Source organism: Typopeltis vanoorti, chromosome 2, assembly GCF_054136105.1.
Source record: "Typopeltis vanoorti isolate ZY-2024b chromosome 2, IOZ_Tvanoo_1.0, whole genome shotgun sequence".
NCBI classification, from domain to species: Eukaryota; Metazoa; Arthropoda; class Arachnida; order Uropygi; family Thelyphonidae; genus Typopeltis; species Typopeltis vanoorti.
In genome coordinates, this window is record NC_143550.1 from 53,277,283 (window position 1) to 53,853,998 (window position 576,716).

A 576,716-nucleotide genomic window follows, 5' to 3' on the forward strand; every position below is an offset into this window, starting at 1 on the left:
CCTTCAGATTTGTTCTTCCCTTTGCAAGCCTGATCTTTATTTCTTTTTTACCATACAAATCATGTCATTTTACTACCCAAATATGTGAATTGTTCTACATTTTCTATATCAATTCCATCCACTTGTATCTTTTATTAGATGTTCTTTCTCACCAAATATCATTGTTTTTTCCAAGTTCATAACAAGTCCAAATCTTTTCCCTTCATTTAACAGTTTCAATGTTTTTTTGTAGTTCTTTCGCCTTCTTCAATAACAACGTCATCTGTAAATCTCCGATTGTTAATTCTCATCCCCTGCACTGATATTCCTTTTGCATCTTCCTTCATTTTATCCATTGCTTTTTCTAAATGTGTAATGAAATTGCTTGGTGATATTAGGTCCCACTGTCTAGTATCACTCTGCTTGTTCTGAACCATTTCCCCAAATCATCACCTATTCTAACTGCTACAAGTGCATTCTTACCAACATCTTTTAATATAGCTATTAGTTTTCTGTCAATTCCATAGGATTCTAGCACTGCTAATGTCACTTTCTGGTCGATACTGTCAAATGTCTTCTGAAAAATCAACAAAGAATGTTTTTTTTCCCCCTAGCTTTCTATACTATTAACTGCATTGTCAAAATCTGTTGAATTGTAATTCTATCTTTCCTAAATCCTGCTTGCTCGTCTGTAAGGTATGCTTCCAATTGTGTTCTCAATATTTCTGTCAATATCATCATCACCTTACTAAGATGACTTGTCAAGGCAACTGTTCTATAATTTTTAGATTCTAGTTTATTTCCTTTCTTGTATATTGTCACTAATATCAATTTCATTCACTCCTCTGGCATTTTAACTTCTTTCCATACCATATTACACAGTTGGTGCATTTCTGTAATCATACTTTTTCCACCATATTTAATCATTTCTTCAGTGATATTATCATTACCAGGACTCGTGTTTTAGCTGTCCTATTGCTTTTTCTACCTCCTCCTCTTAAAATGTCCATATCATACTCATTGCATTATTATTATTACATGACATCTCCAGGGAGTCCAAAGACTCATCGAGGGAGGGCTTACTCTACAACTCTGTCTCTACCACTCAATCCACCAACTACAACAAATCGTAACTACACCAACGCTACCACTAATATTTTCACAGACTATCACAAACATCCATGCTCACGACGGGATTCGAACCAGTAGCCTTTTGGCTGGAGAGCGGATATGGTAACCACTCAGCCAACCAAGCTGGCATACTCATTTTACATGGTGGTGATATCTGCTTCAATTCTTCATCAGTTTCCCAATACTATTTAAATCTAGTTTTTCATATAACTCACTTATATGAAGCAGTGGACAAGATACTCACTATAGTATCTTGTCCACTGCTGTACAATTTTATCTTTACTCATCAATGCTTTGCCTTTTTGGTTGCTATCTTCTATTAATGGTTCTAATCATTTTGTACACCTCAGTTTTATGCTTTCCATAGTGCTGTTCTATATTATTGCATTGGGCTTCTAATCATTTCATCTTATCCATTCTGACTGCTTTTTTCACCTCATTACATTTTCTTCTATACTGCTCCTCTATTTGTTCTGATATATCCCTTCTTATCTTCAACATTCTTTTTTGCTGAACTAACTTCAGTGTTTCTTGTCTAATCCACTTCTTCTTGATCTTCTCTTCTTCTGGTACTGCATCTTCTATCACCCTCATTACTCCTTTCATTCTTAGATTCAAAGTTTTTTCTTTGTCCACACTTTTAAGTTTCTCTTCTAACAGAGTTCTGTATCTTCTCTTTGTTCCTGATGATGTGGTTTATATTTTCTTTTTTAATTTCAACTTGATGTTTGCAATCACTAAACTATGATCCGAGTCTGTATCCGCTTTTGAAAAGTTTGACGCTGCTGTACTGATGTTATCCATCTTCTATTAATCGCGCTTATATCGATCATGTTCTTGGTTTTCCCATCATTTGATCGCCACGTCCATTTTCTATAGTCCTTTTGTTGGAATCTTGTGTTACAGATCTTCATCTCATGGTCTACAGCAAATTCTAACATTTTTTCACCTCATTCATTTCTTTCTCCGAAACCATATTTTCCCATGACGCTTTCCCAGCCATCATTATCTATTCTGACTTTGGCATTCCAATCTCCTTCAATAATTAGTACATCTTGCTAAGGTATTATTTCTATTGTCTGTCAGAACTTTGTAAATTAAGTCAATATCCTCAATATCCAAACTTACAGTACAAATTTTCTTCTTTGTTCACTTTCTTTTACTGCTACCATTTGGAAGTCTGTATTTGTTTTCACTAAAAGAAGAATATATAGGTCATATCCTGTATAAAGAAGCCACTATGAGAAGGACAGACTTACTATTTTCTTCCAGTATAAGATATTTCTCATTATGCAGCATTAAAAATGTAGAAATAAGATTTATGGTTTGTTAAAGAAAACCTGCACAACTGATCAGTGAAACCTCTAACTAGTATGCATAGTTGAAGTTGACAAGAATACAACAAACAGCAGAAAATTAGTACAGAAAAAAAAAAAAGGCTGTTTAGAATTAAACTTCTTTTTTCTTCTTGTCCAACATCAAAATGTTATGAGACTGTGCAGGAACCTTAATAGAAATAATATAGTCTCAAACATAATCCTAATATCCACATACTCCAATATTTTTATGTGTACACATGGATACAAAAACAAAGTTCCTTCTGAATGTAAGTAACCGTTAAATCTGTGTATAAAGAGTAAAAAAACAAGAAAAGACAACCACATGATGAAATAATTTTATCTACAGTACTCAGAGAGTCATAAAATTAGTCAACAATCTCATATCTGTATGAGGTTTTAATCGACCTACCTCAGAAAATACCAATAACATTTTGCTGCATTTCTCATGTTGTAATTATTAACAATACATTACAAGGTTTGCTAACCAGAATAAAACATTTAGGAATACATTATAATTCTCAATTAATGTATTTTTGAAACTTGGGTTATTTACAGGTACACATATATATTGTATGTTACAGTAACTTACATAGCTTATTAACAAGTACATCAGAAGCAAGAACGGAAAGGAGGAAGGAATGAACAGCAAAAGAATTAAAGCTGGAAAATCTAGCAACTTGTCAGAAAGTTAATGTATATATAAAATTTATTCTGGTCATACAATGAAGACCAATTATTTGCATTGGCACATACTATAATTTTTTTTCCCCCCTAGTAACACAAAACAACAAAGTTATAAGCTTTTCTTTTCTTTCTTTTTTTTTTTTTTTTTTTTTTTGATTTCAGCTGTATTAGGTGTTTCATAAGAAAAGAAAATTGATGGCACTTTCTAGCATCCAAGATGAAAGATTTATACAATAAACATTAGCCAACAAAAGATACTGCCCTCAATATATATATATAGGCATGTGCACGTGCACACACAATTTGAGAACAGTATGCACAAACAGCTACATACATATTTATACAGGTAAAGGTATTCACAAATTTTGGTAGGTTACATTTCCTAATGGAACAAAGTTAACAGTACTTCTGCATATATGTATAAAACTGAAATAGATAGACAATATTGAAGTTGAAAAAGAGTTTTATGCAATTCTAATACATGGTTTAGAATTCTTAATCAAAACAGAAGGCTAACATATTTGAAGATGACTAACTGATTTCAACAGGTTAGTAATTAAATGGAAAGCTTTAATGTTTATCACAAACCATAAACAAAATTTGATACCAATTAGTCATCACTATTATAAAATACACAGTTTTTCTAATTCCATAAGCTCATAAATTATTGTAGTACATAAATAATAAAAATCAAGTAATTTTACAAAATCTTTGAATGTTAATCAAATATAACATGCTAATTAATAAATGAACCCATCTGTCATTAATAAGCAGACAGACAGAAAGTATACAAGTTAATTTCTTTATACTTTAGAATGCACTAATTTCATGAGTGCAATTTAAAGTTCATCATTACTTTTTACACGGAAACACTAATAACCATTAAGTGAAATAATTCTTGTATAATAATAGTCCATCCCCACTCCCCATCCGATTTTAAAGTTTGAATTGAGATTTTGTTTTAAAATTTTCTGGTTTCATATATTCTGAATGATCATTCTTTAAAATCTTCTATTATACAATGATGTGATACATAAAAGAGAAAAAAAAAACTTCTTAAAATATCTCCATGAAATTCTATCGAAATCTATAGATGAGTAGGAAACTTCATACCAAGAAATGTTTATACAAAAGATTTTTTTTTTACTTTTTTTTTTTTTTAAATACACATTTCAACATATACTAGTCATTTAGCATGATATATGTTAATGCATAATTGATGACACATTCAATGAATAATTCAATTTGATGGTCTATATTAGATATAACCTACATTTTAGCTATCACACTGAACTTATTTTTCAAGAAACTTAAAAAAAAAAAAAAAAAAAAAAAAAAAAAAAAAAAAAAAAAAAAAAAACCACTAACAATTTTTTTTAATATTCTTTTCATGTGTATGCTGTAACAATCATATTCAACAATAGATCTGAGTAATTAATGCTGTGTAAAAATATGCATAAAATGCTGAAATTTTTTAAAATATTGCATAACAATTTTAATGCTAAATTGGATGACAGTCCTTATCCTATTCCACCCACGAAGAGATCAAGGGTGAGGACATTGATAATCGCCTCAGAAATCAAAATAAATAATGTGAAATTTTAAATGAACCTCGACCCCATAATGGTTGTAATCCTATCATAAATTTGGTATTTTGGGTAGTGGAGAATTGGATAATCTGATTCCCCTGTTTTAGAGAGAAACATGGTAATCTTCAAGTCACTTAAGTTAAATAGCAAAAAGAAAAAAGATGCCTATCTCAATGTTTTTGAATTGTAATGCAATTACTAATCTGAAATATATGTTATTAGCATATGTTGTTATTAAGATAACTGATTGAGCACTATTAGATTTTGACAAGAAATGTTAAAATGCATTAGTGCTCTCTCTCTCTCCCTCAATTATCTGATCTACAAAAGACCAAGTCTTCAGTCAAATGATTCTTGAATGAGTTAGAACAAACTTCTGCTGCACAACATATATTTGTACCTTCAGTCATCTGATAGGCAAATTACCCAGTAGGCAACTTGCTTTCCTGCTGTGGTCAGATAACTGAGGTATACTTTAAGCATTTTTCAATCACCCTCCTAGAACCAAAGTGAAGATCTATCACAAATTCAAGCTAGCAATAAAAAATTATTTTTAGAATGCTATGGACTTAGAGTCAAGAAAGTACAGTTTCAGAGAACACTTTCTTTCTCTTTAATTTGAACCTGCGATATTTACCTAATGGATTTTTTGCTCAGGGTAGAATCAGTCTGAGTTAGTCAATTTTTTGGCTTAGAGCTTTTTACCTGGATCTTTGTTGTCACACCAGTCAAGCTGGATTGGCTGTCAAACAATCTAAAAATTATATTGGAATAACAAAGATAAGTAGCTAGTTAAGGTGCTCACTAAATTGCATGCTTGCCAGGTCACAGATGTTTGCAATGACATCTGTACATTTCCATTAATAACATTCATTCTGCAGGTTTTTTTTTTAATTATTATTTTAATTTTTTTTACTGTATTTAGCTGAAGTAATTTAAATGCAAATAATTTCTGGTATAAGTTGTATATACATATAAACCATGAATAACTGAGTGCTAATTTTGAAATTTATGCTTCTAGTTTTAAAATAAAGCAACAAAATCCTAACAGTAAACACATCCAAACTAAGAATCATTATATGATTTTCTCTCCCAAACTTGGGAGCAAATGTGATTGGAGAATATGTTTCTGATAGTGATGATCACGTTGCTTTTTCAGAGTATGCTAGCATTTTTTTTTTTTTTTGCTACTCTTTATTCACTGTTAGGTTTCTACTAGGTAATGTTTTCATTGATGAAAACGGTAATTACAAAGGATGCATTCCCTTAAAAATATGAATTTTTTCCCTTTATTTCTCAATTGGATTCAAGTAGAGTTTTAATATTTAAGCCCTATTTTGACACAAAACTTAAAATTATCATACTTTTATGATTATTTAAAAGTAAACACATTATCTCATACCCATCTGCAGAAAATTTTCACTTACACAATCACTCCATCTCTCCCCCTCCCCCAAATAATAACACGATTTATAATTATTTGGCAATATCATTGCAACTAAAAGATTTCAAACAATAAGAAATTATGTCATTTTCAGTGTTGAAGCCCTACTCCTAAAAAAAAAAAAAAAGTGCGCTTTTTTAAATTACACCAGTGGTGACTGAACTGTGAAATGGCCACTGTCACACACAGCAATAGTATAACAAAACCAATCTTACTGGTGAATCAACAATACACAAGAGTTTTCCAATAAGCACAGAGGTCATACAGTATCCAGACACCCATTAGCAACTTAGTATTCAACTCTTACTACAACTGGTCATCCTTCACAACTGACCATACTGAAATGAGAACATTGATCTAGCAGCTACTTGTTATCAGTTGCAAAAATGAATGGTCTGTCATACAAGCCAAATATCAAGTTGCCAATGAAGGAGGGGGGGGGTGATCCAGTGTGATTTACTGAGACAGCCATTGATCTTGACAGTTGTTTGATATTGTTGTGACAAATGTCAAAAGTGAATATAACTGGGTATAGAAGAGTCAGTCAACATGTACGAAACATTATTGGTATGTGTCATCACCTGAGATAGGCTGATGCTCCTAAACTAAGGCAAAAATCTTATATGCTTTCTTCAACATATTATAATGAAAGACCACAAAAAGACTATGCTAGGTACCATGGAGATAAACAAAAGGAAAATTTGAAACTGGTAGCAATATTACATATGGTAACAATAATGTAAAACAAAAATTTCTAATTCATTTCTATCATACCATTAAAAATCTAGTTTTAATAACATAGTTATTTCTTAGATATTTACACTGTTTCAGCATTCATAGCATAATATACACAACCTTAATTATTCTTTATTCAATTTAAAATTTAATGAAAGTCATTAAATATCAGCTAATGTCCAAACTCAATCATGCCAAATAAAATTGGTAAACATAATTCCTGAAACATAAAGCTAAGTTTCACTTTGTTGCAAATACAAGCCAAATATATATACATATATAACACCTAAAAATAATGCAGAGAGAGAGAGAGTTACATTTCCCTAAAATATATCACTATACTTTCTTTATTGACCCTGCTGAATATATGATATCTTACACAACTGTTTGTAAGGAAGAATTCTGCTTGCCTACATTACCCACTTCTTCTCTTTTGTGTATGGTAGGCTGAACAATAAGTTTACCATCACTGGTTATCACTGTCTCATCTATATCACTTGCATGATTATTAACATATACAATGCTATTGCTTTCTACAGTAGTGGAGATTTTTTCTGCAGAGTTGGTTTCAAATTTATCTGGAATGCTGAGTACTGATGAGTTTCTCTGAGATAAAACATTGTTAGATTCATTTTCATCATTGCATGTTAAGTTCAATTTTTTCATCATTATTTCATCCTTACTGATGCATAGATTAAAGTCTCCATCTTCACTGAGATCATCACCATTGCTCAGTTCTTCTGAATTTTTTATTCTACTGAAAGACTGTGAAGTTGAGGCCTCAAGATCTTTTCTTAATCGAGAATTGCTATTCAATTCAGGAAGAGATGAATCTTTGTCCTTTTTCTTTTCTTTACTTTTCTCTTTGCGAAGCTGCTGTACTGGGAGTTTCACTACATTTGAACAGACTCCACCGGTAGTGCTGCTTCCACTTCCTCTCCTTTTCTCACGACTCCTTGAAGTGGCTGAATTTGGTCGTGAATTTCGATCAAGTTCCTCAACTTCTTCACTGATAGATGACAAATGGTGATTTTCAGTGGCTGCATTCTCTTCCTGAATTGGAATGTCATCTGAAATAAAAATGTATCCTGTCATAATATTATATCAGATTAATGAAATATCAAAGAAGTACTCATTTTATGAAATTTTATAAAATATGGTACTTTATGGAAACATGCAATGATGGGGTAGGATTTTATATAATACTGTTACATGGCACCTCCATGGAGTCCTAGGATTTGTCACAGAAGGCTACATACACTACATGATCCATTTTTTATGCCACACCATTAGTATTACACACTATTCAGCAATTTTGTCGATTCACTGTGTTTATTCTCTGGCCAATTTGCCTGCTCGATGGTGGAGGAAATACATTTCTAGGAGAGGGGAAAAAACAACAACAACCTAACTTGCATCTAATTGCAAAAGCCCATACTGATGTGAACAGAACAGGGTCTCTTCACATTGAAGGACATATATCCAGTTTGTTCTTGTGTTGTAGAGGAAATATGCGCGTGCGTACGAATGCGTGCACGCACACATGCACACAATCTCCTATGTGTCTGTACAGTAATGCCTTCAATAGTGCAATTAGCAGCAATGTATGCAATTTTGATAGAAAAGACAGTTTGAATTTAAAATGTGAGGTACATTCATGTGCTTTTTGAATAAAGATGTCTTATTTGGAAGTAGTAAGATTCCTTTCCCATTATAAAAGCATTTAAAGTGGGCAAAGAAGGAAAGCACTGACGGAATATAAAGATTAACCACTCCACTGATACCAAAAGTTAGGCTTATCAAAAGCCAAATTATCTAATCAAGGGTCCAATAGACCTACTATGAAAAGAAAGATGGGATATATATTCAAAGAAGAAAGTCCCTCCACCCCAGGTGTTTGTTATCACTTTCCATATTTTAAGGAAGCTATAGACTCCTTTCAATAATCTCATCTTGTCTACCTCATAGCACTGCTGCTTTTCTCTCTCTACTTTACTTTGTGTAGGTGCAATTCCTTTGCTATCACCAACAGCACACTACTCCCCCACCCTTTCTATTCTCAAGGAAAACACCATACCATCTCAATTCCATTTTTTCAACTGCAAAAAATCTGATCCTCACATGAAATACTTTATAAATAAATGACACAAGTAATTCATTTCTGAATCAGTAACTAGTCCAATCTAAGCTGCTCTCGGTTGCGAGTCTTCCAAGACCTGACTTTAGTATCACTTCCCTTTATTACAACCTATTCAGTTTCCCCAATATACTCCTCATATATCCCTCTTATTACTCCACCTTTACCATGAGTTGCCTAAGACTTGCACTACGTGCAGGCACAAACTTGACTTACTTGTCTGTTTGCTTACTTGAGGAAAAAAAAAGGATTAAAACCTAGCTTATAAAATTGCTTGGCATCTTTAACATATCCCTCTTATGTTGACAACCCATTCACACATATATGCAACTTGCTACTGATTCCAGTGTTTACTTTTCCTACACCCATGTTACTCCTCTTGACCATTCCTATTTCTCTATTAATCTTGCATACTCATTCCATCACTTTAAACTCTCCCTGCTCCCTATGGCCTGCCAATGATCTCCACTTGTCCATTCACAATCACTTCTTCAATTTCATCTTTCACTGTTTCTTTCTGTTCATTGTGTTTATTCTCTGGCTGATTTGCCTGCTGTGTGGTAGGAAAAACCCATTTCTGAAAGGAAAAATGACAGACTAAAATATTTGCATTATTGACTGGCCACTCTGCAAGGGTATACCACCCAAGCAAGTATTGCTTGGATGATATACCCTTGCAAGGTTAATGCTGCGATATATGTGGCACACTGATGTGAGAACAGAGGTGGATGAACAGAGATTCTTAGGATATTGCTGAATTTCAATGTAAATACAGTTGTGTGATTAGATATCAGATACAAGAGTCAAATTAGACTTTAATTTAAATCTCTGCTCTAGTGGAGTTTCCAAGGGAGTGGAAGTTCCCTTGCAGAAGGGAGGTTCTAAGACTGCAGTAATAAACTATAGACCAACCAGTATCTCAGGAGTAGTGGTAAAAGTACTGGAAATTTTTTTTTTATTAAAACTTATGGAAACTTAGGAAAAACCCATGTTTATGGGAGGAAAAATGACAAGTAGATAAAATAGTTGCATTACTGACTGACCACTCTGTTAGGTTATATAATCCTACAAGGGTATATACATTAATTATGTAAGAGCATATTGCTCTCTAGCTTATATATCTCTCAATAATTTATAATCAAATAGATAATAATAATAACAGGACTCTAGCTTTGATGTAGTAAGGTTTATTTTCCAATAGAGGTCAGGCCAGTAGTTGTAACAGCTAGTCAAATTACTGTACTCTTTAGCATGTAGATTGTAATATGGCTTGTTTCTTTGTATATGTGTATACTCCAGACGATGACCTTGATATGAAGGTTGAAACGTCAAGTGATTATTTTGGTTTATATTAAACTGAAGTTTTAATACAACACAGTAGTTTTTTCCATAAGTTTTAATAAAAATTTTTTTTCCAGTACTTTTACCACCACTCCTGAGATACTGGTTGGTCTATGGTTTACTACTGGAGTCTTAGAACCTCCCTTATGCAAGGGAACTTCTACTGCCTTGGAACTCCACCAGAGCTAAGATTTAAATTAAAGTCTAATTAGATTCTTGCATCTGATATCTCATCTAATCACACAACTGTATTTATATTGAAATTTGGCAATATCCTAAGAATCTCTGTTCATCCACCTCTGTTCCCACATCAGTGTGTTTAATACAATATATAACGCAAATATTTTATTTGCTTCTGTCATTTTTCCTACCACACAGCAGGCAAATCAGCCAGAGAATAAACACAATGAACAGAAAGAAACAGTGAAAGATGAAATTGAAGTGATTGTGAATGGACAAGTGGAGATCATTGGCAGACCATAGGGAGCAGGGAGAGTTAAAAATGATGGAATGAGTATGCAAGATTAATAGGGAAATAGGAATGGTCAGGACGAATAACGTGGGTGTAGGGAAAGTAAACACTGGAATCAGTAGCAAGTTGCATATGTGTGTGTGTGTGGATGGGCTGTCAACATAAAAGGGAATGCCATGGGATATATGAGGAGTAATTTAGGGAAACTGAATAGGTTGTGATAAAGGGAGGGGATACTAAAGTCAGGTTTGGAGGACTCATAGCTGAGAGTAGCTTAGATTGGACTGGCTACGGAATCAGAAATGAATTACTGGAGTCATTTATTTATGAAGTATTGCATGTGAGGGTCAGATTTTTTGCAGTTGGTTTAATTGTTCAAAGCTCATTGGTAGTGTAAGTGTCATCTGGTCAGGTGAAAAAACGGTAATTATTTCCATAATAATGAATGATCACCATGTAACCATAAATAATGAATTATTTATAGAAACATGGTGAAAGGATACTGGAAAAATTGTTAGAAAAGAGAATTTAAGAATTGCCAGATAAGAATATGATACTCTATGATGGGGAAAATGGCTTTGTGAAGGGTCAGTCATACCTTAGTAATTTACTAACTTTTTATAAAAGTGAGGTATAGCCATACTACTTAGATATCTTGGCCTACAACTGTTCTTCCATCCTATCAACAAGATATCTCCTTTTATAGGCTCAGCTCAAGTTTAAGGATAAACTTCTGCCTTAAGCCCACCCTGTAGTGCATCAAATTCCTTGCCAGTGTGATTACATATTCTGGCCAAACAGGTAGATCTGCAGCTATGCATCATAATGAAAATTTAGATGTTAAGTTCCATGAGCCAGAGCAATTGAGACTTGTAGAGCATGATATCACCAAACAGAGTTCTTTGGAAAAAAATTAAGGTTCTCCATAAAAGTAATAATATTTTGGAACATTTATACAAAAATTGTAAGACCTTGATGCATTGACTGAATCTAAATAGAAATGATGGAACTTAAATTATCCTTCTTATGGGAAATAATTCTGGAATTTGTAAAGAACTAACTTAAATTTAATTATATTTCTTAATTTATTATCAAATCTTGTTGAAGTTATTTTTTTTTTTACTAGAACCTTAATATAATTAGACTATGATGCTCTACATCATGCATGTGAGGTTTGCATGTGTCATTGTTGAATATACTGGTTTATATTCTTGTTTCATTTGAAAGTCATACTGAAGACGCCCTTGAAATTAGGGTGAAAATTTTATACTGATAAAAGTATATATTTAAGTTAAATCCATTTTATGTTATTTATTAATTCTAACCTTCTTATCAGAAGAATATCAAACAAATACTAGTCTTGATATTTAGTCTTGAATAAGTCTAGTGATCAGATGGTACTACAATCATGCCAAAAACTTGTTTCCCAGAATTAACATCCATTCTTTATCACATATATAAGCTGTCATTCTCAAGTGGTGTCTATCCAACAGCATGGAAGCAGGCTTTTATCCAGCTTGTCCCCAAAAAAGGGAGATAAAAATCAGCCAAACTATCACCCCATTGCACTCACTTCAATACTCATGAAAGTGATGAAGGCCATCAACAAATAGTTTCTTCACTACCTGCAGACTCATCAGTTAATTAGTGATCACTAATATGAATTGCACAATTCTCATTCTTCAAAAGACCTCCTTGCTAACCATACCAACCTTTTCACACATGCTATGAAAAGATTTGGAGAAATATGTGGTCACTTGATCTTTCCAAGCTATTGGAGCTGAATCTTTAACTGTTAATCAGTTGATACTTGGTTTGAGATTAGGTGAGTCATTATTTCTGGTTACTTTAAATCGTACTGTGAGTCTCTTTTGGATAACGATTCAACTCCATCAACTCTCCAGCCCTCGGATATAATAAGTATCCCTTTTTTCCTTCTCTCTTTCCTTACTTTAACCATTCCTGACAAAGCAGAAGTAAATGATAGATCTTAACTGGGAGCACCTGGATTATGAACATGTGCTCAAGATGCATGAGCAGACAGATTCTAAAGAAGAAACTGCCATACCGTTTCTTAAATGTGGCATCCAACCCATTTTCTCGATATGCACAACACCAGGTCAACAAAAGAACAGTAGAAGGCTACAGAAGAACCCAGCACAAAACTAGATGGTTTCCAAAAAATGCAAGGAAACAACTAATGAAAACACAATGTCCATGGATTCAGAGACTAACAAAATAGAAAGAATATTGACAGTCATACTGTGAGACAAGGATCACCACACAAGTCTTAGCTCTAAAAATACATAAAACAGAGCTCAGAAGAGCTAAGAACACTAATGAAGGTGTCTGCATTCAATCACAGATAGTCACCAACTACTATGCAATTACCAAATTCACGTGGATGAAAAAAGGGTCCCATACTAACAAACCTGAAGGTGGTGCTGTGTGATATCACTGGATCAGTGACATAGAAGTGGTAGTTATCTCTAGAATTGTGGACTACAGCCCATTAGACAAATGGGCCAATGCTGCTTGTGCTGATCAAAATCAGTCAAAATCTTTGACCTCACAACAAATTTTTTGCAGTGGTGGCATTGGCCACCATTACAAAATATTTGACACCATTTATAGTACTGCTGTAAGGCCAAGTTTCATTGCATCAGATGAAGAGAAAATCACACAATGCCTACATGCAAGAAACTGAGGAGAGAACCAGCAAAATGTGCCAACTGCAGGGGATCACATATTGCCAACCACAAAGGGTGCAGAGCATACCGTAACTCCAAGAAACTAGCAAAATCAACCCAGGTCCAGCCTGACAGGAAGACAGAGAAAAACCTATTGCATCCAATCCCCCAAAAATCTGAAGACACACCAAAACCTGCACAGAAACATGCCTCATACACAGAAGTGGTGGAGTCTAAAAAAGCAAAAAAACTGAACCTCAACAACCCAAAGGGTCAAATAAAAATGCTAAGTTGCAACCATTCTGATATACATACTTATTGAATATTACAAATCCAACCTGTCAAGAAGTCACAAACTTGACTGTGTGATAAATGCAAGCAATTCTTATACCAATCGGTGAAAGTTAATGAATGTGGAAGACCTTCTTTCATTCAGATCATTTTCTGGAATGTCAATGGCCTTAGGAAAATGTACACATTGTAAGAATTCACGATGCACCATGACACCAGCCTAATCCTGGTAAACAAAACACATCTCTGCACAGCAGACAATCCAAGGCTCAGAAATTACACTTTATATTGCAATGGCACAAGTCCAATGCCAAGAAAAGCAGCTCAGGTATCTTTATCAAATGCAATATTGAGCACAGCAAAATCAAAAACCCTCAAGGGCAACACTGAGATCACAGAAGTGGAAACCCAGCCAGTGCAGGCAGCCTGAAAATCTACTCCACGTACAACTCTACGTTGTACGTCGGCAAATGCCGACTCAAAACTGACAATGGAGATACCAGACATAAACCAAGAAGTACAAGTAGAAGGCAACTTAAATGCCAAGCATCCAAATTGGAATAGCAGTGTCACTAATCGGAATAGTAAAATCCTTAACGATTTTACTGCCACATGGAATATTGCAGTTGTGGAATCTCTAGAACCCATACACTACAACATGAAAGAACATCCCAATGTTTTAGACATTCCCATATTCTGAAATGTCACTCACCAATACAGGCTGAATGAGGTGGATGACCTCAGTTCCAACTAACACAGTATTAATTCACTTAGGCTTAGAACAGGAAAATACTCCTGACCATGTATCAGTAATCAACTGGGAAAATCTATCTAACATGCTCCTCAAGTTCAAAGACCCAGTCCCAACTATCAAATCGAGAGAGAGAGAGAGAGAGAGAGAGAGAGAGAGAGATGATTAACACTTCAATACACAATCTAAAAAACAGATAACAGAATTCCAAGCTTCTACCTCTGCAATGCTATGTTCAAACATCAACTGCCTCCCAGAAGAAATCATATCATCCATGAGAAGAACAGAGCAAGGCACCAGTATCACAGGATGCTACTCCCTGAAGACTGACAAATCTACAACACAGCCACCTATTCAGTCTGACAAGCACTAAGGGACCATCAGAACCGACAGCAGGAAAAAATGCTGTCTCCAAACACCAAAGATCACTCACTATGGAAAATTACAAAGGATCTCAGAATGGACAGCAAACACTTCCCACCAATCCATGATGAAACAAGTTTAGTCTATCGTGAGGCTGGAAATTCAAGCAAGAATACTGATAGGAAGTGGAGTAGAACGGTCACATGGTGTACATAGACATGAAAACTGGTTTTGTGTTGAGGACAAATGGAAATGGTGATGAGGAAACAGATGTAGAATGATCTAAATTGATACGAGATGCCACTTAAAGTAGCCCTCATCAATTTATTCACTTGACAGTCATGAACTATATATATTTCATGGCCTACCAAATATAGGGTGTGCCTGAATTCATGGCCCAAATGTGAGGGAATGGTAGTACACACTGAAACCACCAATATTCGTCATAGAATATTCGACCGCAAATGCAGTGAGGAGTCGGAAATGAAGGATAGACACAGGTTTCCAGAGCAACATTTATTGGAGATCATTACAACAAATGCTCAAACGTCCGACCACCAATGATGATACACGCAGCACAATGATCGGCATAGTGATTGGCGTACCTGCCTGCAAACACCGGGCTTGTTGCACACATTGCAGACTACAATGGACAGTTGGGCTATCAGATCCTCTGCAGACTGCACGGGCGTCTCGTGCATGACACTCTTCAAATGTCCCCACAGAAAGAAATCGAGACAAGAAAGATCAGGCAATCTGAGGGGGGGAAGGGACCACTGCGCCCAATCCATCGGTTCCCAAATGTGGCATTAAGATGCTGACGCACATCCATGCTGAAATGGGTGGGTGCCCCATTGTGCTGGAACCACATATGGGAGCAGATGGCGACTTGAACATCCTGAAGCAATTCCGGCAAAACCTGTTGCAGAAAAATATGTTACGTTTGTCCATCGAGGCGATCCAGTAGTAGGTAGGGTCCAATTAAGTAGTCATGTACGATCCCCGCCCAGACATTGATGGTAAACCATTGCTGGTTCAACTGTGGATGTGTATCATGGGGGTTCTGGGCGGCCCACAAATTGATTCATCCTTAAAGAGCACATGAGCGGGGAAATCGGGCCATATGACACTTTGCTGCAGGAACCACTGGGTGAAATCCATGTGCAGGGGATAATCAACAGCTGTCAATGCCTGCACTCGCTGCAAGTGATAGAGGCATAGCCTCTATCACTTGCAGCGAGTGCAGGCATTGATCCGATGCACATCCGATGACACTGTTCCGATGCACACCCAGGCTCCGGGTGGCAGATCATGTGCTTGTACCTGGGTTATCTGTCACTATACACAAGATGTCCTCGCTCATAGCTGGCGTTCTGACCATCCATGCTCGTCCTGCATCATGTCGACTGACGTAGAAGGTGCCTGCCTCACACAGCTGACAGTGCAGTCGCGCAAACATTTTATGATCGGGCACACGCACATAGGATATAGGCTCACGGTATAGTCTTTGTGCCTCTCTACCATTGCATCGACTATGCCATACATCAGGTGCATATCAGCTTTCTCTGCATTCGTAAACTGCTCCATCTCGTGTCCGGTCGACGCAGGGGTTTGGCTAATGCAGCACTTTTAAGCCATGCCACCTCGTCTGTGCCCCCTACCAGCATCGGGCTGCATTTGCAGCCAGATATTCTATGACGAATATTGGTGGTTTCGGTGTGCACTACCATCCCCTCATGTTTGGGCCATGAATTCAGTGACACCCTGTATAATACTGTGCACAAAAAACTACAACACAGAAAATATTTAGCTATTGTAGAGGTTTAAAAAAAAAAAGACAAACCTAACCAGCACGTGTATGTATATGTTACTGCTAAAGCTCGAAAGCCATTAATGTGCACATTATGTGGTTAACTAATCTGCAGATTAACTGATTTGCTCCGTTAACGTGCGGAATCAATAGTTTTCTGCATTTTACCTAGGTAATGTGCACATTAATGGCTTCCGTATCGTTCAAGTTCAAAAGTTTGTTTCTCTCATTTCCTTTCCCTACTCCCCCCCCCTCTCTCTCTCTCCACTTTTAGTTTGGTTTCGCCAGTGTCATATGTTTTGCAAATTCATTTCCTTAATTGTAATAATATTTTAAACCGTTTGATTCTTTGTATTATAATTTTTTAATTGATTGATTCTATCAACTAATTTGTTGATTGTATTAACTTGATTCTTTAGATATCGAAAAATAAATAAATAACATTATGTTAATTTAAGCGTACAGAAACGTTGCTGTTGTTCCAGCAAAGATCTTATTTTCACTTTAACGAGTGCCTAGTAGGTAATGTGCAGATTATCTAGGTAATTTGCAGATTACCTAGGTAATTTGAGAAAAGAAACAATTTTCCGCACGTTAACGGATCACCCTAGTTAATCTGTACAATACCTAGATAATCTGCAGAATAACTGATTTCTGCACTTTAGCGGTAACATATATACATACATAGATATCTCACTCACTCGCACACACACTCTCTCTCTCTCTCTCTGAAAATGCTATTGGAGATAGATGACAATGTATATTTGGTTAAGTGATCTAACTAAGCTGCATTCTCTTATCAGTGGCAGTTGTAGTAAGTTTCATATTATGTGGATGTGTATTAATGATAGAGAAGAACCTCACTGGAGTCTATAAACATAATCAGAGTATCTAATTTAATCACATTTATCACATTCAATCTTTAAATATCCAGCAATGCATTCTTACTAATCCACCATTCCCCATGTAAAAAATCTATTTCTCACCTAACTGCTACACAATTTTCAGGGATTGCTTCTTGTTATCGATCCCACCTGTTAATTCTCTAAAATTCCTCATCAGCTAAACCATCTGAATTATCTCCTCTCTGCTTATCCACTAAGCATTCCATGACTTGCCTCAGTCATCCTCAGGATCCAGTCTACAGTTTCCTTATCAAAGTGACAATCTGCACACTGTGATCAATATCTTATACACTGGCACAACAACTTCTTGACTCTACTATCAAATGAGTTCCTATCACAGCTACAGCAATGAACTATTTTTTTGCAATACTTGCAATATGTCCTCTGAACTTTTCATTTTTGTGAACTGCCAACTTACCAACAAGGTCAGTGAACTGAGAACATTGATCAAGGCTGATGTTCACTTTGTTTACAAAATGGCAACAGTGGGAGAGGGAAGAAGGTCTTTGAAGAACCTATATTGCCTATTAGCTGAAGAGGTTTGACCATAGTATGCAAGAAATAAGAGATAAATGCAGGAGAAGGTGTATTAAATAGCAATTCATTACCTGCAAGCCTGATGCCATTAACCTGTTCTTAATTAGTTAAACATCAACATGTGTGTGTCACAGTAAAATATATTTATTTTACAAATATTTCACTTACATATCGTAAGACATCATCAGTGAGAGTGAAGAACAATGGTATGGAATTTGAACAATAAAACAGTACAGATCATGTGCTAAATACCTGTACAAGTAGTTGTGCATTTGTTAAAACTATTGGGCTGAATAGTAAATTAATTATTATGATACAATCTGTTTTACACAAGAGTATAACAATTTCCTAAACTTTTCGGATCGTAAGGCAAGCATTGCAATTAAGGCTTGATCTATGAAGTAGAGCTTCAGTACTTTCTTTGAATAGCCTTTCTCTGTACATAGACCTGTGTAAAAGTTAAGTGTTTTCCCACTGGATTCTATGGTTTGCATTTTCAATTCCACACTGAGTCAAGTTTGATTTTTGCAGTTTGATAAGCAAGATATGATCTTGATATTCAGAAATACATTTGTAGACTGATCTTCCTGTTTGTTCATAGTATGACAGATTGCATGAACACTGTCCTTGCATAATGTATTAATTGCCCAGTGTCCTATAGTTTGTATATGCATACAACACACACACAGAGGTGATCAGTTATTGGTCCAATTTATCTCCTTTTGATTATGTTTACTTTGCTGTTTTAACACAATCAAAGTATTTGTTTACATATAACAAATATTTCTGAAAGAATAATGCGCATTAAAATAATAATATGGTAGGAGTGAAGGAAAACAAAGCAAACATACATACTCTCCATGAGATAAAGTCAAATAAATTCCTCTAATGTCAATTTTCTGTATTCACAATACAGTCTGGTAATGATCTCCATGTATGTATGATTCTGTCACAAAAGTCAAGGAGGAAAGAATTCTTTGCAGTTTAAGACACTGATGTGTATAATACAGAGGTGGGAGATGGATGGTTTAGGTAGGAGATGAATTTTATTACATAGTGTGGGATTATCGTCCCACTTACTGATAATCTGAAGTTCCATATCTAGTTTCTAGAGCAGGGTTTCTTGAACTATGTAAAAGTAAATAAAAAATATGAAAACATATAAAATTAATAGAAAAAAAAATAGAAAAAAAATCTCTAGTCCACTGACAGTAGGAATGAATTATATTTACAGAAATCTTGTGAGTATGAGCCACATAAAAAAGAGAGAGAGAAAAAAAGCAAAAGACATTATTTCCCTTATCTATTCCATTCTAGGAGTAACTCAAGTGTTGCAAGACTGCTTGCTCTGGCCAAAATAGGAAGGGCAACTGACTAGATTAACACAAAGATATATTTCAATCAATACAGAAAGTTTGATATTGCAGATAATGTTCTTGATGAAGATCATAAAATACAGTGGCAGAAGAAACTAGTGATGTCTTCTGTGGAAAATGACATCACTATACATCACCAAGCTGAAAAGATGGTGATGTATAGTGATAACTATACATCACCATCCATTCAAAAAACTTATGAAAAATACTGCATTTGAGTAATTATTTTAAATAAATAAACTCAGTTATATAATGTTTGCATCTTCCCAAGAGTCATCATTTATCATTTTGAATGTATAAATATATATATATATATATATATATATATGAACACAAGTTAAACTAAATCTTGTTACTGAAAGCTACAGCAAAGTTGATTTAGGCAATCCTCTAGTAAATAAAAAAAAAAATAAATAATAAAAAAAAAAAATACTCTAGACTACTTGAACAAGTTCATTATCCTCATATTCTGAAAGTCTCCAGTCACCAGAGATACCAGAATTAAGTATATTCAATTTATTCACTGGACTAGATAATATAATTATTTACTCTTGTTATCAGAGGTCAAGCTGGATTATTCTATGGCAAGTTTAATGTTCTTGTATATATTTCATATTACTTTTATGTAAAGGCTGAATCACTGCTCAATTAATTTCATTTTAAGAAGTACTCTAACATGTAGGGATAAGGAAGTGGTTGTGCCACTGTATAAAGCACTGGCCAGACCATACTTGTACTATTATGCTCAAATTTGGTCACCTGGTTTTCAGTGCAATGTGGAAACATTGGAGAGGGTCTAGAGACAAGTGACTAAGACAATATAAAGGACTTTGGAGGAAAAGAGGTGATATGATAGAGACATTTAAGTTAGAGGATTTTATGAGATTAATCCAGATGGAATTATAAGAAGAGTAGAAGGTGAAAGGGGAAGCCATCCCTGGAAGTTACGTAAGAGTGTGGTGAAAAGCTGTGTGAGGAGTAGATTTTTTACATGGAGAATTGTCAGTGAATGGAATGTGATACCAGAATGTGTTGTTAATGCAAAGAGTGTTAAGAATTTTAAGGTTAAAATGATAAATATGTTGTCAATTGAATGAACCTCCCATTATGAGTCTACCAACTCCATGGAGGGTGCAGTAATAATAATAGTAATAATAATAATAATAATTAAGAGTATTAAAATACAATATTTTTTAAATAAACAATGCAGAATATCATATAATAACGACAGAAAGGAGACTTTTTGTTGGGTAGATCAACCCAAGAATAATATAACACATTTAACAAAATTAAGTACATCAAGTAAGTGTTTCATTTCACTATGAGAGGGTAATATGAATAAACTCCAACAACAGGCATTACAGGATCTCAACAAAGAAGACTGCATCCTACACCAAAGCAGAGAACTTCTCAATGAATTAACTGAATCAACTACAAACTTAACACTCAGTTCTTCATTAAAGCTACCAAAAATCTGGGCATCCTTCATTGGTAATACTAAGATCAAATGTTTAGCACCAAGGCTAAATCAATGCATGTCAAGAGTGCTCGTGCAAGATCTATTTTCTTACCTTGGTGTGCCTTTCATGCTATACTTTTCTCTTTGATGATACTGTAGTAATGAGAAAGCGAGGTTATAATATCTTACAAATGAATTAATTTTGAATTTTCAGTCAGTGATACATAAATTCTATCAGGACATTATGACATACTAAGAAGTAGATGTAAGATCATGAGCATATAACAGCTCATACAAGATTTCAGTTCTTAGCTTGGTGTGCCTTTCTATGTTATACGGTTAAGTTTCCTCCCTAAAGATACTGTAGTGAACAAAGAAAAGCTGTAACATCTCAGAAATTAAACCATTTCTGAATGTATTGTGTAAATTCTGTCAGGATATTAAGATATAGTAAAAAGCAGAATGAAGGATGCACACACAGAAAAACTGCTCATCTAATACAAAAAGTAAACAAATTTAATTAGTTACTGAAAATTGAATTGCAACTGGCTGCAAATCCAAACTTTCATATTTAATTTTTAAGTTTTTTTTAAGTCTTGCACGTCCCTCTCCTCAAATTCAGTAATATTGCATTTGTACTTGCACAGCGTTTCATATTTGGCATAGCTAGTTCAGTATGTTTATAGAAATATGAGAATTTACACTTTTTCCAAGAAAAATCAAGGTATGTGTTCACTAATAAAAATAAATATCTATAATTCTAACAATACATAGAAATGCAAACTGATAAAATAATTATGATTATAATGTATACATTTTAACTGTTATAAAATATTGTTATACTTACCATAAAAACAATAATGTTAGTTGAAGAATCTTAATCATAATCCATCTAAACTGATCAAATTCTTATTTAGTAAAAATGTGAGAATAATCAAATCCAATGGAATATTTTTGCAAAGAGCAAAAATAATTTCAATTTCTAATGCCAACAAAAAGGGAAATCTTGATATACGAAAAGTGATAAGTGAAATTATAAAACAGTTATCCATTGAATAAACTAATAGTGGTATTAACATGCAGAAGTTAGCAAGAAAGTCATGCAGTATATCATGCTTGGGAGAATTAAGCCAGATCATGCTCATGCTAATAGAATGGATAGGCTCAAACATCGGCAAGGCTACACTTTCCAGTCACCGGTCACATGCAGTTCTTCTGTAGAGTTTGCAAGGAGAGCAATGGAGAGATGATTTGAAACTGACAGAAGAAAATAAAATGATTTAATTTATTTATATTCCTTGATTCACAATACTTATTACACTACTTAAAGCTAAATTTCAAATTATGAAATATTAATGAATGTATAGATAACAAGTGACTGAACTGATAAACAGTGGTGGCTTGTAAGAATTTGTAGTGTTACCAGTGCTACCAGCTCAAACTGCACATAAATCATACATTACATCAACTATGTTATCCCCACTAGGTAGCGGTTTGGTGTGGTCTGCATTGAATGCAGTTCCAGCCAGCACGGCACATTGACTATTGCAACAAAATGAATTATATAAAATACTATTGAGCGGTACTGTATTACAAATAAGAAAATAATCGTTTTTAGATAAATATATAAAAGTTTAAAAACAGTGATAATAAAACAGAAACTTTCATTTTATACTGAAGGAGCTGTAACCCTGCAGCCCTCATGGACGAGCCGCCACTGCTGGATAAATATGATTTTAAGAACCTTTTACACTCAATTTCTCTCACACACCCACAAAAGAGATTTTCAAAAGCAAAGGAGGCAAAACATTTAGCATGGAGTCCTGAGATTGAGGGGGGGTGAGGGAATCATATTCAAGTGTTCAATTTTTTTGGCATTTGATAAACTTTACAACTTATTTCACGTATATCCATTTTAAGCCTTTTATACACTTAAAAAAAATTGTTGCAATTAGAGAGTTTGCAGAGACAAAAAATAGAAAACTTTGTTATATAAATGTATTCAAATTATTTAAATCGAGCATTATTTCAAAGCCAAGTGCAGAAACTATGAAAGTTTCATACGAGATTTGACCAGAGAGCATATGGGAATACACTCGCTGGCATCTACGAGTTGCCCTAGCACAGAACTTATAGAAAACATAATTGCTTGCCCAAGCATCCTTATATTCATTCACCTTCTATTGGTTTATTTTGATAAGGTTTCACTGGCTTGACAGTTATTTCAAACTGGTTGGTTCTCCTCAGAGACCAGGCAGAAACCTTAGTACCGAACAAGAGCGAACGCTCTCATTCAGTACTAAGGAACTCAAAGTGTCGGAGAGGTGTATTTTTCATAAGCAAACTCTCAGTCGGTGCATAAACTTCTATTGGTCCATTTTGATAAGGTTCTCAAAATGGACCAATAGAAGGCAAATATATGGATGCTTGGGCAAGCGATCATGTTTTTATAAGGTCCGCGCTAGAACAACTCATATATGCTGGTGAGTGTAAGCCCATAAGCTCTCTGGTCAAATTTTAGTATACGAAACTTTCATAATTTCTACATTTGGATTTGAAATAATGCTGGATTTAATATCCGCTTGATTTATATAATTTTGCATCACCGAAATGAAGCCTTTTGGCTCTTTATTTTAACAAAAGTAATCAAATTATGTCTAATTTTTATTGTGGCTAGGGAGAGTGGGTCTCAAAAACCTGAATCCCTCTGGACCTGAAATAGACTGCCTATTTTCTGACATTATATTTTTATTAGTAGTTTTTTCTAGAGTATTTATTCTGTTTTATAATATTAATATCATAGATCAGAATATACCTAGTCTAGTGATAAATACTATTACAACTTGAACAGTGCATAAATCTTTAATCTATCATAAATCTTTAATTTATGATAGATTACATAAATCTTTAATCTTTAACCACCTCACCGGCTATTATGGATCAAATACGCATCCTTGTACGCTTCGTATTCATCATATAATTCAATGTAATATCAATAGTATTACAATTTTAATATGCACTTCGCATCCATGATAACCTTGACATCTACAGACGTCTTGGCCGGTAGCATGGTTAAATAATTTACAGCTTTCAACACATACAAACCACATGTATAATGTACATATAGCAGCATTCAACATTCGTCACACACCAAAGTCTGTGAGGCCACATATCAATGGTGGCATGTACAACATCGAATGAAAATGCTGTCACTGTTCACTTCAAATCCACCTTCAAAGGCTGGTAATGCTTGGGTGTCATTTCTTGCAGACTACTCTCTCAGGCTCTGATTATAATTTACATCAGACCAGGACTTCCAGATAGCCAATCAGATGGTAATATGTGGTAAGGCACATTTGACTACAACCACTATTATGTGGTCCTCACCTTGTAGGCAAGGGCTGAGTCCTGTTGGAAGGTCCACTGCCTACCTTGAAACAAGGTATTCAGGAGCTGTACCACAAGTTTCCGCATGGTGTGTCTTAATATACTTTGGTGGAGGTTTTGACCCCTTTCTCGCAAAAATGCAACTTGGATACCCCTGATACGGCATCCCTCCACAACCAAACCATTATCAAAATGAGGTGATGACCTCTCTTCTGAATCCTGGGTGCTATGGTATGTACCTGATCATTTTGGCAGTTAAATGACTCTTTGATGGTGAAAATCTTCTGATCTCAAGATTTTGTGCCTTTGTATCTGTTGTTCAAATAGTGAACAACAGAAGTTTTTGATTTAATCACCCTCTGTGGCATAAGTTGTGGTCTTAGGAAGTGTCCAATAGAATGACAATAAGCTCTCACTCTCAGGTCATCAGTTAGTACACGTGATACTGTTCTCTATGAAACGTTCATCCCTCATGACATTACTCTCTGCATTCTCACAGGATTATGACAGAGGGGTGCTCTCACAACCTGTTGCATCCTAACGCAACATGGTCAACCTGTTCTTTGGCAGTCAGATACATCTTCTGTATTGTAATAACAGTTAATAGTGCGATACACAAACATCCTACTGATTGTGAGTGTTTTTAGCATGTTGATAATAACAGGTGGCTGCATTCCAACCTTTGTGAAAGTGCTATTACAGCTACACGATTTTCATAATCTTCCCACTGCATGTTGACCCATACAGCTAGACAAATCTCTCTCTCTCTACCCATAAACATGTGAATGTTAGCTGTGTAAAATGACACTAACAGAACTGGGCTTGTGCAATTCTGTGGGCAGTGGGGAAGTTGTAATAGTATTTATGGCAAGACTGTGTATTACTAGCATTAAAAGAAATTTGCATCGAAAATACAGCTAAGTGTAGATAATCATTACTACTGCAAAATGCTGGTATTTATCTTGATCTATTATTCTTAATATCATAAGATTTATGCTAGCACAAAGCTTTGAGCTGAATGCTACTCGAGTACATTAATGGAAATTATCTGCATAATGTAAAAGGGAATTGCATACTTCATAATGTATGAGTAGGGAAGCAAGCAAAGAGAAGTTACATGCCTTCAATATTTATCAACAATAATATAATTCAAGTATACTAAACATTATTGGAAGCTTTTTGCAGTATAATATACATAGCCATTACAACATCCTTGTTGTTATATTTCATTTCAAATTAATTTTAAAATATTTCTTACTAAAGGTATTTTGTTACTTGTGTGGTATATTATTCAACATTTGTGGCCTTAACACAAAAACAAATTATGCATATCACTTACATTCATTTGTACCATAGAATCTGCCATTTCTGATAGAACCTCATTTTGGCAGTTGTTATAACCACTGCCCACATCAACTATCTGAATTACATTCTATATGATGTCATCTGTGAAATCGGTGGTATTTGTTAGATCTGACATCCCATACTAAAGATCGCCTAAAATCTCCTCTTTTCTCTGGCTTGAAATTTTCTTGTTTCATGTTACATTCATATGATCTCTTCATCTTCTCAGTCTAATTACTAAATTCATTTTCCTGATCCAAACATGGATATTTTTATTTCTAATGTGACATTTGGTTTAAATTTATATATATATATATATATATATATATATATATATAGTATTTTTTATTTATTTTTACACAATCTAGAAACCCTTCTCTAGTGAATAAACACTTGCAAACTTTCTGAAGCTGCTTCAGGTCTCCAAAAAGTTTGGTCTCACACCAGGCAATGAAATTTATCTTTCACCTAAGGATAATCACAAACATTTGGACCTGAGAGCAAATATTGACCACTCAAGTCAACCAGGACAGTAAGTGATACATCACTTTTCAATTTAAAGAATCTTAAGACTTGTAATTATTATTTAGGAGTATAACATCCTCTTGCATAAAGTAAGGAGCTTAGTTTAATCTTTGATTTTGATATCTATAAAATATTTTCTCTGATCACTATTGCTCAAATATCACATCATATATTTTGATAAGATGTTTTTGTCACCTCTCTCTCTAACACCACTTATGCTGACATGATGGTTCTATATTCTGCTAACTCAATCTGGTTTTCAGTGGTGCTTCTTATGATGATGATTCCTATCTTAGATTCTGTTGAGTTCAAGATTGTTCTCTAAGTTCATTTTTCACCAATTCATCCTGGTTTCTTGAGAAAACAGCAGAAGGGAAAGGATTTGCTTAAACTGACAACATCCCAATTAGCATGTTTAAGCAAGTACAATCTTGTTGATTAAGTCCTAAATTATCAGGCTTTCCACATTTCTTCAGTATCTAGGTGGATACCTAATCTTTAGCTCAAAACGATACATTTAAGCATAATCTTAAAACCAAATAGGTGGTGGAAAAATTTAACTGTAGAATTCCTGCTAAATTATAGCATTTTTGGTGAGAAAGCAATTCAATGTGTAATAATCACTGTCTTGACTACAATGGATGAGAATATACATGGCTGAGTGAAAACAAATGCTCTAAGTATCAATGACTAAATTGTCACTATTCAAAAAGAAAAACAAATGCAGGAAAGGATGGTCAACACTTTATCAGATACTATACAATATGAAATCAATTCTATTCCTCATGTTAACTGAGCAGCTTGTGTATATGATTTTCCAAATTATTTCACCTGCAAATATGGTTACAACTTTAAATCTGATTTAATTCTATAATGCAAACAATCAAATTAACCATTAGTTTTTAATTAGGTAGTAACTTCGAATTTTACAAGACAAGAGCATGACAAATGGCTGTTGCATTGCAAGACTTGAAGAATGAGAATATGAGAAATAAGATTATGAGTATGCATAATGAGATTAGAATGTCTGGTAGACAAACGGAATGCAAAAGAATAAAATGAAATATGATGGAGAAAAAGAGATGGCAAATTACAATTTTGCATGCATCAATTTTATAAAACCTCTTTAACATCTTAAAAGTTTCTATCATGTCCTTCCCTTTTCCACCTATCAACTATTTTAATAATGGAGATTCCATTATTAAAAGTGTGGAGAATGAGAAGGTGCACAAAGTCTGTTTTCAGGAGGGAAGAGGATGAACATGGTAACTGATGTTTTGGATATAAAAAGCAAATGTGTCAAGGAGTTAGTGGTGGTTTCAAAAACAAATGAGCTGGACACAGGAAAAATATGAAGATAGATAACAGGAGACAGGAAAGTGAAAGTCGACGCTGTGTAAGAAAGGTAGCTACTATGTTGCCCAAGTATTATTATTTATGGCATCTCCATGGAGTCTGGAGACCCAAATCAACCTTCATACACACAAATCCTATCACAACTCTCTTTGAATCCATACATCATCAGGGAATCCACAACCAATTTTGGCAATCCATTCCACTCACCACTCTCCATGTAAAAAATCTTGTCTAAATACTCCCCCCCCCCCCCCTCCTAACCACAATTTTACACAACTTCCACAGATGGCCCCTAGTTCTCTGACTATTTGCCATATGTTGAAAAATTTTGCTTGCATCAATTTTATAAAACCGCTTTAATATCTTAAAAGTTTCTATCAATGTCCTCTCCTTTTCTGCTTATCAACTATACTTTGTAACCCACAAACCTTCAACCTTTCCTCATAAGAAGTATTCCACAGACTTGTCACCATCTTGGTCATTTGTCTCTGAATCTTTCTGACCATCTCCTGTTCCCCCGTGTTTTGGGGACAGGAGGTGGTCGACAGAGGTAGTATGACAAAGATGAGTTGAAACAATGAGAAGAAATCATGAATGGTATCACTGTGTGGAAAAAAAAAAAGTGTGGAATGCATGTGCAGGAAGTGAACTGTATAAAAATGATGGATTACATTTAAATGGATTTGGTGTGAATCTACGAGACTTTTACTTACCATCAGCTCCAATCATATGGAGAAAGCGATGCTCAGAGAGCAGATTCAAACTACTTGCAAAAACTCAGCATTTGCTGAAAATCAGGTTTGAAATTTAAAATTGGAACTTTTAAGTTATTTAAATCCAGATATTTGGAATATCCTCGAGAGGATTACCGACTAAACTCTGCTAAACATATCCTGGAAACAAAAAAATTAAACTTATAGCCAACTTCTTTAGACTTAAAGATCAGCAATATTTAAATTTCTCTTCATTGAATGAAAACAGCCAACCACAAGCCAGTGATAACAAGAACAGCCAACTATTATTATTATTACATGACGCCTCCAGGTAGTCCAAAGACTCATCGAGGGAGGGCTTACTCTACAACTCTGTCTCCACCACTCAATCCACAAACTACAACGAACCACAACTACACCAATGCCATCTACAGCCCACCACCACCACTAGTATTTTCACAGACAATCACAAACATCCTGCCCACAACAGGATTCGAACCCGCAGCCGTTTGAGCCTTTTGGCTGGAGAGAGGATACGCTAACCACTCAGCCAACCAGGTCATTAATGAGAGAGGATAAAAACAACCAACCAGAATTAAGTGATAATAGAAGCAACAAACTGCCTTTGATGAATAGTCATGTGATTAACCTTTCTAGCCATGCAATGAACAATGATGAACTCTTGCTACTTGGTAAGCTTTGCTGGCCCCAGGACTGTAAGCGAATTGGATTTTATATACCATATTAAAAGAAACATAAGATTTCTCCTGACCATCATAGCTGATAAAATACGATTAGAAACCTCAAAAATTTTAAATAATACTAAAGCAATAACTAGCAACCTAACCAAATCTGAATTGGCCACTGTGAAGGTTTTCAAAGCACATCAGGACATCAAAATAACTTGAGCTGATAAAGGCAGTGCCACAGTTATTTTAAACCGAACTTATCTGGAAAAAATGAATCAATTAGTTTCAGACAATAGCATCTATCAACTTGTGAACTATAATCCAACTAATCAGATTAAAAAGAAACAGAAGAATTACTTAAATCAGTCACATCCCGGCCTGCAGATACAGTTAAAAAACTACTTCTGCCCTACACTTGTTTTCCGAGAATTTATGGTATGCCCAAGATTCATAAGCAGAATAAACCACTTTGGCTTATAGTTGAAAGTTTCGACAGCTTCTCCCCTTCCAATTATCATCTAGCCAAGAAACTAGCATCAGCACTCAAAGAGTTGGTAGGTCATTCCTACTCCTATATTAAAAAACACACACTTTGTAAACAAAATTAAAGACATCACACTGGAAAAAGTGATTCATTAGTCAGTTTTGATATCTCTGCCCTTTTCACAAATGTCCCAATCAATGCCACAATTCTTCTTTTTACAGGACAAATTCCTGTCCAATATCACAGCCCTCTTTGCTCATGTACTACATTCTGGCTATTTTGTGTGGCAAAATACTTTTTACCTGCAAAAAGAAGGCACAGTAACCATGGGCTCACCATTATCCCCTCAATTGCTAACTTTGGAAACTTTTGTGCAACATGTCTAGATTCCTATACTTTAAAACCAAAAGTATGGCTTAGATATGTTGACAATGTTTTCGTTATCTGGTCCTATGGCTGCCAGACATTAGACACCTTCCTCAGCCACCTAAACAAACAACACAAACACACACATCTCACAACTGAAATTGAAAGTCAGAACACACTTCCTTTTCTAAAGTCTACACATACTGGCCAATATATACACAAACTCTTACCACTACCCAACACATAAACTAGGTGTCATTAACACACTAAAAAACAAGGCTTTGAAGATTTGCTTCAGTGAACAAGCACTTAAACATGAATTAAAAGTTAACAGCAATACTTTCCTAAAAATTGGCTACAGCCAAAATACTATCAACAAAATTCTTCAGACTCCAAAAATAAAAATAAACTAGATTACAATAAAACTATAGCCATTCCACGCATTAAAGGGATATCGGACAAAATAGTACAGAAATACAACCTTAATGCCAACTTTATACCGCCTGCAAAATTAAAGAACTTATTCAATTCATCCAAGGATCCACTTCCTCTGCTGGCTCACCCTGGAGTATAACATATTCTATAATTTGCCCTATATATATAAAACAGGACACTAAATTCCTATCCAAAATAAAGACATAAATGGCACATTAAATTTAATAACTATGGTAAATCTGACCTTTCTGATCATGCCCTGAATACTCTATAAAGTATTGACTGGAAAGGCACTTGTTGCTTACATCACACCAAAACATGGTATGAATTTAAATTTAAGGAGACCTGTAAACTTCTTACAAACCACTCTAATTTTAACAATAATGGTGGTCTAAAAATACCCAAGAATATGGATGGCACATATTCTATCCACATAACCTTTTGGTCTAAAAGTTAATTATAATTGGGACTGTAAGTAATCTAGGATCTTAACTCTAATACTCACATGAAATTATGGATTAGGCCACCACTTTTGCTGTATTAAAACTATCTATATGAATTTGTTCTCTGATGATGTTATAAATAGAATATAGCTTTGATATAGTTTTTTTTTTTTCTGCCCCACTAGAGATCAGGCCAGTAGAATACCAGTTGATCAAATCATTGTCACTTTAGCATACCATTTGAAGCATAATATAGCTTGTCTTTGTGTGTGTGTGTGTACTCCAGATGACCTTAATATAAAGATTAAAATGTTGGGAAATTAAAGTAATTATTCCTAACATGGTTGTAGTCGCCATGATTTTACTAAAATGAAATGAATGTGTATGTGGATTAACAGGACTCTGGTTAAAAAAAGAAAGAGAGGTGATATGATAAAGGTCTATAAACTTCTGAATGGGTGATATAGGATATCATCTGATGAAATTTTTCATTATATAGAAGGTGGGGAGAGAACACAGGGGTATCCATGGAAGTTAAGTTTGTTTGCAGTCAAGAAAGGAGTAAGAGTTAGGTTTTTCTCTCACAGAGTAGCGAATGCATATAGTGTGAATGAATTTAAGGGAAGGTATGACAGCTGGTTTGGGTGATTTACAGCCTTCCTTGATGAGTTCTTAACTTCCTGAAAGTCTATAATAATAATAATCTACACATAAATAGAATTTATAATCAAATGTGTTTGTATAAATTAATTCTTTATAAAGACTCAAAAACATCAGTTTGTCCGAGTCTGATAAGACCTGCTCGAATATATATGACTCAGCTGATTATTAAAATTTTCATCACCACCACCAGAAAATGACGAATGGTGAGATGCATGTTGCATTATTCACAACATAGGTGGGTCAGCAGCCCTTAATAGATAAGAATGTGTAAGATGACTGACCTATGCTGAATCCAGCAAGAACCCCCTCCTCTCATCTGTTTCTGACTAGACTGTCAATGCTTAATTTTAGGCGTAATTATTATTATTATATCGGGCAACTCTAAGGAGTCGACAGACTCATCGAGGGAGGCCCTAACATCATGTCAAGAACAACTATTCAACATTCACACCTCGTCTTGAACTCATTCACGGTCATAGCATCCACAACAGACTCTGGCAGCTTATTCCACTCATTCACCACTCTCCAAGTAAAAAACCTAGCTCTAACACCCCTGCTGACCACATTCTTGCCCAGCTTCCATGTATGGCTCCTAGTCTTCCCACCACCAGTCCTATTCTCAAAAATATCTTCTGGATTAATCTTATAGAAACCTTTCAGTAATTTGAATGTCTCAATCATATCACCCATTTTCCGCCTATCAACCAATTTTTGCAACCCACAAATCTTCAACTTGTTCTCATAAGGTTCATTCCACAGACCTGCTATCATTTTGGTCACTCGTCTTTGAATCCTCTCCACCTCCTCCCCATCAAGAAGAAACCCTGGCACCCACATGTGGGCCAGGATTCTAGATGGGATCTTATCAAGGCTCAATACAGAGGAACAATAACTTGTTTGTCTCTGCTTGTTAAAGTATTTTTCAGAAGCCAAGTAATTTGATGAGCTGATTTAGCCACTTTTGCGATGTGCCCCCTAAACTTCAACTCCCTATCCACCAACACTCCCAAATCCCTGGCCTCATCAATCTTCTGGAGTACGGTTCCACCAATGTGATATACTGCTGCTAATCTTTTCACCCCAAAATGAACCCCATAACCTTACACTTTGCCACATTAAATTGACATCCATTTTCCTTAGCCCAGTCCTCCAAACTATCCAAATAATCTTGCAAAATTTTAACATCCTGTGCACTCACAATTGATCTACCAAACTTTGCATCATCAGCAAACAAGTGAACACTTCCTCTCAGATCCTTTCCTATATTGTTAATGAACAAATTAAAAAGTAGCGGTCCAAGAACAGAACCCTGCGGCACATCACTAGTCACAAGCCATCCTTTGGACTCAACTTCTGAATAAACCACTCTGGTATCTCTCCATCAACCACCCTCCTATCTATCTCACCAACCCTGTATCCATCCCCATCTGCTCCAGTTTACTGATTAGAGTTCCATGTGGTATCCTGTCAAAGGCCTTGGCAAGGTCCATTAGAATCACTGTAAACCCATTACCCCTATCCAGTTCAGCCGTCACTGTGTTAAAAAACATGGGCAAGTTACTGAGGCATGATCTACCCTTCACAAAACCATGTTGTCCTCCATACAGAATCCCATTTTCATCTATCCAATCCTGTATTCTTCTCTTGACTAATTTCTCCAATTTAGTCAAGACCTCGACAACGATTCCTGATATGCTAATTGGTCGGTAATTTACAACAGCAGTCTTGGAACCTCCTTTATGCAGTGGAACTATTTTCCCCTCTTTCCATCCCCCTCGGGACTAACCCAGACCCGAGACCCAAATTAAACAAAATGGTCAAAGGGTACTGACAATTCTTTAGCCGCTTCACGTACAACATGAGCTGGTATACCATCCAATCCTACAGATGTATTGACATTGAGGTTTTGCAATAGACTACTCACCTCCACTTCATTCACCACAATTCCTGTATAATCAATTGGTTCATTCATTTCTGCAATGTCACCACCTGGATGATATATTGTTGCAAAGTGCTCGCTCAGTAATTCAACTATATCAACTGATTCGGTTACTTCCCTACTATTGGCATTCTTTAAAATCATTCTGCCATATACATTTTTTCTTTTACTTGTAACATATCGAAAAAACTGTTTGGGATTCTCTTTAGCCTGCATGGCCAATGTCCTTTCATAATCCTTTTTTGCTTTTCTTACCACACTTGTTACCCTTCTGGCCTGCGCTTTATACCATTCATGTGCCTGCCGGTCACCTTTCTCCTTAAATTCCCTCCATAGTTGTTTCTTTTTTTGCAGCTCAAGCTTAATGGTGTTATTCATCCATTTAACCCCTACTTGATTTTTTATTCAGACTCTAGGTATATAGTCAGCCATTGCTTCGTGCAAACACTTCTTAACCGCCTCCCATGCACTATCAACTTCTAGCCCTTGCAGTTGTACATGCCATGGCACTGAACCAATCAAACTCCTAATCTTGTCATACTTACCAGCCCGATAATTCCACATGTACCCTGTCTTAATTGTAAATTCCACACCTTTAGCCACCTCCCAAGTCAAGACCCTATGATCACTCTCACCAATTGGTGGCAACGTGGTCATATTCGTTACAACCAAATTCTCAGATGTAATTACTGGGTCAAGCACTCTCTGATCCCTAGTATTTTCCATTACATGCTGTCGCAGATAGTTATCCCTTAATAACCGCATAAAATCCAATTCCTTCATCCCATGTGTCCTCTCCTCCTTCCAATCAATGTTACCATAGTTGAAATCTCCCATAATAATTACCCTCCTTCCACTCGTTTCTTCTATTTGCTTATGCATACCATCTATTCCATCACCTGGTCTATAGCAGCAACCAATTGTATATTTTGTTCTGCTAGTTTCAATCTCACACCAAATAGCCTCAAATGTGCTCTTTTCTCTATCCTGCAGTTCCACTTCTATTCTCCTTGGCTGTAGCTCATCAGCTATCATCAATAACACTCCTCCCCCCTCCATTTTATTCTCCCTGTCACTCCTGAACACATCATACCCCTCACATTCAATCCCACTAGCTGTCATAAAAAAAAAAAAAAAAAAAACTGCCACTAAAAATGAATGATTTATACACTTATTAGGTTCTTTGTTGGGTTGTGCTGAATTTCCAGCCACATTAACATTCCATGCAATTTAATCAATGTAATGTAATCGATGTAATTGCATGTAATCCATGCAATTTATTAATGCTTTCTGCCATGATGACTGCCATTGGCTATTTAGCTTTGATTTTATAAATCTGTGGTCTGCATATGGGAATGACAAACAGTAAGTGGAAAAAGTATGAGCTGATCTAGCAGCTGCATTTGTCGTCTCATTTCCCTTAATGCGGCTGGAAATTCAGCACAACCCAACAAAGAACCCAATGAGTCTGTATAAATCATTCATTTTTAGTGGCAGTTTTTTTTTTTAACGTGTAAAAGAGTAATGCGAGTGGCATGTAATTGAGGTGTATCACTACTGCATTAAAGAGGGATCAGAAATGAGATATGATCAGCAGCATAATCAGATGTCTCAGATCTTAAATAGTCAGTATAAACAGGTAAGAAATCAGAGTGCTCTGCTCTACATGCATTAAATCAATGCAGATAAATGGATGGGATATGAGACTTCCTTAGCTAGCACAGTGAGAGGCTGCATAATGGTGTGCAAACCTGCACAAAGAAGAATACTGCTATGTTTAATGCAGGTAATATCCACATTTATGTGAACTGCTTGCATTATCTCTTTTACAGCATACCAAATAGTAAAATGGCAGTCCAATGCATGTGGTATTGAACTCTCCAAGGAAAAAAAAATACTAGTCTACATATAACATTTTGGATGAGACTTTTTTTAGGGGAGAGTTAAGAGATCTTTTTTTCAGTCAAAGTGAGTATAGGTTCATTCACTTCAATGTAAAGACTGACTGGGCAATATGCACCAGTAGCTGTTCATATAGCCTGATGATGGATAGGACCCAATCATCAGAGTATGCTCTCATTCAAAATAGTGAACGTGACACCCACAATCAAGCTTTGATTGAATAAGTGCATGATAAATACAAAGCAAGAAATATCAATTAGCACCCCATTCTATACAGGATAGAGTACAAAGGATATTCAAGCTCTTCTGCACTTTTCTCTTAGATAACAATGTAAACTTTGTGTCAAAAATGTGTCCTAAAAGCTCGGCTTTTGTTGCTATTGGAATAATAATTTGTCTTTTCCTTAACTCTGTGTCTAGGTGAAATGTATGTTTTGGCAGAAGTGCACACAGACACTTTTTTTCTGCTGAGAACGTAAACCCACTGCTAAGAGCCTAAGAAGAGATATGACTGATTGCTTGTTGAAGCTGCCTTTCTATAATCCTCATGTCACAAGAATGACAGTAAAGTGTGAATTTATCAACATATGGGGGCATTGTTTAGTGTAGGAGGAAGTTGTTTAGTGATTGAGTTTATATGAAACACAGAGTGTCACACTTAAGGCAGAGACTTGGGAAACACTCACAATGTCTACGAAAGCCACATTGCATGTTGGAGAGAAGACTTGCTTTCTAAATATCAGAGAAGACTTTCCAAATACCAAAGAAATATTGGAGCTGGTCAGAGTGAGAGGTCAGTAATTGGTCTTGTGTTGGATCTTTTCCTGATTTTGGGATGGCAATGACAATTGGTCTATGCCATGAATCTACTTGCCAAGGAGGAGTTTCCAGTTTACACGAATCTGAAAATTCCTACTTTGCAAATATTCTGTTGTACAATAAGAGAAGGAAATCCACTGAAGATTGTGAAAGATGTTTTACTATCTCAATGGATCTCATCAAGCTCTATATTCCAAGCTATTCCTTACCACATTGACATGAGACAGTAAAACAGCTCTTTTCAGTTACTGCTTAATGACTGGCCGATTTTATGTCTCTTGCTCATTTGTAGAAAAGTTGAGTTGCTGTTTCTCTTTTTGTTCTTTTCAATATAGGAATATGTTATTGAGAATCCAGCAAAGCTAATCATCTGTTATGGCTATTGATTCAGCAATGTCACATCCATTATGTTCAAGGGTAGGAGAATGGTGTATTTTTCTTTGACAAAATAACGTGCTTTGACACAAGAACCTTTAAAAGCTATAAGATTCAATGTGGTAGGATATCTGAAATATATTCCATGCTCTTGATCTTTTTTGGGCTGTATTTCACCAAGGCTTTGGACAGCATGGAAATCGAGATATTTTTAGAATTGCTGTTATTGCTGCCTGAACAACATATCTGTAACATACATCACCACTTCATTGATAGGTGCTTGGCTGAATGTTTCAGCCAAGCACCTATCAGAGTACATTACGTTTTGCAAGATAGGAAAAAATATTTCATTCAGTCTGGTCTATGAATATGAAAGACACATGGAAGAAGATACTGTCTATTATTAAGAATAGAAGTTGTTATTGTGAAGTACATGCTCAACAATACGTCTTCATCCATTTATTTTGCCACTACCTCATTGAACATTGTGTTCTTTGAAGCCATCCATAACAAGTACGGCCTGAGGCATTTGCAATATAAGATTATCAAGGTGGACCTGATTTCATTCAGAAACCGTTTGTAAATAAATGGAACATACAATAAGAAATCTCAGTGACAGGTGAATGGCTACAGCTACCAGGGTAGTATTAAGCTAAACATGCTGGAAAGGAGTTATGGTTGCAACTCCATCTCCAGTTTATTCTTATGAATAATAATGAAATACCTTTAGTTGGGATACTCACTGGGTTTTAAATATTTCCTGCAGACAGAAGCAGAGTGGTTTTTGTGTTTTTGCAGCAGAACTTTATTATCTGGGAGTTTTTGAGAAGTTGAGGAATTACTTTGTTAAGTTTATATTTATCAAATAATTTTGGGAAGTAAGGAACCAGTGTCCACCTCTTCCTGAGGAAAAATATTTAATATATCATCTTGTGTATCAAAAACAATTGCTTACTTTTAGTGGATACAGGGGTATCAATTTTTCTGTGGAAGTGTTCGGTGTTATTTCTTTTACTGACACCCTTAACATAATTTTCTTCACAACTGGGTTCGCATTGAACTGGATGATTTTAGTAGTTGTTTCAGGAGCAAGAATGCAAGGTCAGACAACTGCTGTACTTCATAGAGAATCACACTCAATCATAAAGCTTGGGAATGTTTAAACTATTAGATGGTAGAACAGACATACATGTTTGAGTTACTTTTGGTATTTTTTTAACTGTCACCTTCTCAGCATAAGATTTCAGAACAGGTGTGGTGGCTAGATTCCTCTTTGCATCTCCAGATATATTTTGTTCTATTTTTATCTTTTGTATTTTTCCTTTCCTTTAGTGTTACACAGTGATCAGCATTCATTTCAGACAAATTATGTAGACCATGTCAGAAATAATTATTTTAATTTCCCAACATTTCGACCTTCATATTAAGGTCATCATCTGGCGTATACACAAAACTATATATTACATTTCAAACAGTATGCCAAAGAGACAATGATCAACCATTATTCTAACGGCCTGACCTCTATTGAAAAAAAAAAAGAAAAAAAAACACTATATCAAAGCTATATTCTATTTATAACATCATCAGAGAACAAATTCATATCCATAGTTTTATTACAGCAAAAGTGGTGTTATAATTTAACATGAGTTGTTATGTTAGAGTTACGATGCTGGAATCTTAGATTGAACGTCTACGTGGGTTGAATATATGCCATCCATATTCTTGGGATTTTTAGACCATCATTATTGTTAAGATTAGGATAGTTGATAAGAATTTCAAAGAGCTTCCTTAAATTTACGTTCATACTACATTTGGTGTGATGTAAACAACAGGTACCTTTCCAGTCAATTCCATGTGGAGTATTCAGGGCATTATCAGAAAGATCAGATTTACCATAGTTATTAAATTTAATGTGCCATTTAGGTTCATTTTTTTCGGATAGGAATTGTGCATCCTATTTCACCTATATAGAGCAAATTACAGGTACACTGTATGCAGCATACTGCAGGATGGGCCAGCAGAGGGAGTGGATCTCTGAATGAGTTGAATAAGTTCTTTAATTTTGAAGGAGGTATAAAGGTGGCATTAAGGTTGTATTTCTGTAGTATTCAGTTAATTTTATCAGATATCCCTTTAATGTATGGAATGGTTACAATTTTATTGTAATTAATGGACAGGGTTAAATAACAGATTAGTAAGCAGGATAGTTAATTGGCTGGCAGAGAGAGAGATCACTAGTGGTGTGCTGTGGAAGTCAGTTTTGGGACCATGATTAGGCTAGTCCACTAGAGGACTACACGGTGTGTAGTATTTGCAGAGAGCTTCCAAAAAGATAAGTATTATTTTGATAAAAAATTGACAATATTGATTTATCTTAATGTAGTATTGTTTGATTTTGGTAACTTGGTCTATCTATGTGATTTTTGGTGTGATTTCTGCTTTATTAAACTAGTAGTTTAAAGATACGATTAATAGTGTAGCACATGGCACCAATGCGACAAAAACTTCGCAATCTCTGTTAAAAACTTTATGATGTAAGGGAATTCGTCCAGTGTAACATGTGCAGGATGTACGCTTTCCCAAAAGAGGCTGGATAGATAATGATAGTGGTGGGAGACTGTGCCGAAAATGTAAGGAAAGTGAGGAATTGAAGTGTGTGTCAGGTCGTGAGATAGTTGTTGTAGAAGAAAGTCAGAATGTGGGAGAAAATAGTGGTTTGATAGTAAATTGCGATGTTGTACAAGATAGCAACGAGAGTGGTGATGAAAGAGAGAATGAAGGTAATTATACAGAGAGAGAAAATGGTTTGAATGATGAAAAAAATGAGAAATTAGCTGTAATGAGTGAGATCGCATGGTTACGTGAAGTAATACATAGGGTGAAGCGGCAGATGGAGTGACTGCAAAACTCTTTCTCAAGTGCCTCAGCTAATGGAAATAAGCAAGTGTATGAAAGGAAAAATAAGCGTATGACTGGGAGTGTTTCAGAAATGAAGGAAAGAGTGTTGTACAGTGACTCGTTAGTAAGAGGCGTGATAGATGAGAGCTTCACTAAATCGTACTTACCAGTGCGAAAATTAAGGATGTAAGTGAGAGTATTAGAGTGCAAAAGCAGAGGGTGAAAGAAATGATAGTCGTAGCAGGAACGAATGATTTGAAAGGAGATAAACTTGATATGAGAGAGGACTTAAAGGAATTATTAGAGGAAGCGAAATAAGAGTGATAGAGTTAGGATAGCAAGTCTGTTGCTGTGGTATGACAGAGAGGAGCTTAGAAGGAGGGCCATAATCGCAAATGACTTTATGCACAGGTTATGCAGACAGTGTGGACATGTGGAGTGAGTTTGATGGGTGAAAGGATTTGTACAAGATGGATGGCTTACATTTGAATGGATTTGGTGTGCAAAGACTGGAAAAAGCATTGCTGAGTGAAGTGAGAGTGGATGTGAAAAATCAGGGAAACTAGAACTATTAAGGAGGGGAGGAAGTGGATATACAGACATCAGTGAGGCAGTTGAGTTGAGTGTAAGAATGTATATAATGAGCATGAGCCAGTACGAAGGACAGGAAATCAGAATGGGATAGTTACAGGTGGAACAAATTGACCACTGCATTTCATGTATACAAATGCTAGGAGTATTAGGAACAAGAAGGAAGAATTTTTGGCCTTGGTTGTCTCTTCCTGGCCACAGGTTATTGGCATTAGTGAAACATAGCTGACCGAAGATGATATAGTTAATGGGATAGAATATGTAGAGTATAGTGTGTTCAGGAGGGACAGAGAGAATAAAATGGGGGGGGGGGGGAGTGTTACTGATGATAGCTGATGAACTGCAGCCAAGGAGAATAGAAGTTGTATTGCAGGATAGTGAAGAGTTCATTTGAGGCTATCTGGTGTGAGATTGAGACTAAGGGAACAAAATGTACAATTGGGTGCTGCTATAGACCAGATGATGGAATAGATGGTGGAGATAGTATGCATAGACAAACTGATGAAATGAGTGGAAGGAGGGTAATTATTATGGGGGATTTCAACTATGGTAACATTCATTGGAAGGAGGAGAGGACACATGTGAGAAAGGAACTGGATTTTATTCACTTACTAAGGGATAACTATCTGAAACAGCATGTAATGGAAAATACTAGTGGGTTCGAGAGTGCTTGACTTAGTAATAGTATCTGAGAATTTGACCATGTTGCCACCTATTGGTGAGAGTGATCATAGGGTCTTGACCTGGGAAGTGGCTAAATGTGTAAAATTTTCGATTAAGACAGGGTACATGCAGAATACCGTGCTGGCAAGTATGACAAGCTTAGGAGATTGCTTGGTTCAGTGCCATGGCATGTAAAACTGCTAGGGCTGGATGTTGACAGGATATGGGAAGAGGTCAAGGAGCATTTGCAGGAGGTTATGGCAGACTGTATACCTAGAGTCCAAATAATAAATCACGTAGGGGTTAAATGGATAAATAACACCTTTAAACTTGAGTTGCAAAAAAAGAAACAACCGTGTAAGAAATTTAAGGAGAAAGTTGACCTGCAGGCACATGACCAGTATAGAGCACAAGCCAGAAGGGTAACAAGTGTGGTAAGAAAAGCAAAAGCGGATTATGAAAGGAAATTAGCTATGCAAGCTAAAGAGAATCCCAAACAGTTCTTTCAATATGCTGCAAGTAAAAGAAAAACTGTACACAGGAGAATGATTTTAAGGAATGCCGATGGTAGGGAGATCACTGAATCAGTCGATATAGTGGAATTACTGAGTGAGCACTTTGCAAGAGTATATCATCCAGGTGTGACATTGAAGGAATGAAGGAACCATTAGTTTATATGGGAATTGTGGTGAATTAAGTGGAGGTGAATAGTCTATTACAGAACCTTAATGTGAATACATCTGTGGTATTGGATGGTATACCAGCACGGGTCTTACGTGAAGCTGCTAAAGAATTGTCAGTGCCATTGACCATATTGTTTAATCTGAGTCTCGGGTCTAGTTTAGTCCCAAAGGGCTGGAAAGAGGAGAAAATAGTTCCACTGCATAAAGGAGGATCCAAGACTACTGTTGAAAATTACCGACTGATCAGCATATCAGGAGTCGTTGTCAAGGTCTTGGAGAAAGTAGTCAAGGGAAAAATACAGGAATGGATTGATGAAAATGAGATACTGTATGGGGGACAGCATGGTTTTGTGAAGGGTAGATCATGCCTCAGTAACTTGCTCAGGTTTTATAACACATTGATGGCTGAACTGGATAAGGGTAAAGGGTTTACAGTGATACTGCTGGACCTGGCTAAGGCCTTTGACAGGATACCATATGGAATTCTAATCCGTAAACTGCAACATGTGGGAATGGATATAGGGTTGGTGAGATGGATAGGAAGGTGGTTGATGGAGAGATAACAGAGGGTAGTTTACTCAGGAGTAGAGTCCAAAAGATGGCCTGTGACTAGTGGTGTGCCATAGGGTTCTGTTCTTGGGCCACTACTGTTTAATTTGTTCATTAACGATATATAGGGAAGAAACTGAGAGGAACGGTTAATTTGTTCGCTGATGATGCAAAGTTAGGTAGGGCAATAGTGAATGCAGAAGATGTCAAAATTTTGCAGGATGATTTGGATAGATTGGAGGTCTCGGCTAAGGAGAATGGATGTCAATTTAATGTGGCAAAATGTAAGGTTATGCATTTTTGGGGCAAAAAGATTAGCAGCAATATATCACATTGGTGGAACTGTACTCCAGGAAATTGATGAGGCCAGGGACTTGGGAGTGTTGGTGGATAGGGAGTTGAAGTTTGAGGGGGGGGGGTACATTGAAAAAGTGGCTAAATCAGCTCATCAAATCACTTGGATGCTGAAGAATACTTTGAGCAAGTTATTGTTCCTCTGCATCGAGCCTTGATAAGACCCCATCTTGACTACTTTGCCCAGATCTGGTCACCTACGTTTCTTCTTGATGGGGAGAAGATTGAGAGGATCCAGAGGCGAGTGACCAAGTTGATAGCAGGTCTATGGAATGAACCTTATGAAAACATGAAGATTTGTGCGTTGCAGAAATTGGATGATAGGCAGAAAAGGGGAGATATTGAGACATTCAAATTGCTGAAGGGTTTCTATAGGATAAATTCAGAGGATATTTTTGAGAACAGGACTAGTGGTGGGAGGACTAGGGGACATCCATGGAAACTGGGCAAGAGTGTGGTTGGTAAGAGTGTTAGAGCTGGGTTTTTTACTTTTAGAGTGGTGAATGAGTGGAATAAGCTGCCAGAGTCTGTTGTGGATGCTATGACAGTGAATGAGTTCAAGGCAAAGTATGATAGATACTGTGTGAATGTCGAATAGTTGTGATGGACATGATGTTTAGGGCCTCCCTCAATGAGTCTAAGGACTCCTTGGAGTCACCCGTAATAATAATAAGGATTGTTTAATCTGTGTATTTAATCTGTGATATTGAGACATATGGAGATATGCAGCTGCATATGTCCATATGTCTTGGCCTTACAGGAAGACTTGACGCCGTCATGTCTTCCTGTTATTACTTCCGGATATCACTTGTTTTACAGGGATAGTGTAAAACTATAGGAGCAGATCTGAGTATAAATTCTTTCTTGATATAAATCAGCTTAAGGCAGAATTTCCATCTGCAACTGAAACACCAATCTTCACCTTATTTCCCAATACTAGTATGTTATGAAATGAAGAACATTTAAAATTGATGTTTGATAATATATGTTTTCTTGGCTGGAAAAAAAAAAAAAAAAAAAAATATATATATATATATATATATATATATATATATATATATAGGTGCATGTTTTCAAAGTGAAATACTTAGTTAATTATCTTTTGAGCAGTTAGAAAAGAATTAACTATGCATTTCATTTGGGAGCATTTATACAGTTTTTTTTTTTTTTTTAGTTGAGAAGATAAAAATCAAATATCAATTTTAAAATGACTTCATTTCATAAAATAGTAGTATTGGGAAATAAGGTGAGTTAGTGTTTCACTGTAGATGGAAATTTTGCCTTAAGCTGATTTACACCATAAAAGGATTTATGTAATTTCACTGTCATTTCCAGAGGTGCATATGTAGTCTTACACTATCCCAGTAAAACAATAATAACCTTCAAAATCTCTTTACTATGGAGGAAAAGTGGAGTCAGTTCCAAAATATAAGGAGATTCTATAACTAAAAGCACCTCATCTTCTGAATTAGTTCAGTAAAAATAAAAAATAAAAAATGAAATAAATAAAATAAAATAAATACAAAAAATCACATCTGGATGAGCGTAAAAAAATAGTGAAATTTCTAAAAATAAAATCAAAATTGTATTTCTCTCATCAAAAAGGAAAACTATTTTTATTGCTTTCTTAAAATAATCGCACAACAATTCCTATGAACATTTTATAAAATGACAAAACTGAAAAAAAAAAAAAAGAAAAAAAATCGAATACAGTAGTTCATGTTTGAAATTAGATAACAGTACCAGAAACATTATTGAATTAACATGTTTATTCATTTTTTTTTTTTAACGGGTTTGGATGAGTAATTTATTTCCTTATTATCTGTTAGTGAAACAACATTTGCAAATGGGCATTACTGTCCATGACAAAATAAAAACTCTTATTATTTCATCACCTCTTCTAGAGGAAACTGAAATAAAATTTGGTAAATATGCAATCTGTAGAGAGAGGAAAAAAAATTATTATGAAGTAGAGCTGGGACACAAAACTGAAATATTCATATATCACAATATGAAAAAAAAAAAAAAAAAAAAAAGGGGGTGGGGGGAAGAGAAATGTTCAAATGTTTTTACACTTCTAATTTATGGAAATTAGCAAGCAATTATCATGGATTCATTATTCTGTCATTACTGTTTCTAAAATATAATCACTGAAACTTTCTGTTATTATGATTATATATAAGTAAATATTTTTTCAAAGTACTATAACAGTAGTATTGGCCAGATGGCATTTTTATTATGGTTTTTTTTTTGTATTTATATTTGTCTCATAATATATTAGGGTAGTATATTATAAAAATAATTTCTATTTGTCAGAAAGAGAAATTGCTGGTTATCTGCTCAAGTCTTTATTATTATTATTATTATTATTATTATTATTAAAGCTGTGCTTACTGCAATGCTATCAAATCAAATTAGCCACGATGAAATTAATACTAGTTTACATTCATTAATGAAATTTCATTAGACTTCAATCAAACAATACAGTTTATTGTCAAAATTATATCCGAATAATCAAGGGAAAAGTTCTAGAATGCGACCCATAAATATCATTTACCCAACCAGGAAGTAGTATATCTCCTTTAGAATCATATCAATCATTCATGCATAAAACACATCGACAAATCTAAACTTGTAGAATAGGGTTTGTATTTTGATTAACTTAAAAGTTTACTAACTTAATTTCAAAAATTATATCTTTCTTGACTATGCAAGGATTTGTCACAATCTGGGAAAACACTTAACAGGTTCCTTTATTTTTTTTTCAAATTTGTTTAACATACTACCGTATTTACTTAAATATAACTTAACTTTTCCGCCCAGAATTAAAATTAAAAAAAATCGCAGTTCAAGATATATGCAGAAATTTTCGAAACTAAAGTTTTTTTTTTTTTCAAGGAAAAAAATTAAATTGACGTTTAGAATTAAATTCTCAGTATTCGTTATAGGAGGTGCTTAAGGATAAAGCTGTATAACTGAGAGAAGACCTCCACATAGCCTTGAAAGGAATGCGGAGAACTGACCAGGGCTTCTGACATAATGTTCAATCCTCACCTTCTCGTGGTGTACCCTGTTGAGTATCTACCTGAATACTGAATGAACGAGGATGGGCTGGCAATTTGGGATTTAGCCGACCAAATTGTATTCTCATTCGCTTAAACCAATATACAAAATGATGGTTCAACATCACATAATTTCATGCCGGATGGGCGTTGTCGGTTAAACAGGGTCCCCGTTGTTTTTGCCAGGGAACCAGGGCGAACAGCAAAAAGTCAGCTACTGGAAAAAAGCTGAAAGCACACCCCAACTCAACATCACCAGAGTTAAAGATCGGTACTCTCAACATAAGAAGCCTGAATGGCAAAGAAATGGAGCTGGCGGAGGAATTAGATATACCAAATCGACATAATAGGGGTGACTGAAGCAAAAGACAAAAACTGGTCTTTCTGAGCAATAAATACAAAATGTTAAATTCTAAGCAATGCCAATCAAGGAAAAGAGAGAGTAGCCATAGTATTCAACACTAAATACGATGCTAATCTTCTTGAATGGCAAGCAATTTCAAGTAGAGTGATGTGGACAAATATCAGAATGGGGAACTGGACAATGAGACTTATTTGTGTCTGTGGCCCCAGAGAAGGTTCTCCTAAGTTAGAATTGGAGAAATTTTTTGAAGCTTTAGAAAAACCAACTGACACAATGAAAAAGGAAAAATTGGTCCTTGTTGGGGATCTAAATAGCAGAGTAGGAAATGATTGTCAGACATACAAAAATATTTTGGGAAAATTTGGAAAAAAGAGCAAAGCTAATAATAATGGCAAAGACCTATTGGATTTCTGCTCAGGACATGGACTGGTTATTACTAACACCATGTTCCAACATAAAAATGTGCACAAATTCACATGGAGAGAAGAGGCAAGGAATAAGAAAAGTCTCATTGACTATGTTATTGTTGATAGTGATGTTTTCTCCAGAGTGTACAGCGAATTTGAAATTGGAAGTGATCACTATTTAGTCTTGAGCAGGATAAAATTGAATTTCATATTGAAAATAATAACATGTAAGAAAGTTTTAAAGCGAATAAAAGTTGAGCAGCTCTCAGATGTGAACTGTAGACTAAAATACGCAAACATTATTGAAGAAAAACTGAAAGAGTTTGAGAACAGGAACCAAACCTTGGAGATTCAGTGGCAAGCCATGAAGAAAACCCTGATTGATTCAACCAGAGAGGCATGTGGTGAGGTTGTCTGCAAGGAGAGAAAAATCAGAACTCCATGGTGGACACAGGAAGTTAAAGAGGCAGTGAAGGAAAAGAAGAAAGCATATCAAAAGTTCCTGGCAAATAAGTCAGCTTTTGCTCTTAGAGAATACAGAGACAAATGTAAAAAAGCTAAACACTGTGTAAAAGTAGCTAAACAAAAGTAATTTGAGGACTTTGGTAAGAACACAGAAAATAAATATCAAGAAGGTGGCAATATATTCTGGAGGTTGTTGAAGAAGCTCAGAAATGGAGGAAAGAAGGCTGAAAAGGAATTAGAGATGATAAAGGTGACATGAAAACAAAGATATCCTTGATGTATGAAGTAATTACTTCGAAAAATTGCTAATTGAAACAAGCAGTGATGACAGCACAGTGGTAAAAAAACACTGACCAGGCATGCAATCAGGAACATATATCCATACTTGAAGTAGAAAAAGCCATCAAAAGCCCGAAATGTGGAAAGGCAGCAGGACTAGATGATATTCGACCAGAAATGCTCAAGTATGGAGGTATAAAAGTCTTACAGTGGCTGCACTGTATAGTTCAGAAGGACGAATTCTAGATGATTGGAGTAGGGCTCTTATGGTACCCATATATAAAAAGGAAAATAAAACTGATTGTGAGAATTACAGAAGTATTTCTCTACTGAGTGTTCTTGGTAAGATTTATGCCAGTATACTTGAGAAACAGTTGAGAAGGATTGTGGAAGAGAAGCTTGGTGAGGAACAAGTTGGATTCAGGCCAAATAGAGGCTGTCAGGATCAGATATTTACTTTACGACTAATAGTTGAAAAGTCATGGGAATATAACAAAGATCTGTATTTAAGTTTTGTCGATCTGGAAAAGGCATATGAAAGGTGCCAAGAGAGAAGCTATTCAATACGCTACAGTTATATGGTGTCAATGGGGCATTATATCAAGCAATACTTAATCTTTATTTGAGTTGTAAGTCAGCAGTTAGAATTGAAGGAAGTACAGGAGGATTGTTTAATGTTAAATCTGGTGTGAGACAAGGATGTGCATTATCCCCCTCTGTTATTCATTATCTATATGGATCACATTATGAAGGAAAGTGGTATTAAACCTGATCAGAATTGGAGATGTTAATGTCAGCTCTTTGCTTTGTGCAGACGATGTTATACTTCTAAATAAATCTGCTACAAGTTTGGAAGATTCCTTGACAAAATTGAATAACTGTTGTAATAGATATGTGTTAAATCTTAAATGAAATGTTTAATTTGTCATAAAACATTTTATTCGGGATTTAACTAGGATATCAAAATTTCCCAAAGAAGTACTTGTATATGGGTATAAATGAAACTGTAAAATAACACATTAGTCCTTTGTTTTGTAAATTCTTCTAAATTTTTTTTTATATTGTTAACTGTCCTATGAATGAAAGACAAAAATTGAAACTTAGTGAGAAGTGTAATAGAATGGGAGAGGTTAGATCAAAGTTCACAGTGAAATAATCGGCTTAAAGACGTAGCCCGAGGCAGTCGCATGTGCGAGGTACGTGCAAGATATCCACGGCAAAAACGTAACAAGGAGAAGATAGTACTGAGCAGCTATGCGAGGATATAAGAAGTTGGGCGGCGTGAACTCAGTGTTTTTTTTTTTCTTTTGTGCTTCTTCTCCTTTTTGCTTTCGGGTACTGGTGGAAGTCATTCGCGCGGTTGGGAAGAACAATGGTCAGTGGCAGCTATGCGGCGAGGTAGTGTTCTAGTCCAGGTAGAACGACAGTGCAGCTCGACTGCCAGCGGGGACTGAAGTTTCATTCCGAACCACTAGTTGGTCGTATCCAAAGACAATGGACCGTAGAATGAAAAGACCAGCCACGTGAATTCAGCAAATTGTCAGAGTGGAGATGCCAATGCTATCTAAATGGTCGGTAATGTAAAACCTTTCTAGTTTCATTGTATTCTGAACAAAGCTAGAGTGTAGAAAAGTGCTGATATGTTATGTAATAGGACTTGTTAACTGGTAGCAGGACTCTGGTATTTAATTCACTATCTAATTATTGTAATTCTAGAGGTGTGTTGTAGTAGAGTTTGATATTGAATTGTTGAGGCATGCCATAGTCTTCTTCTTCTTCTCTTCTTTGGTGCATCAATCCGAAAATTGGTAAATATAGCAGTACATCACAACATCCTGTCTTGTGACTTCCTTTTTATCTATTCATTATGCTTAGCGCCAGTTAACATCATTATGTTATTTATATATGAAATTCTTGGTCTGCCTCGTGGCCTCTTTCCTTCTACAGTCCCCTCTATTATTTCTGTAATCCATCCCCCATGCCTCAAATGGTGTCCAATTAGGCTTTTTCTTCTCTTATTGATGTTTCATTAGTGACTGCTCTTCATGAACTATATTCAGAACTTCTTCGTTACTTTTCTTTTCTGTCTAACTAATTTTCATCATCTTTCTCCAGCTCCAAATTTCAAATGCCTCCAACTTTTTTATGTCTTGTTTTGTTAGAGTCCAGGCCTCACAACCATATAATGTAATGCTCCATACGTATGTTTTCACTAGCCTTTTTTTGAGCTGGATGCTAAGTCCTTTACTGGTAAAAATGTTTCTTCTGTTATAGAATGCTTTTTTGGCTAGGATTATTCGTGCTTTAATATCTGATTGGTTTCTTCCATCTTCTGTGATAAGACTTCCAAGATATTTACTGTTGTAGTAGGTTATTATTTATTTCCAGGTTTATTTTCATTGGATTTGCTTTACTTGTAATTAATAATTTTGTTTTCTTATAATTAATTTTTAGGATGTGCTGTGTGAAGATTTCTTCCATCTTTGTTAGGGTGGCTTTCAGTTTGTTTTCGTTATCAGCTAAAACTGTTATATCATCTGCAAACTGTAGCCAGTTAATATCAATTCCCTTTATCTTAGTTCCGGTTTCTATTAGTTCTTTCAGTTTATTTATTGCATCTTCAATGTACAGATTAAACAATATGGGTGAAAGAAAGCACCCCCTGTCTTACATCTCTACGTATTTTTGCTATTGCGGTTTTTGTTGTATTGCTGGCTGCTTCTATTAGGGTTTCTTGATGCTTGTAAAGATTAAATATGAGCCTTCTATCTCTCCAATCTACCTTTATTGTTTTTAGGAGGTGAAACATTTGATTCCAGTCAATACTATCGAAGGCTTTCTCCAAGTCAAGGAAGACTATCAGAGTATTTTGATTCTTCTCCGATCTTCTTTCAATAACTGTTCTTAGAGCTAGGATTGCTTCTCTTGTCCCCTGCTGTTTCCTGAATCCAAACTGGTAATTGCCAACATATTCTTCAACCTTCTCTGTTAGTCTTTTTTGTATAATTTTGAGTAGTATTTCCGAAGCATGTGATATTAAGCTTATTGTCTGATGATTTTCACACTTGTTTGCATTATTTACTTTAGGAATGGGTATGATAGCGCAATGTGTAAAATCTTTGGGGATGATCCTTGTTTCATAAATATCCTTTACGATCTTGAAAAGGTATGACTTACTTATGTTTCCTGAGTATTTTATTAATTCTGAGGAGATGTTATCAGTGCCTGGTGCCTTGTTGGCTGACAATTCATTCAGTGCCCATTCAAATTCATCTTTAAATATAGTTGGACCAATTTCTTCCATATTAAGTCTTGTTTCATCTTCTATAGCCTTGGCATCTAGATCTTTTCCACTATATAGATCTTCTAAGTACTCCTTCCATCTTCCGAAATTTCTTCCTTATCTATAAGTATGTTCCCCTGTTTATTGATAATTGTACTTCGTGTCTTGTTTTGTTGGCTTATTCCTTTTATAATCTTATAAGCTTTATCGATTCTTCCAGTCTTTGTTAGATCTTCTATTTCTTTACATTTCTCTGTAAACCATTGTTCTTTTGCTTCTTTACACTTTCTATTTATCATATTTTTTATATGTTTTTGTCTTTGCTTTCTTCCTTTAGGGAGGTTTTCTATTTTCTTCTTTCATCTATTAGATCTAGAATGTCCTGGGTGATCCATGGTTTTTATATTTGTTTCTTCCTTAATCCTATGCAGTCACTGGCAGCCTTGATGATTGTATCCTTCAAACGAGTCCATTTTTCCTCTATGTTTTTCTTATCCCTCTCTCCATTTTTAATGCTTTCATCAGTTTGCTGTTTATAGTTTCTATGGTTTTCCTCTGTTTTCAGGTTACTTATGTTCCATTTGGGCCTTTTCCTTGGTTGTGACAACTTTTTAAATTTCAGATTACATTTCAATAAAACCAAATGTGGTCACTATCAACATCAGCTCCTGGGTAACTTTTGCATGATTTTACTTGATTTTTTAAATCTATTTCTTGTCATAATATAATCTATTTGGTATCTTCCTATATCCCCTGGCATTTTCAAGTATACCTTCTTCTTTTTGGTACCTCATACCAGGTATTATTAATGATCAGATTGAATTGGTGGCAGAACTCCAAAAGTCTATCTCCTCTTTCATTTCGGCATCCAAGTCCATACTTTCCCACCTCTCTACCATCTTTGCCTTCACCAATAACTGCATTCCATTCCCCATTACAATAAGATTATCTTCCTTCTTGGTCAGTTTGATTAGATTCTCAATATCTACATATACTCTCTCAACTTCATCATCACTGCGGTCGCTAGTAGGCATGTAAGCTTGTATTATTATAGTCTAGTAGTCATGCCATAGTCTAGTAGCCTTAAAATGAATGTTATAATCTCTTGCATAATGCGTTAAATGAATGAGAGTGGGACATCTTAGATTGATATTGTCTGGTTAAATAGCGTTACATGCAAGTGAAACCCAGCTTAGTTAAGCAGAGTTTCACTTGCATGTAATTTGCATGATAATTGTGTAACGTACTAAAGAACAAATAAACATTCCTGTTTTCTTTACCTTATCAATTTGCCTGATCTCTGAAATCAATGCACTGCTCATTTAGATTAGGACCTGTACAAATTCAAACGCGGGGGATTAGCCACGATTGTATTTAAAACAAGTTCATTAAGGGTTTGAAATTGGGTATATTAATAGCTATATTCCAGAGTCATTGGTTAGTCTGGTTGTTAACTCTCTGACAAGGAGATTTCTCTTGTGTAGGAAATGAGATGGCGCAGCTTTAACAAACAAATTTTTCTTAATTCTAAAAAGGAGTTAATTCCAGACTTGCATCCAAAGAAATTTGGCTCTAACCAGAGTCGTTCCCTTTGTTTGCTGGGATTTGCACACATATTCAATAGAAGAAGCGGCCACGGAAAGGACAGAATTTAGCTAAAGCTGATTGTAGTAGTAGAGGGGCTAAAGAAAGACAGAATACTATAGAAGCAAGATTTAAAGAAGTAATTAATAAAAGGAGAGTTAAGACAAATATAATATATAAGATATGTATATAACAATGGTATGAAGGTCAGCAATAAAAAGACAAAGACAATGAAAATAGGTAGAATCGTTGAAAATGTCAACTGCGTTATGAACGGAGAACCTGTGGAACAAGTAAAACATTTCAGCTACTTAGGCATGATTTTTAGTGAAGATGGTAAATTAAATATGGAAATAGACAACAGAATCAACAAAGCTGGTATGGTAGGAAGTCAAGTGAATAAATTCATATGGAATAAGAGAGAAATTAGTCAGAACACTAAATTAGCTGTATACAAGACAGTGTTCAAACCAGTTTTAACTTATGGGTCAGAAGTAAAACACTTGACCAAAGACTAGAGACTGCAGATATGAGAGTCCTGAGAAAGATTAGAGGTGTGAACAGATGGCATCAATGGCAATATCATATTAAAAACGAGGATATTAGGAAAGAACTTGACATTGTTAGCAGAACTAATCTCAGGTGGTGTGGTCACTTAAACAGAATGGGCGAGGAAAGATTAGCAAAACAAGTGTTCTCTGCCAGGTTGGCAGAAAAACAACCCAGAGGAAGACCAAGATATAGGTGGATTGATACGGTTAGACAATGGAAATATAAGATCTGATAATGCTGGAGTCTTGACAAATAACAGACTAATTTGGAGGAAAATTACAGATAGGAAGTTAGTAATGATGTAAATTTTTCATGTAGTACTATCATATCCTGTACATCCCTTGAGGGTACAAACATGTCAGGAATTTAATGATAATGATGTATTCATTATAATTTATAATTGCTCACATTATTTATAAAATGAATGCATTTAAATTTTAATTATCAACATTATTTACATGATCAGCTGCTCATTACACGATATATTTGAACCTTTAGAGACAATGCTTCTGTAATTAAACGAAAACAAACAGTTTTATTATTGCTTGTCCTTTTATCATTTCGGAATCATGAGATCACCATGATTTAAAAAAACTGAAAATGGGTATGACTTACCAAGAATGTACTATTAGCTATCACTACTTCTAGTCTCGCATATGGCTGGTGCAGTATTAACAAAAGATCGAGCGACTTAACAACAAAGGCAAGCTAACGATTGTTGAGTTGAAATGCTGATTTTCTTCAACCAAATTCCAAAATATCTGAAACTGCCATAACAATATTCACTATCTATTCCTTCAAGTTTTAAACTTCTTTCATGTGCAAGGTATGTGAAACTTTTTAATTTCTTTTTTTGTAAAGTAAAATCAGGGATGCGAGATATACGCAAGGGTAAGTTATATTCGAGTAAATACGTTAACCAAATAAGCAAAATTTAAACTCGGTGAATAAAAAATGTGTTAATAACAGAGGATAAAAACTTAATTTATTGCTTATTTTTGAATGCCAGGAGAATAAGAAATAAGGAGTTGCATTGAGTGAGTTTATTTGCTTGAAAATTGTCATAATAAGTGGTTACATAAGGATGATATAGTGAGAGGAAAAGAAATGGATGAGAATGACATTTTTCATGAGGAGATGAAGGGAGGGTTCATGTTATGCCTGAACAAGGGAGAAATAGCAGCAGTGGTCCTGAGACAGTATGGTGTAATTGATGAGGAAGAATTCGTGTAATTGATGAGGAAGAATTACAGGAAGAACAATACACAAAATTAAATGGCTTCTCATGGTATCTGTAGAGAATGACATTATAAATTTATATATATATATATATATATATATATATATATATTTTTTTTTTTACAGTTATGATTAACCTTTTCCTCAGTTATAACGTTACTGCAAATATAACATCACATGACAACATCATTCTATTTTAATAAATCCATTCTTTGCATTCTACTTTGTATCAATGGTTTTTGCCACTGAAGATGGTCTGTTAGTTTCAGATCAAAATATATGGCCTTATACATTTTCACTATATAATTTAAGGAAACTACGACGTACTAGGATATACATTAAAATAAATTTTAATATATTTCAATATTTCGGCAACGTCACGTTGCCATTTTCAAGAACTTAAGTACAAGACACGTGCATGCAGTCACAACAAAACAGTAAGCGAGGAAGAAGTATGAAGTTATTATTTCTCCTAAAGTCCTGACGGTGCCCTCTAGCGGGCAATGTTGGTATTCTTGGGCGATTGGGCTGGAGGTCTTCTGATGTAGGTTTCCCAAATTTGAGGAAGTCTCATGCAGCCAAATTTGTTGAGGTTTGGATTGTTTCTTAGGGCTAAAGCTGATTCCATGAAAAGCATTTCATATCTGTATTTGCTACAGTGTATTATTCTGGCTTTCTTCCACTGTATTCTATGGCAGGTATCCAGCGCATGGTCAGCAAGACCAGAGTGGCTGTATTAGTGAAAACAGATGTAGTCCTTGTGTTCTGAAATTCTGATATTTGCTGTCCTGCCTGTTTGGCCAAAGTAGGACAGCTTACAGCTACAAGGGACCTGGTATACACCAGGTAGGTCTAGGGGGGGTGGGGAGCTTGGTCTTTTGTAGAGTGGATAAGGGATGCCAATTTTTTATATGGTTTGTAACAAGAAGTTAGGTTATGTTTTTTTAAGATTTTTGTGATTTTTTCTGAGATGCCTCTGATAGTATGGTGATAGATTTAGAGTAATCCTTGTTGTGAGTGGGGGGGGGGGATTGTGGTTTACTGGTTTCAATATTTTTTGGATTTTTTTGGAGGGGGTAGCCATTGGCTGAGAAAGTGTTGAGAATGTGGTTTAGTTCTGTGGTTAGGGCATTGTCATTCGAGCAGATAAGTTTAGCCCTGTTGTGTAGTGTCTTAATGACTCCATATTGTTGTGAGGGGGGGGGGGGATTGTTGGTGAATGTATCTGCCTGTATGGGTGGGTTTTCTATATACTGAGAAAACCAAGGTTCCATCAGACTGGCGGGTGACTAGTGTGTCTAAGAAAGGAATGCAGCTGTTTTTTTTTCCTCTTCCAGGGTGAATTTGATTCTGGGATGTTGGTTGTTTAAGTGTGTTAAGAAGGAGAGGAGTGCATCGGAGCCATGTGGCCAAATAGCGAATACATGATCTACATAGCGAAGCCAAATGGTTGGTTTTTGTGGGGCAGAGTTTAAGGCTTTCTCTTCAAAAGTCTCCATATAAAAGTTGGCCAAGGGTGGGGAGAGTGGAGAACCCATGGCTGTCCCCTGTATTTGTTTGTAGAATTTTCCTTGCCAAACAAAATAGCCCGAGTTCATTGTGAACTGAAATAGGGCTGTGATATCGGGAGGAAACTTAGCTTGGATTAGCTCTAAGGATTCTTTGAGTGGGACATTTGTGAATAAGGAGGAGATATCAAAACTGACCATTATGTCAGTGTGTTTGAGTGTAAGGTCTGTAAAATTATGTTAATAAAGCAGTGAAAAACTATGATATCACTGCATGTTTCTAGGTTCTAAGGTGTTCCAGTGAGTTATGAGGAGATGAATGACAGACGGCCTTGGTATACTAGTTTAACAAGTCTTAATAAAGGGCAGATTCCAAAGGAGTGGAAAAAGGGTAAAACTGTTCCACTTCTAAGGGAAGTTATAAATCTGAGACTACAAATTATGTTGTGATTAAGGTGTTGGCAAGGTTAGTATGGACTAGGATCCAGAACTGAGTTAAGAGCAGTATCCCCCTGTGATAAGCATCAAGAATGATTATATTTTAGCAATCCACTTATACACAAAGTGATAAATGTACAGGACAAGTGAGCTGCACATAACATGGCATATTTAGATTTTATGAAAGTCTCTGATAGATGATGACATGACAGGTTGGCAATTTTATTTTTATACTTGATCCATACACGAAAGGCCGCAGGATCTATAACATATTAGTGCCTTGTGTGGGCAAGAGGAATAGAAGAACGGAGGAATCCGTTCACATTTTGCTTGAACAGTTGAGGTTTGTAATCTTTGGGAAAGGCAGAGTGGGGGAGACTGTCCCAAAGGGCAGAAGTAAATGAGATGAAGGAGGCAGTAAAGTTAGTTCGGTAAGTTTCAAGATGGACCGTAAAAGGGTGTTGGTTAGCAGTGGCTATTGTTTTAATGATTTTGGAGGAGAGCGGAGGAACAATACTGACCAATTCAACAGAGCACTGTCCATGACAGTATCTGCAGAAGAGGCCTAAGACAGAAACTGAATGTCTGTGAGAGAGAGGGATTGAAGTAGGTATGTGAGAGAGGGATCATTAATTAGCCAGATTGATCTCTTCTGGATAGAATTGAGCAATTTTAGAGAGGATTTTGGTGCTCCATCCCAAATATGGAAGCAATATTCCATGGTTAGACGCATTTGGGCTTTGTACAGAGTTAGCAGCTGTGAAGGTGTGAAGCAGTGTCTTGTCTGAAAATGTACAAGATTTTTGGTAGCTGCAGAAGCTAAAGTTGAAATGCAGTTGTGCCAGGAAAGATTAGAAGTGCAGGTTAGTGTGAGCAGAGGAATCTGATCATTATCTCAGTATTACTGAATGTAAAGGGAAGGAATGTGAGCTTGTTCTTGTGAGAAATCAGAACTGAGTTTTGGTGGAATTAAAGTTTACAAGGTTGTTCTTGCTCCACCAGGATATAGCTAGGAGATCTGAGTTCAGATCCTCCATCATGGTAGAACTTGAGGATTCTAATACTAGGGTGAGCAGAAAAGCTCTCAGCCTAACAATGAAAAAACGAATTTATAATTTCAAAATTATTTTTATTTTTCAGCATAATCTCCCTTAAGACTAATACATTTATTTCAGCAATATTATCCAGTCCCTATAGTGGTTCTCAGTAAGATATGCAAAATATCCCTCTACAACTGCAATCACCTCTTGATTCAAAGAAAAAAGCTGACCAACGAAGAAGAGTTTTAGTTTTGTGAAGAGATAGAAGTCAGAGGGGTCAAATCTGGGGAATAGGGTGGATGTTCCAACAATTCATAGTGCAGAACCCTTAATTTTCCCATTGCTAAAACACCTTTGTAAGCAAGGTGCATTGTCCTGATGAAAGATGATTTTTTTTCTTCTGTAAACCAAGTCTTTTCTCAAGAATTTTTTCATCTAGTCTGGTTAAAAGATCGGAATAATATTCCCCGGTTTTTGTTTTACTCTTTACAAGATAATTAACAAACAAAATGCCTTTAGCATCCCAAAACACTGATGCCATGATCTTTCCTGCTGGAACAGACTTTGTCTTCTTTGGTGCTGAACAACCAGCTTCTGTCCACTGTTTGGATTCTGATTGTAATGGTGTGTAATGGTGAATCCAAATCTCATCCATAGTAATAAATCGACACACAAAATCAGTTTTATTCTTGTTAAAACGCTTGAAGCACTCTTCAGAGATTTTCATGCGAGTGCGTTTTTGATCTGCTGTGAGCAAGCATGGCACCCATCCTAGGGTATAGGATGTAGCCAGTCATCCAATACCATATCATGCACTCGATCAATGATTTCTGGTGTTGTTATGTTCAATGATTTGGATGTCTTTCACAAGGATCATCTTCAAGGCTGGTATGGCCAAGTTTACTCAGCAGCCCATTTCTTAATTGTCGAAAACTAAGGAGAAGAGTGCCCATAGATGTCTATGAACTTTGAATAAATTTCTTTTGTGGTTAAATCTTCTTTTACAAAGAATTATTATAACTGCATGATACTCAATTTTATCCATTTCAAGGGATACAGACAACACTTTTGCATAAAAAGTGTTGTCTGTATTTTATATAAAAAAACTACTTGATAGAATGACTTGCAATTTCACATGGATGTTTATGACAGTTGTACAAACTTAGAAAAAAAAATCTTGCCGATAGTGTTGTCATTTATGGTTGAGGCCGAGAACTTTCCAAACCACCTTCTTACTTGAGCACTACAAGGTTTGTCAAATGAAAAGGAGAAATGGAGTGTACTGTCATCGGCAAAGTTATGGATAAGATTGAAAGTCTGTGATAGCAGGTCATTTATATAATAAAGGAAGAGAGTTGGTGAAAGAATAGAACCCTGGGTACGCCTGCATTAGTTGGGAAATCTGAGGAGAGGAAATCATCCACCATGACAAGTGAGAGAATTGGTAATCCAGTTGCAGAGTGAGGAAGGTAGACCATAGATGGTAGCTTGTTATGTAGGCCTCTGTGCCAAACACGATCAAATGCCTTTGAAATGTCAAGAGCAACAACATGAGTTTCTCCAAAGTCTGAGTCCAGAGTTGGGTGGTAAAGAAAGAAGATGAGCTGTAGATCGCCAGTGGTGGAATTCATACTGCTGATCACTGATTAGTTGGTATGTCTCTAGGTGGTTCAAGAGTTGGTTGTTGATGACCTCCATAATTTTCGAGTATAGAAGTGAGAGCAATTGGATAGTAGTTTGTTGGTTGACTTTTATCAATTTTCTTTGGGATGAGCTAGATGTGGACCTGTTTCCATGTTGTAAGATAAATGCCAGTTGAATAGGATAGATTGAAGAGGTGATACAGGATAGGTGTTAGTTCTGGGGAACAATTTTTTTTATCACAATAGGTGGGATACCATCAGGACCAGATGCCTTATTTGTGTTCAAGGCTATTAAGAATTCTTCAGATTTATTTTTGTCAGAAGACTATGTGAGATATGAAGGGGCCATTCTTGGTAGAGTGGAGGGAATTTTGTCCAGATCATCAATGCAGGAATTGATAGAGAAGAGTGATACCAGTAAGTTGTCCTTGTCTTTAGGTAAGCTAACTACAGTACCACCAGGATGTGAGAGCGGTGGATATCTGAGTAGGCAGAAGTTGCGCCCATTGGCTTTGCAAGGGATGAAATGGAGCAATTGTCATTTGGGCAGGAGGTGAGTATGTAGCTTTTTTTTTCTTTAAAAGTCTGACTTGGTGATGATTATTTTACAACAGTTGCAAGCTGCAGTATATGTAGAGCGGGCAGCTGGAGTTTTGGTCTTTAGCCATTCATGGCAATTTTTTTTTTTTACAGCATTGGCACACTTTTTTGAGAACCAAGGTTTGGATGGTATCAGAGAATTTGGATTGGAATAAGGGATGAAAGCTTTCATTCCTGTGAAGACTGAAGTAGTGGTCAGAACATGCAATGGAGGAATAGAACTCCCTTAGCTCCTCCCAGTTGGCACCCTTGTAGTGTCAAAAGATACGAGACTGTGAACCGTGGGTGAAAGTTGTTCTGTGGCAAAATATATTTGTATAAGGTTGTGGTCAGAGTTATCAAGAGGACAACTGACAACCACAGTATCAAGTGTGTTGGCAAATTGGAGAGGGGTTGTTAGGTATTCTGGTAGGAAGATTGATGATCTGAGATAGGTGATTGCTGATGGCAAACACCTCAGCATCCCTGCCTGCTAAATTGGAACATATGGGAGTAAGATAATAGATTAGTGAATAAGATAGGTGTTCAGCTGTCAGATCAATATCAACAAGTTCTGTAAGCAGTAAAGTTACTCGTGTTTTGGGCCCATTGTTATTTAATTTGTATATTAATGATATTGTAATAGGGTAAAAAAGATCTACAAAGGTGGGGTGAACTATGGGTGATGTTCCCTTCAATTTTTGTCAACCTGTATATATGAAAAACATTTGGTACTAAAGTTTCTAGTCTCAGCCATGTAATATTTTTCATATTAATATTGCCTTTTTTTTCGTCTAGCTATAACCTGTAAAATTGTGAGCACCAAATTAATTTGCTTAAATTTATGTAGTTCCAAAAATCCACCACCATTTGCATGAGTTCAAGTGAATGTACTGTCTAGACAGTAGACACAAACAAATATGCCTCTTCAACTTGCTGACATCACTGCCAGTTCACCAACATGGCACAGGTCTAGAGTATAAGAGTAATCAGAGTATATTAAGTTGGAATGGGTAGAGTTATGTTGGAGTGGAGACACTGGAGAAATTACTAAATAAAATAAGTGACAATATATATAATTCAATTTATAGTACTTTCAAAAAGTAATGACTAAATTAGAAATTTTAAAAGAAAAAATTTTGTGTGTGCAGGTACTAGGCATGTGCGCTTCCTTTTTTTGACTTGTATATGTGCATGCAAATGAGCAACAGTTTAGAGGGAACGCCGACAGTGAGTATACCAGATTTGCATCTGCTCTGCTCTTAAAGAAGAAGATAGTAGATAAGTGCCTTAAAGTAAGGAGGGAGAGGTTTGGAGTATATAATAATTGGGGGAGAAAGTTTGAAGAAGTAGAGGAGATGAGAGATCTAGGAGTGGTAATGAACGGGAACCCCAAAACCTAGGGATCACACTGATAATATCCTGAGAAGGATCTGGAGAAGGTTGACTAAGGCAGTATCAGCTCTCTAGAATGTGGAATATGAAGAGAGATTGAGGGAATGCATTTGCAGATTCTCATGAATAGGAGGGGCAAGGATATGACAAACTTAAGTTGGTGAGAAGTTATCACCACATTAAAGTGAAGATTTTTTACATAATGGAGGGAAAAACAAAGGTAAAACAAAAGGCCATTCTGGAAGCTGTATAAGGAGGGTGTAGGCAATGAAGTGAGGAGAGGTTATTTGCATGGAGAGTGGAATGCAATACCTGAGAATGTGGTGAACTGAAATGGTGAATGAGTTTAAGGCATTGCTGGATGAATTTTCTGAATGAAGACCACCCTCCTGCAATGATTGACCTTCATGGACAAATTAATACAACAAATGCAAGATATGAATCTTGAAGATCATATTAAAACACCATTTTTCAACTATGAATTTTGAAATTCTGGATTTATGGGGTTTCCAAGAATTTTTGCTACAAGGAGATTTTTCACAGAATGGAAGGGAAAAAAAACAGAGGTAAAACACAAGCCATCATATTTTTGCAATCAAATCCACATTTCTTTCTTTTTTTATTATAATTGTTCTTTCAAATCTTTTGTTGCAATTTGTCTTATATCAGATCCAAATTCAAAAATATCTTCACATCAAGTTTGGTCATTTCAGAGCTCTGAAAATTTAAGCAAAACACTTAACCACTTTTGTCTAATAACTTAAACTGCTCCATTAACTGCATATAAAGTGGCAGTAAGAGAACCAGGAGAACTTAATTTGCCCACTTTTATGGAGTATATTTTTTGAGCCAAGAGTAGATTTGTCTGCATGACCATGCTTTTTCCTCCCCTCCTTCCCCAACCCAATGTTATTTATAGCTTTACAGTCAATTCAAAAAGAAAGCATGACATTTTTATCTAACCAGATTACTTCTCAAGAAGTACATGTTACACAGTCTTCAAAATTAAACAAATTTATCATTTGAGTTCTTCAGATTTCAGTTTATGGAGAAGTTCATGATTTTAAATCTCATTTAAGAGTTTGACAGGAAAGAGAAGGAAAAAAATGCTAATTTGTAACATATGTCCTTTCATGCATCTTTAAATGAATTAATGAACAACTTCCATTGGATCATGTACTTCTGCACTTTAAACTAGTGATGTAAGATAAGACTGGAATATACTTGTGAACTTTCCTTTGAAAAGTTAGAAAGTATCATTCTTATGATTTCTATATCAATAAAAACAAATTCCTGAATCTGTGCCAGATACCTTGGATGACCAAAATTTTCCTGCTGATGATTTAATTAGCTATGCATAAACTTAGCTTAGATTTCAAAATCTAAGCTATCTTAATTCACAAGATAAAAAAGAAAATAAATTAAGATATTTATTTAGCTGCTAATATTTTGCTGGTTTTATGCTTAGCATGCAAACAGTCTGTCACAGTCCACAAACAGTGACAAAAGTGGTAATGGTTTAAAATTTTAAGACATCACAAAAGACAAACTGGCACCATCTATTGTTGAATAAAGAGTTCACAAGTATTAAGTCGTCTTAAAATGATCGATTCACAAATTTTTTAGTGCTGTTGATTCCAAAATAGCCTGTCTCTCTTTCTGACTTATTATTATACAGGTATCTCCATGGAGTCTGAAGACTCATTGTAGGAGACCCAATCTATCATACCTCTCCTTAAACCCCTTGTTCTGGTCACTCTAGTCAAGTGCTGAAACATTTCCCCTGCATCTATCCTCTCTTTTTCTCTTATCAATCAACTTCTGTAATCTACACACCTTCAATCTATCCTCATAGGGAAAAAAAATTCCACAGGCCACTCATCACCTTAGTCACTCGCCCCTGAATCCTCTCCACTGCTTTCTTATCCCCAAGAAAGCCAGGGGACCAGTCATGAGCACAATAATCCAGATGTGGGCATATCAAGGCTTCATAAATAGGAATGACAACTTCCTTATCTGTACTTGTTAATGTGTTCTTCAATAGTCAAGTAATCTTATGGGCTACCTTAGCAATATGTCCTCTAAACAACTCTATCTACCACTATCCCTAGACTTGTAATGATTCTTTAGCACTTTGATTTTTTTCCCATCTAATCCTGTGAAGGATCTAAATCATAGTCTGCCAGTCTCAACTTGCTATAACAGTGTTGGTGAATGTATTTCTTATGCTCTCCAAAATGGATGTCAACAGATCATTCTGTCTATCCATCCACAGTAAGCCAGGTATGCAGCATTTCATACTCCTGGATTTAAACAAATGTTTTGTTTTGCAAAGGCCCAATGTATTTAAAAATTGGGCTAGTATAGCACTGATATGTGAACAAATTAGTGCTCTCATGTGAGTTGTCAGAAATAAATGTAGATATCAATGCTCTACACAAACTATGCAAAATTTTAAATCCTAAACTATGGGCAGTACTTCTCAGCATCTCTGAAGCTGCAGCAGAAAAGGAATTCAAAAAACTTAAAAGCTGCTTGGGAACTACAAAGAAATACATAACAGCATCAATGTGTGAATATATTCCAAAGGTCAAAATGTTGAACAAGGTAGGTGTAAAATGGGATTGGATGATAGACCTATGAGTTGGATAGGTGAATTGGGGGGGGGGAGCACTATCTCAAAAGAGGGAAGTCACTAGTGGTGTTCCCACAGGGATCAGTTTTGGGACTATTGTTGTTTAATCTGTATATTAATGATACTGGGATAGGTTTTACTTGTGATATACAACTGTCTGCAGATAATGCAAAGCTGGGGAGAATGATGAGAATCAAGCAGATGTTGTGGCCTTACAAGAGAATTTGAACAGATTGTATGAGTGGGCAACAGTATGGAACAGTCAATTCAATGTTGCCAAGTGTACTTTCTGAAATTTGGTAGGCAACAGTGGGATGCAAAGTATAACACTTGGTAAGGAAATTTAGGAGGAAATTAGAGATAAAGACCTTGGAGTGATGGTGGACAAGGATCTGAAGTTCAGGTTAATGTGGAAGAAATTTTTTGTAGAATGGGGAAAGAGGGGGTAGAACAAAGGGACATGCCTGGAAGGTGTATAAGGAGGGTGTGAGCAAGGGCATAAAGAATGGATTCTTTGCATAGAGAAAGAGGTTGGTCACTGGAATGTCAATACATTGAATGAGTTTAAAGCATTGCTTGATGGGCTTTATGTATAACAGTGTTTGCCTCCTGCATGAGTCTTGACTCCGTGGAGTTCTGCTGTTAATAATAACAGCAATAATGAATTTCTTCAGCTTCACACAACTGATCAATAGGACCATCTTGTTGTGAACTTATCTTATTCAACCTTAATGGAAAATGTCAGCACATTAAGTCAATCATAACTTTTCCAATACACCTAAGCAAAATTAGAACAAGCCAAGCCTTTTCTTTTTTTTTTTTATAAATCCACCCAGAACATATGGATTCACAAACTGATCTCCCCTCCCCCATGACCAATTTTGAAAGTATAACACAGTCTTATATAAAATAAGCTGAACAGTTGACAAAATCACTTGTCCCTTCACAGGTAACTTTTCCACCATTATAAAAAAATTCTCTTCACTTTGAAACTATTTAAAAGCCATATTCTACAAAATTCAGACATGATGTGTTTGCTTCAATATTACTTCACTATTTACTAATGTACCACTAACTGAGACCCTTGATTTCATAAGTCCCATTTCCACCATCATACTTGAACTGAATTATTCAAATTTATAGTACATAATGGTTATTTTACATGAAAGGTAAAAAATATACAAACAACTGGATGGCAATGAGTTCCACTCTTTACCCACCTTCAGTCAATTTCTACACAGAACCAAGCACTCAATGTCACATGAGTCAAGTGACTCTCTCCCCCTTCTTAGACAAATTTGGCACACCCTTCAAATGGTTCATTATGGTTCTAATTTCAAATGGTTTCTAATTACAAAGATAATTAGAAACAACTAAGAGCATGTGATACATGCAGCATGGACAACAGCTTGAATGGAAGTCAACAGCAATAATTTTAAGGTAAATATTTGGATTTACAAAAAGATTCATATTGAAGTTTCTGAAACAGAAAACTATAAAAACACTGAATGCAAATAAATAATTTACTAATTACAGATTATTTAAAAAAGCCAGTATTTTGCTAGCATTATTAGAAACACTTTAACAATACACACTCAGCGAAGACAAAAAAAAAAAAAAAAAAAAAAAAAAGACATGCTTATATTTTGAATAACCACTTCTCATATCCTTGAAATATGCTCAGAATCATGCTTAAGATCTGGTTAACAAAGGTGCATCACATGACTAAACAAGTGAATGGTTAGTCATGTGATGTCAAATGACTAAACTCTTGAATTTGGAAGAACTGTGAGGCTTTGAAGCTATTTGGTTTACTAAACTGCATGGTATACATATAAGGCATGGTCATGTAGACCAGGATTCCCTTGTTAAAGAAACAATGTATGCTAGCATTTTCTCCTCTTATTTCAGCATTATGTCTAGCCCAGCTCCCAATACTTTAGAATGATAAAGAATTGTATAAACACCTGGCAGAAATCATGGATAAATTTTAGTCTAGGTATGGTGGAGGATATTTTTCTCACAGATGAAAAGCATGTATAGAAGTTTATATACACAGTGATTATAATTAAAGTTCACATTTCAAAAGGTAGTAGCTGGGTAACTACTCAGCAGAATGATTTAATATTTAACATGATGATGTGTATGGCAACAAATTTTACTTTGCATAAAAACCAACATTTGATCTAAAAGCTGCCACTAGGGTGATACATAGTGCTGCATAACTGGAGTGGGTAATTCAAAATGTCACAAAACGTAGGGACACACAGCGCATTGTGTGGTTATACAAGAACATGTTCGATATGATGTCTTCCATTATCAGCAATGTGCGGAAATTGCAAAATTACATGCTCATCCACAGAACAGTTTTCACCCAAAATGTTGTGGATATGGCATGTAATGCTGGTCTTATGGTTCTCTAAGTTGGCTGTGTGTCCACAATAGACGACATCTTTGAAATATCCCCAAAGCCAAAAGTCACATGGGTTCAGATCCAGTTGAGTGTACTGGCCACATTGTATGAAAATGGCAGCCAATGATTCTGTCCTTGGTAAAATGTGTCTGTAGCAATTGCTTGCCAGGGGTGGTGATGTGAGGATTGGTGACCTACAGGGAATGAAACGGAATCTGTTGCAAGACATGTGGGTTTGTGGTTGCCCAAATTTTGCAATTGTGCATATTAACACAATTTGAAGAATGCCTTCTAATAGTGGTGGCCTAAGTCTATAAATCTGCAAAACTTTTATTAGGAATTTTTGAACTGAAACCACTATAAGATGTCTGAGTAAATATGAATCCTGATAATGCAAAGCTTCTGACTATCTAAATGGTGTCAGGGTTTTATGGATACACTGTCCTGTAAAATTGGATTTTATATAAATAAAAGCAGTGTATGTGTTCTTATAACATATATTGTTCCATATAATGACTAATATAGGGTCAGAAATATGGAAAAGGCATAACAATATGCTTTATCCAAAACAATAAAAAACTTAAAATATAGATCCTTGTTATATTCTTATGATTTCTAAACTGTGTCAAAGTAAAAATCTAATCCTAACAACTGACTGCTATTTGGCCTGAACCCAGCTTATTCTTCTCCAAGTTTCTTTTCCACAACTTTTTCTTAGCATCTTTTCAATAATGGTTATATAAACCTTATCTGAAATAGAGAGAGTCATCTTTTATCTATCACATCTGGTTTTCTTTTCTTTTTTTTTTTTTTTTTTTTAAATAAGTGGAGACTATAAGAATTTGACTTCAATCATCCAGATTTCAAACTTCTTACCAGACCTGGTGAATTATAGTGTACTAAAAGTAAACCTTTTATATCTGCACATTTCTGGATGCCTGTCACTTACCCTAGTTGACTTTCCATATATTGCATTTTCGATGGCTTTTTCTATCTCAAGTATTGCTATGTACTCCTGAATGCATTCCTCCTGGATATTTGTTACCACTGTTTGGTCAACTCCAATTTTATTTAATTTTTACGAGTAATTATTCAGGACATCAAGAATCTCTATCTTCAGTTTTTATACCATCTTTATCACCTGATTCCATTAAAGGAATCAGGTGATATTTACATTCAACATTTGTACCAAAGTCTTAACATGACTTTTGTTTAGGTACCATTACATATAACTTAGGTTTCTTTGTATTATCTCAGGGTACCTGATGATGTACTTGCCAGGAACTTTTGATATGATTACTTCTTTTCCAGGAATGCATCTTTAATGTCTTGAGTACACCACAATGTTCTGATTTTTCTATCCTTGCAAGCAACTTCAACCACATTCTTGTCTGACTGAATCAATGTTTTTTAGAATTTTGCCAGCAGTTGTCTATGATTTGGTGCTTATTCTCAAAGTCCTTCAATTTTTTTTTCTCCATTAATGTTTGAGTATGTTAGTCTGCATATAGAACAGAAATATAACAGATATTTACCATCATTAGCCTAGATTATTATTTTCTTTAAATTTTCCCAAAACATTTTTATGTCTGCTATTCAATTTCTAGTGTCTTTTTTAGATTTAAAACAAACACAAGCTGCTCCTTTATTAAGCTGCCCTCCCTAATAACTAAAATAATTTTTTTGGTACTTTTTACACTTCTAAAATCTTCTGCATATAATGCCACATAGTTATCATTATTTAGCAAAATCATCTGTTTTAGTCTTCTTGTCTCAGTATCACATTATGCTGTCATGGTACTTCTAATTCCTCTAGTTTTTTCCATTGATACCTTTTAAGTTGTTGGGGCTTATGTTCATTTCTGCTGAGTTTGTGTTTGAGTTTGTTCCAGTAGATATTCTTTCTTTGCCCCACTTTTAGATGAAAACAAAATGCCTTGTTTGAACAACCTCAACCCAGCATGGCATTTTGTAATTATTAGTTTTGCTTGTTTATTTAAGCCAACACAGAATATAGCATGATTGATTAGGTCTCAATTTTCCTTTCTAATTTTCTCAATTTTTTCATGTGTTCAGTATCTAGGATGATTAATAATGGGACATTCCTTCACCTTCCTGGGGTGCGTGGTTATCTGAAATATGGAAAGTAGTTATATGAAACAGGAACATTTAATCCAGGATATTATTACTGCTGATTATAACATTATATCCATTTCAGTGCATAGCATCCATTCTTTCAAATGTTTGAGCATTCCAATATTTCGGTGTTCTGAAGATCTGATCTATTATGGTTAATAAAATATCAGCATAAATTGTTTATTACTAACATTTTAATCTATTTCTCTGATGTGAAATGACAGTATTTATTTTTCAAATGGCTTCCAATTGAAACTGATTTTTTTAAGCTAGAAAAAAGTAAAGAAATCAGAACTTTTATTCCCCCCCCCCCACCTCTTCATCACTGTCAGAGGAGCATTATATGCATTTAATTTTAGTACAATATTTGTTAGCAAATACAAACATACATGCATGCACACACACACACACACACACACACACACACACACACATATATAAATATAAATATATATATATATATATCCCAATCTGGAAACACTAACCTTTCCTTAAAGGATTACATTCACCATCTAGAAAAACTATTGGTTGAAGTAAAACAGATGAATCAATCACACTCTCCACATTAGAAGATGGAGCCTGTGATTCACCAGACAAGAGGAGATGCTCATTTTCAGTTTCTTCTGCTTTATTTGGCAATTTGGCACAATGATTATTTCGTTCAGCATCAACTCCAATGTCCTCTACAATTAAGTGAAAGAAGTTGATGTCTGCAAAATGTTTAATAATTACAGCAAACACATGAGAAGAGAAAGAACAACCACATAAGGCCACACATACCATATCTGGGTAACGAGAAAGGAACTATTGATACACAACTGGAACATAAACCATTAGCCAATAATCACTTAAGAAAGAACAGGAACATGCACAGGCACAAGAACATTTTCATGCATTTTCAAAAATACAGGAACAAAATGCACTTATTACTGAATATTATGGCAAAGATAAACTTTCATACTTTACCTGAATATTTTCATATAATTTCTATTTGTGTGTGTGTGTGTGTGTGTGTGTGTGTGTGTGTGTGTGTGTGTGTGTGTGTGTGTGTGTGTGTGTGTGTGTGTGTGTGCACACACAGGCAAGAGAGAGAAATGTTTGTGAAATCCAAAAACGAATTATCTGAATTAAAAATTTCAAAGATAGTGTGTATTCTGAAAACTTTACCAGCATACCCATAATCAGATTGTAGGTGCATTATGCAAAAGGGAAAAATCTGAATATTTGTATAAAATATCTTCCTAACTGCAAAAATTGAAGAATATATTTCAGATATTACTTTCAGAAGTAGTAGGCACATTATAGTTTTTATGAGAGAGATTTCTCTAAAAATCCACTTAAGACAATTATTTTCTCATAAAACTATAATATTATATATAATATTTTCAGTAAAATATATACATATTTTCAGTAAGCACATTTTAAAAATGAATAAGAACCTATTAGCATCATTAATTTGTCATCTGTACACATAACTGCAAGTTAGATGGATTGATAAAATCTTGTATTTGGGATCTACTAGAATTTGCTGTCATCCCAATTTTAGTTTAAAAACTGTTAAAATGATACAAAATTCTATATATTATGCTGTTATACTAGGATTATACCATTATTATACCAAACAATAATGTTTTGCTACATCATTATGCAATAATTGCATGCATATCCATGTGACAATGCCTTTGTACTGTAATGTGTTTCTTTAAGGAACTTAGAAACAGGCTGCCAGATTAGCCTATTTCAAATCTTTTGGGTTTTCACCAGAACAGTTAAAAAAAAAAAACCACGTATAGCAAATAAGCTACTCACAGGTGTGATTATCAATTGGAAAGGTCAAAAAGATTAAAGAAACAATCCGAAAATATTGGTATCTCTATCTAAATAGTATATATATAAATCGATAGTTATTAGCCAGTAAGTTAAGCAAGAATTTGCAACATGTAATCATGTTTTCAAATCTAATGCTAAATCCTCAACCTTCTAAAATACTAGATTACTCTAGGGCGAAAAAATGCTCATGCTGGGATTACCAAACAAGATAGCTTGCCTGCTATCCGATTTCAAATGAGAACCCTTCTTTCACCAAAGAGATCTGAAAGAATTTTTTGAGGTTGCATACCTACAACAACTATCATGTGTTCAGTTTGCAATTATACTGCATTTTATTAAAATATCATTTTGGTATAATACTCTATTGGACGCAATATTAACCTAGTATTAAGGACCAGGATCTATTACTTAATCCTCTCTCTCATTCTGGCATACTAGATGACAGAAATTAAAAATTACTGTGCATGTATTTAACTTGCTTAAGATGATATATTCTTCACAGTGGTATGAATCAATAATTTTTCTGGAATTCTGGATCACTCATCTTGAATTTATTTATGTAACATAACTTATTAAGGTTAACTCTTACAATGTGTAAATTACTGTGACATGATGGGCCATCAAGCTCAGGCTAACCTTAATTTTAGTATTTAAAAAATAAAATAAATTACAACCAGGCTGAAGCTTTTCTTGGAAGCTGATGGCATGACAGTGAATTCTTCAAACTAAGCAGCAATGCAGAACTGTTCTTCTGTTTTGCACAAACATGATTAGTTAATCTTTGTAAACAATGGCTATGATCCACAATTAAGAGAGTTCAACATCGCACTAGCATTTCTATTGTATATTCAGGACACTGTGACCAAAACCCCTGTTCTACAAAACATAATTCAGAGACGACAGAAAAACTCAGGATATAAAAATTTTCTTATCATTTCTAATCTGGCTAGAATAGCATCCTCCTTCTAAATTCCTAAAAGAAACTATCATCTTTATGCTACCAAAGAGTCTAAAATCATTGTTGTATGTGTAAATATTTCATATGTTGAATAAAGCTGTACAACTGTTTGCACATGTATTCAAGAAGATGAGGATTATCCTCTTGTTGGTAAGAACAGTAGGCCTAACAAACTATGTGACATCTCACACAGTTCAGTGGAAGTAAACTAACATATCACATGAAAGTAAATTCAAGTATGGAACACTAAAGAATTCAAGTAAAGTTGTTATAAATTGGTTTAATCTTAATAAGAATGACTATGCCCATTTTTAAGTTTTGTGAGATGTGCTCTGAAGTCGCACATAATTGATTGTATTTATGATCAAGGCAATTACAGCCATGAGGCCAATATGCATTGTATGTCTGTTAAGTACATGTTTTTTCTCTAGTTAGTCTGTATATTTTGAGGAATTCAAAATAATCATATGAGAGTGGCTAACTCACTTTCAACTGAAAAGCATCTAGGTTCTTCACGTCATTTGATTGTATATGAACCCAGGTCTTTTCAACTGAAACACAAATATTACCTTATTCTTGTAAATGTGCTATGGAGACATACATACATATAACTAAAGCAGTTTGCCATCAGCTTTTTGTAACTATTTGCACTTGCACTATATTCATTATCTTGTTTTCTATACATTTACTTTGAAGATATATGGCTGCCACAGCTATTATAGAGTTAGCAGAATTTAATATAATATTTTTTGTAGGGCCTGTATAGCTCAATTTGCAAAAATGATGCCCTTAGGGTGGAAAAACCTGGGTATAAATCCCATCCAGGATGCAAAGAACCTATATAAGATATATAGTTTCTTTGCTCTCAACTAGTCCCTTTGGGGAATAAAAGTAGCTAGTGGATTTATTTATAATTCTACCACACTTTTTGAGATAAGGAGACTGTTTGATTGTTGCTGACAAAGAAAACAGTCTCTCCAACTTTTACAAAATACTACGGTTCCCCCACAAAAAACCTAATCCTGTGTGAAGGGATTTTTCAAAGTGTAGTCTGCCAGTACAGAGCCATAATTATGGTAGCAAATTTATTTCTTGTGTTCTCCAAGACAGAGTTAACAGATCTTTCTATCTATAGCAAACAGGGACAGGGCACTTCATAAGATAAACCAAAGGACAAACTCCCTTCTTTATTACATAAAGAAGGGAGTTAGACTTTGTCAATGGATGAAGTTAGTTCGATGGGAGGTTTAAACATAGTGTGGGGGTTATTTAGTGCTTCAGCTAGCTTTTCAGATGTGACCTGGCTATATCAGTCAGTAATAAAAGTGCTTTGGTACTTACTCGGAGACAAGGAAAGTTTGCTACAGTCCACCTCTGGGAGCCCAAAAAATTTGTTATCATCATTATTGCAAGTCAGGACTGGCAGACCATGATAACCCTTCACACAGGCTAGGATGAAAAAAAACTACAGGACTACACAGAAGTTATTATATCTCTGACATCAGCAATGAAACATTATCCTAATCTTACCCATGTATATTTGAATTAATTTACCAAAAATTTGGAAGACCTCCAACTCACTTTGTGGTGGTCTGTTTGCCATTTACACATATGATGATTAACTACCAAAGCCTGTCTACATAGTCAGATACCAAGTTATATGCAATGCCATATAAAATGAAAATATTCGATTTGCATGTTCTTATAAAAAACAGGACATGAGGAAAGAAGAGAAAGCAATAAAAACTTAAGGAACAGATATGGATAAAATTATTTATTTTTCTTAAAAATCAAAGAAATGGAAACCATAAATGTAATTTTCAAGAAAGCAGCCATTTGTTGGCTAAATACAAACAATACCTCTATATATATATATATATATATATATATATATAATAGCCTCTGAAAGAAAATAACCCACTGAACACTATAAATGATAATAAGCAAAAAGATCAACTGGATTTTTTTTTTTTTTAATAGAAGATTTTCAGGGCAGAGGTCTTAGAAGTTAAATTAGTGCAGCAACTGATTAATATTAAAATATGATATATTGCTAAGTGAGAGCCTAATAACAAAACTTGTGAGAAGTGTTGAAATAATTCTGAGTGTGAAGTAGCCATTGAATTCAAGCCTGACATATTAAACTGGAGGGCTGCAAAAAAACAAAAAAAGCAGCAGAGTGACAGACAGATCAGCCTTGTGAATTCTCCCAGACTGGAAGCATTATTAAAAGATAATACGTGGTATAAGGAAAATTTATCTTTTATTATTGATAATAAGCTAAAGATCAACTGTTTTTATTTTTATTTATTTTTTTTTAAATTATGAATTCTACCTACAAAAGGTGGTAAAGAAGATTAGTACCAAGAGCTGATGGTAATTTTGCAGTAGATGAAATTCATTGACCACTTACAGACATTCACAACTTCCATTCCACAGTGGTATTCCAAACTCACAGTCTGTTGTTTAGACAGTGAATACAATATTCAATTGTTCGAAAGAATGGCAAATTAAAGGCTAAGATAGCAGAAAAGAAGTTAGCATTAGCACCATGCTTGGAAAACAGTGAATAAAAATTTAGTCAAATCTAAATATCACTGTTGCAATGATTCTGAGGGATTTGATCTTTTTTGAAATTTGCTTTATATGCAAAAAGGATGCTCACTTCTGGTATAATGTACATTTTGTACTGCATTTTAACCAAGTTCAGACAAATGTTAAGAAACCGAAGTTTTTAAAGTTCATTTTTGATACCATATAAAACTTGTTTTACTTTTTGCCAGAATCTTCTTAATATACATTCCTATATTTGAAATAGCAATCCTGTTAAGGAATATTCAACTTTCATTATTGTACATTTTAAAGTTATGACTGTAGTTTTGTCTATATCTTCAGAGGCACAGGTAGAAAACCTAGTAATGATAAAACTCATCACTGAGTTTGATAACTGATAAGGTATATCAAAAACATAACTTCAGTTTTTTAATGCAAATATTTGTCTTAGTTTAGTTAAAAATATGGATCCTGTATCAGCTAAATAATGGAATTCCTTAAGTTTATTATACCTATAGCCAGTACCAAATACAATATGGAAAGAAACTTACTTCCAGTGAAGTCTACTAATGCAAGGAAGCTGCTTAGTTATGTATATGTACAAAGGTCTTTTGCATTAACAGAATATTTTCAATAGGAGCAAACATGAACTTTGGGTTCAGATAATTCCAAGGGTTTAAGTTTATTTCTAGAATACATGGGGACAAGCTTTTCCAACCAAACTTAGAAACAATTACAGATGTAATTTATAACTTAGGATTAATTGCACACATCAGCTTACCTTTTCAGATTCACTAATTACTAATGATTAGTTATCTTTCTAGTTTAATACACGCAATATTGATTTCTGAATTTTTTCCACTCCATAATAGCTTTTCAGTTTTCAAATATAACTTAAGATTTTCTAGAACACATTAAAATTAGCATCTTCAGCATCAAGATGGCCAATGGCCAACACACACATTTTATGTTAGTTTTGTTAATAAATGTTTGTTAACATCTCACTTCAATTTCCCCCCCCCCCTCCATCCCCAAACTTCAGTATTTATTTCTGAAATAAATTTAGTCTAAATTAAACAACCATTTACCTGGAAGTTTCTTTGTACGGAAGGAAGCATTAGTGATGATTGCTTTGGAAACTGTTGTGGTGGTAGTTGTTGGTGATAATGCTACACTAATACCCATTGGCCCATCATTAGGCTGTCCTGATGGGTTTTCCTTCAAGGAGTTCCGAATACCATTTGTCACCTATTAAGCATTTGGAGAAAACAGTTAAAACAGAGAATGATTTCGAAGAAATTGAGCAAAATCTGAAATATCTATTTACAAGTGAAATACAATAAAACAACCGTATAACCTTACAGGATTTACATTTATACAAGCTTTTTCAATCTTATACATTTATTTGTTTGATATAAAAATACAACATCAGGCCTACCATGATGAATTTTGCATGGTTTTCCATTCATTTCGTTATGGGTTACAAGATTACAGGTTATGTGTGAATCCCCCTTAGAGTTCCAACCCCCATTTTATGCTTTTTTTAATTTATATCACACAAACTGTTTGATATTCAAAAACTGCAAAGTAATTTTCAAAATCTTATTCTAAAAAATTTATAAAATTTCAGATGCATATAAAAATTAAATTTAAGTGGAATGTGAAGCAAAAAAATAAGCATTACTTATTTTTTTTGAACTTCAATTTTTCCAATAAAAGGGTATCATCATTATTGTAGTTCAGTTGAGGCACACATCTCTCATATGTGATGTCTCTGATGTCTTTTCTATATGAAGTTCTATGGATTTCTCCTTTTTTTATTTTTTAATATAATATAAAAGACTGCAATCATGCCAAAATGGTCAACACCTGAGTAATTTAGGCAGCTGTGCTTCAGGTTTAGTTGTTGAAGCTAAGATCAGTTTAGTAAGATGCTAATGTAGTTCTGATATGCATTCTCAAAGGGTGTACAGAATATGACAAATACCACATGATTAAGTTCACATCTTTACTAACTTCCTATCAACAATTTTTCTTCAAACACAAGTCTTCTGTTAAGATTCCAATATTTATTAGATTTTTTTGTCTCGTCTTCTAATGCATCAATCCACCTATATTTAGCCTTCCTTTGGATCTTTTTTCTTATCAAATACTCATTCTGATAATCTTTCCTCCTCCAATCTGTTTAAGTGACCAAATTGCTTTAGATTAGCTCTGCTCATAGATTCTGAGATGCTAACAGTGTTAAGTTAGTCTTGATGTCTTCATTTTAAATATAATGCTGCCATCAATGAATTTTTTCATGCACCTAATTTTTCTCAAACTCTCAAAGCTGTGGTCTAGCTTTTGATTATTTTTAACCAAAGTCACACCCATAAGGTAAAACTGGTTTGAACACTCATGCATGTTGCTAATTTCACTCATATTTATTCCATAAAATGTATATTCTTTTATATCACTATATTTTTGTGGCTTAATTCACAACACCAAGGAATAAATAAATACAAATATTTATTTAGTTGCCTAATTATTTTGCTAGTTTTATACCAAGAATCTTTATAGTATAAACAGTTTGTCAGAGTACATAAGAACTAACATCTAATAAAATAAATCAGTTATTAGGGAAACATTAAAACTGTAACAAAATGAAAGAAGACCTAATTTCTAAATTTAAACTTTGTTTCATCCCACTGTTGGGCAAACAGAAATTTACAAGTTGGAGTCAGTCTTAAAAAATTACTGTTACCATATTTTTGGAAATTAACACAGCCCTACTTGCTGGGGGATCAAGGAGTCTTTCATTACTGATGTGCTGTTAATTCTAAAAACAGTGTCTCAGACTTATAACAACTTAAGTGTTGCAGTTTGGTTCTTCTTCTCTCTTCCATCATCTATGTGGATGATGATGATGAGGCCGAATGAACTCTTTCCACTTCTGTCTGTCCTGGGAGAGTCTGAACAATTCTGTCCAGTTTGGTGTCGCTTGTGATTTGGTTTTCATGTTCTCTTTTATTTTGTCTATCCATCTAATTCTGGGCCATCCTTCGGATCTTTTACCTTCCATCTTGTATTCTGGGCTTTAGATGGTAGTCTTTCTGTTCCCATTCTGGTCACATGGCCAAACCATCGCAGTCTTCTTTCTTGGATTTTGTCTATTATTGTTATTTCTTGTTTTAGTCGTTGCCTTATGTCTTAATTTCTTAGTTGATCCAGCAGAGATACCCCAAGTAATCTTCTTGGTCAACCCATTTCAGTAACTAATAATTTTTTCTCTTCAGCCTTTTTGAGATTCCAGCATTCACTTCCATAGAGGAGTATTGGGAGGACCATTGTTTCATAGATTCTTACTTTTGTTACTTGTTTGATGTCTCTTGACTTCCATATTTTATTAAGTCGTCCAAAAGTTTGGGATACTTGACTGATTCGTCTATTTATATCTTTTATAATTTCACCATTGTACTCAATAACTCCTCCAAGGTAGGTGAAGTTTTCTACCTGCTCTAGATTCTTACTATCAATTTCAATTTTCAGATTGGTGCTTCTTTTTCCTATTTGCATAATTTTTGTTTTGTCTATATTTAATCCAGATTTTATACACGCCTCCTTTATTTTATCAGAAATTCGCTGTAGATTTTCTTCTGTGCTTGCAAGTAATGCAATGTCGTCTGCAAATTTTAAATTTGTCACATTTTCCCCATATATTTTGATTCCAGAGTCTTCATTGTTTAAGGCCTTATTGGTTGCTTCTTCCAGTGTAAGATTGAACAGGTCTGGTGACAGATTGCATCCCTGTCTTAATCCACTCTTTGTGTGGAACCAGTTGGTTAAGGTGTTCTCCATTTGTATTGCACTTTCAGATTTCTCATACAGATTCTTTATTATTCTTATGGTTTTGTTGAGAATTCCAAATTCTTCCATAATTTTCCATAGTTCTCTTTTACGGATTGAATCAAATGCCTGACAAAAGTCTATGAAATTTATGTAGCAACTTTGGTTGTACTCTAGTGTCTTTTCTATTAGCTGTCTTAAGGTGAATAGTTGATCAATTGTGCTTCGGCCTGGTCTGAAACCAGCTTGTTTTTCTCCTAGTGCCAGTTCTATACATGGCTTAATTTGTTTTTGGAGTACTTTCATAAAAACCTTACTTGGAATACTGAGGAGGCTAATGCCTCTGTAATTATTGCATTCTGTTTTATCTTCTTTTTTGTATATATGAGTTATGACTAATTTGGTCCAATCAGTAGGCACTGCTTCATTTTGTAGATCCTTTCAAATAATGTTTTTAATGATTCCAAAAGTTGTTCCTTTCCTTCTTTTAAGAATTCTGCATGTATTTGATCAATTCCAGGTGCTTTCCTAGTTTTGAGTTTTTCTATGCTGTGTGCTATTATTTCTTTGGTAAAGATATTTGTTTCCTCTTCCATTTCAGTGACTGGAATCATAATATCCTGGGAGCTGTTTTTATTATATAAATCTTTGAAGTATTCTTTTTGTTTTACTTTCAATTAGTTTTTTGTTTCAATTTGTTTTTGATCATTATAATTTTTGTTGTCTGTGTCTTACTAATTTGGTCTATTTGTTTAGATAATCCATGAAGGTTATTTTCTTTTGATAGCTTTTCTGCCATTTTGCATTTTTCTTCTAACCAGTTATTCTCGTCTCTTTTAATTAGTTTTCTAATTTCTCTGGTTAATCTATTATATTCATTTCTATTATATTAATTTTATGCTTTTCCTTTAAACACTTAACCTTTTTACTTCCTCTTTCTGTGTAACCTATTGTTTTTTCTGCCGAATTTAATATTATTTCCTTTAATTTGCACCAATGCTCTTCGATGTTTATATTCTGTTTTGGTAGTTCCTTCTGGTTTTTATCTAGTTCTAGTTGATAGAATATTGTTTTGTAGTTTTTTTACATTCAGTCTACAGTTTGGTTATCTTCCATTTAATTGTTTGAAGGGACTCAAATTTGCCAGTCCTTCCTGACTGCCATAAACTATGGTAACAAATGTTCTTATGTTTTTTAAGGCAGATGTCAACAGATCTTTCTGTTCATGCATAGTACGCAGTTTACAAGTAAATAGCACTTCATACACTCCTGGATATGATAAAGGTTGGAGTTTGTACTTAGGTGAATGATGGATGAGAGTTACTAGTAACAGTTTTGCTGCAGTCTTGTGTATCAGGAGGGGAAAATTGAGGAATATTTAGAATTTTATATATTTTTATGGTGGTTATAGTAAATGGCTAAAAACATGAGAAGGAAAATACATGAAAGTTCAATGGCAAGAGTAGCATCATTTGAACAGGCAGCCTGGGCTCTGCATGTTAGTGCTTTTAGGATACTGTATTAATAGAATGGATAATGCCATTGCTTATGTAAATGCCCTCTACTGTGTGTTGACTTTCCATAAACAGAACAAAATAAATGAACAATTTTGAAAGGAATGCAACTAATGAATCTAAAAATGGCAGGCAGTTATTTAAATGTCTTTTCTGTTGTAAAGTATGTTTTAGGATACTGAATGTTTAAATGCACTAAAAATGTATTTAGAATGTCTAGACCACAGAGCCAAATAGCAAACACACAAGCTGCATAGCATAGCCAGACCTTTGGCTTAAGTATAGATGTTGATGATTGATTTTTCTTACCATTTTCTAGATAAAGAGTTGAGGAGAAGAGAGAAAGGGGCATGGGGGGACCCTTACTATCTTATCTGTATATTTTTCCATTTCATTCAAAATAACTAGCATGTACAGTAAATCTGGATGCAAGGGTATCTTTCAGTGGTATTAATAAATAGTAATTTTATTTATTTTGATCCTTGGATGTTATGAATTACACCACAGAACTACAGATGAACTACCCAACAACTAAACTTATCCACACATCTTTTATATCACTATTATCAATTTCAAGTTATGCTTAAGAGAGGGTGAAAAAAGAAGTCTGCTGACTGTTCTTTTATCATAATTATTCTCTTCTGGAATGTGCTAGCAAGAAATGAGGGTTCTCACCATATCATAATTAACGATATGGTGAGCATGTGAATATTCCAACATTTCCAACTTCAAAATATTTCTGTTGGAAGTTGGTTTATTGTATATTGTAATTTTTAGTCTATTTTGAAGCCAATGAAGTATGTCCTGAAATGGAAATAAACCACTAGTTTTTTTTCCTTTCTGGACATCAGACTTTCTTTTTTGTCCAGAAAAATCCTTCATCTTGGTTCAAGGCAATATAGTGAAAGATTGATGTCTAAAGTTCCTATGAAATTAGTAATTTATCTAAAATGAATTTAGTTTAATCCTTTATCCAAGTGTGAGCAAACAAAGTTTGCACCTGAAGTATCTTCAGGACTGAGGCAACTCATAGTAAAGGTGGACCAAGCTCTAATCACTCCTTGTCTCAGTATCTCCCATAATGCAAAACAAATCTCCTTGCAGACGTGTATAATGCTATGCATTAACACTTTCATTGCCAAGCTGAAAATTGGAATTTCATGTGGTGGCCAAATTTTTTTTATTTAGTTAGCTACGTCCACGCGATAACACGTGATCGGCCATTTGGTGAGAACTCGCATCGCGCGATATCGCGTGTTTAACAATGAACATGTTAAGGGAAGGACACTACCCAGCCTGGTTTTGACCTTTATTGAGGTCTCGTCAGTGTGAGACAGACCCAAAAGTGGTGATACTAAGGCAGAAGCAATGGAGAGGTCATATTTACTTATATTATAATTATAATATAATTATATATTATAATTTAATAGTAATTTATCTGTTTTATTGTGTTATTTTCTGAGTAAAAAATTATTTTTATAATAATATTACAGCTGATTTTTGTGTATCTATAATGTTTATATAACACTTTATATAATATTTGATATTTTGTTGGAATACTATAATATTAAAGTAGTACTGTAAAATGGCACCAAAACCATGTAAGAACAATAGAATAGAAATAAAGAGGAATGTTAGTTAACTAATGAAAATGGAAGCTTGTCCCAATGAATATCCTGATGATTCTCATAGAATTTCGGATATCGAATATGAATTAACCTTGGAAATACCTAAACTAAAATTATTAGATGGACGAGTGAAAAAGCTGAAAGCAATCAGAGAGGTATCGGAAAAACATGAAGGGCAAGCAGAAAAAGGAGAAACAAAAAAGCACCGAATCAGGTAAGGTATTGCTCGTTGATAATCAAGCAGGAAAAAATTAATTATAAAAAGAAGGATATTATATGGTATAGAGATTCATATGAATGAAAGATGCCAATAAATTACATTTCTTGGCATCTTTCATTTTCCAAGGTATAAGCAAACAAAGTTTGTGCATGAAATAACTTCATGACCGAGCAACTAGTATATAGAGGCTAATGATTTCAGACCCAGAAGTGGTCTGGAGTCATTAGCTAATGACCGAGTTTGCCATAATGTTTCCCATATTGTAACACACATCCTTATAAACATCTATATTGCTATGCATTACAGGAAGGACCACTGATGAGACCTCAATAAAGGTCAAAACCAGTTTGAGTAGTTGCCATTCCCATAATGTATAGCATTGTACATGTCTATAAGGACATGTGTGTTGTATTATGGGATATTAAGGCAATTGATGTGAAGTCTCTATATACAAGTTTCCCAGTCATGAAGTTACTTCATGTGCAAACTTTCTTTGCTTACACTTGGATAAAGAATGAACAAGAATATAATTTCTTGGAATCTTTAATTTATAATATAACCAAGTAGAAAATGTTCAACATATAAAAATTCAATTAAAAAATGCAACTGATGATCATGTTCCTACTTTGAGTTTTATGGATGAAAAAAAATAAAAAATAAAATAATGATTGCAACTGAAAAGCAGAAAACTAAAAGAGATGATAATTCTGATAGGAATAAAGGCTTGTCTTACAATAAATACAGTATGAGAGGGGTAATGAAAGGACTACAAGAAGAAGCAAGGGTGACAAAATGAAAACAGGATATTACCTATATAATAACACTAAATTAAGATGAAGGACAATGAGGGCAAACAATTCTGGGTAGAAAGAGTGATTGTGAGCGTGTGCGTGAGTGCTGCAAGTTTGAAGGAAGAAGGGCTTTATTTAAGAGGGGCAGCCTGCACTTGACTACATTTGGTATTAGGAGTTTGGAGAAGTTACGAGGGTGGTCTGAAAAGTTCTCGGCCTCGACCACAGATGGAAACACTATTGGCAAGTTTTTTTTTTTTTTTCTGAGTTGGTATATCTGTCATAAGCATTCATGTGAAATTGCAAGTCATTCTATCAAGCAGTTTGTTTTATACAGCTGTTTGAAGCAAAAGTGTTGTCTGTATCCCTTGAAATGGATAAAATTGAGTATCGTGTAGTTATAAAATTCTTTGTAAAAGAAGGTTTAATGCACCAAAAGCAATTCATTCGAAGTCAGAAAAGTTTATAGGCACTCTTCTCCTTCGTTTTTGACACTTAAGAAATGGGCTGCCGAGTTTAAATGTGGCCGTACTAGCCTTGAAGATGATCCCACATGAAGGACATCCAAAAAGTGTAACACCAGAAATCACTGATCAAGTGATTTCTGGTGTTGTTTCATGCACCATATGGTATAGGATGACCAGCGAGTCAAAGTGCGTGAAATTGCTGAGACTATAGGCAGTTCAAAAGAATGTGTAGGATATATTTCGCATGAAGAATTGCAAATGAAAAAGCTTTGCGCAAGATGGTTGCCACGCTTGCTCACACCAGATCAAAAACACACTTGCATGAAAATCTCTGAACAGTGCTTGGAGCATTTTAACAAGAGTAAAACTGATTTTGTATGTCAATTTATTACTACAGATGAGACTTGGATTCACCGTTACACACCAGAATTCAAACAGCAGTCAAAACAGTGGACAGAATCCGGTTGTTCAGCACCAAAGAAGACAAAGTCGGTTCCATCAGCAGGAAGGGTCATGGCATCGGTGTTTTGGGATGATAAAGGCATTTTGTTTATTAATTATCTTGAAAAGGATTAAAACAATAACCAGGGAATATTATTCCGATCTTTTAACCAGACTACTAAAAAAAATTCATTAGAAAAGACCCGGTTTGTAGAAGGAAAAAAAATCATCTTTCATCAGGACAATGCACTTGCCCACAAATGTGTTTTGGCAATGGGAAAATTAAGGGCTCTGCAGTATGAATTGTTTGTACATCCACCTTATTCCCCAGATTTGGCTCCCTCTGACTTCTATTTTTTCCCAAAACTAAAAGTCTTCCTTGCTGGTCAGCATTTTTCTTCGAATCAAGAGGTAATTGCAGCTGCAGAGGGGTATTTTGCAGATCTTACTCAGAACCACTACAGGGACAAGGTTAATGGTGCTGGAGCATTGCTGGAATAAATGTATTACTGTTAAGGGAGATTATGTTGAAAAATAAAAATAATTTCGAAATTATAAATTCGTTTTTTTCATTGTTAGGCCGACAACTTTTCAAACTATCCTCATACAGCAAGTAAGAGAAAGAATGATTATGGAAGGATGACTTTACTCAGTGCTTATGGAAGGAAAGTGATAAGAGTAGAAGACATATTCTACTCCTAATCATGATAATAAAAGATTATCATGATTCCTCCCATCATAATCTGGTTTTCCTAATACCGTATCATTAGGTCTTAAACCAATAAATATGAGGGTGGTCTGAAAAGTTCTTGGCTTAACAATGAAAAAACAAATTTATAATTTCAAAATTATTTTTATTTTTCAACATAATCTCACTTAAGACTAATACATTTATTCCAGCGAGGCCCCAGCATCATTATCCCATTCCTTTAGTGGTTCTCAATAAGATCTGCAAAATACTCCTCTACAGTTGCACTCACCTCTTGATTCGAAGAAAAACACTGACCAGTGAGGAAGAGTTTTAGATTTGGGAGGAGATAGAAGTCAGAGGGAGCCAAATCTGGGGAATAGAGTGGATGTTCCAACAATTCATAGTGCAGATCCCTTAATTTTCCCATTGCAAACACCTTCGTGGGCAGGTGCATTGTCTTGATGAAAGATGATTTTTTCTTCTTCTGCAAACTAGGTCTTTTCTCACAAAATTTTTTCATCTAGTCTGGTTAAAAGATCGAAATAATATTCCCCAGTTATTGTTTTACCCTTTCAAGAAAATTAATAAACAAAATACCTTTAGTATCCCAAATGGAACCAACTTTATCTTCTTTGGTGCTGAACAACTGGCTTCTATCCACTGTTTTGACTGCTGTTTGGATTCTGGTGTGTAAGTGAATCCAAGTCTCATCCACAGTAATAAATCAATGCACAAAATCAGTTTTATTCTTTTAAAATGCTCCAAGCACTGTTCAGAGATTTTCATGCGAGTGCTTTTTTGATCTGCTGTGAGCAAGCGTGGCACCTATCTTGTGCAAAGCTTTTTCATTTGCAATTCTTCGTGCAAAATATATCCTACACGTTCTTTTGAAATGCATATAGTCTTAACAATGTCACGCACTTTGACTCTCCAGTCATCCAATACCATATCGTGCACTTGATCAATGATTTCTGGTGTTGTTACACTTTTTGGACGTCCTTCACGTGGATCATCTTCAAGGCTGGTGCAGCCAAGTTTAAACTTGGCAGCCCATTTCTTAATTATTGAAAATGAATGAGAAGAGGCTCATAAACTTTTATGAACTTCAAATGAATTTCTTTTGGCGCATTAAACCTTCTTTTACAAAGAATTTTATAACTGCACAATACTCAATTTTATCCATTTCAAGGGATACAGACAACACTTTTGTTCCAGATAACTGTATAAAAACAAACTACTTGATAGAATGACTTGCAATTTCATGGATGCTTATGACAGATGTACCAACTTAGAAAAAAAAAATATTGCCAATAGTGTTGCCATCTATGGTTGAGGCCGAGAACTTTTCAGACCGCCCTTGTATAGCAAAGCTCTGGATTTACTTTGGTATGCTTAGCTAATTTTCTCTCAATCTGATTTAGTCTTCCTTACAATACTAGTTCCGTTTCTTGCCCCACATTTTGTATTGCTCTTGAGCATGCTGATCACTTTTTTTGTTTCTATTCCTTTCACAAGCAAAGGTTGATCAATTGGTAGAGCCTCTGCTACTAATGGCTTGCAAAAAGTTAAGCAAGTTTGAGCATGGTTAGTAGTTGGAAGGGTTCAATCGTTCGATGCTGTTGGCACACTCCACCACGATGGGTCTTTGGACTCCCTGAAGGTGTCGCATAATAACAAATATTGCTACTCATCCACTTAATCCCTTGCTCGTTTTATCTTTCCGACCCCGGGTATGCAGTCAGATGCTGCTTCTCTCAAACAATCCCTGACCACTTCCCATGCATTGCTGACATTCATTCATTGCAGCTTCTTATGCCATGGCATAAGAAGTTTGACATAATCACCAGCCTTGTAGACATCTCCGGGAACAAGACTGCATGGTTACTTTCCCCAATCATCACAGGTAGGGTTATAGATATAGTTAGATCTGATGCTATTACTAAATTGAACACTCCTCTGAAACTCTTGGTCCCCTCCATCACGCGATGTTTCAGGAAATTATCCCTTAGTATCAATATAAATCTCTCTCCATCTTGCCCTTTCCTCCTTCCAATCTATATTCATGTAGTTGAAGTTTCAGATGATAAATGCTCAACCTGCACTCGTGCTAATAATTTAATGTATCAAAGCAGAGAAGGTTTTCGTGAGTTGAATAAGTATGCAAAAATTGTTACAAGACAAACTGCATAACAACTAAGCTTAATGAAGAAAATCTGGCTGAATGGATGAATGTTAACTAAGAAACACCTAGTGTTCATCAATATACTGAAATTACAAATATTGTTTTGAATCATGGTAAAAACCAGCCAGGAAAACACCCACAATTTACACATAAAAATATATATTTAAGCATAAGACTAGCTAACCACTTTATGGTTACAAAAGTCAAGGATACTCTAAAGGTTATAGGCCTTATAAGTCTGCAAGTACCATAGATTATTATTCATATTACTAGCATAGAATTAAAGCACTTGCTCCTATCCTCACAATAGTGCCAATTTCATATAACTCACTCTAATATATGCTTAAAGTTAAATGGAATAGAAAAGTACTGCAGACTATTTTTTTTTTTTTTTCTGAACTTACAGGGCCATCATCTTGATTGTAAGGGAAGGGGGTACTCCCATGGTCCACAAGCTGGATCTATCTTCTTCTTCCTCTACTTTGAGGAAGATCCACTCATTTTAATCTTTCCTATAAGGCCTTATCAGCCAACTCTTCTTATTTTATGATCCTTATGCTATTAAAGTACTTGAGAGCTATAGGGTTTCTCCATTTCTGGCCTACATCTATGTCCCCCTCTAAAATTTACTCTTTTCCCTTCAAATACCCCATTTCTCCTATGGGTTTAAATTTAGAAGAAGGCCAGTTCAGAAACCTTAAGGTAGCAGCCACTGGATTATTCATCACCAGGCTAGTTACCTGACATGGAGAACATTAATCTACCTTAAAGCCAACAGAAAAAGATAATCAAAATGAATCTATGGAAAATGACCCTGGAATGGAAACAGTAAAATGAAAATGGAAACAACAAAATATAATACATATAGCATACTGGAACATAAGAGGAATAACCTATAAAGAAACAGAATTAAATCAAATATTAAATGAAAGACATTTTCAAATAGCAGTAATCACTGAACAAAAACAAAAAAGAACTATGAGAACTGAAAATTTCAATGTAATATATAGTGGAGTCGACAGAGACCAAAGAGCACAAGAAGGTGTCATGATTTGAATTCATAATTCCCTTTCAAAACAGTTAAAACATTATAAATTATGGAATGAAAGAATAACAGAAACTAGAATCAAAATAGACAAGGGCTATTTAACAGAAGAGGATAATTTTGAATTTTATAATCAGTTACAAAATATATATAATAAAATAAATAAAAATGATTATGTAATAGTAGCAGGAGATTTAAACACAAGAATTGGAAACATGAAAATTAATAATAATATAGGAATATATGGAGAATATACTCTATAACTCTAAACAGGAATGGTAAAAAATTGATCGAATTCGTAGTTTATAATAACTTAAAATAATCAATTCTTTCTATAAACATAAAGACATACATAAATATACTTGGGCAGCAAGAAGATGGAAATCAATATTAGATTACTTTATCGTAAATGAAAAGACAAAGTTCTCTTTAGATGTTAGAGTTCACAGAGGATATGAAATAAGTAGTGACCACTTCCACATTAAAATAAAATTAAGATTACCACCTAACTGGTTACAAATAACAAGAACACAAAGAAAATTTAAAACATTTGTTTATAAAACTAGATTATTAAATGACACAAATATACAATGGCTATATGAACAAAGAATTAAACAATATTTAGATAAAATAAAATAAAATGCAGAAATAGAAAGGCTTAATATAAAAACGTTACTGAATACAAGCAGCAAATGAAAGCTTAGGAAAGACCAAAATATTGAATAAAAAAGTGAAGACATGGGACGACAATCAAAGAATAATCAAAATGAAAAAAGAAGTATAATTTTAAATAAGGCAATTTTAAATAACAAATTAATACAATATTCTGAAAGCTTTATTTTAGAAATACAAAATGGATTTAGAAAAAGACAATCATGTATAGACCAGGCATTTTGCCTAAAATTAATATAATATAATATAAGTATAATATACCATAAATGGTTAAACAGTAAAAGATTAGAAGATGAAATAGAATATAAAAGAATAAGAGCCATAACTAAAAGAGAAATCAGAAAAAGACAGAATCATGGAACAAATTTGTTTCTAATTTAGAACATGATTTATATAAAATAAGACCCAATGTATATAAGATTTTGAAACATTTAAGTACAGATACTAAAGAAAATGTAAAATTTAACAGCGAACTGAAATTAAAAGAATTTCTAAATTTCTATACAGAATTGTGGACAGATAAATATTTAAAAAAAGATAACTGGCAAACATTTAATGAAAATGAAAAAAATAAAGAAGAATTAGAAATCAGCTTGAAAGAATCAAGAAATGGAAAATCACTTGGAGAAGATAAGTTAGGTTAGAATTATATAAATATGCAGAAATAAGGTTCAAAGAAAAATTCTTATTATTTTTATATAAAATCTATTCAACAAGTAACACACCAATACAATGGAAAAAAGCAATAGTGGTCCCTGTCTTTAAAAATGGTGGTAGATATGACCCTAAAAATTACAGGTATAAGTATTCTAAATTCCTGTTAAAAATATACAGCAGAATTTTAAATAACAAATTAATACGATATTCTGAAAGCTTTATTTTAGAAATACAAAATGGATTTAGAAAAAGACAATCATGTATAGACCAGGCATTTTGCCTAAAATTAATAATAGAGAAAAGAAGATAATGCAATTTAGAAACACATATCACATTTATTGACTGTGAAAAAGCATTTGATAAAGTTAAAAGAAGTATTTTATTGAACATATTAAAAGAAAAACAAATACCAAATAATATTCTAAAAGCTATCATAAGTATGAGTATATGAAAATAATCAAATACAAACAAGATTAAATTATGAACTATCATATCTGAGAGAGAGATAAACCAAGGAGTCAGACAGGGATGTCCCCTTTCAGCAACTTTTTTTAATATTTATCTAAATGAAATAATAATAAAATGGAATAAAAATTTCCATCAAGGTATTAAACTTTATTCTACTGTGAACTTAAACACACTCCTTTTTTGCTGATGACCAAATAACAATTACAAATTCTGAAGATATTTTAAATTTAAATGAAATAGCCAAAGATTATGGAATGATAATATCAACAGAAAAATCAAAAATGATGGTCTTTAAAGGACAATATCCAATAAGAACTAAAATAGTAATAGATAAGATTTTACAACAGGTGAATTCATTTAACTACCTAGGATGTATGATTACAGATGAAAATGAAAAAGATATAAACCAAAAAATTGTGAAATATTTAAAAATAACAGGTATAATTATCTCTATATTTAAACCTAACCTAGTTCAAAAACAAACCAGACTAAAAGTATACAATACATTAGTCCTACCAGTCCTATTGTATCAAAGTGAAATTTGGACAATAAAACAAAAAGACAAATGAAGATTAATAGCAACTGAAATGAAGTTTATGAGAAAAACTGCAAAGTATACTCCATTTGATCACAAAAAAAAAATGAAGAAATTATGATAGAATTAATCTAGGAATCAATAATAGAAAAAATTTAAAAATATAAATATAAATGGATGGAACATATTGAAAGAATGAAAACAGAAAAATTACCAAATCAAGCCTTAAATTATAAACCGTTAGGAAAAAGAAAACCAGCACATCTTCTCAAGAGATTTAACAATGGCTTCTAAGGCCGGAACAGGGCACTCTAGGCCTAAATCCCTGAAAAGCATGATGATGATGAACTTATAGTTCATGTTGTTCCTTTTGTAATTATTATTATTATTATTATTACGTGACACTATTATTATTATTATTACTAATTATTATTATTATTATTACTGTTGGCACACTCCCTCGATGAGTCCAAAGACTCATCGAGGGAGTGTGCCAACAGCATCGAATGATTGAATCCTGTCCAACTACTAACTGCACTCAAACTTGCTTAACTTTTTGCATGAGCCATTAGTAGTAGCGGCTTTACCATCGACCAACCTTTGCTGGCAATCTTTAATATAAAGAGAAATAAGCAAAGCTTTTATATTATGGAGCACCCAATTCAGAACATGTATTTTGACTGCAATTTTTTAATTAAAAAAAAAAAATTAATGAAGTGATCATATATATGTTTGTTTTACTTTTGGCAATAACAATCTTTGAAATTTGGAATGGAGATTGCAGATGGTGATGAACAAGTATGATATTACTGATAGGTAATATAGTAAGATGGAGATCCACTGAGTTTTAAAATTTAATATGGACATGAATAAAAAAGTTAAAAGCATAAAAATAATAGGATGCTATTAAAAGATGAGAATAAATCAAGTAATGAATGATGTGATAAGATTAGTAAATACACTATAAAACTTGTATAATTTAAAAATGAAAAAATTAAAAGATTAAAAACTAGAACCCAAAATAGCCTTATTTCACTTCATAAATTGATTTTATCTTTCATCATATATTTTTATGTTTTACTTTCAAGGCCTTTAATCTTTTCTTATCCTTTACAGCTTTTACTTTCTAGTTTTTAATCTTTTAATATTTTTCATCGTTAAATTATACAAGTTTTATAGTGTATTTAGTTGTCCTGGGTTGGCCGAGTAGTTAGCATATCCACTCTCCAGCCAAAAGGCTGCAGGTTCAAATCCTGCCATGGGCATGTGTTATATCTTCCTTTTATCGTGTTCCTTGTTTGTTATTATTATTAACTTTATCTCGTCCTTGCGTTAATCGATTTATTTTAATTCTGACTTAGACTGACTACCTTCAAAATCCTATCTTAACACAAGCTATGGTGCTAAACTCAGAGGGCTATCTAACAACTTGGCTGAATACTTAAAGTAACCACATGTATTGAACTCTCAGACAAAGGGCCTATCTCTTTGTTGGAGATAAATCCTTTGTATTAACTGTCTGCAATTGTTTCCCCATCAGATACTGGCAAATTTATTTGTTCTGCTGCACCAGCCAATATCCTTAGGTTAGGAGGAATCCTTAACCAGGGAACTTCTCTCAGAAATTATACAGAGGTGATTATCCTAATGCTTATCATTCAGCACCTAATTATCTAAACTAATTACACTCAATGATGCTTGCAAACATGGCCTATATATTCAATTATACCCTGCATTAGGTTCCGAATTTTATGAGTGATGAGTTGAATTCAAGCACAGGCTATTTTTAGGTTAAAACATAAAGCACATTTTATTACGATCACTAACTTGTACATAGTTACATTCATTCTCACTATTAGATTAAAGTCATACTCAGGTGAGAAGCTATTATTGATATTTAGAACTTAATTGAAAATCTAATAGAAGCTCCTTCACAATTTCACTCAATTGACTGTACACAATACATATTATCAAATTCTAATCTTCACAATTTATCCTATCAAGCTATGTCACAAGTTACATATCATGATTATCACACTCTACCTAATTCACAATCTGAGACAAAGTTACTGACAGAGCTAAACCTTTGCAGCTAACGCTAATCACTTAAAGTTCCTTACTAGAATGTACGTTCACAATTAATACTTAACTGCAATTCACACTTATTTCAAAGCATGCTTCTCTATTAACATTAAGGAGAATAAAACAGTATTTTATCAAGATAGTCCACATTCTGCATACAGTGCTAGGTTCTCCTTCCTTGAAAACTGGGTCAGGAACATCGTAGAATTACCTTTACACATGTGGTCATATATGGTGTTCGTCTCGTCTGCCCCTTCAGTATGGCTGGTGATTTGTTCACACTGGTCTGGTTACATTGCCGTTTGTTCTATTCCACATCACTGTCTCAGCGGTCACATACATGGGAACTTCGGCCTGATATTGAACATCTACAGGCTATCCTGTATCCATCACGAGGCAAGATAGAACCGCTTGTCCATGAAGAGCAGGTCAAAAGCCAAATGGTCAAGACATGAGTAAGGGCGAAAGGTGACGATCAAAAAGGCCAAAAAGTGTTCTGTAAGGGGGGGGGGGGAGCAAACCCTTTTTATTTCGCACCCTTAGCACCCTCTTTTCTTTTACAAATTTTCACCCAACACTCACCTTCCTTTCCCTCTAGTCCATCCGGGTCACCACGTCTCCTTAGGTTTAACTCTTCTGCGAATTCGGGCGTGAGCTGCTTTCCGATAATATACACTGCTGCAAGCATAATGCTCGCCCAAGCACCTTGAACTGTAGATTACATACGTTTCACATAGAACATAATATGGTCATTACAATCTACTAAAACATAATTCTTTACACAGAAAAACTTGACATAATGGATTTACGCTTTGTATCTTTACATAAAATATTTGTTCTATATACTCTTTTCACAATCAGTATCTATACTAAACCTCAAGTATATCTTAATTGTTTTCTAATTCTTGTTGAATACTGAATAAAAATCAAAAATTTATAGAATTTCCCATTCAAGATTCAACACATGGATGTTTGTGAAAATACTAGTAATGGTAGTGGGCAGTAGATGGCATTGATGTAGATGATGTGGTTCACTGTAGTTAGTGGATCGAGTGGTGGAGATAGAGTTGTAGAGTAGGTGCCCTCCCTCGATGCGTCTTTGGACTCCTGGGAGGTGTCATGTAATAATAATAATAATTTACTAACCATTCCACATTTCAAAGATTGTTACTGCCAAAAGTACAACAAAAAAGGTAGGCAATATGTATATGATCACTTTATTAAATTTTTGTTTTAATCTTAATTAAAAAATAGAGTGAGTTGCAGTCAAAATACATGTTCTGATCTAGGGTGCTCCATAACATAAAAGATTTGCTTATCTCTTTATATCAAAGTACTGCAGATTATCATTACAACATAGAACAGAACTAGCAGCTGAAAATATTTAAAAGTATATTATTACCAGTAATACATCACTGGATATTTCCTGCATGGCTCGAAAGTGGATATCTTCAAGAGCTTGAACACCAACTGGTGCTTGTCCATTAAACCTAAATTTCAAACATAAAGTTAAACTTTATTAAAATTTTATTACAGAATAAACTTCATATGAAGCAGTGCTAAATTCTGTCTAACACACTCATCAAAATTATGAATGATATGTATGCAGTTACAATTTCGTTATTTTCAACTGACACATAACAAAACATTAAAATAACTATTTCCCATAATCGTTTTAATTATAACCAATCCAAATCAACATAAAAAATTAACATTTGTTGAGCTATCTATATATTCAAAAGATTTCAGGAATAAAAAATGTACACATCTGAATGCAAACAATTGTTTGAAAAAAAAAAAAAAAAAAAACCATTTACTTTTGTTTTGAGCATATTCATATATAAATTGCTAACAGTACACAATAAATAACGGAAAAAACTCACATAGAAAGATTATTTATTAGTATAATTTTTGCCTGTGTGTCACAGGCATCTTCAGTACATTAAGCTCAAAATTAAACACTAACTGACAATTCCAAAAGGCGAAAATTATACTAATAAATAATCTTTCTACGCGAGTTTTTTTCGTTATTTATTGTGTACCGATATGTCTACTCACGGTTTACCTCTTTTAAAAAATTGCTAACAGGTAAGCTGTACTACCCATACACCCTTGCAAGGCACATTTATACAGTACTAAAGATACCAAAAATGTGTTAAACATAAACATACATAATGTTTATACTGCTGGCCATAAATTAGTCTTTTTTTGGGGTGCATCTGCATGACACTGTTAGCATAAGATCATTTTTTTAGAGCATCAAGAAAATCAAGTATTTTGTTTATTTACAGTTTTGTTATTTTTTTCAAGGGTTTCTAGAATTGTAGTAATCTATTCTGACCTTCAAATAACTGCTCTTTGAAATGGATTAGTATGTCAACTGGCTTAAAACAAAGCACCACATAACTGTACCTTCAGTTAACCAACTCTTCAATTCTCTAACCAGCAAACTAACTTCCTATTGTAGTTGGATAACTGAGGGGATTGCTGTACTGCACAGATTTTTAACAAACCCTTTAGGTTATTTGGAATTTCAGATGTAGCAACAAAAGGTAGTGAGATAGTTATCATCTGACCTCCATAGAGTCAAAGGACTCATCACGGGAGGTCTATACTCTCTCATGCCAAAAGATCAATCCCTGACTTAAACCCATTCACAGTTTCCGAACTCATCACACTTTTAGCAATCTTTGAAATGGATTAGTCAACTGTCAACTGGCTTAAAACACAATGCATTCCACTTGCCAATCACTCTCCATGCAAATAACCTGCTCCTCTGCTTACACTATCCTTATACAGCTTCCATGAATGGCCTCTAGTTCTATCCTTGCCTCCCTCTATTCTATGAAATATCTTCACCACATTAATCTGGTAATAACCCCTTACCAACTTATGTCTCAATCACATCCCCTCTTCTTCTATTCACAAGGCTCTGAGTTGCATTCCCTCAATCTCTCCTCATAACTGACATTTCATAAACCTAACACTAATTTAGTAAACCTTCTCTGGACCCTCTCCAATACATCCTCATTACCCTTGGAAACTGGCCAACCAAATCTGTGTACAGTAGCCGATATGTGGCCTGATCAAAGCCTTATACAGGGTGACCATTATCTCTTTGCTTCTGCATCAAATGTCCTCCTCATTATTGCCATAATCCATTGGGATGTTCTTATAATTTGAGCAATTGTAAACCCTGAACTTCAAGTATCTGCCCACTATTACTTACAGATCCTTCATCTCTTCCACCTCCCTCCTTCAAAATTTCTCCATTAACTGTATGCCTACCAAATTTTAAGCTCTTTCACTCTGCAACATTAAACTGAGTCTATTCTGCAAGGCCACAATATCTGCTCTACTTTTCATAGCCATTCCCCACTTTGCATCATCAATGAACAGTTGCACATCTCCAAGTTAAGCTAGTCTCAATGTCATTAATGTACAAATTATACAATAATGATCCCAAAACAGATCCCTGTGGCACTTCACTAGTGACCTTTCTCTTTTGGGATACCCCTCCTCCATATACAAACTACTGCCACCTGTTTGACAGCCGATCAGCTATCCAACTTACTACTTTGTTATCTAATCTCATCTGGTTCAGTTTAGCTATCAGCTTGTCATGTGGCAGTCTATCAAAGGCCTTGGAAAAATCCAAGTAAAGCACTGTATATGCATCGCCTTTATCAAGCGAGTCCGTCACCTTATTGTAATAAGTAAGCTGATTGCTGAAACATGCTTTCCTCCCCTAACAAATCCATGTAGACCATCACGAAGATACTGCTATTATCAATCCACTTTTGAATCCTAGTCCTCACCAATTTCTCTAACACCTTACCCCAGACATAGATTGGCCTATAATTTTTAGCCTTAGTCTTTCCCACCCCCTTTGTGAAGTGGAATAATTTTTTCCAGCTTCCACTTCCTTGGGACTTGCCTTGTTGCAAGACTGATGTTAAATAGTTGTGCCAAAGGTGCCATTAATTTCACAGGGTATTCCCTCAAGACATGCAGCAATATATTCTCAAATCCTACTGTCTTATTAACACAAGTATGCTTAATTCCTCATATACTTCCTGCTCATTCACCATTAGTGCCTCCTCTGCCATACATTCTACACTCCAGCTAATTCTGATGTTGCCTTCACAAGGATGAAATATATTGATAAATTGATCATTGAATAATTCAACCATACCCTCCACACTAGTTACCAATCTGCCAGTCGTCAACTAACATCATCCTCCCATAGTCATTTTTCCTTCTCGTTCTATCAACCTACTTCACATTACATTGCTTCAAAACCACTGCTACTATTTTTTTCCTTGCATCTCAACCTTGCACAGACATAATTCCCCTGCTATCATCAGCAGCACTTTACCTACCTTCTTTCCTTTCCTATCTTTGCAAAACATCTCTCTCTCCATTTCTATTTCCATCAAGATGTCATTCTCATTCGACCATGTTTCACTTAGTCCATCTAACACTCCTGGCATTTGTAAATAAACATAATTCTTTTTTTTTTTTGGTCTATAGCCAGTCCTACTCATGCTGCCCCCATCTGTGGCTTCTCACCTGCTCCTGCCTGCTCATCTTTTGCTCCCAAGACTCAACTCCCATGTATTCCTGGCCATTCCATTCCTATGCTGACCATCCATATATGTGCATTCATCAGCACTTTCAGAATCTGCTCTCTTTACACGGTGTTCCCCTGACCTCCCAGGCCCATCCCATTTCCCTGTCAAACTGACTTTCCTGTTCTCACATTTTCTTCGCCATTCACAATCAGATCAGTCTTATAGAGTTCACTTTCCTGCTTATTTGCATCATCTTTGACTTCACTGATACTGGCAAATACATTGATTCTAACTCACATCATCATCCTTGTCAGAAATATGGTGTAGTCAAATTTCTAGTTTACAAGGAACTGTATTATCAGAGCTACCTTTAACTTTAATAGTTATAATACAAAAACCGTTGATAAAATAATAATTATTGCCTTTATTGTAACCCTCCTTTCAAGAATAAGTTTCCAGAATTTGCCTTCCATATGTTAAAGCACTTTCAGAAAAGAAAAAAAAAAGTTCTCCTCTTTCTTATTCTGGAGTTTACAGAATTCCCATCTCGTGCAGCTTATTATGGACAGACTGGTCTTTATGTAAGAATTTGTCTTGAAGAACATCAAGAATATATATTTCACTTTAGGAGTCCAACAAATCTGGTTTAATTTCTTGATATCTATTAATGCAGATGGAGTTATTCTCCCACACTCAACAGCTCATATATCATGCACTTTCAATTCAATTGTTATTCTTTATTTATTATGGTTATCTTACTTGAAAATGGCTATGAAACAGCTGAAAATGCAACAAACAAACAATTTTTATGTAAGTGACTTCCATCATTAATTGGTATTATAATGTCTTCTTCCATTTACATCTCAATTTTTAAATCAATAACAAAGATCTGTATTTAAGTTTTGTAGATCTGGAAAAGACATATGACAAGGCATATGGTGTAAATGGGCAATTACATTGAGAAATTTGCAGTCGATATTTAAATTGTAAATCAGCAGTTAGAACAGAAGGTCTAACGAATAACAGTGGTGACTGTATGCACCTGTCTTAGAATCACATTATGAAGGAAAGGGTATTAAACATGACATTAAATTTGGATATGTTAATCTTGGCTATTTACATTTTATACAGATGATGTAATACTCTTAAAATCAGATGAAAGTGTGCAGAATTCTGTAACTAAATTGAATTAGCTGCTGTACCATATTTGCCATGATAATAAGCAATCAAAAGACTAAAAAACTAAGTAGGGATGTGGTAAATATCAGCTGCATCCTGAAGAGAGGAGTCATAGAGCAAATAAAATATTTCAGCTATTAAAGGCAAAAATTTTAATGAAAATAGTAAATTAATATGGAAAGAGAGATCAGAATTAGCAATACTGGTATAGTAGAAACTCAACTGAATAATTTATATGAAATAAGAGAGAAATTAGCCAAATCAGTAAACTAGCTATATACAAGATGTTTTGGTGATGTGTAATACAAGGTTTATCAAGTGATAAAGAATACAATATGCTGTCCACAGCAAAACTGAAAATTGGATTTTTATTTATTTTTTTAAGATGACCATATACAGAAGGTCATAGGACCTATATGGGTAAGTGTTCACGGGGAAAGAAGTAATCAACTGATATTTTTCTTAGAGGTGGAGGATATATATGATGAGAAAAACAGTACAGTGAGATAGTTAAAAAAAAAAAAAAAAAAAAAAGTGGTGGATGAAATGAAAGAGGATGATGAGAAGTTTATTTGGTATGTTTGGAGCTGGACAGTGTATGGGTGTTGGCCAGTGGCTGCTCTAGTGCTTACATAGAAGAGGAGGAACGGTAGTGGCCAATTTCAGAGCAGCAATGCCCATGAAAATACCTTTGCATATTCAAGGATTTGCAGTTAAATGGAGAAAATCACTAATATACAGAAGGAAGCGAGTAGGTGAAAAAATAGAAAACCGTGGTGTAAATTCATTAACTACGAAGTTTAAGGATAAAGATCTATCCATTATTATAAATACTATGCATCAAAAGAGAAAGACCACAGGGTTCTATTTCACCTACTGACTTCTTTCTATATATTAGTGACATCTAACTGTAAAAATCCAATCTGCAGTTTTGCTGTTTGGAGCTGGACAAACATTGCTTTCTTCATCACTTGACAAACCTTGTGTTACACAAATTACTGAAACCTCTAGTATATCTACATCTACCAATCAGATGATAACTTACTTGAAAGGCCCTTGTACTAAAACTAATTAAATGTCTCAGATTTAAGGACTAATCTGAGTTTCTCCAAACTTTTACATGACATTTTTTCATTCATCTAGGACTTCTCTTGCTTATTCCACCCATCTTTTTATTTTGATCCCATCCAGCAGATGGTAGAAGGAAAGAAATCAAGAGGCAGACCAAGAATCTCCTATATAAACAACTTAACAATAATAACTATAGTTAAAAGCTATGAGGAAATAAAAAGGAGAGCTAAGATAGGACACTATGATGTACTGCTGCCAACAACCAATCTTTGGATTGATGCACTCAAGAAGAAAGAAATCTGTTCATACCATGGTTGGGTTAAGATTTTTTTTCTGTTAATTTGTACTTTATTTATTTTTTACATACTCCAGAAACCCTTCTCTGGAGACCAAACATGAAAGGTGAAAAAATTCATACTGGAAGTTGCGTATTAGTTTAGAAATTTCCAGGTAATAAAAACTGAAGGTTCATAGAGTTTTTCCATCAATTAATTTCCAAGCTGCAGGCCTAAATAATGGTACAATAGGACAAAAAAAAATGACAACACAAAACAGGAGTTAATACTCAGAACAACTGAAAAAATGCCACCAAGAGAAGGAAACTGATCTACATCTGGTGAAAATCAGCAGGGTATTCAATGCTGTAAATTCAGAATGACAAGTGGACATTTACTGAGTTCATCAATGTCAGAAATTTGAGGAACAGTAAGAAACTAGGAAAGTAGTTTTTCTATGGATAATAATGCAAAAGATCCATTCATGTGCAAAAGTTACAGCTAACAGTTCTGGATAAAAACTAGAAAGCATAATTGATATTCGGACATAAGTTTCCTGCTAAGTACATACATATATTTTTTTCTTTTATATCATTTTATATATATATATATATATATATATATATATATATATATATTTGTCTTTTTTATTTTATTTTTACATAATCCAGAAACCCTCTTCTAGAGACCAAAAATTGAACTTTTTCAAGCCACTTCAGGCTTGAACAAATTCCTTGGCATTCACCCATAGTTACTGTGTGGTGGAGGTTTACAGCTTCATTCATCATTAGACCATTCTTCTCTGAGGACATGCTGTAGCTGTGCATGGATTCGCCTATTTTCGAAAATGCAGGAGAATCTTAGGATTCGTACAGGAGATTCTTTGAGAACATTTCACAGAAGCCAGAGTAATCAGCATGCGTTTTCCACTGCATGGCAACCTTGTTCAGTACAACCTGTATATTATTATTATATGACACCTCAAGGGAGTCCAAAGACTCATTGAGGGAGAGTGTGCCAACAGCATCAAACGATTGATCCCCTTCCAACTACTAATATGTATAATAGAATTGTATAAAAATGTGTTATTTATGCTCGTTTCACTTTACTCCTTACGCACACAGAAAAATGAGTATATCTGCATTTGGTATATCATACAGCACTCTCTTGTGGTGGAACACTTTTTTCCCCTTAGATATCGCTTCCACATGACGCACAATGTATTCCTGCAAGGTTACACAGCATTTGGACCACTGGGTGGCCCTCCACAAGGCCTTTAACAGGGATAATACTTTAATTTTGATTACCATATATTTCCTTAACTGTTTCAGTGATCAGAATAATCAAACCAAGAAAATGAAATTATGTTGGAGGTTTAATGGATTTGTTACAACACTCAAAAAGAATTAAAATAGAATTTAATACTTCCTATATTTCGTCCTAGTCACTAGGACATCTACGGGGATTACAAAACAATTAATGTAACATGCACACAAAAACTTATAATACTAAGCCCAACCACGTGGATGACACTAAAGTCCTATCTAGGTGGAGCGCCCTCTAAGGGTGGTAGTAGGTGGCCTGGAATGTAAGGTGGGACCTCTGGTGATGAGTGTTTCCCAAATCTTTGGAAGTTTAATGCAACTGTATTTATTAAGATTTGGTTGGTTTCTGAGAGCTGCTGCTGCTTCTAAGAAAAGTCTCTCTTTCTTGAATTTGCTGTGGTGGAGCATGGTGGTTTTCTTCCATGATACGCTGTGGGTGGTGTCCAAAACATGGTCAGCCAAGCCTGAATGGCCACAGTTGTGTTTAACGATGTACGACTTGTGTTCCTCCAGGCAGATGGATGCTGATCTGCCTGTCTGTCCAAAGTATGCAAGCTTACAGGAACAGGGTACTTTGTAAACTCCAGGCAGAGAGAGAGAGAGAGGAGGGAGCTGATCTTTCGTAGAACGGATAAGGGTAGCAAGTTTGCAGTAGGGCTTATATGCTGTGTGTAGGTTATACTTTTTTAGTATCTTGGCTATTTTTTCCGAAGTGCCACGGATGTAGGGTATGGTGATGGCATTTTTAAAATTAACCATTACCTTTTGCCCATTTTGTCAGCTTATTTAAATCATCCTGCAAACTCTCAACATCAGCTTGATTTTTTATCAAGATGATGCACTACCCAACTTTGCATCATCAGCAAACAACTGAATATCTCCCTTCAAGCCAACTCAGATGCCATTCTAATATAAAAAGTTAACAAATTGCTAAGGCACAGAGCCCTGAGGCACACCACTGTGTGCCGCAGGGCTCTGTGCCTCATCCTGGACTCTGCTCCTCCATTACACCACTTTCTGGTATCTCTCCCTGAGCCATTCTCATATCCATATCACCAGTTTAATATACATCCCCATCTGCTCCAATTTGCTCAACAGTATTCCATGGGGGTATCCTGTCAAAAGCCATAGCAAAATCCAGAAGTACCACTGTGTAGCCACTTCCTTTGTCCAACTCAGATGTCATTTTAATATAAAAAGTTAATAAATTGCTAAGGCAGGATCGAACTGTTAACAAAACCATGTTGGCCCCTATAGAATATCATATCCTGATCCACCCATTCTTGAATTTTGTCTTTAACCAACTTTTCCAATAATTTCACCACCAGATAATGATTGGTCTGTAATCAACTACCGCAGTTTTAGAGCCACATTTATGCAAAGGAACTACTTTGCCTTCCTTCCATTCTCTAGGGGACCATACCAGAGTTCAAGCTTAAGTTAAATAACCAAGTAAGAGGCATTGACAATTCCTTTGCACATTCATGCAACACCTGAGCTGATATTCCATCTAAACTTACAGTAGTGTTTGCATTTAAATTTTGCAATATACTAAGTACCTCTGATTTATTAACTTCAATACTCACATTAGCTATTGCTACTGGTACAGAGATATCCTCACTTGGGTGATAGACTTTTGAAAAGTGATCACTCATTAACTCTACTATTACATCTGAATTGGTCATCTCAATACCATCAGCACCCACTAAAGTTATCCTTCTGAAGTCATTCTTCCTTTTACTTGCCACATAGCGGAAGAATTCTTTGGGATTACCCTTGATCTCCATGGCTAAGGTCTTCTAATAATCTGATTTAGCTTTTCTTGTTATGCTTGTAACCTTCCTAGCTTGAGCCTTGCACTGCTCGTGGGTGTACTGATCACCTTTCTCCTTGTAAATTCTCCATAACATTTTCTTTTTTTTTGCAGATCAAGCTTGATACTACTACTCATCCATCTAACGCCTACCTTGTTTGTCTTCCTGTCCATGGGGGATACATTCTGATATTGCCTTCCTCAGATACCCGCTGATTTTATCCCATGCACTGCTAACATCTTTCCCCTGCAATATGTTCAGTCATGAGATGGCTGTAAGCTCACTCCAAAGCTTGTTATAATTGCTAACCTGTAGTTCCATATGTACCCCCCTTCTTAAGAGAGAAATCCACAAATTTTGCAACCTCCCAAGTCAATACCACATGATTGCTCTCACCAACTGGAGGCAACGAGGACACCTTACTTATGCATATGTCCTCTAAACCAATGACCAGGTCCAACACTCTCAACACCACGTGCCCATTCAGTTATGTGCTGTTTCAAGTAATTATCTCTTAGAAGATGTATGAATTCCATTTCCTTTTTTGCCATGTAATATTTCCTCCTTCCAATTGATATCATCATAATTAAAATTCCCCATAATAATCACTAACCCTGCACTCATTGCACTAATTTGCTGATGCATGAATTCAATATCATCCCCTTGTACCCCCTGGCCTATAGCAGCAACCAACTGTATATTTGGTTGCTTTGTTCACTATTTCACACCAGACTACTTCAAATGAAGTATCATTCACATGTCTATCCTCTTGATATACTACTTTCATTGGCTGCACCTCATCGGCTATCATCAACTGTACTCCTCCCCTCATTTTATCTTCTATCCTCCCTGAAAATACTGTACCCATCACATTCAATTCCAGTAACCACATCTTCTGCTGACAGCCAAGTTTTCCAAATGCCTACAACTTTTGGTGCGATTGCACTGACTAATGCCAAAAATTCTTCTCTCTTATTTCGAATGCTTCTTGCATTAGTATACAAAAATTGCGGATTCCCTTTAGTTCTTGTACCAGCTTTAGAACTGATATACATGTCACTAATTTCAGTAGTCCCATGCCAATTTTTATCCACTCTATTCTGCAATTTATTCCACAAATAAGGATAAACAAATATACAATCACTGCATAAGTTTCTCCCTCTTACACTCAAACTTTTCAATTTTAATTTCCCTGCCCAATTACTTCAACTTGTTCAGAAAACAGTAACTTCTTCAATCACTTATGACCTTCCTTGTTCAGATGCAGGCCATCTCTTGCATACAGCTGTCTTCCGCCTTCAAACACACTTCAGACATCAACGAATTCCAGAACTCTTTTTTTGCACATTCTTGCAATCATATCATTCATTATCATCGCTCATCTACTTAACTCATAATTGTCAAAATGAGGCAGCACACATACACTGTTCTCCCTTTGACACTTTTCTTCTTCACGATATCTAGCAATGTTCTTAAATCTTTTGCTACCCGATTAATACCACCACTCAGGTCATTTGTACCCACCATATTCATCTTTTCTTGCATCATGTCCTCTCTTTATTGCTAAAGCCACTCTCTCTATTGTTCCACCAGCCAAGCACTCCTCAGGCATACTGCTCTCCATACCCTTAATCATAGAATCCCCATATATTGTACTCATTAAAAAAAAACTCATTAACAAATGAAAACCAGATGGACTTTGAATATGAAAATCTTTGAGAAAGGTGATTTTTCTATTAGGAAGTTCGAATGGAGAAACTCAACATTTAAGGGAAGAAAAGAGATTTTTAGCCAAAGGAGATTCCAAGTTGAATACTCTGATACATGACATCACACCACAAAGAATGCATACAAAAATGCTGCCTTTTCTCTGAGATGAGATGAAAAGATTTGTTTCAATATTGGAATACTGTGAGTTGACAAACTATAAAATGGAGGAAAACTCATATTAATATTTATTTAACTGTACAATTTTTGCTTAATTTCACACAGAATTACAGGAGGGCAATCAAACAATAAAAGATCATCCTAAAAAAAAAAAGCAACACTTAGTAGCTAATGTAAGATAATAAAATGGTCAAATAATTTCCTATATATATATACATTAAAAAATTACATAAGTTAGTACTTTATAAATCTGCTAATCTTTTCTATCTCCCATAATGAGGATAGATGTAGCCCACATTTTTTTTTTTTTTTTTTTTTTTAAAGTTAGGACAGTGGAGTAACGTTTCACATGTTTCTTTATAAAGATGTTCTACGAGAAAATGACTTTTATGAAGGACTCTGCTCTTGGTCCAATGAACTCAATGTTTAGTGTCAACAGCATGCTCAGCAAGTTCAGACAGTTTGGAGTCATGATATTTAATATAAGACTTCTAGATGAATAACAGCAGATCTTAAAGTTTGCCCAAAATAAGGTAAGCTGCAAGAGCAAGCAATCTGGTTGATGCCTGGAAAACCTAGAAGCAGTAGCTTATTCTTAGGAGAGGGGAGAAGGATGCAGATTTTTTCTAATGGAATGAAAAGCAACAATAATGTTCAGTAGTTTTAAGATTTTTGTTATGCATTCAGAAATCCCTGCACATAAGGTATAATAATGAGTTATTTCTTCTGCATTAGAAAAGGTAAAGATTCCATAACTGCTAAATGATTTTTTTTTTTGATGAAAGGCTCATCTATTTGATAAGAAGGTGGATTTAATATGTTGTAATTCTTAATGTAAAAGTTCATCAGAAAAACATAAAGAACGAGCACGATATAATAAGGTCTTAATAGTCCCAACCTTTTGAGAAGGATAGTGGCAAGATTCAGCATGAATATATAATGGCATGCATGCTTCCTAAAAACTGAGAACTGTAAATCCACCTTCTTATCAAATGGTTTTAATGATTCCTTCATCAAAAAGCATTTAAAAGTTATGGAATCGCTAACTTTTCTAATGCAGAAGAAATAACTCATTATGTAACTTTATGTGCAAGCAAGGCATAGCATATGCAGCAAAAATTTTAAAACCACTGAACATTATGCTGCTTTTCATTCCATCAGAAAAATTTCTACCTTTCTTGCTTCTCCTAAGGATAAGCTTCTGCCTGTAGGTTTTCCAAGTGTCTACTAGATTCCTTGCTCTTGTGGCCCAGCTTATTTTCAAATTGGAAAATCTGCTTTTCTTTGTCTAGTAGAACATAAGTGCTATATTAAATAGCATGAGCCTGAACAGTCCAGACTTGCTGAGCATGTAATGTGCACTAAACAGAGTTCATTAGAACAAGACAAGAGTCCTTCATAAGTTGTTTCCTCACAGAACATCTTTATAAAGAAATGTGGGAAACGTTACTCGACTGCCTTAACTTAAAACATGAAATGAATCAATACATATGTTGTGCATAAGGAATGATGTAGGATTTGTGAATGAGTGGTCTGTGTCTGAGAGAAAGAAGGATTTGTATAATGTTGATGGACTGCATCTAAATGAGTTTGGTGTTAGGTGTCTAGAGAGCTTTGTTCACTGAGCATGCTGAAGCACATATTCAGGAAAACTTGAGCAATTAGGGTGAAAGCAGGTGAGTTTGTGTGAAGGTGCTTATGAGGTGAGTGAGAATGACTAAGTGTGGAATCTAGTTTCTAGAAAAAATAGTGAATAGGGCACTCAATTCAGGAATAAGTGTGATTGAGATCCTAAAGTGATACGTCAGTTTTTATATACTAATGCCAGACGTATCAGGAATAAAAAGAAGGAGTTTCTAGCATTGGTTAGTGCAACTTAGCCAAAAGTAATAGGCATTAGTAAGACTTGGCTAACAGCAGATGATGTAGTTACAGTGATAGAATGTGAAGGGTTTAGTATTTTCAGGGAAGATAGAGAAGATAGGATGGGGGGGAAGGGTACTGCTGATAACAGTTGAATTGCATTCAAAAAGAACAGGAAGTAAGCAGGAGGGTGGCTATTCATTTGAAGCAGTCTGGTGTGAGATCAAGACCAGTAAGACAAAATATACAGTTGGTTGTTGCTATATGAGCGTGGTAAAGTTCTCAGCCTCGACCATAGATGGCAACACTATCGGCAAGATTTTTTTTTTCTAAGTTGGTACATCTGTCATAAGCATCCATGTGAAATTGCAAGTCATTCTATCAAGTAGTTTGTTTTATACAGCTGTCTGAAGCAAAAATGTTGTCTGTATCCCTTTAAATGGATAAAATTGAGTATAGTGCGGTTATAAAATTCTTTGTAAAAGAAAGTTTAACGCCAAAAGAAATTCATTCGAAGTTCATAAAAGTTTATGGGCGCTTTGTTTTCAACAATTAAGAAATGGTCTGCTGAGTTTAAACGTGGCCATATAATACACCCACAGATATAGTACCCTTTGACACTTCTGCGCATGTCAAAAGAAGGAGAATCCATGTTGATTATAGGGTAATCAATCCGTATTGAGGGATGAGTTGTTTATTATTACATGTGGAAAAATTAACTTCTCTTTTATGATCATTGTAGTTATTATTGTAACTATTTTGCATGTATAACAGTTGGAAAATTTTACGTATAAAGCACATGATTTCGGGTGTTAGTGAGCAATTCGTACATCGCCTTATTTCTTTCTTCCCTTCAACATGAATTGACTCTTCTTGGCAGCCTGCCAACGGTGGCTCTTGCTTCTGTGGTCGGATACCAACCTTGAAGATGATCCACGTGAAGGAAGTCCAAAAAGTGTAACAACACCAGAAATCATTGATCAAGTGCATGATATGGTATTGGATGACCGGCGAGTCAAAGTGCGTGAAATTGCTGAGACTATAGGTATTTCAAAAGAATATGTAGGATATATTTTGCATGAAGAATTGCAAATGAAAAAGCTTTGTGCAAGATGGGTGTCGTGCTTACTCACAGCAGATCAAAAACGCACTCGCATGAAAATCTCTGAACAGTGCTTCAAGTGTTTTAACAAGAACAAAACTGATTTTGTGTGTCGATTTATTACTATGGATGAGATTTGGATTCACCATTACACACCATTACAATCAGAATCCAAACAGCAGTCAAAACAGTGGACAGAAGCCGGTTGTTCAGCACCAAAGAAGACAAAGTCGGTTCCATAAGCAGGAAAGGTCATGCCATCAGTGTTTTGGGATGCTAAAGGCATTGTGTTTATTAATTATCTTGAAAAGGGTAAAACAATAACCGGGGAATATTATTCCAATTTTTTAACCAGACCAGATGAAAAAATTCGTGAGAGTTTATAATTTTGAAATTATAAATTCATTTTTTTTATTGTTAGGCTGTGAACTTTTCAGACCACCCTCGCAAGCCTCAGGGTTTCATGGATGATCTGGAAGACATGCATCAGCAAATTAGTAGTAGTGTATGAGTACAGGTTGTTATTATTACGAGAAACTTTAACAACAGACATATAGACTGGAAGGACAAAAGATCACATGGCAGGAAGGAAATGGAATAAATACACCTACTGAGAGATAATTATCTGAGGTTGCACATGATGGAGGGGGGATTCAGGGTACAAGAGTAGTGGAACTAGTTATAGAATTGGAAGAGCTATATGTAAGCAACGTCACCACATTGCCTCCGATTGGGGAAAGTGACCATGAGATCTTGACTTGAGAGTAAAAATTACAAATATTCTGTCAAGAAGGGGTGTATGTGAAAATACAAAGCAGATGATTATGACAAGATTAGAAGGAAGCTTGAATTTGTGTGATGGCATAAAACACTGCAAGGAAAGGTTGTTACTAGTGCATGGGAGATAGTTAAGGGACATCTACAAGAAGCAATATTAAATTATATACCTAAGGTAAGGTAGTTAATCAGGTAGGAGTTAGATGGATGAGTAATATCGTCAAGTATGTGGAGGGTTTAAAAGAAGAAAGGTGACCGGCATAGTATGGAAGGCAAAATCAGATTATGAGAAGAAACTAGCTGAGCAGGCTGAAGGAAATTCCAAAGAGCTCTTTTGTTACGTGACAAGTAAGAGGAAGAATGACTATGGAAGATTAAGCTTAATGAGTGCTGATGGTCATGAGGTGATAGAAGCAGATAAAATAGTTGAGTCACCAAGTGACCACTTTGTAAGGGCATATCATGCAAGTGTGCTTACTGCTATAACATATGTGACATACTGATGTAAGAACAAAGGTGGATGAATTGCAGGTTTTTAGGATAGTGCAGAATCTCAATGTAAATACAGCTGTGAGATTAACTGGGATATCAGCTAGGATTTTGCAAAAATCTGCATGAGAACTGGCAATGCCTCTGACTAGGCTCTTTAAGTATCAGCTCTGGTAGAGTTTGAAGGGAGTGGAAAAAAAAAGCAAAAATAATTGCTTTTCTAGTAGCAAATTAAAGACCAATCATTATCTCAGGCATGGCGGTAAAAGTAGTGGAAAAATTGGTCAAAAAGAGAATCAAAGAATGGATGAATAAGAATATGATACTGTCTGAGGGGCAACAAAGCTTCGTGACAGGTCTGTCATCATGCCATAATAATTTACTAACTTTTTTTACAATAGGGTAACAGCTGAGTTGAATAAAGGAAATGGCTACACTATGATTCTACTGGATTTTGCAAAGGCATTTGACAGAATAAAACATAGGGAACTCTGTTACACAAATTACAACAAATGGGAATGGATACAACACCAGTTATGTGGATAAGAGGGTGACTGCTGGATAGAGATCAAAAAGTGGTATATGGAGGGACAGAATCAAGGTGAAAACAGGTGATTAGTGATGCGTCTCAAGGTTAAGAAACTGAAAAGAAATATGAAGTGGTTGCTGGTGATGTGAAATTAGGTAGATAAATTAATCAAGGTGATGTGGAGAGCTTGCAGGACAATTTAAATACGCTGTCAGTATGGGCAAAAGATAACAGGTTTCAGTTTAATGTGGAGAAATGCAAAGTTATGCATTTTGGGATAAAGAGATTGCAAGCTGGGTACCACATTGATGGAACTGTACTCCAGGAAATAGATGAAGAGCTAGAGATTTAGGGATGGTGGCAGACAGAGAGTTAAAGTTTAGTGGACATATTGCTAAGGTTGCTAAAGTAGCTCATGAGATGGCTATTGAAGAACATACTAACAAGTAGAGATAAGGAAGTTATTCCACTTTATAAGCCTGGATACATCCACATCTGGATTATTGTGCTCAGGACTGGTCTTCTGGGTTTCTTGAGGATGAGGGAGTGGTAGAAAAGATTCAGAGGCAAGCGACCAAGATGATGAGAGGCCTAAGAAATGTTTCCTATGAGGATAGATTGAAGGTGTGTGGATTGCAGAAGTTAGTTGATAGGAGAAAAAGGAGGGAATATGATAGAAACATTTAAGTTACTTAAAGGGTTTTATAGGATTGATGAATAAAGGTGCGGTTAGTAGGGATGTAAGGACTAGATATGTGTGAATGAGTGGAATGGGTACCAGTGTCAGTTGTAAGTGCTTTGTCTGTTAATGGGTTCAAGGAGAGGTATGATAGATTGTGTGGATAGGTCTCCCACAATAAGTCTTCAGACTCGATGGATGTGCTCGTACAATAAAGATACCTGCTCTATTTGCTATATAAATGAAATTTTTACTGAAAATTATCATATACATTTTTATGTAGTTTTTATATACTTGTGCATTAAATTTATGATTAATAAACTATGTAATATATACTTAATTTACTATTTTTATTCCAAAAACATTATCCCACCAGAAGTAAAAATATGGGTAAATAAGTTTTTTGTTTTCTTTTCATATCCTTTTAATTTTTCAATTTTTGCTGTTAGCAAAGAATGAGTACCAGCACCTACTAAAAAGCACTAGGTAAGAACAATTATTATGTAGTTTTTACTCAGCATAGAATACCAGAGTTAATTTCTGGCTTATATTTGCTAGATGTTTGCCACTGGGATTACAGTGTCTAATTACCCACGGTTCATAATGTAGCAAATGGTTTGATAAGGAATGAACATATCCAGCTGCATTTCCACTGATTATAATTAGGCTAAGATTTCAACTCAGCAAGTGAAAGCCTATATGGGGTCTCTTTAATTCAAAATGGCAAATAATGGATTTGAGAGTGCAAGATGCAAGTGGTATACCTGCCATGAATTAAAAGAGTCCATGTACTTTTGGTAGCACTGATTTTGTATATTCTAATGCAGCTCAGCACAGTTATAAATCTAGTTATCATATTCAAGTAGGATTCAATATTATATTATGCATTTGATATGTTAGATTACATTAGATATTACGCTGTCAACAAAGAAGCTGCAGATCATACAGAATGATTTCATTCAGTGTGGACTGGAAAACCAGAGTATTTTCACTCAATAAATTATACTGGTAGACAAAGGGAGTTGGTGAATGATATCCTTAAGCTACATGACAAGAAACACAAAGTGCTAATTATGTGTAAATATCACAAGGTGGAAAGTTTGGTTTAATTTATCATGCAAACAATGTTGTCAAGCGTAATATCTCGATATCGAAAAAGTTTTATTATGTGCATATCAAATGGATAAGTAAATATTTACTGAATTGAGCTATATTTACTGAATTGAGAGTGCAGAATCCATATTGCTGATAACTAATAAGCTGATAGTTTAAGATGGTGAAGAAGTTAGTGAAGTGAAATGAATGAAGTGAGGACAATGAAAAGTTGGTGGCTTTCCACTATTATTATTATTATTGAACCCCTTCATGGAGTCAGCAGACTCATCATGTGAAGGTCATTCACAATTGACAACATATTTATCATACTGCATCTTAAAATCCCTAACACGCCTTGCATTAACAACACATTCTGGTAATGCATTCTATTCACTGACAATTCTCCATGTAAAAAATCTACTCCTCACACTCCTCTTCACCACATTCTTACTAACTTCCAGAAAAGGCCTCTGGTTCTTCCCCTCTCACCTTCTACTCTTTTTATAATCCCATCTGGATTAATGTAATGAAATCCTTTCACTAACTTAAATGTCTCTATCAAATCACCTCTTTTCCTCTTATCCACCAAGCTCTGCAATCCACATTTCTTCAACCTCTCTTGCTCGCTCTCTCTCCATAGCCAGCATTCCAAAGTCCTGATGTTGTCTTAGTCACTTGTCTCTGGACCCTCTCCAATGTTTCCACATCATGCTGAAAACCAGGTGATCAGATTTGAACACAACAGTCTAAGTGTGGTCTGACCAGTGCTTCATAAAATGCACAACCACTTCCTTATTCCTACATGAGTACTTCTTATCATAGCAGCATTATGATGTGCAGTCTTTGCAACACTTGCAATATGCCCTCTAAACTCCAGTCTACTGTCAACATTCACTTCCAAATCTTGAATCTCATCCACTTCCTGCAGAATGATACTGTTAATGCAGAAATATGACTTCTGCATATGGTAAATGATCCTAATGGTCTTGGAACCATTCTTAAAAGATTTGTGTGATTTGTGACATGTTTACATTATTATGCATGTTGATAAAATGCAAACAAGATTAGATGTATGTGGTTGGCTGCTATCTGAGTAGAATGAGCAAGCAAGCATTACATCACTAATATCACAGGACCTGTCATGTGCCAAGAAAAGACAGCACACTATAACACTGCCATAAATCAACATAAACACAAATTATTAATATGAGTACTAAAATGGTATACTTACATTGAGAAGTAAGCAGCATGTACCATTTCCAGCAGTAAAGAGGAAGATAAAGGTATCCTTGGAATAGGCCGAGGATGAGGATTACTAAAACTATTTTCATTACTATAGGAGGACCACACACTCATTCCAGTTGTTCTGGTATAACCCTGCCTAACTACTCTAAAAGACAAAAATTATAAAGTTCAGTTTCCAAACTAATGTGTGTATGTGCACATGCATACACAAAATTTTCTTTGGTCCATGGTATCTAATTTTCCTGCAAGGAGATTATACACCAAAATGAAACCGTATATCATTTCTTGCATAATTGACAACATGTTAGTAAATAACACTACAAGATGTTACTAAATTTTTCTTTTATTAACATCTTGTAGTGTTGTTTACTAGCATGCTGTCAATTATGCAAGAAATGATATACAGCGTCACTCTGGTGTATGATCTCCTTGGGGAAGAAAAATGCAAGAGTCCATGGAACCCACACTACTTATGTCATATTATAATATGACATAAGCTGTGTGTGTGAAAATTTATATATGCATATGAATATAATAAAAATATAAAATATACATATAGATAGACACATACTTATTTATCACCTGTGGCACTATTATATGACCAACATGTTAAAATATTTACATATCACAAAAAATATATTCTGAATGATATATTAATAAATTTATGTATTTAAAAATTGCACTCTGTCTAAATGCATGAAAGAAAAGCAAAATGAAACTTATATATTTTGAAAATGACATATGAACATGAAAATATAAAGAATAACACAGATAAGCCATTTTGAAAAAAAAAAAGTGATCTGGTAATAATGACTGAAATAAGCTAAACAACAGCAGTGTGTATAGATGCAGCAATTTCAAATCACAGCCTATGTGGAAGAAAACATCAAGACAATACTAGCCACTACACAACATAAATCACAATCTATATAGGAAGACTTCATCCCAGAATGAAGTATGAAGCTTGTAGGAAAAGAGTTCCTGGTACATAAGTAAATCCTCTATGCAATTTTTATTCAAGAAATGAAGTAGGCAGCATTTTCAGCTTTTTTTGGAAATTAATTAGGCAGCTGGTAATGTTCTTCATCACTGGAAGTCAAATGCATTTTAATAACCAGCATTGATAGAAGAAAGTAACACAAGAATATTTTATTATTATATAGGTATCTCCATGGAGTCAGATGACTCATTACAGAAGATCCACACTAACCTTCATACACACAATAATTATCATACCTCTCCTTATACTCATTTACTGTCAAGGGCACACAACTAATCCTAGCAATCCATTCCACTCATTCACCACTTCACAAGCAAAGGATCTAGTCTGCACAGATTTCTAGGGTCATCACTGCAAGTTGTGTCAGAGTGTGGTATATACACTGACCACTCGTTCTCTTTCTGTTTATCATGTATTGAAAAATTTCCTTCGTGTCAATTTTATCGAATTCCTCCCCCCCTCACTTTATAAGCTTTCATTATGTGTCTTCTTTTCCACCTATCAATTAAACTTTGCAACCCACACATCTTCAACCTCAGATTCTTAAAATGAAAACAATAGAATTAAGAAAGGGAATTGAGAAAGATGATAATGATGGTAAATGAGTCCAAGTTGTGTAGGAGGAATGGTATAAAGTTTACCAATTTCTGGAGTGAATTTTATAGATAAAAGGATTTGTATATGCCTGATGGAGTACACTTGAATGGATTTAGAGTTAGATTTCTAAAGAAAGTTTTGTTCAGTGAAAGAACAACTGTGCAAAATCAAAGGAACTAAAGCTATTAAGGAGGATGGATTCAGATAAGTGTGTATGAGCTTCAATGAGGTGAGCAAATGTGATATTGAGAAGGATCACAGAATTCTGAATGCAGTTTATCAGATCTCACATCTAAATAAGACACTCATTAAAAGATTCAAGGATGTACATGGACCAAAGGATATGTTATACAATGTACATATAGCCAGAATTGGCCAAAATCTGTAGCATTAATGAGACTTGGGTGAGAGGAAGACATTGTCACAGGGATAGAATGTGAGGGATACAGTATTTTCAGAGACAATAGAAAGATTGGGGGGGGGGGGGTTAATGCTAGCAGAAGAATTGCAACTAGCAAAAGTATCAGTCAACAGGGATGCAGAATTAAGAGAAGCAGTACATCTGAAGTTATTATAATGCGAGAGATGAAAACCTGTACAACAACATATATGATTGGTTGCTAATAGGCCAGGGGAACAAAAAGGGATATGGATGATATGCATTGCCAAATTAGCACAATAAGCATGGGGTGAGTCATTATTATCATCATCATCTGAGACCTCCAGGGAGTCAAGGACTCATTGAGGGAGGCAATAAATTACCCAAATCTGCTATCATACCGTCTCTTAAATTCATTCACAACTAGATGCACTCACTGCCCCTAAAAGTAAACTATTCCACTCACTCACCGCTCTGCAAGAGAAGAACCTAACTCTTACCCCTTTCTTGACTGTGAACAAACTTAACTTACAATAACATCCTCGTGTTCTCTCCCCACCTTCCATACAATGAAAAATTTCAGACAATATCCTATAACACCCATTCAAGTTTATAGACCTCTATCATAAGTTTATAGACTCCTCTTTCTCCTGTTAACCAGAGTCTAATCCACATACTCACAATCCGTCCTCAATCTAAATCCCATAATACAGATATAATCTTTGTAACTCTTCTTTGCATCCTTTCCACAGCTTCTTTATCCTCTTGGAACCCAGGAGACCAAATTACGAGGACCATAATTGTCTCCTATTTAGACCAATTATGGAGAGCTTCAACTGTTGAAAGTAGGTAATGCACACAAAACTGAATTCATGCAGTGCTTGAGAGGCAATTACCTGAAATAGTAGTATATAATGGAAGATACCCAAGGTTTTAAATACCAGATCTGATGATAACATAAAAGAATTTGTCCACAACTAAAGTAACCACTTTGCCTCCCACTGTGAAAAGTGATCATGCACGTCTTGACCTAGGAGGTGGCTAATCATTTAAAATTTTCAATTAAGGAGCATTTATTGAGCAACAGAGCTGGTGATTAACTCAGGCTTGGAACAAGGCAAAGGAAGATGTCAGAAATGCATGGGAAATATTCAAGGGGATATTAAAAAAAAAAGCATTATTAAACTGCATATTTCGAGTTAAGAGGAGAAATCAGGATCTGAGAGTTAAATGGTTGAGCAGTATCATCAATTTCACTGCCAGGAGCTACAAATTGGTTAGTATGATTTTTTCCACCAGGGGGGGGGGAGAAGACTTAGGCTATAAACTCAACGACCATGTTTAAAAAATTATATAAAAGCATGGCATAAATTACCAGTCGATTACGGAAAAAAAAAAGTCAGAAATAATGTAAAATTCATAAATAAACATGATTTTTCTTTAAAATTAATGTATATAAATCTATATATAATTATAAAAACTAGTCTTTCGTAACAATTTAAAAATACATCATATACCAGAGGAATCAGATAAAATCTGCCGAGTGTGTAGAACCCAAGGGAGATTATAAAAGGTAAAATAATGACTATGCTCACTAACTAAAGAGGACAATCAGTTAAAATATATATGATGGTTAACAGAGGGCCACAATACTCATACACATGCATATAATCACCTCTTGACAGGAAGGAGTGTATAAGGTGACAATGGTCTATGTGGAGCTAAGTAAGAACAAATTCCTCTCTGCAAATTCTGTGCAGACAAGATTGCCAGAGTTAAATTTTAGGACTAACGTGGAATATCTTGTTAATTTTTATTCCATGATGTCACTGGAATATTAATTTAGAGAACATGGTATCTTAGGGAAGCAGCTGACTTAACTGCAGCCTCATTTCTCTTGGTCCTGATATAGCTAGGAATCTAACATTTGGTGGTGGTAATAGTGTTTCAGTTTCAGGTAATTTAATGTAAACTATATTACATGTGGCTCAGTAATACGGTTGATACATTCTGGTAAGATCTGATTAGATAAGCTGCTTGCGAAACAAGATCCCACCCACATTTTGAACCATCTGTAGAGACAAGCACAAATCAATATTCTTCTCTGCGTTTGAAAGAGCTGTTGGTTAAAGAAGTGAGGGATGGAGTGTTTCACTAATCTACAATAAGAGAAGCTGCATGATGTGATGTAATGTAATGTGGTAGTAGCACATTTAGTTTCATCCAGGCAATATTTGCTACTGATGTCTAAAGCTCGCAGTGATGCTTTCATTTGCAAATCAAAGGGACTATTATGGTAGTCTAACTGGTATTATAGAAATTTTCCCACCATGGACAAAAAATAATTTGTCACATGGGATGGTCTGGCTGGAATTTTATTTTGGCTGCTTATAATAAAGAGAGATGCTGATGTCAAAGTCACAAAGGCAGTTTATTTATTTTCATGTAAAGGACTAGTAATAGGTCAGGTTTGAAATGTTCCATCTCTGCAATTCTAATAGACTGATGGTGGACCATATTCAGTCAAAAAGTATACTACTGTCTCTTGCAGAAGCACAGATTTGAGATCCATAATCAAGTATTGATCTGACAAGTGTTTGATATGTTAATAGAGCAATATTCACCTATCCACCCTAAAGTGGAAGCAAACAAGGATGTTCATCTTTTACTTATCTTGCAAATGATGTATAGGAGGTAGAAATAGTCAATTTTGTCAAACATGAACCAAAAAAATCTTGCTTCTGTTTCAACTTAATTATTCTTTGTTCTAGTCTTAGCTTTAGATGTGCAAATTTTTTTCCTTTTAGGAATTCTGGATGGCCAGTGTTTATCTCTTTACCTCAGGAAAGACATCCAAGACATCAAATTCTACTCTGTCCAGAGTAGTAGGTGCTTGAGACAATTAAGCTAAACAGTCCTAGAGAGTTTTTTTGCTAAGTGATGAATAAAAGGAAGAATGATTATGGAAGGATAACGAACACTGATGTTATGGTAACAAAAGTGGTAGAAATTGACTTACTAAGTGATCACTTGCAAGTGTTTATCAACTACACTGAAATAACAATGACTGATGTGACAGGGAGTAAGACTAGAACAAAAGTAGGTGAAACAGTGGTGTTTACAGTATTAAGAAATTTTAACATGGATGAGCCAGAGGATTAGATGAGATATCAGTCCATATGTTACTTCTCCTTCTTCTGCAGCTTCTCCCACTTAAGTGGGGTCACTGTTTGTAATGAGTCTCCTCCACACCTTCCTGTCTTGGGCTGTCACCACATCCAAGTTCTTCATCTTCAAGTCCTCTTCTACTAGCTCCATCCATCTCTTCTTTGGCCGCCCACGCTTCCGCCTTCCTTGCACATCCATCTGCATGACCCTTCTTCCCACATATTCGTCCTCCTTCCTCATCACATGACCAAACCATCTCAACCTTGCCTCCTGTATTTACGCTCCTAAGTTCGTAACTTAGGAGCGAAAAGAAGGAGTAGCCATAGTATTCAACACAAAATACGAGGTTAATCTTCTTGAATGGCAGTCAGTCTCAAGTAGAGTAATGTGGGCAAATATGAGAATGGGGAAGTGGACAATGAGACTTATTTGTGCCTATGGTCCCACAGAAGGTTCTACTAAGGTAGAAGTGGAGGAATTTTTTGAGGCTTTAGAAAAATCAAACTGACACAATGAAAAATGAAAAGTTGGTCCTTGTTGGGGATCTAAATAGCAGAGTAGGAAATGATTGTGAGACATACAAAAATATTTTGGGAAAATTTGGAGAAAAGAGCAAAGCTAATAATAATGGCAAATATCTGTTGGATTTCTGCTCAGGACATGGACTGGTTATTACTAACACCATGTTCCAACATAAAAATGTGCACAAATTCACATGGAGAGAAGAGGCTAGGAATAAGAAAAGTCTCATTGACTATGTTATTGTTGATAGTGATGTTTTCTCCCTGGTGCAGGACACCAGAGTGTACAGAGGATTTGAAATTGGAAGTGATCACTATTTAGTCTTGAGCAGGATAAAATTGAATTTCATATTGAAAAGAATAACATGTAAGAAAGTTTTAAAGCGAATAAAAGTTGAGCAGCTCTCAGATGTGAACTGTAGACTGAAATACAGAAAGATTATTGAAAAGAAAATGAAAGAGTTTTAGAACAGGAATCAAACCTTGGAGATTCAGTGGCAAACTCTGAAGAAAACATTGATTGATTCTGCCAGAGAGGCATGTGGTGAGGTTGTGTGCAAGGATAAAAAAATCAGAACTCCCTGGTGGACACAGGAAGTTAAAGAGGCAGTGAAGGAAAAGAAGAAATCATATCAAAAGTTCCTGTCAAATAAGTCAGCTTGTGCTCTTAGAGAATATAGAGACAAATGCAAGAATGCTAAACACTGTGTAAAACTAGCTAAACAAAAGTCATGGGAGGACTTTGGCAAGAATATAGAAAATAAATATCAAGAAGGTGGCAAAATATTCTGGAGGTTGTTCAAGAAGCTTAGGAATGGAGGAAAGAGTGCTGTAAAAGGAATTAGAGATGATAAAGGTGACATGAAAACAGGAGAAAAAGATATCCTTGGAGTATGGAGTAATTACTTTGAAAAACTGCTAAATGAAACAAGCAGTGATGACAGCACAGTGATAAAAAACACTGACCAGGCATGCAGTCAGTAATACATATCCATACTTGAAGTAGAAAAAGCCATCAGAGGCTTGAAATGTGGAAAGGCAGCAGGAGTAGATGATATTCGACCAGAAATGCTGAAGTATGGTGGTATAAGAGTCTTACAGTGGCTGCACTTCATAGTTCAGAAAGCCTGGACAGAGGGACGAATTCCCGATGATTGGAGTAGAGCTCTCATAGTACCCATATATAAAAAGGGAAATAAAACTGAATGTGAGAATTACAGAGGTATTTCCCTAATGAGTGTTCCTGGCAAGATCTATGCAAGTATACTTGAGAAACAGTTGAGAAGAATTGTGGAAGAAAAGCTTGGTGAAGAACAAGCTGGATTCAGGCCAAATAGAGGCTGTCAGGATCAGATCTTCACTTTACGACAAATAGTCGAGAAAGCATGGGAATATAACAAAGATCTATATTTAAGTTTTGTTGATTTGGAAAAGGCATATGACAAGGTGCCAAGAGAGAAGCTATTCAATATGCTGCAGTTATATGGTGTCAATGGGGCATTATATCAAGCAATACTTAGTCTTTATTTGAGTTGTAAGTCAGCAGTTAGAATTGAAGGAAGTACAGGAAGATGGTTTGATGTTAAATCTGGTGTGAGACAACAATGTACATTATCCCCTCTGTTATTCATTATCTATATAGATCACATTATGAAGGAATGTCGTATTAAACCTGATATCAAAATTGGAGATGTCAATGTCAGCTATTTGCTTTATGCGGATGATGTTATACTTCTAAATAAATCCGCTACAAGTCTGCAAGATTCTCTGACTAAATTGAATAGCTGTTGTAATAGATAAGGTATGAAGGTCAGCAATAAAAAGACAAAGACAATGAAAATAGGCAGAATCATTGAAGATGTCAACTGTGTTGTGAATGGAGAACCTGTGGAACAAGTAAAACATTTCAGCTACTTAGGCACGATTTTTACTGAAGATGGTAAATTAAATATAGAAATAGACAACAGAATCAGCAAAGCTGGTATGGTGGGAAGTCAATTGAATAAATTCATATGGAATAAGAAAGAAATTAGTCAGAACACTAAATTAGCTGTATAAAAGACAGTGTTCAAACCAGTTTTAACTTATGGATCTGAGAGCTGGGTCAGAAGTAAAACACTTGACCAAAAACTAGAGACCGCAGATATGAGAGTCGTGAGAAAGATTAGAGGCGTGAACAGATGGCATCAATGGCAATATCATATTAAAAATTAGGATATTAGGAAAGAACTTGACATTGTCAGCATCCAGGAATGTGTTAGCAGAGCTAATCTCAGGTGGTATGGGGTCACTTAAATAGAATGGGAGAGGAAAGATTAGCAAAACAAGTGTTCTCTGCCAGGTTGGCAGGAAAACGACCCAGAGGAAGACCAAGATATAGGTGGACTGATACGGTACAAAGTGCCTTAGACGATAGAAATATAAGATCTGATAATGTTGGAGTCTTGACAAGTAACAGCGTGATTTGGAGGAAAATTGTAGATAGGAAGTTAGTATTGATGTAATTTTTTCATGTAGTATTGTCATATCCTGTACACCCCTTGAGGGTACATGGCAGGAATTTGATGATAATGATGATGATGAGTTCGTAACTTTCACTGTTCCCCTGACATAGTCATTTCTCAGACGATCCTTTCTGGTCATACCACACATCCACCTAAGCATTCTCATCTCTGCTACTTTCATCCTGCTCATGTTATTTTTCCTCAGGGCCACAGTTTCTATAGCATATGTCATAGCTGGCCTCACTACTGTCCTATAAATTTTGCCTTTCAGATTGATCGGCACCCTCTTATCGCATAACACTCCAGCCATCTCCCTCCAGTTCCTCCAACCAACTTGTATCCTGCATCCCCTTCCTTCTCAGCTCCTCCATCTTCTTCCACTGTTGAACCTAAGTATCTAAAGTCTCTCACCTTCCTGATGACATTTCCTTCCAGCTCCAGATCTGTCTCCTGGCTGCCGCCCACTGTGCAACACATATACTCTGTCTTACTTCTGCTCAGTCTCATACCTCTCTCTTCCAGTACTTTTCTCCATCTTTCCACTTGAGTTCCCGCTTCTTCTCTTGAATCTGCACGCAGCAAGATGTCATCTGCATACAACATTGTCCAAAGCGCATCTTCTCTCACCTCCTCTGTTACCACCTCCATCACAATATTAAACAGAAACGGACTTAATGCTGCTGACCCTTGATGCAAGCCAACTGTTACTTGAAAACTTTCTGTCTGTCACAGACAGGTCCGAACACATTTCTGTACATTTCCCGCAACAACCTGACATATTTCTCCGGCACCTTCTTCTCCCTCAGACACCTCCAGACTTCTTGCCTTGGCACGCTATCGTATGCTTTCTCCAGCTCAATAAATGCCAGATGTAGCCCCCTTTGTTTCTCTCGATACTTTTCCATCATCTGCCGTAACCCAAAGATAGCATCTGTTGTTGATCTACCAGGCATGAAGCCAAATTGTTCCTTTGCAATCTCCACCTCCTTCCTCAATCTACCATCAAGAACCCGTTCTAGGATTTTCTTTGTGTGGGATGTCAACTTTATTCCTCTGTAATTTTTACAGTCTTGTGCATCCCCTTTACCTTTGTAGATGAAAACAAGAGTACTCTCTCCCTCCATTCCTCAGGTATATTTTCCTTTTGGCAAACTTTCATGAACAGGTCCCACAGCAGGTCAATTCCCTCTTCTCCCAGTGCCTTCCATGCCTCCACTGGAATTCTGTCGGGGCCCACCAATTTTCCATTCCTCATCCTCTTCATGGCCTCCATCACTTCCACTCTACTGATATTCTGCACCATCCCCTCAGAAGGCTGCCCATCTCCTCTGTGAATCCTTGCATTTTCCTAATTCAAAAGTCCCTCAAAGTATATTTTCCATCTGTTTCTTATGTCCACATCCCTCCATAATAATCTTCCTTCAGCATCTTTGATTTGCCTCACATGTAAGATGTCCTTTGCTGCTTTATTTCTACATTTTTCTAGTTGGTAAATTTTTCTCTGTCCTTCCTTTGTTTCTAATTGATCATACAGATCTTGATATGCCATGGCCTTTGCCTGTGACATAACTCTCTTGGCTTCTTGCTTTCTCTCTCTCTACACCTCTCTATCCTCTTCTGCTCTTGACTCATCCCACTTCTGCTTTGCCTTCCTCTTAGCTGTCACTGCCACTTGTACATCATTATTATGTTACAGGAAAGTTAAAAGAAATCTCAGTGCTCCTAACCAGACTATGTCTCAACACTGGAAGAGAACTGAGTTCTAATAAGAGACAGACTACATCAATCCAGCAGTGTCCAACTATACACACAGTTTGATCACAGCTTAGTGATTGCCAATATTATTGCACTGAAAATCGAACAGGAGAAGGCACAATTCTCAAAGTTAAAGAATTAAGGAAAAACTGAAATCCATTGTACAGTAAGAACTGAAAAGATAGAAACAACTAAGTGGTATTCACAATCAAGAGAGCAAATAGAAGAAACAGTTCCAGAGCCTGGTAAACCAAAGAAGAGGTAGATTTTGCAAGAACTATTGATGCAATGAAAGAAAGAATATGGTTAGAAAGGAGAGGGCAAAGTGCTTAGAGGAGCATTGCAAGGATATCAGGATTCACTGTAAATACTACAGTGAACACAGAACAAGAAGTATATAAGATTATCAGAAATATCAAGAGGAAATGAAGAACAAATATGAAATTGATGGACAAGATACATAAGAAGGATAATCCCATTCAGGAAAGGTTACAAATCTATAGCACATTAGTGCCATGAGTGTGGACTAAGGATTTTTTTTTTTCTATATTTATTAATTTTATATAATTTGTTTGCATTTTTATTTAATTTTTGCTTAGCCTGCAAAATTCTACTCTAGAGACCAAACAGGGAACTTTTACAAGTGAATTCAAATAAACATGGTGTGGTAGTCTCACATCAGGCAATGAAATTCATCTCCCAACTAAAGCAATCACGCACGTGAGGTACGTTCCAAAAGTTTCCGGCCTGACATACAAAATTCATATCAATTTTAAAATGACATGCGTAACAGAGAGCACCATCTATGGTGAGCTTAGTGTACCAGTTTCAACTTTCTACTTGCGCCATTCAGTTGGAGGTATTCATTTGACTAAAACATGGCATGCTAAGTGGCTGTAATGTTAAAAATTGAGTACCAGACTATGATAAAGTTTTTCACCAAAGAAGGGCTTTCTCCAAGTGCTATCAAACAGCAATTGGATGGTGTTTATGGGGAAGCTGCTACTTCATATTCCACCATGAAGGAATAGGTTAAACAGTTTTGCCTAGGAAGAGAGAGCATCCAAGATGATCTGTGTGATAGTTGGCCTGTGGAAGTGATGCCTAAGGAAAATGTGTCCACTTGTTGAGGAGGAACTGATCAATGACAGGCAGCTGAAGCTCAAAGAAATCTTAACAAGGTTGGGGCTTTTTATAGCAACTGTGTTTCGCATCATTCATGAGAAGCTTCATATGACGAAGGTCAGTGCAAGGTGGGTGACCTGACTTCTCTCTACAATTCAGAAGGAATATCGTGTGACCTGTTCCTGCAAGTTTGCACCATGGAGTGGTGCAAACCAGGAGCACTGCCAAAAAAATCCAAGGTCACTCAGTCCACCAAGAAGCTAATCTGCTGATACATGGCATCTGCATCTTCCTGTGGACCCCCCCTGGTCTACAGCAGGGGGTCCACATGCAAGTCCTTTCTTCCATCAAATTCGCTCCATACTTCAATAAGCTGCACACCATTCCTCCTGCACAATCTTCTCATTAACAATCATGGCCATTCTCAGTTCTGTCATATCATAACGAGGTCTTTAAGGGATATAAGCCATTTTTTTCAAACTTCTCTTGATTACCTTGATGGACCTGTGTTTCACTCAGGATTTCTTCATGAGTACAGGTCACAAAGATGCCTCCAAAGATCTCGATCCTCTCTCTTCCATGTTACAAATCATACATTCTATTGCAGGCTGAGTTATTCTGAGAGTCTCTTCTTTTCTTGCCGTGGTCTATGTTTCTGATCCATATGTGAGTGATGGAAGAATGTCACTATTAAATAGTTTTGCCTTTGCAGAGATGTCAAGATTTGGGTCAGGAAGCAGCGTTTCTTTTAGTCTGTTGAATGATAGCCATGCAGCTTTCTTTCTTTCTTTCTTTTTTGCTAGTTCTTCAGATAAATCGTTATTCATTTTTATTGTTTGTCCTAAGTAATTGTAAGAGTCAACTTGTTCTACAGGGATGTTATTAATACATAGGTGACTGTCACTTGTGTAGATGTTTTTGATCCATTTTGTTTTTTCTAGATTCATTTCTAAGCCTATCTTACTGCTGTTTGCATATATTTTTTCACCCATTTCTTCTAGCTATTTTGGGTTGTGGGATATCAGTACTAGATCATCGGAAAACATAAGGATTTGTAGTTTTTCACCAACTATGCTTATTCCTCTGCTTAGGTCTATTTTTTTCAGAATATATTCTGAAGTGTTGATAAATAGATTAGGGGAGATCGCATCTCTTTGGTGGACCCCCTCTCTTTATATCTATATTTATAGGTTGATCAAACAGGGTTATTTGTGTGGTATGATTTTTGTTAATTTCTTTTATCATGTGGATGTAAGTAGTTCACATTTATTTCCAGTAAGGCACTGATAACTGCATTGTGTTCCATGGTATCAAATGCTTTTTTAAAATCAATAAAGAGGAAACATAGAGGGATTCTGTATTTTCTGCATTTTTCTGCTAGATGTGAAATGACCTGGATATGATCTATTGTGGAGAAGCCTCTTCTGAATCCTGTCTGCTCTTTACTGGAGTTGTCTTTGAGTGTGTTTTGAATTCTGTTCAGTATTACTCTATTCATGATTTTATATATGTGAGAGAGTAGACAGATTGGATGATAGTTTTTTTATGTCTTCCTTGTTCCCTTTTTTCCATGGATGTATGGTTTTTGAGGTCTTCCATTCCTCTGGAATGGAAGACCTCAAAAAGACCTCTTTCTTTGAAGTACCACGTGAATCTGGCAGCCAAGGTTTTGAAAATAATCAGTCCACCTTGTTGGATTTTTTATGCTATTGTCACAGATAAGTGATAAGTGCAAGTCCATTCTATAAGTAATTTTTCAATAACCAAAGACTCTAAAGGAGGTTTTAAACAAAACATGTCTCTTGATATTTGGGAGGGCGCTAGTGGGCCAAGCGCTATGGAAGCGATTTGAAGAGCTCCTGATTCAGATAAGTTTTATTAGGAATAATTAAGTATATAAGCGTAATTGTTTAAGTAAGAGCGGCTGTAAACGTCGTACGCTACCGATATTATTAGTGTGGGAGTTTTTTTCTTGCCTAAACTAAATTACGAAATCATTATTATTAGACCTAGTAACCTGCAGAGAAAAAAAAAAAAAATGGCGGCGGCAGTGTGAGGTCTGTTATATGTATTCCTTCAATTACATAAATGATTTGTGGATGTTTAGTGCGGATGGAAGAAGGGTGTGTGCACGAAGTGTGACCTGAACGAGGAACTGATGAATGCGAATATGAAATTGATGACAGAAAGTGCTAGTACTGATTGTGTCGTGAGCGCACGTTTGCAAGAAAAGGATGGTGAGAAAGAGAGGCGAAAAAATGTTAAAAAATCAGGAAAAGAAAAAGAGCGATTTGACAACTGTAACAGATGTTAAAAGGGACGAAAGTGAGGTGGAAAGAAACGAAATTGAGAGAACGAATGAAAGTAGAAATGGCGTGATGCAGAAATCGCAAGTTAAAAAAATCGAAAGAATAAATGATAGCAAAAAAAGAATGAATGCTGGAAAAAGTTGGACACATGTTGGAACGAAAGTACTGAACCAAAGAAAGATAAATGAGAGTGAAAGTGAGAAGAATGATAGTGAAAGTTGGACGTAAGTTGGACCGAAAGTACGGAAACAAAGAAGGATGAATGAGAGGGAAAGTGAGAGGAGGGGGTCGAGAGTTAGAAAGATTTAATGATAGAGAGAATGTGTCGCAAGGTTCGGAAGGTGAATTGGATTGGATGAAGCAAGAAATGAAATGGATACGGAATGAAATTAAGAGGATTCAGGTCAAAACTATTAAAATAAATCATGATGGCATGAAAGAGTTAACGAAAGATGAGCGAGTGGTGTTGTATGGCGACTCCATTATTAAAGGTGTGCTAGATGATAAAATGCACAAGGTATGTTTTCCAGGTGGTAAAATGAGTAGAGTGATTGAAGCATTGAATATGAGGCAGGAGCGAGCAAAAGAGTTAATTGTATTAATTGGTACAAATGACTTGAGAGAGAACAAAGAGCATATCAAAATGAATGTCAGGAGACTGCTTGGAAAGATAAAAGAGAATAGTGTGACAGGAAGGGTAGTCAGTGTGTTGCCTAGGTATGACTGTGGTGAAATGAGGCAGAGAGCAAGGATTATGAATAATATTCTGGCTGAAATGTGTGAGGAGATGGGAGTACAGTTTGTTAATGTGTGGAATGAGTTTGAGGGATGAAGTGAGCTGTATGGGAGCGATGGACTGCATTTGAGTGGTTATGGTGTGAGTCGCTTGTAGAGACTGCTGCTGGAAAGTAGAGAAGTGAATAGAGAGAATGAATCAGATCGAGAGGGGAGTGATGTGGAAGAGCAGGAGAGTAAGACAGGAGAGATTGAAGAAGTGGAAATGAATGGGGAAGTGAGAGGTATGAGTATAGAAAATGAGAGAATGGGTGTGCAAGAGGAGCAGAGAAACGGGGAAGCTCAGGGTGGACAGGGGTACACAGCGTGAGAAAGGTGGATGCTCCAAGAGGAGGTGAGAGCATGTGTAGGAAGGAAAGTAATGGGATGACCAGGGATCAAGAGGAAACAGACGGAATCGCAAAGGGTTCTAAAATGAAGAAGCAGAAAGGGAAATGGCCCCAGTCCAGCATGGAGAGATCACATCGAGTGAGTGGTATCAGTGGAACTAGCTGTAGATCCAGAAATGAGTTGTGTTTGTATACCAATGCTAGAAGTATAAGAAACAAGGCGGATGAAATGGTTGCACTAATTGTGTCTGTGCACCCAGAGATTGTCGGAATAAGTGAGACATGGTTAGATGAGGACGACATCCTGACAGGAATAGAGATGGAAAGGTATGATGTGTTTCGTGAGGATAGAAGGGGTAAAAAGGGAGGGGGAGTGCTATTGATGATAGAGAAAGAGTTATGTCCATACAAGGTAGAGATGCAAGAGGGAAATAGGGCCAGTGGTTTTGAGGCAGTATGGTGTGAGATAGAGGTGAATAGAATCAAATACTTGGTGGGATGTTGTTATAGACCTGGTAATGTGGATGGTAGTGATAGTGAAATGTATAGTCAAATAAGCCAAGCAAATAAGAAAAGGGTGATCATTATGGGTGATTTTAATTATGGCAATATAGACTGTAATGAAGAGATAGCAACCGGAAGTAAAGAAAATGAGTTTCTTGAGTTTTTGAGGGATAACTACCTCAGACAGTATGTAACAGAAGGCACATGAGGATTAAGGGTCTTGGATTTGGTCATCTCATCGGAGGATGTAATTATCAACGAGGTGTCAAATCATCCACCAATTGGTGAAAGTGACCATGAGGTGATTACCTGGGTGGTTGCCAGCAGTGAAAGGACCCCTGTGAAAAAAGGGTATATGTGGAACTACAAGGGGGGGTGATTATGAAGAGCTCAGGAGACAGCTTGCAGGTGTAGCATGGAATGAGGAGTTAGCTGGAAAAGAGATCAATGCAGCTTGGGGGATTTTCAAAAACTATTTAGTAGATGCAATGTCTAAATGTATACCATGGGTGAGAAAGCTAAATAAGGTAGGTGTGAGATGGATGAATAAAGAGATTAAGCATACAATACAGAGAAAAAGGGCATTGTGGAGGCAGCATAAGAGAAGTGGAAGTAACCAATTTCATGAGGTCTACAAAGACCAGGCAAGGAGGGTGACTTGGTTGGTGAGAGTAGCTAAAGAGAGGTATGAACAGCAGTTAGTTAATGAAGCCAAAAAGAATCCTAGGGAGTTCTTTCGATATGTAGCCAGCAAAAGAAAGAACGATTATGGAAGGATGACATTGATTGGAGGAAATGATATAAAGACAGCTGTTGCAGAATGTGTGGTGGAGATACTTAATGAGCAGTTCATAAAGATCTTTCAATCTTGTGAATATGACTTCATGGAGAGATTAAGAGCAGTTGATGATGGGGAGGAGAGACTGACTGTAAGTGAGCAAGAGGTGTTTGGGGAGTTGAGTAAACTAGATGTAAATAAGGCTGTGGGACTTCATAATATATCACCGCATATTCTGAAGGAATGTGCCAGAGAGTTGACACCTGCCTTGACATGTTTTTTTAATACGAGTCTTGCACTTGGTCAAGTTCCTAAGGAGTGCAAGGAGGGCAAGATTGTGCCACTTCATAAAGGAGGTGATCGAACTCAAGCATCAAACTATAGGCCTATCTGTGTGTCAGCTGTTGTGGTTAAGTTGTTGGAGAAGCTTGTGAGAACTAGGATACAGAGTTGGGTTGACAACAATGGTATAATCTTTGATGGACAGCATGGATTTGCTAAAGGAAGGTCATGTTTTAGTAATCTACTTACTTATTACAATAAAGCGACTGCTTCCTTGGACAGAGGAGAAGGACACACAGTAATATACTTGGATTTCGCAAAAGCTTTTGATAGAGTACCTCATGATAAGTTGACAGTCAAACTAGAGCAGATGGGGTTGGATATTAGATTAGTGCATTGGATTGGAGACTGGCTATCTGATAGGTATCAACAAGTTGTGTATGGGGGTGCAATATCCAGGAAAAGGAAAGTCACTAGTGGAGTGCCTCAGGGGTCTGTTTTAGGGCCATTACTATTTAACTTGTATGTTAATGATATTGGTGAAGATTTGGATGGAGATATTCAGTTGTTTGCAGATGATGCAAAGTTGGGACGAACCATAAAGAGTAGTGAAGATGTTGTGGCCTTGCAAGAAGACTTGAATAAATTGAGTGATTGGGCAAGCAAATGGGGATGTGAGTTCAATGTTGCAAAATGTAAGGTTTTAAAATTTGGAAAACAAAGATGGGATGCAGAATTTATGCTTGGTGAGAATGTATTGTTGGAAGTAGAGGAAATAAGAGATCTGGGGGTGATAATGGATAAGGATCTCAAATTTAGGGGACACATCGCCAAAATTGTGAAGACAACACAAAGACTTCTGGGAATGATGCGGAGGACACTGACGTGTAGAAGTAGGGAGATTCTTGTTCCACTGTATAAGGCTTTGATTAGGCCACACATGGACTATTGTGCCCAGATTTGGTCACCTGGTTTTCAGAAGGATGAAGAGATGTTGGAAAGGGTCCAAAGGCGACTGACTAAGGTAGTTTCTGGCCTCTGGAATGTTGAGTATGAGGAAAGATTGAAAAGATGTAATTTGCAGAGTCTAGTGGAGAGATGGAAGAGGGGAGATATGATAGAGACCTACAAGTTGGTAAGGGGTTGTTATAGGATCAATGGTGGAGAAGTTCTACAGAGAATAGTGGGAGATCAGGGGAGAACCAGAGGTCATCCCTGGAAACTGTATAAGGAGGGTGTGAGTAGGGGAGTGAGAGGCAGGTTTTTTTTGTGCAGAGTTGTGAGTGATTGGAATGCCTTGCCTGAGAGTGTGGTGTCTGCAAAGAGTTTGAATGTGTTTAAGACACGGTATGATGAGATGTGTGTGAGATAAAAGGACCTCCTAGATGAGGCTTTGACTCCATGGGGTCTTGTTTAATAATAATAATATGTATAGACTGATCTCCATTATGGACATGAAGCATTTATATATATATACATATATCGTGAGATCACACGCACGCATATAAATGCAGCTAGAACTGAAGCACGGACTCCAATTTTAACTTAACTGTAGTTTTTTTGATAGCTCTGTTGTTGCTAGTGTGTAATGTTTTTGTCAGTCTTTTTTGTATATATCTTTGTACTTTGACACCTGACGAAGTTGGCTTACCAACGAAACTAGTGTCTGTATTAAACTTTTATTCTTAATTATCTCAGTGTTTAAGTCATTAAAATTATTAAATCATAAACCTAGTCAATCTGTATATAAATATATATATATATATATGTTATTTTTTTAAAAACAAAAGTGCCAGCTGCTAACAGGAAAAATTTTAAATTAAAGGGATATGAAAAGAAAAGAAAAAATTATTCGCCAATATTCTTAATTTACTGTTCTTATTCCAATATTATCATACTGTGAAGTAAAAATATAGTATGCAGTTTGTTAAGCATAAATATTCAAGTATATAAAAAATAAATAAAATAAGCCTATTTGCATACTTAAATAGGTAAAAAAAAATTACTGAATGTAAACATTCTTAATGTACCTCATATGGTGCAACTGCTAATAAAGGAGCTTGTACAGTGTGCTGTACCAAAAAAAGCACCGAGACCATGTGTGGTTGATGGCATGATTGTATTCTAGCCAAGTGATTTGAAATGTTTGCATTAGAAGGTTACATTCAAATAGTTCATGCAGTCAGAACTCTGCTAAATTTTGGAATTATTTGTATCTTAAATTGTATCATTCCTAAGTGACTGTTTCACCACCTGTGCATGCATCTACACATATTTAGTCATGTCTGTGTCGTAAGTTGAGATGGATGTACATATTATAAATGCACAAATAACACTCTTACTTTTTAAGCAGTTGTGTTGTTAGTCATTAACAAATCTCTTCTGTATTCCTTAAATCCTTTAATATGTATTTCTGGTTAAAATGGGATGTTTGAAATGCACAATAGAAATAGAAAGAAATGTAAATGATTAAGTGTGAGAAAGAATATGTTGGTGCATCTGGATTAAATATTTGTAACGAAAATGAGTGTGAGCTATTAATTTATTATAATGCAAATATTAAAAATTTCTCACATAATTATTCCTGATCGAACTAATACTATAATTTCTGCCAAACTGTCTTTGTCCAAGAAGGAGTATACCCATCTTACTAAAATTTTAAAAGGGATACGCAGGTACCAAAAGCAATAAACATTAGCCTAGAAGGAAAAAAACTTTATATAATTATCTCAAATATTAAGTACAAGTATAATAGAGTGATATACCCTCTTTATACTACATCTGACTTTTCCTGTTAGGAGTTGAAATGAATTTTAAAGTGGTATATCCTTCTAATACACTATAATACAAGAGAAAATATGCACTGCAAGGTGGGGGGGGGAAGACAGCACATTTCGTTTTAGTGAATACTTAGGTAAATCATAATGCAGCCAGAATCTCTGCAGTATTTAGATGAGTAAAAGTTCATCTCTTAATTGCCGTAATTAAAAGTTCATCTTTTAATTAAGGCATTAAAAGTTCATCTGAATCTTATGTATAACATTCAGATGAACAATTTGCCTCTGTAAAAGAACTTTCTATAATTTCATAAATATCAATAACAGGAAAACTGTGAAATGAACAAAGTTTTATTTCAAGGTTTCATACATACCTAGAACACATTTTACAAACAGAGTGGAGTGAAAATTTTGACACTAAGCCAAGATTACGATTATACACTGACATTAAAACAGTCATGACTTGCAACCTAAAAAAAATAAAATAAAAAGTTTTGATGTAAAAATAGCTTAATGCATTTAAAACAGTAAAATTATGAATGTAAATAATCATGCTTATAATAAGAAAATACTTTTTGCAAAACATCACTCTTTCGCACACAGACAATATGAAAGTGGTCTGGTAAAGAGAGATCTTCTCTGCTCGTGTAAATCAGAAACAGACATAGGTCTTTCATAGTTATAAGTAATCTCTTATTTATACATCCAATGATATACTTGTATCACAAGTATCTGATCCTCTCATTGGATTAGTTTAGGGGCACAACATGATTAAAACTATTCTGATAGCTGTGCTTATTAAATATAAATAAATATATATGAATAAGCTCTAGTCTATATCTATACATTCAATTCTATATATTCTATTTCTATAAAAATATAGAACATTTTAAATTTTCTATATTTTTATTTACAGTATTATTGTATTCAATTTTTTTTTAAGTGACAAATTTTATGGCTGTTAAAACTAATAAAATTGCTATTAATATAACTGCTGCATTTGGAATTTTTGTTTCCAGGACTGGCTGGCCCCTTGACACATCCATAGTATTTTAGATTAGTACTACAGGATTACAACCTTTTTTGTGAATGTGGGATTATCAATTCATTTAAACATATTATTAGTCATTACTATTATTTCCTGGGATACGCAGAATCCAGTGAGTTCTCAACTTATGTGGTTAATTCGTTCTGAAGGTTTTGGCACAAGCTGAAAATCTGCAGAAGTTGAATGGATATTAAATACAATGCATTTTTGATAATTAAATAAGATAAATAATTAGATAATTAAAGCTACAAAAGGTTCTGCTATGAAAACCTTTGAGAAAATGAAAGTTTATTCCTATCCCCTTTATTCCTACTGAATAAACAATGCATAAATATAAAAACATATGTAATTGAAAGAAAACTAATACAAACAAACAGCATTACATTACATATTCATTATGAATATGTAATGCTGTAAATAAATGGTGTTTATACTATTGTAGCTCTTTTTTATTTGCTATAAATTAGTTAACAGAATGCAACAGCATCTTGGGTTTTTCTCTTGTATAAGCATAAGATTTACCAGCATTCATAGCATCTATGTCTTCAGTCCAAACTATAAAATTTTTTCCATTTCTTCTATTTATGTATCTCTTTTCTTGGAAGTGACTGCAGATTGCATGGGCTGAACTTTTCATGTGCTACATCAGGGGTCTTCAACTTTTCAGATAGTGTGGGCTGCATTAAAAATTTCAATGAAGCCTGTGGGCCACTAAGCTATACTGCGGTATTTAGATGTTGTTTATTTTTTTAACGGTATATATTCGAACACAGAAAAATAAGTAAATAATTTATTAGCTTATTGCTGATATTTCGAACATGGTGTAATCAACGGACTAGTTAAACAAAATTGTAGCATCAACGCAAAGCCTAGAGTCCTGATTTTGGTGCCCTCTATCAAATTAGCCACCCTTATCCACTCATCAAAGGACAGCATTCCCCCTATATCACATCCAGGAGTCTACGAAGTACCCTGCTCATGTAATCAAGCCTACTACGGTCAAACAGGAAGAACTGTGAACATCCGCATCAGCAAACACAAAAGATAAATCCGGCATTATCACTATGGCAAGTCGGGCCTAGCAAAAAGTACTGCACAGAAGCTCTTAGTCGGAGAGATTGTTCTTGGAGGCAACAGAAGCACTGAAACACTCCAAATCTCAACAAATATGGCTGTATAAATTTGCCTAAAATCTGGGAGACATTCATCTTAAGAAAAAACTAGTACCGTTTTTTTTTTTTTCTCAGACTCTAGTCTTATGCGATAGCTGCATTTTTTTTTTCCAGATAGAGGGCGCCAAAATCAGGACTCTAGTCTTCGTGTTGCTGCTACAATTTTGTTTAACTAGTCTGTTGATTACACCATGTTGTTATAGTCTCGCGTATTGTGACAAACTGTGTTTTTGTGCTCTGAAGATGCTGGTTATAACACCAGCGAAATATCAGCAATAAGTTAATAAATTAATTATTTACTTATTTTTCTGTGTTCTAATATATACAGTTAAAAAAATAAACAACATGTACGATGAACACATAAGTCTGTCCACACATCTGAGGTATTTAGAATTGTAAGATGCTTTCCAGATTCACAAGGAATGCTGTGTTTGATACTTGACATAAAATCCTATAAAAATAAACAAACTCAGCTTTAAGAGCACAGGTAGGAGTCAGGTTCATGATAAGTAAATACAATCAATACTTGTAAAAAAGATAATTTAATGAAGAAAACATTCATTTTTTACAATGTCAATGGGCAACTTGACAATGTTTCTCCTTGACCAGCTTGTTGATGTTGGAGGTTGCTATGCGCAGAGCACTCGAGATGTTCCCTAATCTGAGTTTTTGTCTTGGACTTCACATGTTTCATTCTGGAGAAGAACTACTCACATAAATGTGCTTCCTAACAAAGTGCACATCTTCAAAGCATGCTCGCAAAGATTAGGGAATGCATCCTCAGAAATGTAGTCTTTGTAAAGTGTAAGTAAGGGCACATTGAATAATTTTTCTCTCAAAGAAGAGTTGTTTTGGAGTTCAAGCAGTTCCATTTGTACTAAAGCATTTTGGCAACATTGACACTGAATGGCATTGAAAATAAATCTAAAGAAGACTGTTGGTTATGAAATCACTAAATCTCTCTTCGAACTCACTTCGCAACATGGCTAATTTTGTAGCGTATTCATCAAGACACGAACAGGTCATTCTAGGTCATTCTCTCATTACTCCAACATATTTAAGAAATACTTGGCTCTTGTGAAGGATGGATAGGGAGGAAACTACCCCCAGATCAAGTGACCAGTGGTGCAAAGCTATCATCCATGGGATTATGAGTGAACACTTCTAAATCAGAATCTAATCTAGTCACTGCAATGATACCATTCATACCTCGCATGTTGAAAAGCAACACTAGTCAGAGTGCTTTTGTACCATTATGGTACAATTGCTCTGGTGATGAGGCCATCAGAATAAGAGCATCAAGGTAGCCTTTACGACTATATTAAACATATGGCTGCTGCTGAATGTTGCACCATTCAAGGTGCAACGTGTGGACACAAAATCATCTGCAGATGACCTAGGTATTGGTCTGGGTGTTGTGCTAAGAAGAGCAGCAACATACAAAGTTTGAACATCTCTACCAACTTGGATTGAAAACTTGAAAAAGTGCTCATGAAAGAAAAAACCATATACTTGGATATAAGCTAATCATAAACAATGCAAGGTTCTTCAGATTATTGAATGCATTTTGTAATACTAGAGAATTTTCTAAAAAATGGGCCGTCATCATCAGTGGTCCTAACATGCACTTAAGTGCCCACGACCTTCCAACTATTCTTGGACTTCACAACTGTAACCATAACTTGAGGATAAGGTGGTTAGTCCCATGTCTGAAGATGTGTGCGTTCACGGGACTGATTTGCCTTCCAGGGGATGAAAAAACCCGAGTTTCTGGGTGAAAAAATCCCTTACCTCCATATGAGACCGGCTAATTCACCTTTGATTGAAAGAGACCAGATAAAGGTTTCTCACATCACTGACAGGAATCGAACCCAGGTCTTTCTGACCAAGAAGCTAAGTCTATATCGACTGAGCTACGAAGGCTCAAAAAATGTTCAGTAATACTCATAACCTGAACTCACAAAACTGAATTCAGAGACTTTACTGTAAATTAACAAAAATAAAAATAACAATCGACATTTAAATCTTAGAAAAAGGGAGGCTAAGAACTTAACAACAGATTCAACTAGCTTATTTTTTAAACCACTTCCCTCACATTGTTTCTATTAAAATAACACTCTTCGATACACACTGTGCGAGAGATTCTGCTGCACAAATGTACAAAACTAGTAACCTTCCAATTTTAAGTCTCCATTTCAGATATTAATCACACAAAGAATGGTGAACAGAGGTGGATTAAGCCGGCTAGGGACCAATGGCAGTATAACTTATGGGGGCTACTAAAAATTTCTACATTTGGAAAAGTTGAGATTTCTCTTGAAGTCTGATGTACTTTTGTGGCAATATTGAATTTGTCTTTATTTTCTTTTAAAAATAGCAGAAACTGCAATTCATTATCAAAATGCACAATATCTATATCATTCTTATAGATCCAATTTTTTCACATAGCTGAATCAGGTGGATCTAACAGGTGCCAGGTCTGATACCTGCTAGATCCACCTCTTTAGGTAAAACCAAGTTCATCAATTTAAGCATCATTTTCTTGAATAGGATGAGGTAAATACATTTCTAAAAAGAGATTTCCTTGTTAATTTTAATTTGATTTTCTACCAATGAAAACTGTTCGGTAAATGTTTTCTTTTAGAGCAAAAAGAAATTAAAGCGATTAATAAAACTTAACTGGCCAAAATTAAACTGTAAACCAAAACAAATAAAATTTCAAAGCACTAATAAATTATTAACAGTATTAAGTTAGACCAAAAATAACAGAATTGAAAGAAATTATTATATTACACTTTCTCTCTTTTAATATAAATATCACTGCATCAAAATATTCTTACTTTCTCCTTTATGTTCTTATGTAGACATGGCAGTGATTTACAAATTTCAGAGCACATGAAGCATTTCTACATCACATCAACTCCATCTAAAAGAGATTCCTGTTAATGCTAAAAATGGAATTCGATAGTTACCATATTTGTTTAGCCCTGTGGAAATAGCATTTGCATCCATAATACAATGCTGTCTGAAAGCATACTAAGTTTGATTCTAGTTGGTGAGTAGAGGAACTTTTTCTAACCTTTTTTGTACCAGTTCTTAAGTTAGTTGATCTCTGGAATAGGCAAGCCAGGTTTTTTCTCCTGCAAACTCAAGAATATAGACTGCAGAACTCACACTATTTTCAGACAGTAATATAATTACAGGAACCACAAGTGGCAGAACATAACATGGCATTTAAAATTAGTGATAGCCAATCAGAGACAGCTTCTCCAAGACTAACAGTGGAAACTGACTGTCGCTTGAAGGCTGAAGAAGAGTCAATCTCCACTGTTAACCAATCGGAGACAATCTAACTTTTGAATAAGACTAAAATGATCTTGCCTACTCCCTGTCAGGAATAAAAGGCATTAGCAGATTTATTTATTTATATATCATTATAGATCCTTTTTATTATGTCTTCCTATACCCATACTCAGACAATCTGACAGTAATCTGCAGTTCTGTCAACAGAAAGTAAACTAATATAGAAAGACACCAATTGCAAATTCCATTACCATAAAAAAAAGTTGAATAACACTAAAACCTTAGTACATAATGCTCACATCTTTTTTTCCACAGAATGGTCATTACAACAATGAACTAAATTTTGTTAAATTCAAATTATGGTAGACAGTGATGAGTAACTAATGTATAAGCCTATTATATTTCAGAAATAAAAAGTACACTAAATTATTAATTATAAAAACTTTAATTAATGCATTCCTATATTTCAGCAATGTTACATTGCCATCATCAGGGATCAAAAAAACAATGATATATGCACACAGGCACTAACACTGGGCAAATGAGGCTAAAGAAAGGCAACCAAAGTCAGGCCTAAATGGCACCCCCCCCCCAGTGGGCTAAATTGGGTAGTCCTGGCCAATGGGCTGACGATTTGAGGATTAGTGCTTCCCAAATTTGGAGCAGTCTTAAGCACCCAAATTTGTTTATGTTTGGAAAGTTTTTCAGGGCTGAGGCAGATTCAAAGAACAGACTTTCAAATTTGTATTTGCTACGGTGTAATAGAGTGGCCCTCTTCCAGCATATCCTGTTGTGGGTGTCCGAAGAGTGGTTTGCAAGTCCTGAGTGGGTGTATTGGTGGAACCAGATGTAGTCCCCGTGTTCAGAAATTCTATTATTGACTGTCCTGACTATTTGGCCATAGTGAGACAGTTTTCCCAAGACACATGGTAGGTCTAGGGAAAGTGGGTGATATTTGGTGAAACAGAAAAGAGATGCCAATTTTTTTTATGTGGTCTGCAAGTAGTTGTAAGGTTGTATTTCCTTAGGATTTTTGCTAAGTTTTCAGATGCACCCCAGATATGTGGAATGATGATAGATCTTGAGTAATCTCTGCTCTGAAGTGGGGAGAGCGTTGTGGTTACAGTTTTTTTTTTAAATATTTTTTTGGGGAATTGCAGCCATTGACTAAGAAAGTGTTCAGGACATAGTCGAGTTCAGTAGTTATTATTGTTTTCCTTTTTTAAAGTAAACTGGGTCCTGGGGGTGTTGGCCACATGGCCTGGATACACTCCATGATTTTTGAACACATCTGAAGAATCAACACCCTAGGATCCAGTTTACTTTAGAAAAGGAAAACAATAACCGTCTCCCATTCCTAGACACTCTGATTACATGCCAGCCTGATGGATCCCTGGCATTTTCTGTTTACAGACAACCTACACATATGAGTAGATACAATCCCCAGCAGTCACCCTCCTCTCCCAACAATATGGGATTATAAAAACCCTATATAACAGGGTAAAATTAATCAGTTCTGATAAGTGTGTCCTAACTTGACTATATCTGCAACACTTTCTTAGTCAATAGCTACAATCCCCAAAACATATTAAAAACCTGTAACTGCAACATCCCCCCCCCCACCCCTCAGAGCAGATTTACTCAAGATCTGTCATCATTCCAGATATTCCATATATTCATGGAGCTCGGGGAACATCTGAAAACTTGACAAAAAATCCTAAGGAAATACAACCTTACAACCATTTACAGACCACCTAGAAAGCTGGCATCTCTTTTCTGTTACACCAAAGAGCAGTTCACTTTCCCTAGACCTACCATTTGTCTACCTGGTCTCTTGCAGTTGTAAACTTTCCTACTGTCCAATATCAGAATTTCTTAACAAAAAGGACTACATCTGGTTCCACTAATACAACCACTCAGGCCTTGTGGACCATGCTTTGGACACCCACCACATATGCTGGAAGAAGGCCACTATTACACTGCAGAAAATACAAATATGAAAGTCTATTCCCTGAATCTGCCTCAGCCCTGAAAAACTTTACAAACATCAACAAATTTGGATGCATGAGACAGTTCCAAATTTTGGAAGCACTAATCATCAGATCATAAGCTCGATGGCCAAGAACTATCCAATTTAGCCCACTAAGGAGTGCCATTTAGGACTCTATGCCTGACTTTGGTTGCCTTTTTTTCAGCCTCATTTGCCCAGTGTTAGTGCCTGCTTGCACATATCATTGTTCTTTGTGATGTCTGATGATGATGGTAATGTAACATTGCCAAGATATAGGAGAGTATTAATTAAAATTTTTATAATTAATATTTTAGCATATGTTATTTCTGAATTGTTAAATCCACATTTTGTTTAAAGGATTATGACACTCAATCGCCACTTTTTATTACATCCTCAAGATGTTCATTACGTTTCTATTCTCCATGCCCAAGATGCTTCAGAGAATATATTGAGACCACATTCTGAAAAGATACAAGCCTCCTTTTGTCCTGTTTGCAAGTTTTTCTCCTTCCTACATATCTTAAGAAAAACTGGATTTGCTGTCCTATGTGATTACAGTGCACCTAGCTCTTGTGGCTTTTCTTACTTTAAAAAAAAGAGCAGTCATGCACATGAAAGGAAAGAACATCAAGATTTCACTGGATATCTAGAATCTTACAACTGTGATTCTGTTTGGCATGCTATCTTTGCTAGACAAAGTTCATGGAATAAAACAGTGTCCTCCACAAAAGCTATTTAATGTAAAGACTTGATACATTAAGAAATACATTAATTACCTATTCGACTCTAAAGGCATTTTAGGCCCCAACCCATTACCTGTAATGCTACATGAATTCCATAATTCCTTATAGTCAAACAAGTAATGAGTTGGGGCCTAAAATTCCTTCAGTGTAATAATATATTATCTCACTGTTCATTTTGATTTAAACATTCTACATTAAGTCAAAACGAACAGTAAGATAATATATTATTACACTGTAGATGGCCTAGATACTAGGCCTGTATCTAATGAATGTTATGGAAGTTTATCTGTTTCAATTATTTCAGTATATCATTACCTTGTGTACCATTAAGTGCTTGCATTTCTTGAGGTAAGACAGGTATAGTGGTGTTCAAACTATAACACTATTCAATTTCAAAACAATCACTACATGCCTCCAGTGAAAACAGCTACAAAAGGGCAATTAAGAAGAGGTAATATAAAATTCTGATGTGATTAATGAAAGAAAGTGTACAGTTAAAAAAAAAAAAAAAAAAAAAAAATAGAACATAGAAAATTCTTATATAATGGAATTTTTGAAATGAAGATTTTACTTTGGTCCCTACATGCCCAATCAAAAAACCCAGTGAAGAATCACAGAAAAAGAGGTGAGCAATTGATCTTGAAACAAAGTTGCAAGTTTTAAAGCAACATGAAGCTGGTAAACCCATCAGTGTGAATGCACATGACTTCAGATGGTCTCATTCTACGACTATTTTGAAAAATAAGGATAAAATCGTAGAGGCTGTGAAAGGATCTGATTCTATTAAATTGACAATATAAGGGAGCAACAACAAGGTCCTATCGGTGATGGGGAAAAGCTACTTGCATCATGGATAGAGGGCCTGAACCAAAAGCATATACCCCTTAGCACTGAGACCATAACCGTTAAGGCAGTAAGTCTCTTCAACATGTTCAAGGACCTGATTCCGACTACGAATTCAATGCTGCTTCTGGTTGGTTCATGAGAGATTTAAGCACCATTTTGCCCTGCATAATGTGAAAATGTATGGTGAATCTGTAAGTTCTGATGAGAAGGCAGCCAAGGAGTTTGTGGAGAAATTGGGTAAAATTATTACGTAGGAAAATTATTTGCCACAGCAAATATTTAATATGGATGAGACTTCCTTGTCAAAAAAAAAATGCCCTAGCAGACATTCATCCACAAAAAGCTAAAATGTATGCCTGGTTTCAAAGTTCTTAAAGACCGCATTACGATTCTGTTGTGGTGGGGGGTAATGTGGCTGGACATAAACTGAAACCATTTGTGATATGGCACAGTGAGAATCCACAAGCCTTCAAAAACATTAGGAAGCATACTCTTCCAGTTCATTATCGGAGAAATAAGAAGTCATGGATGACTTAAAAATTGTTTGCGGATGCCTTAATCAATTCTTATGAGAGTGAAATGAAAAGCTATTGTGTGAAAGAAAATGTAGAATTTAAAATTTTATTAGTTCTAGATAATGTTCCAGGTCATGTTTCTTCCTCCAAACATTACTTCATTGATCCAACCAATAAATCAGGGAATTCTTGCAATGTTTAAGGCTTATTATCAATGGAGAACTTTTTCACAAGCCATTTCTGCCACTGAAAGAAATTATCAGACTCTCATGCAATTCTGGAAAGCATTCAATATTTATCATGCTACTAAAATTTTTTCTATGGCTTGGGACGAAGTGATTTCTCAATGTATGAGTGGCATATTAAAAAATACATTAAAAAGATGTGTGCATGATTTTGGAAGTTTTGAAAAAATGAAGATCTTTGTAAATTGAGTGAAGAAATAGTGAACCTAGCAAACAATCTGAATTTCGAAGAGAATGATGACGACATAGCTCAACCCATAGAAAGTGCCCCTGAAGAGTTCACCAACAAGGAATTGGTCGAACTGGAGAAACAACGTGTTGCAGAAGAAGAAGAACGAGAAAAGGAAGAGGGAAAAGAGAAGCAAGAAGAGGGAGTTAAATAATTTACAGTGAAGGATCTTGTAGAAATGTTCTCTGCAGTTACCGATGTTCTTAAAATGGCTGAAAACATCGACCCCAATGTTGAACGCAACTTATTAGTAGAAACGAAAGTACACGACTTTGCTTGCTATAACCAAATTTATGATGAAAAGAAGAAGAATAAGAAAGCACATTTGATATTTTCATCAAAAAAACAAAACAAAACAAAAGTTAATCAGAAGAGCTTGCGGCCACCTCATCCTTCACACAGGAAAGGCAATGAAGATGTGATTGTAGAGAAAGATTTGGGTGATTATTCTCCTGTTTTATAGTGGCAGTAACACACAGTAGTTTTATAGGTTTAAAAAAATTAAAGTGACAGTATACTTATTACAGTTAAGTCCCTAACCCCTATAACTCTGTTGATTTAATATATCAACTTAAGTCCTACCGGGTGGAATGGAACCCAGACGTAAGTCGAGGGATGACTGTATAATCCATTCAAGTATTTAACATTATAACAAAAGATTCAAAGGAACTCATCTGGCTTGGCCATATTAATAAATCTAATGGCCTCTCAATGCAAATTATTATTATGTTACACCTCCAGGAAGTCCAAGGGACTCATCAAAGGAGGGCACCTACTCTACAACTCCGCCTCCACCACCCAATCCACCAACTACTACAAACTGCAACTACCATCATCATCCATCTACTCCCACCACCACTTTTATTTTCACACACAATCACAAACATCCATGCCCATGGTGGGATTTGAACCCACAGCCTTTTAACTGGAAAGCAGATATGCTAACCACTCGGCCAACCTGGCTGGCATTCTTGGACTTATTCCAGGAACTCAAAAAAAGAGGAAGACCCAGAATAACTGAACAGACAATCTAAAAAACTGCACTGACACTTTATTTACAGAGTTTAAAACTAATAGTCAGCTAAGACACTGAGATTTCTGTGAGGAATACTTCCTGATATCTGCCCAATATTCCTATTAGACTATGGAAGAATTCTAAGCAAGGACAGAATCTTTTATATACTGTACAATAAAGCATTAAATTATCATGTTCTATTTACCAACTGCTTTAATAACTATTTTCCCAACTCAAAAGAAAAACAGAAAAATTGTCCTTAGCTTTTTAAAGTATATTATAAAATCGCAGAAAAATATTTTTCTTACCTATTGCTGGCACTTAGTTTTTCAACTTCCGTAAATGGGCCTATAGCACTTGTGCGATTATCACCATGTTCTAGCCTTGAAAGAGCATGCTCAGTAAGCATGGAGTGAGACAAACTAATGGGCTGCATATAAGAATGAAATAAAAATTAACAGCTAATAAGACTTTTCTTCAGCGTTGATACTTAACAATATATAGTCGAACTTTGTTATAACGAGCATGTAAACAATGAGATCATGGCTGTAATGAGTAAAAGGCCACAATGATTTTAATTTAATTATAAACTCTATACAACTGCTCACTTTTATGAGTGTCCTACACTGATATATCATACACATTTTGGTAACTATGCAAATATTCTTAATTGCTTGGGTAGTTCTTGGAATACCCAATTCTTGGAAATGACAAAAATGAAACTAGTGCCTTAGTTTTTATGACCTGCATTGGATTATGGGCTGAATTATAACCTAATCTTGTCTATGGGAAGCATCTTCAGTCTACCTCAAAGTCTAGCCTCCAGCCCTACTTCACTTTGCGCAAATGCTGCCATGACTGTAAATCAGTTAAAAATGAATCCTTTCATTGCAAACATGTCTACTAAAAGAAAGCATCTCTCTGTTTGTGAAAAATGTTGATGTGCATAAAAAGTTTTCTTTGTCCTCTTCAACAATATCAAACATTGCAGAAGAATAAAAAAGGTTACATATCAGCATGGGAAAACAATATAAATGAAACATTGCTTCAATAATTCACTACACAAAGAAGTACTGGAGTCTCAATAGATTATCTGACCTTGGATGCTTGAAAAAAAATGTTTAAACAATTTGGACACAACAATTTTGCATGTAACAGTTGGCTGGATTGATTTAAAAATAGATATAATGATGTTAAGTGTAATGTAGTTTATACAAGCATATTCATCAAAATAATATCTAGGCATGTAATTATAATATTTTTTCTCTCTAATACTTTAAAAAAAAATTTTTTTTTATCGAGTTATACATATATGAGAATAAAAAAAACAGGAGGTAGATTTAATTCGTTCACTGATATAGCAAGTAATGGTCATAATGAACTTTTGTCATTCCCCTAGTGCACATTATAACCATTTCGACTGTGTATACACACACAAATTCAACCTTTACTAATATTCAAAGATCTAGAAACCTAAATCATTTTTACTTTCTCTCTCATTCTTAACCATTTTAAACATTAAATAATGCCCGACAGGTTGGCTAGGTGTTTAGCATATCTGTTTTCCAATCAACAGACTGTTGGTTCAAATCCTGCTGTGGGCATGGATTTGGGTAGAAGATGAATTTCATTGCCCAGTGTAAGACCCTCACTCTGCTTACTGGAGGCCTGAAGTGGCTTGAAAAATTTCCATATCTGGCCTCTAGAGTAGGGTTTCCAGACTATCTAAGAAATAACATATAAAATCAATAAAAATTAAAAAAAAATCCTTAGCCAACCTTAGTACAAATGTATTACAGGTTTACAAATAAATCTTTTGTAGGTGAGAGCTACATAACTTCTGCAGCAACAGAAAAACTGTTATGCAAAATGCACAATCTAAGAGATATTTATCTATTAATTTGTTTCATCTATTGGTTCACTCAATTATTCAGCTAAATGGATTTTTCCTGAAATATGGAATTTGGAATAACAACAAAAATTTCAAGCTATCTCAAAATGTCTAGACTCATTATTAGTTGCTTTAGCTTGATAGAAATTAATGAAAGTAGGGATTTAGGATATACACTAAAATCACTAGGAATCAGAGAAATGAGAAAACAGCTATAGCATTCAATGGTAAATTTGAAAAAAATGAATAGAGTTGATTTCAAGTAGCTGCATGCAAATTTCAAAATGGGTAATAGACAAGGGTTTTTTTTTTTTTATGTGAATCCCACTGCTAAAGATTATCTACTTATTGGACATTTAGAACAGGACAAAGGATTGCCTTTTTTTCAAGCCACTTCAGGCCTGCAATAAGCATGGTGGTGGTCTTAACTCTGTGATAAAAATAATCTACTTATGGTCTTATGGAAGGTGCTCTTAGGAAAGAAAGCAATTTTTTTTAAGTGATTAAAGAAACTGGCTAATATAAAAATAAAGCTAGTTTCTACAATAATAATGACACGTAACTGCTAAATTTCTGCTCAGGATATGGACTAGTCATTAATATACATCCAAATGCATAAATTCACAGAGAGGAATACACACACACACAAAGGAAAATCATCAAATTCCTGATATGCACCCTCAAGATATAGAGGATACTATGATGGTACGAGATGAAAAGTTATCATTAATTTTATATCAATAATTTGCTATTATTATAGCAATGTAAAACACTCTCCTGTAATTGTCTTTTTATCACTGATTTTCATGCCAAACGTTTTCATGTAGTCATTCAAATTTAGTTAAGGAATCATGCAGACTCGTACTGGATTTATTTAGGAATATAACATCATCTGAATAAAGTAAAGAGCTGAGATTAATGTCCAATTTTGATGCCAAGTTTACTCTTTCCTTTATAATGTGATTTACGTAGATGACGAATAACAGTGGAGATAACGTGCACTATTGTCTGACACCTGATTTAGCATCAAATCATTTCCTTGTATCCCCTTCAATTCTAACTGCTGACTTACAACTCAAATATAGCCTATGTGCTGCTCAATATATAGCCCTATATTATAAAGTATTGTAGGAATTATCATCAAGGCAATTAATTAGACCATGAGGCTTTAGCATATTATTTTGAGAAATGCATGTTCTCTGATAAGTTAATATGCTTTGCAGTAGGAAACAAAAAAATGTTCCATTAGCCTGAAAGCAGATAATACTACATCTGTTTTAAAAGGCTAAATTTACGAATTAAAAAGAAAAGTACAACAGAAGTGAAAGACTTGGAAATTATTTGCCTAATAGCAGATTGACACTTAATTGCAAAGCAATTTTTTCCAAGTGAAATATGTTTATCTGTTATATGCAATTATTGGGAAAGACTTAGAGCATCACAGGCCAAGATTTACCATGCATTTCTTTTTTTTATGTAATGATATTATATTAATAAATTCATAGCATATATTTTTTGTAATTTTATTTTCTTGAGGAAAAAAAAATTTAAGAAAACATTATTTAGCTGTTACAAAATGCATTATGCAATTTAACTAGACAAAAAAAAACCAAAAAAAACATTTACAGTAACTGCAATATAAGATTTGTGCAACTTGTGACTATAATATTCCATAACTTTGCTATTTCATTTTGCAACAACTTACTGGCCAAGTCCTTGGTAACAGTGACATTCTCTAAGAGAGCTATCCTTCCATTTTTTTGTGATATCACTGATGCAAAAATTAAATGTTTAAAATATGTTTTAACTTTTACATTCAGTGTGTTCTTGATTCCAGAAAGTGCAACTAACTGTAAGCAGGGCCGCTGCAAGATTAGATCGCGCCCTGAGGCAAACAATAAATATCACCCGATGGATTATAAAACAAAAATATAGGAAAATTCCAAGTGCTATTTTGTTTTTATTATAAGAGAAACATTAATGCAAAATAATTACATAATAATATTAATTAAATGTTTGCTCTATGGGGATATCGCACAATAAAACTTTATAAGCTATTCTAAATTTAAATTATAAGCTATGTCTGCCTCTATCGATATAGTTGCTAGACCAAACAATCTTTCTTGGGTCATTGGGTCATTATTCGCAAAAAATTTTTAATCAGTTTAAACTTGGAAAAGCTTCTCCACACTTACTACACTAACAGGAATTGTTAGCGTAGTGACGGCACCTACCGCAATATGGCTGAATGAGCAGCCTTATTATGACGCGCCACGAGGCAAGCTGCCTCTACACTACACCCTATTGATGGTACTGACTGTAAGTTACATGATATGCTTTACAATGAAAGGAATTTATCCAGATAAACATGCACTTATTTATTGCGAAAAGACAGATTCATACTAAATACTACTATATTACATTGTGCATACACTATTTATGTTACTGAGAAAAATCTTTAAGAACCAGTGAACTGAAAATTTCCTGAAAATTATTATTATTATTATTTATTTTTTTTAGAAAACATTTAGTTGTTACAAAATGCATTAAAAAATATGAAGTTTGACTCACGTATGCTAAAGAGCATTATGTGCAAATAATGCATTATGCAATTAACTAGACAAGCAGTTTGTATTTATAGGCTAAATGTACATTTTAGTATATGAAACCAAAGTTTCCTGAAAGAGTAAACCCTGCCATCTCTGTATGAGACTCATTAACTCATCTTTATCTATTTAGAAGGAAATGTTTAAAATTTCAGGAGTAAGGTAATGAAAAGTAACTATGGATTAAAGGCCAGTGATTTTAAGTGATGACTATAATCTAAATGAAGTATGTGAAGTATTGGTGATTACCATCAGGGGGGGGGGGATTCGTGATGTTCATAGGAGAAAGTCTAGAGATAATAATTAAATTTTAGTTATTAAATTTAGGCCAATGAAGAACCTGTCTGATGCCAAAGGAATCTTTATGAGGATAAAGATATAAACTATCTATGGGCCAGAAGGCAAACAAAGATTGAGTATTAAAAAAAAAACAAAATTGGGGAGGAGAGGAAATCCTGATATGTTGGCTGATGCCCTTTATGGGTACAGTGATGGGATTTTGCATGTTCTGTTGAATGTCACAAGATAATCATTCCAAGAGTTCAGGCAAGATGAAGCAGCTATATTTAAATTTGGGGAATGCTATAACAATGTAATTAGATTAAAAACAGTTTCTCAAATTTCTATATGCTCTATAACAGGGAAGCTTTCTGCCATTACACTCAGTGATTCATATCAAAGGCACTGCCTGCCACTCCAGAATGGCTGCAATGCAGAGAATGAATATAGTTATCATGTACATTCAGCTGAATGTTGGCTGCTCTTCCAGTCTGCTTGAAGTATGTTAATTTGCAAACGCAGGGAATATTCTAGACACCAGGATAATCTAGATCAGGGCTGTCCAAAGCACTCCCCGCAGGCTGCATGTGGCCAGTGGTGCGATTTTGTGTTTTGATTTTCACGAGCAAAAAAATAAAATAACAATTTCAATTGAATTAGTTTTAGATATTTTAATTCTATCGCTAATCGATAATCTCAATGTTGATAATTTTATTTGGTGTTTTTACATCACTATATACCCATGTATTTCTCAAATATTAGATGTGTCAAAGAAGTGTTCTTGCTGTTTTGTTCCAAAGTGCAGTCTATATGCTAAACTTTTAGGAATTGAGAAAATGTTTTCTGAAGTATCCTAGATATAAGAAATGGCAACAGAATTTGTTAACTTGGTGGGTTTGGGGAATGGGAAATGTAAAATGGGAAGCCATTGGCTAAAAAGTATCCTTTGTGCGACTGATTTAACAATTTTGGGTAGTATGGTCAGAGAAGATGTTTCTAGCTCTTATGATGTTTATCATGATGTGAGTATTTGAAGAACTAAGAACAAAATTAAAATCTTTGCTCAAAATTTGTTTTGTTATCTGAAAGTGCTCAATTTGACAAGTTGTAGAACAACCTTGTCAGCCAGAATTTGGAGCTTTTTCTTTGCTAAAAGTTTGTTAAATGTTCAGATTAAACTATCGTTGGCAATATATATTTTAAGTTCATTTTCTGTAATATATTATTATTACGCGACACTTCCAGGGAGTCCAAAGACTCATTGAGGGAAGGGGGCCCCCTACTATCCATCAAGTAAAACAAACTGCAACCACATTATCACAACTCCACCAAGGCCATCTTTTTTTTTTTTTTTTAATGTTGGACCCATATACGAGCAGTTGGCTGGTCAACCTATAGTAACATTAGTACTGTATATGGGTGGTGGATTGGGAAAGGAGAAACTTGTTTACATTTGATTTAAAAGCCTGTATGTTATATTCCTTGGGAAATACATCAGGGGGAAGACTGTTCCACAGTACCGCAGTAGCAGGGATGAAGGAGGAGGAAAAGAAACTTGTTCTGTGGGTTTCAAGGTGTACTGTGAAGGGATGTTGGGTGACAGCTGTACGTGTTCCAATGAACTTAGTACAGTGTGGGGGAATTATTGATGCTGTTTCAGATGAACATTTCCCCACGGAAATATTTATAGAATATACAAATTGCAGAGACCAAGCATCTATATGAAAGTGAAGTGAGCGAGTTGGTGAGAGATGGATTATTTATCAGTCTAATTGCTCTCCTCTGTATTGAGGCAGGCATTTTGAGGGAGCTTTTATAAGCTCCACTCCAAATGTGAGAGCAGTATTAGATAGCTGGGCAGATTTGTGATTTGTATAATGTTAACAGCTGTTTAGAGCTGAAGTAGCATCTTGAAAGAGAAGACCTAGTTTTTTGGAAGCTGCCACACTCTCATTGCTGCGAGGAACATTTTAGGAAACGAACAACATTGTTTTGGGGGAAGAGGTGGAGAAAATTTCAAATGGAATTTGAAACTTCTCAACTTGACTTAACTCTCAATTTGACCACTTCTCAACATGTCCTCCATAAGGAGGACATGTTGAGAAGTGGTCAATGAACACTCAAATATCATGAACAGGCAACTTGGAGATGCTGCTTATAGCATTTGTCACTAATAGCAGTGTCATGTAAGTATTTACATGCAATGTTGTTCATTTCCAGTCTCTGTTGAGCATGTGTTTTCCAAGTGTCTTTGATAATGCTAGTTTGGGTTAAAAAAAATTGGCATGCAAATCTTTAATTTAGTTATTAAATTATTTATTTTCATTACAGTTTTATGTAGATTTATTCCAGAAACTTCGATATGAATCAATACAATAGTTACAGAAGCTTGAATGTGGAAATAACTAATATGACAAGCATAGAATAGTTTTATCTATCAGCTCAGCTAACGCCTTTTTATTCCCATATACGGGGAGTAGGCGAGGCCATTTAGCCCTATCTAACTTTTGGAGACTGAGTGGGCAGTTCAATCTCCACTGGTACCAATCAGAGATAGATGGCCCAAGGTTATCACTAGTTAAGTGGTACACAGTGAAGAGAGACGGCTCAAATGTGCCGCCATCTCGTGGTCCCTAACCCTAACACAATATATTTAATGTCTGAAATAATGTGGGTTCTACGGTCGATTTTCTTGAGTTTATGGGACAAAAAACCTGAGTTTCCGGGAGCAAAAACCCGCTTGCCCGTGCCAGAGATCGACTAACTCGAGAACCGGTCGAAAAAAGGCTATGGATTTCATTATTTTCTCCTCCACTTCTAATGAACTAGTTCAAAATAAGGATAGTAATGAATCTTTTTTACAGAAGCATTCTGTTTTTATCATGGGTTCTCCTTATATTCTGCTTAAAAAATGAACTAAGATCCCGGGCATAAGCCAGATGATTACCTAATCAGCAACCTAAAATCTAACACAAGGGAATGATTAGTGAGGGTTCCTGAAGGAGATGATATGGTATGGCAAGACTAATTCTATATTTTGAAACTTATTAACTTCAAAGAGGACCCTGTCAGTGACAAGATACAAGGTATAGCCAACTCAATTATCACTTTATTATAGCAAGTGAGCAAATGACTAAGGCAAGACCCACCCTTCACAAAGTTGTGCTGCTCCCTATAGAGTATCAATATTTCTATCCACAATTCCTGTATTGTTTCTAACCAACTTCTATAATACCTTAAAACACTACTTCTGAGATAATGACTGGTCTATATAATTTATAATATACCTATGTAATGGCGTCTCCTTTATGTACAATAACTATTTTGTCCTCCTTCCATTCCCTTCAGACCTTGCTAGAGATGAAACAGACTAGTCAAAGGATTCAAATTCTTTTGCACACTCTCATAATACACAAGCTGATATTACACCTAATCCCATGGCTGCATTAAGATTCTGCAGTAATTCAAGGTATCTCCAGGAATTTACTTCTGTTTTCAAATTGGTCCATAATAACATCTCCACCAGAATGATATGCTCTCACAAAATTATCACTTAATAATTATACTGTCTGCTTGAGTCACCTGCAGAGCATCACAGCATTCATTTCATTAGACTTTCATCATCATCCTTCCTTTCACCTGCAACATAGCAAAAAACCTCTTTGGAAGTTCTTTTGACCATGATGTACTTTGTAGTGTTCATGAGCCTACTGATCATTTATTCTTATACACCCTCTACAACATTTTCTGCAGCTCCTGCCAAACAAATACTACTCATCCACATACAGTCTGATACTGATTCCTTTAAATACCCTTTGAGTATTTCACATGCACCGCTACCATTCTTCTCTTGCAGATTCTTATGCCACAGCATAATCATTTGCTCTGTAGTTCCATATATATACCACTTCTTAACTGCATAATAAATTTAGTTTAATCCTTTATCCAAGTGTGAGCAAACAAAGTTTGCGCCTGAAAGTATCTTCAGGACTGGGGTAAGGTGGTACAACACCAGGACAACGAGTTTCCCTGGTGTTGTACCACCTTACCCCAGTCCTGAGGATACTTTCAGGCGCAAACTTTATTTGCTCACACTTGGATAAAGGATTAAACTAAATTTATTATACTCTAACCAAGTGAAAAATAAACTTTCAACATCTTTCTTAACTGCAATTTTTGCATTTGGCAATATCTCAGATTAAGACTGCCCTGATCACTCTCTGCATCTGAAGGCAACGTGGATGCCTTCATTATGGACAAATCCTCTTTGTCCATAACTGAATGTGGTGAAGATGCTATCACCATATACAGCACTCTCAAATCCCAAGTCTCTACCATCACATCTGATTTCAGGTAATCTCTTAGCAGCTGTATGGCATCCATTTGCTCCTTCCTTCTAATTCATGTTCCCATAGCTGAGATCCATAACGACTGCTCATCTTGCAATCAGTATGCATATTTGCCATGTATGCCACCGACCTGTCTTTACACCACTTGCCTACAGCAGCAAGTAACTATATAGTCTCTAAATTGAAGATGCCAAGAAATTATATTCTTGGTTTAATCCTTTATTCAAGTGTAAGCAAACAATGCTTGCACATGAAATCTGCTATGGCATACCACTCTGTGAATACTGAGGATAATAAAATACTGTGAATAATAAAAGTAACAGGATTATACATAACTATATGACAACATCTACTTTAAGGCAGGATTACAGATCACCTAGTTATATGTATCCTGCTATTTCTATTTAATTCTAATTTAATTTCAACAAAATCATAAGATGATCATCTGGACAAAATTTTTTCATGTTTACACATACAAAAAAAGAAGTTTGAAAATAACCCAAATTTCAATTTAGCTATGCTAATATAATATTGATGTAAGTAAGAAATACCAGTTTGTTATTAATATTACTTACCTCATGATATATGGAAGGTTTTGATATGGATGGGATACAAAATGTGTGGTTTATAGGTTTTCCTGATGAATCAGTTACTTCCTGAAATGAAGAAATAAAGCAAAATTTATACTTCAATACATGACAATACAGTAAAAATATTTACGTATGATTTCTTATGGAACAGTCAACAAGGGAATAAATTGCAGGAAAGTGTAAATTGTGGAAAATGGGACAGGGAAAAAAAAAAAAAAAAAAAATCAAGCTTTCAGCAATTAGTGTTTAATTAGACAGAGTTAATGTACAGGGTCCAGAATCATTCATACAACAAGAATTGTTGTATGAATGATTCCCCCCCTGCCCTCCATTCTTGTACCATGGAATGGTCTTGTTTCTCCTTTCTTGCCCTCCACTATGTATAATCCCCTCTGTATCAATCCAATAAAACTTTTCCAAAACTTCAATTTATCATATTGCTGTAAATGTAATATCAGAATTCTAATATCAACTTACTGATCTCCAGACTCTTTCCAGAGTTTGCTCATTACAAAAAAACAACAGCCTAATTTCTACTTGAATGGATTTATATTTAAAAATTCATTATTTTTTGCTGAAATAATTTTGAAAAGCAAAGCTGGGTAAAAGATTTTAGTTTTGCAACTAATGGCATATGCAGAAATACTTTCTTAATTCTGAAATACTTTCTTAAAAAAGCAATGGGGATTTGACTTTTTTGAGGAAGGAAGGGGTTAGTAACTACTTGCACTATTTGTAAAACATTTTGTAATTCAATGCAATGATGAAATCATGAAATGGCAGTTTGTCACTACACTAGTCTTTCAGCAGTACTATACTTAAGTACATATTTAGGCTGAAGCTCATTTCATGGTTTAATGGAATGAAAACAACATACTGGAATGAATTAAATGATGGTTTTAATGATTAAAATGAGCTGGGTAAAAGATTTTAGTTTTGCAACTAATGGCATATGCAGAAATACTTTCTTAATTCTGAAATACTTTCTTAAAAAAGCAATGGGGATTTGACTTTTTTGAGGAAGGAAGGGGTTAGTAACTACTTGCACTATTTGTAAAACATTTTGTAATTCAATGCAATGATGAAATCATGAAATGGCAGTTTGTCACTACACTAGTCTTTCAGCAGTACTATACTTAAGTACATATTTAGGCTGAAGCTCATTTCATGGTTTAATGGAATGAAAACAACATACTGGAATGAATTAAATGATGGTTTTAATGACTAATATTTCATCTATCAGATGAAATATGGAGCTAAACAAAAAGCCTTGGATGTTGAGCAGGGATCTAAGAATTATGGTATTTTGTCGAGAATTTCACACAACTATATTTATTGAGGTTAGGTTCATTCGTACATTAAAAAATTAGTTCTTCTCGTGTTTTTACTTGCTACAATGGAGCACAGTATTTTCATTTATCTGATTATATGGGTGTATTTTAACCAATACATTGTCTACTATACCTGAACTATCCATAACTGGTGGTAGATGTGTTTATTTTCTTCCAGGAAATTTATATACACCAGGAAATGAAAGGGGAGGGAACTGGCATTTTGGGGAGCAGATAATAGCAATCAACTTGATATGGGATTTGAAAATTTAAAAGCAATATACAGATTACATTTCTTTTACAGTTTTGGCTATTTTTCCTAAGGTAGTTTATTAATTCCGTTGGAACTGTAACTATTAGATAAGATTTGGGGGATACAGTTATGTTCAGCTGCAAGAGATGTCTGGTTAGAAAAGAGATGGATGGCTAATTAACTAGAGCTATAATACCAAACTGTTGGAAAGCAGGGATGAAGGGGGAAGATTATGGGGAGAGTTTGTGACTGTAACCTGTGCAAACTAGTTTTCTATATATTATAAAAGAAAAGATATTATAGGAAGAAGTATTATTAAAGTATCTAGAAAGCAAGTTTTGTTTTTAACATTACTGTAAACTGGAATCTGATGGTTTGAAACCAGATTCTTAAGTTGAATTAGTTAAATTAGATTCACCCAAGATGGAGGAGGAGTATGCTAATATGTCTGAGCTATGTAGTGAAATGGGGAAACACATCAAAATGTCTTAACCAGATCATGAATGTTATTTAACATATCGTAATCACATCACAGATATTTTGCCACCTTATGAACATATTTTCTCTAGCTGGAGGAAATGCCAATTAGGTTGATCAAACTGCACCCCCCTCCCAAATAACAACAAAATTTCAAAATAAAAAACACTTCCACATTCATTTCATCAACATCCAGCACACAAATACAATGATATATTCCATCACTTACAAATCTCAAAACCTGATTATTCCCACTCAAATTCCAACAGCATCTTTCACAACTAAAGCCCACCTCAGTTACCAGAACTAAATTTTGTACAATGCTTTTCATAAGAAGAGAGGCAGGAACATGTACTATTGTCAGATCAATCAGTAATTCTTTGCTAAAGCTATCAAATATGGTATTCCTGTCTTACAAATCTGTTCCAACTCAAAAACTGGCCCATGACTATCAGTGATAAATTGACATCCACAGAGGAGAATATGGAATATGACTGCCACCATCTCATGGTTTCTAAACCTATTATTATCTGAAAATAGTGCAAGTGCTACAGTCAATTTTCTTAAGTTCATGGGATAAGAAACTTGAGTTTCTAGGAGAAAAAAACCTGTTGCCCATACCAGGGATCAACTAACTCAGGAACTGGTAAAAAGATTATTAGTCAAATAAAAACTAATTAGTCAGCCTGGTACTATGGATGGAAAAACCATTTCTACAAAGCTACTAATGTAATTATATACTTGAATATTTTACAAGTTGAAAAGGCTTTTTAATACTACAGGGTGATTGTAAAGTCACACAACCCAGAAATAACACATCTGTTTCGAGGTTAATTACAAGTATATGAAAAATGAAACAGCTACAAATACAGGTTATAATCAGACCTTTATATTCCAGGATCCTTATTATAACATATGTTGAAAGTGGCCACCTCCTCTGTGAATGCAAACTCATGCTCTTTTTACCAGGTTTGAGGTTTGATGGCACCTCGTGAAGCACCTGCACAAGGATGTTTTCAATCGCTGTTGAAATGTTCATTTTCAGTTTATCCAATGTGTGAAGATTATTTTGATAAACAACACCTCTGAGATACTCCCAAAGGAAAAAAATCTGGTGGTGATAAATCTGGTGATCGTGGAAGCCACGATTCTTTCGCAATGAGATGGTCACTAAAAAAATTCTTGTAAAAAAATGTACGATACTATTCGACATGTGGCAAGTGGCACTGTCTTGCTGGAACCACAATGGCATTCACTGACATCAAGGAATGCCACGAACTGTGTGATGTCTTGGTAGAAGAAACTAGTCACCGTCGTTTCAAAGAAAACGAGTCCGACTATACAACGACATGATATTGCACAACAAATTCCAATTTTTTTGAGAATGCAAAACTTTTTCATGAAAAGAATGGGGATTGACTTGAACAAATCCTATTGTTTTGAGTATTCACATATCCATTGAGGTGAAACCAGGCTCCTTCATTGATGTGCATCAATGCATCTCTATACCAAGTTCTTCAACGAATGAGCGTAACCATTTGCAGATGATTATTTGTTTGCCTTTATCTGGGTCCTTCAGTTCATGGACTGGGTGCACACGATATGGATGAAGGCGTAACGATCTCGCAGCTTTCTGAGCACTACCATATGACACTGATAACTGCATGGCAAGTTTCCTGAGGCTTTTTGTTGGGGACTGCTGCAGCACTCTTTACCTTACATTTTATCGTTAGTCAAAATGAAGGATCTTCCAGAACGATTCCTATATGCAACAGATCCAGTTGCTCAGAAATGCTGCTAGTCCCATTATCGTACTTGTGAGGGACTGCTGTACCCAGATATTTCTTGTGAAATTCCTTGGCAACATATGCTAAGAATGATTAGCAAAATAATTTTCCAAAATGAAAATTCGTTACAGCTGGGGAAAAAAGACATCTCACTTCCATAATGAACAAAGCTACAATGAGAACATGTACACATCACAGTGAACTTGCCTTCTCCTATAGTTTGTAATAATATGATGGAGACATCTATTTGGAAACAACTGGTACAAATTCAAACCTTTAGTTGCATGCCTTTATGATCACCCTGTATTTAAAAGAACACAATTATCTTGTAAAGATGAGTTGGTGACTGATTTGTGTAATGAACATCATATCGTGAAAAGAGAGTCTGGTGTCACTGTGAACATTAACCACTTTGTTTCCAAAAATTTTAGTATTTGCCTTTTCTACTGAAATACTTTCTTTTACAGTTACATGGAGAACACCCAACCTAGAATCACCAACTTTGACCTTCTTTCATTTAAGGTATCCCTTCTCCACTGATTCAAATTCATTTGCTGTCTCTATTGCTCCCCCAGTGCAACCAATCACTTTGAGCTCTTTAATTTCTTCTCCTTAAAATTTGATTTTCTCCAATCCCACTTTCCCAACAGCAAAATTATCCTTCTGGGAGATTTTAAGATCCGCAACACTAGCTGGCTTTCCTGCTCCAGTTGTACAGATCTTGCAGGCAGAGATACTGAAACATTTCCCATCACTATCGTCCTTTCACAACTTGTCAGATGCCAACCAGATAACACAAACTATTCCCCAAACACCCTAAATCTCTTCCTCGTCATTGATCCCTCCACAGTGAAAGTAGTGAACCCCCCCCCCTGGGTAATTCTAACCACAATCCAGTGTTCATCTCTTCCCCCATACAAAAATAATTTGGCATTAAAACAAAGCCAAATGGGACAGCCTCTGCAACTTCTATGCCACATTTCCATGGTTGGAAATGTGGACTTATTACTAAAATAATCCTCACCAGCATGGAAACACACACATTCCACACAGTACTCTGAACTGTCATTCCCTAACTAAACCCTGGTTCTCTTTCCTTCCCAATTGGAAGCAAAGTGTGAAGCCAGAAGATTGGCTTTTTCTGTGGGTGATGATGCAACAGAGCCATCTGGTGGGAATAGTGTTGGGCAGAAGTTATGGCCAAGCTGCTAGTTTCCTGCCTTTTGCTATTTCAAACTCTTGTTTTAGAAGTATTGATTGTTTTTTTTTGCATCTATTTTGGGCTTCAGTATAATCTCTAAAGGAGGATGAGGTTCTTGATTTCAGCCAGTTATCGTATGTCTTCTGTTTCAAGATGTACCAAGGCTGTACAGATGAAACACCATGAAACAGAAGATATATGATAACTGGCTGAAATCAAGAACCTCATCCTCCTTTAGAGATTATACTGAAGCCCAAAATAGATGCAAAAAAACAATCAATGCTTCTAAAACAAGAGTTTGAAAGAGCAAAAAGCAGGAAACTAGCAGCTTGTCCAAACGGCAGCCAAGCCTTTCGGTCTCTCGCCAAAGCAATTGGCCATAACTTCTGCTCAACACTATTCCCACCCTTATCATATCCAGATGGCTCTATTGCATCATCATCCACAGAAAAAGCCAATCTTCTGGCTTCACACTTTGCTTCCAATGCATGCATAACTTACGATGATAAATGTCTCTCAACCATTCCAGACACCCAACATACAATGCACCCTATATCCTTTTACCAGGATGAGATCAGAAAACCACTGTCCAAATTAGACACAAAGAAGTCTCCTGGCCATGATAACATCCCCCCCCCCTAGTTGTCCTGAAAGTTTGCACACCAGAACTGACCCTATCTTATGTCCTATATATACTCTCTTACTCCACTGGAATCTATCCAACAAACTGGAAATTGGCCTATATCCAGCCCATTCCCAAGAAAGGTGACAGTCGTTGCAGTCCAACTACTGCCCTATTTAGCTTACCTCATCCTAAATTAATGGAAAATATCATCAATTCCAAACTCCGACAATACCTTGAAGACACCCCTAATAAATGAAGCCAGTATGAATTCTGTCGTTGCCGATCAAAAGGAGATCTGATGTCTCCAAAGATTTTGACTGAGTCTGGCAGAAAAGCTTACTAAGCAAACTACCATCATTCGGTCTGACCCAGGACTTCTGTAGTTGGATTGCCAGCTTTCTGTCTGGATGCACACTCTGTGTGTGATGGTGGATGGCTCTCTATCCTCTCACCATCCAATCTCTGGGGTTCCAAAGGTTCTGTCCTCTTACCAACCCTCTTCCTGCTATATATCAGGAAGATATATCGCTTTCATTTGACAAACCTTACCCTACACAACTCACCTCAACCTACAGAACATCGACCATCATCACCCTCAATTCCGATCTCTCTCCATGCCATTCTACAATAGGGTTCGGATAACCTCATCAATTTCGATGTTAATAAAACCCAGTTCTGTCCAGTTTCTCATAAAAAAGAACCTTTTTTTCCAGTATCCTTTTTGGCGATACCCCACTTTTCCAGACAGTTTGAGATCTCTCTTCTTCAATTTACCCTCAGATCAAACCTCTCCTGGGATAAACACATCACAACCACTGCATCCTCAGCTTCAAAAAAAACTAGGATTTCTCTTTCGCTCAAGACGTCACTTCACCCCTGAACAGCTGTTAACATTATACAAATCATAAATCCACCCAGCTATTGAATACTGTTCCCACATATAGGGTGGGATCATAAAAGCTCTCTCAAAATGCTTGACTCAATACAGAGGAGATCAATTAGACTTATTAATGACCCATCTCTTACCAACTCTCTCCTCTCACTTTCACATAGGCATTTGGTTTCTGCAGTATGTATATTCTACAAATATTTCCACGGGAAATGCTCATCTGAAATAACATCAATAATTCCTCTACTCAGTACTAAGCTCGTTGGAACATGTGCAGCTGCTACTCAACATCCCTTCACAGTTATATAGTGTGAGCAAAAAAAAGAAAATATCTTCAGGACTGAGGTAAGGTGGTGCATCTGCTGGCAACTTGTAGCAAACGTGAACCAAGCTCTCATCACTCCTTGTCTCAGCATCTCCCATCATGCAAAGCATATCTCCTTGCGGACATGTATAATGCTATGCATTAAGGGAAGGGCCACTATCCATACCGGTTTCGACCTTTATTGAGGTCTCGTCAGTGGGAGTCAGACCCAGAAGTGGTGACACTAAGGCAGAAGCAATGGAAAGGTCATATCTACCTATACGAGTTGCCAACCGGTGTACCACCTTATTATTAAATAACTCTGGATTTAGAGAAAGATGTTGAAAGTTTATTTTGCACTTGGTTAGACTATAATAAATTTAGTTTAATCCTTTATCCAAGTGTGAGCAAACAAAGTTTGCACACCTGAAAATATCTTCACAAGGAGTGATGAGAGCTTGGTTCACCTTTGCTACGAGTTGCCAACAGATGCACCACCTTGCCTCAATCCTGAAGATATTTTCAGGCACAAGCTTTGTTTGCTCACACTTGGATAAAGGATTAAACTAAATTTATTATAGTCTAACTAAGTGCAAAATAAACTTCCAACACCTTCACAGTACACCTAGAAACAAACAGAACAAGTTTTTTCCCCCCTCCTCCTTCATCCCTGCAACTGCTACACTGTGGAACAGTCTCCCCGTTGCTGTGTTTCCCAAGGAATACAATTTACAGTCATTTAAATCAAATGTAAACAAGTTCCTCCTTTCCCAATCCACTACTCATACACTGTACTAATGTATTATAGGTTGAACAGCTAACCTCTTGTGTATGGGCACAACATAAAAATTTAAAAGCAAGTAAGTGTAAAAGTAAAAGTAAAAAAGTAAACTTAAAGTAAAAGTAAGTGTGTACCTACACACAGCATTTAAGCCCACCGCAAACTTAATACCCTTATCTGTTCTACAAAAGATCAGCTCCCTCCTCTCTCAGTGCCTGGAGTTTATAAAGTACCCTGTTCCTGTAAGCTGGCATATTTTGGACAGACAGACAGATCAGCAACCATCCACCTAGAGTAGGGATGTTCAACCAGTCAATCGCCGAGCGATTTTTGGTCAATCTCTTGTGTATTCCTCCTTACTTACAAATTTAATTAAAACTGAAAACATAATATTTTATTTATCATTATTTTGTATTATTTTTAATTCGCTTTAAGTGTATTGCTATTGTTTATTTATTTTTCGTTAAACTGTCAAATAATCAGTAATTTTCTTATAAGTCCGGGTAAATGAATTAAGTTGGATCAGTGGAAGTCAAACAGCAAGCCGAGTGAATACGATTATAAGTGTAAAAACTCGATTGTAGCTTAAATATTAAATATTCCAAAGCAAATTACATCGATTTTTTACTTAGGTTAAGTCCCATGTGAATATTGTAAAAAAATAAACTTAGTTTGTCTTGGTATAGTTTGTATTAGATGTTTTTGTAAATAACTGCTTTGAAGCTAACTGTATATACCGCTTTAATAAGAATATGTTAGTTAAAAACAAAGGCAATGTTTTTGTCACCGAAGCTGTACATGGTAACTTGTATGTATGAGAAAGACTTGCAGGCTCTAAGTGTAAACATCTCCGAAGTCAGTCAGAAAGAGTTCAAACAACTTTCTGATGGCCGGCAACTTACAATCAAAAGAAAGCGGAGAAGAACAAAAGGCGTGTTGAACTTGAAACTTAAGATGAAAGACTCATACCGATTCTTTGGGGGATGCCAAACTTCATGTGAGGTCTCAGAGGAGGCCTAATAAAAAGGGACTGAAGCAAGCAGGGGTCCCGGTTCCAGAATTGCTGTCAGAGAGCAGGCTGCCCAGTCCAGAGTCACCTTCAGAGAGACTGCCTAGATCCACGTTGCTTGAGAGAGAGAGAGAGAGAGAGAGAGAGAGAGAGAGGAGTTTCCCGCTTCCAGAAAGGAGCTTCTGGAAGCTTTGAGATGTCGCTAGAGAGAGACTACTTCTAGGCTGCAGACAAGGTTTCAAATTGCTGAAAAGGAAGAGTTCCAATTGCCGGAGAAAAGTTTCCAGGCCAGGTTAATGTCAGACATTCACCAGCGTGTTGCGTTTTCATTACAATTTGATGACTCAAACGACTTCACTGATATTGCTCAGTTAATGGTATTTATTCGCATGGTATTTCAAGATTATTCAAGTAAAGAAGAACTTTTGAAAATTATACCATTATTGGGAAGGACTAGGGGAGAAGACATTTTTTCGGCATTTGATGAATTTGTAAAACAACAGAAACTTCCACTTTTTAAACTTGTGTCTATTACTACTGATGGTGCTCCTGCAATGATAGGTAATAAATCAGGCTTCATTTCATTATGTAAAAATGATGACAAATATCCAGATTTTTTAATGTACCACAGTATTATTCAACAACAAGTACTGTGTAGCAAAAGATTAAACACAAAAGATGTTTTGGATATCACATTTAAAATTGTAAAATCTGTTCGAGGAAAAGCCCTGCAACAGCGTTTATTTATATTACAGGCAGATGATGATAGGGAACTTCTGTTGTACAATAATGTTCGCTGGCTCAGCAGAAGTCAATTTTTAGAAAAATTTTTTGTATTAATTAACAATAGAAAAAATTTTCTTGATGAAAAAGGAGATATTTATCCACAATTGAGTGATAAAAGATGGTTGTTACACATCATTTTTAGTAGATTTCTGTACAAAATTAAGCAATTTAAATTTAGAGTTACAAGGTAGATATAAAAATTTAATTGACATGTTAAGTTCAATAAAAACTTTCCAACAATACTTACTTTTATTAAAGAAAATTATAAATGACTGTGAATTTAGACATCTCCCATATTTATTAAAATTTTTTGAACAAAATCAAGAAATGCTTCGCTATGATTTAAAAGAATTTATTCATGAAATAGAATTAATTGAGGAAGAAATAAATTTAAGATTTAAAGATTTTAATAAAACTGAAATTATTGTATCTTTTATCAATAATACATTTCAAGAAAACTTGAACATCACAGAAATTTCAAATAAAATTAATGGGCTGTTTGATATAAACCAAGCTGAAATAGAACTTGAGATAATAAACATCCAGAATAGTTCACATTTAAAATCAATAAACATTGAAGTCATTTGGAAGTATGCACATGAAAAATTCCAAATATTAACTGATATTGCGCGAAAAATTCTGTCGTGTTTCAGATCGACATACTTGTCAGAATCCACTTTTTCAAATATGACCATCATAAAAAATCAGTTAAGAAATTGAATTAAACCAAATCGCAGACAATCATCCAAATGATCATTTGGATGATTATCTGCGATTTGGCCACTTCTTCATATCGACTTGACTATGAGAATATTGCGAGGTCCAAACAATGCCAAATTTCTCATTAACTTTTTTTTTTTTTTTTTTTTTTTTTAAATCAACCAGCATTTCTTGTAACTTGTGAGTTTGTAATCAATCTGTTGTTTTTTCTAACTTTGGTTTTCCAAAATAGAGAAATAAATATTTTATTCCAATATTTTTTTTTGTTGTTGTATTAAAATAATTAAAAATGATAAATACATTTTTAAATGCACAAATAAAGTTTTTAGTTGTTTATTTGTGTGTAATCAGATATCAGGTTGGGAGAACGTGATCTATATAAGAGAGTAGATCGCCGAATAACTTTTTATAGAAAAGTAGCTCGCGTAGTAAAAAAGGTTGAACACCACTGACCTAAAGGAACACAAGTCATACATCTGCAACCACGACTATGGTCAGTCAAACCTGGCTGACCATGTCTTGGATACAACCCACAGGATCTCATGGAAAAAAAACACCATGCTCCACCACAGCAAATTCAAAAAAGAGGGACTATTTTTAGAATTCTGACAGCAGCAGCTCTCAGAAATCAGCCAAATCATATATACGGTTGCATTAAGCTTCCTAAGATTTGAGAAACACTTATCAGAAATCTCACCTTACATTCAAATGGCCATCTACAACTGCCCTTAGAGTGTGCTCTCCACCTAGATAGGACTTTAGAGTCACCCATGTGGTTGGGCTTTGTATTGTTTGGTATATGTTATGGTTTGTGTATATGTTACATTAGTTTTTTTGTAATCCCTGAAGATGTCTCAGTGACTGAGATGAAATATAATAAGTATTAAATTCTGTTTTAATCCTTTCAGAGTGCTGTATACAATCCATTAAGTCTCCAACAAGATGACCTCACAACACTTAAGTCTCTACACACAGAATGAAAACTAAATTATGATGGCTGGCGAGATTTCGTAAGGGGGTGATCATGTACTGATCTCTTCTCAAATAACGGAATATAACAAACCAGCATTTGTGTGATTCACTGACTTATAGGTTTTTAAGAGAAAGAGTACAGGACCTCATTGCTAGCATCAAGATCTATACCATTGAAATTATCCAAAAAAAAAATAAATAACTAAAAATAATAAAGCATCAGAACAGAAATAAGCATAAAAACCTATTATAGATTAGACAAGGCATTTTTTTTCAAAAAATAATTATGGATAAAATAATTCTTTCTTTCTTAGAATTTTCCTCTATCTTTTATGGTGCCGAGGTTTTTTTTTTATTTTTGTAACTGCGACCGTCTCGAGGATAAGGCAGTTGGTCCTATACCTCCCAGTGTGTCCTATGTCTGCAGATGAGTGTTCATGGGGCCAGTTTGCCTGTTCTGGGGAGGGGAGGAGGAGAAAAACCAGAGTTTCCTGGTGAAAAAACTCCCTACTTCCGAACGAGACCAGCTATCTCACCTTTCATCAAAAGAGACCAGATAAAGGTTCCTCACATCACTGATGGAAATCGAACCCAGGTCTTCCGACCAGTGGGCTTTGTCTATAACAGCTGAGCTACGGAGGCTCTTTAGATAAAATAATAAGAAACAAAAATTAAGTGGAATAAAAATCAAAAGAGAATTTAAACTTGGTTGGATATTACTGCTTGCAGGAAATGAAGATTACCTCCAAAGTACTGTACTGTTTTCCTAGGCTTATAATGAACGATTGCATTACACTTTCCCAAGATACATCATCAATAACCGGAAAAAGAAATCACTTAAATGTACATGCTTCTCCTTTATTTTATTTGTTAAAAGCTTTTGCTTTTTTGGCTCAGTAGTAACCGTCTCTTTTTTGCTATAATAAAAGAGTATTTTTATGCTTTTCTTGTGCCTGAAGTAGATATCATATGGAAATATGATTTCAATGGATAAATGTAATCGATACAATATGTTTTTCCAACCATATTTGGATTATTGAAACAGCAATTTTTCGTCCTGTTCATTAGATGAATTGTTGTCATGGTTTTCTTAGGTTTAGTTTGTTTTAGTAATGTGGATATTGGATTTAGTTTGATAAACTACACAATATGAGAATAAAATATTTTTCACTGAGTGCATCTTTTGACATGAAAAGTAAATGAAAACAAATACCTTCAAATACCTACAAATATCTGCTTGTAATTTTCACATTTCTCAAACTGAAAACTCGCATTCAGCTCCTCAATTGGATTCAATAAGCCAGTCTCTATTAGTCGTTTTGTGTAATCCTGAAAGTGTCACTACATAAATATTCATAACTATTCGCATCAGAAAAATTGACATATAGCTTTTACAAATCAGCAACCTGGATTATAGACTGGTCCTCAAATAAGTGAGAATCTCCAAAGTGTTCAGAAGTGTCTTGCCTATGCCTTTTGGAAAAGGAAAGACAACCTATTTTCTTGCATCGAGTTTATTATTCCATCTGTATCTAATACAATTCAATAGTCCAGTGAATACGGAGGATGGGAAAGATTTGGGAAAGAGATAAAGACAGCCAAAATAAGAGAAGATAGATGAAAGAGAAGAAATGGGGGAAGGAAATATGGATATGAGAAAGAAATTGTTGGCGAGAAACTAGATTCAGTATGTTTTCATAACACTAAAATAGCTCTTCTGATGTAGGTGGAGAGTTCGTAGAAATAAACATTGACGATCATCATAATGAAGTGGTTTTCGCAACGAGAATAAATTGAGAAACATTTTGTTTCTCAGCTAAGAAAAGTAAACCAAATTTTGTACAAAACAGTACTTCATAAAAGTGAAAACTCTTTCAGTATTATTCTGCTTAATTGTACTGATGAAATTGTAAGAAAGTTGAATAGGATATTTCATTCTTCTTCACTAATATTTAGAAAAAAATTCATTCCAGCCTTAACTGATGTTGTTTTAATAACTTTCTTCTAAAAAAACACAAACATTTTGAAACAGTGTTAAAGTATCCTTTAACTCTTAAAACTCTTAACTGCAACTCTTAAAAATATCCTTTAACTCTTAACTTACCATATTAAGCATTTATTATATGGGTTATTTTTTCACGTGACAATTTATTTTTGAGTGACAATGTAATTCGTGAACTGTAAGCTATTTCGATTCCATTGAATGAATACGCAATTTCGAAATATGAAGTTTGTAGAAATATATCCATCTCAGATTTCAAGCTTCATATTTATTATTTACAGTAGCTCCATGTTTTTCGTTCTTTACTAACAGGGTGAAGAAGAAGAACAAATGAAGATGAATCACGCTCAAGGGAACTATGCTGAACAAACTATCCAGTAGCTTTATTTAAAATTCATAGATAGCATATAATATTCTGTGTATATTTTCATTCTCTCTCTCTCTCTTATACAGTACAGTGATGCTGTATAGCATGCAATATTTATTTTTGGACAGCTATAACATACAAATGAATATTAATCAAGCAATAATTATTGACATGCTGTAACCAAGGCAACGATGGTGCTGCCTATCACAAAGAGAATATAGTTTTCTACTTGTAGATAGATGCTTCATCATCTTGGTTATATTGATGTACGTCAAAGCATGTCTTTGTATATTAATATAATGCTATAGCTTCAGTTCAAGTTTAGTTTTTGCTTCTAACATTCAAGCTTTGTATAGGTAGATAGTATAATTGGTAATTTATTTTACAGCCAGCGGTGAAACTGTAAGGAAACAAAGACAAACAAACACTGATGTGATAACTAAGTCAAGTAAGAAAAGAAAACAATTTATTTTAAAAATAAAAAACACATCAAGGACTGTCTTAACCTTTCAACTTTTTTATTGCAACGTATTAATCTTCTCTTTCTTTCTTTTCGAAAAATAAAAAAAGTCATGTTAGTCGTAATTTTTTCCATTGTAGCCTAACAGTGTGTCTTGTAAGAAAGCCGTCTGGCCACAGCTAATCAGCCTCCTTTGCCTTATCGATCATATCAAGACACCTCATCTGAGTTTCTTAATTGTCTTCACGTCTTGTGACCATGCCGCTAGCTGTCGGTGTCCGTAGAGAAGTAATGTTATTAGAACGTGCAGCAGCTGAGGCTCCTAAGCTGCTACGTCTCAAGTGATTTCTGTTTTTTTTTTTTTTTATTCTTTAGTTGTTTTTTGTAACGGCCCATCATACTTGTCAAATGTACCCCAACGACAATTGCAGATAACAAAAACTTTGTTCAAAATGACATCATCTTAGCAAAACGATAATAAGTGTAAGGAAATCAAGAGGAGGAGGTGTTTGCTCTCTAACAAGACCTATCCACGGAGAAAATAAATCAGTGTTATAGGATGTTATCAGCTATTTTACTTTTAATAGTTATATCAAATAAGAGAGGGAAATTCAAATTTCGGAAACTTGTTTCGCAGAGTTACGACTCATCAGGTTGATAAAGTGAATTGAAAATTTATTCTAACTTCATAAACTTGTGTGTTTTTATAAAGAACATTTATATTTTGAATAAATCCTGAAGAATATTCCAAAGACGTTTCAATCAACACATTTTTTTTATTAAATCTAGCAAATTGATTAATGTACTAACTCTTCCGAAACTTACGTTGAGCGATGTGAAGTGAAATAATTTCCTACTTTCCTAATGCTATTTCTAGAAGGTATAAAAATGTGCCGTTACTATGACAACAAGATTAAAACGCACATTTTTTAAAAGATCAAAAAATATGTTTTCTTCTCTTGGATATCCATCTCCATCATTAATATGCAACGAGGTGCATCAACAAAGAAGCACTTTGCATGAATTTACTTCTCTTCCACAGCTTCAAAAATGTGTGGAGTAATCTGTAAACGAACGAACGATACGGAACAGAAATGCGGATGCCCAAGAAAGGAAAAAAAATAATAGAAATTGTTTCGACAGTATTGATTCTGGTTTAAAATATAGCAGCAGAAGATAACAAAGAACCATCCCTAATGGATGAACTTAGCGTAGAGAAACTTTACCGCAATTCGCTAGCTCGGTTATTAATATTCTTGTTTTCCGTTTATATATATATATATATATATATATATATATATATATATATATATACACACAGGGTGTTCGGGATAAATTTGACAGTTTCGTAAGGAAAAAGAAAATCTTCTTTGTATCTATTAAATTTAATGAATTGACAAAAAAACATTACAGGCAGAGTTAATTACAATACTATCAACAAGATTTACTCAAAATAACCACCATTAGCATCGATCACAGCTTCAATTCTGCTTCGGAACCTCGAACAAGCTGATGCTACAGTCTCCCTGGGAAGGGCCGCAAAAACTGTTTTAATTTTATCCATTAACTGGGCTTTTGTATTACTGGAAGTGCGATTGGTGTCTTTTTCAACTGCGCCCCATACAAAATAATCCATGGGGTTAAGGTCTGGGGAGTTTGGAGGCCAAACATTTGGACTGGTGAAGTCGTAGAAATTTTCAGACAACCATTTTTGACTTTTCCCAGAGGTGTGGCAAGGGGCCGAATCCTGCTGCCATACATACGGCCTACCATTGGCTACCCTTGTTATCCAGGGCTTGACAACAGTTAGCAACTCCACGAACAAAGCCCGAATTCCAATGCCAGGGTTCTTCAACACCTGTTCCTGCAGATTTGCGAGGAATTCTGCTGTACGAACGCAATCAGATCGTCTGCTAGGGATCTTTCTTCTTGCTACATCCTCGTAGTCACCATTGCAAGTCTCTAGTTCATGCCTGATTGTTTTTACTGTATTCAGGGAGCATTGGGCAGCAGTCGTAATATCCTTAGTTTGATGGCAGGCACGAATCATCATGATACAAGTTATTCTCTTCCATGATTCAGGTGGGTTCCAGCTATCCATCCTTTCTGACATCTTGTATATGAATGAAGAAGGGTCCAAACTTTTAAATGAAGAGAAGTGTGTGTTAATACATGTAACTTACGGAAAAATATAATTAATTATAAATATGTCAAATTTATCCCGAACACCCTGTATAAGTGAAGGGATAAAATACAAACATCAAAATTGAACAGAATGCATAATAGCATGCATAGATGAAAAAAGAATAGCTAAATTAGTATGAAATTAGAGCCAAATACAAAAAGATGACCACGTCCACACTTTGTTTTTTAGTTTGCCAAAAAAAAAAAAAAAAGAAATGAAAAAAAGTGGGACAGATTGTCTACTGAAGTATTTCAAACACAGCAAGCTTATGTTTAAAGCAAGAAGATTATTCAGGAATAGCATAAATAATTTGGTATTTTTCCTCAGAAACTGAGGAATAGCAGAACCTGAAAGCATCTACTGAGAGTAAAAGTCAAATTAAAACGAATCTGCCTTATTCAAATATATATATATATATATATATATATATATATATGACTATTACATAACTGTCTTTTTATGACATACCTGAACGAAGTCAAGACATTATTTATATATTTCTCTCTCTTGTAAATAACAATAACACAAATATTTGAAAATAATATGTATTTTCTATGAAATTTGAAATGTGGACAGTACTTACTAAATTATAAACACCCAGAAGGAGCACTTCTACACATCGAATATTCTGAAAGAAAAACAAACCATAAATGCAAACTCATGCAATACTAAAATTAAAATTATGAATAAATTTTTTAAAGGTTTGAAAGAAATATTCACAATTTACAGCAGCTATTGCATCAAATTCGCAAGAACATAAAATATAAATTCCTTCCCTTCTAGGAAAACTTCACAATGCACAGCTTATTCCAACAAAATCCAACATATTGCCACTATTCAGGACTGAAATGAATAAGACTTGTTTGGTGTTAAATGTATGTGTACTTGTATGAGAGAGTGGGACTTTAGCCTTATATTCTAGATTTGTTGATGAGTAAAACTCAAATTAAGATAAACTGCCTTATACACTGCTTGGAAAGAAGTCAACTGACACCCCCCATGAGCAATGTGTAACATGCCATGTAATGAGTGATGTGTCAAGTGTTTGTAGCTGGTATAAATTGGTGGAATATGATGTTCCCAAGTCAGTGCAATTGTGTCTGAATGAAATGGCTGCAAGAAGGAAAATGAAAGAGTGTGAAAGAGGAATTGTGATAGAATGCTATGTTGTAGGCCTATCCATTTAGCAAATTGTTGACAAACTGGGCCATCCCAGATCAAGAATCAGCAATACCATACTGAGATAAGGAGTCAACTGCAAATGCTACCCATACTGGATGACCAACCACACTCACCAAATGTGACCGCAGGGGGCTACAAGGGATAATATGTAAACCACCATTCATAGGATGATGTTAAATGTGGAGATGAATGCATTGACCAGAACATGAATCTGCATTGGAAAGCTGTGTTATGGAGCAACAAATCATGTTACACCCTCTACCAAGCAGATGGATGGATGGATGGATGTGGTGGATGCCCAGTGAATGTCTCTTACCAGAGTACATAACCCTAACTATGAAATTTGGAGGTGGAGAGGTGGCAGGTCATTTCCTAGTTTGGCCTCAGACTCCTATTCATGATGATATGAACATTGAACACAGAGATGTATCTGAACATTCTGGACAATGCTTCCTACTTTACGGCATTTCTATTGAATTTGCCCATCGTCTCTTTCAGGAAGGCAATGCAACATGTCATAAGGCTGCTGCTGCTACATGCTTTGTATACATGAATGTCACCACACTTGACTGGCCACCACAGAGACCTGATCTCAATCCTACTGAACATCTATGGGATGAACTGGAGCACTTGGTGAGGTCAAATGATGTCTGCAAAACAATCCAGGACCTCATTACATGCCTACAGCAAGAATGGTCCAAAATTCCCATTGATTGTTATCATACACTTGTGGAAAGTATGACCTATAGGATTGCTGCAGTCATCACAGCAAAAGGAGGCCTACATCTTATTAAGGTGAGTGCAATGGCTGTCTGTTCCTCACACTATCGTGTCTGTTGACTTCTTTCCAAGCAGTATGCGTGCACATACACACACAACCTCTATTACATGACTTTTTTGTTTAAAAATAATAATACACCTGAATAAAGTCTAGATAGCTTTTTATATATATATATATATATATATATATATATATATATATATATATATATATATATATATATATATAAACATGGGAAATTATAAATATTTAAAACATTTTCTGAGTGCTTTTAGCAGAAAACTCCAAAATTACATTTAGACAATTTAGTTTCTTTCCGATGTTATTTTCTACAAATAAAAGAGACAACATAGAACTTTTTTTTTTTTTGAGGACAATACTCACATGAACAACTTAGCATTATAAATTCCAATTTTCTTTACCTGAGTATAGTGTTCATCCACTTCCGTTGATGCACCAAAAAATTTTCCTAAAAATATTTCCAGAAAGGAAAATCCACCCAAGAGAATGCCCCCCCCCTCTTCCACAGACTCACCCCCTCAATTTCTTACAGATATTCCATTTCTGCTTTATGACTTTCCCAGAAGGTATGTTTTTATTTATTTATTTTTTATCAACACTCTTCCAAACTGGCTATCATGCCTCCATTTTGCCCTAAGACTCAAAAATGATTTGATCTTTTAAAGGTGGAGCTTTTTTTATATTTGATTTTAATTATTTCCCTAGAAAAAACAAGCAGTCTAATTCTGGGAAAAAAAAACAGTAACTGCTTGTCCACAAATATATATAGTTCAACTTCAAAATTACCAAACCAAATTATTATCATCCTCTATGAGGAAGGATGGGTGATAATGACCTTGCTTACAATGTTTTACCAAAATACTATGATCTCCAGCAATTCAAGAAACTTTCTTGAAAGTTTATTTTTCACTTGGTTAGAATATAATAAATTTAGTTTAATCCTTTATCCAAGTGTGAGCAAACAAAGTTTGCACCTGAAAGTATCTTCAGGACTGGGTTAAGGTGGTACAACATCAGGGCAACTCGTTTCAAAGGTGGAGTAAGCTACTTATAATAAATTTAGTTTAATCCTCATTCCAAGTGTGAGCAAACAAAGTTTGGAGTAGCTTACTCCACCTTTGCAACGAGTTGCCCTGGTGTTGTACCGCCTTAACCCAGCCCTGAAGATACTTTCAGGTGCAAACTTTGTTTGCTCACACTTGGATAAAGGATTAAACTAAATTTATTATATCAAGAAACTTTCTTTCTCCTTAACCACCTATCTCCACCTATAGCACTGTTGTGTTTTAAGATTTAAAAGGTCTCATGTGTGGGTTTTATTAAAAGTTTGACTTGGCATATTATGGCTAATTATAATCTTTCACTGTACCAGTGGATATGATATGATTATTCTTGTGAAGCACTCAGTGATTACAAATGTAATGTAATTCTATTAAACTAGTTAACATTTCCTGCTATGATCAACGTGTTTCACAAGAATATATATGACAATTCTGGCAATTTTCGGAATGTAAGAAATAAACTGCGATGCATTTCAGAAATAGTGTTCAGTATTTGTACTGTGGCAGAGTCGCAGGAAATACATCAATATAATTTTCATAAATAAATTTCCTCAATTAAAGACTTTGAAATAATTAATTTGTTTCAACGGTCATAATTTGAAATTTATACAAATTGAATACTTTTAAAAAAATTATGATCACTATTCAAAAACTTCTTATGAGTATGTGTGGCCAATGTAAAAGCATAGCCATACACGCTGTTCTCAAGATGATCCCATCACTAATCTGATTTCAGATTAGTGAAATCAGATAACTGTTGAAACAAATTAATTATTTCAAAGTCTTTAATTGAGGAAATTTATTTATGAAAATTATATTGATGTATTTCCTGTGACTCTGCCACAGTACAAATACTGAACACTATTTCTGAAATGCATCGCAGTTTTATTCAAATATAGTATGCTCTGAAATTAGCAGCAGATATGAAAGTGACTTCATTAAGTTTGAACACAACATAATATCGACAGTGCATGGGAAGCATTTAACCAATACTTAAATGATGCAATATCAGAATGTGTCCTGAGAGTTCGAAGAATAAATAGAGTAGGAGTCAAATGGATGTGTAATCTTATTAAACAAGAGATTCGTAAGAAAAGGACGATGTGGAAGGAATACCGTTTGTATAAGGATGACGTCCGTTATGAAAGTTATAAGCAGCAGTCTAGAATAGTCACAACTATTGTACGGAAAGCAAACTCTGAGTATGAAAAGAAACTGGCTCTGCGTGCTAAAGACAACCCACAAGAAATCTATCGATATGCTGCAAGTAAAAGAAAGAATGAATATGAAAGAATAACTCTCCTATATCCAGATGGTGTGAGGGTTACAGATGCAGAAGAGGTTGTTCAGTTAATGAGTGCTCATTTCATTAAAAACTATCAATCTGGTGAACACAACATTGAGCTCAATGTTACCTCTTCACTAGATGAAGAAATGCAGGTGTGTGTGAGGACGAGGTATTACAGCTGTTGCACAAATTGAATAAGAATTCAGCAATAGGGACTGATGGAATATCCGCATGTGTTCTAAAAGAGTGTTCAGCTGAACTGGCCATTCTTTTGACCAGGATGTTTAATATGAGTCTCAGAACAGGGAAGATTTTGCAGAAATGTATGGTAATTCCATTGAACAAGGGTGGTGCAAAGACCGATGTATCCAACTATTGACCAATTAGTATCTCAGGAGTGGTGTGAAGATTTTGGAAAAATTGGTTAGGGCCTGCATTCAGAAATGGGTTGACAGTGAATCTCTACTTTGCAATGAACAACATGGGTTTACTAAGGGAAGGTCATGTTTTAGCAACTTGCTCACATTCTATAACAATGTTACCATTGAACTAGACAAGGGGAATGGATTACACCATGATACTTTTGACAGAATACAGCATGGCAGACTGTTGTATAAATTGGAGAAAATGGATTTGGGTTATACAATATTAGCATGGATAAGAGGATGGCTGACTGACAGATATCAAACAGTGGTATAAGGGGGATCCGAGTCTGCAAGGTTTAAACAAGGTGGGAACAGGGTGCCCACTAGCCTATAGCCATAATAATAAGGTAAACTATTATAAGAATAACCAAGATCTAGTTAGTAAGATACGGGAGGAGCATGGGGCAACTCTGAGGTTTACCAGTGCCACCATCTCTTTACATGGCATATGGAGTGCAGATAGTTATAAAGACTTAAAAAGCTTGGGCTTATGCAGAAGGATATAAAATTTCTTTCCTTGAGGGCCCTGCAGGGTACAATGTTACCTCTTCACTGAATGAAGAAATGCTGGTGTGTTAGGATGAGGTTTAGAGCTGTTGCACAAATTGAATAAGAATTCAGCAATAGGGATTGATGGAATATCAGCATGTGTTCTAAAAGAGTGTTCAGCTGAACTGGCCATTCTTTTGACCAGGATGTTTAATATGAGTCTCAGAACAAGGAAGATTTTGCAGGAATGTATGGTAATTCCATTGCACAAGGGTGGTGCAAAGACCGATGTATCCAACTATTGACCAATTAGTATCTCAGGAGTGGTGTGACTACAGTGATAACTAGAACAGGCATAGGGTAAAACACTTGTAAAGGCTTAGGCCTATATCAAATCTGGACAAGATGTAAGGATAGTACTGCCCATAACCAATATTAATAAAAATTAATAAAAAAAAAAAATTAAAAAAAAAAATAACAAGTGGTGTACCACAAGGATCACTGCTTGGTCCACTGTTATTCAATCTGTACATTAATGATATTGGAAAGGATTTGACAAGCAACATACAGCTATTTGCTGATGAATGATGCAAAGATAGGTAGGGTAATCAGGAAAGCTGCTGATATGCAGTGTTGTCAGAATGATTTGAATAGGCTGGAATTGTGGGCATGGGAAAATGGGTGTCAGTTCAATGTCAGTAAATGTAAAGTCATTTCACTTCGGCATGATTAGATATCTAATGTTGTATTACATTGGTGGGATTAGGCAAGAAGAAACTGATGAGGCTAGGGATCTTGGAGTGTTAATAGATAGGAAGTTGAAGTTCAGGGGTCATGTAGCAAAGATTGCAAATACAACTCAAAAGATAATTGCAATGCTGAAACAAACGTTCACATGTAAAGATAAGGATGTTATTTTGTCTCTTTACAAGGGCCTTGAAAAGATATCACTTGGACTATTGTGTGCAGGTCTGGTCTCTGTTGTGATTCTGATATACTGGAGAGAGTACAAAGGAGAGTGTTAGAAATGATATCAGGATTGTGGAATTCTGATTATTAAGACAGATTGAGAATTTGTGAACTGCAGACACCAGCAAACAGGAGAAAGAGGGGGTGATATGATTGGGACTTACAAACTTCTAAAAGGTCATACAGGATTTCAATTGATGGAATTTTTCAATTTATGGAGGGTGAAGAAAGGACGAGAGAGCATCCTTGGAAGCTGAGAATGATGGCTGCCAAGAAGGGTGTGAGGGCTAGATTTTTTTCTCAGAGGACGGTGCATGATTGGAATGGATTAACTTTGGATGTTGTGAGTGCAAGCAATGTGAATGAATTCAAGAATAAATATGATAGCTTGTGTGTAGTATGTGACCTCCCTTGATGAGTCTTTGACTCCCTGGAGGTCTCTCTTAATAATAATAATATGAGAATACCGACTGGTACTAGTGCGTGGACTAGTTTTAGTTACATAAATGCATAGTGAGCCTGGTATCAAAATAGCAAAAAATTAAATTTCTGTGGCTGTAAACAATCAGACAGAGCAAGATATTCCAGACCTAATATTTGCCCAGAGGGAACAAGGATGCCATCTTCGAAGACAACTTGAAGAAAAAACACTAAAATGGAGACAACAGTTTGATCACTGACTACAAACAAGTTAAATTCATGCAAAAATCAAGTGGTGCCACTAGTAGCCACCATGGAGACCAGTATGCAGACACTGCACAGGAATTGTGTAAGATGCTTGGGATATCCACTTCGCCAACACTGTGGCCTAAACTCTAGCCTTAATAGTGTCCAATTTTCACCATCTTCAGTCTACCAAACCCCCACACACTCTTTCTGGAAGAAACTCAAATCTCACCTCCCCCAAGCACTATTCATCTCAACCTTCCAAACTACACAGTCTTTAACTCCTTTCAACCCATGGGTGGCATCTGCACATACATCTGCTCTAACATACATTGCCAGAAAGTAACCAACCTAGAATTGCCCAACTCTGATCTTCTTTGATTAAAAATATCCCTTTCCCACTCAGTCAAATTCATTTGCTGTCTCTATCACTCCATTAATGCAACCAACCACTATGAGCTCTTTAATTTCCTCTCCTGAAAAAACTGATTTTCTACAATCCCGCTTTCCCAACAGCGAAATTAAGTATCTCAAAGACAGAGATCATGTCCACAACATTAGATGGCTTTCCTCCTCCAGTTGTACAGATCTTGTAGGCAGAGATGCTGAAACATTTGCCATCACTAACGACCTTACACAACTTGTCAGATACCAACCAGAATACCAGATAACCCAAACCATTCTCCAAACGCCCTAGATCTCTTCCTCGTCAATGACCCCTCCAAATACACAGTGAAAGTAGTGAGCCCCTGAATAATTCTGACTACAATCTAGTGCTCATCTCCTCCCCCAGTCAACAACACTTACACAGACACTCCCATACAAGAGTAGTTTGGCATTGTAACAGTGCCAAGTGGGACAATGTCCACGACTTCTATGCCTCATTTCCATGGTTAGACTATTGCTTCCGGCCTTTCAACCCAAACATATGCGGTGAACTTAACACCAAAGTAATCCTCACCGACATGGAAACATTTCCCACACTACTCTGAACTGCCATTCCCTAACTCAGCATTTCCCAAATTTTTCGTACAACAGAACACTTCATAAATTCCTGACATTTTAATGGAACACCTTGGTTAGAGTCGCAGCTTTTAAACCATTCCAGTCTCATATTAATTTTGGTAATTTTTCACAGAACACTTATTCACTTTCTGGAGAACACAATTTGGGAAACCCTGCCCTAACTAAACCCTGGTTCTCCAAAAGATGCCCCAAGGCTCTACGAATGAAAAACCAAACATACCGTAACTAGTTGAAATCAAGAACCTCATCCTCCTTTAAAGCTTATACTGAAGCCCGAAATAGATGAAAAAAAAAAAAAAAAAAACCACAATCAATGCTTCCAAAACAGAGTTCGAAAGAGCAAAAAACAGGAAACTAGCAGCCTGTCCAAACGGCAGCCGAGTCTTTTGGTCTCTCACCAAAGCAACTGGTCGTAACTTCTGCCCAACATTATTCCCACCCCTATCATACTGAGATGGCTCCATTGCATTATCATCATCACTAAGGTTCATATATTTTTGAAAAAAAAAATACGGGACACTTTTAGTTTGAATAAACCAACAAAATATTTTTGCTTTTCTTACTTAAGAACATCAGCAAAGAGAAAAGAATTTAATTAATTATAGCAATCTTAAAATTGAACTTTAAACAATACTAAATCATTGATCTTTGCCTGTGATATACTTCTCAGATGACTGTATTTTCTCAAGTAAAGAATGATTATGTTTTACCAAGTTATGAAATTCCACACAGTCCTTATTGAAAAACACTAACAATGAGCATAGCTTTCACAGTTTCTACAGATAACCTATTCTTTTCGTTTGTCCATACGAAGTTCATCCGGGAAAACAGTCTTTCAATACTAGTATTTGTGCCAGGAATGCAGCAGAAGAACTCGACAATCTTCTTCAAATTTATTAATTAATTTATTCCAACACTGTTGAATAATTCATACCAAATTTCTCCTGTAGATTTTGCTTTAATTTCTTCTTTCTTCTCTGTAATTGCCTTTTTCGAGATCACCACCTCATCAAACAGTTCAGTTTCATTGATTTTTGTGTTTGGGCAGACCTCTTCAATAGTTGTTACACTTTTCTGCACACTTTTCCAACTGAGACTGGCTTCTTCAATAAAATCCAAGACAAACTTCCAAAAGTAAGAGTGTCAGAAGACCATTCTTGGATGTATTCTATACAGGTGTTATAAAATTAATTTTTATAATTACCATAATTCTTCTCAGTGATGAGTCCATCTTCAATTAATGCCTTCAGTAAGGACTGGTCTTTCCTTGTTGCAAAATCATTATCTTGTTTCTGCTGAAGTTTTTCTAAGAGGCTTTCAATAATGGATTTTGCTTCAGCAAGAGTGACTTTTTCACCTTCAATTGCATAAAGTGTTGCATGAAACATTTCAGATCGGCATTCTAGAAATGTGGCTATTAGCTCTGAAAACTGGATTACTAAAGAAATTTTTTAGAAGCAATGGTGGTTTATCAAGTGAGAGAACATATGATTTGAGAACTTCGTACATCTCATTCATCCTTTTGAGAGCAGGGTACAGAGACAACCATCGTGTTTTTGAGTGCCCTAACACTGTCTTGTACTCAGTATTTAAAAAGTCACAAAAACCTTTGAGTGTATGCACTCTAACAGTATACATATAAAAATGCTGATATAATTTTTCAATGACAGCTTGAACGTCCGTGGGCAATGTATCAGCTGCACATTGTATAGCATTATTTATGATATGGGATGAACAACCAACTCCTATCAATATACGATTCAATTTTGATTTCAATTTATGAAAAACATTGTTCTTTCCTCTTCTGAACCTCAACCAAAATTTGTATAAGTATTATCTGCTGACAAGGCAACAATTTTCTTTTCAATATTCCACTTTGTCACTAGTTGCCATACATATTCTGTAAGTTGGTCTGCAGTTTCACACAGTAAATCTAAAAACTCTAGAACCATAGTTTTGATGGCCTCTTCTGGTATGAAGTATCGAACTAGAACTGGAACTATTTTCAAAGCACTGTGGTTAGAACTGTCCATCATTATTGACACATAATTAGCTTTCTCAAGTTCGTTTCTGAGAACAGCCATTGCATAAGGTGCTAATACACTCACAATTATAGCTCGAGTCTTCTTTTGACTGCAAATGAACTTTTTGTCACATAGTTTCCGGATTATTTTCGACGTGCAGTCCATTGAACTGAAACTCTGGTTGTGAATGCATACATGATATGCAAATGTAGTTTCATCAGCTGCAAGATTTCTTTCCATTTCACCCATTGTTTTTTTAGAAAAATAATCTGACACTTTACTACTTACACTTGCATTTTCTGCTAATTTATGTATCTTCGTAGCGATGTGCTGCGTGATGTCTGACCAACCGCCGTGTTGTATGCTGAATATTGCATTACATTGTGTACATTTCACTTTCTCGTCGACTTTGCCATCACAATTACATGGTATAATAAAAGAGTATTCAGTCCTTAGCTTTTCTGTGAGAACACACTTTCTCTTCAGCATTTTAAAGGCATATAAAATAATAAAACTAATTACGTTTCATAACAGATGTGTCATATCTAGTGGTGCACTCAGGATTTAATCTTGGAGGGGGCAGAGCGTTCAGGATTTAACCTTGGGGGCAGGGGAAGGCCGAGTTGAATAGACGATTTGTGAATACACACTACGCATCACATACAACCTATGACTGAGCATCTGCAGTGATCACTCTGGTGTAAGTAGTTTAGAAATAGAAGACAAGACACAACATAAATAAAAGAAATGAATTATAATTAGGAAAAGATTTTTGGAAAACTTTCTAGTGTATTTTACTCTTTTTTTGGGGGGTGTCCGGGCCCCTAGGCCTGGGTGCGCCACTGGTCATATCAAATAAGCTGTGCTTAGTTATTACAACATCCGCTAGTTGCACTATTCTCGCAACATGTCAGTATTGTCAATTGATAAGATAATTTTATGATCAATAACTAATATAGATTTCTTGGCAATTACATGTTTTATGTTTAAGAATGGGAATGTTAAACACAAATCACGGGACAATTCTGCATCCCGAAGAGTTTTATTGGAACACCAGAACACAAACTCGTAATAAGGGACAATCCCGTAAAATACGGGGCGTATAGGATTGTCCCTTATTATGCATCACCCACAGAAAAAGCCAATCTTCTGGCTTCACCCTTTGCTTCCAGTGCATGCATAATTGGCAATGGTAAATGCCCTCCAACTCTTTCAGATACCCAACATACAATTTCCCCCTATATCCTTTTGCCAGAAAGAAATCAGAAAAATACTGTCCAAATTAGACACAAAAAAGTCTCCTGTCTTCATGGCATTCCTCCAATTGTCCTGAAAGTTTATGCACAGAAATGACTCCTATCCCATGTCACCTGTATATCCTCTTACTCCACTGGCATCTACCCCACAACCTGGAAATTGGTCTATATTCAATCCATTCCAAAGAAGGGTGAATATAAATGTCATCCAACTACAGTCCTATCTTGCTCACCTGAGTCCTGTCTAAAGTAATGGAAAAAAAAAATCATCAATTCCCAACTTCTAAACTACCTTGAAGGCATCCACTTAATAAACAACTGCCAGTATGGATTCCGTTGCTGCTGATCAAGGCGATTTACTCACATATATCACTCATCTCTGGACAATGCCATGGAGAAGTAGGGCAAATCTCAAGTGGTTAGACTTGGTTTCTCCAAAGCTTTTGACCAGGTGTGGCACAAAGGCTTATTAAGCAAACTACCATCGTTTGGTCTGTCTCAGGCAATCCAACTACTTTTGTAGTTGGATTGCCAGCTTTCTGTCTGGATGCACACTATGTGTTATGGTGGATGGTTCCTTATCCTCTCACCATTCAACTAATGCTGGGGTTCCATAGGGTTGTCTTCTCACCAACCCTCTTTCTGCTATATATATTAATTACCTACTTCAGTTGACCTCCAACCCAGTTTTGCATGATGGAGGAGTGCAATGATAGCACATTGCACTCCTCCTTTTCATTTGATAAACCTTACTCTACACAACTCACCTCAACCTACAGAACAGCAAAGCCCTCAATTCAGACCTTGAATGGGGTTCAGATAACCTTGTCCATTTCAATGCCAATAAAACCCATTTCGGTCTTATATCTCATAAAAAATAACCACTTTCTCACAGTATTATTTTTGAAAACACCTAAATTTCCAGACAATTTGAGCTTTCTCTTGAATGGGGTTCAGATAACCTTGTCCATTTCAATGCCAATAAAACCCATTTCGGTCTTATATCTCATAAAAAATAACCACTTTCTCACAGTATTATTTTTGAAAACACCTAAATTTCCAGACAATTTGAGCTTTCTCTTCTTGGAATTAACCTGACATCAAGCCTCTCCTGGCATAAACATATCACAACCATTACATCTTAAGCTTCTAAAAAACTAGGATTTCTCTTTCACTCAAGAAGTTACTTCACCCCTAAACAGCTGTTAACCTTATATAAATATAAATCACAAATCGGCCCAGCTATTGAATATTGTTCTCACACAAGGAGGGGGCCCCTAAAAGCTCCCTCAAAATGCTTGAATGAATAGAGAGGAGAGCAATTACTTATTAATGCCCATCACTTACCAACTCACTCCCCCACTTTTGCACAGATGTTTGGTGTCCGCATTATGTGTATGCTACAAATATTTCCATGGGAAATGTTCATCTGAAATATCATCAATAATTTCTCCACTCAGAACTAAGCTCGTTGGAACATGTGCACCTGCTGCTCAACATCCCTTCACAGTGCACCTTGAAATCCACAGAACAAGTTTCTTTTCCGCCTCCTTTATCCCTGCAACTGCTGTGTCGTGGAACAGTCTTTCCCCTGTTGTGTTTCCCAAGGAATACAGTATAGTCTTTTAACCTCCCTTCCAGCCAAGGTGGATGAAATAGTCAGACCATCCTAGCAGTTTTCACGGATCAAAACTTCCTTAGCTCTAAAACAGTGATTTTAGAGCTATTAGCAGATTAACTGTGGTGGAGTGACTTTTGTGTCACTTGCCTTTACATGTATTGTGTTACTTGGAATTTCCTTTACTGTCCTACAAAATTTGACCTTTTTTGCTGCACTATTCATTATTGTGTCTCTTTCCAAAAATAAAAACCTATTTCACATGTGTGAAAATAATCAATCCTGAAATGACCTCAGTGAAATGAATCTATTTAGTAGTAGTAAATTTGTTGTCTTTTATTCTTCAAATCAGTGCAACAGAACTAGACAATTTTATGTTCTTTCAGTTTACTGATAATATAGAGGATTTTTTTTTTTTTTTTTTTTTTTGTGAATTTTCAAATGTTTGTTTGCATTGAAAATATTATGTCAAATATTTATATTTTTTAAATAACATTTATTGAAATAAATATAACATTTTGCTTTCTTTCCTTACCACTTACTATATCACTATATGGATTGTCTCATTTTAGTTTTAGTAACGAATTAGTTTTTTTTTTGTTTTTATGAACAACAAATGCTGTTAAGCTGCATTAGTTGCTGATAGGTTAGCCTTTTTTAGTATCAAAAATTTACATCCAATGATATTTTAGCAGGGACTCTTCGCCTTCGTCTTTTGCTTAAAATTGCAACAGATTTTTTTATTTTATTTATTTATTTTTTGTAGGATGCACATTACTATAATATCCAGTGTGCAACCACTGTAGATATGTTGAAAATATAATACGAAGGATACCTATATGGAATGATTCAAAATTTATGCTCATTTTGAAGATTTTCTCTGCTTCCCTCCCCCTCTTCTCTCCTGGCACTAAATTACATAACTACTCTAAATTTCCACTAGTTTGAAAGTTTTCACAGATAGTATTCAAAAATCAAAATCTAAATTAGACACTGTTTTGACAAAAGAAATATGGCAATAATATAATACCATTGAAACTTCTAATTCTGCACTATTTCTTTGCAACCTAAAATCAGCTGTCTGCTGAAATTATTCAAAGTTTTAGAAATACTATGCTATATTTTCACTATGTAAAACTGTTTATATGCATACTACACAAAAGAAAGTTCAGTAGTGGTATTTTTGTTTCTTTTTCTTAAAAATAATTCTAAATATTACTAATACTACTGCTGCTGGTTGCTATTTGTGGAATAATCTTAGAAATACTCGATAATCCTCTCAAGCTGGAGGAAAAGCTAAAGGCATAGATTACTCTCACTGCTATTGAAAAAGAAAAGATGTCTTGTTTCATTTTCAATTGTTGATTAGGAGACATCTAATAGAAATATGGACATTTCTTTTATAGGCTGATATTTTATGCCAAAATAATTTCTTAATTTATAATGATCACAGTTTCACTTTTATTATAGAAAAAGTATAAATTATTTGATACAATTATCTAATAAAAGAAAAAGTGCATATGTGTTACATAATCTTTTTTTTAGGGGGAGGGAGAGTTACAGACCTATTCAATCTGCAGATATTTCAGAGAATTTATTTTAAAAATTTTCGCAAGACAATTGTCATAAATGCAAGTGTAAGTTTAATCCTTTGTAAAATAATAGCAAAAGTTTAGCTACTTCAACAATGTCATATATCTAAATTTAGAGAAAAATGTCATTATATCTGCTGATGTTAGAACTTCTACATAAATAATTTTTCTCTGGCATGATTTCTCTATTAGTTATAATGCAATCAATTTACAGATTTTTGCCCTCTTATTCTCCCGTGTTAGGTGCAGTGATTTCTTCTTTGTACTACAAGAAAAAAAAAAAAGATAAATATGTAGTATTTTTTTTTTCATTGGGTGAATTTACAATGTTCTTTGTGTTTTGTAAAGAAAGTGCAAATGGTCATTTTCTTACTATTTATGCCAACAGAACATAATTATAATTGATATAATTATAAGTGTCAGTTTACTGTTTTTCTCCCAGACGAGAAAAGAAATAAGGCAATAATATTACTAAATCTGTCAAACTTTATTGTAGCCGTAAATTAAAGATACCAAGAAATTATATACAGGAATATCTTGTATAGTGCAGTTTTGAACAATGCGGGTTTTGGTCTAATGTGGTTTTTATTATTACACTAACATTGTCAATACTGACCAGCGACTCACGGGTGCCGCAAGTGACAGTCGAGAGCAACATTCATACAGTAGTTATTCGATTGGCACTCACATAGACACGTTCTTTCCCCACGGCATTTTATTATTTATGTTAATATTAGTATTTAATATTTTTTTATTATTTAAGTATGCGTGAAAAGAGATAAAACAAAGAAGACACGGTTGGAGTAACAAAAAAAAAAAATACAAGTGGTTGACATTAGAGAAGAAACTTGAACTTATAAAATGTCACGAGAACGGCGCTCCGTTTGCTAAAATAGCACGTGAGAATTCAATGAATGAGTTATCTGTATGAACAATTATTCAGAGCAAAGAAAAGATTAAACAACAGGGAATGAGCATCGCTTCTTATATGTCAAAAGTGATCACGAGAAATCGAACTTCTACAATGGAAAATATGGAACGCCTTCTAATGATCTGGATTGAAGATTGTAATCCGAAAAAGATTCCTTTGAGTAAAATGATAATCCAGGCAAAAGCAACAAGTCTATATAACAAAATAAAAGAAAATGAAAGCGAAAATGAAGGAGGTACAACCAGTGAAACTTTTATAGCAAGTCGTGGGTGGCTCTACAATTTCAAAAAGACTCCATAACGTAAGAATCCAAGATGAAAGCGCCAGTGCTGACACTAAAACTGCAGAATTATTTCCCAATGAATTGAAGGAGCTTATTGAGAAGGAAGGCTGCACAAATGATCAAATTTTTAACAGTGACGAGACAGGCTTGTTCTGGAAAAGAATGCATCATGCACATTTCTAGCAGAAAGAGAAAAAACACAAGCTGGGTATAAAGTGTCAAAAGACTGATTGACACTTTTACTAGGAGGTAATGCATCAGGTGATTTAAAATTAAATCCACTGTTAGTGTACAGAGCGAAAAACCCAAGAGCTCTTAAGGGCTTTACAAAGAACAATTTACCTGTTCATTGGCGTTCGAATATAAAAAAGTATGGGTGACTCGTTCAATTTTCAAAGACTGGTTTAGAACTTGTTTTTGCCCTGAAGTTAAAAGCTATTGTAAAAAGAATGATATTCCTTTCAAAATTTTGCTTTTATTAGACAATGTGCCAGGCAATCCAACTCTATTGACTGACTTAGATGACAATGTCAAGATTCATTTCTTCCCTAAAAACACAACATCAATTCTGCAGCCGATAATCAAGGCGTTATCTCCACTTTCAAGGCTTACTATTTAAGATGAACTTTTGCTCATGCTATTAAAGCTGCAGCAGAAGAAGATTCTTGGACTTTGAGTGAATTTTGGGAGAAATTTAACATAAAAGATGCCATTCAAAATATTTATGAATCTTAGCAAGAGGTGACTCAAAGCAACATGAGAGCTGTATGGCATAATATCTTGCCGCATTGTTCAAACGACTTTGTTGCCTTTGCAACACAGAAAGAGGAAATCTCAACAGAAATCGTGCACATGGGCAAAGATCTTAGTTTTACAAGTTTAGATTGTAACAATGTGAATGAATGTATTGATTCTCATTCAAATGATCTGGATGATGAAACCCTTTTGGAGTTGGAAAAACAATGAGCCTATGAAGCAGAAGGAGATGAAGATGACCCCACTGATGTCATGGTTGAAGAATTTTCCTTTGCTGACCTTTCAACTTTTGTGAGAAAAATCGACGAAGCTTCCAACTTTCTCATAAATGCCGACCCGAATTTGAAAAGAAGCATCAAAGTGAGACAAAGTCTCAATAATGTCATCAAATGCTACAGAGATCTAGTACTTGAAGAGACAAAGAAGACAAGGATGGTTCAACGAACACTAAAAGACTACTTTAGTAAAAAGTAAATTATGATATGCTAAAATTGAAGCAGTATTTGTTTTGTTTTCTACAACTATCAGTTTAAAAGGATTTTATTTGTTATTTAGTTAATAAAAATAATTTTTTTTTCATTTTTATTATCCTAAATTTTTGTAATAAACAAATTAAATTGAAAACCTTTATAAATAGACCTCGAACAATGCGGCTTTGCATAGCATGGATGCTTCTTGGAACAAATTAACCGCGCTATACAAGGTATTCCTGTACAGGTATCCCTTGATTAATGCGGTTAATTAATCCCTTGATGTCACCACGTATATCAAAATCACGTTAATCAAATCTAATAATCAATGGTAAAAAGTACAATTCATCCCTGGATAGATTACTGTACTAATAGTTCGTTTTATATGGTACTCTTTTAGGAAAGATAAAAAATGTATGTAAAGTAAATGCTTAATAAATACTTGTACCTACATTAGTTACTGCAATTCTTTTTTAATCAAAAGAAGTTATAAAGAGTTGTTTGAACAGTTTTAGTTTTTTTCTTATCGGCATAAATTCTACGATAATGAGAAAAATGACTCTCCAGACCTTGGCAAACAAGCATTCTTCGATTAACATCTGGATCCATATCCATTAGCTGCTGCTTAAGCGATTCTAAACTGCGAAATATTCCATCAAGTTCTTTGGCTGTTATTTCCTTTGGAAACTCATCTTCACATTCCATTTGTTCGTTGTCTTCATATGTGCGTTGTTCAATTTCAAGAAGATCGTTGTCACTGAAATCTTTTGAATTTGAATCCAATAATTCTTTAACATCTTTTGTATCAAGACCATCAAAACAGAGGTCTTCACCAATTGCAACAATTTCTTTGACCACGTTGTTCACAGGATTCCGAAAACAACCCAAGTCATTAGCGCAATTGAGAACATTCGTGTTCTCAATTGCGTGTTTAATGTTAAATTTTTTCCAAAATTCGTGGAGCATAATCGCATTTTATCCCATTGTTGTTTCTACTGCCTTTGAGAATGGCTTTTTAAGAAAATAGGCTTTGAAAGTTGCAATGATGTTGTATTTGGTGGGAAAAATAAAACTTTCATATTCTCACACAGATCATTAAGAGAATTTGGATGACCACGAGGCTAGCAGCCTCGTGATGCGAGCATGATTTTGTGTGGTAAATTTAAAGGCACGTAAATCAAAACTCTTGCCGTGTATATCAAGGGATTGCTGCAATTAATTTCACCGCAATAATCAAATCCGCGTTAAGCAAGGGATACCTGTATCCTTTATCCAAGTGTAAGCAAACAAATTTTGCACCTGAAGTATTTTCAGGACTGGGGAAACTTGTATAAAGAAGCTATTGACATCACATCACTTGCCTTAGTATCCCACAATGCAATGCATTATGGGAAGGGTCACTTCCCAGATTGGTTTTGACCTTTATTAAGGTGAAAAAAATAAAGGGTTACTCATCATAGGCCTATTAGTATAGGGGTGCAAGAGAGCCTAATAGTATTAGGAGAAAGAAAGACAGATAGATAGCATGAGAAAGAGAGAGAAAAGGCCTCAGCTCTTTTAGCATCATACAGCAAAAGGCTATTAGTTTTCCTTTATCACCAATCTCATATAGATGAACAACCAAAAGACCAATTGAAATTAAAGCGCAAAGATGACTGACTGATAACCAGGTGGTTAGCCACATCTTGGTAAACTGCCTTGAGTTGGCCTTCTCTGCCTGGGAATGCTCTCCAGTCATCCATGCAATTGACTATAAGACCTACACACGAAATTGCTATCTTCACAGCTAGAAAAATGTCCCTCATCAACATCAGTAGAGTAAGAGCTACTTGAAAGGTGAAGGATCCAATTTTCTGCATCTTCAGAACTTTTATTTTTTTGTTACCCCATAATTTGCTTTCTTTTGGGGAATATACTGCTTATATTTCAATCTACTTTTGAATGGCATAAGGTGCAGCGCAACACTTATACCTGAATTTTGTTTGTATGGGATAAAAAAAGAAAAGTTCTGGAGAGGCAGAAAAGTTGGAGCCTTTGTTTTTTAAGTAGCTCTTACTCTACTGATGTTGACAAAGGAAATTTTTCTAGCTACAAAGATAGTGATTTTGCATGTAGTTTAGACATGTCTTCGTGCAGAAGATGGGTGATCGTCACTAAAAGGGAAAGTATCAGTACTTCAAAACTGATGCTACTGTTGCCACTACTTGCCATCTCAGAACTGAAATGCGTCTTAGATATACTTGCTAATATTCCTTTCTGCTTGAGTAATAGGCTGTAACCTAACGAAAATTACTGAGAAAGTGAAGAAAGAACATATTTAGTGTGTCTACTAGATGTGTTCTTTCTTTCTTCAAAGTCCCTACAATAGCCGAATACACACAGAAAAATATTCCACTAAGATCCATTAATTCTTTCACATATAAGCTTTCAAAACATTTGGCCAATAAAAGGTTCAATGAAATCTTCATCAAGAATTGTGAACACTTCATTTCGTTTATTAAAGACATATCTTCCAAAAGATAAAATTAATGCTGGTTTTGATGTTATTTCTCTCTTTACTAAAGTGACCACAGAGGAGGAATTAATTCTTTTAAAAGATAAGTTATCTAAAACAAATCATGTCACTTCTGAGCCATTCCTAAATTCTGTTACTTCCTATTTAAAAACTTTTTACAAACAGAACTTTGGCTTGGCCATGGACAATCTACTATTTTGGCAAATATATTTAGAAGCCTTTGAGAAAAAAAGTAATAACTTCTTTCTCATTAAACTAAGATTACAGAAAGATATAGAGATGATGTTTTCTTAATTTAGAGCCATGGTCCAGAGTCCCTAAAAGTTTCTAAACTAACTCAACAACCAATTCAAGAATACAATTTACTGTAGAGTTGGCAGTCAAAATTTATATCCTGCTCCTGGATGTCAAACTTACAGGTGCGTCAGAAAATCTGAAGATCTCTACTTACAGAAATCCACATATATCAACAGATACCTTCATGCACAATCTTATAATTATCTACCCCCAAAAGCTTAGCAACATTTCTACATTAGGTAAAAGTGCTCACTCACTCACTCTCTCTCTCTCTCTCCTCAGTGAAAAAAAAATCACCAAAGAACTAAAGTTTCTTCTAATAATGTTTCAGAAGAATGATTATTGTAAGCAGACTATTAAAAAGTTCTTGTTTAATTCAAATGACCATATCAAAGATAATAATGATGAAAAAGGTTTTATATCTCTTCCGTATATTAGCTCTATTTCACCAAAGTTAGACAAAATCCTCAAAAATATAAAATTTGCACTTCTTTAACCAAACTCCATTTCTTGTTTGGTACAGCAAAACCTATCCATGATAACTCAAAATATTCAGATGTTTACAGTCTTTGGTGTAACTGCAATGTACCATATTTTGGGCAGATGGAAAAAATCAATTGAACCACATAATGGCAGAACTAGAGTCACTGCTCTGTCTAATTACATTCTTAATTTTGCTAATTCTAACAATGAAGACTATCACTCATGCAGTAATCTGAAATAAATCAGAAAACATTCACTATATTCCATCATCAGGAGTAACAATCAGAGATGCTATAACCTCTCTGATTGTTACTCCTGATGTTCAACAATACTGTGGGGATCTAAAACACCTTGAAATGTTAATAATCCATTTGTAACGATTTATAGCTGTTGTTCTCTTGTAATGTATATTTTGTATTTCTCTTTTCATGTTATGCATGTGATGAAGTATTCTAGGAAGAAGAGATTAGCCATGCACTCAAAATAAGTTTTTTTTTTTTTTTTTTTTTTTTTTTACTTTGACAGATAACAACCTTTGTTATCTGTCAAGTTTTAGTCATTTAAGTTTCTTCAATTATATCATACAGCATCCAGTTATACATATATAAGAATATGTTTGTTATACAGTCAACTTTCACTATAATAATCTTGCTCAACATAACAAACTACTGCAAAATCCCAAGAAGCTCCGTAGGTACAAGGATGTGCTTAAAAAAAAAAAATTACCATAGCAAGCCATTCACTTCTGTGATCCTTACAGGTCTGCTCTAGGGTAACTTGGCATAGCAAATTTGCTTTAGAAAAGCATTGTCTAAGAGAATCTAATATCCTATACATAATCATATTGTAAATAGATGGGGAAAAAAAATATTAATCAAAAGGTTTCAACCTTCCTATAAAAGCAAACAAAACTATTTTATAAGAAAATTTAAAAGGATTTATGAATGAAGAGCACATTTTAATCAGCTATAATTGTTTCTAACCCCAGACAGACATTCACACCCAACGATGTGTTGAATTATTCATTTTGATTTTATAAAAGGTCTGGAAAGTTCTGATAAACACCTATAACAAAATGATATTAAAGCAACTGATATATAACTATAACTTATATTCTTGGTAAAGTTTCACAGATGAAATGTGTAGTTTGGGCAATTTTTAGCCAACTTATATCCTTGTATGTTCTTTCTTGCGTTATATTAGTCGCTTTAAATATCATTTTTGTTCTAGATGTTTAATAGAACTTTCCAGACCCCCCCCCCCACTTCCTTTGTATATATAAACCCCACATGAGAAGCTGAAGAGCCTCTGTTCTTCAGCTTGTCAGGAGAAAGAGTTTAAAGAGAAGGAACCTACTGATATTTTCTTTGAAGACTGGACTGGAGGTAATCAGGAAACACTGTGAGGAATGCTGTTCCAAAGAATAGAAGCAGATGGAATGAAAGAGAAGAAGATTTTATAGGTTTGAATATGGACTGTAAAAGGATGTTAAGCAGTTGCTGCTCATGTTTTTATTATTATTATTATTATGTGACACCTCCAGGGAATCCAAAGACTCATCAAGGGAGAGTGTGCCAACAGCATCGAACGATTCATCCCCTTCCAACTACTAACTGCACTCAAACTTGCTTAACGTTTTGCTTGGGCCATTAGTAGCAGAGGCTCTACCAATCGACCAACCTTTGCTGGCTATTAACAGGCTTAGTAGAAAGTAACAGAATTTAGATAATTCAAAATCAAGGTTTAACTAATATTCTTCCTCTCTCAATTATAGCTTTTTTCTGCATTCAACTAATCTGCCATGGATTTCAGTTAGACTGTAAAATTTCAGTTTTTAGTGGCAGTTGCTGCTCATATTTTAACAGGCTTAGTAGAAAATGGCAGAATTTAGATACTTCAGGTGGAACAAATTTCATTCTTCAGAATGAAGGTTTTAACTGCAGGATTCTTCTTCTCCAAATTTATAGCTTTTTTCTGCATTCAGCTAGTTGTGCAATCTGTAATGGATTGCATTTTCCTCCTCTCTTCTCATCTAAACCAGAAACATGGTCAAACTGTGTAGATAATTTTTGCTATTTGGTCCTATGACCTTAACACTTAACTGCTCCATAAGCATTTAAAAAACAGTCATACCCAATTCAATCACTAAAACAACATAATTACTTGTCTTTTCCAGATATTCAGAGTTGACACAAGTAGGCTTTTGTTTCATGAAACTGTTAGAACCACTATTATTTGTTCAAAACTAAAGCCAGAAACAGGAATTTAATAACATAAAGCAGTGTTCTTCAACCTGTGGTGTCTACAGACTACTTGTGGTCCACTACAAGTTTCAAAATTAAAAATAACAGTTTAAACCTCTAGCAGACACCTAACATATCAACTGCTTATTTCTGACACCAGCTTCTGTCAGATATTCTGGACTCAACCTAGTTTCTGATCAGGACCATAAGAATCAGTGTATGGTCATGAAACCTTAAGAAAACACTAATGACAAAGAAAATTTTGCAGTCCTTGAAAAGCAAGTTCTCAGGGATATTTTATGAGAACTTAGTTGCAAGTGACACTATGCTAAGAGAACTGTGAAGTGCAAATATGTTATCAGATACCATTTCAACTTAACAGAAAAAAATTTTCACATCAGTATCTTTTAATACTGATTTGCATACTTTAATTAGTTTAGTAATAACCCTTAACTTACTCACTCAGGGTACTAATGTATGATAACTTTACATCTTTCATGAGTGGGATGCACATTAAAAAGAAACAAAAACAATTAAGTAATTTCTAAGACGTTGGGTTTCCTTTTAGTTTATTTACTTACAACCTAGTTATAGAACCTCTAATGGTATTTCTACATTAACTTACTTTCTTGTGTCCCCTGGCAACAGCAGCTAAATATATTCCAATCAAAACAGGTATAAACTGAAGAGCAAATCTCTGTAGTTGTTCTTCCCGTGATCTAAAAAAACTGAACAATTGATGGCATACTCGTTCCAGAAACTGTATGAAGAAAAATAAAATAAAATAAAGCCAATTACTAGAAAATTACAACTGTAAAATTATTAATCCCTCTCACACACACACACAGAGAGAGAGCTTGATTATAGGATGTTAATTTAAAATAAAAGAAATTCTGTGCTAAGTACAGTGCATAATGTGCTGCATTCTTAAAAGTTTTTGAAATTGATTCGAGTCACGACAAGCAATAAACATGCGTTTACTATAAGTTCCCTTTGCGACGTGCATATTCAACACAATGGAATGCGACACTTCCATAATGTAACAATTCTGTAATTCATGATAAATCTAATAATTTATCATGACAAAAACTTCTGGATAATAAAATTAAAATTTTTGATGTTAAAAATGTCTATCTTCTACCTGTCTTATTAATTTGATAAGATACTTTAGTTGCTCAGATTTTTTTTTTTTAATTTTGAGCCCATACAGGAGAGGTTGGTAAATCAACCTATAGTACATTAGTACCATGCATGGGTTGGGAAAGAAGGTACTTGTTCACATTGGATTTGAATGACTGAATATTGTATTCCTTAGGGAACACATCAAGGGGAAGACTGTTCCACAGTACAGCAGTTGCAGGGATGAAGGAAAAAAAGAAGAAACTTGTTCTGTGGGTTTCAAGGTGCACTGTATAGGGATGTTGAGCAGCAGCTGCACGTGTTCCAGTGAGCTTAATGCTAAGTGGAGGGGAATTAATGATGCTATTTCGGATGAACATTTTCCATGGAAATATTTGTAAAAAACACCTAATGCAGAGACCGATCGTCAGTTAGAAAGTGAGGGGAGTGAGTTGATAAGAGATGGGTCATTAATAAGTCTGATTGCTCTCCTGTGTATTGAGTCAAGCGTTTTAAGAGAGCTATTGGGGGCCCCACCCCATATGTGGGAGCAGTATTCGATGGTTGGGCAGATTTGTGATTTGTATAAAGTTAGCAGCTGTTCATGGGTGAAGTAACGTCTTGAGCAAAAGAGAAATCCTAGGTTTTTAGAAGTTGAGGATGCAATGGTTGTTATGTGCTTATGCCAGGAGAGGCTTGATGTCAGAGTAATTCCAAGAAGAGAAATCTCAGATTGTCTAAAAATTTGGGTGTTGTCAAAAATAACACTGGGAGAAAATGGTTCTTTTTTATGAGAAATAAAGCAGTACTGGGTTTTATTTGCATTGAAATTGAGTAGGTTATCTGAACACCAATGGAGGATGGCTTGGAGGTCTGAATTGAGGGCAGTGGTGGTTGCTGTTCTATAGGTTGAGGTGAGTTGTGTGGAGTAAGGTTTATCAAAGGAAAGGGAGGAGTGCAATGTGCTGTCATATACAAAACTGTGCATTGGGTTAGAGGTAAGCTGAAGTAGGTCATTGATATATAGTAGGAAGAGAGTTGAGAGGACAGAACCTTGAGGAACCCTAGCATTAGTTGAATGGTGAGAGAATAAGGAGCCATCCACCACCACCACACATAGCGTGTGTCCAGACAGAAAGTTGGCAATCCAACTACAGAGGTCTTGAGATAGATCTAACGATGGCAGCTTGCTTACTAAGCCCTTGTGCCAGACCCGGTCAAATGCCTTGGAGATATCAAGTGCAACTGCTTTAGATTTGCAAAACTTCTCCATGGCATTTGTCCAGAGATGGGTGACGTACGTGAGCAGGTCTCCTGTTGATCGGCAGTGATGGAATCCATACTGGCAGTCATTTATTAGATGGGTTGCTTCAAGGTGGTGTAGGAGTAGGGAATTGATTTTTTTCCATTACTTTAGGACCGAGGTGAGTGAGATGGGGTGGTAGTTGGACGGCAGTGACTTGTCACCCTTCTTGGGAATGGGCTGAATATAGGCCAATTTCCAGGCTGTGGGATAGATACCAGCGGAGTAAGACAGTATATATAAGTGACATAGAACAGGAGACAGTTCTGGTGTGGTGTGCTAACATTCTGGAAAATTGGAGGAATGCCATCAAGGCCGGGAGACTTTTTTTGTGTCTTATTTGGACAGTATTTTGCTGATCTCTTTCTGGCAAAAGGATATAGTGGGCATTGTATGTTGGGCATCTGGAACGGTTGTGGGGACATTTGCCATTGTCAATTATGCATGCATTGGAAGCAAAGTGTGAGGCCAGGAGATAGGCCTTTTCTGTAGGTGATGATGCAATGGAACCATCTGGATAGGATAGAGGTGGGAATAGTATTGGGCAGAAGTTACGACCGATTGCTTTGGAGAGGGAACAAAAGGCTCAGCTGCCATTTGGATAGGCTGCTATTTTCCTGCTTTTTGCTCTTTCGAACTCTGTTTTGGAAACATTGATTATTTTCTTGCATTTATTTCAGGCTTGGGTATAAGCTCTAAAGGAGGATGGGGATTCTTGATTTGAGCCAGTAATGGTATATGTTCAGTATTTCATTTGTACAGCCTTGGTGCATCTTTTGGAAAACCAGGGTTCAGTTTCCATGCTGGTGAGGATTATTTCGGTTATGAGCTCAGTGCATGTGTTTGAGATGGAAAGTTCGGAAGCAATAGTCTAACCATGAGAATGAGGCATAGAAATTGTGGAGGCTGTCCCACTTGGCACTGTTATAATGCCAAACTACTCTTGCATGGGAGTGGCTGTGTAAGCATTGTTACATGGGGGAGGAGATGAGCACTAAGTTGGGGGTCAGAATTGCCAAGCGGGCTCTCTACATTCACTGTGTATTTGGAAGTGTCATTGGTCAGGAAGAGGTCTAGGGCGTTTGGAGAGTGGTTTGGGTTGTCGGGTATTCTGGTTGGCATCTGAACTAGTTGTGTAAGGTCATTGGCGATGGCGAATGTTTCAGCATCTCTGGCTGCAAAATCTGTACAGATGGAGGAGGAAAGCCAGTGTGCTATGGACATTAACATCTCCTAGGAGAATGATTTCGCTGTTGGGAAAGTGGGACTGAAGAAAGTCAATTTTTAAGGAGAGGAAATTGAAGAGCTCAGAGTGGTTGGTTGCATTAGGGGAGCGATAGAAACAGCATATGAATTTGATTGAGTTGGGTATGGATACTTTCATCCAAAGAAGTTCAAAGTTGGGCGATTCTAGGTTGGGTGCTCTCTGGCAAGGTATATTGGAGCAGATGCCACCCTTGGATCGAAAGGAGTTAAAGAGTATATAGTTTGGAAAGGTGATGTGAATAGTGCTGGAGGGAGGTGAGATTTTGTAGATTGGAGATGGTAGTGAACACTATTAACAGGCCATAGATGTTGGTGAAGTGGATTTGTAGGGATTTTATGAGTCACATGTTTGACCCCAGGGGTCTTGCATACTGGTCACCATGGTAGCTGCTAGTGGCATCACTTAGTTTTTGCCGCAATTTAGCTTATCTGTAGTCGATGGTCCAACTGTAGTTACCATTTGACATTTTTCTGCAAGTTATCTTCGAAGCTGCTGTCCTTGTTCTCTTTGTACAAATAATAAATCTGGTCGAGCACATATACACGATAGCAGACAAGTGGCTTTGAACTTGTTGTTGATCGCTGTTTATGTGCCTTGTCTTTGTGTTGCAAATCACTTTTACGAGGCTTGGAAAGTTCGTTTCAACCTTTTATTTGTTTATGGATCCAAAACGATGCCACTGACGATATTTTTAGGATCAATGTTGCATTTTTCTGCTAATTTGATGATGTCTTCTTTCAGTGCTTTTCCATTTTCTTCTGGAAAGTTCAAAATGGCGGTGTTGTTTTTTTTTGTTTTTCACCTCCATCGAGTTGTGCACCGTTGATGCAATTATTTCACGGGGGTCATTCGCAGGGAAGGGTGAATTTACGTTGCTGCGCTGATCGTCAGTTGATTCGAGATTGGTTTCTAGTGCTCGTATTTTGGAGGAAAGAATTTCATTCATAGAACTGATGTGCTGTTTGAAGTTTTCAATTCGTTTGCCTAAATTCAGGAGCTGTTTTACAGACAGGAGGTACAGCGAACAGAAATAGGGTTGGTTAAGCTTCATATATATTTTATGTACCGATTTATATCCATTTCTGCACAGGAAGCATGTTTCCAGTAGCAACAGAATTCGCACATTATACTTTTTTTTTTTTTTATCGCTGATATCAATTTTGCAGCTGCGGCACTTTATGGGTTTGTCAGCAATCGATGGTGCTACGCTGGCAAGACACGAGGTGCTTGTTCATTGTTGGCTTTTGTTGTCACCATCTTTGCTTCACACAGTAGGCATAGTGAGTGCTTGCACATGGCCGATTTTTAGATCGAAATATAACTGGTTTAATGCACTAAAAGTGCTTACAGGTTGTGCTGGAGTTTTCTGCTCCTTAGTAACCGCTGTTGATTTCCGTTTGATGTTTAATTTGAATGGGAAACTCTTGGAATAGCGATAAAATGTGGGAGCACTAGTTTATAGTAACTTACTCACAGATGCCACTCACCACCATCTACTTTACATACCCTACAACATTATTTGAATGATTTTTTTTTTTTTTTTAAGTAACACTTATAGCTGATTTATGATGAAACATAAAAGTTAATGTCCAGAAATGTAATGTCATACAAAATATGAAGTTCTCTTTCTCCCTGTCACACACACACACCCACCCACTCATCCACCCACAACACACTGCAGGGAACAGAATTTTTATTTATTTTTTTGATTGGTTATTACAAAGAAATCAAAAGCATATCTTCAGAGAGTAAATAAACAACAGCAGAAGTTAAACAAGTAGAAATCTTAGCATTATTTTTTCATCTCTGTAACCACTAGAACAATGAATACTGCAATAGTAACATAGAATATTACTGTATCCGTACATGACTATGTTCTACTTATATACGAAAAGTGACTTCTGCATTGAATTAGCTTTGAATAATCTTCAGATCTAGTGGCACTGATGAGTCCTCAATAATGATTGTAATTGGTCAAGGTGACCAATTCCGTAAAAAACATAGCAATATATATACGTCATTTGCTTGGCATTATGGGATACTAGCAAATTGATTAAGTTATTTGTTTCCAAGTTGCAAGGATATTTCACGTGCAAACTTTACTTGCTTGTACTTGAATTCAAAGATTAAAACAAGAATATAATTTGTCTAGTATATGTTTATACTGCAGGGAGAATTCCATTTTAGTCTCTTTTGTATTAAAATGTCATGCAGGCAAAAACATGTACCTCAAACTGTAAAATAATGTTTAAAAAAAAGTTAATTTTATGATTAAAACTCAATTAAAAAAGTTATTATTAAAACTGTTAAAACTACTATTAAAACTGTTCTGATCCTTGATATCATTAGGAACAAGTCCATCCAATTCAAAAAAAAAAGTCATGAGTGGTAGAGCTGAGAAGAGAAAGAAAGATGGGAGGAAAGAGTCTTTGATAACAGTAGTTGTTAAAATGTACCATTTGTTATATATTTATCTTTATTCCTTTTATGTTATTTCTCATGCAAACTCCTCTTTTATATACTTCTTTATGCGTGCCTAACTCGACCCTACCTAGGAATGATTCCTTTTCAGACACTGGCAAATTTAAAATTTTATGCTGCGCCAGCCAGTATCCTATAACATGAGTTTATTCAGGTTCAGGGAATATTCCTAGATTGGTTGGCATTCACTCTAACACACTCAAAATAGATATCGGTACTAATTGCAATCGTGGCCAATGATCCATTACTTAAACACATTCATCAAAATCCCTCCCGCTATGGTTCTAATTTTTGCAAGTGGTAATTTGAAATCTCGAATTCAGGCATGAGTCAGGTATATGTAACAAAACATGTTTATAGAAATGAATGACAATTACAACTAAAATTGGATTAAAATACTAAACTTCCAAATCTCTTACTAGGTTAATATCTCATGCTATGCTAGTTACACAATGCTAAACTTATCAAAATAACTCAGATCACAATACCAATCATCCAAAACAATAGAACTAAATGACAATATTACTCTAAATCAATTCTCTTATGCATGCTACTCTTAAAGACATCTTATACAACTTGTTACTATCTGATAAAGGTCATCCACAAAATACAAATACACATAATTTCAGTCACATGCAACTACATAGATTCATTCCAGACATTTCTTCGTTCAACAGAATTATGCAATCTCAAATTACGAATTCTTATCAGAGTCCTCTATGGATTGTCCATATAACTTAATCTAACATTAATTTTTATCTTTACTGTGCGTAAAACATACAGTAAAGGTCTTTACATTACCCAGTTCTTTCCAAAGATCTGTTAACTGCAACGTATTATTCTGGTCATCCTTCGATCTGTTGTCTCGGCGCCTGGTTTATGGCTACATCGTTCCTTCTAGATTTTCCGAACTCGAACTTATTGCTGCCTCGACTGAGGGTTATCTCCGTTCCTTATCAAATGAGACATCCCGTGACTGGCACATTTTCTCTGTAGGCCGATGATTCGTGAGCGACTCGTCGTGAGATCTTGTTCGGCATACTCAGAACGACTGCCCGCTGCCCAACATCATAGGACCCTGGCTGGTTCTTTTTCTGTCCACTGGTCAGGAATCCTCGAGGTGAAGTCAGGAACAAAAAGCCCCACAATATGGTGCATACTGCCTTATATTCTCTCTCTTCTTTTCCGCACAACCCTTAATTTTTGTGCCCTCAAGATGATCCTCAATTTCCTTACTGCCGTTAGGTGCTGTCTTCTAGGGAAGCGCACTGGCGTCATCTTCCACGTATGCAGTACCCTGCGGCGTTACGGCGACACGTGCGTTTCAGAAGCGACCTTTGCACTGGTGCTCTTTACTGTCTGGCAATTTACGAAACTCCAGACAGCTTAATAGGACAAAATTTAACTACTATTTCCTTCTTACAAAAATCATATCTGATAATTCTCCAGTTTAGTTTTCAACTACAATTATTTCTGATACAATTCATATACTATTACACAATTTCCTATACAACAAATCAGAATTTTCTGCTGGTGAGCAGGTATTATTTAAAATTCGTCCATTCAGGATCTAACATAGTGTTTAATGAGAATCTGACAAAATCTTATATCCCAGGAGTGCAAATAATGATGGAGGGTTATCAAGATGCAACAAAGCAAAGTGAACAATATAGTATGACAGAAGATATGAGATCACGGAAAAAAGAAAAATGAGTGAGTGAAAATCGAAAGTTTGATGTAATAGTATGATATAACAAGCTGAAAAGGAGGGCAATGCGTGCAAAGGGTAATGCACACGTTGCGCAGGGGAAATGGTGTGTAGTTTGTAGACATATGGACTTAATTCTTGATGTGTTCAGTGGTACAGGTTTAGTATCCCCATCTGTCAAGTGGGACACCAAGGTTCGATTCTCTACAGGGGAGGAAATTTGATTCTCTACAAGATACAATAACTCTATATATTATTGGTAGCACAGAGTAAAAAAGCTGTGTGTTGCAAGTGTGTATACAGATAAGTCTTTTATTTCAGTAGATATAAGTTGAGTAATTATATTTAGTTATATCTTAATTAAGACTGTAAAGATGTGTATGTGTGTATGTGTGTGTGTGTGAAATTTAATGGCAGGATATTGTTTTAGAAAGCATTTTAATACATAGCACTGATGTATACAAGGAAAATGGCACTGAGTTTAGCATATGGGATTTAGTACAATGTAGTATATGTTATATGCATGCGTTGCCAACAAGAGTAAACAGGTTGTGGTACTAAGTGAATGGAGAGAGAATTTGTCATAAATGATTCGTGTGCACCAGTGCAAGAAATGCGAGTCATGTAGAAAGTGGGAAAATGAAGTGAATGTTAAGGTATGATGTAAGGTAGGATAGCAAAATTGATCTTGCGAATGATACTGCTCGGAATGAGATTGTGAAAGAAGTGGCTGATTAAGTGACAGTAAGGAATGAAATAGCATGTTTGTGTTGTATCCTTCACAAGACAAACTGAGAACTAGAGCAACTGGAGAAATGATTGTTGTGTGGTATAGCAGGTGAGAGAATTAAAAAAAAAAAGAATTTAGAAAGGTATAAAAGAGCAAGAAACTGCAAGATAAGGTTCATGTTGGAGGTTTAATGGAATATTATCAGCACTGAGAAAGGATTAAAACTAATTTTAATGCTTCCAATATTTAGTCTCAGTCACAGAGACATCTTCAGGGATACAAAAAACCCTTGTAACAACACACACAAATACAATACAACAGTGAGTGAAACTAAAGTCCATCTATGTGCGTTTGCAGGTGGCCTAGGATGTAAAGAGGGATCTCTGATAATTAATGTTTCCCAAATTTTGGGAAGTTTTATGCAACTGTATTTGTTTAAATTAGGTTGATTGCTGAGTGCAGATGCCGATTCAAAGAACAGTCTTTCTTTTTTGAATTTACTATGGTGGAGAATGGTGGTTTTTTCCCAGATCCTGTGAGTTGTATCCAAAACATGGTCTGCAAGGCCAGATTGACCATAATCGTGATTGCAGATGTATGACTTGTGTTCTTCTAATCAGATAGTTGCTGATCTGCCTGTCTGTCCAAAGTAAGCCAGCTGACAGGAACAAGGTACTCGATATACTCCAGGCACTGAGAGAGGAGGGAGCTGATCTTTGGTGGAACGGATAAGGGTAGCAAGTTTACGGTGGGGCTTAAAAGCTGTATGGAGGTTGCACTTTTTTAAACTTTTTTAACAATACGGTAAGTCAAAACTATGCTTATTGAGGCAATTAAATTAGCTGGCCTATTTATAAAGATGTTGGGACTCAAGAGTTATTCCTGTGTTAGACTTAAAATCAAATTTAAATCAAATAAAGCCCCCCCCAGATATATAAATGTGCTAGTCTGGCACTATTATGAGAGCAGATTGCCGCAACTCGTGCCAACCTCGCTACTACAAATGCCACCATTGGCTCGTTACAATCGGAGCTCTCCTCTATACTCAATCCTGAACTTTGGTCCATTCTCTTTAGCATCTCAGAAGCTTCCACTCAGAAAGAATTCCAAAAAATAAAAAATAAGCACATCAAAAAGTTTAATAACCTTTGTAAATTGAAACCGCCACCTCAAGTTCAACTGCTGCATACAGTAGTCAACCTATTGTCTAAAAGACTCAGCGAAGATGTTGTTAGTGCCCTAAGCCTCAGCCACAATTTTGCCGTCGTACCTAAAGTTCTGGTATTAGATATTATGTACTATGTACAACATTGAACACGGAATCTGTCGCTTAGCTCCGGGAACAGCTAATAACATCAGACTTGATGTAGCTAACATCCTCTCCCAGTCGTCATCTCCAAAAAATAATTTATCTCCCAGACAACTCTCTGCCCTCAGAAAATTACGGAAAGAAAAAAGTATCGTCATCACCAGAGCTGATAAAGGTAATGCCACGGTTGTTCCTAAGGCCTCAGAATATAATCAAAAAATGGATATTATTCTCCAGGATCACTCTACCTACATTCCACTTCAGCACGATCCCACAAAAACTCAAGTTAAAAAATAAAAAACCTACTTAAAAAAGTGTCTTCCTGACATTATAAAAAAACTCAAAACCTTTCGGTTCTCCCCCCCCCCCCATATACAGTTTACCTCAAATCCACAAACCTAATTCTCCCTTAGACCTATAGTAGATGCCACTAATGCTCGCTGCTACAAACTGTCAAAGCAGCTAGCTAATTCTCTGACTCCCCCCTCACTGGTCTTACCATATCTTATGTAAAAAACACTACCCATTTTAAAAACAATTGAAAATCTTACTTTAAATAATACAGACACATTGGTCAGCTTTGACATCATCTCATTGTTTACCAACATTCCCCTAATTGACACCTTAACACTCTTAAAAAACCTTAGAGTTCTTTTCCTTTGCCATCAATTCTGGTTATTTTTTTTGGAAGAACAAAATCTACGAACAGATAAAGGGAACTGCCATGGGTCCACTCCCCCCCCCCCCACACACACACACACCAATTTTTAGATGGAAAATTTTGAAAAACGAGCCATAGACTCTTCCCCTCTAAAACCTTCTATCTGGCTAAGATGTGTAGATAATGTGTTCTCTATTTGGCCTCATGGCGTAGACACATTAGACTCCTTCCTCAGTAACCTCAATAGTCTACATCCAAGAATCCAGTTTATGATGGAAAAGGAAAATAACAATAGTTTACGCTTCCTAAACACCTTAGTAACACGCCTTCATAATGGTAATCTTTCTTTCTCTGTATATAGAAAACCTACTCATACAGGCAGATACATTCGCAAACTCTCCCACCACCACCCCTCTCAGCAATATGGCATTATTAAAATACTAACCAAAAGAGCCCACAATCTCTGTTCCAGTGAAGCTGCCCTTTCAACCGAACTCAAACACATACACAACACCTTCCTTTCCAATGGCTATAATGATTACAGAATTAAAAAAATAATCAAGTCCTTCCCCATTCCCCGACCATCTCTTCAGAAGGACTTCAGAAATGCCATCACCATACCTTACATCCGTGGCACATCAGAAAAAATAGCCACATTGTTAAAAAAGTACAACCTCCATTACAGCTTTTAAGTCTCACCATAAACTTGCTACCCTTATCCATTCCATCAAAGATCAGCTCCCTCCTCTCTCAGTGCCTGGAGTATATAGAGTACCTTGTTCCTGTAAGCTGGCTTACTTCGGACAGACAGGCAGATCAGAACCTATCCGATTAGAAGAACACAAGTCATACTGTTAAATCTTGAATGAAAGGTTTAATTTATTGTAAAAATATTTCATTCAGATTTAACAGGTAACAAAAATTCCAGAAGAATACTTGTATATGGGTATAGGTAAAATTTAATGACAAAACGAAAGAGTCTTTTAATTATAAATTCTCCTATGTATTATATTGTTATGTGTCCTTGTAAAACTGACAACAGTTGAAATTTGGTGAAAAATATGTTAGCATGAGAAAGTTAGATCGACACATACGAGATAATCGGCTTATAAACATAACCCGAGGCAGTCACGTACTCGAAGACGAAGTTGAGCATGAGAGGTCCCCGTTGAGAACTCAGCAAGGAGAGAACGGTACCAAGTGCAAGAATTTTAGGTGCCAGGCAGAAAAGGAGACGTAGTAGGGAGAACAGCCCAGGAAGGATATATAGAGCTTGCCAACTCAAGGCTTTTTGCCTTTTTCTCCCTTGGATTCCTGTTCCAGTTTCCCAGAGGAGGAGTACGTGAGAACGGTCAAGAAGAACGATGTCCAGTGGCAGCTATGTGGCCAGATAGCGATCCAGTGCAAGCATAATCATCGGTACGGCAGAAAAGTCAGTGCAGACCGAAACAACATGCAGAACCACGTGTGGACCGATCCCGGCAGAGCAGCTTCGCCCACATCGGAGAAGGCGATTCGTGATTGTATTCGCCAGATTGTTCTGAAGACAGTAAACTGTAGGAGAATATAACAAGCCGTGTGAATTTAATGGAAGATTGAGAGAGAAGACCAGAGCGATCCAGTTACTCGGTAATGTAGGAACTTTTTAATTCCTTTGTATATTAGAAAAAGTTAGAAAGCAATAATGTGCAGATATGCTCAGTGATTAAACTTATGAATTGAAACAGGACTTTAGGATCTAACCAACCTGTAAATTGTGTCATGTCTGAGAATGAGATATTGTATAGTGTAGAGTTAATGTACTAATGCATGTTATAGCCTAGTATATCTTGAAATTAAATAAGGTAAATGCTTGTATAAGATTGTCAGATGTTGTAGGAAGGAGTTAGTGATTTATACTAGTTGCAGATATTGTCTAATGTTGAGAAAGATTAGGAAAGTTAAGATTATGTCTGTTTAACCCACTTAACTTGCAGGAGAGAGAGATTTAGTTTAATTAAGTAACCTTTAGTAATTGTGTATTGTATTAGTGTGATGAGTAAACCTTTTTCTTACCTAACAAAATTGCCTGATCTGAATTCACAATGCACCACTCATTAAAATAGAACCTGAGCGAATCAATAGTCGGGGATTGCTATGACTGTAGCAAGGGAAACATTTAGACATATAAGGTTTTGGAATTGGAAGTATTAATTGCTTGATTTTCGATAAGTGAGTCATTCTGATAATTAACTCCCTGGCAAGGAAGCTTCTCTTGTCTAAAAATTTGGATGGCGCAGCTTCAACAAATAAATTTTTCCAAATTCTGATATGGAGTTAATTCCAGAATTGTAACAAAGAATTTTGGCTATAGCCTGAAGCAAATTTCTTTGTCTACCGAGTTTTGCACATGCAAACAATTATAGTAGTAGCCACAAAGTATTTAGAAGTTAATTGGAATTGATAGAGATAGTAAGGTAGAAACAAGCTTGAGAATACATATTAAGTATTAGGTATAATCACTTAACAAGTACAATAAGTAAGGTTAGGCTGTCTAACAATTTACAATAGAATACTAAATATAAAAATAAATAAAAAAAAATTTAACAATACATCTGCAATCACGATTATGGTCAATCTGGCCTTGCAGACCATGTTTTGGATACAACCCACAGGATCTCCTGGAAAAAAACACCATGCTCCACCATAGTAAATTCAAAAAAAGAGAGACTGTTCTTTGAATCTGCACTCAGGAATCAACTTAATTTAATCAAATAATTTGCATAAAACTTCCCAAAATTTGGGAAACATTAATTATCAGAGATCCCTCTTAACATCCTAGGCCACCTGCAAACATCCATAGAGGGTGCACCACCTAGATAGGACTTTAGTTTCACTCACTGTTGTATTGTATGTGTGTGCATTGTTACAAAAAGTTTTTTGTAATCCCTGAAGATGTCTCTGTGACTGAGCCAAAATATTGGAAGCATTAAAATTAATTTTAATCCTTTTTCAGTGCTGATAATATTCCATTAAACCTCCAACATGAATTCTTCACAGCACTTAAGCCTCAACACAAGGATGCAAGATAAGGTATTGTATAAAGATTCACAGCAATAAGAAGTATAATTAATGAGCAAGTAATGAAAGCATGTTTCCCAGGTGCGAAAATCAAGGATGTTAGTAATGCTATTAGTTTGCAGAAGGGAGAAGTGAAAACACATGATTGTTATGGCAGGAATAAATGATTCGAAAGGGGAGAAATATGCAATAAGAGAAGATATAAAAGAGTTGTTGCAAGAAGCAAAAATGAAGAGTAAGGAAGTAAAAATTGTGAGTCTGCTACCTTGGTATGATAAGACAGAGGGAAGAAGGTCCATGATTGCTAATGAGTTCATGAGAAGATTGGAAGGAGGAATGTCGTGCTCTTCCTTGCACAAAAGCATGTGCAAGGATGAGGAGTTTTAGCAATGGGGCTCTATTTGGCATCAGTGAGAACTGATGTTATACATCAGTTCTCACTGATGTATACAGACAAAAATTATAGGCATCAGTGAGAACTGGTTCACAGAAAATAATATAGTTACAGGGTACTGTATTTTCAGGAAGGATAAAGGGAATAGGATAGGCAGTGGGGTATTGCTGATGACAGCTGAAGAATTACAACTAAAAAAAAAAAAAAAAAAATTCGAAGTTAAAGAGGATTTTAGATCTAGGGGAGATGGTTCATTCTGGTGTGAGAAGCCAGTAGGACAAAATATATTGTTGGGTGCTTCTATAGACCGGGTGGGGGGGAGTCCACAGGAAGATGCAGATATCATGAATCAGAGATACCATGATTAATATAGGCCAAACAGTCATTATGGGAGACTAACTATGGGGACATAGACTGGAGAAAGGAAAGCAGGGGGGGGTATGCAAGATGGAAGTAGCATTTATACAGTTACTAAGAGATAATTACATACAACATGTTACAGAAGGGATGAGGTGTTTGAGAGTGTTGAATCTGATATAACATCTGAAGATATAACCATAACCAAAGTAGACACTGCCTCCAATTTGGGAGAGTGACCATGCAGTCTTGCTTTGGAAAGTTGCCAAACATGTGGAATTCTCTGTCAAGAAAGAGTTTTATGTTGAATTATAATGCTGATAATTATGACAAATTTAGGGATCATCTTGGGACAATACCATGGCTTGAGATACTAGAAAGAAAGAATGTCAGTAGTGCATGGCAAGTGATCAGAGATTGCTTAAGAGCAGCAGTATCAGACTTCATACCCATGGTCAGGGGGATAAATCAAGTTGGAAGTTGGAATTACGTGAATGAGTATAAAAAGCAAGAGCTGCAAAAAAAAAAAGAAAGAAAAAGTAAACACTGTGAAGGAAATATAAAGAAAAAAATGATCAGCATACTCATGAACAGTACTAAGTGCAAGAAAGAGGGGTGGCTAGTTTTGTAAGAAAGGTCAAATCAGATTAAGAGAGAAAATTAGCTAAGTGAAAGTAAACTCAAAAGATTTTTTTCGTTAAGTAACAAGTAAGAAGAAAAAAACCACTATGGTAGGAAGGTGATGACAAAGGCAAAAAAAAAATAGTTGAGTTTTTGAGTGATTTTGCAGTTGCTGATGTGACAACATCATCAAATTCCTGATATGTACCCTCAATGGGTGCATAGGATATGATAGTACTACATGAAAATATTACATCACCATTAACTTCCTATCTACAATTTTCCTCCAAATCAATTGGTTACCTGTCAAGACTTCAATATTATCAGATCTTATATTTCTGTCTTCTAAGGCACTTTTTACTGTATCAATCCACCTATATCTTGGTCTTCCTCTGGGTCTTTTTCCTGCCAACCTGGCAGAAAAAACTTCTTTTGTTAATCTTTCCTCTCCCATTCTGTTTAAGTGACAATACCACCTGAGATTACCTCTGCTAATCTCAATTGGCATAGTCACTCATGTGGTAGCCATGTGACAGAGATGCATATCAAAATTCAGTCAAATGAAAAGGAGGTTTCAGCATATTGAAAAACATGAATGTGAACATAGCAGGGGGACCAGATGGCATGTCAGCATGTATACTGTGTGAATGTATGAGAGAACTGGAATTGCTTCTGATGAAGTTGTTTAATCTAAGTCTCAGCTCTGGCAGAGTTCCAGGGAGAGTGGAAAGAGGGTAATATAGTTCCATTGCATAAAGGTGGCTACAAGACAGAGTTAGCAAACTACAGATCAATTAATATATCAGAAGTGGTTGTTACTGTATTGGAAAAGCTGGTTAAAGGTAAAATTCAACATTGGGTGGAAAGGATTATGATACTCTATAGTAGGTAGCACAGTTTTGTAAATGGTATGTCCTGTCCTAGTAATTTTTTCACATTTTATAATAATGTGGCAGCAGAAATGAATAAAGGAAATGGATACACCATGATATTACTGGATTTTGCATTTTGCAAAAACATTTGACAGAGTACCACATGGAATATTACTACAAAAGTGGGAGCCAATGGGAATGGATATGAAGCCGGTAGCATGAATGGGAGTGGCTGACTGACAGACATCAGAGAGTAGTATGTGGTGGAGTGGAATCTAGAAGAATGAGGTTGACCAGGGGGGGGGGGGGCACTACTCTTTGATTTGTATATCAATGATATAGGGAAAGATTTAAGAGGGAATATTCGGTTGTTTGCTGAAGATGCAAAACTAGGGAGAGCAATAGTAGATAAAGGTGATGTAGATATTATGCAGGATGAGTTAAATAAATTGACATTGTGAGCAAATTGCTAATGATTGTCAGTTTAAGGTTATGCACTTTGGGTTGAAAAGGTTGCATACAGTGTATCTATTGATGAAGCTAGGGACTTGGGGATCATGATGGACAGAGAATTGAAGTTCAGAGGGCAATTTTCGAAAGTTGATCAACTGGCTTAAAGGATTACTTGGATGTTGAAAAACCACCAACAAGTAAAGATAGGGAAGTTATTCCTTTTTATAAGGTTACAATTTGGCCACATCTTGACTACTGTACACAGATTTGGTTTCTTGGGGACCAGGAGTTGGTAGAGAAGATACAGAGATGAGTGACTAAGGTGGTGACAAGTGTGTGGAACACTCCCTATAAGTACAGGGTGAAGGTTTGTAGGTTACAAAGTTTAGTTGATAGGTGGAAAAGAGGAGACATAATAGAAACTTTTAAGAAATTAAATTAAAACGAATTTATAAAACTGACGCACAAAACATTTTTCAATATATGAAAAGTAGTCCGTGAACTAGGGACAATCGTGGAAGTTGTGTGTGTGCGGAGAGAATGGCATGTGTTAGTAGCATAGACATTTGACTGGACAATGTTGGAATTAATGTTGAACAACCTTTGTGCTGTGAAGGATAAGATGACAAGCAAGCATGCTATTTCCTTGAGGTTCACTTCATTTTCTTGATCTTCCAGCACAGTGCATGTTCAACATTAATTTCAACATTAACATTGTCCAGTCAAATGTCTATGCTACTAACACATGCCATTCTCTCCAAACAAATGGCTTCCAAAACACACACACCAGTTTCACTCTCTCCTTCCATAAACTCAACTTTTACAATGAATACATCTTACACATGCCACAATTGACAAAACAACACAAAACAACACAAAGATCCTTGTTCTCCCAACAAGGATCTTTGCTGCCATTGTTCTACATCACATAGGTGAAATAATGATAATATCAGTTTTTAAACAAAAATACAAGAGTTACTTAAAAGTAAATAAGTCAGTCTATCACATACACATATGAAACATAAAACTACAATAAATTATCCTATTATTATCAACTAAATTAAAAGTTATGAGAAGCCCAAGAGGCCAAAATATATAGCTGGTTGCTGTTATACAGGCCAGAGCTACAAGGAAAAATGCAAATGACATGTATCAGCAAATTAGCTGAGTGCATGCAGACTAAATGATTATTATGGGGACTAGGAGAATATCACTTGTCAGAGGATGCAATGCTGAAATAAAATATTGGTGTGTAAAGACAAGAAAGTCGCATTTTGCCTCTTTACAAGGTGCTGATATGACCACCACACCTTGACTACTATGTGCAGTCTCCTGGATTCCAAGGGGATAAAGATGCTGTGAAGAAGGTGCAAAGAACAGTTAGAAAGATGATATCAAGATTATGGAATATAAATTATGAGGATCGATAGTATGTGGTGATATGAAAGAGGCCTCTAAACTTCAGAAAGGGTGTTATATGATACATACTGATGTAACTGATAATTAGTAATTATATTTTAAAATAAAAATAGTGCTATATTAAGCATATACCAATATGCTTAATATAGCAATATTGTTATATTAAGCATATGAGAATATTTGCTCAACCAAGTAAAGCCTCAAATTGCATGATATTTTATGTGTTATGCTTTTGTTTATGGTTTAAGCCAATACAGAATGTTAGATAAGTCCCAAATTGACCATTCATCTGTGTTCATTCACTATCCAAGTGAGGCACCTACCACTGAGGCACATCACAAGATAAGAATTTGACATTAGGTCAGAAATTGGAAGTCCTAGCTAATCTTCATTCCTTAAAGGCTCCACAGAGCTCTCTTCCTGGTTATCTAGCTCTGACTTATACAGCCTACCCACTTTTGTAGCCTCTGAAGTCTCTTCACCTTCTTCAAATCCTGATAACCAGATCTGAGCATAGTAGCCAAGTGTTTGAACAGATCCTTATACAATGGAATCACTACATTCATATTTTTGCTGGTAAATGTCCTCAGCCCCGAAGAAATCCTGTGGGTTGTTTTCTTCCATTTTAACACAACTACTGAACTTCAGATTTCCATCCATCATCATCCCAAGATCCCTCACATACTCTACTTCTTCCTTCAATTACAATTCCTTCAGCAGAATATGAAACCTCTTATTTACAAATCAAAAGTTCATAGTACACAGCCCCGTTTAAAAGTAACTTAAAAGACACAATCAAAATCAAAAAGACACATGCCAAAAGTACTACTGAAAATTAAAGATCGTTCGAATATTCCTACAGATTTATCAGATTCCCAGGTAAATGAAAATTATTTAAGCAATTTTCAATCTGAATCTGTACATTTAAAAGAATATGCCACATTAAAGCATAAGTTTAATTTTAAAAATATTGAAAGATTATAGCAATGTATTTCAAGAAATTAATGCACGTTTAAATCTGATAATAGACTTCAGTGAATAACTCACAAAGCCATGGAGTCAAGCGACAAGTGTTGATTACAGTGATGTTACAGTTAAATCTTTGTTTGTAATTGGGAAAATTAAAGGATTACAGAATGCAATGTACAATATTCCTAAAACACAAAAGCCTTATCTAGAATATTTTATAAGTTTGGTGTTAACTGATTATGAAAACAGTGAAATAATAAATATTTTTTACACGCATGTTTGATATTAAAATGATCCATAGTGATCTGATAAATGGTGATTTCATGAAGAATGAGCATAAATATTTTAATGACAAAGTCAATAAAATATTTATGTAAAGGTGAGTTAGCTGGTCTCATATGAACGTAGTTTGTTTTTTCCTCCCAGTAACTCGGATTTTTTATCACCCAGAACAGGCAAACCGGCCCTGTGAACACACTGGTCAAAAAATATCCTCTTCCTCCCCTCAAGCAGCAGGCAGGACAACTGGCCAGTTGGGGATTGTACTAACAAAAGTCGCATCAATTGTAACATGCAGACCTTGCATTAGAAGCAGGATAAATGTGCAGAGGAAGATGATTCTATAATGGGACAGATTAGGAGGGAAAGAGAAGAGAAGAGAGAGACAGAGGATGTCAGCATTACTGAAGGCAAGAAATGAACTGAGATCTTTTTTTTGAAAAAAAAAAAAAGATAGCACTGAAGGTCACCAGGTTCCCCTCGCTCCATTAAAAAGCTTGCTGGAAATGAGTATTTAAGGCTGATTGTAGAAAATCATAAGTAAGGAGAGTTAAGTACTGGATAGCTTAGCTTCAGGGCATATGCAAACCACTTTGGTCAAGTATGCTTACATAAATCTTACCAGGAACACTCAGTATGGAAATACCTTTGCATTTCTTGGATACAGTTTTATGGATAATATGAGAGCTCTACTTCTATCATTCATAATTCAACCCACTGTAAAACTTTTATGATTCCATATTTGAGTATTTCTGGTCAAGTAACATCTACTCCAGCTGCCTTTCCACATTTCAGGTTTTTGATGGCTTTTTCTACTTCAAGTATGGATATGTATTCCTGACTGCATTCCTGTGAGTGTTTTCTACCACTGTGCTGACACTTGTTTTCATCAATCTTTTCAAGTAAATACTCCAGACATCTAGAATATCTTTATCTTCACTTTTCATGTCACCTTTATCATTTCTGATTCCTTTTACAATACTCTTCCCTCCATTACTAAGCTTTTTCAATAGCCTCCAAAATATTTTTCCATCTTTCTAATATTTATTTTCTACATCTTACCAGTCTTCCCATGAATTCTGTTTAGCAAGTCTTACAGTGCTTTCTTTTCTTGCATTTTTCTCTCTATTCTTTAAGAGTACAAGCTGACGTACCTGGCATGAACTTTTGATATGCTTTCTTCTTTTCTTTGACTGCCTCTTTAACTTCCTGAGTCCACCATGGAGTCCTGATTTTTTTTTTTTTCATCCCTGCAGGTATACCTAACTTCATACCTCTCTGAGTGAATCACCAATCGATGTTTTCAAGTTTTGCTACTGAGTCTCTAAGGTTTGGTTCTTGTTTTCAAGCTCTTATTTTTTCTTGACTAATGGTTGTGTATTTCAGTCTTCAGTTCATCTTTAATAGCTGCTCAACTTCGGTTCATTTCAAAACTTTCTTACATGCCTTCTTTTCAATATGAAATTCAATTTTATCCTGGTCAGTACTAAATGGTGTTCACTTCCAATTTCAAATCCTCTGTATACTCTTGTGTCCTGAATCAGTGAGGAAAACATTGCTGTCAACAATAACATAGTTAATGAGACTTTTCTTATTCCTTGCATCTTCTGTCCATGTGAATTTGAGTATAATTTTATGTTGTAATATGGTGTTGATAATCATCAGTGCATATTCTGAGAAAAATCTAGCAGGAAGTTACCATTATTAGCTTCGCTTTTTTTTCTACAAATTTTCCCAAAACATTATATGTCTGGTAATCATTTTTTACTCTGATGTTCAGATCTCTAACAAGGACCTTTTCCTTTTTTGGTGTGTCAGCTGCCTCCTAATGCCTCAAATCTGCTGTTTTCCTTCCTTAGTAAAACCTTTTGTGGGACCATAGACTAAAATAAGTCTCACTGTCTAGTTCTCCATTCTAATATTTGTCCATATCACTACTCTTGATATTGCCTGCCATTCAAGAAGATTATCCTCATATTCAGTATTGAATACTATAGCTTCTCCTTTTCCCTTAGTTAACCCATCATATCAATTCATGTTAGGGCTATATAACAGGCCTCAGAGCTCTCTTTACGTAAGTATTTAATCTAAAAAAAAAATGCTTCTGTGGATATCTGTGAGCTGATGTTGAATTGCATTACTCCGCAATTCATACTCCCCTAAGTAAAAGGATTCCAGTAAGGTGAGAGGGATACTCTTGTGTACAATGGAACTGTCAATTATTGTATAAGCATTGTTTTTTGTATAACTGAAACCTTGCTATTATTATCAACACCGAGGATAGATTGAATCACATTCTGAAATACTAGTGGTTCTTTTAATCAGTTAGTAAAAACTAATATTTCCTTTTTTTATTTTGTTAGGAGCTTCGTACACTCCAGGATATGCTAGAGGGTGGAGTTTTTCTTTAGGAGAGCAGATTATAAGTTGCTAATGCGACATGTGGTTTGGATGTAGTATGAAGGTTATACCTTATTGGCTATCTTTTCAGATGTACCTCATATATATGGATTAGGAATAGTGGTGCTTTGATCGTGCATGTTTGGGAATGGAAAGTGAGAGGTCCATGTAGTATTTTATCTATTTTGTGGGAGCCGCAGCCATTGGCCTGCGGTGAAAATAGTCAAGTTCGGCAAATTAGAACAAACACCCCTAGCTCTGTGTGTCAGTGTTTTTAGAAAATTAGAAGCCAATAAACATCTAATCAACCTACCAACCATCAATGCCGGGTAAGCATGGTTAATAGATTAAGCATGTTCATATTTTGGAACTACGACTGAGCATCCTTATCTATATGAAGACATTTCAGCACTAAAAATGGCTCTACACTGATTTTTTTTTTTTTTAATAATATTACAATACCATTTTCTTAATTATTAAATGAAGAAACAGATATTCAAACAGTTTAGTAGTACTTTTAGTGTACATAACTAAAACAGATGGTTTCATTTTAAATATTTCCAACATTTAAATAAGGTTAAATAATAAACTAAAATATGCAAAAGTGCTGAATGATTTCAAGACATACCTCCTGGTGATATTTCTTTTCTTCCAGAGCGGTGAGGATAACCTGGATCAGCTCATCATGCTGCTGAATGGTATTAGCAAAGCTATGGATCTCAGAAGAACTTAGAGCCTGAAATATTTTTAATGTAAGCATTGTCAAATAATTTTATTATAAATCAAATGCAAAAATGGTATCAGGTTCTTAAACTTTAGCAAAACATTTCAAATTTAATATTCTATAGTTCTCATTATTAGTTTAATATCAATACCATATGAGAAACACTAGAACATACTGATGTTCTTTTGAATAGATGGAAGTGTAGTCAGGAAATACTTGGTGAGGAAGAATGTTTTAGATAACAGAAACACATGGAATGAAAGAGAAGTCTTTCAGTAGGTATGTAATTGGGTCTGTGAATGGATGGTGAGCACAACTGTTGATCTGTTATAAGCTTAAAGGCCAACTGGAGTGTTCAGAATTATGATGCAATTAATGATACGAGGCTAGTGTATTATGTCTGATAATTTTGTGCATTCTTCTGACTATCAGTGGACTACCCATCTGGAACTGATAGTCAGAACTACGAGCTTTTTACCCACAAAAACTTTATTTTTACACTATTGGAACTGGAATTACTGCAGCTGCTGGCACCAGACTTGTTCTCCAATAGATCCAATAAATCTGAAGACGATTCCCATGAAATGCCAGCATACCATCATATGACTGGCTATGTTATAAGTTTGCTCCTTTTTATTGTTTAATTTTTAGTTCTTAATCTTCAAAATCCATAGTCTATCTGATCCAATATCTCTCATTATTGGTTCTATTCGTGTTTCAATTTGGCTATTGAGCATATATTTCTATGCTCACAATATTTGTTCTTCATCCTCAACATTTTCTCATCTATGTTTTTCCCTCAATCAAGTTTAACATCATATGCATGTCATCCCTGCCTTCTGAAAATATTCACCCACTTAAGTCATTCTCTTCTAAAAGATTTTAAATTTATAAAAGATCATTTTATACTAGGTAAATACTAAATTTAGCATTAAGTTGGAAATATGGTCAAATAAACTTTGCTATTTTCAGTTTATTATCTTCTATTATGAGATAAATGAAATAATTTAAGAAAAATTCCAAAATTATTCTTAAACAGTTCCACGATGCATTTTGAATCTGGCTGAAGAGATTGAGATTTTAACATCAAAATCGCAAAGGAAGACAATTTCGCTATTATCAATGTTGGATCAAGAAAATCCTTTAAAGAAAAGATGGTTGCAGCATTACAAGAGTGATACAGACAGCAAATTAATTTGTTAGGATTGAGGCAACGATATTTGCCAAAGATTAAAAAGATTTACTTTTAAGTTGGAAACTCCAAGCAAACATATGATGTGCACAAATGGTACAAAAAGTAATTAAGATACCCAAGATTATCGTAAGAAAAATAAAAAAAAAGTGATACACATAGTTTAATTGCAGATGAACTACAAACTAGTGTTTCTTGGCTGTGGAACACTGGCACATTATAGAGTTACAGATGTTAAATTGTGAATGAAACTATGTTGTGTAATTTAATTTTTTTCATTCACATTTAACATTGTTTATTATATATTAATCATAATTTGTATAAGAATTATTTATTGTTCCTTAATTAAGGATTACTATTTAAATATTTATTCTAAACTTAACCTACTATTAATTTATTAAATAATAATATGTGTAGAAATTTATGATAACTAAAATATATATGTAAAGTAACGAAAGGTGTATTATAAATAATTGTATACGTAATGAAAGAGCTGATCAAGTAGCTCAAATATTCTATTTATTCTTATTTGTGAAAAATTAATGTTATGTAATCACTTATGTAGTAGTAGAGCATTGTATTACATTAGCGAAATGTTTGCGTTCATGCGTTGTCATGGAGATGCATGAAATAAACAAGCACGAGTTGAAGAGTGCAGGACCTTGGAACCAGAAAGGAGAAAGGGAGAGAATAAGAATTTTAAGAAGAGATAAGTAAGAGTTTTGCGGAGCCTGAAGGAAAGTAGGATATAAGCAAGGAAGTGAAAGAAAATTGTAAATTCTTTAGGGCAGAAATTCAAGAGCATAGTGTTTAGAAGTAAGCAAGAAATGTAGTGAATCTTATACTCAGCTGCAAGTGAAATCAGCTGTTGTTATAGAGGGAAATTGATGTCGTAATCGGATAAATAAAGAACTGGACATTCAATGGGAAATTCTGATTAGTTCCAGTTAATTTAGGATTATGTCTTAATTCTATGTTGCCCTGAGAAGAATTATAATGAATTTAACTAGTTGCAGGAAAGTAAACAAGGAAAGATATCAGTACCTTATTGCTGTTTTTTTTAGAGTAGTGAAGCGCAATTAACAGTAGTTCAGTTAAAGCGTTGGAGAATTTTATTTAATGTGTTCCGCTAGCTCAAATAAGTTAATTCATAAGTGTGCTCGCAATAAATTGATGTATTGAAGATTGTATCTGGTAAGAGTAGTCATACATGTTTGTTTATTCTAACATTAACTATAGCATATCTTCGAAGTTCAAGCTCCGAAATAAGTTTGCTTGGAATAATGTCTCCCTTGATTAGTGCCTGCTGTGAATTTAAACATTAAGTACAACTGATAGATGTGTGCAGACTGATCAAATGACAAGTTTTGTTTTATGAACTTGAATTAAGAAAATTCATAATTTTGAAGCAGTGAATTGTATGTTAAAGTTTAGAACATTGAATTGGAATGAGTGACTTAGCAAGATGTATTTAAGTTATTTGTATTGTTTCATTTAAAAGTAGAATTCTTGTATTTGCTATATATCGTATATTAAATGTTTTATTTTGTTAATCTGAATATTGTGTCTGCCTGAACTCCCTTTTATTGCACCGCTCATAAAAAATTCGAATCTTGCGGGTGACCCAAGTAGAATAATAAATAATTCGGCCTAATGAGAAGACTGCTAACTTAATTAAGAATTGATCCTACTATTTTATATAGACTAATCTAAAAATAGGGTGGCGCAATATAATTATAAATTTTCCTACTTTTGGATCGGTGATCAATTTGCAATTAGTTGTTTTATTAATAAGAGTGACTTGAAACAAAATGGCAAATTAGAACATAACATGAAACTAGAACGTCACGACACAGATATCATTTCCTAGAAATGCCTCTTGCATTTTTTTTTTAATCCCATCTGTAAAAGGTTTTCAACCCAGAGTACATGTAGTTGAGCTAAATAAGGGTTACATATAATAAGGAAATGCATAACATGCAATGTAAACCTGACAAATGGATCCAAGTAAAGTAGAGAAGCATACTGTTTGCTGTTTCCTTGTTTTGGTGAGCCAATCACACACTCTGAACTAGGCTTGAACTGTATTACAAATGCTGAGCAACATTTTGAGTAAATGCAAAAATAGCACAAATACAAATATTCTGTCTGCAGTTAGTTGAGCACTATAGAAGATCCCATAACAATTTTGATTCAAGTTATTTGGCTATATATATAGGATTACCAAACACCAAATAAATGAGTTTAAAGATTAGTTTAAAGTTTAATATGGTCTGAATCTGTCTAACACTGTTCCTGGCTAATTGCCCAATCCAATTTTACTTTTAGTGTCAATCTTCTGGCCTGCACTTTGTAGTGCTCATGAACTGTCATGTCATGCCTTATATTAATACCTTCTATAACATTCTTTTGGAACTCCTGATGGATATTTTAAGATATCCATTTAAATTTCGCCTAATAGTGCCTCTCTCAAATACCCACTGACTCTTTCTCATGCAATGTTAACTTCTTTACTTTGAAGTTTCTGATACCATGGTACTGTCCTAAGCTGTATTCTGACTTTGTTGTAATTATCTGTTTTGTTGTTCTGCATAAACCCCTTCTTAACTGTAAACTCCACGTCTAACCTCTTTGAAAGTCAGAATCACTAGTCTTTCTCTCTAACAGCCACTGTTATAATTACATTTTCTGTTGTCAATATGTTCAACACATAAATCTTGGATTCATTCTACCCTATGCTGTTTGAGGTTATCACTACTCGGTATCTTTATAAATTCCCTTTCCTTCATCCCATGTGTCTTCTCATCCAGTTTATGCCCCCATAGCTAACCTCCCCCACAACAGTTTTATTATTATTATGATTCAGGATCTTTATGGAGTCACAAGACAGTCTATCATACCACTCCTTGAACTCGCTCACCATTCATGCTCTCACCATCATCAAGCAATGCATTCCACGGTTCAACTACCATCCGTGCAAAGAAACCACTGCTCACCTTCTTGCTCAGCTTCCTTTACTAACTTCTAGGGATACCCCTTGTCCACTTGCATCCCCCCACTTCTGCCAACTCTGTTGACAGAAGTGGGGGGATGCAAGTGGGGGATATTACATGACACCACCAAGGAGTCCAAAGACTCATCAAGGGAGGGTGCCTACTTTAGAACTCTCCAACTCTCAATCCACCAGCTACAGCAAACTACATCATCTACGCCAACACCATCTAATGCCCACCACAGACACATCCATGCCCACGGCGAGATTCGAACCCACAGCCTTTTGGCAGGAGAGCAGATACGCTAACCACTGGGCCAACCAGGCTGACCATTTAGCTGAATTAAACTGATACCCCAGTCAATTGCCCAGTTTATTCAAATCCTCTTGAAAGGCTACTACATCTGTACTATTATTAATAACCCTTCCTGGCTTCAAATCATCTGCAAACAACTGAATCCCCCCCCCCCCCCCCACGAAATATACTGACAAGTCATTGATATAAAGGTTAAATAATATACCGGTCCTAGTAATCAGCCCTGAGAAAATCCACTAGTAACATTCTGGTTCCTTGATACTGCTCCCTCATACACAACTTGATACCTACCAGACAGCCAATATCCCAATCCAATTCACTGACAACCAAATGCATGTGCTGCAACTTAAATATCAGCTTATTATGTGACACCCTGTTAAACGCCTTTATAAAATCCCAAAAAAATTGCAGAATATGCCTTTTCCTAATTAACTGCTCTTGTCACTTTATTATAAAAGGATAGCTTACTAAAACAAGAGTGTCCCTTAACAAATCTATACTGACTCTCACAGATAGCATTATCCCATCTGCCCAATGCTGTAAATGATCCCTCGCTAATTTCTCCAAAAACTTAACTACTGATGAAATTAAACTAGTCTATAGTTTGACACTTCCATTCTATTATCACTCTTATGCAATGGCATTATCTTACCCTACTACCCCACTCAGTCACCTTTGCCATGGCCAGACACTCAATGAAAAACCAGATTAATGGAACTGTCAATGGAGTTCTTCAGCATATTCTCTCAAAATCTGTGGCAAAATCCCATCCAGTCCCAATGCATTATTGACATCCAAAGTACTCGGTATCTGAAACATATTCTCTTCTTGCCCTGCTAAACCTTAAATCTGCCCCATGATGCAAAGAAACCATTCCTCAACCTCTTGCTCATGACTTTCTTCATAAATTTCATAAAAATACACCAAAAAATTATAATCCTACATCTGAATTTATAGTCGATCATTATTTTTCATCCCTCTACCACTGACCTCAAACAGATTGCACTTCATTAACAACAAATATCTGGTGTCAAAACAGTGTTCAAGATTTACCTTAAACTATATATAAAAAAAAAGAATTATTACATGTGCATAGTATATATGTGATGAGAGAGAGATGGAGAGATTGAATATTAGTATACTAGGAATAAGTGAAACTTTTTGGAAAGGATCATCAGATTTTGAGTCAAAACTTCCAAATGGCAAGATATATAAATTATATACGTCAGGTGGTGAAATATCAAGAAGAGGAGTAGCGTTTATTGTAGAGAAGAAAACTAATAAAAACATCCATATAATCAAAAAATCAGATAGAGTAATGGCAATTCTAGTGAAATCTAAACCTAGAGATATGCTGATCATTCAAATATATGCTCCTACAGAACAGAATGAGGAAGCAGAAATAGATATCATATATGATGAAATAGAATGGTGTATAAAGGAAGTTGGAGGCAAGAAAGATCGAGTTATTTGTGCTATGGGTGACTGGAACGCAAAAGTTGGATCAGAGACAATCTACACATGTGGGTCCATTTGGACTTGGAATTCGGAATGAGAGAGGACAAAAGTTGATTGATTTCTGTAACAAGCACAGTCTCATCATAACTAACACTTATTTTGACAAATAACAAAACCAATAGCATGATACACATGGGAAAGTCCGGATGGAAGATACAAAAATCACTTAGACTATATTGTAGTCAGTAAATGTTACTTCAATGGAATATGGAAGTCAAAGGTGATGAAAAGTGCTGACTGTGGATCTCATCATAGACTGGTCTTAATGAAGATGAATATTCACCTGAAAACAATAAAATTTAAAAGAAGTCAACCCCTAAAATGGGATCTGCAAATGGTACAAAATCCGATAATAAAATCAAAATTTAATGAAAATATTTCAGAACTGCTGTCTGCACAGTTATAAAACGAAAATGAACCCTCTCAGTGGAATAGCTATCATAACATAACATCTAGTAATCATAGCATCTGCTAAAAATCACATCAATAAACAAGAAGAAAGAAAGAAAAAACCATGGATAACTCAAGAGCTAATCAATCTTATTGATGAAAGAAGAACATGGAAAAGAGGAGCAAATGAAGAAAGGTTAAGATATAAAACTTTGGATAAAAGAATCAAACAGTTATGTAAAATATTGAAAGAAAACTGGATAAATAGGCAGTGCACTGATATAGAAGAATTACAAAATAGAAACAAAACCAGGGAAGCATTCCTAAAAGTGAAAGAACTTAATGGAAAAGCAAAACGTACACAGTCTAATAACATCAAGGACAAAGATGGAAACATACTCATTGATAAGGAAAGGATAAATTGAAGATGGGTGGAGTACTTATTAGATCTCTATGATGATGATGATAATGGTAACATGTTAGATGAGTCACGACACTTAAGTTAAACGTAACAACAGATACCAGCTATTATTATTCCTAATAATAAATCCCCTGGGTGTGATAATATTCTGGCTGAGCTGCTGAAAGCTTTGATGGCAATAATAACTATTTAGTGGAATCCATTCAGGACATCTATAAAACAATACAATTACCTAAAGTTTTTACACATCTATCTGCATACCAATTCCAAAGAAACATAATGCACAAAATTGCGAGGATTACAGAAGTGTGATCCTAATATCCCATGCATCTAAAATTATTTTAACCATTGTTAACAAACAAATTGAAAGAGAACGGTGAATTGAAGGAACAACAGAAATGCTTCAGAAGAGGAATGGGAACCATTAATGCTATCCCGAAACTAAAAATACTAATAAAAAAATCACTTGAAAGAAATAGGAACATTTACATATGCTTCATAGACTTTCAGAAGGCTTTTGACTGGGTAAAACATAATAAAATAAACAATATATTAGATAAATTAGACATAGAAGATCATGTACTCAAGATTATAAAAATGATTTACGCCAAACAGAAAATGCAGCTGTTTAACGATGAGACTTCTGTAGTGAAAATAAAAAGAGGGGTTAGACAAGGTTGTATTCTTTCACCGAATCTATTTAATATCTATAGTGAGACAGTGATGAAAAAGATGGGAAAAAAAAAAGGAATTAATATCAATGGCATAAAATACAACAATCTTAGATATGCTGATGATACCATTCTAATAGCAGAAAACAGAAACAAATTAATCAAATTACTGCAGCTACTAACTGAAGAAGGTAAAGAATTTGGATTAGATATAAATGCAAAAAAAGACCAAATTTATGTAAATTTCAAAAGAAAGCAGATCCGAGCCAGAAATATTCATAAACAATATGAAAATTGAACATACAACAGAATACAAATATTTAGGCATCTACTTTACTGCAGATGAAAAGCAAGATAAAGAAATAAAAGTAATAACAGCTATAGCTAAGATGTATTCTGGAAAAATAAAGATCTGCTCAGAAGTTCTATGAACATAGAGACAAAGAAAAGAATGATAAGAACATAGTGTGGCCAATTTTCACATATGGAAGTGAAACCTGGATATTCAAGAAGAGAGTAAGGCAACAGATAATGGAAATGTGGTGCTATAGGAGAGCTCTGAAAATCCCATGGACAGAACATGTGACAAATACAGATGTCCTACAGAGAATGAGAAAACAGAGATTTTTATTACAGGAAATGATCCAGGGAAAGATAAGATTGGCAGGACATGTACTGAGAGATTCAGCAGGACAGAGGATACTAACAGCTTTAGAAGGAAAAATTATGGGACAAGGATCAAGAGGCAAAAAACGAAGGACATGGCTTGAAGATATAAGATCGTGGACAGGATCACATGCTATGCAGAAATAAAAAGGAAAGTTACCAACAGAGAGAACTGGAAGGACATTGTGCTGCACCCTCTCACTGAAGAAGCTACATGAAGAAGAAGATAGTATACATACCAGTCACTGAATTAGAAACCTTTATGCAGATGTACATATATGCAAAATATTTGGCCACGTGCGTCACTACATGTTCTAGGCAATTATTTAAAAATGTTGCTGGTCAGTAATCATCAATAGTGTTAATCACAAAAGGAGAAACAAGCGATCTTTAAGAGTTTGATAAAGGGGTTATTGTGGGTTCCTGTGTGGCTGGAGCTATGATTTTAAAAACAGCAGAGCTGATTGGTTTCTCAAGAGGTGAGATATCCTGGTTGTTTAATCAGCTGAAAAATAACCCACACTGCTTGTCTGAGAAGTCCGTTTGTATAGATAAACAGAACTTCTGATAATTAAGAAATTTACAATGCATAAAACAGATATTAATTAAAGGAAACTTTAATGAATACCTTCAATATTTCAGCAACGTCACTTTGCATCTTCAGGAACATACAAATATGGTATGTGCACACAGGCACTAACAAAAGCAAATGAGGAAGAAGGCAAGAAACTAATATTGTTCCTAAAGTCCTAATGGTGCCCCCTAGCAGGCTAATTGGGTTGTCTTGGCCGTTGGGCTGAAGTTCTCATGATATGTCTCCCAAATTTGGGGTAGTCTCATGCACCCAAATTTGTTGAGGTTTGGAACGTTTTTTAGAGCTGCTGATGATTCCAAGTGTAAGCAAACTTCCCTTGCTTACACTTGGATAAAGTATCTTCATGACTGAGGCAACTCGTGGTAAAGGTGGACCAAGCTCTCATCACTACTTGTCTTAGTATCTCCCATAATGCAAAGCACATCTCCTTGTGTGTATAATGCTATGCATTAGGAGAAGGACCACTACCCAGACCCAGAGGTGGTGCTACTAAGGTGGAAGTAATGGAGAAGTCATATTTACCTATAAGAGTTGCCAAAAGGTGTCTCACTTTATTATTAAATTACTCTGGATTTAGAGAAAGATGTTGGAAGTTTTTTCCCACTTGGTTAGACTATAATAATTTTAGTTTAATCATTTATCCAAGTGTAAGCAAACAAAGTTTGCACCTGAAGTATCTTCAGACTGAGGCAACTCATAGCAAAGGTGGACCAAACTCTCATCACTCCTTGTCTTAGTATCTCCCTTAATGCGAAGCACATCTCCTTGCAGATATGTATAATGCTATGCATTAAATGGAGGGGGGCCACTACCCATGTCCACAAGGAGATGTGCTTTGTATTATGGGAAATACCAAGACAAGTAGTGATGAGAGCTTGTTCCACCTTTGCCACGAGTTGCCTCAGTCCTGAAGATACTTCAAGCGCAAACTTTGTTTGCTTACACTTGGATAAATGATTAAACTAAATTTATTATAGCTAACCAAGTGGAAAAAAACTTCCAACATCTTTCTCTAAATTTAGAGTAATTTAATAAGGTCAGAGACCTTTTGGCAACTTGTATAGGTAAATATGACTTCTCCATTACTTCCACCTTAGTATCACCACCCCCTGAGTCTGGCTCCCAATGATGAGACCTCAATAAAGGTTGAAACCAGTCTGGGTAGTGGCCCTTCCCTTAATGCATAGCATTATACATGTCTGCAAGGAGATACTAAGACAAGTAGTGATGAGAGCTTGGTCCACCTTTATTACGAGTTGCCTCAGTCCTGAAGATACTTCAGGCGCAAACTTTGCTTGCTTACACTTGGATAAAGGATTAAACTAAATTTATTATAGTCTAACCAAGTGGAAAAAAACTTCCAAGTACTGATTTGCTATTCAAATCAGTACTTGTCTGATACCAGGCATGATCTGATTTGGAGAGAACCATGGATGTATTATCATCCATCTAATATCTATGAAATAAACGCTTATGGGGGAGATTAGTGTTTGGGGAGTATCTCATTAGGTGGATGCACCAGCCTGTGTGTGTTTCCCAGTAGAACCATGAATGCTGTAATTTATAGAAACAAGGTCTTGGACCTCCCTATGTTTGTCTGTGGGCAGGTGATAGGGGAAGAATTGATCTTACAAGATGATAATGATCTTACATAGAGAAAAGCTCGTAGACCAACATCTTCAAAAAGAGACTATTGTATATATGGATTGAGTAGCCAGTTGTCTGGAACTTAATCCTATCGAGCATGTATGGGATGCTCTAGGTAGACATGTTACTGCTCTAAACTTCTCCACATCAATATCTTGAGGGACTTAGGAAAGCTTTGTAGGAAGAACAGAGCAACTGAGCTCCTGAACATCCACTATAAACAGTACAAAACATCAATGTGAGCACTGTATGCTGTGAGGGACAACCACATTCCTTATTGAGGTACTTTGACAATCTCATTTTGACCCCTTGTTTTTGAACCATTGTCTTCACGTACCCATTTGTTACTGAATTAAACTATTTACAGTTTCTGTGGATGTTTCTTTCACATACTGATTTTCAATGAATTGTGTAAAAATTCATCATAGTTTTTTTTTAAGTTATTGTGATTTTTTCTCTTTTTTTTTCCCCTTGATTTATAGAAACCTAGAAACCAGCATATATCTTTCATTCTATTGGCCTCTATCTCACACAGCAGATAACCTCAGGTGAACCACCCTCTACATCCCTGTCATCTTGATGAGCTTCTCTTTTTGGCTTCGATTCTTCTGCTATCATTAGCAAAATCCCTCTTTCCATTCTTCACTCTGTCTGCTCTGAAAATATTATATCCTTTGCATTTTCTATCTTTATATCATCCTTAGTCAACAAGTCTCACCAATGCCTATTACTTTTGGCCAAGTTGAGCTAACCATTGGCAAAAGTTTCTATACCTTATTCTGAATCCCCCTTGCATACATAACCTGCAATACCTGCTTCATCTCAACTTTCTTTACATCTTGTGTTGGTTTTCCCACTAAGTTAAGAACCTGAAGAGCTGCATTTAGTATCATTTAATCACTCTCCCATTTGCTTACCTGTAGGCTGCCTAGACCCACACGTGCCTGCATCCCCCCAAGAAAACTCTACACTTCTGAACTCTTACTCCACAATATTTTCTCAAGACACCCAACTCCAAATCCATTCAATTACAAATAATCTTCCTTATAAGTCCTTTTTTCATCAAACTCACTCCAAACTCCCACCATTCACCCCTGCACCACCATGCACTGACTCACTTGCAATCACAGCTCTGTCTCAGCTCACCTTTATCATGCTGTAACAAAAGACTCCATTGTTATTTTTACTTCCTCACTCTTCTTATTCACCTGTATCAGTAGCTGTTATATCTTCTTGCATACTACACTTACAACCAATGTTCGCTCTAATTTTTGCCAGCCCATGTGAACATGAAAAACATTTTGTAAGTTTCCAGTCCCTGACCAAGCCTGTATTTACAACTGCAAGTCACAAACCACAAACTCTTAATTTGATACCCTAAATAGGTGACATTTTTGTTAAAAGATTTTGTGCACTGCATGCTGAAAATTTTTATAATTAGATCAACCTAAATGCTTACTCCATCAGCTAGTTAAATACTGCATGCAAGCAGTTAAAAAAAAAGTCCCCTTTACCCACTCCAATTTAAACAGATTTGTGATTCTTTTTCACTTTAATGACAATGAGGGTTAAACACACTAAAACTGCTAATATAATATTTCACATATTAATGTTGCCCTTTATTCATCTAATTATAATAAAATTGTGAGCACTAAATTAATTCGCTTAAATATGTAGCTATAAAAATTCATCACTGTATTCATGAGTTCAAATGACTGTACTGTCTAACCAGAACACCCATTAAAAAGGGATGAATATACTGAGTGTGCTAGGATAGGAACACTTGCATTAATTCCCATTACTCCCCTAATTGTGTCCTGGCTTCATGTAATTCCTAAAATTAAACACAACATACTAGTGCTTCATGAAGAGGACATAACTAATAATTAAGGGATTGACAGTGTACACTACAAATATAAATTAAATAAACTTTAATATATGCTTTCCGATATTTCAGCAAACATCACATTGCCATCTTTTTGGGAACTTAATACAAAGACAAGTGCACACAAGTACTACATAACAGCAAATAAGGACCAAAGCTAGGAAGCTACCATTTTCCTAAAGTCCTGATGGTGCCTCCTAGCGGCTATATTGGTAGTTCTTGGCCTTTGGGCTGAAGTTCTTCTGATAAATGTTTCCCAAATTTGGGGCAGTCTTATGCATCCAAATTTGTTGAGGTTTGGCATGTTCCTAAGGGCTGAGGCTGATTCCATGAATAGTCTTTCATATTTGAACTTGCTGCGGTGTATTACTGTGGCTTTCTTCCATCTTATTCTGTGGCGAGTATCCAGAGCGTGCAAGTCTGCAAGCCCAGAGTGGCTGTACTGGTGAAATCGGATGTAATCTTTGTGTTCTGAGATTCTGATATTTGCTGTCCTGCCTGTTTGGCCAATTCGCTATTTGGCCACATGGCCCAGATTCACTCCTCTCCTTCCTAACACACTTAAACACCCAACACCCTAGAATCAAGTTCACCCTGGAAAAAGAGAAAAACAATAACCTCCCCTTCCTAGACACACTAGTCACCTGCCAATCTGATGGAACCTTGGTTTTCTCAGTTCATAGAAAACCCACTCATACAGGCAGATACATTCACCAACAATCCCATCACCCCCCCCCCCCACAGACACAACAATATGGAGTTATTAAGACACTATTCAACAGGGCAAAAATAATCTGTTCATATGATCGAGCCCTAACCACTGAACTAAATCACATCCGTGACGCTTTCTCAGCCAATGGCTACCCCCCCCCCAAAAGAATCCAAAAAATACTTAAACCAGTTATCCGCACCCCCCCCCCAATTCATAAAAAAGATTACTCTAAATCCATCACCATTCCCTACATCTGAGGCACCTCGGAAAAAATCAACAAAATCTTAAAAAAACATGACTTGACCACTTGTTACAGACCATATAGAAAATTGGCATCCCTTATCCGCTCCACTAAAGACCAACCACTTCCCCCAGACCTACCTGGTGTATACCAGGTCCCTTGCAGCTGTAAATAGTCCTACTTTGGCCAAATAGGCAGGACAGCAAATATCAGAATCTCAGAACACAAGGATTACATCCCATTTCACCAGTACAGCCACTCTGGGCTTGCAGACCACGCTCTGGATACTTGCCACAGAATAAGATGGAAGAAAGCCTCAGTAACACTGCAGCAAGTTCAAATATGAAAGACTATTCATGAAATCAGCCTCAGCCCTTAGGAACATGCCACACCTCAACAAATTTGGATGCATAAGGCTTAATGGATATTTTAGAACACTCAAAAAAAATTAAAATAGAATTTAATACTTCCTATATTTCATCCTAGTCACTAGGACATCTATGGGGATTACAAAAACAATTAATGTAACATGCACGCACAAATCTTACAATACTAAGTCCAACCACGTGGGTGACACTAAAGTCCTATCTAGGTGGAGTGCCCTATAATGGCGGTAGTAGGTGGCCTGGAATGGAAGGTGGGACCTCTGGTGATGAGTGTTTCCCAAATCTTCGGAAGCTTAATACAACTGTATTTATTAAGGTTTGGTTGGTTAGTTTCTGAGAGCTGCTGCTGCTTCTAAGAAAAGTCCCTCTTTCTTGAATTTGCTGTGGTGGAGCATGGTGGTTTTCTTCCATGATACTCTGTGGGTGGTGTCCAAAACATGGTCAGCCAAGCCTGAATGGCCATAGTTATGTTTGCATATGTAAGACTTGTGTTCATCCAGGCAGATGGATGCTGATCTGCCTGTCTGTCCAAAGTATGCCAGCTTACAGGAACAGGGTACTTTGTAAACTCCAGGCAGCGAGAGAGGAGGGAGTTGATCTTTTGTAGAGCGGATAAGGGTAGCAAGTTTGTGGTAGGGCTTATATGCTGTGTGTAGGGTGTACTTTTTTAGTATCTTGGCTATTTTATAAGATGTACCACGGATGTAGGGTATGGTGATGGCATTTTTAACATCTTGTTGACGAGAAGGACGGGGAATGGGGGAGGAACCGATTATTTTTTTGATACTGTGTTCGCTGTAGCTATTGGAGAGGAAAGTGTTGTGTATGTGGTTAAGCTCAGTAGTAAGGGCAGTTCCACTGGAACAAAGATTGTGGGCTCTCTTAGTAAGAGTTTTGATGAGGCCATATTGTTGTGAGGGGTGGTGGTGAGAGAGTTTGTGAATCTATCTGCCTGTGTGTGTGGGTTTTCTGTATACAGTGAAGGCAAGTGTATCATTAGGCAGGCATGTGACTAAGGTGTCTAGGAAGGGTAAACAGTTGTTCTTTTCCTTTTCCATAGTAAACTGGATTCTTGGATGTAGGCTATTAAGATGACTGAGGAAGGAGTCTAATGTGTCTAGGTCATGAGGCCAAATAGAGAACACATCGTCTACATATCTTAGCCAGATAGAAGGTTTGAGTGGGGCAGAGTCTATGGCTCGTTTTTCGAAATCTTCCATATAGAAATTGGCAAGGGGGGGGGGTGAGAGGGGGGAATCCATGGCAGTTCCCTCTACCTGCTTGTAGATTTTTTCCTTCCAAGAGAAATACCCAGAGTTAATGGCAAAGGAAAAGAGATCTAAGATGTCAGAGGGAAAAACGTTTTCTAAGAGAGATAAGGTGTCAGTTAAGGGAATATTGGTAAACAAAGAGGAGATATCAAAGCTTACCAATATGTCTGTATTATTCAAGGTTAAATTTTCTGTAAGGGCTTTAAAGCTTTAAGCCTCTACACATGAATTGGATGCATAAGACTGCCCCAAATTTGGGAAACATTTATCAGAAGAACTTCAGCCCAAAGGCCAAGAACTACCAATATAGCCTGCTAGGGGGCACCATCAGGACTTTAGAAAAATGGTAGCTTCCTAGCTTCGGTTCTCATTTGCTGTTATGTAGTACTTGCGTGCACTTGTCTTTGTATTAAGTTCCCAAGAAGATGGCAACGTGACGTTTGCCGAAATATTGGAAAGTATATATTAAAGTTTATTTAATTTATATTTCTAGTGTACGCTGTCAATTCCTTAATTATTAGTTATCATGTTTAACCAGCGTATAAGCCTCTCTACAAGAATGAAGAGGACACTTTTCTATGTGCAAACATTGCATAATATTTGCTTTAATAGCCAGGGTGTGTGCTTAAAATACATGCACCTTTGAGCCCTTTGATCAGGTGCAATGATGGTGAAGCAGTTCAAATTTTTAGTGTTCCATATTTAAACCACCCAGAAGGCAAGGCAAGGTGAGCGCTGAGACAATAGTACCTAGAAATCAGTGGCTGTTGATTGGTTATTGTGTCAAGCAATCTAACTCAGCCTTATCATTTGTCATGAGTTGCTGTTTTTGTTTTCTGAGTTTCATCTGTTTTGCATGCATGAAGTGTGAACTGACATGGTGGGCAAGTTTTTATATATATAATATAAACAAGTTTTTATTATATAATTTTCCATAAATTTATAACTTTTGCCCATATTTACAATGGGAAACAATCTTGACGATCTAATTGTATGACTGTAGTCAAGGGAGATAAGCCTCGTCCTGCTCTTTCAACTTTACTGAACAAGCAGAGTACATGAGCTACTTCTCTATTTCACAATACAATACAATACAATACAATACAGTAGAATGGTTAACTGGATGTGAAGTGCTATCAAGGGCCTTGTTTATTATTCTTCAGAGAGAAAGGTATTTGGAATGAGCACGGATATTCTGACCTTAATCATTTAACAGCAGCAGTGCAAAAATATAGCACTCCCAATCACATGTTCAGTCATTTTTAAATCTTAAGACGTCCGGAAAACAAAGTTGAATTGACACTCTCACTGACAAACAAATAAAAATGGAAGTTACTTGTCATAATGAACAGGTAAAGAAAAATAGAGACATTTTTAAAAAGATTAATTGATGCTGTATGCTATTTGGCTAAGTAAGAACTTCCACTGAGAAGTCATGATGAGTCTGAGAATTCAACTAATGAAGGAAATTATATCATCATCATCAAATTCCTGACATATACCCTCAAGGGGTGAAAAGGATATGATAATACTACATGAAAAATTTACATCATGACTAACTTCCTATCTACAATTTTTCTCAAAATCGGTCTTGACTGATTTTGAGAAAAATTGTAGATAGGAAGGTTTTGTCAAGACTCCAACATTATTGGATCTTATATTTCTATCTTCTAAGGTACTTTTTACTGTATCAATCCACCTATATTTTGGTCTTCCTCTGGGTCTTTTTCTTGCCAACCTGGCAGAGAACACTTGTTTTGCTAATCTTTCCTCTCCCATTCTGTTTAAGTGACCATACCACCTGAGATTAGCTCTGCTAATGCATTCCTGGATGCCGACAATGTCAAGTTCATTCCTAATATCGTCGTTTTTAATATGATATTGCCATTGATGCCATCTATTCACACCCTTAATCTTTCTCAGGACTCTCATATCTGCTGTCTCTAGTCTTTGGTCAAGTGTTTTAATTCCGACTCAGCTCTCAGATCCATAGGTTAAAATTGGTTTGAACACTGTATTGTGTACAGCTAATTTAGTGTTTTGACTAATTTCTCTCTTATTCCATATAAATTTATTCAGTTGACCTTCCTACCATACTACCAGCTTTGTTGATTCTGTTGTCTATTTCCGTATTTAATTTGCCATTTTCACTAAAAATCATGCCTAAGTAGCTGAAATGTTTTACTTGTTCTATAGGTTCTCCATTCACAATGCAATTGATATTTTCAATGCTTCTGCCTATTTTCATTGTCTTTGTGTTGTTATTGCTGACCTTCATACCATATCTATTACAACAGTTATTCAATTTAGTCAAGGAATCTTGCAGACTTGTAGTGGATTTATTTATTATTATTATTCAGGCCGCCATGGAGTCAAAAGACTCATCGTGGGAGGTCCTTCCTAAGAAACACAAAGTCTATCAAGACTCATCGAGGGGAGGATCCCCCCCCTAAGAAACACAGTCTATCATACCACTCCTTGAACTCGTTGACCGTTCTCGCTCTCACCACTCCATCAGGCAATGCATTCCATGGTTCAACCACACTCCATGCAAAGAAACAAACTACTCCTCACCCTCTTGCTCACAGTTTCTTTTCGTAACTTCCAGGGATGGCCTCTTGTCATCACTCCTTCCTGCTGTTCAACCAAGTAAAAGAACTCCCCAGTGTCAACCTTGTAACCACCTCTCAACAGTTTAAAAGTCTCAATCATATCACCTCTCCTCCTTCTATCCACCAAACTCTGCAGTCCATATTCCTTCAGTCGATCCTCATAACTATCATTGTACAGTCCTGAAACCATCTTTGTTATCCGCCTTTGTATACCCGTTCCACAGTTAATTTATCCCCTTCAAATCCTGGGGACCAAATGTAAGAACAATAGTCCAAGTGTGGTCTGATCAGGGTCTTATACAACAGAATGATAACTGTTTTATCTCTGCAGGTCAGTGTCCTTCTCATTATTGCACCAATCCTCTGTGTTACCTTCACCACCTTTGCAATATGTCCCCTATATTTCAGGTTTCTATCAATCATCAACCCCCAGATCTCTTGTCTCCCTTACATCCTCCAGTATAACTCCTCCCATAGAGTATGCAGTGTCCCATCGATGTTTCCCAAACCTCAAGACCTTACATTTTGCTGCATTAAACCGACACCCTCCATTTATTTGTCTATCTATCTAGCTTATTCAAATCCTCTTACAGGGCTGCTGCATCTGCACTATTACTAATAATCCTTCCCAGCTTCGCATCATCTGCAAACAACTGAATATCCCCTTGCAATCCACTGACAATGTCATTGATATAAAGGTTAAACAATATAGGTCCCAGTACTGAGCCCTGTGGGATCCCACTTGTAACCCTCTGCTTCCTTGAAACTGCCCAACCATACACAACTCTCTGATACCTATCGGACAGACAATCCTGAATCCAGTTGACCAATCTGACATCCAGACCCATGTGCTGCAACTTAAATATCAGATTATCATGTGGCACCCTGGCAAATGCCTTCGCTATGAAAATGGCAGTATATATATGCCTTTCCCTCATCTAATGCTCTTTTAACTTGATCATAAAAGCCTTGCATATTGCCAAAACAAGAGCACCCCTTCACAAATCCATGTTGACTCTCACAGATAACATTACCCTCATCTGCCCAATGCTGTATACGGTGATTCACTACTCTCTCCAAGATCTTACTAACTACTGATGACACACAAACTGGTCTATAATTAGACACTTCCAGTCTGCTACTGCACTTATGCAATGGCACTATCTTACCTTCCTTCCATTCCATGGGCACCTTTCCAGCAGCCAGCAAAGGCACTGTAGTTCCCTAGCACATACTCTCAAAACTCGTGGTGAAATACCATTCAGTCCTACAGCTTTACTAACATCCAGAGTACTTGAAACACAGTATTTGAAAGTATTTGAAACACACTCTCCTCCTGTACCTCTAAACGGCGAACCTGCCCTATCTCTATAGCATTAAAACTGACTCCTCCAGGATAAAATACTCCAATAAAGTGTTCATTGAACAATTCTACTATGTCCTCTGCATCAGTCACTATTCCCATTTTTATCCCACAATATCATTCTTCCACAGTCATTTCTCCTCCTACTGGCCACATATCTAAAAAATTCCCTAGGATTTTCTTTGGATCTTAGGGCTAATCTCCTCTCATATTCCAGTTTTGTCTTCCTTACCATACTAGTCACTCTTCTGGCCTGTGTCTTATACTCTTCATGCATCTTCTCTTCACCTGTCTCCTTATATCACTTCCACAGCCTATTTTTCACATGCAATTCCTGTTTAATATTGTTTGTCATCGACTTTACTCCAAATTGTGTCCTCTTGTTAACTTGTGGTATACAACTTACCATTGCTGCTAACAAATATTCTTTCCTACTTTCCTACACACTAATGATATCCCAGCCCTCCATGAAACTTCCCCAAGTTGACATCTTAAACTATTATAATCACCTGCCTTGTAATTCCACGTACGTTCCCATCTCTTTGATACTCCTGCATGTCTATTCATTTTCCAAGTCAAAACCATATGGTCACTCTCTCCAACTGATGGGAGAGATGTCATCTCAGTTATTATCAACTCTTCTGATGCTACAACCAAATCCAAAACTCTTGAACCTCTTGTTCCCTCTATTACATGTTGCCTAAGACATATGTCACTCAAGAATTCTAGAAATTCCATTCCCTTATTGCTACATGCATCTTCCTCTTCCCAGTTTATACTACTGTAGTTAAAATCTCCCATAACAATCATTCTTCTTGCACTTGCCAAACTCAACTGTCTAAACATTTCCTGGTCTCCACCCTCTGTACTCCTGGGTATGTAGCAACACCCCACTAAATATCCTGTCTTGCCCACCTCTACCTCACACCATATGCTTTCAAAATCATTAGTGCCACTGCCTTCCAAAGTCTCCACGCTTAGAGGACATAGGTCGTCACTCATCATAAGCAGTACTCCACCACCACGCTTTCCCTTCCTACTATATTTATATTTAGAAGTATAATTATATAAGTATAATTAGAAGTATAATTATTATAGTTATTATAATTATAGAAGTATAATTATATTTAGAAGTATAAGATCATCCGCATAAAGCAAAGAGCTAAAAAACATATCTCCAATTTTGATATCAGGTTTTAATACCACATTCCTTCATAATGTGATCCACATAGATAATGAATAACAGAAGGGACAATGTACATCTTTGTCTGATACCAGATTTAACATTCAACCATCTTCCTGTAATTCCTTCAATTCTAACTGCTGACTTACAACTCAAATAAAGACTAAGTATAAATATAAGGCTATGCTTGATATAATGCCCCACTGACAACATATAACTGTAGCGTTTTGAATAGCTTCTCTCTTTGCACCTTGTTATATGCCTTTTCCAGATCGACAAAACTTAAATACAGATCTTTGTTATATTCCCATGATTTCTTGACTATCTGTCGCTAAAGTGAAAATCTGATCATGATAGCCTTTATTTAGTCTGAATCCAGCTTGATCTTCAAGCTTCTCTTCCACAATCCTTCTCAACCATTTCTCAAGTATACTTGCATATATCTTACCAGGAACACTCAGCAGGGAAACACCTCTAATTCTCACATTCAGTTTTATTCCTTTTTGTATATGCATACTATGAGAGCTCTGCTCAAATCATCCGGAATTCATCCCCTTGTCCCGGCCTTCAGAACTATTCTTTGCAGCCACTGTGAGAATTTTATACCTCCGTACTTGAGCATTTCTGGTGGAATATCGTTTATTCCTGCTGCCTTTCCACATTTCAGGCCTTTGATGGCTTTTTATACTTCAAGTATGGATATATATTCCTGTTGCATGCCTGTTAAGTATTTTTACCACTGTGTTATCACTGCTTGTTTCATTTAGCAGTTTTTCAAAGTAATTATGTCATACTTCAGGGATATCTTTTTCTCCAGTTTTCATGTCACCTTTATCATCTCTAATTCCTTTTACAGCACTCTTTCCTCCATTTCTGAGTTTCTTCAACAACCTTCACAATATCTTGCAGTCTTCTTAATATTTATTTTTTATGTTCTTACCAAAGTCTTCACATGACTTTTGTTTAGCTAGTTTTATACAGTGTTTAGCTTTCTTACATTTGTCTCTGTATTCTCTAAGAGCACAATCTGATTTATTTGCCAGAAACTTTTGATATGATTTCTTCTTTTCTTTTGCTTCCTCTTTAACTTCCTGTGTCCACCACGGAGTTCTGATTTTTCTATCCTTACAGACAAAAACTCACCACATGCCTCTCTGGCTGAATCAATCAGTGTTTTTTTCAGGGCTTGCCACTGAATCTCCAAGGTTTGGTTCCTGTTCTCAAAACTCTTTCATTTTTCTTGAATGATGTTTATGTATTTTAGTCTGCAGTTCACAACTGAGAGCTGCTCAACTTTTATTTGTTTTAAAACTTTCTTAAATGTTTCAATATGAAATTAAATTTTATTCTGCTCAATACTAAATGGCAATCACTTCCAATTTCAAATCCTCTGTATACTCTGGTGTCCTGCACCAGGGAGAAAATATCACCATCAACAATAACATAGTCAATGATTAGATATGTGAAGAGCCAAAGGCTTCAATTCGGCGACATATAACTTGTTTAAGTTAAGGGATATTACATCCCATATAGTTTCTTAGCCGAATAAGAAACTCAAAGAGTTTCATGCCGAATATAGTAGAAACTATATATAAAGTTTGGCGATTCCAAGCGTAAGCAAATACCTGGATACTGCAGCACTGATCCCAAAGGGTAGTGCAAGCTGGGGCAACTCGTGGTAGAGGTGGAGCGAGCTCCAATCACTATTCTTGATATTTGCCCATAATGTGAACTTAGCTCCTAGGAACTGTATTTTTGTTCACATTATGAGAGAAGGTCACTACCCAGACCGACTTCGACCTTTATTGAGGTCGAATGGGAGTTCATGTCTCTCATCATCGGCCTTTGGAGAATAAAGCATGCTGAGGGTCAGCAAACAGTAAGAGAGGAGAATAATGAAAGATAGAGTAGGATAGTAGGAGATAAAAGAGGCTTCAGTCAACCTGTTTAGCCTTATATGGCTAATTGGTCTGTGACACATATTCTCAATTTATCTGTTAAAAAAAAAGAAAGAAAATTTAACCATAAAAATTTTGACTAATAGTTCACTTATAAATTTATCCTTAATAATTTCGTCAGTTATCTATGAAGGAGATCCATTGACCTGTTTTGAAAACAATAATTTCAGTTAGAACTTTTTTTTTTTTTTTTTTTTTTAATTACATAAAAATCAAAGGACTTAAGGTCCGGTCAGTTGAACTGAAAGGGAACAAAATAAGGAACTTGCAGACCTGGTACCACTGGGACTTAGAATGGGGTAGAAGACTGGCCCGGGAGATGCCACTCACAAGGAGCAGCACCGCCTCGCAGTAAGCCTTCGCAGCCCGGGTTCTCAGATCTAACCCCTTTATTTGGAGTAAAGGAAACCGTGCCAGCAAAAGCTTTGTGGCGAGGAAGAACAGAGTGGTTGTTACTTTTCCTAGGGAGAGTTAGGTGGAGTTTTGGAGATACTAAAGAAATATACAGGGCTTGATGCGTCCCTGTATAAGAAAGCATATTTTCGGTGGTTTGCAGTATTTGTTCACAAATTTAAAGTCGCCTAGTAGATGTCTCTCTTGCGCAAGAAATTTAGGAAGGTAAAAAAAGAAACCTTTCCTTATTCCTGCGTACATTAAATTTGCGTCCCGTACCTGGGATTTTTTCCGTACCTTCCAGATGTGATATTTTAAGACGTTAATTAAAAAAATGGCGAATTTTTGGGTCTTGTTGACTGGTGGCGGGAATTGCAGGTGTATGACCTCTTCTAGTGATAGCATCGGGATTCCCAGTGCTGTGCTCAGTCTTTGCCAGACGCGTTGGGCTGGTGGGCAAAAATAAAAGAAATGCTCCACCGTTTCCACGCCCCGGCAGACATCACAAAAAGACTGGGTACGTACCTAGATTTAACCTGTTTCACCGGGAGCCGCCCATAAGCTATTCGCCAGGCCAGATCCCGATGAAAAGGCTGTCCCCAGCTATTCTTGATGTTTTTAAAGAGAATTTCATTGTTTGTCCCGAGGTTTGGTGTATCACGCCTGGAGAGTTGGAAGAAATCCCAGTATACTGCTTTCGGTTTGTGTGTGCGGATTTCTGTTCCTTTGTCTCTAAGTACTGTGAGTGATTTTACTAGTGTGCGGTACCACTTGGGCACAACCCTTGCATGGGGTCCAGCATAGTCTGTGGTTCTAAAGAGGGGGAGGAAAAGTCCTATAAAATATCTAATTAGGAGGCCTGAAATATGGTTTGAGTTTAAGGCCTTCCGTACGGTTTTGAATGTATTTGCATAAAGCAAGCTTTTGAGATCAGGCAGAGCGTACCCCCCTTCTTCATGTTTTAGTTGCAGGTATTGTTTTTTAACCTCATGTTTTTTTTCATTCCAGAAGAAATCTATGAGTTTTTTGGATAATCGGTTTTCTTGTAGCAGTGTGATGCCTGTGATATTGATTGTGTGCATCAGCATTGGGGTAATGATTGTTTTTATCACTGTGACTCTGCCATAAAAGGAGAAAAAGGTCGGTTTGAATAGACTTATCTTTTCCGTACTTATTTCCTGCAATTTTTTAACTGGTAAAGCTAGCGACTCAGAAAAGGGAACTCCTAGTATTGTTAGCGGCTGTGTATGCAGCGCTAAACCGTAGGGAAGTCCGGTGTTATGGAAATTTCTTCGACCTTAACTTCGATATTAACTAGGTCTGGCTACTCACTGATGAGACCTCAATAAAGGTCGAAACCGATCTGGGTAGTGACCTTCTCTCATAATGTGAACAAAAATACAGTTCCTAGGAGCTAAGTTCACATTATGGGCAAATATCAAGAATAGTGATCGGAGCTTGCTCCACCTCTACCACGAGTTGCCCCAGCTTGCACTACCCTTTGGGATCAGTGCTGCAGTATCCAGGTATTTGCTTACGCTTGGAATCGCCGAACTTTATATATAGTTTCTACTATATTCGGCATGAAACTCTTTGAGTTTCTTATTCGGCTAAGAAACTATATGGGATGTAATAGTCAATGAGACTTTTCTTATTCCTTGCCTCTTTTCCCCATATAAATTTGTGCACATTTTTATGTTGGAACATTGTGTTAGTAATAACCAGTCCATGTCCTGAGCAGAAATCCAACAGGTATTTGCCATTATTATTAGCTTTGCTCTTTTCTCCAAATTTTCCCAATATATTTTTGTATGTCTCACAATCATTTCCTACTCTGCTATTTAGATCCCCCAACAGGAACCAACTTTTCCTTTTTCATTGTGTCAGTTGCTTTCTCTAAAGCCTCAAAAAATTCTTCCACTTCCCTTAGTAGAACCTTCTGTGGGACCATAGGCACAAATAAGTCTCATTGTCCAGTTCCCCATTCTCATATTTTCCCACATTACTCTACTTAAGACTGACTGTCATTCAAGAAGATTAGCCTCGTATTTTGTGTTGAATATTATGGCTACTCCTTCTTTTCCTTGATTGTCATTGCCTGAATATAACATTTTGTATTTATTGCTCAAAGATTTCACCGGTTTTTGCCTTCTTTGTTTCAGTCCTATTATGTCGATCTGGTACTTATTCAATTCCTCAGCTAGCTCCATTTCTTTGCCATTCAGGCTCCTTATGTTGATAGTACCAATAGTACCAAAAAAAGAAAGGAAATTATATAGAATTTTTAAATGTACTCCATGAGTATGGTCCTCTTTTAGACAGCCATTTAAAAATTCGACCATTTAGGAACTTCTTCACAGTTCTAAACGATATCATTAGCACTATATCTGATATGGTTAAAGATGTTATATGGCATGTTAGTGGCACCTCTTCAGTAGAAATTTTCTTTCTAAAATTAGCATTCATTAAGTGTCTGGATAATATCGAATATCTCAAATGCAATTCAAACTGATCTCAAGTTATATATATGTTACCGCTAAAGTGCAGAAATCAGTTATTCTACAGATTATCTAGGTATTGTGCAGATTAACTAGGGTGATCCATTAACGTGCGGAAAATTGTTTCTTTTCTCAAATTACCTAGGAAATCTGCAAACAAATTACCTAGATAATCTGCACATTACCTACTAGGCACTCATTAAAGTGAAAATAAGATCTTTGCTGGAACAACAGCAACCTTTCTGTACGCTTAAATTAACATAATGTTATTTATTTAATTTTCGATATCTAAAGAATCAAGTTAATACAAACAATCAACAAATTAGTTGATAGAATCAATCATCAATCAATTAAAAAACTATAATACAAAGAATCAAACGGTTTAAAATATTATTACAATTAAGGAAATGAATTTGCAAAACACATGACACTGGCGAAACCAAACTAAAAGTGGAGAGAGAGAGAGGGGGGGGGGAGGAGTAGGGAAAGGAAATGAGAGAAACAAACTTTTGAACTTTAATGATACGGAAGCCGTTAATGTGCACATTACCTAGGTAAAATGCGGAAAACTTTTGATTCTGCATGTTAAGAGCAAATCAGTTAATCTGCAGATTAGCTAGGTAATGTGCACATTAACGGCTTTCGAGCTTTAGCGGTAACATATATATTCATTTTGTTTTCCATAAATTGAGAGCTTTCTGTGTCCAATGACTATATTATAAACAGCTGTTACACATTTTCTGGAACTGAAAATTTGAAAATAGATATTAGGACAAATGTGTTTAATTCTGTCATGTTTACTGCTACAATAAATCTGTTCTGTTTGCATCCATGTAGCATAGTCTGTGGGAGCAGAGTGCTTTTCCATTAAGTGTGTCATTTGCATTGTCTCTAATTACACTAATTGTTCCTAAATATAGTACATAGATGTTAAATGTCTGTTTACTGAAAAAGCTACTTGTTTTTCTTGCTTGTGCAGTATAGCATCTGTTGAGGTTGGAAAGTTTTTTTTTTTGACAGTATAGGGACATTTTTATTCTAGTCTTCAGAAACAACAGATGTAGTAAAATTTATCTATTCCTGGATAAAAATTAATACTTCTGTGTATTATAAGAAGTTGTTGATCTACAACAAAATAGTAACATGTATGAGACAACTATTATTGATAAGGCAGAAGAGCCGCTGACACTAAATAAAAAAAAAATAATAAAAATAAATGAAACTAATTATGTATCCTATTATTGAATAAAATGTATACTGAGTCTCAGTAAACAAAAGAAAATTCTTAGAAAATGAAACGAACTATACCAACCAAAGAAATACACATAACAAGTGCAAACAAATTTTATGAGATGATTTGCTGCTCCATCAAACCACATGTATTCCTACCACACCTAAATGAATCACCTGATCAACATTATTAGTTCATTGGATTAGACTCTTCCTATAATTTTTAACTAAACTACTAAATGTATTAGTGGCTGTATATTATTAGTTAATTATTTATACGTTGCAAACAGATCTCTTTCCCTCTCCAAAGTTTTGTTTTTTTTTAATTATGCCAGCATAAATCCACTTATTCATGTCTAGACTTTATATGGTCACATGCTATTTGCCATACCCAGCAACTTATAGGACACACACATCAGAAATGTTAATTATGAATAAGCCGTTTGTCATTAGTACTTCTACTCACACTTATTCTTTCCTTTATATTTCCCATTCTCACATGGCTTATAAATGATGGTTCACATATTTACAACTTTGAGTAATTCAAATATACCAACCAAATAAAGCATTCTCCTTTATTATTGTTTTCTAATATATCTTAAATCAAAAGATTGTCCCCACTCTATGCAGATTTGGTTGCAATGATTTGATAAATTAAAGTATTCAAAGTTATCCTACAATTAACTGCACTGGACCAAGTAAGATGAGTGATGATGTGCTATGCACTCTTAAAACTTTCATACATCAATAAAAATGCAATCATATGGTCAAATTGACATGAATTTTGTAGTGCATAAGTTACTCGACAGCTCATCCAACCAAAATGAACATGCGATGCCACTGATATATATATGGCAAATTATATTTACACATATACTTCTAAATACAGAATCTGCATTTCCTTGCATGACAAATTTCAGTTGCTGAAATAGTTGTTGCAACTTTAATCGTTGTATTATCACCTCTAAACAGCTTCTACTCAGTAATGAATGGGAGATCTGTCCTAGTAGATGCACTGTTCTTGTGCAAGCTCAATCCTTTATCATTTCCATTAATATGATAATTTTTCTTTGTTTTTTTTTACTGATTTTAATTATACACAATAATGTTGACGACCTTTGAGTACATTATCACTTCTGAATAGTTGCTTCCTTTGCCTAATTCAGCTCTACCAGTGTCATTTTCATTCAGCAAATTGTTTGCTTATAACAGTTGGTGCAACTCACACCAAATTCAAAGTTTACTCAAACCATAGTATGGAATTAAGCACTATACTTGCTACCAGTCAAGTTACAGTCCTAGTGAACATGTATTTCATGTATAATGTAATCAGTGAACATATTCATTTCAGTTTCAGAGACATTTTGAAAGAACAACAGATAAAAACCACAGTACAGTAAGCAGACAAATTATATATGCAGTATGTTAACAGTGAGGACCTATTATGTCAAAAATCAAACAGGAGTAAGTAAAATGCCTGGGATGAAATAGCACTCTTAAATATGTTTAACCAGTTACATGTCTCTTAAATTGATGGTGATGATGTTCTATACAGTACTTTATAGAAGTATGTTACTTGAAAATGTGATGACTTATTTTTTCAAGATACTGTAAAATTTATAAACTGATTAATACAGAAGAATATACAGGTTGATAATGAACATAAGTATGATATGAAAAATGAAATGTTATATTAACATTTCATTTTTCATCATAGATATGCAATGTAAAGTACCTTGTAGTCAGCCAGCCACTCCCGGATGATGGCCTCCGCCATTCCACTAGCCACATCGTCACCTTCGTGGCTAGGCTGTCAACAACCCTGTCTACAAATATAAGAATAAATTAATCAGTACAGAAGATCAAATTAAATAATATTTTTGTAATGACATTCAATATTATTATAAGCAAATAATTACAATAAAAATGGGTAAATATGAGCTTTTATATCATTACCACATTTTTCATTACTGGGCTTCAGTACTTCAATCCAAGAGATATTATAAATTCTTATTCACATTCTGTCAATACCTTCTCAATGACAAAGCATCTACTCCTTCACTCAACTTCAAGAATTTTGGTGTGCCACCCCCCAATAGGGAAGGATCTAAGAGGAGCAGTTCATTTGTTTGCTGATGATGCAAAGTTGGGTAGGACAATAGTGAATGCAGAAGATGTCAACTTGCAGGACGACTTGGATAGATTGGAGTTCTGGGCTAAGGAGAATGGATGTCAATTTAATGCGACAAAATGTAAGGCTGGGTGAAAAGATTAGCAACAGTATACCACATTAGTGGAACTGTACTCCAGGAGATTGATGAGGCCAGGGACTTGGGAGTGTTGGTGGATAGGGAAATAAAGTTTAGGGGGCATATTGCAAAAGTAGCTAAATCAGCTCATCAACTCACTTGGTTGTTGAAAAATACCTTGACGAGCAGAGACAAGCAAGTTATTGTACTTCTGTACCGAGCCTTAATGAGACCTCATCTCAACTACTGTGCCCAGATTTGGTCACCTAGGATCCTTCTTGATGGAGAGGAGGTGGAGAGGATCCAGAGGCAAGTGACTAGGATGATAGCAGGTCTATGGAATGAACCATATAAGAACAGGTTGAAGATTTGTCGACTGCAGAAATTAGTTGATAGGCGGAAAAGGGGAGATATGATTGAAACATTCAAATTGCTAAAGAGTTTCTATAGGATTAATTCAGAGGATATTTTTGAGATCAGGACTGGTGGTGGGAGAACTAGGGGACACCTATGGAAGCTGGGAAAGAGTGTGGTTAGCAGGGGTGTTAGAGCTGGATTCTTTACTTTTAGAGTGGTAAATGAGTGAAATAAGCAGCCAGAGTCTGTTGTGGGTGCTAATGATGGTGAGTGAGTTCAAGGCAAGATATGATAGATACTGTGAGAATGTCGTATAGTTGTGTGGACATGATGTTTAGGGCCTCCCTTGATGAGCCTAAGGACTCCCTGCAGTCGTCCGTAATAATATGCGAGAACAGTATTTCTAAGGTAGGAAAAATAAGGGATTTATGGTGTTAGGAGTTGTATTGGTGAGAAATAATGTCTTGTGGTTGTGCTAGGAGAGACTAGAGATGTGTGTGTGTCTCAATCCAAGAAGAGATCTGATCTCATGTGGATATCCTGATATTATCAAAGGTGAGGGAAAGTGAAACGTGGCTTTTTTTTTCCTTGCATGAAATAAGGCAAGGTTGTGTTTTGATAGCATTAGTGTTGAAAAGGACCTCCTCACTCCACTGAAATATAACAAGGATGTTTAAGGCACTGATTATGGAGAATCTTGTTGCTTGGAGTATATGTGGGCACTGCAAGGCTTGCCAAACGAAAAGATCGAGTGGAGATAATGTCATCACTAAAACTGTGGACAAGATTGATTTGAGTTAATGATAGATTATTTATGAATAGGAGAAAGCGTGAGGGCAAAAGTACCGAGTCCCGGAGTACTCTTGTGAGGAAATTCAAAGAAAGGAGGCTAACCATTATGACCTGCGGAGAATAACCCAAGAGAAAATTAGCAAGCCAGTTGCAGAAGGTGGATTGGTAGACCAACATAATGATAATTTCATGACCCAGTCTTTCTTCCAACCTGGTCAAGCCTTGAAAATATATTGAATGACCACATACATTTCTTTGAAACTTTCTATAGCTTGGGTCCATAGATGGATTACCTTAGAGATTCTGGTTTCAAAATAAAAAGTGGGAGGCTATAATCTAAAAACTTTTAATAACATCCTACAAAAAAAAATACTCCACAAATATGCAAGAAAACAAACTAAAGGGATGCAGTACTTTACTTCAGAATATCACAGATAAAAGAGCTGGAGTGCTGAAATAGTACAACCTCAAAACAGCTTTCATATCTATGAAAAATTCATGATGCTAAAATTATCCACAAAACATTTTATATGTACCTCTCAAGAAGCCATGTGCATCTAAAATGTTTGGTGTATATGCTATAAGTTACATCAGACAAACAGGAAATGTGAGATAAATATGCATGAAAGAACAAAGGATGTTGAGAAAGAAGGATCACACAAATCAGGCCACTTATTACATTATAAACAAAAAAAATCACATAATCTAGTAACTAACAGTTCCATATGCTGAATTTAAGATCAAGTTCATAAGTTAAAAAGCTTCAAGAAAGGCATGATGACTCAGTGTAATAAAAAAAATTTGGGACCTTTCCTAAACTAACTTTGGTTCTACTTAAATAAGACCTCAAATTCACAACTCTTAGATTAAGACAGGCATTATGCAATACATATCAGCAATAAAGCAAATCTGTGACTTCGACACCGTTAATCATGTTAACAATGATTCTCAAATTGATAAAAGACAACATTCCTGATGAAGTATGTCACAGGTCATAAGAAACTAGCAGAAAAAATTTTTATGTGATCATACCTACCACACCATTTAGCAAACGTTAATTATTATCCAAAGATGTCTGTTTGGATAAATCAAAAGATAACTTTTATAATTAGTACCAGCCACTGAATTAGAAATGTTTATAATTCAGTACAATTTCTAAATGTACATACATTTAGGTGAGCTATCTTTGGTATTTATTCAGTGGAAAAATAACCCACATTGCTTGTCTAAGAGGCATAACTGTGGTTCTAAGACAGTCTGTCAGGAATGAGATCGGCATCATCTGAGAAAGCCTGTATGGAGAAACAGAACTTCCTACATGTAACAAATACCAAAGCATTTAATGAAGGCTGTTCCCGAGGATCGGTATTTTGGTACTTATATGGAAACCACTGATTTTTGCAAAGTTTCTATCCAGTATGTGTATCTACATTGTGTTATTACCATTCTCTTTAAAGCTTATACTCTCCTAATGTTCAAGAGTTTTTTCTCAAATTTCTAATAATCTGCATACATGCAAATAGGGCTACAGCACAATATGTACAGCTGAATAGGATAGCTAGACAATTTACCAAACACAGTACTTTTTCAAGCCATTTCTGACCTCCAAGTAAACAGAACAGTGGTCTCAACCTGGGCAATGAAAACTGTCTACTACTAAGTGGTGAATAGTTGGAATTGTTCAATTCACATGTGGTCAACATCAGTGAAAACATTACTGTGATGGAGATTTGTGCATCTTTCACCTCTCAAAAAAAAGAGAGAAATTACCACAGGTATGTTAGTACAAATTTTCATTTTACATATTACCAGAGTGAATGTGCGATGCAGGTCTGTATCATTAATAGTGCTTGATGAAACTCTGGTATAGAATACAAGTCCAAATTGAAAAATGGCAGTTAAATAAATAGCAACATCCATGTTCTCTATCCCAAAAAAACTTTGTCAAGAATTGAATAATGTCAGAGTGAAACTGAGTGTGACTTACTAAATGGATGGTTTCATCCTTCATGTAGTTGAAGGAGGTCCAAACTGCCAATGTAGAATGCTATTATGTTTCTGTAGCATCATCTAGAAGTGCAATAAAAGTGTATGTGACTGCTGGTGCTCCACCACTTGTACTGCTCTGTGTCTAGAACTGTGAAACATGTTTTATTATGACACAGACATCTTTGAGTCCAAGGACTCATTACTGGAGGCCTAAACTAATCTTAATTCCTATTATACCTCCCATTAAGTTATCAAGACTGTCTCTACCAAACTATCCCATTCATCTCATTCACTACTTTTCATGCAAAAAATCCATTCCCCACTCTCTTGCTAACTACACTGTACACAAATTTCTAGGGATGACCTTTTTCTCTCCCATTTATGCAATGTGTTGAAAAATTTCATTAGCATCTACTCTATAAAACACTTATTTAGATATATATGTTTCTATCATATCTCTTTTCTATCAGCAAGAATTTTCACAGGACTTTGTAACTTGCACAACTCCATTTTATTCTTATGGAACATCTACAGATCACTTTTTTCCTGATCCCTCTAACAATTCCCTTATTCCATTGGGAATTAGGGATGTGGAAATAACATTATTTCCACATCCCTAAGAAACCTATGCAACTCAATCTGTCCACAACAGTTTTATGGTTGTATCACAGCCTTATAAAGAGGGATAAATAACATCCTCATCCCTGCTTGTCAGTGTGTTTCTTAACATCTAATTGATCCTTTGAGGTATTTTGTCACTTGTGCAATATGACTTCATAATTTCAACTCCATATCCACCATCAACTCCCAAACTTCATCTATTTTCTCGTAAAATCCCATCAATATACAGAAGCTTGCAATGTTTTTATTCCAAAAGGACATAACCTTATGCATTGTCCACACCATATGTCTATTCAAAGCATTCTGTAGAATTTCCCCATCTTTTTTATTTAATAGCTCTCACCAGTTTAGTATCACTAGCAAACTTGATGTTTCCCTTCACACCATTTCCAGTATCAAACACTAGCCCCAAGAGAAAGCCTTGTGGCACCTTAGCTATTCTCTTATTCATATCACCATGTCATGTCCATCTGCTCCAACTCATTCCAGTATAATGTTTCATTAATTTTAATGGTTTTAATGTACAACACAGGAATAACTAAGAAAACAATATTTAACTTATCTGCTGATATTTCGCTGGTGTTATACCCAGCAACTTCAGAGCACAAAAAGTAGTTCGTCACAGTACACAAACAGCAACAATTAGTTAACAGTGGGACCAGTTTAAAAATTCTAACTAAAGTCCTAATTGGCACTATTTATTGTTGGATAAGGAGAGAGAGAATTAACAAGCATCTGTTCTAATGATAATGCTCTTACTGCTGAATTCACTCACCTGCATCACACTTTTTTAGCCAATGGGATTATAGCCATTGGCTAAAAGACTCGTCACATGTGTAATACTGGGACCTCCTGCAAAGAGTCTTTTGACTACATGGAGATTTTAATAATAATAATAAACCATATAACGAATTGGTAATCCTCATCCGTTCACCTACGGGAAACTTTATCACATCTAGGAGTGTATGAAGTGCCTTGTACTTTGAACTAACTTACTATTGACAGATAGGAAGAACTGTTGGCATCTGCCTCGGAGAACATAAAAAAATACATTCTGCAGCATTGTTATGGCGTCAGGACTAGCAGATCATGCCGTCATGATGATGATCCTCTTTACACAAGCTCAAATAAAGATCTAGAAGACAGTCATTAAGATAAAATTAATACTTGTTAACTCTCTCCTTATCCAAAACATATAGTGCCAATTAGGACTATAGTTTGTGTTGTCCATTACAACTTTTAAACTAGTCCCACTTTGAGAAGATGCTGGGTAGAGTTAAGCAGCAAAATATCAGCAAATAAGTTAAATATTTAATTTATTTGCTGATATTCTACAAATAACAGCAAATAAGTAAAAAAATTATTTTCTTATTCCTATGTTGCAAATTAAAACCATAAAAATAAATGAAACAAGAATTGCCAAAACAAAAGCTTTTCTACCCAGCATTTCAGTATCCTACTGTACCTTTGCAACAGGCTGGTGTAGTCATGTCTGTTCTTTATTGCAGAAATTGAATTACTAAGGCATTCACAAAACCATGCAGTCTCCCAAAGAAAATCATGTTACTCTCCACCCATTCCAGAATTCTGCACCACTATCTTTTCAAATACTTTAACAACCACTTCTAGGATATTAATTCTTTAAATTTGTTGCCTCCTTTACGGAGCAAGACTATCTTAATTTCCACTCTCTCTTGAGACCTCTTTGACATAACATATGATACTATCCAAGACAAATTAAACAGCCCAATAAGGGGCACAGCCATTTCTCTCAATTTCTGCAATGCACAGGCTACCATCCAACCAAGACTATGACTTTATTCATGTTCAGATAACTTAATAACCTAAACACCTCCAAGTTTATCTACCTGTATTCTCATCTTTAGTGATCACCTCAGTAATTCAACTCTGTCTTCTGCTTTTCACTCACCTACCACCATTCATTAGTTATTCTTCTATAATCACTCAACATTTTTTACTTGCCACACAGTGAAAGAACTCTTGAATGTGCTCTGGCCTGTTAAGCTAATTTCCTCTCATGATCTAATTTTGTTTTCCTTACCATGGAGGTCACCTTTTTTTCCTCCTATACTTTGTGCTGCTCAAATGAGCTAACTTGCCGATTCATTTTTTTTTTATATATTTCCTCATCTTCTTTTTGCATGCATGTATGAAGTTCCTTCTACTCATCCATTTAACTCCCATCTGATTTATCTTCTTGATTCTGTGTATGCAAGGACACAAGCCACTGAAAGGTCTGCAAATAAGCAAAATGAGATTCTCACACCGAGTAATAATCATCCAATCATATATTGCTTAAAAATATTTAAGCAATATGTGTTCCGTCAACGGAAAAGTTTGGGAAACCCTGATCTATATGGATCACATTATGAAGGAAAGCAGTATTAAACCTGCCATCAAAATTGGAAATGTTTATCTCAGCTCTTTATGCAGATGATGGTTTAAACTTTTTAGACTTTTAAACAAATCCAGTACAAGTCTGCAAGATTCCCTGACTAAATTGAATAACTGTTGTCGTAAATTTGGTATGAAAATCAGCAATAACAAGACAAAGACAAATAAATTGAAAATAAAAGCAGAAACATTGAAAATATCAAAAATATCAACTGCATTGTGAATGGAGAACCTATAGAACAAGTAAAACATTTCAGCTACTTAGGCACAATTTTTAGTGAAGATGGTATAAATTAAATATGGAAATAGACAAAGAATCAAAGCGGTATGGTAGGAAGTCAACTGAATAAATTAAATGGAATAAGAAAGAAATTACTTGAAACACTAAATTAGCTGTATACAAGACAGTGTTCAAACCAATTTTAACTTATGGATCTGAGAGTTGGGTTAGAAATAAAACACTTGACCAAAGGTACTAGAGACTACAGATATAAAAATCCTGAGAAAGATTAGGGACATGAACAGATGGCATCAATGGCAATATCATATTAAAAATGAGGATATTAGGAAATAACTTGACATTATTAGCATCCAGGAATGTGTTAGCTTATCTCAGGTGGTAGTCACTTAAAGAATGGGAGAGGAAAGGTTAGCAAAACAAGTGCTCTCTGCCAGGTTGGCAGGAAAAAGACCCAGAGGAAGACCAAGATATAAGTGTATTGATACAGTAAAAAGTGCCTTAGAAGACAGAAATATAAGATCTCATAATGTTGGAGTCTTTACAGATAACAGACTGATTTGGAGGAAAATTGTTGACAGGAAATTAGTGATGATGTAAGTTCTTCGTGTAGTATTATCATAATATCTTGTACACCCCTTGAGGGTACATGCTAGGAATTTGATGATGATACATTAGACTAACAGATTTTAGCTCATTGGATAAACAGGATTTGCTTGTAAATTACCGTTTATATCCTCAAGTTGAAATACAGAATAATCTCATTATTAAGTGATTAATAGATATATATTTTTAAAAATTAAATGAATAAGTTCTAGTTTTGCACATTACATCACATTTCATTTACATGCAAAAACATAACACTGGTAGCAATGTGATATAGACCTTGGTGTTTATGAAGCAGCTGAAAGCATGAGATGTTTTGTACTACTGCACATAAGTTTAGGTTTATGTTTTGGTGTTAGGTGTCTAGAGAAAGCATTGTTCACCAAGCATGCTAAAATGCAAATTAAGGAAAATTTCAGTAATTATGGTGGAAGCTGGTGAGTTTGTGTGAAGGCACCCATCAGGCATAATGAGTGTGAGAATGACCAAGTGCAGAATCTAGTTTCTCAAGCAAAATATTCAATAAAGTAGTCAAATTCAGGCAGTAAAGGTGAGTGCGGGCCTAAAGAGATGTTGTAGTTTCTATATAATAATGCCAGAAGTATCCGGAACAAGAGAGAGGAGTTTTTGGCATTGGTTAGTGCAACCTTGCCAAAAGTTATAGGCATTAGTGAGACTTGGCAAAAGCAGGGATGGAATGTGAAGGATTTAGCATTTTCAGGGAAGATAGAGAAGATAAGATGGGGGACAGGAAAGAATAGGAGATAAGCAGTTAGGATGAGATCAAGGCAAGTAAGACAAAATATACAGCTGGTTGTTACTACAGGCCAGGGGATTCCACAGATAATCTGGAAGACATGCAACAAGTAAAGGTCGAGTGAATATTATAGAGTACTTCAACTATGGAGATATGGACTGGAAGGAAGAAAAAAAGATCACATAGTAGGAAGGAAATGGAATTTATATATATACTGAGAGATAATTACTTAAGGCAGCATGTAATGGAGGAAACTAGAGGTGTGAGAGTATTGGATCTGGCCAGAGGATCAGAAGAGCTATCCATCATCAAGATGGCCACATTGTTTCTAATTGGCAAAAGTGACCATGCTGTCTTGACTTGGGAGATTGCAACACATGAGGAATATTCTGTCAAGAAGGGATATATGTGGAACTACAAGGCAGGTGATGATGATGACATACTTAAGAAGCTTGGTAATAGAAAGTAACAACAGTCTGCCCTTCCTGGACACCCTAGTTACAAGACAACCAAATGGATCTCTGATCTTCACAGTCTACAGAATGAACACACACACACAGGTAAATACATCCATCAACAGTCACATCACTCCCACTGCCAGCAATCTGGAACTATAAAAACCTTATTAGTCCACCAGGATTAATTTGCACAGATAACATTACACTCAACACAGAAATCACCCACATAAAAACAAATTTTGGCAGAGAGCTACCCCCCCCCCCCACTTTTCCAAACAGATTAAAGCAACCCCATCACATCATGGCATCCCAGAAAAGGTTGCTAAGATCTTGAAGAAGCACAATCTTGTGACCACTAATAAAGAACACAAAAAGCAAGCAACCCTTATCCACTCCCCCAAAGACCAGCTTCAACCTCTGGATTTACCAGGAGTGTACCAGGTACCCTGCAGATGCAATCGTTCATACTATGGACATGCTCTGATATATGGTCAACATCCATATATCAGAGCATCGGGATTACATCCACTTCACCACTACAGCTGCTTAGGATTAGCAGACAATGCCCTGGATACCCAGCACAAGATCCATTGAAAAAAAAGCTATCTTACTCCACCGAAGCAAATTTAAATACGAGAAGCTTTTCCTTGAATTTGCTGCAGCTCTTAAACTATCACAACCCCAAAAAAATAGTTGTATCAAACTGCCTCTCATATGGTAGACCCTCATTGACAGACTGTCAGCCCAACAGTCAAGAACACCCAACCAAAGCCAATAGTTGGAATAATTATAGGATTTTAGGTCTTCCTGTATCTCCCCTTTAATGTGCCTGTGTGCACATGTTTAATACCAGTGCATTAATCCTTAAGGATGCCGATTTAACTTTGGCAAAATATATGATGTAATGATTAAATATTTTTAGTTATCGTCTAGTCTACGTTGTTAATTTCCTTAAACAACAAGAAGTTAGGAGGAAGCTTAAACCTATGCTATGTCATAAAATGCTACAATGGAAGGATGTTAGTGGTGCATAGGAAACAGTTAAGGGACATCTAAAGTAAGCAATATTATATTGTATACCTAAGGGTAAGGATGGTTAATCAGGTAGGAGTTAGATGAATGAGTAATATCATTAAGAATGAGTTGCAGAAGAAGAAAATGAGGTGGAAGGTATACAAATAGAAAGGTGACCATCAAACTCATGTACAGTACAAGGCTCAGGCAAGAAAAATGACCAGCATGGTAAGGAAGGCAAAATCAGATTATGAGAAGAATCTAGCTGAGCAGGCAAAAGGAAATCCCAGATTTCTTTCATTACGTGACAAGTAAGAATGACTATGAAAGGTGAAAGAAGCAGATAAAATAATTGAGTGACCACTTTGTAAAGGTATATCATCCAAGTGAGGTTACTGCTGTAACATATGTGACAGACACTGATTCAGGAACAAAGGTAGATTGATTGGAAGTTCTTAGGATATTGCAGAACTGCAATGTAAATACAGCTGTGAGAATAGATGGGATATCAACTACTTGGGTTTTGAAAGAATGTGCAAGGGAACTGGAAATGCCTCTGACCAGGATCTTTAAGTCTCAGATCTGGTCGAGTTCCAAGGGAGTGGAAAAAGGACAAAATAATTCCCATTCATAAGGGAGGTTCTAAGACTGAAGTAGCAAATTATAGACCAATCAGTATCTCAGGCATGGGCATAAAAGTACTAGAAAAGTTGGTCAAAAAGAGAATTCAAGAATGGGTGCATGAGAATATGATATAGTGCGAGGGGCAACATAGCTTTGTTAAGGGTAGGTCGTGTCTTAGTGATTTACTAACTTTTTTTTTGTAATAATACAGTAACAGCTAAGTTGGATAAAGGAAATAGCCACATGATGATTCTGCTGAATTTTGCAAAAGCATATGACAGAATACCACAGGGAACTCTGTTATGCAAATCGTAACGAATGGGGCATGGATATGATACTGGTTATATGGATAGGAGGGTGCTGAACAGATATCAAAAAGTGATATATGGAGGGACAGAATCAAGGCAAAAACAAATGACTAGTGGTGTGACGTGGTGCAGTACTGGGTCCATTACCATTTCATTTGTACATAAATGATACAAGGAAATAACCTGAAAGGAAAAGGAACTATTTTTTCTTTTTGATGATGCAAAATTAGGTAATCAAGGTGATGTGGAGCTTGCTGGATGATTTAAACAGGCGATCAAGTATGGGCAAAAGATAAGTGGTGTCAGCTTAACATGGAGAAATGTAAAGTTATGCATTTTGGGATAAACAGATTACAAACTGTACTCCAGAAAATATATGGAGCTAGAGATTTAGGGGTAGCGGAAGACAGAGAGTTAAAGTTTAGAAGAAATATTCGTAAGGTTGCTAAAGTAGCTCATAAGATTACTTGGCTATTGAACACACTAACAAGTAGAAATAAGGAAGTTGTTATTCCACTTTATAAGGCCTTCATATGCCCATATGGATTACTATGCTCAGGTGTGGTCTGCTAGGTTTCTTGGGGATGAGGAAGTGGCGAGAGGATGAGAGGTGAGTGACCAAGATGGTGAGTACTCTGTGAAATACTCCCTATGAGAATAGAATTAGAGTGTGTGGATTGCTGAAGTTGGTTGACAGGAGAAAAAGAGGGGATATGGTAAATTTATTTACTAAAATAAAGAGCCAAAAGGCTTCACTTCAGTGATGCAAAAATTATAAAACTTATGTGGATATTAAATCCAGCATTATTTCAAAGCCGAATACAGAAAATATAAGTTTCGTAAGAAATTTGACCAGAGAGCTAATGGGAATACACTCACCGGCATTTATGAGTTGCCCTAGCCAGACCTTATAGGAGAGATGATTGCTATGCCCAAGCGTCCATACATTCCCCTCCTACTGGTCCATTTTAATAAGGTTTCACTGGCCTGACAGCTGTGTTCAAACTGGTTGGTTTTTGTCAGAGACCAGTGTTTAAGTAAAGGGACTCTCTAAAAATTAGGTGATCACCCGGACCACTCTCAATGAGTGACCAAAAGTTAGTCCAACTCAGCATTGGCTCCACTCGGTGACAGGCTCACCCTGCCACTGAGCAGAACCACTCATACTCCAGAGAAAAGCATCCACTGACAAGGCCCCACATGGGCCATGCCAGAAAACACTTTCCCTGGAGACTCAACTCGCTCTCTCAAGGCAACCCCCCCAAAAAAAAAATCTAAGCCCCCACCCTCACCTGGAGCAAAATTCTGCAAGAAACCTTAAGAGAGAGCAAAAACTTCCTTTCAATACTAAGGAACGTGAAACGTCGAAGAAGTATTTTTCATAAGCAAACTCTTGGTCGTGCATAAAAGTATTTACTAAAATAAAGAGTCAAAAGGCTTCACTTCAGCAATGAAAAATAATAATAAAAATTAAGTGGATATTAAATCCAGCATTATTTCAAAGTCGAATATAGAAACTATAAAAGTTTCATATGAAATTTTGACCAGAGAGCTTATGGGAATACACTCATCGGCATTTATGAGTTGTCCTAGCCGGACCTTATAGGAGAGATGATCGCTATGCCCGAACGTCCATATATTCCCCGCCTATTGGTCCATTTTGATAAGGTTTCACTGGCCTGACAGCTGTTCCAAACTGGTTGCATTGCCGAAGTGAAGCCTCTTAACTCTTTATTTCAGTAAATACTTTTACGCACCGACTGAGAGTTCACTTACAAAAAATACACCTCTCTGATGTTTCAAGTTCCTTAGTATTGAAAGAAAGTTTTTGCTCTCTTAAGGTTTCTGCCTAGCCTCTGACAAAAACCAACCAGTTTGAAACAGCTGTCAGACCAGTGGAACCTTATTAAAATGGACCAATAGGAGGGGAATATATGGACACTTGGGCATAGCGATCATCTCTCCTATAAGGTACGGCTAGGGCAACTCATAAATGCCGGCATGTGTATTTCCAAAACTTTTATAGTTTCTATATTCAGCTTTGAAATAATGCTTGATTTAACATCCACTTAATTTTTAATTTTTGCATTGCCAAAGTGAAGCCTTTTGGCTCTTCATTTTAGTGAATACTTTTACGTACTGACTGAGAGTTTGCTTGCGAAAAATACACCTCTCCGTTGTTTGAAGTTCCTTAGTATCGAAAGGAGGTTTTTGGTCTCAAGGTTTCTTCCAAATCTAGCTCCTGGCGAAAGGAGGACTTAAGATTTCATGGGAAGGGGGGGGTTGAGAGAGAGCAATTTGAGTCTCTGGGGATCTGGGGAAAGTGTTTTCCGGCATGGCCCGCGTGGGGCTTTGTCGGTGGATGCTTTTCCCTGGAATATGAGCGGTTCTGCTCGGTGGCAGGGTGAGCCTGTCACTGAGTGGAACCAATGCTGAGTTGTATGATCTTTCGGTAACTCACAGGGAGTGGTCCAGAGATTGCCTAATTTTTAGAGAGGCTTTTACTTAAACAACCAGTTTGAAACAGCTATCAGGCCAGTGAAACCTCATCAAAATGGACATATGAAGGGAATATATGGAAGCTTGGGCATAGTGATCATCTCTCCTATAAGGTCTGGCTAGGGCAATTCTTAAATGCCAGCGAGTGTATTTCTGTAAGTTCTCTGGTCAAATTTCATATGAAACTTTTATATTTTCTATATTCGGCTTTGAAATCATGTTGGATTTAATATCCACTTAATTTTTATAAGATATGATAAATGTTTCTAAGTTGCTTAAAGGGTTTATGGGAATGATGCAAGGAAATGTTTCAGCACTTGACTAGAGGGACCAGAACAAGAGGACACACCTGGAGTTGAATAAAAGTGTGGTTAGTAGGTATGCAAGGACTGGAATTTTTCTTGGAGAGTTGTGAATGATTGAAATGGGTTGTAAGAATCAGTTGTGAGTGCTTTGTCAGTTAATGGGTTCAGGAAGAGGTATGATAGATTGCGTGAATAATTTTGGCCTACTGCAATGAGTCTTTGGACTCTGTGGGCCTGTACAATAATAATAAGACATCAACACCCATATTAGACTGACACCAATATTGTTTACTCATTTATTCTGTTACTTATTCCAAGCAAAAGCTAGAGTTTCTTATAATGAAGCTTTTCACTCCACAAAATCTGGTGGTAGGAATATGTTATGTATAATCATTCCCATGAGGCTTCAGCTTTAAATGGAATAGGAAGTAGTATGACAAAATAGGAACCAACAGGAACCTTAACAGCTACCCATGAATGGGACTGTTATAACTTTTGTGATATTTCATTATGGTGAGAATATACACTATCTACCAATAATTGTCCAGACACACCTGTTATTTGAAGTTATAGAACATTCCAGATTTGTTAATAACAAAAACCGGTGTACAGATAGTAGGAAGCAGTATTTCATTGTAGTAGTTGAATACAGGTGGTATGGCAACATGACGTGAACTCAGTGACTTTGAGGGCTGTCAACATTTGTGGCGTTTTCAGACATGCCATTACTGCTCAACTGGGAGCATCCAAAATGAACTGTAGCAATGTGATCAACAAATGGAGATGTTCTGGCATCACCAGTGCAGCAAAACACCTAGGGAGGCTGCTGAAAATGACTGACAGCAACAGTAAGGTGTTAAAATGAGTGGCATGCAAAAACCAGCTGCAATCGGCAGAGATCATCCGTGATGAGTTCCAAAGTGGCAGTAACAAGGCGAGCACTAATACCGTACAAAAAGAACTCCATTTACTGTGTTTCCATGGAAGAGCAGCAGCACACAAGCTGAACATCACAACAACAAAGGTGGCCTGGCGCAAAGAGTATGTGAAATGGACAATTGACCAGTGGGAAAAAAGTACTCTGAAGCAATGAATTGAGGTTCACCTGTTTCCAGTCTCATGGTAGGGTGTGGGTGTGGAGGCAGCCTGGTGAATGCTTGTTACCACAGTGCATTCTACTCACAGTAAAGTTGTGTATTGGAGGAGTAATGGTGTGGGGTGCATTCAGCTGGTGTGGAGTGAGACCACTGGTTCAGTGTCCATGGTTTCATGATAGCAGCTCAGTACCTTGATATTCTGGATGATCAAGTGCTGCCTACACTGTGGAGTTTTTATGGAACAGACCTGTGTTACTATCAAGACGACAATGCCCATGCCACAAAGCTGCAGCTGTTATGGAATGGTATGCAGAGATGGATGTTAAACGACTGCCCTGGTCAGTGCAGAGTCCTTACCTCAACCCCCATCGAACACCTATGAGACTAATTGGAGCAATGATTGAGGTTCAGAGTAGCATGTCCTCGATCTGTTGCTGAACTCAGTGCTGCTTTGATGGAAGAATGGAGACAAATTCCATCTGATATCTGCTGAACATTGATGGAAAGCCTCCTCAAAGGGTGCAGGAGGTGATCATTAGCCAAAGGTGGAAATACCTGATATTAGGGTTCGCCTGCTGGTATCAATTGTAACCGAACAATTATTGGTAGATAGCGTATATAATTCAAGTAGTCAATATACAAGTGCTTAGGGCAGTAGCTCCAAAATCACTCTTCAATCATGATTTTTTTCCCTTGAATTCTTTCTTGTATTTCTGAGAAATGTAACAGGAAAATAATCATTTACCATGCTTGACATCCTTCTTCATTAAGACATCTTTTCCCATTTTTGTTATATTTTCCTTCAAAATAAAAAAATATATAGTGATGCAATATGAAAATGATCAATGTAAGATGAACTTCTTTTAGAATTTATTTTTAAATGGTAAATCAAATAAGAATGGAAATGATTGGAAAGAATCACTGAACAGGACCTTTTATAACAGACGTTTTTATTAGTGACATTGTATATTACTGGAACTAACTTGTTTAGCATGGATGTTGCTGATAAAATTATGTCACAAAAGACAAAATTGCTTTATTTCCAAATGCGTTGCTACTAAAAATAAATAAACAAAAATTAAAAAAAAAAAATTTTTTTTTTAAATGTTGTGCAAAGATATTTAAATCTGAATACTGCATTAAAAAAAAAGCGAAAAAGTAAGACTTCCTTGCTGAGAATGTCAATTCTGTACCCAACTTCCAGGGCCTTGGAAAACTGAGAGACAAAAATCCAAATTGGCAACATACCAAATTCCACAGGAAGTCGCATTGTTAACACATAAGGACAAATTGGGTGCGAACTCGCTATTTATAGGAAGTGATGTTTTGCCGAGTTTCTTTTCAAAACTTGCATAAAAAAATGCAATTCTTTAAACTGTGAAAAACAAACATTTAATATTCTTATAATCTACGGAACTGTAATGTGCGGCTTCTGACTGTATGCAGTTCCGATAATTCAATAGCTTTCTATTTTTCTATCTAAACTTGGGCCAAGCACATACTAGTGTGCAATATATTTAAGATTTCGCAAATGGACTGTTTAAAAAAAAAAAAAAAAACGCAAGGTTGAGCTGGTGCAATCACATGAACGCCACATGTCAAAATGTGAAAAGTGTACCAATTAATTTCGCCTATCTGTTTAATTTGCGGTAACCAATTCTGAGGGTTGTTCAGTCTGTGGATAGGTAAAATATCACATAAGATCTGTAATTTTTAGTAGTAGTATTATGTAATACCTCCAAGGAATCCAAAGACTCATCGCGAGGTGGGGGTGGGGGGGAATCCGATCCACACAACCCACCGTATTCACTACTTAATCCACCATCTACAAACATTGACTTTCGACAATGTGATATAAGCTATGCCAACCATCAATTAAAAATCAACAACACAGCTCTATCAATGTTGGCGTAATTTTGTTGGAAGATTTCAACAAATCAAACAACCAATTGGAATTCAATAATAAATGCCATTATCGTTTGCAGATGGACACAATTCTACGTGAAAAGAAAATACGCTATTTAATTCCAGCTTTTAGTGGCTGAGAAAAAACTGAAGGAAGTTTTAAGAACTATCCAGTTTACTGTAGAGATTAAATTTAAGGAATTAATGTGCAGTAGTAATATTAGATGTGATACTGACAAGCACATGTCTATGCTTATTTCAAAAACTCATCAATACGCCTCAGGGGGCGTGGCTAGGGAAGAAGTGGGGAAGGTCCGCCCCGGGCGATGCTTTGCGTTTAAGAAATCTTGCCAAGTTGCCATACTGTCTATAGAACAACTGAGTGATGAAATAGGCTTCGACAATGTCATCGACGATTTTGCTAACCGAAAAGAAAGAAAAATAACATTTTAGAATGCTGGAATTAAAGTTTTACTTCAAGTGAAATTTATTTCCCTGTATGTCGTTTTGACTTTTTGTAGTATTTTTGGTGTGTATTGAGACTGGCGGCAAACTCAGGGACCGCCCCAGGGAAGCAAAAGCTGTAGCTACTGAATACGCCTCCCATTACACAACCGAAAGATTCCAATTGTCAATTGTAATATTTTGGTTGCTTAATAATAAATACTTATAAGGAGTGTAACGTGGTGAGCATTTATTTCACTCTAGTAAAGCAAATGTTTACGAAATCTGACAATACTCGCTGAATTTTGCATATTTGGAAATGACAAAAATGCAAATACAGCAGCTTAGTGCACGGACGCGTGAACACACTAACAGGATTCAAAATAGTAAAATAAAACATGCACTATGCCATCTACGAAATACACAATCTGTTTGTTGCTAACAAAATTCAATATATGACGGTTTATTCCAACCTGCAATTCACAAAGTAAGAAGCTTAAGTGCATTATTGTTTTGATTTACAAATTTATAATGTTGTCCAATTTTGTTCGGTAGCAGGGTAAAGAAAAAATCTACAATTTTTTCTTTAACCAAGTATGCTTTGAAATGAAAGACCGAGTAACAAGAATAGTAATTAAAACTAAAATTCGGGCAAAACGGCTATTTTGCCTGCTTCCGTTAAAACAACTAATAAATAACGTAATTAAAACAACTCCAGACAAGAAAGGCACCACTCGAGCAGCCAAAACTTTCGTTTTTTTTTTTTTTTTTAAGGATTATTTCCTATTTTGTATATATTACAACGGCTCACTGTGAAAATGTTTCTGGAAAACCTTTCAAATAACAGATACTGGTACTATTAACAATTCTTATTGTGGTTTGTAGATAAACATGCACGAATTTAAAGGTTGGCCAACTTGTACATTCCTGTGATTAGCTGAAGCGTGTGACGGCTCAGGATGTGGGCTCGGTCGCTTCGAAGATTTTTTTTTTTTTTTTTTTTTTTTGTGCACGGGGGGGGGGGGGGTATATTCATAGTATAGCAGCATGTGAGGGAATGAATGCATACTTCGAAATCTCCCTTCATCCTCCCCCACAGAACAGAGATGTCACCGACAGACTTGAAAAGAGGAGAGAAATACAGGCTAAGGGATCTACGGCGAATTATAACAGAATGACAATACAAAAATATGATTTCAATATTATGTAAAGATAATTTTCAATATTCTTTTCGAATAATCCAACTTAAATCGATTTGCAAGCCATAAAACCTGACAATTCGAAGAAATTAATTGTGTTTACGGTTTATGGCTGCGACGGTCACTTTCATTGGTTGCTTTTTATTAGTATAAGCATTTTATTCATAATTCTGTACAGGTATTGCATTTGCTTATTTTCAAACAGTTGTTATTTGGACACTGTGCGGTGCAGTACGTGGATGTTATTTCAATAATTATTAAAAAATAATATCGCGCCTTCGAATGTGCGATATTTGGTTAATACATAAAATATATAATTAAAGGTAAATTAAATTTTGTTTCTTTCCTTAAGCCCTTAACAATGCCAAAACGAAAGTGCGTTTTTAACGATGATTATTCGAAAGAATGGAATTTTATTGTAAAAGGAAAACATAACGTTGAAGACTATTACACTTTTTTTTATATAATCTTTGTCACAAGTAGCTTTATTTTATCCTCCTACATGTTTCGCCAATTTTTCTATTGGCATCCTCAGGGAATACAAACTAGTAAGTTAAAATGAAGGTTACAGACTAGGTTATAACAGATGGTTCTAAGAATTAGAACCTAGTCTGTAACCTTCATTTTAACTTAGTAGTTTGTATTCCCTGAGGATGCCAATAGAAAAATTGGCGAAACATGTAGGAGGATAAAATAAAGCTACTTGACAAAGATTATATAAAAAAGTGTAATAGTCTTATGAATAATTGTCAAGAAAAAATTCAACACATAACGTTGAAGTTGAATGCAAAATCTGTAGACCAGGCATGTCAAACTCGCGGCCCGCAGGCCACATGAGGTCCACGACAAGTAACATGCGGCCCGTCAAACTTTGTAACCAATATGGTTATTTAACTTTTGACAACACCGAATTAAATAAACATATTTAAAAAAATTAACATTTCCACTTAAGATTATTTTATACGCCAAACTACTCTGCAATTTCTAAAGGAAATAATGTCCTATTTGTCATTTCAAAAAATCTTGTTACACCACTGCATAAATATCGAATTTTAACTAGCAAGTCTACGTACGTGGCTACATCCGCTGACCATAGCAATCAGAGGCTAGCCGTTAGCAATTTTCAAGTCGTAAGAAAGTGTAGTGTTTTCTTTATAATTAATAAAGAATTTATAAAAATAATGTCGAAACCTTCAACCAGTATGAGTAAAAAACGATTAACTGGAGAAGAACATCGTAGTTTTCAAGAAAAATGGGAGTTACAATATTTTTGTACTCAAGGGGGAAAAAAATTATACCTGATATGTAGAAACTACTGCAAAACAATATAATATTAAAAGGCATTACGATACAAATCATAAAGAAAACTATGACAAATACGTTGCGAAACTTTGTGAAGATAAATTGTCAGAATTAAAGTTCACTTCAAAATCAACGAAGTGTATTTACCAAACCTATTGAAGATAATAGTTATGGTAAAAACCAGTTATTTGTTATCACATTTAATTGCAAACAAGTGAAACCATTCACTAAAGGGGAATTTATTCGCAAATGAAATATTAAAGCAGTTGAAGTGTTGTGTCCTAATCAATTAAAGAGATTTAAAAATATAAGCTTATCTCGAAATATCATTGCTAGCAGAATTGATGATATAGCCGGGAACTTAAGGAATCAACTAAATTCAATAATTCCAACATTTCAGACCTATTCCCTTGCAATTCACGAAAGTACAGATGTACGGGATATCACTCAGCTGGCTGTTTTATTCGTGGATGTGATATGAACTTAAAAGTAGGTGAAGAACTTCTAGAAATTATTCCTATGCACGATACAACCACTGGAGTTGATATTTTTGACGCCCTTATGGAAGTTTTGAATGAATAAATTTACCGTTAAAAAAGCTAGTTTGTCTTGCAACTGATGGTGCTCCTGCCATGACTGGTGTTGTTAAAGGAGATGTTACAAATTTAAAAGAAAAATGCAAAGAACAAGGTAATAATAATTTTCATTGCATTATTCATCAACAAACACTATGCTCCAAAGCTTTAAATATTGGACATGTCCTAAAAATGTCAGTAAAATTGTAAATTATATTCGTGCACGTGGGCTTAATTATCGCAAATTTAGTAACTTTCTAGAAGATATAAAAAGTGAATATAGCGATCTACCTTATTATACAGAAATTAGTTGGCTTTCCAGACAAAGTTTTAAAGCGATTCTTCGAATTGCCGGACGAAATTACCATTTTTTTAGAATCGAAAAATTATGAATGTGAAATATTAAAGAATGATCAATGGATAAAGGATCTGGCTTTTTCAGTTGACATTACAAGTCACCTTAGTCAACTTAATCTTAAGCTACAAGATGTTATTTGACAATATTAACATTTTCAAACAGAAATTATTACTTTGGCAAAAACAAATTCAAAAAGAAAATTTATCCCATTTTAAATGTTGTCAATCATTATTACAAAAATCACGGAAATTGAAATTTTCAGAATATGCCAATCAAATTAAGTTATTAGAAAATGAACTAGAAAGAAGATTTTTAGATTTTAAGAAATATGAAAATCGGTTTCGCCTAATTACTTCTCCTCTATCGATTGATGTTGAAACTGTTGATGACAATGTACAGTTGGAATTCAGTGTGATTCCGTATTGAAACAAAAATATATGGATGTTGGAATTCCAAAGTTCTATAATTATTTATCCGTCGATCGATACGCCAATGTGTTATGTTCAATTAGGCGTATTTTATCTATGTTCGGTAGCACATATTTATACGAACAACTAAAAGAATAATAAAACTGCGGAAAGATCAAGATTAACAGACCAGCATCTTATTTCAATATTGCAAGCAATATTGAAAAGATCCTGATGAGAAATGAAATGAAATGGTGATGAGAATCTCATCACCATTTCAATATTGCAAGCAATACTGAAAATTATTACAGCTCAACAAATCGACCAAATTTTAAAGATTTTGTTAATGAAAAACGTTGTCAAGTTTCTTCAAAAAAATAATATGTATAATTTTATTTAAATATATAAACTATATTTTATATGTATTTTTGTAACATGGTTATATTTTGTACTTATATATCCTAATGTTAATATTAAAAAAATCTGTTTCCTCTTTATTTCGAGATTTTTTTTGTTCTGTTGCGGCCCGCGGCTTGATGTATAATTCTTAATTTGGCCCTTAGAGAATAAACGAGTCTGACATGCCTGCTGTAGACGAATGTTTAGTATTGCACATGGGGGATGATCGGATATTACACAACACATTAACACTCAGAAACACAAATTGAGCATTTCGAGTTCCAGTATTGATACTTATTTTGTAAAACCAAATACCAGCAATGAAAGAAAAGTTATTGCTGTCGAAATAACTATGGCATTTCATGGTATAAAGCATCATCATTCTTTTGGTCGCCCATGTCTCGGTTTCGGTTTTCCAAAACCTGGCAACCCTATTTGAAAGGCAAATCTGTATTCCAAAGTAATTGGTACGCTGCTCGTTGGATAACGCAGATATCCGAAATACATATCCTAAATTGAGAACTTCGCAAAAACAATTTCTGATATTGTGGAAGCTGGATTCAGTCATAATAATAATATTATATTGAGAAAAACAAGAAAGGCTGAACATATCAGAACACGGAGATCTAATTTAGATAAAATTGAGTGATTATGGCCTGGATAAGACATCTTATTACGAACCATCCCACAGACATGCATGTGGGATGGTTCGTAATACAAATCGCAAGACGTTCCCACATGTCTGTGGGAACGTCTTGCGATTTTTACGAGACTAACATGAGTTAACTATTATGATATAATAAACGTCATGGTCATTGCGAAGTGATTGATACTAATGTATTTTATATTTTTAAAAATAAATATTAATAAATTTCTTATAATCAAAGTTTAATGTAATTCTGGATGAAGGGGATCAGTGAGAGAGTAATGCTTCTTTTTTTTTTTTTTGAAGGATCGAAAGGTTAAAAAAATGAAGCTACCTAGGAGCTAATCAGAAGATTAACCCCTAGTAGATTTTCATGACTACTAGGGAATTGTTATTCACGAAAATTCACTGTATATTTTATTCCATTGTGCACATTGAATGAAACTTCAAATAAGCTTCATTGTCTGGAATCACTCCTCAGAATTATCCATGACATCTTTTCGACTTCATTTGGGAGAATAAAAATCTCATAAGTAGGAAGATGGATGACTGTCTATCCCTTCCCCTTGAAAGCTATGTATTTCGCAAATATTAGCATTTTCTAAGTTATTGTATATGCCACGTATAAGTTAGAGCACAGTATGAGTTCTGACACCATCTGCCTGGATGACAGGAGATGCATTTCACAGTGGTATATTTCGCAGAACTTGGCGACATCAAGAACAAATTCTGCTTGTAACCTCAGAAAACAAGGATTGTCATCAAACTGACTAAACGATTCAGTATGTTGATTTAATTTAGCAGTCAAAATACATTTTATATTACATGTTTTAAATTGGGAACTTAATCCCTTGACTACCCTAACACAAAACCTTTTGAGAATGGTAATAGCTTCCTTTTCCCATCATACTGACAAACAATTCTGTATATGTATTTTTTTATTTATTTTTTATTCTATCTTCCAAAGTATTGCCAAATCAAGCAGTTTAGAATTTTAAGCTATCGAACACCATGTTCATTAATTTAAATACTCTGTAATTTTGTCTAATTTCGATATGCTGTTTTATGCCTCTGGAAAACCGAATAAACTGAGAATTGAGATGGTTCCACAGATTAATAGAACACTATTTTATAACCGTATGTACTTCCTCAGAGAAATCTTTAACTCCATCACAGTGATTGTTAGGTCTATATCTGGAGAACAGAATACAGATGTCAGAAAGGGTAATCATTACTAACACGTAGCTCTTCACCTCCCATACAAAAAAAAATCCAGCTGTCTTTTAATTTCTTCTCCGTTGTGTGGCTATTTGTATGATATTCACGGTTTAAAGAATCGATTCCGAATCCAGCCGACCCACGGTTCTGAGTCATCATGCTCCTATTATCAGAGTTCATCCTACAGGCTCCCATTCGTGTCTGTATACACATGCATACATATATACAAACGTCCATATACAAGTATTCTTAATTAGAAGTCTGAATGATAGAAGATGGGCTTGATTCTCTTAGTTATCCTGTTTCACTGAGGAACACCTCCTGAATATCATCTCATCCCTTGAAAATCATGCTATCACCATTTCGATTGATTTTATTTCTGTTTAGGTCTAGTGAACAGAACAATCCACTATTCCCTACTCTCCTACGTTTCATTCAGGACATGTTTATTTTAACACAGCCATGCTGATCAATTTCTCTGAGAAGCAAAGTTATCGCAATGTAAGTATGTATTTCATAATTGATTTTAAAATTACCTGTAAGGTTCATTCGAGTTTTGAGCGGTAGACATGCAACCAACGCTACAGAAATAGCACTATCTTTAAATTAATTTATCTACTAGATTTCCAAATTTCTTAATATCAATTTAACTGGGAAAGTTTTCACCTCCAGATTTTCTTGACAATAAGTGTATGACATGCACTTTACCTAAACATTCAAGAAACTAAATTTTTGCTTTCTCTGGAGAACAAAAGAACAATTATATCAAAAGAATAATATCTAAAGAACAATTAACCATCTACAAATAGTAAATCTGTCTGATCACAGAATACCGATCCAGCATCTGGAGTGGCGCTGAGAGTTTTCTAAAAATTAATTCAGCAATTAATTCAGAGTTAAGTAGTCTTAGGGTTAATGACATTCTGTTCTATTAACTGCATTCCCACTGATCCGTTCAGAAGTGCCAATAACTGTCCTTTTCTCATCTCAATCTGGTAAGATCCATTCACAGTTAAACTCTAAAACTCACTGTTCATTCCCCACCTCTTCCTTCATCCTCTATGGATTAGTCCAACATCATATGCCGTTCCTTAAAATTACAAATTTAAAAGTATTTGGCTTTCTTCCTTCCATGCACGGCGCTAGCCTACTGGAAGTTGTGTAACCTAACGTATTTCTGATCCTATTAAAAAAAAGTAGGACTTCCGGCTAACAACTAGCATTTGACTGCTATTTCAAACGATTTAATTAGATGCAGTGTTCAGCGAGTAAAAGTAACAAAGCGATTTTGCTTCATGAATATTTCCTTCAATAAGGAACTGCATTTCCATTTTTTTACCCCGTGATTACGTTACAGATATAAGATATCTAATGAGAAGAAATGCAACATACAAGTTCAAAGCAAAGACAGTTATTTAGATTATTCTGTGAGGCTTTGTTCTTGCTCATAAATTATTTTATATTATATATAAGAAATGACAAACATTACTAGATGTTTGTCATTTTAAGTTTTGAATTGCAACAGTCGGAAAATAGTAAATCTAGTATCTTATCGATCAATACATCGATCGGGCTGCTGCACTCACCTGAACCAATGTCTGCTGGACAAAAAGTGCAAAACACACAAAAACTAGCAGGTGGAATTTCTTGTGTATACATAAGTCATACTAATCTTTACAAACCAGTCTAATCTAAAATCTCAACTGCTCCTGTGTTTCAGAAAACAACGCGCAATATCTCTTCTCTTTTTTTTTTTAAATGTTATTTCCACTCACGAAAGGTTGTAAAGCCTATAGTACATTAGTACTGTGAGTGGGCTAAGTTTTTTTTCTATTTTTTAATTAATTTTATTATTATTATTTTGTATTTTTATTTATTTTTACCTAGTAGTCCGGAAACCCTGATCTAGAAACCAAACATGGGACATTTTCAAACCACTTCAGAACTTCCAAAAAGCAGGGTTAGTGGTCTCACACCAGGTGATGAAATTCATCTCCTACCTAAAGACCGTTACAAACATTCATGTCCACGGCGAGATTCGAAGTAGTGACCTGTCCGTTGGAGAGTAGGCCAAAAACTCACTAACAGTGGTGTTTGGAAACACGACTCTTGTAAATCAGTTAAACTTGGTTCAACTTTCAATCAAAAGCCAGAGTAAAAGTTCGGAACAGTGCTATGGTTCCGCGCAAGCTCCATCGTCACCTGCTCACTAATCATCCTTCGCTAGCATCAAAAGACAAAGCCTACTTTCAAAATTCATTATCTGCAAGATCCAAACAATTAAAGATTTTTAAAAAGCAAATTAGTGTGTCTGAAAAAGCTCAGATAGCTTCTTATGAAGTGGCTGAATTAATTGCTCTCAAATTAAAATCTCATAATTTGGCTGAAGAAATTATATTACCTGCTTGTCGTAAAATTGTAAAAAGAATGATCGGTGAATCAGCAGAAATTGATGTTTATAAAATACCACCCACTTTCAAATGACACAATTAATCGCAGAATTATAGACTTGTCCCGAAATATTGAAGAAAATACTGCTAATACTCTTGCAAATTCAAATTTTGCTTTACAAATCGACGAAACAACTGATATTACAGGAAAAGCACACTTAATTGCATTCGTTCAATTCATTCACGAAAATTATATAATTAATCAATTTTTATGTTGTCGTGAATTATCTGATTTCACAACAGCAAAACATATTTTCGATGAAATTAATTCTTATTTACAAGAAATTAAAATTTCGTGAAATTTGTGCATTGGCATTTGTACAGATGGTGCTCCGGCTATGACAGGATCTATAAAAGGATTTGTAGCACATGTAAGAGAACATAATGCAGATATATTAGTTACCCATTGTTTTTTGCATCGGGAAACACTCATTACAAAACAATTACCATCAGAATTGAAAGTAGTGCTGGAACAATGTGCTAAAATGATTAATTATATAAAATCAAGACCATTAAAAAGTCGCCTGTTTAGTCAATTATGCCAGACTATGGAGTCTAAATACGAATCATTGTTACTACACACGGAAGTCATGTGGTTATCCAGAGGGAAAGTTTTGTCTCGCGTGTTTGAATTAAAAAACGAGATAAAGATATTTTTTGAACAAGATAATAATGATTTTGTTGGTTTGTTGGATGACAAAATATGGTGTGCTAAGCTGGCTTACTTATCTGATATTTTTGTTATTTTTAATAACATAAATACGAGTTTGCAAGGACCGAAAGAAAATATTTTAAACTCAACCGATAAATTGTTGGGATTTCAAAAAAAAAAAATTACTTTATGGAAGAATAAAGCATAAGAAGGTAGTTTAGAAAAGTTTGAGTCAGTTCCAAAAGATTGTTATAAAATAATTCATAAAATAGTTATTGATCATTTGACAATACTAGAGCAAAAAATTGTTCATTACTTTCCAAATTTAGAAACAAAAAAATTTGATTGGATTCGGAATCCATTTGTGATAAACGACACATCGATGTATGAACTAACTTTGAAAGAAGAACTGATTTCCGTGTGTACTAACCGAGATTTAATTTCAAAACATTCAGAAGAATCAATTAATTCGTTCTGGATTAATCTTAGATACGATTATCCAACAATATCACAAAAAGCTTTAAGTGTGATATTGTAATAACACTTTTTTAAAATTGTAAAAGTAATAAATTGTAATTTATTACAATTTTCCACATCTTATTTGTGCGAATTCGGATTTTCGGCTTTGACCGATATAAAAACGAAAAAATCCAGACTTTTAAATCTGGATCACGAAATGAGAGTAGCATTATCATTTATACACCCAAATATAAATGAAGTTATCAAAAAAAAAACATGCTCAAATTTCGCAATAAATGTCATTTATCATTAAATAAACATTTTGTTTACTTTGTAATGCAATTTCATTTTATATTTTATTGCACATTATTATTGTATGTTATTTTTACAAAATATATTATAGGTACATGAATTAATTAACCAAGTAAAATTCTTTTAAATTTATCTTATTGTTAGTGTGCCGCCAAATTTTAAAATTATTAAAAGTGTACTATGACGAAAAAAAGGTTGAGAATCACTGATTTAGATAAACAAATTGATAAACAAGATAAGTTTTTTATAAAAAATAAATATTTAGATAAGTTTTTATGTAACAAATATGTATAAATAAAATATATAAATACATGTCACCTTAAAAAATAAATGTTTAAATTTTTATATTTTGCAGAATTCATTATAATTATTCCCATTAATTCTTAACATTGAATAATGCGGTTTTGATATATGCGGTGTCCATCGAGGATTAATTAACCGCATATATCAAGGGATACCTTTATATCCAATGTTTCACAGTACAAAGTTCATCATATGCTGTATCTCTGAAATCAGCAGCTTTGGCGCTAGTTGGTAGCTCAACTTAGCGCTAAAAAGGTGTGTTGCTGGGAATAGCCAGTTTCAACTTGAATGAACGAATACAAGGCTAGAAAAGCTGCTATATAAAAAGTGCAAAACCTATGAAACTGACATAAGATTTAATGCTACAGTTGCATACTGCCAAAAACCTAACTTTTTCAGCATAAGTGACCTTCTGTAGACAATACTAATTAAAACTGCAATTCCAAGTGTGGTTTATCTATTACCTTTCATTAAATAGTATGACCCAAAAAAGCTATAGTGAAATGAAAAAGCATCTTCTTGTAGGATGGTATTACCTTTAATACATGAAATATACTGAATGATCACTTTATTAGGAACAACATTTAATAATGAGTGGGACCCCCACCCCCTTTGCTTTAGGAACAGCCTGTATTCTGTGGCACAGATTCACTAAATGTCTCAAATGTTGCTCTGATACTATCACAATGGTATTGCCCGCTGCAAATTGGATGGTGGCATGTTGCTGCTGAGAGCTGCTCGTTCCATTTCATCCCAGAGATGTTCTACTGGGTTGAGGTCTGGGGACTAAGCTCGCCCCTGAAATAAAGGAAACTTGCTGTCATGTTCCACGAACCATTTTACAACGCTACATGCCTTGTGGCATGGCGCACTGTCTTGCCTGAAGTATCCATTTGACAATGAGTAAACTGCAGCCATGAATGGGTGAACAAGAACAGCGACGATGTTAAGATAGACTGGCATTCAGGCAGTTTTCACCTGGTATCAGGGGACCTAACGTGTGTCAAGAAACCATCCTCCCCCACACTATTACACCCCCACCACCATCCTTAGCTGTTGCTACTTGATAGGAAGGGTCCATAGCCTCACGTTGTTGCCACTATATTCTAGTTCTGCCATCAGCATGATACAGTACAAACCAGGACTCCAGAACAGGTGGTGATATTTTCCCAGTCGTCATAACATCAGATTATACTGAGCTGTTATTTGACTAGTTCTGGTCTCCTCCTCTCATGTTTGACAATCCTTGCCATTCTTATCTGACCTCATGCATCAATGAGCTGTTTCCATCCTCCACAGAACTGCCGTTGGTTGAAGTTGTCTGGTTATTACACCATTCCTGGTACACCCTGAACACTGGTCTGTGTGAAAAACCAGGAGAGTAGACGTTCGTGAGATACAACAACCAATCACACCATGCTCAAAGTCACTTACGTCGCACTTTTTATCCATTCTGATGCATCAAAAAAAAAAAAAAAAAGAAAAGAAAACGTCAGATGCCTGTTTGATTTGTACAGAAAGCTGCAGTCACGTGAACAACGTGTTCAGGAACGGTCTATTTTCTAAATGGGAATTCCTAATAAAGTGATCGCTCAGTGTATACAGTAACTTACTAGACAAATATATTCACGGGATGCACCATAAGGCTCGAGATAATTCCTGAAAACAGCAATGCATGTGGGATGTCTTTCTGCTGAACATTAATACAGGAGAGTCTATATACACACATGCCTTCAGTATTCCCTACAAACAGGACCTAAAAGAGGAAACTAAAAGAGGAAAGTTGAGAAGGCGTCAAAAGCATCATCGCAACCACACAAAACACCATTCTTTGTATTTAATTCTACATATTTTTTTTTTGCATTGAGGGGGTGGCAAAACAGTGCTTGCCTAGGAGCGGAATATGCCATAAAAGATGTCCTACCTACGAATGAGCCTCGGTGGTGCGACATCTAGTGAATTTAGAGAACAAATGATAGAATATTCTTCTTGAAACAATGCAATGAGGAAAGTGTTATTATTAGAGCTGCACTCCGGATTTTCCATGTGAGCGAAAATAATGAAAACCCAAAAATGTTGAAGTTAATGTTCCTGGGTTAGAGGCCAACGAAGGTCACAGTAAACATTACAGCAGTCTTCAAGTAGCTATTGTGAACAGTGTTATTATAATTTTTTTTTTTTTTTTGAGTGGGGGACGGATGTATACACATATATTCTCCCCCGCTTCCTTCTGGGCCATACTGTATTCCAAGTATCACTAACTAGACGGCCGCTTAGAATATCTACATTGGTAGTTAGCTATAATGTAGAAGCACCTTCTAGTGTCGAACACCCACACCTTGTATCGAAGGTATGAGTGTGTGCTGTGTATATAACAGTGTTGGCTAAGTTTCCTAGACCCAAGAGCCAAAAGATATTTTCTAAAAAATTTAAAATTTTTTTCACGTGACAGAGAAAAATTTAAAACCTTTTATTCTTCCTTAAAATTATTTTCTTCTTCGTATTTCGGTTCTTACACCTTGTTCGACCATTTCAAATAACGATGTTTGAAATGGTCGAATAACTTCCACTTCTAAAGCTGAAAAATGTAACCAGTATTTCACCGTAGAAACCAATTTTAAGCCACATTCACTTGTCACAACACAAAGCCCTCAAGATAAGTTGGGAGGCAATTCTAGGCTGGATATTGATGAGTGACGATTGGTGCTGATTACATTATCCCAAGTTGGTGCTGCAATGCATGGCGTATTTCATTGTCAATTCAAACTTTCTTCGTATTTTATATTTTATATTTAATATAAATACATAAAATACGTATATTCTATTTTATGTATTTAAATTTGTTCTGAAAATATGTATCGTGATTCTTTTTTTTTTTTTTTTTCTAATAGACACACAACAAAATTGCCAAGAGTCCGGATTTGGCCACCGCTGGTATATAAAGCAACAAAAAATCGGATTCGTAAAAACATTCTTTGAGTGACAGATTAGTAGCACAGTATAAAAATAAGTATCTCGTATTCGATTTTCTATTATGTATATAGAACTCCATGCCTGGATGTTCAGCTGCAGGTGGAAAAACTAAATCCATACATCCCTAGAAAACTGTCAGAAAAAATAAACGTAGAATCATTTTTTAATATACAGTATATATATAACATATGGAAAATATGAGCGCAAAACTGCACAATAAATTGATATATGGCACATATAATCAACTATCGCAAACACAATATTACTCTGTCATAACTAAAAGAGACTTCATAGATCAGTCAGTTTCGAGAAAGCCTTCTAGTTGGAGATACCTTTATCATTGCTTTTTAATCAAATGTCTCATATGGGAGTGACAAGGTCCTTCTGCTTTCGGGAAACTCTGGTTTTTGAACCTGCAACCAGACCAGGAGAACATAAATTTACACACAGAAATACATATTTAAGTACCTTACCCTAAAATTAAGTTATTTTTATTCTTACGTGACGCAAGGAGTCCAATAACTCCTTGTGTCATTGGTAAGAATTTTGTTCGCAAACAATTTCAAATTACTTTTGAAAAAGTGTGTATATACACACACTGCAGGGCCCTGGATGTGCAAGACCACCTCCCCACTTATTAGTGGCACGAAGTGGCTTGAAAATGTATCAACGCTTGGTCTCGAGAGCAGGGTTTCCAGGTTATGAGGAAAAAAAACTCTTAGCCCACCCAATACTAATGTACTATAGGTTTATAACTTTCACAAATGGGAATCAAGCGAAAATAATCATTCATGTCATCAAATTCCTGATACGTAGCATCAAGTGTAGAGGCTATTATAACATTACATAAACTTTCAGTATATATAGTAGTAGTTCAAAAAAATTTATTAATTCTTCAAATCAGATTTGGTTTATTAGTCTAGAGAACAAAGATCATGAAGAGGCTTTCGGAAAATGAAAAAAATTAAAATTTAAATGACAATGAATTTAGAAGCAGACTACATTTTCGGCATAGCTACAACAGGCGCCCGAAAACTAAGAACACAGGATAATCAAATCTTACATCGATTCAGGAAATCGAAAGTTTTTTTTTTTTTTTTGAAGAATCAGCCATAAATCCGACCTCCCATATTCTCTCACTCACATACACACAAACTGAGCGAAATACATGTACAGCAATGTAGGATCTACTTTAAAATTCATACTCAGAAGCGACCGCGTTAGTTTCATCAATGCAGCGAAAAAAGAAAAAGTATTTGTTTACAGTTGACCTATTTTGGCTGTCTGTCTCCTTGATCTCGAAAAATCTGGCAGACGTCTGATTATCTGTGTATACTGTTCGTATTATCTCATAATTTCCACTGAAGAAAGGAAAATTTTGTCTAAATTTCCGACTGACTACAAAATAGTTAACATCACATTAATTTGAATGCCATATCGTTTATATTACACAGATTCACTATAGGGACGAAAGTTTTCTCCGAAGTGAAAATTCGTATTTAATAAGTGATATATTTAAGAAGCATTTAATATTTATCAGTAATATTTGATACAAAATATTATATCAGTAAAATGCAGCAAGGTTAAGTTATATGGTCTTTCACAGGTGGCAGTCTCACCTACCTTTCTCCTACACTAGCTACCCACAACCGACAAAACTATTTACGGTCGCCTGATAAACAACAAACTATTAGAGATCTTCCTGGAGCACGCACCCAGATAGATATCTTATGCATCTAAGCATTTAAGGTTTATTCGTGGTCTTTTTTTTTTATAAAAAAAAATAAGAACCAAGTCTCAAGTCCTTGAAAAAGCTTTCTTTCTTCTTTTTTTTCCTCATTGCACTTCTCAAATCAAGACAGCATATCTCCACAACTTTTTTTTTTTTTTGCTAAAAATTACATTACAGTGCCCATCTCAGTAAGTTATACGAAAGAAAAAAAAAAACATACGATTTTCAAGAAATACATTTTGCAAACGACAGATACTGACATACAGTAAACGAATATATATATATATATATTTTTTCCCACTGAAAAAACATCGGCACTTCAACTAAGAGCAAAAACAGACACATAAGCCAAAAAATTAACGTATCCCCCCCCCCCCATCCTGTTTCCGGCCAACCAATGCCTCGACACCAGTGCCTCGTTTGGTCGTTGATCTCCAGGATGTTAGTCTGTTTAGTTAGTCCAGGATGCCTTAGGACACATACCGTGGTCTAGTAGTCAATGCAAAGGCAGATGCAAGAAATTATCTTGGCCAAGTGAGTTGGTTGGTTCGTTGAATTATGATTGATTTGCGCAAGGACAGCAAAGATTATACGCCATATCAAAGGTGACCAAAGGAGGCCCAACACAGTACTAGGTAGGAGGTCAATGTTTTAGCTCATGAGTGTATAAAAAAAAAAAATAAATAAAAAAAAAATAAAAAAAAACTATTCTGGGGATTGAGGGTTAAGCAAACTCATTCATTCATCAGTTAGTGTTGCAGGTCTTTAGGGTCAACGACCTACAAAGTATTCTTGGCTTCCGTAGCCATTTAATAGAATAAGGCATTATTGCCTATATTTCTGCATAAAAACTGCACGTGTTCTTTTGGCCAGAAGAATGCATACAGTTACGGAATGAAATTCACCTCCGAGACTGTTAACTCACTTTCAGTTGAAAACCCACTATATAGAGGCCTAAAAGGCTTCAATTTGACAAGATTGGCGAAATATAATGAGAATGTTAAATATCCATCACTATTTAAAAACCAAATAAATGAAACATAAGTTTCGAATTTTACCAGAGTTTATGAGAATAAGCTTATGGCATTGAGAGATGACTTGACTTGCACTACTTAAAAGACGGACTCTGCCCAAGAGCACGTATGTTCGACTTATTATTATTCACTGATTTCACTGGCCTGACAGCTGTTTTGAACTGTTGGTTCTCATAAGAGACCAGGCAGAAACCCAAGAGGGCAAAAACCTTCTGTTCAATACCACAGCATTCCCATGTTAGTTACATACTTCATAAATTCGAAAAATCTTTTTATAAGGATGTTTAATACTCCATATAAAGATGTTTCGCGTCCTAGACGATATTCGAACACGGATCTTTCCAACCAATCAAAGCGCATCTCAATACCGGGTGATTTAGGAGGATGTTAAGTAAACTATCAGAGAATCAACATTTTTGCTCCAACATTTTTTTTTTCCCTCGTAGTGAAACAGGAGCTTCCTACAGAGAAACAAGGAGGACGTCCAACGACCAAAATATCAATTTTGAAAACAAAATTGTTTAATCAAAATTTGGTTCAAAACTTAGCCTACAGTTGTTTTTCCCTAGTTAAGCAGGAAGGATGGACAAACTTGGATGGGAATACGAGACTACTTTGATATGTATTACCATGCGGTTTAACATTTATCACAAACATATGAAGTTTCGTGGTAAACCTCATTGAAAATACTGTGTGTGGATTGTTAAGTGTTGTAGCGCAAAAAATCTGAGCCACTTCAGAGGAGCGCCCCGAAGAGACATGATTGAAAAAAAAAAAAGGGGGGGGGAACAATTAAGATACGTAAATAATCGTTTTCTTGTTGAAATAATAATAATAAAAAAAGGTAACTACAGACTACTACACGATCTACTTACGAAGTAGTAATTAGATCGTGCCGGCAGAATTTTACTACTAATAAAATAACTTTAGCATACTAACAGATAAAGAATAACCACCAGGTACTTTTCACTGATGAAGAAACTCAAATGTTAGTGGCTTTCAGTAAAGCTCCACATTACATCTCTGGTATTCAGATAATCATCAAGATAGTACTAATCTACTAATCTTTGCAGTATGTCTACTATCACATAATAACAATCAGTAATTATTCTCTAACACATTTAGTAACCTCCATCTGCATTTGGAATAAGGAGCTCCTTTCGGGAAAATAAAAATAACGTGATCAAATCTGGTGATATTACAGGCTATGAGATAGGGCTCCCACTCCTAATCTGTATGAAAACTCCAGGAAACCTTTCAGTGTTTTGGCATAATATTACAGAGCTCTGTGATGCTTAAAGACATTCTTGAGTCAGTTGAAGAACTTCAAAAATTTGCAGTATGATCAGGTTCGTTCTATTCCTGTTAGTGTATTCTGTGAAGAATGGTTCAATCACCGAATTGGAAATCGGGACATACCACATTTATTTTAGGAGTATTGCACTTTATTTATTAAAATACGCAATCTCCTCCCACCGTCTCCCTCTCTCTCAAATTCGAGGACTATGTCGGTGTAATTCCAAGAAACGCGGCCTCCTTAGAAAGAAATAACCAATAAAATAAATGTACTGGCATTGTTTATCGACGATAGCATTTCTAGTGAGAACGTACTCCAGTCAGGTGCATTTCCTTGTAACTTCCACTTCAACTAACTAAATCTTGTAAGCTATATTGTCGCGGTCTTTTGTACATGATGAATAACAGGAAGCTCGCAACTGCCTGAAGAATGCATTGAAAAGCATCCCCTACTGCTTCAAGTTGATTCACAATCACTGCCTGGTTATTGCTTTTTTTTTTCTTCTTTGTTTTTTTCCAATAGAATCAGTATATCATAATTCAAAAGCCCAAACCAATACTGCACTTTCCGATGCTGTGAATAACCCCAACTTGACCACTCAGTTACATATAGTTAAGTGTGCGTGTGAGAACTGCTTACATCTGAGTTAAAAACCCAAATCCTATCAATGTTATTTCATTAAATATCTGGTTTTGTAATCGGTAGTACTTCTGCAGATATAACCTGCAGATATTAGAGTAATCGGATTAGAGTAATTAGATTACTATAATATATCGGATATTAGAGTAATCAAACAGACGAATCTGATATTTTGTAAATTTTATAAATATCACAATATACAAACGAAAAGGAAAACAACTATTTTTTTTCTGACAGGTTGGCAACGTTGCACTTGATGTTACGGCATTTCTAAAAAAACTGCGAACTGTTGCGCAATTTTTGTAGTTCCATGATATCACACTATTTAACATATATCGGCAGTCGCCCCTTTGATAGATCCGTGATTGTGGACAATAAACCAAGGACCGACCGTGTCAAAAGCTGGCGGTCGAGAAACCCATCTGCACAACACTGCCATTCAAAACAAGGTCTGAAAATAAAGAGCATTGCCTATTATCTCATTTCGCAGAAAATCTTTGATATCATAACTACTTTCAGCACACGAAACTAACCACACAGTAGGTGCTAAAAATTTCGACATGGACCCAACTGTTGGTTATGGGCGAGTTTTCAATTACAAATCACAATTCCAGAGATGACGGAGCATGATCTCAAGAAGTTTGAGATTCACTTTAAGGATACCCGTTAATTTGTATATTCTAGCATTTACTAACTATGCATATAACTTTATATATTTATAATACTATAAATCAATACTTTTAAAGAAAAAGTCGGCAGACTTTAATTTGCTGTAGTACATTAAGCGCAACTTACTAACAGTCTAAAATTGGTTTCAAATATTTCGCTCAGTTTGAGTCCTATTATGTATGCACAGCTATAATAAATCCAGAGGAAGATGAAATCTGAAACCGTAACATTTTTAACAATAATTCAGTTGAATTAAGAGAAACAACATTAAAATAAAATTTACTTGACTATAATACAAATTTAAAACTTTATTAGTGAAAAACAGAACAGAAAAACTTAATATATTAATAAATCAAATACGTATTTCTAAATCATCCCCCCACTTCTATACATACATACATACAAACTGAAGTTTGGATCCACCAGTGTACAGTGCCATATAAGAGTACATTGGGGTGTTTAATAGGAGTTAGTGAAAAGCAAAGTTTCTGCTCATGCACAATTTAATCTTAAAACTCACTAATGTTGTACGTTAGTATGCGAGATTAATTATATTCTTTTTAATCTTATTTTAGCATGAAGGCAATTGGTGTGAAGTCAGCAGCCTCTCTATAGATAAGTAGTCTAGTCGTGAAGACACTTCAAGCGCAAACTTTGCTTACACTTGAGTATAGGATTAAAACAATAATATAATTTCTTGTGTATTATAATTTACTTGATTACCAAATGAAATAGTTTTTGAAGAGATGTTTCACGGATGAAAATTTCTGATTAAAAAAAAAAAATAAACGCTAATACGTCTATGACAATGTGCCAAATAATTATTCTTACTTCGTATTTTCGCTAGTAATTTGCAAAATTACGAGCAAAACAATTCATAACGGAAAGCAAATGAACAGGGAATTTCAGCCGAGATATTTCTACAAATCAGTTAGTCCACATAACAGAAAACTACAAGGGGGGGGGGGGGAGGTAGGGCCTGGAAAGTTCTGATAAACACCTGTTACGATTCCGAATGCCAAACATGAGCGGAAGCTATACTATCTTGTGGAATGAAAAACCTATCCACCTAAAACATGCAACTTAACTTCCGTTGAAAACGGAAAAAATTATAAAAAATTCTTAACCCATGCTAGATGGGAATCTAACCCAGGATTTTTTCTTCTTCCCAACTAAAGGATATCGCGTCGTTAACGCACTATGAAAATCCACTAAATTAACTGTGTAATCTGTAATGAGAACGAAGTGAATGTCTATTTTCTTGCCATTTTCATAATTTTTTTTTTTTTTTCAATGAAGCCTCTTGAAGACGTAGCAGAGGATATTATCTGCAGAGTAAAGAATTAAGTTAATATATTTAAATATCAGGTTTAATATCAGTTTCCTTAATGTCTATATGAGTTATAAATAATAGTGAGATAGCATTACAGCTCTGCCTTACAAACCATGTTCCTCTACACTTGATGAGCTATAAGGGGCTCGCCCGAGCCCTTTGTTCAATTTTTCTCAAATTTGCGCGCCCCTTGTTCTTCTTGTTTACTTTTTTATTTTTTCAAAAAAAGGAAAAAAAAATATACTTTTTTGAAATATATTAAGCAAAAAAACTCATACAGTAACCTAGCAAAGTGATTTTATTAAATAAAATATTACAGTTACTGTTACCACCATTTTACAAATAAGAATTCACTTTTGGTAATCGCATATAAATAAATGGGACTATAAAATAATGCCTTTGATTGGTACCGTTGATTATCACTTGAAGTATAAAAACAAAAGAGAAATATAACGGACTTCAATATTATTATGTTTAGATAATATTTATTTATTATTTATAGACTGTTTGTCATAAAAACTTCTATCGCAAACAAAAGAAATTTATTTTGTTTATAAAAAATGCGGACTATTGCATATGTGTAGCCTTTACAGGTTGATTGTCCCCCCCCCCCCACTTTTTGATTGGCATTTGTACACAAGTTGTATTGATAAACGTTTTTTTTTTTTTTTTTTTTTTTTTTTGCTCGACGATGCGAGCTCTTTGTTAAAATTTCCATAGCTCACCACTGGGTCACTTATAACCGCTCATCTGTAACTCACTTTCAAGAAAATGAGTTACAGATGATCCCTATAAGTTCATTTAATCGAATTCGAAGTTGTTTTTTTGTCCCTCTTTCAACAAAAGAGCATCGTCGTATGGACTGTATCTTATGCTCTGTATAAGATTCCCTTTAAAACCCCCATACATATTCAACCTTCATACAGCTGCTAAGTTGATATACATATGCCTTCTCGGGATGAACGAAGTTTAAATAGAGATCCTTATTATATACCCAGGATTTCTTGACTATTTATCATATCGTAAAATATTTATCATATCTGATCTTGGTACCTCCCTATTTGGCCCAATTCCAGCTTGTTCTCCAATTTTCCCTTAAGTCCCCCCCCCTCAAGTATGCTTGAATAAATCTTTCCTGGAACAGAGTAAGAAAATTCGTCTTAATGTTCAACGTTTTATTTTCCTTTTAATAAATTGGCACAATGAGCTCTCTATCATCTGGGATTCGACCTTGAGATCAAGCCTTCTGAGCTTAAGCAGTGTAGCTGCTAAAAGATAAACCTAAATATTTCAGCATTTCAAGTCAAATATAATTTACTCCAGCTGACTCTTCTAGTCTGATAGTTTTTTTTTTTCTCTCTCTCCAGTGTGTGTATGTTTAAACTCCCAACCCCAAGTATTAATATGTTCTCCTAACTACAATTTCTTTGATATTTTTTATCATTGTTATTTTATTATCTACATGTTTAAGTTTTTATATCATCTTTAAGATCCGATTATTTTTATGGTATCCATTTCTAAATAATAATAAATAAATATCACCTTTGTGATATGTTCTATATTCGTCCAAAATTATTTCTAATATTTTTTTATTTAGCCACTTTACAAGCACACACACACACACATATCACAGCCCCTTTTTCTCTATACTCTTTAAGAGCATGTTGTTTACTAACCAGGAAAGTTTTTTTTTTCATGGACTGCTGTTTTCAGTGAGTCTACCACAGAGTTTTATTTCTTCTACCTTTACATATAACTTCCCCACATGCTTAAATACAATTATGGAATGCTTGAAGTGCGTTTACCTAGAATGATTTGCAGACGGAATAATTTCGAAGAGGAAGATCTTGACATCAGCATATGAGATGAGCAAATTCATTTTCAGTTGAGTAGTTCTTATGAAGGCTTTCCACATTCCAGACAGGATTCGAACCCAGATCTTTCAAACCAAACGGCATCTTCGATACCAACTGAAATATGGAGGCTTTGGCAAGTGATATTGTGTATGTGCGCGCGCTCCTCTGGAATATGCAACCTGATTGATTATATATATTAAATAACCGATCTAGAATTAAAATTACTCAATATTTAAATGTTCTGCATTTTGCTGCCCATTATTAGATTTAATACTTTTAAATAGTTAAAAAAGCAACAAGTCTAGCTAAGTTCGGATGCATGATCCACTGAATTGTGCTCACAATACTTAAATGAGAGAAAGAAAAGTGTTGCCACTTCATAGAGTGAATTCAATGTTTGACTTCTCCATAATCGTCTCTCGAACACAGTTTCTAGATGACCTAATCCTGAGCTCCTCCACAGTACTGCTAATAATATACTACACGTTTATAAGCTTTTATGGGGGAGATTCATGTAAAAAAAAAAAAAAATATATATATATATATATATATATATATATATATATATATATTCAATTCCATCCAGTCGGTAAGGAATTAACAGTTCAATTTACTAATAAAAATATGCCAACAAATTGAACTACATGGACGAATGTACTCAAAATCAAATTTTATTAAACTCCTGAATATTCAATCAGAAAAGTTATTGCAATCTATAATTTCAACATGTTTTTGATATTTTTCAACATGAAATATTGGACGCCTTGAGAAATTAAAGATTTGAAATATCAAGTCCATTAAAATCGGTAAAGCGACAGTTCCAGAATAACTTGTGTAAACGGACAAAGTCAATTCTTATAGGAGTTTAAAAATTTTTGATAAATACCTAAAATAGATCGAACAGTTTCTGAGAAGTACAAAAATATTCAACATATTGAGTTAAGTCAGATGAGTTGACAAGCAAGTTTGTAAATAAGTCATGTAATGTTCTTTCTACAATGCTAAAACCCACGCATGAAGGATATAAAATGTCAAGAGTTTAACAGTAAATATATGTACTATGATGTGATGACAATGTACAGCTGAACAGTTACTTAAAATGAAACCTATTGCAAGAGATTTTGAACTTTCATAGGTAGTGTTTATAGTATTTATTGAAAAAGAAATTTTAATAGATACAATCATCGTGATACTCGTATTCGCAACAAGAACAAAAAAAGAGTTCCTATATTCTAATGATATTCCCTGACCATCATGCACGTTCATAAATATATCTGGACATGACGTATAAAAATCAAAATATTTAAGGACACCATGATATTTTTAAAAAATGGCACAGAACACTGTAATATAGAAGAGGTCACGTGGATAGAGAGAAACTGCAAACACTTAAATCAAAAAACTATGATGGATACCCTTATCCGTAGAGACAAATTTTAGAATGATTCTGAAATTATGAGTGTGGTACTGGGTACCAAGTATCATAAGCCAATCAAACAGAATACAGCAATCTATCGATTAGTGCGCTCTTTAAAACAGGCGCATTAATCGAAAACGCACTAATCGAATACAATAACCTATGGGAAAAAGTATAATTCGTTCCTCAAATTTCTTTCTTGAACCTTAATTTTTTTTTATAAAAGAATTAAGGTATGTCACAGGGCCTAGTTAAAGAAAACCATGAAGCTGAAAGACAATAAAACATATTCAGAATATAAATTTTATTATTCTACTTCTTAACAAAGAATTGAGCTAACGTAGTTTGGCGGACGTTTTGTTTCTTTTTTTTTTTTTTTTCATGCAACCGACGGTATGGCCTATTGCCTCTTCTACTCTTCTGCAAATTTCACTGCTTCTCTCTTCATCAGGGTCAGCCTCTAAGTATCTGCTTAAAAACTTCGATTGTATGAAAAATATTTTCAAATTGTTTCTGCGAAATCTCTTTTGACTGACTATCAGTGGTTAAATTTTCTTCATATTCTTCGGGATCTTCCCGTTGTCACTGTGGAAAAGAAATCCAACTCGCCCAAAACTTTAAGGATGTGGAAATGCACAATTATTAGAACGGTCAGTTTATGAAACAGTATCTATACAACAGCAGGATTACCCAGATTTAATGTGACAAACTTCTACATGTTTAGCAGTCTACTGACTAACAGCTTCGTCAGGAAGATTAACATAGTAGAGAATATGCAAAAAGATCTGCGAAGTTCTAAACAGCTTTTTTCTTCTTTTTTTTTGAAACTCATAACATTCATAATAAAGTATATATTAGCCACAAGTTAGGAATCATAACCTTAAAAAAGTGAGCTTCTGGAATCATTAAAGATGGAGAGGAAAAGAAAGAATGAACTTACTTTATTTTATCAATTTCTTTAAAATAGCTATCCAAAAAAGGTTACCGAATAACTTAATCTCAGAAACCAACTTCCTACAACAAAAATTAGAATTTTTAACCGAGCCTCGGTGGAGTTTTGAGACAATATTACAATTTTTAAAATAAGTCAATATCAGAAATGCTTTCGTTGTTTCTTTTGAAAAAAAAAAAAAAAACTGTAGCACAAGATTTCCTTGGCAAAGCATACACTGGTCAAAAAGGGAAAGTTTTGAAATCCTTAAAAATAAACAGTGAAGAACATGTTCTCAGAACATCATGAAATGAACTAGCCAACCTGTCTATAACTTACCTAGAAGACAATCTCTTGTAGAAAGCTTTTTTCTTTTCTTTTTTTTACTTAACAGAAAAAAGGGTTTTTTTTTGTTCAAAGATTTCTGCACTTGACAAAAAAAATAAAATAAAAAATAAATAAATAAAAAATAATAATAAAAAAAAAAAAAATATATATATATATATATATACTCTATACTATAAAATGTGACGTCGGCTTAAAACGGATATAGGCTGTAACGTTTTTGTCAAGTTATATGAAATGTTTTGAAACTCAGGGGCTACCCTGAGTGTCGAGTCTTCAAAATTCGAGTCATCGGAATTCAAGGAGAACCGGCCTACCAGTCCAGAACACGGGGGGGTTGGGCGCAGTAAGCGCCAGAGCCCCACATTTGAAGACTCGACACTCAGGGGCTACAATGAGTGTCGAGTCTTCAGAATTCAAGGAGAACCAGCTTACCAGTCCGGAACACGGGGAGTTGGACGCTGTAGGCGTCGGGGGGGGGGGGTTGTAGGTATGCCCTGCTTTGGAGTGTATACTGCTATGCATTATGGTGGTCGCTACCCAGATCACTTTCGACCTTTAGGTCTCATCAGTAATCCAGAAGATACTAAGCTAAAATCATGCAGAAGGCATTTTACATATGCAAGTAGACAAATGGTGTATCAACATCAGGAGCAGCTCGTGCATAGGCACTGCGGGACTGCAGCACCCCCAATTTTTTTTTGATATATAAATATATTTATTAATTTATTTATATTTGCTTGTAATATTTAATTTTATTATCAACAATCCTATACAATTCTTTTATTTTGTAAAAATAAAAAATTCATCTTGTAGCACTTAGGAGGGCGAAGGACGCTAGCGGCACTGTGTTTTCCACAGTGTCATACTGCTACGCGCGCAAGCATATGCACGTCATAGTGAGATGCGAGCTATTAGCGTAATGCGGCACTGTCCGTCGCACAGTTCCACTGTTGTTTATATGGAGTTTGCGCCAGTAGTCGAGTGTTCGTAGTGCTTATCGTGTTTACTCCGTCTCTTTAAATATTTGTGCATTACAATTAAAGACATAACATTTGTTATAGTAATTTTTAAGAAATTTTGAATTATACTAAACTGTATAATTTTATCAATAATAAACAATTTTTTCATGAAACAAAACAAGAAGAATATATTATATTTTTAAGTAATTTTGAATTATACCAAGCTGAAAAATTTTATCAATAATAACTTTTTTCATGTTTAATTTTTTTTTTAATTTTTACCATAATTTTGATATTTTATCCAAATACATATACACTGTACTTACAGTGTGTATGTATATTTCGAAAGTTGTAGCACCCTGACGATTTCAAGCCACGAGCCGCCATTCAACATATGAAAATACTTTGGGTCATAGCTAACTGCATAAAGATTTTGCGGCTCGTTAAAGTAATTATACTTAACAAGAAATTATATCCTTTACCTAAACATAAGGAACGAAGGATGCGCGTGAAGACGTCTATTTGCGCATGAAAGCTGTTGACTTCACATCAAATGCCTCAGCGTAGCAATATATACGTCCGAAAGGAAATGTGCTTTGCATTGGAATAATGAGGCAATTGATGTCAACCTCTATATAGAAGTAGACTAGACGTTAAGATACTTCATGCGCAAACTTAATTTTGCTTGCTTACGCTTGGGTAAAGCATTAAAAGAACATAACATCTTGTTAATAAATAAATAAAAGATCTATTGTTAAGGGTGTTTAAGGAATCCTCTGAGGTACTGGGATCACATGGCAACTTAAACAGGAACTAGGATCTCATATTACATTTGGAAGTCTTACATGATTATATAACTTATCGGGTCTCCGATACAATAGTAACATGTAAAAGATTGACAACATTGAACAGTGTATGCTCGATATCTCAAATGACCCGCTTAACTAACCTATATTGTTATCATTAATGTTACGAGTTAAAAAAAAAAAAAAAAACTTTAATGCGGCATGCATTAGAAATTCTCGAATTTTTTATATATTTCTTTAGTATGTTAATCTTGTTGATGCTGCTAGGCAGAAGACAGCGGAACCATTTTTTTTTTTTTTGTTATATTAAATTTAGGAGTAATCACGCTATTGTCTAGTTACTGTCCTCGTAGGTTAGTTTCAAAAAAGGCAGTGTATGATTTTCGAATAAGGTTCCTTTATTAAAGCAAGTAGCACTGATACTTGCTTTGGTAAAAAGTTAATAGCCTTAATACTTAATATAAAGGACTGAAGGATTAGCCCATAATCTTCAGCACTGTCATCACCTCCCTCCCATTTTGCATGTAAAATAAATGCTACCACATAGCATGCATATGACATCTGAAGCATAATGAATACCACAGTCAGTTTTAAGGAACGAATAGCAGTCTGATGAGGCACAGTCAGGGTTCGATATCCTTAAAGCAACAGTCATGCAGCCATCACTACCACGGACTTCTGATAAAGAATAATGCATCCATTCAGAGCTTTCCAGTGTTTTTTTTTTTTTTTTCTTGATGATATTGTGTAAAAACAAAGTGCTGCACAGTAATAATCTCTCATTATGGAGTCAACGATCATGGTTCTCTCTTAATCTCAGAAATAAAAATGGTCCTAACATTAAAAGAGTGGCTACCAATTTTGGAACCAACGGTGAGGACGCCTTTTGCTTTCCACCACACACAGATGAGAATATGATTAATCCTATTGATCACTTTCTAGTCTAGAAATCAATCATCTATTTGACAATATTAAAATCATAGACTTTGTCCACCATTTCTTTGGTAATGGCAGCTACCAAACAAGTTATGGTGAAAGCAGAATTTTACTGTGCATTTCCTCCTGTTGCATAGGATGAGCAACCTCCCCTAATGCCTGTGCTCTTGAAAGATGGCTTCCTGATATAAGGTTATTTTTCTGCAGATACTGAATGCTGCAAAGGCATTTTGGGAAAATCAGCTCAATTAGTCATTTCAAGACCAGAAAAGATTTTGCGATTTTGTTCTTTTTCTTTACTACTAGCCAAAGTTTGTAGTAATTATTACTTCCTGACAGTAAAAATGAATTATCATTGCACGATTCTACATCGATGTTTTAAGTTATCTTAGATATGACTTCTTTTTTTTTTTTTTTTAACTATGGAAACATTTCGAATTTCCATACAAAATTTTCCAAAAACAAATGTTAAGCTCTATACCCTAATGTTAGATGAGAAGCAAAATTCTAGTTGCCATAAATTCTAGCAGTTGTGTCACCATTTGGAAATTGCACGGTGAAATGAAAAATATTTTTGGATGCGCGTTCATTTTTCTACCTTAAAAAAAAATAGCAGGTTTTCCATTTCCGTATTAATAATAAAAAATAATTACTGAAATAAAGAGCCAAGAAGCTTCACTTCGACGATGCAAAATTATACAAATTAAGTGGATATTGAATCCAACATTATTTCAAAGCAGAATATATAGACACTACAAGAGTTTCGTGCCGAATATAGAAACTATAAAAGTTTTGGCGGATTCAAACGTAAGCAACCTTTCAGGACAGGGGCAATTCGTGGCAAAGGTGGAGTTAGTTCTGATCACTTTCCTTAGTATTCTCCATAATGCAAAACACATCTCTTTGCGGACATGTATGATGCCATGCATTATGGGAAGGGGTCACTACCCAGACCGGTTTTTCTACCTTTGTTGAGGTCTCGTCAGTTGGAGCTAGACCCGGATGTAAAATATCCAGGTTGAAGCGACGCAGAAGTCATTCTTTCCAATACGAGTTGCCAAAAGGTGTCACATTTTAAAAGGTACCAAGAATTACTGAAATAAAAAAGTATTACAAGAATTACTGAAATACGAGACCTCAAAGGTCGAAACCGGTCTGGGTACTGACCCCTTCCCATAATGCATATCATACATGTCCGCAAGGAGATGTGCTTTGCATTATGGAGAATGCTAAGGAAAGTGATCAGAACTTACTCCACCTTTGCCCCTGTCCTGAAAGGTTGCTTACGCTTGGATCCGCCAAAACTTTTATAGTTTCAATATTCAACACGAAACTCTTGTAGTTTCTATATATTAGGCTTTGAAACAAAAAAATACAAAAAAAAAAATAATTACAAGATTAATGAAGAATATTTAGGTGCTATTATCATGGGGGAGAAGAAATAAGGATTAGGATCATTTAGAATTAACGAGGAAGTCAAGGATTACGTCCAACAAGAGAACTGCAATTCGATCGTCGATTTGTTTTTGCGAAAGGCAAATAGCACCATCCATCTGACATAGGATAATAGATTCGTTTGAAAAGGTTCAGGGAATATCCTCGCATCTCTGACGGAATTCAGCCCCAGTTCTTTGCAAAAGATGCACGCTGCTCTTCTGACTAAGACTCAACACATAATGCAAAACCAAAAGTCAATGTAAATAAATGAAGTATTACTGACCTTTGTAAATCAGCAAAGGTCATTTCTCCACGAAAAAATTATCCTTTTATCGCATTTCTGTTATCCGAAACTTTAAGCATCTTCCCCCCCCCCCCCGCCTAAAGACCTTAGAATACACGTACACTACACAGTATACCTGGCGCCGTTACTAATGGTTACGAGATACATCGACACGACATTTTACTGTATTCATGATGTACAGAGACGTCGGATCGAACACAGGAAAGCATCCATATAATGGTCATTCAACTTTCCAAAGGCCACTGAACTACCAGAATAAAGTTCTTTTTTAATGTATTTTCATACGATTCCGGCTAAAAATATTAGGCTCTACAACATAATGTCAAGAGGAGAAGGCAAAATTCCAGATGTCTTCACAATTAACTGTAGCAGTCTGTTGATTACCCTCAAAAGCTTTGATGCGAATTTAAAGAATAAATGAAAATCAGTCATTTTGGAAGTGACTTTACTTTTCTCCTTAAAGAAAATGTTTTTCTCAAATAGAAATACCGACTGTAAATTTTAGTCATACTAGGTTTATTGTTATTACTGTATTGTTTTCCCAGTACTAAATTTAGCAGCGACTAATTGGAACTAACTTGATTGCAAAGGATATATCAATTATATGGATGTTTACATCATTCTCTTTACAGTTAATTTATCTTGGATGTAGCCCTTTTCTGCAAAATTAGGAATGGTTCGCAATACATTAAAAAAGCTGCAAGAGTTCAAAAAATGGCAGAACAGAAACGATCATGAATTTTACAAGATAATGAAATTTACCAATAATGCAAAAAAGTTAATACGACATATAAGACATAATTTTGCAATTTTCCCAACTTTGACGAAAATTAGATATGAATGAACCACGGGATTATTTCAATTCCAAGTAAACTTCTTCTTTTTTTTTTTTCAGTATGTTTTCTATTAATGATAAAAGTAGTTACCGAGATTCATATCATGACATTGCTGAATTAGCATTAAAGCTATTTAACTATCAGTTTTACAGCATGTAGCTATAAATATAAATAGCTTCATACCTCAACATTATAGCTACGTTGCGCGCGAGCGAAAATAAATTATACAAGTATTTCGTGTGAAGTGTACGGTGATAGATGAATTTCATCGCTCGGTGTGAGACAACTCTTGGTGATCGGAGGTTTGAAGTATCTTCGAGAAGTAACGTGTAATCTCTACAGTAAGGTTTCTGGATCATCTAATCTTCAGCTCGCTCACTCGTAAACGGCAATGTATGTCAGTGTGTTGCAATTTATCACTCAACGACTCAGCGACTTGTAATATCTGGTCATCGAATTGTTCGTATCTATTATGGCAATTAAGTCAGAAAATGTTTAATATGGATGTAGAGATAAGATATTTTGGTACTACGTTAGGAATTTACTGCACATGGGGATACATTGTGTCCAGGTGAGTTAGCCAGTCTCATGTGGAGGCAGAGTTTTTTCACCAAATTTTCATCTCGGGGAAACGGAATAACAGGCATTCAATGTTTCAACCGTAATTCAAAAACACTAAAATACAGGCTATATCTGGATCTATATACTGTTTGTTTATCGTATATAATTGCAGTGTTTTGAACAGTTATGTTGGGCACTATCGTATGCTTTTCCAAAAATAATTAGAGGTCTTTATTATATTCCACGATTTCTCAACTTTAATATAAAGTAAAAATATGATCTTGCTTTTCACGAGTTTCTTTTCCACATTTTTTTTTTTTTTTTAGTCTCTTAACTATGGAATTGGAACTTAAGGTTATCTTTCATAGATAGATTCTATGAGAGCTTTATCCCAATCATCTGGATTTCGACCTTCTATCCAGGCATTCTGAATTAAGCAGTATAACCCTGTAAAAAAGTTATGCCTCCAAATTTTATATTTCTGGTCGAATATCATCTACTCCATCTGCTTTTCAACATTTCAGGTTTCTGATGGCTTTTCTACCTCTAGTATTGATATGCATTCGTTGAATATTTTCTATTTTTGTTCTGTGGCTGCTGATCTCAATGAGCAATTTTTCAGAATGATTTCTCCGGATATACAGACTATCTTCAGTTAGCACGTGACACCTTCAACAACTCATTGCAGAGAGTACTCCAACCCACTACTGTCTATAGTACTTAATCCTTCTAGTATACACAGTAGCACGATCTACCATCTACAATATGCCAATAGTTTTTGTTTGTAAATTGCTGTGCTCTCTGGACGATTTGCCTGTATGTAAGATGAAAAACCAGAGTTTCAGGAAGAAATAATCTTACTTCTGGACGGAATCGGATAACTCACCTTATTATTACTTTTGTGTGCTACTTTCATCGCCTGAATCATTTTTCTTTCCCTCATTTCTAATCTTTTTCAATAATGTCCAGAACATTTCGTTACATTGTTATCTCCTATATTAATAAATTTAGTTTAATCCTTTATCCAAGTGTGAGCAAACAAAGTTTGCGCCTGAAAATATCTTCATGACTAGGGTAAGGTAGCGCAACACCGGGAAACTCGTAGCAAAGGTGGAGCAAGTTAACATCACTTCTATCTCAGTATCTCCCATAATGCAAAACACATCTCCTTGCGGATATGTATAATGTTATGCATAAAGGAAAGGGACACTACCCAGAGTTTAATAGGGGTGTTTAATATCTTCTGCCTGGTATCTCCACCAGGCCCACAGGTGGAGATACCAGCAGAAGCAATGGCAGGTCATCTTAACCTATATGAGTTGCCAAACGGTGTGCCACCTTTTTATTAAATTACTCTGGATTTAGAGAAAGATGTTGAAAGTTTATTTTTCACTTGGTTAGACTATAATAAATTTAGTTTAATCCTTTATCCAAGTGTGAGCAAACAAAGTTTGCGCCTGAAAATATCTTCAGGATTGGGGTAAGGTAGTACAACACCGGGAAACTCGTAGCAAAGATGGAGAGCTAACACATCGCCTTGCGGATATGTATAATGTTATGCATTTGCTCACACTTGGATAAAGGATTAAACTAAATTTATTATAGTCTAACCAAGTGAAAAATAAGCTTTCAACATCTTTCTCTAAATCCAGAGTAATTTAATAAAAAGGTGGCACACCGTTCGGCAACTCCTATAGGTTAAGATGACTGGCCATTGCTTCTGCCTGGTATCTCCACCTGTGGGCCTGGCTCCCACTGAAGAGACCTCAATAAAGGTCGAAACTAGTCTGGGTAGTGGCCCTTCCCTTAATGCATAACATTATACATATCCGCAAGGAGATGTGTTTTGCATTATGGGAGATACTGAGATAGGAGTGATGTTAGCTTGCTCCACCTACGAGTTGCCCGGTGTTGTACGACCTTACCCCAGTCCTGAAGATATTTTCAGGCGCAAACTTTGTTTGCTCACACTTGGATAAAGGATTAAACTAAATTTATTATACTCTTAACCAAGTGAAAAATAAACTTTCAACATCTCCTATATTCTTACTAAAGTCTTTTCAATGACTTTTGTCGGGCCAATTTTATACTTTGCTTAGTGTTCTTATTTTTCTTTACATTGTATTATATATGTGTAATTTGTGCCATGCTACTGTGTATCTGGCGCTAACGTGTGTGGGGTGTTTAATATTTTACTGCAATGTTTGATACATAGGACATATGCTGTAGAACACTGTTTTGGTTCATAACGGCTGGAACACACTGTGTCCCAGCAGTCATGAACAAATATTATATTTTATATATATAATTTGCTCCCATACACGAGCGGGTAGAAAAACCTACAAGCACATAAATGCCACGTATGCGTGTGTGGGGGGGGGGGGGGTAAGGGTTGAGAAAGTTTGACATTTTTCTTGAAAAAGTAACTAATTATAATTGTTTGGGAGTACTTCATGCGGGAGGTTGTTCCAGAGGAGACAGAAGTAGAAGGAAGAGATGGAGGTTCAGTGTGTTTGCAGATGTACTGAAACGGAATCACGGGCAGCTGTTGCTCGTTTTAACAGGCCCAACATAAAATGGAGGAATGATGGTTACTACTTCAGTAGAAGAGTGACCATAACGTTGCAGAGAACAGCTGAAAACATGCATCCGTGAGATGCAGGTCGAAGTGAGAGAGGGATCATGTATGAGCCGAATTACTATCCTCTGGATAGAGTCAAGAATTTTTTGAGAGGTTGTAAGTGCACCATTCCAAATATATAAACAGGATGGGTGCATTCGAGATTTGTATTTTATATAGGTATTCGCTGCGTAGGTTAAAAATAGCATCTTGAACGGAAGAGAGTGCCTAGTTTTTGAGAGGCTAGTGATGTCATGTGTTTATGACAGGAGACGCAAGTGTCAGTTCAATCAGAAATAATCTGATCCTGTAAGATGGTTTGTGTATTACCGAGGGTAAGCGTGGTGAGCTGGGATCTCTTTTGTGAGAGAAAAAGGCAAGACTGCGTTTTGGTGAGAATGAAGCTGACGAAGTTGTAGGACAAAGTGACTAGTCTACATGTGTTAATGGATTATTTGCACCAAAGTCAAGAAGCACTGCTTTATCATTAAAGAAATTTTAAAAACATGTCAGGAAATGTACATACACTGAGTTAGCTTTGCATTAGGAACACCCACCTAATAACAGATTCCACAAGGTGTCGAACATCTTCCATGCATAACTCGACCCATGTCCGCTGCAGTAACAGCGTCAGTTCACGCTCATTCCGTGGAGGATCAGCAGTTCTCATACCCCGTTCTAGCATATCCCATAGATGTTCATTCGGTTTCAGTCAGAGAAGTTTGGGGGCCAAGGCAATGTGGTGAATTCATTGTGTTCCTCCAACCACTCAGCATGATGTAGCAAGAAACGGGACTCCCTCAGACGACCTTCTTCCATCTATCAGGGATCCATTGCCAACGTTCCTTGGCTCATGCGAGGAATTGTTTGAGATGCCAGACCGTCACCATGGGTACCCTTGTTGATCTCCGGCTGTGAAACCCCAGATGAAGCAAAGTACGGCGCATGGTGCATGTGGAAATGGGTCGAACTTTCCCGCTGTTGTACTGGTGGATGAGCTGTGCGACTGTTGCACATCATTGCTAAGATACTAATTATGACATTCGACATTCACCTCTACCACAACCACATGTGGCTGACCAATGTGAGATGTCTGTTCATGGTTAATTCCGTTCTGGTACACCCTTGATCCCGCAACCAACAAGTGCGGCTGTTTCCGAAATACTGGCACCAACTATCTGCCCGCAGTCAAATTAGCTTAGTTGTCACGTTTTCCCCATTACTGACAAACATTTACTGATTGTGTACAGAGGATAGGTGTGCCACTTATAGCAGCCGCACGTGACAGTGATATCACGTGGGACTTCATTATCGTGCCGAACATGTAAATCGGTGGGGGGTCCTAACGCAAAGGTAACTCAGTGTATGTAACAATGAAGAGGTCGCGATATTACGATGTTACTTAATGACTATTACTTAATAAACAAAAGGCAAGGAAGTTGACGCGACATTACGTTTAACCTGGTGGGATTAAAAATTAAGGACTAACTTCAATTGCATAAGTCACTGATACAGTTTATAAAATTGCTGGCTCACTGGTCCAATGAAAAATTACCTTTATGTAACCAGCAGAATGTAATAAAAATTAAAACTGTTCGACAATTTTTTCCTGAACGTTTAAATGGCAAGTCTAATCAAAGACAGAGGGCATGACAAAACGCCAATTATGATTCTAGCTTGCAAATACGCCTAATGATATCAAAATTTAAAGCTCGATTCATTAACGTTGCACTTATTTTGAGGGAAGGTGTGTATCCACAACAAATGAAATCGCCACGCATCTGGAGTAGGGTGAGGAAGTTCACACCTTACATAGGTGTGGCGAACTGTAAGGAACGTTAAGCATGGTGTATGCAAAGGGTTCTTTCACTGCATAGCTCATGAAAGTAGCATGTGTTAATTTAAGAAATAAAAATAAAAAGGATTACTTTTTAATGTAGGTTCAAGTTTTTGCTACCTGGCTTAATATTTTAAATGTTATATTATGATCAATAACAAAAGAACTAAGTTTTTAGTATCCGAATAACCAAATGTTCTTCGAAATGTTTGGTAAACTTTCCACTTTACCAGATGATGCACTGTAACCGGATACCAAATCAAAATCTGGAATAAGACTTTAAAACTCTTGTGCATGATGGATTTGTTCCGTATTTCTCTATTACTAACGCTGTTAACCTTTCCTTTGGCCAGTGATGTAAACAAGGGAGGGCCTACGTTTGTAGAAACATTTTCTATCTGTTCCTTCAAAGCTGTGTGTTTTGACTTAAACGCAGCGTTGGAATAAAGCCAACTAGAAAATGTTCCTAAAATAACTTTTTTGTGTGTTGTTATTTAACAGGTATGCACGCTAGCAAATAGTATCAACATGTTAATATGATTACTAAATCTGTGCAGAACGTGGTTTCAAGTGCCGAAAGAAAATACAAAAATGCAAGCCGCGTTTTCAACGAGTCACAGTATGAGAGCAACTGATCAGTTCGCCACCCGGCTACCAACTGTAGGTGATCTGATCTAGTGATTAATAAAATCATTAACCAATTTCAACAATCGTTCAGATAAAGAAAAAGTATTAAATAGCGATAACAGTTTGTGTAACAGTTTTAAGTTTCCGAGTTTTAGTAGTGTATCATGCAATTCATAAATGTAAAGTTTGCCATAATCTATTTTGGAGCTATGACGTTGTTGAAAATACCATTAGAGATGACAAAGCATGGAGGGTAGTCGTCAACTGATTTTCAAATGTTAGGAAAAAAACGAGTGGCGTCTACTGCCGTTGGGGAATATTTATATTCTCCAAATAATTACACACACACACACACACACACACACACACACACACACACACACACACACACACACACACACACATATATATATATATATATATATATTATTATTATTATTAAATATTAAACAGCTTCTGCTGCATATACACTTGCGTCATCGTTAATTTTCATCGTCAGGTTTCGAAATTTGCATTGTCTAAATAAGGAAAATTTTATTCATGGAGGTACAATATTCGATAAGTATGTTAAGTAGTACTGGAGTATGCGGTATTCACACGGAACAATGTACGATAAGTATGCTAGGATTAGTGGTATGTAGTGTTCAAGAGCGTCCATAACTGAATATGAGCAAAGTTTAGTCTGTTGAAAAATTCCCACGAAATGCAGTCTTCAGCCAATTAATTTTCATTTACCAATTGATCCGTGTCCAGAAGACTAATCTCTTTCGATGTTTGTTCTTCCCTTATTAAACAGAAGAACCACTCAAAACTCCAGCACGGATCCCCACACCATCAAAAACACTTTTTGCATTTACTCGATGTCGCCGCCATATCGATTTTCGCATACAACTTTATGCGTATGTTGGCCTCCATTCTCAGACAATGAAACGCCAAGCACGGTCAAAAAACTATTTCAACAGACTGAGGAAAACTGAAGCAAAACAACGAGTATGACCTTGTGTCCAGTGACTTGTCCAAGCACATTACTGCAAGAATTGAACTGTTACTGATGTTTGAAATTACGGCTGGAACATCTAAGGATATGAGACCATCCGCCAAATGTGCCTGCTCTCACTATAGCTTGCTCACCGCAAGAACTGAGCGGTGATTTTAACGAAGTCATCTCGGTGCTTTTTAATTTCGGGTTGAGTATTTGGAATTCTCCAGAATAAAATTTCTTAACGAATTTAAATACTGAAGTATTTGTGAAATTCATAAAGCGATCTTTATATAACGCATAACACTAATCATCATAAATGGAAGATATTCTTCGTGTTTCAGTGATTTATTTAAAACCACGACAAATTAAATGTTTGTTATATACAAAATTCCGCAATATTTGGCCATAATATCAACTATACGATCAATTAATCCATTTTTTTTTGTTTTTTTTTTCCCTTATCTGCATCATATACGCATCTATCTAGCCAAATGTTAAACACCAAGGTGACATGAATATCACTCATCCGTAGCTAACACCTACTTCTATACTACACCATTCTGGCAAAAGGCCACTTTCTGTCACGCATTTCTAACGCCAGTCACAGTTTATATCATCAAGATATCCTAAACCAGAAACTGCTATAGTACCTCTTTCATCATTTTGCTTTATTAAAAAGCATGAAAGTGAGGAAATCCCGCTGGGGAAAAAATTTCAAATTCTGAAACAAGGCATAGCTTACTGAAAGTATAGTTTTTCGAAGAAAGGGAAAAAATGGGTTCCAATTCCAAAACTAAGCACTGCTGATATTTTTCTGTTATGGAAACAGAAATCTAACAACGAAAATTAATAAGTAAGGAGTATTTCGTGAAGCTCATCACGATGATTACAAGTTTGTTATGCATAAAACACTCTGAAGTAACTATATTTAATATATATGAGTATATAAAATACTTCACGATTCTATATCATTCTATATATAGGATAAGCTAATCAATATTTGTATTAGGTTACTGAATTATATGGGGATTATGCCATCCTTCTACTAGTGCCTTTGCCTGTATTTCAGAGTGATGCATACAGACACCATGGCCTAAAGGCCTTCTTGTTTTCCTTTGCACTGTTTTAAGGTAAATCTCAATTTTCTGACATATCTGATGTCAATTATGATTTTCGTATGACACCTCTCATTGTAGGAAAATGGACGCAACTATGTAACGTGTAGCATATGCATGATATCGGTAATTCACTCTTCATAGTCATTTCGCTTATATGTGCCAAATGATGCAATTACACACTGTTAAGCATATAAGACTGTATAGCAATGGAAAGTGCTCCATGATCTGAGATACTCAGCAGAGATACCAGCAGCGATACCTTTATATAACGATATGTAGAGTTCGATATGTAAAGAAAACTTTTCGAAATAACAAAATTATACCATGATGTTTGTGCGCTTTAAACTGAAAATGTTCTTCAGTGAAATATTACCATGTGCAACAGAAAATCATTGCCTATCGAGGATCTTCAATCGACGCCTTGGTATCGAGGCTATTTTAGGACATATCACAAATATACACTGGACTAGTTTATTGCAGATACCCATTTAACTATATTGGAATCTAATAAACTGGCCACTGAAGTGTATATTGGTGAAAGAAATGTGGTAACAATATTTAGCCACTTGATCAAGCTTCCGATAAACAATGTAATGATATCAAAATGGGCGATCAAATTCATCTAGTATCCAATAGTGGCTAAGTACCACAGCAGATTGGATTTTTTTTCAGTGTGGACACCACATCTCATTCCTACAAAGACAGATTCGTCTAGTTGAAAGTTTAATGCCTTCTGGACAGGATATATAAGGCTAATAATAGGCCCATGGACGTGAAGGTAAAGGGGCTGTGGATTTGGTTGCTACAGTTCCCACCAGTCATCACCAAATTTCCGCATACATCCAGATTGTGGTGGCCTGAAAGTCAGCATTTCTTTCAGACGGCCGAGGATGACATAATCGGGTAAGTCATGAATTCTACTTCGGAATCTATTTTTCAGATGCTGGTCACTTTTTTTTTTTTTTTGGCATTCCTGCTAGAAATATGACAAGTGCTACCTGGGTAGCATTACGACATTTGCAACAAAAATACAAAGAAACCTATATCATAAATTGGTTTCTTGTAATCATCATCGATACACTGCTGGATGAAGGCCTTTCCAAGATAATTGTCTGTGGATGGCTTTTCTTCCCATGTCACTTCTAAAAATTCATTTTTCCGTTCCCCCAGAACAGGCAAACCGGCCCAGTGAACACACACACACACACACACACACACCTACAGACATACGCAACACCGGGAGGCATAGGGCTAACCACTCTATCCTTGAAGCGGTCGCGGTTTCAAATCCATATTAGGCCATGCTTAATATGAACGTAACGGGCCACTGGGCCTAATAAGTGAGAGGAGGAGGTGTACCATACGATGGTCATTTCCAATGTTGATATCAAAACGTCCTGAAAGATGTTTTTCCTGTTGCTGGGAATAAAGTGAATTTTACTAGTTCTTCCATTTGGACTTTTTCATGTCCACTCCAAATATGCGGATTTCCCCCATCCCCTTGAAAAAAGAATTCATGGTGTATGAGGTTTTCTTTTTCTACAAAGTTTATTAGTCCTGCTTTTCTATCATCTTTCGTGCCAAATCAAAACTTCCCACTGAGCTTTTATGTGATTCTTGTTGGTTCATGCATTCAGACGACTTTGAGTATATTTCTGAGATCTAAATTAAACTTGCTAAGAAATTATATTCTTGTTTACTCCTTTATCCAAGTATAAGCCAACAAAAGTGTGCACGCAAAAGAATCTTCACGACTAGGCTACTTCTATAGAGGCTAAAGAGATGAACATACTGTGAAGAGGAGAACTTCATCTTCGAGGGCACAGTAGTAAATCAGCTACGCAGGCTGGATGCCAGACCGCGTAAGGGAGCACCTGATGGTAACGATTTTACGCAGGTTTTTGATTGGCTGCTGCATAATTTCGTTGTCATCTATAATAGTGCCAGATTGTGTTTGGGGGAAGGGAAGAATGTAGTGGTATCACGTGGTCATTGTCGAGGCCGTGTTATGGTATGGTGAGTGGATGCTCTATCATTTATACAGGTGACTACATGGAGTCAAAACTCTTCGCGACAGACCCACAATATCTATTAACGCAATACCTATCATACGTCTCAAACTTATTCGCTGTTGGAGTGCTCACAACCACATCTGGCAATCCATTCCACTGATTCACCGCTCACTAAGTAAAGAACCTAGTCCGCACGCCCTTACTACTAACCACATTCTTAAGACAACTTTCAAGTGCGACCAATTTTCCTCCCTATGCATTGAAAAATCTCTTTTGTCTTCTTATAGAATCCCTTAATCCCAGCTAAACTCTGTAACCTACATACATTCAATCTATCATCATAGGGAACATTCCACACACCTGTCACGAGCTTAGTCACTCGTCTCTGAATCCTCTCCATCACCTCCCGATCCCCAAGAAACGCAGTAGCCAAATCTGTGCACAGTAGTCAACATATGGCCGAATCGCAGCCTTATAAAGAGGGATAACTTTTTTTATCTTTACTTGTCAATGTGTTATTCGACATCAAAGTAATTTTCTGAGCTTTTCTGCCAATGCTTGAAATATGTCCTTTGAATTTCATATCTCTATCCACCATTACCCCCAGATGCCTAGCCTCGTTAATATACGGTAATTTAGTACCATCAATATGATACTCATATGTAACCTTTTCAACCTGAAGTGCATTACCTTACATTTTACAACATTAAATTGATAACCATGTCCACACTGACAATTTATTTAAATCCTCCTGCTAGATATCTATATCACCTTTATCAACTATCGCCATGCCCAATTTTGCATCATCGGCAAACAAATGAATATCTCTCCGCCTGAAATCTTCCACTATATCATTAATGTACAAATTAAATAGCGGTCCTAGTACAGAGCCCTGGGACATTCCACTAGTTTCATTCGCCTTAATTCCACTCCAGCATACACCATCCTCTGATGTCTATCAGCCAACCTCCTATTCATGTCACCAACCTCGTATCTATTTCCTCTAACTTATGTAATAATTATCCATGTGGTATTCTATTAAACACTGGCATTCCATTAACTTGACATTGTTAGCAGAGCTAATTTCAGGTGGTATGGTATGGTCACTTAAAACAAGTGTTCTCTGCCAGATTGGCAGGAAAAAGACCCATAGGCAGATCAAGATATAGGTGGATTGATACAGTAAAAAGTGCCTTAGACGATATAAATACGAGATCTCATATAAGATCTGATAATGTTGGGGTCTTGACAGGTAACAGATTGATTTGGAGAAAATTGTAGATAGGAAGTTAGTAATGATGCAAGTTTTGCATGTAGTACTAACCTGTACATGAATTCTATTAAATGCCTTTGCAAAATCCAGCAGTATCATAGTGTAACCATTTCTTTTATCCAATTCCGTTGTCACCTTATAAAATGTGAATAAATTACTGAAAAATGACCTACCTTTTACAAAGCTGTGCTGTCCCAATATTGTGTCATATTCATATCCACCCATTCCTGAATTTTACTTTTAACCAACTTTTCCGATACTTTAACCACCACTCCATAGATGCTAATTGGTCTGTAATTCCGCTACTTCTGTCTTGGAGCCACCTTTATATAATGGAACTATCTTACCCTCTTTCCCCTCCCTTGGAACCTTGCCAGAGCTGTGACTTAAATGAAACAACTTCTTCAGAGGCACTGCCAGTTCACTTGCACGTTCTCATAGCACACGAGCTGACATACTGTCCAAGCCCGCTGCGATATTCACACTGATATTTTTCAATACATTAAGTACCGCCACAGTTCATCGACCTCACTTTTCACATCAGTCTGTCAGGTCAGTAATTGCAGTCACTATCTGGATGATATACCCTTGCAAAGTGATCTTAGTAACATCTATTTCTTCTGCTTCTGTCACTTTCCTAATATCAGTTACTGATTAAAGTTACGAGAAAATTGTAGAGAGGAAGTATGTCACGTAGCGAAAAATAGTCTTTTGGATTTACTTTGAAACTGCTTAGCTAATTTTTTTCGTAAAATCTGATTTAGCCTTCCTTACCCATACTTGTTACTATTCTTGCTTGTGCTTTACATTGCTCATGAGCATGCTGATCACCTTTTGATTTACATTCCTTCCACAATGCTTTCTTTTTTTTACAGCTCCTGCTTTATATTGCTACTCATCCACTTAATCCCTACACAAATATCCTCGATTTATGCTGCTTTGCTCAAACAATCCCTGACTGCTTCAGATGCACTAATGACATTCATTCCATATAGCTTCTTATGTCATGGCACTGCTCCAAGTTGCCTTCTAAGTTTGTCATAATCGCCAGCTTTTAGTTCCACATAATCACTTTGAATGAAAATTCCACATGTTGAGCAACCTCCAGGACAAGAATGCGTAGTCACTTTCCCCAACTGGAGGTAGGGTTGCTACTGGAGTAATAGATCTGATAATAGCATCAGAAGATCGAACACTCAAATCACCAGGCCCCTCTATTACGTGCTGTTTCAGGTAATTATCCTTCATTAACTATATAAATTCAATTTTGCCACGTGTTCTTTCCTCCTTTCAATCTATATTCCCATAGATGAAGTCTCCCATGATAATTACTTGGGCTGCACTCACTGTGCTCATTTGTCTATGCATCCACATCTTCTGAGCCCCCTAAAGTCTATAGCATGTACATTCCTGTACATGCATTTCAACATGCATGTACAGGAATGTACATGCATGTTGGCCCCTTACATAATGGGATTACGTGCCTTTTCAGATTCGAAACCTGAGAAACTGTATCCAACTCTTCACAATCATTGCTCACTTATACTCATCTATCCCAGAGCCGGTTATTTCCTCACACCGATTTGTCCCAGGGGTGGCTAGACACATGCCTGATTGCTTCCCCCCCCCCCTAATTTCTTTCGTTTCCCTGGTTTTGCATTTCTAAACTCTTTAATAAAATATAAAATAAATCCGACTAGAACGGAGTATTCATAGGATACAGGCAGACAATACAAATCTAAATACAGTTATGCATAATATGAAATACTCGAGAACGTCCATAACTTTAATTCCTGAGATAAATAGCATTCAGTATATAAAAATTGCAAAATGCATATTTCTCTCAGATTGTTTCTATGTTACTTCTAATTTTTCGATTAAATGTACTGACTACGTTTAAACTCCGTCGTATGTTAAAGAATGTATAATATACGACAGTCCTTCCCAAACTGTGGGCCGCGGCTTTGCCGTCAGTTTTGTTGAGGGGTAGGGCCCTGAAACAATGAAAACAAATTTAAAATATTTTAAGTGTGCCATGTCAAATGTGTATGTAAGATACTAAAAATGTAATATATGCATTTGATTTTTGCAATATTCGCTATGTATGTTTTATACTGAATATAAATACAATAAATATTATAATAATATGTCTGTATTACCATTTTTTTTTTTCGTGGGGACAGTGAAATATTTTAATTTTTCCAAAGGGGCCCTTTACATCCATAAGTTTGGGAAGCACTGATATACGAGATTAGATTGCGAATCAGGGATCTCAAAGAAACGTTTGAGTAAGTTGGTGCCAGTAATAGTGGCATTTGTGATCCTTTTATTTCAAGTCATAATGTCTTTTTCCTCCCTAAATTCTAAATATTTAATTTTAGTATTTAGGTATTACTGTACGCTGCTTCTGTGATCAAGTCATGAGTAAATAGCTTTGGAGTAATGTTATTTCAAAAGGAAGAATCACTGGAACTTGAAAGAGCTCCAACAAAGAAACGAGAGAAAGAAGGAAATTCTGACAACTTTCCTAAGGCCTTGCATTTTATCACAAAACAGGTTTCCTAAGTACGCATTATAAAAATAATAATTAATTGCGCAATGATCATTTTCATATGGAAAATATGAAACCGGTTTCTTTCTTTCCTTCAAACGCTAAGTAATATTTATCATCTCATTTAACAACAATAAAAAATAAATAAATAAAAAAATCTCGTTTGTAAAAAGAGCCAAGTACTGAGGAAGCAAGTTGGGCTGCAATTTAAAAGAGGCTATTAAATATTAGTGGTATCGTAATCGACGTTATGGTACTGGTGAATTTCAGAGGAATTTACTCTTGCAACAATTGAACAATGTCAAGTAGACGCCGCTATATTACAGCCAACTTCCCATTTAATCACAGCACGTGGCTATTTTTATTACATATATAATTTTGCGAGTTTTTTTTTTTTTTTTTTAACATGAAATAAGCAAGACAAATGACGAATAACGATTCGAAAACTGTTGAATTAATGTGAACTGTGGCAGTGTCTGCGGAATTTAATTTCTTTCTTTACAATGCCTCCCTCCATTTTGATTCGATTTTAAGCAACTGCGATAAAATTACTCCAAATTTTGTGGAAAATGCTTTAACACTGCGACCTGTTTAAGTTTTACGGGGAGAGAGAGAGAGCCCCCCCCCCCCCCGTTATTCCGATAGGTCTGAAATTCTCAGGTACATTCCAAAGTCAGTTGAAGACAACTGAAACGACAGGAGCAGTGAGATGTCTATGGTAAAAGTTACTTCCCTTCCCCATAATAGTTCTGATCCGATTGTGGCGAAAGTGTCAGGGAATACACTAAACAATGAGAAAATTATATCGCTATATCCCAATTTTTGTCGAAAAGACTTGAACGATGCGCATCCATCTACCGATTTTGAACCATTATTCGTGGATATATCTACATCGTTAAAAAAAAAGCCAATTCTTAAATATTTTATGGAAAATAATAATAAACTTTACAAATCTGGTTATAGAAGTTCCTATTATTATCGATTGGTAGCGAACATAAAGGAGAGCCATTCAGACCAGTATTCTCTCTCCCCAAAGCTGACAACACTTATTCTAGACCTTCATCGATTTATATATTTCTCGATAGCTGGATTGAAATCGTTAACAGAGCGCCCTTCCAAAAGAAGATATGGAAATACTGTATTATAGCAATAATTTGCAGCATTGTTGTAACATCAGTGTTTGAAAAATTTTTTCCTCATGAAGATAACGTGATTAAAAAAATAAATAAATAAAAAATAAAAAAAACCGCTTTAAATTAGTCAAGGTTTGTGACCCATCAAAACCTACTAAGTATTTCCGACAGGCTGTATAAAGTTCTGACTTGTATTAACTCCCAATGTCATAGTGGGAGAAAAACCATGCTTTAAGTCTGCTAATATTTTGCTGGATTCAAACCAATGAAATTTCAGTATCCTCAAAGAATAAAGCAAAAAACCAAGTCATCAAGAAAGCTGGGAGGGGGGGGGGTGATTGAGACAGCCTTCCCGTTTCCCCCGCTGCCAATAATGTTACCTTGTGGTACATTGCTGGTGCTTCAGACAAAAGAAGCCCCAGAGATAAATTACAGGTAACATGAAGCTAATGTTTCAAACAAGGCACCAAATGTACCAAGCCTCCTAGGACCAGTTACAGCAACTATGATGAATACAAAACTTAAAAAGCTCCATGCCAGCTCGATCTTCGTCCGGAATAACAAGGATCGCGTTGCTTGTTTGGGTGGAGGGCAAGCTTCGAAAAATAAGTTCCAGTCCCTCTAAACAACACTCTCTCAAGATATGTTCCCTAAACATAGGACTATCTAAATCCAAAGCCATTGGCAAAATAGCCAAAGACAAAGCAATTGAAGTCTTGGCTCTCCAAGAAACCCATGTGCCTAATTCTCGTATCTTATAACTGCCATCCCAAGCATGGCCTGGCAACCTACATCTGGTCTGGCCTCAAGGACATAACCCAATGTGTACCTGATGCAGAATACTCCATAGGCATTAAAGTTCAAAATACCATCATCTTCCATGTCTACAAACCACCATCACAATCCTGGCCTGATGAGATTGACCAGCCACCACCTTCACCCTGCTAATCTATATTGGTGACAACTCTAATCACACCATGTGGGGCAATTCCTCTAACTGGGACGGTAATAATCTAGTTATAGAATAATATAGAATTTTATTATGTGTAGCCATTAGACAGGTATTGCAAGTACAGTTAATTATGATGTGTTCTCAAAGTGAGTGAGTCAACATAATTGAGATATCAGAAGGATAAGAATACTTGGTACTTAATGCTATTAAGGAATTTTCTGATGTCTATCATGAAAGATCAAGGGAAGTCTGCAGCAAGCTGTTTTTGCTAGAGAGGGAGGTAATTTGCCTTGGTCATGTAAATAATAGAAGTAGAAGAATGATGCCAAGTGGTGAGTTTTATTTTTGGGTAATATAGTACCATTGGGATGATCACAGAGGGAAAAGCACAAGTTCTGGCAAAAGGCCAGAAAGTTTTAATATGAGAAGTTTTTGAGAGCCTGTATAGCTCAATGGAAGTGGCATGAGCTTCCATAATGCTAGACTGCACATAGAATGGTGACCCAAGTTCATTCTTGTCGCCGACTAGAGGAACTTTTTCTAAGCCTTTTTTTCCGACTGGTGCCTCTCTTGACCAGATACCACGTAAAATTAGTGATAGTCATGGGCCAGTTATCTCTAATTGGCTACCGGTGGAGATAGTCTCGGTCTCCAAAACATTATGTAACATTTTGGAGACAGACTAAAACGCCTACTTCCTATAAGGGGAAAAACAGGCATTAGCAAGTTTATTTGGCTATATTTGAGATACCGAATTCCAACTAATTCAGCATACCTCTATCCAGTAAATGCTATTTCAAAGCAGGTGCTTGTATCAGAATAGGAGGAAATATTAATCAGGGCATAGGAAGGAAGAGCAGTAATCACAGAGGTCATTCGATTTCACACCACTATAGTGCCAATGACATGACACCGAATGGCTGGGCTAATCACATTCCATAGATAACGAAACATAAGGTTATCGTGCGAGTTACTGAGAGGAAAAAGCTGATCCACAGCCTGGTTGGCGATTAGTTAGCGTATCCACTCTCCAGCCAAAAGGCTGCGGATTCGAATCCTGCTGTGTGCATGGACGTTTGTGATTGTCCATGAAAATACTAGTGCTGGGTGGTAAATGGTATCGGTGTAGATGATGATGATAACTACGGTTCATTGTAGTTGGTGTACTGAGTGGTAGAGGTGGAGGGCTGTAGAGTACGTGCCCTTCCTCAACGAGTCCTTGGATACCCTGGAGGTGTCACGTAATAATAATATTTGAAAGCAAAACTAGTTAAGGAAGTGTTCTGGGGTATTGAAAGGGCAAGTATGGATTATCTGATATTCTAGTGAGTGGATGAACGTTATATTACATCATTATACATATTACATTATACATATACATATTACAGCAAATAATGCTATTTCTTCAGCTTGGCTATTGAAATGATAGAAGGAAAGCCAACTTGAGTTATCAACATAGAATTATCCAAGGAAGATAACTTCACTGTTTAGCTATTTAGACTGCAGAAAGTTAAGCTTTGGATATAAATAATCAGAAGGCAGAGAGGTTATTTGAATCTTGAGAGCAGTAAGACAACAAACAGTTTTGCTCAATCAGCCACAAACTAGAGCTTAGAGATTTTTAGACAGTGCATTTATAAATAAGAGTTCTAGGTTTGTCGTTCTCTGATATGGGAGAAGTTTAAGTTTAAAGGATTAAAATCCAAAATTGAACAGTCATCTGAATATTACAAAAGCCAACAAAGGAAGAGCTGTAGAAGTAACAAACACTGCTAATTATAACTGGAATTAGCAGCATTATTTATTACATCTACAGTACTTCCTCTGTTTAGGCAAATTTAGCAAATGCACAAATACCATCCTTGTGACAGAAGGAATCGTGCAGTATGTAGTTAGATAGTTGAAGTGGATAAGTTGTGGTATTAAGATCAAATTTAGATACCTTATAGGTGATGGTGCACATCATGTTGGCTCTAATTTTTTTTTTTTTTTTTTTTTTTTTATATACATGTTCCATGCTAGCTCATAATAATCTAGAAGAGAAAGAATTAAGGAAATTTTGATTTCACTAACTGGAGATTCTTCAAAGTAGGAAAAATAAATGGCCATTATTACAATCTGTAATTACCAGAGTTATTAGTATGATTTCTTTGGATAGCAAAGAAGGCCTATAAATTTAACTGAAGGAAAACATTTAACAAACTCAATTTACATGGTTTCATTTTATTTCTTGAAGAAATAAGTCTTTTTGTAATAGTATGAAACAAAAGACAGTAGCATTTCAGAAAGTGAAGTATTTGTAGAATTAGATATTTCAGTAAACAAAATGAAATAAGTCGAAAGATGAAAATATGTGCACTTAAACTGACACATCACAATTATCAGAAGTTGAAAATTTTTATGAGCAATGGCCAATTCAGTGAACTTCACTTTTATTATTGCAATCAAGCTTCTACCAGAAAACTAACAATTTTCACAGACTGTATTGCATGAATTACTAAAATTCCTACTGGAACTTTAGAATGCATGTGACACAAACTATGAAACAACTAAAATGGTTAAGTCTGTTTGTGCATGTTGGGAGGGAGGGAGTAGTAATGAATAATTGCATTGATGGCCAAAGCAATATGATAACAGCACCCCCTATGTATAAGTTTACACTCATAGCCTACTTCTGCCTCTCCATTCTCACACACATTTTTTTTTTTTTTTTTAGTTCCTCAGGGAAATCTGATGGAATGATGTTCAATGAGCATGACTTCAGCATAGTTCCTAGGAATTTTTTGGTTCTGATTTCCTTTATGACACTGAGTTTAACTTGTCTTCAAGTGATGCCAATGAACTATCTTGAATGAAAGATACCAAGAAATTATATACTTAGGTTAATCTTTTATCCAAAAACCAAGTGTAAGCAAACAAAGTTTACACCTGAAGTATTTTCAGGACTATAGAACTTCGTATATAGAAGCTGATGACTTCACATCACTTGCCTTAGAAGAACTGTCTTGAAGTTGCTTCTTTATTACTCAAAGCCAAACTTCACCATTCAGGTTTAAAGAGTTAAAATCTAAGATTGAACAGCCATCTGTATAAAAGCCAACAAAGGAAGAGTTGTAGAAGTAACAAACACTGCTAATTATAAATGGAATTAGCAGCGGTATTTATTACCTCTACAGTACTTTCTCTGTTGGCTGTGAGATTGAATATGACCCCATAAACAGCAAAATCAAGAAACTGAATTCGTTACTTGACAAAGTTGTTAGCCAGGAAGGACACCACCAACTGAAAACTCCTTATGATAGATTTCCTTCATTTCTATGGTATATCAAAAATTCATAAAGAAGATGTTCTCTTAAAGAACTGTACAATGTATTGAATATCCTATCACTTATCATATGGCAAAGTTTTTGTCAGAGCTCAGGTACTCATTGGTCATTTCCATATTTCTTAGCAGAAAAAATAAATAACTTTACAGACTACAGATGTTATTGGTCAGTTTTGACATTTCAGTCTTTATTTACTCATGTTCTGCTGGCTGAAACCCTCCAATTATTGTTGCAAACATTTCCTCCAGACAGTCAAACTGTTCCATTCTATCATGCATTCAGGCTACTTTATCTGTAAATGCAAAATTAACAAGATGATTAAATGTACAGCCATATGGATCCTCTTTCCTTTCTAGAAAACTATTACTTGGCATAATTAGAAGACTATTTGCCTCCACACAACCTCAACCATCGTTTTCGATACGTTATGTGGATGATTTCTTTGTTATATGGCCTCATTCTGCAGCTGCCTTACCTTTCCTAATCAAAATCAGTAGCCCAGCTGCTGCCTCATTAAATTCACCAATGAGAAAAAAGGACAAAAAAATTAGCTTTTGTAGACATTCTCTACTACTCTCCATTTGACATGCTGATAACTGTAGGTATATCTTAAACCTAGTCAGGTATATCTTAAACCAGGTCAATACAGGATTCTGCACATCATCCTTTACAAAAAAAAATAGGCATAATCAATTTCTTAACACAGAAATTACCTGCTCCAACCCACATCATCTCAAACTAGAACTTGACACTATTCAAAAAATTATGCAGCACAATGCCTTCACCTCAAAGAAGATCCAAAATATCACAGACACATTGAAACTGGTTTCTAAGAAATCTGATCCTGTATGTTATAGCTCCAATCCCATGCATACAATTGCAGAACCAATTTCATGGATCCAGAGCCTGTGTAGCAGTGGATGTAGCATTTGCACACCACGGCGCTTGGCCGCACGAAGGAAGACATGGTTTCGAGTCTAGTCAGCGACTAGAGGAAATTTTTCTAAGCCTTTTTTCGACCGGTTCCCGAGTTAGTCGATCTCTGGCACGGGCAAGCGGGTTTTTCCTCCTAGAAACTTGGGTTTTTCGTCTCACAAAGTCGAGAAAATCGACCGTAGAACCCACATTATTTCAGACATTAAAATATATTGTGTTAGGGATCACGAGATAGCGGCACATTTGAGCCGTCTCTCTTCACTGTGTACCGCTTAATTAGTGATAGCCTTGGGCCATCTATCTTTCTGATTGGTACCAGTGGAGATTGAACTGCCCACTCAGTCTCCAAAAGTTAGATAGGGCTAAATGGCCTCGCCTACTCCCCGTATATGGGAATAAAATGGCATTAGCTGATTTTTTTTTATTTCATGGATCCTAAAAGAAATAATAATAAATTGGCACCAGTTTTCTTTCTTGTCAATAAACTTTCCTCCATGTCATCTTCGAAGTCTTCTTATTCTCTTCCAGATGCTTACCAGGTTCATTGTGATTATCTTCTCTCATACTTTAGGAAAACAAGACATGTAGTTGAGAAGATTGCAAGAACATCAATCCTACATCCATTTTGAATTTACAGGTTTATTCAAAGAGAATGCCAAAACCCTACCAAATCACTCTAAATGAAAATACTTTCTCTCTACTAAAAATTTGGGAAAGTCTGATCCTTATTAATTGTAAGCTTGATGTACTACATCCCTTTAATCCCTTTTAAAATCCACTGTTGTTATCCTATCTTTTTCTGAATTATCCTCTGAAAATGTTTTATTTTATTATTTATAAGCTTTCTCATGTGTACTTGTTTCATTATTTTTTTTATTTATTTAGTGTTTTTTTTTTCTTCTAGTTGTCTTATACTTGACAAGAAATTATTCTTGTTTCTATCCTGTACCAAAGCATAAGTGTGAAGTAACTTCTACTAGTACTAGTATACAGAGGCTGTTGACTTCACATCAACTATCTTAGTATCCTATAATGCAAAAACATTTTGGAAGGGTCACTATTCAAACCAGTTTCAACCTTCATTCAGGTAAAATCAGTAGGAGTATTAAGAGCAATGTAGCCAAGCAGAGAAACTTTTCATAGTTGTCTTATTAACGATTCCTGAATTATTATTATTAAAAGACCTCCAAGGAGTCAGGGGCTCATTGAGGCCACATACTACATGCACCAGCTATCATACTTATTCTTGAATTTATTCACGCTGCTTGCACACACACACAACATCCAATGGCAATCAATTCCAATCATGCACCACCCTATGAGAGAAAAATCTAGCCGCCACCCACTTCTTAGCAGCATTCGTTCTTAGCTTCCAAGAATGTCCTTTCAACACCCTCCAGAAAATGAAAGATTCCATCAAATGAAATCCTGTATAACCCTTTCAGAAGTTTGTAAGTCTCAATCATATTACCATCTCTTTCTCATGTTTGCTATTGTCTGCAGTCTACAAATTCTCAGTATTCCACAATCCTTATATCATTTTTAACGCTCTCCTGTGCACTCTCTCCACTGTATCAGAATCACAACAGAAATAAAGAGACTAGACCTGTGCACAATAGTCCAAGTAAAGTTTTATCAAGGCCTTGTAAAGTAGCAAAATGATATCCTTATCTTAACATGTTAAAGTTTGTTTCAGCATTGCAATTATCTTTTAAGTTGAATTTGCAATATTTGCTACATGGTCCCTGAACTTCAACTTGCTATCTACTAACGCTTCAAGAGCCCTAGCCTGATCAGTTTCTATTAACACAATCCCACCAATATAATATGACATTGGATATATAATCACGCCGAAGTGAATGACTTCATATTTACTGATGTTGAACTGACATCCATTTTCCCATGCCCACAATTCCAGCCTATTGAAATCATTCCACAAGTACTGCATATCAGCAGTATTCCTGATTACCCCTACCTATCTTTTCATCATTAGCAAATAGCTGTAGTCTCCTATCAAATTCTTCCCAATATCATTAAATAACAGTGGAACAAGGACTGATCCTTGTGGTACACCACTAGTTACCTTAAATCTTGCAGACTCACATCCCCTATGTGAGTCTGAAAGATTGTTCTCCAATTTGCATAAATTGGAGAACATGGATACACCATGTTCTCCAATTTATGCAAAAGTCTTTCATCTTGTATTCTATCAAAAGCCTTAGTAAAATCCAGAAGTATCGTGATGTATCCATTCCCCTTGTCTAGTTCAATGGTAACATTATTATAGAAATACACTATCAACACAAATCTTTGTATTCATTAAATTTGTATATAACCCATTAACTTATATGCATCTAATATTATCTTCTTACAGAATTCTATATACTTACATTTGTTCAAACCCCACTTGCCATCAACTCTTAAGATACTATGAAACCATCCAAACAATTTACTACTCTGCCCACAAAAAGTTTAATATTGGAAACAAAACCATATATGAATATATTAAACAAAGATACTATTACTGAAACCTGGGCTAGCCTGCTCCTAACAACTTGGCTTTCTGAAGAATTTCCAACCCATCTCATTAGATGATCATGAATAATTGGCTCATTGTAATCAGTATGCTCTTACATGAAACACTACAAACACTGGTTTTGTAGCAAAACACTAGTTTTGCTTAAATCCAAATATCACATCACAGCCCATTGCTATGGTCCATTTTTCTCCTAATCTCACAAAAGCATTTTATAACTGTTTTCTTTCCTTAATGACTAGGCTGTTTAACAAGGGTTCTCTAAGGATATCCTGGATATAATTCTCAAATTTTTCATTAAGAAAGCTTACTAGTCTATAATTTTCCCCTTTCTTGAAAACTTTTACTGCGAATCTCAGCAATTCATTGAAGATGATCAAAAGTAGATCAATTAACCTTGATGTACATCTATTTAGGACTAAAGGAGATATAACATCACTAACAGTAACTTTTGGGTGGGGTACTTATCAGACCTCCATGATGATGATGATAATGGTAACATGTTAGATGATTCACGACACCATCAGTTAAACGTAACAACAGATACCACTCTAGCCACAAAGGAGGTAGAACACGTAATCAAGAATCTTCCTAATAATAAATCCCCTGGGTTTGATAATATTCCGGCTGAGCTGTTGAAAGCTTTGACTGGCAATAATAACAACTATTTAGTGGAATCCATTCAGGACATCTATAAAACAATACAATTACCTGAAGTTTTTACAACGTCTATCTGCATACCAATTCCAAAGAAATATAATGCACAAAATTGTGAGGATTACAGAACTGTGAGCCTAATATCCCATGCATCTAAAATTATTTTAACCATTGTTAACAAACAAATTGAAAGAGCCATAAGCGGTGAATTGAGTGAACAACAGAAAGGCTTCAGAAGAGGAAAGGGAACCATTAATGCTATCCTGGAACTAAAAATACTAATAGAAAGATCACTTGAAAGAAATGCTTCATAGACTTTCAGAAGGCTTTTGACTGGGTAAAACATAATAAAATAAATAATATATGAGATAAATTAGACATAGAAAATCATGTACTTAAGATTATAAAAATGATTTACACCAAACAGAAAATGCAGCTGTTTAACAATGAGACTTCTGTAGTGAAAATAAAAAGGAGTTAGACAAGGTTGTATCCTTTCACCAAATCTATTTAATATCTATAGTGAGACAGTGATGAAAAAGATTGAAAAACAAAAAATAGGAACTAGTATCAATGGTATAAAATACAACAATCTTAGATATGCTGATGATACCATTCTAATAGCAGAAAACAGAAACAAATTAATCAAATGACTGCAGCTACTAATTGAAGAAGGTAAAGAATTTGGATTAGATATAAATGCAAAAAAGACCAAATTTATGAAAATCTCAAAAGAAAGCAGATCCGAGCCAGAAATATTCATAAACAATATGAAAATTGAACATACAACAGAATACAAATTTAGGCACCTACTTTACTGCAGATGGAAAGTAAGATAAAGAAATAAAAATAAGAACAGCTATAGCTAAAGATGCATTCTGGAAAAATAAAGATCTGCTCAGAAGTTCTGCGAGTATCGAGACAAAGAATAATGGCCTTTGAAATGTGGTGCCATAGGAGAGCTCTGAAAATCCCATGGACAGAACATGGGACAAATACAGATGTCCTACAGAGAATGAGAACACAGAGATCTTTATTACAGGAAATGATCCAGAGAAAGATGAGATTGGCAGGACATGTACCGAGAGGTTCAGCAAGACAGAGGATACTAACAGTTTTAGAAGAAAAATTATGGGGAAAGGATCAAGAGGCAAAAAACGAAGGACATGGCTTGAAGATATAAGATCATGGACAGGATCATATAGCTATGCAGAAACAAAAAGGAAAGCCACCAACAGAGAGAACTGGAAGTACATGGTGCTGCACCCTCTCACCGTGGAAGGTACATGAAGAAGAAGAACAGTAACTTTATTAATTACCAATGTGATTTAATTTAAGATATCAATTTCCAAAACCTGTGTTATGTCACTGGGCAACTCTTGTTCCTCAAGCAGCATTTCTTATAAGTGACCAGTTTTTGCATGCAGAATACTTAAATTCTGCAACCAGAGATAGATCATTCAGAATTGTTCTAGAGAAACTGGTTATGATTAATTTCTATTATCTTTATCCCTTTTTACAAATCTGTAAAGATTTTTTGGATTAATCTTAACAATGTAAAATTTAAATTACAAGTGTCAGTTAGCAATCTTTAAAATTTAGTTAATGCTCACTGTTGATTATATTTACTACAGCTACTTTGTTAAAGCAGCTGCCTTCCACTTTTTGCAGCACATTTCTTCAAGAACTTGATTATTTGTTTAACTGCTCAAGGTCAGTTATAAAATTTTATAACTCAAGGTCAATCATAAAATTTGCTTCTATACAGCATCAGACTAAATGATATGAAATATCCCTTAATGTTATCCATTTCTCATTAGTATCACTTCCATTAATGTGTGTCCCAATTAATAGCTCTTAAAACCAATTAAGAGCTCTTATAACTCACTGCTTCATTAATGCACTGTATGAAACTTCTTGAACAATTGCTATACAATAGGATTTTTCCAATCATTTACAGCAAGACACCCATAAAGTATGCTAGATTAAGGGCCAAAAAAGTGATGTGTTGGCCTTTTCCATCAATACTGAAAATGATTTTCATCAATGCCTAGAGACAGTTGGCATCTTCCACCTATATCAAAAAGGATTTTGATCAATACCTAAAAATAATCTTTATTGTTGTCAAGCTTATGACAACATTAGTATCTGGCAAAGGAGTCTAATCCTGGAATTCCAAGAGAGGTCACCCTATCTCTCAAGATTGCTAATTTTGTAAATAATATGCTGCTGGATGGATGGATTCTGATATAATCTAATGACTGCAAAAGTAAATTCCATAAGTTAAGGAAGTCTTCCACAATCTCTGATAGTTTTACTGCTTTTCAGTCTCTACACCTATGACATTCCCACTACTGCCTCACAGAAATTTAGGTACACTGATAAAATTGCATCACAAAGTCCCTCCTTTCAAGTTGCAGAGAATATATAACATACTAACTAACAGAATTTATCAAAACTTGACAACTATGAGGTGTGATAAATTCCCAGAATGGATGGCAAGTCAAAGAGTGACAAATGTGACTGTAAATGTTTGGAAATGTCTGTGCTACTGTCTTCACTTGTATCAAAACAATCATGTCATTAGTCAAAGACCTGTTAGACCATTAGAGTGACTCATGCAAAGGACATACTGGAGTTGTTCAATGAACACTTTATTGAGGTATTTTATTATGGAGAAGTAGGTTTTAATATTAGAGGGATAGGGCAGGTTCAAGGTTTAGAAGTGCAAGAGGTCAGAAAGACAGAGTTTAACATACTGAATACTCTGAGTGTCAATAAAGCAGTGGGACTGGATGGAATGTCACCACAGGTTTTGAGAGAATGTGCTAAAGAACTGACAGATCCCTTGACCTGACTTTTCAATGAAAGTCTGGCCAAGGTAAAGGTAACCAAGGAGCAGAAAGGAGTTGGAAAAATAAAACGAAAAAACTATTTATTAGTATTTCAGGTCTTTTGTCCATTACAATTTGAACTGTTTCCTATACTGATTGTCCATGTACTCTAACAAGTAGTTGTGCTATTCAGATGCTAGTTTGAAATCCAGAAAAAATGTCAGTTAATAACTAATTGTTTTTGGTATTGTAATACCATGAAAAATAAAAGATCAATATCATCCAACACAAGGTCCACGAGACTTGGATTTGTTGTCTGTAAAATAGGCAGACTGGCCATACAACACATGCAGTTAAAGAAAGTTATGTGTTGTGATGTGGATTATATAATATAAAGCAGCCTCTGCTAACTTCCTATCTACAATTTTCCTCCAAATCAGTCTGTTACTTGTCAGGACTCCAACATTATCAGATCTTATATTTCTATCATCTAAGGCACTTTGTACCATATCAATCCACCTATATCTTGGTCTTCCTGGTCGTTTTGCTGCCAACCTGGCAGAGAACACTTGTTTTGCTAATCTTTCTTCGCCCATTCTGTTTAAGTGACCATACCACCTGAGATTAGCTCTGCTAACACATTCCTGGATGCTGACAATGTCAAGTTCTTTCCTAATATCCTTGTTTTTCATATGATATTGCCATTGATACCATCTGTTCACACCTATAATCTTTCTCAGGACTCTCATATCTGCGGTCTCTAGTCTTTGGTCAAGTGTTTTACTTCTGATCCAGCTCTCAGATCCATAAGTTAAAACTGGTTTGAACACTGTCCTGTATACAGCTAATTTAGTTTTCCAACTAATTTCTCTCTTATTCCATATGAATTTATTCAATTGACTTCCCACCATACCAGCTTTGCTGATTCTGTTGTCTATTTCTATATTTAATTTACCATCTTCACTAAAAATCGTGCCTGAGTAGCTGAAATGTTTTACTCGTTCCACGGGTTCTCCATTCACAACACAGTTGACATTTTCAATGATTCTGCCCATTTTCATTGTCTTTGTCTTTTTATTGCTGACCTTCATACCATATCTATTACAACAGTTATTCAATTTAGTCAGAGAATCTTGCAGACTTGTAGCAGATTTATTTAGACGTATAACATCATCCGCATAAAGCAAAGGGCTGACATTAACATCTCCAATTTTGATATCATGTTTAATACCACTTTCCTTCATGATGTGATCCATATAGATAATGAATAACAGAGGGGATAATGTACATCCTTGTCTCACACCAGATTTAACATTAAACCATCTTCCTCTACTTCCTTCAATTCTAACTGCTGACTTACAACTCAAATAAAGACTAAGTATTGCTTGATATAATGCCCCATTGACACCATATAACTGTAGCGTATTGAATAGCTTCTCTCTTGGCACCTTGTTATGCGCCTTTTCCAAATCGACAAAATTTAAATACAGATCTTTGTTATATTCCCATGCTTTCTCGACTATTTGTCGTAAAGTGAAGATCTGATCCTGACAGCCTCTATTTGGCCTGAATCCAGCTTGTTCTTCATCAAGCTTTCCTTCCACAATTCTTCTCAACCGTTTCTCAAGTATACTTGCATAGATCTTGCCAGGAACACTCAGTAGGGAAATACCTCTGTAATTCTCACATTCAGTTTTATTTCCCTTTTTATATATGGGTACTATGAGAGCACTGCTCTAATCATCGGGAATTCATCCCTCTGTCCAGGCTTTCTGAACTATGCAGTGCAGCTGCTGTGAGACTTTTATACCACCATACGTCATCATTTATGGTCTAATATCATCTACTCCATCTGCCTTTCCACATTTCAGACTTTTGATGGCTTTTTCTACTTCATGCATGGATATGTATTCCTGATTGCATGCCTGGTCAGTGTTTTTTTATCCCTGTGCTGTCATCACTGCTAGTTGCATTTAGCAATTTTTTGAAGTAATTACTCCATACTTCAAGGTTATCTTTTTCTCCTGTTTTCATGTCACCTTTATCATGTCTAATTCCTTTTACAGCACTCTTTCCTCCATTTCTGAGTCCAGAATATTTTGTCACCTTCTTGATATTTATTTTCTATATTCTTGCCAAAGTCCTCCCATGACTTTTGTTTAGCTAGTTTTACACATATTTAGCATTCTTGCATTTGTCTCTGTATTTCTCTAAGAGCACAAGCTGACTTATTTGCCAGGAACTTTTGATATGCTTTCTTCTTTTCCTTCACTGCCTCTTTAACTTCCTCTGTCCACCATGGAGTTCTGATTTTTCTATCCTTGCAGACAACTTCACCACATGCCTCTCTAGCTGAATCAATCAGGGCTTTCTTCAAGGCTTGCCACTGAATCTCCAAGATTTGATTCCTGTTCTCAAACTCTTTCATTTTTTCTTCAATAATCTTTGTGTATTTTAGTATACAGTTCACATCCAATAGTGATCACTTCCAATTTCAAATCCTCTGTACACTCTGGTGTCCTGCACCAGGAAGAAAACATCACTATCAACAATAACATAGTCAATGAGACTTTTCTTATTCGTTGCCTCTTCTCTCCATGTGAATTTGTGCACATTTTTATGTTGGAACATGGTGTTAATAATAACCAGTCCATGTCCTGAGGAGAAATTCAACAGATATTTGCCATTATTATTAGCTTTGCTCTTTTCTCCAAATTTTCCCAAAATATTTTTGTATGTCTCACAATCATTTCCTACTCTGCTATTTAGATTCCCAACAAGGACCAACTTTTCCTTTTTCATTGTGTCAGTTGCTTTTTCTAAAGCCTCAACAAATTCCTCCACTTCTACCTTAGTAGAACCTTCTGTGGGACCATAGGCACAAATAAGTCTCATTGTCCAGTTCCCCATTCTCATATTTTCCCACATTACTCTACTTGAGACTGACTGCCATTTAAGAAGGTTAGCCTCGTATTCTGTGTTGAAAACTATGGCTACTCCTTTTCCTTGATTGTCATTGCCTGAATATAACATTTTGTATTTATTGCTCAGAAAGATGTCACCAGTTTTGTCTTTTTTGTTTCAGTCACCTCTATTATGTCGATCTGGTACTTATCTAATCTCAGCTAGCTCTATTTCTTTGCCATTCAGGCTTCTTATGTTGATGGTACCGATTTTTAACTCTGGTGATGTTGAGTTGGGGTGTGCTTTCAGATTTGTTCCAGTAACTGACTATTCGCTGTTTGCCCTAGTTCCCTGGCAAAAACAACGGGGGCCTTGTTTAACTGGGTAACGCAGCTGGCATGAAATTTTGCCATGTTGTACCATCATTTTTTATTTTGGTTTAACCAATAAGAATACAATTTGGTAGGCTAAATCCCAAATTGCCAGCCCATCCTCATTCATTCAGTATCCAAGTAGATACCCAACATGGTGCACCACGAGAAGGTGAGGACTGGACATTAGGTCAGAAGCCTGGTCAGTTCTCCGCATTCCTTTAAAGGCTATGTGGAGGTTATACAGCTTATACAGCTTTGACCCTTAAGCAGCCCCGAATGTTGAATTCCAATATAGGTACTGATATTACAAAACTTCTTGTAGATAAATTATGTTATTCAAATTCTGGATTTTAGTTTGGATGTGCATTTCTATTATTTCGTGCTTTGTTTTTTGCAGTTGTCATATACTCAAGTTATAATAGCATTTGGTAATAGCAAGCGAGAGTAATTCTGTATGTATTTTTTGTTTGGTTTTGGTTTGAAGCAATGGAGTCAAATATAAGAGTCTGCTTACAACAGATAAAGTGCACATGCATGTGTGTTGGGGGGGGGGTTAATTTTCATATAATTTATAATAATTTTCACTAATGGAAAATAGTCCAGATGCAAGGTAGTATTGAATTTAATTTTGCCCAGATATCTATGATATGTAAATGTAACAAGATACATTACTGCATTATTCACACCTATATTTCACATGTCACATGAGCAATAATAAATGGCAGAGAAAATATTTTTCATGAGCCACTCAAAGCAATACACTGTAGGCACATCTTGCTTTTTTTCCCCCTCTTTCAGAGGTGATGTCATCACTTTACTGAATGTATAATATGATTTTGGTACCTCACAAGTATTTGTTTTGCAGTATGATCATATATGTTCACTGGGCATCCACAGATGCCGTATGGTCACTCCGATGCTCAGTGATGTGCCACACCAAGCCTCACCATGTAGTCCTGTTGTATGCTTTTCTGGAGGCTTCAACTCTCTGAAGATCACTCACTCCACACACACACCATCCATCTCGTTGACGGTCTACCCATTTCCTCTTTTAAACTGTTCTGAGAAGTTCTCCTTCCATCCTTTCAATGGATCCAAAATATTTTAACTTTCTTCTCTCATTATTCCAGGAACTTTACCTTCTATTACTGTTCTGAGAAGTTCTCCTTCCATCCTTTCAATGGATCCAAAATATTTTAACTTTCTTCTGTCAGTAGCCTTAAAGTTCTACTGATCTTTCATAAGAGATTTTATATTTTCAGAACACTATATTCATTATTGAGATAAGTATTTTATGAGAAAGCAATATCTGTTTCTTTTTGTTTTCTAAAACCTGACAAACAGCTTTCTAATGATATGACCAATTAGTCATTAAAACATTAGATGAAATGTCAGTTAAAATCCAAAATTAAAATCATACATTAAACTTGCAAAAAAAAGAAATTCTACATGACACAAAAAAAGTATATATTGTTAATATATACCTCTTCAGTTATATCTAAATTCAATACAACTTTCTCTGCACTCATCATTTAAGATTTTATTTTAGGTAAATTTGATGCTCGATTTTTTTTTTTTAATTAATGGCAGTTTAATTCCTATATAATAGACAAAATAACTAACAAAACTTTCCTAAACAGTAAATTGATTATCCTGAGATAGTTTATTTTATTCATAAGAACCCTTTTGGAAATATAGGAGCTCAAGATAGTTGAATAGCAAATGCTGTTGTATTACTAATGATCACACAAACTGTTCACCACTTTAACACCTGCCTACCACTATAACTGAACCTTAATTTACTTTCACAGCTTCGCACTTAGCTGTTGTCTTCTATTCATTGATACCAAGTTTCCTATGCATAAGCTTCTGCATAAGTTTTGGGAGTCCATGGAATAAATATGTGAATTTTGAATTCCAATATAGATACTGATATTACAAAACTTCTTGTACATAAATTATGTTATTCAAATTCTGGATTTTATTTTGGATGTGCATTTCTATCATTTTGTGCTTTGTTTCTTGCAGTTGTCATATACTCAAGTTATAATAGCATTCAGTAATAGCAAATGAGAGTAATTTTGCATGTATTTTTGTTGCTGTTTGGTTTTGGTTTGAAGCAATGGGGTCAAATATAAGTTTCTGCTTGCAATAGATAAAGTGTCAATGAAATGAAAGTGTCAGGATGCCAATGAAATTCTTCTCTCATGGTTCATATTATTCCTCATTTCCAACTTACTCAAGTTTCACCACTTTTTTTTCTTCAAACTGGAAGACAATCAGGCATTTTTTTTTTTTTACCATCTACCTAGTATCCTTCTGACATGACCAAAGTACTGTAAAGTTTTGATACAGGCTGTCCTCCTAAACAATCAGGACAGCCTGTATCAAAATTTCTGAACTCATGGACTACATCTGTTTCCACCATTACAACTGCTCTAGACTTGCTGACCATGCTTTGGGCACTCACCACATGATATGCTGGTAGAAAGTCACTCTTTTGTATCGCAGCAAATAAAAATATAAGAGTATTCCTGGAATCTGCCTCATCCCTGAGAAACTTTCCAAACCTCAACAAATTAGAGTGCATGAAACTGCCCCAAATTCAGGAAGCACTCATCCTGAGATCTTCAGCTCAACAGTCAACTCAATTTAGCCCACTAGTGCGTTCCATTTAGGACTCTGGGCCAAAAAATGGCACTAGTGGTGAAACTTCAGCCTCATTTACCTAGTGTGCCACATGAAAATTTGTGATCCCTGATGATGGCAATGTAACAATGCTGAAATATAGAAGTATTAATTACAATTATTATTTAGTATATGTTGTAATTATCTAATCTCACCCACCTTTAGACTCAGTCCATGGAAAGATATGGAGAAACTCATGTTATCGCTCTCAATATTTCTAAGGCATTTGATCGTGTCTGGCATCAAGGCCTCCTGAACAAGCTGCCATCTTATGGCCTCCCTTCTACAATCTGATTGGATTGCAAGCTTCCTCACTGGTCATTCATTGTGAGTCAGGTAAATGGCTTCCTCTCATCAGATTTCTCCATCAATGCTGGAGTGCCTCAGGGGTCAGTGCTCTCAACCCACATTCTTCCTCCTTTATATCAAAAACTTCTTTTCTCAGTTCGAATCCTATTCGCAGCTTTGCTGATGATAGAACTCTTCATTTCTCTTTCTCATTCAATAAACCCTGCAGTACCCTAATGTTAGATGCTTCCAGATCTTCCATAACCAGTGACTTGAACACTGACCTCCTCAACATCCTGAAATGGGGTGAAGACAACTTACTACAGTTCAATGCTAAAACAACTCAAGCCTGCCTTATTAGATACAAGAAAAATCCTACTTAATCCCCCCCCCTCTCATTTCTGATAGCATTCCAATTTCCTTTCGAGATCAACTTTCTCTTCTTGGGCTGACTGTCACATCCAGTTTATCCTGGCACAAACATATTACTTACCTAGCCTCCTTAGAAAAAGGAGGATAGGCAAGTAATATGTTTGTGCTAAAAAGCTGAGTGTTTCTGTTCCCATTCTAAACATTACTGCTTTTCCTCTCAACACCTAATATTTTATAAGTCTCAGATAATTCAGAGACTTTACAAGTCTCAATAACAAGTTCAAAGGCACTTTCCCCCCAATCGTGCATACGTGCTCGACCGGACCTAATGTTTGCACAGAGGGAACAAAGGCACCAGCTTCGAAGAGAACTTGAAGAAAAACATCAAAATGGAGACACCAGTTGGATCGTCTACAAGCAAGTCAAACTGGTACAAAAATCAAGTGACTCCACTAGTAGCCACCATGGAAACCAGTATGCAGGCAATGCATAGGAAATGTACAAGAACCTTGCAGTCAAATATATGCCTCACGGAACCTTGCATATCGACTTCACCAACATCTGTGGCCTAAACTCTAACCTTAATAGTGTCTACTACCACCTCTAGTCTACCAAACCCCACCTACTCTTTCTGGCAGAAACTCAAATCTCACCTACCTCCAGCACTATTTATCTCAACCTTCCAAACTACTCACTCTTTAACAACTTTCATCCCAAGGGTGGTGGTGTCTGTGCATCCACTCTGACATACCTTGTCAGAGAGTACCCAACCTAGATTCACCCAACTTTGACCTTCTTTCGTTGAAAATATCCCTTCTCCACTGAGTCAAATTCATTTGCTGTCTCTATCGCTCCCCCAATGCAACCAATCATTCTGAGCTCTTTAATTTCCTCTCCTTAAAATTTGATTTTCTCCAATCCCACTTTCCCAACAGCAAAATTATCCTTCTAGGAGATTTTAAATTTCCACAACACTAGCTGGCTTTCCTCCAGTTGTACAGATCTTGCAGGCAGAGATGCTGAAACAATTGCCATCGCTAACGACCTTACCCAACTTGTCAGATGCCAACCAGATAACCCAAACCATTCCCCAAGCACCCTAGATTTCTTCCTCTCCAATGATCCCTCCAAATACACAGTAAAAGTAGTGAGCCCATCAGGTAATTCTGACCACAATCTAGTGCTCATCGCCTCTCCCATGCAACAATGCTTACATAGACACTCCCATACAAGAGTAGTTTGACATTATAACAGTGGCAAATGGGACAGCCTCTGCAACTTCTATGCCACATTCCCATGGTTGAACTATTGCTTCTGGCCTTCCAACCAAACTTATTACCACAGTAATCTCACCAGCAGGAAACATACATTCCACACACACTACTCTGAATTGCCATTCCCTAACTAAACCCTGGGAATAAAAGACGTGCCAAGGCTGTACAGATGAAACACCAGACATACCGTAACTGGCTGAAATCAAGAACCCCATCCTCCTTTAGAGCTTATACCGAAGCCCAGAAAAAAAAAAAAAAATCAATTCTTCCAAAACAGAGTTCGAAAGAGCAAAAAGCAGGAAACTAGAAGCCTGTCCAAATGGCAGCCAAGCCTTTTGGTCTCTCGCCAAAGCAACTGGCTGTAACTTCTGTCCAACACTATTCCCACCCTTATCATACCCAGATGGCTCTAGTGCATCACCACTCAGAAAAAAACAATCTTCTGGCTTCACACTTTGCTTCCAATGCATGCATAACTGATGATGGTAAATGTCCCCAACCATTCCAGACACCCAACATACAATGACCCCTATATTCTTTTGCCAGGATGAGATCAGATAAATACTGTCCAAATTAGACAAAGTCTCCTGATCCTGACGGCATTACCTCAATTGTCCTGAAAGTTTGTGCACCAGAACTGACTCCTATCCTATGTTGCCTATATATATATATATATATATATATATATACACACTCTGTTACTCCACTGGAATTTATCTGAACCAAACACCAAACTAACTTTTTATCAGCTTCTTTCATTCTATCCACCACTCTTCTTTAGAACAATCTTTCCATTCTATCTGTAAGAAACATTAACAGGCTATGTTTTTCTCCTTAATATCACTTGCCCACAAATGGCAGTGTGGTGTTAAAGGTCTTGTGACCTTTGATGTTGGGGTGAACGTAAAAAAAAAAAAACTTCTGCAATAATTCTGCATCATTTGTCTTAGAGTCTTATCACCTTGTCATCAGAGCAAAAAGTAAAGAATATATTACTTCACCACCAAATGGAATACCCATCCTTTAACAGGCTGCATCCCAGTCTCTTCTTAACAAAAATTATTTATATACTTTTTTTATTTTATAAATTAAATACAGATACAAAAATCATTTTAAGCTAACAGAGTACATTCTTCAGAAGAGTCAGAGACATTCCTTGCCTTAGCTCATCCTATTGTTCTGAATTGTTCCAAAATCATTTGTCCAACTTTGGTCACCATCTATTCTGTATCTGTCAATCTTCATCTGCTGGTAAGTGGTTCATCCATTCTAAGTTTCTTAAATGCCTCCCATAGTTAAGTAATTGGCACCAAGCCACATGCCTTTCTACATCTAAAAAGGCCAGATGTAGTTCTCATCCTTTCACACTCATCTTCAGACATTTGGCAAATTACGAATATGTTATCTACATATTCACAATTTCCAGTCCACCAAAAATTTCATATGGATAACAGAACCATTCTGACAGAACCTCCTGAAGTTCCTGACCAAAAATTCTTCCATATCAACATTTACTCATCTTTAACAATTCAGATTACAATTCACGATTTCTTCTTCTGTGAAATACTGTTGAATCTCATGTTATGTATTATGAGAATATCAAGTGGGATCCATTATGAGCTCTAGTTCATTCTTTTGGTTCCATCTAAAATTGTCACCCCTTAATTAAGCATAGTTTTTCTACAATGGTTACGAAAAAATCTCAAACTATCTTTCATCGTCATTAATAGCTTTCTTCAGTCTACTGCTGGACGAATGTGTCTTCTATTTGTGGCTGATCTTTTACATGTGTCCACCATAAAATGAATATCTCTTGTAATCTCATTGTCCCATCTTATCACTGATCTGCCTGATTTCCAATAACCAGTTCTTGGTGTCCATTCTGTTGTTTTCTTTGTCTATCTGTTGTCAGATATTCTCACTACATGTCCCACACAGTACCATTTGTTGCCTTCTTATTACTAATGCAATGTGCCTTACCTTTCTTGCCTGCTTATCCAAGTATTATTCTTCTTTTTATCTAATTGAGTTCCAAAATAGCTATTTCCATATTTCTTTGTGTTGTTTTCAGTTTCACTAGATGTTTTTGGTAGTCAGATTCCAGGTTTCACTACCATATGTCACTGATGGGAGTACATACTGATTGTAGATCTTTTTATAAAGTTTGGTAAAATGCTCCAAAGGAAGAGCACAAGAAGCTGTCTCAAGAAGTCAGGAGCTGAACCATGTATGGGTGCTAACCAGCAGGTACTCATGTTCATACATGATTAGATGAAAGTGGAGGAATGGTAGTGGCCAGTTAAGTAAAGCAGCAAGGACAGAAATATCTATAGAAAAGGTATAATGCAGAAACAGAGCATCTGTGGGAAAGAATGGAGGGAGTCAGCGAGAGATGGTGGGGGGGGGGGGGGGGCAGAGCCGGCTTAACACAGTAAGCAGGCGATGCATCGCATCAGGGCGCCTTCTTGAAGGGGCACTGAAGATGGTAGAAAAAATAAAATAAAAATACATTTTAATATTAGTGTTTATTAAATGTGGATATGCACTAAATATATTATAATAAATACTGCTTCTTTTAATAACATTTAACAAAAACTGCAAGTTGTTTTTCGCTATGTGTAGTATAGAGCTAGCGGAAGCACTAGACAAGCCGGGCATCACGTTACAGAGGCATCCTTACACTACTGACTTTCTTTCTTTCTTTTTTAAATGCAGTGTGAATTCGCCAGTTAGGACATGAGGCACGCACGTGCACTCGGCTTAAACTCTATTAAGAAGTGTGAGACTGTTTGTAAATCATTGAATTGTTGATTGCTAAACACAGTGAATGTGTAGTTAATTCACACTGAAGTAAATTCAAAATTTAACCTATGGCTTTACAAATCAAAGAAAAATTTATGCATTTCTTTAAGTTTTTATTTACATTTATTTTTTGTTTCAATAGCTTTTTTTTTTTTTTTTATTTATTTCAGAATGGAACTCCTGGAACTCAATTATAAATAGCTACTTGAATTTTCTACTGGTTTGAAAGTTTTCAGACAGTATTCAAAACCTATTACTTCATTTTACCGTTTGATAAAAGGAGTAAGCCAATAATATTGTTGTATTCTAATTCCGGTATATTTCTTTGCAATCTACAATCATTTGTTCAGCTATCTGTTTACATTATTCGAAGTTTTAGAAATTCTATTCTATATTTTCACCATATAAAAAATGTGTGCAACAAAACAGAAAGTAAGTAGTGTTGGTTTTTTTTTCTTAAAATATTCCAAATATGACAACTTTTACTAGTGCTGGAAATAACTTTTGTCTTAGAAATACTAGACAATATATCTTCTCAACTGGAGGTAAAAGGTAAAGGCTAAAAGCTTAGATTATTCTCAATGCTACTGAGAAAGAATGACCACTTCTTCAGAAGTCACACTAAACAGCCTCAAAGGGTAGTGCATAATACATCAGCAATGTCTTGTTTTCAATTATGTCCAAAATAGAAATACCCTGATTTCTTTTATAGTCTGATACAATATTTATGTCAAAATAATTTCTTAATTTATAATAATCACTATTTCACTTTTATTATCGAAAACTTATAAATTATTTGATGCAGTTATTTAAGAAATATTTGAATTTAATAAAATAGGTGCATATGTGTTGCATAAGTTTTCACCTTTTTGGGAGGGGGCAGGGAGGGAAGAGGACCTACCTATTCATCCTCTTGATGTTTGAGATAATTTATTTTCAAAACCATTCACAAAACATTCATAAGACAAGTGTTACAAACATAAATACCCATACATGTTAATGTAAAATTGTAGTAAAAGTCTAACTACTTTGCCACCTATCTAAACTAGCGGTAAATGTCTTTTCCAAATATACAGTGATTTCTTCTTTGCACTAAAAGAAAATGCCAAACAATGATGATAAGAATAATAATAAGAAGAAAATACGTAGTATTTTCTTTTTCAGTGAGTGGAGATCTCAGAATGAGGTGTGATTTATAACGTTCTTTGTGTGTTTTTTGAAAAGAAAATGCACGTGATTATTTTCTTGCTATTTTTGTCAACTGAACATCGGAAATAATGAGAATGACTAACTGTAGTGGATTTGTAATGTTTATAACCTCCTGACTTTGAAGAGTGAACCTGTATTACCTGGAGTTTCTTCCATAAGGATTTTCTAAGTCAACATTTTGGTTGGGTTGTTTCCAAGATATATTATTATATTATTTTCCTGCTAATTTCTGCACTTGTGATAAACAACTATTTTAAAATATTATGAAAAAAAAATGCTACCAAGCAAACTTTACTGCAATAAATAAGGTTTGAACATTACTTTTTATTTCACCTTGCACAATTAAGATGTATGGAAATATGTATGTCATGTTGCTATGCTTACAGATTTACATATACTGCTGCTGTTTGAAAACAACTCTTTCTGCTTTTATGAACAAGACATGTTAAACTACATTACATTATTATTTCAGGGCTAATTTTAAAATATTGCAAAATTACATTCAATAGTATTTCAAATGAACTCTCAGTTGAAAAGCGAAACAAATTATCATTATTGTTATTTGTAGATAGCCTCTGTAGCTCAGTCAGTATAGACGAAGCCCCCTTGGTTGGAAAGACATGGGTTCAATTCCTGTTAGTGGTCTGAGGAACCTTTATCTGGTCTCTTTCGACTAAAGGTGAGTTAGCTGGTCTCATACGGAGGTAGGATTTTTTCACAAAGAAACTTGGTTTTTTCGTCCACCAGGACAGGCAAACCGGCCCCAGTTTGCCTGTTCTGGATTACATGGATACGTCCCAGCCATATTCCGGTCCTGAGCCCAGATAAAATGGGTGGGGGGGGGGAAGCAATGGTAAACTACTCTGTAAAAATCTCACCAGGAATACTTCTAGACAATACCTATAAAGTCACCTACGGTCAGAAACGACTGAAAGGGAAAATCAGTCAGTCAGTTATTTGTAGAGTGCTTATTTCAATAATATTAATAATAATATTGTTTCTTTACCATTGTAAAATAACCTTCCGTTGGTGGAAGCAACATATATATAAATATTTATGATGAAATTATCTGAGACATGTCCTATACGGAATTGATTAAAATTTTGTTCGTTTTGAAGTATTCTAATCCCCCACTCCCCTCTTGCTGCCAAGACTGCTCATAGTAACTGAATTATAAATATTTACTTTCTCCTAATTTCATATTTCGTACTTTTCACAGTATGTACACTTCACATTTGATGTGATTAAAGATTTTCATATTATTATCTATAAAGCAAAGTCGCCAAAGCACATCCTTAAGCCAATGTGTGACGTATTTATTCTACGAAATTTAATTTTTAACAAAAATAAAAATAACATAATCTGGAAGAACGTCGACAGTCCCCTTTTTTTTTCTTACAAAATATTTCAAATAATTATCTTGAATTAAGTTCTTCGAGAAGAAATAAAATGTATTGTCGACTAAGCGATTAGACAAAATTAGCACAAAAAATTAAAAATGACATAGTTCTCCAAGGTAATGCAATATTTAAGTGAAGAAAGTATGCAAAGATCTCTTATTTTTGTTCCGGCATTAAAAACTGTATAATAAAAGGAGAAAACAAAATAAAAATAATTTCTATATTTTTAGTCTATCCAATATAACAGAAAGTTCAGTTACCCAGAATAGAACGAGGAACTGTGTTTCTTGTTATAGGCAACTGAGACAAGCTATGATGGAGAGATAATCTGGTTAAGTGTTCCTCAGCATGGAGGATTATCTCACCTTCTAATGGACATGACGGCCAAATTGCACTTCTCATCCATGTTCTTTCAACAGATATCATATCCAGATTTTGCTGGACATATATATATATATATATATATATATATATATATATATATATATAGACATCCTGGCCAGTTGGAAGATTAATATATGCATTTTTCAAAGTACACAATTTTACATGAAAATATATGTATTTTAATTTTTTAACTTTTAAATTTTAAGTACATTAAAAAAAAAAAGTAAGGGGTGCTCAAAACTGCATCGAGGCACCAGGACTCCTAGAGCCGACACTGGGTGGGGGTGTTCGATTAAGTGAATTGCTTTCTTCTAAATAGAATCAAGCATTCTGAGGGCTTTCTTAGGTGCACTACTCCAAAGATAGGACAATATTCTATGATCAGGCAGATCTGAGGAGGAGAAAAGCACTGTTTAGAATGAAAAAGAATACCAAGCTTTTGGAGGCTGAAGAGGCTATGGGCCTGTCTATGCCAGGATAGGCTAGATGTTGAGTTAATCCACAAAAAGAAAAACAATCCTAGTCAGTGAGCAGAACTATTCTCAAAAGTGAGAGAGTGAGATAAGGTCTTTCTTCTGGGAAATGACACCGGATTGCTATATGCAATATTTACGTAGTTTTAAAATTCACCAGGTTATCCACCACACTTTAGAATAGTAAGGGAGATGAGGTTTAAAACATTAGTTAAAGAAGTTCTTGAAGCATGAATTACCTTGTTTGCTCACTCTTAAATAAAATAAGCTGAAAATGAGAATTTCTTGTGAAGTATAATTTACTTCCCTTTCCAGCAAAAAAAAAAAAAAAAAAAAAAAAAAAATGTACTTTATAGTGCAACAACAGGGCAATACACCATTTTGCGCTACATGCATGTGGAAATATGACTTCTACCACTAGGTTAGATCTTTCAGTATCTCCACAGTTCTAGCTCTGAACCGATGTGAAGTCCAGGAAGGAAGAAACTGATCTAGGTGGTGACATCTTTCCATAATGTATGACATATGTACTCAACATGGGAATATACTGTGCATTATACGATCTAGGCAAACTTCATGTGAGATCACCCCTCCCTCCACATCTACAAGTTTGACTAGTTGATGCTTCATGTATACATTGTTTGTTCCCATGTGAGAAATTTTTTTTTTTTACAATTGGATTACAAAAAAAAAAAAAAAAAAAAAAAAAAAAAACAAGAACACAAAAATAAACACTCGTGTCAAACACATCTACCTCTCAGAAACAAGGTTATTCTTCTGAATGGCACTAAGACTACTACTTCCATGAAGTAGTAGTAGTCTTAGTGGATGGTTAGTGCATCCACACACCCACCAACAAGTTGTAGATTTGAATTCTATTGTGTACCATGAAACACCACCCTGCCAACAGGAAGATAGAAATGGCTTATATTACATGATTGGTCTCTGTAGTAGGCCAGATTATAAACCCTTAATTCATCTAGTACTAATACTAAGATAGTTCACAACATTTGTTGAAGGGATTCATGAGGGAAGAAAAAAATGACACTAAGTTAATTATTACATGAAAAAAAATTACACTGACTGGCAACACCTTAAAAGAGGGTCCTAAATGGGAGGGGTTTACAGCTGGTGGGCAAAAATTTCTTTTAATTTAGGAGAATTACAATTAAAAGGAAATTAAAATTACTGCTACAAAAACTTCAGTTATGAAAATTGTAATGGAAAAGTGACTGGAGACAGTCAAGTGAGAGAGGAGTCATCTATTAAGTAGATGGCTCTCTGGATATGATCAAGCATTCTGTGGGAAGTTTCGGGTGCATCATACCAAATATGAGAACAATATTCTAATCAGCCAGATTTGGGATTTAAAGTGTAGGAGAAGAAAAGTTATATTTAAAATGAAAAAGGAATACCAAGTTTTTTGGAGGATAAAGGCTGACTATGCTGGTTCTAGAGGAAACTGATTTTCGATTGCAATAGGAATATCAAAAGTGGGGAAAAAGAGAAGCATGATCTTTCCTCTGAGAAATAAGATAGTGAATGTCAATGATACCAAAATACAGTATTGTATTTTGGTATCATTGACATTCACTATATTATATTCCCCTCAACTTAAAGAAGAGTGATGTTTAAGGCACTGGTTGAATCATTTGCACAATACAAGGTTTTGGGAATGAAAAAGAGAAATGCAGTGTACCATCATCAGCAAAACTAGAAATAAGATTTGATGTTAGTGATATAAGGTCATCATTGATATACAAGAGGAAGAGGGAGTGAGAGCACTCAGCACTGGGTATTCCAGCAAAAGAGGAGAACATTTGATAACAAAAAGCATTCACTATGACACACAATGAATGATTAGAGTAAGCTAGCAGTCCACTTGCAAAAGAAAGAAGAGAGGGAGACTAAGATGGCAGCCAGAAAAGGAAGCCTCAATATCCCCCCCCCCCCTCTCCTATCCACCACGGAATTCGTAATTATACCTTTGTATGTATCTTCTTCATGCTTCCCTGGCTGAGTCAATGTTTCTTCAAATTTTGCTACTCACTTCTTTATCTTTAGTTCTTGTTCTGAAACTGCTTATTAGTCTTTAATAAATTATATCAAATAAACTGTGTGTGTGCACGTAGGTTAAAATTCCAATAAAGATATCAACATCAGAACTCCATGAAGTCAGATTCATCAAAGGAGATAAACACTATCACACAAAGCTCAAACCACTCCTTAACACATAACGTGTCTGAATTCAGTTTCCAGGGATGGCTTCTTGTTTTATCCTCCCTCTCCCATTCTACAAAAAAATTTCTTCCATATTTATTTATTTTTATTTAGCATATGGCATAATAAAGACACATGACATCAGAAAATATAAATACATATTTGTGCAGACAATAAAAATAAGACAAGTAATGCACATAAAAATATCAGGTAAAAAAAATCACTAAAATTTTAAGTCTAATTCAGATAGCCAATCAAGAGCTGAAGGATCTGCCTCAAAAAAATCTCTCAGGTCACCAGGATAGGCTCTTATGCTGCAGTCTTCCCAATGCCAGATGGTTTGGTTTAAGGCCCCCAAAGTTTGCATTGGGATGTAGGTGATCTTCCCCACTTGTGTAAGCTGTCTGTACAGATACCACATCCTGTGCATATCCTATTTAGGCTTTTCCACATATGACGTGGAAGCTCAATCCCTTTCAGATTTTGGTTGGAAAGGATATACTTGTTTATGTCTGGTGGTGATTTTTCTTTCCAAGTTTCTAGCCATTTCGAGTTAGCATTGAAATTGCTATTTACTAGTTCTTCAGCCAGTATTAGTGAAGGCTGTCGGGGTTTAAGGCAATTCATATTTATATATGGGAGGTTTTCAAATATTGGCAACAGGGGATTGCTATTTATTTTTTTTTGTACTCTTTTAATAGAGCATCTTATCTGCGCAGGTTCGGTGGCGCAATATTGCTCAGAGTTGGAAGTCAGTAGAGGGGAGTGGATTTGACAAAACCTGTTATTGTCCTCATCGTTGCATTTATTTGCATGTCAAACATCTTAAACATCTCAAATCATCCCCTTCCCTCATTTTCCTATTCACAAGGTCTTTGCAAACTGTATTTTCTCGATCTTTTCACATCCCAAAGACCAGTCACCACCTTAGTCTTCTCTGGACCATTTCTAATATATCCTCATCACCATGACACCATAACTTTATTTTGCCACACTGTATATCCTAACACACAAGTGAATAGCAATATATAAAATCAAGTCACTGGCAAAAGGTGGGGACTTTCTACATGTATTAAATCAGTTGTGACATTAATAACAGTAACACACTATATCAATCATCATGAGCAACTTACAGGTAAAGGGATTTCCCTTTACCTGTAATGCAGCTTTTCATAATATAATTTTGCCTTCCCTGCTATTGCTGTCGCTCTTACAATGGAGACATACTCTAGAGGTTACTGGCTTGTATAGAACAATTTGCTTTATCCTTTCCTATTTTCTCTTTTTTCTTTTCTATTTGATTTATCATTATCAAATAGGAAAGAGAAAAGAACAGATCTCATTCTGGCTTTAGTTTGGAAACTTAAGTATAGAGATCTGTCTAAATATATCCTTAAGCTCTGGACTGTATGTCCTGAGTTCCTTCCCTTCTGAAACAAGGAAAAAAATATTTCTGTGTGATATATATGCCATATTCTGAGTGTAAAAGAATACTTAGTTGTTTTATAGATATATTCCACATATGAAAGGTTATAAAATAAAAGATTAAAGAAAATGAAGGAACCTAATGTTTCATGAATAAATGGAGGTTCTTGTCTGGAGAAGACTGTGATGGAGGCTATTCAAAGAACTGAAGTGAATAGAATGAAAGAAGTGAAGAAATAAGTAGTTTTGGTAAGTGTAAAGCTGGACAGGAATGGATGTTGATTGACTGCTGCTGATGTTCTTATAGCCTTAGAAGAAAGGTTGAGGAATAATTGCCAACTCAACTGCATACTATTCCTGAAAATTACAGAGCATCAATGTATGAGAGAGAGAGAGAAATTTGAATGAATCTATGAGAAAGCAATCATCACTTAACCAACTACCAGTCAGTCTTTACAGCAATAATTACATGGATGCAAAATGCTCATTGAAGTTGAAATAACATGGATATAAAGCATAAATTAATTGATATATTTGATCCATATGCACATTTGTGTGGCTGATTAGACTGTCCTCTTCTGGTAGCATTGAACAATGCAGGGAGAGATATTTGCACTACACCAGATGTGTAAACAGTATTCCAATGTTAGACATATTTGGTATTTATGTAGTGGTAGCAGTCATACAAGCAGTCTTTTGACTGTAAAAGGACATTCACATTTTCATTATTTTTTTTTTGGAGGGGGGGAGTGGAGGATGAAGAGATTGTGACCTAGATATTCATGCCAGGAAAGTATAGATATGGGAGGAATATGGAAGTCATATCCATATTACTCCTGAACAAAAGTCACTGTATTTTGGTGAAACAGGATAATTAATTTCAAATAAATATCTTGATATGTTTTTTATATAAAATAGAAACTTAAATTGTTAATAAATTTAAACGAACTGGATCTTTGCATGATAAAGACACACACATATATATACATAAATAAAAGCACTGCACATATAGGGAGGCCATACATCACCCACACCAGCTGTCATAACTTCTCTTGAAATCATTCAAACTAGTTGCATTCAAAACTTCAAAAGGCAAAATTTTTCCACTCACTCTCATTCACAGTTCTATAAGAGAAAAATCTAGCTCTCATCCCTTTTGTAACTGCACATAAACTTAACGTCCACAGATGCCTGTCCTGTCCAAGTTCCATATAGTGAAAAATTTCATGAACTGATATCCAATAACATCCTCTGAGAAGTTTAGAGATTTTGATCATATTATCTTTACTCCTGTCTACTGGACTGCAGTCCACATACTCTCAATCCATCCTTTTCCACAGCTTCTTTATCCCCTTGGAACCAGACCAAATCTGTATTCAGTAGTCCAAGTGTAGTTATATCAAGGCATTGTAAAGAAGGCAAAATGACTTCCATATCCTTAAATGTCAATGTTCATTTCAACATTCAATCTGAAATCTTGAAATATGATAGTATTATAAAAGTTCTGCAGAGGCTACATATGTAATATTTACATGGCTCCGTGTAGTCGCATGACTCATTGGGAAGAGGTCAAACTTGCTACAGATAACATACATCAAACCTCATCGTGAACATATTCAGCAGTAGTGCACTCACCCCACTGCAGCAATGAATTCCATTCATTCACTAATCTCCATGAAAAAATAAAAATAAAAAGTTCACTTTCTTACACAACCTTTATGCAGTTTCAAGGGATTATCTTTTCATTTTGCTATTTCCTGTTATCCTATGCAATATTTCTGAAAGGCAATGCTCTTCTCATATTTCTCACACATATCTATCACCACTTTTCCTTCTGTCTGGCTAATGAGTTCCTTCAATATGACCTCATACCCAACATTCAAAATTTCTGGGACAGTCTTAGTCATCTGCGCCTCCATAGCAGAATTGGAAGAACAATGGTATATTGTGCTCTTCAATTGGAAAAGGCCCAAGTTCATTTCTCACTGTGACAAATCTTTATAAAGTTTTTTTTTTTTTTTTAATTGAAGGTGAGTTAGCAAATCTCATATGGAGGTAGCAGGGTTTTTCCCCCCTCCAGGAAACTGGATATTTCATCTTGTGGCTGATTTGCCTTACAGGCAAATCTGCCACAAGAATACATGCAATTTACAGACAAAAATATACTAGTGGTAGTACTGAACAGTAGATGGCATTATCTGTAGATGGTAGTATTGTGTGTAAAGTAGCATGCCCTCCTTTGATGAGTCCTTGCAGGTGCCATGTAATAATCTCAAACACTAATCATTAGTCTCCTTCTCACCAAGAAATCAAGGTGATGACATTGTGCACAGAAATATAAATACAGCATAGTCAGTGTCTTATATTGTAGTACTACTACTACCCTTCCTTATGCCTGCTTGTCAGTGTTCTATGCATTATGATAGTACTTTTGCAATATGTCCACTGAACTTCAACTCCTATCTACCAACATGCTGGATCTATTACTGCCTTCACATCCAAGAGCAAAGTTCCACCAACAAAATACACCCCATTCCATCTTTTCTGTGAAAAGTTCACGCTTTTACAATTTGAAACAACTAATATATTCAGGGTGTTGGGAGATAGGAGTTGAAGTTCAGTGGACATATTGCAAAAGTATTACCATAATGCATAGGACACCGACAAGCAATTCAATGCAATTCTTCTGTAATAACATATCAGAACTCTTTGCTAGTATGCTCAAAAATTTAGCATCAACAATTGTATATCTCCTCTAAAACTATGAACTATATCAATATATATATGTACTCTGTTCTGTAGCTACTATTGATATAGTAGCTACAGAACAGAGCCTTGTTGCCCTCGTCTTTTGAAACACTGCACCCTCTTGCATAACTTACTGGCTTCTATCAGCCAACTGTTCCCATTAATGAGATATCCATCCCTATCCTATGAAATATCAACAATAGTTTGTCATTCAGTATTCATCAAAGGCTTTGTAAAATTGAGAAAAATCTGCAAAATCATTATATGTCTAATTCAGTAATCATCCTGTACAAAATGTAACTGGCTTACTGAAGCAAGGCTTTTTTTTAAGGAAACTCATGCTGTTCTATGAAAATATTCGTATTTTCATCAATTCAATTTATAATTTCTGAAACAGCTTCATCAACAAGGCACTACATGAGCTGGCCTACAGTTCGCCACCGCTGACTTTGATTCCCTCTTAACATGCGGAACAATTTATCCGACTCTTCGGGAACTATTCCTATTGCCACTCTTCTTTAAACAACTAAGGCATAGGCACTGTTACATCCCCTTAATATATGGACAATATTCTATGCAATTCCACAGATTCATTAGCATCAAGCTTATTTAAAATTTAAAACACATCACATTTCTGAAGTGCCAGCCTCTCTTCCTTCCCAATTGTATTGAATACTACTTCCAATCTCTAATCTCCCCCCCCCCTCTCCTTCCAGCCAACATGAATTTTGAGAAAATATTTATTGAACATTTATTTCTATCGGATCTTTAGCAAATGTAATCTAGCCTGCCATTCCAGTGAGTCTTTCATACCTTTTCTTCTTTTAGCCACATAACTCTAGAATTACCTAGGATTATTTTTTGCTGCTTCTGTCAATCTCGTTTCATATGAAAATTTCTCCTTCCTCAACACAGCTAGCACTTTCCTAATCAACAATTTCAGCAGCCCCCCCCCCCCAAACATTGGAGGCCAACATACCATGTCTAAATATTTAAGTTATAAATCAAGTTAAATTGTTAAATAAAAAAGTGCTATTACATCCTGCCTTGATAAATATACCCTTATTAAATAAATCAAAAAATGTGTAAATCTATGACTTATGACTAAAAGTCAGCAAAATATCAAAGATGACTGAAATTTCATTATTATTGTGCATGTCTGGGCATCCTGCTGATTGTTGGCTAACAATGTATGGATGAGTAATAAAATAAAGATATACATAATTCATAAATTATATATTTATTCCTCAAAATTTTCCATAAGACTGAATCTTTCATTTTTCACTCTTTGTTAATAATTTATGCGGCCCTCTAAAGTGCAGGAGTTCTGGGAAGTGGCTTTCTTGCCTGGATTTAAGGACAACACAGATTTTCATTAGGTATCTCTTCTATAATATTCTCTGCAGCACTTGCAGAATTTCATGATGCAATCATTCCACTCCCACTGCTAACTTCAGGAATACATTTTACCATTGTCATAAATAATTTTGAGCCAAGTCACAGACAATGTTGATTCCCCTCTGTTTCAATTGATTGCATCATTTGTTATAATGAGTTCAATACATCTCATTTATTCAGTAAAACTTACACCTGCCAAGCCTCCTTTTTTGTATGCTGTGGTAAAGTATTTTCCCCAAGTAAATTAATTCAATTTGCTTGTACGTACATATTTTCTGCTTCAGATCAATGTTTATAAACTTAGTCCCATTGCCTGATTGTCTCTCACCCAATCTCATTTGCCTAAACATTTTAGAATCACAAGCTCGTCAAGTTTGGGAGCTAAATAAAGTGTCATTCTATTTTTCTTCAATTAAAACAACTTACTATTTGATTCTGAATAGAGATGTGCAGCTTTCTCACAAAACCTTTTACTTCTTAATTCATATCTGACCACTAAAATGGCCCACATACCATTATAGGATCCTTAAGTACTTCCTTGGCATTTTATTTAATTTACATGTTTTAGTCTTGAGAATGGTTGTTCTATATGTATTGGTATGTTTTGATCTGTTACATATATTCAGAACTTAAAATTCAAAATCTCAAAGTACTATAAAAAGTATCAGAGATGATAAAGGTGACAGGAAAACTGAAGATAAAGATATTCTAGATGGTTGGCCGAGTGGTTAGTGTATCCACTCTCCAGCCAAAAGGATGCAGATTCGAATCCTGCTATGGGCATGAATGTTTGTGATTATCTATGAAAATACTAGTGATGGTTGGCAGTAGATGGCGTTGGTTCACTGAAGTTGGTGAATTGAGTGGCGGAGACAGTTGTAGAGTAGGTGCCCTCCCTCGATGAGTCATTGGAGACTCACTGGAGGTGTCACGTAGTAGTAGTAATAATAATAATATTACTTTGAAAGATTGCTAAACGAAACAAGCAGTGTTAGCATGATGGTAGAAAACTGCCAATAGGAATACAGTCAGGAATACTTATCCATACTTGAAGTAGAAAAAGTCATCAAAAACCTGAAATGTGGAAAAGCAGCTGGAGTAGATGAAATCTGGCCAGAAATGTTCATATATGTAGATATAAAAGTTTTACAGTGGCTGCATTACTTAATTCAGAAGGACTAGTCAGAGAGTCGAATTCCAGATGATTAGAGCAAAGCTCATAGTACCCATCCATAAAAAAGGGAAATAAAACTGAATGTGAGAATTGCAGAGATATTTTCCTACTGAGCTGTTCCTGGTAAGATTTATGCAAGTATACTTGAGAAATGGCTGAGAAAAATTGTGGATTGGAAGCTTGGTGAAGAACAAGCTGGAATCAGGCCAAATACAGGTGGTTGTCAGGATCAGATTTTCACTTTAAGACAAATTGTTTAGAAATCTTGGGAATATAACAAAAATTTGTTGATCTGAAAAAGACATATGACAAGGTGCCATGAGGATAGCTCTTCAAAACACTACAGCTATACGGTGTAAATGGGACATTATATCAAGCAATAAATAGTCTCTAAGCTGCAAGTCAGCAGTTTGACTTGAAGGAGGTACAGGAAGATGGTTTGAGGTAAAATCAGGTGTGCGACAAGGGTGCACATTATCTCTACTATTATTAATTATCTATGGGACCACATTATGACTGAAAGTGGTATTAAATCTGATATCAAAATTGGTGATGTTAATTTTAGCATTTTATGCAGATGATGTTATACTTCTGGACAAATCCAGTACAAGTCTGCAAGATTTCCTGATCAAATTGAATAACTATTGCAATAAATTTGGTATGAAAATCAGCAAAGACAATAAAAATAGGCAGAGACATTCAAAATATCAACTATATCATGAATGGTGAACCCATAGAGCAAGTAAAACATTTCAGTTATTTAGGCACAATTTTTAGTGAAGATGACAAAATAAATATGGAAATGGACAACAGAATTAATAAACAAAACTTATTCTTATATAAGACCATCTGTTTAATACAACTATGTACAAGAACGCCTACTAGATTCGCTAGCCTACTGTCTAGTTTTGTCAAGACTAAAAAGGCGAACAAAAAAATAATAAATGTAAAAAACGAACTAATATAGAACCATTTACAGTACACCAAAGTAGTAGTACACCAAATTTAACAGCTCGTGTGACAATGTGTGCATGTAGCGAGATGCTTCAGTTATTATTATGAATGCACGTTACATAGTTTTTAGCGTACTGTAGTTCCACTAAACTTAATCAATTAATCAGATTTTTCCATATATCTTTTAATAATGCTCCTTGATTTCGGTTGAGGTTGTTTCCTGTTCGTAGGCCTACTGCTGCTTCTTTGAATATTCTGGATCTGTAATCATCCTCTATATATGGCATTGAGCTTTTCCCAGTCTATCACATGGTTAGAAGTTGAGAAGTGATGTGCCAAGCCTGAGGTATCTGCTCTGTTGTGATTAACATCCCCAATGTGTTCCTTCTGTCTAATTTCCAGGCTTCTTGAAGTTTGGTTAATGTAGGAAAATCCACAAGTGCATGGTATTCTATAAACACCTGCATATTTCAAAAATGGAACATTATTTTTAGATGATCTTAAAAATTGTCTAATGGTTGTAGTAGGTTTGAACACAACTCTGATGTTGTAAGGCTTTAAAATTCTAGCTATTTTGGTGGAGACTGAACTAACATAGGGGATGACAATGGATGAAATGTACTGAGTAGCTATTCTATGTTGTTAGAGGTTATTTTCATAAAGCAATTTGTTGATTATGTTCGAAAGATAACCAATTTGAGAAAGCGTTTTCACTATTTGAGAAAGTTCCGTACAAACATCTTCATCTGTGACTATGTTTTGAGCTCTATTCTGTAACATATATTATTATTATTATTATTTTGACACCTCCAGGGAGTCCAAAGACTCATCGAGGGAGAGTGTGCCGACAGCATCGAACGATTGGATCCCTTTCAACTACTATATGAATGATGCTTTTGTGTATGATGATGATGGCTGGAAGTAAAATGCAGATACCATCCAGTATCTGTTGGCTTTTTATATATAGTAAGTTTAAAATCATCATTCTCTTGTCTTTTGACCAGAATGTCTAAAAAAAAAAGTTGTTGATTGTTTTCCAATTCCAAAGTAAATTTGATTTTGTTATGAAGTGAGTTGATTTTATTTAAAAAAACAAGTAAGCTTTCTATTTTTTCTTTCCAAATGATAAAAACATCATCAACATATCTCCACCAGATTGATGGTTTTGGAACAATGTTGGCTAGAATTTCATTCTCTAGTTTTTCCATAAACAAATCCGCACATGGTGGTGACAGGGGACTGCCCATGGCCAGACCCTCCAATTGTTGATAAACAATGTTGTTGACTTTAAAGAAATTGGACTTCAGGCAGTGTTCGAAGAGTTGTGTGATATCTCTAGGAAAGAGATCCTTTATAATGTTAATGACCTCCTCAACTGGAATGTTCGTGAATAAGGAGACCACATCCGAACTGGCCATTATGTCTGTTTTTGAAAGCCTAATGTTCTTGAGTTTCTCAACAAAGTGTTGAGAGTTCTTCAAATAAGACTCTGTTTGTCTGATTTTTCCTTTAAGTAGGCTGGCAAGGTGTTTTGCTAATAGATATGTGGGGGAGAATCTGCCATCAACGATCGGACGCAGTGGAACTTCTTTATGCACTTTGGGAGCACCATAGAGATGAGGTGTTATTGGATGTGAAGATTTAAGTTTTCTTTTTAACTCTTCAGGCCAACTATTAATATTCCGAATTAGAAGGTTTGTCTCGTTATGGTTAGTCATAGTTGGATCTTTGTTAAGTATTTTGTACGTGGAATGATCTGATAGTAAATTATTGATCTTACTAATATAATCTCTGGAGTTTAAAATGACTGTGGAGTTCCCTTTGTCCACCTTAGTAATTATTATATCTTTGTTCCTTTGCAAGTTGCAAATAGCCTTTCTATCGTAGGGAGTTGCGTTTAGTTTGGGTGGTTTTGCTGTGGCAAGGATGATAGTGCTTTGGCTAATAGGCTAAAAGGTATTTTAATGTTATTAGCTATTGGCTAAAGGCAATAGCTAATAACATTAGCTATTGCCTCCGGGAGAGGATAAAAACCTTTTTCAATACCACAAATTAAGTCCATTTTTGGTATGTGTCTGGGAGCAATTGAAAAGTTGAAACCTTTCTTTAGAATTTTGGATTCTTGTTTAGAAAGGCAGTAATCTGACATGTTAAAAATCACTCTATCATCTGGGAGACAGTTATGACAATTGTATTTCTTCTTATAAAGTTCTTCAAATTTTTTTATTTCAGTAATTTTGTTAGACTGAAAAGTTTTTTCGTAACTATTTTGTATCATGTGGTCTATAATGTTCCAGATTAAGTAGTCTAAAATGTTTGAAATATCATCAAAATTGTTTCGGCATTTAAGGTCAATAATGTTCAATTCATACCTGATGTGCTGGATCCTTTCCCTGAGTAGCACAAATGAAGTCTTCTGATAGATCCTTTTTGCATGTCATCCCCTATGTTAGTTCAGTCTATCAAAATAGCTAGAATTTTAAAGCCTTACAACATCAGAGTTGTGTTCAAACCTACCACAACCATTAGACAATTTTTAAGATCACCTAAAGATAGCGTTCCATTTTTCAAATATGCAGGTGTTTATAGAATACTATGCATTGTGGACTTTCCTACATTGGGCAAACTTCAAGAAGCCTGGAAATTAGACAGAAGGAACACGTTCGGGATGTTAATCACAACAGAGCGGATACCTCAGGCTTGGCACTTCACTTCTCAACTTCTAACCACATAATAGATTGGGAAAACAGCTCGATGACATATATAGAGGATGATTACAGATCCAGAATATTCAAAGCAACAGCAGTAGTCCTATGACCAGGGAACAACCTCAACCGAAATCAAGGAGCATTATTAAAAGATATATAGAAAAATCTGATTAATTCATTAAGTTTAGCAGAACTACAGTATGCTAAAAACTATGTAATGCGTATTCACAATAATAACTGAAGCATCTCGCTGCATGCACACATACACATGAGCTGTTGAATTTGGTGTACTAACCGTTGTAAACAGTTCTTTATTAGTTCGTTTTTTGCATTTATTATTTTTTTGTTTACTTTTTTAGTCTTGACAAAGCTAGACAGTAGGCTAGCGAATCTAGTAGGCGTTCTTGTACATAGTTGTATTAAACAGATGGTCTTATATAAAAATAAGTTTTGTGTTTATTTATTAAATATACAAAGACCAAATATGAATAATCTTAATGGACAGAGAACAAAATTAGTAAAGTTGGTATGATAAGAAGTCAACTGATTAAATTTATATGGAATAAGAAAGAAATTAGTCAAAACACTAACTTAGCTATATACAAGACAATGTTCAAACCAGTTTTTAAGTTATGAATCTGAGACCTGGGTTAGAAATAAAACACTTGATCAAAGACTGGAGTCCTCTGATATGAGAGTCCTGAGAAAGATTAGTGGGGTAAATGGATGGCATCAATAGCAGTATCACAGTAAAATTGAAAATATTAGGAAACTTGCCATCGTTAGCATTCAGAAATGTGTTAGTAGATCTAATCTCAGATGGTATGATCACTTAGAGATTGGAATGAGAGGAAAGATTAGCAAAAAATAAGTATTTTTTTTCCAGGTAAAAGACCAAGAGGAAGACCAAGATGTACATGAACTGATACAATAAAAAGCACTTTAAGAGATTGAAATATAAGATCTGATAATGTTGGAATCTTCACAGATAAGAGATTAATTTGGAGGAAAATTGTTGATCGGAAGTTAGTAATGGTTAAATTTTTCATCTAGTGCTATCATAATTATCCTGTACATCCCCTGAGGGTGCATATCAGGAATTTGATGATGATGAAATTCAAAACTTATGTTCATCTTTTTACTTAAGCAAATTTTATGATTTTCTATTCAAATGATTGATTCACAGTTGCTTTTTATTATTTATTTATTTTTCTTAGATAATCCAGAAACTGGACTTTGCTGATCAAACATGAAACTTTTCCAACCCACTGCAGACCTCCAGTAAATAGGGTGGTAGCTGCATATACCAGGTGATTATCTTCATCTTAAGACAGTATTCAAATTCTGTAATGTATACCATAACTTTCAGATAATACAAACGCTTGCCGACGAGTTGCCTACTTTGTATAATCGCAGTTTGCCTTTCAATGCATTTTCTATAATTTAAACACATTTGTCTACAATGTTCTATTAAAAAGTATGTTGATATCCATGTGAAAACCATTCCAAGTGGGAGAAAACTAACTGAGCAGGGAATAAATATTCGTTCGGATTAGTTATCTGTAATGTTATCAGTTATTTTATTTTATCCTGTTCCCTAGAGCATCACTAGGTTTTGTGTGGCTAATATTCTTTTGGCTTCAGCTTTATTTACTTAATGTTACGATTATCTGACTTTGCAATACATCAAGGAAATCTGCTGAAAAATTCTGGTGGTTTTTTTTTATCTTTTCGTCATGACGAAAAGATAAAAAAAATGCAATCCAACGAAAAACCAAATTTGAGACTCTGGCATTGCATCATTTCTACTTGATAAGCAATATCATGTGATATGTAACCTGTTTTATTGCTGTGGTTCAATAAACAACCAAAATATTATTATCGCAATTTCGTTTTGGTTTTCTTCCATACATAAAAATGAAAGATTTGTGTAAAAAATAATAATCTTGATTACAATTTTGGTGAATCTTTTATTACTCTCAAAATTATTTTTCAAGGAGTTGAAAACCTGTAGCATTTCATATTATTAGCATTTAAACGCTAATATTATTTGTAATGCACTGCTATTAGCAGTGCATTACAAATATTTCTTACGATGCGAACCGAAATATTTAATATTTGCAGAGAGATTATTTGATAATCAAAAGTGATGAATTACAATTCAACTTGGATGACAAAACAGCCTTTTATCAAACACGTCTTCTGATAAAAAGTTTAATCACACGAACAAAAAAGAGAAGTTGTAAACTTTTTGCATGCATGAAAGATGGATTTTGTTTCATTATTTCGTGGAGAAGGCAAGGCGGAAAACAACTTTCTCACGTATAGCAAATTGTTTGTTTTCGCTTTCTCGCAGTATTGATAAGCATTACTTCCATCCTTGTGAAATATATGAAAGAAAAATTTGGATATAATAAAAGGAAAATCTTGATTCATTCTAATGAATCAAGATTTCTTCTTCTGTGAAAATCTGAAGAGTAAAGCTCTATATTAAAATTAGGGAGCATACATCACTTTTAAAATTACGTCAAAATATTAAGTTCAATCTAAAAAAAAATATTAAATATTTGTTACCGGCATCACGAGAATACTGTACGGAAGTCCTAGTGGATTAAATGATTTTTAAGTGACGGGCCAAAACATAATTGCTGATAGAAACAAAAAAGGGCAAAAAAAAAGTATATTTCGAAGGATTAGCTGAAAAAGTGATCCGTACATAAAGTAAAATAAAACTTGGTGCTTACTTGTGCTCTTCAAGTTAATACGACAACTGTCGTGCTTGCTTCGTAAACCAGCTGCAATAATCCGGTGAGAATCTTGAATTGTAAAGATTCGTATAGAAGAGTGAGAAAATTTAGAGGAGCAACTATAAGGAAAACATCACAAAAACGTCGGTATATGTCAGAATTATAGGTCAACACCTACTCTTCATAATTAAACTACTAACAGCTAATAATCTTATAACATCAACACGTTTCCATTTAATCCTGATCATGTGTAATGTAATTCGTATATCATTAATTAATTTTACACTTAACGATTAAGAAGATTCTCTACACATACCACAAACTCACGAATAACTGTCTGGTACTACCCCCCATGATAAGATATCATTCATGAGTTAACACTACCGCCACCTATTGGAAACAGATTTTATTTGTAACATGCAAAAGGAGAAAAAAATTACAAATGGTTTTAAAAAAAAGTAGTATCAACAATACAATGTTCTGTTACAACATGGTAATTCGAGCAAAATTCATGTGATCAAGAATGAAAAAATACTAAAGGAAGTCTTTTTGATTACATGAATACAGTTGACAGACTACGATAGATTTCCATATGAAGAAGAAATTCTCTCAGCTATTTAGAAACATAAATAGAAATCCAACGAAGAACTTCATTTTATAACTTTATGTTTTTTTATACGACAGTCATATAAATTCTTTTAAACTGTTTTTTTGTTGTTGTTTTATCCGATAAAATACATTGCCTTCTTGTTACTCCAGTATCCCGGCAACATCATAACTATGCCTTTTCTGCTACTCTCGAAAGTAACCTTGAATTTACTTTTAGGAAAGTAAATTCAAGTCAATTTATACAGGCCTCCCCTTTTTAATTTTCTTCGGGTTTTCATTATCTTCAAAAAGGACAATATTGTTGTGTTCCTTTACTCGGGTTTTCCGCCACAATCTTTCGGAATTTATACGACAAGATATTTGCACCATCGTGTTCTTCCAATTTGTTGCAGGAAAGTTATTAAAACTGCTTAAAATTTTAACTCCAGCCCAAAATCTTGAAAGTTGGGTATCATTCATCAGAGATCAGTAAAAGAAAAGTGCTTGACTCTAATTCTGAAACCAGTGCTCTACTTAAATTTTTGTACTGTGCCAATTTTATGAGAGAGAGAGAGAGAGAATGCAGGGCACCTGAAAGACTTTAAAAAATCACTACTTGCTACTTGAAGTACATTTGTAGTGTGCATTTTTACATAGCACTATCATCCATGTTGTTACTAACTTTATTTTGGGAGAACAGTTAAGCTTCTGGAGATGATGCTACATCTCCAGAAGCTTATGGAGAACCTCACAGGTTGGAATTTAGCAAAAGGCTAGATTTTTTTTATTTTGTACTTTATTTATTCATTTTTCAACCGGTTCTTGAGATAGTCAACCATCAGCGAAGACTAAAAATACGATTTTTACCTGGAGTATCTTTAGTGTTTAACCACTTGACTTATAAAACCTTACTGTAGAATTTACACCATTTTAGACAATAATACAAGTTTATAAGTAGTACAGAACCACAAGTTAACAACAATTGTCCGCTAGAAATCTTCTCACGTACATCACCTGTAGTCTACAAATTGTTAAGAGCGATGAAATCAACTACCAGTGCAGAAGTGGAGATTGAACTGCCCACTCAGTCTCCAAAAGTTAGATAGGGCTAAATGGCCTCGCCTACTCCCCGTATACTGGAATAAAAAGGCGTTAGCTGATTTTTTTTTTATAGCCTGGATGTATGATTACTTGCGATCATTTGAACTGTAAGTAAAGCTGATAAGGGATATTAGCTGTGAAGCACAATGTTCGAGTACAATTGGATACATTTTTTTTATATTTATCAGTTGGATTAGTTATAGATGATTTTATTGAGGTTAGTTTCAATAACTGAAAATGTTTTTGCTATTTATGCAAATTATGGTAAATGAGAGAAGATGATATTTTTTAATCTGAGCCACTGAAGTTGGACAGTAATGGATATTGCTGTAATATGGGTTTCTGTGAAGATTAAGAAGAGCGGGGGGAGGGCTAATCTTGATGTGTAACTGTTGATGAACTTCATTTATGTTGGTGTTTTTGCAACAATTGTTAGTAAAGTGGATGTCAAAGTAAGTTAGTTTTTTTTTGTGTGTGCGGAGATTTTGGCGTGATTTTCACGTTGTGTTTCATCTAACATTTATATCGGGGTTGGCTTCTGTGAGCGATTTCTTTTAGTCACAGTGATTTGCCAATATATTTATGTTACATTATTAGTTTATTTATACATAGTTATTAGGAAGGAAATAATGGGATCATGCAGTGAGAAGAGATATATTCAAGGATATGGCACTCATACCAACAGTGATCAGAATGTGTCCCCGACACTGACTCTTACATTCCACTACTGGAATCCCTCTACAGGACGACCTTGTAGTGGAATCAATATTATGCTTCAGTTGAAGGGGATTCACACTGCATAAAGAATAGAAGGAAGGACTGAAACCAACACCTCTGCACTGGAGACCAAACACAGCTTTCACCAATTCAGGTACCTAATAAACTAGATCGTGACGTTTCACTAGGCAATGAAGGTCCTATTACGCAATATGTGGTAGACTTCATCGAGCGAACCTAGCGCCTATTCCTACTGCAAAAAGGAATATATCCAGCAGAAATATTTACTTTCACCATTGCGTTTTTTTTGTTAAAATAGGCCACGCTATGAGAAAGCAGCAATTGACTTGATAGGGAGAGAGTTTGTATACTGCCTGCCCATAGAGGTCGGAATGCTGATAAAGATCTACAGTATATATGATATAGTTAGTTATATGAGTTGTGTTCAGGGACGAATGCTGGTTGAAATTCACACTTGCTCTTGTTATCATTCAGGGAGTGAGAGGTGTGATTGAAGTCTGATTAGCGGAATAATGAATTACTGACTATTTAAAACTATATATTTAGAAATTTATGTACATTTAATCAAACAAATACAACATTTATTTTACAAATAATATTCTGTCTTTTTCAATTTAGCTACTTGAATACAAATTCTACCCTACTGTTCTTCTTTATGAACAGGTCAATAACATCATCATAAAATGTTGGTTTTAACTTAATTTTCCCAAGCAGCACGCACACTTGTAAAGGCTGGCTGAAGCTCACTAGCTAGAGCTAATTTGTCTGCGTATGGCCTGTGTTTAAGGCGACGTGAAGGGAGCGGAAATGGCTATGCGCGCGCATGAAATCACAGTGCTGCAGCGAGGACCTGGAAGCTCCTACAACGCAGCAAGTCAAGTAGCTTTTACTAGACGAGCAAGCATCGGGCTTCGATACACAAGGAAAGCTCAATTATTGCCGGGCAAGCTTAAGGCGTCTTCTGTCTACAAAAATAAAAGCCTAAATGGAATGCTTATAAAAGCATGCATTTATTAACAAATAAATATTACTTTTTTCTCAATTAATGAGCTTGCGCAGCAAGTATGGAGAATTCGCCCCTGTAGTTGCCCAATCTACTTAGCATAACTACATAGTGATATAGATGTGCTTTTAATGATTTATGTTCTGTCATTGCAATGTGAACGAAGCTAGTATCTGTTTGTTCCCAAAAGATCAACTTTATAATTTTATACTGAAATTATATTGATCTATTTATTTTCCAGTACAAAATGCACACGTTGTTATAGCATACCTAAATATGAAGGAACAAATTAACGTATAGATTTTGCTTGATGTCGTCCGAAGTATGTCTTATAGATTATTTATGTATCTATCTATTCCATGCATGCATCAAGGTAAATTCCAAGGTATCACATTCTTACAACCGGCACCATTGTGGAAGTTTCACTGCTCTGTGTTCTCTACGTTAGAGAGTAGATGATAGATTGTTATATACCTTTTATCAATTGGTTGACTCAATGGATTTCTGAATATCTGAATATCTACACTGATTTTATCTAATCGATATGAAAAGTGTGAGTTTTTAACAAGCTATATGGAGTTTTAGGTGAGCCCGTTAGTGAACAGCTTTATGTCATGTTGCATGTTTAATTGGGCTATATTTGCATAATTATGGGAGGATAAAATAATTGTATTGCCCGAATAATGGAAGAGCTTGCCTTTGAGAGGTAGCTGGTTGATATCGCGCATATAGTTAATAAAAATAATTAGATCGAGAACCAATCTCTCTGGGACTCCACAGATTACGGTATCTTTCTACTACGAATTGACTAGAAACGTGTAACTTTTCTAGTTACACGTTTCTAGTCAATAATTTTTAAACAAAGATAATTTCTAAACAAAGTTTGCTGAGGCGCAGTTATGCCATGCCTTTTCTAATAAAGTTTCATGTTTGAGAGTGTCGAATGCTTTCGTCAAGTGGATAAAGACAACTATGACAATTTGTTGTCATCTAAGGCAGCCTTAATTATATCTGTAAAATCTTCCCAGAGACAAAACCGTATTTTTTGGGGTGCTTTGAAAGTTTTCTGTATATGTTGCGAGATTCGTTAGAAAGAACCGCTGCATAACTCGTTGGATAACTAGTAGTGTTTCTATAGGTCTTTTTAATGCTGACTGAATTTCACAGCAACACTACTGGTTATCAACCAAACTATTGAGCGGATCGTTCTTAGTACGAAAGATTAGGGCAGTCTTTAATATGGTGTTGTTTGTCCAATTTTAAAGATCTTTATTACTTTTAGTAAAATCGAGCCTAGGATAGCTTCGTGTTGTTTAATATCTTTCGGTCTGATGCCATCGATTCTTGGGCCATGTTTCATGGATGTATGTTATAATAATAATAAAACCAACAGCTCCAATAACAACAAATCATCAGGAAGTAGCTCTGTGTAACTTCGAAATTCAGCTCAGCGATCATCAAACTAACAACACACCTCAAAATATTTTGACAGAAGTACAGTGTAAAATGAAGTCGGGGATATTCAAACATATTAACTCCATAAATGCCCATATAAGATTACGAACATTTAAAGCCTTACATAAATCAAACCAAAGCAGCTCCTCTTAGATGCAGGTTCTGTCATAAAAATAATCACCACAAAAATTTTAAAGGAAATAAATCAGCTCTTATACAGCATAGATTAGATTATATAACATTACAATGAAGTTTGGTTGCAAACGGCAAGAGCAAATTCCGAGGATAAAGCAATCTGCACTGTGGAAAATCCAACTGGAACGAAATATCGAAAAACTTCCAGCTCATCAAAAAAAAAAAAAAAATCAGCTGACGCCTTTTACTCTCGTATAGGGAGTGGACGAGGCCGTTTTATCCCTATCTAACTTTTGGAGATTAAGTGGGAAGTTCAATCTCTGCTGGCAGTCAATCAGAGATAGCCGAAGTCTATCGCTAAGTTATTTGCCATGTAGTGAAGATACAGCTAACAAGTGCCGCGATCTCGTGTCCCTAACCCTAACACAATATTCTTAATGTCGGAAAATAGTGTGTTTTCGACGGCCGATTTTCTTGAGTTTACGGAACGAAAGCCCGAGTTTTCGGAAGGAAAATCCCGCTTGCCCATGACAGAGCTCGACTAACTCGGGAACCAGTTGAAAAAAGGCTTAGAAAAGGTTATGTTCCTCTAGTCGGAGACTAGACTAGACTTGAACCCAGTTTTCATTTGTGCGGTCAAGCGCTGAAAGAGTGCAAATGCCACTTCCACTGAGCTACACAGGCTCGTCTCAGCTCCTCTGAATAACTTAAACAGTCTTAAAAAAAGCACGGTTGAAAAATAATAGCTTAAAAAACATACTCATAAATACATATAATTTAGTGATCAAAACAATTGAAGTTAGTGAAGAATTGTCCGCGCGGTTAGCCTAGTGGCTTTGCGCTTTGCAACCATATGCCTGGGGAAGGAGCGTCCTAGGTTCGATTCCCGTCTACGACGTGAGCAGCTTAAGGATCTTCCTCAGCCATAGCCAAGTTAGCCGGTCTTGGGCGTGGGCAGCAGGGTTTTTACGGCCAGTTTATCTGGGGTTTTTCATCCCGCAAGCAGGCAAACCGGCCCTGTGAACCCACAGGTTACAGTCATAAATACTTACGGCAAGGAAGGCAACGGGAAACCACCTTGCTCATAATCAACTCTCCCTAGAATGGTAGCATATAGCTACCTCCCGCGGCCGTATGGCAGATGGGAACCAGAAGAAGAAGTGAAGAATTAAAGCAAAGAATTACGGCTACCCAGAAAATTAAAACATATATGAGCAAGAATCACCCAATATGTACGAAATATTCAATTTCGATTGAACTAACGTCACTTCCTGCAATCTCTGCAAGGAAATAGAAATGCAAGCAATCATTCGCCAGGAAAAGAAGAAAATTTTGGATGTCAATGTGGAACTATCCTATCGAACATAATAAATATGTCTCATGGATAAAGGAAATAGAATAAGAAATGAAAAACAAAAACAAATGCAAAATGTCATTATTACTAAAGAAATGTTCGCTGCGCAAACTTAAAAAAAAAAAAAAACTAGATCGTACCTGGCAAAGACGAATTACATGAATTTTGACTAAAGCATCTAACCAGTCTACGTGGTCGAATGACACAACAATTTAATTATTTGTTGCAGTCAGGCTCAATAGAAGACGGAATTTCAGCTGGGCGTACTTTTCACTTCATGTAAGATAAGGATGGGTGTGGATCCGAGTAACTTTACCAACTACGCTTAAGCTGTTCCCTGCAATCATTGCAAATTCCATATAACACTACTTTTCAGATAATCAGATTTATCCGATTGAACAAAAAGACAGTTTACAAAAATCTAGAGGAACAAAAACTAGATCCTTACTGATAAAATTATCCTGAGAAATTCAAAAAGACGAAAAACTCTCTTAAACATGCATGGAATGTATAGACTATAAGAAAGCAATCGATTCCCTTCCACACTCCTGGATACTAAAATCACTGAAAATATTTGGAATTAACCAAAACATTTTTTCCCTCCTGACTGCTGCTATGAAATCATGAAAAACAACTTTAATAGTCAATTATGAACGATACGGAGATGTTATTAAACGTAGAATTTTCTAAGGTGATTCCTTGTCACCGTCAGTCTTTAACATTTCTTTGATACCATTGTCTATTATTTTGAAGAATGTAAAATTGGATATGAAATTCTTAAATATAATATTAAAATTTCCCTTCTGCTGTATATGGAAAAATGAGAGAGCAAATAGACTATTTACTGAACACTGTTCGTATTTTCAATCAGGACATCAAACAAAGAAATATTAATGATTCTTGTAAGTTTAATTTTGATCAGGAGAAATATATGAAAGCAATTTCAGCTAACGAACACTATAAATGCTTAGGAGAATATCAGAAGCCAGTGATATTCTCTACTTGAAAGTTAAACAACATACACAGTTGATACACATTTCTGATACACAGTTGGCATAATAGATTGGACAAAAGAAGACCTGGACAAATTGGACCACAAAACAAGAAAATTAATGAGTATGCATCGTGCATTACATCCAAAAAGTGATGTTGATCGGCTGTATAAGAAGAATAGATGGACAGTCCTGCAAGTGAGACAGACTTTCGAGGAAAAAGAAATTAATTTTAAAAACTCTGTGCTATTGTCGATGTAATCGATAATAGCACAGAGCAAATGCTTCAAGACGTTTCACAAGAAGGCCTTTTAAAAGCGATAGGAAACAAATCCAATTACAAAAAGAAACAGCAAAATAACTGATATGTTCGCTGGAAAATTAAACCCTTGCATAGCAAATTTCTTCGAGATACTGAGGAAATAACTGATGTCATGAAGACGTGGAAATGGCTAAAATATGGATATGTTAAAAAAAAAGATATAGAATGATTTATTGTAGCAGTTCAAGAATATGCGTTACAAACTAATGCAATCAAAGCAAAAAAAAACATCAATAATAACAGAAAACGCAGATTATGCGATCAGAAAGATGAGACTGTAGAACATCTAATCAGTGTCTGCAGCAAAATAGCCCACACTGATTATAAATACCGTGCTGATTAAATGGGCAAAATAATTCATTGGCATATATACAAAAAATGTGGTTTTGCTACTTCTGATAACAAAGGCCTGTGTAGCTACAAAAGATATTTTCAAAAGTTTAAAAACTTGTTTATGAGGATGATTAAACAAATCTTACAAACACAGGGAAAACCAGAAATCTTCAACACTGGATATATCACCTTAATGGCAAAAGTTTCCGATCCAGAAAAACTGAAGGATATAAAAAAAAATAGAGATGTATAACATTGTTAAATACAGATTATAAAATAATTTCAAAAATTCTCACAAACAGAATACAGAGATTTCTACAGAAACTTGTATCGCCTAATCAAACATGCGCAGTAAAAGGAAGAAATATAACAGATATCAAAACACATCTAAGATGTATATACGAATACTCTCAATTGACCAACAGACCATGCATATCTAGATATTGAAAGAGCTTTTGACACAGTGAGCCATGAATACATCTTTGAAGTAATAAAAGAAATAGGATTTGGAGCAAACTTCAAGAACTGGTTAAAAATATTTTGTGAAAATGCAGAAAGCAGTGTAATCATAAAAAATATAAAAAACTCTCCTCTCATATCCAAATCAACAGTTCCATAGGCTAAGATGACCCTCTCACTATGGCCCTCTTTGTATTAGCAATTGAACCACTAATTAGAGCAATAAACATAAATAAAAAAAAATCAAGGAAAAAATATTCATGGAGAACACGAAGCAAAATTGCTAGCTTATGCCAATGACATAACACTTACTTTAGAAAATGAAAAATCCGTGGAGGAAACAATGAGAATATTGTACTTTTTTGCAAAGGCCTTAGTTCTCAGGTGAATGTGGCGAAGTCTTGCTGTTTGGTGGTCGGCAACTGGAAAAAGAAGCCTAAAATACTGGCGGGAATGTTGGGAAAAAAATTAATTGCCAGTATTAGGAATAAAAATTGGAGGCCCAGACATATGTAGATCAATGGATAGAGTTATATGAAGCCATATTAAAAATTAGTAATATGCAAAATAGACACCTTTCTGTGAGAGGCAAAGCTAGGATTTGCAATATATACTTAGCCTCTCGACTGAGGTACAAAATACATAACATTCCATACCATGGACAATCGTTTTTCTGGTTTTTCTGGTTTTTCCCTTTCAGTCGTTTCAGACCGTAAGTGACTTTTGTAGACATTTCCCGCAAAGTATTCCTGGTGAGATTTTTACAGGGTAGTTCACCATTGCTTTCCCCATTTTTATCTGGGCTCGGAACCGGCATATGGCTGGGACGTATTCATGACTGTAATCCATGTGTGTTCACGGGGGCAGGCTTGCCTGTTCTGGGGAACGAAAAACCCAAGTTTCTGGGTGAAAAAACCCTTACCTCTGTATGAGACTGGCTAACTCACCTTTATTCGAAAGAGACCAGATAGGTTCCTCACGTCACTGACGGAAACCGAACCCAGGTCTTTTCGATCAAAGGCCTATGTGTATACTGACTAAGATACGAAGGCTCTACATGGACAATGGGCAGATAAAATTCATAGGCTCTTTGCGACATATATATATATATATATATATATATATATGGGATTCACAATATGAACTAATGCCCCTTACGACTCTCTTCCACGAAATAGAAACTGGAAGTCTCGGTCTAGTTAATATACACCTAAAAACATTGATAATCAGAGCCATAACCGCAGTAAAAGCACATAATAAATCACACCAGGGATAGGCAATTGCTTTTCTATAAAAGTACCTTTCTGACAAAGTCATCAGCTCTTTTTCTTCGATCAAAAAAAAAAAAAAAAAAGACCACCAAGAATATTCGCTGAAATGGCTGAAGGATACTGGTTTATAAAAGACAATTACGGCATTGAGAAATTACTACATACCAAATCAAGAACAATATATGCAAAGCTATCTAGAACATTTTCCCTGTACCTCACCATCGAGAACAAAAAAGAGAAGAGATCAAATTAAGTTCAGTTTCAAACAACGTATTTCGTCTTTCAATAAGTCCGTTCTATAAAACATTTTATTTCAAAGTTCATCATGGATATTTACCAACCAAAATGTGGGTTGTGGCAAAAGGAATACCGTTGGATGGTCTTACAACCTGTCAATTCTGCAAACAGCCAAAAACACTTTACTACATGATGATTTATTGTAAATAAAAATAAAAAAAGGCTGAAGAGAGCTGGAGTCTTGTGAGACAATGGCTGACACAAAATCAAATAATAAATTGAAAAAGATGAAGGCAGAGGAATGGGAGTCCTTAGGAATTCACTTCGCATCAAATTAACCAAGACTACCTTTCAGGAAGCTGAACATGAAGAACCTTTATGTTCAGCTTTATATATATATATATATAATATTCATCAAAGCTTGATTTGCTTCCTCAGTCTTAAGAAAAGGCTGGTTATATTCCACTAATTCGAGCTCTACCCAAGCGCCTATGGGTTGTGGAAATACTTTCTGAAAATGAAAGCTGTGCCGACCAAAGCGGCCTTTTGCAGCTGCCCAATTTTTAATCCATCTAACTCGAGTGCTTCTAGATGTTTTTTCAATGTTTTAGGTATGGTGCCTAAAGCACCTATTATTATGGGAACAACTTTCGTTTTCTTTATATATATATATATTCACAAAATAGAAGTAAATTCACATAATGAATTACTTGTAACAAATAGCAATACTCTCTTAAGGAGGTTAAAGCCTATGTAAATATATGATGCATCTATTTATGATGTATTAACGTGTAAACAAATAACGGTGTGCTAAAATAGCTAACAACTAAATAGTTAATAACAGTAAAACAAAGGTATTTAGAGTTAAAACCTAAATGTAATTAGTGTCGTAACTATTTACTGTTTATGACTAAGAGAAGTAAATTCACAAAATGAATTACTTGTAACAAATAGTAATACTCTCTTAAGGAGGTTAAAGCCTACGTAAATATATGATGCATCTATTCATGATGTATTTATTTTTACTACTATGTATTTATTTGTTCTTGGTATGATAAAATATACTCAGTGGAAGTGGATGAATTAGTGTATGAACACTAGATGAATTCCCCACTTCAACAGGCATGCCATGCTGCATTAGTGATGCTGGATAACGGTTTTTAATTCAGTGGCCAGTATATGCAGATCCTAGCAAAATGAGCAATCATTAACTGAACAATCGCATCTGATTCTCTCGCAAGAATACCTACCTGCTGCACTCAGCAAACTCATCCTTCCATATTTTTCTTTCTTTCACTTGCAGCATAACGAACAAAAAAACGTTTTGGTTGCCTATAGCCTGTACAACCAGTTTCTTTTTTATACCGCGATTTACCTTTCAACACAATGCTTATACTTTTCTCATCCTCTGCTTTATATATTTCTTAAATCTTCTCATCCCTATTTCCACGATATTCTTTCAAATAATTGCAGATTTAAAATAAGCCATAGTGTTTTATGCATATGTATGATACAATTTCATATTTACGATAAGTTATAGTTTTATATGATTAGAAATGAGACCCACAGATGTTTTCAGATATGAACGAGGAAGCATTCCGTTCTATCATTAGTTTAATTTAAATTTTACTTTATTATTTTTGTGACTTCTGGTCAAGAAAGTTGTTAAACCTATAGTACATTAGTACCATTGGAGATGGCTTAATTTATTGTTATTTCTATTTTTAAATTATTTTTTACATAATCGGAAAACCCTGCTCTACAGACCAAAGATGGAAATTTTTTCCATCTTTGGTCTCTTTCCAGAAGACGTAGCCATTTCAGGTCTCCAGAAATAAAGTTAGTGTTTTCACACCCGGTGACAACATCAATCTCTCACCATTTAATTGCAATCTTTCGTGATTTGATTAATATAATTTCATTTTAACTGAAATTTAATTTCACTTAGTTCTTTGATTGATTCTCATACCATTATCCTCGCAATCCGGGTGGCATAAAGCCTTACACACTAGTGCAGATAGGATCTTATTGATATCTTGTAAAGGGCATAAGCACTTCTATATATAGCTGTCTGACTATTTTATGATAAATATTATTATTACCGGACCAAAATAAATCTTCATAACTGACGATTTATTTTTGGTCCGGTTGCAAGCCAAGTTTTCGATCGGTGAAGTTTCTTCGCATTTCTTCCCTACGCATTATTACTTCAGCTGGAGTTTAAAATGAAGCAAATTCAAACGAAAAGAAAAAAAAAAAAGTCAGAATATGAGTGAGATGATTTTAATAATATTCGACATTAGTAATAGATAGTACAAGCTTGACAATAAAGCAACGTAACTAGTATAATCTTTATTGCTCGCACTAAATTCGTGAATGCTGCGTAGCCTGTATCGTTTATAATAAGTGGCTCAACAGCTTCAATTTTTTGGGAGAAAAAAATGGATGTAACATAAATTAATTATTAATAAAGATATTTTAAAATAAATAAATAAAGACATTTCTTTTCCCCGTTCCATTAATAATCAAAGTTGTTCCAAAGAACAGATGTAGAGGAAATTAAGAAGGGAGACGACTAAGGACGAAAAGCTGGTTCGGTAGGTGTGTACTTGTAGAGTAAAAGATTGTTGACCAGCAGTAGTTCATGTGTTTACAGGCTTTAAAGAAAGATTTGAGCCAATTTAGTGAAAAAAACAGTATCCATTAAAATGCCTATGCAAAAGTAGAATAGAACGCGCGTGTGTGTGTGATAGAGAGAGAGTCAATAATTAATGAGCAGAAGACGAAACGCCGTTTTTATATCTCTGTAGGCTATGGATGAGACATGCATGTGCCAGAAAATAGGCTAAGATTGATTAATTGACAGTCTAAAGTTATGGAATCCATACTTGTAGTCATTGATTAACTGCTGAGTCTCCAGATGATGAAGAGTGCTGATTATTGATTACTTTCTTCGTTATTTTCGAAAAAGATGTATTTACGAAATAGTAGTGTGATTTCTATCTAAGTAAAGATGAAGACGTACTGGGATTTTATTTCTGAAGCCATTTCCTGATGTTCATCATAAACTAATATTATTGTTTGAAATACTGTGAGTTACATCGATTGTTCTGCGCTGCATAATCTAAAACTCCATTTTCTAAAATACCCAATTTACCCGCGCTAAATATCTACTAACTCGAGAATCAGCTATTAAAAGCTTAGAAGAAATTTCCTGTATTCAGTTACTGTAAACGATCTTTTGAGAATTTCCTTTGTCTGTCTAGTATTATAGACGTTACCATGAAACTATGTAGTAACCATAAATGTGTATGAGGTAACAAAAATTTAAATGCGATTATGGATGCAGATGTTGTAGTAGTGCAAAATACTGCACTGCAAAGCGACGATTAGGTTTTATGAGAAATACATTTAACCGATTAAGACTATGAGACCAAAATATATGTTAAACTGTGGGTGTTCTCATGCAGATTTTCTTGTTTTGGAAGTTAAATATCCTGACGTTCTGAAAGGGAAAAATTCTGACCGCCATATGAGCTCTGTCAACGCGCATTCAACTGAAAAACTTTGAAATCTGAGACTAGATTAGAAAGTCTAGTTTAATGCAAGGGGAAATGTCTCGTCGTCCTTACCGATTCGCTAGAGTAGGGAGAGATGGACACGAGTGTAGTTCAGTGAAATTTTGGAAGGAGGGTTTCCACTAAATCAGCGAAAGTTTGGTCTGTTGGAATGAATAGTGCAAATGATACAGTTAAAGCACTCGGTGGATTTTTTATTTTATTTTATGATTATGAAAAAATAAATAAATTATATCTGATAGTAATAATGAACTTCTACATGTTAATGTACTTTGACAGCTTGGGTAGTTATGAGGGTCAACTCTGCAATCTAAATGTTATGGATTAATGCAACATGAAATTCTGGAAAATCTTTAGGTGCCAAAGAGTTTTCTTGTCCAGTGAGACTACCATCCTATTCAAGAGAAGCTTGGAATAGTTCTAAAATAAATAATAAATAAATAAAACGTTTTGTTCTTGAAAAAGGTTCCCCATGCTACATTTGAAAACGAACTGCTTTCCACTCTTTTATGAGCAGGATTGTCATTTTTTAATGTATTTTTGGATATATTTACTAGTACTTTACAAGTGATGTGTCGAAAGCTTACTTACATAAATCTTCATGTTACGTAGACTTCTTCTGATGTAAGAGAGGGAGGACAGTCAATAGCAAAAAAAAAAAAAAAAAGAATAGAAAAAAAGTAGAGGATTAGTAAGATGACAATACCTATAAAATTTATGTAGAATTCTGATTAGTTTCAATTGCGTGGGAACATGCGTTTATTGCTGTGCAAGTCGCGCGTGATCACGTTTCCGTATTTGGCTAGGTACAGCTAGAAAGCATCCAGATAAGTTTACGCTAGGATTTATATTTAAGTGTGTAGGATCTAAAAACGTTTCTAAGGATTCCCAAATTTTTCTTTGCGTTCTGTCATAACATCACATTTATCTCTTCAGCTAATCCACAAAAATGCCACGATAGAGAGAAACATCAAATTCTATGGAATGAATCCGAAACTGTTACACTGGCGTTAGGATAAAGAAGGGGAAAAAATGAGAGATGTTTTTAGGTCTTACACACTAAAATATATTAATCCTAGTAAAAAATTATCTGAATACCTTCTAGCGATAGTTTACCAAACACACAACGTGGACGCGCACAACGTGTACAGTAAATGCAATCTTCACACAATGTAAACCATCAGAAATCCTACAAAATTCTATAGTTGTCTTACCTTATTGATCCTTTACTGTTTGTTTATCTATTGATCGTCTTCTCTAACACCTGAAGAAGTATCATGCAACTAAGACTAAACTAGTAGTGTCTATAACAAAATAAAATGATTTGTTCTACAGAAATGATATCTTTTTTTTTATCACACAGACTTTATTGTTCATATCTTACTATTTACATTTATACATACAGTATGTGCATATCTGCATACAAGAGCATAAAGAATAAATTATCTACAGCTAGGTTGTAATCTTGTGAACAATTGTTTAATGCAATTCTTCGGGCATTTGAAAATAATTTTTTCCAAAAATATTCCCAGCGTAAAAGAATTTTTCCCCCGAAGAATTAAACAGCAAATAGTATGGTAAATTCTTGAGTTATGGATATACTTCCAGATCTTAGCTATTGGACATTAGTTGCTGCTGTAATGTTTTGCAAAAATGCAAGTAATCGATGTATAAATAATAATAAAATGAGACTTAAGTGGACAATAAAGAGCTAATATTCTTGGACTTTAAAGCAAATTGAAGAGAGCGACCACCGGAAATTTTTCTCATAAAATTGCGCGGATAAATGAATGAAGAGAAGATTCGAAACGGTCTGAGCATTGGAATGATGATAGTTTTCGAATTTTGAAGGAGATATTAGAATTGTTATTGCAGTAGTCTCGGTAAAAGAACATGGAGCTTGTAAGATCGATTACATGCCTACGTGTTAGATCTTTTAGAAGTTTTAACTATAAGCAAAGGGCGAATATTTTATTTACACGCAAATTTTAAAATTTGATTTGTACTTGACCATGTTTTCATATTTCACTTTCCCAGGTATGCAATGAGGTATGCACTACGATCGCACTTTTCGTTAAATCTCTAAAAAAACGTCCCTTGCTTCGATCCATTCATTTCTTCAAACTTCACTGGACATTTTGGTTAGTACAGTTTCTAACTAGTGAGTAGATTTTAGTTGATTGCAGTTGGGGCGTTTCAGTTTCCTCTCTTTATATATGTGATTTAATCATGAGACCTCACCTTGTATTTACTACATTGTATGTAATAAATGAAATCGGATTACCTGACATGAGAAATGATAAATAAATTATCAGTTAAATTATTAATAAATTCATTAAATAAATAATTATTTTTCCATCAAAATGATTTATCCTAAAGTAATTGTTACGCATGATAATTTTTGAGATAAACATTTGATGCAAAGCAATTATTTATTTCTTTTCTATCAATAATTGTTTCTAGTTAATTTTTACCATCGTTTTTAGGTTATTTTTAGTTTAGTTGTACATAAATAGATGCGCCAGCGCTCTGTAACCAGTCATCAATATTTGCACATCCTTGTAATAAATCAAAAATAGCATTTTGTTACTCATCTTTCCTAGTTTAGTTCCAGTTATGATCCAGGTTTAGTTCATTATTGTTTTATGAACTAAAAATCTGTATCTGTAAAAATCGAATGTATTTTTACAGATAGTATATTGAAGCTATTAAGAGCAGCGTACGTGGCCTAGCCAGTTAGATATTCATGAATTTTTTCTACTTTCGTAAACAAGCAAGAACGAAAAGCTAAAAAAAAAAACGTCATGTCATGCATATACATTTGTATTTGAACACAGATCCTTTTCTTTTAAATTAAGAATTAATCTAATCCCTCATCATAAATAACAGCGACTAGGACAACATAACCAACAAGAATCTGGTCACGCAGCAAGGAAGGTTAAAGGTAAGAATACTCCAAAGAAACGTAAATGATAATGACGCTTTTTAACGATAAAAAAGAACAAAACAAACTACAGAAAACATTAGCGTTGTCTAAAGTTATACGGTTTTTCCTACAACCACTTATAAATAACTGACGCAACAATCAAAGGTTATCAATAATGTTCTACTTAAGTTTTTTTTTATCACAATTTTATCAGTTTTTGAAACTGATACGGGCAGCAGCAAAATTTTTCAGACTGTCAACTACGTTAATGATAAACAGATATCATAAATTTCGATAGCGAAAGTCTCATATACTGTAAGTGAAGACAGAGCGATAACCTAGTCTCCCAATATTTCTTCAATTTGTATTTGTTGTTTACATAATCACAAGACATTTTTAATTCTTGGTAGAAAATGTCAGTATTAGGCTTGCATTTATGATACTGAAGTCCGATGTACGAATCATTATCTCTTGATAGACAAGAAATCCAGGTGAAATTTGCATTTATCGAATTAGTTTGTGAATCTGCAGACTAGTCAGAACATCGCCCTTCAGTCGAAACTGGCATCTAAAATCTATGGTGAAGCTCTGTAAACATGAAGACAAACCTCAGTCCACCAAAGTTCAGAAGACAATGAACCAGTAGATGCTTATGTCTAATCGTATCACTACAATGACCTCAGTATTGGAACAATAAATGTTTAGTGGGCTTCGTGTCATTATTACGGATTTGCTGAAGCACCTTTACGTCCATTGCCGACGATTTCCACCTCCGATCAATTCGAAAACTGAACTACTATCTTTAAAACCAAGATTCGCTTGCTTTTAATAAAACACGTGGTTTTATTTATTATTTTTATGTGACTCCCTCCACGAAAGTCTGTTGAAATATGACTATATTACACCCGTGTGTGGGCTAAGAATTTTAACTTCTATTTTTAATTATTTCAATATTTTTTACTTAATTCGGAACTCTACTCTGGAGACCAAATATTGAACTTTTTGAAGCTGCTTCACGCCTCCAATAAACTAGCCGGTGGTTTCACACCAAGCGACGAAATTCATCTTCCATCTAAAGGCAATCACAAACGTCCATGCCTGTAGTGAGATTCTAACCTGCAGCCAGTTGGTAGGAGAGCGGATACGCTAACCTCTCTGCCAGGTTATTTTTTATTATTATATTTTTATTATATTTTTTTTTCACGTATTCAGCACATGAAAAAAAATGTTCGACTAAAGGTGAGTTAGCCGGTTTCATACGGCTGTAGGGTGTTTTTCGTTCCCCGGAACAGGCAAACTGGCCCCGTGAACACACACACACACACACACACACACACACACACACACACACACACACACACACACACACACACACACACACACACACACACACATAGGGCTAACCTCCTTATCCTGAAGATTGTGGTTGAGAAGTTCAAGAATAGTTGGAAAGGTCGTGGGCGCGTAAGTGCCTGTTAGAATAACTAATGGATGGATGAACTAAGAATTTTAGTAAATTGGGAATCCTGCTCAGAAAACAAAACATGTTTCAATGCCAGCTACTTCAGATCTTCCTTAAAGTAGTCGTGTCACATCGTAAATCAAATAATTTAGCTTTTCTTATTTATTATTTTTTTTTTAATTTTTTAACTATGAAAGAGCTTTATAACTTCCATACAACAGTAGTAACGAAAGCCAGGCGTATTGGTGGAAAAGAAGTGTTTAGATGTGCTTCACGTGACCTTAAACATTTTCGTTTTATCCATCCGTTCGCCCATACCCGTTCTTTCAGGATTATGGGTGGCAGTTTTATTGAAATTTGGTATTTAGAATACCTACAAGAATTTGTCTAACCATTTTAAATTTTTGTTTCGGTCGAACCATTTGCAAAGACACAAAGAGGTCAAACCTTTTAAAATTATATATTACAATAACTTCATTCCGGCTAGCTGGAATTTAATAAGATATGGAATTGGAACGTTTATAAGAAGATATTCATGATTTAGTTTGATTCCAATCGAATCATATTTATCGGCGCAAAAATTCGAAGTGATATTAACAGTTTCGAAATGGCTTAATAGAATTAATCGTATTTAGCATTTAGGATCTTTATTAAAATTTGTCAAGGTAATTCTTGTCATTTTAACGACAAAAGTAGAAAAAAATAATTATATTTATAAAATATTCTGTTGCGAAGCGCACGTTCGAACCTTTGTTTTATGATTGTTTGCAAAGCATTATTATTATTATTATTATTATTATTATTATTATTATTATTATTATTATTATTATTATTATTATTATTATTATTATCATTATCATTAAAATTTATGTATGTAATTTATCTGAGACAATAAAATGTTAAAAAAATTTTTAAAAAAATATGTAATTATGTGTAATGCACAAGTAATGTAAATATATATAGATATATACAGCATGTATTTGTATGCAAAAAAATCTTATTATTATTTAAAAAATATGTTTAGTAGTACGTTTAAATACCTGTATGCAGATTAGCGTTCAAGTTTATATTGTAAATATTATGTGTGAATAATAATACAGTTTGATTAACTGGAAAAAATAACATTATTATTATTACTATTAACGGAACTCTTCTCAATTTTGATGTTCCTGAGTCAATAATAAAACTAACTTACTTAAATTACAGAGTAATAACAAACTTAAGCTAAAATTATTTTTTTATTTTTTCACAAAAATGGTGTAATTTTCAGTATGAATTAGAGGTAATGGTAAAAGTGACACCTAGTGTCAAAAGAACATAGATTAAGAAACATAAGTGTTTAAGAAATTGATGTATTCTTTAGCAGATGAAGCACAAGTTTTTATTTATTTATTATTATCCCCATATTCTTCATCGTTTCTCATAGTATCGATGTCAAGCAGAAAAGAACGTTTCGGCGATTGGTAAAGTTCTTTTAGCAGATTTGATTTTTTTTTAATAATTACAAAACAAAACGTAATGGCGAAGATCGCAAACATGGAACTCGATATCTTGAATTTAATATAAACAAACTATTGGTTTGAGTCTAAACGAAAGCTTTTTTTATTTATTATTATCCCCCTATTTTGGGACCTCATATATATATGAAGGTTGAAATCCATATCTGAAGATTACATATTAGAAATTGACACTTAATATATATATTTTAAAAAAGAATAAAATGCTTTCAGAAATAAAGTAAAACATTCAAGAACTCGTGCTAGCACCATAAAAAGGATTCTTAAGGCAGGATGAAAGTGGGAAATGAATTTGACACACACACACACACACACACACACACACACACACACACACACACACACACACACACACACACACACACACACACACACACACACACACACACACACACACACACACACACACACACACACACACACACACACACACACACACACACACACACACACACACAGAGAGAGAGAGAGAGAGAGAGAGAGAGAATCGAATTCCCAATTGCATATGATTAAATGTACTGAATGTTGCACTTGATATCCTTACAATGATGAGGATACTAAATTCCACTTTGGTATATTACCTTCTAATATAATCATCGAGTCTCAACTGAATTAAAATCAGGAAGATTGTCTGTTACGAGAATTCACTATTGTGTTAAGATGTAGCAGGCGTATTAACATTTTGAAAGTAGCCATCGGCTTCAGGATGAATTTCATTTATCCGGCTCGAGATCACGAGATTTCTTATTGAAGACCTGAAGTGACTTGAAAAAAGTTCCATGTTTTGTCGTTAGGGAGTTCCGGATTATCGAACTCTTATCGAAATCTGATAGTGATCGGCATCACTAACAGTAACATACTATAAGTCAGAGTCTCTTGTAGTTGGGATTCACACATATAAATATATGGATAGACCCATTCAAACACAATTCATTTCTTTTGGAGGTTTCCAACAAATCTATTCTTCTTATGTCCATCCGAGGGTGGAAATCTGTAGTAGGTTAATAATTCTCTGAGGATTAGGTAAATCACAACTTTTTTCAAGCCACTTTAGTTTTCCGATAAAATATTACGGCGAAACCTCTTCTGCAAGATAAGTTTTTTTAATTTTTTTTTTTTTAATCTTATGAAGTCCATTCGAACTTTTGGACTAAGCACTGCGGATTTACAGCGCAATCAACTAAATAAAATTCTTTACATTATCCGATCTCAATAATTTATATAATGAAACCATGACTATTGGAAATCTGAAGTGGTTTAAAACCATATTTTGCTTCCAGCTTTGATCCTTAATCATCCCGGTAATATCTATTATAGTTTAACGATCCTCACACAAGTTAAACTTTAGCTCAGTCCATATCGAAGATGCATTCAGTTGGTAAAACCTGGATTCGAATCCCTTCTAGAATACAAAAAAAAAAAAAAAACTTATTTGGGCTTTTTCAATTTGAAGGCGAGATATCTTGTCCCATATGGAAGTAGAAGAGTTATTCTTTCTGTCTTCATCATTTTCTTCTCTTTCTCTCTCTCTCTCTCTCTCTCTCTCTCTCTCTTCTCTACTTCAAACTAAGCTTTTTCTATTCCTCAAAACAGGCAAATTGGCCAGAAGAACATACGCAGTTAACAGACATGATACATATCCTTATAGCCTTAGTTGTTTCGGCCATAAGACATAAGACATAAGCCTAGTTGGTTGAGTGAATAACGTGAATATATGGTGGAAGATATATTTCACCATCCGATGTGAAACTACATTCCTGATCATTGGAGACCTGAAGTGGCTTGAAAAAGTTTCAGGTCTCTTCAATAGGGTTTATGGATTATCTAACTCTTTGCTTATCCATGTCAATATAACGCAGGATGTAATAAAAAAGAAAGAAAACAGAAAAAATAGTACGAACTGCGCATGTAAACATCGCAGCATGAGTTGCAAGTTTCATTTAGCTGCTGGTTAGAACAGTAGTTTTAATTTCTCTGTCTAAGGTCTAGGATCCATTTTCACTAATGTTGTTTCTGATTTAATAATCTTGTAAATTCGATAACCCTTGGTACAGTCGTCCTCACTTGTTGGTTTCAAGAATTAAGCTTTTTGCTTAGATTTCTTTTTAAATTCTTTAAAACAAGGATTATTTGTTCCCTATCTAGGAAGTGTATGTTTAAAACAAAGCTGAAAGACTTTCATTTCAAAATCTTTACTCTGACGTGTGATTCATTTTATACTTCCGTGTAGTTTCATTTCTTTTTAAATGTTCTGGTCTGTTTTTTTTTTTTTTTAATATTTTTTTCTTGCATATTTTTTAAAAGAAACACATTACAAAGGTCATTTCATTGTCAACTTATCCTCCTCAAAGATATTATCAGCATTTGATTTTTAATTATATTTCAAAATAGGTGATTTTCCAACATTAGAATTTTTATTCACAAAATATATTAGTTCTTCATACTGCATGATAATAATTACCTTGAAAATTTAAAGCTTCATAATTTAAATTTATATGTTCACGTCATAAAAAAAAATACTTGTAGCGAGGCTGGTAAAGGTAGTGCAGTTTCTACGACAACGGTAGACACAGATCATTCTCACGATTCGACCTTTAACTTTCCCAAGCAGAGGCTACGAACCTATGTTACGATGGGCACGCAGTACAATCATCAAACAAAATACCAATTTTCTTTTAGCTACAAATCTACTGCTCTTAAGAAACTAACCACACTGCTCTAAGCATATGTAGTTTTTTTTTATTATTATTTTGCATCTTTTTTTTTTTTTACTGCAAAGATGTAAAAAATATCATTCGAAGAATATTATATTGAACAAAACTGCAAGCTAATTTGTAGTGGTTATTTCCAGACGATCGATACACATTAGCTAACATATTTTAGTTCATGTTAATATATCATCCAAAATAAAGATAAAAAAATAACAAGGCTACACTCACTGTGTTTTAGATGATGATTAGAAGCTACGTTGGTCTGCTTACTTGGAAATCCAAACCAAGGTTAATCTCTAAGAAAAATCTGCACTTTTAAAACTACGCTGATGAATAAATAAAATATGAAGGGTTATCCTAAAATGACATGAAGTAATTCAATTACTTCATGTCGTTTATTTATCTTATTTTTTGATTAAACTGTATGCAATTCGATGGATTAAATGTAGTCACGTTATCTGATGTGTTTACTCTATTTATATAGCACTCAAATGAAATCTGAATGATATCGACGAAACAATTTATTTATGCTAAAGGCGGTGTTAATATCAGTGATCAATATGTCAGGAAAAAGTATACGAAAAAGTAGTTTGCAAAATAAATGAAAAAATTTGAGCCTGTGTAGCTCAGTGGATGTGGCGTTTGCACACCACGGCACTTGACCGCACGAAGGAAGACTTAGTTTCGAGTCTAGTTGGCGACTAGAGGAAATTTTTCTAAGCCTTTTTTCGACCGGTTCCCGAGTTAGTCGATCTCTGGCACGGGCAAGCGGGTTTTTCCTCCCGGAAACTCGGGTTTTTCGTCTCGTAAACTCAAGAAAATCGACTGTAGAACCCACATTATTTCAGACATTAAATATTGTGTTAGGGTTAGGGACCACGAGATGGCGGCACATTTGAGCCGTCTCTCTTCACTGTGTACCGCTTAATTAGTGATAGCCTTGAGCCATCTATCTCTGATTGGTACCAGTGGAGATTGAAATCCCCACTCAGTCTCCAAAAGTTAGTTAGATAGGGCTAAATGGCCTCGCCTACTCCCCGTATACGGCAATAAAAAGGCGTTAGCTGATTTTTTTATTTTTTTTATTTGATTAATATTTTAAACAAATAAATGATAAACATGAATTAAAAAATTTAACTTGCGACTAAGCAAACCAGTGCCTAAATATCTGGAATCACAGGTTATTATGCTATTCATTGTACCTCTATATGAATTTTAATCCAGCTTCTATCCTTTCTAGTGGTATGATGAACAGCCCTTGGTGCATCTAAACTTTTTTTCAAGTGAAAAAGTCCTTTTCGTTTACGGCTGAATTTCGCTGTATATTCTCAGACAGGTTTGTCTTTTTTTTAAGGGATGAAAAATCTGAGTTGTCTTAGACGAAAAACTCTTCCACCTCCGGATAATAACAGATAACTCAACTTCAGTTCTTCTTCTTCTTATTGTGCTATCTTCTATCGAAGGTCAGCGACCATCTTGGAGAACAAACTGCGATCTTGTGTTAATCTGAGCAGTTGTGCACTGCTCTTTCCTGTCCACGTCTTGATGTTGTCAAATCATGATATTCTTTTTCTTCCTCTAGTTCCTTTGCCATCAATTCTTCCTACCAAAATAGTTTGTAGAAGTTGGTATTTGCTGTTTCTCATGATGTGTCCAAGATATGATTTTTTCGTTTCTTGATTATTTGTACAAGATGTTTAGCTTTGCCAATGGATTTTAAGACATCTTCATTGGTAATTTTTTCTGTCCATGATATCTTTAGCATTCTTCTGTATAGCCACATCTCAAAGGCTTCGATTTTCTTGATGGTTGTCGCCTTCAATGTCCATGTTTCAACTCCATAGAGCAGAATAGACCACACGTAGCATTTCAGCATTCGGCATCTGACTTCCATGTTTAGGTCTTTATTGCAGAATAGTGTTCTCATTTTCATGAAGGACTGCCGGGCAACTTCAATCCTTGTCTTTATATCTATTTCTGGATCCCACCGTTCATTAAGCCAGCAACCAAGATATTTATATCTTGACACTTGATCAATATTTTTCCCATTGAGTGTCAGTTTCATTGATAAGGCTGGATGTTTGCTGATGATCATGTATTTTGTCTTGTTGATGTTTATATTTATTCCCATTCTTTGGCTTTCTATGTATACTCTGTCAACGAGTTTTTGGAGATCCATAATGTTATCTGCAATTAGCACGGTGTCATCTGCATATCGTAGGTTGTTAACAATCTTTCCATTTATTGTGATTCCCTCTGGACATTCTTCGAATGCTTTTTTAAAGATTACCTCTGCATATATGTTGAACAGGAGTGGTGAGAGCACACATCCTTGTCTCACTCCTCTTTTGATGTTAATATCACTGGTGGTAATGTTGTTTAATTGAACGGTAGCTGACTGATTCCAATACAGATTTGTTATTAGTCTTATGTCTTGTTCGTCTAGCCTTATTTGTTGAAGGATTTCTATTAAGTTGGTGTGTCTGACTTTGTCGAATGCTTTTTCAAAATCTATGAAACACATAAAGACAGATTTCTGTTTTTCTATGCATTTTTGTATCAATATTTGGGTACAGAAAAGGGCCTCTCTAGTACCAAAACCATTCCGAAAGCCGAATTGTGTTTCACTTAGAGTTTCTTCACTTTTTCTATAAATGCGATTCTGAATTACTTTCAAAAATATTTTTAATGTTTGGCTCATTAGACTAATAAGTCTGAAGTCACCACAGGAATTCGCTTTGGGTTTCTTTGGGATAGTGATAAATGTAGATTTGAGCCAATCTGATGGAAATTCATCACTTTCATATATTTTATTAAATAGTTTTTCAAGAAGTTTGATGTTATCTGATTCGATTAATTTTAAAAATTCTGTTTGCACACCATCTGGTCCACTGGCTTTTCCTGTTTTACTTGTTTGTATAGCATTCTCTATTTCGCATTTCATGATTGCTGGTCCTTGAATGTTATCTTTTATATTTATAGGCTTCTGTCTAGTATCATTGAAAAGTTCTGTTACATATTTTATCCAAATCTGTGCTTTATTCTCTTCTTCTAGAACTATTTTTCCATTTTACTTGCTTTTTCCTCAGTTTTCCGGAAATTTCGTTGATTTTCTTATACAGATTGAAATTATCATGTTGTTTCTGAAGCAGTTCAATTTCAGTACATAAATTTTTCATCCAATTTTCCTTGGCTTCTTTTATTTTTTTCTTGATGATGTTATGTGTTTCTGTATACCTGGATAGGTCTTTGTTTTTATACATTCTTCTTGTATCAATAAGAGAAAGAATCTCATCTGTCATCCATTCCTGTTGTTTTATATTATTCACATAACCTACTTCTTCAATACTTGTTGTTACAATGGCATTCTTTAAGCTATTCCAAAGAGATTCCACACTTTTATTTTCTTCTATGTTAATCTGTTGTAATCGCAGGTTAAGCTGTGTCTTGGCATTTTTATTTATGTTCGGGTCTTTCAGTTTTTCTACATCAATTTTCTTTTTCTTCTTTTGTGATTTTTTAGCTGATTTTAATCTAAGACGTATTTCTGCAACTATGGGATTGTCGTCTGATGAGATATCTGCTCCAGGATAAGTCTTTGCACTCTTTATACTACTGTGGAATCTTTTATTTATCAGTATATAATCAATTTGATTTCTGACAATATTCTGTTGGTTATCTTGAGGCGATTTCCAAGTGTACAGTCTTCTGGGTGGAAGTTTAAACCAGGTATTTGCTATTGTTAGATCTTCTTCCTGACAGAATTGGACTAGGCGATCTCCTCTGTCATTTCTGGTGCCTAAGCCATGTTCGCCAACAATTTCTCCATTACCCCCTCTTCCCACTTTTGCATTGAAGTCACCCATCACTATGTTTATATCATGTTTCTTTGTTAGGTTTTTAATCTCTTTTAGGTGTTCATAAAACTCTTCAACATCTTCTTCACTTTGTCAGCTGTGGGTGCATAAGCTTGGATGATATTTATGTTAACGGGGTTTCCCTTAAGTTGTAACAGCATTATCCTTTCAGAAAATGGAATCCAATTTATTACTGATTTATTGATTTCTTCATCTACTATTACAGCTACACCATGTCGATGTTTGTTCTCATCATTCCCAGAGTAATACATTGTCATATTATCTTGTTGACACTTTTCAGATCCTAGCCATCTTGTCTCGCAAATTCCCAAAATCCGGATGCTCAGCCTCTTCATTTCTCTTGTGGCATTTCTTAATTTGCCAGCTTCATACAGAGTTCTGACATTCCAAGTTGCAATTTTAAAAGTGGACACCATTTTGAGCCCGGAGATTCTTCGCACCCCTGTCCCATTTAAGGGACGCCGGGAACTTGGGGCCAATTGTAAGGGTTTACTCGCCATGGTGGTTGTTCTGGAGATAAGGTAGAGCAGTAGTTTCTCCATTTGCTTTCTGCTCCGCAGTATTACAGACGTACACAATATAATCATATTGCCATCTGCAAATCTCTGATCACAAGCTTTTCCGTCATCATTTGGCTTCAACCTTGTGTCAGTACTGACAATGCTGCTTCCCAATGTCAGGGGCAGTGACCCCAGTAGGTACTTATTTAATGGCGGCACTACTCGCCATGTCACCGAATTGTCATTGGGCTTTGTGAGGTTTTAAGTGAGACAGAGTTACCACTTCTGCTCCCCCACGCCCTGATAGCTCAGTCGCTGTTGGTCCACGGCTGCTTATTCGCCAGATTGCTCTGCTTATATCGCAGCTAACCTTCATATCTGAAGGCTGTTCCCCGATCCGCCACCTGGGGACGCACCCGGTAGTAGTCAGCTCTGCCCCGGGACTTCAGTTAAAATTAAAAAAAAAAAAAAATTACAAAAATCTTTTAGATGTCAGCGATGAAAATCGAACTCTCGTCTTTTCGAACTGAACGGCGCGCGCTATGGAGGCATAGGGAGACAGCATTACTTGGTGACTTGTGAATAATAAATGCAATTACACAGTTTTGGTCCCATGATAGTGTTCATTCCAACATCATCAGATCTCTCAGTTTAGTAGGTTTCCCAATGTGTCTACAACGATATTTTTGTTACTATTTATCCCATTTCTGTAAGAGTTTATGAGATGGAATATTGAATGTATTCAAATTTTGTTTCATTCTCGATATTGAATTATTCTTATATCTGATTAATCACATCTCTTTAAAAATATCAAATAAAATTAAGGTACGGATACTTTTAATGCAGACAAGATTCTGTTCTACTCAATGAAATCAAAATAAATACGGTTTAGTTATTAAACTTTCTGCATCAAAACAATAGTCTTGAGCAGCTGCAGTTTTAATTTGATAATTGTTATTTTAGTTTACGATTTTTTGTCAGTATTACTGTGGGCTTATTGTTGTATTCAAAAGGAAAACTAGCTTATAAAATTCTCTTATTCTCTTATTTCAAATACATTTCTTCGATTTCGAAATGAGATACTATTCACGTAATCACTTATCATATCATGACTGATATATTAAGAATAAGAATCTTATAAGCATGTTTGGAGAGAAGGGTATTTTTAAAATGTAATCATTTACAATAAGAAAGCTCTAAAATCGACTTTGTGTTTATATCAAGTTGTTGAGACTCCTTCTTGCTTCTTGTAATGGATTTAATCTTGACCAGAAGAAGAAGAAGGGTCAAAATTTCATCGTTTCGCTAACAGGTGCAATTTTTTATTTGGTTTACGCTTAGTTCTGAAAACACTTAGTACTAAGTTAACAGCTTTTTACTTCCATTTCATAGAGTAAGCCGTTCCGAGTCTTAACCACACAAAATAACAGACAAACAAACTTCCACAGTATGAGCGATTAAGAGGTCATTTCATGTATAAATCCAAAATGTTCCAAAACGAATCTCTACACAGCACTAAAAGTTAGAAAAGTATTTCGTTTGGATTTTTAAAATTATCAACTTTACATCTAAGAGGTTGCAAAACGTATAGCGCATCAATGGCATCTATAAATACCCGATAAACACCACTTTCTTGATATGCATGCTCTGATCTCTTTCTTCTCTGTTATCGTGCGTGAGTTTTGGTGAGCACTGCAGATAATGTAAGGTTCGATGACTTGTAATGATTTCTAAAAAGGGCGGTGACTCTTTCGTTTTTTAATGGGAATGAACACTAACGTGCAGATAATGACCCATCTCTTACGCATGGAGTATTAAGTCACGGAAAGTAATTTTAACATTGCTTCAGTGTTAATGTGGAATATATTCGCTATAGTTAGTTCATTGACCAGTGTGCTTAGTAAGGTCGCCTTTAGATGATATTTATTGATGATTACCTGCAACACGATTTGCCACCACTGTTTAGATGGTGTGTATCTATGAATACATGATGACCTAACATACCAGTGAGTTGTTTGTACTTTTAGTACTATGTTAGATGATGAAGCTTTGCAGATTCCATATGCTGTGAAATGTATCTCATCATCGCTTCCCTAGCCCTCAGTCTGTAAATCTGGTCACCACCCAAGTTTCTGGATCCAAATCAAAAGGAAAGAGATTTTGAATCCAAAGTGAAGCACAACATGCGTTGCTAGTGGCTTTGTCTAATGTGAGCTGCGTGTGCAACACGCAGAAAGCATTGCGCTGTGTATTGTGGATGAGGGGATGGTATTTTGGAGGACATATTGTTAACAGATGGTGGTTGTCCTCTGTGATCCCTTTCTGAGGTCTTCGAATCGTTAGTAGCCACGAAGTCAACTTGTAAAGACGACTTAAGAAAGAGGAGCGGATATCTACCGATTTACAGAAATTAGTTACAGCATAAAAAAGGCATTAAGAGGATTTATTTAGTTTATTTATTTATTGAGTGATTTATTTTTCTTGCAGAGCTTTCTTTAGAATATAGAATTATCTAAATAGAACAGTCGAATGTAAAATTTTGGTCCGGATTAGGAAAGTACGAACGAATACCGTAAAATTATGAAAATGGCAGACACATGGGATGTTACTGGTCAAGTGACGTTTCAAATAATTAACTAGGTAGGAAAAGTATGAGGATGGTAATAAGGACAGTATTGTTAGATCCTGAAACGAAATCGACTGCATGAAACTTCCAAAACATGAAACTGTGAAAACGCTTGTTAGAACTACTGCTAAGTGAAAGTCCTTATGTATATACTCACTGCACATAGAAAGACGCGAAAAACGACCCTTGAATAAAATATGGGTTTACTCAGCCTAAAATGGACAATTTCGATGCTTATTGCCGCCAGTTTTTTAGGAATAAATTGGTCTACCTGGTGAGATCTTCTCTACATGAAGAAGAACTACAGTACAAAACACAGCATTGAACATATTTAATCTCGTACCTCAGGGGATTATCATAAAATCCAAGATTATCTTCCTCGTTACTTTTTTATCGCATGTCATACGAGGAGAGTTTAACTAAGAAAGATAAAGGTCAATGAAGGATGAGAAAGAATGCATTCGCGTCTTTTAAGGAATGACCAAGATTTTCCGTATGCCTAAGTTTCATTCATTACAGCAAACACGAGAATTCGAGTTAGTCATCATAGTAAAACTCTAAACAATGATCTCTGCTATTTGTTTCGCAACAATTTAGCTGCGGAAATATTGTTACGATGTCATTCCAAAGATTACATGAGATAAAATTGGAAAAAAAGTTAGACAGCAATCATGTTTGCCTTGGAAAGAAGTCTGTGAGATCTTTGAGAGAAAAAAACAAAGTATCACAGAATGTTTATTTGTATTTATTTATTTTTGAAACAGGCGGAAGAGTCCGGTATCAGGGATCATCATCATATTATTATATCGTAATAAACATATTTGCAACTCTCTTCACACTCACACGACTTTTGTCCTGAGGCTTCCAATGAAGTTTCATCTCAAAAAGGGAAGTTTCATCAAGAATTCCATTGATAAAAAAATTATCTTCAGATCTTCCACTTGTGTTGAAAAACTTATGTGCTCAAACAGAAGCATTTCGAAATAATCATGTTTTGTCTGTATTTCGCTGGAGAGGAGACGCTTTCATAAAATAGTAATTTCCTTTGAGTAGAATTCAAGCAAGGATTGGCTCTTAAGATAAAAATAAATAAATCCTCTGATGTCTTTCCATTTGCAGTTTCTGATCTTGGTTTTATAGTTTCAGTTGAAGCAGCTAAGGCTATGAAAGTCTATTACTTGCTCGAATTTCCTTGTCAGTTTGACTGTTATGCTACGTGAAAAACCGAATTCGTAGGGGGGGGGGGATGTTTTCATCTTCTCATGAAACAGGATAATACACCTTCATTTCGAAAGGCCTTATAAAAGTTCGTCGACCCTTAGATGGAATTTGAACTCTGGTCTTTCTCCAAAATGCAGAAGAAAGCATTGTTTCTTTTTTTAATGGAAACGGTAGGCTACCACACCCCACCTTTTGCAGTTCAGTACAATGTTTTTTTGTTACACCACAGGGATGTACAGACTCGTAATTGTAACTAGTATTTATTTGTAGGTGGTTGAGTGTGTGTGTGTGCGTTGTGGTTGATTTCGTCCATGTGAGGAATTAAAATGCCAAATCTCGTCAAGGTGGGCAAATTACTTAGGTGAGCCAGTCGATGTCAACATTATTTATTCCTGTTAAATATTATAAATCTCTTAACTATTTTGGACATCTAACTAGACAAGAAGGCATTCAGAAATTAATATTAGCAGGGAAACTGGATGGAAAAAGAGGGAGAGGTAGACCCCAGGAGAATGTGGTTTGAACACATTAAAGACTGGACCGGATTGAATGACCAGAAATGTTCCAGAGCAGCAAAAGAAAGAAAAAAGTTCCGTGACATGGTTGCCAACCTCCTTCTAGGGGATGACACTTGAAGAAGAAGAATTTAGGTGTCGTTTTATTCATTTCAGAATTGTTTTTATTTATAGCTTTATGGCCAGTGAAGAATTTTATCTTGTTTACCATGTTTCATTATCAGTACGATGGCGTTCTTTACATTGACATGATATGAATGGGTGTACTACAGGCTAAATATACATGGGCTTCTTTTGGGAATATTATTGTTACTATCAGTAACTTTCACTTTGTACGTCATTACTGACGTCATAGTATTCACTTATTACACAAGACAACAATAAGACTTTGTCTAGAGTACATAAGTTAAAAAGAGCTTTAGATTCTACAACTGTAATAATGAGAAACGTCACTACACAAGAATGCTATTGTGACATATCTTTTATTTTATTTTATTTTTTTTTTTTAATTTTAAGAATGACGGTCTACGATGATTTCGGAATTTCTTTTGTGATAAAGCTTATACAATACTATTTAATTTGATACTTTGAAAAAAAAAATGAAACTATGAAAAACAGTGGCATATTTAAGGTCTAAATGATTATTCATTTATTTATAATTCCATCTTGTGGAGATTTACACAGTATTGTTATCGCTCTTATCAGACTTTCAAGCGTGTGCTCATTGCCTACTTTACAGTTGTGTGCTCATTTCCTGGTATGATTTCCCCCTTCTGTCATAATGCAGTGGAAATCATGTCATCACGCACCAATTAAATGATACTTACAAAAAAACAACACTCGAGGGACTTTCCTTAATAATGATTTCCGCCAAACCAATTTGGATTTTTAAAAAAATATGCGTACTTTAACATATACTTAAGCAATTTACGCAATTAAATCAATTCTATTTAATAGCGTAGCAGCTACTTACGCCAAATAATGAGAGGCAGCAAATATCCGCTTTCTTCTATAGTGTTATTTATTTATTTATTTTTAATTAAGTTTAATATAATAATGTTATTTTTAAGTTTTTAATTTATAACATTTTAAATTATTTAAGTATATATAATAACTACAAAATAAATTTTATTTTTCATTTACAATATATTTATTGTGAACAAGAGATTAAAAAAATGACCTTCGCAGACGATGGAGTACAGAAACAAGCCCGTTTCTGATTTCGTTACTAGATGGAGCCACTAAGATTCCTTTTAAGCCCTTTCATTTTTATATTCCTGTTGAGCGTGATATATCAGTTTCTTTAATGCCATTTTATATATTTATAATCATCTATCCATGTATTTAGAAATCAGTTATCTTAATTATAAGATACTCTAATGCTAGTTGTAATGAATCTTTATTATTGAACAAATGAGAGATCTGAATGCAATAATTCGCTGAACGTATATATTTTCGTCAATACATTTCAAAGCCTCGATTGTTACGTCACAATTGTTCTTTCCTTCCATGCAGATCGTGTTACTGAAATATGATTTGAACATTGACAAGTACGGAAACGATCCGAAACAAAAATGCATTTCGCAATAGCATTGTTGTATAATGAATTCATTCATTATCACAGCAAATGAACAGAGAGGCCTACATACGTTACCATATCATTGTTACGTGGCATATACTTTTGTTTCGTTTTTAAAACGTCGTAATTAGTTAATTACATCTTAAAATTACTTTTTACTAAAATGGTAAAATTTACATTAAAATTAAGATAAAGAGAAATTTTGAGTAAATAATTCAAATAAAGTATTAGCTAGAACAACTGATTGTGAGAACCTGAATTTATTCACGCAACTGTTGCAAAAACACAACTAAAACAGTAAGCATACACTTCATGAGAACTGAATTGGTGAGTGTTACATGAAGAATGAGTCATAGGAAACGATTACGGATACTTCTTATTCATAATGATGCCCATAACAAGAACTTTATTTTCCTGGGATGACAGGACGATAATGTTTTTGGTTTTGCAATCTTTGCTAGTTGGTACAAAACGTTCTTTGAAACAGAACCACTCCAATGTTGTAGTATTTATACGAATTAATTAAACTTACCGAACTTAGTAAAACATAATTTATTAGTAAAAAATAATTTATTAAAACATAATTTATTAATTTACATTTTTTAAAAAACATTAAAGGAAAACGAACATTTAGACATCTGTAATAAAAGATTCAGTTCTTGGCTAACTTTCTCATATTATTATACGAAAAAGTTAGTCCTAGTGTTTGACTGTGAAGATTATCTCTTGACACGCAAAGGAAAAATTGCGTCTTTCATCTAAGAAAGCTTCACAATCTGATCATCATTTTGGGTGATCATCTTTAACTCGTCAGCGGGTGTAGCCTGTTTTCGAAGAAATTACAGAAGACTACAGTATGAAAAATGCCACCTGTTAGAAACTCAGATGTCAGACAGTCAACAAATTAAAAAAAAAAAATCGAAGTCCGATTTCTTATATTTACTTGGTTCACATTTCTTGGGGGATTCTTCTCCTTTGACTAGATAACAATAGTAATTAAAATAATCATCTGAATAATTCAGCCCTGATTATGAAGGAAACCCCCCCCTGTATGTGCATCGCACCTACAAAAATGAAGGCTTAATTACTACTCAACCAATGAAGCCTGCATATGCAACTAAATTATAATTTATAAAGTTATTAATTCTACCTTGAAACGTATAATTTTCAGCCATTTGATTGAAGTTCACTGAATCTATAAAATGTTATCGTTCTTTTAAAGGACGTACAGAATTCTTTACTTCATATTTGGCTCATGTAATTTTTAACAACAATGCAAATCTTTTGTACGGTTGACAACAATTGTCTTTCTGATTTCATTATTGGGAATGATTCTCTTCTGTTTACAAGAATCAACTGTTTTTCAAGCAATTTTAAACACGGATGTTAGTTTTAAAGATAGCGAACGTATTATTACAATTTTAAGAATATCGAGATAATTCCAGTCGTTAAATTGAAAGAAAAATCTTTAAAACTTTTGAAGAGTTCGAAAGAATACAGATGTTAAAGGTTTCAGTCTTGTGCTTTGGTAGTTGATGTATATTTATATATTTGGACTAAAGCGAAAAATCACTTCAGTAGAGCAACAATAGTGATGACAATCACGTGCATGTTGATTTATTCTTGTACATTCAAATGAAACTGTATATAAATTTTAAGCCTAAAACGAATAGTGATAATATGATATTCTCTTCTAGTCATAGAATTCAAGTTGAGAATAAAATAAACATAAAAATAAAAAATACAAATATAAATTTACAAAATTTGTGATAATTTCCATAACGCTAGATTCTGTAAGAAGAAAATTCATTATTCTTTCAATTCTATTTGTATACTAGAACTGATTTTTGAGCTTTCTTCACCTTTCATTTAGAATTGTCAAGCTTTCTTTAGCTTTCCTTCAAGCTCTTTTCTTACAACTAGTTTTCTAGCAAGTTGATCTTTTGAACATGAAAATAGTTTTGGAAACTTGGGTTTTCAGCTGCACAACTCAGGAAAATCGACCGTAGAAATTTTACGAAATTATCCCAGCACTGAGTTCAATTACCGGTGATGATTAAGTGCCCTACTACCTGACAATTTTTAAATTAGAACTAAACCACTTCCAAGTACCCCTTTCGTGGAATAAAATGGCATTAAGGGAATTTATTTATTTATAATTCACAGAGGTGTAGGCAAATCCAGAAGTCAGATGGTGTGTAGCTGATGTACAATCAGATACATACCACCTCACAATCGAGGAATGTATAAGAAGCTTTCTGATTCACAAGAAGAGGAAACAATCATGCAAGGCAAGATTGTTTCCTCTATATGGAATGAACACACTATATGGAGGAAGAAAAGGTAATAAGGCAGAGACCACATGGTAGATATTTTCGAGGACAAGTATGTGTACCTGATCAACGACCACGAGAGAGATATCTCATAAAACGCAATAGTATAAATGTGTCTATTATTTCGTTAAGTCCCCAAGCAACGACAATTTATTATTATTATTATTATTATTATTATTATTATTATTATTATTATTATTATTATTATTATTATTATTATTATTATTATTATTATTATTATTATTACAAATATAACAGACAGCATATTAATAGACATATAAAGAAAAGATGCCATATGGAAACAACTTAAGAGGTCACCTAACAATACAGTTTTACAAGCTGAATACAAAAGAAAACGGAATCTCTTAAAGGATTAAAACTGCAAAAAGAAACTATTATAGAAACAAATTAACGACATAAAGGAAACCTCTCACCTGATCAACGAAATGCTGATACACACAAAACCCCTGCCTCAGAAATAATAAAACACAGCTTTGCTTGCGAGTCCAAATCTCTTAAACAGTTGGCAAACAACTTTAATCAGCACTTCGCGAACTCTGTCCAAAAACTGCAAGAAGCATTGTCTCCTCACACAAAGAAATATTCTCCACTAGGACAAGGAGCAAGCCAGTCAATGTGGTTCTCCACAGTAACAAAAGAAGAACTGTCATTTGCAATTCAACAAATTAACCGTAACAAAGGACCGGGATAGACGGAATCAGACCAAAAGACATAAAAAAAAAACACTCAACTTATCTATGTCCAGTTATACTAAAACTGTTAAATAAAATCTTCGAAACGGGACACATATCTGAAATACTAAAGACCGCATTAATCACTTCTATATATAAACATGGGAAAATAAACATAATTAATTAAAGACCCATCGCCACATTGTTTGTAATCCACCAAATCATGAAGTGCATTGCCAACTCTTCGTATACATTGAAAAATTCCGAATCATCCCCAAAACACACGATATGGCTTTCAAAAAAATAAAGGAACACTCCTGGAAGATTTCACAGACCTAATAAACGCTGCATTGGATAAAAACAGAATAGCATTAGTCGTTTTCATTGACCTAACAAAAGCATTTGACATACTAACACACAAAACCTTGTTAATGAAGCAAACAGATATCGGAATCGGAGGTCGTCTACTCCAGTGGTTCAAAGCAGACATGAAAAACAGAAAGCACATCACGAGTATAGGATCAGCGAACCGCAAAGAAGTACTGGTAACCTGTGGAGTACCACAAGGAGCTGTTCTATCTCCCATTCCGTTTAACATACACACAAACGCTATTAGCCATCTTCCCCCCCCCCCCCCCCAAAGTACTATCTTCCAATACGCAGACGACACGGCCGTAGTATCCCTTCAAAACAAAGCAAATATCTCTTACACAAATATGCAACACGACATAAATCTGATCATTAACTGGCTAACTGAAAACGGCATATACTGTATATATGGATCTTGAAAAAAACAAACCTAATGATATTCAAAAACCCCCATACTAATTCTCAACCCAGAGAAACTAAATATCTCACTATGCGACATTCATCCTCCTATACACAAAGCGCTGATCCTAAAACCATCACAAAGGTGAAAACAACACGCTATCTCGGTCTTCACTTCGATGCTGATCAAAGTTAGAATAACCATACAAATAATTCACACAACAAACGCAGGTTAATAGCAAGCAAGCTACATTGATTAAAAGACATTGCTCCCTCACACACAAAAACATTAATCTATAAAGCATTATGTGAAAACGTTTTACTCCGAAGATTCAAACTTTTTGTGGGTAACCAAACCTTAAATGATGTTGGTTACATCATATGCATTCTGCACAGACTACAAACTTAACAGATTACAGTTGTTGCAAAATAAAATAGTAAAACTGATATTCAAGGAACAAAGAGGGAAAAGCTACCCGAAGCTGCTATATAACTGACATAATAGACAAACTGCCATTCGACGGCAGAAACTTAGGGACCTACAGAGAATTGAAACATGCGCTATATAGATAACATAGAGAGACTGAAAATTAGAGGGAAATTACACACACACACACACACAAAGCATTACGTGAAAACACACAATTCCTCTCAAACACCATTACAAGGACACAAACACGCCACATCCAAATCCAACCCCCACCTCCTTGAAAAACGTTAACGGTGCACATGCTGCGATAGTCTGTGAGCGCGTGTACTCGACTCTTCCAAGCTCAAAACTTAAATCCAGACCTTGCTTGCGACGGGTACTGAAACAAAACCACGAAACCACCACCATCTATTATTTTCCTCAGATAAGCTTTGCAGAAGCTTCGAGGAAGAAAGCAGAAATGCCACCCAAGCAAACAAACAAATTATTATTATTATTATTATTTCAGCCTTCCACAAGGAGAGTGAAATCCATTAACAATGGCTACAGCTTTAACCCTTGTTTAAACGGTATTCTAAGCTACTGGCATGTATTTGAGAGGAAAATCGGAGCACTCACAGCAAAACTAATCCTAATAATCAAGAGTTGAGACATATGCTGTCAAAGATCACTGTAGCAACAACCGAATTCCATAATTATGTTATTGCGTATAAAATGATGGCATTAGCTTTGAAGCAGATTATTACTGACTAGTGTATATGAGAACCACTATTCAGTGTATATTTTGATCGAGTGGGCAGTTCAGTAGAAGTAGTATTATGGAGTCTAGATGTTTCCCTTTCGTTGACCTTTAGTTGTTTCAGCATGGAACTTTGTTTCCTTTTAATTAATTGACTGGTTTGAAGATAATAATCTGGAAACTGGCAATGGCTAAAACCTGATGTAACTTTCATGAAAAACATCTAAAAGTTTTTTCGGGAGAGATCAAGGAGGCACAAACCTGCGAAAACCGTGTTGAAGTTTATCCTTTTTCTACTGCATTCATTATCGTTCACAGTTCTAAATTAGGTGCTCAATTTTATTTTATAGATCATATTTAATTTTCTTCTTCTTTCACTCTTCCGAGATGTATTGTTAATAGCTTACGTGTAAAGGGACTGCATTGATTTTCCATTTTCAGTTAGTACCTCTCGGATGAAACTCACTAATCTTTAAAAGCCAACTAAATGCAACCTAAGTAGGTCAGTATTGGCAATATAAATGAAGAAGAAAGCGTTTTTATCGATTCGTTCTATAAATAGATGAACAGGAAATTTTAGGAAGAGTAATAATAGTAGAGAGCTTTGGAAAGAAAAGTGACAGAGTGACATATATATGTTAAAGATACCAGGAATTTTTTATAAACCTGGTTTTAATCCTATTTCCTCAAGTAAGCTAAGTTTGCGCCTGAAGTATTTTCAGATCTGAGGAAACTCGTGGTAAAGGTGGCATAAGCTCTGATCAATTGCCTAAGTATTCCATAATACAAAGCACATATACTTACGGACATATATAATGCTATATAGTATGGGAAGGGTCACTACCCAGACCGGTTTCAACCTTTATTGAGGTCTGTTCAGTGGGAGCTAACTTCAGTGAAAATACTTCAGGCTCAAACTTAGCTTACTTGAGGAAATAGGATTAAAACCAGTTTATAAAAAATTCCTGGTATCTTTAACGTATAGTATACCCAAAGTAAAAAAAAAACTTTCTACACACACACACACACACACACACACACACACACACACACACACACACACACACACACACACACACACACACACACATCAGTGGCGGCTCGGGGTTTGAAATCGTGGGAGTGCTGTAACTTTCGAAATATACATACATACTGTAAATACAGTGTATATGTGTTTGGATAAAATATCAAAATTATGGTAAAAATTAAAAAATAAAAATAAATAAACATGACAAAATATTGTTTATTATAGATAAAATTATAACTTAAAAATAAAATAAAATAAAATAAAAGTATAACTTAAAAATAAAATCCATTATCATAACCCAATAATGTTCTAAAATAAAAACTATAACAAATGTTTTGTCTTTAATTGTAATGTCCAACTATTTAAAGAGATAGAGTAAACACGATAAGCACTATGAACACTCTCTACTACTGCCGCAAACTGCATATAAACAACAGTGGAACTGCGCGACGGACAGTGCCGCATTACGCTAGTAGCTCGCATCTCACTATAACGTGCATATACTTGCGCGCGTAGCATTATGACAGTGGGGAAAACATAGTGCTGCTAGCGTCCTTCGCCTTCCTGAGTGCTACAAGATGGATTTTTATTATTTTTTATACAAAAAAAGAGAATTGTATAGGATTGTTGATGATAAAATTAAATATTACAAACAAATATTAATAAATATATTTATATATCGAGAAATATATTTATATATCCTGATATATATATATATATATATATATATATATATATATATATATATATATATATATATATATATATATATATATATATATATAAATATATGAATTTTGTAGTAGAAGGAAGAGATGAGAAGATGACTGCAATAAACTGAGACCAATTTCCAAACTTACTCGTATTTTAGTAAATTTTTTATTTCTTCATGATTGCCGAACGTGTTGAATGTGGGAGATGGGTACGTAATACGAGATAACACATTTTCTGAGAACTAAAGAACTGCCTGCAAACAGTTAGGCCGGATATCATTACTCCGGAACAGAAGGGCAGGAAGTTGTTATGGTGAAATGCATTTCGTGCTAGCCATATTGTAGTTTATTTTTTATCACTAAATTCTATCACTTGTTGCTCAAATGAAAAATTACAAACATTATTCGACTCAAAATGTATTTCGCGTGTTGTCTGCATGTTATTTGTTAACTTTCACTTGTTTGCAAGAAGGTGTCTTTATTATTATTATAGATCCTTTAGGCTCACGACTTTCATAGACTGGCTTCCGTAATCATAATTTTTGAATAAATCCTAAATATATATTCGTAAATTATGTGTTTTCTCCTGGACTCCTAGTTGAGAGATAAAAAACCTGAGTTTCTGTAAGGAAAACCCTAAACCTCCATATGAGATTGGTAAACTCACCTTCACTTGAAAAGTCCTAATAAAGTTCTTCACACATTCTAGAAGGAATTTGAACCCAGGTTTTTTCCAGCAAAAGAGTTTCGTCGAAAAACCCTAGTGAACTACAGAGTCTGTATTAGGGATATCTCTTGAGGAAAACTTTTTGAGAAGCTCCCTTTGGACAAATCTTTTTCTGAATATCTTTTATAAGGATATGAAGAAGGGCAGCATATTATGTCTGTTAACTACGTATATTCTATAGTCAGTTTTGATTATTTGCATCACGAAAACCTCAAACTTCCAGACGAGCAACCTTGCACAATCATAGGAGATAACCTGATAAGAGTGATGAGTAGATGTTCTTCATTCAAATATAAAAATATATCCATATCTTTCCCATAAAAGGCCTTTTGTTGTAGCAATGTCAGAAAGCAATTAATGATCACGCTGGTAAATTTTGAGTATGGTTAGATGCCGGTGCACTTAATCAAGACCTACTCGGCACATGTACCAGTTGTATATAGTTAGCTTTCTGAATAAACGAGTCTTATAGTTAGCTTTCTGAATAAACCATTCGCAAACAATCCCTGCAAAAATTTTAGGAATCAAGTCGCCATTATTTCTAGGATGTGACCCAATTGTGACGAAATTCAGGGTAAAATTGGGTAATAATGTGTAACGAGTTCTTTCGTTTGGTTTGTAAAGCAAACAAAGGTTGTTGTCAATTGATGCAAATGTAATTTATGCTAAAATGTAAAGAAGGAAAAACAACACTTAAGGAACCTTTCTTACAATGCATTATTTATCATTTAGCCTTGTTATTTATCTGATCTCAACATTTGATGATAGATCTATCACCTGAATTAAAATGAGATCGTCAAGATAAAGAAATCCGAATTATATATTTCGTCATTTTTATTCTTTTGTATTTGATTTGTCACTCGGCTTTGCAAGAAGTTCATTTCCCCTGATAACTATGTTGATAAGTGCGTAGAACTGAAAGTAGCGTGTTCGAGTCCAGCACGCAATTCTGCATAACATATATCTTTCTAAGGACATAGACGTTTTTCAGGGAAAAGGGGGGGGGGAAGATGTACGTGAATAAGTCTCATAACCAGAATGATAGCGTCACGAGAAAATCACCTGCCTCGAACACAAGGATATAGAATAGGGAAGATTAAAAAATAAAAAAATGGAGGATTATGAAAATGAAAAATGTAGGATTAAGAAAATAAGGATTAATGGCAGAAGTTGAGGACGTAGTTCAGGATAACTAAAGAAATATTATATTTGGTCTTTAGAGGAAGATTTCTATCTTTATCAAACCACCTAGAATTAGCCCACCGACTGTTTCACTTCTGAAAAAAAAAAAAAAAAAAAACGCTTCAGTCCCTAGTATCAGCTCAACTATATGCTTTTAAGTTTGTTGAATTCTACCCTACGTCTTACATCCCACTTTGCTTTAGTGAGCCTTTAACGTTTCACTTATTTGTGTACGTGGTTGTGCTATTGTCAACAAATCATTAAGGCTTACAACGCAGTTGGTTCGTGAAAATTTCGAAAACAGTAAATATGAAGTGAGAATATTAATTCCGATAAAGCGTTGTTTGTATATCGACTTCTGTGTTTCAGATAAACATGTCTGAAGTATTCGTTAATTTGCAAGGACATACAGTTGAGGAAGATATGGTTTTTATGTTATGAACTAATAAAATAGGGGACGTTTTATTTATAAATAATTTAGAAAATCAATTACCCATAAATATTTTACTTATAAATACGTCACTATTATATGCAAAGAATATTCATCGCAGTCTAATAATTAACTAAAGTCAATAATTATACTTAACATGCATATAAATGAACAACATTTTACCTTAAATTAGTTTTATTTCGAAAAGGTGCCTGTCTTAATATTATTAATTTTTAACTAGTTATGAACTCCTTTAATTAGATTGTTTTTAGAGTGGTGAAGATTTGAAATTAAAGAAAAAAAAATGTTTGAAAGAAATGGCAACTCTTCAATGCCTAAAGTATACAAGGAAGTCTCTGAACTTCCTGTTGTTGTTTTATTCATAAGTGACATTCGTTATCTTTCATGGAATGTGAAAGCGTGAAACATAAATACGCCTAATGGAAACAAATTTATTATTAAGGGTGTATTGAGATCCCTTCCTCACTTTCACAGGTCATATTGAAGGCCCTTCCATGCTATATTCTACAGTTTATCATCATTGAAGGAAGCATTTTTTTAAATCTGTTCTACGTTTCTTCATGCTATTTGAATACTATAGAAATTTAAAAAAAAAATAACGTATCATTTTGCATTATTAGAATATAAGTCATTAAACATATATTAAAAAGTTTGTTTCAAGTTAATGACCAACTCTTCGGGGCATTGGGATATCATAATTGTTGTTTTATTACAACAAATGTATATATATGTATATATATATATATATATATATATATATATATATATATATATATATATATATATATATATATATATATATATATATATATATATACACACACACACACACACACAGTTGATTTATAGTAATAAAAATATATATAATATATAATATTAAATATATAATAAAAAGTGAGAGAAAGATAATTGTAATATGTAATTGGAGGTTATTAGTTTTCGATTCCTTTCATATGAGAAACTTCATCGAATTTTAAAGAGAAACTGGGTCATATATATTCGATTGCATCGTTCTCTTGAGAATTAAGAATTTCAGTGCTGCCATCTGGTATTAGTAATCAAGATTAAACACCGGTACATATCTAGGAAATTGAAATTCTTTCTGTATACTCTGTTCCGTTCCAATTCTATTCTATTCTTTTGAGTTAAATTTCTCAGTGGGAGAATTACAAAGAAAAACATTCGCCCTTCAAAAATAGCAATAATGATAATAATAATAATAATAATAATAATAATAATAATAATAATAATAATTTGCAGCAATTAAAAATCAATGAAGTGATCCCATATGACCTACAAAAAACAGCATTACTTGGAACAGTCCATATTTTACGACGCTACCTGACGGACTATTCTTAGATTCTTGGGTAGAATTTGAATTGTTCTGTATCACCAGTCAAATTTTTATTTATATGATATCTTGTTTTGACTGTGTATCAATTATGTGAATTAAAAAAAAAAAAAAAAAAATAATAATAATAACTTTAAAATAGAGTTTCTTAGAAGTAGTTAGGTTTAATAAATGGCAGTCATTTAGGATAAACATTGATTATATTATATATAATCCAGCTAAAATAGTATAGCCATCCCTATATTTTCACAATTGGGCATTCTGCTCAGCCTCGTAGTACTCGTATCTTCGTCAAAGCTTGAATATATAATACGAGAGGTGTATAACGTACTGTTCATTCGAAGTTTCTGATGGTAATGGAAGAAAACGGACATAACTTGATGGACTTTTGAAAAAAGGTATGGTTGTAGGGTACTGATTAAAGCTTAGCCAAAAAACTGGAAATTGCGAATAGGGTAGGCTGTTCGGAATGCTATAGTTAGCTTGTTTCAAGATGGAAGTATGCTGGATCTTTTGGAGCTCTGGCAGTTGCTGAGACAAGGGTAGAAGTCCACGTATCATCGATGCTCATGACGCAGGTAGACTGTCGGTCTTGGGCAAGGTCACAGAAGAAAAATATCTCCAAGGAGGGGAAAATGACGATTTTAAGATGACTATAATCCAACGTACCCTCTTCCATATAGGACTTCGAAGTAGGTACTCAGTCCAGGGTACTTTTTAAGCTTATTCAACTACTAAGTCTGCATTTTACATCAGAACGATCACACTGGTCCACTGGACACCGGATAAAAATTGCTTTTTTGGATGAATCTCGTTTTCAGCTATGCGGTGTGAACAGTAGGCGGAGAGTGATCTACAAGAAAGATGCAGGAGAAGAAAACGTTATGGTATAAAATGTTTTTCTGGAAATCTTTTTAGAGCTCTGATAGACCATACCTTGTAGAAACCATAGTATGTTTATTCACTCATCCATTGTGGTTGATCAGATACACTCCTTCATGGTGAATGTCTTTCCAGAAGGCAATGGAACGGATCAATGCTGTCTGGGTGTGTCGGTTTGAAGATATCGTTGGAATGTAGTATGATGAATACGACATCGAATTCCACGTGTTACCTGCCGAATATCTGCCGAATTCGCTGGATTTTCATCCCATTAGATCTCAGGGATTACGTGAATCGAGAGGTCGTTTGTACACAACTTCTGTTCATCCAAGAAAAAGTGTCCTTACTTTATCAAGAACTTCCTCCTTCCTTTAGTTTTTCGTCAGAAAGATAGGAATCCCAAACAGGGTAGATCCCAATGGCCACTAGTCCTAATAGCATTTCGTCAGTGGTGCTTAATACATCTAGTGAATTAACGGCTATCCAATATCGTCTTCAGTCTTTTATATTTATCTGGCATCTGTTGTGCAACATGGAAACAATCCTATATTCAATCCATTACAAAGAAATGAGATAAAGACAAGTCATCAGATTATCGTTCCATTATGTTCACACGAGTTTTATCTAAAATAATGGAGAAAGTAATCAACGTTTCCTTTATCACATGGCAGCCAATCGTCAATCCATGTTAATAAGTAATGTGGATTCCACAGTTATCGATCTAGAACGGAACTTCTTGATAACACCAACTTCACCCATCAAAGAACCAAAAGAGTTTCAGCAAATCTTGTTTAGACATTTCTATTCGATCGAGTCTAGCACAATGATCTATTTGCAAAATTGTCCTCTTTTGGTCTACCTTTTACTTTTTGCAATTGGATTACCAGTTTACCGCATGGTCGCCCAATAAATGTCATGTTGGACTGCCTTTTTTGTTCCCAATAGTCAATGCTGTCGTTCCCTAAGGTTTTGTCCTCTTGTCCACGCTCTTTCATCTATTCATAAATGGCATTCTGTCAGTAATCTCGAATCCTAGCCATAGTTTTTTCAGTACTCTCCATTTCTCCTTTTTCATTTGACAAATTCATATATTCCACGCCACAAAATTTTCAATCATCAGTACATTAAATAATGATCTCCTTGATACATTTCCGTGGTTATTTCTCAACGTAACCTTTTCAGCCTTCAACGCTACCGCAAACACAGTACTGCGTTATTTCACACCAGAACGACCACACTTCGCCTTCCTTCATATTTAATCCCCAAGAAGATCAGATTTCGTTTTCTTCCTTTTTTTGAGTAGACAGCCTCTCTTGTCATAAGAACATCACATACACTATCTCCCCCCACCCCCCACCCCCCACCCCCCAAAAAATCTAGGTGTTCATTTCTGCCCAAGGCATTACTTCTGCCTACTACCACTATAAATCCCAACACTATAAAAATACCAAATCCTCCTTATCACATAGTGCCGTGTACCAATATCTTTCTAAAATGCCGATGCTACTAGAAGAAGGATATCAGGTTAATTAATGATCCCTCTCTTTCTTAGTCTCACTCCGCTTTCTCATAGATATCCTGTTTCTACCAAGTGCTTCTTTTTTAACGGGTATTTTCATGGGCGCTGTTCCACTGAACTGGCTGCGATCACTTTCTCCTAAGCATGTGAACACACACGAGCAAATGCTGGTCAACATACGTTCATAGTTCAGTTCTAAATACTGCCTTTTTCGTTCTCTCCACCTCCTTGTTTAGGAACAGTCTTCCCAACACAGTTTTCTCTATGGACTGCAACCTCCAGTTGTTCAAAAACATATCAATAGTTTCCTTCTTTCTACTTGATCCCTTGATATACGCGGCAAGAGTTTTGATTAACACGCCTTTAACCCTGAGGAGCTCGCAGCTGATTTGACAGATACAAGCAAAATGTTTAATATAAATATTCTTACACTACTCATGACATCCAAGCTATACAATGAAGTGTGTTAAACCAAACTGACAGCAAAAAACAGTGCGGAATATCACTGGTAACATGTGAATGCAGTCAGTTTACTTTAACACATGTTATGTAAAGGTTTCTGATATTTGACAGTAAACTGTATCTGAGAGATACCGCGACATCCGATGTCAGTATAGCATGTTTAGGTTTTTTTTTATTATTATTTGTTCACTAATTTTTAGATTGTAACTGAAAATAAATAAACCATCATGTATTACTGAAAGAGAGAGCCAAAGGCTTATTTATCATACATGTCCTCTAGGAGATGTGCTTTACATCTATGGAAAATACTAAGGAAAGTAATCTGGAGCTTATTCCACCTTTACTACGAGTTGTCCATAAGGTTGCTTATGTTTTCATCCGCCGAAACTTTTAGTTTCTATATATTCGGCACGAAACTCTTGTAGTTTCTACATTCGGCTATAAAATAATGTTGGATTCTATATCCACTTAATTTGTGCCATCATGTATTATATTTGCAGTGTTTTTTCTTATGTTTTATTGCTTGTTTGTCGAGGTCTGGAGAGTCAGTTTGCTTGTTATCGTAGAATTTATGGTGATAAGAAAAAAACTAAAACTGTTCAAACGACTCTTGATAACTTCTTTTGATAAAAAAAAATTGCAGTAAATAATGTAGGTACAAGTATTTATTAAACATTTGCTTTGCATTAATTTTTTATCTTTCCTAAAAGAGTACCATATAAAACGAATTATTAATACAGTAATCGATCATGGATGAATTGTAATTTTTACCATTGATTATTAGATTTGGTTAACGCGATTTTGATATACACGGTAACACACAGAGATTAACTAACCGTGTTAATCGAGTGCTGCACGTATATTCCTGTTCGTGTACTTTGAATCTGTTTCTGTTTTTTATTCCCACATTATTTATAACATGTCAATCGGAAATTACTTTTCGTAGTTGTTCAAAGTTAAAAGTCATATGCATTCTGATATATTGAATGCCATAATGAATTTTTTTCAGTTATTTGATCGAACATTTGGCACAGTTCCAACTGATTTGATCATTTATGACATGTATCCATATAGAACTGAAGATGACTTTGAGATATGTGTGCAGAATTAATGTCGCAGACCATAATTTCGAGAAGTTTTCTTCTGACCGATTCTATTACTCTCAATAAGTATTGCGTACACGATCTGAATATTAGTTTTCTTGACTGGATCTAGAAATTTGTTTATTTTCAGTTTTTGCTAGGACTAGGATTGTTTAGTCTGAGTTAAGGTCTTCACCATTAACTAGAATGGTGACAATCTGAACTCAGAATGATACCACCGAAATGATATTTATTTATGTAATTTATGGAATTTAGAAAGTTGAAGACAATTTCTACAAAGTTTATCTGGGAAAGACAAACTTTTCAGTCTTTACTAGGAATAGATGAACCTTTCTCACTAGATATTCTATCTTTAGATGCAGTTATTAGAAATAAATGAAATAATTAAATTCCTATTTTGTGAAGAAAGATCTTGATATTATTTCATTTGCACCTCTACGGTGATAGTAAATGATATTCACAAAGTGGATGAAAATCAGCATTTACGTTCTGAAGCTTGATCCACGTTGATATTTCTGTTTAGATTCGTTTGTTTCAAAATGTACTCTTTCATAATGCTCACTAGAATTTATTAAAGGGGATAGCTTAATCTTAATAGAATCAGCATATGTGCTGTATTGCACTCCTTATGGCCCTAAATTAGCATTTAAAATGCTCTAAATAATAAACTATTAAAGTTGAAATTGAGTATCGCATGTAAATGAATATTCCATTACTTTTTGAAAGACGATTCACTAAGACTAGAAGAAAAGAAAAAATTAATTAACACAAACACACAATTGAGTTCAATATTTTTATTTGCCATTTTAAAAAAAATGGAGGAAATAGTGCAAACCAAAACAACTCCTATTCTACAGTCATCATTAATCTCATTCTCAGAACTTGTTTGCACAATGGTTTACCTCTTCTGGTCAGTCTTTTCACCAGTTAGAACAATCAAAAATTTATATATGGATGTGTGCGTTTCAAAAAACAAATAATTTGCTTCGTGATTATTTACAAAGGAGGGCTGTTGAACAGATTTTTATTGTCCTCTGCATGTGCAAGTTAAACCATTTGAGTGATTTCTTTGATAAATAAAACTATTGAAGGAAATTTATATAAAAAAAGTTTTAACATTATTTAAATTAAGGGGATATTAAATCCCACATTGTTTTAAACCCGAATAAGAAACTCAAAGATTGGAATCAGAGAGTTTCATGCCGAATATAGTAAAACTAAAAATATCAGCGAATACTATATTCGGGTTTAAAACAATGTGGGATTTCCCCTTAATTTAAATAATGTTTATATCGCCGAAATGAAGCCTATTGGCTCTTTATATTTAAGTCAAAAAGTTTTAATTTTTCTTACCACAAATTACCTTCGATAATACTGCCACCTTTTGGATTTAATCTAAATTAAGATCTCTAACTTTGAAAAGTTCTTTGCACTTCGAATTATAAATTTAATAAAGTGTAGATGGTATTTTAGGTTGAGTATTCAGGTTTAATTTATACAACGATATACTAATATTCTAAAACATTGTAATTATTTTTGTACGCTGATTCGTATTAAATGATATGAATCTAATTATATATATATATATATATATTTTTTTTTAAAATCACCGAATTAAAAGCGAAATATTTTAACTGGCATTCCACATCTTACTGATTATTATAATTTGTTTTATTTATTATTTAAATCTTCAAACATTAAGATAGCTTAATATCGACTAGTTCCTTCAAATAAAATTTCACAACATAATTCCGCTAGGTGGAGAATGTATTTTTGTTTATACTACATGAATCAACGATGGTACGTCTGCTTGCAAATTCGTCTGCTGAAAAGGTCAGCCATGTTTATTTAAACTAAACTTTCTTTTAATGATATTCGTTCTTAATTCACTATTGCTTTTATGAATTTGTCGCGAAGGATTATACAGAATAGAAGTTTAAAACACGAAACTTGTATTTTCACTGGTCCAAGGTTTGATATTTTGCTAAATACTACTGTTCACAAGAGATTGGTTTTGTGAATAGGAAAGTGATCGAAAGAGGAAAACATTTGCGTGCTAGGAAGACAGAGAAAGAGAGAGAAAAGACAGAGAGGGATGAGAAAAAATATTTTGTTTTCTCTCTACAACATTTTAACAATACAGTGCTTAGTAGGCACCTGCAAATCTTCTTTACCAGTCTCGAATGATTATTTACAGAGTGATTGAACACGTAAAAATAACTGATGTCCTTGATTTGGTGCATTAAAGATGGAAACGTAGTAAAAAATACAGGAGAAAGAAAGACTTTGTTTCTTGAAATGTATAATTTAGTAAAGGTCGAATCTTCTCATCACCAGCTGCTGTACGGTGAGTAATAAATTGAAGCTTTGGAAACTTAAGAATTTTTTTTACATTTCTTGCATAAAAATACTGTGGTGCCTGCGAATGCACTGCATTTTGAGTTCTTTTGAGAGTGAAATGAGTCATTGGGCATTCGTGCAGAATACTTCTCATTCTCGCTGTGATAAATACTGATAACTATAGACGGCTCACTCATCACGCAACTGATGTGTTTTCTGTTTCGACACTAACAAGCCATTCTGACGTTCCCTTCCCTCCAAATAACAGAAGTTACAACATTGCGGGTTGCATTATGGGATAAAGCAGTGTAACAAATTATTATAAAAAATCTCACAGTCTTTCCGTAAACACTAAAATAAATATCTGAAACCAGAATAGACTGTACAACGTAACAGGATTGATCTCCCATCTTCCACGCGTAAAATATTTTAAGTTACAGCGTTCTTAAGATTTGCTTTACATGGGGGGAAAGGGTCCTGTTTTTTTTGGGGGAAAACTTAGCAGGTGTATTGCAATGGTGCCTGACAAGCGTCCTTAGTGGAATCAGGCAGAGAAAGAGTCCTGCTTAAAACGAGCAACGGCGTAGCAGCATATGGTACACAAAATACAAAAATTCTCTGCTGTGATCAAAGAATTAGGAATTGCAGTGTTTGGTGCCGTTGAGCGAGAAGCCACAGCGATTACTTCCCTTGAACAACGCACTCTTCGGCATTGGAGGGAAGGCTAGGCGGGGATATAGGCAGAAAAAATCCAGCACAGTTTTTCCATAGAAGGTTCGAGTGAGGCTATAGTTCTGTTGACATTTTCCTGCGTAGGGAAGAGCCACTTCTCAAGTCAATAATATGTTCTTGGTTTTCGAACCTCACACCGGGATCCCGGATGCCGGAAAGATGCGGACTCCTCAATCTGGCAGAAGGCACAGGCATGTCAGTCTCGGAGGTACTCCAGTATTTTGCAGAACGATAACTAGGACCAAGATCTCTAGGTGAGGACGCGCTACCTATGAAGGAATTCTTTAAAACACTGTCATCGGATACGCTTTCGCAGTCCTCTTTGCTAGCTGGGGTAGTCTGTCCTAGAAGAAATCTTACGCGTTCATCATTGGAAGAGCTCGAGGAATAGCCTGAGTTAGGTGGAGGCGACACTGGATCGCCTCGCTTACCGATTAAGTCATCTAAGAGGTACCAGTCTGTCTGAGTGCTGCAAGAGATCTTCCCATCACTCCCTGCGTGCATATCACCCATGCTGGGTATCCTCAATGGTTGCGATGATGATCGCCGAGGAAGAGGATTGGTAGGGAGACTCTGCAGAAATTCACAAGACTGCGTTGTCTGTGGAGGGAAACTTCCACGCTCACACAGTTGCTGCAGAAGGGCCAAAGTTGTCCTTACTTCTTGGCTTAGCGTAGCCACGTCTTGAGTCAAAGATGTCATTTGCGTGTCCAGTCGCTCTACGCTGTTCTTTGTCATCTCAATTTCATCACGGATATCGAACATCTCCCACGATCGACCTGAAACAGAAATTAAAAAAATATATCTAATATAATATATTATAAATGTATATATGTTGCATGTAATGCAACAAATTTGTTCACTATAATAATGCGCATTTTGTATTCGGTATTGTTTCTCAGAAATGAGGTCACACTTTATTTCTTAATGTGGAAATGGCATTTTTGGCGTGTGGACATTATTGTTCGCTTCTGGTGAATACTTAGGGGCTGTGTATGCATATTATAAGAATATAGTGCTGCCATTTATATAATACACGCTTTTACTGTATTATACAGGGTGTTCGGGATAAATTTGACATATTTATAATTAATTATATTTTTCCGTAAGTTACATGTATTAACACACACTTCTCTTCATTTAAAAGTTTGGACCCTTCTTCATTCATATACAAGATGTCAGAAAGGATGGATAGCTGGAACCCACCTGAATCATGGAAGAGAATAACTTGTATCATGATGATTCGTGCCCGCCATCAAAATAAGGATATTACGACTGCTGCCCAATGCTCCCTGAATACAGTAAAAACAATCAGGCATGAACTAGAGACTTGCAATGGTGACTACGAGGATGTAGCAAGAAGAAAGATCCCTAGCAGACGATCTGATTGCGTTCGTACAGCAGAATTCCTCGCAAATCTGCAGGAACAGGTGTTGAAGAACCCTGGCATTGGAATTCGGGCTTTGTTCGTGGAGTTGCTAACTGTAGTCAAGCCCTGGATAACAAGGGTAGCCAATGGTAGGCCGTATGTATGGCAGCAGGATTCGGCCCCTTGCCACACCTCTGGGAAAAGTCAAAAATGGTTGTCTGAAAATTTCTACGACTTCACCAGTCCAAATGTTTGGCCTCCAAACTCCCCAGACCTTAACCCCATGGATTATTTTGTATGGGGCGCAGTTGAAAAAGACACCAATCGCACTTCCAGTAATACAAAAGCCCAGTTAATGGATAAAATTAAAACAGTTTTTGCGACCCTTCCCAGGGAGACTGTAGCATCAGCTTGTTCGAGGTTCCGAAGCAGAATTGAAGCTGTGATCGATGCTAATGGTGGTTATTTTGAGTAAATCTTGTTGATAGTATTGTAATTAACTCTGCCTGTAATGTTTTTTTTGTCAATTCATTAAATTTAATAGATACAAAGAAGATTTTCTTTTTCCTTACGAAACTGTCAAATTTATCCCGAACACCCTGTATATGTAGCAAGGGTGAATTAGCAACACCACAACAAAGGTTCACTTAAATGGGCCAACTTATATAGGATTTTTGATTGATAAATTTTTGGCACTTCCATAAGGATCTGGGAAATTTAAGAGAGATAATATCTTTAAATTTTCATCATGATACTTTCATGAGTTTTTGAAAATTTCCGTCTGAACACTGTGTGTGTGTGTGTGTGTGTGTGTGTGTGTGTGTGTGTGTGTGTGTGTGTGTGTGTGTGTGTGTGTGTGTGTGTGTGTGTGTGTGTGTGTGTGTGTGTGTGTGTGTGTGTGTGTGTGTGTGTGTGTGTGTGTGTGTGTGTGTGTGTGTGTGTGTGTGTGTGTGTGTGTGTGTGTGTGAGTGATAGATGTGGTTCAAAATTATCTGTAATAAACTAAACTTAAATTATATATAATAAATCAAATTTAGTGAAGATGCTCAAACTTTCCCCCTTCAATACAGATATATATAAGCGACGTCACTCTCTTCTCTCTCTCTCTCACTCACTCTCATCATTGGCCTATGGAAATACAAGATGATTGTTATTTAATAAACTAATATATAAATATGTGGTACAACAAAATAAATAACTAAGTAATAAAAAAAAAGAAATTCTTTTGCTTTAAATTAAATAAAATATATTTTGATAACTACGAATGATATTTATTCTATAAATAATGATATAAATACTCACCTAAGTTGGGATGGGTTGCAGCTGGGCGGAGTTTCTCAAAGCGAACGGTAGGTCGTTGCTGACCTGGCAGAGTCCTACGGAACTGATGGACTTTGGACTCCCAGTTGTCTTCGCTAAAATGTGGACAGAAATATGAAGTTTTAAAATAGGAATGCAATTAGAACCATACAATTCCTGTTTGGAATTATTTGATTCCTGTGCGATTTTTTTTTTTTCCAAAATTCTTATATAAGATACAATTCCTGTGTGGTATTGTATTATTTACATGCAATGATTCTTTTAATCTTTCTTACATGACTGGTGACAAGCTACATCCCTGACTTATACCTGTATTTATGTTTATTCGTTATGCTATTATATCCTTGGCGTTTAGTATTTTTATTTCCGTGTGTACTATGTTTATTAACTGTGGAGCAAATTCAATATTTACGAATATTTCAAAGAGAATATATCTTTTTATTCCATCAAAGTTTTTTTGTAAACTGTGAATAGGATATGAGTGTTTTAAGTGGTATTCGGTTTGTTTGTCAGTTAACTATTTTTTGAAGACTGAATAAAAAAAAATAATGTATTTAGAAAGAATTGCTCATGTATTAATTTATTACATCAGCGATTCCTTTTAAATTTTGTTCTTCTTCTAAATGTTTTTCGGAAACAGATTTTCTGTTGATATTAGGTGATTGGAATGCAAAAGTGGGAGAAAAAGAAGAAAATAAATCCTCAAACTCGCAATGAAAAAAAAAAGACATTCATTTTTTAAATTCAATAAACTTCTTCAAAGATCAGTCCGGATTCCTTGAAAGAAACGTAATCACTGAATTTTCTGAACACATATAAGATCATTAATAACGGCAAAAAAGCAACAGCAGTTATTTTCATAGACGTACAGAAGGCATATGACTCTGTCGATCATGCTATACTATTAAAATAAACTGCACACCGTCGGAATTAGAGGGAAGAGCCCCTTGGTTTCAAACTTATTTAGCAAACAGATGGCAAGCAGATCGGATAAACGGCACTTTGAGCGAATACCAGCTCATCAAAACTGCAGTTTCCTCAAGGCTCAGTTCTAGGGCATATTTTATTTCTGATCTATATAAATGGGCTCTGTTCCACCGAATTGAAAGGGAACCCAATCAGCTTTGCTGATGACACGGTGAGAGTTTTCTCATCAAGCGACATGCTAACTTTAAAGCGTCACGTGGAATCTGATTTTTTAAGCCTGCCCACATGGTCAGTGAAAACAAAATCAAAATTAACATTCAGAAAACTAAATTTATCCTATTTGAACAAAAGGGTAGAGAAGCAATCCCGCCAATTAAATATCATACCACTTCCTGCGACCCCGGAAGTGATTGCGGTTGAGAAATCATCCAGAGGGTCCACAACTACCAGTATCTGGGCATACATGTGGATCATACTCTAAAACGGAAAACTCAGATCCAAGCGGTTACAAACAAATTAAGATACACATTCTACAGATTGCATAACATTAAACGCATGGTATCACCTAAATTTTTACAGACTATATTACGCACTGATATAATCAAAAATTTGGTATGGAATTTGTACCGGGGGAGTGGCATACAAAAATATCCTTGGAAAATTACACAGTCTATACAACAGAACATTGAAAAAATATTCAGTCTTCATCTGACTGCAGTTATATAACAATGCTAACTTCATCCTCCTGAACGTCAGGCAGATATACCTTATAGCATACATATCTTCTTACATCGAAATAAACATTGGATTAGCCTCAACGACCACCACTGTACCCTCAGGCAGGAGAGCCTACGATTTAACCTCAGTTATTCTGAAAGTTATTTATTGGCGTCATAGACGCTGAAACATTGTTTACGTTTTACCTATATAAGCACAAATGAAGTTCAGATTAGTTTGCTCAATGTAATGTATACACAACTAACTATTCTCATTTACAAAAAGATATCTCATTATTATGGAGCATAATAATTATTAGGTTTTTTTATCATTAAATTTTTATTTTCAAACTAAATAGTAATCAAGAAAAGACACTGTCTACTCAAAGAAAATAATGATATATTTGTTTCAAACCCCCCTGTGTGTGTGTGGGTGGGTGGGTGGGTGGAAGGTGGGTGGTGTGTACGTCCCTTACGCACACAATAACAACACATGAATTTTGCACGGATCATTTGATCCCTTAGATTCATACCGTAGCACAATAGAGTACATACCAAGATGTAATGAGTATAGAATTTTGTAAGAAAAAGCGAATCATGTATGTAAATTAACATACGTAAATGTAATGTAAAAAGCAACATAAGTAGTACAGAATGTGTTATATGTATATGTATGCACTTGCATTGTAGGTTACATTCATCTTCGTTTATAATAAATAAATAATATAATAAATCTATGTACAAGTACATGCATATATATGTAACGACGTATATATTTACGCACTTTGCACTCAACATTATACATATTCATAATATAAACAGCAGATATGAAGAATAAATTTTCACTTGACTTGACTTGTATACATGGACTTCACCTAGTGGTGAATACAGAAATCAGATAGATTACATTCTTGCTAGCGAAAGGTGAAGTGCTATTCAAGCAGCAAAAACACTGCCTATTGCTGACTGTGGAAGAGATCATGAATATCTATCTATCTATCCCAATGGCTTTAACAGGCCTTTAAGGCCCACAACCTTCCAAGCATGCTTGGATTTCGTAACCGAAATACGAGGATAGAATGGTCACTCCTATGCCTCAAGGTATTCTTGGCTGTATCCCTGTGTGTTCAAGGGGCCGGTTTGCCTGCTTGCGGGATGAAAAACACCAGATAAACTGGCGGAAAAAACCCTACTGCCCGTGCCCAAGACCGGCTAACTTGGCTATGGCTGAGGAAGATCCTTCAGCTCCTCACGTCGCCGACGGGAATCGAACCTAGGACACTCCTTCCCCAGGCATATGGTTGCGAAGCGCAAAGCCACTAGGCTAACCGCGCGGACTGAATTATTGATAGCTGAAGTTAAATTGAAATTAAGGGCTAAGAAGAAACAAAAGGACATATCAAATTTGATTTAAACCATGTAAATAAAGAAATTAAAAAGTTTGGAGAGGACAGGACGATAACTAGAAGAATTGTGGGAAGAAACAAAATGTACCGTAATAGAAGAAACAAATATGTCTCTAAATAAAGCAAAAAAAAAAAAAGAAAGATTGTAAATGTCTGTCAGAAGAAGCTGTTCAACTTCAGCGAAACAAAGAAAGGGTTAGACAACTGAATGCAGATTTTCAGAGACAAGCTAGGAAAGATAAGGGGGAAAATATCTAAACAAATGGTGCAAAGAAATTGAAGCAACCTTGTAGATAGAACAAAAGATCTGTTTAGAAAGATAAATGAAATTGCAGAGAAGTTTACCCCTAGATTAGGAGTTGCAAAAAAGTAATTCAGGAAAACGTTTGATGAAAAAAGTGGAACAAAAGATGGAAAGAATATGCGGAGGATTTGTACAAGAAAGATATCAATATTGAAGGAAAATTTGAAAAGAGAGAATTTGTTGAGAAACCCATAATAATGAAAAGTAAAGTGATATCAATAATAGAAAAGTTACCAAAAGGAAAAGTTCTAGGAGCAGATGGAGTGTTAGTGGAATTATTGATAACGGATGGGGATAAAGTAAGTAAATAAGCTAAGCTGTTGAAAGAAATTTTGGTCGTTTCAAAACCTGTTGAAAGAAATTTTTCAACAGGCTTGGAAGAAAATATATTGGTCTAGAGACTGGAAAACATCAATATTCAACCCAATTCCAAAACAATCAAATCCTAGATATTCTGAGAATTACAGAACCATCGCTTTAATTTCAGATGCAAGTAAGGTTATGTTGAAAGTGATCCAACAAAGGCTAGGGCCATATGTAAACAGAAAAATGCCGGAGGAAATGACAGGCTTTAGGAGACACCAGACACCATGAGATGAATTATGGAAAGAACAACAGAATTTCAGAAGGAAGTATTCATCTGTTTTATTGATTATAAGAAAGTGTTTGCTTATGCAGATCCCAACAGACTGTGGAATGTTATGAAATCAATGGGAATACATGAGAATCTAATTATCTTGATAAGAGAACTGTATGACCACCAACAAACGTCAGTAAAAACGATTTTTGGAGGAACAGACAATATTCAATTAGAAAAAGGGGTGCGGCAGGGTTGTATACTGTTGCCCTACCGTTTTAATATTTATAGTGAATATGTTATGAGAATGGCTGATTTAGACAATGATCCAGCTGGAATTAGCATTGGTGACAGAAAAATAAAGAATTTAAGATATGCAGATGATACAACCCTTATAGCAGAAACTAAGAAAGATCTGGAGGGGATGATTGCTATTGGTTAAGAGAGAAAGCAACTAAGCCTGCCTTAAACAGCAAAACAAAAGTGATGGCTTCTGGCAATTTAGATAAATTTATGTTCAGGGGAATAGAATAGAGGTCGTTGAAAATTATGATTTACTGGGTTCCAGAATAAGAAAATATTTTGTGTTTCCAAGGAGAATTCTGTATAAAGACAGAATTTTTCTTGGAAACAATGATCGCTAAACAGAAGTTAATGTTTGGCCATATTATAGGAGCAGACGATTCAATGGAAAAGAGTTATGTTGGGGAAGTTTGAGAATATGAGACTCAAAAGAGTTGAACGGACAATATAAAAGAACTTACCAGCTTGAACTCAATTGCTGAGACACACACACACACACACACACACACACACACACACACACACACACACACACACACACACACACACACACACACACACACACACACACACACACACACACACACACACACACACACACACACACACACACACACACACACACACACACACACGCACACACACGCACGCACGCACGCACGCACACACACGCACACACACACACACACACACACACACACACAAAGAGAGAGAGAGAGAGAGAGAGAGGCCGAGTGAGATCGATGTTCACAAGATCACCAAGAATCGAAATCGACTGGATGGCATATTACAACAATTAAATGTTTTTCTATACAGTTGCTTGTTTTTGCTTTAATATTGCTGCGCATATTATTTATCCACAATTTATCCACAATCTTACTTATTCCTTGATAATTTTATCATTTTGTTTTATCGCTTTTTTTTCTTTTGAAAATAGGTAATAAAATGGATTTCTTCCAGTCACCTGGAGCTGTTGTAATTTCAACGTTTTATTTAATAGATTTAATAATATCTTAGTCCCAGGCCAGCATATTTAAATAATTTCATGTTCATAACACTATTTCAAATTATTATTTTTTTTTAAATATATTTTTCATTTTCTTTAGCGTTTCAATTAATTCTTCCAATCTTATGGTTTCTAATTTGTTGTTGTTATGTATTATGTCGAGTGTTAAATAATCACTATTTCTCCGTAAATTTTCATAATAATTATTTCATTTCTTTTTACTGATCATTTCTATATTATTTTGTTCTTTATTTTTTGTGCACAAACCTCAGGATTGATTTGATATGTTGATGATTGTGTTCTACTTAACTATTTTTCTCCATGTTTTAGTTCCTTTACACAGTTATCCAAGACCTGTGTAGCTCAGTGGAAGTGGCACTTGAATCCTTAGTGCTAAGATGGACTTAAGTTCATCTTTTCTAAGCCTTTTTTCCACCGGTTCCCGAGTTAGTCAATCTCTGGCACGGGCAAGCGGTTTGTTTTCATCCTAAAACTTGGGTCTTTCTTCCGTAAATTCAAGAAAAACGACTGTAGAACCTAAATTATTTAAAACAGTAACATATCCTGTTAAGGTTAGGTACCAAGAGATGGCAGCAATTGTTTCGCCGTCTCTTCATCGGTACCGCCTATAATTAGTGATAGACATGGGCCTGCTATCTCTAATTGACTACCGGTGGAGAGTGAACTGCCCACTCAGTCTCCAAAAACTAGATAGGGTTAAAAGGCGTTATATGACTTTTTTATTCCAGTTTTCTAATTTCCCTTTTAGCTATAGAATCCTCTTTTAATTTAATTTATTTGCATTGCTATCATTTTTCTCGCATCACAGGAAAATACACATCCAATTTCCGATGCCTTTTTTCCTGTGTCAGTTTTTCTTTTTCTGTTTTTCGTCTTCAATGGCTGCTTTCATTATGCTAACCAATTTATAATTTCAAATTTAATTTAAGCAAACGGGCGCGGATATAGTAATTCTTCAGATAGCTTTAATAACTTGCGTATTATCGTTTCATGATATGAAAACGAACGAGAAAGTGTCCGTAGCTCAGCAGATTAGGATAATACTGTTCGGGTAGAAAGATTTTGGTTTAAATCTTGTCTAGGATGTATAGAATTTGCATAGACGATTCCTATTTGAAGATGGGTTAGTAGGTCTCGCATAGTGAAGGAATAAATTTTATACCTGTTCTTTTTTTTTATCTCGCAAGATGGACAAATCTACAAAAGAATAGGCGCATTTGATAGCCATAGTAGAATAGACAGACAGGATTAACTTCCTTCTCATACTGTTAACTACATTTGTACAAATTAGCCATGCTAGGCCATTGAACCGAACCTTTTAGAAGGAAGATGAAGCAAAAAACAATCGACATGAAATCCGTGGAGCACCGAATCAGAATAACAAATGACACAATGATATAAATAAGCTCAGAACACTACTCTGGACAAAACTACAATAGAAATACTATGAACATGTTAAGGACGTACTTACCGATTATGAGTTCGACTGATTGTCATGCACGGTGACATAGGGGATGCTGGAGTTCCATCGCTATCATTATTTTCATCATCTTCAGATATGGAGGGTAGAGTTAACGAGGGAGCTCCATTGTTTTCCTCTAGCTGTGAAAAAAAATTCACATGCAGAACTATTAGAAGCTATTCTTGATGCAAAAACGAAAGCAGTGGGATTATATATAAAGAAAAGTTTTTAACCAGTATGACTTTAGACATAAAATTTATTTAATAAGTACTATTTACATATCTCTAAAGGGAAAGGCTAACCTTCGTCCGTTATATGAACAGCGAATTAAGAGAGTGACATTTTCTGAGACTGAACATTTTTGCAATAGCGTCCTTTCTTTTAAAAACAGCATCTTCTCCTTATTTCGAGATTCTTTATTTCTTTTCGTCAACGCAATTTACTTCATTTCCTAGCAACCCAAATTCCATTTGAATTTCGGTCATGGAGGAGTGAGATGAAACCCGTAAATATGAGAGATTTATATCACAATGATGTAGCGATGTATATCCTATACAGGTAGTTGACAGCTTGATATTTTTTGCGAGGACATAAACTCAATGAGGAAATCACGAAGAAATAATTTGGATATCATGTTAAAGTGGAAAACATAGAGAGCTATCGTATGCGGAGAGACAAAACAAAAATTTAAAATGAGAGAAAAGATGAATATGAAAGGTGACCTACTTATTTATTCTGTATATGGTTCAAACATGGACAAGAGGAGACAATACAATGGTGCTGTGTTTTATGTTTTACACATGAATGTTTGGATATTGTCATTACAACCTACCTAGACCAACTTCACAGTTTATTCATGGAGAAAATTCCTCTTTGAATTTTTCAATCATTTTACAGGAGCCTACGTAGTTCAGTTGGTATAGACAAGCCCTCTGGTTGGAAAGATCGGGTTTCAATCTCGTCTATGCCGCGGGTAACCTTTATCAGGTGTTTTCAATCAAAATATAAGCAAGTCTCATAAAATATTTCCACACGTAATAATACCATATTTGGTTCCTTCAATTCTCTTTAATCACTGAAAAAATCCATCGCGCTATTAAATTGAAACTACAGACACACCAACCACTACATAATTGTGGATATTTAAATTAACACGGAAGCTAACTGTTTTAGATATAGTACTTACTTCATTTTCGTAACCTTCCCGTAAATTATACGTTAAGTCATGGACGATATCGTGACAAAATGTCTGAGCAAACTCTGGATATAACTTGAGCACTTCCATCAGACCTGGAATTTGGATGCACTTCAAGTCGCAATATGTCAGGGCTTTGACATCGCTACTGGATTTTAGAACTCTGTCACCATCGATGATGGATATATCGGAACCTACAAGATCTCCCTTACCTGAAAGAAGATTTTAAAAAAATCAGCATTTGAGAAACAGAAAATTTTAACTTTAGCTATTTCTTAAACGATAACCTAAGGTTGAAATAAAGTAATATTTAAAAGAAAGATGAATGAAAAAATATCACAACGTTAATATACTCTCCCTCTTCTTCCTTCTGTAATAATACTTTTTTTTGATTACTTAAGGTTGTTTTACGTGAATGTTAAAAGAAAATTGCGAAATGCTGATGTATATCCTAATACCTGAATGGAATGCTTACCTAGAATTGCCACCACCATATTGTTCTGTAGAACCTCCATGGAACCATTGCACACCAAGTGAATGTAACTAAGAGCGTCGCCTGTATGAATAAGATACTCTCCTGGGGCACAGAAGTTACTCTTCACGTGCCTGGACAGCAACTTAAGGCACCCTTGGGGGGCTTGTTCGAAGATAGGAAGTGACAGCATCTCTTTATGTAAGTGCATCGAAACATCTCCTCGCAGTTCTTCAGGGAACTCACGTAAGACCTGCATAACAGAAATGGAGTAATATAAACATGAGTGATATATGAAAGGAAACATTATATATATATATATATATATATTTCTTTTTTTTTTTTGATTTTCTCTTTCTTTCCATTGTATTTTGAATATGCTTTTTTTAAAACCTTTTCTACTTTTATATTTAATAAAGCTAATGTTAAATAAAGCTAATTAAACCACCATCCATTCGACAAATGTTCAGCAGTGACCTCTAGTTTTTATTTCCCGAAACTGCACTCCTTTTAAATGTTACGAAAAGCTACCATTACACTACAATTAGCAGAGTGCATTTAATGCACGCTGACCATTTTTTTTTTCTTTAACTACGCAGAAACGATTCCTGAATACCCATGTGCTGTACCTAATGTCAGGGACTTTGTCGGTAAAATAAAAAAAGAAAAGAAAAGAAAAGAAAGAAGAAAGAACCACTTTGTGATTTATGACATAGCCGCCTCTCTTTGACGTCACACTTCTCTCAGTAGGTGCGAAGCAAAACTAAACAGCGCACTCTGCTGTGGTAACCTTCGACGAGAATGAGAAGAGGTGCTACGTAGCCATTAACCGCATGCCTTCCATTAAGGAGAGGACTTAATGGTTCTCTTTCCTTCTCTAAGAGATCGTTTGTGTATCATTTAAAGACAGAGAGAGAAAAGAAATATGCACGGTGGCCTTTCTGTAAGCATCATTTAACCCAGTTGTCAGATCGCGTCAAGACATTTGAGTTTTTCCTATTTGGGCAACTGTTTCCGCGATAACAACTTTCTTATGAAGTTTGCATCCTTCCCCACTTGCTTCCTTCCCTCCAGTACTCTTGTAGTCACGTGTTATACTTCAGGCGGAATTAAGTAGAATATTGATGTTCGTCCCAGTAGACTCGCCTAATATCCTCCTCTTTCCACCCCAACCCCCCCGATCCTAACTGCGATCACATGACGTAAAAGGTCACAAAAACACACCCACCTCGTTGGGATCGATCCCATGGTTCAATGACCACGTTGTTTGGAAATAATCGGTCATCCTTTGCCTCAGCTGTTTGGGGAGTTGATGGAGGCGGAAAAAGTCCTTCAGATCTCGGAGCTTGGTCTGATATTGAGAGCGTCGGGAGTACATTCTCTGGATAATTGCAGTGACGTTGCCAAACACTACTGCGTGCATCAGAGCTGCACACACACACACACACACACACAAAAAAAACAGACAAATCAGAGACTTGTTTAGATCTAATGACAAGATTAAAGCAAAACAAATCAGTAGTAATAAACTCATGCACAGCGCAGCAGTGTTGCTTTTTGTGTGGAGTAATAATAACAATAAATCATTATAATAATAATCTATTATATTATTTATTATAAATAAGTAATTTGGCTATTTAAGGAGACCTAGGTTAATGAGTAACGTTTTGGGCAATTTATCCTGAATAAAATTTGAAATCTGCATGCATTTTTATGCACTTATAATCGTTGACATATCAAAAAAATGTAAAATATCGTAATGCGTACAGATTTAATCGAAGATTTAATTGTGCACATTATTCCACTCGGTAAGCGATATTGTCGTTTAGCCGTAAGCGAAACTGCAATATCGCTTATCGAGTACAACTGTTGCTCTACTATTCGCTCATTTTATACTCATTCAATGTCACTTTGAATAATTATTCTGACACATTACTTGCCTCCTATTAGCATGGTGAGTATAGAGAATACTTTCTCGGCATTGGTATTTGCCGAAACGTTTCCAAATCCCACGCTGGTCAAACTACTGGTAGTGAAATAGAGGGCGGTAATGTAAGCAGACGCCGTGTCTGTTTCGTTTACATACGCATAGCCGAGTTTAGAAGAAAGTTGGTGGAGCCATCCTGAAATAAAATTGATTTCTTTTTATTAAGTAATGAATTAAATTTATTTTATTACAGCACATAAGTATACACCTTCATTTCAGAATTATTTAAAATAACTGACTAAATAAGCAAATATTTTGGTTATTGTGCCAATCAACAAATATTTTGTTATTATTTTTTAATTTAAATTTATATTAATAATAAATGTTATTTTCTGAGCAAATATCTTTTCAGTTATTTTAGGTTTATTCAAGCTCAAAGATGAGAAACAATTAAAAAGATGAAAAACATCTCTGTTTAGAGCTACTTAACAAATTTACCAGTGAATATTTTTAAAACAGGTTTGATAGGCATTGATGTAATAATGGTTGATGTCTCTAGGAACGTTTTTGGACTCGATGAAGATATTCTTTAATTATAATAATAATAATAATAATAATAATAATAATAATAATAATAATAATTTTGATAACAAAATTCGAACTCTTTATTGGCTTTTCTTTCCTAATTATTTTGGTCTTTTTGACACTTGCAATTAATGTGCTATCATAGCTATCGATAAGTACTGGAAGATGATGCAAACGATTAAGAATGAATTTATTGATCGTTTCATCTAGGCAGCTGGCAGTTACCAATATCTATAAAGACAGCGCCTCTTTGCACTTTGAACGATGTTGTCAAAGTCCAACTAATGAAAGTGAATTAGTGGAATTTTCTTCGGCAAAAATAGGCAAGCAGGATTTTTATTTTTCTTCTAGAAACTCCTTTTCAACACGTATATACCTGTTAATGTTTAAGGCTAAGATATGGCGCACTTGTCTCTCCTCATCTCTCCTCTGAATGTCTTGATTCATTAATAGCTTGAACTTACTATCAGTGATGGCTGAAGAGTGGAGACTAGCTAACTATCGATCTTCAAGAAAGTTAGGGCTAAGATAACTCCAGAGCTCTAAAATTAGGGTGATGATCTCACACCGGACAACAAAAATCATCTACCATGTACATACATTCGCAAACATTCATAGCACACATGAGTCTATCGGATAATGGAGACATTTTTCACTGTCAAACAAGCCGCTATTTAATAAAGCAAGAACTATTTGTCATCGCTTGGCCAAACTCATAAATGAAGGATTTTTTTCTTTCATTTATGGTCTTCATGTGGCAATAAACGTAATTTGATAAAGTGCTGTATATTCTTTAATAGGCATATTAACTTTGATTTAGGCTTAGCGGGAATAGCAAACTAGTTCGTCTTTCTTCTTGTTAATAAACATTTTGTCTGTTATCTGACCTTATGATAGTAATATGGTGCTTGAAACTGTTGCCATAGAATGTTAGATTAATACTTAATCCCACGAGTTATATTTAGATGTTTATTAGCTGACTGTGCTCTGCAAGTTATCCTGTAGGGTCTCATATATTCGAGTTAGTCTGTCAACCTTCTCCTCTTTGACGTGTTTGGCTAGTTGCACATAAAAACTCTCCTCCAACCTATAATAATGATGGGAGACCAATGTTATCGCGTAATGTCTTGGACCAACACGGCAATTAATTAAACGAGACATTGGTAGGGAGACGGCGGTCACCATGATAGCGTTCGAGAGTATATTTAGAAAGCACTTAAGACAAGTTGCGTGTTAGTGAGTTTGTTAACGTTCTCCCCCATTATTCCCTCCCCCTTTCATCCCTCTTATGAGTAAAGGAAGGAATGAACACGATGGTATAGTTGTCGCTAAACAACAGCACAAGATAAATGGAGCAAATAAAGAAGTTCATTGGTTGCCGAGCGATGATGTCATTAATGACGTTTTCTTTTAATGAAGCCTCTAACAGACTGTTTTGTCCAAATATTCCTTGGCATTTTCATGCAGATTTGGAAAGAGAGTATTTGGGTTCTCTTTTTTATTGTGAACAAGTGCTGTAATATAAATCAGCCAATTTCTAATACCAGACTTTCTTAGCCTTTCTAAGGAGATATTTAAAACGAATACTGTCCTTGTGTTATCTGCTTAAGTTGGATATAAATAACACCATTCTCATTCTGATAAATACGTTTGCCATATCTTCACTAAACTATCCCATATTTATCATGGTTTTAAATGGTAAATATTTTTATTCACCTGATGAAAATTTATGAGTATTTACTTTTTTTCATATAGCACTTTCTCTTAAAAAAGGTTCAAACCTACAGTACGTTAGCAATGGTTGGATCAGGCATTTGGCATGTTATACAATCCGTAAGGTGTTGATTCAAGTCTCCAGTTTATTATTACGTCATACGAAGAATGAATCTGTCATCAACTAGAGCAGTGTTTCCCAATCTGTGGTCCGGGGGTACGAAAGTAATTCAAAGGGCGTCCGCGGGATAGTTTATTTTCATTAAACTTTATTTTATCATGTTGCTCACACCTGTTGTTCACACCTGGCCTAACTGATATGTTCAAATTCTTCCGAATATCTCCATTTATAACAGTATTGCATTGTCATAAATGACACATTTAAAAATTGTAATTTATTACTTCATTTTTATGATATGTAAAATATAAAAAAATTCCATTTTGGATTTTATGGGAGCCGCGATGAATTAACATTCGCTACAGAGGGCCCGAGATATCAAAAAGGTTGGGAAACACTGAACTAGAGCATGATTTGATGAATACAATATATTATTAACAGTTTTTTTTTTCTCGTGTGGTTCTGGATGGCAGTGTTCGTTTTGTTGTTTGTCACACACTATTACGCTACTTTCATGATGATATTTACAATGTAAACTATTGCGCAGAACTTTTTGCAATAAATGAGAATTATTACTTCTTTAACTCCTTTAGAAATGATGAAAAGTATAGTATTTTTTAAAACTTCCTTTCCTTAATTTAATTTAATTTTATTATTTTTTTAAATGTGAGACTGGGTTTATGAGATGCGGTAAAAACCTATAGCACATTATTATTGAGCAGGATAAGGATTTTTGTTGTTGTTCTTTTTTATTTTTTAATATTTCTTATCCTGCTCTAGAAGACCAAAAGGAAGAAAGCTACAGAATTACTTGTGTTGACCTTATAGTCTCTCTCTCTCTCTCTCTCTCTCTCTCTCTCTCTCTCTCTCTCTCTCTCTCTCTCTCTCTGTATATATTGTCTTTCAGCTTTGCTGTATAAAAATTAACGCATGCGCTTAATTAAAGAAAATAACGGATAGATGAGAAGACGGCATTAGAGTTTGTTTTTGTCTCAAAATCTAACAGTTTACTAATGATGCGTGCATACATGAACGAATCGGTTACCAAGCAAGGCAGTTTTCCAATTAATTAGTGCAACAGTGTTAGAAGGGCTGCATGTGGCCGAAGAAGACGAAAAAAAAATCGTGACGCGCTAATTAGTTCTCTGTATGGATCAAAAGATAAGACCTCTGGTGTTTTCTAGATAGAATTTCACACAGAAATGAGTGCCACGTGGAAGTGAATGAACCTTCGAAAGTGTCCCACAGCTTTTGAAGTTAATAAAATCATTACAGAAACTCCGTTTCCTAAACGTTTCCTAATTGGAAATGTGCTTAGGGGAAAAAGATGGTCAATTCTAATGAAACGGATTTTCCGCCTTTCATATATATATGCTGACAAGAAGATGATCCAATTAGCTGCTGTGACATTTACATGAAGTGCGACTACCAATGGAGGATATTGCCACAAGAGGACTTTTAGGCAGAAAGAAGAAGGGGGACATTCGAAATTTCACTCCAAATATTTGTGCTTTTAAAACGTTTAACAAAGTTTCAAAGTTTAAAAAAACTCACGACGCGTTGATTTATGTCAATTGGTTTATTAACATAAATTGTTAAGGATAGCTTGTTAATGTTTCGTTTGCATTATAACACCATTTCTTCTGCGGTTTTCTTATTATTTTAGTGAATAATTAAGATAATCAAAAAGGTTTGATAAATACTTCGATAATTTCATAAACTAATTTTTAAAACTTTGAAGCTGGAATGGTTTTCATTTTTCATCCAGTAACGGTTTTCGAGCAGATGCTCTTAAGAGTAGTTTGAATAAAACTCATCTTTCTCTCTCTCTCTAGGTGTACACACACACACACACACACACACACACACACACACACACACACACACACACACACACACACACACACACACACACACACACACACACACACACACACACACACACACACACACACATAGATAGATAGAGAGAGAGAGGGCACACCACTATCCTGGAGGCTAACATCATAAAGTTCACAATCTTTAAACTCAAGGTGAGTGTGATCTTATTCATAGAGAAAGGTTTTCTTAATGACTTTTAAAAGTTTTATTGTTTTCTTAATTGGCAAATGTAATGAATGTGGTGACTTTTCTTTTTTCGTTTATTATTAATCAAGATAATGAATGTATCGCACGTCTTTTAATTAAAATTAATGCATGCTAAGCATTTTTAGAGAAGTGCTAGTACTCATTAATTATTACCCAAACTATTTTCTTTTAACTCTTGTAAACCGAAGCTATCATTAGTGCTTGTCATTAAATAAATAATTCACGTGTTTCCAATGAACTGATTCTGGCCTTTTTTTTTTTTTTTTTTGATGGAGAGAATTAATGCTTACCATGACGAAAACAATTCCTACTTAGGTAATGCGCCGTCTGTGATTTAATAAAACGAAAAACTTTTGTACTCAGAGGTCGTGGCTTAAAGATTAAACTGAAATTTCAACGCCCTGATCATCTTAGTTCAAGCTAGTAGTTTTATGTCACAACTGTATAGTCCAGCCTTCTAACAAATGGACAACACGCTATTGAGATCCCTGGTCACTCCTGCTCTTCGATCCACAAAACGTTGCCTTTATGAGCCTGTTTATCCGTTTATGGAGATTAGAACATTGTTCAAATGAGCAAATGTACTAATCTGGATTCTGTCTGCAACTCCGCATTGGGTGAACTAAGCAAAGTACGGTAATTCTAATCTTCCTCTCTCTTGTATTCCGTTAATTATGTTGCCATCTTTTCCCAATAGACACTAAATGGATTACCGATCGCAACAACTAAATACAACACTGAGTATTGACAGAGTGTTATGCATGTAATGTTATGAGATGCACGATACCTACATATTAGACTTACCCACATCCCAGTTAATTGGGTTGGCATCAATTTCCTCGAGCGCTATGACATACCAAAGACAGGCTAACCAGTGAGCTACTAAGGAGAACATGAGCATGAGCAAGGTAAGAATGATTGCGCTGTACTGTGAATACCGGTCCATCTTCTGAAGAAGTCGAGCCAGCCTAAGGAGTCGAGTTAGCTTGAGAAGGTGCATCAATGTGTTCTGGAAAAAAAAAAACAACATAATTGAAGAAAACTTTTACTCACTTTACTGAATTAAGATAAAAAATATCTTATTTCATTCTGAAAACTGAACTCTTCATAATATAAGTAACAATTTTTCCTTAATTAAATAATAAAATCCGAGATTTGTGCAACAGATACAGTAAACATGAATATTCTATCTTTAAAATCAATATTTCAATTTTAATTTTTCACATCAAAATTATTATTATAATTTATCATTATCACAGTGTTAGGTGTTAGCTCTAAATGTGTGTGTGTGTGTGTGTGTGTGTGTGTGTGTGTGTGTGTGTGTGTGTGTGTGTGTGTGTGTGTGTGTGTGTGTGTGTGTGTGTGTGTGTGCGCGCGCGCGTGCGCGAGCGCCCAGGGAGGGGGCGGACGCTTATAGTGTATTTATGTATTAGCTCTATATGAATGGGAGACACTGCACGTATTTTGCTGATTTCCTTCTCTCTCTTTTTTTTTTTACACTTTAATATATTATTGTATCTTGTGGTTACCCTCCGACATGCTATTGTTGTCTTCTTTAAGCCATTTGTGTCAGATTTTTGTATTGCAGAAAGAGGTGAGTAGATGTGATTTTGGACCTTAGATTTCCAATTTGGTAGCTAAACATGGATTATTTGCAGTTTTTTTTTTAAGTATTTTCCTCCAAGAAGCACATTCTGTATATTCTTCAATCTTTTTTTTTCTTCTCATTCTACTGCACTTGACTAGAGAAATATATTAGTTTGAAAGTTTTTCCACTTGGTTATACTATAAATTAAAGATACCAGGAAATTATATACTTGGTTTAATTCTTTATCCAAGTGTAAACAAACAAAGTTTGCGCCTTGAAGTATTTTCAGGACTGCGACACCCCGTGGTAAAGGTGGTATGACTTCACATGACTTGCTTTAGTATCCCATAATGCAAAGCACATCTTCTTGCGGACATGTATAATGCTATGCATTATGGAAAGAGTCACTCGTATATAAAAATATGACTTCTGCATTACTTCAACCTTGGTATCACCTCTGGGTCTGGATCCCACTGATGAGACCTCAATAAATATGGAAATCGGTCTGGGTAGTGACCCTTCCCATAATGCATAGCATTATACATGTCCGCAAGGAGATGTGCTTTGCATTATGGGATACTGAGGCAAGTGATGAGAAGTTATACCACCTCCTTTGCCACGAGTTTCCCCAGTTGTGAAAGATATTTCAGGCGCAAACTTTGTTTGCTTACACTTGGATGAAGGATTAAACCAAGTATATAATTTCTCGGTATCTTAAATTAAGAAATATACGTTCTAATATACCTTCTAGACTGACCTCCCTCCAGTAAAATGGAGGTCAGTCTGCGAGCATTGTCGCTGCTTTGCCATATTGGCACAGGTTGTCCATCCCAGTGATTTTGTTTTCTGCATTGTATCAGTTTTATTTATTAAAATTGTTCCATATTTTTATTTCCGAAATATTGTTCTTCTCCTATAATGCCCAAATCATTTCCAGTATCATTTTAATTAAACAAAATAGACTCGGATGCGAATGATGGACGAAATTTTGAGGCATATCATAAGAAGACCAGAGAAATGTGTGCATTTACGAATAAACGTATGGTACTGTATTCTTCCCTTTGTTTTGTATGTTTTGTGCGATGAAAAAAACTTCGTTCCAAAAACCGAGTGTCTGGAACGAAGAATCTTGCTTTTCCTCACAAAGGTTCGCCCTGTCCTAAACGGAATTTGAACTAGAAAATTTCATAACAATGAAATGTGGAAACGCGCCAATATCGTGGGCGTATAGCGATATCACATTCCATGCACTCACTGGTGGATTGGATGTCGTAGTGAACTATATTACCAGACATCTTAATAATTATATTAAGAAGTTATTAAACCACTTTTTATTCATGAAGAAAGCGTCCTGATAATAGAGAATTAATATTAGGTTATTTCTCCTTTAAGTGGATCAAAACTGAAAGGAAGCATTGTACATTAGCAGAAATTATAGCGATGCCATTGTAAGTTGGGATGACGAATGGTTTTAAACCAATTTTGTTTTACAAGAGCAGCACATAAAATGATTCCCTATCGTGCAACAATATCATGCTGGACAACTATGATGGCCAACAGGAACCAAAACAAACTTATTACACTATTTTTCGAAAATTTAAGGATTAAAATCTCCATTTGATTTTCTTGAGTAAAGGAAAGGAACAAAAGGAACAAAACGAAAAGGAACAAGACGAAAAGGAACAAAATTCTATATTAGTATTGATTTTATGGGACTCCTCTCTCTTACCTTTTGCCATTCCCTGGATGTATATAAGATAAATATCTAAGATGATCTGCACATTATTGTTTTTCTAACCGGAAAACATTGATCTTATATTTTATATTCCTTAAAATTGTTTATAATATGTTAAAATTCTATATAAATCACTTCTCACAAAAGTTAAGTAAGTATTCCTTTATTTTTTTGAATTTTGAATTTAAAATGCAAACAAAAACCAATCACTTTGTTGTTTTTTTAGTTTTTTTGTTCAGAAGAAGCGATATCACGTTTAGGATCGCGATGCCTTTTCTTATGAACAAAAGAATGGATGAGCCTGTCACCTGAATTATATTTTTATTCGAATGAGCGAGCAGGCTTCCTACACACAGCGAAGCAGCACTTACTAATATTAAGAATTCAGCTGATTAATGATGATGTCATACAACTTACCCTACTGTACAGATTTGCAGCATACAGGAGGTCAAAAGGCAAGGCAGCTAAAAGATCGACCACAAACCATCCCCGGACATAGTTAATGGCGATAGATTTCGGCTTGGAGACCACTTCTCCTTTCCTATTGACATAGGTGGTGCGGAAGTTAAGGATGATATCTACATGTTTGGGAAAGGAGAGAGGAAAGAAGAAAAAGAGTGAAAAAAATTAATCCAATTTGAATAATGACGAAATTCAACTGTAATAACAAACTTAGACGTAATACAATTGCGCATAATGAATTGCCGTTTTCTTTTCGAGGTTATATATTAAGAGTCACATCAGTGATCCTTCAGTAACTCTTCTAAATAACCGTCACTGATAATTGCATTGCAATGATAATTACTTCCGATACTCGCCTTGCTGTAGTTCAGTATTCAAACGCCAACAATGCGATTCTTCTTTTTCCATCAATCCATTCTTCTTATTCGTGATCCTTCAAATACATCTTTATTCTCCTTCCTCTCTTTTGGAGACATCTCTATAGTTAGCAACGTTCAACCCATTAGGACCAAATAAGGAATTGTAGTTCTTTAAGTTGCTTAGGATAACGTAAGAATTCTTAATTTCGGCAATCTATCCGAAATAGACTCATGGATGGAAGGACCCCAACAACCGACACCACTATTAGTCTTTTCATTCAACCGAGTGAGGTGTTTTACTTGCTTTGTCTAAAAATATCTTTTCTAGAGAACTTCTGTGGTTTACGAGCAAAGATTTGGATGGTATTCCGGAATGAGCCACATAAAAATATACAATTTTCTTTTTCATTGTTCTATTAGTTTCGCGTTCCTTATGTTACACTTCTTCAGAGGATTAAAACGTATATAATTATATATAATTATAATATTATAATTATAGAAAATCTATAACATTTAAACGTCCGAATAGAATGGAACAGTTAGAAAATTTTAAAAAGTATTTGCAGGTGTACGTTATATCATTCACGTGTGGTATTGTAATTTCGAAATGCTCCACATCCATCATATCTTGGTTCTGCGTGGTTTAATGAAAGAGGGCAGACATCACATAATACACAACCTTGATTTTTGTTAAACTATATTATAGTTATGCAACGTTCTGGAAGCCTCCTTGAACTATTGAAGCTGACGTACTCCATCTCAGTTTGTTGTCAATCACTTGAATATCTGCTTCTGTTGTGCAGAGTCTGACATATTCTTTTTCTTCTTGACAGCTCTGAAAGCTTCTATGCAGACTTCTCTAGAGCAGCTGGTTTGTCCTACATAACACATACTACAAGAATATCGATTTTTTTCTAAACTCCGGATTGTTTAGGAGGGTGTGGCAGCGCGATTGGATGCAGAACTGCGGCAACTGCACATAAGAGAGGCATTTGAATGTCATGAGGATTCAAAATCGTAGCTCTTCTATCTGTCAAGTGTTACGCGTATCATAGAGTTAAGTTTTTTTTTTGTGCCGGTTGTTTTGAGTATTTAGTAGTTTGTGTGTGTGTGTGTGTGTGTGTGTGTGTGTGTGTGTGTGTGTGTGTGTGTGTGTGTGTGTGTGTGTCATTTAGATAGCTGAAAAAATTATACTTTTTTTTATAAAGTACAACAAAAGGGGCATCAGATCAAAAGTATCCTTTGTACTTTTCTAGACAGCTATCGTTTTTATAGGAGGATGGCAAACTTCATTTTGCAACTGTCGTTTGCACTCAGGGTATCATAAGACCATACTATTCATGTCACATAGTAACGAAAAGTTAAAGATTTCATGAGTTTAATAATAATAATAATAATAATAATAATAATAATAATAATAATAATAATAATAATAATAATAATAATAATAATAATAATAAACACGTGCCTGTTAATAAATGGTATACTGGCTATAGAAAGACGAATTATAATCCTTTGGACGCGAAGAACCTTTTTAACGGATGATGCAACTTAGACTGAGTTTGTTGGTCTCATATGAAGGTGACAGGGTGCTTCCCCTGCGTGTAACTTGGTTTTTCATTTCCCAAAATAAGCAAATCGGCTACAAGGAAATATGCAGTTAACAGATATAATGTTAACATCGAAGCAACCAAAATGTGAGAAGAAAGTATACAACGTTGTTATGCGATCCTTGCTGTTGCACTCATGCTAGAGAACGAACTAGAATAAACTTTTTCTCATTTAGAAGCGAAACCCAAAACCAAAACACTGCTGTATTTTTTTATATATAAAATTTTAATAAGGGAACTTCTTATTTCAATGAATCTTTAATGAATTAAACACTCCATGAACGGGAAAGCCTGTTTTCAGTTTTCCGAAGAGATTGGTGTAAATAATAATAATATATTTTTTTTTTTTAGTTTTATTGGACTGGTTCACATTAGACGCGTTTGTAGTTTCACCTCTGACTCATAAATCTCATTTTTTTAATTTACAAAGTAGTATACATGTTGATCATAAACAAACATTTTAGTTGCAAATGAATGACTGCCTCAATGATAGTATCAATTCGATTTTCTTATAAGCGATATGTGGAAAGAAACCAATTTATGCTTACTGCTTTTTTTTCCCTCTTGATAGGCCTTTTCTGTTAACTATTGCTAAACAGAGAACTGTAGCGCATTGTACATTTGGCCCATCCGTTGTCATTACACCAAGCCCAATTTGTTTTCGCTTCCACATTTAACAGTAAATCGCATTCGGTGCTTACACCATGGAAGCCCCTTTTTCATTCATCTGCTAGCTCGTTAGTATGCAGCGGTCTCTTCTTTAACAGCATAAAGTTACAGGGGGCGTCCTATTCATCGACTGCCGTTTAGTGTTAGTAATGGTGTTTAGATAATGATGCCGGTTCAATATTTCCGGGATCATTAATAAAGCAAGCTACGAAAATTTCTGGAGCAAAACAATTGCTACTTCCGGGTCTTTCAGTGCCACAGAGAATAATGATTACTTTTATGCACGGTCTTAGGATATTCATGGAAAATGGACAATCTGTCAGCGCTTACACACTTCTATCGCTGCATAATTTATAGGATCCAAGACCTTTGCTGGCGTGCTCGATATGTGGGTTAGAGCGAAAGAAAAATTGAAGATGCTACCTGTCACTCGTAAGATTGAAGGGCTGAATAGGAAGACAAGAAAATATATATCCGAAATTGAAAAATGCCCTTTGGCTATCGTAAATAACTATGTGTAAATAACTTTAAGAATTCAGCAAATAATACACCAAGCTCTAATGCATGATATATGCGAAGGACTGAGTTATTAAACAGAGAGATATTTACTGATACGTCAACAAATAATGATGTTAACTAAATGTTAGAATAATGGTTTGTTAAAGACTACCACGAATCTGAATGCACGTGTTCGTGATGACAACATAGGAAGTTTTACTAGATGAAAAAATAAAGAGGAACTTCCGGGAGAGAGAGGGACTATAAACATGAAAGTGAGGACGACGAAATAAATTCAGTGTAAAAAGTATATACCATGTTGAAGAAGTTATTTCGACAACTGGGTGTTAATAAACGTCTTATTTACACACTTATCAAAATTTATTTGTCCCACTTTTGGCCCCGACTCTTTTTTGAGAGGACTGTCTATTAAATATTGAACAATGGACTGCAATATCCTTTCCCATTCTTCCATTTAAAGGATCGTTTTATCTCAGCCTACGTTCTAACTCTTTACAAAGGTTTATAGAAGCAAGAGCTGAATGTTGTGCTCGCCACTTTAGCCTTTGCACCGTTATTTCCTTAAATCATAACCACTGAATTAGAACCCTTTTTGCAGATATACGTAAACGTCACTTAGAGCGTGTATGCAAAATACTTGCTCACGTGCTTCACCACGTGTTCTAGGCAACTATTTAAGAGTGCTGCTAGTCAGTAATCATCCGTAGTGCTGATCATAATGGGAAAAAACAAAGGATCTTTCCGAGTTCGAAAACGGGATAAGTATGGGTGCCCGTCTGGCTGGAGCCACGATTTTGAAAAACATAAGTGGAAAAATAGGAGGTGTAATTGTGGTCCTAAGAGAGTCTGTCAGGAACGATATCGCCATCGTCTGAGAAGGCTTATAAGGACAAACAGAACTTCCTGTGGGCAGCAAGTGACCGAAGCATTTAATGAACCATTAAATGCTTCGGTCACTTGTTTTCGACCCATATCTCACCGAACAATGTGCAGGGAACTGAAAATGATCGGTATTGGTGGTCGCTAAAGGAGCTCCAACACTTGAAAAGTTTCTAATGCAGTAGCCAGTATGTGTAGGAGATACATGAAATGTTTTCATATTTTTTATATGGTGTGCAATGGTTTTCATAATTTTTCTATTCTTAGTTTCGATAACTGTATTTCATAATTTTCAAAAAAAGAAAGAAAAATACTACATTTATCATTCACAAATGCACTATCAGTGAGGAGAAAGTATTTTTCCATTTTTTTCTTCTTTATTTCTTTTTTTAGTGACGTATTTTGCACACTAGTACTATCAGTTATTTCTCAATGATTTACTAACAGAATATCATGCATGCCACTAACAGAACATTTAAAAAAAATATTTATAAGTATCATTACATATAACTTACTATTTTTATAGATATGATTTTAGAGTATTCGTCAAGCTGTTTAAGAGATATAACTCACCACGTAAAGAACCTTTATTTTGTGAAGAAGGGCTGAGGTGATACCCGTAAGGCATTTTGCTATTATCAGTTTTTCTGGTAAAGAAAATCTAAATATGGAAACAATTGAAACACTTCTGATTTTCTATGAGCTTGTAACATGAGGCTCCTTCTTGATGACGTACCATTATCGAGATGCTCAACTTACACTTAATTATTTCTAACTTTTCAAAGTCATCCTGATGATTTATTTCGCTTCTAACTAACGACAAAAATAGCGAAAAGGTTCCGCGCAAATGGGGGAGCTGCAGGTGTTAATCAGTAGCTAATGCAGACGCTGCACGTGATAGCTCGTGTAATATCCTAATATAATCAACGAACGAAATTAGATCTTCTTCTTCTCACCTGGAAAATTATATTTCTCCACATCAAAACCAAGTAATTAAGAAGACGTCTGAGTTATATATAGCAGCACTCCGCTTAACAAGGCTGAGTATTGTGCTGAATTATATTTACCTGCATTTTTCAACTTCTTTTACTGACGTAAGAATGCCATGTCATCGATAGGTGGTAAAAGACTTAATTAACGAAGCACATAGCGACAACACAGACATCGGATCGATGCAGGAGGTTGTGCTAAGGCTCTCTCTCTACCTTGATCTCTTTAGTAAGCAATATAATGAAGATGGAGTCCTAACCTTTTTTGGATTTGTTTACCTTCTCTCGCGAGTCAAGGTCTTATAAATCTTAATAGTCAACAACTAGACAGAATTTTTAACATTATGTACATAAGTGGTCAAAAGATAAAAATACTCTGTACTAGCTCAATTACCTAGAATTGTTTCATTTCTGAACTCAATTATTTTTTATTTTTTCATAAACATAGTATTCTAGTCTGATTATGTTTTTATTTCATTGCTTAAATTACGGTTAACATGTCTAGGCCAAACTTTTTTTTCTTTCTATGTGCCGTCTAATTTTTGAGTACACACTCTAAGTCCTTTTGTGAAAACACGTTAAATATATTTTTGAGCTAAGGACAAAAAGGACACAATTTTTAAAAAGGACAAAATACTATCATATAGTAGATGAGGATTTTTTAGATTCCCGGTCTTTATTTCTTGAAAAATATGGACAAAGAAAAAATATATAAACCAAAGCTGCATATAACAGATACTCCAAGTAGTTAACGATCGAAAGAGGAGAATTTTAGATAGAAATATTGTCTGCATCCTTCTATATCCAGCCAAGGAATTCATGAACACTTCGGTAGTCGACAATTTTTTCTAAGTGTGTGTGTGTGTGTGTGTGTGTGTGTGTGTGTGTGTGTGTGTGTGTGTGTGTGTGTGTGTGTGTGTGTGTGTGTGTGTGTGTGTGTGTGTGTGTGTGTGTGTGTGTGTGTGTGTGTGTGTGTGTGTGTGTGTGTGTGTGTGTGTGTGTGTGCTTGTTGAGATATAGCTATGTATTAAAAAACTGTTTCTAAACAAAGAAAGTAGAAATTCATATAAGAATTTTAATTTCATTTATTTTTATTATTTTTTTTAAATACTCGGCTGCTTCTTACCGATGATGAAAACGGATTCCATTATGACGTCTGTGATGATTGTCTTGTTTAGCGATGGTCTCTCGTTAGCATCCCTGAAAGTAGCGCTGTATGGTACAACTATTGCAACGTAAAATGTAGCTACCAGTATTAACCAATCCCAGCACGTTTTAAAGACACCATAATGAGAAAGGATGAACCTGGACTTTTTAATGGCTGCTGTCTTGTATTCTGGCAGAGCTGTGGAGTGGAGGAGATTCTAAAAAAAAGGTACAAAAAATGAAAAAGAAAAATACGGCATGGGAAGCATTCCAGTTATAAAAAAGTTTGTAATTAAAATTCCAACTGCGTAGAAGTTTTGTGCAAGAAGGTATTTCAAAGACGTTTGTCGTAATTTAAAAGGAAAGGAACCGCGTTATAATATTATTTAATGATGCAATAGAAAGGTATTATAAATATCATGAATATTTACTGAATAATAGGCATATCCTGCACAACTAATTCTTAATTGTCTATATTACTTATTTTTTGGTTTCTGAACTGCTCGTTCCTAAAGTAACAATTTCAGTCTACGAACCGTTTATCCATTTACCCTGATGGCAACCACCATGGAGTAATCTAGCATTTAACTTCCTTTTCCTCCTTTGCAGATCATAAATATAGCTGTTCAGTCTATTTTGCAACACTCTAGTTCGATTGAAGGTTGAAGAGAGAGAGAGAAGAAAAGTATCAACGTTAAATTATATTCGGAGAGTGCACATTTTTTACATTAAAATTATTAATTCCTTTTTATCACTCGGTCTCATACGGAGATAGGGTTTTTGTTTTCACCCGTTTTTCTTTTTTTTGGGGGGGGGGTTCGTTCCTCAGAACAGGCAAACCAGCCCGTGAACACACAGACGGATCTACAGTCATAAATACATACTTAATCGCTCACTAGGAGAGCTCAACCAGTCCTAAGGGACGGTAGAGGAACGGGGGAATCCCATACGAATAAATAAATAAACTCAGGTTTATGAAAATGTTCCATGACTACTGAAGAATAGTTTGGAGATGAATATTTAAGAAGAGGAAATAGATATCAAAATGTTTTATTGATTCTAGAGGTTCATCATTGCAACTGAGAATTGGATATTCACTTAAATGAAGCGAGTGAAAGAAGAGAACTCTTAGGTATCTGGGAGCGCATAATTTGCCTTTGAAACTTATCGTCAAACAATCTTGGAAAATGCAGATATTCACCATTTTAGACTTTTTCTAATCTTTTTCTAGCAAAAGATCAGAGGAGGTGCTGAATAACCTTAATACGAATAATAGATTTATTTCAATCATCAATGCAGAAGACAAAGTAAAAATCAAGAAGGTGTTGAAAAAGTATGTCAATAAGTAATGATGGAACCCAACTGCAGATGCAATAGAGGTTCACCTAGTTTAGAGTAGTATCCCACAAACAGTAGAAGCAGATTTGGATAAAAGTTGCTTTCGCAAGGAATCAAAATGTAGATTTCTTTGAATATGATGCTCTTTCCTGCTTTTTTTAAAATAATTTGTTTCAATCGCTTATGAGTATCGGAAAGATTTGGCATTATTTAATCCTTATGCTATCTACTGTAGTAATGTTAACGATTTATAACCAATTGTGAATGAGATTCATATAAAATATAACCATACGAGGGTGGTCTGAAAAGTTCTCATCCTAACAATGAAAACAAATAATTTATAATTTAAAAATTATTTTTATTTTTCAACATAATCTCCTTTACGACTAATATATTTATTCCAGCGATGTTCCAGCGCCATTATCCTGTCTCTGTAGTGGTTCTCAGTACAATCTGCAAAATACCCCTCTACAGCTGCAATCACCTCTTGATTCGAAGAAAAACGCTGACCAGCGCGGAAGAGTTTTAGTTTTGGAAAGAGATAGAAATCAAAGGGAGCCAAATCTGAGGAATAGAGTGGATGTTCCAACAATTCATGGTACAGATCCCTTAATTTTCCCATTGCCAAAACACCTTCGTGGGCAGATGCATTGCCCCGATGAAAGATGATTTTTTTTCTTCTGCAAACCTGGTCTTTTCTCACGAATGTTTTCGTCTAGTGGTTAAAAGATCGGAATAATATTCCACGGTTATTATTTTATCCCTTTCAAGAAAATTCATAAATAAAGTGCCTTTAGATCCCAAAACACCGTTGCCATGACCTATCCTGCTGATGGAACCAACTTTGTCTTCTTTGGCGCTGAACAACCGGCTTCTTTCCACTGTTTTGACTGCTGTTTGGATTCTGCTGTGTAATGGTAAATCCAAGTCCCATCCATAGTAATAAATCGACGCACAAAATCAGTTTTATTCTTGTTAAAATGCTTCAAGAACTGTTCAGAGATTTTCATGCGAGTGCGTTTTTGATCTGCTGTGAGCAATTCATCTTGCGCACAGCTTTTTCATTTGCAATTCTTCATGTAAAATATATCCTACACGTTCTTTTGAAATGCCTATAGGCTCAGCAAGTTCACGCACTTTGACTCGCCAGTCACCCAATGCCATATTGTGCACTTGATCAACGATTTCTGTTGATCAAGTGCACAGATGATCCACATGAAGGACGCCCAAAAAGTGTTGTTACACTTTTTGGACGTCCTTCATGTGGATCATCTTCAAGGCTGGTACGGCCACATTTAGCAGCATACGGTTGAATCGGCAGCCCATTTCTTAATTGTCGAAAACGATGGAGAAGAGTGCCCATAAAGTTTAATGAACTTCAAATGAATTTCTTTTGACGTTAAACCTTCTTTTACAATGAATTTTATAACCTCACGATACTCAATTTTATCCTTATCAAGGGATGCAGACAACACTTTTGCTTCAGACGTCTGTATAAAACAAACTACTTGATAGAATAACTTGCAATTTCACATCGATGTTTATGACAGATGTACCAACGTAGAAAAAAACAATCTTGCCGATAGTGTTGCAATCTATGGGCGAGGCCGAGAACCTTTCAGACCATCCTCTTAAATATAAGTGAATACACATTTAATATTTTAATTATAATTTAGATTGAATATTTTCCATTTTGTTTATCAAAGCACTACAGGCATTTTATTTGTAAAATGTATGCACATTTATCCAAAAGTGTTACTTTGAAAGAAATCAGTTCATATAATTTTACTTCAACAATAAAAATCGGTTTTTCATGAGGTAGACAATAAAAAAAAGTACTGAACTAATATCAAGGATTTAACTCAAAACAATTATGCCTTTGCCACAGCTAAAATCAGTTTTTTGTTTACTAAAATATATTACTGAATCCAAACATATTCCGACAATAAAAATCTAATCAAAATATTAAACCACATATTTTTGGCGAAGTTATATACTAAAGATTAAAAGTCAGATTGTAATTTTGTTTTGTTAATTTTACGTTTTAAGTGAAAGCCTAAAAACATATCGTCAGTTGGTATTTTTCAAGCATCAAATCGATATTGACAGTGTCACTAATTCTTTTTTTATATCTGATAAAGATTTTGTGTCAAGTCATGTACGGATTCTCGGAAAGATATGTTTTTTCCGTTTTAAGATTGTAGTTTTGAATTATGTGTGGGTATTCAAATTTTTTAAATAAGTATTCAGCAGGAAGTGCGATAATAAATCTCCAGTAACTCGTATTTCGTATCCAACTATAAAGGTTATTCAACCGTATGCAAGAAATATTTAGAGGAGTTTGCAACATGAATAAAACGCAATAACTAATTTTGGTAGCACATCGTCTTTACTCGCGAAATAAGCCTCCTACCAGACAAAACCCGAACTAATCCTTTCAACGCTATTGTTTACAAGCGACTGCAAGTTCAATGACCCTTTGCATTGGATAATGATTTGCTTCCATTAGGGGGCTATTCTTCGTAAGCAGAGCATAAATACCAAAAAGTCGATAACCTTGTGCTACTGGTTCATTTTTCCGTAGAAATCCTCTTACGTGTGTCTGATTGATCGCTGGGAAATCCAACATGGTTTCTCACTGCAGATCATCAATAATTTCTTACGATAGTGGACGTTGTAATCGATCTCTACAGCCCAGTTCTCTTATAGAGTGGCTCTTACAATTAACCTGATGGACAGGAACACGAACGGAGATTCAAGGAAACGTTTAGATATTAGGGAGATATTAATGGGTTGTTGTTGTTTGAATTACCTCTGAAGTAGCTAAGTCTTTGAAGGCAGAGTATTGTGTCTGTTAATGTGTGTTCTCAGGCTGGTCAGAAGAAAAGTTCTTGGACAACCACTATATGATACCTTTAGTTGAAAAGTTTTAACTGATTAACTGATTTTTTTCCCTTTTTCTTATATCAGTTTCACACAAGAAAGCTTTCCAAAACCAACAACATCAGCGTGTGTGTTCAGGTGATCACGGAGAATTGTATTATTAATCCTACTTATAATATCATAACTAACACTTTTAAATACAAATGTGAAGATATCTGATTGTTAAAGTTTCCCACCCCAATGTAGATAATAAACCAAATGTTGTATGTAGAGTTTCTATATACATTCCTTGAAAATTTGAACTTTTACTTGTTTTCACCAGTAGATGGTGCCACAATGAAACCACTGAAGATGATTATATCTGCTAGTTTCCGAGAAATAAGGTAGTTGTTGATGGCAACTGTAATTGCTTGTAAGCAGAGTTCCTAGCGAGGCAATACGATATTACACTTTTTTTCAGAATGAGTAGTTTTGACAATTCTTTATGTGTAATACATTACCTTTTTGTGTAATGTATTACTGTTCTTCTTTTGCTGAAAATAGCTGGTTTTCTTTTTCTTCTGCTGCGCACTACATAACTTGCAATTCAGAATTTTTTTTTCCATCCCAAACCCAAAATGTTATAGGCTGAAATCTAGCGGTTTATTTATAAATGGGAAACAAAAGGAAAATAAAAAAAGAAAGAAAAGGGAATTGTAAACAAAATATCAAGAAAAAAAAAAGGAAAAGAAAGAGAAAGCTTGTATAGAACAATACAAAGCCATTATGTATGTTGAAAATCAGTTTAGAATTATAATAATGTAATGAAAGACAGCTGATGTCAAATAAGATATAAAGTAGTGTTTTACACTATCTCCGTTTTTATATATCTGTGGAAAGATGGCAGAAGTTGATATGTCACTTAAAAAAAAAAAACTCTGAGCTTTCTGCAGATCTTGCTGCTTTCAAGAAGACCTAATACGATGGCAAAACCTCGTATGGCTACACCCAACATATTTGAAGTAGAAGTGGCGTTAGTATTGATATGTTAAAGTTGTTTTACTTGTGAAGATGACAGAACATGTCAATACTCAGTTTTACAACCTTGAAGTGTTGTTACATTATCTTAAACTAAAAGATGGCAGAGCGTGATGGTGACATATCTATTTTTATCATCTGTGAGACTTCGTAGAGGAAAACCAAACTTTCAAGGATCAAGGATGTGAACCATCATGATGTCACTGAAGACGAAGCTCCTGCCACTGTACTCAACACCTGTCATATGTTAAAATTTGTTGCCAGCGAAATAGAAACAGAGCAGCATATTTCAGACAATCATAAAGAGAAATTTTGCTGTAAAACGAATGCATTTGTTTCTAACTTATTAAGGATTAATCTTCTTAAAAACGAGATATGTTATCAGTTTAAAACCTACTGTATGCAGATTGCCATGTTTTTCTACAAGAGTTTACCAACAAGTAGCCATGCAAGGACCTTGATCAACTGGAGAAGTGATTGGAAAAGGATTGTGATGAATAAAGATTTGTGTATTTATTTATTTTTTCCCTTTCATGTGTTTTTTTCTTTTGATTGTGTAAGCAACTTGAGTGTTCTAATTAATCATTTCAAATGCAATATTTCCATTTGAACAAACTCGATTTTTTCATAAGCCTTAGAGCATTCATGATGCTCTCCTGTAAAATTAAAAAGGGAACATATCAACTTCTGTTATCTTCCTGCAAATATAATCTACGTGGTTTATGTTATAAATTAAAATTTATTAAATCCGAGATTCAAATGGGAGATATTAAGCCGAGTTTTATACTCTACTCAGATGGCATTATCTTTTTATATAAATCTACTACCAATCTTCAATAAATGTTTTACATGGTAGAATACGTGAATATGAATAATTTAACGCATTTTAGCTGTTTTCGCACAACTTTCAGTGTGGATAACAAATTAAATGTGGAAATAGAGTAATGGAATAAGCTACACTAATATAGTGGAAAGCTAGTCGAACGAATTTATATAGAATAAGAGAGAAATTAGCTGCAACTGTAAACTATCATTATACAAATCAGTGTTGGGATCTACGAGCTGGGTTAGAAATAAAAAAAAAGCAAAGACTATATCATACATGTTCTTAGAAAAATCAGAAGAATGAACAGATAGCATCAAAAAACAGAGGACATATTAAAATGAAGACTGAAATATAACATCTGATCAAATCAAGAAGCAGACAAATAACAGATCAATTCTGAAAAAAATCGTGAAATTAGCGATGAAATGTTAAGTCTGAGAAACTGTTTTATAATAGTTGACACAGGCCTGGAATTATTCTGGTGGTTAAATATCACAAAATGGCTGTAGCGATCATAATGATCACTTTTGTAGAGAAACCAGATATTTTATCGTTAAGTACACTAATGAGTCAAAACCGTATGACCACCCAGCCCACAGTTGGAAACTGTCCGATGGTGACAATATGGAGATTGTTCTCATGGAAATCACTGGATTCTTGATACCGTCTATTGAATACAACACACTTAGACCGCTAATTCTTATACGGGGATGTTTCGGACCAAGTATTGCCTATCCAAACATTGCGTGTGCTGCTGCCTAATGCTTATGATTTGAATTTCATCGAAGATTTGTGGGATCGTGTGGAACGTAGCATCCGCCGGTAGACGACACGCTCGATCGCTAACTTCCTGGATATTATTCTGTCTAGTTGTGTCCGGATACCTCAGGACACCTTCTACGATCTAGTTGAATCAATGACAAGACGGGTGAGCGGTTATTTAGGCCAAAGAGTCGCAGCAACCCCCCCCCCCACACACACACACATGGCTCATGAGTATATATTGACAAAAATACGGATTTTATTTGTGCTGTGGTGAGATATTTTTCCTCTTATGCCTTTTCACATAAACTCCATAATAAAAAAGTATTTCCCCCTTAAAATCTTATAACTATTTTGAATTTACTTGTTTGACCACTGTTAATAAAAGACTATTGCGCACAAATTTGAGCCTTAGAAAAGAACAGTTGTTTACTTACGTTGTTAAGTTTTAACTTCGACTTCATCTTATCCTGTCTATAATGTCCTGACAGTTGATACAAGACCGCCCTACTTCGTCTCCTTTGATAGTGATTGCTCGGTAGACACCCTTCCAGTTCCAAACTTCCGTTTGTATCTGAGAAATAAATAAGTAAAAAAAGTATAATCCATAAATGGAGAATATATAGAATTTTCAAAGACAGTCATTATTTTAATATTCAGGAGAGTAAATATACATCATTACATTATACTAAGAGAATCTTGATCTAAGAATTCTAACATCTGTAGACATAGGAAATGACGATAACTTAATTTTTGGAAAATAAAACTAGAAAGACATCAAAGAAGAAACCAAAACACAAGATACAGAGAAGAACAAAACAAAATATGGGATAGAATTACTTCTGGGGAAAAAAGTGAAAGATACCTCTGCCAGAAAAGAATAAACTGAAACAAAAAACAACAACAACAGTAGAATAAAAATGGAGAGCTTTTAAAGAATGAGATAACATTGAATCAGGAAACAAGGAGAAAGTACATTTAGCACATTAGGAGGAAATATATTTTGTACAAAATCTAATCAAAGATGGACACTGTGATATAAAGAAGAGGGGGAAAACTTAGTGAAAGAAGATAATCGCATTTCACAAATATCTACAAGACAAATAAAGAAATAACTAAATGAAAGTATAAAACTAATAGATATTGACTTGGATAAATGGAAAGATTATTTTCAAACAGAGAAAAAGATACGGAGAAAAGTAAAGATAATATAGACAAAAATAAATTACTTTCAAACAAAGAAAGCTGAAAAAAATAAAGGTAATATAAACAAAGATCATGATGTTTATGAAGAGAATAAAATAACTTTTGAATAATAGGCAAATGTAATGAAAAAAACCTTATATTAAAAAACTAAAAATAGAAAATCGCTGGAACTGATAACATACAGAACGAATTATTGAAATATGGAATAGACATTAAAAGAATTATGCAATATTCTAAGTACATTATTTAAAGAATGGAAAAATCACATAGACAAAATGTAGGATTAACAGGATTCTTTTGATATTATTGATGTAACGGGAATTCAGAATTGGTGTTGTTACCGTCAGCCTGTTTTGTAATGAGCTTTTTTTTAAAATTAAATACTGTATATTACATTAGCATATAACTCACCTGTTGATTTGTAGAGAATTTTTCTACTGTTTTATCGCAAATATATCTTATAGGTGATTATCAGTGGGTTTGTGTCATCTCAAATTGTAGTCCAAATACAGGCGCCAAAATATCTGATGGAATTATGGGCAATTCAACTAAGCCTTAGTTGTGAAACATCTACTAATACTATGGTATCAATATAAGCTATGTGCTCACGGAAGCATGCTTGAAGTAATAGCCAACAGTTTTTCACACTGCCTGTGAAAAACTGTGTATGATTTCCTTTAAATACGTAAATTTCTTTTTCCACTTTTCGAATGATTTCATGCACTAAAGCTTCATAATGTTAATGGCAGCTGTAGTTGTAGCATAACATACATGAAATCAAAGTGTTAAAAATTATAAATAGCTTAATTACTAATTGTAAGACATGTTTATGGATGAAAGATGGTTTCCATCCATAATGCTAAAAAAAAGCTAATTTTGAAAAAAAAAAAAAAGAACTCCCATACTCGTGAAAATGTTTATTATTATTGTTTCACTCATAATGTGCGTGACTATTACTACAGTTTATTTATTCATCATTTCTACTAGCAGTGAACAATATAATAATAATAATAATAATAATAATAATAATAATAATAATAATAATAATAATAATAATAATAATCCTCCCAAGAAGCACTATCTTTCTATGGGAGTAGAGCATGAGTGCTCCAGTAAAGTTAAGAATTATGTTTTTTTGTTTCATCTAATCTCATCTTCCTTTTACCCTCTTTTACCTTGCGGTATCGAGGGTTCATTAATCATCGGACGTTCACAGGATAAGGTGGTCAGCCCTACACCCCGGTGTATCCTATGTCCTGTAGTGTTGAGTTCTCAAGGCTGGTTTGCCTACTTTGCGGGATGAAAAACCCCAGGATGAACTGGGGAAAAAATCCTACTGTCCACGTCCAAGACTGGCTAACTTGGCTATGAAATCCTCCAGATCCTCACGTCTCCGCCAGGAATCGAACCTCAGACTTTTTTTTTTTTTTAAGAATTTAATTAAGAATTGGACAAACTCAAACCTGAAAAGCGTGAGTAAACGTATTCATTCCATTCGTAAATGGTGCAAACTAGAAATCATCATACCAGATCAGTCTTATCCTGGGTCAACAAGGACTACACCGGATCCTAATAACGTCTGGACACAGGCGATAAATGGATTTCGTTTCCTTCTAGAACAACTGGGAACATGCTTAAAGGGAAAAAAATACCAACGTGCCGCTAGAGATAACTTTAACAATTAAATCCATTGCATCTACAACCGTTAAAGAAACCAATCAAGTTAATGTATATTACTGCATCCGTGATACGAAAAGAATTGTGATATGAATTAAAGTAACTCCTGCAAACAAAAGTGAACAAAAAGCAGAAAATCCATCTAAAATAATACACAAATGAAATGAAACGTCGTTGTAATATCACAAATCTAAATAAAAAACTGCAAGAAAACTAAAGTATGAGAAGGCCAATAGTAATTTAGATAGTCTATATAATTTAGAAATCAAAACCGGAACCGGAACAGGAACATTTATGATTTAGAGGATGAAGCTTACCGCTTTTTATACTCCCCGTTGTCTGATACCTAGGAAACAGTGATGGGGGGGGGGGGAGTATGAGCATTAGCTCTCGCTATGAGGGCAGGATGGTTACATGGCATATTTGTATATTAAAATGGCTTTAGGTCTTTTATATTTGTAGAGGCCTTTTTCATTGTAGTTTGCAGCTTGTTGTACCAGTTCATTAGGGTGTGTAGTCTTTTTCAAGAACTATGCAGCTAGAGAAGTGTAAGAATGAGAATATTATATGGGGTATTTGTGTCCCGATCAAAAGCAATAACAGACGTTTCAGGAGAATTAAAGCAAAGAATGGCAGCAATTTTAAAGAAAAATTTTTGTTATGAGAGCAGCATCAAGTAATCTTTTAGAAACAGAAGAAAGTTTAAGAATAATGACAATAAACGAAACAAACAGGAAATAACAGCATTCTGAAACGACCTATGGGATATCCCGAATAACACAAAATAAGTTCAATATGGTTAATAGTTGAAAAAGCAAAAATAAAGGGAAAACGTGCAGAATATTGAAATAACAACTATAATAGTCCAAAAAGCTAAGAGAACTAAAAGTTAGAGTTGGCCAGGAATTTTGGGTGGATGACACAAGAAAAATATTATTATACCTTATCAAAGGCGAAACAAGAGGATCCTGTCCAAAATAATTATTGAACGACATCATGTTTACCAATGTTTGAATTATTAACAGGAATCATAGGCAAGTTCACGTACGAAATTTCTTTTCCACAATAAAACTTAAGGGAGCAAGGGATTCCGGAGGAACTACAGATCAGTCAATAAAATGATCGTAAGGAATTCCAAAAGCCAATGTGTACATGGTTTGGACTAACTAGAAGAAAGAATTTTATTCCCTTCGACATAATTGGATTACAAAATGTTTAGAAATTTATGGGATCAATAAAATATGAAAATTTTAAAAACACCCAACTAGGTTATGGAATCAAAAACTGTTAAATAAAAATAATTAAGAGTGGTTAACGCCAAAAGAGGAACATTGCAAGGAAATTCACTAATGTGCCTTTTTTATTATGGAATTGAATCCTTTGATAACAATTCTCAACAAGAGAACTTGCTAAAAGAAAAATACGAGAATTTAAAGCAGTCATAAAAATTTTCACAGGGATCACTTGAAACTGTATGTCATCAAGAAAGAGACTGGATCGCTAATCAATGTAGTTTGATTTTTTAGAGACCATATATCGATGGAATTTTGATTTGATGAGTATTCCACGCTCTCTGTTAAAATTATATAGGATGGATTCGATTCATTTAGAACAAATTGTACTAAATTATAAATTTAACGATGGAAAAATGTTAATATATTCGATAATCCTGGAAGTACATTATATTCTTCCTACTATGGTTATAACGAAGACGGAGATGCACAATATATAAAAAAAAATCTGAACAATTTTAAAGTGAAAACTCAATATTCGTTGGGGTAAATATTATTAAAACCAAAGCACATAAGTTATCCTTTTGACTAGATGTTACTTGATATTTGGTTGATCACAGGACTTTTCGCCTGGCCGCTCTGGTTGGCAGTAATTGGCGTATCCATTTTCCCTCCAAGGCAAAGGTTCGAATCCCGTCAGGGATGTTTGTGATTGTCCTACTACCTCTGTAGGACTATCTCTGGAACAAACGGTATCTGCAATCCTACTTCTTGCAGAACGCTTCACTTTCAAAACCTCATGAGGTAGGGGAGTGACGTCAATTGAGAATAACTAATTTTTCTTCTATGAATCTCTGATTAGTCATCCCGCAAATAAGCATCAGATCGCGACATATCATATATCTGTCTTATAGTATCATAATTACATCAACCCTGTGATCAAGAAACAACACAATAATAGAATTTGACACATCCTAGATGTACTGGATCGAAAACTAGACTCCTAATGACTGTGAACCATGCTTTACATCTTCATAGTTATAGAGCCAGATTATATTGTATTGAACTCGATGAAGAAGGAAAAAAGGAGTTTAAATGATTTTACCAAGTCAAGTAAAATTTGTTGAATACTGCTGAAATTTGCGAGGAAGCACATACTGCGAACACAAAAGAAAATCAAGAATATAAAAACTAATATTAGAAAGAAGAAAAGCAGATTGGACAAATTAAATGAAACATCATATATACGAAATACCTAAAAGATTAATACTTTTTTGAGGGAATAAACACAGCAATACAAACATAGTTTAATAATGGATTTATGATATTTGATGCTTTCATGGTTAGAGTATTTTTGTTCCTTGAACTCATCAGTTACTGGCGTTTATTTTTTGTTGTTCCTGTGCTTTTTGCTGTTTGGGTGTGTCCTGTTTGTGCTGCGCTAATTGCGTTAGGTATTTTAGGAACCATGGTGGCTTGTTGAGAAGTATGAGATGCTCTGTGAGTTGTGTGCATAGCAGTAGTTTTACGATGTGCGTTTGCTATTAGTGTTATTGAAGTATTTTTTTAAGATAATACACATCCTCCAATTTTTATGGCGATTATCTCGTGTACAAAGGTTTGGTTCTTGGATAATGTAGGTTTGGATGATGTCGTTTTTGTAATATTTCTAATTTTGTTTCGTCTCTTAAAAGTCCTTATTAGTGATTATATACTTATAAATATAATAACTTACACCATTTTGTTTTTATCTAAAGCAATGTTTATTAGTCAAATGTTTATTAGTCATTTTCATAAGCGTTGTTGTCCATCTGTTCTTTTGAAATCCATAGTCATGTGTTTTTCGAATAATTTAGAACTTTCCACATATTTAGAAAAAATCCACATTATTCCAAAAACACATCATGGCTTTCAAAAGAATAGAGGGACAACAACGCATCAATAAAAGTTTTACTATCTAATAAATATTATTATTGTTGCCAAGTGCTGCGGATCACAACGCTCTCTTTAGGGCTGCATAGGAAGTCAGGTGTTTTAAATTGCATGAAATTTTGTTAAATAGGTCTGGGATATAGAACTGCCAAATTGCTTTGCAATTGGAATATTACCATTGCTTGTTGCGTATGCTTTGTAATGAGGGTCTGATTTGATATGAGATAGTTACTGTTCGGCATTTGCTTAAAAAAATAGTGTCTTATTACGATAGTATGGTATCTAAGATTTGGTATACTCAGAAGTCCATTGTTGGCGCGTAGTGATGGCTGAGAAAATAGGAGTTATTTTGGAACTCCTAAGCTGTTTTTGCTACCATCATCTTGTTTTAATGAGTTTAGTTTGTTCAATAAATATTGTGGTGCAGAACAGTAGCTAGATATACCATATCTCAGTATTGATTCCACTAGGGATTTATATACAATTTTCCTAGTATTGTTTTCCGTGCATGATGTAGGTAGCTTTTAAATAAACAAAAAAAAAACAGTTTTGTGTATATACAGTAATCTGCGTGTTCCATCACATACTTTAGTCAAAGTACAGGCCAAAAAATCTAAGGTTTGTTAGTTGCTTCGTGGATTGTTGGCAAAGCATGGTTTTGTTTGTTTAGGCAATAATACCTTATAATTATGGCATTTAAGTGATATATGCAAGTGATATTGTCATCCGGAAGTTTCTAAAGATCGTGAGTGAGATTTACAGCTATTTACAATAACAGAATTACGTACAAGCCTGTTAGTGATTAAGTTAAAGTCTGTTTTTAAACAGACTTTAACTGTTTTTAAAGTCTGATGCTTAAATTTTTTATAAAAATGTTAAGTAATTAGCATTGTAATAAAAGTTTTCTTTTTGTGGGATGCTACAATCATTCTCAATTTGGTTCTGTTTATTCAGAAAGGTTTCGAATTAATTGTGTAGTTTTCTTCTTGTTCCAACTACCTTGAGATGTTTTTAAAAAAGAAATGTGTGTTTTGTAATCATGATTTTACACGTTTTTGTTATTTTTAGTTCATAATGTACTCATTCACTGTAATACGAATATAATGGAATATCATATCAATTAGGGATGGCTATATTTCTTGCAAACTACCTAGTGTAATGCAAAAGGAAGTTAAAACAGCATAATTCAGAAAGAGATTTGCAAAATATTGTGATACTGAAATGTCCAGAAATCCTTTATTGTTCGTCTCTATTGCAACAGATATTTGATTATGAAAAGGACTGAAACATGAATGCCAAATCTTTGTAAATGGATATGATAACGAATCAGTAAATGACTTTGCATAAGATAACATCAAGTATGGAATCAGATGATATTCTTACTTCAAATATATTTGCGGTGGAATAAAATCGAGTCAAAGTACAAAGTGCTGGCTCAGAAGATTTACTCGGGAACATGTGATGTGTTGAATGTGAGTACAGACTGATAAATCTTATGAATTGAATAGCAGTTGTCTAAACATTAAAGATTTAAATCATTGCTTTTGTCTTTTCCTTCTCCAAATTGCAGTTGTGAATAGGGTGAATTTCAAACACGTTATGTTTCAAAGTAATTTCGACATTATTACCCATCGTCAGCAACATACATTTCTCAACGTAACTCATGTTGACGGAACACATTTTCTTTACAAATTGCTTCATAAAAAATTTGAAAAGTCATTTTTGTAGATCGTTACCGTCTCTCGCACACTCTCGTGAGATACTTATCAAGCTCACCGCCAAGATCCTGTTTAGAAACCTAAAATTAATTTAGAAGGTTGCTTATAATTTATAGGAAAACATCAGTGGTGGAATTTTATCATTTGAACGAATGCAGGAATTTATTTATTGATGACGCAGTCATATATTTATTCATTTTCTCTTAATTAATGTTAGCTTTCAGTAGAAAGTGCAGAGAACAGAGAATATTCAGTTAGGCATTTGCACAAGAACTTAGGACTCGTCTCCAATCAATAGAAAACTGTAATTGATGTTCTTTTTCATATGTAGATGGCAGTAAAAATCATCCGTTATTGGCACATTTTTGTAATTACACGTATCAGTTAGTACACGCTTCTGTTAAACACATCACTTTAACTGGACTACGTCCTCCTCCTCTCTCTTTATTTATGACTCTCAAACAATATACTGTGTCTCCGAATCCCGCTTGAAAGAAATGACGTGCCCTTTGCCCCAGGTTCGAATCCCGAATTCCGCCTGGGAATGCGAGAGACCTCTTACAAACGTTTTTGAGAATGCGTAGATGGTTTCATACGGATTGCGAAGTTTCCTCCAGTTAACTCAGGTTAGCCTGCCAGAAAGCCAATAGTAGATACACGAAATTCAGATGACTGACAAACATCACACGAAGATTATCTCCATAGATACCTTGTCGCAATTGAATCAATCACTACAAAATAGTGTTAAATCTCTTACTATTCACACCTTCATTTCCAAGAATATGAAGGTATTTAATTTTTATTTTGTATTCGTTGTATAGAAAGTAAAACCACTCAATTTGTTGTATACAAGACAGTGTTCAAACCAATTTTAACTTATGTATCTGAGAGCTGATTAGAAATTAAACAGTTGATAAAAAGACTGGAGACCACACAAAAGAGAGTTTTTAGGTAAATTTGTGATGTGAAATGATGTATCAATAGCAGTATCATGTTTGAAACGAATATATTAGGAAGAACGTTACAATTTAGCATTTCAAAATCTGCGAGTACAGAAAATGTGAGGTTGCAGGATCACTTAAACAGGATGGGACAGGAAAGATAAGGGAAAAAAAAATCTATAATGCCATGCCAGGAATTGGCAAGAAAAATACCCAGGGGAAGATCGAGATCTATGTGGATTGATGCAGTTAAAAATTATTGTAGAGGATTGAAATGTTACATATCATTATATTAGATATCTGAAAAATAACTGATTAATTTGGAAAGAAATTGTTGAAATAAAGCTAGTATGATGCGAACTTAAGTATTATCATAACATTTTACACATTCCTTAAGAGAACATCAGAATTTAATGATGATGGTGATTATTTGTATCGTCATATTTCATTTTACGTATTTCTTTATATCATTATTTCAACTTAAAAAGAGGGCTCTTAAGGTATTTAGAACGTAAAAACGTAAAAATAATCAGGTTTTTCCTTTTTTTCATTTTTTTTTTGTTGTTTTAGTTGTACTACATGATGTTATATACCGAGCTCTTACTCTACGAAAGAATGCACTATGCTGCCTGGTTTACAGAACTTTTATGTGTTAAACGTGGAGAGTCATTACGGAAGTAAACACGTCACAAAAATTCCCCGTCTTCATCCTCTGCACTTATTTTTATGATATCATTTTGAGCGACAACTAACACACAACAAATAAATACAAGAATAAAAAAATTACAAGACGTTTCCTGTGCGTCATTGTGATCTGTTTCACGGTTTTCTTGGAGTTTGTTTATTGGAGTCCGTTTTAAAGGTAATTTACAAACACTCTGGATATAAAAGAGAAGCTAAAACAAAAGAAAAAGACCAAGGAGAAATTAAATCGAAACCGTTGCCTTGACAATGGATAAATGGGAAGTGGGAAGATACTGGAGCTGAGAACATCAATGGAATTTTGCGTAGGATGGACAGGAGTTTATGGATTTATTTTTAGGATTTCATTGGTTATTGCTTGAATGGATTGTTAATCAAGAATTGAGCAGCGTTCGATATTACAGATTATCAATGCACTGACGATTTATGAATGTAATTCATTATTATCTAAATATCTGTTTAATATTAACATATAATTTTTTCAAGAATGAATAAGGTGACTGGTAATTATAAAACACTAAAATAATTTTTTTTAATGGTTGATGAAGAAAAATTTAAAAAAAATTCGCAGAACAGCAGACTGCAGAAAAAGACAAACGACAAATATGTCATAGAATAATTCGGAAAAATTATAGATTAAAGAACTTGCGTCTGAATTCGTAATACATTCGCTTTGCCGTCAAGAGTACGATGAGTCGAATCCTGCAGCAGTAGTGGGCATGCTTGTAAACCTTGATGCAGAAATTTATCCAATTGTTAACAAAGCAATATTATCATGGCTGTCGTGGTAAAAATACTTAGTATAAAACATCGACTTGCCTCTAAACCACCGGTAGGATTTACTTGGTTCTTGTCACATGGATGACACTACACTCTTAATTTTTTGTATTTTTGTGGATGGGAGTTACCAAAATGAATAAAAAGAAAAAAGGAAATAGGGAAAAAAGGCATAAAGTGAAATAATTTAGAAACATATTCGTATATGAAATTATAACCTGCTTGTAAATGCTTGCATTGCTGCAGCTAAAATTGTGATGTTGTTATTCCGCTGGTGTGAATAATGCTTATCTGACAATAAAAACAACTGGAAAAGAAGACGTGTAGGGAGACTCTCTGCAACATGTAAGAAGAGACAATACCTTAGATATTTAAGAAAAACATTAATTTCTTACATTGTCTACATCTATCGTAGTACTAGTGAAGAACAGTTCAGCAATATCATTAAAATAGGAAAGTAAGATGTGACGTGAAAATATCACCGGAAAAAAAAGTGAGGAAGAATGGAAGAGATTTGTTAAAAAATAAGACAATTCAGTCCGACGAACCATAGAAAAAATGAAGGGGAAAGTAAGAGGCAATTTGCAGCAGGAAAGTCGGATAGGAATCATTTTCTAGAAAGAAGAAAGAAAAATTATTTTATTTCTTTATTTACCCTACCATTGTCGTAGACTTCATTCATCTCCAGTTCTGCTGTCTTGGACTTCGTAATATCTTTGTGAGAGGCAAGAAATAGGACCACTTCATGCTTCTCATTTTTGATTGGAACGATGTCTAGTAAGCACCAAAAGGGACTTCCTGGAAAACACATACAAAAAAAGGTTTTATTACATAAATAGATAGGTGTTATCATTTGAACACACATCGTGTTTTTTTGAAACTTAAATTGGAATCATTACTCCTCCAAATCAAGTAAAAGCTATATTTTGATTGAAATTTACCAAGAGTTAATTCTATGGTCTGTAAACCTAAATCTCATATGAAACAAGGTTTCTTTCGGAGTGTAATTGTTTTATATATATATGTACTTTCCATTTTTAATAATTATAAAGTAAGTTTTTCTAGTAGCTATGTTACCCAAGCCGATTAAATTTTTTTTTAACCTGGCGATGATCATGACAATTGTGAACAGAACTTTAATTTGGAGAATAAATTTAAGGGAAAAATATTGGTGGTAAATTATTATAGCCTAAGATAACGATTATCTTCGATATGATTACGATATATTTTTGATTATGATACTCGGTACTATCATATCATCTGGTCCATATCGTATGTAAGATATGATACAGCTTAAAATAATATTCACAAAAATATTTTAGTGAATATTGTAGTGATGAATAAAGCAATGAATATTGCAGCCTAAGATGATCATTTCGGGTACTTTACAAATTTCCTATTACCAGTCAAAAACAAATTCTATAGCACAGAGATCCAAAACACAACTTCTTTCGCTGTATGATTATTTTTTAAATTTATTATTATTATTTTTTTTTTGTTTTCTTACCGTTTTTCTTGTAAAACATGACTTCCAACTTCAGCTCCATTTTGTTATCCAAGGCCGTCTCTATTTGCTGTTTATGATCCTCGTTAGTTTCTGGTCCATATAAGAAAGTGCAGGCACAACCCCTCTGCATAATCTGGGCCCGGGGGAATCCGGTCAGATCGCAGAAGCCGTCTGAGCAGTAGACAATGGGATAGATACTGGGCACTTGAGCGTTACCTAGCACGAAGTTGCTATCTGTAAACAAGACAACAAGAGATGAGATGAGAACTTACCGAAGCATATATTTAACTACTTAAGGTAATGAGAAACTTAATTTGATACTGTAGAAGAAGCAGTGACTTTTCTAGTTTGAAAATATACAGAGTGGCATCAGCATCTTCACTTCGCTAATTTTCTAAATTCCTAACTTTTAAATAACTTGGTTTATTTTTCGTTATTCTCCCTCTCTCTCTCTCTCTCTCTCTCTCTCTCTCTCTCTCTCGCTGCCTTCCACTTTACCTTTTTCTTTCGGATCCTTTCTTGTTATTTATTCATTTTTAGATCCACTTTCGTTGTTTTCTTTTTGTCTTTCTATTTCATCCTTACGTTTTATATTAGTACTTAGTATTTCTGTTTATCTACCTGCATTTCTTTTTCATAAATATATTTTCTTCCAGAATTCCTTAAGAAAATTCTTTCTTTTAGCCTTTACATATTCTTCAAACTTTCTTGGAAGTGACAGCCAATGTGTAATATGCATGGCTGCGAGTGCGTGCGTGCGTGTGTGCCCTAAGATGTGCCAGACTTATATGTATGTTAATTTTGCGCTCTGGAGGATGTGGGCGAACCTGTTATGCATACCGACAACTATAAGTATCTTGGCAACACCTTGTCCGTGGTATTCTGCTAACGGGATCATCTGACTGGAATATTTAGGGCAACAATAAGTTGGAAAAAATTTTCTTTTTCTTTTTTTTTTTTCTCGTGTACTTCTGGAGATAGGGAGGGATGGAGTAAGAGAGAATTCACGTCATGAGTTATCTTGTAAATTTCGTGTTTATTTTAAGAAATACGAGGTGTAAATATCTTGTAGATCATCTCCGACATTAAGATTCCCCAAGTGTTGAATTTTCGCCAACATCAGCGTGATAAATGGACAATTACAGATGCGTTAGTCCTCCCTCATACATAAGTCAGTCGGTGTGTGGCTTAAAAGTGGTTATCGGAATGACTTCTATCCACGCGTACACGCTCCGCAGGGAAACGTTAAGGAAGAACTGCTAGGGATATTTATATCTCTTGAATTAGGAAGGTAACGATCTGGGAAAATATGAATGGGACGAAGGAAACGGATGCTAAAGTTGAATAATCGGCTGAGTTTTAAAAGAAGATGCGTATAAAATTTAATTTTTTTTATTGCTTCTCAATGAAAAATATCTCACACTAAACGCGTCATATATTACCATAGCAACGAGAGAGACTCTGCTGAGTTATTGTTGTTGGATTTTTTTTGTTTGTTTGCAAATAACAATTACTTTTATCATTTTTCTGTTTCAATTTAAATTATAACAGTTAATGAATGTATAACCTTGTGGAAACGTTTCCCATTCCATAATGCCAGCTCGCTAGAAATAAAAAGACCGTTACAGTGCCATCTACAGGAACTATTTCTAAATCTTTTTCGCAGCCGAATCTTGAGTTTGTTGATCTTTCGCAAAGGAAACTAGGAACTTTTTTATCATGGAAATTCTGGTTCTTAATCCCTAGCTAATTGATAAAATCCACCACAGAAAACTAACAGTATTTTGGATGATAATACGAGTTATGGTTTAGAATCACAAGATGGCGGAAACTGTCTGCTGTATTCTCGTCCCACTGCCTTCAAAATCATTGATAGCTATGAGCTCAATGGAGTGTGAATATTTTTCAACCCACTAGGGATTTGCATTCCAGTTTTTTTCCCGATCATCTTGCACCTAACAACCTCTGTCTTACCTGCCCTTCTTCTCATTCTACACAATTTCCCTTTTCTCTTCTTGACATTTCATTCTTTCTTTCGGATTAATACTTTCCCACTCTCTGCTTGCATTTGTAATTTTTTATGGAGCGAAATACTGAAGAAGGAAGAATGAAAATATTCAAGATAATAATTTTCCGTGTTCCCCTTTGTTTACGTTCTACCTCCATATTGCCATCGAATTTCTCTGCCGGATTATTAAATTCTGATATTCGGCTGTCAGAGTACAGAATATTGACCGAATATTCTGCCACACTCGATTTATCAAAGCATCTTTCATCAAACTAACGAAGCTTAACAACAAAAATCAGTGAATACATGGGCGCACGCTGAAAATAAAACGAATTTTAACGTCCATTTCGTTTTTCCATTGTCTCTGTTGTGCACGAGCAAGAGGTAGCGCAACTAAAAATAGCAACTCACTCCGCACGAGGGAGTAAGCAATGGAAACCTGCAAAAGAAAAGAAAAAAAAAGCGCGCACCAGCATGAAGCACTCTTTATGCTGCTCGCAGAGACAAGCACGTACTGACAATAAACTGATTTAACGGACGTGCATGATGCAGAACTTTTTTTTTATTATTTGGTATGAGCACATGTTTCAGGTGGACGTAGATGGTGGAAGAAGTGTTTTCCACTCAAATGCTTCAGCCAATTTGAAGAATATTAAAAATAATTAAGCTAACTAGAATTTCCTTTGAGAAGGTCGTGATTTAAAGGTAGAAGATTGTTGCGCTAGTGAAGATATTTTGTTCTCGAGACTTTTATTACATAGCTGAATAATTTTACACGAAGTTAGCAGAATGTGAATAGATATGATTATTACTTCACAATTCTTTTACTATATCACATACATTAACTGTTCATTTATTGTTTTTGTTTTACCAATATTCTGAGCACAATATAGAGAACACAACAGGAAAGAAAATATTATAAATATTATATGCGTCATACAGTATTTTAGCTGTTGTTGTTGTTTGGATTTTAAGATAGAAACAGCAAAGACTATGAGGCTCATGTATTATTTTCTTTGTCTGTTTATTTATTTATTTATTGCATGGCATGTACACATGGTTAAAAGACAATAAGATAAATCAACACATGAAGATAGATAAGATACACATGTTTCATAATATAAATAAAAAGTAAAACATCTACATTCAGGCAAATACAAACGTGAAATTCATGACAAGCATCAGACAGAAGATTAATCATATTTTAACATTTAGGTTTTTAATCCAGTTGATCGCCTCTGGGGATAGGTCAAAGATATCCTTAAAGTCACCTGGATATGCCATCAGCTCACATTCCTGTACTATATGGCGAATGGTTTGGGTCCTGGCTCCACAGGGACAGTGGGGATTTGGTATCTTACCCCACTTTGAAAGTAAGTCTCCACATACATCATGGCCTGTGCGAATCCTGTTAGCCATCGTCCATATATTCCTCGATTGGTCAAATCCAGATGGTTTTTGGAATATGTTTATGTAATTACGAACTTCAGGTAATACTGCTTGGGACCACAGTACATCTCACCTACTCACCATGCCGTCATTCTGGCTAAGAAGATTGGGCGGTTTTTATGGCAGGTCTTCTGGATTTTAGTCTATTAGATAAAGCATCTGGAATAATTCATGTATTGGGAGGTTTATGCAATTCTAGCTAGCCTCCTCGTGGTGCACCCTGGGCCACGCTATAGAGCTGGAGCAACTGGCGGTCAGACCATTGTGCAATTGTGGTCTCCTGATCATATTTACCATATTTACACATGGAAATTCTTTGTCTGTGTGTGTGTTATTATTGTTGGATCGTCTTTTTTCGAGCAGGTAAAACCACGTTTCAAAGAGAAAAATTTCTGCCATCTCCGTATGAGACTAGTTCAGTATTTTTGTTTTTAAAATTTAAATCAGGTTAGGGGTTTTCCGTAAGGCTAGTTACCTTACCAAGTAAAACATTCTTACAACTCAGACGCTTCAACTGAAAAATTCATAGGATTAGGAATCTCGGTCATTTTAAAACTAGCCACTTGGAATGGAACAAGCATAACAACAAAGGAATTAAAATTAGAAAACAACTAACAACTAAAATATCAATACAGCAATGATAACAGAAACAAAAAGAAATTAAAGGGAACAAAATATATAACTAGTTATACTATGTTATACACTGCTTGGAAAGAAGTCAATGCACACTCCCATGGGCAAGGTGCATCGTGCCATGTAACGATTCCGGTGTTTGTAGTCGATATCAATTGAAGGAATATGATGCTCCCAAGACAGTGCAAGTGTGTCCGGGTGAAATGGCTGCGAGACGGGAACTGACAGAGTTGGAAAGGTGCATTGTAATACGATACAAAATTAATAACGGAAAACTCACGTACAGAGATATTTTTAATAGTATAATTTTCGTCTGCGTTTCACAGGTATCTTCAGTACATTTTAAGCTCAAAATTAAACAATAACTGACAATTCCAAAAAGCGCCACCTAAGTAGCTGGTGTAAGATAACTAAAAAGGTCAATAAATTTTCTAACAAAAATGTATACAATAAAAAGTTAGGAAAGATTAGCTGATTTATAAAGTACTATCTCCCATAAAGGGGATAGAGGTAAGCCGTCAGATCTGTTTAAGTTAGGAGAACGAGGTAAAGTTTCACATGTTTCTTTATAAAGGTGTTCCATGAGGAACCGACTTTTGTGAAGGACTCTTCTCTTTCTCCGGTGAACTCTATGTCTAGTGAAGATAGCATGTTCTGCAAGTCCAGACTCTTCAGGTTTAAAGTATTCAATATAAGATTGGTGTTCTTCTAGCCGAATAGAGGCAGATCTTCCCGTTTGTCAGAAATAAGATAATCCACAAGAGCACGGAATCTGGTAGACACCTGGATAATTAAGATGTGGAAGCTTGTCCTTAGGAGAAGTGAGAAAGGTGGAGATTTTTCTAAACGGTCGAAAGGCAACAAAAATATTCAGTGGTTTTACAACGTTTGCTATACGTTCACTAATGCCTTGTACATAAGGGATAGGAATGCGCGTTATTTCTTCTGTATTTGAAGAGGAAGACATATTAAAACTACTCAAAGCTCTTTTAATAAAGCAATTCTTATAACCATTAGATAGAAAGGAAGAAGATATATATTGCAGTTCTTTCTGTAAAAGATCGTCTGAAGAACAAAAGGAGTGGGCCGGATGAACCAGTGTTTTAATAGTTCCTGCCTTTTGACTGGGATGGTGATGAGATTCCGCATGGATATAATGGCCTGTATAAGTCTTCTTTCTATAAACTGAGAAATGTAGGTTACCATCTGGTTGACGAAGAATTAGAAGATCTAAAAAGGCTAACTGCTTATTTGATTCTACTTCTAGGGTAAACTGGATGCTAGGGTGAAGTGCGTTTAACTTAGTGAGAAACTGTTGAAGTTCATCAGAAGAGCCATTCCATACAGCAAAAATGTCATCGACATATCTGAACCAATGAGTAGGTCTGGGAGAAATGTTGTCAAAGATACGTTCAAAATGTTCCATGAAGAAATTGGAGATAGCAGGAGAAAGAGGATTGCCCATTGCAGTTCCTTCAATTTGTTGATACAACTTATTTTTAAAGGAAAAATAACTTGTGGAAAATATTTACATCGCAGATTCTTAAAATTAATAACTGTGAGAGGAAATGTGAGGTTCCATCAGATTGTCAAAAGCTAAGGTTATATCTATATTTAAACAGAAGACAGGAAGACCAGCTGCAAGATGGAAAGACCAGTGAAGAACCCTTTCTTGTATTTGTGTCGGTCTGGGGGCCTCGAAGGTGGCAGCCCCACCACCAGACTCGGGTGCTGAAGGCTAATCCCCTGCACACCTTAAAATTTCACTCATTAAAAGAAATAACAAAGAGATAGCCGAACTGCTTAAATGGTTAACAACAAAGCGAGGAGAAAGGTACATAAGATACGGAACATGGAACGTTAAAAGTCTACATGGAAAAGAAAACGAATTAATAGATGAATTTAAAAAATCAAGATTGGATTTGCTAGCAGTCACAGAAACAAAAAAGAAAGGTCAAGGTTGCCAGAAAATGAAAGATGGGTGTATATACTTTTCTATTCAGGGGTAAACCCAAGAGAATGGGGAAAACAAGGGGTAGCTTGCATAATTAAACCAGATCTCAAAGAATATGTTACTAAATGGCAACTAATAAACGAAAGGTTGTTGACAATTACTATAGATTTTAAATCAGACAACCAAGTATTCACTGTAATTGTTGCATATGGCCCAAACGATAATGCCAATAAAGAAATTAAAGATGAATTCTTCGAACTCTTACAAAAAACAATTGAAGAAGTTCAAGGGCATATCATACTACTAGGAGACCTTAATGGCCGGGTAGGGAATCAGGTAGATGAAGAAACGAAACAAGTCTTGGGATCACAAGGAGAAATAACCCGGAATAATAATGGAGAAAGAATAATAAATCTTTGCCTTACAAATAATTTAGTAATAGCGAATACTATGTTCAAGCATAAAGAAATCCATAAGTTTACCAGGGAAGAGCCCAATAGAAACGAAAAATCTATAATCGACTACGCCATCATAAGCAGATCGTACTGGAAGTATACAAAAAATGCAAGAGTCTACAGAGGTCCTGAAATAGGCAGTGACCACTACTTATTAGTATTGGAAACAATCCATAAAATAAAAATGTAGAAAAAGTAGAAAAATGTAGAAAAAGTAGCAAGGAAATAAATGTTAAGATAAAGAACTACAAACTAAAGAAAGAAGAAACAGCCATTGAGTATAAAAGTAAAATATAAGAGAAGATGAAAGAAGTAGAAAAAGAGACATATGAAGACCAAGATGTAGAAAACCTATGGTACAGGTTCAAAACACTTCCTCTAGAAACAAGCAAAGAAATTTGTGGTGTAACATTAAATAATAAACAGAAGAAACATAAAACACCCTGGTGGACTGAAGAACTAAAAGAAGAAATTAAAAAGAAAAAGCAATTATGGAAGAGATATATAACATCAAAGCTGCAGGTTGATAGAGAACTATACAACAACCAAAGAAATAAAGTTAAAACCTTAGTGAAAGCAGAGAAAAGAAAATGCTGGGAAGACTTCGGACATACTTTAGAACAAAATTTTAAAAGAACCAAAAACTCTTCTATAATGTTTTAAGAAGAATGAGGTCAGAGAAAGAATGCCCCATAAAGTTTATCAAAAATAAGGATGGAAAATTACTCACAAATTCCGAAGACATCATGGAAAGATGGAAACAGTACTTTCAAGAATTATTGGAAGATGCAGGACACGGAAAAATAGAACTCTAAGAGCAAGACACACAAGCAAAATAGAAGATCAGAGTGAAGAAATCCATGAAAATGAACTGTTAGCAGCAATAAATAAAATAAAACTGGGCAAATCAGCAGGCCATGACCAAATAACACCAGAAATGGTAAAGAATTTAGGAAAGAAAGCCATAAAATTTCTTTTACACCTATTCAATGTTGTATGGAAAAAGAAAATTATTCCCAAAGACTGGGAAGTAGCTATAATAATCCCTATATTTAAGAAAGGAGACAACCGAAAATGTGAAAACCATAGAGGAATTTCGCTTTTAAGCGTTCCAGGAAAATTATATACCCGCATTTTAGAAGTGAGGCTTAGGAATCAAATAGAGGACACACTGGATGAAATGCAATATGACTTTCGAAAAAATAGAAGCACACAGGTTCTTATCTTCAGTCTTAGACAAATATCAGAGAAAACATTGGAATATGGAAAAGAACTACATTCATGTTTTATAGATTTTGAAAAGGCCTTTGACCGAGTTCCCAGACACTTAATATGGCAAACATTAAAGAAAAACAAGATAACTTAATAGCAGCCATACAAAGCCTCTACAAAAGTAATAGAAATTATGTAAGAAGAGTTCCCAGACACTTAATATGGCAAACATTAAAGAAAAACAAGATACAAGATAACTTAATAGCAGCCATACAAAGCCTCTACAAAAGTAATAGAAATTATCTAAGAACCTGTAATAATAGATCAAAAGAATTTGAAACAAATATAGGAGTGATGAAGAGAAGAGGGCTGTATCCTCAGCCCTCTTCTCTTCATCATAGTAATGGATGAAATTTTAAAGGCATGCCAAACAAAAACAAAAAAGTTCCACCTAGGATACCGGAAACTGAAAGAAACCAGGATTTCGCACATGGGTTTTGCAGATGATGTAGTGATTCTAGCAAATACAGCCGAAGATCTGCAGTACAATATCAACATTTGGTATGAATAAACAAAGAAAAGGAATATGACCATAAATATAAATAAAACTAAAACAATGATCATATCTAGAAACCAACAAAAACACCTAATAAAAATAGAGAATCACCAACTGGAACAAGTCCACTCCTTTAAATACTTGGGATCATATATACAAGAAGATGGTAGACTAGACACAGAAATTAACAGGATAAGAGGGGGAACAAAGGTATTCTATGCAATGAAAGGCCCACTCCTAGATAAGAAAGAAGTCAACCAAAATACCAAAATGGCAGTGTACCGTTCAGTGTTTCTACCAACATTAACATACAGTTGTGAGTCTTGGTGTTTAACAACAGGAAACAGAAATAAACTACAAACAATTGAAATTAAATATCTCAGGAAAGTGGCACAAAAAACAAGACTAGACCGAATAAGAAATCAAACCATAAGAGACAGCCTTCAAGTTGCACCTTTGAATCAATTCATAACACAAGCCCAAATGAGATGGTTTGGACATCTTAATCGAATGGAAGAAGGAAGAATAGCAAAAACTGTATACGAAAGCCAGAAAATAGGGGAAAGAAACATAGGCAGACCCAGGAAAGGTTGGCAAAAGGAAATTAAAGAAAAATTGGAAAAGAAGGGAATTAACTGGAAAGAAGCAAAGCAACAAACCTTGGACAGGACGGCATGGAAATCTCTTTGGCAAAATCTCGACGCTTAAAAGCATAAGAGATCATAGACGAAGAAGTGTCTTTATGACTGGTTGGCCTAACTGCTACATGAAAGATCCCGCTTTTCAGGAGGAAACCCTTGTCAGATGTTCTTGTTTTCTATAAATATTCGTAATTTTTTTTAATGTAGATAATAAAAAGAAGGAAATTACATTGCACATCACGTCTTAAATATGTTTCCCTATTATAAAGAAACTAGAACTTCATAGAGTCTAAAATATCACTTATTTTCTTGGCTATGGAGACATACAGCGACCACTCTGCTATCTGGTAGACAAAAATAAAGGAACTTCTTTTTTATTACTGAAACATGGAAGTGTGACATCCTGTTCTGTCTTAAAGAAAAAACAATGTTTAAACAATAGTCAAATAAATTAAATCAACTCGAGACTAATGAAACGCGACATCTTACAAGAAGAACAACCAACCTAGTAACTGTAGTTAATTTAAATTTTCGAGGTAGTTAAGTTTTTTTTTCTTTTTAATTAAATAGCCTGTTTTAATTTTTGTAAAAAAAAAAAGTAGTGAACTATTGATGCTCTTGTAGTATCAATTAAAACTATTTGATCACGTTATGTAAATAATGAACATTGCAAACTGGCTTGCTCGCCAAAAAAAAAAAAAAAGTAAAAAAGTCAAACCTTTTGTTGGTCGTTTTTACATTTGTGTCAATGATTTATTTAGCTAGAATTCTAGTCATTCTGCAACTGACATAATGCGATTAAAAGCAAGAAAAACACGTTCGTTCCATTCTATAAAAAACGATTGACAGTGCTATGAAATAAAGATGCCAAGAAATTATATTCTTGGTTTAATTCTTTATCCAAGTGTAAGCAAACAAAGTTTGCGCGTGAAGTATCTTCACGACTCGGCAACTCGACTCGTATATAGAAGCTAATGACTTCACATCAATTGCCTTAGCATCCCATAATGTAAAGCACGTATCCTTTCAGACATGTATAATGCTATGCATTATGGGAAGAGTCACTACCCAGACTGGTTTCGACCTTTATTGATACCAGAATTATACACCCGAAAGGATGGGTTCTTTGCATTTATGGAATAATTAAAAAAAAAATAGTAAAGATTATTATCTTGTTTTTCCTCTTAACTGGAAAGTTACGAGAAATTATATTTTCTCGTTGCACTCATCAGATGGCGCCACTTCACTTTCCCTTCCTCCCCCCTTATTACAATAACAAATTTATGCAAACGCAGGTCATTAGCGTCACTTGAAGAATCGGTGTGTACCGTCCAAGGTTTTAGATAAATTAAATACAATAGTTAGGACACGTTACTGCAATTTCAATCGCTATGACTGTTGCAGTGGGATAATATATCAAATGTTTGCAGAGAAAAACGCATCATTAGGGTTTCGTGTATAAACTGTATCTGCATATAAATGCAAGCACAATGAAAGACAAAGCCACCAAAAATTATTTCTTCGGCTTGTATCGAAAAAGTAAAATGAAGAAAGCAATAAAGTTGAGGCTTGTCATCATTACCTGCACTGTGTAACTGAAGAACGTAATTTCTCGGGAGAAATTGCAAGAAAAAATTTCTTTACTGGCCTTTTTTTGCAATCGTACTACTTTAATTATTATTTAATTTTATTTTTAATTCTGTTTAAATGTAGTTAATTAAAGAAAACTGTTTCGTCGTTTAATTAACAATACAAATCTGAGGTATACAAATAGTTTAGTTTCCATCGTATTTAAATTAAAAATGAACGATAATATTTCTTTCTGTTTTTTTAACAAAGTAGTTTAAAGGTATACATACAGAAAACATACATTTTTGTATTTTAATTAACAAACACCACTTTTGAATTCAAAACGAAATATTGAATTACGCAGTGATGAATCAGCCATCGGATACATTGTAGTGCACAGGACCGTACTGATGCACAGGCGTAGAAGACTCTAGATGGGTCCCGAAAAATTAAGGTCCAATTTGAGGGCTCCACTTAAGGGCGCTAGAGTACTCTGGAGGTCCGCGTCAGGAAACGTGTAAGTTCGGCCCTGGTAGTGTCAACTTTAGGAAGAGTAGAATTAGATGATGGAATCTCCTACAAGAGATGGAAGGCCTTCATCGATCAATTCCTATCTCCCACTCTCTTCATCGATGATGTATAGAAGCAAATCTCATTTCTACCTCTTGCTTTTGTATGACTGATGGTGGGTGGGTGAATATAATGATAAATTTAAATTGAATTCAGGTGGCTGTTTATATGATTTATTTGTTTATTTATTTTTCATGACAACCACCCACGAAACGGCATAAATCTACAGTACCTTATTACTTTGGATAGGGTAAGCAAGCAGCACTGCTCTGCAGAACTAACTTATTTTTAATCAACTTCATCCGTCCGGTAAGCAGGGGTAGGATCTCGCTTTAGGTGATTTATATATCACATAGATATTCAAGAACATCTGTACCTACTTTTCCACTAGGCCAAAAGTATGTGAGATTGGAGCCATCTTAAGAAATAATCATTGTCTAATCTCAAGCTGGAGAACCTCCCTAACTGGAAGTTCACTGGGTTGCAAATGCCAACAACTTGACAAATATAAACCTGGCTGTTGGTTATTATAATAGGCAGTTTCATATGCTATCTTCCTAGCCGTCTATATCTATCATTTGAGTGTCTTTTAATCGTGTTGTCTCTGTTTTAGATGGAGCAAACCCAGACTTTCGGAAGGAAAATCCCACCACTTCCATATGAGACTGGTTACCTACCTTCAATTGAAAAGTCCTACGTTTCGTGTGCATAACGATATTTTTTGTTGTTCCTTTGATTCTTTATTTTCAATTATTTTAAATTCATAATTTGCTCAATTCTTTTTTTTTTTTTCGTTATTGGTTTTATTCACGTTTTTCGCCTATCTGATAAATATTTCTACACTCACTTATCAGTTCTTCATGTTTACCACTTCTAACTATATACTGTCTCAGCTCTGATCAAGTCCTGTACCAAGTAATAAGCCATTGTTACTTTCAAAAGTTCAGACTGATATTTCAAACTAATAATTCATTCTTAATTTAATAAATTTCATTTAATCATACCTATTTTAGCGTAATTATGATAGATGGCTGCTCTATTGCCAAAATAGCTTTATTTTTTTTAGTCCTTAGGAGTGTTTTTCATAGACGAATTTCAAATCCAGTGTTTTCAATTGAAAGACGCCTTTGCTACTGATTGAGCAACAGACAGCAGGCGCTGAGTTTCTTTCCTAATATGAAATAGCTGATCGACATTGAACGAAATCTACTCGTAAAATATTTTCCTAATAAAAACTTAACTAAATAATATATACCAGCCTATTGAATGTAATGTTATTGTGATTGCACATGTTCAATATCTTATCCTAAATGGTCAATTATATGGCGTTGGAAAGTCGCGAACAGAATAGGTGATGTTGATTTTGCTCAGTTAAAATAATAAATAAATAAATAAAAAAAGAAGTAAAACAAGAAAGGTGGAATGATTTCTTTTGCCATATTTCCTTAGGACTGGCAATGGACAGACGGTGATTTAACTCGATTTTCTTTGTGCTGTCTGTCGAACAAGGCTTTCTTGCTAATACACGCCGACGACTTACCGCTCCAAAATGTACGAACCGTAGCGAAACATGGTACCTATCGTCTGTCAGAATACATCTGCAGTAACCATGGAAACGTCAGCTTTTTTTCGATTTTTGAAGAGAAATATCGACAATGGAAAAAAAATAGAGAAAGGAAGTCGAAGATAAAATTCAATAATGCATCTCCGCTTCCCACCATTTCCATTCAGCCCTAAAAGGAGAAGTGAAAGATCTTTCGCATGCGGGTTTATCTCCGTTTTTCTCTTCAATCAGGTGTCTTTTTATAACTCGGAAGTGCAGAATTTCATTTACATTCCTGCAGTATTTCCGTTTCTAAAGCTAATAGAACAGCAATCGTATTCATATTTGAGTTGTGGACGAAACTGATTCTCTTTTGTCAGGATTTGATGCCCAATTGGGTCCTAATTTAAAATTTAAAATTTTCTTTTATTTATTTTTCTTCCCCCCCCCCCTCCCAACCCAAGTACACAAAGAGACAAATGCTACTTTTTCTCATAAGAAATAAAAGAATTTTTTCATGTTTTGTCTAATGGTATTCAAACACACACGCTCAGAAGATTCTAGCTGATTTGTTTCTAGCTGATTTGTCCAGAGAAACAAATTATATATTATTCCTCGCGTTCTAGACGGAACTGGAACCTAGGTCTTTTGTAGCTGAAGAACAAAAGTCACAACGTTCTCATAATTGCACTACAGAGGCGCTCTCACAATGTTAACTTAAGTAAAGAAGCCTAAACGTGTCTTTCCAGTCGCAGTTGTTCATTGGCTCTTACAATCAAAAGATAAACACGTCACCTCTGATTGCACAAAGTTAGTCAAACAAAGCGCTGTCAGTAGATTTTTATTGTCAGAAGGGAATCAAATCCGTCACAGTTTACAGAAAGATTTTGTACTTTTTTGTGAAGAGTTCGGATTCAATGTTGAACACACACACACCAGCAACTTATATACAGAAATATATGTAGAGACACACACACACACACACACACACACACACACACACACACACACACACACACACACACACACACACACACACACACACACACACACACACACACACAAAGATATAACAGAATAAGAGCCAGCTTATTCTATTATGATATCAGAAGCCAGTGATCCTTTTTCGGTCATATGCCTCAAGGATTTAATAGTAATGATGTCGATTATTATATAGGGTGTCCGAGAACTCCTTGTGCAGTTTTAAAGTTTAATAACTTAAGATGTGTAAATATTACAAACTTACAGTAAATACCGTTAGAAAGATTAATCATCAGAGTTATTTGTGTTATGAATTTAGATTTTTTTTTTTTTTTGAAGCGTCAATCGTCAATAGTTAGTGGTGAATCTTACCTTGCAATGCTGCAGACTTTCATTCCTGAACTAGAGAGATTACATCTTTTAAATAACACCACAGCAAGATGGGACACCCTGCCATTATACGTTCCATCTGCTGCAGTTTCTGAATGGCCCATTTTCAGACAGGTGGATTGGTAAAGAAGGGTCTCTTTCTTATTTTTGTGGGATCACATCTATGCATAAAAAAAAACTTTTACTTTGTATGTTAGGTTTGCAAATGAAATGAAACAGTGTATCGGCTTCAACAGTGTATCACAAACCACTGCAATTATGTTGAACTTTGAGAATAAGCCTGCACTGCATACACACCTTAAGAATTAAACTGTCCAATGACATTTGCTCTAAGTCTGTAACATTTATACGTTATTATTAACGTTGGAAACTGCACAAGGACTTTTGGGACACCCTTTCTAATTAAGGGCAGTCAGGTCTATTCTGGCGAACCATGTTTTTTGTATCCATACTTTCATTTGTTTACTTAAATTATTCACTGCATTCTCTGCTCCCTCTGGAAACACACTATATTCATTCACAAAAACGAATCAAGAAGGAAGAGAAAGAAAAGAATAGCTAGCTAATATTTTATTCCGTTTATTTAAATCGGAACTTTGTATGCAACTCTCGTACTGGGATTATGAATGAATCGTTGCTAATTAATGGTTTGGTTTTAATTGGATTGTAAGAAAGTGGGGAGTTATAAAGATGCCAGTTCAGATGAACAAAGCCCATGTGTAAGCATATATTTAGAAAAGGCTTACATTTAGTTAAAAAAAACTACTGTGTGTGTGTGTGTGTGCATGAGAGAGAGAGAGAGAGAGAGAGAGAGAGAGAGAGAGAGAGAGAGAGAGAGAGAGAGAGAGAGAGAGAAACAGAGAGTCTTAAGTGTACATTACTGCTCTTTTCTCATAAGAAGAAGAAGAATCAAGAACCTGGATGTGAACAGTTGCGTCGAATTCTGGAATGGTATGTGGTACGATTTGTATGCAATTATTTGCTCCAAAAAAGAATGACTTTATTGGAAAAAAATTCATCTTCGTTTCCTTCTTAGTTATAGATGCTGTATATAGATAATGTGGTAGATCGATATATTAGATAATGTTCTTTCAAAAAAAGAAGTCATTCTTTTCTGAACATTTAAATATTACCATCGATTGAATGGACAGAAAAAAGTATGCTCAAGTATTCACTTTGTAATACTCGTCAATTTTTTTTTTTTTTCATATGCGGTATTAACTATGGTGTTCTTTTGTCTGTCATTGAGAACTGTGGATCAGAATGACATTCAAATCATACTTTATTTAAATCTTTCGGTTAAAAAGATTTTGATTCATTTGTTGAAGAATACTTTAATCGGAACCGCTTTGAGTACCGATGCTGAGTTCGATGGGACAAGGAAGTAAGAATTTATTTCTGCTGCAGCCATTCTCTAAGTCGATAATTTCTTACAATTATCTTCTTGGATGTCTTAAGTGAAAAACGAAGATAAATTCATTTTTCTTTTGGATTTCTTCATTTACGAGAATGTCAAGCCCTCTGTCTTTGTGTAGGATTTCTGATGCTCTTCAACTCACGTCAATTTCCAAAAGAAACGGGGAAATGATAATTTCTCTCTTAACTGTTCTGAAAATGGGAGAAGGTTTAGAATGAGCAGTATTTGTTTTAAAAAAATCATTATCTTACAAGACTGCGTGAGATTAGACAATAATAAGTAACCCAATAAATAACTGGTAGCGATGATCCCATTTGGTTGTGAAATATCTGGATTCCAATCCAATTTAGGAAGACAGAGAGAGAGATTTATAAGCCCTCCTCAACCATACATGAGTTAAAGAGGGAAAATAATAGTTTTTAACCTGCAAAAAAACAGACAGACCAGCCATTTGACTCATTTGACAGTAATTAACAAACCTATCATTACAGTCATTTGATCGGAACGTAAGTGGACGTGATAGGCCATTGAGCCTGATACGTTGGGGCAAATGTGATTATGAAAACTTGCATGAATAGAAACAAAAGAAGTACGTAGAATTGGGCAATTTGGAAGACTTCTATTGAATAAATTGTTTCAAGGGAACGAACGGTAGTAAACAAGGCATCCTTGTCATGAGATGACGATCTTAAAAACTTTTAACTTTGGAAGAGTTGGGATTATTTTTTGCGATAATAATCTAAAGTACCACAGAGCGACTTTCATAATAATAGCTTATTGCAAATGTAATTTTGAACTCAAGCAACAAACAGTAATTTTTCACTGCACGCAAACAATAAATGCCTTGCTTCCATCTCATATAATTTATCTACTTTTGGGCCATCTGGTGTGGAATTTATCAACCGGCCAAAAGAATGTATTGTGCAAGTTATGGAAGCAGTTGGGCTCATTATTCTTGAAACGTTTCCTTTCAAAACGGGAGAAGAATATTGTATGCACTGAATATCTACAATAAGCTAGTTAAACCTTCCAAGTTGAGAGAGAAAGAGAGAGAATGCTTTAGGCGGTGTTATTACGGGATGAACGAACGACATATTGAAGCATCCAAAAAAGTAATCAGTAGTTATTATAAGGCCACGAGATTCCGGTTTCAAGTCATTAAGGAATTCTTTAACTGTGTTCATTATTTCAGCTTTAAATTACGTAATCAGAAAACAAAGTTAATTAAATATCAATATTAAGGACTGCAGAGATTTGTGTAGTTGCATAATATGTGCTTACTCAAGAAAGAATATTCCAAAATATTGCAGTTTGTTGAGGGCTCACCCTAGTGGATTAATCTACTGGTAATAGTGTTGCTATTGACATCTGATAATGAATAGTAAAAATTAATGACTGGTTTTAAATTATTTCTTCATTTATGCATAGGTTAACAGTTTCGATATTATTATTATTATTATTATTATTATTATTATTATTATTATTATTATTATTCTTATTACTATTATATAAGCGAGAGAGGGCGCTGTGTAGGCATACGAACGGTTGCATGGATGTATATCGCTGGTCCCGTTTTTATAGTTTTAATGTGGTTCTAACTCCTGTTTTTAATTTAAAAGTGTCATAAAGTAACTCTACTTGTCACGCTGAAGACAGTGACATACAAAATATCGAAATTGGCCAAGTGTAATCCAAAATCTGAGTGTGCTAAAAATTGAAGAGTACACCGCGGTTGCTAACGAGTACAGAACAAAGGACGTCGCCATCTTTGCAGCTGTCCAAAGGAAGAAAGGTGAGTCATGAAGTGCAACAAGTGTCAGAAGGAATTGCCGTCCGACGGATGTTACATAACCTGCAGGAAATGCCATAGGTCTCTTCACTTTACATGTTCCGGACTTTCAGAAACAACCTGGCAACGCAAATCCAATGCCAAACGAGAAGAATGGAAGTGCCTAAACTGTAGAGAGAACAAAGAAACGCCACCACCCACGACGCAACTGATTACGCCGGAGGCAGAATCGGACGATGAACTGAACAGACAACAAAACACCGGTGAGTCTTATAATTTGAGTTCCGTTAATTTATTACTAGAAAAAGGTTTAGAAAATATAAAAGCCCAGCTTTGTAGATCTTGTCCAAGAACTATTTGATAAACAGAATAAAGAAATAACAAAAAAAATTAGCGAATATGAAGAGTTTGTTCAATTTAATAATTCGAAAGTCGAAGAAGTCTTACAAACGGTAAAAGACATTAAAACCAGCATTAACGCATTAACTGAGAGGCAGCACAAATTGATAAAAGACACATCGGAACTCTGCCAAGAATTTAATTCCCTGAAACTACAATACGAAGTTTTAAACCAACAACAACATAAAGAAGACCTTCATAAACAGTCTTCCAGAAACCGAACCCACAGAAAATCTCAGAGACGTAGTTTTAAAATTAGGCCATGCAATTGACATCCCCCTGCAGCATAATGATATTCAGACCATAAATCGGTTTCCCAGGAAGAACAGAAAACAAGGCTCGCCACGACCGGCACCAGTCATAGTTCGTCTGACAAGCAAGGCTACAAGAGACAATCTCATAAAAGCCAGCAGACTGAAAAAACCAGTAGTCAAGGAATTAAATGCATCGCAAGACAATACGCCAATCTTTCTATTTGAGTATTTAACACCTTTCAATCAGAATCTTTTGTACCATGCAAGAAAAGAAAAAACAGAAAAAAAGAATCAATTTTTATGGATCAAAGACGGCAAAATATTCTTGAGAAAGTCACAGACTTCAAAGTCTATACAAATAAAAAGCTCGGAAGATATAGACAGGTTGCCAGAGTAAAACAAAAGACTCCAACTTAGTTCAATAAGAAGATCTCAACACAACAAAAATGAATGTGAACAACCAGATAGATGTAATTACAACAGAATACATCAGTAATTGTACTTTCGAATCTCTTCATGCATGGAAACAAAACACAGTACAAGCGAGAGGTCTCTCAATTTTGCATATTAACATCAGAAGCATCCGAAAACATTGGTTATTATTACAGGCTTATCTGAGGAATTACACTGATATTATTGATATATTGATTCTTACGAAGTATCCATAACTAATGACGAAGCGACTGCTTTCCAAATTCCAGGTTTCCAACAACATAGATCATGCCGCCAAACAAAAAGAGGGGGTGGAATATTAATATTTATCAAACAAAAATTAATAACAAAAGAAACGGCCTATCAGTTTGAGCATGCTGAAACCCTCTGCCTCGAAATCATTAATCCCACGAATACACAACATCCCATACTAAATGCTATTTACAGGCCACCAAACCTAAACATGATAAAATTCTTACACGAACTCAATTGCTGGCTTTCAAGCCAAGAAATATGCTCAACCGAACACCTAATGATAATTGGCGACATAAACATAAATATTGCAAATGAAAACCAGAACAACACTGTACAATACCTAGACACACTATCCATATATAATCTAATTCCAACAATAACATCATGTACTAGAGAGGAAATATTCGTAAATACTCTCACTGCCTCCTGTCTAGACCATATAAACGTCCGAGCACCACCAAATAGTTACACTGCATCAGTAATAAAGTGCAAAGTAGCAGACCATTACTTCACCGCTCTAAACCTGCACACGAAGACAATACCCATGCAATGTCACACAGAAAAAAAACGACAGAAAACAATAATAGACGAAGAAATAGTCAACCACGAAATAAGAAAAACAGACTGGGAACACCTGGCATCAGATTCAACAGATATCTTATACAACAACATTAAACTCACACTGGAGGAAATATATAAGAAAGCTACAAAGAAAGTCCGAATTCGATCAAAAACAACACAAAATACTTGGATAACACAAAATTTAATCCTAGAAAAACACAGAAAGGACGCTTTATGGAAAGAATTAAAGCGATATCCAAATAACACAGCTTTAAAAATTGAATATAAGATAACAAGGAATCGCCTGACAACACAAATCAGAAATGCAAAAAGAAGCTACTACAGAGACAAGCTAACCTCCGCACAAAACAACATGAAACAAACCTGACATCTGATTAATGAGATGCTAGATTCTGTTCCCAACACCACCGCCTCCGAAACCATAAAACACAGCTTCATGAAAGACACAAAACCTATCCAACAATTAGCAAATGAATTTAACCAATACTTTGCAGACTCCATCCAAGAACTTCACAGAAATATCCCCCCAATCACAAAACGAGACCCTCCACTTGGATCGCAATCAAAACAGACATTATGGTTCCCAACCATAAAAGAAGCAGAACTTCTCTCAGCAATACATCAGATCAAACCAAACAAAGGCCCAGGAATTGATGGTATCAGACCTAAAGATATAAAGCAACATGCAACTAGTTTAACACGTTCATTGCCAATCACGCGATATCGCGCGATGCGAGCTCTCACCAAACGACCGATCACGCGTTATCGCGTGGACATCGCTAACTAAATAAAAAAATTTGGACACCACACGAAATTCCAATGTTCAGCTTGGCAATGAAAGTGTTAACTCCTATCCTACTAAAACTAATAAATAAAATATTTAAAACAGGACAGATACCAAGTATGCTAAAGACCGCCATAATCACACCCATATACAAACAAGGAAAAAGAAATTTAATCAGCAATTACAGACCCATAGCAACATTACCAATTATCAATCAAATTATGGAGCGGATCATACTGAAGAAACTCACAGCATACACTGAGATCTTTCATATTATCCCCAAAACACAATATGGTTTTCAGAAAAATAAGGGAACAACATCTCTCTTGGAAGACTTTACAGACTTAAGTAATACCGCCTAGACAAAAACAAAATTGCCATGGTAGTCTTTATAGATCTAACTAAAGCATTCGATACACTTACACATCAAACCTTGTTAGAAAAGCTGAGGCATATTGGAATAGACGGGCCTCTTCACAGGTGGTTTACAAACTACCTCCAAAATAGAAAGCATATCACATGTATCGGATCAAACCGAAGCAGAGAGCTACCAGTAACCTGTGGAGTACCACAGGGAGCTGTACTCTCCCCAACTCTATTCAACATTTACACGCACGATATTAATCATTTACCACTCAAAGGTAAGATATTCCAATACGCAGATGATACAGCAATAATATCCATCCATAATAACGCAAGCATAGCCCAAACAAATATGCAACATGATATAAATCTGATCATAGACTGGCTCACGAAAAACTCCATACACCTAAACTCAGAAAAGACAAAATTAATGATATTCAGAAATCCACCGACTCGACCAGTTGATAACAAATATATAACCATCCAACATTCACTTTCCAACACAAAAAAACACACAGAACAGCAAAACCACTACAATCACTCAGGCTGAAACGATACGATACCTTGGAATTTACTTCGATGCGGATATGAACTGGAATAGCCACATAAACCATCTACACAACAAACTCCGAACAATAAGTGGCAAACTCTACAGGTTAAGAGACATAGTTCCCATACGCCTAAAAACACTAATATAGAAAGCACTATGCCAAAATATACTAAGATACGCTATAACAACGTATGCTTTCTGTGCACCCTACAAATTAAATAGATTAATGTCGCTACAGTACAAAACGACACAACTGATCTTTTGGGAACAAAGAGAAAATCACGACCTTATAAACATTGCAATGGCAGAACACAAAATACTGACAGCAAAACATTTATGTCACTACAGCCTTGCTAAAACATTATTTCGATGCCAACTACAGGACAATTAGAAATACATACCGTAAAACAAGACCTCAGACTACTAATTATATCACATATAAATACAATGATCACTACGGAAAGGCCACACGAAACTTCTACATCCCAGACATGATAAACAAATTACCTTTTGAATACAGAAACCTTACAAACTACAATAGCCTGAAAAGAGCTCTAAGGACACACTACGAACATGAAACACGCACCCAAAATACCATACAAACCTAATGAAACACAATATATTCGCTCAGGCTTCCAGTTCAGCGACGCATCAATACATTCCAAGTTATTGTGTGTGTGGGGGTGGGGGGTGGGGGGGGGGGTGCGCGCGAACTTCTCAATCAAAGATTTCGTAGCTTCCCAACATAGTAAAAAAAAAAACAATACATAATAACCAACTGGTGTCATTCTCAGATAAGCTTACATATAAGCTTCGAGGATGAAAGCAAAAAAATTAGTTCTCATCCAAGATGTATCATATGTAACCAAATGCATGTAATGTACGTATCACATGAAAACCAATGTATGTAATGTATCTATTATATGTAAACCAATGTACGTAATGTCAATATCACATGTTAACAAATGTAAGTAATGTATCATATGTAAACAAATGTATGTAATATATATAATAATTGTAACAAATGTATGTAATGTATATAATATAATAACTGTAACAAATGTATACAATGTAAAAAAAAAATTCCTTTAAAAGTAAATCATGAGTTTACACCGTATGTTTGTGAAAATAAGGAAACATAATATTTAGATTGCATATGTGTAAATACTGTTGTATAATCACACCTGTTCAAACTTGAAAAAAAATAGCAAACCACAACATGTAATATTATACAACTTATGTAACTCTGAACAATATAATTGTAAATTATTATTATGATTGTTATATATATATGAAATTTTTTATCATCATTACTATTTAAATCTCATTATATCTAGCACAAAGTGCTAAACCTTGTAAAATAATATACTGAATAGAAGATCATTGTACATATGTAAATATTTGAAAGCACAAAAAAAATATTATTATTATTATTAAGAGAGATCTCCAGGGAGCCAGGAACTCATCGAGGGAGGCCACAGTATTGGCACCAACCATCATACCTGTTCTTGAATTCATTCACGCTACTTGCACATACGGCATCCAAAGACAACCCATTCCAATCACACACCACTCTGTTAGAGAAAACATCTTGACTTCTATCCCTTCTTTGTGGCATTCATTCTCAATTTACAGATATCCTAGCGTCTTTTTCCTACCCTCCCTAAAATGAAAAATTCCATCTACTGAAATTTGACATGGAATATAATTTTTCATGATCATCTGACCCCAAAGTATTTGTGAACTGTTAAGGTGTAGCCTTTTTATTTTTATTTTTGGGCGACAAATTTCAGTGAAAATTCCATGCGTAGCTCTGAATACAATTACCTGGAACTCAAACTGTAGCTATGGTGTAAATTCAACATTTCCGAAGTATCTGTAACAACAGTTCTATCAATTTTGTCTTTGCTATGTTGCCTTCAGTTCAACTTCTTCTGAGCTCTTATTTGATGTGTATACATATATCTTTTTACATGGGAAATTTAGCAATAAGAGGTGGTCAAGAAATTAGTCTTTTTGAGGGAATGAGTCTCATGTTGTCTTCAAAATGTCGTGATGCTACATCAGCACATAACGCAAGCTTTTGGATGTGCTAATTTCTCAGCACATCCATCAGTCCTCTAACAAGTAATAATAATAATAATAATAATAATAATAATAATAATAATAATAATAATAATAATAATAATAATAATAATAATAATAAACGTTCTGGCCTAGTACTCATGTATTCGTAAAATTATCACTCAGTATCTAAATGCTGAAAGCGCTTAAATGATTGATCTAAAATGACAGTTTGTCTGTTCACACAAACTAGAACTAGAACCGACTTGGAAACTAGAACAGTCGGTCTAGGTTTCGTTACTTAATTTTCGTTACCTAAGAATCGGTGACGCTGAGTTTCTTGTTGAACTGTCACCATCTGACATCGACTGCTTACAACTGGATGAACGCAAGCAAAAAAACTATTCTATACTAATAACCTCTTCAAGAAGCGAACAAGACTAGTAAACTGTAATATAAAATATTTTATATTCAATATAGCTTAGATATTCTTTTTTCCAATTTCAAAACGTCTTCCAATTCTACGTGGGCATTACCACATGAAGAAAACAAAAATCAAATCTTGTATTCGCCAAGAAGTGTTTGGGAAAACTTCGGATATTCGGTAGGATCTAAACTAGTTTAAAAGCATTTCTAATACTGACTTTTTTTCGTTTTCTTCTTTTAAATTGAGCTGTACATCTAAAGACCCATCTGATATAGGAAATGGAATCTATGATGTTGACTTCACTGATCACACGTCTAGGTTTCTCAATGAACAGCTATTTTTATATAAAAAAATAAAACTAATTTATAATTTTCAAACATAACTGTTGTTAAGAGTCTCTAGTCCTTTTAGGGTACATTTTTCTGATCTTTTTAACTTCGTGAAGATGCTGCTATTTATAATATAGCGAAACATGTCGAAGGTTTCTTTTTCTAATAAAAGTAAGAGGGAAATCCCGCAGTATTATTAGTTTTCTTTACTAATTTAAATCTCGTCATTTTCCCTGAGAAAGAACAATTTGTTGCTAAAATATTGGTTTAAAATAATTGCATTCTTTGGCGAAAAAAAAACTTGTCTAATTAGCACCGTGTGAATCAACACATTTTGTTGCTAATGAATTCCCAGAGTATTTCACAGCTAACTGGGGGGGGGGGGGGATACTACTTGGCCGTTTCCATTGTTTGCAGAAATCCAATAATTAAATGCCATAAAAATATAATAAAAAAATACGAAATACCAATTTATAAGATTTATTTCATAACGAAACCAAATAAAAAAAAAAACCGATTTCTTTCACCAGCTATTAATATGTTCTATTAGGCATAATGCTCGCAATTAGTTGAATATGACATGATTTTATAATTTTCTTTACCAAAACAGAGCGATTAAGTTAACTTTTAAGTAACATTCATGTAGATATTGTAGATGAAAATTTGTGTGGAATAGAGCACGAAATACATGATTTTAATTATTATTATTATTATTATTATTATTATTATTATTATTATTATTATTATTATTATTATTATTATTATTATTAAAGTTAAATATTTACTCAAATAACCTTTCTCTAGAATAGATTAGCATTATCTAGGTTGTAAGTTACAATGAACAAAGACAGTCACGTGCTTGATACTAGATGTGAGAGTAGCGCTCCTAGCGACGGTCTTGTATAATTAGTATTTTGTACTGATGGAAACATAAGGAGTACGCCATGATTTGTTTAAAATTTATCCAAAGTTTTGATCCAATTTTTCGCCATTTGTCTTTCTTGAAATGTACCGTTCATTTGAAAATCTTTATCCCCCCCCCCCCTTTTAAATCGATGTTTGTGCCGGTTTTAACACTGTTCAGTCGCCCTTTATATATTTTGTTCGCTTCTATTTTCCGGAGTTTAATTTCTCATAATGTTGATCTCCTAACTTAATATTTCTATCGACAAATTTCCCAAGTACTTGAAAATGTTCAATGCAGTTGTTCGATTGGCCTCCCTCAAGTAAGTAAACTGATCACATCTGTGAGAATCATTGGAACTAGCGGATCTCCTTGGGTATTCAAATGAAAGAAAAAAACAAAGAACAGAGTTGCATTGATCGAAGAAAAGCAAATGCAATAGCAAATATTACGTAATCTGAGAATTAGTGAACCATTTACGAAATTAAGCTAGCACGATTAAAATGTCTTTTATTATTAAATCCAAATGTAAAATTATCATAAATATTAACTATCATTCACACTGTTGTTTCCTGCGTTATGTATAGAAAGCGGCATCCTCTAACTAAACGCAAGACACAGTATGGGCATGATGGTATTCATTTTATCTTATTATTGTTCTTAAGTAAATAAATGTGCAGATATCTACAGTGAATTACTGATTTTTATCAATAAATCTTTTTATATAAATATTAATAAAATTTAAAAATTAGTCGACATGATTGTTTCTTCTAGTCAAAAATTAAATTTTAAATTAGTAATTTCGTATAAATCATGCACACCAAATTTCATCAGCTGCTTATATACTTGTATACTTATATACATATATACTTACACGTATATATATATATATATAAGATGATGCGCATTAAATTTATTGTTTAAGGTAGAAGGCAGCTAAACAGCGAATAAAGTTTATGAATTCCACTGAATAAAATTAAAACTATGGTACTGTGGGATAAATATCCAATACTAAGTAAGATAGTAAACGAAACTCTAGAACAAGTAACAGATTTTAAATATTTAGGATATGATACAAAATTCGATATAGATAATAATGTTGACAACAAATCACAACTTTTCAAGCAATCTGTGGTACTATAGGACAAACAACAAACCGCAAATGTAATACAATATAAAATATTACACAAGTCAGCAGTACAAAAAATATTATATGGTTCAGAAAGTATAGAGGAAAAAGAGATGTAAATAGAATAGGAACAGAAAGCAGCTGAAATAAAATTTCTTGGAGGCAGTTAAAGAAATATACAAGAATGGATAGAATATGAAAGGATGAAATCAGGAAGGAATTACGGATATGTGCAATAAATGAAAGGGAAAGAAAGAGAAATATAAACCTGAAAGGGAAAGAAAGAGAAATATAAACCTGAAAGGGAAAGAAATAATAGAAAGGCTTAGGAAGGGAGTTTAAATTCTTAAACAGGTTTACAGGCTACATCCTGAAAGAAGAAGAATTTACCCAGTAAAAACAGTTCGTGATGATAATGTTTATTGTTATGAGTGTATGAATGTATTTATGTGATGAGCAGAAAAAAACATCTAAACTTGAAAGAAAACAGGAATTGGAAATTACGCTGTTCTCGTTTTGCATTCCCTTCATAGAGTTTCTTCTTCGGTGAATTCAATAGATTTTCTTAGTATAATCTACATAAATTAATTCGAATATCTCTGTTGCTTCTTTAGCTACTCTGTACATGGGCTACTCTGAATCATTTGTCAACCGAACTACGTTGTTTTCTGTCTTGGTTGGTGTGTAGGAAAATGAAACGTGGAAAAACCTCGTTATGTGAGTAGCTGCATTATTCTGGCGAATAAATTACACGCAAAAGTTTTCCTTCTCTCTCTCTCTCTCTCTCTCTCTCTCTCTCACTCACACCCACCTACACACACACACACATGAAAACATTTAAACGCAATGTAGGATTAATTTTTTGTGACTTAAATATGTTTACATTTATGTGAATAAAAGACCATTAATGCAAATTTTGAACATTATTCTAAATTTAATATATTCATATTAATGATTACATGAATAATTATAATATGAAAAATAATTACAATATATGAACTTATAAAAATCTTTTTGAAAATAATTCATATGAGATAGCAAGAAATAATAATTGAAAAAAAAAATCCTAGAAAGAAAAAAGGTTAAATCAGCTTATAGAGAAAGCTGGTACGTATAAACAAAATTACTAAAAAATCTTTGTATTAACTAAAATGTAAGCCTTGAAACAATACTAATTGTTGCGGTCACGTGCTGTGGTATAATTCGTGTCATAACCCAGTTCCGCTGTTGTTAGATTTCTGATGCAAGTAGAATATTATTAGTGTAGATTTAATCCTGGTTTTTGTTTCACTGTGTGAATGTTTTTAACATTTCTGAGACTTCTTTGAAATTTCTTATAAATCAGTTAATTACTGTAGAAAACCAAGTAAACCACTTTAATAAATTAAATGATTAGTCTAGTACAGCATTATTATTTACTTTTTCAGATTGGGAAAGAACACAAATAAAAAAGTAGTATTTACAAAGTGATTTCGTAATATTGTTATAACGACTATCTTTTGTAATGGATAATGATGTGACGCAGCACGTAAGACTCTTATAGTTGTGGTTGGTTTTTTTACATACTGAAAAGATAATTTTTTCTTTCTCGCATACTTCGAGAAGGATTTCAAGGAACTGTAATCAGCCAGCTCTAATATTTCCGTCGCTCTAACCAACTAAGAAAACGGCACCAAATGTTTGCTTTTTAAGATTTTTTCAATAGCGTTCTTTTTTCGAAGTTTTCCATAAAGAGATTTGTTAGAGCTGGAAGGGAGGGGATCCATTCCGAATCCTGTTTGTTCTCAATATTTATCCTGAAATGCAAAGAAAATGTTTTCTATGCAGCGTGTAAACAGCTATGTTAGGAAGAAACAGTTTCCGAAGAAGATCCACTCTGACATCGAAACATTTCTAAAAACTCAAGAATTTATAGCTTAAAAATCGCGTAAAAAATCCACAAATCAAATTCTTCATTACGACCTATTGTAGGTGCTACATACAGTGCTTGGAAAGAAGTCAACGGACACCTCCATTGGCCAAGGTGCATCGTGCCATATAACGAGTCATATGTTTGTAGCCAGTATAAATTGGAGGAATATGTTGCTCCCAAGTCAGTGCAACTGTGTACACGTGAAATGGTTGAAGAGAAGGGAACTGATGGAGTTTGAAAGAGGTGTTGTGATAGGATGCCATACTGCACGCATATCTGTTCGGCAAATTTAAAAATTGGACATCCTACTTCAAACATCAGTGATTCCATAATGAGAACGAAGCGCAACGAGTCAACTGCTATCCGCAGTGGACAACTCTGAATGTTTTTTGTGGAAATTCGTGTTCCAATCAATGCCCGGAACTCCAACTCATCGAAAGTGACCTAGGCTGCTGTGCGAAGGATAACATATAAAAACCGCCATTCGACAGGTGACACGTTGAATTGGAGTTCCGGGCATTGATTGGAACACGAATTTCCACAAAAAACATTCAGAACAGAGGCTTACAACATAGATTTCCATGGTAGGACCGCAATATGCAAGCGCCAGAAGCAATATGCAGCGTAGTGTTCAGTGGTGCAAAGAGCGTGTAGTGGAACATGGAAAGGTATGTTATGGAGCGACGAATCACGCTACACCATCTACCGAACAGAGAGAAGGGTGCGGATGTAGCGGCTGCTCAATGACTGTCTCTTACCAGAGTGCGTAACCCCAACTATGAAATTCGGAGGTGGCGATATAATGGTATGATCTTGCTTTCTCTGATTTGGCCTCGCATCTCTGTTTGTGCTGTCACACGAACATTGAACTCAGAGAGCTACCTTAACATGCTGCGCAATCCAATGCTTTCTGGCGTTTCTACAGAACTGACCAATGTCTCTTTCAACAAAATTACTTCTGTAACTGCGTGGTTTGCGAACATAAACGTCACTTGACTGACCTCCACAGAGCCCTGATCTCATGAACATCTGTGGGATGAATTGGAACTTCAGTTGAGCTCAAAGGACGTCCATTCCCACAACAGTCCAGGACCTCATTATGTGCCTACAGGAAGAACGGTCCAGAATTCCTATTGATCGCTATCGTACGCTTGCTCCGTAGGATCACTGCGGTCATCGCAGCGAAAGTAGGTCCAACATGTCATTAAGGTGGGCGCCATGGATGTTTGTTGCTTACACTATAATGTCTGTTGACTTCTTTCCAAGCAGTGTGTACCTCAATCTTAAACTTAGAAAAATGTCTGTCAAGTTTGATGGCTCCACACACACATAGGAAAAACGGCACTATATGTTAAAAATATTTGACATTTTATTGAACAAGTTAAATTAAAAATAGAAACTTCAGACCTCGTAGGAAGTTTAGATGTAGGCAGTCTGTTTACCAATATTTCTAAGAAAGACAGTGGATCTTCTGTAAGTGCGTATGTGACCAGTTTAGTTACTTTTATTACCTGTCACATTTTTATCAGATGGATAATTGCTGTGGTAATGAATTACATAACTACGTGAGAATGCTATTGGCGACCAGTTTATTATTGCTGTCGTTGATGATGATGATGTGGTGTTGGATCATATTCATACTTGTTATATTTCATGAAATGAAACCGAAATATCTGGTTTTGATTCCAACATGGAAAATCTAATCGCTACGCGTAAACTTAGATCATTTTAGTCAGATTCGAAGCGGTCTAGAAAAATTAATCGAAGTTCCTAGACAGGATTCGTAGTAACGTCTTTCCAGTCGTAGACTATTCATTAAATTTTTTAAGCGATTCTGAATGTTTATTGCTTCAAAACTAATCTGTATTATCCTGTCTAATTTCAGCAATAAATTAAATCCTTGCTTAGAAGAAAATTGTTTCACCCAATGAATGATTTAATTGGACTATGTAGGATTATTTGAGATCTACAAGTGAGATCAATATAATTATGGTAACTCGTTTGATGATTTAAAAAAGAAATTATTTCTTCGACGAGCAAATCTGGGATGTTTACGCTCAGTTGTAATTAATTAATTTCGTTAATAGGATGGATGATCTAAAGGAGCAAATTAAGCGGTGGAACATTAAGAAGTAATTCCAAGGTCGCGTGCTCGCACTGCGAGTCTAACGATTTATTTCCATCCACCTCGAAGGATAAAAATACATCACAATGCGTTTCTCATTTCGTCCAATTACCTTCCAGCTAAAGACTAAAAGAACTCATTATTCGATCTTATTTTGGTAATTACCAACCTTGATTCATTTATTTATTTCTTAATGGTAAAGAAAGAAAAGAAAAAACACTTAAGTTTTTTTTTAGTTGAATTTAAAAAAGTTAGTAAAATAACGACGTGATATCCCATTGACAATTTGAGATCCCCGTCCAATTCCCGTGGAACCCTCTTCTTAGGCATCTTCTCGAACCCTCATGAATAACATCAAGAGGTATCCCACATCGTGACTTAGGTAACACGGCTAACGGACAAGATGATGAGGATACATCAAGGCTACAGCATCCCTACTAGTATTCCAGCAGTTATTTGATCCTCCGACCCACGTAGACAGCGAATTCTGTGGTAAAAAATCAGCAATCTGTTAGTTGCCTTAGAAACGGCTGATGTCACTGGCATTGTTCTCAATAACAAGAACGTTCTTACAACAGAAAAACAATAGTGTTTTTTTTTTCTTGCTTTAGTTTTTTTTATGTAACATCACTTCTGACTTTTAAGAAAGTCTGTAGTGGTTTGTTTCCTTACTTATCTTTATGTATATTGTGTAGGTAGTAATAAAAACGAGAAGTGAGAGAGAGGTCTTGATTAATGTCCGTTTTTTTCAGACTACATGCTTTTTCATTAGTTGGTTGTTTGTAACAAGAACTTTTTTTTTTCATGTATATTTTGATACTTTAGAAATTCTATTTTAATTTCATTAAACTCCATTTAACAGAATAACAAATCATACGCTAGGAAAAAGTATTTTTAAATTTTAAGAATGTATAGTTATAGCCAACCACCTGGACAGTATGACCAGTACGCTCATCTTCTTCTTCTTCTACGCGTTATTCCCGCTTCCCATGCAGGGTCCGCGTGTTACTTTAGATGCGACTTCTTTGTTAGTACTATTCCCAACCGACCCGTCGCCTGGTCTGCCGCTGGGGGGATATATTTTTTTGACTGTAGAGGCGTATGTTCACGGGCCGGTTTGCCTGTTTGCGGGATGAAAAACGCCAGATAAACTGGCGGAAAAAACCCTACTGACCGCGCCCAAGACCGGCTAACTTGGCTATGCCTGAGGAAGATCCTCAAATTCCTTACGTCTACAACGGGAATCGAACCTGGGACACTCCTTCCCCAAGCATATGGTTGCGAAGCGCAAAGCCACTAGGCTAACCGCGCGGTGTGACCAGTACGCTCATAAGGAATAAAATTCCTTTTATTCTCCAATGGAAGCATACCCAGCTTCTTTAGCACTAACCTGAGTCAGTGAGCTGAAGTTATCATTGAATTATTTTTTAAGGAAAGAGTAGGCAGCTAGCTGCCACCATCTTGTGGTTACTAAACTCTAACAATGGTATTATTATCTGTAATATTTTATTTTATTTTATTTATTTTTTAAGTGTGGAGTTACAAACAGTTTCTTGCCCATGTCAGATATCGATTAAATCTGAAACCAACTGAAAAAATTAGGCCTAACAACGTTCCTCTAGTTAGTGACTAGAATTAAATCTATAAAGCTCTTTCTTCGGGAGACAAGACAAAATCGTTTAGTTATACTCAAGGTTTAAAGATAACAAATACTTTTTTTTATCGCATAATATCATAAAAGAAAATTATACATCGTTGACGGCAGGTTATTTAAATTACTCCGAAGTTCGTGGTAAAGTTATTAGTTACCTACGTCTTAAACTACCTAATTTAGTCTCGGGTGAAAGCACTAGGTCGCATTCCTCTTATGTTTGACAGGATTCGAAAAGAGGGATTCATCATTGATGATTTATTATGTATATGAATGGGAGCTTTTCTATAGAAAAATTCCTGTGTGAGAAATATGAATATGTGCTGTCGGATGTGTCAGGTATTTACATTTTAATTCATTCAAGAATTTGATTTGATTTAACCAGGGGAATTGGAATCACAATTTATTCATGGCGCTATGCATAGTGAGTATTTAAAAATTGCGAATGATAGTGTAGTCCATACCTAATAGAATGGATCCTGCAGATAACCTTTACAGTTTGGAGCCGGAAAATGGTCGCAATTCATACAATAAGTTCATTTTGTCATAATACGACTGTCCTGTATAATCGATAGGGTTTGGATCAAAAGATTGTGCTAACCAGGAAGCAATAATAAACTCTTAATAGCACATTAGTAAAAGAAAGGTATCTCTGCCTAAGAATCTCATTTAAAACTAATATAAGTATCTTAGACGAAACTGAGATTTGACAACATCGGAGTCCTGACAGATGCCAGACTCATTTGAAGGAAAACTGTCAATAGGAATTTCATTTACTTATTAACCAATTAAGAAGTAAATAAAATTGTATATATGAGGAGATATCCCTCATTGTAAATATCCCTGTCATTATACAGCTGAGCCATTTTATCAAAATATTTTAAGTGATTAGAATGCTTACGTTTTGCTGAGAGTGATGAAGAAAGAATTTAAAGATTAATTAAATAAGAGAGTATTTAAAAATCGGGGAAATGCTTTTAATGTTTAACTATGGATGGAATTGTTCCCGTTTATATCAAAATTCAAATAATTCTTAGTGGTGGTCTTGGGTACCGTATACTAATTTAATCAACATACAAACAAACATTAAGCGACTCGAATAAACTCGACTTATTTTGTAAACTGTAATTTAAAAGAATTTCGAAGAAACTAAAGAAAATAGAAAACCGGTTAAGTAAATGAAGGAGAACTAATGTATCACAACCGGTGAATGATGCGAGATATTATTCAAACACAGACAGAATGAGAGACTTTATTAATTTTGGTCATTCGGGAAAGAGTAAATGGAAGACATAATTGCGTTGCAATAAATGCAGAATTTAATATTAACTCCAGTGAGTAAATAAAGGTGAGCATCATCGTTTTATTCTTAGCGGAAGAGTGTTTTTAATTCCCACAGACACTTCGGAAGGTTTGTTACACGAAAGAGTACTTTTTAAAAACTGCGAACAAATTAGTTGTTGAAGAGTTTATTTGCGGAACTGACAGAGCTTATTTACGTCATTTCAACGAAGTGTAATTTGAACTAGAAAAAAAGGAAAAAACATTAAACAATATCGAGACAATATTGTCCGTAATATTGAGCAAGACGAAGGTGTCACGAATACTAACAAAATCGAATTGCTTTATTATTATTATTATTATTATTATAATTATTATTATTATTATTATAAAAATAATTTGAAGAGTTTCAAGAGATTTCTTATCTTGGTTTCGTAAGGCCTCACAGCAGTTGTGTCATCAATAAGGAATTGATGGGAAGAATAAAGTGAGTGCAATTTTTTATACGCATTTCATACGTCAGTTGTGGTGAAGGGAACGAGAAGGCTATCCAGGCTTTATGTAAATACGTTCTTTTGAGTAACTGGCATTTGATTTAAGTTCAGCACAGGTCGAAATTATTTTATTGAGTGAAAACATCGGAAGGCGTCTACGTAAATAGTTTTGTTTTGGCAGCACTCCTGAGATCGAAGTAAAAGCTGTTTCGGTGCTGTCTCTGGTATTATTTTGCTATTTTGGACATCCGCGCGCGACACACATACACACAATCTGAAGGGTGTCTGCTTATTCCGTAGCAAATTGGCTCTTCGAATGTGACTTCTCTCTCTCTCTCTCTCTCTCTCTCTCTATCTCTCTCTCTCTCTAGCGATGCTAAAAGGGTGTCTATATCTACTTGATCGTTTGTCCGTTCCTTTCTGCCAACACTCCCTTAGGCAGTTTGACGAGGTGTGTTTGTGGCTTATGTGAAGGAAAAGAGCCGAGAAAATTGTCCGACTTGTTTGCACTAAGAACATAAATACGATGCTCGGTGAAGATCCTCTACAAAGAAAATTATACTCGAGTCACAACAAAAGCATAACTGAATTCCCACTCACATTGCAGAAAAGAAGTAATCTTGTGTGTGGAATTTACTGAAAAATACAATTTAAAGTAACGGTGCAGTAGAAAAGTGTTGACTGAAGTCAGAATATTTTTCTGGTTGACGTTAAGAAGAATTCTAAGTTTTCATTAAAACGAAGAATCCGTCTCTTTTTCGACGTAATTCAGAAAATTTGAAATACTTATGAAGGTACTTTTCCCAAAATTTCAATTCCTATGCACTCTTTTTTTTTTTTTTTGCTAGAGATGTTGCAACTGTTTTACACATACTGACTATAAAGCTTCAATTTGTGCTTGCCATGCACAAATTGAAGCTGCTTACGTGGTTTTCTCTGCTGGTTATGTAAATGTAGCAGAGAAAATTAGAGTACAGCAAACTTCCATCCATTATAGCTGAAATTACCTTACTGCTCCAAGCACCGTAATATATCCTATCCCTAATCAGACCTATCCTACAAATGTTTAGGATACGACCTCTATAAAAATATTTTATTCTGTTCAGAAAAGGGTATTCCTTTTTGGATAATTCTTCACTCACAGACTCATTCTGGTAACCTTGTCATCCATACTGAACTGCTGCCAGCATCCCTCCACATTCCCTTAAGCCAATAAACACTCGTATACTATTCCAGTTCCAAACATACTGAACCAATTTATTCCTCCTCTTTTATTCTCTACCTCTGGGCTTTAGAACAGTCTTCTCCAAAGTATGTCTGTAAGGACTGCAACCTTAGTTGTTCAAAACCATATCAATTGATTCCTTATTTCTTCCTGACATCATCTTTGTACACACTACATCGATGTGCTATAGTTTTTGGAAACATTTAATTCTTAAGTAAGCTTTAGATAGTCTCGATATCCGGTTTTACTCGCACAGGCATCGTTCAAATATAGGTTTTTGAATGATCAGCCGTTATTTCAGGATTTCAACGTTTTCAGAACTCATCTCAAATTGAATTGTTGTTCCAGATTCTCAGATTATGGTTTAGTTATTATGCAATCAGACTACTTTAGAGGAAGGAGTATCGCATTACTATAGTTCTGAGATCAGTTTCGATGTTTGTTTATTTGAGGAATAACAAATTCGAGTTTTCCACGGGGATGGGACCTCGGGTTTCGTATATCATATGGGATAGATGAAGAACTCCACTATCCTTATATTAGACAGGATGATATATTCCGCTTCCAATGAAAAAATGCCCTTAATTTCAGATAAATATTCCCCATCTGATTTTCAAATCTTTTCTTTTTCATCCAACAGTTTAATTCTTGTTGTTGTTGTTTTCAAAACTTAAAATAACAACAACAAAGTTATTTTTTAAGTATTTAAAGTTTATACGAAGAGGAAAGATTTTCTCTTCTACACATATCGACCACTGAATTAGAACCCTTTATGCAGATGTACTTAAACGTCACTTACGCAACGTATATTCAAAATACTTAGTTCACGTGCGTCACCGCGTGTTTTAGGCTACTATATAAGAATGCCACTGATGAGTAATCGTCAATAGTGTTGATCACAATGAGAAAAAACAAAGGATCTTTCCAAGTTTTGATAAAGGATTTATTGTGAATATTGTCTTGATGGAACCACGATGTTCAAAAAAGCAGAGCTGATTGGTTTCTCAAAAGGCGAGATATCTAGAGTGTTTAATCAGTGGAAAAATGACCTACCGGGCTTGTCTAAGAGGCGTAACTGTGGTTCTAAAGCAGTCTGTCAGAACGAGATTGCCGTCGTCTAAGAAGGCTTGTAACGCTAAACAGAACTTATTAAATCTTCTTTAGAGCCATCACACACACACACACACCCAACATTAATACTGTCAAAATTATATGCTACCAGTATTGCTAATACAAGTTTTCGGCAAGTGAGGTTGAGTTAATATACGATAAAGAACTTGAATTGCTTGTTATCTTTTGGTTCTGCAGTTATTAATAAAGAATGCAATTTTATCGCTCCTATTTGGAGTCCTTTATTTATCGTAATGATGACTAAAATCAATACCAAAACGCCCGGTCGAGAAACTTTTATTACTTTGATAGTTACTTGGAAGACTTTTTTATTCTTCGAAAACAGCAAAACTCTTCTTAATGTTCGATTCTCTAGAAGCGCTTTTCTTCTTTATATTCCTAATCATCTAACAACTAGCAAGTATTTATTTATTTATTTTAACCTTCTTCTATACTGTGCTGCGACTTATAGCAATTTTGATCAATGAATCGCCATAAAAACAATCATAGAAGGATAAGGTTTCGAAGCATGTCATGTTTATTACAGTCAAGGAAAATATATTGATCAGAAGTCCAAGAATGTTAGGTTCATTTAACGAAATTTTTATACCATGAAATTCGCTGTGTGTGTTTTTGTTCATCGATCGTTGCGTACAGAATAACTCTGATTGGACTAATTTATTCAAATTCGATATTTAGAGTAAAGTCACCTCTTATTTCATTAAAACAGATGTAGTAAGTACTCAGATCGCTTTACACTTCAACTCCAAACTCATCAAACTAGTTTTTCTACCTCTTCATTCATCTCTTCTACTGTCTTCAGGAACAATCTCTACTCGTGTACTTTTTAAAGACTACAATATATACACGTCTTCAAATCCAATGTTAATAAGTTTCTTCTTTCCCTTCACCTTTCTGCCTGTACACCGTGCTAATGTGGACTAAATGTTGAAAAAACTCTCTACCTCCGTATGAGATCAGCTAACTCACCTTCAGTTGAAAAGCCCTGATAAATTCTTCGGGTCATAAACTGGATTCGAACCCAGGTTTTTCCACTCAAGTGGCTTCGTCTATACCTACTTAGCTACGGAGGCTGTCACTGTCTGTATTGTATTTATAATACTGTAAATTTACTTGATAAAGAAACATAACCACAAGACGATGTGATATGTGAACGTTGGTTTGCCTTTCACTTCTATCAAGCAAGGAAGGAAGTGAGACCATGAAAAAGATATTCATTCAATAGATCATTGCGTTTTGTGTTTTGAATTTTGAATTGATTGGTTCATCTGTGTAGTCAGGGGGTTGACACATCTAGACTTGTGTCTTTCCAGTCTGTAATAGCTCAATAATTGCTTTCTTAGCAACATAGCAGCCTCCTTTTCTGTTCAATATCTAAAATTCAATAAGCAATACACACGCCTTCTGTTTCGATTGGTGATCATTATATCACGTTTAAGTTGATTGGAGAAATGACTTTTTTGAAGCCAGTGATTTCAAAGCCGAGTTAAAAATTTTAGGATATTTGTAAATCTGTTGGTCAGAATAAATTACTTTGACGGAAGTTATAAAATAATTGATGAATCCGATAGTGGAAAGCAAAGGACAGAGTTCCAGAATATTTGATCCTAATGATACCTCGATATTACTAGTTTTAAGATGTATTCTTGTCCAGATGTAGTCTTTTTTTATCTAATTTAATATTTAGTCCAATACAGTTTTTATGATGCAAATATGAACTCTTTTAATAGAATTTTTTTTTGTAACGAATGGGTTTGGCACGAACTCTCCAAACACATGTTGACATATGTGATAAAATATTGGCGAAGATTCTGTCATACGTTTGGATGGATCTTCATATCCCAGATTAACCATTTGGTTACGGTAATTAAAGCAAACAACTAAAATTGACTTTAAACTTTTAAAAAAGGTTTGGATTTGATGTTACAAAGATGACATATGCTTTTATCAGCATGACAAAAATACATTGCAGTATTACGATAAAAGAGTTTAGAGTTTTTTTTGAAGAAAACTTATTATATTCTATTGCTTTCTTTAGATATGATTCCTTTTTAAGAAAAGGAATCAACCTCTCTCTCTCTCTCTCTCTGGTTCTATAACAGAATTGCAAAATTTTTTTATCCGGATGTGAATAATCGTTTAGATTAATACATTTCACTACTTGTGGAAATATCTTACTTATCCCTTCCTTATATATTGAGTTTATAATAAAGAATAAAAAAACTAACATCGTATCCACTCCAAGAGCACATTGTGTGTTTCTGAAAATGCTTCTGTTCTGTAGTCAAAATTCTAAGAACTTCAGCAGTTGAAAATTCTTGAGGGAAATGTTTTTATCTGTTCTTTTGATAACGTATAAGTCCACTTGTTTTCCATTTTTATCAGAAAAGTGTAGAATTGTTGAACGACTTGCTCCTTTCTATACGTTTCTTTGGCCATCTGTAGAATAGCAGACAAAAAAGTATTTCATTCTTCTTTTATTCAATTTCAAGTGAGGACGCCTATTTGAGAGTCAAGAAATTATTATCGATGCTTTCTGCTTGAGGACCACTCAGTTAATTCAGAACTCTTCAATCATCGTAGGTCACATTTTTCTCTTTTTATTCGCTCTTAGCGAATAAAAAGAGAAAAAGAGAGAGAGAGAGAATTTATCATAATTAAAAGATATATAAATGGTCTTCCCTCCCTTTTTTTTTCCTCGTGTTTCGGTTGCCTGCTCAGTAACAGACATAATGTAATGAAAAACATTCACACTATTATGTTACGTAACAATGAAACAAGAACGTTGTGAAATCATGAAAAAAAAAGACAAATTGTTAAAATTAAAACTTTACTTCCAATGATATGCAGTTAATAAATAATAAAAAAGTAATAATAATTTTTATTAAAATTAATTAATCAAATTAATGTAAATTAAAAAATTTCAAACATTCCAACATTAAATTAATAGTTGATTCAAGATAAAATAAAACCAACCACAAACGATATTGAAACTGACTGGAAAAATATAAAGGAAACCATACTAAAAAGCAGAAGAAGAAAGTTTAGGATACAAATCAAGGAAAAAGAAAAAACGGCTCAGAACTGGATATCAGAAAATTGAAGATATCAATACACAGGAAAGTACAGAAGAAATAGCATTGGAAGAATTAGAAAAATAATTTAAAAATTCAAGAAATAGAAAAACCCAGGCCTGGATGGAATATGCGTTGAGCTCTTTAAATATGCAGACAATAACTTAAAAGAAAACCTACTTAAACTCTTCAATAATATCTGGAAATATCAAAAGATCCCAAAAGAATGGGAAACTGGAGTAGCAATAAATATCCACAAAAAAGGTCCCAAGGGTGGATATTACAGAGGCATTACTCTCTTAATAACAGCATCTAAACTACATGCAAACATATTAAAAGAACAGACTAATTGAACATAGAGAAAATTATTTATAAGAAGAACAGTGTGGTTTTAGAAGCGGGAGAGTATGCACAGATGCCTCTTTCATAATGCAACAAATCATAGGGAAAAAAAAGAATTTAATCTGTCTACTTTTCTTCTATTTACTGACTACGAAAAGGCGTATGATAACTTGAACAGAAATCAACTCTGGAAAATATTACAGGATGATAAAATACCTTCTCAATTAATTAAAGCAATAAAAAGTCTATACAGAGAAACAAAAATTTGCATGAAGTTGGCAGATGGAACATTATTAGACCCTATAATTATAAATAAAAGAGTAAAACAAGGCTGCGGCTTATCCCCAATCGTATTCAACATTTATATAAACAGAATCCTAAAAGAATGGAAAACAATTGTCAAAGATGGAATTAAACAAACAAATAATAAACAGCTAAATACAATACTTTATGCAGATGATTAAGTACTAATTTCAAATTCAGAAGATAAACTCCAAATTTCAACTAGAAATTTCCACATAGAAAGGATGATTAAAAAATAGGATTCCTAAACTAGCATAAAAACCTACAGGAAGAACCCGCGGACGTCCAAGACTATGACGGAAAGACCAACTTCATCTGCAGAGCAGGAACAGGACATAAACCTATATCTGAATTGCTCATACGACGACGACGACGAGAACTAATATTTAGGATACAGGAATAATAAAATATCATGTTAGTTTGACTGGATTCCGAAGTCCAAACTAAATTCTAATAAAACTGTGACCTTTAATATGCTTAGACATGAAATGTTATTAGATATTTCTTTTCAATTCTTTATCTGTAAACAGTGCAAAAAGTACTTTATTTACATCCACATTAAGCAGTGTTTCTAGACTCTGAAAGTCAGTGTGGTGTTGGGAAATTCCATCCATTACTTTGTTGTTATTTTCTTCTACTGAGCAGCAGAAGTCCATCTTCGTTGACAACGACTTGGTTGTCAGCAACATCAATTTAATATCGAATAACAATAATCCCATGCCACTGTGTTCAAATTTTGTTTTATATTTATAAAGGGGAAACGGAGTACCCGGTTCTATAACTCAGGGATTCCCATCCCTCTATATAGGTCGACCATATATATATATATTGTATATACTAGGGGGGATCTGTCCCCCTGGCGCCTACGGTGCCCCCCGATTTCGGCTTATCTTTTTATATATATAGAATAGATACGTTTCCATTTTCTCAAATAGTTTTTACTTAAAAGATACCCTTATTAAGGATATCTTTCATACAATTAGTAATTAATTTTCCATTACGTTGTCGAAAACATTAATAAGACTAATTTTTATGTGATGTACTACCCTTTCCACATTTCCTTCCTCTTTTGTGTGATCTACTTTCACATAATACAATCGAAGTGTCTCACCAACACCTTGGATTATTCAAAATTATTCGAGAGAGTGCGGGTTATTTTTAATATTTCTTTCATTATCCTTACCGGTTTTTTTTCTTCTATATCTGTTGTACTGTTTTTACATATTAGATTAATTTATTTGCTATACTTCTGATTTTAATACAACTTCGAGAATGGCCATAATTGTTTCGCGTTCTGCATTGTTATACAGAACGCAAAACAATTAAGGTATTAAGGTATGCATTGTACTCTGGCGATTAACATTGTAAATGTTAGTCGCCTGGATTCTTGTGCATTTATTGTCTGAAGGAGTACTTATATTTGGAGAATCAGGTTGTCTATCTCTAATTGATCATGGCTGGTGCAGTGTTTTACCAATGTAAAGAATGATGAGCCGTCGATTATAGATTCCTATGATAACCCATCTTTCAAAATCTGCAGGTGTGTTTACAGCATTACAGTAGAGTGTAAGAATATAGCTATTCCTGACATTTTTATGTGAATTCCTTGTCTTTTATAATATTAATATTAATGTTTCAAGCAACTTAAGGTCTCCAATAAAAGGTACGATAGTGTTGCACAGGAAATGAAATTCATTTCTCACCTAGAGACGTTAACAAGAATCCCGAGCCAGTTGGCTGGGGAGTCGGTACGCTCAGGAACTGAAATGATGATGAAGCCTCTCCTGTCACACCTAATCCTGACTGCCAATGTTATATATTATAAAATAATCTGTTTTATTACATCATTACATTAGTAGCTGAAGCGACAAATCTTATGCTTAACGTTTAGTAGCATAGTGTATATGTTGACATGGAAACACTTATCGGTGCGAAAGTTATTTTTATTGGTAGAACTATTTTTAAATCTTTACCATTCGGTAATCTAAAAGAAAGCGATGCTTGAGATATTTTTTGAGTTCAGAGCATTGCAATCTAACCCGCCACATTCTCCAGTGTGATGCTTGCGATGAACCAACCACGAATCATAAATTTAATTAAACCTGCACGGAATTTATTTGCGTATAACCTACATATGGAAACGGAAGTATTATTGCTGCTCTCTCTCTCTCTCTCTCTGCATTCATTTATTTACATCTGTTGTGGGGATTTTTCTTGACTTATCCTTTTAATAAAGCTTTTGTAATGAAGGATTTTATTTCACACTTAATCCTTGATACAAAACGTATTGTGCACTTGGAAAAGTTTGCTTGCGTGATAATCCCATTTGCAGCTGCAATACTTGAGTTACGGTGCACCAATAGAATCTGAGTGAGAAAAAATAGCTCCAAAAGTAGCACCGAGCGTGTCTCCTGGGAGTATTCTTTCTCCAGACTAGTGAAGTGTTTTTCTGTGTCGTGTTAGAAAGCCTTTCTTCTTTTGACCGGCAGCTCGGGAGGCAAAAAAAGCAACAATTTCTAGAAAAGCTCACGCTTTTCGTCAGTGCTCCAGAGTGAAGTCGTTGTACTAAATATCTGCACATTTGGGAGTCACGCAAAGCATTTTTTTTTGTATTATAATTTTCCTACAGATTTCCACTGAATACTGTAGATAATTTTTAATTATCTGGTGGTTCAGTTATATTTATGACATTTTTTTTTCGCATGGTCAAATGATATCCTCGAACCACGATTTATTTTCCACTTTGCTTCGTTTTTTTCCTTTACTTTACTCTTTTTTTTAATTTCCTTATTTATATATTTTATTATTTTATACAATACAGACAAAGATGGCATACTTTTATAATAGAATTAGAAAATAATATTCAAGGTTTTTCTGACCCTTTTCTTTCTTTGAAATAGCATTATTTCTTCTGGATTTTATTTCCATTTTAACATCACTGAAACAAGCAATTTCTAATAACGCTCTCTTTTGATATTGTTACGTTCTTATTTTTCTCTGTTCCACTCTATTGTTGTGCAGTCTCTTATTGTTGCTTTTAATGGGATTATTTGATTGTTTTGCGGTTCATGCTTTATATTTATGCATTTAGATTCAGCGATTGATGAATCTTGCGATGAAGCAACTTGCCTCTTTATTAAGAAGTATATTTTTCAATTAATTTTATTTGTAGCAATCTTGATTAGAATCGGATTTTTCCCTTTAGCCACTGGGTACAATTTAAATATGATCTCTCTCCCTCTCTCTCTCTCTCTCTCTCTCTCTCTCTCTCTCTCTCTCTCTCTCTCTCTCACACACACACACACACACACATACACACACACATAACACATGTAACTGATAAGTTACAAAGGATTTCAAAGAATAATTGAATCAAGGTACTATTCCTTTAAAAATACTGCCTACCTTCTTAGATATTCCCTAAATTTTGTTTTTTAAACCACGCGCAGTGATTAAAAAAAAAAACAAGTGTCCATGATACTTATTATCCGTGTGGTATATTCTAAGTAGGATAGACAGGCATATTGAAACAAATTCTCAGAGGTGAACAAGTCAAAGATATCTCGATAAAGAGGTCACAAAATTCATATTTAGTGTACCATACTACAAAGAAGAAAAAAATTATCATTTTCTCATACAACAGTTACGGTGAACACGACCAGTATTCTGGCGCAATGCAACAATAATCAAGGACTGACGATTTTATTTAGCGTATACTGATCAAGAAACTTCATATAAGTGAAATGAATTATTATTATTATTATTATTATTATCTGAGACCTCCAGGAAATCAACCCAGCCATCATACCTTCCCTTAAATTCATTTACACTAGATGCACTCACTACCCCTAAGGGCAAATTATTCCAACTCACCCACTGCTCTCTGGGAGAAAAACCTAGCTCTTACCCCTTTCTTGACGGAGAACAACTTTCACTTCCATGGATGCCCCCGTGTTCTCTCCTGCCTTCCATATAACGAATAATTTAAATAATTGGAAATGCTGTAACACCCATTCAAAACTTTATAGACCTCAATCACCCCTCTTTCTCCTGTTAACCAGAGTCTGCAATCCATATACTCGCAATCTGTCCTCATAATCCAAATCTCATCATAATCCGGATATAATCTTTGTGACTCTTCTTTGCACCCTTTCCACGGCTTCTTTTTCCCTTGGAACCCGGGAGACCAAATCTAAGCACAGCAATCCAGGTGTGGTCTTATCTTATCAAAGCCTTATAAACAGGCAAAATTACTTCCTTATCCTTACATGTCCAGGTTCGCTTCAACATAGCAATTATCCTCTGAGTTGTATTTGCAACTTTTGCTATGTGACCTTTGAACTCTTTAAATTCTTATCCACCAATACACCAGATCCCTTGCCTCTTCAGTTTCTTGTAGCATAACCCTGCTAATGTAATATGCCGCCGGAACTCTAATCACGCCAAATTCTTGCAACCGCAACCTTAACTCGAGAAAAAAGTGGTTGACCCATGCCTCTCGCTGTGTCCTATGTCTGTGGATGCTTGTGTTAACGGCTGGTTGCATATTTGGGGGTAATGGGACGAAAAACCCATTACCTGGAGAAAAAACCATCCATCGCTGGATGAGACTGGCTAACTCACCTTCACTCGAAAGAGACCAGATAAAGGTTCCTCAAGTCACTAACGAGAATCGAACCCAGGTCTTTCTGTCTATATTGACTGAGCTATTGAGGTTCATAACAGAGTGTATGTTACAATAATCGACTGAAAGCTATGGATGTCGTGTGTTTCTAGACATTATCAGAAATATAGTTCATCTTAATCTTAATAAAATTAAGATAACAAGAATGACTTTGATTTTTATTTGTCTTTGTTTATGCAATTTATTTGCACTTGTCTTTTAATATCCTCTTCTACCTTATAACCAGCGTTCTGAAGAAGTTCAAAGCAACAAGAAAAATTAAAAACACATACTTTTAATGTATGTGAAAAAAAAAACTTCGAATAGTTTTTACAAATAATTCGAAGATAGTTATAAGATAGCAAACGTTTCAGGATAAAAACTTGCATATTTCTTGCTAATTTGAAGCTGAATCGATAGAACTAATCCTTTACATGATTGGTAAAGAGGATGCAACTAAGGTTGTAGAGCCACTGTATTATGCCCATTAATTGGTTAACATTTTCCAACCCAGATATGTCGGTTTTATGGAATCGGAAACTCCTGGTTCCAAGAATAAAAAGCTTCCCAACTTCTACATAAGATCAGATGACACACTTTCATTTGAAATGCCCTTAGAAGAAATCCCAAACCCAGATCAATCCGCTCAAATGACATGTGCTGTCGTGTCATTAGAAAGAAAATTTTAATTTAGGATATATATATATATATATATATATATATATATTATAAAGAATTGATCATTCTTTCATATATATATTTATTTATTTATTTAATAATAATAATAATATTATTATTATTAAGCAACTCCAAGGAGTCCTTCGACTCATCGAGGGAGGCCCTAAACATCATATCAAGAACAATTATTCGGCATTCGCATGATATCTATCATACTTTGCCTTGAACTCACTCACAGTCATGGCACCTACAACAAACTCTGGCAGCTTATTCCACTCATTCACCACTCTCCAAGTAAAAAACCTAGTTCTAACACCCTTGCTAACGACACTCTTGCTGAGTTTCCATGGATGGTCCCTAGTTCTCCAATCACCAGATTCTGAAACATTTCCTCTGAATTAATCTTGTAAAAACCTTTCAGTAATTTTAATGTCTCAATCACATCATCCCTTTTCTGCCTATCAACCAATTTCTGTAACCCACAGATCTTCAACCTGTTCTTATAAGGTTCATTCCATAGACGAGCTATCACCTTGGTCACTCGCCTCTGGATACTCTCTACCTCTTTCCCATCAAGAAGAAATCCAGGGGCCAAGATTTGGGCACAGTAGTCAAGATGGGGTCTTATCAAGGCTCGATAAAGAGGAACAATAACTTGCTTATCTCTGCTCGTCAAATTATTCTTCAGTAACCAAGTGATCTGATGAGCTGATTAAGCCACTTTTGCTATGTGCCCCCTAAACGTCAACTCCCTATCCACCAACACACCCAAATCTATGACTTCGTCAACCTCCTGGAGTACAGTTCCACCAATGTGATATACTGCTTCTAATTGTTCCGCCTCAAAATGCATACACCTTGCACTTTGCTACATTAAACTGACATCCATTCTCATTAGCCCAGACTGCCAATCTATCCAAATCATCCTGCAAAATTTTGACATCATGTGAATCCACTATTGCTCTACCCAACATGGCATCATCAGCAAATAAATGAACAGTTCCTCTCAGATCCTTTGCTATATCATTAATGAACAAATTAAATAGCAGTGGTCCAAGAACAGAACCCTGTGGCTCACCACTAGTAACAGGTCTTCTTTTTCACTATACTTCTGAATAAACTACTCTCTGATATCTCTCCATCAACTACCCTCCTATCCATCTCACCAACCCTATATCTATTCCCATGCGCTGCAGTTTACTGATTAGAATTCCATGTGGTATCCTGTCAAAGGCTTTAGCTAAGTCCAGCAGTATCATGTAAATCCATTATCCAGTTCAGCCGTCACTGTATTATAAAACGTGAGCAAGTTACTCCGACATGATCTACCCTTCACAAAACCATGCTGTCCTCCATACAGTATCCCATTTTCATCTATCCATTTCTGTATTTTGCTCTTGACTAATATCTCCAAAACCTTGACAACGATTCCTGATATGCTAATCGGTCGGTAATTTGCAACAGCAGTTTTGGAACCTCCTTTATGCAATGGAACTATTTTTCCCCTCTTTCCACCCCCTCGCGACTATCCCAGAGCTGAGACTTAAATTAAACAATATGGTCAAGGGAACTGACAATCCTTTGCCGCTTCACGTAAGACTCGAGCTGGTATACCATCCAATCCTACAGATGTATTTACATTAAGGTTCTGTAATATACTATTCATCTCCATTTCATTCACTTCATCCTTTCGTTCTCTCATTCCTGCAATATTACAGCCTGGATGATATACTCTTGCAAAGTGTTCGCTTAGTAATTCTACTATTTCAGCTGATGCAGTTCCGCGCTGTTAGCCAAGTGGCTTTGAGCTTCGCAACAATATGCCTGGGGGAAGGAGTGTCCTGGGTTAGATTTCCGTCGCCGACGTGAGGAGCTTAAGGATCTTCCTCAGCCATAGCCAAGTTAGCCGGTCTTAGGCGTGGACAACAGGGTTCCCCCCCCCCCCCCCAGTTTATCTGGGGGTTTTCATCCCGCAAGCAGGCAAACCGGCCCCGTGAACACACACGGCTCTACAGCCATAAATACTTAACCCCCCATGAGGGGGCTCAACTCGCCCCAATAGGGACGGAGGAGAAAAGGGTGGAAATTCCATATGAATAAATAAATAAATAAATCTGGTTCAGTTACCTCCCTGCCATCGGAATTCCTTAAAATAATTTTGCCATATACATTTTTTTCTTTTACTTGCGGCATATCGAAAGAACTGTTTGGGATTCTCTTTAGCTTGCATGGCTAATTTCCTTCCATAATCTGATTTTTCTTTTCTTACCATACTACTTACCCTTCTGGCCTGTGCTTTATATTGTTCATGTGCCTGCAGGTTACCTTTGTCCTTAAATTTCATCTACAATGGTTTCTATTTTTGCAGCTCAAGCTTAATGGTGTTATTCAATTCATCCATTTAACTGCCACTTGATTTACTCTCCGGACTCTAGGTAAGCAGTCAGCCATTAACCACTTCCCATGCACTCTCAACATCCAGCCCTTGCAGTTTAGCATGCCATGGCACTGATACAAGAAATATCCTAAACTCGTCATGCTTACCAGCTCGGTAATTTCACATGTACCCAGTCTTAATTGAAAATTCCACACATTTAGCCACTTCCCAGGTCAAGACCTTATGATCACTCTCACCAATTGGTGGCAATATGATCATATTCATAATAGTCAATTTCTCAGATGCAAGTTCTAGGTCAAGCACTCTCGAACCCCGAGTATATTCCATTACATGCTGTCTCAGGTAGTTATCCCTTAGTAACTGCATAAAATTCATTTCTTTCCTCCCATTTGTCCTTTCCTCCCTCCATTAAATGTTATCATAGTTGAAATCCCCCATAATAATTACTTGCCCTCCATTCATTGAGTCTATTTGCCTATGCATATTTTTCATATCATCTATTACATCGCCTGGCTATACCAGCACCAAACTGTAAATTTTGTTCTGCTGACCTCAATCTCACACCAGATAACCTCAAATGTGCTATTTTCACTGTCCTGAAGTTGAACTTCTATTCTTTTTGGCTGCAGTTCATCAGCTATCATCAATAACACTCCTCCCCCATTCTTTTCTCTCTGTCTTTCCTGAACACACTATACCCCCTCACATTCTATTCCACTAACTATATTATCTTCTGTTAGCCATGTCTCACTAATGCCAATAACCTGTGGCAAGGAACACCTAACAAAGACCTAAAATTCCTCCTTATTCAGAAGCCCCCGCCCCTATTTTGACGTCTTATACTAACTATCCCATTTTGGTTTGTTATCCTTCGTCCTAACTCAGGCATAGTATACACATTCTTGCACTCAACTGCCTCACTGATGTCTGCATGTCCACTTAACAGAATCCTCCCTCCCTCCCTAAAAACTCTAGTTTCCATGATTCTGCACATCCACTTTCACTTCATTCAGCAACAATTTTTCCAGTCTCCGAAATCTCTCCCTCTCTCTCTCTCTCTCTCTCTCTCTCTCTCTCTCTCTCTCTATATATATATATATATATATATATATATATATATATATATATATATATATATATATATATATATATATATATATATATATATATATATATATATATATATATTGCTGAAAACAAAAGATAGATAGATAGATAGATAGATAGATAGATAGATAAGATTATAAAGAGTTTATAATTAATCTTGACAGAAACTCCTACAGGATACACCCATTCATCCACCGACACACACACACACACACACACACACACACACACACACACACACACACACACACACACACACACACACACACTTATATATAACATTATCAGAACGTTTATAATTAATCTTCGACACCTACGACGCATTAGCGATTTTATAGCTGGCTTAACACGGATCAGTGAGCATAGTTAAGGGTTATCGCTGCCGTAAATTATTAAAGGATCTTCAGGAAAAGACAGTCGATGTTGTTAGCTTTAATCAACGTTGGCTATCTCACTTTAGATCGGACGCTGCAAGCAGTAAAACGAAAGATATTCTCACCATCCTTTGTGAGATCCCCAGACTTGTAACTCTTCATTGAAACCAGATACAGGAGAGGATAAAATATATTCGCTTACTAGAAAAGCGTTCTTTTATCATCTGCTCGCCAATACGGTGCTTGAACTCTAGCAGCACTTTCGAGTAGTCTGTATATTTCTCTAGAGAAAAGTTCCGTCTCGTAGTAGTGGTGTCCGCTTTTATTGGAGACAGAATAAGGTCGATTTATGTATTGGAAGAGACGCATGCACGTGGAGAGAGAGAGCACTAAGGAATAGCCTATTGCATATGTATGCTTAAGCCTTTTCTTTCTCCATAATATCTTCTACATTCCACTTATGGTACGCCAGTGAATTTCATTGGACTCCGTTGTTGGTATTTTATTCCATAATTTATTATATTAAAAGATTTATCAATGTAAAATATAAATGTATAGTAATTTCTTGACAATATGTTTCGAGCAGTATAATAAAAAAATAGTAAAAGTTGAAATACTGGTTTCTGGATGCCATAAAATTGCAAGTAAATGCACACCGTTTATTTTATCGAAAATTCATCTCTAAGTAAAGTAAGAAAAATATCACAAATACTTGGGAAATGCGTCGATGTTTACAAGTTTGTTACACTATTATTTTCCGAACTAGGGCGGAAGAACGTGCTAAATTTATTGGGCAGAAATACAACAAGAAAATGAATTTTATTCAATATTAATTATGCACACAATGCATGCAAAAGAATCTTCTGCTATTTTTATTAAAGAATCGGTTTCCTTTTTTTAAAGAAGGAGTGTGATAATTTTAACTCCTTCCTTTTCATAATAGGCTGCATATTTTATCATTGAATGAGATGCAGAATTCGCCTTAAAATGCATTTTCAAGTTTGATTAAAACTCTGTTTGCAGTTCCAAACTAGTACTGAATTCTCTCGACAAAGTTCTCGAATTTAAGCTATGCCGAGTGTAATTAAGTGTCTCGAGATGATTTTTATATGAAGCCATTTTAATTATTAAGGTTTGATTTTAGATTAAGATGAAAACCCAATGGAATTAACGAAAATTGGTCAGGATATCATTAGTTGATCAAACACCGTTTACTTCTGATATTGAAGACATTTAAATCTGATTATTAATAGAACAATTTAACTAAGAAAATGCCTAAGGAATTTTACGTTTTTTTTTTTTTTTTTTGATTGATTTCGGAAGAGGTCTTGAAGGTTTTCATGAAAACATTAAACAAGAATAAAAGATTTTGTATTGAAGACCTTTCGATAATAATTAATAGGCTTGTGCAATGTATTTAAAGTACATTTGATTTTAAAGATTGGTGATGTTTTGAAAGTATTCGCTGAAAAGTAAAAAAAAAAATTCGTTCACTCATACATCAATTAGTTTTCACTCTGGTTGAAGAATGACTGATCTTCAACATCAATGGACGATCATTCACAACACAATATCAGGAAGAATTTATGGAGGTGATAGATGAGTGATGTTTTGATTACTCATAACGATCGTTTAATTTTTAAAAATACCATCTTTGGTCAAATAGCTTCTTCATTACCCAGTTAACGTCATCCATATCGATCATTAGGTTGCATCCACCCGTCGGTACTATACCACGAACCTCCAAGTAACAGGAAAGTAGTAACACTCTCCCTTGTTAAGCCAGCAATCATCCCGAGAGTGATTCTGCTCAAAGGTCACAATCCATTTAATCCGAGAAACAGTAATTAACCCACACTTGATCATCTCTCTATAGAGTTTCGGAACTCGAAGAATGCCCATGCTATTCAGCAAAGTGAAGGGAGATGTAGTTAGCTGTAATCAAAGCGAAGTGTTCCACAAGTATGCTGACCACGTTCAAGGGTGTCTTAGAAAGAGTTCTGTCACAATTAGAGCTCTACAACACACTGGGTTCACGCTAAGTACAGAATAGCATCCGCTGTTAATGCAACGTCCAGAATGCGGGCATTCTTATGATCGTAGTTAGCAGGATGATGCCATTATTAACCCTTTTTCATTGTCTTCTGTTCCGTTTTTGTAGCTTTTTTTTCCTTTCTAGCAGGGGGCTGCTCGTGCATACGCACTGCGTAACTGCAGGATCTCCAATTTTTCTCGATATATAAATATATTTATTAATTTATTTATATTTGCTTGAAATAATTAATTTTATCACCATCAATCCTATACAATTCTCTTATTTTGTATAAAAAATAAGAGAATTGTATAAAAATTTTGCATAAAAAATCCATTCCTTTAATTACAATTAAAGGAATAGATTTTATTTTTAAGTAATTTTGAATTATACCAAACTGTACAATTTTATCGATAATAAACAATATTTTTCATGTTTATTATTTGTTTTTAAATTTTTACCATAATTTTGATATTTTATCCAAACACGTATACACTGTACTTACAGTGTGTATGTATATTTCGAAAGTTGCAGCACTCCTACGATTTGAAGCCACGAACCTCCACTGCCTTCTAGTATAATCGTTCTTTTTATTGACTCAATTTTAAGACTCTCCTTTCATCAATTAGTGGATTCTATTTGTTTGATAGGGGATTTAACACAGTTTTTCATGTCTAATGATTAATTTTATTCCTAATAAACTCAATTGAATTTTAAGCGATAACCAGTATTAATAGTTTTGATTGTTCAGAAATTAATTTATTTAAATTTGCTAGAAAAAAAGATAAGAAAAATTAAAATATTCCCCAGTAGGAAGACTATTAATTGACTCACTTCTGATATTTTTCTGAATAGAAAGTTCTGCATCGAACACACAGTCACGTTATAAGATGTGCAGGCCAACTTCTTGGCCAACTTTATAGAAACAACAAAGGCGTGGATATTGAATCAGGGAAACTCATTTATCAGTAGTTTTCGATTAAATAGTAAGTACTTTAAATTTGAATTGGTGTAATTTCCTTTTCTGTAGTGTAGGTGGTTCAAAAAAAATTTGGTTCGAATCCAGTCAATCATATTAAAATTCCACATTTTCAGAGAGAGAGAGAGAGAGAGAGAGTAACATTAGAGTCTGGTTATCCCAGCTGAGTTGTAATGGCTCATAATTGGATCGTAGAAATATTATCTGTGTTATAAGACGAGGATTACATTAACTCCGCATACGCAAACTACTCAATGTAATCTGAATCTAATTTAGCTTGAAGGAAGGCCGAACAATGCATTTATGGGTACAGAAAGCGCCTCTGTTAGTTTGACAGACTTTGAATAGACACATTATTAAGTATGATTCCATATCCCTTCGTTTCTGTATAATCACCTCTCGCTACAGTCAAGAGATTTCCCGAAACCTGCTTCAATGTGCCACGATTGAATATTGCATATTTAACATTGTCTTCGTTCATTGCAATCTCACCAATTGGCAACAATATTTGATTCTAATTGAATTTTATCTCTAGACGAATGGCTTTAGAATGAGAAAATGAATCGAATTGCTCTCCCTCGTTCTTAAATCTGCACACACACACACACACACACACACACACACACACACACACACACACACACACACACACACACACACACACACACACACACACACACACACACACACACACACACACACACACACACACATTAGCAACAATAATGAGTTTCACCCAGAACGGTACAATGAGCTCTCTGCCTCCGCGACACTCGAGTCGCAGTGCATTTAAATCGAGCGTCCTCCTGTGTGTGTGTGTGTGTGTGTGTGTGTGTGTGTGTGTGTGTGTGTGTGTGTGTGTGTGTGTGTGTGTGTGTGTGTGTGTGTGTGTGTGTGTGTGTGTGTGTGTGTGTGTGTGTGTGTAATTGAAAAGAGCGTACTCGAAAACCTTGAACTCTCGGTAAATTGTTACAGTCAATACAGCATAATAGGTTGCCGTATTTTACGAGTGTACACCTCTGGAAATTGAACGCTGCGAGGGGTAAAAAGAAGGCGTTTTATTCTTTTGCTCTAGCAACGGAAAGAAATTTTCACTTTCTTTAGACGGTTCGAGACTCATAACTTGTTGGTCGCACTTCGTTGCACACAGAAATGCCGAGCACAAGAGACATATTCCCATTAAGTCCAACAATTTGTTCTGTGAATGGATCGGCCCAACAAAGGCTAACTTACAGGAAGGACAGATGCTATCTACAGCAATCTAACGCATTTTTCACAAATCCTACTTCTTTTATAAGAAGGTTTCCTGCTCCACTCGGTTAGTTTCGTTTTATTTTTTTTGTTAGTAATTCATTATTTTACGCAGTCTTTTAATTCTTTTCTCTTCTCGTAGATCCCACCCGTAGTGGGAGTGCACACGAGAAAAACAGGCGCCTTCTTACTGCTAACAGATTTCTGTGTGCTACGAGATATTCATATCATGAAAGAAAAGTTTCTTAGCGCAATGTGCTAGAATTTATTTTTCTTTCATGGCTAAAAAAGTATCATTATCACCCTTTTCCAAATCCCTAGTTGTTTAAATCCATTGCTTAATTCATGGCTGTCCAGAACATGCGACCCACGGTGCGATTTTGTGCGGCCCTCCTGTGGGTTTTGATTTTCGCGAGCGAAAAAATAAAATAACAATTTGAACAGCGTATTAGATATTTTAATTCTATCACAATGTTAGTTATTTTACTCGTATTTGGTGTTTTTACATCACTGTATACCACGTGTTTTTCAAATATTAGACGTGTGCTACGAGTTGCACACTTCTAATTTGTTCCAATGTGCATACTTCGGGCGCTCACGTTCCCTGTGAGCGCCCGAGTGGTGTTCGTTCGTTCAGCTATCGAGATTGTGTCGTTGCTGCTCACTAAATTACTAGATACGCATTGGATGTGGCCCTCGGATTTTTTTTTTAATGCCACCATCGGGTTACCAAAGGTTGGACAGCCCTGGGTTAATTTATTATGTGGGCTGGGAATTTTAATCTGAAATAGTGCACGGATATTTTCAAAAGTATTCTCACTGAATTTATAAAGTTTGCTTTTATTAAACGTCATCTGAGTTTCACAAAGTTGAAGAAAGTGAATTATTATTGTTGAGAGTTAGAAGAAAGACACAGAATTTAGTGATTTTAGCTGTTTTAGTCTAAACGTTTTGCTACATCTTGTCGTAAGACTTATTGACTCATGAGAAATAAAAGTTCTGAAATATTAACTACGACTACAACACAAAACATGTTGAAACAAAAAAGAAATCCTCCATAAAAAGGAGGCGGAAAGTTTGATACGAGATGGCCTGACCCTTAAGCTTTGATATTGGATTTCGTTATTCTGATTAAATTCCTCCCTCTCCCACGGCCTACGAGAATTAAATAATGGGGAAGAATCAAAAGTAAATTTGTGTCTCACAGCATATAAAACACGATACTTGTTTTTTCTTCGGGAGATGGACCAAGTCCTTGACTCTTTATCCCTTCTTCTGATTGAAGAAAATGTATGGATGGGTGTTATTGAGCTAAAGCCATCCTCATTATAATAGCCAGCCTCAATTAAAACTTCATTGGCTACAGCATTTCCATCGTTACCCTGGGTCGTATTTTTATTTTCCTTAAAAAAAATCATCCAACACGATACTTCAACTTCAACTTTACTGACTCCAAGGGTGAAGTAAGATTCTTTTCATATTCTCCTCTGTCTCTGAATGGATACAGTGAAGAAAAACGTTTATAAACAATATGCTTGCCCTGAGAGGTCAAGGGGATAATAGGTTATTTCTTGAAATCAGGATGGCTTTAGGTCTTTTGTGTTTGTACAGATCCGTTTCATCATAGTCAGCAGCCTTCTGCACGAGTAGATTGGGATGTGTAGCTGTTTTTAGGAAATAGTTTGCTGCAAGAGACTGAAGGAAGGAGTAAATATAGGGATATCGATGTCCCGATGAAGTTGAACAACTCTGACAAACCATGGGGCGTTCATAATCATACTAAGGCACTTTTACACTCGCTGCAGTTTGAGGATATTAGTATCAGAGGTGTGGCTCGATGCTGGCGAAGCATATGTGTTAATAGGACGAATCATCAGTATGTAGAGGAGCAGTTTGATTCTGGTGTGTAATTTGCTGTTTCTGTTTATTAAGGGATTGAGCTGGGCGATGGATTTTGATGTCTTTGCACACGATTCCTTGATGTGATGTTTGAAGGTTAGTCTTTTGTCCAGCAGTACACCAAGGTATCTGGGCCATGGCTTTTGATGCATTTGCACACGAGTCCTTGATGTGGTGGTTGGAGGTTAGTCTTTTGTCCAGCAGTACACCACGGTATCTTCCTATTGAACACCAAGGAATTTTGGTATTAAATAGGACGTTGTCCCCTGTAGGAGATACTGTTCTTCTAGAGAAGAGCACGGCTATGCTCTTCAAGGGGTTTACTTGTAATCTCCAATTGGAGAACCATTTTTCTAATATTTGTAGGTTTTTTTTGGAGTTTTTTGGTGACTAGGTGTGGGCGATTAGATCTGTTAGTATCGCTGTGTCATCAGCGTAGAGAGCAGCCAAGATAGATGACATTGGATTGCGTGGAATATCTTCCATGAATATCGAGAACAGAATTGGGGCCAGTAATGATCCTTGCAGAACACCAGCCAGAATGGGGCGCTTGGTAGATATAGTGTAGTTTATCTTGACCTGCATAAATCTGTTGCTGAGGTATGATTGGATCAACTGTACCATCTGTAGCGGGATGTTAAAGGCGATGAGCTTGTGGAGCAGACCATAATGCCACACCTTATCGAAGGCCTTGACCATATTCAGAAAGACAACTTCGGTAAGTTGATGCCAATTGTAGCCTGTGTTAATATATTCAGTTAGTCTATGGATTTGTTGAGTGGTGCTATGATGTTGACGGAATCCAAATTGTTCATTTGGGAGGATATTCAGCTTATTTACTATGGATTGGAGTTTGGTGAGGATGACTCTTTCGGCAATCTTTCTCAGGTTTGAAATCAGGCTAATGGGACGATAATTTTGCGGAAGATGTGGGTCTTTGCCTGGTTTATGAATGGGGGTTATACAAGCAGTTTTCCACGGGGAAGGAAAATATCGGAATCTAATAATCTAATAAAAATGATTATGTTGGTAAGGTGCACAATTGCTCTGTGGGGGTGGTAGTTTAATAACTTTATTAGTGATTCCATCTGGACCAGGAGCTTTTTGTTGTTAACATTGTTAATGATCTCATAGAATTCTGTTGGCGAAGTAGGGACGATTTGATTAGTAAAGGCATTAGAAAGTTTTAGTACATGTATCACATGACGATGAATTTTATACAAGTTGAAATTTAAGTTTTCATAACAGGTCGACACTGGCCTTCTAAATTTTTGCAATGGTTTCTACCTTCTCTGCATTCGTGTGCAATAGGCCCAAGTCCGATCATAGAGGGGGAAGAAATTTGTTTTTGTTTCTGAGATTTCTCAACAGTCCCCAAATAGAGTGACCCACAGGTGAGAAGGAAGCCAACTTATCCTCCCATAGATCCCTGTGGGCTTTGAGGGCGTCTCTCACAGCTCCATTTAATGTGTTAAGAATTCTTTTGTCTTGAAGTGCGTGAGTATTGTGAAACCTTTTTCTAGTTTATTTTTTATCTCTGATCAGGTATATAATATCCTCCGGTAACCGATTTGTTGTGGAGAGAGTTGTGTAAGAGGCGACTGCCGTTATGGTTTCATTGATTTGCTGAGTAAATTTTTGACACTGCTGTTTCAATTTCTTGCTTTGACCTTATAGAGTAACAGGGCCAATGAACTCTGGGAGTGCTTTTGCTAATTTTTCCCATGATGTGAATGACTGTGAGGGGGTGGAGGAACCGGTTTTGTTGCGTTCCCAGCAGTAATAGTACTGGATCATGATATGATGACAGCTCGTTTAATGTTCTTAAATTATATTGAAATTTAACATTTTGCAGGATGGCTATTTCCAAGATGTCAACAGTGCCATTCGGGCTGTGATGAGAATCGCGGCCTGCGACGACCGCGCAATTGAATCTTGTGTAGTTGGCGAGGATGCGTCCGTTGTTGTTTATGGTTCTACAATTCCATGCTGGGTGTTTGGAGTTTAAGTCCCCAGCAATAATGATAGACTCTCTAGCATTTTGGATGGCATCCAGATCCGTGTGCAGTAGTGTTTTTTGCAGTGGGTTGTATGCTGCATAAATTTTCAGTCTGCCAGACGAGCCAGTAAGAACTTTCACGCCAGTAACCTAGAGGTTAGTGGTTGGGGGGGGGGTTGTTCACTGTATGGTGTTGGATATAATTTTTAATGAAATTGCAGTGCCCCCACCTCTGTAATTTGGCCTGTCAGTTCTGTAGAGGTGATATCTCCTAATTTTGGAGCTGCCCAATGGCCTAAGATGTGTCTCACTTATCAAAACAACGTCTGGCTGAAGTCTCTGAGTAAACTCTTGGAGCTCCATCATCTTTTGTTTGAGGCCATTGGCATTCCACATCACAATTTGTAGAATCTGGAGTTAGTTTATTTTCCTGTTCATCAATAAGTGCTGACAGGATTGATCGAGTGTCAAGTAGAAACATTTGTTTAGCAGCTGGTGAAGGATTGGACCTGCTGAAATCCTGTAGCATATTTGCCAGCGAGGCAGTAATGCCAGTTGTCAGGTTTGACTGCGCTGCTGATTGATTCTGTTCCTTCGTTGTCGTTTTGGAACGGGTCACGTCCGCATAGGTTCTTGCCTGCCGTTGGTAGTTTGTTCTCTTAGGAGCCTCAAACTGCTGCGGTGGGACTTCTGTCACATATTGTTGAACACTGTGAGACTGTGGTGCCAGAGGTGTAGGTGTTCGTGAGCTGATAGAGGCAGGTGATTGTCTGTTTGTTTCAGACCGTCTGTTATTAGGGTGATGAACACATCCTTTATAGTAAACTTAGCTGGATAAGGGCCACCACAGTTTGCACAACTAGCCGGGGTGGTTTTTGTCTTTGTGCAGGTGTTAGTGGGGGTGGCTCTTGGCACATATCAGGCATTTATACTCTGCCTTGCGGAGTCTTTGAGCATGGCAAAATCTTTGACCTGTGGCACTGTCCAGTTGAAGCTTTCTTCCTCAGAGGCTCTGGGGTGATTCGGAGTCCACAGACTGATCTTAGGTCATAAATATTTTTATAATCTTTATGGATCTCCACTATAACCAGATGCATAGGGATTTTGTCCGCTCTAGTCATCCTACTGACCTTAATAGGTGGCAGGTCCTGGTGGCGGTGGTCGGCCTCTATTTCATCTGTAGTTACATCCTCTCTAACACCTCAGAAGAGACCACCTTCAGATTCCTCTCCGAGCCGAGAGAGAAAGTGTGGTATTGAGTATTACTTGAATCTACCTCTTTGGTCAGTTTTCTATAGTCCATTACTCTAGCAGGCTAGATTTTGATGTCATCATCCATGTTCTTAGCTGAGATATATTGTATTTGTAAGTTTTTCATGGTGGACCTTAAGTGTGTCCATTTTTTATTTTCCCGGAGGACGATCGGTGGCACTCTCTCTTTGGGGGGGAGGCCGAGGGATCGGAACTGGGAGTGTCATTTTCTATATCGGAATCCATGGAAGGTTCTGCGTCGGTGGTTTTGCGCAAACGGACCTCTTCAAAGTCTGGGTGAGTGGAAATCACCAAATCCAGCTTCTCCTCCATCTGGGCAGTGTCTTCTCCCTCCTCAACTTCTACTGGCAAGGAGTAGAAATTAAGGATGCCAGGCCACTCGCGTTCGACTTTTCTTACAACCTTTTTGAGAATGATGAGCGCCCGCCCTTTGTTGAGCGATTCAATATAAGCGTAATCTTCCTCCTCGCAATGGTGATGATAGCACTACAATAGTTAATAGTCTGTTATTTCTAATATATATAAGCCAACAATAGCGATTCTAACGAAGGTGTAACGGAAGCAAAAATTAGGCCTAGCAAATCGTCTTCGTTGCAATTACATTTTTCTGGAGTAAAGTACTTACCTAGAGTAACCAGAAATACACATCAGATTACAACACTATTTCAATCATTCTATGCACCACAGAAACTCGAAATCTATGCGCGATACAAAATCACACCAGCTTATAGAAAGAAATTATTGAAATTCAATGCACTTTATTGATCAGTTGATTGAGCATTTAAATCAATACGATACTTAATTTTTATTGCTTTTATTTCATATCAATTTTTTAAAACAAATATAAATTTGTTTTAAAAAAACAAATAAGTGTATAAATAAACTAACCTTTTTTTTTTCAAAAATTAAACTGATGATATTTAAAAATATTATAACTCAGATTATTTTATAATATATATAAAATATTTTCGATATCTAAAAATAAAAAAAAGATTTATGTATATTTTTGAACCAAATGAAAGAGTAAACAATTTATGTTCAACCAATAATTAAGCTCTATTATTCTGTAATTATGTGAGAGTGATGATGAAAAGACAAATTCATTTTCTATATTGAATTATTGTTCCGATTTACGTGTAATGGTCTGTAGGAAATCAATGTAATGGCTTTTGTCTCCACTTTCCAATATCTTTGTAGATATTATCCGGTCTTTCAGATTTATTTCATAGAGGAGAAAATATTATCAAATCGAGGAGAAACACATAGTAGCGATATTAATGTTCCTTACACATATCTAAGATGTTATTAATAAAAGCCATAGCTTTAAAATCATAATCATTAAGTAACTTACGTGTGCCATCAAACCGAGTGGCGATGGTATCCAGGAAGGTGTTCTGGGGGGCTAGAAGTCCCTTCCTTGCCGGCATTGGTTGGACTGGGGCGGCAGAGAAGGGAGGTAATAGAAGAGAAAGAAGAAATAGTCGAGATTACCAGAAAGGTGGGCAGAATGTGTGCGTAGCCAGTCTGTACGCTGTTCTCATGTTGGCGACGGATGGAGAGAATGGCACAACATCATCCTTGTCTTGCATCCACAAACGACCGTTGTAATTTCCTAAGAATAGAAATGCAGGTACGACATTAGAATATGCGAGAAAATATAAGCGAATTATGATAAATTATTTCTTAATAATACTTGCTTTACATTTTTATACGATGGATGAAGAGGAGTGAATAGCCATGATTTTCTATTTACTTTTTGACTTTGCACACATCAATTATCTCTATGAAGATGTGAAAATAGTATCAGGTATGCAATAATACGTTCAATTAAGGCATGTTCTGTAGAAATAGGAAGAAAATAATGTAGATGAAACACAAGCGCACGCGCTCGCGAGTTGAATGACACATTACTCACTATCATGATATTAAACTTCAACAAGTATTTGTGTAAATTTACATCCATCTTTCGCATGACGACGGCTCTGCTACAACAGTTTCTGAAGATATACTGCCTTATTTTCACGTTCTTATTCTGATTCTGCTTCGATAACTTCCTCAAATTCTCTTCTGTTAAACATCCGCTGCTTTTTGCGAGATCAAAGAAAGAACTGAGTGGTTTGGGTTCCCCCCCTTTTGAACTCTTTCCAAAAATAAATCTAAAGGCTAGTGATCAATGTTGTTGGGATCAAAACGTTTGCTTTTCATGACTATATATTCAAGTCTTTTTAAAATTGGATCCCGGAGCTAAAGTTATTTGTCTGATCCTTTATAAACACTAACGTTCTACAGTATTTATCAAGGCCTGTAGGAATATACATCATTCAGAATCTTTCCATTTGCAATTATATAGTTTTGTGTTCGAATCACCATGGCAATAATTGTTCATAATTTCTATAACAGTCAGGTTGTTTTTAACGTCAACATTACCTACTAATTCACAGAATACTTCAAGATGGATTTTAAGTCCAACTTTTATAAATTTCCAGAACCGAAAAAGCAAGGTATACAAACGTCCATGACACAATGGAAGTCGAGCCATTGTGTCATGACTCGACTTCCACGAGTTATAAATATTATAATATTCATAACTGCAGAAATATTTTCAATGCTTTTCTTTTAGTATTTGATAATATAGAATAGAAAGGAGATGGAAATATCATGAGATATGAATTAGATGAATTAAAATACCGAATATGTATGACATGATGAATAGATCCCGTGAAGAGAACAGTTAGATGAATAGATCAGTTTTCTACTCTGGAAAAAAAAGTATCCAAACAAAAATGGAATAATCCTTCAAGTGTATATCCTCATCTACGTACGAACTGTAGGAAGAACTTTTCCAAGTGATCTGTTAATAATAGAGCAGTTTTTCATTCTTGGTTAGCGGAACTGCCACTTGCTTTTAACTTGCGCGTTTTTCCTAGTGCATAATTTAAATATTTACGTAGAGAGACGTACCATCACTATTGGAAGATGACTGACTATCTTATCTGATAGACACAGCGCATTAAGTGATGGGCAATATCGATTAGAACGTGCAATGCTTGGTTTAATATTTCATTCTATTTTTAGAAGGTAATGGGTTGAGGTACTTATAATGGATTCATTTTTAATTCACGTCTCCTCCTTTTACTGAGTACGGCAACCTCATACAATGCACGTGATTCCTACTTCAGACATGAAGGCGACGAGTGTATGCGTGCGTGCGTGTGTGTGTGTGTGTGTGTGTGTGTGTGTGTGTGTGTGTGTGTGTGTGCGCGTGGAACTGTACTGTCGTGTTGACACAGGTTTAATAGATGCAAAAAACGTGACAGAAGACTTCCTGCTCGTGAATACATCGCGCTTAAACACACTACAAAAGGATCGATTATGAATACGTTTTTTCTGTAATGTGTTCTTGAACACCTTAGATTATCACCAGATATTATCGGTTTCTGTTACATCTCTCTCTCTCTCTCTCTCTCTCACTCTCTCTCGTTTTTTATTCTCTATCTTTTTTTTTCTTTCATAGAATGAACTGTTTTAATTTATAATCATAAATGAAATTCAGTTTCTGTATTTTAGATGGCTATGCTTTAAAAGCGAGCGAGCGAGAGAGAGAGAGAGAGAGAGAGAGGTTTATATACAGCAATATATGCCAGTTTATATTGGCTTGCCTATTTGGCAGAGTTGATAGTACCTCCCATGTACATGGGTGTTTGTGAATGTCTTCAGCTGTAAGACGTGATATAACATCCTATGATAACACCTTTTTAGAGGTATCTTGTAAGTTCTCCCTTGACATTACATAGATGCAAGTTAACGGTAGAGTAATATTCGCTTCGCCATTATATTTGTTTGCTTCTATAGGCTATGTGTAATATACTACAGTAAATACTACAGTAATATACATATCAGTAGATTTCAATAGTTATTCTAGCATAATGTAGACTAAGTGCTGCCAGAACAGAAATTGGCAGTTCTGAGAAATTGCTTATGCGGAAGACAAATTGAGTGCCAACACAAGCAGAACTCTTCTAAATGTTCTGTCATCATATTGTGGAAGTAAATGTTTCGGGGGTAGAGACTCCTCCATCCTCTCTTTTAGCGTGTATAACAAGGTCCACATAGTGCATTTATCTATTTAATTACCAGTACTGCGCATGCAGAGCGAGCGCCAGATATTGGCTGTTTTCCGTCCAGAAGAATATTTGTAGTGTAAGTTGGACTGGAATGCTGGGAATTTGAAGAAATGTAGTACAATTACAGAGCTCATAAAAGAGGAACCACATTACATCTCACATTTGTCTATGTCATTAAAAGGAAAAATAAAAACAATGCATTTTTTCTTCAGTAAAATCTTCGTTTTACTGAATGTACACTATTCTACTAACGCTACTCCGTTATAACAAAAGATATTTATAACAAACTTTGTTTATATATCATGGTTATTTACGGTTTTTTTCCCTTTTATGTTTTTTGTGCTGTTTATTTCAATGGCAAATGCAAGTAAACAGGGAACTTTGTGTCATTTTAATACAAATAACCATCATTGAATGCGTCACTGAATGACGCAACAGAAATCACAATTAGTCTTTACTATCTAATATTTAATGTTGAAGAGACTATAAAACCAGGCTTATAATTTGGAATTATAATTTCCACTAGATATATGTTAATTCTACATTAAGACGGTTATGAAGACGATAATGAAATAAACAAAAATCTTTAAATGCAAAAATATATTGTTTTCATTATTCGGCAGAGATAAGGAGCAAAAGCCCTTAACTTAAATTGCATTTTAAGATAATTATTTTCTATTCCTTGTACAAATGTAACTAAAAAGCCTTTTAAATAAAATAAAGTAGTTTTTAATTTTCATTACATAAATTTATTAAAAACAATCAGCAGTGTAAACTAGTGATCTCTCTATTTATGATTGACGGAGACATAAGCGCCCTCTGTGAAATGAGACCGGAATATCAACGTTTAAATTATGCTATTTTGGAGGAATGAGTTCATCTTCGGATACAAATACGAGGTAATTGTATAGCTTTTACTTTCACCTGCTATTTTATCTCGTAAAAACACGAGATAGTAAAATATTTACTTATAAATATTCCTAATGTTACTAATTAATCAGTCTGTAAGTCAACGTTAACATAAAGTTTATAAGAATCACATTGGTTATAAGCGAGCCTCGATATCCTATTTGAAAGATTGCCATGTCATCATATGGCCGAAAGTATTTACACTTGAGACACGAGGAATCTATGAAATCTTTTGAACTAAAGGTGGGTTATTTGGTATCCTACATAAGTAGCAGAGTTTCGGCACACATGCATTTAATAACAAAAAATATCCAAGTTGACAGTGTTACCTAGTATAAAACAAAACAAATAACTGTGCCTCTGTATGACTTTAATAGTTCATGTACTGATAAGCGTACACTTTGGAGACAAACTGGCTTGCAATAATTTCTTAAATAAATCATTAAAAACAGTTCAGTATGTGGCTTCTATATCAAATGTATCGTATGATACAAATCCAAAAACGCGTTCGTTTTCCCTTGGAATGCAGCAGCACTCCTACCTCTAAGAGTTCCTGTTTTAATCCTTGCTGAACACCTCTCATCCATCAAGAGAGCCATTAGGATTTCTTTTCGTCGAAAATAAAAGGAACTCGGAAATGTTTGTGAAGGGTTAGCTAACATCCAGTTCGACAGAGGTGTTGTAATGTCAAGTACAAGGTAGAAGCTTTCACAGACCAACATTCGGAAGACTGTCGTCATAGTGACAGTGCATAGATATGGACACAGCAAAGATAAAGTTTTCTTCGCATGGAAGGTGTTTGCACTCAGCTTATTCTGGTCATATAGGTTTTGGAGCTACAGGCAGATCTCATCTTACCGAAGGCAGTGCACGTGTATGCATCTGGGTAGGGAATACCAACAAAATCCACAACTTCTGGTTGTTATGGTGACGAACTTCAGATCTTTCTTTGCTATCGTGGATGCTAAAGAAAGAATATAAGAAAGAAAGAAAAAAAATGGGACTCATATTGGCATCAGAACATGTAAACTTCTTTCTTGGTTGCTAACCACTTATTCTGTAGTTTGATAAATGTCACAGTCTCTATAGGAGAACATGTCACAATTCAATCCACTATGCGCTGACGAATACTGGATTTTAACAATGGAAATATTACAATATCACAAACTATGAGTTGAACTTACTGTATATATAATTCAGTTGCTTACTAGAATTCAAATGTTTCGGTAGCTAGTGTCTGTCACGTGATATTTTACATGGATCGTTCTGCACTTATGCCTAGATAACACCATAAAACTTCAGTGCATTCCAAATGTAAATTGTATGCGTTTTCGGCTAGATTATCATAATGAAAGAAAAAAATAGAGAAAATAGAATTTACCAGTACTCTGTAAGCAAATGGATTAATTCAATTTGAAACGTTCCAAAACTTTATTATGTTTGCAACTTAGTACAAAATTTTGTTATTATTCTGGCCCTAGTTCCACGCTTATCATACCACAAAAGTAGGTGAAGATAATAACAAAATGTTAGTAGAACAACTGGGCAGTTATAATAATAATAAAAACAATAAAAGTATAATTATTATTTTTTTGTTTCACAACATAACGTGAACATTTTTAAAACTTGCTGCATATCAAGAAATCTCTTTTAAAATACGACTGGTTGGTCTTTAGTTTACATCATCATCGCTGATACTTACAGTCCTTGACGGCACAAGACCTGCCAAGTATCCTTGGCTTTCTTAACTTTAATTTATTAGGATAAGATCGTTAGTATTATACCCGCTGAATATATTTTGTATGTTTTGTGTATCTCATGGTCAGTTTGCCTGTTCTGAATAATAAAAAAATCCTAGTTTTCCGTAAACCCAAAAACCTCTATAACCTCACTATTAGACCGACTAACTCATTTTCTGCTCAAATTCTTGTAAAAAATTGAAGATTCTTCGTTTCCTAGACAAGATTACAACCCAAATCTGTCCAATCAAAGGACATTTTCAGTACCATTTGAACTACGGAGACGCCAGTCTACCATGTGAGCATTGAGCGCATTTAATTAACGCTATTTCATAATGTATAACGAAACCAGAGGTGATTATATGTTTTTTAAAAAATAAGGTTTATATATTTTAAAATGTTTCTCCAGAGGTAGTTTGCTGATTAGTTAGAAATTCGGTAAAAGATAAGATAAAAATATCGATAATATTATTTTAGACCTTTCACCTATAGCGACCTACTTAACCCTATTTGACTCTCCGTGCTTACTTGAGATTGCCAGAAAATTACTCTAAATGTTAATGTTTATTGAAATGAGCAGCTTAGAAACTACTTACGAGACAGAACGCAAATTATTAGAATCCCACGGGAAGCAGTTCTATTCCGATTCCTCTCAAATATTTACGCAAACACATTAATTACCCTCCACTAACTTGTAAAATATTCCAATTTATAGATGATATTAGTATAATATCCATACATAATGAGTTACGAGCTGCCTACACAAATGTACTACGCGATATAATCTGATCGCCAACTGCGTTATAACTCCATACACCTAAACTTTGATGAAGCAGAATTCATGATATTCGCAAACTTTCCGATATAATCCATTGACAATAATTAGCCTTTCACCTTCCTCTACAAATAACACCTACTGCTAAAATCACAGCAATTAAGTAGTTTAATATAATGCGATACCTTGGAATCTACCTCGATGCCGATATGAAATGAAAAGTCATATAAATCTATAAAAGAAAGTAAAGGCTCGGCACCCACACATATAAAACTAATAATCTCAGTCTTTGTGTGGAGCCATTCTAGTTATGCAATAAAAACGTAAGCATTAATTTATGACTACAAGCTAAATAGTATAATACGCTACAAAATAGTAAAGGTGATCTTCTCTGATGAAAGCGCTGATGCTGCCTGTTATCACAATGACAGAATACATAATACGGAACACTAAAATGCACGTGCCATAAACTGTGATGCTTCAGCACTAATTGTACGCTGCTTGGAAGTCAACAGACACCATAGTTTGAGGAAAACAAACAACCATGGAGCCCATCTTAATAAGATGCAGGGACCTCCTTTCGGGGGCGATGACAGCAGCAATCTTACGAGGCATACATTCCACGAGCGCACAATAGTCATCAATGGGAAATTTGAACCATTCTTCTTGTAAGCATGCAATGATGTCCTGGACTGTTGTTATGGGCAGGACGTCTCTTGGCCTGACCTAACGCTCCAGTTCATACCACAGATGTTCAATAGGGTTGACATCTGGGGTTCTATGGACGTCTCAAGTGTAGTGACGTTCATGTTCACAAATCATGCAGTTATAACAGTAGCAGCAGCCTTATGACACAGTGCACTGTCTTGTTGAAAGAGACAATGGTCAATTCCATTGTCTCTTTCGCAAAGAATGAAGCATCGCATTGTGCAGAATGTTCAGACACCTCTCGGAGTTCAGTGTTCGTAGAGCCACAGAGGTCCGAGGGAAAACCAGGAAAAACAGGACCATACCATCACACTACCTGCGAATTTCATGGTTGGGGTTACGCACTCTGAAAAGAGACGTTCGCCGGGCAGCATTCGCTACACCCGCACCATCCATCTGTTCGGTAGAGAGTGTACCGTGATTCGTCGTTCAATAACACAGCTTTCCAACCTTCCACGTCTCACTGTACACGCGGTTTCCACCACTGAAGATGACGCTGTATTGGTTCAGGTAATTTGGGGATTGCGGTCCTGCCATGGAAATCCATGTTGTGAGCCTCGATTCTGAATGTTTTTTTGTGCAAATTGGAGTTCCGTTCGATGCTCGGAACTCCGCATTCCACGTGTCGACCGAGGAATGGCAGTTTTTAAATATTATATTTTGTAGCAAAGTACGGTCAAGTTCGGTGAGTGTGGTGGGAAACTAGTCGAAGGCCCAAACACAATAATCACTGCGGCAAAGCCATACTCCCGATATAAATGTACATACTGAATATTATTTGATAACCGAAACCTTCCTTACTATCGAGATATAAAAAGGGAGGGTATTGCGAAAATATTACGACGAAAATGGAACTCTCGTACGTGCAGCAATTAAGTGAAGAACGTTTTAGTGTAACGTGTTAATATTAATCCAGATGCTGTTTGTGCATCTGGAATAACATTCTAGTTATTCCAGATTATAGTAAATATTTAAGTAATTAGTAATTAAAATGTATTATTATTATTATTAACCGCGTATCCTAATGTTATACTTAAATTAGATCAATAAAATAGTCTTATTTAAAAATATATATTATAAATTTTTCTTCAAAGTGAGTTTTTCGTTCAAAGGCAGTTTTGCATTTATCTTTTAGCAATTTTAACTCTTCATGCCACGTTTCATGCTTATTTATGCTTCAAGCCTTCTTTTCTAGAAATGTTAATGCTGCCTTTACAATTTTTGTAAATGTTTAACTTACACAAATTTCCGAACAATTGAGCCTAACTTAATTTTTGAAGAAAAGAGATTGTTCTTTTAATATGCAATACATAAACCTTCAAAGGAATATTGATACATAATTAAAATGCTATTTGAAGCTCTTTTAATATAAAACTGTTAAAAGAATAGCTGCTGTTATTCAATCGGAAACTGTTTTGGGATGTACTCAACTTGAATTCATCATCAGCACATGAGGTTCACTACTTAGTAAGGGATAATATTCAATTTTAACGTACTTTCATTATTTATGGGTGTTTATTAATACAAAGAATGTAATTAAAATGGTTAAATGTAATTAAAATCTTTTGTTAAGGGTGATTACTGCGGCTTTTCTTAACAATGGAAACATCTCATTAAATTCATTAAATACACAGGTAGCATCAACCACTCTTCAAGATCTCAATGAAAAGGTAAAATTCACATGACAAAAGTATCGTGTTGTTTACGGAGCATGATTCTCTTATTGTAGTCTGTTGCTGAATACTTAAAGCATGCATTGATGATGCACATTGGATGTAAAGACTTTGGTTTCAATACTGTCCATGACACGAAGAACCATTTATAAAGACTTTTCAAATGAAGGTGAATCGATCTTCAAGTAATGCTTATTGTTAATGCGTCGTAAAGCCAATTACAATTGTGAACCTCATTCAGACCTTTCATTACGAAGTTGTTCGATTTTATTCTGACTTCTGTTTTCTGATTAATACATCGTTTATTCATCTTTTGGATTGAAAGACACTCACATAATCTTCCTCATAACGACCGTTTCTCAGACAACATGAATATAACATTCTTTTTTGAATAATAATAACACTGTTGTGTTACGTTCTATCGAAACATAAATCAGTGGGAAGGCTATTAACCATCTGGAGTTATCTTGAGATCCATCAACTAATTCTTTTCCACTGAAACAGAGTTGATTATTATTAGATGCGATACAGAGACGAATCTAATTTCCAACTATATATTAGTTAGTCAAGAGCGATCAAAACTTAGGTAGCCATCGTCTCAATAAAACGAAACTACTTCAGCTTTGCATCAAATAGGATTAAATCTTTCAGTCACATTTCAGAAAAGAAAATAAATACGTAGTGAGAAGAAATAGTCGAATTCTTCATTAAGAAATTCAGTACACTGTTTATCTGTGTTTTGTCACCCTATCTAGCAGTCCGTTAGCCTTCGTAAATTAGACTGTTTTTACAATTCGCTGACATTCGTTATGTCTAAAAAGATAATAAGAATTCTATTAAGATTTTTAGATTGGAATTTTTACCATCTTAAAGATATTACATTTTTAGACCTAGCAAATGCCGAAAATGTCTTTTTACAGTCTTTAAAAATAAACCATTTTTAGGCATTTATGCATCGAAACTTTTCTAATGCGCATTTTGTCAATGTACATATTTGTTAAATTCATTGTGTGCGTCACGTCTGTCTGTCTATATCGATATAAAAACTCGTCTCGACGAATATTATTGAAATTGGTGCTTTGATATTTCTTCAACTTTAATGAGCCAGTTCAGTTTGCTGTTTAAATCAGACCATTCACTGCAAAATGAAGGAAAACAACTCAAGGCAATACACAAAATACGCTTACAAACGTCAATAAATCATTTCGATATAAGGGGGGAGGGTTATCTCTTGTTTAAGCTACTTGTATACGTTTAGCACGATTTAAGGATAAGCTGTACCTTTGATTGAAATGAGGATCCCTTTAAGCATAAACGAGCTCAAACTCAGAATTTTTGAAAGCAATAATAAGTCGCTACCGAAAACAATAGGTAAGGAAATATTTCGAATAATCATGAAAAAAAAGTGCAATAGCATTCTTCTCTAGCGACAACATTCACGTTCAGATACACTGCTTGGAAAGAAGTCACTGAACACAATAGTGTGAGGAATAAACAGCTATGGCGCCCACCTTCATAAGATGTAGGACCTTCTTTCGCTGCGATGACTGAATAATCCTACGAGACATGTTTGTTACAAGCGTACGTTAGTGATCAATGGGAATTTTGGACCATTCTTCTTGTAAGTAGGTAATCAGATCCTGGACTGTAGTGGGGCGGACGTCCCTTGACCTCAGCAGATGCTCAAGTGCATCGCACACCAATAGGGTTGAGATCAGGGCTCTGTGCAGGCCAGTTGAGTGTAGTGACGTTCATGTCCACAAACCACGCGCAGTTACAGCAGTAGCGTTATTACAGGGTGCATTGTCTTGCTGAAAGAAAGGCAATGGTCAGTTTCGTAAAAACGCTGTTTAGGGAAAACTGCATTGTCAAAAATGTTCAGATACCTCTTGGAATTCAATGTTCGCGGCATCACAAACAGAGGTCCGAGACCAAACTAGGAAAACCACGACCATGCCATCTTTCCGCTCCCTCTGAATTTCATAGTTGGGTTACGCACTCTGGTAACAGACGTTCGCCGGACATCCAACGCACCCACACTCGCCTATCTGCGCAGTAGACGGCGTAGCGTGATTTTTCGCTCCATAACACAGCTTTGCAAATTTACATCCCACTGTAGACGTTCTTTGCACCACCCGACGCCGCATGTTGATTCGGATAATGTGGGGCTTACATATTGCGGTCCTACCATGGAAACTGCCATTCATTGACCTATCGGTCAACGAATGACATATTATCGTTTGTAGCTCCTTACGATCACGTTTAGTGAGGATGATCAGTCTTCTATTGCGGGTACACTTGCAATTGACTCCCCGTGCTTCCATCTCAGTATGGTGTCACTGATTGTCGACCTGGGATGGGCCAATCTCTGATCAGACAGGCCTACAACATGGCATCCTGTCACAACTCCTCTTTCAAAACTCAGTCAATTCCCTTCTCGGAGCCATTTCACCGAACTTAGTTGCACTGACTTGGGAGCATCATATTCCTCCAATTGATATCCGCTACAAAGATGTGACTCGTTACATTGCACGATGATCTTGCCCATTGGGGGACTCCGTTGACTTCTTTCCAAGCAGTTTACTTTAAGCTATTTTTGCCGTATGTATTGTAGCCATCATTTCGTTTTTCCCTAATTCTGCTATTAAAATAGTTCAATTAGACCAAACAAAAGTGAAATTTCAAATATTTTTGCTAATTAATTTGTAAGTTTTACTTCATAAAAACACATTGATAAAATATATATTTTTGAAAATATTTGAATCAAATGAAATGTACTGGATATAAAGAAAAGTCGTGAACACCAGTTCGGTAAAACTTTCGGGAATATATCTCTGTGTACAAGAGATTTAGATTTCATTTTATCTTGCAAAAAAAAAAAAAAAAACTACATTCCTGTTACCTGAAATTCCACCTCTTTTGTAAAACGGGGTTGTTGTAAAGCTTCCATAAAAAAGAGTCGCGACCAAAACCAATGTAGCAGAGAGAATCACAGCAACTGGATGAGCGATGCTCTAACTATATTGATAAATAGAGCTGATGATAGGCTGTGAAATCTAAAACGAATTATAAAATGATCTGAATCCAGTTGTTGATAGTAAAGCGGATTCTAAATATGCATAATCTCATTATAAATTTCAAATATGTAGATCTAGATTTAAAATATGATTCCAGATGTTTAGAATCTTGTTAAACCTTTTGCAATAGGATTCTACAATCCATCTCCTCTATTTCCAAAGAGATTGGGTGATGTGTTAGAGCATCCAAACAATAGCACCTGTCCGTCAAATGCAATTCGAGTATCATCATTAGCGGCTCTAACAGGCACTTAAGCGCCCACGACCTCCAACGTATCTTTGGATTTAGTAACCATAGGATAAGGAAGGCGCCGCCAACTCTGTATGAGGCCAACTAACTCATTGAAAAGCCCCGATAAAGGCTTTCATATCGTAGATATAATTCGAACCCAAGTCTTTCCAAGCGAAGGGCTTCCTTTATACCGACTGAGCTACGGAAGCTCTCAATTCAAGAATACTGCAAAAGTAAGAACTAAATATCAACATATAAATATAATTACGGCTTGAGACATTCATCCCAGACAGAGAGAAAGAGAACGACGGCGAAAATAGATTAATACTTAAACAGACGGGCAGTAGACTGTTGTCCTGGTTGCAAACACATCCGATCTCTTATTGGCTGTGAGAGGAATTTTCTGTTTGACCAATCCACTTTTCCTGGGAAGCCAAACAGTTCAACTGCCTATAAAACTCTATTGCCCCTGTCTGTCTGTCTGCGCCCGTGTAGAAAAGCGCGAACATTGGCCCGAAGTGTTGCTTAGAGCTGACCAAGGAGTCACAGAGAAGCAACAGGTGTGTCTGGCAGATGGTTATTGTTGTTATAGTAAACGCTATCTCCTCCTTAATACCAAGTACAGAAACAGCCCACAGGGATACAAGATTCTATTGTTGCTATGATGATACTAACTTCATAAAAAAGAAAGCAATTTCACATGTCAGGTATTGTTACCCTACAACCTCTTCCTTCTGGTTTCCATGGAAACCTAATCAAACGATTTCTTAGCTACAATTCTTGGCTTTTATCAGCAGAAACGTTCACTGCACAGAAAACAAAAAACGATGCCAATGTAATTATAGAAGAACTGGAAAAAAGTACCGTTTGTTTTTCTTTCTTTGCTTCTTTATCTACCTCTAAGGTTATTGACAACTTAGAAACAGATGTCTGAGTATAATCACCGATTTTTTTCCGTTTCTGAAACGTTGCAAGTCGGTTTTAACTATTTAAGATTTCTGGCATTACTTACTTTCCACGAGTTTCCTCGGTATTTATTTTTTTTTAAATCGTAAGAATAATGCTTACTGTGGAATATTTATTGTGAAAAATAGGAAAGTTGACTGTTCTTTTCAAGTCTAAAATTATTATTGAACGATGGGAAAAATGGAATGAAATTGTCTTTTGGATACGTGCCAGTGTTGAACACTAACAATGTAGTGACGTATTCTGTAACTGTTGGTAATATTTTCATTGTGTTTAGTAGCTAAACAATGAGATACACAGGGATAAAGTAAACTTTAGTTTATCCATTTGTTTTATATAACTCGAAATACCATTAATTGAACATAATTAAATTATTCAACAATGGTTAATGTTCGCTATCATTACAATGACGAACATTAAGAGAAATCAAATGCCTTCCAAAATTCATTTTACTTGGAAAAATATGCAAAGAACTTCATAGGAAAAACATAATCGAACCTATAATTGTGTAACATTAAGGAGTATTAAAAAAAACAATTTAAATTAAATGGTTCCATTGATTCCGGGTTCCGTGTGTCATTGTATGACCTAAATAGTATTCTACTGTATTAAGGGCGTTCACCTTTTTGGCATAAGTCCAAAGAATTTTTGTATATTCCTGGCTTTCACGATGGTCAAAATTAAATGAACTCAGAATCACTTGTTTTGTGCAGTAATCCTAACTGCTGCACGCAATCAGGTATAGAGTCACCCGCTCGCGGACTTTATGCGTTTATCTTGCCTCAGGCCATATTGATTTCTTCTATCGTTAAGGAGATAACTAGCTCAGGTTCCTTTGGCTGTTCTTCACTAGCAGAAAATGCTCTGACCTTGCAATTTGCGTTAGGAGAGTCTTGCCGTGCGCCCGGATTTTTCGGCAAAAAAAAAAAAAAAAAAAAAAAACCTGCAGGGAAGGAGCTAATAAATATTGATTTCATGTCTTCTAGTAAAGGGTTTGGCGTAGAACGCCTGTTAATTTTGTGATTGCTTACCTGCAGGCAACGTTATATGAGAAAATTAGAAAAATGACTACAAGGACGAATTACTTTAATAAAAAAGTAGAGTCTAAGTTATTAATTTACGACGAAAATCTTGATTGAAAACATTTCTAAAAACATGGACAGACATGGAATTCTCCATCTATACTAATATCCACAGATGGAGAATCGTGAAATATTAAACAAAAATGCAGTATTTGGTTATAGAAAGGAGTGTGAATTAATACGTGAAAATATAATATTAATTTTAAAATAAAATACTTTGTAATTTACTGGATCCAGGTTACCAATTTAAATGTTATGAAAACCTGATGGTGAATAGTTTAAACTTGACTAAAGGTTTTCTATTTACAATAATTAACAGTTTTGTCTTCTTCACTCTTTTAGTAACTATCTGTGTAAGCTTCTGTGTGGTGTGGTTTGGATCTTGTCCAAAAGTAGACCATCCACTTATTGACCATTCACCGATTACAGATCCTTCGACACTTCTGCGCAGCTTAGAAAAAGGAGAATCCATTCCGATAATAGGGTGATCAGTCCGTATTGTGGGATGAGTTGTTTATTATTACCGGTCGGAAAATTAACTTCTCTTTTATGATTATTGTAGTTAACTATGTTGCTTGTATAACAGTTGGAAAATTTTACCTATAAAGCACGTGATTTCGCTTGTTGGCGAGCAATTCGGACGTCCTTCATTTCTTTCTCCCCTTCAGCATGAATCGACTATTCTTGGAAAGACGCGAAGCAGGGACCTGCAAACGGTGGGCGAAGTATACTACTGTTCATGCTTAAGCAGCTTAATTAGGTTTTGTATATCTCTTATTTCTTTTATTTTACTTAAGCAAATGACAGGATCTTAAAGGTCTTGATACTATGGCAATATAAGATAAAACGAAATTGAAAATATATGGGAAAAATACGAAATATAATCGTAAGTTAGGTAAATAAATGAGAGTTGCCAAAATATTTTGTTTGTAGAATCATAAAAAAGTGTACAAAGACAACAGTTGATTGCGCAAGTGAATACATTTCATAGTTATATTATGAGAATCCAGCGTATTCTAAACTCTTATAATTGTTACTTCAATACCTTCTTTACGCTTAATGCAATTGCCCAGCAATCCAATTCATAACTAGTATTATTCTGATTGATGCTGCCCTGGAATCGTTATCAACATGCGATCCATTTGTCATTACATATATATATTATCTTAAAAAAAGTTCTTTCATTGTACCCACCAATAAATATCACTACCAACGTCAATCTGTAAACGTCTGTAAATTAATTCAGATGTGTAGAAACAAAAATATACAAAGAACATCTTTGTATATTTGTTGATATCAAGATATTGATTTTGACAACAAATTAATCTATTTTGGGTATCTAAAAGTTAATCTTTCGATTCACAACCCACTATCTACTGCAGCACGTGCTAAAAATTATTTTAAGAGTAATAAATGGATATGACGTATCTGTTTCTATGACAACTGTAGGTTCTGCGTCTAAATGTCATGCGCACTACAAACGTTTTGTATTTGAATCCTATTTATATAACCTTCTTATGAAAACTGTGAAACGATAATAGTGATGTTTTAGAGCATTCCAAAATTTTACTATTAGTTCATAATAGTAAATCTTAAAATATATGCGTGCAGTTTTTATCATTTGTTACTGTTTTGAAATATCAAGAGAAAGCCGAATACAGATATGGTCATTAATATACACATATTTAAATTGTATTCATTCAGTACTACAGTGTTCAAAGCTGTATTTAATGAGTAATTCACTGAGTAGTATTTTTAGTGTTCATGATATTTATGTGATTCATCTAAACTTTACTACGAGTATACAAACAAACATTTTCAATCCTATACTCAAGTTTTCAGGGCGTATTACTTAAATGTGAGTTAGTCCGTTTTATAGGGATATAATTAGGTTTTCATCTAAAAATCTTTTTTTTTTCTTTTTATACCACGTAATATTCAATAACACAACACACTTGCCTTATTGTTTGGCTTATCATAACGTAAAAAATTACAATTCCAACTTTTTTTTCTCAAGACAATATCTGTGAAATATTCTGACGCTGTTTGTTTTTCAAAATAATTTTTGGTTCATAACTTTGAAATGACCCACTGCTCATTTGTCAATATTGAAAGTACTTCCCTGCATCAACGTGTTTTCATTGTTTTTTTTTTATTAATTTTAGATACATTGAGCATATAAAAGAATGAGATTCATATAATAAAATTCATTCTACTCTGCTTTGAAGAGATTATTATCTGATCTTTGGTAGTTAGGACTTACACTAAAATTTGAAGAACCAAATCATAGTTATAATTGAGCTTTAAAATGAACGAAATTTAAGGAAATGGGATATTCAACAACCATTCTAAAATTAATCGATATTAATTTCAGTTTCGATCGAACCATTTTTAGTGTTTAAATCAGGCAAAAAATTATACTACTGAAGTTCACAATCCCAGAATTCCCTTAGGTTCAACGGATAAACTGTTACACCAAGATGCAAGAAACAAATTCACGCCTTTTATCATATGATGACTTTCTCTGATAACTTCCATACTCTTAAAACCATTGACAGCTTGTGCTGGTGTTAACAAACACAACTCCAAAAATATCTCATCAAATTGTGACTGCTTATAGTAACAAGTAATGGAGACTAACGTGCTTATCTTATACCGGGAATATTCAAATATACCAAAGCGTGTTTTGTATTTATTCTAAATCTTTAAAGAGTACTATATTTGTACACACACACAATAATTTTTATATTTTTTGACATTTACGATCTTTCAATCTCTCGTTCACATTCATTTCGATACATATGCCACAGTGACTTAATCTAAGTCATGCTGATTGAGCTGAAGAATTCAGTGTATGATAAACTCATTAAATAGCCCCTAACGAAGACAATTTCCTGAATGCTCTGTGGCGTCACTGGATTTCTTCCTTTGTTAGAATTTGTTGTACCTGACTAACAGTTGCCATGGAAATTCACCATGTCTATGTACAGAAGCTAATCACGTTCTCCAAATTACATTTTCGGAAAGAGAAAGAGGGGGGGGGAAGGAATTTGATGATAACATGTTCATGTACTTTCTTCTTTTCCCCGGGTGCACAATTTCTTCATCTCTGTAAACTTAATTAAAGTTGGCTGGATTCATTTCAGTACAACTTTTTCTTCTTTTGGTGTCCCTCTGATGTTTTTCGTTAATGCAGAAGAATAACAAGCTTTCGCAAATAAATACTCTGAAAGGAAATAAGGAAAGAACGACAAAAAGGATGGAATAAGTCTATAAAGAATGGTAAGTTAAATATAAAAATAAAATGAGGCGTTCCTGCTGATTGATGGTCACAGTTCATCATTATAGATTCCAGAGTATCTATAATGGCCATTGGTATTGCCATGGCAACTGTAGATTTCCTATACAGATCGCTATACGTATTTATATTCATGATGTGGTACTTAATTACAATATATTGATGCAGCAGTTTTCCTATAATCTATTGTTTTCAATGAATTAAAGCTGGCGAAACTTAAACCTATCTGAGTGTCTTGGTATTTCTAACAGGAGCGAACCTATCGATGGTTATAATTGTATTTGTACAAGAATTAAAAACCCCATATCGACAAACTCTAGACTAAATACTTTATACACGGCTTGAAAAGAAGTCAACGGACACCTTAGTGTGAGGAACAAACAGCCACCTTTATAAGATGTAGGACTTCCTTTAGCTGCGATGATTCCAGCCATCCTACCGGGGTATACTTTCGATAGCGTACGATAGCCATTAAATGGAAATTTTGGACCATTCTTCCTGTAAACATGTAATGAAGTCCTGGACTGTTCTGGGGCGGACTTCCCTTGACCTCACACAATGCTTTAGTGCATCTCACAGATGTTCAACAGGGTTGAGATCAGGACGCTGTGGAGGCCAGTCAAGTGTGGTGACGTTCATCTTCACAAACCACCCAGTTACAGCAGTAGCTTTAGGATACGGTGCATTGCCTTGCTGAAAAAGACAATGATCAGTTCGGTAGAAAAGCCGCAAAGTGGGAAGCATTGAATTGTCCAGAATGTTCAGATGCATCTGAGTTCAAGGTTCGTGGCATAATAAACAGAAATCCGAGGCTAAACCATCGTACCGTCACATCCGCCACACCCACATCCATCTATTTGCTCGGTAGAGGTGGTAACGTGATTCGTCGCTCCATAACACAGCTTTGCAAGCGTCCACGTCCAACTATACACACACATTTTGCACGAATGAAGATGACGATGTGTGTGTTGGTTCGGGTAATGCGGAGCTTGCATATTGCGGGCCTACCATGGAAAAGCAGATTGTGAGCCGAGGTTTTGAATGTTTTTGTGGAGATTTATTCTGCAGTCGATGATCCGAACTTCGCATTCAACGTCTGGGCAGACGAATGGAGGGTTTTACATGTTATCTTGGGAGTATCATATTCCATCAATTTCTAAATTGTGTGTGTGTGTATATATATATATATATATATATATAGAGAGAGAGAGAGAGAGGGAGGGAGAGAGAGAGAAAGGAAGTTTGACTTATTTACTTTTTACTGAAAAGTGAAATATCAATTATTCCTGTCCATAACACTGGACGAAGAAAAAACTGATTTAGTAAACTTCAATATTGGACAAACAGCTGCCGTTGTTTTGATACACTCTTGGATTTCTATGAACGTTCTGTGTGTTTTATTTCATTTAGATTTTTTAATAACCGAAGTTGTCTGTTGGTTCCATAGTTTAGTGGAGATGGACAGTTCCTTTCTTGCCCTTTTTGTTTGATTAACATTTGGAAAATTCCATTCGAAAAAGGTATTGACGATTCCGAGGCCAAATGTATCGGCGAAAAGAAACGTAAATGGAGACCTTGAAGGCCAGTGGTAGCACTAACACAGTTAAGAGTGTTTGTTCAGCAGTTGTTTCTGTGGTCTGAGGTAAATGCGTCGAATTAGCCTTGAACTTGCATCTAACGTAGTTAATAGAATGGATGATTTCTTCGGAAAAGGAAAAAAACCTCTTTCTTTTCTGCCTTGTAATTTCAACTAGTTTGCGAAATGAAACCGTCCTACGTCGCACATTTTGCTGTTATTATGAGCCCTACTGATAAAATTTATCTCTCCATAATGTGCTTTAGTGAAGAATCATCAGAAGAACCAATTACAGTTATCTACCCACAGAAACCGAAAGACAACATTATTCTTTGTTCAGTAACAAATAAATAAACGAAAATACAAAATAAATTAATTAAATTCACTCGAAATTAAAAGCTTCTTCCAATAATATAAGTTTCATTATATTATATTTAATAGGTTTTTATGTAAATAAATTTTTGAACCATGGCAGCTCGTTTGTGTTCATTTGTATGCATTTTTGCAGTTTGATTTCAATGCATTGAGTCAATGCGTTTTGGAAAGTGGCCAGATAATGAGAAAGAAAGAGAGAGAAAAAAAAAGAAAGAGAGAGAGAAAGAATCTTTGAAATTTTACTTTTTACTTAACAAAATCATCTAAAACATCCTAAACTTTCACATCCGCCACCACTCCAAAAAACAGGTATGTAAAAGATTAGTAGTTATTGTGGTCGTCACTAAACTTCACTAAATAAGACAGACTGACAGATCTGGTGAGATACGCCGATCGGGACACACTTCAAGAACGTTGACAATGAAGAAAGCACAAATCAGGGCTTGCAGCCCATACAACGGAAACAATCCATCACGTAGAATGGCAACAAACTGAAATGCTCCACATTGATTACTGCTTTTATTCAAGACCATTCAGGGAATTAGCTGAAATCATGAAGGTAGTGTAACAAAAAAAAAAAAAAAGAAATGATTTTACATTAAATCTGGTCTTCCTTAATCTATCACGACACACTTGCATCTACCAGTAGTACACAGCAACCCACGAACCAGCGGCCAGTATAACAGCGAATGCACGCTTTCTATTGTTCAAACGTTTTCAAATATTTTTCACTAGAGATGTTAACTGGTACTGCTTGCTTTCTAGTTTTAGTTTATTCAAGTGATTTCCTGATGATGTAAAACAAAATATTTCACAAAATTAGTCAAAATTAGAACAGTTTCTATTGAACATCTCTGTTTATAGTTTTATACAGAAAAAATAGTTCTAAATATTCAACCTATACTTTATATAGAGTTAGAACCCTTAAGTTAGAACTCCATGGGCAACATGTTTGTACATGACAGACGGCAGATGATTTTTATCTTTTGGTGTGATAACACCACTCAGTTTATCGGGTGTCTGAAGTCGCTTAAAAAAGCACCATATTTATCCTCTTAAGCAGGGATTCCACCATTATAGATAGATCGATTCGACAATACAGGCCTGAACCACTTGAACTGTATTGTATATAAATTATTAAAAGAACTTGCTATATGGGTACGTTGTAAGACAACCATTATCAGTTTTATGTTTAAGACTGATAACAGATTTCTCGAAATGGTTTTACTAATTCCTCACCACTAACTTGATGGAATTTAAGGGCTATTGGTATTTAATGTTAAAATCGCTGAGTTCACTGAATTGACTTATCAACAATACAAATCTTTTGCAGAACGTATAAGCTGACAATGGCTGAATTACATTAAAAGGGAACAAAAACACCTCCCACTCTTATATGGAAGCAAAATACATCTGATCCTTAAACGCACCTCATAAAGAACATCGAGGAAGGCCGAGAGCACGCCATATAGTGATAGTATTTCGCATTTATCATCCAGTGCAGGAGATAACAGTGTTAACCTTTCCTACACACACACACACACACACACACACACACACACACACACACACACACACACACACACACACACACACACACACACACACATACGCACGCACACGCACACGCGTAGCTGGTACAGATAAATGATTCCGTTTTGTACCTTGTCATCATGTTCGCGTGCCAGATATATCATAAACACTTCCTCAACATCTTGAATTCGTGCAGGAAGAGAGAAAGAGAGAGAGAGATAAAGAGGGATAGAGGAGAACACAAGGTAATGAACGTACATCTGTTGTGATGCAGAAAATGGATTGATGGAAATTTGTTGTACAGATGGGAACCTAATCTGTTGAGTCCGTGCGAGGAAAAAGAGAGATAGAAGACTGTTTAATGGAATGGCGCGGACAGCCTCATCCCGGAGTTCACTTTTTTTTTTTCTTTTTGTGGAAATGCGCCAGAAAATAAGAGGTGCAGGGTTGTTTGCAGGCAGACAAACAGATGAAATTTTAAAATAGAAACGAGATTAAATAAAGTAATCCGTAAAACTCGCTTCGTTTCTGTTGTAAGGAGTTATAAGGAGAAACGCACGCGATCTTACGGTTTATTAGAATCTTCAATGAGGTGATTTTGAAAAGCCATTTTAAAGCCCCTCATCACACAAATTTATTTTAAATGAATTTTAAATATATAATGAATAGTTAAATAAATTTCTTAAAAAGAAAAACTAAAACTGCAAAACTCATAAGATGAAGCAAAAATCAAATAATTAAATCATCAGGAAGATGGAATGAAGGAAATGATAAATCCTAACAACAGAAAAAGAATAAAAAACTTTTTTATAAGCAGCTTAGAGATAGATAAGTGAAATGCTTAAGAATAGTTCATTCGGTTTATTGAAGAATACTCAAGAATATCGTAATGATATTCAGCTTTTCAAATAATATTTTTTGTAAGCTTTTTTGAATCTGATCATTAAATGTCTATTTGAAATTAAGTAATTACTAATTAATAAAGAATTCTCTACCACACTAGAAGAACTGGCCTATTTTCTTAAAATATCAAAATATATTTTAAAAATATATAATTAAAATCCTGCCTGGTTAGCCGGGTGGTTAGCGTGTCCGCTTTCCAGTCAAAATGCTGCGGGTTCGAATCTCCCCGTGGGCATAGATGTTTGTGATTGTCTGTGAAAATACTAGTGGTGGTCAGCGGTAGATGGCGTTGGTGTGAGTGATGGAGAAAGAGAGCTGTAGAGTAGGTACCCTCCCTTGATGTCTTTGGACTCCCTGCAGGTGTTAAATAATAACCGGCGATGAGATGACCTTTTGAAATGGAAGTGAACTGTCGGATTTATACAGCGGCGACGTGTTTTTTTTTTTTAAATCCTTTTTAACCCCCATCAAAATACGCAGACAGTAGAACACATACTTTACAACTATAATACTTGTTACACGCCACCATATATCAGAAATGCACATAAATTATAATTACTTCAATATTATTTCAACTAAAACAAAGTTCATTCAGTGTGGACCTGAAAAAAATTTTTCCATTCCTAATAATATATTGGGCATATCGTATAGCCTACAAACATTTCAGTTCTAGATTGAATCCAAGTCATGAGCAAAGATAGGCGCCATGATTTGCGGATTTATCAAGCCTTAGGATAAATATTGATCTCATTCTATGCTATTAAAAGGCACCAAATATATCTGGAAAGGCAATCACTAGTCCATGAGATGACGTTAGTCGATATCAGAACAGTTGTCGGTATTATCTGTGCCAGCTCGCATTGATAGTGTACAATTGACACTGCAAATAAACTTGGAGACTCATATAAACAATGGCGTATGCCTCTGAAAATGACAAACTTAGACATCGGAGTCATTTGGTTTTGCTAGAGATGAGAAGTTATAACATTCATTACAAGAGGGAAAGTGTCTCCAAAGGAAAAGATGACAACTTTTATGACATTCGGTTTTCGAGCGCACGACAATTAAGCATTTATAAAGTTTTAGAAAATGATAATGAAAATTGAAGTCTTATCCCTATCTTGCCATAAAAGCAGAAATTACCAAAAGATCTGGAGATTCTCATCTATCACTAATGTTCTTTAATAGTTAGCATAATCATATTAGTGAATGGATTCTCATAGAGTTCCGTTCTAATCTATAATTATTCTCTTAACTTATATGTAAAATAATTTTTACTTTTACTTTAAAATTACTTAAAACACTCCCACCGCATTTGCATTTACTATCTAATTACACGATGGACGCTGAGCATTCTTTCCCCAAAGATTTGAAATTTTTTTTTTACGCATTCCCAACTCTTTCCACTCAGACATTTATGGAATGTTATGTTAAGGAAATCTATTAGTGAGTTTTAAGAGTCTGGAACATATTTTCGTGAGGCGTAATTTTTTTTCTACTATTTAATTAGTGATTAATTACATCGTAATTAGGTTTAATGACATTAATTAAATATTTTCACCAGTGTGCCGTTTTGTTGAGTTCCATTTAAAAAAAAAACATACAACAGCACACATTTACTCTAAAGGCATACTTTATTCGGAACTTAGTAGAGTGGAAAACTAGAATTCTTGAAGTAGAAGGGGGGGGATGCAGAAGGGTGTTCTATAAGATTAACCGATTACACTTATATAAAAGAAATTCATTACTGATTAAAAAACTAAAACTAACAAATATTATTAATTGGTGTTTTCTTTTCTTGTTTAGTTATCCGTAAAACATATTAAGCAATGCGATTTACGCTTAGGAAAATGATAAAAGTATTTCTTTAAAATGTTAACTAAAGATTTAAAATATTTTAATTCATCGTCTTACTTGCCTTAAGAAACAATTTTCTGGTTAGAATCTTCCTTATCTCTCTTCAATGCATGTCTCCAGATACTCTGACATGATTCTCCTTTTTTGTTTTTCTCTGTCCAACTTATATGATTATTTCTGTATTCGCTCTCCATTCTCTTTTTCTCTTACTCATCATTCTATTGTTTTTCTACATTTAACCATCCCATTTGTAAAGTGCTTTTCCCCCTTCTATAAATTTCCTTTGTGAATGTTGTTTCATTTTTCATAAGAAATCATCTGCATACGCAGCATATCTTACGGTATCTCTATTTTGTTATTTTCTGACAGTACGTTTAACATTGCAGTAAACAAAAACTGGCTGAGAGCCAACGCTTCATGCAAATCTAATGCTTTCTCTCCCTTGATGTTAAAATAGGCTTATATCTCCACACACGCCGCAGCTTTATTGCCTTTTCTGAATTCTCGGACATTAATTATCTCAATTACGCTCTATGAAACCTCCTTTCTGATGTTTAGAACCATAGAGTCACTTATCACTCTATCATATTTCATCCTATCGTTCTTTAAGTGTATGTAAAATTCCTTATATATCTCATATATTTCCCTCGTACGTTCTTCAATATTTATACTGCATCAGTCGTGCGTTTATCTTTCATAAATCCAAATTACAGTATATATATTACTGATGCTCTAAAGTTTGCTGGCGTTTTGGTCTGAAATCCTTCCCAGTCTATTCAGATAGTATTCCATTGCATAACTTATTTCATAACTTATTAATATTCCCTAACTTATTTTTCAGTTTCTCTTTCACTTAATCCTTTTTAATTCCCTTTTTGATCCCTTCAGATTATTTAGCACATTTAAAATTTATCCTCAATTTTTCACGTACTCGTTTCATTTGTCCTTATTTTGTTCTTCATTAGTTAAGATATTTTTATCTGTTATGAAAATTAAACTATCCAGATATTTCTCAACCAAATCCCTCTACTTAGCTAGATGATGTATTACCTCTCTCTCTCTCTCTGTCTCTCTCTCTCACTCTCTCTCTCTCTCTGGATTTTTTCCTTCCATTAGGAAAAAGTAAAATTTCCGTATAAACTTAGTTTTTCTTAAGCAAGACTATTACATTTTGTCCTATTAAGTTCTAGCATGTTTTTTGCTTTCATGCGTTAACATTTCTTTAAATACTTTAATCTCCTGATCAGTCAAATTCCACCTTTACTTCCTGTATTTTTCTTCATCATTACATTTAGGCGATTTATGTGTACAGCTAAAAACTTGCTAGGGGAATTCAATTTACACACATAAATATATATTTAGGCATACAATTAGTCATCTAATCATAAAAGTATAGTTACAAAATCCGATATGGGAAGGTAGTGGATTTAAGAGCTTGTAAGAACCGAGAATTATTATTATATTATTACTAGCCTATACAATATTGATAATTCCTCTCTAAGTATCATTTTACAATTTCAAATCACTTACTTTATCAGCTCTCTAAATGTAAACGTAGTCTGTTTTTTTAACTTTTAAATGGTCTTTACTTTATGCGTTTCCTAAAACCACATGCACATTAATGGATTTTTGGATTATTGCTACACGATAGACAGCCACAGTACTCCGAAAGAACAAACATGATTGAATATTTACCAACTGTGCATCCGATTGATTCAATACAAATCCTTACATTTTTATTTATTTTATTTCTCTTTTTTTTTCTTCTTTTATGTCTTTTCTTTTTGTTGGCATTTTATTTTTCTGTAGAAAGGGATTATATATTTGTAATAAATATTTGCTTTTGTGATATAAACTATAAATCATTATGTAAATTATTGTTCGAGAGATAGATGAGGAATAAATTGAAAATTAATGAAAAACATCCACACTTTTCTTATTTACGTGATATCTTTAATTTCAGATTTATTTCCGCCTTTAGGTAGATGGAAGTGTAAAATCTTCAGTTTGTTTTCTTCTCGTAAATGATAATTTATGTGTATAGCTAAAAACTAAAATTAATTTTGCAAAAGATCAAGAGATGAATATTTGCATTACTATTTCTTAATGCCAAAAAAAGTCCATCATTCAGAGAGAGAGAGAGAGATTATGATTCTTTACGAATCTGTGATTAAATGTACTTATGAATTAAATAGCTCACTAATGTAAGTAAAAGTTTTGCAACATAAATAAAATCATTTAAATCGTAAGCTTCAAACAGCGAATCTTAAAAGCCTTCTTCTTCTATAATATCTCCAAAGTTTAGTCGTTGAATAATGTATTTTAATACTAAATGGTTTTGTTAGCTCACTAAAAGAAAACCAACACCCTATAAGGAAAAGCTTTTACTCATCTTTTATAAACTACAAATAAAAGTAGTTTTTTTTTAAATTCTAAATGGCATAGTTTTCTTCTTTGTCCTTCAATAGAACTTGAAAGGCATCTAATATAATTTATGAAGATCAATGGATATAATCTTCTGTGAAGTCAGAATTGTCTTAAACTCCGTGTTCTATTTTAAACAAACATCCGTCTTATTAAAAGGGATTAACTGTTTTGATTGCAATTGGTAATGTTACTTGTTTTTCTTGATGTGTTACCTTACCATTAAAAACAGCACACAGAAGTTACGAAATGCTGAAATTTTTATTAGAAACCGATGCTTATGTTACAAGTTGAATCGGTGATTTATTCAACAACACATCAAAAAACAATAGATTTGGTCAGTGTGTGTATCGTGCCTATAAAATAAGTGATTTATTTTTACTAGGTTTATTAAAGTTAGAAGGAATGATTGCGAGTTTTTAAATGTGCAAAGTGAGTATGAGTGAGATCGCGTGCTCGCCAGGTTCGGACCTCTTAAGTATGTGCAAGCCTATATGCAAAAGACATCATTTATTATGTCTCTCACAGAAATGCTAGGAGTATTAGGAACAAAAGGGGGATTGAGTTGGTGCGATAGTGAATACACTGTAGTCTAAGATAGTAGTTAATGGTGAGACCTGACTTTCAGAGGAGGCAGGAACTATGAGTGTTAAAGAAACGACAATTTTAAGAAGAACATATAGGAAAAAAGAGGAGAGGAAGGTTTCGATGGTTACGATGCTAGTAATATCGGAGGATTTGAATCCATTTATGAAGGTTTAGCTTTAAATGCAATGTTAGTAACAATATTCACATACAAGTAAGTTTGACTAAATCTAACAAGATAGATCAGAGTCTAACAAAGATCTATCGAATCTGATAAGATTAGTGGGGTGTCATTACAACTCCGAGGAATTAGTTGTTGGGGAGGACGAAATGCACAGTTCAGTTTTCTGTCTGTTAGTGGAATTGTAATCCAATTCTTGGTACGTTGATCAATCTTTTAATAAAAGAACTCTTTACTAGATGAAGTCCTAAGTCTCGATGGAGATACCATAGAAAAACTTAGATGAAGAGACATTGCCTGCTTTATATCGAATATAAACAGTACAGTCTACATCCACGAATTATATTTACTGTGGGATTTGAAACATACAACAAATTGCCCTTTTTGGATATTCTACTCCTTCGTTTATCACCATCAGGTGAATTAACTCGTACTTCATTTTATCGAAAGTTTACTTTCACTGGACGCTACATTCAACAGCAATGAGCTCACCAGACATCCCAGAAGACCAGAATTATAAAAACTTTATTGCAACGAACTCATACTGTTTGTTCTACACCTCAACTATTACATCAGTAATTCTTAAACATCAAACGATATTTTAAACTCAATGACTTCTAAGAAAGGTTCAAGCAACAGCTTCTTAATTCCTGTAATCCCAGTTCAAACAAAAAAAGAAAATACTTCATCGATTTCAATTCCTTACATTTCTGGCATCTCAGATCCCATTTCCAGAATTCTTAAAAAAACAATTTAGACGCTGCTTTTCTTCCTATCAATAAATTATCAGCATGGTTTCCATCTTCAAACGATAAACAGTCTCCTCCAAGTCTCCATTGTGTCTGCCAAGCTCCTTTTCACTGTCGTTGTTCTTACTTTGGACACACTGGACGCTCAGTAGAAAATAGAATACAAGAACACCAATCTTACATTAGCAAAAGTAAATCTGAGAAATCTGGCTTGGAACAGAACAGAACAGATATGAAACACACTTCTTCGATGTCGGTATAAATTTGAATGCATGCTCGTTTAAGGAAAGCGCTGAGGCTTTACTTCATCGTCCAAACTTAAATCGGAACGACTGCACCTCTCTATCGAAGATATCGGAAGGTCTTATTTTAATCACACATCGATAATTTTAATAGCTAATGATTGTTTTATGTATAACATCTCGCAGCTCTTACTTTTTGAAATCAATCTATTGTTCGGGTATTACTTTGTGTCGCCACTGATGATGGTCTGTAATATTCAGGCTGAAATATATGGCCTTACATAAATAGCATTAATTAAACTAACCACTTGTTTATTCGTGTTAATATTGTTTGTAGCAAACTTTATATGCCTCACTTCTCATCAGATGATAATATGACTTTACTTAATGAATTTACTTTTCTGTGTCCATAACATCTAACGATTTTATCAATTGTTTAAAAATGTGCTAAAACTAGCTCCTTCATCAAGTATTCCAAGTAGTATAATATCTCTCCAATTTTTTCATCAAAATATGAAATACACACAATTTTTTTTAAAATTTTTTTATGTTGGGTCCATGCACAGGAGGTTGATTGGTCAACCTATAGTACATTAGTACTGTGTATGGGTGGTGGGTTGGGAAAGGAGGAATTTACTCACATTTGAATTGAATGACTTTAAATTGTATTCGTTGGGAAACACAGCAAATGGGAGACTGTTCCACAGTGCAGCAGTTGCACGGATGAAGGAAGAGGAAAAGAAATTTGTTCTGTTTGTTTCTAGGTGTACTGTGAAGGGATATTGTGGCGCAGCTGCTCGTGTTCCAATGAGCTTAGTACTGAGCGGGGGAATAATTGATGATATTTTCGATATGCATTTCCTATGGAAATATTTGTAGAATATACATTCTGCACAAACCATACGTCTCTGTGAAAGTGGGGAGAGAGAGAGTTGGTAAGGGATGGATCATTGATAAGTCTAATTGCCCTCCTCTGTATTGAGTCCAGCATTTTGAGAGAGCTTTTAGGGGTCCCACCCCATATGTGGGAGCAGTATTCAATAGTTGGGCGGATTTGACTTGTATAATGTTAGTAACTCTTCAGGGATGAAGTAATGTCTTGAGCGAAAGAGAAATCCTAGTTTATGTGAGGCTGAGGATGCAATGTTTGAGATATGTTTGTGCCAGGAGAGGTTTGATGTGAGGGTGATTCCGAGGAGCGAGATCTCAGGCTGTCTGGAAATTTGGGTATCGTCGAAAAGGATACTGGGAAAAAGTTGTTCTTTTTTATGGGAAATAGTACAGAACTGGGTTTTGTTGGCATTGAAATTTAGGAGGTTATCTGAACCCCATTGTAGGATGGCTTGGAGATCGGAGTTGAGGGTGGTGGTGGTTGATGTTCTATAGGATGAGGTGAGTTGTGTAGGGTAAGGCTTATCAAATGCAAGCGAGGAGTGTAGGGTGCTGTCATCTGCAAAACTGTGTATTGCATTGGAGGTCAATTGCAGTAGGTCGTTGATGTATAGCAGGAATAGGGAATTCAGACAGAAAAACTGGCAATCCACCTACAGAAGTCCTGGGTCAGACCGAATGATGGTCCTTTGACTAGTAGGCCTTTGTGCCAGACCCGGTCAAAGGCTTTGGAGATATCTAGTGCAACCACTTGAGATTCGTCAAACCTCTCCATAGCATTTGTCCAGAGATGGGTGACGTATGTGAGTAGATCTCCTGTTGATCGGCAGTGGCGGAATCCATACTGGCGGTCGTTTATTTGGTGAGTGTCTTCAAAATAGTGTAGGAGGTGGGAATTAATGATTTTTTCCATTACCTTTGACAGGACTGAGGTAAGCGAGATAGGGCGGTAATTGGATGGCAGTGATTTGTCACCCTCCTTGGGAATGGGCTGAATATAGGCCAATTTCCAGTTTGTGGGATAGATTCGAGTGGAGTAGGAGAGTATACATAGGTGACATAGGATAGGCGTCAGTTCTGGAGCACAATTATTCACAACAATTAGGGGAATGTCATTGGAGCCAGGAGACTTTTTTGTGTCTAATTGGGGACAGTATTTTTCTGATTTCATCCAGGCAAAAGGATATAGGGGACATTGTATGTTGGGTGTCTGAAATGGTCGAGGACATTTACCATCGTCAGTTATGCATGCATTTGAAGCAAAGTATGAGGCCAGAAGATTGGCTTTTTCTGTGACTGATGAGACAGTAGAGCCATCAGGTGTGATAGGGGTAGGAATAGTATTGGACAGAAGTTACGGCCAGTTACTTTGGCAAGAGACCAAAAGGCTCGGCTGTCGTTTGGACAGGCTGCTAGTTTCCTGCGTTTTGCTCTTTCGAACTCTATTTTTAAAGGGTTGATTATTTTTTTTGCATCTATTGCGGGCTTCGGTGTAAGCTTTTAAGGAGGATGAGGTTCTTGATTTCAGCCAGTTGGTATGTCTGGTGTTTCATCTCTACAGCCTTGGCGCATCTTTTGAAGAGCCGGGGTTTCGTTAGGTAATGGCAGTTCAGAGTGTTGTGTGGAATGTACGTATTCATGCCGGTGAGGATTACTTTGGTAATAAGCTCGGTGAATATGTTTGGGTTGGAAGGCTGGAAGCAATAGTCCAACCATGGGAATGCAGCATAGAAGTTGCGGAGGCTGTTCCACTTGGCACTGTTATAGTGCTAAACTACTCTTGTATGGGAGTGTCTGTGTAAACGTTGTTGCATGGGGGAGGAGATGAACACTAGGTTGTGTTCAGAATTGCCCAGGGGGTCTCACTACTTTCACACTGTATTTGGAGGAATCATTGGTGAGGAAGAGATCTAGGGTGTTTGGGGAGTGGTTTGGGTTGTCTGGTATTCTGGTTGGCATCTGGACAAATTGTGTAAGGTCATTGGTAATGGCAAATGTTTCTGCATCTGCGCTTGCAAGATCTGTACAACTGGAGGAGGAGGAAAGCCAGCTAGTGTTGTGGACGTTAACATCTCCTAGAAGGATGGTTTCGCTGTTGGGAAAGTGGGATTGGAAATAGTCGACTTTTAGGGAGAGGAAATTAAAGAGCTCAGGGTGGTTGGTTGCGTTGGGGGAAGCGATAGATGTGCAGATGAATTGAACTGAGTGGGGAAGGGATATTTTCAACCAAAGAAGGTCAAAGTTGGGTGATTCTAGGTTAGGTGCTCTCTGGCAAGGTATGTCTGAGCGGATGTATGCGCAGACACCACCCTTGGGGCAAAATCTGTTGAAGAGTGAGTAGTTTGAGTGGTTAAATAAGTGGTGCTGGGGGGAGGTGAGATTTGGGTTTCTGCCAGGAAGAGTAGGTGTGGTTTGGTAGATTGTAGGTAGTAGTTAACACTATTCAGGTTGGCATTTAGGCCACAGATGTTGGTGAAGTGGATGTGTAGGGTTTTTTGTGGGACTTTTGTTGGACAGCATGGGTCTTGCACATTTCCAATGCGGTGTCTGCCTGCCTGGTCTGCATGGTGGCTGCTAGTGGCATCACTTGGTGTTTTCACCAGTTTATCTTGTCTGTAGTTGATGGTCCAACTGCTGTCACCATTTTGACGTTTTTCTGCAAGTTGTCTTCGAAGCTGGCACCTTCGTTCTCTTTGTGCAAATGATACGTCTGGTTGTGCACGTATGCGGGATTGGGGGCAGGAGTCTTTGAACTTGTTGTTGATCGCTGTTATTATTTTTGATGTGCTTGTTGGCGTGTCGCAAGTTACTTTTACTAGGCGCGGAAAGTTCGTACCGTCCTTCCTTTTATTTATAGGCCCGAAACGAAGAATGCAACATCGATCCCGATGTTGCATTCTTCGATAATCATCCAATATAATGCAGTGAAGTTACCTTTAAAGGATAGCGTTCTTGAAAGTGAAAGCCTGATGTCGAGATTTCTCGAAATCTGAATTCAGAATGTAAACGTTGGTATAAAAAGAAAATAAAAAATAAGAAAAAGAGTGATGTAATTATTTAAAATATGTTGCAATTTCCATGTCAGATTACACACTGTTGTATTCTATGTGCTCGAAGAATATAATCTTCAGAATATTGGAAGGAGATTACACTACATTAAAATTGTTTTACAAGCTTAAATTTTAAATAGTAAGAATTGACAAGAAGCTAAAATGCGCTTTATTAATTCTTTATTCTTTTCCCATTGTTATTGACCAGAATGATGAATGATTGCAAGAAATCATACGTTTAATTCAAAATGAAATAAGTTAAAACTATTATCATTTATTTACTTAAATCGATTAAATGTATTAAAATTTATAGGATTTTGGTGGAAAAAATTATGTGGCTCCGAAAATTAAATATCAAATGTTCTCAGCAACATGAATTTTCTTCAGAACTCTATTTCATAATTTCTTTATTTATTTCTTTTTAGATTAAATACCCGATTTCCCTAGTAGGTTACATCATTAAGAAAATCTAAACTGTCAGCATACCTTGTTATGCATTCTGACAAACCCTTTTCTTTTTAAATTTATAAGGCCACACATTGCATCTTTAATACACTGTCAAATGACATTCTTTTTAAACCATCGTATTCGAAGAAATCCATTTGATACGAAGAGTGTATAAGTCGTGATTCGTGGCTCGCCACTCCGTACCACAATTTTCCAACGATCCACTGTTTAATTCTGCGAGCCATGCGTCCGTTCAAACGTGGTTTTTTTTTTTTATTCTATTTTAGACTTACTTCAGTAGCGCTTCAGTGTTCTGAAAAACCAAATTGTATATTTTCTGCGTAGATGCCCTAAACTTCTGGTTAAGAAAATCCACTTGTGCATTATCACTGGTTGCACGGGTAATCCTGTCGGTTCCGTTCGTGTGATCTGTACGATTGATTGTCGTTTATTTCTCTTCATTTTGTCGGTCTTTTAATGTTATCAGCGAAGTTAATCTCGGGTGTTCTAAGCGTGTTGCACTCTCTCACAGTTTCAGCTTCAGAAATTAGATCATCACAGTTAGAACATACGTCAATGAAATAACAAAAAAAATTGAATTCTCTGTTTAATTTTCACAGACTGTTTCTCAACATCCTTTCTCTCCTTTTCAATTCTTCGGAATTTCTGCTTTAAGCCGAGTTATTTTCAAAATGGATACGTTTCAGATTTGTCTTCAAATAACCGGAGGCTTTCTTTGTGCTAATCCAATGTTCAGTTTCAATGTGAGTGATTCGCCAATTCGGCGAATAAGTGATTAACTAATTACTGAAACCTGCAACTGGAGTTTTTGACCACCCACTTCGCGATTTGTCATTAATGGAAACTTTCACTTGTTTTCCCTGTCCAACGATGGATAACATTCATAGCTGCAGTTGCTTCGTCATAAAAACCTTGTAACTGCCAGTAAATGTCAATATTATGCATTTTAGGAGCCAAAAAGTAGTTTCTGTGCCCTGGTTTTCGTTTAACAACCAGTTAAAAGACTGTATTAGCAAACAGGCGGGAAATGCAACTTTGATCGTACACAACCGGATACTAAACTGTAGCTAAGGGATGAGAGAAACAAAACAGGTCAAGACACGTTTCTAAGCAACTCGCACTCTGAAACGCTGAGAGCGTGCAAGCTTTGCTTGAGGAAAATCCCGACGATACCCCGCGTTTGCTTTGGAATCTGTATTCGAATATTTCATCCAGCGCAAAGAATCTTTATAAGGACTTTTCAACTGAAAGTAAGGTAGCCGTTTTCATGCAGGGATGACTGGCTTTTCCTACAGAAAGGTTCAGGCATTTTCCTGCCAAGCCAGAGCATACATTCAGTTACTAGACACTCAGTTACTTCTTTTCATCAAAGAAGTTAGTTGGAAGCGATCACTGATTGTAATAGGTTAAAGGTAAAGGTAATGTAATCTAATAAATTATTTGTTTTTAAAGGATGATATTCATTGGGATCGCACAGTGTACTAATGTGTTGCTTGTTGCATAATTTTTTGTACAATTTACGAGAATATATTGTATGCAGAACCTTTAAATACAGCAGTGTCGATTTGATCAATGTACTGTAACATATTCGATCTCTTGTTGTCCTCTGCATATATATATATATTACCACGTACCTAGTAAAAGGGGTAGATTCGCGAAACAACCCAGTTCATTGATTTGTAATCAATAATTGCACGAAAAAAGCGTGTGTTTCTGTGTTGTTTCCTTTTTAAAAATTGTATTATATATATTGCATTTTTTTCCAAAGTCGATCTTTCAAAATACTCCGTAATGTAAATGTGTTTCCGTTTGTTCATAAAAAAAAGTCCATATAAGACATTTACTTCCATTATTTAAGATATTTGTTCTTGTACACATTCACTTACGGATTGTGACTGTGTACTCCTCAGAATGGTTTGTTTTAACTGCATTTCAGAAAGACTTTTTCGCTAACATGTTAGTCTATAAGAAAGATGGAAATAGTCCCTTTGGATAATGAATTTCTTCATACTGAAGCGAATGAGGAAATGCACATGTTGTTAGTGTAACTCAAATAAAAATATATATATATATAAAAAAGGAAAACAAGAATATTAATAACTGAGCTAGCGAATTGCGGTAAAGTTTCTCTACGCTAAGTTCATCCATTAGGGATGGTTCTTTGTTATCTTCTGCTGCTATATTTTAAACCAGAATCAATACTGTCGAAACAATTTCTATTATTTTTTTTCCTTTCTTGGGCATCCGCATTTCTGTTCCGTATCGTTCGTTCGTTTACAGATTACTCCACACATTTTTGAAGCTGTGGAAGAGAAGTAAATTCATGCAAAGTGCTTCTTTGTTGATGCACCTCGTTGCATATTAATGATGGAGATGGATATCCAAGAGAAGAAAACATATTTTTTGATCTTTTAAAAAATGTGCGTTTTAATCTTGTTGTCATAGTAACGGCACATTTTTATACCTTCTAGAAATGGCATTACGAAAGTAGGAAATTATTTCACTTCACATCGCTCAACGTAAGTTTCGGAAGAGTTAGTACATTAATCAATTTGCTAGATTTAATAAAAAAAATGTGTTGATTGAAACGTCTTTGGAATATTCTTCAGGATTTATTCAAAACATAAATGTTCTTTATAAAAACACACAAGTTTATGAAGTGAGAATAAATTTTCAATTCACTTTATCAACCTGATGAGTCGTAACTCTGCGAAACAAGTTTCCGAAATTTAAATTTCCCTCTCTTATTTGATATAACTACCAAAAGTAAAATAGCTGATAACAGCATATAAAGCTGATTTATTTTCTTCGTGGATAGGTCTTGTTAGAGAGCAAACACCTCCTCCTCTTGATTTCCTTACACTTATTATCGTTTTGCTAAGATGATGTCATTTTGAACAAAGTTTTTGTTATCTGCAATTGTCTTTGGGGTACATTTGACAAGTATGATGGGCCGTTATAAAAAACAACTAAAGAATAAAAAAAAAACAGAAATCACTTGAGACGTAGCAGCTTAGGAGCCTCAGCTGCTGCACGTTCTAATAACATTACTTCTCTACGGACACCGACAGCTAGCGGCATGGTCACAAGACGTGAAGACAATTAAGAAACTCGGATGAGGTGTCTTGATATGATCGATAAGGCAAAGGAGGCTGATTAGCTGTGGCCAGACGGCTTTCTTACAAGACACACTGTTAGGCTACAATGGAAAAAATTACGACTAACATGACTTTTTTTATTTTTCGAAAAGAAAGAAAGAGAAGATTAATACGTTGCAATAAAAAAGTTGAAAGGTTAAGACAGTCCTTGATGTGTTTTTTATTTTTAAAATAAATTGTTTTCTTTTCTTACTTGACTTAGTTATCACATCAGTGTTTGTTTGTCTTTGTTTCCTTACAGTTTCACCGCTGGCTGTAAAATAAATTACCAATTATACTATCTACCTATACAAAGCTTGAATGTTAGAAGCAAAAACTAAACTTGAACTGAAGCTATAGCATTATATTAATATACAAAGACATGCTTTGATGATGAAGCATCTATCTACAAGTAGAAAACTATATTCTCTTTGTGATAGGCAGCACCATCGTTGCCTTGGTTACAGCATGTCAATAATTATTGCTTGATTAATATTCATTTGCATGTTATAGCTGAGTGATAGCTTTGGAGTATCCAAAAATAAATATTGCATGCTATACAGCATCACTCTACTGTATAAGAGAGAGAGAGAATGAAAATATACACAGAATATTATATGCTATCTATGAATTTTAAATAAAGCTACTGGATAGTTTGTTCAGCATAGTTCCCTTGAGCGTGATTCATCTTCATTTGTTCTTCTTCTTCACCCTGTTAGTAAAGAACGAAACAAATGGAGCTACTGTAAATAATAAATATGAAGCTTGAAATCTAAGATGGATATATTTCTACAAACTTCATATTTCGAAATTGCGTATTCATTCAATGGAATCGAAATAGCTTACAGTTCACGAATTACATTGTCACTCAAAACTAAATTGTCACGTGAAAACATAACCCATATAATAAATGCTTAATATGGTAAGTTAAGAGTTAAAGGATATTTTTAAGAGTTGCAGTTAAGAGTTTTAAGAGTTAAAGGATACTTTAACACTGTTTCAAAATGTTTGTGTTTTTTTAGAAGAAAGTTATTAAAACAACATCAGTTAAGGCTGGAATGAATTTTTTTCTAAACATTAGTGAAGAAGAATGAAATATCCTATTCAACTTTCTTACAATTTCATCAGTACAATTAAGCAGAATAATACTGAAAGAGTTTTCACTTTTATGAAGTACTGTTTTGTACAAAATTTGGTTTACTTTTCTTAGCTGAGAAACAAAATGTTTCTCAATTTATTCTCGTTGCGAAAACCACTTCATTATGATGATCGTCAATGTTTATTTCTACGAACTCTCCACCTACATCAGAAGAGCTATTTTAGTGTTATGAAAACATACTGAATCTAGTTTCTCGTCAGCAATTTCTTTCTCATATCCATATTTCCTTCCCCCATTTCTTCTCTTTCATCTATCTTCTCTTATTTTGGCTGTCTTTATCTCTTTCCCAAATCTTTCCCATCCTCCATATTCACTGGACTATTGAATCGTATTAGATACAGATGGAATAATAAACTCGATGCAAGAAAATAGGTTGTCTTTCCTTTTCCAAAAGGCATAGGCAAGACACTTCTGAACACTTCGGAGATTCTCACTTATTTGAGGACCAGTGTATAATCCAGGTTGCTGATTTGTAAAAGCTATTATGTCATATTTGTAGGTATTTGAAGGTATTTGTTTTAATTTACTTTTCATGTCAAAAGATGCACTCAGTGAAAAATATTTTATTCTCATATAGTGTAGCTTATCAAACTAAATCCAATATCCACATTACTAAAATAAACTAAACCTAAGAAAACCATGACAACAATTCATCTAATGAACAGGACGAAAAATTGCTGTTTCAATAATCCAAATATGGTTGGAAAAACATATTGTATCGATTACATTTATCCATTGAAATCATATTTCCATATGATATCTACTTCAGGCACAAGAAAAGCATAAAAATACTCTTTTATCATAGCAAAAAAGAGACGGTTACTACTGAGCCAAAAAAGCAAAAGCTTTTAACAAATAAAATAAAGGAGAAGCATGTACATTTAAGTGATTTCTTTTTCCGGTTATTGATGATGTATCTTGGGAAAGTGTAACGCAATCGTTCATTATAAGCCTAGGGAAACAGTACAGGTGTTAGGAAGACCACGATTGCTGCATCCTTGGTTTCTAGAGTGGGTTGTGATTAATGAGATCGTGTATTAAGAAACGTGTTGTGAATAACACTTAATGCAGGCTGACCAGTAACTTAAGGGAAGGTGAAATATTCAATCTCGCGTTTTCATTAATCTTGGTTAATAGCAACATATTCGCGCTTTAGTCTCGTCCTCAAAATCTGAAACACAAATCGGGTTTACTCGGATATGAGAGCTTTAAGTAGTTAATCAGTGGAGCATTAAGGTGAAGAGCTTAAGGAACACCAGAGTAATGATGAAGTTATAAATGGATCCTCAGCTTAACTATCTAAGTGTGGATAAAATTAAAATTGATTGTTTTTTTTTAATTTATACGAAAACTAGATCTTCAGCGCTCTAATACGCAGTTACAACAGAAAAAGGCGATACGCTGTTGTTAAAACGGAATTTAGAGTCTATTTAGTTCTTGACTAAGTAATACGCTTGCATATATTTAACCAAAGCATAAACAGTGTAATTAATTATTATTTGTAATAATTAATTTACAAATTACAATTTACTTGTAATTAGTAAACTACCAGCTACAAACAATTCAATAAAATATTTATTGGGATGATATCTTTATGATTCCAGCCATGTACTGATTGCTTTTGCTAAAGTAAAACATATTGTTGCCATGGCAGCATGACGTCACACAGCAAACAAATGAAACCATTTTATTATATAGAAAGCCATAGGACGACTTGGAATTCGCTTTTCTTTAAAACTAATTATTCCTTTTAATTTATAAATCAATTAAAGTAACTTGGTCTCTTCTAATCTAGCTAAAAGAGAAATAAACACGTTATCCCATAAACAGTGACGCTCAGCTTTGAAGGATTTCAATTTCGTGGTCACAAATCTTCCTCTTGCCTCTTCTTCATTACGTTGCTATTATGTGGAACGTGCAAGAACACACAAAAACAGAGAGCACCATCCTTAGCTGTTATCTCGGCGTTCTTTTTTTCCTTCCCCTTTGAGTCAACGTTTCCGTAGATGAGTTCAGATAAACGCTACCAAGTACTCTAATACCTTTACTTTTCCGAAGGGATTTGTATCTTAAATCGGCAATCAAGTTTGGCTTTCCCTGAACAAATTGTAGGTGTGCGCGCACTAGCGCACGTGTTATATGAAAGCTGTCGCTCTGTATTTGGCCAAACACTGTAAATTGTCTTCCTAGTCTCAAAGGAATGAGAGAAAAGAAAATGGAAATCAGTGACACTTCGGAGTGATGTCTGGGAAATTGCTTGTTATGAAAACCGCGTGCTTTGAAGTAGCGGAGACTCACGGGCCATTCTGTTGTTTGCCCAAGTTGATATCGATTGCAAATAAGTTAATATTCTTCTTATTTACTGCAAATTTCGTTTTGATAAGGTGACATCGCAATTCATGGGATATTATTTATCCTCTTGTTGTATTTATATTAATGACCATTCAGAAAGTGACAACTGAAATCTTAATAGATGGGCAGAGGTTAGTTTAATCGTCTTGTTTACAAATGGTACTCATTGGACTCTAGTAGATACTTTCATATTCATGTTATAAATTAAACTTCGTTGATAAATATCTTCTGTTTAATTTAATAATCGGTTTTAAACCTGAACGGTTCAAGTTCAGTTTTTGAAACTAGAACTGATAGTTGAGAGTTTGAAATTGAAACTTGAAAGCTGAGTTTTGAATAATTAAACTTTACATTTAAAGTTAGAAAACCTGAAGTTTAAGGTTAAGGTTTGAAAACCTGAAGATTAAGGTTCAGGTTTGAAAACCTAAAGTTTAAGGTTAAGGTTTGAAAACCTGAAGATTGAGGTTCAGGTTTGAAAACCTAACGTTTAAGGTTAAAGCTTGAAAACCTGAGGTTTACAGTTAACGTTTGAAAATTTGAGCTTGAAGGTTAAAGTTTGCAAACTCAAGCTTTAAGGTTGTTTGGAAACCTGAGGATTAAGGCTAATGAACCTGAAAGGTTCAGGTTGAAAACCTGAAACTTTGAGGTTCATTCCCTTAAGAGATGCGAAATAGTATTCAGAGTGAAAATCAAACTAGCCAACCTTTTCTCCTATAAGAAAAGTAAAGAATATTTTTTGTAAAGTTAAACGTATCAGAAGACTTATTTTCCGAATGAATATCTATTTCTAAGGAAAGATGCACAATTTAATAAGAATGAACATTGATTAAATATTCTTTTCATATTAAATCTTTGCTATTCAAATTTGAATGGATATAGAAATGTATGCTTAGAAAAATGGAGAAAGTTACAAAAGCTTGCCATTAGAGTTATCTATTGTAACCTAAAATTATTTAACCCGGAAAGCAAGACAACAAAGACTTGATAACAAGTCTTTGTCGTTTAATTTTGATGCAAGTGGCAGAACTGTTCACTAAAATTGTTAGATTGCCTTACAAAGGGAGATTTATGCTGAAAGCGGCTATCCGGGACTCTTTGAATTTCAGCTGTACTTCAATGATTATTTATCCTTATTTTATTGCCAAATAAGTATATTCAACCACGATCTAAGAGAGAGATGTTTAGTGAGCAGATGGTAAGATTTCAAAGTACTTAGAAAAATTTAATTTGCTTACAAGAAATATTAATCAAAGGATAAAATGCGCAAACGTTGTTTAATTTTCGATCCTTATTGAACAATTTTAGAAAGTTTCTTTCTCGATGGTGATAATAGGAATTCATAATTGAAATACCAGCCGTTCTCTGTCTTTAATTATAAAAAAGAAAACTGGAACTGTTCAATGTTAGCATCTTTATCCTCCTCAATGATACGAGAAACAAAAATTCATATTCATTTCGCTGTCTGCTTGTATGATAATAATTAACAAATATTTAATTTGGAAACTCTTTATTAAAACTGGCTATTTATCAATAAAAATGTAGCTTGTTTGTTTGCCTGATCGCTGTATAAATTTACTCAGATGGGTTACTACCATATTTGTGTTTGACTGGGGGAAAGACCGTAAGCTGTATTTTGATTCGGAAGTCTGATTTGCCTGGAGCAGTTTGCCTAACAACACCAGTATTTGCTTTTGCATAAAAAAGTATGTCATTCTATTTTCATCTTTTTTTCCTTCCCTCTCTGTTTTCCCATCTTGTTTGCCGATTGACAGAAGATGCCAAGTTAGGAATTTTAAAAAAGTGTTCATTATGAAGTAATAGTATTTTTCAGTTTCCAAAATGTTATTAAAACGCATTTAACGTTTTTTCGCTAAAATTGAAATATTTTAATTTAAAAAAAACTTATATTTAGCCAACAATTAGCTTATAGTAAGGTTAAACAAAGACCAATGTTTTAAAGAAAGATTATTCACATTGAGTTGCTTGCTTTATTAAATATCATCCTGGACAAGATTGCTCAAATAGCAATCCAAACAAGAATACAATCTACAAAATCTTCAATTTATTGCGAGATATTATAATTAATATTATTTACAAACATGGCCATTTTCATGTTTTACAAATGTACACTAGATGGCGTTGCAGAGAAACACTCTCGTTTTCAAGAGGGATGAAGACCATTAGACTTAAACCCAAGTATTTTTCATTCCCACTGATGACTACCAATTCGGTTAAAGAGTAGAGCGAGAATTAGCCTTGTTTTAAGAAGAACCGCTCTAGGCTTTTTATAGATGCTACGAAAATCTAATTTAGAACCCAGTCCTCCTCCACCATGTTCATCATGAGAGACCGTGCAGACATTTCGCATTTCGTATCAACTTTTGTTAATTGGCTCGCTTTACGCGAGTGCCTTATCTAATTACCTTCTCTTTCGATCAACGTGTGACAGACAGTAAGGACAACGCATTAGCTTTCCCTATTGTTCTATTGCGCGTGTAGCTGTCAGCTTTTGAAGTTTTCCCCTGCATGATTTCCCTTACATTAGCTGGAAGAAAATGTTAGTAGAAGAAAAATAAAAATATAAAAATGAGGAAAATAAAGGAAGGACAAATTTGCTAAAGAAAATATGGAAATGGTATGCAAATGAAAAGATATAGATTATACATATTTATATCTTATTTTTATATTTTATACACTTTAACTCACACATGTGCACGAATTTTAGGCAACCTTTATTTTATTTTCATGTCAATTGAAGTGAGATAATAAATCTTAACAGATGCAAAATAGTAGAGCCAAGAGAAATAGAAATACCTTTTATGTGTTACATATTATTATGAATAAATAAATAAATAAATAAATAAATAAATAATTCTTACAGATTTTTCTGTGAGAGGGCGCTTTCATTGTTCTAACATGAACTGTTTTTAGTTAAATCAACCAAATATTTGGTAAATTATGTAAAGCAATGAAATTATGAAATTATAGCTGTTAGAATTTGTTTCATTATGTATATTTTAGAAATATTACATATAAAGATTTACATTTGAATAGTTAGATATAAACATCTGTATTTAAGTCACAGAAGTTTTTATTTAAAAAGGTGTACATTTATCTAATAATTTTCCCACGAATTGGTTTGGCGATTTATTCACTATATATATTGTATCCTATTATTGTGATTGGGGATATATTTGAAATGTGTTCTTCACTGAAAACAGACTACATTTCTGACAATTATATCGATCACTATACAAAGCTACTATGCAATATTATTGGTTTTTCCTCTCCATTGGATCGTTAGTTTATTAAAGCGAAATACGATATTAAGGGATAAATTTGTTCAGGCATAATTTAGGAATTAATTTCTGTACACGGACAAGAACATTATAAATGACAAGTAAGTTTTAAGTCTAGGTAGTCTGAAAATATTTGCAAAGAAAAAAAGGAAAAAAGCAACAATCACCAAAATATAAAAAATACAACAGGCCAAAATAACACCAACATTTCATCCTATCAAAAGCACTTTCACACACCAGCATTTACATTATCTAAACCGGATATACTTTTTCTAAATGAACTCCAATTGGCCTCCTAAAAACCAATCAATCTGAGTTATCCCAGCTCCATCTTACGTGATGCCTTCCATAAAAAGAATCAGATACTCATTTCATTTCTCGTCCTTACTGCTCTCCTAATTCAGACAACCCTACTACCCTCTTTGACTGATTAACCCTAAACGTTGATCTTGTATGGTCTAAGAGACCAAACTGTGAGATTACCTTCCGAGGAGATTTTGCCGTTATAACGCCAACTGTTTTCCACTACTCTGTAACTTCACAGATCGAGCTAGAAGGGAAGCCAAGACACTTGCAATCAATTTTTGGTTTAGTCTAAATTGTTAACCTGCCAACGAGAACAGCAGATGATTGATCCTCATCATTTCCAAACACTCTGAAGATCTTTTATTAACCAGCTCTTCGTCCAAAAGCAATGTCGATATTTGTTCTTCTCTTGGCATCTAAGACTATATCCTTATCTACTTTCTTCTTTGGTGTAGATCGATCTCCTCCCAGCCAATCTCAGCCTCCTGTCCTATGTCGCTGCAACAGTGCCAAGTAGGATGACCTCTGGAATTTCTATGATTCTTTTCCAAACTCCTAGTTCTTAAAAATATCTGAAATAATCTTTACTAGAATGGGCTCCTTCGTTTCCCACTCCACTGAAAACCTTTTGACTTCTGTCTGAGCCCTGCTCTTTAAAATTATTCTTTTGCAGTCCATTATGATAAAACAACATATATTAAATGACTCAAATAAAAAACCTTTCACCTTATCACTCAACCAACAGTATAACCTTTATTAAGTCTAAGAAAAATCATCAATAAATCCAAATAAGAATTCACAGGAGACAAACGCAATAAGCTTTCCTCCTGTTCATTTAGCATTTCGGCTTTCTGGATCCTCACTGTAGCTTCTTTATAACATCTCTCCTACCTTGATTCCACCTCTCACATCTAGATGGAACCATGGTAACCACCCAAAGATAGGGCAAACCACTTGGCATCAGTCGTTTCTCTTTCAAATCGTATGCAAACAACCAAGATAACTCTTACAATACCACGCACTGCTCTCCCACTTTGTCTCCTCTGCTCTTTCGCCAAAAGGAATTCTCATTAGATGATATTTCTTTACTTGGTGCTCAAACCTTGTATCCATTCTGTATCGCCCATAGCGCCTATTCTCCCGCCATTCTGAATGACTTTTTGTGTTTAATTTTTCTTTTATCAGTGTTGGATACAGTGAAGTATCCCGGTGTTCTGTAATCTATGGGATATTTTCCATTCCTCTTCTTACATAAAGAAACTCTGTAGCACACTCAGATGATTCAAGTTTTATGATCTTCCATAACCATAAACACTGATCTCCTTAGCATTCTTAAGTGGACCAAAGATAGTATCATGAATTTCAGTGCTATCAAAACTCATTGATGTGTTATTTTCACGACGAAAAATCCTATTTCACTGGCTTTTACTTTTGATATTGTTGAACTCCCTGCAAAGATCAGTTTATTTGCTTCTTGGGCTGACTCACATTTAGACCTACCCTGGTATAAACATATCACTTCTGTAGCCTCCTCAGTCTCCCAAAAACTTAGTACTCTTTTTCGTTCTTAACACTACTGCTTGTTTGCTCGACTCCCAACATTTGATAAATCCGTCAATCTTAAGAATCTTGTACTCGCATTTGGAATGGTGCATATAACCCCCCTTCCCAAGAATTCTTGCTTGATACGGAAGAAAACAACTGGCCTAATAGTGAACACTATCATACAGACTCCTCCAAACACTTTCTCATATGCACTCTATTTTGCATTTTTCCTTTTTATAGGAACCTTCACTGTCCCCCCCCCCCCCATGGAACTGGCTGCTGTCATTTCTTCGTTTTCCACTCATTTTGCAAGAACAAGAGCAATCACTGGTTAACATCCATAAGACAGTTTAATTCCAAACATTTCGAACCAAATTTTCATTTTCTTATTCCTTTATTGCATCTACCTCTGTTCTTTGTAACACCCTTCCCCATACTGTTTTTCCCACAATGAATTCAATCATCAGTTTTTCAAGAAACTTGTCAACCACATCGACGTCAATATGGAGGAAATAGATCTCTCTTCATGCATTTCGTATCTATCATATATTTCAATGTAATATCAATAGTATTGCAGTTCTAATATGCACTTCGCATCTCCATGGCAGCGTTGACGTGCATACACATCAAAGTCGGTCGGGTAGTTTAACAGATGTCTTCTTTCCTTTGAACCACGTGCCCGCATAACACTCTGTGTGCGGGGTCAATATAAAAAATATTGAACACTGTTATTAAATATCAAATGAAAATGCAAGTAATTTAATTTATTAAAAACTCATTTACAAAAAAATCTTAAGGCATATTTCAATATGCGCTATACAACATATTTCGACCAATCCATCAATTTTGCTAAAGTCGCAAATATTCCTTCGTTTCGTATACTGTATGGTAGCTTTCTTGGGCTATTTTAATAATTTTGGATATAAAAGCAAGCGAACGTAATGTTTTTGATAACAGCAGTATGAGTTGATATTCGGACGTGTTTTGAATCCGGTTTAGGATGCAAGCATACCCGCTATCTTTTCGGCTAAAGGTGAGCTAGTCGGTCTCATACGAAGTTGAAAAGATTTGTCTTCAAAGATATTTAAAATAAGTTTTTATTCGTTGCTATGCAAGTGCGCGTGCACACACACACACACACACACACACACACACACACACACACACACACACACACACACACACACACACACACACACACACACACACACACACACACACACACACACAAATGCACACGCACACACACACAAACGCACACACACACGCACACGCGCGCGCGCGCACAGAGGAAGAGAGAGAGAGAGAGAGAGAGAGAGAGAGAGAGAGAGAGAGACTGAAATAAATGAGATGATGATGCTGAGTCATGTAATTTTGGAGTGCCTTGAAAGGCGTCTATTCTCAGACTCACTTTCGACAAATCCACACTTAAAACTGCTTCATAAATAGGAAAGAAAATTTCCGTCTCTTTTGCATACTTCAAGATTTTAAATTCTGCATTTCTTATATTTAAATGGTCTGTGAGAGTTTGGTTCAGTTATACAAACAGTTGACAGAACTACTAAACTGTTGTACAACTCAAACGCAGCGTCATCAACAACTGCAATTTGCATTGATTTAAATATTTTAATAACTGCCTTACCACAAATTTAAAGAGTTTTCTTCGTTTTTAATTCCTAAAATCGAGAAATATGCCTAGATATAACGACGCATTTTGGATAGACTTTTCAGAATGTGGAAACGTGAAAATGCACTTTAAATTGTCTACACAAGCAGTAACTCGTGCTACATGACACGAGGTGTGAAATGTGGTTTGCTACAGACAACAACAATGTTAGATTAAAAATATAACAGTACTAATATTTAAATGTGATGTTAATGAATGAGTTGTTTGTTTTCAATCTTCGATCCAGATACAGGAGTCTCTGGAATTCGTTTGTCCATTCCCGTAGCATAACACTTAGAAATTAACGAAAAAGAAAGTCCTTGATTCATGCTGTGCTATTGAATCTAATTGTAGACGTTCTACATACTTCACTTCATAGATGGGGAAGTATAGGGATCTGTAGCGAGAAAAAGGATTTAGACTTTTCTTTTTAAGGGCAATTGAGATAGTTGTCGTAGATGGAAGTAACCCGGATATTTCCTTCTGGCAAAGTAAACGATTCTACAGATGTACGTATTCAGGAAATATCTTTTAGAGCAGAGGTGCTGATAACACCGGGATGAACTCCAATGATCTTACATAATTATCTTGAGAATTTAACCAAGCCATACACACTAACGTTTGAACAATTATCCCAGAAATTTTTTGAAAAATGCAGACATCTCTTATGTTGTCCACGAAATTCGATAATATGAACTATTTTCTGCGTTATCCATTAAAATATGATACTTCTTTTCCAAGTAAATAAATAAAATAAATTCCGTGTAATGATACAGCGTTCTCCCTTTTTACGGGAGTTCACGGTTCCATCTAATCTCCCCAAATTTTATCCGGGCTCCGGAACCGGCATAGGCTGACGAATCAGACCTATGGCTGGTCAGTATTCCTGACTGTAATCCATGTATCCTTGGACCGGTTTGTGGAATGAAAAACACCAGATAAACTGGAGGAAAAAACCCTACTGTCCACGCCCAAGACTGGCTAACTTGGCTATGGATGAGGAAGATCCTTGAGCTCCTCACATCGTTGACGGGAATCGAACCTAGGACACTAATTCCCCAGGCATATGGTTGCGAGGCGCATAGCCACTAGGCTAACCGCGCGGACTTTTCCAAGTAATTGAGCAGCAAAGTTCACCAGTGATAAATAACTGCATAAAATCGTGGATAGAGCTGTATTCATTTATCCAATAATACCACAAACATGTCAAGATTGCTGTTTTTACTATATTTGCTAATTTTCCAAGTCGAAGAACTGAGAAGAGGCCTCAATGTAGTAACGAATGCGAAGAACTGACCTAGTCTCTCGAAATGTCCTCACCATCTTGCAGTACACCGTGTTAGTAAAAATCTACCTGGATACTGAACAAACGAGGATGGCTAGTAATTTGGGATTTAGACAGCCAAATTGTATTCTTATTGGCTTAAATCAAAATATAATGATAGTATAATGTGGTAGAATTCCATGTCGGAAAGTCTCCCAGTTAAAGAAGGCCCCTTTGTTTTCCTCAGGGAACCAGGGCGAACAGTGAAAATTCAGCTATTGAAGCAATCCCAGCTCAACATCATCCCAGTTCGAGATTAGAATCATCAACATAAGACGCACATCAGAAAAGGAATACAAGTGCAAAAGAACTGTATAAGTAACAGATTGACTTAATAGGTGTTACTGAAAGAAAGAAGACAAAAACAGGTGAGATTGTGCTAATCAACAAATAAAGATGTCATATTCTGTCAATAACAATCAGAGAAAAGAAGCCGTGGTTGTAGTATTGAACACAATATAAGGATTATTATATTTACGGCTATTTTGCTTGCTTTCTGCTTCTATCCACAATATAAGGATCATTTTCGTGAGTGGCAGGCAGTATCTAGTAAGGAAGAAGTGGAGGAATTTTTTGAGTCATTAGAGAAGGAAGCTGCCATAATGAAAATGAAAAAATAAGTCCTTTTTTTGGGAGGTCTAAACAGCAGAGTAGGAAATGATTACTAGGCATATAGAAAATTTAAAGAAAATAACAAGGCTAATAATAATAGTAAGTATGAACTGGATTTCTATTCAGGATGGGGCTGATCATTACTAGCATCAGTCCAACATAAATATGTCCACCAATTTACATGGAGAGAATACAAAGAAAGAAGGAAAGTCCCATTGACTGTGTTTTTATTAAGAGTATCTGCATGCTGGTTCAGGACATGAGAGTATACAGAGGATTTGAAATTGGAAGCAGTCACCATCTAGTGTTGAACGGGATAAAATTGAATATTATAATGAAAAGAAACGTGTTTGAGAAAGTTTTAAAACGAATCGAAATCGATCAGCTTTCAGAGGTGAAATGTAGACTCAAATACACAAATATTATTGAAGAAAAAAATAAATAAATTGAAAACAAGAACAACTAAACCTTGGAGATCATGAAGAAAACATTGATTGGTTCAACCAGAGAGGCATGTGGTGATGCTGCCTGCAAGGATAGAAAAATCAGAACTCCTTGGAGAATCCAGGGATTGAAAAAGCAGTCAGTGTTTGCTCTGAGAGAATACAAAGAAATCTAAGAATTTAAAGCATTGTGTAGACATACTAAAACAAAAACCACGGAAAGGCTGGTGAGAACATAGAAAATCAACATCAGGAAGGTGGCAAAATCCTACTCAGAGGGTTGAATTCAGGGTGATCGGAGTTGAGCTATCATGCTACCCATCTATAAAAGCAAAGTGTTCTGTTTACAGATGAGTTTTCCTGGTAGGATTTATACAAGTATCTTTGAGAAAATGCTAAGAAAAGGTATGAAAGGGAAGCTTATAAAGTACCAAGCTGGATTCAGGATAAACAGAGGTTGTCAGGATCAGATTTTCACTTTACGACGAATAGTTGAGAAATCATGGGAATATGATAAGGATTTGTAGTTAAGTTTTGTAGATCTGGAAAAAGCATACGACAGAGTATCCAGAGAAAAGCTGTTCAAAACATTCCAGTTATATGGGACATTATATCAAGCAATACTTGATCTATATTTGAATTGTAAGTTGGCAGTTAGAATTGAAGAAGGTACAGGAAGATGGTCAGATATTAAATCAGATGTAGAATAACGGTGAATGCTATCTCCACTGTTATTCCATCATCTATATGGAATATAGATGATTTTGAACAAAGGTGGCATTAGGCCACCAAGGCCATCAAGATTGGAGATATTCAACTAATCTCTTTGCTTTTGATGTTCTTCTTAATTAAACTGAATAACTGCTGTAGCGAATTCTATATGAAATTCAGCAATAAAAAGGCTACGACCTACTTAAAATATCAATTGAATCCTAAATCGAGAACATATAGAACAAATAGAATATTTCAGATTTTTAAGCACATTTTTTAGTGAAGACCGCAATCCAAATATGGAACAGACAAACAAATTAGGCAAAGTTAGTATAACAGGGAGTCAACTGAACACGCTTGTATGGAATGAGAGAGAAATTAACCAAAATACCAAAATAGTAAAATACAAAATAATGTCAAAACAGTTTAAGTTAAAAAATGTTTAATTTTCTTGACCAAAAAGCTCTGGAAAAACTTTTGTTGGGATTATATTGATCAAGTGTATATAATAAACAACTAAGTTATACCAACTAGGTTCACCAACTAAGTCTGTTGGCATCTTCAGGGTACATAACTGATGTAAGGCACTAAAAAGTAAAAAACTGTTACAAACTAAAATCAACCGATTCCAATTATATTAAACAAAGAACAGAGCGCGTACAATACATTCATAGAGCGTGGATGATCTCACTTGTTGTTATTTAGGAACGTTCTATAGTTGGCACTATAATTCAGTTCTGGCGAGTTGAAGGATCTGATAAGGGTCTTCCAGATCACGGGCAAGATTAGTCCTTGGTTCCTGTTAAGGGATTGTGTACAGCGGGCAACTGTTGTGGCCTCCTTAAAAATTCGGGAGCGGAAGTCCTCCTCCATGTAAGGAATTGTGCTTCTATCCCACTCTATGGTATGGTTCGTTCTTGAGAAATGAAACGCTAAACCCGATTTTTCTTCTCTGTTATTATTGACGTCACCTATATGTTCTTTTTGCCTAATTTCAAGGCTCCTTGAAGTTTGGCGATATAATTCAACCCGCACGAGCATGGTATGTTAAACTCCAGCATATTTGGAGAAAGGATGGCTATCTTTTGGAGATCTTAAGAATTGTCTAATCGTTTCTGTGGGTTTAAAGGCCACTCTTATTTTATGTGGTCTAAGGAGTCTAGCAATCTTAGACCACATAAAATAAGAGTGGTACGTTATATTTCTATATGGTAGAAATATAACGTACATCATCTTGTTGTCTTTGTCGGGGTTCAGAGAAAAGTATCTTGTGGACGAGTCTTCGAGGAAATCCATTCATGATAAGGTTGGTGGATATCAGGGATAGTTCTTCCTGGAGGTCTTGTTGATCTGTTGTAAGGAGAGAGGCACGGTTCTTCAACATGTGTACAATACTAAGTTTCTGAGAAATGTGGTGTGAGGAAGTGAAATGTAAATAACGTCCTGTATTGGTAGGTTTGCGGTAAACTGAGAGGTTGATACCACCATTCGGAAGCTTCTTAATTAAACTGTCCAGAAATGATAATTGGTTATCTTCTTCAAGTTCTAGAATGAATTTGATTGTGTGGTGTAGAGAGTTGATTTTCTTAAGAAAGTCGAACAGGTCGTTATTTGTGTGGTTCCAAACGATAAAGATATCATCCACGTATCTCCACCATACTGTGGGTTTAGGGTCTGTTTGAGTTACGATTTTACTTTCAAAATTTTACTTTTTAGTGCCTTACATCAGTTATGTACCCTGAAGATGCCAACAGACTTAGTTGGTGAATCAAGTGTATATAATAGTTGTTTATTATATACACTTGATCAATATAATCCCAATAAAAGTTTTTCCAAAACCAGTTTAAGTTATGGATCTGAGAGTTGGGTTAGAAATACAAAACTTGATCAAAAACTAGAGACAATAGATTTGAGAGTTGTGAGAAAAATTAGAGGCGTGAACAGATTGCATCAACAGCAATATCATATTAAAAACGAGGATATTAGGAGAGATATTATCGATATACTTCGGGTATTACAGTTAATTTCTTTCCTCGCCAAAAAGCCTTTTCTCAGTGATTCATTAATCATTAATATATAGGATAATCCATGCAGTTTAAGAGCGGATGTTTCTCAAATCAAATCTCCTTTGGTCGATCTCATTCAAAAGCTTAGCAGTGAAATTACTAAATCTCTCTCTCTCTCTCTCTCTCTCTCTCTCTACTATTCCTATGCTGTTTAATACATTGTTTTTTCCTTGTGTTCATAGCCTTTCGTCTATTATATAAAGCAAAGTATATTTAAATGACATATAGGACGAGACAATAACTTCACAACTAAATGAATGTAGATAAAACACAAACATTTAGCTATTCATTAACTCAGATGTTTTTAAAGTATACCACAGGGAAATTTTTAACGAGCTTTTAATAGAAATTTCATGTTATAAAATGAGGAAAGAATGACAAGGTGATAAATACAAGGAACATGAATGACCAACTAAGGCAATCACGTGTCTCGTCATCTGAGAAAACACCAGCGGCTGCTGTGCACCGGAGCGTTAACTGAGAATCTCAGCTACAAGATTCTCAGCAGAACACACAAAAGGGAAGTTTTTCATTCGTTAGTGGACCACGATCTTTTCACTATTCTCATAATAATGGATGATTTATCGTTCAACTCTCCCGCAAAGCTTCCGATATTTTTCAGGAGGCGGTTAACGGTCTTGGATTCGAGATTATCTTGGTTATCCGTTCATTTTAGTTTGTTTAACATCACTCAATCATTGTTGAAGTGGATACATGTTGAGCTTTCAAGCGATTACTCTTGTTAATCTGTAAAGTTCTGTTCCATTTTCATTTTTATTTACTTTATTATATAAACTATTTAAGCTGTATTCTTTGCACGAATATTTGTACAGCATTCGTGTTTTATTGTTCAGTTATTTGATCGGATATCACGTTGTACGCTGAGTAAATAGTCCAAAGTGATTACAGAAAGTTATGATTGGCAAGAGTTTAGTTTTTTTTTTTTTTACGCATTTAATCAGAATTTTAAAAGAACTACGAAAATTCCAATCATGAATTGTGTGATATGGAAGACAAAATAAGTCCAACTAGTCTCCATTGCTTCACTTTCCACATATTTTAAAGATAGATTTAAAATCCAATAAAATATGGGATATTCGACTCATCCTGATCGATCATTTTCAGAATTCTGGGCAAGAGTATTGAAAAACGATATCCTTCATCATCTTCAAGTGTGGTAAGGAAAAGAAGTTTGAAAATTTCTTGTGGAAGAAACTTCGTTACGATAAGTGAGATACAATACTCTGATATATTTATATATTTATATATTTATTTTTATCACGTTTCCTACCTGTGAAGCATACTAAATTTAACAGGATAAACACTAAACATAAAACTGCATTGAATTTTACAATATAAAATATGGGTGGTTGTGTACCCTGGTGGTAGCTTGCATCAGGATGGGTTTGTAGATAAAGTAATTCATTGTTTTTTTTTCTTCTAATCACCATCTAGATTAACTTTTTTTCTATACTTTTTTTGTTCAAACAAATCCAGAGTTAGTCGATTTAGGCACAGGATGAGCATTTTTTCTCCCGGAAATAACTCAATATTTTATTTATGTAAGTCAGAAACATTGAACAGACAAAATACACGAATACATATGATGGTAATAAGGTAATGAAGATAGGAGAAAAAACCAACTGTCCACCAATTTAGAAAAAAACACCGAAGGCTAAAAGATTAATGCGAATTATGAGAAATAATTCGCATTAATCTTTAAAAAGGTGTTAGAAAGACGAAATATTTATTTTATTTGGCACAAATAAAAATAACAAAGAGGTAAGTATAATTAAAGTTTTAATTTTACTTACCTCTTTAGCAAAAAAAATTAATAACTTAATTTTTTTTGCTCGTTCTAATATTTCAAGAATATTTTTATACAGAATTATAATGTTTTATTTTCTGAAACATAGCTGGAAATCTGACGCATTGCATTTTGTACTTTTATCAACATACGAATCGGGACATCAAGTTAAGTTCGAAAATTAAAAGTACATTTTCTTTCTCCTGCTTGATAAGTGGTAGATTTTGAACAAACCAGCAAACGTTTCTGACTAAATACGGTTTTTCTTCACATCAGCATTAAGAGGAGGAAAATTATGCCTTTAAATGCGTCTTATCTTTGTTTTATTAAAATTTAGAAGAATCTTGAGAATAGAAAAACGGGCAGAACTAATCTGGCAGTTTAATCTCAGCATAACCTACGGGTACCTTGTTGCTCGTTCCTTTTTTTTTTTTTTTCAATTAAAACTATTCCATGACATTCTTCATGTCTTTGTCTATAAGCTTGTGCACAACATAAAGTTTTAGAGAATAATGTTTGCAATCTGTTATGCAATCGCCTAAGGCTATCTTAATACCCTTAGGCGATCAGCAATTACCATCAACTCCTTGCTTAATTGATTGACAGCTCCTATGTTATGCGCCAGCTTTATCATAGTAGCCTTCGGCTTGTGATAATATTATAAATTTGTGTGTGTGTGCGTGTGCGTGTGCGTGCGCGCGCGTGTGTGTGTGACACATTTAAATAAAATTTCACTTATTTTATTAATAATTCTTAAAAAAGCATTCCAGTTAACGTTAATTCTAGAAAACGTTATTGCTTATACTTGCGAACTGCAATGATTTTCACCATTCGATACAATAGAAGCATTTTTACTTATGAATTCTGAAGCGGGTAAAATATGTTTGATCCGTACATGTCCTCTTAAAAGCTACCATCTTATGATTTCTCTTTGCGATCGGATTTCCGGGTTTCCATCATGGGATCGTGCATTGCATGTCCCGGTGGATGGCTTCCTCATCAGATTTCATTGGCAAATGCTGAAGTACTTCAGGATTCTGTACTTTTTCTCATGCATTTCCTCCTATACAATAATGACTCTCTCTCTCTCTCTCTCTCTCTCTCTCTCTCTCTCTCTCTCTCTCTCTCTCTCTCTCTCTCTCTCTCTCTCTCTGTGTGTGTGTGTGTGTGTGTGTGTGTGTTTACTGTTACTCCAAAGTGTAAATGATGCTATTTAAGGCGTTGACTGGCATCCTGCGAAACCACAGCTACTGCTTATTCGTTGGTATAGACTCGTGTTCATCTACTCGGCCATGTTTTCTACAGGAAAGTCGAGCAATACAATCTCTAGAGGCGAAATCACATAAGGAAGGATGCCGGTGTTTTGTTCTGATCTCCGAATGAATTCAGCACCCTTATCTGCTCGTTCTCTGTGTCTGTGCTTCATATTTTTTACTCCAAATTATGATAATTACAATAAACACAGTAAATCTGATATTAATGAAATAATACTAACAAAACTTCATAAAATTCTCCAGACAAAAAATGACAAAAAATCCTTTAGGAACCTGTAAATTTACTTTCCCAATACTTCCTCACGTAAACAGAGTTCCAATTACAAAACTAACAACAAAGATTTACTTCAACTAACCGAAATCCAACTTGTCTTTATCATAAACAATCCTCTCTCGTACATATTTAAATACACACTTCAAGATATATTTTACCTTAATGAAAAAAAAAATTGAAGCATTTTTAAGGTATCGAAACACAGTTCAGATTTATTCTGGCTGGCTATCGAAAAATATATCAAGGTTGTCCGATACAAAAATCGACAAAATTATGATTGATTTAAATGAAAATCGACGCTTTTGTTTTTCGCCTATGTTTATGGTAGAAATCTTTGCAAAAAAAAAACTAAAACAAACATCATTCCATTGAAAATTAATTTTGAAAAAATAAATTCATCAAATATGCAAATATAGTTGACACTTTTGCAGTTAAACCTCGCACTGCATAAATAAATTGCCACTGTCTACGCTCATCATTAAAATTTCTTTCTTTCTTTTTATTAATCTCATCTAAATGCTGTGATTCAACTTTCTCGATTTGTTTGCATTGATTTAAGAACATGTAAGGTGATTTAACTTTCGAAATGCGAAGCTAATTTGTCTTAAGAATTATGAATACTACAAAAGCACTTCTATATTAGAAAACAGTCGTCAATCAATTGAAAATGTTGCTAATAATAGATTGTTATTATTTGATAATCTCGTGGTCAGCATATTAAAAGTAGCGAGGGAATTACTATAATCAGGACTCCGAAAATAATTTAATTGGTTTTCATAATGCGTTTTTACTTTGTTATATTGTTACTTTGAATTAGTACTAGTTTAAGGCTATGAGGGCCAATGTATTATGTCTATTAAGTGCGTGTGTTCTTCTGGCCAGTGTGCATGTTTTGTGGAATTAAAAACCCTTCCTCTTTTGGAGACCGGCTAACTCATGTTCACTTGAAAAGCAAATATCTTTATTATGTATAAAGATATCTGAGATTTCTCAGTATGAAGATATTCTACGATTATTCAATAGAAATAAAGAAATACGCCAATGGAGTATTTTAGTACTTCTGAATGATTCTGAATGAAAATGTCTTTATAATTTAATAAAGGCATTTTTTTATCAAGTAATTCAAGAAATTGAGATAAAAACCAGCGAATATTAATTAAATATCACTGCAGCACTTCTACAGACAGGAATGATTGATTTGATTCTTTGTGTTTGTGTATCGTGCTCTTTCCAAAAGAAAGAATTATTACGTATCATTTTATTTATGCTAAAGTAATTACATTGTTTTCTTATAAGATAAGGAAGATGCCGTTATAGTTTGTGATATACGAACAGAGCGTGCAGTAACTATAATTGAATTGGTGTCCCAAAAAATAAAATATGTTCTTTTCTCTTGCAACAGAATAACAACAGTATATTAATAGCAATACAGATAACACGAAATATCGAAATTACAGAGGAAAATACCATCACATAAAATTAATTATCTTGATATTTATATATGAATTCAAGAAGATAAAAATAAATAATAATAATAAAAAAGGTTTTAGAACATTTCCGTTTACAAATAATCATAACGCAGTAAGTTTTTATTCTACATCAGAATCACGTGACTTTTGTCAACTTGCATGTGTTTGTCATCGTGAAGACAATAGAGAACTATGACAATGGTTCTAATTTGCACTAAATTCAGAGGTTTGGTGTTTTATTTTCATTCATTTTTTCATGCTACCTCTTCTGGAGTCAGTAGCAAAAAAAAAGAAAGAAAGAAAGAAAGAAAGAATTAACCAACAAATTGAGGACAGTTCAACGTGAGGAAAACATCATAATTCTACTGGTAAATTAAGTTTTAAATAATATAAAAACGATTGAGTGTAAAAAGAAAGACATTAATTAAATCTACACAATCGGATTGCAACACAGTATAGAAACCCAACGCAAAAATAAAAATGTCACCGATTGTTTTGTGGATACTAATTTAGTGCTTGTAAACATTTTCATTATTCTAAACTGGTATCCAAAAAAGAAATTCCATTTGAGTATACTGTTTGGTTTTTTATGTAATCTTGTAGTCAGTTTTTCCTTATCCCAAGTATTCCTAACATCCAGATAATCAAGATTTTTATCTTTGACTGGTGCTTCTATACTGTTATTATCTGACAGTGTGGATTGATGGATGAATTTTTATACGGTATTGGAAATAAAGGGAGCATAGCAATTATTACGTCATTCTAATGGCCACGCATGCGCAGAGAGAACCCCCCCCTCGTACTAAAACTTTTTCTGAAATATAGAGTACAAGCTGAATACTAAACAATAAAATTCGAGCATTTATTCAAACAAATGTACGCAGTTTTGCCTTCGTGTTTCATATTTGCCTAAGTTTCCCTTTTGGGAATTTTCTGTATGCCGAAAAGGTTTTAAATGTGGAAGTACTTCTTCACTATCGCTTAATGTTTCTTTAGAAGCTTTTTATTATTTGGTTATTTATGTTTATCGATGTATACATAAGATAATTACGAGGTTTTCCAGTTTGGATGTATTTTTGTCTCTTCCTGATGAGTACAGTCTTTTCTAGGGAATCATATAAGGTAAATTATATTATTCATGAGATACAGAATTGACGGATATCACGGGTAATATTTCCTCGCCAAACACATCTTTCATCCAGAATTCGCTTGTTGAATGGTGTACTGCAATAGGTAGTGTTACCTATCGCCGTCACATAGAAATATTGCGTTTCTCTCTCTCTCTCTTTCTCCCCCCCCCACAAGATTTCTAGTAAAATAGATAGCGTCTCCAATCTCCATTCTAAAGGATGTGGGTTAAAACTCACTGTAGCCTGGATATTTGTGAATGACTTATGAATCAGTAGATGATTTTTTTCATCAGGTGTGTGATCACTACTTTTATTAAGAAAAGAGTGAAGTTCCTTAATTGCGATCTGTAATCTGTGGAGCAGGCTTTTCTGGGTTATCTTTATCCCTCGTCAATTGTTGTAAAGATAACTCCATGATAACCAAATGGCATGCACAACAAACCATCCAAACTTGGCATTCATTTCGCATTCGTTGGTTGGTTTTATGAAATTAGTGAAATGGTGGTTTCCCCCCCCCTTTCGCAAATAGAAAAATTACCTACGGTCGGTTCTACACAGTCCTCTTAATATAGTGAGTTCATTTCCACTTTCCTCAAGGTTTCTTAGCTTACCGTTCAGTTTTTGTTTCGAATAGTTCACCAAATGTTTTTAATCCTATTTTTCTTCTTTTTTACAGCATCAACTATTTTTCAAATGGACGGTCCATACTGTTTAGATATTGTAGTTTACTAATTCTGTAATGTCAGTAGGTAATCAAATTTCTCTGCCAGAATTTTCTTTACCGCAGTTTTGTTTCTCATAACATGGATAACTGAAATGTTTCCTTTCATGTTATGCCTATATTTTTCTATGCACATTTATTTATATTGCTTACTACTTTGATGTGTTTGACAATAAAAGCTGAATAATAGCGAGGATCAACTAGTCAGTCGAGAAAAATGTTATGGACAGCATTCACTTCCATTGGTGCAGATGAACACTGATTTACGTTATTCTCATGGAGGTCAAGAAAAAACGAATTAAGACTGGTTCCTTCACCACCATTACAATAAGCAAGCTCATCCCGCTTTGTCATGAGAAAAATAAACAGAAAAAAATCAGACAATGAGATTGATCCTCTCTCTCTCTCTCTCTCTCTCTCTTCGTTCGCTCCATCACACCTTCGGATTGTATTTTATTTCGGTTAATGGAAATTCATTTCGAGAGGCATCATTTTGACGATGTGGAGATTTAGAATAACTCAGTGAAAGTTTTAACCTTTTTCTTCTCTTGTTTTAAGAGAAGAAAGATTAGTGGATTTACTCAATCAACAGTAGAGGGCCCTTTAAACGAGAATTACTTTGAATAGTTCCAATTATTAGTCTAGTTATACATATTTTTAAGCATATGTTGGGATGAAAACTTTTGTTCAGGAATTACCATCGCTTCTTCAGTCTTTCCTACGCAACTGGTATCAACTGCACAGAATGAAAAACAAGACTGCATTTAGTCCGCTCTAAAGAAAACAGCTAAACGTCAGCCAACAAACTATCGTCAAATTGTACTAACTTTCGCATTCTCAAAAAAGTATTAAGAAGGTAATTAACAGCTAACAGAATTCTGCATTTCTTGAAAGCCAGCCAGCAAATTAATGACCAGCAATAGTAGAGATTCCTTAGCTTTCGACCCACATCTACTCTTCTAGACTTCATCACCCACCTTTGGACTCAAGCGATCGAATAGTTTGGAGAAACTCACGTGGTCGATCTCGACATTTCCAAAGCATTAGATCAAGTTTGGCATATAGGAATGCTCAAACTACTATCTTCCTTCAACCTTTTGCTAGTGAATCCTCGGCTTCTTCTCTAGTCGCTCATTACGTTTCATAGTAGACAGTTTCCCCTCCTCAGATTTCTTAATGCAGGAATACCCCCAGGGCTTTGTACACTCAGTCTCTTCCTCATGTACGTAAATGAACTGTTCTTACAGAATTCAAATCCAGTCCATAGCCACGTTGATGACATAACACTCCACTCTTCCATCTCATCCGACAAATTATGTAGCTCGGAATCATTAAAGCCTGAAGATCCTCCATAAGAAATGCCTTAAACTCTTATCTCTTCACTGTTCTTTAGTTGGTATGAAGATAACCTTATGAACATCAACACTACTAAAACACAGCCCTGGATAATTTCCCAAAGAAAGATCTCTCATCACTTTCTTTATTTTCCATAACACTCATACCGAAACATAATCTCTCTATTCTTGGACCCAACCAGCACCTTCAGCTTTTCCGACACAAAGACATCTGAAGCTTAGCTTCTGCAGCCACAAACCCTCGGTGTACTTTTCCTCACACGGCACCGCTACATTTCACCTATGAAATTACTAACACTGTATAAATCCCAAATCCGCCCAAACATGGCCAAATGTGGGAATAATGCCCACACATTTGGAATGTCGCATCCAAAACCTGACTAGCAATGCTTGATGCTATTCTAAAGAGGACAGTCAGATTAATCGATGACCCTTCTCTCGCAGAATCACTTCAGTCCTTCTTTCGCAGACGTTCAATTGCCTTATGCCTCTTTTATAGGTAGTTTCTTCCAAAACTATAAGATTTGAAGGGGGAAAAAACTATAAGGAAAAGAACACTGCTGGCCAACATCATTTTACCATCTATTTCCAAAGTTATAGAACTAACCCTTCCCTCTCTTTCATTCCATTCACCTGTATTATCTTCAACAGCTTCCGTCACTCTTGTCTTTCGCAAAGACCTTCAAATATTCAAAATACACCTTAATATATTTCTTCTTTCTTCTTACCCTCTTAATCACACTCCGTACTTGTGCTATAAATGAAATGCACACATAGAAAAATAAGTTAGGGAATGCATACAACGTAACGATGAAGATTTTTTTGTGATATTGAAATATGCTTAACGAAATCGATATAATACAGAAACTCAAGAAATAAGGTAAAAGACTATTCTCAGCAACAAATTAAAATTTTCCACAAAAAGTCAAATCCTTGGATATGCCCCTGAAATGAACGAACCTTAGAAGCAACATAAATTACCACTTCATAATTCGTATATAGAAGTTAATGACTTCACATCAATTACCTCAGTATCCTATAATGCAAAGTACATATGTACAGACATGTACACTGCTATGCATTATGGGAAAGGCCACTATTCTAGACCGGTGTCGACCTTTATTGAGGTGAAAAAGTAAAAGGATGCTCAGCATATGCTAAGAGTATTAGTATAGGGTACAGGAGAGCCTCATAGTACTAGGAGAAAGAAAAGACAGATAGATAGTATGACAGATAGAGAAAAATCCTCAGCTCTTTTATACATCCTCTGTCCAAAAAGAAACCGAACTTTTCGAAAATAGAAGACACTAGTGGTGCCACCTGTTGTACTTTTTTGTTGTCGAAAGTGGCAACCTTCATTAGTGTTGTATCAACTGTTTATGACATTTGTTTCATTAGAAGCCGAGTTAGAGTGCCAAGAGTTACAGTGTGTTTTTACGAACGGTCGGAAAACGAGTTTCAAACAGAGAGCTGCGATTGACTTTTGTGTTAAACTTGGTAAAAGTTTTACCGAAACGCATCAAATGCTTCAAAAAGCATATGGTGATGAATGCTTATCCCGTACTCAAGTTTTATAATAAATTAAAGATGCCAAGAAGTTATATTCCTGGTTTCATCCTTTATCCGAATGTAAGCAAAGTTTGCGCGTGAAGTATCTTTACGACTAGGCTACTTGTAATATAGAGGCTGATGACTTCACATCAGTTGCTTGATTATCCTGAAATGCAAAGAACATATCTTTTTGAAATGCAAAGAACATACCTGTTCTTTGCATTTCAAAATGTAAAGAACAGGTAGTGGCCCTTTTCTTAATGCATAGAATTATACATGTCAGTAAGGATATGTGCGTTGCATTATGGGATACTAAAGCAATTGATGTGAAGTCATTATCCTCTATATACAAATGGGTCAGTCGTGAAGTGACTTCACGCGCAAACTTTGTTTGCTTACACTTGGATAAAGGATGAACACCAAGAATATAATTTCTTAGCATATTTAATTTTTATTATAACCAAGTGGAAAAATTATTCAACATCTGTGAAATGAGCAACAATCGTATATGTAATTCGAAATGACTACTTTTTCGGTGAGTCATTTCTGAATAATAGGGCTTTGCAAGCCCTGTTATCCAAGCTTTTATTGTCTTAGAGTTACAAATAATTCTTAAACGCTCGTTCAAAGGAAACACGCATGATCTACCTACTGTCACTCAAATTTAAAAAATACAATTTTATATTTAGTATTGACTATGAAAAGAAATGATTTCTTCAGTAGGTTTTAAAACTGTCTTATTTAAACTTAATGTGTGTTTTATTTAAACTTAAAAAGTAAGTTTAAATAAATTCCTGAGTCCGATATCTCAGAGGAAAAATCCACAGGTATTATTTGAAGACAGATAGTGCCAAGTGTAAATAGTGCAAAGTATGCTTTCCTCTTTGTTAAATTAGTTGGAGACGCGAGGGAGGGACGTTTCATTTATTTCAATTCTTCATCCAGTACAAGTTCATGTTCTGGGCCTGGCCCTTAACTGTGGTCCTTCCCTATTTTCTCTTGTACAAGAACAAGTACACCATTAGGCAATTCTCAGATGTTCGGTTCATCGATCTCTTAAACTATCCCTTGCCACTTCAGTCGATGGTACTCCCGATTCAAGATGGGTATGAGTATCGGTGACAAATTTAGGGGATTGAAATCTACTCCTTGGAGTGATCATTAGAAGATGCTCAGCTTTTATGACATTTGAATCCCATTTTCACTCAAGTTCTCTAAAATTATAATTTTGTTTTGCCTAATTTTGCAACTTCTAATGAAACCAAACTTGACGAAGGGTGACGAATTTTAAAAGAGATCGTAAATGTTGACTTTTTCATTCTATTCAATCGAGCAATTTAAATCACTTTTGTCAACTTTGCCTATTAAAATGATCCAAACTTGAACTAAAAGTCAAAATCAATTTTATGGACTTCGTTTTATGTCCATCTTAATTTGTTCCAAATTCCATCTATGCATGTGAAGAAGAAGAATTATTGAAAAATAAAATTTCAAGAGGTTTTATCCTTTAGTGCCACTGTGGATGATGTATTTAATTATAACGCAACGTGGATTAATTAAGAAAATTCTTATGAATTATTTGTATTATTCCTTCCTAACCATTAAAATTTAATCAAGACATATTTAAGCACAACTTACTTAAAAGAAAATCATATTTATTTTGATTTAAAAAATAACACTAGCAGTCTTAAATTACATAATTAATTATTTACACAAATCTATTGAAAGGTATTTTTAACGGTATTGTATTTTATAAAAAAAGAAATTCTCGTATTTGTTCGATATAAACGGTGATAAAATACGAGAATTTCACTTTGTAAAATTCAATCAAGGTTAAATAATGAAAAATGTTTTTTTTTTTTAAATGGTATTATTTTAAATTACATTTGATGAACTAACTTTCTTTCAAGAGTGCACAATGTGTATTACAAACTTAAAAACAATTATGAAGATCAAGAGAAATTGAAAGATACAAATTCGCAATTATTGATTTTCTTCATGATGAAACAAAACGAAAGTGTAAAGAAAAATATATATTTAGTCCACAATTTGCATGAAACTTGAGAATAACAACCATAAAATACGAAATAAAGTACGAGAACTTGTGATGTAACGGAGTTTCGTTTTCCTGCCGATGAAGCACTTGCGTCGCCATGACAACAAAATGCAAATCAAATATAAGGGAAGACGTGAGAATTCTAAAGCGTCTTAAACTACCAAGCATGTTCGGCTTTTAAGCTTCTAAAACACGAAGCCAGAATCGACAGGACTTCATAAAAGTAGACCCAAGAGAATGCGTAGGTGTGTTTCGTAAGGTGTGCTCGCAGAGCTTTTCGCTGTCACTCTGTCAGTATATCAGCTGCATCACGTTCGCTTATTTAGTGATCGTTACCAATATTCCTCTGGCGGTGCTAATTATAGTTCCTAAATGTCATCTGGTTTTGCAGACTTAGTCTTTATCATCATCCCGAGTACTTCAATCAAGCCATTGCCAACGTAATTAGAAGGGCTTGTTAAAAGTGAACAGTGTTTCGGAGGAGAAGGTGGAGTCTGTCTTAGCGAAGTATTACCATGACACATCACTAAGTTACCGAGTCAGTCAGTAGTAGGGGAAAAAAAGGCAATAATGGATTCCAAAAACAGCCATTTGCATGCAGTGACTCTATTCCTCTGGGTAATATCCATTTTCATGCCATTAAACGAAGCAGGCTTCAGCTAATAGCCCATTAAGACAACAGCGTGTATGTGTGGATGAAAGTAGCAAATGCGATTACTTATAATTTCACTAGAAACTAACAATCCATTCGCGAAAGTAACACTTCCCCTCCTCCTTTATTGCAACCAAGTAGTTCGGAAGTTATAAAAGAAATTTTTAGCTTTATAAATTAATCTAGCAATCTATAGGTATAATAAATATCTTCCGCGAAACTAAATGGTTATATTGTTGCTTGCAGAGAGAAACAAATATTAGACACGAAATGGTACGTTTAAATTCTGTTGCTAGGCGACAATTAGCAACAATTAAAATAAAACTACGTTGTTAAGGATCCAATCAGATTAGGCGATGTATTTCATATAGACTGAAAATCGCCACGAGTTTCATCCTATATTTCTACTTAATGTTCAGATTATTTTTTTAATTATTAAGAAGAATTAAATCAATGAGAATCAAATTATTATTTCATTATTCTCAAATAAATAGAACAACTGTATCTGACATTCTTCTCCATCGACCTCTATATATTCTAAATGTTGGGCGTTACACCTTCACGAGCAATATCCTCCCCTCTTCTCTCTCTTTCTGTCCTGTGCCTACCCTACTACGTTCAGCTAAACAATATTATCTGTCAGTTAGTGCATTGATGTGCGTCAGCTGATGTGATTCGGGCAGGAAGCTAATGCGGAGGAGTCCCATAAATTAGTGATGTGTATTAACATAAATGAAGCACGTCAAATTGCACGAAGCTAAATTACTAGTAAATTAAGTGGGAAAGGCCTCAGTCCGTGAGCTAGGCTTCGCCTCTCTCTCTCCAATTAGGTACCCCACTATCTTGGAACTGCGTGGAGTAACGAAGGCGAAGTGTAATGGAATAGCTTTTGTCGTAGCTAATTCTTGTGTGTGTGTGGGCAGGTAAAAATGGTATTTATTAGATTAAGGGTGGGGGGGGGGACAAAAGGGAAACACGTTTAAACAATTTTTTCTTGTAATTTTGTTTTATTACTTAGGTATTATAATTTTGGATGGGAATACACATGATTTCCCACTTTATAAGGTCAGTATTTTATTTTATTATAGTTTAATTAATCAGGCACATATATGTCCTTGGAAAAGCCGATAGAATAGGTTTCCTTGTTTGTTGTTTACTCGCATTTTGATTGCAATGTTTTCCCCAAGAAGCTAAAGTCGATATTTACTTAAATTTGTTTTGTTTTGGAATTCACACAGAAATAAACCAAATAATTACGTTGAGTTATTTGATGATATTTTTCGTGCCAAGTGGTTACTGCATCCACTCTCCAACCAACACGTTGATGGTTTAAATCCCTTCATAGGTATGGATGATTGTGTTTAGGTGGGAGATAAACTTTGTCTAATTTGAAAACTCCACCCTTTTAGTGGATGTCTGAAATGGCTTGGAAAAAGTCCATGTTTCCGGTCTCGAGACAGAATAATTGACTGGAAAGATATAAAATATATAAAGCATTAATAAAATTAAAAACATAAATTCTTAGCCCACACACGATGCTACTCGACTATACGTTTACAACGTTTGACGAGTTTCCGCTCGTCACATAAAAATGACTCGAGAGTGTAAAATTTTCAAGTCATATCCTTTCAGGAACAAGTTATCTTATCACTTTTTAGCTCTTAATTAAGAGCTCTTTCCGTGTACTCATTTTTTGCGTCAAGATTCTGTTAAAATAATTCTCCGGATACTATCTGAACCCCAACAGATTTTTTGTTGGTGTCGTAGCGCTACAGCTAAGATGGGGGAAAGCTTATAAGTGACACGTTAATGTTTTGATAGCTAAAACAACTAACATAATTAGAGTACAAATCACCGTGAAAATGTTTCATCTGAATGTGAGTGTGTGTATTTTAGCATAAAATACACAAACTTAAGGAAATGCTAAATTTATGAAGCAAGATTATTAAATAATGATAATATTAGTATTACTGCGTGAAGTTAGAGGACGATGTAATCCCATGGACTTCAAGTCTGGAGTTAACTTTTTGAAGAAGGTAGGATTAGCATAACCTATTTGTGTGTGTGTGGTTAAAATGTTGGCGTTTATTATTGTGGTTTTTATGCTTTATGTGGTATGGATGTCATGTTCCGCTGAACAAAATATGTTGATACAACTTCCATAGTTCATGTTTTAATGTTCTTTAACTGCGTGCAATGTTTTAGATTGTGTGGAAGGTTCTGTTAAGTAGTGTGGGTTGGAGATGCTCTCTCTCATACGTGCACCGTATAAAAGTTGTAAAGGGTTGTATACTATGTGATATGCTATGAGTTACGTGTCTCTGTTGTGCTATTGAAATGATTTTTTTAGTATAGTGACTGATTTTTTTTTTATTCTCATGCGTTTGTCTTTTGCCATAAAGGATTCGATTATTAACACGTGGATTGAGTCTCGAAAGCACCATTGAACCACTTCTTCGGTGTAAATTTTCGAAATTTTATAGGTGACTCTTTGCTGTGTTTGTGTTTAGCGTACTGCTTCACAAATTACGTGATATGAGTTTTTTACGTTCGTTGGTTATGCTTTTTGCTTGGAAGAATGCTTCAGTAATGGTATGGAGTGTGTAGGTAGGTATTTTATATGTTTAGTAGATTATGGTGACAGTACATGTAAAGACCCAGGTATTTAGCGTGTGTTAAGGGTGCAATATCGGAATAGTGGCAGTTTCTAAGGATAATGCAATAGTATGTATGACTGTATATCGTCAGTAGTATAGAGTGTGTGATTTTTTTGGAGGGGCGGTATTTTATAATTTGTAGTTGCGTTTACATGTTCATTGGTATAATTAAATTGTTATAGAAGTAGGTAGTTGTTTTGTTTATGTCATGTTGTGCTTTGGAAAGAGCAGTGTTAATGTCTGCTTGGGCGGTTAGAAATGTAGCGTCATCTGTGTATTGATGTATTTGACTTCGTGTGGCTTGCGGATATCATTTATGTATATGTATGAGCAGTGGGGTGATAATACAGCATTTTGGATATTAAAGTCTTGCGGGAAAAGGTGTAATTTTTCAAGTTAAGTTGTTAAGTGATTCTTTTGCGCTCCCAATTTTAGTTTTTGTTTCTTGTGCTTTTGTATTCTCTTCTATAGATTGTCTTTTAGTGAAATAATATTAAGGATATCCTTGTTTATTCACGGGTTATTTAATGCGCCTTGTATTTCTTGGGTGTTTCTTGTGTATTTTTATACAAAAGGAATAGAACGTTCGATGCTCGTCTAAAGTTAATGAGCAACTTATTGTAAGTAGCCTATTCGAGTTTGGGTATTATAAGATTATCGATAATGTAATAATAATGACAGATGAATTAATCTGTTTAATTAAATTAGATATTCCCAGTAATCGATTTATGAGGGGAAAATACACCACGACATCCCATATAAAACTCATCTTCTCACAATATTTTTGAAGAACTCAAACTAACAGAAATCACTCAAATCATACAAAAACTTCGCTTTGCAATGAACATTATGCCAAAACGTTATTTCCTCCTTACGAAAACTTTTTTTTATTATCTCTGAAGTAGATAGCAGTGTCTTTTAATCACAGAGCTGAGGAATGTAGATAATTCATTCAGAGATGAGCAAAATATTCCCGTAATTTCTTCCTCGGGAATTTTAATTACCAGCACCTCAGCGTTTAACTGAGAATTACAAGTTCATGCAAAGACATTTTTGTCTCCCCTAATAAGCGAACTCTGAAAAGATTATAAAAGAATATCCTTCATTAATCATAATGAATAGTCGAACTCTTTTAAGATTGAATTCTTAAAATAAGAACTTGAATTGGCATTAAATTTCACTAGTCGCTTCTAATGGAATTATGATATTTTCCTGAGCGTGTTAATTGGCAATTAGCTATTCGTTAAGGTATTTTTCATAATTAAACGATGGTTGAATAGCTTTTCTAAATGCTATATATGCGTGATATAAAAATGACGCGAGCTTCAGTATCAGCAATGTCATTTTGATTGTTGATTGTGTAACTGAAGCTAATTGGGTAAACAGTGGATAATGCTCTGTCCTAGTTGCGTATTCTCATCACAAAGGAGAAGATCTAAGGAGCTGTTTGCACAATCACCACGACCATAATATTACCTCAGTGTGACAAGTATATTTCAGTCTCCGGATGTTAGTTCAGTGTAGAAATCGAAGACGGATGTCTACTACTACTAATTAGGCTTTCATAATCCATACTAATCTTTAAGTAATTAGAAGTCTATACTCGTAGGATGTGTAATGTCAATGGCTTACCCATTTCTGCTAGCAGCTTACCGCAACTGGAGCAAGAGTTACTATCTAAAGAGTGAAGAGAAACCTGACGTCATTATGTAGGTTTAAACTGAAGGGTTTTATGTAACAAAGATGAAAATGTGGGTGGCAAAAGTAAATCGGAAGAATTGCATTGTAAGGTATTGAATTCCCAGTTATTGAAGTGTGGAAAAAAGCACCAAGAAAATAAATAAAATTATATTTTGTTATCTGATGAAGGATACTCAGACCTTCAGAAGTACATTAACTAATTTAATAACCTCATTTTACATTATATTTTAACTTAATTAGCTTGCTAAGAATGCGAGACATACGTCAGACTTCAGAAAGTCGACTTTCCTAGAGATTAGATGAGTTGACAAAAAAAAAAAAAAAGAAAAGAAAATAAACTAAGAGCTTGCCTGGGCAAACAACCTGCTGAGAGAAAACTCAACATCGACTCGCTCTGGGGCATCAAATGTTCTTTTATGAGACCAGCAATGGTTCTTCCTTTTAAGCACCAACTGCTTTCAGATTATGATGGGAATGATGCTGAGTTAGCATACTCAAGAGAAATGCCTTCAAGGTTACTAAACACGTTTTTGAATACTTCCTTGAATACTGCGGTGGCTGCAGATCATCCAGACATATGACGACACGCTTTGCTAAAAGACGGAACACCTAATACTTCGTAGATAGCTTATTCTAAAAATAATTTAGAAATATCGACCTGACTTGACATGTCTTTGGAGTGCGTGTGCTTCGCTGAATATACTTTTGTTCATTTTTCAAGGGATGGATGGAGGATAGAGTTCTGCATTGGGTGGTTTCCGAAAGCATTACAAAGACAAGTCGGTTCTTAATGATTAAAACCTATAAATTTTGTAGGTCACGCACACAAACAAGATCTGACATCCATTTTAAGTTAATTTAAAACTCAAAAATATTAAAAATTATTGAATGTTTGTTTATCTGGAAAGAAAAAAATTGTCCAAGTGCGATGAATTTAAAGATAAAATAGACAAATATCGGCTCTTCAATTCTTATATCCACAAACTAAATTTATTTTTTATACTCAGTTTTAATTAACAGTTATCTTTGAGTCATGCAAAGGGGAAAGAGAGGGCGCTGTATGCCATTATTCATAGAATCTCGCAGGACCCATTGTTAATATTTGCCCACATTTAAAGGTGTCGACAAACTTACTCAAGAGAGCATATTAATTTTCTTCTCTCGCATATCTTCCATACTGTTGCCTAGCAACCTTTACTGCGTTGTTTGTTCCAGAAGATTTATTTATGTCTGTTTCCTCTGAGCCCTGCAATTTATCAGCTTAACAAAAGTAGCGGAGGTGCGCAAGAATTAATTTCTTCGCTCTAAAGTACGCTTTTAACCGAGTTGATTAGACCATTTGGCATCGTTTTAGTAGGTCTTCCTCCAGAGGTTGGGATTAATCCTTTCTAAAGTAGAACAACTCATACATAAAGATTAACATTGAAGCAATGAATACAGCAAGGTTATATTCTAAATATTTCCTTTTTTGGATTGCGTGTGCATTGGCGTTTATGAAATAAGGCCGTCGTTCTAATTATATATTCTTTTCAATTAATTATGCAGCTTCGAAGCCAGTAGAATGATACAGAAAGGAAACTGCTTTTTTTTTTTTTTTAGAATTCATGCACTTCAGGATTCTTTGTAATCAAAACATTTGTAGAAAGTTAGGCTTAGCTTTGGGTTATATTATTTACAGGAAAATGGATGCAGGGATATCTTTTCTGATTATTTCTTTGTTGAGAGGAGTGGTAAAAATATTTATCACTGCAGCCAACAATTTTACCTTAGAGCACGCTGACTTGCATCTTTAAAGACAAATGTCTGAAAACGTTTCATCCGAATATATATCAATGTTGAATTAAACTATATTTTAACCTCTCTTAATTACAGACTTGAAAGAAATTCCTCCCCCCCCCCACTTTAGAATATAGTAGCAAACAAATTAATCCGAACAATCACATTTTAAAGACAAATTTAAGTTCGCAAGAAAACAATAAAACGAGTACAAAATTAAACTTCAACTTTACCTAATAATTTATATATGCTCTGTTCCTAATAAGTTCATTAATTCGCTTAGGCATGGACCCTACCAAAGTAGAACACATTTCTGTTATTTCTGCATCTCGAAAACATACTTTTATAATGAATTGTATTAAGGTATCCTTTGTATCACAATTTAATTTTCCAAGTCTCGTTTTCACTATGGTCCATAAATTTTCTATTTGGTTAATGTCAAGAGTTACCTGGCCACAGAAGCAACTGGATGTTGTGATTTTTGAGGAACTCTTTCATTTCTTTTGAAGTGTGGCATGGAGCGAGATCCTGTTGGAAGATGAGTTCTTTGTCTTTCTGGTTCTGTGGAACCGCTCTTTTCTCCGGTATTTTTATGTATTGGTCACATTTCATCAACAGGCACAAGTGATCCTGGACCATCATGTGTGTAAAACAACTCTAGAACATCTTTTTAGTTGGGTGTTTAGGAGTTTGTTGAAGGTGGGTGGGAGAAGTCTTCTCGGCCGCTGATTTGCGAACATAGGGTACTCGCTCTCCTTGGACTAAGAAATGGCTCTCATCTGAGAATATACTTTCTTCCATTTCTAAACTTTGTTCACTTTTCCCCACTGGAGCCTTATTTTTTCTGAATAGCCTTCGTGAACAGTTGTTTCTTTTTTGGTCTATGAGCAGTCCTCCATGCTTCCAGCAATCTTCGATGGACTGTCATGTCACAAACCTTAATATCACTAGCTACCAAGTTTCGGTTTAAATCTACAACAGACAATCTTAGATTCGTTTTGTTTTTCCGTACTAGTAAACGATCTTGAGTAATTGTAGTTTTCCTTTTTCGTCCATATTTTCCTTTCGTGTCAGGAGAAAAGATACCTGTCTCCCTAATCCTCTTTAAAATCGCATTAACAATGCCCAAAATAACGCCACACTCATTGGCAAATTGCCCAAAACCGAAAATAGTAAACTAAAACCGAAAACTAAAACAAGGTCAACAGCACTAATCCAGCGTTAATAAATGCTTATTTCATAAGCATTTATTAACGCTGGATTAGTGCTGTTGACCTTGTTTCACTTACATAATTAACACTCAAATCTTAGTATGCTTAAATAGTACTGAAGTTTACAGATTAAAATGTAGTAAAATGAAATAAAGCATTTTTGTATTAAGTAAGATATTAATTAGTCACATACTGCTTAGAATTTGTGACGGTATAGTGCACAGACATTATATTCTCAAGAGTATTCGCATAAACACTGACAACATTTATCATCCAGAGAAGGAGCAGATCTTCTACCTTGAAGATCTTTATCATGGTAAGGAACTATTTCATAATATTTGCAGAAAAATATCGAACTTTCTGGAACAGCAGAACGATATTTCTTTGAATGTCTTAGAATAATACACCGCTTTGTTCAGTGGTATCACGAAAAGATAAAAAGTCACTATGGCAACGCGATTAATGTATTACATTGAACTTTGTGATGTTTTCTGATAGATTTGTCTGTTTTTAGGAATATTGAAGCATTTTCAGGAGAATAACAGTTAGCTAAATAACAATACGATGAAATTGGCTTCGAAAAAAATAGATTAATCATTTGATGGCAGAAATGTGTTAAACTTAAGATACTAGAGAGTTACTTAGCATTGTTAGCATTCAGGAACGAGACCTGGGTTCAGATCCCGTCTTGATATGAAGAACTTTTATAAGAGGTTTACAAATGCAGGCGAAACTTTTGAAAAACTAACTAATGATTCGAGTGAAAGTGATGTTGTCTTAAACTACAGAACAGTCTTCTTAAAGAAGGTTTTCATTTCAGAAGAATGTCAAAAATAAACCGAAGAGTTATTAATTTTATCGATTATCCATTTTAATTTTCTTAAAACAGTTTCCATGTGCAGTATATGACAACTCTGGCGTGTAGAAGTTTTCGTTGGTGCGTTTTGTATCTTTGTGCTCTTTGCAAAGTACTTAGAAAAGAAATGTAGCTAGAAAGACGCTTTAAATGATTGTAAAAAAAGCACATCTGCAGGCTGGACTAGTGAAATTCGATGTGAGCTCCGTTTTGTGGCACACATTAGAGCGATATTCAATTGTTTGCCAGAAACTTTCTCGCATTTTACGATGAATATTTTACTATCAATGTTTTGTATTCTTTCTTTGAAATTTTTCATTTGCTGCCAGTAGATGAGCATAAACGTGACCCTTCATAGAGCTTCAAAAGAGCATCGAGAGAACGTGCTGTTACCAAATAGTCAACTCGTCTATCCAACAATCACTTAACTGCGTGTTTAGGAATGCTGTTGACCGCACTGTGTATATGTAGCGACTCATTGTCCTCTTGATAACAAACATCCGGTTTCCTTTCTAGCAGTTGAGATATTAGCTAAATCTCCAACATACCAAGAGGTCTTTGGTCTATTGGTCCTCGGAGAGCAATTTTGGATAATTTTGCAGCCTTTGTTTCCTACAACAATGTTTTGCTTCTCCATGGAAACAAAAATGCTATGCCCACCGTCTCCTCATGGTATAGAACAGAAAGTATCTTATCAAAAATAAAATAAGTGAAAATAAGACTAAGAATCGGAGGTTTTAGATCAGTGATATAAGAAATGAAGCTGCTCTAAACTTAGAGTGAAATGCATTACAAATAAAACTTATACTTTTTAAAGTACTTCTCAATAAATATCTCCAACAGCACATAAAAGTAAGAAAGAATGTTCGTAATCAGTTTACAGCTAAAGAATAATACTAATGAATATGTTATTATCAATATTGACCGCACGGTTAGCCTAGTGGCTTTGCGCTTCGCAACCATATGACTGGGGAAGAGTGTTCCAGGTTCGATTCCCGTCGAAGACGTGAGGAATTTGAGGATCTTCCTCAGCCATAGCCAAGTTAGCCGGTCTTGGGCGCGGGCAGTAGAGTTTTTTCTGCCAGTTTATCTGGCGTTTTTCATCCCGCAAGCAGGCAAATCGGCTCCATGGACACACACGGATCTACAGCCATAAATACTTAACCCCCCCATGAGGGGGGCTCAACTTGCCCGAATAGGGACAGGGGAGAAAAAGGGAGGAAACTCCATACGAATAAATAAATAAATTATCAATATTAAGGGAGAATGAAGTGAGATCTTTCTTATACGGTGCACATTTTAGTTGAAGAAAAGAACTTAATAATCGCAAGTGCGAGATTTACATCTTCCCCAACAATAGTCTGAAACTGCACAGATCTCGTTTTCCATATACTGAAATTTTCAGATCGGAGAACAATTTTGTTTTATTTAGGTTTTCTTAAAAAATAAACAAATTTGTATCTTCAGATTTTTATACAATGAAAATGGAATTTGTTATCGGCGTGGCGTATATGGCTTTTTTTAGAGAAATAAAACACTTCATGAGCCGAAAGATTGATGCTTATTTATGAACACTCTTCCGAACCAATTTTAAAAGGAGTTTTGTTGCATAATAGTAACGGAAAGCCTTTCATCTCTCTCTCTCGCGCGCGAGGCACACGCGATAACTATGATGCAGCCGTTTGAAAATATGTCAGAGTTGATGCGAGTAATAAGGTACAAAGACAACTATTGGAATGTGTATGGTAATTTAAAAGTAATAGCATCAATGCTGGGTAGGAAAGAAGGATTTACATAACATTGTTGTTTTCTCATTTTAAACTAGTAGAACAATACAAATATTATAGTACGAAAACATAGTCTTTCTGAAGATTTTTGGAAGAAATAAAAATATAAAATACGAATATTTCTTTGACACCAAAAACTATTTTTCATGGTTTTTTTTTTTTTGCCTATTAAATGGGATTTTATGAGAAACTCTTAAAGCTCCAGTTAGAAATCAGCGTACATTTTAGAAATCAAAACCCTCTCACTAAAATAACCAGTAAATCGTGCACAGAGTATTGTTGAATAATAAATTAACCAGGAAACCCGGCACAGAGTATTGTTGAATAATAATACTCTGTTATTATTATTCAATAATTTTGAATAATACAATAACCAGGAAAACATGCACATAGTATTATTGAATAATAAAATAACCAGGAAACCGGACGCAGAATATTGTTGGATAATAAAATAACCAGGAAACCGTGAACAGATTATTGTTGAATAATAAAATAACCAGGAAACTGTGCACATAAAATAACCAGGAAACCATGCACAGAATAGTGTTGAATAATAAAGTAACCAGGAAACCATGCACAGAATAGTGTTGAATAATAAAGTAACCAGGAAACCGTGCACAGAATAGTGTTGAATAATAAAATAACCAGGAAACCGGGCACAGAGTATTGTTGAATAACAAAATAACCAGGAAACCGTACACAGGAGAGTGTTGAATAAAAAAATAACCAGGAAATCGTGCACAGAGTATTGTTGAATAATTTCTGGACGACATTAGGTGGATAAAAACTATAAACAACTAGTGAATCAACTTATATTCAAGTATTAACGTGAGAATTAAGATATGACAAAAAGCAACTTTGAATAAATGCTATTAGTAAGTTATGAGTAAAATTTTCGTTTCGCAAAATGCATCATTATAATGGAAAAACGCTTCGATGGAAAATAGAATAGTAGAATTATGGGAAAATACCTGGTTTCTTCACGGATAGACACGGAGATATGCACAATGCTCGATAATGAGGTGCTAAAAAGTTTGTATGAAAATATTTCTTATTATGGAGCTTAAAGGAAAAATAAAGAAAACGTACCTCTTAAATTCTCTTAAACTTGTTGCTGAGAATTCAACAAAGATGCCTACTTGTGCTTAAAGAATATCAAAGTATACCGTTATACGATATATGAAGTCAAGATTGCTTATAGGACAGATGCGATTATCTGATGTACATCAAATAATATAAATATATATAACGATAATAAAGGTAATAAAAAAGAAGGGAAAAACATAAATGAGATCAACAAACTATAAAAATGACTGGCTACTTTTATAGAGAAAAAAGTGAGTCATTCTGTGAATTCTGATAATAGCTTTAGATGTCACATAAAATAACCCAAATATATAGCAAAGAAAATTATTTTAATTCCCTTTTAGTTATTCAATTGCAGATTAACTTATTTGTATTCATTGCAGTGAATCAATACGAATTTTGTAACTAGAGTCAACTTGTGAATTCATGGCGTGGAATTAGCAAAAATCATTCCTATCCGATTTGGATTCGTTATTACTACGGCGTCAAGACATACGTTTTGCTAACTACTGCTCATTATTAATTTAAAATAAAAACTTCCACCTGTAAAAAATAATACATTTTTAAAATAAATGTAAATGGCCAAAATTCAAGTACTGCTCATTTTATTACATTTATACTAAGCAAGCCAATTAAGGTTGTCAAGATTATTTAAATATTTAATTTTTCTATTTGCTTTTCGCTAATTGTTTCCTATGCATGAACTTATTCACGTCTTTTAAACTAGAAGTAGAGCATATTCTTCTTTCCTTACTTTTTCCTCGTAAGGAAATTCTTCATCTGAAGGAAGACATTTCTTATAAAGAATGACTTCATATACATCATGAAAACCAGTTGAAGGCCTGCAGGAGACAACCGCATTTCCATTTTACAAACGACTCTTTTCCACACACTCGACATTCCAAGAGTCATACTTTAGTCTTATCGTTGTAGACCAGCAATGCGTCGGATGCATTGTTTTTCTTTTTCCCCCCACAGTCCCAAATATAATGGCGCTGATAATAATCGCAGAACAGACTACGGAAATTTAACTCTTCTAATTTAATTCAATGCAAATATATCGTATAATATAATATTTGATATTATATTATATTAAATAAAATAAAAACCATACTAAAAATGGCTTATACTAATACCGCTATTACAATACTTAGAGTCCTTATAAGGACTGGCTTAAAGGGGCGAAGCAAGAATGCTTTTTATCTTCCCGTTATCTGTAGAGGACAGTGTAGGGATAAGGTGTTATTGAGCTATTAAAGCGCTGATCATGGCAGAAGGGTAACAGCAATAGCTGAGCCCTCAGTTAGAACTTCATTGGCTACAGCATTGCCGTCCATTACCCTTCAAGGGTATTAATCACCGCATCTCACGGTCAATTAACCTCTGCTCCCTATTACAATACAACAATAACAACGTTACTGGCTTACTGGGTGAAGCATAAAATGATTTTTTGTTTTCCCCTTTGTCTGTGTCGAGAAGCTTGATCGGGGGGGGGGGGGTTTGTGAGCCTTATGCTCGCACTTTGTGAACTGTGGAGTTAGCTCTGTTCTGCTGAGATCAGGATTGCCTTAGGTCTTTTATGTTTGTGATAGGCATGTTCACTATAACTGGATGCTTGTCTGATTAGTGGATTGGGATGAGAATGTGCCTTGCTGAAGAACTTTTCTGCATAGTCATGAAGGAGAGAATGGATGTCTGGGGTTCCGGTTTCTCTGTGGATCTGCGTGTTTCTGATGAACCATGGGGCGTCCAAGATCATCCGCAGGCATTTGTTTCGTATCCTCTGTAGTTTCAGGATGTTAGATTTGGATGTGTGACTTTAAATCTAATCCATCTCCAAATCTGGGGATGCATATGTGATTACTGGTCGTATTACCATCTGATATAGTAGCAGCTTGTTGCGTGTATCCAATTTGCTGTTGCGGTTGATCAGGGGATAGAGTTGGGCTATGGTTCTGGATGTCTTTGTGCCTATGAGCTTGATGTGGCTGTTGAAATTTAGCTTTTTGTCTAGCTTTACTCCAAGGTATATGGTTTCTGTCTGCCATGGTATCTTTTTCCCGATGAGTTGAATGTCATCTTGTATGAAGGCTTTGCGTCTGGTGAATAGTATAGCTGAGCTTTTGATGGGGTTTACTTGTATCCTTCAGTCCGAGAACCATTTGTCTAGCTTTGTAATGGTGTCCTGGAGACGGCTGATCGCCAGGTGTGGGCGGAGAGATCTTGTCATTATAGCTGTGTCATCAGCATACAGGGCTGTGATGGTAGTCCGGTTCTGTGGAATGTCAGCCACGTAGATTGTGAAAAGTAAAGGAGCCACCAGGGATCCTTGTGGTACACCTGCCAGGATTTGGCGCCTAGCTGAGATGGTGCCATTTATTTTTATCTGCATGGATCTGTCAGTAAAGTATGATTTTAGTAGATGGGTAAGGTTTGTTGGAATGTTGGCCTGAATGAGTTTGTAGAGTAATCCTTGATGCCATACCTTGTCAAAGGCCTTGGCAAAATTCAGAAAGACTGCAGCTGTGTGAAGGTTCCAGTTGTATCCTTGAGTGATATGCTCCACTAGTCGGTGTATTTGTTGCACTGTGCTGTGTTCACAGGCGGAAGCCAAATTGTTCGTTTGGAATTATTGCTAATTGGTCTGATTTTTCTTGTAGTCTTGAGAGGATGATTTTTTCAGCAATATTTCCTAGGTTGGAAAGCCGGCTTATTGGACGGTAGCTTTGGGGGAGTTATGGATTGTTTCCTGGCTTTTTATTGGTATGATGTCGGCTGTTTTCCATGCAGTGGGGAAGTGTTGTATCCTTAGTATTGCATTGGTTATGTTAACCAGGTGTACAATTGCCTTTCGAGGAAGTAGTTTGATGATTCTGTTTGTAATTCCATTTGGACCTGGAGCTTTTTTGTTGTTTAGATGTTTTATGGTGTTGGTTATTTCCATTGGAGTAGTGGGGGTGATGCTGTCTGGTTTGTCTGAGGTCTGTCTTAAGGTACGGTACGCTTGACCTTCTGGTGGACTTTATATATGTGGGTGATGTTTATGTTGTCATATGATGGGCTGCATTGTTTTTCTAGGTTTTCTGCTATTGCTTCTGCTTTTTCTTTATCAGTGTGCGCCATTCCATGTGCAGTTTGCATGGGGGTAGAGGGTTGTGTTTGGGGCGCAGGATCTTCTGAAATTTCCATATTGTGTGATCTTCTGGGTTGAGTGATGACAGTTTATTGTCCCAATCCTGATTCCTGTGGTTTTGAAGTGCTTTTCTGACTTTGTTGTTCAAGTTGTTCAATGTTTTCTTGTCCTGTGGGGATCTTGTGTTGTGGTATCTTTTCCTGGCTTTGTTTTTTGTTCCGATGAGGTCCATGATGTTTTCTGGGAGCCGTCTGATTGGGTGATTGGTTGTGGTTTTAGTGACTGCTTGTAGTGCTTTTTTGATTTGGTTTGTCAGATTGCTTACTGCTTCATCTATTTCTTCTTTTTTGTGGATGATGGGTACAGGGCCAATGTATTCTGGTAGGATTTTGGCTAGCCTATCCCATGATATGAAGGTGTGCTGGGGGGCCAGTTGGTCTTTCGTGCCAAGTTTGATCAGGATTGGGTTGTAGTCAGATGATAGTTCATTGATCGTCTCTAGTTGGTATGGATAACTGATGTTTTTAAGAATAGCTATGTCAAGTACATCTGATCTGCCATGAGGGCTGTAATGAGTGTGTTCAGTGGGTCCTGCTACCACAACTGAGTTAAGTGTTGAGTAGTTGTGTAGTATGCGTCCACTTCTGTTGTTGGTGGAGCTGAACCAATTTATGTGTTTGGCGTTCAAATCTCCTGCTATGATGGTGGGGTCTGTGGTGCCAAGGACGGCATCCAGGTCAGCTGTCAGTAGAGGATTGCTTGGTGAGTTGTAGGCGGCATATATCTTGAGGCTTCCAGCATTGCTTGTGTGGACTTGTATTCCTGTAGTCTCCAAGTTGGTAGTCTGTGGGTTGGATATGGCATTGTGGTGGAGGTACGGTTTGATGTAGATGGCAGTGCCTCCCCCTCTGGTACTGAGTCTATCCATTCGGTACGTTGTGTATCATCTCACGTTTGGGTTGTTGGCAGGTCTTAGGTGGGTCTCGTTGATCAGCATTATATCCGGGTTGTGCCTTTCTGCGAATTCCTGTAGTTCTAGTGTCTTGTTGGTGAGGCCGTTGGCATTTCAGGCTGCAATTAGAAGCGAGTTGGGTTTTACTTTTGTTTTATTCAGTATTGAGTGCTGTCAGTATGGAATAGATTCATAGTAGGAATCTCTTTGTGGAGGATGGAGTTGGGTTTGTTCTGCTGAATTCCTGCAGCATAGTAGCTAGTGAAGCAGTCAGTATTGCTGTGATGTTGGAGCCTATTTGATTGCTCTGCATTGTGTCCTTTGGGCGGGCTGCTTCTGCATAGGTCTTGGTGGGAGGTTGAGCCCTTTCCTGACTTTTGTGGATAGGGTTTTGTTGGTTTGATGACTGTGCAGCTGAGATGCTGTGAGTGGTCCAGATTGGGGAAGGTTGGACTGGTCTTGTATGGACTGGTCTTGTATTTCCGTGATTTCGGCGGTGGTGGTTGCATCCTTTGTAGTTTGCTGAGTGGGGACCTCCACAGTTGGCTGGTGTGGATCTTGATTTTGAGCATGTAATGGTTATATCCTTATAAGGACTGGCTTAAAGGGGAGAAGCAAGAATGCTTTTTATCTTACCCGTTATCTGTAGAGAACAGTGTAGGGATAAGGTGTTATTGAGTTATTAAAGCTCTGATCATGGCAGGAGGGTAATAGCAATAGCAGATCCTCAATTAGAACTTCATTGGTTAGAGCATTGCTATCCATTACCCTCCAGGAGTATTAAATCAATTCCCATGTAATGGTTACATGCCCATACTATAAAAATATTTTGTGCGCATTTAAAATTCAAAATGGTTTATAATATTACCATCATTTAATTAAAGAAAATGAAATGAAATTCTTATTATTGTATTTTTTGTAATTTCGTATTTCAGTTGCAAAATTATTGTTTAGGGTAAATTGTAGTAACTTAGACATTAAAAAGACTATGAAAATTATGTCAGTAAATTCTATTAAATTATAATTATTAATAATCCATGTAATTTTATAGGTGAAAAGATGAAACACACATAACAAGAATCATAAAACAAACACGAAGATTTTATTTCTTCGAAAACAAATTTCTTTCTTCCGTTTTAAAGTCAGAGTGAGGAAACATGAGAAACAGAATAAACAAACATGACTTCCATTCCCCTCCTCTTTAATTGCAGCTTTTTCTTTCAATATCATATCTTTCTTTTTCCAGTGCGACTCTGCTATACTCCATCTACGCATGCGCACCAACATTAAAGTAACGATCAGTTTTTTTTCCCGTAAAATACAAGACTGGTGAGAAACTTCACTCTTGGAATTATCTTAGCCATTCTGAAAGTCTTAGTGCTGTTCAAATCCCATCCCCCCCCCACCCTTGTGTGTGTGTGTGTGTGTGTGTGTGTGTGTGTGTGTGTGTGTGTGTGTGTGTGTGTGTGTGTGTGTGTGTGTGTGTATCGACTCCCAGTCACGCATGCAGAGCACTGATTGTGTTAACAACTATCCTCACCATAAAAGTGGAACAATGAACTCTTCTTCCGGTTGTCATGACAACCGCGCATTCATGGAAATACGATGAAAGTGGTCGTCCCTCTTCGCTGTCAAAAGCCATCTTTGTTGCATTCTGTTTAGAAGGTGGTGATTTAATTTAAAATAAGCCTTCCCACAATAAACATTTAACAAGGAATGAATAAAATAGTGTTTTTTTTTTTACTATGCATGTTTTTCTTTTTCTCTTTCCCACTATGGTATTTGCTTGTTTGGCTTTTTCCACAAATACCAATAACACCTGTATCTGTGAGAGTGATCACCAATACAGGACAGACTTATTGTCGAAACATAGGGGTCGGTCGTGGGTTTCTGATAAAATGCGGATGGAGAATATCGCAGGTCCAGACAGTAAAGGCGTTATAATCCTAATCTCTGTTTTCTTTCTATAGCATACTCAATATACAATTAATATATTTTATGTCATAACCATTTAGACATATAAATGAATATTATTTGTCCATAATTCACTGATATTATTCAAAAATAAATATAAACGGTTATATACAGAATAAGGTAATAAGAAAAATAATATATACAATAAGGCTTATTTTTAATTGTATGCATCTATTTAGTTATCCAAGAAACCCCCAAAAAATTAAAAAAAAAAACATCCTTTTCTGTGTATCTTTAATTTTCCTCCCTATAAGAGTATTATGAACAATGCTGATTAGACTTGCCACTTAAGATTGTTTCCTTACAAGATGATAAAACTAGGTAGTTGTTTTAAAATAAGATACTTGTCTTAACATCTCCGTGGATAGTTAATTAAATCTTAGAAATTAGGGTTCGCTCGGATCAACAAACCATATCAAACATTTTCGCTTCGATCAGGCGTTACATTCTAAACGTCGCGAGGGTCAGCTGGAGCATGTGCAGCACCTAGTTGCCATTACACTATTTATTGCACCTTTAATTTATCAGCTACTTTTCTATATTAATACGCGCATCTACCTAGCGTGTTGCATTGTTTATGCGTTTAATTCGGTTACCATGGAGAAAGGTGCAAACAAAATGGTCTGATCAACAATGTGTTGCAGGGTTTTTTTTTTTTTTACGTCTAGCTGCTAGAATAGCAGTGGTAGTAGTAATGTTATTACATTCCACTCCGGGCAAGAAAGTGCTTTTTAATTACAAAGACAATATCTGATTCTAGAAGAAGAAATTCCTTTCTGCTGAACTCTTCTCTTCAACAGAAAAATGTCAGGTTTAGGTTTGAAGCGAAAATGTTTTCACATTGCGATGTATACTAAGTTTACCATATGTTCTTGTCTATTTACCTGAGCTTATTTTGACTCTATTAAGATCTTTATTATTAATAAATAATTACTCTGTTAATGACTCCTAACAAACTAACAAGCCACCACTTAACAACCACCTGTTTTGAGATTTTGATTAGCAATATGGTAAAAAAAATATATATTTAGACTGCTATAAACAAAGAACAACGACTTTTAATGTAAAGTAAATTATACCCATTTTATCCATAAAATGTGTATATTCACATACACCATGTTTCAAAAAAAATAGGGCATATTTTTCACGATTACTACAAACTTGTGACAAGCTACAGCACAGCACCGAACAGCAAGATATATCGAGAATGAAATGGATGCTAAATGATTGACTTTGATAATCTAATAAAAAGTTTTAAAGCCAATAGGCTTTAAATCTTAAATCTTTCGTTTTGAAGCCTATTGGCTTCTGCGAGCTACTATCAAAGAATGATATATTAGTTATGCCATTTCAATGGAACACATTTCAATCATCT

At 35.3% G+C, this 576,716-nt stretch overlaps 2 protein-coding genes across 6 annotated transcripts; both read right to left on the reverse strand.

Moving 5' to 3' along the window:
* Positions 1-4,504: 4,504 nt before the first annotated feature.
* Hyccin (PI4KA lipid kinase complex subunit hyccin) lies at positions 4,505-340,490 on the reverse strand. 5 transcript variants are annotated; one of them, XM_090411339.1, is made up of 14 exons: positions 340,116-340,424; positions 268,420-268,500; positions 237,892-237,982; positions 209,921-210,028; positions 188,516-188,650; positions 166,098-166,142; positions 149,351-149,431; positions 139,959-140,080; positions 128,898-128,993; positions 109,687-109,845; positions 91,199-91,286; positions 73,664-73,823; positions 67,720-67,917; positions 4,505-7,972 (listed from the first exon to the last, which is right to left on the reverse strand). In XM_090411339.1, the coding sequence occupies exons 3-14, from the start codon at positions 237,931-237,933 to the stop codon at positions 7,278-7,280; spliced, it is 1,929 nt and encodes a 642-aa protein (XP_090267465.1). In that variant the 5' UTR covers positions 237,934-237,982; positions 268,420-268,500; positions 340,116-340,424; the 3' UTR covers positions 4,505-7,277. The 5 variants fall into 5 exon arrangements, with proteins under 5 accessions (XP_090267465.1, XP_090267481.1, XP_090267457.1 ...); XM_090411355.1 differs by lacking the exons at positions 268,420-268,500; positions 340,116-340,424 and adding an exon at positions 340,435-340,490; XM_090411331.1 differs by lacking the exon at positions 268,420-268,500.
* A 49,634-nt stretch (positions 340,491-390,124) lies between these two features.
* Positions 390,125-495,309, reverse strand: LOC150109017 (voltage-gated delayed rectifier potassium channel KCNH8-like). Its single transcript, XM_090401482.1, has 15 exons — positions 495,234-495,309; positions 436,054-436,287; positions 435,202-435,344; positions 433,661-433,664; positions 424,799-424,935; positions 417,516-417,753; positions 411,320-411,480; positions 408,384-408,588; positions 403,089-403,271; positions 402,377-402,576; positions 401,152-401,401; positions 400,668-400,888; positions 399,491-399,621; positions 392,742-392,854; positions 390,125-390,849 (listed from the first exon to the last, which is right to left on the reverse strand). The coding sequence occupies exons 1-15, from the start codon at positions 495,307-495,309 to the stop codon at positions 390,125-390,127; spliced, it is 3,021 nt and encodes a 1,006-aa protein (XP_090257608.1).
* Between the last annotated feature and the right edge of the window lie 81,407 nt (positions 495,310-576,716).

What these genes read in the sequence shown, in the direction of transcription:
- Hyccin (XM_090411355.1), bottom strand. Translation starts at nt 237,933, where the DNA reads ATGGCGGAGGCCATCATCCGGGAGTGGCTGGCTGACTACAAG. An exon ending in CATGCTGCTTACTTCTCAAT is followed by an intron (nt 91,287 to 109,686) that starts GTAAGTATACCA and finishes TTTGAAATTTAG; the next exon opens with GTTTAATGGACAAGCACCAG. An exon ending in CCGTACAAAGAAACTTCCAG is followed by an intron (nt 67,918 to 73,663) that starts GTAAATGGTTGT and finishes ACTTAATTGTAG; the next exon opens with AGGACATTGGAGTTGATGCT.
- LOC150109017 (XM_090401482.1), bottom strand. Translation starts at nt 495,309, where the DNA reads ATGCCGGCAAGGAAGGGACTTCTAGCCCCCCAGAACACCTTCCTGGAT. An exon ending in TATGGTGGTGGCAATTCTAG is followed by an intron (nt 400,889 to 401,151) that starts GTAAGCATTCCA and finishes ATCTTCTTTCAG; the next exon opens with GTAAGGGAGATCTTGTAGGT. An exon ending in TGCAACCCATCCCAACTTAG is followed by an intron (nt 390,850 to 392,741) that starts GTGAGTATTTAT and finishes TTTCTGTTTCAG; the next exon opens with GTCGATCGTGGGAGATGTTC.